The sequence below is a fragment of the Betta splendens genome, chromosome 2 (genome assembly GCF_900634795.4).
Source record: "Betta splendens chromosome 2, fBetSpl5.4, whole genome shotgun sequence".
Taxonomy (NCBI): domain Eukaryota; kingdom Metazoa; phylum Chordata; class Actinopteri; order Anabantiformes; family Osphronemidae; genus Betta; species Betta splendens.
Genome location: NC_040882.2, coordinates 24,464,300 through 24,956,827, shown reverse-complemented (window position 1 = coordinate 24,956,827; position 492,528 = coordinate 24,464,300). Strand labels below are relative to the sequence as shown.

Sequence of the window (492,528 nt, the reverse complement as noted above, 5' to 3'; positions counted from 1 at the left end):
ACATGCAAAAGACGTCCCATTTGTTTTGTCTCGGATGTTTACGCCCTTTAACCGGCCGTTGCTATGGCGATAGGCTACCACCCGTGTTATGGCCTTTCCTGCTCAGTGGAACGCCCCAGATCTCATCTAGTCTGCGCTTCTCAACCAGCAGAACTGTAACGGCCCGAGACGGACGGATTCTTCAGAACATGTACAGTAAGCGCCAAGCGAGGCTTTCCCTGCACAATTAAACCGTGGGGGGTAAAACACTAGAAAGCCAGAGGATGAATCTGAAGTAGTCGCCTTACCCCGCCAAAATAAAACCTGACACAAACTAAACTTTCAGACTTCCTCTTATTTAAGCAACGTGACCACATCTAGCTTCGATATCCCTATCCCGATATTCCTTAACATTTCTTTGCCAGCATCCACATCAGATCCGTGCACCACCCAGGACCTGTGAATAACAATAACGCACGTGGACCTTCTGTGCACTCTGATTGTAGCTATTATCAAAAAGCAGCCGGTGATTCCGGGCAGGGGCCGTGGCGCAGGCCGAGCTTTGGGGACCCCTGCGATAGGATTCTTAGCGTCCGGCGTTCCCTTTGGCGTGTTTGCTTTGGCGTGAGGAGGCAGCGGCTGCTGGAACACAGGCGGCGGTGCACGAGGCGCCACGTTTCCAGACGGAGGGGTGTTTGCAGCGTCGGGCTGCGGTGCAGCCACTGAGCCCAGCTCCCGTCCGGATAAGAGCGTCAGGCGGCGTGAGCTGAGGCTCCAACGGGGCACGGCCTCTTCAGAACGTGCGTCCGGGGGGGAGAACGCACAAACACCTGATGGGAGTCTAACACTGGAGTTCTGCAGCGGCGCGACGGGAACGCGGCGCTTCTGCGGCCGAGCAGCTGGGACCCGGCGTCTTCATCAGCAGTTGACGTGAACTGTGCTGCTGTTGCAGTCGCTGCCGTGCGTCCGGGTCCCCGGGGCTTCCGCCTGCACACGCAGCAGCGAGCGGCAGCAGACTGCTGACGCCGGCGGCTGCTAAAGGCTGCGCCGCGCGGCCGGAGAGCCCCTGGAGGGCTTCTGGACGCGTGCACGGGCAGAGAACACAAATGTGGAGCGAATCGCAAACTGCAAGGTCGCGGCGTTGGACCCAGAGGGGGCCGCTTCATCCCAAGGTTCTGGAGTAGAATGTATTTTTATATGGAAACCTGGGATTAACCCCAAGGCCTCGCGCCAAATTGACCTCCTGACATTAAAATCCACAAATAACAGTGACGACTCGGTGACCTGATGACGCCGTGGACTTGACGCGTGCAGCAGGTGCTCGCTCCCACAGGGAGGTGCGAAATAGAGCGTCCCGGGGGAGGACGGGTGGTGGGGGGGGTGCCAGAGAGGTGAGGGAGGGGTGAGGCGGGTGAGGTGAGGCGATGGGCCGAGCTGCGCTGCACTCGGAGGAACGTTTCAGCGCCGTCAGACGACAGAAGGGTGCGCGAAGCAGCCATTTGATCAGATGGGATCACAAACATTGTCCACAGTTAAACTGGATGGAGCGAAATCTGAGGCTGCGGTGTGTTTGGACAGACTCCTTCCTGTTTGTTTGCCTGAAGCCTTTGAGACCAATTACAGCTCTCGCCGCTCTCTCTCTCTCTCATCTGACTTTGACCCCAGGGAGCTCATCTATATTCCTGACTGGTCAATACACGTTAACCCCTCTCTTTGTTAATAGACATTGAAAAATGATTAACTTACAGGCGAAAACGCAACCAATGAGGGGACAAACCGAGACCTTCACTTCACTTGTAAAAGGCCCTTTTTGAGTCTAATATCTCCAGACGAGAGATTAAATTACCTTTAAACGTCCTCATATGAAGAGATAGAGATAAAATTGACCAACATGATTATTTTGCCAGGAAAAATCATAATGAAATGTCTTATCTGCTCTCCAAACAGACGGCCCTGCCGTGACAGCGTGCTGTTCGTCTGTGCTGCAGCTACCGTGGTTACGGCAAACACGGCACTGAAATACATCACCGTCGCCCCTTTGGCAGTTCGCCAGACTTAATGTAACACAGTGCATTGCTAAAAGACCCAGCCTCCCCCGATGCTTGTATCAGCCCCTTCTGTTCAAATAACGCAGTGTGGAGTCATGCTCTCACCTGGTCACAGTGTGTTACGAAATGCACCGCGGTCGTGTGTGTTTGCTGACTCGCTCTGTCATCGTGAGAACACGCACATGCTGTTCTGGTGAGTAATACGCAACACACACACACGTCACGTGCTATCGGCCTTTTCTCTTATTTTGAAACTTTCAAAATGTTCACATGGAGGTCCGGCTGTTGCACAGCTAAGACGTGGTGGGACAAAACGCCCTGGTCCAGAACTGAACTGTGGACTTGATTGTCTGTGAGCGGCCTGAGGAGCAGATTTCCTTCAAAAAACCCCACGTTACCAGATTTTAATCCCTGGTTAAATATAGCAGCGGTTTCCGAGGCGTCGCCTCCCGTGGCCCCCATTGTGGCGCTGGAGCGTGTCTAATCTCTTACGCAACAACTGGGCTTCCACTAGTGTGTGGTTCCTCATTAGTAGCAATTCAATAGCAATGCAGCAAATCAGGCTCACAGAAAACATTACAAGCCTGGCTTTGCTGAACAATTCCACTTCACGCCGCTTCAGTGGAAAGTGACCAAAAGGTTCTTTCAAAGTAAAAGACCGGCGAACTTCGAGGAGCTCGGCTGAAGCTCAGACACGACGCACGCGCGGCGGATGAACCCGCGTCGGGTCGCGTTGCTGCGTCACCTCATTAGCTCCGGCTGACGTGTACCGAGGCGTTTGTCGCCGGGCCGAGACGCGTTTTAATTAACCTCCGGCTTTACGTGTACGCGACCCGTCTGCAGCTGATTCTGCACTTTTGTTGAAAAACCAAAGCCGACGCTGCAGCCTTTATTAAAAAGTTGCATTGTTTCGGTGCCGCTGCCCTACTTTTTATTTGTTTTCCCAGCGATCGACTACAATAAGTATGGATCGGAAGCCCGACAACGGTGGTAAAAATATCCAACGGCACAGCACATTTGGGGTGAAATGGAATTTCCCGTGGCGGCCCAGCGACCGAATCAATTAATCTATGTATCAGGCGCAAAGACAGCGGCGCCGTGGGCGCGCGTGGTGAAACGCTGGTGTGGCAGAGCCGCACAAACCTGCTCAGAGACCGTGTGGACGCGAGGGGTCGAGGCCGCGGCGGCGAGAATGAATCACACATCAGCATCAAACCTGCGCCTAAGTGCGTTTGTGCTGGGAAGCATCCGATCCCCAGCGTGCGGAGTTGCCAGCACTAGCAAATACGGGAACATTTAGTATGGAACAAGTCGACGGATCAAAGGCAAGGATGAATAAACCCAAAAGCAGTGAGTCACTGTTGTGCAGAAGTCATTCAAAGTGCACGGACGCCGGGCGGTGACGCGTCACAGCAGTGATACGGTCATTTTTAGGCTTTTGGCTCGGAGTGTGGCAGCAGTGCTGACGGGGCACAATAGTCAGATTCAGCCCACCAAGGTCAGAGAAGGGAAGAATAAGCCTCACATGTGTGAACTTGTTAAAAATCTGATTTGTCTGATCCATATTTGATGGGCAGCATGAGAAATTCAGTGGCAGGACTTCAAACAGGGAGGTCTGCAGCCGCCGGCGGCAGTGCTGCTCAGGCGCCGTCACATTCCTCAAAACGTTCCTTCATTTCCCATATATTTGTTGCACTTTTCCACTCACACATTAAAGCCCTCATCCATCAAGTAGTTCATTATCCCACTCAGGCGGCTTCATATTTTAGGAGGAAGCATTATATGGGCCTGGAGGAAACGCGCATGGAAGGAAGTGGCCTGGTCTCTTCAATGACCCTTTTCAAGTACTTCCTGGGGAAAAGGCCGGACTCCGCTCCACGCACTCGCTTTCCTCCCAGTGCCTTGAACCCGAAGCAAGTAGGGGACTTCCTCCAACGGCACTGGAACCAGTTACATGTGGAATATTGAGTGTGTTTTTAAATCAACATCATCTCCATATTTTTTTTTCTGCCCTTGTGGATTCGTGAGCACCTACCGATTATTTGAGTTCATCTCAGCCGCCGTCAGCCTGACGTGACGGGGTTATTACACTTAACGCTGGGGAGAGGAGCTTTAATTGTGCGCGGCTTTCACTTGCTTTCTTTATGTAACAGCATCAGGCAGATGGCGTTTGAGTAACAGCAGCCTTACATCACTTCCCTCGGCTCTCAGTTCTTCATAATCGCCAGCGTTAAAACTGTCGCCAGATCGTTGAGTTGAACCAACTAACGCCGCTGACGCGTCTTTAATCATCGCGCTGCTGCATTATGCTAATTTCCCAACGCACGCACGCACGCACGCACGCGCCCGCGCGCGCGCCGCTGCCGCTCCGGCGGCAGTGTGCGGCAGAAAACAACAACTCGGCGACGCGTTGAAAACGGGGAGAAAGCGACTTCCAAGTCGCTTGGAAGTGCGCGAGACGCGGCGGTTTCGCGGCGGCCGCGTTGAGCGCATTGTGTCCGAGCTGCAAACTGCAGAGCGCCGCACCGTAACGCGCCGTTAACGAGGCTGCACTCCAGCGGAGTTGGCGGCGCTCAGCGGCATGGCAGACTGCAGTAAACACGGAGTTGGAGAGGCGGGGTTTGACATCCCGGCGCCGAAAGCGGCTCTAATCCAGTATTTCAGGTGGCGAAGGCGAGCGAGCGGCCAGTGCTCGCTTCCGCCGCGCATCCGCGAAGCCAAACGCCGCGGAGCCGCGCGCCTCCGGATAAAAACAAGAAAACCGGAATTTACCGCGAGTGGACGGCGACGTGGGGGGTTCCGAGAGCCCCGGAGCCGCACAACACCCGGGGGGAGGGAAGTTTCCGCGGCGCCGGGACGAGACTTGGACGCTGGTGTGTGAGCGGGGCGTTTAACGAGCGACTCGCCTCTGAAAGTCCAGCTCAGGACTCGGGTCCGCGACGGAGGACTTTACGGCGGCTCGACTCGCTTTCTCACTCCGAGGTGAGCGGCTTTTTATTTACTTCGCGTAAAGTAGTTCCCGAAACTTCCCTGTTGCTGCTCGCCGTCCCCGCAGTGCGCGGGGCGGAAGTGCAGCCTCACCTGGCGCTCAGGTGAGTCGGGACGCAGGTAGGCCTCGCGCTCGGTCGCTCACGGAGCGTTCGTTGTACAATGCGGAGACGCGGCTTTTAAGCTCTTGGACGTGTTTTGCCGTGTGTTCAAATTCATTTTGTCGACTGTTTTATGTTGTAATTCACCTGCTGGCGAACGCCGCGTGTTGCCTCTCACGTATGTCTGTCCGTCCGTGTGTCATCAGACGGGGCTTTGGGCTTCTAGGCTTCTATTGTGTTGATCCCGTCCGGCCTTATCTTTCATTGTGTCACCTCGGGATAAACGGCCTCCTGCCGTGTTTCGGCGTGGACTGGGAGCTTTTACATTGCGTAATTTCCACACACACCCTTTTCACATTAGGACAACACGTCGGGAGTTTTACAGGCCTCGCTCTGATGCCCGTCCACTGCACCCCTGAACCCCCCCCCCTCATTCAAGCGCTCCGCTGTCAAAGTAATGGCTCCTTTTAAACCACGCACGCACACACACACACACACACACACACACACACACACACGGCATTAGGAGCAGGGAGCAGAATGTTCCTGCGTTTCCACCGGGACCCTGGAACATGTGCCTTTGTCCTCCCTCTTCCTCTCGGACGCACGGAGCGGCAGTGGGTGACTCACTGCGCGTGGGTGACCTGTTCAGCTCCACGGGGCCGAGCACGGTGACCGTGCGCCGGAGGCTGCGAGCCGGAAACGGCCGCCGCGTTGTGGCCCGCGGGCTCCACGCCCCGCGGCGGAGTTCGTTCGAGGGTCGCGTCTCGCCTCTGGGCCGTTTGTAGGTTCTCTGTTTGTCCAGTCCCAACACCTAATTAAGATACACAGACGGACAGAAGCGTTGAGCAGAGCCAAATTACCGACGATTACAGAAAAGTAAAAGGCGGTGTCGACGGGAGGAGGAATGTTTGTCTGAGTGCGAAACGCGTTGAGTGGGAGACGTCTCCAAAGAACGTGACTTCATTCCTACATTTAGCACAATGAGTGTGGTTTCTGAGGAGTAGACGTCCAGTGAAGTAATAAAGGCCAAGCCGGCCTGTTTTCTTTTATCTTGTTCCAATATGACTATTGGTGAACGTTATTCGACTTAGGCGATAGCTGTCTCAGCCGCAGCGTCCAGATGACGTCATCGGGGCCGTTTTTAAACTTTTCTTTTAAGTGCAGAAGAAGCGTTACAGGTGTGGTGAAGCTGCTTCGTGTTCTCACTCGGATGACGTCACCTCGAGGCGTTGTTGTTGACTCTAATTACCGTTCACAAGCATGTGAAATGTGTGAAGTGGCCGCGTAACAGCAGTAGCCTGGCAAACACACAATGATCACACAAACACACAATGATCTGTTCCCCAACTGCACTTCTCATTTTTGCCAAGACTTGATCAAAACATCACAACATTTATAATTTCGTTATAATTGTTACTCTAGCGACGTCTCTCTAAATATCATCTAATTATGTAGTTTGTGTGTGTGTTAACCAGTCGCATGCGCTAAAACAGCGTTTCATGTTGTTTAATATATTTTATTTTATTCCATGCTGTTGTTTAGTCAGTCAGGGTCAAGGAGTTGCAGGAGTTGCCCGCTTGTTTTTCTTACATGAAGCTGTTGGATGAATTGTTCCAGTAAAGGCTCCCTATTGAACAAGCGTGACTCAATTTACCGCAGATTTCCTCACCACCGGCTCGCCGCACTACAACATGCAGCAGATCAATTGAATCGGTCTTAATGAGGCCATCCATCAGCGGATCTAATGGATAAATGATAGCGAGCGTCCCCTCGCGCGGGCACCGGATCTGTCCACAGCTCACCGACTCCCAGCTTTGTCGAAGCTGCTGACGTGCGTCACACTCCGCGTGTTTTTCCTACTGCACGCAGGCAAAACCAGTTGTCTGTGCTGCACTCATGGCGACAAGTCGGAGCATGAAGGGAAACCAGGCTGGCGCACCTGAGAGTGACGCGACGACGCTTCAGCCTGACTTCACGCGCTGACGGCTCTGAACACAACCGGTGTAGAGAGCACAGCATTGTTTAATACCTACCGCTCAAACATAATTATTGTGCATGTTATGTTTAATTGTTTTAGTGGTTATTATCAAACGGTGATTATCTTTTAATCTGGCCTGATCATCATCATCATCTTCATCCTGACTTGGACAAAACAGCTTCGGTGACGTTGCAGTGTTGTCTGAGTAGCTGTTTTTAATGTAGTTGTATTTTATACCTTTGGGGAGTTTTGTTGCAGTTTGCTGCTATTTTAGCGACAGAGGGGAGACGGAAGCTGCGCCACGTCTGTCGGTGCTGCGCTGCGTGCGACTGCACCTGTGCATTAGCTCATATTCAAATTAAAACTCCAGGGTCACGTGAGCCCCCGTAACGCCGGGTCCAAAGGCCCGAGCTCAGCGCCGGTCAACCGATACCTCCGCTCGTCCGCGTGCTCTCTGGTCGTGAAACAACGTAAACAGTCGTAAAAGATCGGCGCAAAGACAACGGCGCAAAGACAACGGCGCAGCGCTGCGCTCGCGCTGGAGCGGCAGGGTGTGACCGGACGTGTCGCCTTCCAGGCAGCGGCCGGAGCCACAGGCCGGATGAGCCATTTGTTTGGAAAGCGAGCAATGTTTCATAATTGATTAGGAGATTCGGCGTTTGAGACGCGCGCCCTTCGTCCAACTCCTCACTCCTCCGATGACGTCTTTGTTCGAAACCGGATACGTCACCGTCGCCCGTCTTCTCCGAAACGCTGAATACTCCTCTGAAATGTGGTTTCGTCACGTGGTGTCGTCAGACAAAGGGCGTCATATTAAGTGATAAGGCTGAAGGTCTGTCTGGAAAAGAAAGATCTGACTGGAAAAAAGGTTCAAGACGAGTCTGAGCTTCAGATCTGCTTTTAATGTGTTTGAGGCGTCCACGTGTGATGCGCAGGTCACAAGAGTCACTGGTGTGTAACATGACACATGACACCACCGGAGAGAGAGACCACGCGAAAGGTCTCACGTGTCACTTCTCAGAAAGTCAATGAAATATGATTTCTTGTAGCTTTTTTGCATTTAAAGGCAGCAGCGTGACGATGTTGGCGCCTGGAGAGGTCTGAGGATGAGACTGACCTGAAACCAGCAGCGCTCGCGGCCTGAGGCCAGTCAGTCACGGCCACAGGCTCACGTGCACCATTAACCTGCACTGAGGTCGGTTCAGCGCCGCGTCATCATGTGTCGAGGATTCCTGAAATACCAGGCTGGCAGTGTTCCCCAACTGGTTTAGACTGAAACTGTGTGTGTGTGTGTGTGTGTGTTCAGGAGGAAGTTTGCATTGTTTGTGCAAACTGGGGCACGGCGTTTCTCGTCCTTCTGCGAACAAAACGCTTGAGGTTGATTCTTTGAGGTCTGTTGTTTTTTAGGAGTCTAAAATAGGACGAATTGCTCATTGTTGCCTCTTTGTGCCTTTTTGTGTGACAACAGGACGACGTCTGTTATCACTTCAGATATGCTTTAACGGAGTCACAACCAGCGCAGGCGTCTCTGGGGCGCTCGCTAACGCAGGAACCCGGACCGGCACCGGCGTCGTAGCTGCGTGGTCCTGGTCCTCGGGTTAAAAGTGGGTCAGGCCCGTTGTCCTCTGCTGGGCTCTAATATCTATATAAAACAATCAAAGTCCAGCAGGAAAGCAGCTGTTGGGTGTGGGATTGGCTGAGGATGCACATATATCAGTGGGTTTGAGGTTGATCTGCCCAGAAACGCACAAAGTCAAGTAATTCTGTTTGTGTTTTGATCGTAGCCTGGTTCTGTTGTTGTTATTTAGCATGAAGTGTTTTTTCTGAATCAAGGGCCACGTTGGGAGGACACGCCTCCGGTGCAAAGGCTGTTTGTAAAGTTAATGTACAACCTTTGTTGACGTCTAACCCAGAGTTTGACATAGAAACCCAGTTGTGCGGTTTATTACTCAGGTCGTATAAACTCACCAGGAGTTAATGACGGGACGTAAGAATGAAAAGCTCAACTTCGTGATGCTCTGTAACTCACCGTGTGCTCGTCTAACACAGGTCATGGCTGGACCTCCATAAGGCCCGTTTGCCGCTGACCCGTCACCAGCACCAGGACCATGCGGGTCCGCCATCCTGTCTGAACCCTGCACACCCGTCCACGCGACAGGATGACCGGCGCCTGCGTGTTCTGGAGTGTCCGGACGCTGCTCATCAGACGAGACCCAAAGCAGAGACCTGGGTTCTAGCTCTCTGTGCCGATTCCAAACTTTTTTTTTCCCCTCTACTGTTTTTACACGCTTGTGAGCAGAACGCGAAGGGAAACCGCTGCCAGCGCCGCTGGAGAAATGGACCAGTAGCCCATGTGTAGCAGGGGCGCTGCTGCAGCTTGTGGAATAACCTAGACCCCGAGGGGCCGCTCCCGGCGCCGCCCACCGTCCCCCCCGTCTCACGGCGGACCCCACTGTCCAATGGCATGGGTCAAGTTCTTCAGGAAGCCGGGGGGCAACCTAGCGAGGTCGTACCAGCCGGGGAGCATGCTGTCGCTGGCCCCCACCAAGGGCCTGCTGAACGAGCCGGGCCAGAACAGCTGCTTCCTCAACAGCGCCGTGCAGGTGGGTCCCTTTGAACGTAGCAGCCCAGTAATTGACCCGGGCCCGTGTCCGACGGGTGGGACGTTGGCTGGTGAGTGTGCTCATTACTGAGGTCACTCCGGAGCCGGTGACTCAGAGGGACTCAGGGGGCGCCGCTCCTCCGGCCGCTCCTCGTCCTCCTGACTGTGTGGACGCTGTGCTGTGACGCCCTCTCCTCACTCCTCTGGCCTTTGTGCAGGTCCTGTGGCAGCTGGACATCTTCAGGCGCAGCTTGCGGCAGCTGCCGGGACACTTCTGCTTAGGGGATTCCTGCATCTTCTGTGCATTGAAGGTACACGTGCATTCCAGCGGTGTGGAGCGAGGGAGGGTGACGCGATCGTGACCGCAGTGCTCTCGTTCTGGTCTTCAGGGCATTTTCTCCCAGTTCCAGCACAGTCGGGAGCGAGCGCTGCCCTCCGACAACCTGCGCAACGCCTTGGCGGAGACCTTTAAGGACGAGCAGCGCTTCCAGCTGGGCCTCATGGACGATGCCGCAGAGTGCTTTGTAAGTCCCTGCGTGTGTGCGTGTGTGTGTGTGTGTCTGCGTGCGTGCGAGTGCGTGCGAGTGCGCGTGTGTGTGCGTGCGTGCGTGCGTGTGTGTGTGTGTGTGTGTGCGTGCGTGCGTGCGTGCGTGTGTGTGCGCGCGTGTGTGTCTGTGTGTGTTCCCGTGTGTGTGCTCGTGTGCGCATGCGTGTGTCTGTGTGTGTGTGTGTGTGTCTGTGCGTGCATGCGTGTGTCTGTGCGTGCGTGTGTCTGTGTGTGTGTGTGTGTGTCTGTGCGTGCGTGTGTGTGTCTGCGTGTGCATGTTTCGGGTAATGCACCGCTACAAACTGTTCGGCGAGGTCACTGAAAGAGCTTCTGTCCCTGCCTTTCTCCTCCCATCAACTCCTGCCGCGCTGCCGCTAAATATTATCCTGACAGGTTATATAAGCGCCAGCGCGTTTGAGCCTCTGTGTTATGTGCTACCGAGTTACGTCGCATAATTCAGTGCGTTGTTGTTTTTTTTATTATTATTATTATTGTGTGTCCTCCTCTGGAAAGTTGCACACACAGTGACCCGACATGCAAACCCAACTCGTGGTGTCTGTTTTTGAGGCGAAGGACCGCCTGCACGCCAGCGTTGCCATGTTTTTTAGACCGTCTTAATTCTTAATCCCGTGGATCTTTGCCCTTGAGCGCTCCCCGTGTAATACACTGGCTGTAGCGTGCTGGTGGGGCGTTGATGCCCGCGCTTGGCCAGTGTCGGATTAACAGGCTGTGAAGTTGGGCCTGGAACCTTTGCAGGGACTACCTGGCAACCTGAATATTTTATGACCTCGCGACCTCTCAACAGAAACAGGAGCTAAAACGAGAGGAGCGCAGCTCAGCCTTTAAACGAATTCCTTCTGCTGTCTGCTTTGCTGAACGTCTCCCGACACTGAGCTCATGGCGTGGAACCGCGTGTCCTGTCGCGGAGCAGGTTCGGTCGTGGAAATGCCTGCGTCGGCCTGAAATGAGAATAAATAGCCCGCGGTGGTGGAAAGTCCTGAACTGTCCATTCCACAGCTAATAAATGTCCTGCTCTGCTGCAGGAGAACATCCTGGAGAGGATCCACCTGCACATTGTGCCTGAGGAGACAGATGCCTGCACCTCAAAGTCCTGTATCACACACCAGAAGTTTGCTATGTCGCTCTATGAGCAGGTCAGCACAGACGTACAATTAATAATTAATAATGTGTTTACTTGTGATGCCAATGTGTGAAGAGGCAGCGCTGCATCTAAATTCAGGCTGTGATATGTGGTGGTGACACTACTTCAGTACTTTCTGTTGTCTCTACGGTACTAGACAGGCAGAAGAGACACACACACACACACACACACACACACACACACACACACACACACACACACACACACACAGGTACATGAATCACTGTCTGAGACGGTTGAAATCCAATCCATCATGCTTTGATACTGGTCTGTCCCAGTGGAATAAGGAGGGTGTTTCTGGTCAGATTCCACAGTGCAGCAGCTGCAGCCGGTACCAGATAAATCACTGGTGTATACACACACACACACACACCCTGCCCTGTGACTGCGATGCCCATCACCGACTGTGTCCCAAACCAGTTCTAGCTCCTAATCAAACAAACACGCCTCTGGACTAAATCTCTCAGGGCCACAGTCGGCAGATTTGGTTCCACAGAGACTCCAGGGAACCCAATCCAGCAAATATCATCAAGAAGTGCTGCCCCAGTCAGTGTTAGATTGATAACTTCAGAACCGAATGAAGGTGATGGGTTGTCATCAGGTTTGAGTCGATCACTTAGAAGGAAGCCTGTGATTCATATCACAGACCAGTGTTGTTGTCTTCACGTAGGACACCAGGGTTGAGCTATTCTGATCTGTCTCTCTGGGACAAAACACGCTGACTTGATAATTAGCCGCGTGCACTGCTTGTGCCTGAGTCGCACCTGAGTGTGTTTGCGCTGACGCGTCGGCTGCCTTCCTCCCCTCCAGTCGGTGTGCCGCAGCTGCGGGGCGTCCTCCGACCCGCTGCCGTTCACGGAGCTGGTCCACTACGTCGCCACCACCGCCCTCTGGTGAGGCCCCGCCGTCAGAACCCGTCCTCTCTGGGCCGAGCGCCTTCTGACCCGTTGAACGTCACGCCTCTCTCTCTCTTCCCAGTCAACAGTCACATCAGCGCAGAGAAGGGGAGCTGTCGTTCGGGGAGCTGTTACAGGCTGCGAGCACAACGGGGGACGTTCGCAACTGTCCAGTATGTGGCTTTTTAACGTCTTCACTGCTCCAATTAACAGAAACATTCATGCAACAACCCTCCACTGGGCTGCAAGCGCCCCGGTGGGCTTCTGTGTTGCCCATTAGATGTTGCCTTCAGGTGCTCTGCTCAGCATCACTCATGTCTGATGCTAATCGTTACTGACCAGCCGGTTCCGCAGTGACGTTGCTCTCAATGTTTTCTTGCAGAGCAACTGTGGTCAGAGGATTAAGGTCAGACAGGTCCTGATGAACTCCCCAGAGATCGTGACCATAGGCCTCATCTGGAACTCGGACCAGTCGGACCTCACCGAGGACGTCATCCGCGCTCTGGATTATCAACTCAGCCTGTCTACGGTAGGACGCCCGTCTGACGGAGCTCCGCATCCACAGCTGTCTGATCCTCCAGCCGCTTCACCTCGTCCGCGTCCCCTCGGCTCGTCTCCAGGCGCACAGCTGCTTTTAGTTTAGCCCCGCTTTTTTAGTTACTCTGTTTATTTTGGTGCGTCGCGAACATACGCGGGACATAAAGTGGGGATTTGTTTCTGTGTCAGTCGGAGCCGTTGCATAAGCAGCCGACGCCCAGAGCCCAGTTGGCCTGAGACGCTGATCAAAAAGGCCGCTCCCGCCGGGCGCCGCTCTGCAGCGTGGGCGTCTGAGGCAACATGAGATGTGACTGAGGGGGAAACAACGCTGTGTCACTGTGTCCCTGCATGTGTGTGGATATTCCCACAGAGTAATCTCTTATCAGCCACTAGAATGCTGGCATTTTCAAATGCACTCCTAAAATTACATTGCTAAATATGTAACTCCTTCTGTGGACACGTCCACGCCACTTATTTGTCAGCTTCTTCTCAGGCTGTTTAGGAGTTTGTCAGGCCTCCATCTGTGCACGTGACTTGAATATGTGTTACAGGTCAGGTTTTCCTTGAAATGTATTGTTTGACACAGCGTGAGTGAGACTGGGAACAGGTTGTGCAGGAAACAAGGGCGGAGGATAAACTAGTCACTGCTTCTCCACCATGTGCACAGTTTCCACTTAGTGTTTTAATGCAGTAACACCGTGTATTAATAGAATAGATAGAATACGCTTACTACCACCCACTGTAGCTGTGCTGCTACATGTGCACCGATTGAAACCAGCCCTCATTCATACTGATGGTCCGATCAATGGCAGTTCATCGTCCCGGCCCTTGATCTATAAGAGACGGAGCACCTGACTCACTTTCCTCACACACTCACTGCAGCGAGTAACTGATGTATGCGTCCGTGCACGCGTGTGCGCGGGTGCAGCTCTTCTACAGGGTGACGGATGAGCATGCCAAAAAGGGAGAGCTGATGCTCGTGGCCATGATCTGCTACTCCAGCCGCCACTACTGTGCCTTCGCCCTCCACACCAAGTCCTCCAAGTGGATGTTCTTCGACGACGCCACGGTGAAAGAGGTGAGGGTCCGTTTCGTTGGTGATTAATAAGCTCTTGTTTTGGTGCTCAATTAACTGTGGACGTCGTTTATCAAGGAAAACACTGAGGTGTTCCTTCAATCCATTCATCAGCTGTAGCCGCGTGTGTGAGATAGCGTGGGAGCAGCCGGAGCAGATGCTGCTGGGAGGTGGGGCCCGTCCCAGTCACCGTTTCTGTTGATATGGTGCTTGTGGAGTGGGACAACGCTAGCGCTTTGACATAGCTAGACATAAAAAACAACTCATGATCCATAAACTGTAAATGGTAATAGAAAATCAAATGCGGGGCTTTTGTTTGATATTGTCGCAGTTGGCAGATTTTTAACGGGCACATTTACTAACCACCACCTGCAAACTGGAGATGTTTTTTATGCTCGTAAAAGCTCCAACCCAACGTTGCTGTGGCCCCGAGCTGCTCGTCCCCCTTCTCTTCACCATCACAGTCTTTTTTTCATCGATTGCCCTTCATGAGCCTCTGGCTTGATGAGCCTTTATGGCACAGAGGAGTCAGCTAACGCTCCCCCCAGACCCCCCCCCCCCCCCCCCCCCCCCCCCCCCCTCCCTCCTCCATTACTACTGCAGTTCCCTACCTCTGTCATCATGAAGTACTGCAGTAGTGAAGTGCAGCTTAACCATTAAGGCTCTTTGCACTTGTGGTGAAAAGGCCAGTGGAAATGAGAAGTATAGGTGTGTGTGGGAGGAGGTTCATTATTGTCGTTGTGGTGCAGGCTGGTGTGTGTGTGTGCGTGCGTGTGTGCGCCTCTCATCCGTTCTCCCCTTTTTCTTCATATTGGTTTTCTGTCTGTGGGCGCACATGCATGCCCGCACACCCACTCTGCTCCAGCATCTCAGTGCAGTGGCTCCTGGCGCTGTGTCAACACATCGGCAGCTTGTGCTGTGTGTGCGTCCAGCCTCGTGCCTGTTGTGTACTAATAGTAGTCCACATGTAAATACGCATCAACAACAGGTGTGGTGCTGATGCGGCTCTTTCCTGTGCGTTGGCTGTTCGAGGCGTCTCTGCAGCGTCTCCCTGCTTGGCGCCGCGTCTCCGCCTCATCTTTCTGTCTGGGCGCCCACCTTCTCCCCTCCGGCCCCTCCGTCGTCATTTGCTTAATTAAAGCGCACACAAGCATCTGTTGGCCTGCAGCCTGCCTCCGCGGGGCCTTTGTGGCCAGACGTGCTCCCTGCACAGCTCCGCTACGGCCGCGGCGCCGCAGTCGGCCACAGATCGGACGAAGCGCAGGAAGAGCGACTTATCTGTTTAAAGGCTGACCCTCAGTTTGGATTGTTGTGTTTGGGTAATGGTGATTTGGGTTGTGGCCTCGGTGTATTAGTGGAAGGTTTAGAGCTTGTAATAAGTTAAAATGCTTTACATCCGTGCCCAGTTATACAACAAAACTTTTTTTGATGCCTCTTTGCCAAATGAACAGCTGGAGTCTGTGTCTGTTTTGTGTCTGATATTGAATTGGACTGGCTGCAGACTGATCACGGGCAATTTTAACATTTTAACCCTCGAAAATCTAAAATATTGTCACGTCACTGTGTTTTTGACTGACAGTCTTGTAATTTGGCTGTAGGTTGGCACCAAGTGGAAAGATGTGGTCACCAAATGCATCAGGGGGCACTTCCAGCCTCTCCTCCTCTTTTACGCCAACCCAGACGGGAGCGCCATCACCACAGACGATGCCTCAAGACCCAACTCCAGCCAGGCCCAGTCCAAGGCCTCGGTCAATGGGGACGTGCAAGGTATGATGAAAAGTCAGCCTTTTCCGAAAGCTAATTGATTAGATTTCATTCAATTTCATTTTTGTTTTCATTGTGCAGCTCAGACAAGATGAGTTGAAAAAGTAAACTCCACTTTCCTCTTTTCTGCTCCGTAGCTTTTGAGCCCTCGGTTCCAGCCCCCAAGAAGCTGGAGCTCACGAGAGAGAACCTGAATGCTCTGCTGAACCAGGGCACGTTGAAGCAGAAGACCCCATCGGCCTTCAGCAGGAGCAGCGCTCAGACCAGCGGGGGGCGGGGCCCAGGTGCGACACCAGCTCAAAGCCGTACCTGGCTCAGCCGGAGGGGGGGGTTATTAATGTCATCCTACATGTTGCATATTCCGCTTGCTAAGACATTATTTTTACATTGATTCCTGCTGAAATCTCGGTCCGCTAGCAGCCAGCGCACTATGCTCATGTTATGCTCAGTGCCATGACTAATCATTCGTTTCTAAGTGAACGTCTGCCAGAGACGGGAGCGAAGCCGCTGCATCGCCATGTTTCCGCCCCGCTGCCTTTTCCCTCCTGTAGCACAAAATGTGGCACATATATCAGCAGTGTGATGCACTGGGGAGTCCATGCACTCACAACTGTTCGGTGCCTTCAGGAAACTGAAGGGTGGAGAACAGACGGTCATGAAAACTGATATGGACACAGAAACGGAGTCCGTTTCTGCAATAATCCACTGTTTAAGTTTGAATTTTTGACGCCCTACTTTGTTTTTGTAGTGAAAATCAGCATCGGAGATCCCAAGAGCCGCCTCAGGGAAATTTCCAGAGAGGTTGCCCAGAAAGCGGGAGAGATGCGGAGCATGTTCCCGACGAGGAAGGAGCCCGGCAGGAGCGCTCAGCGGAGGGCGGAGACGCAGCGAGGTCGGTGTCGCAGATGCCGCACGCGGGAATAAGTCGCCTTTACGGTACAAAAGGCCGGCTTTCAACAAACCCCAGGCCTTATGTAACAGTCGGTCCAGGAGCGATGTGTCAGAAAGGGGATTAAGTGCTGACGTCTGTCGCAGGCAGCCTTCATCCCACTCTGTCGCACTCGGAGCCAGTGGTTCCCTCTGCTTCACACAGACAGTTGGAAACAAGTGGGCGGGTCCAAGCGAGCACTAATAAACCATGAGTCATTTGTGTTTGTAAGTGATGACTTACAGTGCTAACATTAGTTAAATGTGTGGTGCTCGCTGGGCTTCACAGATTGGGTTCGAGCATTAGTTGCAGCTCGGTGGCTGGAAGCTCTAACGGGTTTGTTCATTGAAGTAACAGTGGGGGGATTAGGCAGTAACGCACTCACAAATCCACTCTGTCAACAACAGGAGCCTGTTGGCACCAGGCTCACGGCCCGTTATGATGAGTGTAGCAGGTTAAAGGAGGCCGGTGTCGCAGCCGCGATGAATGACGGCGCCAGCGGTGACGCTACGGTTAATGTAATTAGTAGGACTTCATGGTCCGGATGCTACATCACTGAGTGTCTGGTGCATCTGAGTTATCGCTGGGTGCCGTCTCTTTGAGTCCACCTGTAGTGGAGTCGACCAGTTTCTCTAGTCATATGTTTAGAGAGACAAAATATACACCAGCTCAGTTAAATTAAATCTTATTAAATGTACTGTGTGTAATTTTCTTAAAACCCCTCCCCTCTGTACTCAGATCCTGAGCAGGAGAGGACCTACTCCCGCTCCGTCTCCCCCCCAGAGGACGGCTTCAAGCAGCACGTGGAGAGCCGACTGTACAGCAGCCAGGGAAAAGGTCTCATCCGGAGCGAAAGGACGGCCCAAGCGGCCGCGCACTCGTCCCACGAGCCGCCCCGCTCCAACTCCAGAGTCCAGGTGCCCCCCGCTGCCCCCGGCGCCAGCAGCGGCTACCGCCACCGCAGGCTGGAGCAGCTCAACGGCTACGACACCGACAGCAGCCAGGACTCGCGGGGCCGCGCCGGGACCGGAGCCCGCGGCCGCAGCCGGGCCGGCCGCCCCTGGAAGCCCATGCGGGAGGCGCTGAACGTGGACAGCGTTCTGAGCGCCGCCGGCGACGCCAGCCCGGTGGATCAAGAGCCGAGGCAGTACAGCCCCCGAAGGCGGCCGAGCGCTCAGTCGCCCACGCGTGCTCCCGGTCCCGGCCGCGAGCGGGACCGGGAGCACGCGTGGGCGGTCCGCGAGGAGCGCAAACCCAAGAGCCTGATGACCATCTACGAGGACGAGCAGAGGAACGAGACCTGCGGCAGCCGCAGCTCGCTGGACTCCGACGGCAAGGGCTGCAGCGACAGGGACCGGCCCAAGGGCCCGGCGGCGCTCAAGGCGCGCGGCGACAACTGGAAGATCCAGAGGACGGAGTCCGGGTACGAAAGCAGCGACCGGCTGAGCAACGGCTCGGCCAACCTGGACTCGCCGGGGGTGGAGAACCTGCGGCTCCTCCCAGAGCTGCATGTGGCCAGGTACGAGGGGAGCGACCGGACCCGCGGCCCGGCGCGGCGCTGGTGTCGCCTCATGCCGTGCGCACTTAAGGATCCAGTCCTAGTGCTGCCATTTTTGAATAATTAACCGTTACAAACAAAGCGTTCTAAGAATAGAGGCTGCATTGAACGTAAACCTCCTCACTGCCGGCTGTCGTCGGGTGGTTTGTGGAGCAGGTCCCACATAATGATCCAGCTGAACTCCCGGCGCGTAGCTGACTTCAGCTACCGCTGCATTATTCAGGCCTGGCTCCCGGCAGCATATTGGTGAAATGTCCCTTTAATTACTTATTCCTTAACATGAGAGATCCAGTGACGGGATGAAGACATGACACAATGTCAACAATCCAGATGACTTTGGAGGAATCTTTGAACTTGCTGCATTTGCATAGAAAAGGAAGCTGCAGAGGCCGACGGCGTTAATAAAGCAGGGATTAGTGTCTGGTTTAACTACTAGACTCTAAATCTGTCATAGGAATAAAACAGGTCTGGGCTGAGGTCGCGGAGTTTATTCCTCCTTGTTTGCTCACAGCGCGGCTCCGTCCCAGGCGCTTTAAGTGTCTGGTTAAAGGATCATGCTCTGGAATATCTTGTGGCAGTCCACAGCGCATGAATAATTGAATTGATTCTGTATTTTAGGGATCACTTCCCTCCGAGAAGGAGTGACGATCTGAAGGCGGACGTATTTCCTGTTGGTGAGTAAATCTGTCTCACTTAAGTCCTCTTTCTTTGTTGTTGTCTGTTATGAAGGCCGGTCTCTGACATTAAACAAAGTCCCTTTGAAACATTAGGACACTACTCAGCAGTTTCCTTGATTTATGGTTTGGGCCGTTTGTTAAGGTCAGTGCCTGATTGAAGGGATACAATATGGAAATAAGTGCGTTGTGGTTCCTCCCCGTGTGGCCGTGACCTTTTTTTCCTGAGGAAAGCTCATGTTATGCAGCCGGCACTGGAATGTACACGGCCCTAAAGGAGCGGAGGCAGCGAGCAGGCGGTGAAGCTGAGAGCTGTGATTTTAGCCGCTCTTTGGATTGCGGGTAAAACGAGCCCTCTGTTCCTCAAACGCTCAAACAAAAAGAGGAAAAACAAAGTGCGAACAGCCCCAAGGCTCTTTGTCACCTGCAATAAGTAATGTTCCGTCCGCAGCAGCTTTTTAATGTATCTGCTCTTTAAGATAAGAGGTGTGTAAAAGGAGGCTTTTAACATCAGTCATGCTGCTGTCGCTATATTTCTTTGTTAGAAAGATTAGATGGTGCGACTACAGGTAGATTTATGTGTTTTTAACAACCTTACACATGCTTCATGTAGGAAATATCTGTAACATTATCAAACGATCACAACTGTTGCCCTCTAGTGACAGGTTCTGCAGTGCTTGCGTTTTGGGTGAAATGTCCTACAACAGCTGGATTTTAAGTGGTAACAAATGCAGGGTTTTCTGCAGATCAGTGGGACATGACGTCGCTGCGAGGTCCTCTGCGGTCTCTTCTTCTGCAGCTGTTTTAAACCCAGTTTGGAGTATTTGCGCCCTGCTCTCTGCAAATTGTATTGACAAGCTGCAGTAAATGTGTCCCAAGTCAATTTGGCCCGAGTTCAGTGGCGAGTCTGGCGTGAGCTGCAGTTTGGGAGAAGCCTGAGCAGATTCATTCCAGTGGCCCATTAAAGTCCAAAATCCTTTCTAAAAGCACATTTATGTCGGGAGGAGCAGACGTGACATTCTGACCACAGACCTTCTTCCTCCTGATCATTTAAGGCAAAGTGGCCCAAACTCTAAGACGCTAGACGACATCCAGTCCAGTCAAAGTAGCTTAACACTAACACATTTGGCCTCTACTAGATGTTGTCTCATCTCCAGTGCAACAATAATGTTCATTCTAAGACCCAATAGACTCACTAGTCTAACGCCACATTATATTTCAGTTTGTGGAGTTGACGTGATAGAAATGTGACCTTTGCTCAGGGTTTGTTTTCCCTCCCGCAGTCCGTATCAGCTGAGCTGCACATATGCATCTGACTCCGACTGATGCTGAAGAATTTTAAGTTCCCCAGATAGAACAACACAGAACTACAAATCTCAACTTGACAGCCTCCGAACTGAAATGTGTATAGCTTTTTTTCCTAATGCATCATCAACACTTCAAAGGGCTGTCAGGAAGTTGTGCATATACAATTTCTCAGAACCTCGTTAGGATTTGCTTTCATGGCCTGCGTGGAGGCATATTTCCTATTTCCTCTGGGTCCTCCACGCTCTGACAGTCGGAATAATTGACATGACGTCAAATCGCTCCTCTGTTCCCGGCAGTTAAATGTCCTGAATAATGTGTGAGCGGATAACGTCGGCAGATAAACAGGTGTCTCTCTTGAACTTTCTCAGCGTAATCCTTTATGCTGGAGCCGGATCAGACACAGGTCTGGGAGTGAGCATCTCCTTTAAACGCTGCCTGTATATTTAGGAGCACGCACCACATGGGTTTTAATAAACCAGCCACCGACTGCTCACAACATTTTGCACGTTGCAGCCTTGTAACCAAACAACCTTGCCCTTTCGATATCCAGCTGCCTTCTCCTTGAAGCTTTGAGCTTGAGCATATTGAGGGTGGATTTTCGAAGGAGAACCCCTCATGAACTGTGTCCCTTTTTGTTTTCAAGAAGGATATTGTTACAGTTGCTTGCCAACATTGCAGATCAACAGCATCAAATTGTGAATTGCCACATGGACTTAGCGGCTTAAAAATGCAATAGTGTTGCGGAGGGGATCTGGAGTCTGACCCCGACGTAATTGCATGCCAGCACAAAGGATTTAGCCTCTAATGCTTTGAGAGAGCGCAGGGGAAAGGAGGGTTGGCTGACGCATCGCAGATGCTCCTCAGCCGCCGCTCCTCCTCGTCCGGTTAGTCAGCTGCTGTGTGTCTCAGGCCTTGTAAATGGCACCCGCCCTCTAACTGGTCTGAGCTCCAGGGATGCGTTTTTAAACATGTGCTGGTGCTGAACTAAAGGCTCACATCAGCTGCTGCAGAGTGCCTCGCTCTGCGTCACAGCAAACATGTGCTCGACCTTAATAGGATGATGGAGGTTGGTGCTTTTCATTAGTTTGTGCAGGTCCCAACGTCTAAATGAGTAAGAGTTGATCCAGGGTGCTCACCGTTAGCTCAGAGCTAACGCGGCCTCGCTATGAATCCACATTCCCTTTGAGGTGCTGCATCAGACAGGCAGCGGTACACGGGGGCCGCAGGGCGCTCTGCCAGACTGGCTGCTTTGATGCTTCCTCTCCCAGCACCAGGCACCGGGCCTCGCCGTGACCCCTGTTACGTAACACGTCCTTTCTGCACAGGCACGGGAAAATAATATTGTAGCTGTGTTCGAATGGAAACGCATGAACAGATGTTACTTGGCTCGGTTTGTCAACCATCTGTTCGCGATAGCCGGGAGTTTGTTGTTGTATGTAAAACGCTCACGAGCTGTTTATTTTTGTCTAAACGAAATAGGAAGAAAATCTCCGGATCTACAAGAAGAAAGCCTGTCTGGGAAGCCCGTGTACAGGTAATACAACACTCTCACCTGATTCAGTCCAAAGGCCGCTGAGGCGCTGACGCTGTGCTTGCACGTCCCCAGAAGGCGGGCCTTCCGCTTCACCCCTGGGGTCATGGAGCAGGGCGACGGCCCGGACAGCGAGGCCGACGAGAACGCGGACCGCAGCCCCGTGAGCCCCGAGCCCCTTTATTTGGCCAAGACCAGCAGTTCTGAGTGGAACAGCTCCGACGACCTCGCCGGACCCTTCTCTGAACAAGAGGAGACCCACGCAGACGCGCTCCTGCACGGCGGCCCCCCCCCTTTACCCCCCAAGACCTTCGGCAGCGGCGACGCCGACCCGTTCGGCCTCCGCTTACAGCCACCGGAGCTGCCAGCGCGCACCAGCTCCCGCGTGGAGCCCAGAAACGGCCCGTCCCTCCCCTCGCACACCACCCTCCGCCGCTGGATCGAAACGCCCGGCGACCACCGGCTTTCATCGGACGCCAGCTCCAAGTCGGGCTCATCGGACCAGGACCGGAACGACCTGTCGGCCAGCGAGAGCGACGAGAGGCTACCGAGTCCAAAGCCCGCGCTGGACGAGGACACGGACTCCGCCCCCCGGACGGACCGGGCCTTTCCAACCACCTACTTCTCGGTGGATTCTTGTATGACGGACACTTATCGGGCCAAATACCACAAGAGGCCTGCCATGCACACGAGAGCAGAGGACCATACGTCATCAGGGGAGAGCGACGTTGAAGGGAGGTTCCACCTCCTGCCAGATGTTCCACCACCAGAGCCTTCCAAACTCAAAACAGAATCAGGTATGAGGCGGTTTTACGCCACGCATGATGTGTGAAGGGGTTCGATGTTTGACCCACTCGTTTTTCTTTGGCAGGTTATTCTACAACCAAGACGACTGCAAAGTGGATTCCGGTTACTCCTAAAGGACTTGATGAGCATGGGTTCCTCTGATTTCTTCTTTTTCTTAGCATAAACACCATCAGACCTCGAATGATCCAGTGACTGGATGCCAAAAATGCTACAGTGTGACTTCCCCTACGTGGGATGTCTGCTAATGAATTTATGTAACAGGAAGTTGGACAGGAAAGAAAATGCCAAAAAGATTGTGGAAAAAACTCCGACAGGTGTCCTTAATGGCGGTGTGGCTGTTATGGTTTGAACTACTGAAAGCTTTGAATGAAATGGTCAATTTGCACAGTGAAGGTACAAAAAAGAAACATGCCTAAAAGCAGAATGGAGCAGTTAGTTTAGAAACAAACGTGCCCCCACTTTATCACACTCACTCACGGGTGAAAAGATTTCTCTCTTGCAGTTCTTTTTGTTCGAATACTCCCATTACAGTGTTATGAGACGGCTAAACTACTAACCTTTGTAGACTTTGACACGTAGCTTTAGAGTGGGCCCTGTTTTGGCATGACTTTAAAATGGATCCCAAGGATCCGCATGAATGTGACGCCTGAGGACATCCACGTTGGTTCGTGGCCGGTCACGCTTGCTGGGACGTGGGACGTCTTGTTGGTGCAAGCTTCTGATTATAACAGCAACAGGCTTTTCTTCTCTCATTAAGCAGAGGTCATACATCAGAATCAGTAAACCAGTGTGGATGTCCATCAGCTGTGAGGTGATGGGTAGATGTTATGTTCAACATTAGCTAATAAGGTTTGTAGCAGGAGGCGTTTGGTGTCTCCTCACATGCAAACCTGCACATGACTCCTCCTTCGTACATATAAATATATACTGTGTTTTATGTCTGTGGTTTTCTTCTCACACTCCCAGCCTTCATCCACTTGTCGTTAGCAAAATCAACAGATTCCTACATGGTTTTGTGACCTTTCTTTAAATGGCTCTATTAGCAGCTAGTCTGCTCAGATTGGACATAGACGGGGTTTGCTTGGTTAGTGAGGGGTTAATAATAATAATATGTTGTGAATCTGACCAGTGGACTCGTTTTTGTTCACGTTTTCTATATGCAGCAGACTGATGCACAGTGCCTTTTGTATGCTTTTTTTATGTCAAGATGAGATTAAATTGGAACCATGATTTGTACAATTGTTTGATTCTGAGGAATTTTTGTAACATTTAATTTTATTTTTATTGATTAACAGTTGTTAAATAAACCATTGTATTTAACCATATATGTGTCAACAAACATTTTTTGCTACAACACATGCTGTCCATAACTTGTGTATCTTCATAGGACACCAGATTTTATTAGTAGTAGTTTTAGTAGTACTTGTTTGTTTGTTTTGGTGCGCATTGTATTTATAAAAACAACAGTTTGGACTGGTGGAAGAGAGAGAAAATAGTGTTTTACTGCCACCTGCTGTCAGGTTGCCTGAATGCAGCGAACTACTCAACCCCAGCATGAAAGTCATGTAGTTCTCAAGTGTAACATAATATCATAACATGGAACATAAAAACATGCATTAATCTAATGCATCTAATATAATGATTTTAGTATTATAGTGCTTCTAGTATTATTAAATTAGGTATATTAAACTAAAAGCCTCTGTTTTATACATTTGCATTTTATTCATTTTTTATTTTATAAAAATTTAGTCGTACTCAAGTTGTGTTTGGCATAATTTGTGCCCAAATATCTTTCTGCTTTATAAATAAATTCAGATTTTCACATAAATGCTACTATAGCATTATTGGACAGGACACTTTACTGTAGGTTATTTATCAGCGCTAATATAAACCTTGTGTTTTTATTGAGCGCAGAGAGCTGATTGTGATGGTTGGACCTTCACATAAACGCATAAAAGGAAAAGCTTTATGCCGATGAAACGTGCAGTGTTATTTAGCAGCGGATTCAAAGCTTTAGGAATAAAGCTGACTATGGATCTGTTTGTGTTGAAATCAAATTAAAGTTTTCTCTTTAAATAATTACACAAATATCATTTCACTTCTGTGAAGCTTAAATGATTTAACAAATCGGTTCAACACTTCATTAGACTGATAGGCAATGAAACAATGCTGAACTAGTACTACTGTCTGTTTTGAATACTGATACATAAAACAATAAGTACAGCCTTAAGGCCTGGGTATATCCATGCACCCCTGAGTCAGATCCTCTGATTGAAAAAAGATGCAAAAGGAATGTTTGCCAATATCAACTGATGAGAGAATGAGACAAAGAGATGAGAAAACGATGCCCTGGTTCAGGATCCCCTACAGAAGCGGTGGGGGGTCTTTTTGTATCTGGGACCTCTTGTTCCTCAATCTGCACATCTATGAATTGACAATGAGAAGAACATGCGAGAACATACGCTTCACATTGGATGTACAGTACTTTGTTCATCCTCAAGAGGGAAGTATAGAACTTTGTCAACAAAACAAAAGCTGTTGCACAATGTATGCGCTTTCGCTCCATCTATGTTTTTATACTGTACGTTGGTAAACTCTAGCACAAGAATCAACCTAGTAGGTTTAAAATATTACACTGCAGTTAAACGTTGGCAATGTTTTCAAGCATTTTTGTTTACTTTAATATGACATATATTATTATTTTTATTTATATTATCAAACAGTCAACAACCATAGCAGCTACAAAATAAATCACTGCCAATATTAGATATTAGAAAATGTAAGTACGGTTCTGAATATCAAAAAGGGCAGCAACAAAGGTGTTAAGATGTATTTTCACTTGCACCTATTAAACTAATTGCTAACGTAAGACAATTAAAATGAAGAATCATTTATCATATGCTAACTCTTGTATTCCGGTGCTCGCTGAGGGAGGAAAGGGGAAAATGCACAGTGAATCCAGTGTTTTGCCGTGGACGCCTCTGCCTTGCATGGCGTGTCTATCATTGTTTGGCTATGCTTAAATCTTAGCTGTCTCCTTGTGTGTGTGTGTCTATTCCACCATCCATCAGAGTGCGACTTAGCCTGTCAGCGCCAGCTCCTCCTCTGCAGCTGCCGTACTTCATTAAGGGGCATCAGCTGAGCTCAGTGCACTGCTGTCAGTGCCAGACTCCTGTATTCTCATGTCTCCTCCCTTTGCACCTTCTCTCTCTCTCTCTCTCTCTCTCTCTGTGTTTCTGCCTCGCTCGCTCACAAACTGTCCCTCAAGCTCACTCACATTATTCACTCTCATGATTCCTCACCTCAGTCTCAGTCTCATGCCGGTCTTGTTAGATTTGCCCCATCATTTTTCTCACCACATTCCTTCCCAGCACACTTCAGATTTTCCTACCAGGATTTAATTTTCCTATTTTCATTTCATTTCCCTTTTTCACAGCTGATTCACCCGTAAAGTATTTTATACATTAGACAAACACAATTTGTTAATAGCAGTTAAATATAATATTTAGATTTTTTTATTATAGTGTTACAGGTTGAAACTAAAGTTTAAGTTTTACATTTCAGTGCATTCGTTCCAAAATCGATGACTACAATAAAAAAGTAGTGACATTCATGACACTCAGTGGGATACGGAAAAATGTGACACGGACGCAAGTTTTTCTAAAATATTAACCCGCAGTGACTGAAGGGCACAAAAATAGACAATGCATTGTGTTTTTGCAACTGTCACATTGCGAAGTTAGAAGAACTTGTTTTAGAAGAAAAAGAAGAAGCTAGAATAAAATGAGTGGATTCGTCATCAAACGCTGTGAAGCGGTCTAAACGAGGGGTCATTGAAAGCAGCATGAGATCATTTCGAACACCTGTTGACCGTTGGCGGCGTCGAGGGACGACGTTACATGAAGTATTTTAAAAAACAACTGCGTTTTTAATAAAAAATGAAGTCGATATAATGAAGTTTATGGCCGGTGCCGGTGAGGAACAAACGTACGGAAGAAATAGACCAAGTTTTGGAAGACAAGTGAAAAACACGATGCTAAGACAAGCTGAACTCTGCACTGGTGAGTTTTTAAAACTGCGCACGCGGGTACGCGATAAACGTGATAAATATATAGATAGATAAAGAGTTACGTCTAGTTTTATGTGGGTCAGTCTAGTTTGCGTGAGTTTTAAGCCTCGTAGCGCCCACGTTCACGGTTCGTGACTGGCGCAAGTTTAGCTACAGCAACGTTAGCTAACCAACTGACCAAAACGTTAGGAGCTAAATGCTGGAAATATCCCAGAATGAATAGAATTAAGTCACTTTTCCTTTTTTTTATTGCCATTTAATATTTATTGCTGGCCTCAAAATTACACATCTGCTCTACAGTAGTTTTAAGTATAAACGTAGTAAAAAAGCGGTGACAAAGTGCGAAGCTGTGAATCGGCTCGATGCTAAATCCTTTGTTATGCATAAAACCGTAAAACCATTTAATTTCTCTGGAGAACCATAACACGTTATGTTAATCTTATCTTTATTAGTGTTGGTGGGATAAACAAAATAATCGAAACACCTTCTTGTTTTTGTATAACTGCAGAAAAGGCTAAGAGAACGAATGAATGGTGGTGTTTAAGCTGCGGGTTTATGCTTATTACGGACCGGAGCCCCCGCTGTGTGAAGGGCGTTTCACTGAGCTCCATTTAAGACGAGGGACTGACAGCAGATATTCTAGCTGTTTTTATTTAGTGTCACGTTTTCTGTATTGAACTTACCATGATGATAACACTTACCCCCCACACATTCTTCTTTTGCCTGTATTTATGCACCATCAGGCCAGCCCGTGCACTTGGAGCGCACGCGCGCGGCCCACGGCTTCGCGTTGTTGGTGTCATCCTGACGAGCAGTAGGAGCAGGATTATGTGTAGGAAACCTCCTACTCCGGCGAGAAGGAAGTGTGAAATCTGATTTCTGCGGAAGATTTATAAAAATAAAGTTGGACCCTGTGAGGTTGGTGGGAGTGTAGCAGTGGGGTGTAGTTTGTGCTGGGGATTTGGCAAACGTTCAGATTTGAGAGGATGACGTCACGGAGGACGGAGCGATAAGAGCAGCGGGGCGTGGATGCGGCTTCTCCACGGCATCTTTATGAAGGTTCGCGTGTTAATGAAATTCTGCTGCACCTGCTCGAGCTGGAGTTTGGGATTTCAGAATACTTTGGTTCCAATGTCTGTGTACTAACTGTCACAACACTGTTCTTAGAGCAGTTTCGCATGTATAAACATTTGGTTGGAAAGCTGCGTATTCATTAGTTTCACAAATGCAGCTCTATTTACAACAAAAGAGCTTAAATGAATCGTGCAGCTTTAGAATTAGACGCGGCATTATTACAAGTGGCCACTAGGGGGCATCACAGCATTGTGTGTGTACCCAGTCCTGCCTGTGGCTGTTGGGCTGAACTCGCATGCAAGTTTCCACCACTTCCACTTTGGAGCCTCCTCCATTTGCTCGCATGAAACAAAATCACTGTAATGACTGCATAGTGTAGAGAAACAGCAGCTCGACCCTGTCTTTGGGAGAATAAACCAGACGCAGCAGCGTGTTGGTTTTATTTTTAGTTTTCAGGCCGTGGTGGCGTCGCACACACACTGAGAACAGTCATTTAATGCTAATCCTATGTGCTATTAAAGTGCTTGGAAAGGTTGGGCTGACCAACGTGTGGCCTCAGATGCTCTGCAGCAGTGTATGCGTCAGTTTGACGTACACCTCACCTGTTGGAGGTCTTTCCATCATTTTGTGCTTTTATCCTTGGTATGTTGTATTTCCTGATGTTTCCCCCTCTGCTGTTTATGACATGACACTGTTCTGTTTGTCGTTGTTGCATTCTCCAGGCACCCTGTTTGTTCCTTTACACCTGCAACAAAAAAGCTTTTTTCCACCTGCAGCAAATCAATATCTCGCAAGAAGGAAGATTAGACGATATTATGCCGAAAGCTATTACAAGATTTAGACTGGCATTTAAATGTTTGGCAAAAGAGTGAGACTCCTTGATTAACAAGTTACCTCTGTTGACTCTCTCCTCCCTGTGACTTTTGAGAGGTTTTAATTGCAATTTGAACATTTTCTTTTTTCTTTGACTGAGAAAACGTTTATTTTTTCCAATTTGCCTTTCATGCTGCTGCTTTTTACAGAGGCCTTGCAGTTTGCATGTCAGCAGTTTGACCCCAGTAGATAAAGTTGATATAAATATTTACAGTTTAATGGTAAATTCAAAAAGGATGTGAACAGCTTTAATGCTTTTAGAGGAACATTCTGTGTGTGTGTGTTTTAATAAGATGTAAATGTAACTCTTACTCATGCTGACTACGTGTCTTTAGATGTGCTGAGAGCTTCATGTCTCTGTAATGTAAAATTACCCTTCAGTAGCTGAATGTCATAAGTAAAATGAATGCATTATTTAAACACAACACTGAACAATTGACCTTGTTTCAATTTGTGCCATTTGCTTGTGCTTAGTTTTTCAAGGCCACATTCATTTCATTCGTTTAATTGTTTTAACAGTAATACTTCTCAGTATTAGAAATTCTAAAATATTCTCTGGCTTGTTTGTATCCAGTAACTGATGAACGTATTTAGAATTGCTTATGGGTCTTGCTTACTTCCAAGGGGCATAGTGTAAATTAAGTGTGTTTAATGCTTGGTGATTAAAACATGTTTTGCCTGTTTTGTAACTTAAACCATAAAGCTGAATTTGCATTCAAAAGCCCACTTTTATTGGAAAGTACTAGCAGGAGTAATGGATGAATGCCCATTCATTAAATACATTATAAAGAGCCAGGGAGTATGATGACATGGTTACATGGTCTAAAGTCACTGTAAGAACACTGGTAAAGTCATTTTCTGCTTTGGTTATAATACATAGTGAAATAATTGCCTTTGCCTTTATTTGGAAAAATCTGACTTGCACGCGTCAGCGGGACACGACAGATTGTTCCGTTCTCATAGTTCAAGGCGATTTGGTAAGTGCAGGTTCAAGTAGTAGCTCCCAGTGGCTTGGAGCAGAAATGGGGCGTAACACATTGTATGCCTAAACACCTAGGAGCGCTGCCTGTGCGCTCCCAGGATACCATTACTGCACTCCCATTTGCATGTAGTCTATCACAAATTCAGGTGAAAACATAAGCGTCGGTGAAAGGGAAGGTGAAATAGAAATGGGCGGGGGGGCGTTTGCAAATGGCTCTGAAGTCTGCCGGCTTAAAAGTGTTGATAACCACGGATTAGCGCTGCCTTCTCCCTCAAGTGTCTTTCTGTGTGGTCGCTTTCTCAACCTTCCATTTTTATTTGTATACACACAGTACAACAGTACAGTGGGTGTTCTGACTGAAGTTTATAATTCTTGAAGTGTTTTATGTTTGGGTGTTGCTCCATAAACATTACTGTCCTCTAAACCTAAATGGTTAACATTAACTAATTAATTAAAGTTGACTCAGTAAAACCTGGACTATGAGGTCAACGTGTTGACATTAGCCTCTAGTTATTTAAAGCACGGTTCTGCTGAGTATAATAAGTTAATGCCTTTTGCTTGATGCCAAGGAGGAAAACCAACCTTATCTTAGATGTTTGTTTAAACAGACCACGGATGCATTTAATTTGCAGGCTCAACCATCCACTCCTCATGCATTTGTGTGAGCAGCTTTGCCTGTAAGGATCAGTTGATTGACATTGTGAAAGCAAACACAATTAATACTCTCAAAGACTTTGTTTTTAGAGTTGCTGTTTTGTTTTCTGCTCTTCTTCTGCAAGCTGAGAAAACTCAAACCCAGCGCTTCTCTTCTCCTGCTCAAACTATACAGTGTTTTCTTTTGCTAGTACTGGGGATATGCTACTTTAAAGACTATGCAGCTACTGAAGCGACTCAGTTACAATTTATAGAATTACAGATCACTTGCATACAACTCTACTGTACTTTACACATAAGGATGCTGTGATTGATTGTGCTATAATTGATTGGAGTGTAATTTTTTAGAATTCCTTGTGGGCATCAACTGTGCAGTCAATGCCCTCTTTCAAATGGTTCAGATCCTTTTGCTCATCTGAAGTACTTGTAGAATAGAGAAGATAACCTTACTATCATGCACGTTGTAAGCAACTTTATTTTCATTAAGCCCCTTAATGCTGTATGGTAAATTTAATTTAGACCATCGCATGATTAATGTTCTCCTTTGTCTATACTTACGGCTGCAGTGGGATAACATGTACTGCTCTCAGCACAGTGAGCACGAGTGTGAGCTCATTAGCTTACTAGCAGTTTAAAAAAATGGAATGGTTAACCAGTGTTAATGATTTTTTTCATTATTATTATTATAAGATTAGAAGAATATTTGTCTGAATATACGGTTAAGCAACATGTTTGCAGCTGAAAAGCCAAACCTAGACAATGTAAATACACTGCAGTGTTTCACTGGCTTAATCAGGTGGTTACCTACTACTAAGGAGTGTTTTGAAAGTGACATGTACATCGCTAACGGAGGCTAATTCAGTATGCGTTGATTTTGTAGTATGTGTTCATTTCGTGTATCAGTCGGCAGCTGATACATGAAATGATTGGGAGAGTGCAGCGTGTTCCCATTATCTTGTCCCTTGCATTGTAATTATCACTCCTGCTCTTTCTGCACCACTAGGCCCATCTCTCCTCGCCATTGTAATCGTGATTGACTGGTGCGGCGGCCAAAACAGCGCAGTCTGAAAAGGCATCAGACACACATCTCATAACTGCCCTGCCATTTGATCCCCTCCTCCTCCTTCACACTGACTGCTCCTCCATCTCTCCGTGCCACTCGTTTTTCTTTTCAGGTGGAAGAGAAGTGTCAGCCAGACAACAAGAAACATACTTTAACATGAGGGCAGATGACATGCCAAGATCATAATATTCAATAATTACATTTTATGTTGGACCTACAGTACACGTGATTTGATATTGCGTGTATTCAGTGCTGCTGAACATTTTGAAATGTGACATGAGCGATATGCATTGCTCTAGTTCCAGCTAATAGTATTGGGGGAGAGGCCATTTATGAATGCAGTAACATGTGCTACAGTCACCTATGTCCTCAGTTTTCCTCCAAGTAAAAATCTTGGCCTCTGGGTCCCTGTGTATGTATGTGTGTGTTTTTTTTTTGTTTTTGTTTTTTTGAGATGCCAGACACAGACCTGGTATGTGACAGGTCTGAGTGATACACCTTGTCACAGAGGGAAGTTCATCAGCAGTACTGAGAGTGCCATCGATTGGGCTGCCCTGAGCCCCGCCAGGTAATGGATTGGGTTTATCCCTCTCTGGTTGAGGCTTGTGCTTAGATGCGTGCGCAAATACACTCACATACATGTATACAAATTACAGTAGTTACTTATTTCATATATGTGTATATTGTATACAATCATTTATCTACACACAGACGACGCACAGTTTGTCTACACAACCTGTCCAGAAATGTAAGTCATTCAGGAGACATTTAGACAGTTGAGATCAACTGACTGATATATTGTCAGTAGCTGCATGGTTAGGAAAAAAAAAAAACAAGACGAGATGATAGTACTTTGATAGATATCAGGGCATTTGTCAGGCATCTGTCTGTGCTTATTTTTGGAGTGAGAGATGAGTATTATCAGATCCATATTTTAAGGAGGAGAAATGGGTAAAAGTTGATGGAAGATGTGTTTGGTGTGGAAGAATCACAGCAGTTCAGATGTTTCTTGTGTTTTCGTGGCCAGGCTCTCCCAAACAAATCTAATCAAAGTGTCATCAATAAATCGTTTCAAGAGCCATTTGAGCATTTCATGTCTCATAATGATGACAAGGGTAAACAGATTGGAAGATGTAAAACAGTCGATTAAAGCGGCATTCAAACTTGATTCTCCACATTTAAAGAGGCAATACATCATGTGCCCAACCAAAATGAGTGCAGTTCAAGACAGAACTAATTAGGCTAATCTTTTTGCCAGCAGGTTTACCTATAATAGTTATAATCTAAGGAGTAAAATATCATTGACAGCACTTGTTGGTAATCCATCTTTTCCTATTCCTCAAAGCAGTAGTGTGCATATTTGTGTGTAGCCATGCATGTGCAATAGATTTTCAAGGTCCGGCTTTGCTCAGCTATTAATAAAGTAGAATTTATACACTAGGGGTGTGACGGTGATTAGCTCTTTTAGTTTTAAGCAACAGTTATCTCAAGGCTAGTCTAACATCACGTCAGGTAGCCTCTTTGACCCAGAAATAAAAACCTGAGCTAATTCGCAGTAAACACTTCGACTTCACAGTTTCTCTTAGAAAGATACATGGCATTTTTAGAATACAGATGGCTGTGGTCAAAGTTATAGCTATTGGTTCATAACCTTGATGGCCCTTGCTAATGAGTCTGTATGCCTGAAGCATCTGTCTGGATATCTAATGTAGCCCGCCATGTGGAGAATGTCAACCACCGTCTGGCCTCTAACCACTGTCGAGTCTCTACTGGCTGGGTTAACATTATAATTAGTCTACAATCAGAGCACCCAAAGAGCTTGAGCTCACTTTGTGTGGACCATTACCTTTCAAGTGACTCTTTTTCGATGAAAGTTGTTTTTATATCATGCTTGAGCCACAAGAGAGCTGTAAAAATGCACTCATGATACAGATCTTGTTTTAGTAGAACTGAGTAAGAAATGTGTTGCATTGTTTCTGGAGGGATAATTGAAGTTATGCAAGGTTTTACGAGTGCCCTGAAGCCCCTGTAATGTTGGAGCGACAGGGTGGTCGTTTCTGTTTTAATGTAGTTGTCATGGCGTTCTCAATAGTTCTAAAATGTATTATATAAAGATTTTAGGGCTGAAATAGAGGCTTTTGGTCAAAAAAGTCTTGCTTGGATTAAGCCCATGAAACTGGCAATTACTGCAATTTGAGTCTTTCATGGTACAACATAGCCAGCACACAGACTTCAAATTGTTACACTCAAGGGCTCTTTGGGCGCCTTTTTACTCTATGGAAATCAGAAAAACTATGAGCAAATACAGGCAACTCGGCATAAAAGCTAATGAAGCACCCACATACCCGCTGTTGCAAGGTAATGAGTGTACTTAGCTCTAAGGGAAAGGACATCTCCAAAGGATTTTCAGTTTGTGCCCACTTCCCCAAGTGCTTAATCATGGTGCTTGATTATGAGCAGCCATTAGAAGCCTGTGAGTCAGCCCCTCTCATATATTGTGTGCTTGATTGAATTCAACATTCTTTGCCTCTGGCCTACAAGAGCATGCCAGAAGATGGCAAAAAAATCCCCCCTCGATCAGTTCATCACTTGAAGCAAGCAGACAGCCTTTGTTTGTGGGGTTCATTTTATTAGACGTGAAGTTTCTTGATGTACATGGTGTGGCAGTTGCAAAGCTCATAGCTGCATCTTGGACCCTTTGCCATTTTTTGTTTTTGTTTGAAAACCAAGTCCTAATTATAGAATTTGTGGTGGTGCTTTCGCTAATGAGTATTATCTTACTAAAACCATCCGCCATACCCTCCACCTAATAATAAAATGTTATGCTACACACCAAGTTCTGTGCATTGTTTTACTAATCTACTGTACTAAAACAGAAAATGAGACTGAATGTGGCTGGGTGACTGCATTACGATGCCATTATGTGCATGCACAATAGATGTGTTTTACAATACTTACACAGCCGAAGCTTCCTTTTTATACAGTTTTACAGAACAAACAAAACAAAAACTAGAGTTCATCTGTAATTGCAGCTGAGATTTAAATTCACCAGAGTAAAAGACTTGTCTTAACAAATTCATGCAAAATCCAAAGAGATGTTTGTGCCAGATGTAATGAAATCCCTGCTAAGTGTTTGAACGGCAGCGTTGAAAAGAATAGGATACAGTATACAGTACGAGAGGCCATGATAACCTTGACCTTAGACAACCAATCTAATCATTTCATACTTGAGTCAGTGTAGTCTTGTGTTTAAATAAATTCACCCAAGGCATTTCTGTGATGTCATATTCATAAGAGTGGGATAGAGTGGAGGCCATTGACCTTTGGTGATTGAATGCCAAAATGCAATCAGCTCATCCTTAAATAGAAGTGGATGTTTGTGTTAAATTCAACACAATTTTTTCAAGGTTCCTGAGCTTGAATCTAGAACAGTGGGGCGAACAGACAATTTGGAAAACCAGTGAAAACTTCCCGTGTTCCCGTTTGAACAGAAACGACTAATGTACTGGTGCAAGCTTGTCTTCCCAGTTAACATTTTCAAAGCTTAGCTTTTAAAATATTCCAACAGTATTAATAAATACATTAATACATATAAACATCTCAGACTTTGTATGTAGGAAACCATAAGGTCATGTACCCAACCCTTTATATATACGAGATTAAATGTTACTCGTACATAGTTCAAAGATTTACCACTGACATTGTCCACCTCCATTTGTTGTCATTATGTTTTTAATTTAACTTCGGACCAATATACTCTCCTTGTAAAACAATTTTCTTTCCATTTCTGACATCCCTGATGTGTTCAAAACCCAAGTCCCTTATATTTCCATCCACCTTGTGATCACTGTCCCTTTCTCCTTTTGTTTCTCTGATCGTGCCACTGTGTCACTGGGCACACCTGCTTCATCCAGCTGTCAATTACAGTGCAGAATTACAGACTGGCACGCAATTAGGGCCCGCCTCACGCACTGGCCCACGCTGGTAATGAGTTTCCTCAGTCATTGATCAAAGTCACAATCACACTCTAGCCCAGAGTTTCCCAATTAATTTTCCCCTTTTTGCTATCCAGAGAGCATCTACGCTGAGCTGCATGAGACGGTTTTTATATTTATAATGTAAACCAGCACAAGTTTCCATTCAGGGAAAAAGGAAGATAATCCACTTTCAGTGTTAGGGTATGACTGTTTTTAAGTGGACTCTGTGGATTGAATTTAAAGTTACTTGTGAAAAGTTGTTTGCCACAATTTAGAGGTTAGAGAAGGGGTGGCTAACATAATAACAGAGACTGGGGAGGTAACTGCAAGAAGCTGTGCAACTCATATTATGCTGATAAAATTGAACATTACAAAAATGGCATGCCTGCCCATTATATGAGAGTGTTTTAACAGGACATTTGTCTTTGTTTTGAAGCAAATGTCTATACAGTTTAGTCTGGTGTATTTTTCCTTATCCAACAGGCTCATCAAACTCCCTGGGCTGTTGATGCAGATCATTTAATAGAGCTCTCATCTGAAAAGGGGCTGCATGTACATCTAGTTCTCATTATGCAAGTGTCAAGACTTGAGTAGTGGGCTTTCTAGCAAATAATAGAGGAATGACATTGCTTGTTTGTTTTCCCTTTAGATGTGAAATGCACTGAAGCAGGATGGAAATAGCTGACGGGAGGGGTCGGAGTGGGGACGAGAGTAAAAGAACAAGCTGAGCATGGTCGCACACAGTGTTCAAAACCGCTATAGGCACAGGTTTCTGTGACTGACAACCTGCTATAGATGGGAACCTCCCAGTCACACTTTCCTGTCTCTGTGAAATTGCCTCTGATGCCGAGACTGTCTGCAGGCTTATTCCTCTTTGCCACGTTGTGTTGTACATTTATATTGCGTTCTGTCTCAATTCAGTTTCAGCAACATTATTCTAATTAATCCAGCAAGGTTTGGTGTGAAAATATAGGAAACGTCAAATGTTTGTGTTTGAAATGAGGACTCAGATCCAGCTAAGATAACAATCTTGTGGTGAAGACAAGGTAATGAATTAATTTTGGTCCATGGCTGAGTAGTGAGGAGAACTAGGCTGAGTAATGAGAAGAGGAAGCTGTGATAATGGAAATCTAAATGATTAAAGTGTGTTTGCATGGGGTGGGAGTAAGGCGGTGGGCACTTGCAGGAGCCTTTCAGTACTGTCATGGGGCATTTCTGTATTGAAGATGGTACAAGTATGTAGTTATTGTCATTGTTTGCATTATTGCTTGCAACCGCGTGTGACTGTATCTGCTTTACAAGGCTTCCAGCCAAGGTCTGAGTCAGGCTATGTAAGGTGAGTTATCGAAGATGTTTGTTAAAATAATTAACCAATTTGCCTTTTAGTGTATTGTAAAGGGTGCTGAGAGTTGCTCACCTCTGGTTGTGGCTTTGGGATTCAAAAACTAATGTCATCATACTAGAAGATCAATCGTGTACACATATTTTGAACTGATCTCCTTTGCATGCAAATAAAGCATGAGCTTTAAATTATAAGTTGTTAATGGCAATTAAAAAAGTGTTTTTTTCCCTGTGGAATTTTTTTTCTATGCTTTTTATTTTTACTTCAGTGGAAATTTACTTTTAAACTGAAGAGAGGGAACATGAGCTATAACCATTTGGCTACCACGGTGTATTGGATTGAAAAGGTTTGGCATAAACACTAAAGCTCCATCGCTGTCCTTAAGGATGCAGTTGTTATAATTCAATATGCATGCTCTAAAATAAATAATTCTGACATTGTTTATTTTTCTTTAAGCTGCAATTCGTCATTTCACTTTCTGAGGAAACCGTCCCGATGACATGGTGAATTATGGGTTGTTGAGGTGACTTGTTACAGTGGAGCTTGTCTAACTGGAAACAACCCCTGAGCTGTCCCTTGCTTCTTCTCTTTTTTGTAATGAATATCACACACTTGTGTACACACCTGCAGACCACATACAAAAACACAAACAGTACATACACGTAGACTCCATCTCTGTGGAAGTGTAGGCTCAGAGTACACATTTCCCTAATGGAAAAGCTCATTGAGAAAAAATAACTGCAAAACCAGCCAGCGTTCTGTCAAAGTATTTTACAGCGTCAGCACAAATATGGCAGTCTCTCTTCACTCTGCAATGAAATTTATGGCCATTGATGACTGATTGCATTTCTTCCCCTCGCAGTACTCTGAGCCTTTTGAAAGTAACCCAGCTGCACATTAATTTCTCCCAAGTCATCATTTCAGGGGGAGTTACTTGCTGGCAAAATAAATGCTCAGATGAAGTCAGCCTAATTTTAGTCATTTTTATCAGTTGTAGCTGTAAAAAAATCTCCCTAAATCACAATTTAAGCACAGCCTGCAAAATGCACATCTATACAAACATCTTTACTTTAGTTTCTCCTACACAGTTAGTCTGTCCGTATTTGACTTCTCTCATTATTGAATCAACCAGCGTAATCTCAAATTGAAGGTCCAGTTATGTCATTATGCTTGGAGAACCAAGAACAATCCGAATGCCTTAGAGCATTCCGAAGAGCATCAATATGCAGTGTGCATTCAGTGGAAGCACTGAGGTGGACACAGTGACTCAAAAGTGTGTCTCTAATTAAGGGTCTAATATCTCATCTTGTGCAAGTCTTGACTGGTTCTTTTCATGCAGTTGCAGTTGAAGGCAAGAAACGCTCGAGCAGAAACAGACAAAAAGCTTGATGAAAAGACATTGATTAACCTGTCATGTTCCAGACAGGTATCTATTAGGCTCTTTAATCAAAGTCTATATGGCATGAAATTGACATTTTCAACCCATCATAATGGCTCATGAGAGGCATTGAACTGAGCTGATACTGGCCTGTACATCAGTGCCCTTGTAGCTGTTACAACCTGTACTTTCATTTGCCATCTTCACGCATCAAAGCGTCTGACAGAGAATTTGTTTTCCCAGTTTGCATTGAAAATGAATCTTTCACATCTTGATTATTTAAGGATCCTGAAGGAGAAGGGTCAACAGACTGCTCAATTGCGTTGCTAGGCCTTAGCAAAACAGTGGCATCGACCTTCTCTTTATTTATTCTTCTTTTGTAATGTCCGTGTAAAGTTTTTAACCTTTCATTTCCTTGCCCTTGGGTTCTCGCTTCAGTGTAATGTTGCAGTGATCCCAGGAGTGATAATGTTCACTGGTCAAATTTAGTTTGCAGTTATTTTGGATTGGAGTCAAAGGACTCCCTTCCTGAGGGCTTCTCTCGAGATGGTATGCTCGGTCATATTTTCAGCACTGTCCACAATTCCTCCTCCTCCTTTTACCACCACTTCTTCCTCCTCTGCCCCACTCCTCTCTACAGTTATGTTTGTGTCCTTAAGTCACAGAGAAAGAGAGAGAGAGAGAGAGAGAGAGCACGGTTGTTTTGATGTAGGATTTGATAGATTTGTTTGCTGCCGCATTCATTTGCTCTGTATCAGGGAGCTGACGGGCCGTAAAATGAAAATTTGCCTTATATTTTCAGCATGACTGTTTGAGGGCAAATGTGAAGGTACTCCCCATGCATTCAGGATACATATTTTTCTATACTTTAAAGGGTGTCTGTCTTTGCTATGGATCACAATTATTAAGGCCAAGACGATTATTACTGACTGGAAATTATTAAGCTCATATAGTATACGTTCAACCTAAACTTTTTTTCCCTACATATTACTGCAAACTGCTTTGAGGTTGTGATACCGTGATGAGAAACTCCCATTTTGTTGCTCTTATAAAGCAACCTCATGATTAGAAAGTGACAGTTATGGATAGAGTCCGGCTTTTCAGGTAATTAGATTAAATTAAAATGCATGTTGTCGTCTTGCGATGCCTACAATCTCTAATTAAAATGAATGTGATGCTAACGATGGGAAGCTTTTTTTATGCTGAAAAACAAGTTGAAGGAGAGAAAGTCAAACACCAGCTTCACCTTTTGCAAAGCTAAATGAAAAACCAGTAAATACCCTGTTACTTACGGTGGCAAAAATGATGAGCTATAAAACCTGGTCTTATGTCTATTAATTGTGTAGCAACTTCACAATATACTTTGTCAAACAGACATATACTTTGTCACATAATATAGTGGACTGCTGTAATGGCCTTGATCATGTGCATCCACCAAAGTGTTTCCTCTTTGTTCACGTGCAGTTGATGTGTGAGGTGAAACTAAAAGCATGTGCCACAAGGAAGGTGCTCGTAGAGAGCACGACACCCCATTGCTCTTTCCACCCGGTTGCCCGACTGGTGTCACAGAGCACGTTGGATGATGGAGCACTTTCATTCCAAGCTCTGAGAGCGCTGAAGGTGAGAGTCGGTCAGAGACCCAGTTCTTTAATCCTGTTCAGCTTCTGCTACCTTGTTCAGCAAGATAAATGGACTTTTGACACACAGTCAGATCACACACTGGCCTAGCTTTGATAAACACTTGTTTGTTTGCTCTTTCCCATTTACTGAAACTGTTATGTGGACGTATGTAACTCTTAGCGTGTTCTTACTGTACATCTGCCACTATGAATGATATTTTGTTGTTTCAAAAAACATCAACACTATATCAGATGTCTGCATTTAAGTTTTCTATGCATGCCTGCTTAGCACACATGCATTTCAGTCTGTTCACTAAAATCAAGCTCATTAAGCACATACTTGGAACTGTCAAAAACAAAGGTGTTGTTCATGACAAATATGCTTCTACACCCTATGAAGTGTTGGTGCACGTCAGACAGACTGTGGGAGGGCAATTAGAGGATGTCTGGCACCTGCGTCAGGTGGGATGTCTATAATATCATCTGAGGTATTAATCGGAGATAAGCAATCAAGTTGAATGATAATTTAATAACTTAAAATCCACCCTGCAACTTAAAACTCAGTGTCGTCTTCCCTCTCAGCATGTGGCATAAAATGAGTTTCATGCTCCAGTATTTAGAGTAGGTATTTACACTAAGTGCAGAAGTACTTGTACTGTATGCTTTAACTTACAGACACTAATGTGTGTCCACTGACAAACATTTTACAGTTTGTACTTGACAACAAAAAAAGAAATGTAAATGCAACTGGATAACTTACGTGCATACTTCTCCATACACTAGAACCATGATTAGCCCCTGACTTTGTTGATTTCATGGCTGTGAACCATCTGTATTTTGTTTTAATTAGTTTCTACTTTAGAGTTTTGTTTTGAGAAGAAATTCTTTCATTAATCATCATCTCCTACTATGAAAAGATCCCCCCTCCTGACTGTTCTAACAGAAAGAATGAGAACCGATATTGTTCCTTTTACCGCAAGTCGGCTTCCCATTTGATAGCTTATCTCTTTTATTAGCTTGACGCTAATACTGGCAGGGCTTCTTGGCTTTCATTATCCCTTTTTATGCTGCAATATTCTCTTGGAATTGTTATCGTAGGCAAGTTCATCTTGTCGTGTTGTTTATGCGTGATTGATTTGTGGGTTGCTGATCTCTGCCTCCTCCTCTTTGCTCTGTGTGGACTTGGCGGGTCGACAAGGTTGCTAATTCAGATGATAGACATCTTTATTAGGAGAAGAGAATGCTTTAAAACTTTAAGCATAGACATTTATCTGGATCGTGGCATCTTGGGGCCCAACACCCGACAAGCCCAAGCCCATCCATCACGGATCAGTCACCGTCCCAAGTTTAGCCGCTTTGCCCACTCAGTCAGTGTGAAGGACAGAACAGGGTTAAAGTTGGCAGCGAGAGACAGAAATGTGCAGTGTTGGCCATTGACCGGACCAGATTCCCCTTTTGTGTAGAACAATACCATTGTTTTTTTTCCTCATCATGCTGACCTAAAGTGGAAGATTTGACTTCAAGAGTTTCTTTTGAAGTCTTAGAATAGTATTTTGGAGACTGAAATTTGTTTTTTTTTAATGTTGTAATATATCAAGCAAAAGAACATGATTTTAAAAATGCTCATTATGGAAAAGGAGACAGCCTTGTTTACCCAGCGGCCCTAGTTTGAGTCTTTATGCACTTATGCCTTTGTAATGAAGTTTTTGCCCGATAGTGATGGCAAATGCCATTAATGCTTGCAAAGATGATGTCTTGAAGTACTCACATTAAGCCACAAGTGTGGATGCATCTTGTTTTCTTTAAGGCCTATCATTCTCCTCTCCTGCTGTGTATACAGTAATGGCACTTGGCATCAATGTTGGAAAAAGGGGCAATTTAATTTATCCTTCACTATTCTTTTCTTCACGCCTTTTTAAATGTGTGGAACTACTCTTTGAAGGCTATTGTTGTGATTAAACACCCATTATTTTCCTGTCAGGTGTGTGTATATATGTATATTTGTCAGGTTGCTCGGCAAAAGCCCTGACTCATCATTTATCCATAATTACAAAAGTCTTAATATACCATAACAATCTATTGAGCTAAATAAATATTAGATAGAGCAGGTGGCTTACAACTGGGGATATTGTTAAGCACAGTCATATTTATTCAAATGTGTGGACTTTTCTTTTCCATTTATTTATGGGTTTGATGGCTTTTAACCCTATTGACCAAAAAGTGAATCGGTGTAATATAATGCTTTCCAAATGAGAGCTATTCTAAGTCAATTTAAAATTTTACCATTTAACATGGCAGGTCTCCTTTTCTTTATTGGCGAGCTGAATAGTCTTTTCCTAGGGCTTTAATTATTCAGACATATAAAAGTTAAATCCCTAGGCTCTTGGGTATGCAGTAGTATAGCTTTGAAATGTTGAAACGATCATTAACATTAGATAATATTAACTGTTCAGAAATACTTAGTATCTGTCTCAAAGTTTTTTTTCCCAAAATGAACAGTGGTTCAGGTTGTGTGTTTAAAAGAATACATAACTTAAACAATTTTCATTGGGGGTTTACCAAAAACATGTTGAATAATATTTAAGAATAAAGGGACACTTAGGTTCCTTCATGTTTTCTATGCTGATAAATGATCATTTATTGCTCTGTATCAATCCTTCAGGGCAGCTAAAGATGTAAAACACGTCATTCTCAGCTGCCCTGATGCATTGATATGTGCCCACAGACTACAACTAGTGCTTGGAGGCAGGGTTGGCAGGGTTGGAGACAGGCTAAGACGGGGCGGAGCCAGCCTGCTGGAGCGTAACTGCTCTCTCTGTGTTAGCACAGTCTGATATTTGTGGTTACTTGTATGAGCCAGAGTACAGTGAAAACGAGTTAACCTGAAGTGGACAAAGGTGCTTAATGTCAAAACGTGCTGCATTGAGCTCACAGAGGGGCTGATCCGACAGCTGATCTAGTCTACTGCTGACGTGAAACATACACATGTTCTGGCTCATTTAGTTTTGGGCTACATATAAGGAAAGAAGTACTTGAAACGAGGATGGGCTTCAGAATGATCCGCATTTATATAGCGCATTTATACACCTTTCAGGCAGCCAAAGCGCTTTGCATTAGCTTCTCATTAATCCATTCACTTTCACAATCATACACTGATGACAGCTGCCATGCAAGGCACTAGCTTGAAAACCAGAAGCAATTAGGGGTTACCCAAATATACTTTGACATATTGCCAATGGCAGGTCAGAAGAAACTGGACAGCTGGGACAGAACGGTCGAATGAGCACTGAGTAAGTAATATATTCAACTTATTTTTGTTTTTTTTGTTTTAGCTTGTGCTGTGAAGTTATGAGCTGATTTTTTTTTTTGTGTGTTTTGGAGTGTCAGGAGTAACGTTATCTTACGTTGCTAACTTTAGCTTGTTTATTAGCTTTGAGTCACTGGCAGCAACTAATTCCATAATACTGCTTCTTTTTGTGGGCAATATCCGCTGCCAGTTTCTCTTGGATAAGGTGCGGATTCTACTGCTAATGTGGAACATATGTGTGCTCCAGATCATCAGCTTTGGGCTACATGTAAACAAAGGAGAACTTGAAACTAGCTTTAGGATGCCAGGGACGAATCAGAAAAAATATGCGGGACAGAACGGTCGAGTGAAGACCAAATGTTGCAGCTCAGGATTCATCACAGCGCAATGTGTTGTAGGTCAGTGATCCCCAACCTACTATACCTTTTTATTTTTTGTGATTTTAAACGTTGTTTTATTTTTGAAAAATTACCAGAATCTCTGGGTTGAATCCGCCTACGACTTAGATGCATGTTAAGAGGCTTTTCTCTGTCATGTGTCTTACTTACAACTGCTACTGTACCTTTTGTAAAGGCCCTGCTCCGGTAACACATTACTGCTAAATTAAAACCTCCAAGCTAGCAAACAAGTTTCTCTGCTCAGAGTAAAAGAGCCATTGAGATAGAAGAAAGCTGCATTAATATTCCTACATAAAACATGGGCCTATTACAGGTTGTCTCCATGCACCAAGTCCGCTCTGCATGTGCAGTGGCCTGTTCTAACGAGGCAAGCAAACCTTCAAGCTGCTTCACCACTTGGAGACCAAGCATTCCACATGTTATGCTATGTTGAGAGGTCACTGCTTATAAAGCTGCATACACAGTGCATTCATGTTCATTATTATATTTAGAAAATGCCAGTTTTTATGCCATTCATAACAATAAACCGGTCTGTGGGTTGGGGGCTGTTGTTGTAGGAATATTTTCAACCAAACACATACTGCCGCATTTCCCTGTTTCCAGACCATCAGTTAAACTTTTTTGCACATTTTGGCTAATAAAATGTCCAATTATAATAAAACAACTTGCTTTTCAGAAATGAAATACCCCTTTAATATTTAGGTCGTGGAAGGAATTTATTATTGTGGAATTTAAAAACAACACCTTTTTGAAGTCTATGGCTGCCATTTTCCTTTTTAACATGTAGCTACAAGTGGAAAGTCAAATATACTATATCTTTTTTTTTTAACTTTTTTTTTTGAATAATGATTCTTGTTAACATGCCCTCCAGACACTTACAGCAACTCTTGCATTCTGCTCACAATCCAATACAAGTCAAATTGCAAAACTTGCAATTGGTTATTTTGTTTTATTTAATTTGATCGGACAGATTACACTTGTGTACACTTGTGACTTTTTTGTTATTGAAAGAATTTAGTGGTGAGAGATTATCTCATGTTAAGTGTGGGTACAGCTTGATGATAGCTATTGACTCAGTTGATGACTTGCTTAGTATTGGTTAATGTTGGTTCTTTTGCTACTTGATTGTTTTTATCCTTATGTCTGTATGCTTAAAAATAACAGAGCGCACACTCTCTTGAAGCTGTCGTAATAAATACTCATAAACCTTCTTGTTGCTTATTCCATTTTATTAATTCTGATCTGTAAAATGTCATTATTAAGCTCACAGGTAAAACGTAACAATAATTTAAATAACCAAACGTTTACTACCTAAAAGTGATGTATTGCCAGTAAATATTTCATTTGCTTTTTTATTTTAGGACTTAAGAATGAATCAAACATCAATGAACATGCAGTCTTTCATATCTAATGATGTTTGAGTCTGGAGAATTGCCAGATGGAATGAAATCCCTTGCAGACATGTCTGAGATGTGGTTGTGACCTCCAAGGGGCTGTTGGTGCCAGAGTTGAGAACAAACCAGGGCTGCAATCAACAATTATTTTGATAATAGATTCATCTGTCAATTATTTTTTCGAGTAATCGAATAACAAAAAATTTAAATAATATTTGATGTTTTGCTTATTAGAAATCCTTTTTATGAGCGTTTAAAAATATCCATAAATATAAATAAACAAACAAAGCAAGCATAGAGTTTTGTTGCAATGTGAAGATCTGCAGCAGCTCCATTAACCTTACAGTGGGAGAAAACCCAAGAAGACATGGGAGAACGTGTAAACTCTACAGAGACTCATGGGCTCCTTCTGGCTTTGGGGCAGCAGTGACAACTACTAAAAACCATGTCATATTTTAATGCTGCTGTTGCATTTAGCGTCTGCACCGTTTAAGTTGTGCTGTTCTGTGGTGATGCGCAGCCAGCAAAGCTCGTAATTGAACAGATTAAGTAACAGTAACTTTACACAGCACACTTAATGAAATGTCCTCACGTGATGGATAAACAGCATTTGTTACCGCTGCTGCTTCCGGGACACCAGTGTTTCATTCTTATGTTCTCCTGTGTCGCTGTAGTATTTACAAACCACCAGCTGAACTTTGTATGACTTGAAGTTTAATGTTGTCTTTGTTTGATATTTAATGTTCATATTAAGAAAATAAGGTTGCAGCCTTTCTCCTGCTACTGCTTGCTTTGTTTTCTGCAAATCATTATCGATCAATTTCAGTCATCGATTATCAATTTGTTGTTGCCACCCTACATTAGACCAGTTTGGCTGCCAACTTTGTTATAAATGTACAGACCATATAGAAATTAGTATAAAGGTGATAGTTATCAATTATTAATTTATTAATATTGCAAAGCAATCTTGTCACTCTCTGTCTTGTGCCACTCCCTTTTTCAAATTCATTATTTCAGCCTGCGTGTCAGCATTAGCTTTAAAACTGCCAGACCGCAGGGGTAGGCTACAGCCATCACTTTAGTAAGAAATTATCAACGTGGTTACAGCCCTGGAGGAAATTGACTTCGTCAGGTAGAGTATGATGGTTCACACTGTGCCTATGTGAGTGCGGTCCAGTGATGTCTCAAATCTTTGTGGACCTTGATTAGTTAAAACCGTGATTGACTTTTCAGGGTGTGATCAATGCGAGCCCTCACTACTGATGGTTTAAAATGACATGCCTTCAGTATTGATAAGCACTCATTGAAGGGAAAAAGTCTACTTGCGGGATTGCAGACACCATCTGCGACTTTCAGGTAATGGAACTGTCATTCTCCCGCCCCGAGATAAAAATCGTCTCTCCCCTTTCCTCTTTCCTTTCTGCCATCTTCTGCCATATTAAAACAGCTATAAATTCAGCAAGATGGCGAGGCCATTATTGAAATAAGTTGACTGTTACTCTATTTTCTCCTGCAGACAAAGACAAAACTACCTAACAAACTCCTCAAGAAGTGTATTTGCATGACAAAACCATAATGTACCCCCTTGCTAGTATAATCAGCCAGTGCCTATCCCTCTGCTTTAAAGCATTTTTTCCTACAATGTATAAAAGAGGCAGACTCTGCAGTGTTGGCATTTGTATCCCCCAATTTTACCTAATGTGCTTTTAGCATTCATGTCGAACATTTATTAGTACTGGTCACCATTTGCGCTCATGCCTTTGTGGGTCATTTAAATTTAAGCATAAGTATACTGTCATGGTGCGAATATCCTTATTTGGAGCCTCTGTAGTAGTGCAGGCAAGTTTTAGACTGAATGTTTCTCATTTGTATAAGCTCAGTATACTGTAAGGACTTACATTATAGAGTTGTGGATGCTGACACAATGTCCTATAATCAATTTACCTGCTCTGTGTTGCACTGGAATTTATGAAGGTGGGGGATGGCTTGTTGTCTTTGTCATTGTAGCTTTAATTGGAGTTAAAGGATGAGAGGTATTAGTTGGCTAACCACCCTGATTACCTCGTGGTGTTGTGGACAGGGGTCAGAGTGACATGTCACGTGACTCATGCTGGAGTATCGCACACCTTCCTACAGTTTTTTAATTTTCAGAGCAGCTGGTATGTGTGGGACTCTTCAGACACTCCACTGTGTGTGTGTCAGAGAGATGGTAACAGAAATAATGAAATGGAAAGGAAAACAGAGTGGGAGTTAAGGAGAGAAGTCTCCAGAGATTCTATTAGGGCTGCTGTGTACTCCGGGATGACTGCCAGATATACTGTTGATCTAGAGGGAAACCGAGAGCAAAGAGTGAAAGTGAATGGATATTACAAGCAATAGAGAAGAGCATATGGTCATAAAGTCCACACAAAGCCAGCAGGGTCCCAGTGGACTGATAGTGTATGCTTTTGCTTTCAGCTCATCATATGTTGTGACTGTGAGACCAGCAAGACAGGTCTAATCATTGCTACCACATACTAGCCTGCGATGATGGTGTTTTATGTGTCATAATTTTCCAGCATCTGTGATCTGGTAATAAGAATTTAATAACCTGTAAAGGCTATGAGCTGTAAGCCTCTAATTAGTTTTTCAGGACTAAACGAGCATCTGATTTTATTTACTTCACGTTACAAGGTTTTACAAAAACATTTAGGGTCAAGCAGCCATATTGCGGTTGTCAGTGTTCTTCATATTCAGGCGGGGGTTTGTTAGAGCAGCTTTCATCAATCAGGTTGTTATCTGATTTGGCACCTGGCTTGATCAGTTGGTACAACATACTGCCGACATCCCTGATAAATAAACCTGGAAGAACTATCCGTCCCATCTGCCCCGACATATGTCATCTCGTGTAACTCACTGGGATGGGAGCTTACACCTTACTGAGTCAGAATCAGCACATGCTTGGCTGCAGGATGCTTGTAGATCATTCAGTGAGAGACTGATGTATGAATGGTTTCACTGAATGAAGGAAAAGGGTTTTAGATAATAGATGAATGGGTAAGATATACATACGTTTACCCCTCATTACATCTTGAAGTGGAGTCATGGCATCTGGACTTACTGTATTTCTTCTTGGTCAAATCTCAACCTTCTGAACTAAAAGTCCAGCTTTTTCCTCACAGCGTTTTATCCAATGTTTTACATCTCTGATTTGACAACCATGCTGCTTAGAGCCAGATTAGCTAAATGCATGCTTGTAAAAATTAAAATAAATAAACTATCTGTAGGCTGAGGATCATCAGGGTCCTGTCAACAAGTATTGTTCTCTAAAATGTTCTGATTTATGTTAATAATTCTATATTCAATTTTGTTTAAAGGTCTCTGTTCAGATTTATGTGATGTCAACAGATGTGACATTCCTATTAAGTAAATAACAATACGGCTTTTTATACGGCCTACCTTTCAATTACTTTGCTATTTTCCACTTCACCTCTGGGGATGTGGGGGACTCTATTGTGTCTTCTCTTGCACAAAAAAAACTTGCATTTTCCTCCAGACTTTCAATATGTCTTAAGCTATGATGGCCAACACATACCTATTTCTTTTCTTTATGGAAAATGGGGATGATAAAAGTGCAGAGGAAATCCTTTCCCGTTTCATTATTTATTTCCACAATATGTGCTCATTATTTATTATCTACAGTACTGGCAGTTATTATATATATTTTGAATAAACAAGAGATAACTGAAATCCCCCATCTCTCGCTGCAACCTTGGCCCAGACCTGGAGCTTTAGATAATGAATGCAATTAAGGGCTTGCTGCATTAAACCTGCTGGTAAACAGTGGGTTTAGAGCTGCACAATATTGGACTTATTGTCTGTTTTAGGGCAAAAAAGAGGGAGATAAGAGACTGGATGCATAAAGACATTTTGACAGTGTTGTAGATATTGTTCCCAGTAAAATCAACTTTTTCACAAAAATCTATGGTCCTCAGTTCAGTTGCTCTCTGGAGAGGAAGGGACACTAGTAGTGATGTTTTCTAATCAACCACGGCTTCATTTCTCCATCTGGATTTCACCATTTGTCTTTTCAGTTTAGTACAACTCAAATAACAAATGTGTTGATCTACAGGGCTTGTGCTATGTTTTGTTTTTTACTAATCATGTCTGTAAACATTTAAGTAGGCATTAAACTTTTGAAGTTGCTTGTGCTCAGACTGAGTAGACAGTGTATTGTAAAAGCAAAGATGTGTCTATTCTGCTGGAAAACTGTGCAGCCAAATCTTTTATGTGACATACCCCTGCCGCCTTGACAGCAGATAACGTAATGCCAGGTTCAGATATGCGATATAAGCCAGATAATAGTCTGAGCCAGCAGACATGGTGCAAAGTGGCCGAAAAATGGGCCTCAGACCTGACTATTGATCTTTTTGTTTTGTGGAGTGCATCTTGGTGGATGACACCTGGCAGCACATCTACGGATGCAAGCTTGCCTGAACTTTCAAGACCAAAGTGTTAAGTGACACTGATGATCTCCAATGTGCACCAACTTAAAGATGGTGGATGGTGGTGCGAAACAGTAGAAAAGTCTTTGGAGCCCAAATATAACAGCTGCAAGTATCTTGTAATGGAATTAGCAGCCCTATGAATCCTGCCATTAGCATTAAATCTGTATAATCCACCTCTAAAAATGGTTTTGAGACATTAATATTGGTTTATATTTGATTTGTCTATGTACATGATGCAAGTTGGATTTATGATTCTGTAAATGTGTACTGTAATTTGATGTGCAATCCTATAAAACATATTTGGATATACAGTACTTAAGGGTTAGTGTTAGGTGCAGTAAACCAACACAGACAGAGGTAAGGTCTGAGCTGAAATAAAGCAGAGCTTTGGTTTAGAAAGGTGTGTGACAATGTGTCCAACATGTGGCTGTAGGGACACACTGCGTCTGTGCGAAACCAGTGCTGTAGCAATTTTCTCATCTGCTTTCATTTCCTAATTTCCTGAGTGTACCAACAAGACCACCAGAGAGAGTACCTGTCAGTCACACACTGGAAATATATGCCCCATCCTAGTTGAGCAGTGCTCGTAATATGTAGTTTGACTTGCTAGTTAGATCAGAATAGCAGCAATACTGTCAAGAATTCTATCAACTCCAGGGGATTTACAACCCAAGATTTAGCTCCAGTAGTGGCATATGAAGCAATTTGCCCTTTTAAGAGGAGAAAAACAAATTTGCTTTGTAGAGGTTTCTGGTAATTATTCATGTTAAATGGTGGGTTAAAACTGACCAGTGTAACCCATAAAACATCAGGAGGTCATAATTGGCCAGCACTAGATTATGACAGAACTCTGAACCCTCTCTCCGCCCCTAAGAAGAATTATAGTGTCGGCTGGGAGCACTCAGACCTTATTAAAATAAGAGTGTATCTATGAATTCTGCACGTCAGAAGGGGGTGCTGACAGTTTAACAACTTAGCTTAAATCATGGCACAGTTTGGCCGCGAACATTGTGGAGGATGCAAATAAGAATAGGTGAGATTCTATTCAAGTTTTTTTTAATTTTTTTTACAGGAACTCTAATACATGGATCCATAAACACCTGGCATTAACAGAACAGTGTTTGGTCCAATGGGTAAATTCTTTTCTCCCTTAATTTTTGTGCACAAAGTAGTGGCTCTACTGTAAGTACATACAGTAGAATAAATTAATACAGCCTCTATAATGGGTCTGTGTGCTGACAATTGAAGGTCCTATTCTCTCTACAGAAGCTACAGTAATACAGTAAATGGTCTTTTTACTCCAAACCTTGTAAATACAGTGCTCTCGCATATCTCTGAATAGTAAATGGTCCGAGAGGATCTGCACGCAGCTACAGATAAGCCCATTGGCTGATGGGCTAAACCGCAGGTGGGCTAAATAAAACCCATATTATTTGCCACCAAAACAGCAAAACAATCAAATTAAAGGAAATGACACCTTTTCAGAAAGCTGGCGAGGGGTCTGTCAGCCTGATGGAATCCTCATTTCTCTGGACCATTTGGCAGTGAGTTGCGCCGTTCTTTCCCCCATTCTGTCTTAATGGCCACGCAGACAGTGACATGATATTCCGCATAAGTGGAGCCAGGAGAAGTGAGATTGGGTGCAACGCTTCCATTAACGTGAGCAGAAGTTGCGTTGCTTTAAGGCCTTGTCAGGGTTGCCCATTATCTGCTTGTGTGTTTCCCTCCATATTCAATTCTGTTAATGCGGCTGCTGAAATGCTGTGGTTATGTGCAAAGTGCATATTGCTTTGAGTGGTGGCCAGTTTTGTTTATTAGACACACTAGTTTGTATTGTTGAAAGTCACTTTATGCTGTATCTATTCCACTAATGATTAATAGACTTAACACATAGAAAAGCCTCAAGTCTCTTGCAACAGGCTGCATATTGGGATGTATCGGAGTAAGGCATTTTTTTATACCCATACATCTTGACACTTGTTTGAATAAAAACACAAGTTTGCGTGTATTAAAGTGTACTAGATGCTCTGTAAACACCCCAGCTCCTCCCCTCGGCCTCGTTCCGTTGGCACAACTTCAGCAGGCTAATTATAACCGTCAATCACTGCTGTCTCCCCACAGTTTTTTACCCAGCAGCCCCTTTGTGCCCTTGCCTGCTGCCGCCCACGCTGCTTAGAGGCAGATTAGCTACATCCAGGCACAACGAGTTGAGCTGCGTATGAGACAGAATGAAAAGAAGGGGATTCAAGAGTTGTTGATGTGCTCACTGTCTGCTTTGATGGAGATGGTTGTCTAGCTCCAACTTTGAATACAGATATTACGTTGAGACTGACTGAAGTTAAAGATCTCTGTACTTCATAATAAGTGTCTAAGAGCGTTTCTAACAAACTTCTCTTTAATGGGAAACCAACAGTTCCTTATGTTTTGGTGCACTTAAAATAACTTGAACCTAAGTTTTTTTTAACATCATATACTTGATGTGTTTTTTTTCCTGTGTCGTGCTGCCTAATTGAAAAGCTTTGCTATTATTCAAATGTTAGATCTAGTTAGCTAAAGGTCACAAAAACCTTAATCAACATTAATTAAACACTTTAAATGTGCAACCTAAGCACCATAAGTAGCTTATTATAGGCTTTTGCTCTATGAGACTGTACTTGCCTGCTGTAATGGCATCTCCTCCTCCTCACCCCCTCTTTGCTGGTAATAATATTTTCTACACCTGGGGGGCAGTATTGTCTTTCCTTCTGTCAAGTAACTACTACTATTGCAGTGATATAAAAAGATGTGGCTGGATTTAATTTCCCCGTTACCATTTTGCTTGACCCTTGGTGTTAAGGTGATGGAAGTGGTGACTCTTCCTTCACTTCAGAAGCTTTTGTAAGATGTGGGAACAAAGGTGTCCCACCCCACTGAGATGTGAAATTAGAAAGAAGGGACAGAAAGACCAGTATGAATGCATCTTTAGTCTGCATACCTATTCTTTGCTGCTATCTAATAGCGTACAGTACATGACATAATCTCAAACGACTGAGATAACCCCTCAGATGTAGTTCATCTTTTTTTGAGACAGAAGTACACAAAAGCTTTGAAAAACAAATGTTTAGACATCCAAAGAAAAACTGGAAGTTGTAGGTGGGGGAATAAGAGACGCCCATAATTATACTGAACTTCCTGAAACGTCTAAACACACTATCATGTTTGTGTGTATGTATTCATGTCATTTGAGTGATGAATGGCTTCACTCCCGACTAACCCTAGAGAGAGCAAAATGGAGTTCCAAGAACTGTCTCTCCATCTTTAATCATAGAAACATCCATTATGACTGCTGGAACAGAACTGATCTGAAAGCAGCAGCTTGCTATCTGCACCCTGCAGTGGCTCCACTGTGGATACCATTACATGATAAACACCTTTTACTATCGGAGCCCAGCACAACACTCTGAGTCCAAGAAAGTTGGACTTAGAATGGTATAGTAAAAATTTTGGACTAGCCTTGTAAATACATGTACTGTATTTATGTCATAAAATGCACAGATGTAAGATAAAACCAATGCAATTCAACACTAGTACTGGTTTTACTTGCATTAAACATTAAAGCCTTTCTAAATTTTTCCTACTACCTTAATACTTCATCTGTTTTTCATAGATATACAGTGTATATATAAGATGATCATGCCAGTCTAGTGGGACAACATCTTAATGTTCCTGTATTATGGGCTTCAAATACACCAAGCAATTTCCAAATATGTTATTTTATATGACCATGCGTATTTCATTACTTCCTGAGAGAAGCCAGCTTTTAAGAGAGATTGGTTCGCCCACCAAGGAGCTCCATTTTACCATTCTGACTGGTCTAGCTCGCAGCAGGCCTCAGACCTTGTGCAAATGAAAAGAGGCAAATTTCAGTGATGTGTTGCTTACCTGCTGGGCAAACAACTTCAGCCATCAGCAATTCTATGTGGCTCTACTTGTACCTACTGTGAAATTAACTATGCATTCAATTTCTATCAGACAAGAAAATGATCCCCACAGTCCATGTTTATTTAAGCGTAGGAATCTAAGGTATACAGAGAAACACACAGTTTGACTGACTGAAGGGATATTTGCCCTTTTGTCAAAATAATCCGTAATTGACGATTTCAGAATCAACAGCTTGAGAGTTTAACATATGTCACAAAATAATTACATCATTGTACATCACACCTTTTCTTCCCCCAAGTGGGGTAAACATTTTTAACCGGAGCCTGTACAGCCTGCAGTCATGTGAACTAGGTCTCTTGCTGTCTTTTAAAGTGTAGAGGCTTTTAATGTTTTATTGCCGCCTCTCTGCATGTATGGGAGTGTGTGTGTTTGCCAGGTGTCTGTTCTGTTCTGACACTCAGGATATGTCCACGTCATGCAAACAACTTTTAATATTTTTTACAGCGGTTAGAGTAGTTACTGTTCACTGCTGCATTCAGCAGGATCGTCCTCCGTGTTGAGGCGCCAGAGTTGGTACCGAGCTCGGGTCACCTTTTAGCTTCAACGTTTTTCTGCTTGAACTTTTAGCAGAGTTTTAGCATTACTTGATGTTGTTCAGTTTTCTTTACATCTCTCTCTCCTTTCTTTGTCTGTGTTTTTCCCCGTCTGTCCCTGTTGCAGGCTCTAGTGAACACAAACAGCTTTTGCCAAGGGATTTGTGGATGTGTATGAATCGAGACTGAGACTTGGGAGCACTGGGCGTGCCTTTTGTTAATAGAATACGCATGGATGGGTCTCCCTGGGGCTGTTAGCAATGAGAAGAGAATGAAAATGTTAATGTTTGTGGAGCTGTCTCAGAGACCATTCTCTCAGTTTCCTTACGCGCCTGACAACAATTCATGGTAGGATGAATGGATCTACTGTATTTAGATGTGGAGCGCCTACATTTTACCTAAATTTCATTGTTTGAACCTCATACCATCCTTTTTTATTTTTATTGTTATCAAGAGTTTTTTTTGTTTGTTTGTTTTTTAAAGAATAGGATGTTTTTTGTGGGCGAAAACAGTCTTTTCTACAAAGATTGTTTTGTGAGCCCAGATATTTTAAGTAATGTCATTTCACACTCAATTACCCACAACATAGACCATAAGGCATGAGCGCTCTAGTTTGAGGAAGAGAGCACATATTGAGGTCAGTCTTCTTCACCAACTTAAACATGGTCAATTTTCTTGTATGATTTTGGCTTCAGAGCTTAAATGAGCGCGCTTGTTATCAGTAATAACCAAAGTGGCTCTAGCAGATATAAAGACTGTGTTGGGTTCCTGTGGTATTTAGCACTTGCTATAAATAAGCATCAAGAAGATAATATTACCTTTGGCCATAGTTTGGCGCAATGATGATCACAGTCAGTTTTGACCTTGTGTCACCTAGTGGTCCTGACAAGGTCAAACAGTGACCACTGAGATGAGCAGGCTGCTTCATTTATGTAGGGATTACAGTGTTTATACCTTGTTTTATTGTCTCTCCTCAGAATGTAATGCGTTGAAAACGACAACAAATGATGTGACTGTGTGGGGAAAAGTTGCTTTCAGAAGCAGCGACTAACCACAAGATTATATTTTTATATTTGCTCGGTGGAACAAATGGACAAACACAACCAAAGCGATAGAGTTGTTCATAATTGTTCTGAGGTTACGTGCCCGTGTACTTCCCAAAAGGCAAACTGCCTTTACTGGATGCTGCCTGTGAATAATCCTGTGCCTGAGTTGGAGTCAAAATGTCAAAGTTTCAGCCACATTGGTGAAAGGTCAACCTCCAGTATGAATCATCAGTCCCAGTAGAAAATTACAGAAACAATACAATACCTCTTTGGAAACGTACCACCCACACAGCACGTTGTCTCTTATACAACTGATATATATCACATACTGCAGTTTTGTACTTGAGCTTACACCAAATATTTAATTTATACACAGAAAGAAGGTGTTGTGTGCTTTCTCTAAACTCCTCTTTCCTCCAGCAAGAGTCAGAGGCAGTTTATATTGGTGCGGCAGAAATAGGATAAAGTATTTCAGCAAATATCCAGCCTGACAGTCCATAGATCAGAGACGGAGGGAGCACTTCAATGCGTGTTCACCAGAGTGAGCGGCAGTGTCACAAAGGACGTTTTCCATGCTCCCTTCTCTTTTCACCTCAATTTATTATTGTTGGGCAGGTTTTTCTACCAGCATCTGTCCTGAAATGTATCACTAGACGTTTTTAAGTGTTCTTTGAAGTTTTTAGTTTTTTCTTGCTTAATCTTTTTTCTCCTCTGGTTTAGAACACGGTGCGTTTATGATGCATATCAGCAAGAAGGAATTACTTTACTGTCCATTGAATATGCAGTTTTAAGCAGTATTTGTGTAACGTTTCACACTTTCTTACAATTCATTTCTGTTTATAAACGAAATATATGTAACCCAATCCAGCAAGAAATAAAAAAAGGTTTAGTCCAGTGGTAACTTTCTATATTTGAAGTGTGTTGAGTAAGTGTTTTTTTTTTTTCTTCTAAAGAACACACTGAGACTGTGGGCAGTGGAGTCGTTGAACTATGAGCGGCCAGATATATACGACCTGCTGACCACATGCATAATTGCAGCGTCCAAACCTCAGGGCATACGTGCCAAGCAGAAACCACAGAGGCAGCTTGACTGCTCTCTAATGACTGGTCAGACCTATTATTTATCATACATGCAGGCCGTTCCCACGATCAAGACCGACTGTTCGGATTTGCATAAACTGTTATTGTGGGATGAGGTTTTATTTTTTTTTCTGTCTATGCACAATTCTGTCAAGTGCTAAACACATTCATTGTTATAGTTAGTAGTTAGTAGTTATAGTATAGTAGATTTTTTTGTCTGCAGGTTCTTTTGATCTGGAAGTTGTTGACTAAAAATGATGGAACCGGATAGCCTCAACACTCCCAAGTGATCAATATAGGAAAGTGCTGTGTGATAACAAATGACTGTCATGGGGCAGTCATTCACAAAAAGTAGAAGAACCTATCCTACATGTCAGAATCAACAGACTTAAATCACTGTTGAGCCGTTGGCAAACATCACATCCCAACATTACACTGGGTTCCAAACAATAAGCTTCTAAATCTAGATGTGCCTTTGCAGAGACACAGAAGGTCATGCACTCTTTTTATTGGTTCATTTGATCCTTTTAAAGAGCTCCCAGAGCTTTAGGTAGTGGATCATGGAAACGGTGTATTTAGATGACTGAATGATGCTGAGTTTAGCTGGTTCTGGGAATGTTTGGGTCATTTGTTTTGCCGCAGAATTTGTAGCGAGCCTATTCAGGGCTTCATCATTTTAGGTGATGAAGTAAATCATTACGTTCCCTCTTCCTTCAGCTATCTCACCAAAGTAAATATTTTCCTCGTGTATTTCTACAAGCAATAAATCAGTAGTGGTGGGTTGATGTTATTTGCACTTTCGTTCCCTCATGCTCTCATATATTCACACATAACACAGACACAGACAGTAATCCTCTTAAACTGCTTTTTAAGCAACCATTTGTCATCCTGCTGTTGCATCTTGGGAAAATTGCAGCCTACAGGGGGGAAGAGGATGTGGAGAATGACTGAGAGGTAGCAAACACAGTCACGTAGAAACCTTTTGTAAATGGCCACTTGTCAGAATCATTAAAAAGGATCCAATAGTCCAGGACTCCTAATGGCAGGAAATGTCTCCCCATGCATCTTTCTTCCTAACCATGAGTGTTTGCACAATGGGATCTCTTTAAGTTATTGATATCTCGAGGGCTAAGGTGTACCTAACACAGAATGTAGATATCATCATCATTATTCTTGGATTAAAGAACACGAGCGCTGGTCCACAAGAAACATTAGAGTGAATAAAAAGCCTAAATGACTGTAATGCCAGCTGTGGCTGCTTGACCTTGGCTACAACTAATACAGATGGCTTTCTTTAGTTTGGTTTCCTAATGATCAATACCGCTCTAACAATACCAAAACAAGTCACTAAGCCAGGAAGCGTACAATTTAGTTGTACGCATCGTAGTCATTACATGTAAAAGGAAACAGAAATTATACTGTATCGAGCCTTTCTGTTTTATTTTGGATTGTGGCTGTTACCTCATGAAAATTCAATTATTATTATTGTAGTATGGCAGGGAATTGATCAACCTGTGGCACTATTTAAGGCTTTAATGACACATCTATGAAGATTCTCATTCATGCAGGTCATGTTTATCCCAATGGTGCCTTACCGCGCAAGCTTTTAGTTCTTGAAAAGGTTCAGGTTCAGGAGATGAGTGAGAGCTTGAACGATAAGGCCAGTTACTTTGAACAAGTGTTATTCAATTCAAAGTCAGTTCTCACTATGTTGATGGAAACTGTGGTTGACAAAAAGTCCTAGTAGTAGGGAAAGACCAACACTTTTCACACCTGCTCAGTTAAATCTTAAGGAAGTGGAGTCTGGTTATGTAGGTTATTTTAAAAGGAGCTGATCTGTGTTATTGGTATGTACTGTAGTATTATGGGTTCTCAGCCACTCTGGTACTGTAGTATCAAAGGTTTTCTTTTGCACCACAGGGTGTTACTCTACTGAATTTAATGTATACAATATTTTTGTTTATTGAAGACGTAATGTTTCTTTGTTTAATATTTTAAATCTGAACAAGGAATGAATTACAGGCATCTGACTGGGGCTAGAATAAAGTGTCTGCTGCAGTTAGGTGGGCACTCTACAATTATGCTTGGGTTGCACCTTTTTATCACTCCAAGTGTCAATGGCATGTCCTCTGCGTCTTTTAACATTTTCCTATAAGCAAGTCTGTATGAGCCAAAGACTGCTGATAGGATTAAATCCCATTTCCCGTCCCTATCTCCTCTCTGTTTTAGGATTCGTAACTAACTATAAACCGTATCTACACGACTGGAAGAGGAGGGAAAACGGAACCACAAATGTTTAGCACTATACATTAGTGTGATGCCATCTGAGGTACTTTATCCCCAATATTTAAATAGCTTGATCTTGGGATGTTGCCTTTGAGAAAAGGTTCACTCAGGCAATACTGTAAATGTTTTTAATCCAGCAGCCTGGCAGCGCAGCGTCATGTTAGCGCTGAAGCAAAGCAATTAAGCTCATTACTTCGTCTGCATTTTGCTTGCCAACACAGAAAGCACAGAGCTGTGTCATTTTATGTGGTAATTTTCTCACTTTAGTACAAAGTTAAATTGTATATTGGCCGTGTCAGCAGAAAACACCTACAGTACTGTGCCTTGACCAGTTAAAGACTTGGTTGTGTGCATGTGTGTTTTTCTGTTACCTCATCCCAGTGGTTCTGGAGAGCATCGGCTTTGGAACATGGAGCTTTGGGTGCAGTTCAGGTTTATTGGGGTAAAGAAAGATGGTTTGTTGGCAATTGCACTCTCTTTCTGCTTTGTGTATACTGGTGTATTACCTAAATACTTTAAATCACATATGCAAACATCAACAAGCTCAATCAAAATTGTATGTTTGTAGCACCAATTGTCATTTTCTTTTGCTGATGGTGCTTTTCTTAGGTTAGGGTTAGGAGTAATAATTTACTTGCACAAAATCCGGCCAGCTCTTTTAACTATAAATCATCACCTTTCCATAGGCATGATTTTATGATGGTGGTGGGCTTGATGATTTCTGAACCAAGCACCTAAAAATGACAATCATAATCCAGTACACTTTGGTCAGGTCATGTAAAGGCCACAATTTGTACATTTTGCTCCACCAAATCTTTCAATTTGCCAACTTTAGGAGATTTTTTTCTGTTTTTTGCCATTGCACAGGAGCAGTGCACATGTTCTCTGGGGTTTCCACTGCCTCCTCTGGTCTGATGGGCTCAACTTTCAGTATAGTATGTGTCTAGAGATCAAAAAAGCTTACATTTATTACTGATTACGTCTTATAGAATAACCATCTTTTCTCAAAACAAACATTGTGATAGGTCTTTCATGGAAGTTCTACTATAAAACAGCCCAGATGGGTTACATTGGCTTGTTTTAATAAGCTTTAAAACAGGAGGGCATTCACCACTAACCACCTTTCATTCTCCGGCCTGGACGTGTTAAAATATCCAACATGTTTTGTGTGTTTTGGTATTAATGTTTTTATTTTTAGTATAAACATACACTGTAGTCTTGGTATTTCCAAATGCCCTGAGCTGAGATTGTCTCTGAGCAGCTTTTGCATTTCTGCAGCCAGTTATCCTTTTTTATACTGTAATAAAACTGCAACATAGAGATGTATTCATTGACTTAGGGAATTTCTCAAGTATTTCTCCTTTTTCCTGAAGCTCCTAGTTAGTTCCTTCAAGGACATGTTAGAAAAAACAAAGTATTTTGCCTTCTACTCTGAGAAACGTTTTAGAGCAGTGCAGAGCTCGTGTGAATGAACCAGATCATTATGTCATAACACAGTTCGATTTCACCTCAAAAACCACTTTGTGTAACTTTGAACTCAACCACTATGGAAGCTGTGATTCACTCCTTCCTTGAGCTGTTGCTTTTGTAACTCCAGTCACACGCATAAACATCCGTGGGAAAATAAAGAATGTCTGGTTACAAAATGCTAACGAGAACCGTTTACACAGATTAATTTTGTTCTTTTCAACAGCAGTGACACATTAGAGGTTTGGTTCTAATTTCTACAATAATGTAAACATGTGATTTGCACTGATTTAAGGATGACATTTGGGGGTTCACCATATGAAAAAAGGGAAAATAAGGGGAAGCTGAAATAGTTCTGGAATGTGAGAATGAGGCAGAGAGATGTGGATGGACAGACCTGGTCCACAAACCCTCAGTTGTTCCCTCACCTGTCACTGTCAAGATGCCGACAGCATGGGGGCGGCAGTGGATGGAGGGGTGGAGGGATAGCAGTCAGAGGAAAGGGAAGGAAGCTCAGGCCAGGCCCTGATAACGGAGAGCTGTCGGGACTCGAGAGGAGTGGGAGACATTAGCCAAATCCGGACGGATCACAAGCCTCTGGATGCAATCCAGTTTTGTGGCACTACGATAAGGAGGCTGATTATGTGTCACCCATCAATTCGCCCGCCTCCCGCTGCTCTCTCTCTAGCCATAAATCCACTCATGACAAACTCTACTCTCCTGCAATCGCCCCTCTCTGCTTCCTCCCTCTCGCCTTGCTTCTGTTTGCACTATCCTCTCTGTGGTTTGCTGCAGAGGGAAAGTGAAAAAGGGGATTAAGTAAGTCTGGAAGTGACTGCAAGGATTTGGTCCTGAGTGATAGAGATTTAATTGATAGATCCTTACTATGAGAGTCAATCTTACTGATAGGCTGGAGTGCAATGTTAGTGTGTTGATAATGATTAATTCAAGGCAAGTTAAAAAGTAAAGCAATTAATAAATGAAGAAAGTTACTTTCAAGTCTAATCTGTGACAGATTGGAGGGATTTTCAGGTCATAAATGAAATCTCTGCGCATTCATTTCTCCCTGTACGGTACAGCATCTCCCTCTTAATCTTGACATCTAATTTGGTATAAACATTGGCAAATCATGTGCAACAATATTCAACATACTGGAAAATATGTTGCTCATATTTCTGAATGAAATGAAAAGCTTTTTTGCCTTTTAACATTAATTGATTACAAATGCTCTGTTCGATCATCTGTTATCCCAACATCTGTACTTCCAACACTAATTAGACAAATGCTGATAGAGCTTGCTGTAACTTAATAATTATTTTCAGTTTTAACTGGAGGTTTTCAATTAGACAAGTGCAAGTTTGTCTTGCACATTTGAATGGTGTTGCGTAGAACCTCTTGAAGAGAAGCAGTGCCAGCATAATATTTGTCTTTCACATACACTCCAGGTTTTCTTAAATAGTCACTTCAAAGTGGCATCCACACATTATGGCTGGTTAAATGCTTTTAGCACTTATTAATTGCATTAGGAAACCAAATTGGGCAGCCGAGGTTTGATTTATTACCCGGCTAACTAGTTTTGTCACTTGGGGAATATGCAGATGGGGGCGGATGTTGGGTTGCTCACAGAGAGAAAGATGGGGAGAGACAGCATGGCCGAACTTGGCCTGACCCTTGCACACATATTCATGCTAACCTGCAAACTAACACTATGAACATTATTCAGACAAGAAACTTAGTGATAACAAAATGTCTTTTGCTACTTTAGTCTATTTAAAGTTTATAATTTTATTTATTACAAAATTAAGTTTTAATTTATGGCAAAAAACTGGATTAGTGTAGTGGTATGTCATCAGTTGTGTCTATCATCTACAGGAGTAGCTGATGTTACCAAGGTAAATGAAGTGCGTCACTATGGTCCAAGTGTGTTAAACAGAATGTGTGAAGCACTGGATCAAACTTTAAAGTGCATGAATACAATCATTATAACCTGTAATCTGCATAATCAACCTACTGAATGCAACATAGCACTCGAGGAGCCATTTGGTACATTACATTACTGCGTTGTTTTTTTTTTTTTTTTTTTCTTTTCTGTCAGGCACCAGGGTTATAGATTGGATTAACATAAAGCTAATAAGAATGTATTTGAATTGCCCATTTGTTTGAACTTGATTATATCTATCTTATATCTAAGTCAAGTGAGGTTTCTGTTGGGATGAAGGAATTTTATTAGGTTACAAGCTGTAAACATGCTCAGTCCAAGCGTGACGGGAAACAATAGGACCTTTTCATTTTTGAGCTTCAAGAAGGGAGGTTAAAAAATTATTCATAATGGCCAAATATGAAAGTATATTACTGTGCAACGTAAACCTATTTTAGCTTCTTGCAAAGACATAAACCTTACTGTCGTTATTTTATTTTGTAAGCAGGGGAAAATAGAGAAATGTGCCTTTGGTAATCATGGTCTGGTTGCTGAATGTGTACAGGGTAAAGGGAGTTTGTGAAAGCAGAAACTTTAGCTAGTAATACTTAGTCATCAGAAGTCTGCATCCTCTTAAAGAAAAATTTCAAAGTGGTCCTTGAAATTTGCCCTGTTATCTATTTAAATGGATTCTTGTATCCCTTATTCAGACTTCCTTTGACAAATTACTGTCAAGCTCTGCTCACACCCATTTCTCTCTTCAAATGCTGCCTTATGTGCAGCCCCCAGTCATTGCTGCCCCCTCAAATAACTCTTCCCATGTTTAAGCAAAGTGTGTGCCTAATAGACTGCTCTCAAATCACACGTCTGGGGATACTGGAGTGAGCTGAATGTCACAGTGCATTTATCTTCTTTTTGCCCCCTGACCAACCCTCTGCTCCATGTGCTGGCACCATTATTTAACCTAACAGAGGTCAAATCCTCCCTATAAGGCTTGAACAGAGCATGAATTAAGCTAAAGAGTGTATCCATCCATCCATTAAAGCAGCCATTGGCTACCTTAAAAGCTCTTGGATCCCTTCTGTCCTGTATGGCTTTATGGTTGTCACAGACCAAATGAGCTGATGGTGGGTGTGCCTGACAGCATGCGACTCCCTCACCTGCTGTGGGAGGCGGTTGAAGGGCAAGGGGAGGATGGAGCTTTGGGATGGTGCTAGGTCAGCACTTGGCATGCTATGAGAGGAGTAATGAGCCTTAAAGAGAGATCTTGCTCTTTCCCTCTGCACTCCATTTTATATTTGGGATATTTCATCTGCTGCTGTTTGTTTTTCACAGTTTGTCACAGCCTGAATTTCAATTTTTAATGATCGCATCACTTTTATTTTTGTATTACATTAGTATATTCCGACAAAGCTTTTTCATAAATATTGTTTAGCTTGTGCTATTGTACTGTATATTGACCAACTTAAACGATGCAGAACAAATATGACTTTATGAAGAGTAGTGTTTTTGATAAAATCGCCTTTTCAAACATCCCTAAAATGAGCAGATTAGAATAAATCATAAAGACATTAAATCCTTTTGACATGTGAAGCTCTATGTTCTAGTTGTTCTGACTTGAGTGTAATGTTTCAGACAACCAACAGGAGTTAACGGCTCAGCAGCCTGAGAAACTGAAGGCTCGTGTAATATGGATGTCTCATTGTTCCTTTATCAATGTTAAAATGCATTTCACTGTTAGAGATTCAACAGGCTTCTAACATAATCCATGTCAAACATTCTTTTGCATTTGGCTTCTCACTGAAACAATTATGCTGCAGGCTAGCTGTTTGTAGCCAACTGGACAGCTAAATTTGGATTTACCCGACAATGGAACCAAGATCCACAGCTGTGTAACCATATTGCATAGAAGACGTGGACAAACATGGCGTATTTCACATTCCCACAGCCATCTGTGATGTGTAAATAAGGACCCAGTTTTCTGACAGTCACACAACCAGGACCCTAGATGGCAGATAGATAAGCTATATTTACTGTACCTTTTAAGCTGTGGGTTAGATCTTATATATTAATAGTTATTATAGTTGCATGGAATTATTTGCCAATTTCTTTTATTGTTATTAATATATTGTAATTAATGTGAGACCTGTCAAATTCACATTTTAATAGTGAAGCTCTTGACTGCCAGACACATTGTAGTTCAGCTGCTCCTCACATTGTTGTTTCATTGTGATGACATCAAAATTCTGAGGACATTCTACTCCAACCTTATCTTGGAAGTCCCACTCATATAGGCAACTAGTTTTAGCTGTCTAATCAGTGGGACATACAGTACATTACCTAGTGTGAAATTTATGGAGCCAAACTGGTGTCATGTGTCTTGAAAGCAGATTAAACGACATGAAACTGAAACATTAAAGTGCCTTCAAAGTTTTTCAATTCAAAGATGTTTTCAGCTTCACTTTTTCTGTAGTAGTAGTACGTCGCCCAGATGTTACCCAGCATGTGTCTACCACCGGCCACAGCCTGACAGCCAAAGGCTCTGCTCTGATCTACATGTAGTACTCGAGGCGAAGGACATCCCGGCTGTCAGCTCAGTGTTGTGGCGCATCACAACCGAGCAGATATTTGTTTTAGGAGCTCTCCCCGACCTGGTATACTAGTTAGATGTATCCATTTGTTTATAAAGTGTACATGTGACAGATAGAAACTATTCGATGTGTTTCCACCGAGCGCATGCAGTTCTGCGTTTACTTACTGTACATTTGTGACGGTATGAAAGTACCACGAAAGCTATGGAGTATTTTTGACTTTTAAACATTTTTGAGGTGAGTTTTAAATTGGTTATAAAAAGTATTTACTTGTTTTTGTTTTGGACATAATGGGCATCAAATACTAGGTAGGTAGTTTAAAACTTGCAAACAAAATTCTCCCAGTTCCCACAGCTCCTAAAGGCAACATGTCCATAAGACGTTTTGATAGGTCCTCTGTGTTAGTCCCGCCCCCCCCCATGCTATGCAGGGCCAAAAGTCTGAACCTGAAAAATGGTGAGCTGAACTTGGGGAAAAAAAAGACCTGTTATTTAAAAAAGCATTGAAAGTGAAAAATTAAGACTTGGAACTTTTGACTTTGCAGTCACAACAGTTTTATTGTACATTTTTAGAGATGTGTCTGAGTAAGAGAAAAGAGATCCCTCCTTGTGCACTGGGAAAGAACCGGGCCATGCCGTATGTTGTATGCTTATTGTCGACTCTGGAAGCTAAAAGGAGTAAAAATGGACTCAATGCCATATTGGCATATGTACATCAGTTTCCCAAATGCAATTTTGGCTTTGGATCTGCTAAACAACAGAATAAGATCTGGCAACCCTCCATGCTGCAAATGGCCCCATTATTTCTGCTTTGCACCCTCCGGTTACTCTGAATAAGCAGAATTTATCTGTGTCAAACAGGCTCGTCTGTGTTGTTCCCTGTTTTACCCGTTTGCCGTCACGGCAATACACAATATACCCTACATCACCAACCTCTGTTCTCTAAAACCTGCATCTTATTAAACGTCTTCAGTGACTCTGCATTTTTGTTTTTCAGTCTTTAGGTCTTCAGCCTAACTCCAAACTTTAAATAAATTGTATAAAGAATGAATGTGTAGTGTGAAACCATCAACACATTATACTCTGTAGTTTACAAATGAAAAAACACTGGATTAGTTCTTATCAGTTCAAAGAAATGTATACATACTCTAAGCTGTTTTTTCAGTAAACTAGGGCTGTAACTAAATCATTTTGGTTACTGATTAATCTGTCAATAATTTCTTCAATAGTTGGTTAAATTTTTTTTTTATTTTTTGACATTTTACTTATTATAAATCCCTTTTATCTTTTATCATGTTTTTCAAAACTATATTTTATTGTTGACTCTTTAAATCTCAAAACACAATTTAGTGTTTGGAAGAAGATTTCAATACCCAAAATATACAAAATTCAAGTAACCTTCAATGTAACGTGACTTTACGACATCACGCTGCACCATGAAATGAGAAGCCCAACTAATTGAGAACGAAAAATGATTATCAATAATTCCCTTCATCGAATATAATCGATAATATTGATTAGTTGTTGCAGCCCTACAGTAAACTACATCAGCAGATGTATTGTAATTTACTTACCAGTTAAGTTTTGAGGCTACAGAGGTTGTCTCATAAGGATGTGTATATTCAGTGGCACAATAAGTGAGTATTATAAACTAGGGATGTAACAACAAATCTATAATAATTGATGATGGAACTTGATTGATAATTATTTGCCGCTATCGATTAGTTGGGCTGTTCATAAGCTGCAAAAAACAAACCAAGCAGCAGCAGGAGAAAGGCTGTATCCTAATTTCTTCATATGAACATTAAATATCAAACAAAGACAACGTTAACCTGCAAGTCATACAAAGTTCAGCTAGTGGTTTGTAAATACTACAGCGACACAGGAGAATGTAAGAATGAAACACTAGTGTCTCGGATGTAGCAGCGGTGACAAACGCTTCATATCCGTCATTCAAGTCTCTTCAAAAAAAGCTTTGCTTGCAGCATTCCTTCTGGACCTAACATAAATGAGTGTAAGATATGATCACAATGCTTTTGTTTTGCCAATATATTGGTAAAACTGAAAAAGAGGCTTTAGTATCGCACAGTTTAGGCAGGTGAAAGTTGACATCCAACCCATAAACACTAGGTAACGAATGATCCACCTATAATTTTTGTGTTTTTAGACAGGAAGTGTTTTTCTGCACATGGTTAGGTCAATGTCTGGCCAGTATGATGAAAATCAAAACTATCCAGTGTTGCCAACCGGCAGTCAGGCTAACAAGCACTTGTGAGTCATATATTCTTTCTCCAAACAGTTAAGCTGCGGTGAACATAAGGTCAGATGACTGAGGCAGGTCATGCACTCAGAGGAAAACCCTTCAATTTACACAGGATTGGTCTCTGTTACCATCTTCATAGGCCCTTTCAACTCTTCAAACCTGCTCACAGTAGAAACTTTTAAACATTATTGGGCATCATGTATTTTTCACAATTGTGAAATAAATAGAGATATTTGGTAACAGTATGAATTTTGTATTTGATAGGAAAAAGACCCACGTCTTCAATTCAATTCAATTTACTTTACATACCGGGAAATAGTTTTTGTATCTGTTGCTAGAGAGATTCAGAAAACAAGTTTGTTTTTTTGGCTTTTTGTCCTTTTGTTCTCAGTTAGGGTCCCAAGTTTTTTAAAAGAGACCAGTTTTTACCGAGACTTTATGCCTACATACGTATGCAAGTTGTTGGTTTTGGTTACACTAAAGAGTAAGGAAAGTATAAATGTTTTTTATGTATAATTTACATCTTGCTGTAAATGTTTCTTCATCACATGGAGAAATTGTCTATTTCTGTCTTTTATATACCTGCTAAACAAATGCAGCAGTGTGCTTAGCAGATGTACAGTAAGATGGCACTGTCTGGTACAGGAAGTTCATGAGACAAAATTAAGGGCACTGAAAACATGTCACCTCAAGCAGCTAATGATTTACAGAAATGAAGCATTCAGTTCATATACAGCTAATTTGATTGCCAATTTGAATAAATATTTACTTTACATTGATTCAGTGACGACTAGTTGACTAGTGTTGACAAATAAACTGCACAATCTATCATGGAGTAAAAATGTAGAGGCTGGGCATCACACAAACACGTACAAACAAGACCCACAATAAAATGAAATGAAAATCAGAGTTCAGAGTGACAAAAAGGTGCTTGTTGCCACAAAGCTCTTAATTTCAAACATTTACAGTACTTTGGCCAGTCCTCCTTCACAAACCATAGTTCTGCTGGAGGATAGATAATCAATACTGCTGATACTGAACACATTCCCAGGACTCCACTATTACTTGAAATGGTTTACAGGCATACAATTTGAGAGAGGCTTTTACTGTAGGAATTTAGGAAAACTGTCACAATGTGTGACTGTTTTTGGAGGATCATAAATGTTATGAACATTCCTTATGTTCTTCCACTTTATGGGATGGTCCTAAACTATTGCACACTGAGGTCTGTACTGTACAGCAGTGTCTTAATCAGTCTGCTCAGTCATCTTTATGCTTGATTTCTGTAAATTGTAACCACTTTTTGTTGAGCATTTAACCACTACAAAAATTGGGCTCGTAAATATAATGAATGGCACAAAATATATCACTCTTGGTAATAAATAAATAAGTAAATAACTAATGAAATTAATCTACAGAGATGTCTTTGAAAAGGAAGTACAGCACCGAGAAGAAGTGGATTCGAGTTTGGAAAATCCTTGTGAAAGTAAATGCAGTGTGAAAGTAATCGAATGTCTGTAGGGCTTCGTGTCAGGAGACGGTAAACTTGAGATGCTGTGAGATGCCAGGCATGATGATGTAGGGGCAGTTGCTACGCTATACTGTATATATTTATCCCTGAAGAAATGAATTTACATTTGTAGGAGGACTCTACTTGCAGTGCAGCACTATGCAATATTTTGTGCTAAAAACAAGGCCAATACTAGCATTAAATAAAATGTGTTGGTTGAATCAATGTTTTGAACCTTTGATTGAAATTGGATCTGGTTAGGTTGATTATTAGCATGAAGAGCATGCTGTGGCTACCACCTACATGTGGTGGATTTGAAGCGTATCTGTGGTTGACACCCTGGAGGCCACATTGTTTCCATCTCCCCGAGAGTTAATGATATGCTTATGCTTATGCAAATTTCCCTTGCTGTTTTTAATTGTAGTTTTTGCAGGAGACCACCTGTTGTGGTTGATGTTCCTCCTCCACTTTACTATAAAAAGCTCCAAATCACTGCAGTAAACATGTCTCATTCAATTAGAGTAAACTGCATTACAGTATATCCCTTAAAACTTGAGGATGTGGATTCTGTACAAAAGGCTCATAATTACATACCTTCAAGTTTTGGTTTTGTCTGTATGTTGTTTTGCTTCTTTATCTGGTTTTTACTTTATTATCCAGGGGGTTGGCTTTGCCTGCACACATCAGTGGAACAACAACAGAAAAAGTGTTGTTTGATCAATAAGTAACTAAACTTTTGGCAGGCTATAGATATTCAGGTAGGCTGGATTGCTGGTGTGCTGTTCTTGAATGAACTTTTGGTGGAACTCCAACTGTCTTTGTAGCAGTAACATCTGCGGTTCTGCCAATCAGCTCACCTTAATTTGATCAAAATGAATCCTACTTTTGGTTGTATTTAAGGCTTATAAAAGCTGTTGTTGCTGTGGTCCCTCTATACAAAGCAAACACATGCAAAAGTTATACTAGCTATATGGAATATTGAAGTTAGATAATGCCTTGAATTGTTTTACCTACAAAGCTGATGAATGGATGGACACATTTTTAACCTAAAGGTAGCACAGCTACCAGTTGCACTATGTAAATATTTTTATTACATATAAGACTGTGGTTTGTGTTACTGTATGAGCAAAAAGGCGAAAGGCGAATCTTCTTGATGTTTTCATTCATGGCAGCTTCTGAACATGGAGAATTTCCACGACACCATTGTCATCCATGTTGTTATGGCTACAAGTTAGTTTCACCATAGCTCATAATTACAGTTTCTATGGAGATGTTTGAATTCATGTAATTTAAGTGGCCATTGCAGCTGGATTGTATCGTACAGTACAATTGTGGTGCATCATTGTTGCCACAATAACCACAACAGTCTACGTTGATTCATGGTGGATTTTAGAGTGGTTGGACACAGTACAGCATACTGTACCTCTCATTTTGGGGGTTTTCGGGACCCAAAACAGATCCTCCCCTGGCTGATTACACACCATTTGAAAGTGCATGTTGCTTTGAAATGACCCTCTCTCCATTCTTCTGAGCAGATCCATTAATGATGCATGAAATGTGTAGATTAGCAGTGTTGGTTTCATTTCACTGCTTTTTGCTGGCCTCAAAATTGGTCATAGGTAATTCTGTGACATATTTATGAGACTCAAGCTGTCTATTCAAAGAGGACCTTTTATGCTCTTCACATGGGAACAGGTCAGCAAATGTCAATTCCAGTGATTCATATTTCATGTCAGAATTGAAATGCCTCACCCATCCATCATATCAGCTCTAATAATGTGTCAGGGAGGAAATACATTTTAGGTATTGTGTCTCTGGGACAATTGAAATCTGCCTGGATCAGTAGAATTTGTGTCAAATGCATTGTGTGGCATCAGTTGTCTGAGGAAATGAGTGTCTACACACCTGACTTCCTAGGGGGCGGCGACAAAAGTGAAAATAATTTTGGCTCATTTATGTAAATTAGGAATCCAACAATGAGAAGTGCCTTCAGGCAGTATCAACAATTACAAAGAAAAATGAGTTTTGAGTTAAGTTTATAAATTGCATTTTTCTTAGAATTCAAATGAGGTGAGCTATTACTTGGAAGTCGTCTGTGATTATATCTTTAATATTTCATTGGGGCCATGAGGGTTCATATTGTTATGGTCTCCTGCTCATCAAGAAAGAAATTTGGCAAATTAACTTTGCATGTTATGCTATTGGTGTGTTTTGATTAGATTTTTAAATGAGCTTTAACAAGGGCCCTGAGCTAGAGCTTTGAAATGGATTTTGAAGTCTGTGATCTTTTATGCGTCGTCTGTAGAAACATCTGCGTGAGGGACCCCTAAAAGGCCTCACTGGGTGTTTGGAAACAAACCGAAAAATGCGAGCGCTTTGATCGGTGTCTGGTTGGTGGCCACCTGAAATGAACCATTGTGCCGTTTCACTTCCTGTAACTGAAATTGTGAGTATGAACTCTTATTGGTATATATTAGCTGACTGTGACTTACGTTTCATGTCGTCCAGGTGCAGACATGACCCTGTGAGAGTGAGAGATGCCTCTGCTGCTGGTGGAGTATTGGCACCTTCTTAATGGATGTGTAGTAAATGACCCTTGTTCTCCAGTGTTTGTCAGCATTAGCAGCGTTCCTCTCTTCTGAGAGTAATACCACAAAACTGCCTAGGTGACAGCCTGCAGTGATTTGTCGCGTTCCAAACAAACATCGTCATGACACTTCAATAATGGACCTGTGTGTTTTGCTCAACAAATGGCAGAACGAATGCCGTGATGGGACAAATTGGCTTCATTTCTATTCAGGCAGGCTGTCCAGGCCGGGCCATCAAGGCAAGGAAGGTGCAAGCGTGCCACCTTTTTAACAAAAGTTGGATCCATATTGATGACGAATTAATGGAGAGGAATGAATCACTGTTGGAGAATATGCACCTGAAGGGGCCCAGCTCCTTTGAACAGCTGCCAATACCTGTTCAATAAGACACAGGGAGGACACGGACCTGGAAGTTTAGCTAATAGGGAGTTTAAAAGTTCTATTATGGCCTTAGGATTGCTGTGATGTGGAAGTTTTACATCCAAACATTAATTGCATTCTTGATCTTTTATATATTACATCCTAATAGCAGCTTGCCTACACTGATGCATACTAGTTGGTGTGGAGGTTTGTTTGTCAGATTAGTTTTGAAAATGTATAAATTGAATAGAAGAACCCAGTGGAGTATTTATTAATTAAAGCCTCCCCTATTGTCAGATTTGATGTGATCATCTGAAATAATGTGGGTTTGTCTTCAGTGCTCTCTTATGGTGTTGCAGATGGCTTCATAATATATGGCAGGGTGCTGTGTTGTCCTCACGGTGAGCTTAATCAGTGAAGCCGAGTGGAAACTTTGCCGACATCAGCGGTCTCATCATCAATCTGTCATGTGAATACAAGTACGGGCAAGTCAGAAGGACACACAAGGCGTCCCTGGTGTCACTCCTACAGACGTTTCTCCTGTCAGTATGTCACACACCCTCCTTCACACATACACTGTTGCTCATGGCAACTGCATAGATTGTGTAGAAGAAATACTTAATTAAATAATCACGGCAATGATTAACAACCTGTGAAATGAATAACTGAGAAGGTGAACGGCACAGGGGAAATGTCTTTCATGTAGTAGTTGACCAGTTCAAGTGACTTTAGCAGATTTAGTTTGCTGAAAAACAAGACTGAATGTTACACTATTCTTTTGACTTGGCCATATTGCTGAATGAAATGGTTCATATAATAGGTGTATTAACAGACACAACGTATTTAAAACTGTTGTGCTTTCCTGCAGTCTAATCCTGTATGAGATTAATTGATTGATTCATTCTTGTCTACAGTGTAACTGCACTGCATTAAAGCTCATCCATATGTATATATTGTACAGACTTTTGTCTAGTGGTGTCTTCCAAAACAAAGTGAAGTAATTACAGCATGTACACAAACAGTCAAGTGGACATTTAGTGCACAGGTGGTCTTAGATGTAGAATCAAAGTGTATAAAACACCTTTTTCAATCTTCAGGTCTTTGTATCATTTTTCATGTTTTCATCTCAAGCTTAAAAACTTTGTTTATAAAGAAAATAAAGCCACAGAAATGAGGTTTTTAGAACTGCAGTGGAGCTCATACTACGAATGGCCAGTAATTTGTATTTGACAAGTCAAGCAAGCAATCACAAGTAGACTTTGTGTACCGACATTGTAGGAGCAAATGTATTGGTCGGCTGAATGTATGGGCTTGGAAGCCAGAGGCTTTGCAAGCACCCAGAACATTGTGCTTCTGTGCCCTCTGTGGAAGCAAGATAGTGAAAGAGTGGGGAAAAAAGGACGGGAGAAAATGTTAAGACTGAAGAAAAAGAGTGAATTAAATGAGGTCGAGGAGCAGCATATTGTGGCTGAAGAATAAAAGAGGGATCAGGCAAGAGAACAAAAGTCAGGTTAACAAGGTGGAAGTGGAAGAGAAAAACTTCCAGCACCCAAAATCTTCCTCAAAATATAAAGTACTCACTCTATAATTTGCCACTGCTACACGGCAACGTTATCTTAAATCCAGGTTAATTTACTATAAAAGCGTTCTTTATCTTTATTTTAACGGGCACTACTGTAGCTGGAAGACCGAGGTGGGAGTGGCAGCGCCCTAGAATTAGGGGTTGAGTTACGCGTACTGTGCTGTACCCAGGTACGTGTACTGTAGTCTACATGCCAATATATGCCTAAAAAATAAATCCTCCATTAAAATTTGCAAAGGCTAATGGGAAACACATAAAAGCTGTGTATACTATAAACTAGACATACGTACAAGCAGGTTGCATGTGTTAGCTCATGGACACGGTGTTCTCGGTGTTGCCTTGGGGGATTTATTACGTTTCCATTAGTAGAGTGGTACAGTGTAAGCTGTTTATGTGGCATATAGCTGTTTTAAAAAAGGCTTAACGCGATGCTGTGTAGCACTTTTTTTTTCATTTTGTACATTTAGTGGGTTTTACTCCTGTGGTATTCTGTATATTGCACTTGTAGATATTTGGGGATTGTTTTATGCTTCTTGCTTGTCATGCATCCAAGTCTCCAGAATGTCTTCTGTTGAGTGGCTCATGTTGGTAAAAGAAGATGCACATGTCACAGTCTGAGCGTTTGCAGCACAAGTCAGCTAAAATCACAGTTTTTGAAGTGTTAGGTTGCTATAAAACAGTGTGAACAGTTTCCAGGGTTGTATCATTATCATTTTATCAGCTTAGTGGTGAAAAAGTCTTTTGGACATAAACCTGATCTATAAATAAATGACTTGGTGTGTAGGCAATTAAACTTGTATCTCCTTACTTGCCCAAAGATACAGATATTAATTTCACATTTCAGAGGGCATCGACAATGTCTCCCAGCAAGTCAGTTCAGTTTAACAAGCTTTGAGATAGGGAGGCAGTGCAGCATCTGATGTTCCTTAGTGCCTTAAATTAGATTTTTTTGTCTGACGCTTTATAATAAACTATTCTAGTCATTATTTTTTTTCACACACTTCACACATTTTTAAGGCTTCTTGATTTTCAAAGATGACATTACTCACATTCTTTAAAACAAACTGCATCATGGATTTCGGTAACTTGGTAAAGAAGTTGACCGAAGATAAAAATGGTGAGTCATGTCTTCAGTTACTCCTCATATTCTAAAGATTGAACATTAAAGCTGCACAGTGCGTGGTTCCATTGCATTGTTTGATATTTAGCCTATAGCTGAATAACTTACTGGAGGTTGTTATTACCAAAAAAGGATTCAAATCTGAATATTATTTCAAAAGATAGTCCTTGGCCGTCCAACCTCCACCCAGACAACCACGTCTTTCCTCTAATGATCCACTCAATGATTATTCCTCATTAAACTCTCATACCTGGCTGACGCCTGTTCCATCAGCCTCTTTTTTCTTTAATGGCAATTCACATGATTAATTAAATCAATTTTTGTTTTACATTGTGGGTGACATAGTATGGCCGCTTATCAGTTTTCCGTCATTAGGTGGTTGGACTTGACAATGGGTTCACTGGCTTAGGTTGACGCGACTTATCAGGATAATATATGGCCTCCAGGTTTTAGGTTCAGAATCCTTCCCCACTGGTAATTTTTCTTCATTTATTCAGCTTTGGTTGGTCCATCAGTTTAGCATTTGTCCGCTCTTAACTTTCAACTCTTTCCTGCTGGGCCAGAAGGCTCTTAAATAATACATTAATCCCTTAAGACTCGGAACGTTGTTTCTGCACCTGTGCACCATCAGCCACACTAAAATAAACTCTCTTCTGCACTTCCCTATAACCAATAATATTTATTTATCCCTAATCATTTAAAACACATGCAGATAATTTTGTTATATATTAAATTCTTCTTTTGACATGTAATCATTTTCATTGTATTGAGCTCCCTTAAAATGGAGACACTAGAGCCTTGTTCGTTGAATAAACGCCACAGTAGGATCTGACATCAGCCTCTGGTTTCAAACCAGTTGTCCCTTCACACCAGCTCAAAGAACTACGAGATGGGTCTGTCTTGTCCAAGTGAGAGATTAGCCAGACCTGACGGGCCAGAGAAGGTGGGGAAGCTGGTGTCGATGCCACCAGCTGCATTCTGGGGCAGTCCACTGCCAAGAAAGGAACTGGATTGGCGTTTCTTACATCCTGCTCTGAAATGCCAGGTGCCCACAGGACAAGACTTGTGCCATCAGTGTCACTTTTGTTAAGATTTGCATTTAATGAGCTTTAACGTGTTGCTCATTGCTTGGCATCTTAAATCAGAAGCAGTAATTGTTTAAAAGCAATAGGTAACTTCTTGGCATGCCAGCTATTTTTTATTCAGTTTTGTAGTCTGTGTGCATTCTTGTGTCTGAGATTTCCACCTTGTGACACCACATTCTTAGATTTGAGGTACAGACTTTTCAATATCCAAATGACAGAATGACCAAGAATCAGCCACTGTGGCATCAGAGACACTCACTGTTCAATGCAATAATCAATAAAATCATGTCATCTTGGATTTGCAGCATGCTGAAATCCGACCCCTTAAAACAGCATCGTGCATGATGGCGACCATTTCTTTCACTTTGCTGCCGCCAAACAACCTGCACTCATGACAGTTTGAAATCTGTGTCATGTAATGGGTGAAAAATGGCAGCATGTGTGGCTCACACCGGCTGTTTTCCTTTTTTGGGATGTTGGATGCCACGCGAGGTGTGCTTATCAGACCACAGATAATTCAAATGGATGGTGCACTGCCCGGCAAAGCTCAAGTGAGCAGCACTTCATTTTGTGAGCCATTTCACCGCATCATTCACCATTATTATTTACATTGCCTGCAATGTGACATGTGACAGGAACCTTTCAGATGTCTTGCTGCGACATAGCCACAGGTACAATAATACTGGGGAGCTGATGATGATGTTGATGATGATTATACAAAGGCTATTTTACTTAGGCTTTACTTTACTTCTGCTGGAGGAAAAGCTGTGTTTGTTCCTTGACAAATCATCTTCAGATTGGTTCAGTTCTTTAATTTATTCTGTTCTTTGTGTTGTTTAGTAACCCATGACAAGTATGTTTAAAGGCTGAATAAATAGTCTTCAACATTTAGCTGTTGTGAAACTTTGATTTTCCTTCAGTTTCCAGTTGCAGGGTTATATGCTTCAAGCTTTCCTGCTACAGCACAGTCTGAGATCCATGTAAAGGTTACTCACAAAGGTAGATGTTTTAGAGTATTTGATGGTATTTAACATGAAAGAATTCAGAAAAGCAGCTGTGAATGGATTTTGGCAATTTTAGTAGTTTCACTTCAAGACATTAAAGGTGTGGATTGTGTTAGTTGGGCGGTTGGATAATGAGACAGATGGAAAACACAGATTGCTGACATTAGCCTGCTCTTGATCTAGATCATGATTCCCCATCAAGCTAATCATTTATCAGAGAAGTCCATTTAGTTTTTGGAGGGGTGAGAAGACAAGCTGTGCAGCCCTGGCTGCTTCAACACTTGACCGGGTGGAAAAATGGCGTCATGGAGTGCATTGAAATGACAGAGCATTAGGGTTCTGTTGCAAATGTTGCAAAGACAACAACATACTTCAGAACTGTGCAACCTCTAAGATGCATTTTAATGAACATACTGTATGAGCTGTTGTGTTTGAGCCAAGTATTATTGCAATTAAGTGCAGTTGAGTTTAACCCTCACACATTAACCCTGCAAAGATATGTGGCGAGTCAGATTAGTGAGAGATAAGATAATTAAAATGTTGATGCTTATGGTTGAGGAGTTTCAGTTACACTTGAGTGTGGTACTGTATCCATATGTACACACACCTCCATTATCTCCATTTGTGTGTGGAGCAATTTCAAGCCTAGAATGGCTGATTGGAGCAGAAGGACTGTAAACCGAAGTACTTGTACTGTTTTATTCTTATGAGGGACTGAGGCCCCTCAGGAGCGGATCCTAGAGTCACCCCTGGTTGGGGCTTTTTTGTTTAGGTAGCTACAGACCAGGCTTTTACTTCACTTCAGGACTACCACAGGAGCATTACTGTACCTTGGTTAACATGTTTAACCTGCTCTAGTTTAAAGCAGTGTGGAAAAGTATCAAGTTACTCCATGGTGCATGGTACATGGTGGCATGTAAAGCATCAGTTTGGATAGTTTTAGTTCACTAGCATAACGGATAGACATAGTTTCTGTTCCCATTAAGTATTCATCGGTCTCCTTGGGCTTGGAATGGCCTTATGTATTGTCATTGCTTACAAGTGTCTTTTTCCCGGCCTTACAAAGCAAGCACAAAAATCACATTATGACAGAACTTTGGTATCAAAGTGGTTTGACTGAGCCGCATTCTCAGGATACTTGCACAAAATCTTGTATGACACAAGTCTGATGTCTGTCTGTTATATTTAGCAAAAGTGAAACATTGTGTAACAGACGGCAGTATGATAACATTTCCTTCAGAACACCATCAGTCCGGACATTTTGGTCTGCTGTGTGCCACCCATCTGTTCACAGCAGGGCATGATGGCAGCAGCCAGCACAGGCCAGAGTTGGTGCCACAGGGATATGGGCTGGAAAGGAGGGGAGACTGTGCTAATGAGGGGCTTCCACACAGCCTCCTCATCTATGGGAAATAATGGGAAGCAGACCAGTATTTCCCCTCTGAGTTTCCCATCTCTTTTCACAACCTAGTGAGAGATGAATGACTTCATTTTCTGCTTTCATTTTCTTTTGCCCTCGGTTAAAGTGGCATCTTGTCCATTCCTTGCCCCTTTCAGCAACTGATGTTTGGAAATAAGAAACATGCTGGACACGTGCCAGAAACAGAAAGCTATGGCTTTTTATTTATCAGCAGAAAGGCACATGAGCAAAACAGGCAACATAAAGGCTCGCAGGCAAATTGGATTTCAGTAATGAGTCACCCTGTCACACCAGACAGAGACGTGAAATGAGCACTTGGGACTTTACCAGACTGTGGCAAACTAAAACAGAACACGGTAGTCAAAACAAAGCTGGGATATTTATTCTAGCACTGTATTTGTCTGGGTTTCTGAAGCCTCGGGCTGGGGGGCAAATGTTGTTCCAGTACTGCGCGTTGCATGCTGCAATGATTAGTTGCTCGAATGATGCAGTAGGTCCCCAACTCCAGGACCATCTACTGCAATTTCACTGGGAGGCAATGTGGGCAAAATGAATGCCAGTGCACCCAAATATCTGTGTATAATAGTTCTATTAGATTCCGAGACAAAAAAGCACATCAATATGTTGGTTAACTGAAATACACTTGGGTGATAGTTACTGCATTTGTTCAAAGGATTTCAGAGTTTTAAAACAACATCAAATGATGCCACCACAGCCTCAGGGAGAAAGCTGCAGATCATGGCAGCGCTGGGAAATGGACAAACAGAATTTAGGATTAAAGAGACTTGCTAGCCTAATGTCATGCAAAATATGCTGATGTGTATATCACGGAGGAAAGTAATGGTTCCAACAACAAAGATGAGCCACAGCTTAGAACGGTGCAGAACTTTATTTCAAAGCTTAAGTGGAAGTGTAACTTTATCTGGGTAATGCTATTGTCCTAGTCTGCAGGAAACACATTAGATAACATGATGATAATGATGAGAGGCAATTTGAAGCTTCAAAATTTTTAAGATTTGTTACTGTGTTCAGCAAACACTGTTTTCTTTAAATGGGTCCAAAGCTGCACTCACCTGCATTTGCACATTGTTGACTCGAATGAAGGACCTCGACCTAACCTCCACCCCCGTGAAGTAGGGCTGGCTGAGAGCTGATGAAGTGCAGCTATTTCCATGTAACTGAGAGAAAATGGGAACCTCCTGAGATGCTATCACCGACCAGGTTATTAAGTGCACTGGCACTCCAGAGAGACAGACGGAGATTAATTTTCACGTTGAGGGTGGTGTAATCCAGATAGTTATATAACTAGAAGGAATTCAAGCACGCTCTGTAATATTGTTGTGACATTTAAATGCACAAGGATGAGGAATTCTCCTAATGTTGTCCCCTGGCATCAACGTTTATTACTACCCCTAAGCACGTTACTTATAGAAGCACACAGGTTTAGCCGATATACTCACGACGCCACGCTACTTGATCTGTAAATAACTGTTGGAAATATATTTGATGAATAGAGGGTGATGGAGAGTCACATTATGCTGCAGCAGTTTGGTCGTGGGAAGATGCAGAATGATAACTACTTGCGAAAGGGCTTCATTTTCATTGGCAACTCGCTGCCAGTTGCCAGCATTGATTAGTCATAATCACCTCCAGCCTCACAAAAGAGAATAAATGGCGAAGGGTCCTCACTCGATCTTTGCTATTCTGTCTGTTGCAACCAGCCTTCTAATCCAATTATGCTCACACTGTGCTCAAGAAGTCTCGTCTAAAACCAGCCTTTGTTCTTTTCTTTTTAATCCTAAGCGAGCTGCTTTTACTGAATCGATAAATTGGTTTGTTTACTTAAATACTCAATTTTGAACGTGTCCGCCACTTGGAGGGCTGAACGCTGTATGTTTGTAAGAATGTACTATAATGTGCTTTAACATAGTAAACCATCTTTGGATTTGTTTGCCTCTGAAGTATGGATCGCTTGTGGCCCTATTATCATTGTAGTAGCATCAACAGAAACACTTACAGTAGTGATGGTGGATGATGGCACCAGTCACGAGTTGGACTTGAGTTATGTCAGGATCAACATCAAATGTTAGTGTTGCTTAAGGAACAACGTTACTGTAAGGATGGCTGCTAAAGGTTTAAACTGTACTGTTTTGACCCACGTCAGAATATCCTGCACTAGCAAATTCTGCAGATAAGGTAAGGTCTATAATTTCACCTTCTGTGGTGCGATGTTGGAAATGGCAGGAAAAAAGGCAGTAAGCATGGTGCTCACACCCACTGTAGAAGCCCAAGAGCAGAGGCTTGCTGGGAAAATTGGGTTTTGGCAGCCGTGTAATTTGTTTCAAACTTAGCAACAATGTCATTTCACCCTCTTCCACCGAATCGCTGCAGCTCGTTATCTGATTGTTTCTTTGCACTTAGTGGCATTTACAGTTAGCTGTGTGTGTGTGTGTACAGTATATAAATGTTGGCCTGTACTGATTGTGCTTGAGCAGGACAATGTAATTAAACAGGACTGATGGCTCTGTTGTTGTAACCCACATCTGAGTTCAGCAGAATGAGTAGTTTTCATCATTGTCTAATATGAGAAGAGGTATGGAAGGGTTCCGTTCACTCCCAAGGAAGACAGTAGATGCTAAATTTTAATTTTAGTTCAAATAATGAATGTGTAATTAATTACACAGTTTGGCTCTGAGTGAAGATACTTTCTGGCACGCAGACAAAATCCTTATTAATCATTGTCTATTAAATACAATATCAGTTGTTGGCAAATTGAAATTGTCGGTTTGGTTCTGAGTAATAAGGCCTGCTGGGATCCCATATGCTGCATCTTCTTTGGTCTTTGAGGCCAGAAAGGAGACATTTTCTTGGTAGGTTCAGTTTGTGCCTCTGCTTTTCTTTAAACACTCAGTGTAGTCACACAAGAAAACATTGGTGCTCATCTTCAGTAGGGACATGCAAAGAAAAATAAATCCAATTTAATGTTCATGTTTTCAGGTGTAGGTGGGAGAAAACATTTTCATCAAGTGCATTAAGAAGTTGGTTAAAGTGGTCTCATTTTTAAGAAAAGAACAATTACCTTTACAGCTACTAAAACCTTACCTAAAAGCACAAATATCAAAGGTATGAACAAGGCTGACTGTGTTGACCATGACTTGATTTGTTGTTAGTCCACAAAACATATTCAATAGCTAATGGAGTATAATGTAAAGCTATTGCTTTGGGGTTTGGGGACCGAGCTGCTGCAGCGTCCTTACCCTAATGGGTGCCCACACAGTGCTACACCAAAGATGTAGTAAAGCTGTCGAAATATGGTGTTTAAAAGCTGGCTGCTGTTAAGAGCTGTGTTTAGATGTACCGACCATTAATTATATTATTGATGAATGGAACGCCATCCGCCTCGGGAGAGTACCTCAGGTATGAGGATGCAGATTGGATCAAATCTTACAGCTCCTGTACAATGCATTTCACCAATATAATAACAATAACTCAATTATTGTGCTTTTTCTTGACTAACTTGTTTAGATGTTACCGTTTGTACAGTGCACACATGATTCAACACATGAACATTTCTGAGCCTCCTTCTCCAGTGTATTTTTTTTCCTTTAGCATAAAATGTCTGTCTGCTGAAAGCTGAATGTTAGCTAATTATTTTTGTTATCTTCCACTATGGCTAGAGGCCCTATCAGACTTATATGCATGCAGCACTGATAAGAGCTTATTGGCAGAGAGAAGCAGACAATTTTTTAATCATAAATACGGGCAGCTCTGCTCATCAAAGTACCACTGCCTGTAGTCTAATCTGGTCTTTCCGAACTCACCCTACTTCCTGTTTCACCAGCACGATTTGATGTCTTCCCTGCTCCCTCCCTCCTTCTGTCACTCTTGTCTTTGCCTTTCTTGTCTTGTCTGGCATAGATAGTAGCTCTCAGTAAATGACAGGTGTAATCTTGTACCCATTTAGGGTTTGTCAACCCAAGCACGACGGCAAGAAGCATTTGCTTTTGTTTCTCATGAACCTCTGTTTTTGAAGTAAATTGACAAAAAGGTCATTTGTTTAGATGGTGCTGGTTTTAATTGTTACTGTATATAACGCTGGCTTCTGCATTGGAGCATCTGTGATTCCACAAATGAATGACTGATGACATTGCCAATTGTAATCAACTGGAGGGAACGCTGTCCCTACATTATTGGAAATGATGATGCCACAGCTGAAATTTGCATTCTCTTCTCCCCTAGGTAGAAGAGATTATTTCTCAGTTAAGGCATAAAAAAATAATTCTATGAAGTTTTTCATTCCTCTTTTCTAGTTTTATCGCTGCTTTGCTGTGTCCCTGGAGGGTCTAGGCATCATCGGTTATATTGAAATATCTATATAGCACTCTATCTATATAATGCTGCAGGCTGCTCAAACATGCAGTGCTCAAAATGTATTCTGTTGAGTTACAGTACTTGCATGAAGTGATGGGTGTACTGAATGGCACAAGTATATTAGTCTTTACTGCTTCAGTTAAAGTGGATGCAAGATATGGGTTTAGTGCTGTGAAGACGGAGGCAGGCATCATTTTTGGCTTGTTATCGTGTATTATCGGGCTAATTATTTTAGCAATTGGGAAACAAAAATATTAAACTTGGCATTTAATGAATTAATTGCTCTACAGTAATGTATGGTGATGTGCCAAGTTATGAGACTGTTTGAAGTGGAGCACAAATTAAAACAAACTTCATTAATATATTGTATCTATTCTGTTGTATGTATTCTGTTAAGTATGATTGCAGTTAATACAATAGTTAGTACATTTTCTCCCTGTGATGCGCTTTAGTAGGGGTTTGGTATAAGCAGATCACCTTGACATGTGTCCTGGTGTCCAGGGGCTGTCCAGTGCAGATCAGACCGATACATTCAGCATTTTGCTGTGGAAATTTGTCAGTGGGCCTGACTCTTTCGTTCTGCCCTGATGCTGACATTTGGATGAACAGTGCTGAGATTGCAGACACTCGTCGTTGGCTTGTATGTCTACAGTGTAATTGTTGTCTTGCCAGCTGTCATCACTGTTGACTATAGTTCTCCCTGAATGCTGCTTTTAAACTTTTTTTCAGAGGGCGACAGCTCTGGTCTCATTTTACGGTTGTTCGGAGCAGACTTTCCTTATTGGCAATTAGTTTGCTGGAAGGGGAGTGTGGCATAAAGAAGATGTCCATGATGACATTCTTCCTCTTGCTATGAAACAGCATCTGTGATGTGCCTCCCCACACAGGATTTCACCAGTACAGCTTTCTCCAACTTGGATGCCAAATTAGATTTTGCTTGAAGTGCTCTGGGTGAACTGGCATTGACATGTCATTTGGCATAACAGCCATGTACTCTTGCACAATTTGTTCCCATTGATTCTCCTGTTGCTTCAGTACACAAACTATGCGGTCTAACTAAGCTCTGTGTGCGGCGTTGTTCTCTGTGACATAAGGCAGATGGGAGTGTTTTGACCACATCCAGTACAGTTCTAGGCGGCTTCACACGATTATGCACTCCCAAAAACGAGGCGAGGGTTACAGTCAGGTTTCACTTCACCGAGGAGGATTGGGCCACAACGTTGCTACAAACGTCTGTTTGTAGCATATCCATACGCGACAGTGTGTGATCCGTATCAGAGTCCCTGGTTTAGTTTAACTAGGGGACTGGGACATCCATGGTTGTCATCGCAACCAAATTCATCACATTGAATGGCAAACGCAAAGACTTGATAAAGTCCATAATGTTGACTGAGGACACTTGATTTATAAGTGTATAATTAAAATAATAGCATCCACACTGGCATCAGAAGGCAGGTTTAAGTACATGCGTGTCATTGTTTACACTCACAACAAGAAGTTGTCAGAAATTGGTTTGTAAACCTCTGGTACAGTAGCCCTGCATCTTGAGGGAAACGTATTAAAAACTATGATGGCAGTGATTGTGCATGAACTCCTGCTCACCTTCCTGCTTGTCACTAAAAACCTATTCATTGGCAGCGGGTGCAGATAGGAACCACACAGACGCACACACTCGCTCACTCCTGCACGCTCATCTGTGGCTCCCGTGGATCGGCTGGAATTGGTAATGACACAATCCATCTCTAACCCATTTCCAATTCAGCTCTGGGAAATGAGATAGGATGGTAATGGAATCTCATTGATCTGCGTTTGCTCTCATGTTTATGGTCCATAAGTGTGGAAGTCATTTCTAATGTTCTTTCCCACATTGGAGCCTTTTTGCATGCTGCCATATTTCTAGCATGTAGGCTCCACTCAGCAATCTTTTATTTGCAAATATTTATTTAGATACAGCTAATTACCAGTCTGTACTTACACACAACCTTGAACATAAAGCAAACCTTTAATTCTCTTCATCAGCGGTGTGGTTCTCTCTTGGCCACAGCATGCGTTTCCCTACACTGACGTTAGCTGTGACAACAAGGAGCAGCTTTGTGTGACGACACCGACAGGTTTCCAGAACTCAGGAGATTTTCAGGCTTTTCTCTTGTGGATATTTGCAGTTGTGAAACCATGGGAAAAATGTTCGCCCTAAATCAAACATTGAATAGAGCAGGCGCGACTTTGCCACAGCTTTCAGCAGCTACTCCAAATTTGCATAGACCTTGTATTTACATGCATTTTAGGATTCAACTGTGTTCTCTGCATTTTTACACAAAGTACTCCATCGCTCAAACTTTACTGCAAAGTCGATTAACGGAGATGCATGTGGATTTGGCATGTTGTCATAGTTTGGTATTCATTGTCCCACCAGTTTGGTATTCATTGTCTCTCCAGGATGCAAAGTGCCAAATACATAAATGCATAAAATGTAATACAAGTATGGAATAGAGCTGATGGAAAAGAGCAGCATCCACATGACCTGCTTCAAAGTCACCACCGCCGGGAGATGAGCTGGCTTTTCAGTCAGAAATCACGTGACTGCATGATAACCAAAGCCTTATTACTCTGGATGTTTGGGCTCCCTCCAGATCATCCCAACCATTGTCTACAAAGTCCCTCACCCATATGCACACATGCATACACACAGTGTCCTTACCTTATCTACCTTCCCCTCTACTTTATGCACTCCAAAATTGTCACACAATGAAGTCCGACAGCGCATTCAGTAATTCTAACATCTCTTTACATACTCATCCACTTCATATTCTTGGCGAATATGATTGGGCTGACTGTGCAAGACCCCAGCAATATGGCTTCCCATTAAATCACAAAGTATCAAGTGAAGTGTGAAATTAACTGATGCGATGACACGTCAAGATTGTTCACTATACACGAGGAGTGAAGAGAGACTGGCCCGTGTTCGTTCCTACACAGAATGGACAGTGCAGCCTATGTTCGCCTCAATTTGGGCAAAACGCTGACACGGAAATTAGGGTGTAGGGGTCGGACTAATTGCTGGACTGTACCCGTATTAGTCCTAATGCAATTAATTCAAAGACCTCTTGGAGGTCTTTTGTATATTCTGGTGCGGCACAGGAAGCTTCAGCCGGTGTGTTTACTGACCGTGGTTACCTTTTTGGCTCCTTTAGCTCAGTGATGTTTGGCTGAATACATTACATATTCATTCCAGCCCATTTCTGAAAAACCACATAGCACTTTGCAAACCTACATAAAAACAGCATCACTCCAGAGAACAAACAAAAGCTAACATGTTGACTATTGTTTTGTTATGACAAATTGCATTCTGCACTGCAGTGTAATTTAAAATGGAGACCCAATCTGCTACCAGTGTGTGCCCGCCATTCATCCACACATGGGCATTACGCATTCCCAGATAAGTACGCTGCGTTGCCTTTTGTGGTCGGGACCAATTTGTACACAATGAGATAAGTGCGTTCAAATGTTCGGTATTGGATCTGTAGGGCTAGAGGTCAGATATGCATATATTTTTCAAAACCTCGAGTGTTACGTTTTTCATGATTATAATCTAACCTCTGCTGCAGAATATATCAATATCTCTCTGTTCACCTTTACTGTAGGTGTTAGTCTTATTGAGGTTGTCTTACCTCAGGGTTTTGGCCTCCTGTCCCTGTTCAATGCCCCGAGCATTGTTTTGGTCTGAGTTCAGCGTTCAGTTCCCAGTTATTACTTCTTTGTTTTTATCTACGAGCCTGAACTTCAAACCCTTGCAGTCATAAACAAGGCAATCTGTTATACAAGCTATGCAAATACAACAATCCCCAATTGATTAGTTTGACAGACATCAGTGCATATTAATGAGTCTGAACATAAGCTACTGTTGTGATAGCAAACAACACTCATATCATGATGCCTGCGTGACCCCATCATTTCTTTACAGCGTCTTGCCAGGGTCTTATGGAGTGAGTTAACTGCATGAGCATATTGATCCTCGTGTGTTGAGGAGCTAAAGGTTAATGTGTTGTCTATCGATCAGAATAAAGCCTTTTACCTCACTCTGCGGAAGCTGTGTTCAATAAAGCCCTGTGGGTGCTGTTTGCACCTTTTGGCTTGCTTTAACTTTAACTGCCTTTTTGGATCCAGCACATGTCCCAAGGGAACGCTCCTGCCGGCCTCATGCAATACATCACATTACTAGATTACATGAAATCCCCCCGGAAACTGTAATCAGATGCTTCTATAGGTGTACAACGCTGTACACACACTAACTTCGACTTTCAAAATATACATTTATATAGTGTTTAATGATCCAACACCATTTTTTGTTCAAAAGCAGTTTATTTTGGTCACCTTGACAAAACTTTATATTAAAAGCTGCTAGAAAGTAAGTCAATTTATTTATTTAAATTTAAGATGCTTTAATTTTGGTGTGAGTAGCGACTATTTTTGCTGATTTTCATTACTATTAAATTATTATTGGACCGTGGTTGCCATATTGCATGTACTGCGCAATATAGACAAGTCATATGTGTACATGTAATGCTAGATCCTTGACTAAGCAACGCTTTAATTAAAAAAAAAAAAATTATATCATGGTCATGTTTATTTTCGATTAAAATTAAGATTACAGTAACATCACTACACAGATTTGGGAGTGAGCATGATAAATATCACCCGCTGTCTTCTACTAACAAACTGTACATGCTTGTGGTATTTTGGTAAAAGTCTTCATATTTGCATGGATGAGGTTGTCAGCGATGATAGATGATCTGTTGCGGGGTGCGGTTCGATGTGCAGGTATACTGCAACAATAACAGCATCAGGGAGCTGCTCTGGGCAGATGGTGTGGCCCACGTGACCGTACCCTAAAATCTCCACCAGCAGTTTGGGCGTGTACCTTGGTGTCCAAACCTTTTGGTCAATTTTCGTTTATCCATTGCACCAATGTACAGAAAGCAGATGAGTTTTATGCAGAGTGCAGCAGTGTTTTTATATTTCACAACAGTCAAAAAATCTCCTCAAACATTACCTAGACGTGACTGTGAAGAATCAAGCTGCAAAAAATCTACAAAATCAATAAGTCCAATGAAAAGTTGATGGAGCACAATTTTAAAACTGTTATCACAGAAGCCTGTCAAGAATACAACATTCAGATTGAGTCCTCTGTGGGCCCCTCTTCCCTATTACAGAAATGAATGGTTTCAATATCTGTGCAATGGTGTGTTAAGAACGAACGGAATATCATTAACAGGAAAAGAGGCTATTAAAACATTTTATTTCTCTGAAGGCTCGGAAGTGAATCCTGCCACGGAGCAGAACTACTTTTGTTTACAGAAATCACGGCATATTCACACCCCAACAGTTGATCATAATTGAGATTATCATATTAAGTACTCACAGATATGATTTCATTAAGAAGTGTCTTGGATGAAAGAACAATTTAAATTTTGTTGAATATGGTAGCAGAGGTTCAGGTACCAGATTCCCACTCTAGGCATTAAGTGTGCTGTATAGACACTACATATTCATCACCACTTAAGCAGAGTATTAACCATAAACAGCTCTTGCGTTACAGTGTCACTGAACCTAAACCCTATGAAACTGGATGCAAAAGCAACTTTTGATGCCTTTCAGCTACTCTTTTTGCTAGTGATGCCTGACTATAGGAGGATGCCCGGGTACCCATAGAGAACCCATGCAGCTAAACTCCACACATCACGGCACCAGGCCAAACCCAGGTCCTAACAGTGCTAACAGTATACAAATGTGCTGCCCCTGAGCAACTGTGAGTGACACCTACGTAGTGTTTACCAGCGTTTAGTGCTTAGGGCCTTAGTTCTGTGGGCAGCAGTCAGGTGTTCTGCTTTTAATTAAAATCTGATTTAATGTGAAGAGAGTCCAGAGTAAACAGCGGCTCTGTTATCAAGGAGATAGAATTGTTCTGGATTACATGCATGCCTCATTTCCTGCGACTCTATCCATGTGAAGGCGAATTTGCATCCAGTGTGGAAATGGCAGAAAAACGCTGAAAACTCCATGTAGAGAAACGATTATCTAGTTTAAATACAGCTCTTGAACCAATCAAAGGAATTTAACAGTAGAGAAAAAAAGTATTAGTTTGTGTTTTATCCAGACTGTAAAGATGTACTGTAGTTCGACACAGGACTGAATGAGCGTTGACAAAGCACAACTCCTTTTATTTATTCTGCATGGAGGGAGATGGTAAAGCCCGAAAACGTGTAAACCACGATACATTATCATCCTGATAAAAGGCGGCTCAGACCCCTGTCTCTCATGTTATTATGAGACAGAGGAAAACACCTGTTGCTGAAATCATCCAGGCTTGCAGTTTAATTTTATCAGCCCACAAACAATCACTCATTATGTAGCTGGAATGATGATGGAAAGCAGTCAGCTGTGAAGCTCTGCATTCTAGGGCACATCATAGAACAACCTCTCTCTTTGCATGGGGGAGGAACCTGCTCAGCTGAATCCACTTTGGCAAGGCGTCCCTTTTGGCATTCATAGTTAATGTCATGGCCTTTAATCTCTTTAATAGATCCTTAAAAAACGGAAAAATGCAAACATTCAGAATTCCTGGATTAATTAAATCAGCACTTATTGTTTAATTTGACAAACAAGCGTTTGAAATGAACTCGGCAGGCCAACTGTTTTGCAGACTGATACCGTATAAATTCTTGGCTCTACATTATAATTCACCTCCGTTGGCCAGATGGGAATTTGCCTCTGGCTGATTGGCAGATGTTTAACAACTGGGGACTTGAGTTCAAATCTAATATGGTAGCGCCCAATACGGTGTGACTAACAAACAGGGAGGATGTTTAGCATTGTAGATACGCAGTGGTGAAGGAAGTCCAGAGCTCTCATCGCTACCAACAACCTCTAAACCACTGAAGTAAACTCTCAGCATTGGAACGCTTTCCGTAAAGTTACGGTGGATAATCAAGCGTTTCACATGCTTCAGTGCAATAAATGTATTTTATACTTGTAGCTGGTTGATTTGGCAGCTATTATGACAAACTATGTTAAATACAGCAAGGCTCCAAATATTTAACTTTATTATCTAATCTGCTGATTATTTCACAATTACACACTCCAAACCTCAAATTTATGTTCTGGGAAATTGGGATTGGCTCCAGCCCACCCACAGCTCTATGGGATAAGTGGTAATGATATTGGATCAATGCAAAAGCTCAAGCAAATCATCACACTGGTGAAGCTGGAAGTACTTTGACATTTCAGTACTCTAGATGAACTTTTCCACTGGTTGAACTGGAGCTCCTCACTAAAAGCAATTAAAAAGCACCACCACAAAATCATCATCTTTTATTTTTTATATATAATTGCCACAAACGTTACCACTAATGTCCTGTAGTTATGTACTTTTGATAACTATGACTATGTGACACTCTTACATGTACATTAAATAACTAAGGCCAATGTCAGAAGTCGCATGTACAATATAAAGTTACACAATGCACTTCAAATACATTCTTCATCTGTGCTCAGTGCTCCAGCTCTAGACACATACTGTAGCTGAACATCCTTTGAAACCGCTGAAAAACAAGCCCACACAAACACAGAAGGAACTCACTACATTTATTTGTGGCAGTAAAATAAACACACACGCTGTCTGAGAAAAAGAAATCAGTAAAGTCAACTTGTAAAGATTACAAACGCAAAGGACGTAAATTTGAAGCTGCTTTTTTAACAAAAACTGGAGCCAGGCTGAACAAGCTGTCTGAAACACTTAAACTTGTTGATATTGTGTCTATAAAACCTCACGATGCAAGAGCAGGTCTGTGATCTATGCATCTGTTAGTTGATTTTTATTACATGTGAATATTCATATATTCATGTGAATATGAAGTCTCTTTTTATTGTATGGCTTTAATGTTTGCTATATAATAAGTGGAAATGTGCAATGGCTGAAATGCTTGAACTTTCATAGCTATTGTGAAATAAAAGGACTGTACAGTTTAAGTCGACTTCTTTTTTGGAGTTCTATTAGGATCTGGCTCTGGTTTTAGTGTCAGCTCTGCTGAGGCTGAAACATCAAACATCATACACCTCTGAAGTACAGCTGTTCTCAAACTGCCCTGAATTGGTTTTAACAGTGTTTTGTCTTTGTTGTTCCCTTCAATCTCCTCTGAAACAAAATTTGTCTCCTTGCTGTGACAAAAAAGCCATATACTGATAAACAAGTACGACCTTTCTTCAGTACAATCCATTGTTCCTGGTTTCAGGTTCTGCGTAGCAGGTTCATGGGGCTTTGCTATGACGACCGGACACACGGAGGTGGTGATATAGTTGCAGTGAAAAACAAAGTACCTGTTACTAAAAAGGATTTGAGTCAAGTAGGTACCATGTGGTGGAAAATTGCTTGGAGCGGTTTTCTTACAAATAAATAAAATGGGAACAATAGTGGACAAATAACATTTTTGGCATTCAGGAGACTCCCACTAGGCAAGTAATGCTTATGAACGTGTCTGGGCCATTTCTTTTTTCTCTTTTCAATGTTTTAGCAGCATGTGTTATCTCATCTTAGCAATATGCAGTCATACAAAGCTAACAATATTCGATAATTTGATAATTGAGAGCATTCGACTTGGAAAGTTGGTTGAGATTCTAGACTGCAGAATCGTCATTTGTAAAGTGCTTTGGTAAAAACATGTTCGAGACGGAGAAAACAAGGACAAATTTTGACCACTTGAGCTGCACATGGTTGTCATAGATGCACAGACAGTGGCTGGTTTGCCTGGTCATATATGACTGCAGTGCATTTAGGAGCATAGAATCATGAAGGCTGTCTTAAAATGAGCCTGTGTTTGGCTGTGGAGGAGGCAAAGCACCTCTGTTCCTGTGTAGCCCACGTGTTTCTAAATGTGACCTCTGATTTCAGGGCCTGTTCAGGCTGCACCTGGCCAAATTTAGATATCTGCCCTTAGAGAGCTTTGTTTTTAGGTGTCAAAGCACTGAGTTTGTAGATTGAAGAAAACATTTTGAAAATGGATATAGTGCAGTTGTTTCTCGATGCGGTGACCCTTTAAAAAAAAAAAAAAAGGAAGAAAACATCTTTGAGTGTCAGTCTCAATTAACATCTGTCCTCCTGATGCCAGTCAGTAGTTGTCACCCAAGGGCAATAAGCTGGCGAAGAAGGAAAATTGTTCTGTCCTCCTATTTCCTCCCGGAGCAAAAAGGCTGCATACGTTTGTTGTTTTGTCCTGTTTTTTTGTGGCAGTGTTTTGGCCCCTTCCCTGTCGACCGCTGCGGAGCCCTGGGGCTGCCGGGGGGTCCTGGGGGTGAGCATATAGCATGGGTACAGCCGGGCTGACTGGGGACATGGACGATAACCTCTTGGGTGTAATCCATTAAATGTGGCGCTTTGATGGTGTCAGCTCAGCAACCTCTGCTCCCACACACAGCCGGCCAGGTCCAGCAGACGTGTTCTGTTCTGGAGGGCTGCAGCCGAGTTGAATTACTGCTGGGTCCAATTGTTAGGCTTCACAATTAGCTTGTTCATTTAGTACACAGATTGGGAGAGGTTTGCTTTCCTCATGGTTCTCTCTAGGATGGACTTTTGAATTATGAGTCAGAAGTGTGACGGGCACAGAGAGCTTAGACACTAGGAGCTGGTGGAAACCCTGTTATTACTGTGGAGAAAGTCTGTGTTTTTGAGCTTTTTCTCTGCTCTCAGCTATTACACAAGAAGACTAATTGATCCCCGCAGATAGCAGACAAGGCAATAGGTCATAAGGCTCAGCCACTTTGCTTTCTCACAACTTGCTATCACTTTCATCCCAAAGTGCCATCAGCAACAGCCTGGGAAAAGCTAGGGACATAATTTGAGGCCATACATCTTAGAAGGCTACTTTTGTCATCTTAAGTGGACTTCAAGGAAGAAAACACCAGAGACAATTGTGAGGTTCTGACAGAGCAGCTCCTGCTGTGAATAAAAACACTGACCAAGTCCAAGCCTTGACGGACTTTTGAGATATTGTGACTGTTGAAATCTGCAATATTGTTTTAGTGAAAAATCATCTTTATGACTATAGGGCCTTCCAATGCAATCATGTCCCCACATTACTGTACCGTACTGTATATGAAAGCATTTCCACAGAAACTAAATTCCTTCCGTACCGACTTCAGGGACAGTATGACTTAAGACCAGCCATAATTGTAGGTTGTGGTTACTAAGTGCTTTGGCACCATGTGTGATTTCTCAAATGAAATTGTACCACTTCATGCTGTCTGAGGTAAAGACTTGGCTTTTCAACTGCTGGGAAAATGCGCTACATGTTTTTGGAATCCATTACAGAAGCATAGTAATGGATGTATATAAAAGCAAGAAGGGAGGAAGCACTGTGCACACCGGAGGTTGCTTAAACATGGTCGTCTCAACGTTACAGCCATACGTGATTATTAAACATCTCCAGAACAATTTGCTTTAATGTATTGCTATAATAGCCTCTGCTCTGGGGTTTTTCCTCAGGAGTTACTGCAGGGCTTTGGCTGCAGGGCTTTGCTCTCATTCAGAGCATTACTAAGGTCAGGCAAATTCTGTTTGTCAGTTGATAAGGTCTGGCTTCACTCAGTGTTCCAGTTCCCTCTGAAGGTGTTGAATGGGTTTGTCAGAAGTCTGTGCAGGCAGGGTTTTCAACAACAAAGCAGTTATTTCTGTGGCCATAAGCTGTACCTTTAGCCATGTAGTGTACGTTTCCTGCATCAGTCCAGTGCCATGTAAAAATAAACCACCTGTTCTCTAATCAGTGTCTTAACTACAGGTATGTGAAGGACAATGCTGCGACTCGAGATTTTCTCAGCTTCAGTTTGTGGCTGATGTCTGTGTTCACTACCAGCAGCAGGTAATGAGTCACCAGGAGAAGAGAGTGACATCTGGTTGAGACTAACCCAGGTGAGGCTTAGTCGGGACTAAAGTTCATTTCAGGTCCAATCCAGAAGGACTCAGCACCTTGTGACCAGCCATTTGCCTGGTTAGCAGTGTGTTAATGGAACAATTCTGAGGCCTGAATCAAACTGGATTTTCCCTCAACTTCCCACCCCCAAAAAGTCCAATCTAGGGTATAAATGTTCTTTGTGGCCCAGCTATGAACAACAGAAATCCAGAGGATATACATATGCTGATCAGTGTAACTTCAGCGTTCTGAAAGAAAAAGAAAGTGTAGAATGTTTCCCAACTTTCAAAGACACTATCGTGCTTTGAGAAGGCGCTCAGCTGTTGAAATGTCAACTACAATTCAGAGCAGCAGTCTCCTGTGCTGTTGAACTGTTGATAATTCAGCAGCATTCTTCCCCTTTCTCTCCATCAGGCTCACCCTTTCCGTCTCTTTCATGCACTATTTCTCCCCCCATCCATCTTTTTGCTCTCTCTCTCACCCTTACCATCCCTCTCTCCCTCTTTCCTTCGGCATGGCCTTGGAGAGTTCTGCAATTACGTTTGTGGCGCTTAGAAAAAGGAGATCACTCCAGTGAAATAAATCGCTCCATAACAGCTGCGGTGAAATGGCGCTAATTGCCGATTGATTTGAAGCAGAGGCAGCAGATATCTGCAATGCAGAGCCGCATCTGCCTCACTCTCCTCATCATTCCCCTCTCTGATTATCTATTGTTCAGGCTGTTTACTTTGTAGTGATGAGTGGTAAATGGCAGGTTAAGGAAGCTAAGGGGGCCAGGCACCAAATTGGGTCCCTCTCAAAAAGACGGCGTATAAAATTAGACATAATTAACACACCCCTCAGGCAGATTCTCCAAACGTCATAGAGATAGCGGAGATGCAAATTAGCTTTAAAGATACACACTTTATATACAAAAACAGTGATTAAGCCACCTTCTGAATACAGAGGCTGTAGCCTGTCTTGATTGAGAGCAAATCAAGCACTGATCAACCTATTTCAGTTTCTAGGACTCAGGATGTTGTGGCATTAAGCACCATGCCAAGAGTGAAGAGAAAGTGGTGAAGTTGAAAGCTTTGCCTTTTTAACGCCAGTATAAAAGCGTCACTCAATTTGTTTATTTTTTAAAAAATATTTTTTTGTATCTTTTCAAGGTGCAAATATAGTCCAGTGAGTATGACAAGAAACTTTGAAACTGACTAGATTTGATGTGGCACATGGAAATTCATCCAGTTTTTTATTTGAGACAAACGGCATGTGACACATGAGCCACCAAAATTAATGGTATGCTGCTCCAGTGGGGCTTCAGGCTCCGTGGGTGTCTTTCTCTAGTGGTGCAGCTGCTCTTTCTTCCGCTACTCAAAATATTGCTGTCAAATAATTGATTTAAGTGCTTTCTCAACACTTTTTGTCAACACAGAGTTTATAATGAAGCATCTAATGCTTCACCTTTGACTAGAAACTAACTGTTGTGAATTTGTGTTCAAACATCAGCTCAACCTAAGGTCCAATCAATATAGAGTCTTATTTTTTAATGTGCAATTACACAAACATACAGTTTTTTCCTGTTCATTGTCACTTTTAGAATTTCTTCCCAAATATCATCTTATCAGTTCATCGTCGATTCCATTCATAAAAGCTTGGTGCAAATTGGCCATGGAACATGATTCAGTAGTGGAACTGCAGCATCACACAAATGTGCATCCCTGGGTTCATGTAAATGAGTTGGAACATGCAGGGAGATAATACGGTTCAGGCGTTTAATCATGCTGTCAGCAGGCCACCACTTCAGACCATATTTCATGAGGCATGCGTTTAGTGAGTGTGCAAAGTTTCAAGGCTAGACACTTTAGAGGCTTTATCATTGTGTGTGGAGTTAAAAAAACAATAACTTACATGTAGGTTTACTCATAGAAATAATTAATTTTTCTTGTAATTATAGAACGCAAAGCTCAACCAGTAATTACAGATGCTACACATGGCGTCTTCCTGGTTGACTTTCAATAGATTAAACCATTGTCTTGTATGTAGATTCAGTTCATCTGCGGTTGATTGGCAAATACCATGATTCTCATAATGTCTTGATTATGCATTACCGTTTTTTACGTTGGCCTTCCATCATGAAAATGGGTTTTATTAAGCGAGCTCATAACGCAGTGCGTTGCGGGTCCTGGTGGCCTGCTGAGCACATTGTCTTTTCACAGCAGGTGCACCACCATTTGCTACAAACTCTTCAAATTGACATCATTACACCTCAATTTTGTGATTCATGTTTGTTCGTAGGTGGTGAGATTTCCCATTTCCAGAGAATTGCACACTCTCCCCAAAAGGTCTTTAGCGATCTTTTTATGATTCACATCATAAGCATTTAAAGGGTAATGTTGCCTCTGCTACAACTTAGGCAAAAGGGGATTTTTCCCAAGTGCTCTTTTGTTTGGTTTGAGGAAGTTACAGTGGTTGATGTGAACAGATGAGGTAGAGCAACACAGCAAGTTTTGCTAAAAGTGTGTTGGCGCTCGTCACTTTGACAGCCTGCAGGTACTCAGCCCACACCCGTTTCAAAAATAACATAAATCATGCAATTCACATTCAGACAATTAGGTGAAATTATGATAATCATAATCTGTAAGGGTTCCAGACATTGTGTTTTGTGTTGGGCACGTGTGTACTGTACTTTGGGAAAACTCGTGCTGCCAGCAACCAAAAGACTCAACGTATACTGTACTTTATGGTATTGTTTGTTTTTCTCTACTGTAAAAATGAGTTATATTTTATCAGTTTGTTCTGTTCATAATTTCATTTCATGGTTCGTTTGTTCTGAACAGCTGCATTTAGTCTATTCAAACATGATGTAGCAGCGTAAGAGAACATGACTTTAGCGTCATTTACTGACGGGAAGCTTAACTCAGAAGGACTGGACACAAGTGCTTCTACAGGGATTAGGTTCCAAATACAGTAGTTTCTTGAATACGTACAGTCACTGGCTGTACTTAATACAGCTGGTCAGTTTTACTACTAATAAAACAAATGACACAATGGCCTAATTAGCATAATGTACTGTAGTTGGCCTGTCTGGGTGATGTTCTATGCCTTCAAACCTATTGTTTTACTGGGTTATGACTTTGTACAATAAGTAATAGATTAAGAATAGATGCAATAGAGTCTTCCTTCACAAAATTCTTTCTCAATAAATTATTAATGGGCTAACCTTTTAGCACTTCATGTCTCACAACCTCACAGGAACAAGAAGACTGACACTAATGATGTTGGGTCACACAAATGACAAATACATTTTATAATCTTTTACACCACAATGGCTGTTTTTGAACATGTTCTGCATTATGATAATTACAGTGGTAACCACATTGTGTAAGCATCATGTTTTAGATAAATGGACAACCGGTCAGGTGTGGGCTGTATGTACATATGGGGCAGTGACATGTCTAAGTAGTTTGAAGCAGAGGCATGAGTTCTTTGTTTCTGTCTGCCACGAGTGCAGAGTGATTCATTTTCCTTTATTGCCAAAGCAGCCAAGTTTGATCCAGCACAACTTGTCCCACTACGTAAGTTTGTCCTCGTCACCGGCCAAGTCAGAGGACATTGTGGTCAGGCAGTAATGGCCCCTCCTATAACTAAGTGCTGTGATGTCAACGTAATCACATTGTTTGTACAGTAACCACAGTATGGGGTGTACTGTACCCAGAAAATAAATGGTGGCACACTGCATCCCTTATTCTGCCAGACTTTGTCCTTCTGGGGCAGATTCACAAACACATCATTAGCCATCATTGCTATTGACCTCATAGTGGTCACACACATACTGTAATCTCTCACCAATAGTCTAATTTTAGACCACCCACAAAATGTACTCTCAGGCACCCACACAACCCAAATGTTCACCAGACATAAGGCAATGCAGCAGGCCCAAGGCCCGGGTTTCACCCTTAACAATCTCCGGTCTGACACTCTTATGGCTCACGAGAGGCAGAGCCACTGAGTTGGCGCGCCACTTATGAGAAAAAGACAAATGTCCTGCAGAGACCATTGAGATTGGAGCTCCTGTTTTCATTACTTTGGTTTATCGGCTCAATAGTCACCTCCTTTCTCCTAGTGCTAAATGTCTCCTTGATTTGCTCTTCTCGAGCCTGCACCTGAAACAATTCATTAAAAATGAATGAGAAGAAAACAAAACACTGAGGGCTGCGAGGGAGCAATAGACAGAAGGTGAACAAGACTGTATAAGCCACAGTCTCATTGCAGCTACATACTCTATGGATATAACCGTGTTGTCCAGCGCATTGATTTGATATTACAGCACCCTTCATACGTTTACTGATCTTTAACTGTACATGCTTTCACCTCAGATTGACCACTGGGCTTATTTACAAAGTATTCATATGAAGTCAAAGTTCTGTGTACGAGGCTGTGCATCACTAAGTTGCTCCCAAATGGGAGCTGAGCCGTTTGTGCTGAATGTCTGATTTAGTGCATCAACATCACATTGTCAGAAATGTTCATGTGACATCATTTCTCCAAATACTTGAGAGCTTCTTTTCATTTGTGAAGTCATACTTACTGTAATAGGTCAGTGCTGGGTTTGTGATGCTTCTGTGCCATTAAGAAATGAGTGTGGGTGTTTTTGAGAGTTTATGGTTACATACTGTACAGAGTAAGTGCTGTTCCACGCGGCTGGGACATTACACTTTACAAGCGTTATTTCAGAGGATGATTCCTTGAGGGTTTTTTTCTCGCTTTGAACTCGACTTTCCATGTTGTCAGCCTCCTGAACTTGATGCAGCAGAAAGTGTTTACTTTGAAAATGGCCACTTTGATTTTTTTTTTTCTCTAAATGTCCCTTGTGTTGGTTAAAACAAAGAAACCTTGAAAGAAACCACTGGAGCTTTTCGGTGCCATGGGAGCCCATGGTTAAACATTTTCTCTGCTGTTTAACTTTGATCAAACATACGCAAATAGTTAAAGAAAACACATATGGAGAGTGGTTATTTTAGTGTCACTAAGTCAGCCAGAGCCAAACGAGGCCCCCCCTGTCTTTTACACAAGTAAGCTGCAATTTCATCAGAGCAACAATGCATTTCTAGCTCTATCAGATCTGTTTTTGTTTGTTTATCTCTCCCCATTTGCATCATTATGAGCGTGGAAAAAAATCTATGGTAGAGTTTGAATAGCTCTGTAATGAGGAGGAGGAATCAATCATCCCTTCAAAGAAGGCCCAGCGCAGCAATGAGGATATAAATTCACGCTCATAAATTCCTTACTTTTAGGTGCCCACATCCTCCTTAACATCTCTGGAGTTTACAGCGGCCTTGTGCGTGATCCTCCGCTGTCGATGACCTGGCTGATTTACGGTGACTCTTCCCTTCCTGTTGAGAGGTAATTGCAAAAGTTAGCCTTGCTTGTTTGAGCTATAAAAATAAAGTAATTGATGTTAATTTTGGGCCCGGCGCAGAAAGGATGTTCTACCGATCTATTCAACTATCAATCTACCTATCATCCCAGCATTTGCATTTCGTGTGTGTGTGGACCATTATTACATATGCCACATAATTGGGCGTAATTAAAAGGAAGTGTAAGTACTGTAATTAATGTCACTTGTCAAGTGCTAAAAGGCAGGCGGAGGATAATGCTTCCCTGTGGCTCAAGAGTCTTCCTCTTGGAGTCTTTGGAAGCCACTGATGTGATGTCATCTGACACGCAAACAAGGTTACAAATGTGTTATCTTTTATTTGTGAAGCTAGGTGCTGGTGGAGGAATAAATGTTAGATGTATGGACCGTAGTGTGTAGTTAAAGCTAAACAGCTGTACTGGATCTAGGCTTGGCAGGCGTTGTCAGGAAGTACTGTCCAACTGTAGTATACATGGACTGTTGGTTGATGCTTTGGGTCCTGTCAGAATGTAAGCCTTGGTTATTACTGCAGTAGATATTTCCAATGAAATGTTGTTTAAATTTGGGACAGCTGATTTTTCTCATACCTTTTGCTAAGTATACTACTAGCTAAATACATAAAATTTCACTTAATACATCACTTGAGTTGTTCACAGTCTCAGTATCTAGTCTCTATACAAACATTAGCATGGATTTTTAACTGGTACGCTAAAAGTGGCAGCGTTATCGTTTCACATAGCTTATGTTTAATGATAGTATTAAAAACCCCCGGTATTAGTGGACTCTGTGGGTTTATAAAGTGGTTCTTAACTGTGTGAATGTTGATCACCCACAATTATTTAGCAAAAGCTATATATGATATAAAGAGCAATTCCCAGTGTGTAGTTGCATGGTTCTTTTGTTTATATGGTGCAACATTGAACACATATGGTGCCTCTTACTTGTATTTGGGGCCATGACCTGCAGGAGGCCAAAGCAAATACTGGATGTGAAACGTGCAGTGCCAGGAATAAGTAGGGAGCAAGCAGCAGGAAATCGGTTTAATGTGGAACATGTTTTCGTCTCTCAGATATGCTGCTTTTTTTTTAACACTTTCTTTTAACTCTCTTTGACCTTTGCCACGTCAGATCCACAAACTGTGAGACAGCATTGATGAGGCTGCCTCAAAACTGGGACCTTCTCATCACAATGAATAGCTGACGACTTAAAGCTATGAATGAAATAACGCTACTGGTCAACGCTTTCAACTCGGAGGCTGCTACTACAGTGTAGGCACTAATGTTTTGACGTATCAGGACACTCTATCAAAGGTGAACCGCCCTAAATAACACGGCTTTAGCTACAGTAAAATAACCCTCCAGTCGACCCTTGTTGGTTGGTATTTCACACTCTCCGTGGTGAGTGTGAAAGCCTTAGAACCCGGACTTGGGCCCTTTCACAGAGTCACTTTTGCAGCTTCATCTATGAGCTGTACAAGCAGTACAGTGACTACTCTCCAAGGAATGAAAGTTATACCAGACGACTATTTGAACCACGTCAGACGGATACTTGAGTGGCCACTATTTCCCCAAGCCACCTGCCTCATCCAGTGTGGGAAGACGATCTGGAGACGCTTTCTCCTGTACCACACGGAAGCCACAGTAATAAATCAGATGATGACCTAATGCAGGATGAGAAGCGGCAACATCCCCTTTCCCCCCCATACCACATGGGATCTATTTCCTCTCAACATTAATAATACTCTGGAGCATTAAGGCATGCAGCAAAAGCAGATGTATTCTTCCCCGGGCTGATTCAACTTGTAAACATTTCCTTTCCTGAACCCCTCTTCCCATTCCTGAGGCAAAGCATGATTACCCGATTTTAATGAGATTTTTGATGTGTTTTTTTTTCTGCTCCTGCAAGACAATCCAGCTCTCTTCTATGTACATACTGTGGTTAATGTTTGCAGTCTGATGCCATGCACAGGGAACACATGTTGATGTTCTTGCTTCCCACGCTCCTTTCATTTTCGATTGTGTAGGCCAGACTTCTGCTACCTTTCATGTGAGCATGTTGTTAATAAGCCTCTAGGAAAGGAGATGCAGTAGGTGTACAGTCGTTCTTGCAGCACTTACATTTGAACATCACTAATGTGTTTTAGTCATTTACACACCACACTACACATTCATTGCAATTACTGTAAGATGCTCAGGCCGAGACGCATCGGGTGATAATTAGGATGCCTTTGCTCCATATTGTCAGTGTAATTTAGTGTGAATCTTGAAAATTAAAAGTTCACAAACTACCTACAGTTTAGAAATAATTGAATCCCTGCAGGTACTGTCTGAGTTTAGTCTTGAATATTGAACAGTAATAGAATAAGAGGTCACCTGGCCACATTGATAACAAGCTCTCTGGCTTTAATCAGCTAGGTGTTTTTTCTCCCCCACTAGAGCTTGTTACTAAAATATCCACACAAACAGTAGCAGGCTTTAGTTGAACTGTAAACCTTATTCAAAGCACAAACATCTGGACTAGCTTCAGGTTTTTACCAACATGGTGAGGCCTTCTAAACCTCAAATTACTGCCTCACATGACAATATATGTTACTTCTGGTATCAAAATGATCAGAGGAAGTTGTTTAGTTGTAGTCTAACCCAGGTGTCCTGTGAATCCACCCAACAGCCTCCCGGTCCCGTACGCACGGACGTAATTGTTGTTTATGTAATTTTTGCTGGTCGATGTCCTCACACAGATGGAAGTCCGTGTACTGTGCTCACAACAGCGTGTGTCATTGCAAGTAATTTAGCACAGGGATCTCAGGAAATATCTGCTCAAGTAGAGATGCTTGCTCGTATTAAGTGTAATAAAATAGACACACTGGGGGATAGACATCTTTTCGGTGTATTGATTGATGAAATCCCTGCTGTACAGCGCCAAATGAACTTGGAGATCGTGGGCTTGTGGTATAAACACGCCAGTGCCCTTTTCCAATGATTCACTCAAGCACCAAAGGCATCTACTATTGGACTAAAAGCTTGTTATGTCTGTTTAAGTTAAAGAAACCTTTTTTTCTATGTATTTTATGTTTGTGTGTCTGTGCATTGGTAACATTCTTGGCATCTTTCAGTTCCCTTCATGGCTGGTCGGTCCGTGGGATAGCAGGCTTAGGTTTGAACTGCTCTCTCCAGCTTCCTTTGCATATTTCTGTTACTTTTAATGTGAACAATCAGTTGCATCACTGACTCGCTTCCAGGATGGACGGGCTGGGAAAGACATGACCTCTCATTTTACCCTGCGCCTGCTTGGAACCGCTATAAACACTTTGATTTCTAATGTGGACAAATCACTGTTAGGGGTGATGCTTAAACCAAGCTAAGAGCTCTCCTGTTATGCGAGGCCCTGCTTTGAGGCAGGTTGTTGCCTGCACTTTTGTTCCCCCTGCCTCAGTCTCCATTCTTCGACAGTGGGGTCATGGCTCATTCTCGAGCACGTGTCATCCCAAATAACAGTGAGAGATGACAGACCCTTGGCTCCCCACTCACAGAATTGCTTGATGTATGAAGGGGACCATGACATCATGAGGCAAAGTGCCTGGTTTCCACACTGAAGTCACCCTCCCTTTCCGTCTACAATACCTTTCGCTCGTTCCCACTGCACAGACGGCAGCTGTTCCGAGTCCATTTTTGAATGAAACTTGAATTTCCTGTATTTCTTTCAGACTGATGGTGACCATATGCTTGGACCACAACCAGAGCAATAAAAGTCACAGGATGTGAATTTATTTTCTTGAGATACTTCATCAATCAACTCCAAAGTGGTGAGCTAGAGCAGGTGCTAAAAGTACACCACAATAGACTACATCATGCGGTTCCCACAGTGGGCTCACATAAACAGAAGTCACAAACACAGAGGTCAGTTAATGTGCTTCACATAGGTTAACGCTCCCATTAGGCTTTAATTAGGTATTTTACTGAGACCAATCTGCCTTATCATTTATACAGTTACTGGACATGTCTGCAGCTCTTGGGAAACATGGTTCTTTGAAAGCTTAGCCAAGCCTAAATATTGGCTACACACCAATGCTAGATGGGTTTTCAAAAGCCTACTGTAATTATCTCAACAGTCCAAGTGGCTCACGTGACGCTGCTGAAGAAAGATGCGTTCCAAGGCTGGATGCCTGTCTGTATGAAAAGCGTATGACGGCAATAATCATTTAGGATGAAGTAAAACACATTGCTGCCAGGACAGCGGAAGAATAAATGCTGCTTGGTTTATCTTTTGTATGACACTTGTAACATGTTTGCTTATTTCATTTTCAGTGACAGTACTCGGCACATTGCTAAACCTATAAATACAAATTTTCAAAATTGGAGACCAGATATATTAAAACTTTCAGATGGACAGATGGGAGAGAAACGTGAAGAGCATTGATTAATTCTGACCACATGTCTTATACACAATAGGTCTCTTTCTTAAGGAATGAATTGAGATGCCATTAGTCATTCTCTCCAAACTTTGCTCACTAACCTCTGCTCCTCGCCCACGTGAAGGATAAACATAGCTACATGCTCAGAAATGGAGCAGTAATGATTTTCAGAAAACCTCAAGCTGCTTCAGATGACATTGTATTTGTTTTGGTTATGCAAAATAGGCGTACAGTTAATTATTCCAGATCCTTCTTAAAAACAGGTTCATGTGGCCCTTTTGCAGCCCCATCCACCAGCGAGTTGGGGAAAAGACAAGTCTCGTTGCCACAGAGGATTTCACTGTGGCTGTAGCTGTGAGACAGCTTGGAATTTATCTGCAGGCCGTCAGTGAAATTAGTAAAGATAAGGTAAAAATATGACAAAAGTTTGAAAGTCTGCAGTCAAAAGGAGCGATCTCCTATTTCCTGTTATATTAAAGAGGTAAGGCCAAAAGAGGGAAAATATATCTTTAATGGCTTTAATGGAGGCTTACAGCGTTTGGACGACACCCAAAGCCAATTATATCTGTGCTCTGTTCAAACTTAATCAACTGCTAAAGTTCCTTTAGCTGCTGCATTTAACATTATAACACACTAGAAAATGTGTTTGTTCATTACCTCCTCCCCTGCGCTTTCCCATGAACGGAGCCCGGCCGCTCCACTCTGGTCCTTTTCTGTCTTTGTTTCTGTCATGTTAACAACCTGAGGCTCTTCAGGCTTTAATGGTGGCAATAAAATGACTGTCAAGTTAAGGAGTGAAAGCTTCCCCTGCAACCAGCAAAGCCAGTGTCTCATTCCTGAAAATTATTACCCAGGTATAATTTGCGGGCTAAAATTACTCTGCAGTTTAAATGCGTTTGTCTCAACAATCCTCCGCATTTATTTATAACCTGAGAAAATTGTCTTGAAATATTTACATTTCTTTTCTAGTGGAAACGCTCCAAGTGCTGCCTGATCGCCTCTCGAATAATTAGCAGAGTATTTGAACACGTAGCTCCCAGAAAAGACAGCAGACTGTGATCCTATCTCCTCAGGGAAGTTTGTTTTCCTGTGTCTAAACATTCCTGCTAAGCTGCATAGCTGTTCTACATAAATCACATTGGTGCTTGTGACCCTCATATTGGCTCTTATTCTAACACCTATGGCCATTCAGAGCAGAGACCAGATGTTATAATTCCTAAAGTGGTTTCTCAGCATGTAGGTAACTGAATTAACCTTATTCTGCACAGGCAGCCGACGTGATCGGAAAACGATCTATGGGATATGTGAAAAATAATAGCTCTAACTTCAAATGTGCCCATTTTTAACCACAGCTTTACGGAGTCTGACTCCTACAGCTGTGGCACTTTTCTTAGATACTTCCTGAAACTTCACCGGCTCATCTTTTTGGGAGTAATAATCCAGTATCTGGGTGGAATTGCTACTGTAATCTTGGCAGTGTTAACGCTAAGAAGACATGACATCACTTTCAAGTTCTCATTGTTGTCAGTAATTTAGTTCCTCCAAGACCATCTGATAGTTCCTTGTATTATTCATCAGGGTTTACGTGTTAACATGAAGATTTCCTATTTCCTTTTTGGCTCGAATACTTTTAACTTCAATATACATCTACTTATAAATATTTTAAAGACAGGATAATATCTTCCTGAAGCAAAGCAACAGACACATTTTTCTCAAAGAAGGCATTTCTTAATCCATATTATATATCTCTCAGCCCTCGGATGGTGTGTTCGGAGGAGGAGGAAATGCCAAAAAAATCTATAAAATCAAATCCTGTTAAGGCGCAATAAACAAGAAGACACTAATCCATCCCACGCGAGGCTCTGCCAACTCTGAGCCAGGCTCTTTTCATAAGACACTGGCTCCAGTGGTACTTAGTATTTACCAGTAGCCGCCCACTCTTGCTCATCGTTGTAAATTAACTGTAATTTGGCCTCGATGCTTTCAGATAGAGCTGCTACATGTGCAGGATTTTTATCATGTTATTGTTGTGTCTTATGCATTAGTCATGTTTTACATGCAGTTGTTTTTGCATGCAGTCACGTAAGGGACAAGCTTATATAATTAATTAATATGAATAAAAAGCACTGGTCTGGGCCCCAGTAGTCAGGGCTGGATTTGCCCTGAATGTAGGGTTTGTTGTTAGGCTTTAAGGCTGCTCCTCTGTCTGAAGTCACCACTGGTGCAATATCACTGCGGCAGTTTTTAAGACTGACCGCCTCTTTAGAATCAAATGACTCAGCAATATTAAGCTGTGACATGGTCCTCCAGTGGGATAACCTCATAGTGGACATGAGTAAAGCCACCAATCCCATCTCATACACATTAAGTTAATTGCCTTTATGACGAGAGGCGTGTACTGAGTGAGATCATGGCCGCGCTTGAGTTATGGTTTATACAAATACAGAGAAATCTGTTGAGTGGTATTAACCAAACAACTGTTGGGCTGCCTTTAAAAGTGGAGGCTGCTGGATATTGAATATGCTTTTAAAATGTAGGATTGAGTTATAGATTCTTTGTAACTGTGAGTAACCTAACAAAGCCCATTATGTCCTGCATAAGACTTTAATCTATTCAGACTCTTTAGCTCTTGGCTCAAACTAAGCTCAACTTTAGATGCACAGCGGTTTGTCATGTCTGTGGAATTAATTTGCTTGGTATTTGTTTGTGATCATGTAGCTTATATGCACATTCCTCACTAGACAGTTATTTTAGGTAACTGACAGGAACAATAGTCACTTCCTTTATGTCTAAGTGAGTCATTAAAGCCATTACATTTAAATTCACACACCTCCTGGAAGCCGCTAACCATAAGCCACGTTGTTCAAACAAGCTGAGATGCACTCAGCTGGTGATGCCCATTTCATGCAGACTGTCACTGACACCAAGTGTGTATATTACCCACTGTGACACCAGAGAATGCGCCACACTGGAAAAGTGGAAGGCATTCATTATAGATGATACCATTTGTGACCAACAGATGTATCAGCCCACCGTCACCAGCTAAAAGTTTTACCTGTGAAATGTGTGCAGACGACAGGCAAGAGCCAATTAAACTGAACTCACGCTGTTCAAAATTTCAAAGTGGCCCAAATTGCATGATGCAGCAAATAGCTATTAAAGCTGTTTAAACAGTCAAGTGTTTTTACAGAATCGAGCCAAATTGCTTTACATTTAGAACTGAAAGTGCCACAGTGGGGCCTCTGTTTTAACTGGGTTAATTAATAGGAATCATAGCTCCGGGTCCAAGACTGAGGTAACACTGATAATAAAAGCCAAAAAAAGGCTAATCAGTTTCCCACAAAATAAAGGCGCGTCTGCTGGGTTTTGAGCCGGATTCTTTTGTTTAAGGGGGAAAATGGAAGCCAAGTGTAGTGTGAAATTAGGTGTTGGGGAAATAAAGTTGTCATGCTGGTTCAGGATACAACACAGGGTTCAATCTAAACTCTTGTGAAAGCGCTGAAGTCTTCAACATCATCTCGGTGGTGAGTAGCACCTCTTTAAGGTAGTCATTTGAGTTCCCAGCCTTGACAAGGCAATAATGGCCCCTGTGTATGGTTACAACCGAGAAAATTGCGCCGCTGCTCCGCCGAGGCTTCGGTGCTGTATCGTTTTATTTCCCTTTCTTAGGTCCAACATTAATTCGCGGCTCCTGCTGTCAAACTGTCACATTTCAATTACAGTGACGATTACGCTGATAGAAACAGAGAGCGAGAAATATGGGAGCTGCGCCATTCAAGCCGCGCCGCTCCAATGTCGAGTGCAGGAGAGGTTAACGCGCGCGTTCATCAGTTTGCTGCAAGTTTACGCGTGAATGTGATTAATCAAGACTACTGCTGTTTTTAATTGTGAATTCTTAATGTAATGGCCTGATGGTGTAAAGTAATTATGTTGCTAGCCGCTTCCACCTTGCTGCCTCAGCATCATAAATACACTGGATGGAAGATTTTACAGTTAGCGTCACCATGAGGTGGGCCCGCACACGTGCGCGCACACAATCACAGGAAGCCGGCACCAGTGGCCAAATTCCTCATCATCGAGATGAGTGAAGCTTCTGCTATACCCAGACATTAACCCGCATGCATCCACAATTTTCTCTGGCTGACACTTCAATTAGGCTAATCCCGCCTGCATTCAAAATGCTGCTCTCCTCCTCCGAACCGAACGTGGCTGGAGTCCTGCCATATTCCTGGGCTTCTTGTTTCCCTTTTTACTTTGTCTCACACCCTGCATCACAAGCAGAGGCGCTTTTTCAGCGATGGAGGAGGGAATCCAGCACGATCGGCGGCACTTCTCTGCAGAAGCAGAAGAGAGATGCAGGAAAGTGTGAGAGAACGAGGGAGGAAGGGAAAAGAGTAGGCGTTGGAGAGAGGCCAGAAAAAGGACAAAGTAGCCCTCCTGTGCGGCTTCCTGCATTCACATATTCCACAGGCACATGAAAGACACGGGGGAAACCCACAGTGCAAGCTGTTGATATAATAAAGAACTCTGTTGTGCTCCTACAGAGGCCGCTGTCCTGGTTGGGGGTCTGAAATGCCTTTGTTGCTGTCAGGCACTGAAAAGTGCACAACAGCTAATTAGTTCTTAAACTTGCTGGAAAAATGCGTTTTACTGGTGTGTAACTGGTTTGTATGACACACATCGCGGCCTCTGGCCCAAGGATTTTTATGTTCTGCTGAAGTTATCTGGGGTGAAGCAGATGTTCCCCACATGCCTGGCTGACTTCTGCTTGTGCGGCACCGTAACCCAGAAGTAACGGGCTCAACCTGACGTCTGGATTTTGCGTGACTGATTTTGAGCGATACATAACATACAATATTTGTGTGGTGAATGCCAGCGGGCACGGCTGTGACGTTATGGATGCTAACAAGCAGTGGCCTGAGAAAATGTCACGGGCGGATGGGGAGCAGTTGGGGGAAGTTCTACAAACATGTCCGTCTGCGTTAGGAGGATTGCTGCCATGTCTAGGTACAGTGCGTATAAAGAGAGTGGCAAAATGAGAAGCAGTTTTCAGGAAGGAATAAATTGACTTGGGAACACAGCTGCTGTTCTGTCATATTGAAAGCGTCTGGTAAAAATAGAGTTTGGACAAGTTTTATTCTCTTCATACTGCAGTAGATGATATCTGTGACGACTGGATTTGGCTAATATTTGGTGGCTATTTAATATCCTGCTACTCCACATAAACAGGGCATAATGTGACTCTCATGCTCAAAGCGCAGGCAGGGTGATGTCAGCCTCACAGCTAGGGTTGCCAGAGCTGTCAGCGCTACATGGACATTCCACCCTCACCTCTTTTTTCTTCTACTCCCCTCTCTTGTATCTCTCCTCCCTGTGGCAGTACACCGGGACATCTAGGCCACCGGTGGGAATACAGTAGTTAATCTCTGCTAGTTAAATGCTCTTGTATGGCCCTGAGCAGTAGCAGTCAACCATCCTCCTCTCTGCCTTAGTGGCTCTCTGGGGGGATTGGTCCAGGCCTGTTTAAATGTGTCACACAGAAGAAAGACACGCTTATTCGAAGGTAATGCTGTCTAAAGTTCTTATCCTTTCATTGCAAGCATTTGCGTGATGCTTTTCCAATTTTATGGCTGAAATAAAGAGCAAATCACCTTTGCAGGCCGTCACATGTTTTCATTATCCTGCACTTAATGAGTTACCGCTTTTGATGCGACTCCGCAGCATAGTCACGCAGATGAAGGTGTCATCACACGTCCCTCAAATGACAGCCGTTTGTGTGCTTCGCTGCTTTAGGTGGGAATCCCCACCTAGCAGAGAAATGCACTCGACTGCGCTGAAGGCTGGCAGCTGGCCCTGGCCTTCGCTAGTGGATGTGCTTCAACAGCCTCCCCGGTGCAGAAAAACTACCACTGTGATAGCGCTTGCTGCCGATGAAAGGTTGACTCAGACGTCCTCTTGAAACAGTACTTGGAATTGAGTGTGCACTTGATGGGATAGAATAAAACAGAATAACGTGATAATTAGCCAGGAATTGAAAGTGTTGGTATAGTAAAGGTTCGTTTATGTTAAAAGAGCTTAAAGAGCTTCAGTAAATTCCTACGACTTTGTAAACCTCTGTAGGGAAACGCAACTGCTTCATATCATCACTGAAGTCAAAGGCACAACACGACGTCAGGAGGATGATGGACATGGTGAAAGCTCTGTACACGGCGCTATTGAAGAAAAAAATGTATCCTTTGAGTAGAACTGTCTTCACTATCAGCGGAAATTATGCACAGCCTGACAGCCTGAGTGCAATGACAACCAGCTGGTGGGGGTAAAAAAAAAGTTAAAAAAAGACATTTAATTTCATGACAGCTCGTTTTAATTACACCCCCAACCTATGAATTGCTTAAGACCACATTAGGCTGCAGCACTGCATTAAAGTTTGAACTTACATTTTCCCCCATTTTATGCAGGAAGCTGAATTTTCCCATTACAGTGAGTTAGTCACAGCCACTTTCAGTTAGCAGAGCTGCCATTCGCCCAAGAGTTTTATCATCACAGTGTATTATGTAAGATTGACTGCTGGGCAGTAGCAGGAGGGAAAAAAAACTTTTACTATCAGCTACTGCGTCTTAAATGGAAGAATCCTGCAGGGTTGGTCACAGGCCTAGAACCATTCAAATAGGCCAGGAGTGCTGATGCGTCCTATTTACCTTGTGGTAATGGATTTGTTTGTGGCCCAACCCCCCTGTCTCCAAGGAATATTGGTGTGTGTTAGGGGGGGCTTAGCTCCATTCACTTTCTGCTGCCTTGGCCATTTATTTTGATTAGGGAATGAAGTCCTCTACAGAGCCATACACAGAATAATTGACAGTGTGTCCTCTGAGGTCACAAAAAATATACCCTTAGTACTTATCCCCTTGGTGGAGGGCCAGTGTATGAAAAGATTGCAGCAGGGCACAGGACTGAAGGTGTATTATAGCTTTAGGTTGCAACAGAAAACCTGTTGGAGAGCTCGTAAATTATATTTCCTGTTCTTTTTGCCACACTTGACAGGATAATTGATGTGGGCTATGAACTTCAAATTGCCTTTAACTAGTGTGTGTACTGTATATTTTTCTTTTGTTGTCAGTGGGGTCTAAAAGGTCAGTGGATTGAGACCATCTGGTCCTGTATGAATGAAGCAGCTCCCAGTAAATCATGCTGGTAGAACATTAAATTAATTTAGAGGAAGGACATTATTATTTGTTCATTTTTTAATTCTTTATACTTTGTTATCTGTCTGCTGTATCACATTTCAAAGTCAAAGTCTTGGACGTCCAATGTTAATGTCTGCTTTTTTTTAAAAAATAAAAAGCCAAACCAATAGACAGATAATAGAAGTGAAGTTTCCGGCCCTAACCCTAAATGTAAGGGTCACGAGTCTGTTGGAGCTGGTTCCAGCTGTTGTTGGGGTAGAGGCGGGTTGGACCCAGGAACCAGGACAGGTTGGACCTGCGTCACAGAGCTGCCACAAAAAACTTTAGCCTTTGCATGTTTTTGCCCTCTCTGTTTTCGCTATGAGCTCTATCTCATTCACTCAACAGAATCTAAAAATATAATCTTTTTCCTACTCCCCCACCCTCGCGTCCACATTGAGATTAGTTCCTTGAAGTGCCCTGATGCATGTCCACCCTCTGATGAAGCCAGCTAGGAAAAAGCGGTGCAGAGGCACAGGGAGAGGAGGGGAAGCAGATGGTCGGCCTACAGAGGTTCTGATCACGGGGAGATTGGCAAGATGCTGAGCTGAAGAAATTAACCTTCAGAGGTTTTCTACACTGCGGCAACTGTTGGCTCATGTTGGATTCCTCTCCTGCCCTCCTGTTAGAATCCCAGGCAACCTCCCTTTAAACCTACACCTTCTTTTCAGCACTTGCTTTCTCCTGATGTACCTGATCATCCATTTGAAGTCCTCCGTCTTAACTCGTTTTTGCCAGCCTGGTCAGAGGTACAGTAATGGCCGTTTCAAAGACGGGCAAAAATGTATAATGGCACAGATGCGTTTGTTCCTGTAACGACCTTTGGAGTGTCTCCTTCTCCTTTGTCGGCTGTAGCAGTAGCAGCTAAAGGTCAAACCTTCTTTTTGGCTTCTGAAATGGCTCCGATGCGATGACAAAGTCAATGTAGCGTTGGCAGCGGTGTCAGCTCTTATCTGGACTCATCATTGCCCGACTGGGAGCCCGCTCGCTTGAGGATCCCCACATGGATCATCATCATCACCAGTCTGCTTCGGGGCGCGGCGCGCGTCTCCCTGCTGCACCACAGCCTTCACTGTTCTGCCTGTGAAAACGAGCCCCAGGGTCGGCGGTGCTCGCAGACCCATGGCCGCCCATTCATTTGCAGCACACAGTTGTCCTCTTGTTCTGCAAAGCCAAGAATCCAGCAAGTGCAACAACTGTTTACTCAGCTGTTTAGCTCGAAAGCTTAATGTTAGTTTCGTTGATGACCAGCTGTGGTTGTCGCTTGGCAACCAGGGTGTGAACTCTGCCCTTAACAAGGATGTGGAAGGATAACTGAGGTTACTGAACTCGACTCCACTGACTCTGAGGATGTTCATGATTGAAGTGGTTCACCCACGAATTCATGCTTCTTAAAATGCCATTAGGGGTCAATAAGAGTATTTATCCGACCAAAATGTAATGCAGCATTTTAGGAAAATGATAAAATAAAGATGAAGCATGAAGGAAACAACTGCAGGCAATTAAAGAGGAGAAGCCTGTCAGGACCTGAACCATGAGTTTGTGAAGAGGAAACAAGTGATTGTTTATCAACATCAAAATTAGACAGAAGCAGTGGGTGGTGGATGGATGCTGAGAGTCCCAGACTTCCTGATCAACGCAACCTGCCACGCCATTAGTTTTGCTGCAGTAGAACTGTCTACAGGTTTACTTAGCAAAATGGAAACGATGTTTCCTGTTTGAATTCTACTTAACACTGTCGACCCAAGAACAGCAGAGCAACTCCCAAGCCTTCATCTGGACACGTTCTATCAAATGGATAATGTGGAGAATAATGCGCTGGGGGAGATACGGCAGCTGTCGTTTGAAGGGAGGGGCGGAGAGAAGCGTTTCACTGGGTTGTGACTGGCTGGTTGTTTCATAATTCTACAGAAAAACTGCTGTAAGATGAAGATGGAGCATCTGCTTGATACATCTGAGGTGCAGTGTGGGGTGGAAAATAAAATCTGATGACAGTCGGACTTCCTTATTTTGGATTTCTGTTGGTGCGAAGCAGACATCTTTGCCGCCGCGGCTGCTGAAGACATTTATTTTGGCCTATTTCTATTGAAAAGAAACAAGATGAAATAATAATTGCTCTCTCCATGCTGTAATCTGCGATCTTTTCCTACGCGTCATGTGCGATGCTGTATCTGTCCACTGCAGCTTTCATGGTGCGGTCTGAAACCTGAGCACCCTGCCATAGACGAAACAGATCCGTCACACAGCGAGGACCAACATGACTGTACATTATGTCCAGAGCCTGAGAGACAGGCTGTTAAGTTCCACTTGTAGTTTTACAGATGCTACGAACGCAACGCCCACACACCAGCATCTACTGCACAATTATCTCTAGTTCTGCAGAAGCGTGTCATTGCTCCTGACATCCTAGAAGCTAAAACAGGTACTGTTTGATATAAATAGGATCATGTTGCATTTGATCACTACTGTAGATCTTTTGTTGTGAACCGTGAACCTATACTTCGTTGTTTGTTCACCCAAACGATCTTCAGTAAACCCAGATATAAACCTGACGGCAGTCATTCATCATCATACGAGAAGGTGTTTCATTAACAGCTTCACTGGACAACTGGTTACTGACTTTCAACATGCTATACATCTTCCAAGCAATTTAATATTTGTTTATCTAATTAATTGTCTTGCTTCAGGCTATTGGAGCTTTATTGTATTTCGGTAGATTTGTGCTGAATTAGTCTTTATAAGCTGCTGTTGGCAGTTATAACATGGATTGTGATTCAATCTTACAGCAAATAATAAAATATAAATATCATTTTCAGTAATTGGGGAAAAAAATATAGCATGTGTATTTTCCTGTAATACTGTTCAACCTCCGTGAAAGAGCTGTGGCGTTAATTGTCCGGGCTGCATCTGGGAAATGACACAAATGTTGCCAGTAATCTAGACGTGATATCCCAATTTGTTTAATTGGTGATGACGCCAGTTTGCTGCGCGGGTGCTGTAAGTCATCCAGCATGTCTGCACAGGAAGCGCAGCACTATTATCAGCATGTTAGCAGCTCAGCAGGAGCAGCTTCTTTTCTCTGTCGGGGGCTACGTCGGTTTAACGCAAGCACCTTTCAGTGATTCTGTTCAAAACGGTTCTGCTCGGTTTTTTAGTTGATTGTAGGTTCACATGACGCATGTTTTCATCATAAACACAAACAACTATTGTATGTGTGACTGCCGTCCAAGAATTTAGTAAAAACATCTGTAGATTTTCTACAGCATGTGTGTGGATGTACTAAAGATTATGATGTACATTAACAGTGTCATTTCATTTAATAGGATTCATGGTAATAACTAATACTCTTACTGTGCTCAGGAAAGCATTGTGCAGTACTGTATATTTTAATTGTGAGTATCGCATGACTTTGTTACTAGGGGGACTGTGTTTTGGGGAGAAAGGCAGCTTCGAAAACATTACACTTCATCTGTCAAAGGTTCCCCTGGTGATTCATTGTAGCTTACATCAGTGACATAAAAACCAGAGCGATGGAAATCTGTTCAAATGTGGCGAGGCTCAATTTCCCATTTCATGAGAGAACAGTGGATAATATGTTGGACCCAGACCAGTAAGGGGTAAAATAGCTTCATCAGTCTTTTGAAGTCAGAGTGAGGTGGAGGGAAACAAGTGAAACGCCGATGCATAACACTGACATTTTTTAATAGAATTCATTTATAACAAATGGAACTTGTGTCAGCAAAGAACTGATTTTCATACAGACTTCTTTCGCCACCAATGTAACCTAAGTAAGAAAATAAAAAGCACTCCTTTCATTCAGAAAAAAAAACAGTTTACGCTTACAACTAATCAGAGGTAATTGTATGATCTTTTTAACAAGCCATTTTTTTACAATTTCATTATTTAATTTTCAGTCTATGCATCCAGACGAGAGATAGATAGAGCAGAGAACACAACGTTTATTTCTGTTGATGACACTCCAAGCTTGAATGGCAAAGCCACGAGAACAGATGGTCGGGGGACAGATTTTCTGAAGTCATCTGCTGGAGTAACCATGGCATCAGAATGGATGCTCTTTTTGCCACAAACTTTTTTTTTTTGTATTTTTCAGGAGTTGATACCTTTTCTGTGTTATTTACATACACACAAAGTGAACGTTTGAGGAGATTTTCTTTTTATAGATGGGTTCAAGTAATATATTATTGGGTTTAGAATCAATAGGGCAGTGCATAGTACAAAGATAGAGAAAGTGCAAATCCTCCTACCAGGCCAGCTTTGGCCGTTCTGCAATGTTTTACCATGCGTGTGAAAAATCAATAATAATAAAACAAAAATGAGATGAGAAAAATGAAAATACGTCGAGACTTGAACATAACATAACATTAGCCGCCATGAGGTTAAATAATAGCACTTTATAGCTCAAAGTTTACGACAAAAGACATCAGTTAAGCAGTCGACAAAAATGAAAACGGATGCTGCTGGAGTTAACAAGGGAAAGAAAATACCTGGAATGCACATCCACAAAGCCATCAGAGGGTACGGAGAGATTCATAACACTGCTCAACAGAAAGACTAGACACACAACAGACACACTGTTTAGCATTGTCAGGATAACAGAACTGGTGTTTAGTTTGCATCTGCTCTCTGCAGGGACACACGGTCTGTATTTCAAACCTAAGGCATGAAGAAGAAACCCTTCAGTGATGACCTGTACTAGGCATCGATTGGACCAAATCTGCTTTTAAAAGATGAACATGCAGTACGTCACTAGATTCGTTTTGGAGATGGACTAGTGTCTGTTTAGTTGAGACCAGTATTCTGCCATGTCATCCCTGACTGTTTGAAAATTGATACAGTTTTCCGTTGAGATAGTGATCTATTATAAAGTGTTACTCTAATTCACTCAGCCACAATAAGGCCACTGAAAATGAAAAGTATGAGTTCTTGAAATGTTCTTATTTGCATATATAATCTCATCATGTGACGAATGAATACTAAAGGTAAATAAACTATATCATTACATTTACTAAATGCCTGGAGTACTCAAAGGATACAATATGTTAAATGAAACATTATAAAACAGGCATAAATATAAGGCACTCTAAATGCAAAATCAAAAGAAATGTCATTACCGTCGAATGCTTTAAAGGACCACAAGAAAGTGACGTTTTTGTACCTTACCTATTGTGTGGAGCGGTGAATGTGGCTGAGCCTATAATTACAGACTGTGAAAGAGCCCGGAATAAAAAAAAATGCACCACTGATTCTTTGACTGGCATCTGACAATCCCACTCCCACACCTCCTCGCTAGTGGGGTGGGGGGGAGACAACATTGTCAAAAGTGAATAACATAGCCACATAAAACCCTACCCAAAAACACACGTATTTATTGCACAAGAAAAGATGCACTGAATCAGATTACAGTTTGTCCTACTGATGTGCATTCCAGTGAAAAATCTCTTCATTTCCCCCATAGCACACAACTCTCAATTTAGAATCCATATATTTCATAGACTTTTTACTCAAACTATGTACTTTATAATTATATATATATATCATGTAATATATATACTTTAATATTTTTACATATATTTGGCAATCTATATATATTCGTATATCCTATCAAATCCATCAGGGTGTCGCTTATCATCATTCTAACATGGAAGAACTAAGATAATCGGTAGCAGCAACTTCATACTTTGCTCATCCCTGTTGATTCCACAAAGCCCCAGTTTATCATGTGGGTAGTAATTAAGTTACCATGTACTGTATGTGATCATGGACAAAAACAGGCAAAAAATTCAAGACCAAAACATAACCACGGAACAAAGTTACGTTTCGGTGGTTTGAATCTTGTTCCGCAAACAAAATGGGCCCGAACTTAAAGCAAACCAAAAAACAGGGGAAAACGCAAAGAGATTCTCTGCAAAACAGCACGTACGTCAGAACAGTTCTACAGCTTAAGAAAAATGAAGAGTTACGGAAATATCACTTTTCTCCAAGCGATACATTTGTGTAAAAAAAGGAAATTCACACAGTTCAAAAAAAGCACATCAGCTGTATAATAAAGTACTAAAAAACTAAATCAATAATTTTATTTATTTCATAGAACTTTTTAACTTTACCCTCTCCCAAAAATTTAGATGATGAACGTAGTGGCAGGAAAAGGAGTATTTATTCATTATTACTTTGAGTCTGTCCTGCTGTCGTGGATCAAGCATTGTCTTCTTTTTCGATGGGTTGTCTGTGTGTACTTGATTGTGAAACTGATTTTTTTTATCTTTACAATGTGCATTGTTTTTTCCGCCGCAATTCTGTGTGCCTCCAATGCCTCTCGTAATGGTTCATATTCACTGATGCACTTCTGACGATGTCATTGTTGTTCGTTTACTTTTTTGTAGTGTTGGGTTCACTCAGTTTTTATGAACCCCAAAACAAATCCTTGAAGCAAAAGAAAAAGGTAATTCCGTACGATGCTTCAACAGTCAGGATTCTCCCACTTTGACACAGTCAAAGCGAGCCTTTTATTGGGGTTGGGAAATACTTGGTCCTCCGGGAATCTTCTTTTTCATTTTTTGACAAGTCATGTCACACATCCAACACTTAATGAGTTGTTAGCAGGAGTTAAGGAGTACTTTCTCAAGCAGGAATTTATGGCTCAGAAGAGAGGCTCGCTGGGTTTTCTTTCCAAAGGGCCCTCTGCTTTTTTCCTCCAATACTGGGTCTCCTACGTTGCATAGTGATCAAAGCTTCCCAGGTACTCCAGGCCAGCTCTGTAGCAGAACTGGTACTGATCCTGGAAACAAAGCGACACAGCTTTTTTAATGGGGATCCCAGTTCTACTGTACTGCCTTAAACCTGAACAACATGCATGTGAGAAAACGGGCAGTCATTCTGGAATGTGAGGTGAAATTACTGCGTATAGATTAGTTTAGCTACTTAATAATTCATAGTCTTTAACAATCTCATCGGACCTCTCAGGCAAGTAAGGCGAGTATACGATCAAAAGAGCTGAATCTTACTGTAGCAGCCACAGTACAGTTTGTACGTTGTTTACTTTGTAAGGATAGTGGGAAAGAAATGATGAAAAATAATCTCACCTCTGTCTGCACCATGGCTGGTCTCTGCGTCCGCAACATTTTCACCGTCTGAAAAATGTCTACTACGCCTTCGTATCTCATTCGTTCCAAGACGATGCTGAGGGTGATGAAAACTCCAGTTCTACCAACACCCGCGCTGTGCGAGAGATCGAGAGGGCAAAAGGAAGTTAGAGTTGATGCCTGAGAAAAAATAGTTGCTTCTAAATCAGATTTGCGTGCCAATATGCTAATTAGATGTTTGTTTGTAGGATTTGTGTTGTAATGTCTGTTTCCTGCCCTGGAGACACCCAAAGAATATTTAGTTGATCCAAACGCTACAAATGGTGCATTATACCAGATCATCGCTTACCTACAGTGGACTGAGATTGGTCCGTCTTGGCCGAACTGCTCTTTTGTTTTATGTACTTGGCCAATGAAATCAATGAAGCCCTCTCCTGATTTTGGCACTCCTTGTTCAGGCCAGTCTGTGAACTGAAACTGCCTTACTGTCCGTGACTGTCCATCCTGGGAGAACGAGAGGGAACAACGGATCATCACTGACTTGTGAAACATACTGTAGTGTTAAAGGCAATCAGCACTGGGAAAGAGCTGGTTAGTTGTGGCGGTTTAGTCTCCCTCATTTCTCAGTTTTCTAGCGTGAGATGGCATTCCTTAAAAAAAGAAAAACCCAGGAGCATGCGTCAAGTATGAACCATCAGAGCAAATGTTTCAGATGTCTGTCATTTTACCTGAATGTGTGATAATTCCTTTGATGTGCTACTCGACCGGGTGCTCGGAGAATCGACTTTGAGGGTGTGCATTACTTAAGTGATATTGTATTCCCTTGATAAGGAATGCAATCCCATTGAAGAGACGGTGTAACATGCACTACAAAGAGGGAGCCTGCATCAGTTCTCTGCGTAAGCCTTTGATGGAATTAAGAACTCTGGCAGTTCTCTGCTGCCGGCATCACATTTGTTTTTACACACTGACATGTGTCATAATTACCGCAAATATATATTTATGCGTATGTTACACTTAGGGCCATAGTTTGGTGTAAACAAATATTTGACATGCAGCCAGCATTTTGAGCAAATGACGACTGCAGTGATAAATCCAGCAAATTCTCATGTGTAACTAAGAATATTCTGTTGCTAAATCAGATCTCGTGGTGGAAGACAAGGCAACTGCACGTGGAAGGATTCCTTTGCAAGTTAAGCCTCAAACCCGTCACCCACAACTAAAGCAACAACTGAGGACTTTTCAATCTGTGGCTGTAGTGTGTGCTTACCCTGGCGTCAGTCACTTTGAATTCTCTCAGGATGTACTGGGGCATGTTGTATTCGGCCATGGGGTCCACCACAAAGTACTGGTACCTGGCTGACCTCTCTGCTGGCCAGTACTGGTGGCATTTTTCCTGCAGGAGTGGAATATGGACACCTTCTTACTTTATAGCACATGCTAGAATGTGTTTAATCCCCGCAATAGAAAGTGCAAGTTGTACTATTTCTGCTGATTGAATCTATTATGTAATGCCGGGTTCAAGGTTAGAGCATACAGTTTGCGTACCCTGCCCATTTCTCTGAGCTTGGTGAGCATAACGACGATCGTAGAGTTGTGCTCCCACAGCATTCTCCAGAAGTCCTCTGTGGTCTCTGCCAGTGGTCCCTGCGTGGCAATATAGGCTTTCTGTTGCCTGTGGGGAATGTAGAAATGCCGTAGTGAAAAAAGACGTGATGTTAAACCATTTGAACTCTGGTGATTGTTGGAGCGCTCACCTGTACCCATCGATGAAACTGGCATTGATGTAGTCGGAGCCCTCGACTCCCCGGATGGGCTGAAGACACACTCGTGTGGACTCGTATGGCATTATGTTTACAAGGCGGTTCTTGAACTTGTTGCAGGGGAGGTTGGCACTGATGAATCTTGACGTATGGGCTTTAGTGTTGGCTAAACGCTGCACGGGAGAGACAAACATGCTTTTCAGCAGTCATGCATTGAGAACAATTTGAATTGTGGAGCCTGAGGCATGAAAAAGTTGCCGTGGGGATTTGTTAAAGATCAAGCTCAGAATGTGATACTTGTGTGTGGCAGACGTGTGAAAATGTCAGGAATAAGAACACAAGAAGGTAAAACACAGTAATAGATGCCCAAGTGAGCCTAGGCTGAACAGGAGAGCAGTCTAATCTGTCCTGTTTATTATCGCTTAAGTGGAAACAGCGTCCGTCAGAGCACAAAGCACCAAAGCCTGGCTGCGTTAAGCAAGTCAACAGAGTGTACGCCACAGACTGCAAAGGACTGGATAGGGTTGGTTGAGCCCCTCATTGTACATGCAGTGTGGATTTCTAAGGTCCCTCCAGCAAATGTTCTGTGGCGAGGAAAAACCTATTTCATGTAAACCAAGACCCCTGTTAAGCACGGGGAAATCCGAAAGGGAGACGCAGCCTATGCTGGATTACGACATCGAGCCACTAACGGGAACAAAGAGGGAACCACAGGCCCCACGCTGTCTGCCGGCCCTAATAGGAGCTGGAAAAGAGTTTAGCAGGTTTAATGATAGCGGCGAAGCTGTGACAACTGGGCCACTGGCTACGAAGGGTGAAAATGTGCTGCCTGGAAAGTCTGTGTGTGTGCTTCACATGATGCTTCCTGTACCTTGAACTCTAGCTCCATGCCGGTGACATTCTCTCCGCCCTCTATCTGCGTCAGTTTCTGGATGTAGGCGTACAGGTTTCTGGCGGGCACTTCGGTGGTGCCGCAGTTGACGGCCTCCTGGAGCGCGTCGTGGATGAAGACGTACTGGTCCTCCGTCTGCACCATGTAGTTGCGCTGGGCCCGCATTAGCGTCACGTGCCCGTAGATGTCCACCGTCTTCTCGTGCTTGATCCGCTCCAGCATGGCATCGATGACGATGAAGCAGCCCGTGCGTCCCACCCCGGCGCTGTGGTCACGACAGAGGAGTGTTAGCTCGATCAGATCCATTATACCACTCACCAACGTGTTCAGATTACAGGGAAGTCCAGTAGATGGGGAACTTTTGTGGGGTTTTTCTGCCTAAATCTGAAGAAGTCCCTTTCTCCAAGTGACATTGCCAAAACATAATCTTTCCGTGCCAAGTTTGTCACTGTAGGGTGAACCATTTGGCTTGGAGAGTAATTAAATCTGAAGTGGCGCTGTGTGGAGGAGAGGGCTTGGCAGCCAAACCTCGGGCGGTCTCACTGCTGGATTTGAATCTAGTCTCCCCTCTCTGGACCCCACCTGTGCTCTTCAACCCACCACGACTAATCACTGACGCACGAGCAACCGCTCACCTTCATCTCGTTGGCCTGAAAAGCGCCGCTGCACCTGATGCACAGGTGAAGGCAGATAGTCCTTCATTAATGTGCCAGTAACTTCTCAGGAGGGCAGCTGACTTTAGTTAATACAACTAGATTAGCACGGTACACGTAAAAGCTCTGTCGGGCTTTGAAGAGGCGCTGAAATGCAGGTCTCTTTATTAAGAGGCACATCTGCACATTAGTTGTGTTTTACATTAGTGTGGAGCACTGCAATGGAACAACAGCGTCAGACAAAGAGGGCAATGGTTTACTGTTTGTTGACCTCTCCCCGCAGGCCAGTCTATAAATGTGGTCTCTTTTGGCAGATTGCTGGCAATTTAGAAACGTTCACCTGTTTACATGACTGGTTTTATTACCCGCACGCCTCAGCGTAACGCAAGATGACAATATATTAATCGTAAGGTGACAGTGTGATGTTAAATCTCGTTGGTTAAGTTTCCTCCCACCTGCCGCAAAGCACAGCATTGACAAGACAAGTGCTTGCACTTGGCACTCGAAAGTAAATAGGTTATTCAATCCATTAAGCTGACATGCCCATGAGGTGTGAGCCATGCTCTCCTCCTCCTGATGGAGCATTTGTTTTTCATTTGCTCTGAGGAACAAGGCCTGGGTTGAGAAGGAAATCTCAACAGGGAGTAAAGTTGGTCCCTGGAGGCCAAGTCTGCTTAATGTGCCATGCTATACTGGGACTGTGCTGCGGATGGAATAAGACACGTTTTGGAATCATTGGCTTTAACAAATGAAATGATGATCACTTTCAAAATGGCTGACTGGCTGAACGTGACTGAGCCCGTGACTCCAGGGCGCTTACAAAACATGCCGTCAGGAAAGAGCCGCCAAGGCGTCTCAGAGATATGTGAAGAATGAATCACATCCAGGTCTGAGAACACCTCTGGCCTTGGGGTGCAGAAAGCAGAAGTGATTTCTCCCCTTTAGCCCAGCTGTTTCTAATCTGAAAACATTTTACAGTGCAGACGTGAATGTGGGAGAGTGATGACCTGCTGGAGAATAAGTGACAGAGTGACAGCGCTGAGCTGGGGAGACGGAGGGAGAAGAGAAACAGTGGGGGAGGAGGTGTCATGTGGGCGGAGATGCCTGCTCTTATCTTGACCTTTTGTGTGTAGTTCTCAAGTTCGTTTTCTAAATGACTACATTGTGTATACACCACAATTTGTCCTAAATTTAAGATCAGGAGAGGATCTGAACGTGTGTAGTGGTGGCGTCTGCGCTGGTGGCGTCTGCGCTGGTGGCGTCTGCGCTGGTGGCGTCTGCGCTGGTGGCGTCTGTGCTTGTGCAGAGAGCCGTCTGTACGTTTGACGCAGAGCTCGCAGGCCGCCTGCACTAATGACCTGACACCGGCTTCTCAGCCAGTCAGGCCCAGCTGCTTTGGACGTCGACGCACATTAAGTTTTAGGCTAATATGCTTTCCAGGAGATGAGGGAATAGGGGGCGGGAGAGAGAGCAGCGTAAAATGCAGCTGCAGTGAGTTCCGAGAAGACGAAGCGCGAGCAGCAGAGAAAGCAATTACACGTGCATTGTTACCAAATCTCTCGCTGTTAGCTAACCTGTCACTGTTTCTGTTTTCTGCCCATTGAGCATTAAAACTCACCAGAATCACAGCATGGCTGCTAATGGCGTAAGTAATAACCTGCAGAAATCCTTTTTTACGTGAAAAGCAGACGCTCCCCTTTCGATGCTTGCTCATTGCTTTGACCCCCTGCTGTGGTTCAGCCGTGGCGGGTCTCTGTGGTCGCTAGCTTTGGGCCATGCCGTCGGAGGGGGGAGGAGACTGTGGACGGGTCCCCCGTTCACACTCACACCTACAGGCACTTGAGCGCCTCCAGCTGACCTGACTGACTGACACTGACTTCAGAGGATGAGATGGAGCCACACAGAAAGGACTTGAACCCGGGCCTTCTGGGAGGTGACAGTAACTACTGCGCCGCCATAACACACGTTAATGCTGAGGATACAGTTGGTTCTACGTTTTCAGTTGTTCTTGTCAAACTAATTGTGTCTTGTCCTTCTGACCTCTGCTGGTGACTGAGTAGCTAAAAGTCTACAGCTTAGTTCAAATAGGTCCTCTGAACCTGGTAACGCTGCTCCAGCACGCCCACATACAGAAATACATCGCACTGAATGTTTGGTGCACAAACTAATCAGGCATGTTTCATAGGGGTCTTTATCTGCGTTGTAGCTGCTTAACACTGCTAACAATATTTTGCAGGCATGTGCATGTAAACCACAGCTCTATTTAAAATTGCGCCTCTTAAAAGATTTGGCGCTGGGGAATGACTACATCTGATAGGAAGCCAGAGGAATTAAAAGCTCCCATCTGCACAGTGACATTAATTCCCGCATTCTGCTTCATTGTAAAAAGTCAGGATTTTCAATTTGAAGTGATTCAGCAACTAGCTATAATTAACTTCAGCATGTGGTAATTCCAATTCTAAAGTAATCCCCTTTCCCTTTTTTGTCACTTTCTGACACAAGTTTATATCTGTTACGTTCACTATCACAGTTTCTTTATTTTTACTGACTCTTCTGCCACATTTGGTCTCTTGTGTGCAGCCTTTGATGACTTTATGAGTTGAGGGGAGCCAAAAGTCTGTTATATCTTCGTGCCTCTGTTGGGAGTCTGGCCGCTTATGCAGCTGAGGGAAGTGAAGTTGGCGTGAAAGTGGAAAGTTATTTGTTTCAGATGCAGTAACCCAGGGGATGAGCCGAGGACTTGTGGGCTGCTGATGTACAGTCTCAGCGGCGTAGCAGCAGAGATGACAGGTCTGTGTGTGTTTGCGTGTCAGGTTGTAGGAGGAGATGTTGGAGTTTCTCGAGGGCAGTGACATTACTATGCTTTGAGAATACCTCGAGATTTAAGTGTCATCTGTATAAGCCAGGGGGCTGATATGTTTGAGCAACAGTGTCTTCCTCTTCAACTATTGCTGAACAGGTGCAAAGGAGATAATGTTTTTCATTTAGGTGCGACCAACCTCATAGTCCTTCATGTCCTGTTTGGCCCATGCTGTCATTAACATGCATGCAATTCACTGTCCTGACTTGTCATGTCGTACCTGCAGTGCACCACCATGGGCCCAGCATCCGGAGGGTTGCAAGCTTTCACCCGCCTCAGGAAGGCCAGGAACGGGGTGGGGTGCTCTGGTACCCCGTGGTCCGGCCAGGCTGTGAACTGGAACTGCCTCACCTCCCTCTTCTCACTCGAGCCGTTCTGAACGTGGACCAGAAGGAAGGTTAGTGACCACCTCACCTCACGCGGCGTCACGCTAGCTAATGGCCCTCAGATCGAGCTTACTTTGAAAAGTGCAAATGTCCTGACACAGTATGTGGCCAGTTCCACCGTGTCGAGCAGTGTCACTTGGATGAGAGCGTAGGTTTCGGTCCCTCTCGTGGGCCAGTACTGGTCACATTTCACCTGCAGCAGAGTTACGTACGGAATAGGCAGAGATCAGGGTAATTCAAACAAATGAGCCTGGACTTTATTCGTCAAATGAGCTTCCTGAAGGCGGCCAGCTTCACATCTACAGTAACCACCAAGTGAATTAACGGTTAAATACAGTAAGTGCACAAATTGTCCTCATTCCCACTGACTGGGTTTGATTTTGCTGATCAATGAAATGGCAGAAGATATTTGTATAGCGCCGACAGTGCTATTAATTGTTCTGACGTACTCTATAATTACAAAGGTAACCACAGTTTCCAATCATATTATCCGCTCCGCTTTATTGCCATTCAGCTTTGTTTCTCAGTAAATGGCCAATAAAACACTGTTCCATTATGGCTATACTGCTCAGCTGACAAAGGGAAGCGCTATTGGAGCTGGGGAGGAAATAACAGGGTTTCCATTCAATTGTTTTTCTTCATATTGTCCATTAGATTTGCTGCAGGTTTAGCAGTATGTTGAGTGCTGGAAATATCAGCACACTCATCAGCACATCCTTTTTCCTGATGCTCTGCGCCACTTGAATGGCACAACAGCTGGTCACCAGCAGCAAATGATTCACTAATATGAACTATACTTCTTAAAAGACCACTGTCATATTTACACAGAGCAATAAAGTGAACGTGACACCGGGAATATTGGAATGATTCATAACAGCCTCTACAAGTAGTAACGCTTTAAATATGCAAAACATACAGATACAACTTGAGTGGCTCACAGCAGATGATTGATTTAATGTGGGGCTGTTAGTAGCTACAAAGGCACATTATGTACCACAGATGTCACACAGCAGAGGTGTCAGGAAGCCTTAATAGCAGAGCCAAGAGACAATCTACTGTATATAAGCAAGCATCTAAGGAGAGAAAGGCATGTGGGACCTGAAGGACTGGGTCCAGAGAGTGTTTATTTGCTTTGCAGACTGGAAGGATCCTGAATGAAACCTTGTGTTTGAATTGAGTCAGCACCCTTGTTAACACTATGCCAAGCTCTTAGAAAAGGGAAAGAAGTGTGAAGGTCAGTAGCTTATGAAGTCCATGCAAGCTTTCATGTGCTCAGTCACACCCTGCGAGAAGTGCCAGAGAGAGAGAGCGGGCGAGCGAGGAGTGACTGAACACAGCTGGGCTTTTTATCACCGATTGTAATCCAGTGCCTTCAGCAGTGCTACGCTAATGAAGAAAGCCACTAATCAGTCATGACTAAACAACAGCAGGGTGTGTTGTTGCGAAGAGAGAGTTGAGTGGGTAACAGAATGCAGTGTGACGTCTGGTATAAATACGAAGGCATGTAGAGTACAGTAGGGTGGATCAGAGGAGAACGCGCTGTGCAGGAGGACAAACTGAACGTGTCACTCAGGAAGCTGAAGCTCACCCTGGATCTCTCCTCCAGCTTGGTCATCATGACGATGATGGCGCTCCTCTGCTCCCAGATCATCCTCCAGAACTCCCCGAACGTCTCCGGCAGAGCTCCTTGGGTGGCGATGTAGGCGTTCTGCTTTCGGTAGCCATCGATGTAGTTGGCATTGATGTAGTCGCTTCCAGGGATACCTACAAATACACAGTCATGACGATTACTGGGTGATGAGGAAAGAATTGTTCGATTTGGGATTAGAGCATCCCAAATCGAACAATTCATTTAAGCTTGATCCACAATAACATCAGATTCCACTGTTCCTTTCCTCAAATCTGGCACTTTAAACTTTAGCCCCACATTTGGAGCCAGTTTACCAGTGTACAGGGATTTGTATTTGCCACCAACAATACATTTAAATCCGCATTTCTGCGTCCCTCTCCCCTATCTGCAGCTGACTTCCAGATAAAACCCAGTCTGTAAAAGTCAGGCACCTCACATGCTGGAAAAACAAACCAACAGGAAAAACTAGCAAAACAATTTCCCCTCCCCTGCCACACTCCCTCTTCCCTTTGCTTCTATTAAATGAAAGGCACAGCAGCCTTTTCGAATCCTGGGGAAAGAGACAGCTGACAGCTAGTCAATGCTTTAGGACTGGCAGTTTAAGGGCTCCGTGCACACATGGCCGACCAAGATAAGTCTCATCTGCATGGACGCCACGTCTCAGAGAATCCCCTCACTCCAGCGGCTTCCTCTCCCCCTTTCTCCCAAACTGTCTTTTACTCCCAGGTAACTTATTCAACAGAAAAAAGCATGAAAATGGAATATAAACACATTTAAAATCCCACCCACATGATTTTTTTTTTACTCTCTCTTTGCCGTTGAAGTTGTCCACACAGCCAAGGCAGCTCTACATTTCTGTGATGGACATGGGATAAGTACAATTAAGCCCAGTGCATTTTCAAATTGAAAAGAAAAAGCGAAAAAAGACATTACTGTGGTTTAATGAGAATGAGGCAAGTTGTTTAATGCACATTAGCAAATGGATTTTGCTTTATGTGTACTGTCACTCAGGATTTGTATAAATTATGTTATTTCCTCTGTCGACGTGTATAAAGAAGTAAACAATTGAGGCAGTGTTGTTTAGCAATTGGCTCTCTTGAAGAAAAGAATCTGAGGAATTACAGATTTCAGGATGCAGCATTGTAATCATGATGATGTTTCTAGTATTGGTACTAATAATAATTTCATGACAACACACAGCTTGTGATTAAATACGAACAGGCTTGTTAAAGCTTTCACTAAATATAGAACAGAAGAAATTAGTCAGTGGAATCTTGCAAAAACAAAACAACACGGCTTTGACAGATGTAGGAGAGAAGCCAGATTTTGCAATAATTGTGAACTTGTCTGATTAGATCAGAACGGTTTCGGGTTTAACTGTAGGTATCAGTTGGCTTCTGGTAAACATATGTTGTGTGAATGAGGAACTTGGCAGGAGGTGCCTCGTCGGTGAGCAGATGCAGCCGTGTCACGACGATTAACGTCCACCAGCGTCTCCACGTGTCGTAGCACGTGTAGTCCAAAGATTCTGCTGATCCGTAGCAACATGATGGTTCTGGAAGTAGTCGTCGCATACTGATGTCAAATCCCAAATCCCTTTTCATTCAAAGAACCCCAAGTAAACAATAGATGCACTGCTTGCCAAAAGCTTTGTTTAAGCTTTAGATGGGGAAGAGGAAGTCCCCCATGTCCCCCTGGCTGGGAACTACTTACTCACTACAGCACAAAAGGATCCAATGTGTTTGCGCAGATGTGTTTATACGTCTGGCTAATGGAGTTCCATCAACACACGGGTGTGTGCGGCGTCTGAGAGACTGCAAAAAGGCCTGTCTAAGTCTTTATCTATCTGTTTTTGTCACGTTGGTCATTTACTTTATTTTCCCCCACCCTCCATAGAGGCAGCTCAGTGGTAATGGTTAATTAATAGCTTTGTGTGTGCGTGTGTGGAATCGTGGCGAATCCAATAAAACGGGCGACAGCCAGCACTTATCTGGGAATTGGTTCCTTAGAGCTGCACTGTACGCTGCCACACGTCCTGCAGGTGACAAGGCCGGCAGCTGCTCAAGGCTTCTATCTGAGATGTTGCTCTCATTTCATCCTGAAGCATCTAGCTTGTGTGTTACTGTTTTGAATGATTGCATACCAGCCAACACTCTTATGCTCCAGTAATAGTCTGTGACATATGAATGCAGTTAAGGCCTTAAAATAGACCATCCTAACAGAGTTATAGGAATACCTGCTGGTTGAACTGGTGTTTTTTACTGCAGGGGACTGTTTAACCAGGTTTAAAAGCTTCCCTGAGAATTGTCCGTAAAAAAAAAAAAAGCTTTTTATGCAACCACCTGAAGCATGAAATTAAATAAGCCATCTGTGAAGCTTGGGTAGGAATGTACTGTAAATGTACAGTTCTCTGTTGCGCTGACGTTGTGTTTAGAAATAACGGGCAGCGTACCGTCAATGCCAGAGAGCAGGACTCTGGAATGGTCGTAGGCAATCACGTTGGCATATCTGTTCTTTGGTTTGTTGACCTCCAGGTTCGAGTGCTCCCATGTGAACTGCTGGCCAGGGTCGATAGACTGTAAGGCAAGAAGATAATTTGTCATCACACAGAAGAAAAAGAAAATGAATTGTGCAAGAATGAAAGCTGTGCTGGAATTTGCCTTAATGTTGAAATTAAACATTAGAATGTACGCAGTTTACATCATGGTGAAATTGGATTTGAATATTCCCACCATCTGCACCTATAAAGTATAATATCATGGATGGAAAATATAAAAACATGTTGTGTTGCTGCATACTACTACTTACTGAGTTTCTTACTGATACTGAAATTCAACCTTTAAAAGACATATTATGGCCATTTTGTTGAATAGAAATGCATGAGAAATAACTTTTGTTGTTGCAAACTTTCAATTGCTACTAACGCCATGGAAAGAAATTTATTAAGAGGCAGTTAGGAGCTCATACACTGACTGTAAATGCAGAAATGTGTTTTAGCACTGAGCTGTTTATCTGCAAAAATCACCTAAAGCAGCAGAATGTAGGAGGCCTGGCTAAGCCTGATATTTTATCAGAATATTTTAAAACAGTGGGCTGCAACATCGCTCATAATACCAATCTTTATTTCATTGTGCTTAGCAAAATTGCTTTCCACCGCTCTCAAATAAGCACTATGAAATTGGAATTCAGTGTACTTAAGCTGCAGTAATGATCGGAAAGCTTGGCAAGCAGCTATGTGGTGACCTCATAGATTTTGGATCCACTGCAGGGCCCACAGAGGAAGGGTGACCGCCCCTGTCGCATACAGTGGAAAGCCCTGGTGCATGCACCCATGTATAATGTGCTGCCCACATTTAGCTCAGTGCTAATTGGCTTATGCAGGTTCTTTTTTCAGTATATTGTGGCTGCATCCATGACATTTTTACTCTGTTTAGTCATATCGGTTTCATCACGGCAGATATTTTTGACTTGTCATAGCTGGAAAATGGTTGATGTTACTAATAGCGTCAGTGATGGCCTGTTTCCCATTCGAGCGTCACAGTAAGTGTCGTCTGGGGCCAGCGGGCACCGACAGCAGGGCCCTGGAAACGGGGGTGGAATGCCGCCATTATTTGGGGTATTTAATTACACCTGTTTTTTTGCTACTGGGATATGACAAAAATCCTCCCAGGATTGTGACTTAATTTAAATCTCTGTTAGTCTGGTGGTGCATGTTCTTTAGGAAAGTGGTTCTTAACCTGCTCTTTCTCCAAATGCAGCTGCCAAATGCTTTTAGCATGTTTTACAGCGATATGGTTATTAAGACATTGTTGACACTTGCCTCATATTCCTGTGAAAACTTGAGGTTGTCGTTGGCTTTCAGGCGCTCTAGATGATCCGCCAAATCCATCACGGGGATTGGAGGATGGTTGGCCATACCTGTCAATCAGATGGACTGGAGGTCAACAGCTAGTCGTGTGCGAGGAAAACCCAACCACAGGCAGTGTGCATTAGATAAGCAGCATGTGCGTTTAACAGGGGGAGAATGGAAGAGTGGATCTTGTTAGGCTAGTTTGTTCACTCAAAGCAGTGGCCATGCTCATAAAGAGAAAATGGACACAGAAGCCAATGAGAGGTCAAGGAGCACACTTGCCCCACTGGGACTCTCCCTATCGAGAGAGAGAAGAAAGTTATTTGCACAGAGAGCTGCGATGGATCAATAGCACGGCAATAAGACACAGATACAAGCAACCCCCCAAAATAACCAAAAGACATTGAAAATGTTAGGCCAGATGTTGACGTCTGCTTTGAGTGGATGACATGTTTTCAGGCTGTCATTTCAAACTCCACCTCCTGTGATGACGTAGCATTAACGCCAGATGGATTAGATGAGAATACAAGACTAAGCAGAGGAAAAAAAAAATGAAAAGAAAGAAAATAAAGGTACGAAACAAAAAACGTGTCAAATGCATAATCGAGACCAACTAACTTGACAAATGGAGGTTACTGGGGTGACTGGGCGCACCTGAACCTGTGGAGGAAACGGCGGTGTAATTAAATCCAGTGCAACGTGACGACTGTTCTCTTCACAATGTAGAAATTGAAACATGTACTCAAATGATTGTGTACATTCTAAATGGAACATTCATTAGTAGCGCAGTGTAAATCCTCATGCTACAAGCTCGGCTAGGCCGCCATGCTTATTTCGTGGAAATAAGAATGCGTACGCGAAAATAAAATCCCAGCAGCGCAAACCAATGTGGAGGAACCACGAGATGCTGTTTGACATTTGTTTTAACCTGTGCATGCTGACAAGGTGAAATGCTACTTGCATACACTGCAGCATAAAGTGTCAGCTTGCAGATAGGTTCACTTGACTTTGCCAATATAGAACTGACATTGTTGAGTATGAGTGGTAATTGAGGTGTGCATTGTGTGTCATCAGCACATTTAAGAGCTTCATGTAGGGAAAGTGTAGGGTTTCAGCTATGACCGATCTTTTTTCGTATGTAGTGAAGCCTACAGCCAAAGAGCCACAACTTAAAAAATTCAGGTTCCATTTTGACACATGGGTTAGCTGACATTCTCCGTCTCTGTATTGGTTACAGGCACAAGTGGGCATTGGCTAATGGAAGCTGTGCATCATTTCCCACCCACTCCCGCGTCTCTGAAAGACAGCAGAGGGTGTTTCTATTGCAGGCTGCTACTTAAAATCCATTTCCACCACTGGGGGACAATGAAAGTACCATTTCCAACAGGCTGTCACTCTAGCATCAAGCATCCTTAAGATTAAAATGTCCATTGAGGGGTAAAGAGGTGAAAGGAAGGGTAGCGAGAGTAGGGCCGAGAGGTGGTCTAATGTACAAGTGCTCCGGGTCTTGAGAGAAAGTGGTCGCGTGGCGGTGGAAAAAACTGTTGGTTCTTTTTGAGCAGCCAGGGAGTCAAGATACCAACTCTCATAAAGGCTTCTGGGGTGAAAAAGTGGCTTGAGAGGTACGTGAAATAGCGAGAGGATCTGAGATCACTCTGAGCCAAAAGGAAAAATACCCCTCTGCCGGGATGAAAACGGGCAGTAATGGTCCTAACATCACTGAAGAGCTTTCATAAATATGCATAATCTTTTTCAAAAATGAGCCTGCAGGGGTAATTCATCCTCCTTTCATACAAGCTGACCTGAAAAATGCTGCTCGGCTTTGATATTACAACATTATTGGCAGGATCTGAAAAGCTGTCCCAAAGCAGCCGCTGCCAGAGGAACTAAAACAGCAGTTAAGCGTGCGTCTCGCTCGGTCAGCACGGGAGCAGAGATGCATATCGCCTTTCCGCCTGAGAAATGGACTGTGACTTCCATCATTTCCCCCCAAGGCAGTGGCCGCTCACATGACCCAGCCCAGGCGCTCGACTGCCGGCCTCCGCTTACCTCCTGCACCAAAGGTTGGAGCGAGCGAACGTTTGTGTTTGTGTCACCGTTTCCACGTCTCCATCGGCTCGTGTGTGCGTGGAAATTCAGTCACACCACATTTTACTGTGTACTGAGGCTTCCATCAGCACAATGCCACCTAAGCAGGTGTGTGGGCTTCTGAGTAAGCATGACAAGCCTTAATGACCGGGATAACTCTGTGCAGGGAGATGACAGCTGCCACGAAGCTGTCAAGCCTGCGTTTGTTTGGCTCCTCATTTTTGAGTGAGCGCTGTCTCCAGGGAGGACACTGTCAGCTTTGACCCTCTGCACCTTCCTAAGCACCTGTTCACCATGGGTCTGCAGACTGCTCACTTCTCCAGTGCTAATGCAGCAGCGCATAATGAATGGATGGATGCTGGGAAGCAGGTTGTGCGTGTTTTGTTGTCACTTCTAGTTAGAGTGCGTGGACCTATTCGGGGCTGGGGTGAAAGGCTTACCGGGTGTTTGGAAATTGAGGCGCCGCAGCTCAACGGGGTCAGTGGGATGATGCAGCGGCATTTCCTTGCTGTTGGGGAGACTCCCTTTCCTGGCTTCAGACTCTGCTCGTTTTCTACAGAACAGACAGCAACTTGTAATTATTTCTGACACATTTCATTTGTTTTGTGAACAAAGCTCATCGCTTGCTGTATAACCTAAAAGCTTGCCTTGTGGTCTAATGAGTAATGAAAGCAGATATGTAATTAAAGAGGGGGTAGTGCCACATGTGAGGCTATGGGGGGTGCGCTAGATAATAATGCATCAGAGTGTACTGCAATCCAACACAATAGCCCTCGGCTATTAACCACTAGTTTTATGAAGCCTGTAATGATCAGTTATGGCTGATAGTGATAGTTATAGGTTGTTGATTCAATTCTTTAGTCATTAGAAGCTGCAGAGGTGGGGTTTGGATGGCACCACACTGTAAGCTGGTGCAGACACGCTTCACAAAGGTGTCACTCAGTAGAAGGCTGCATGTGTTGCACAGGTTTTTATTTTGTCTGTTTTAATTAGTATTTTTAAATCAAATTTGATATCTGCAGAGATATGAGTTTGTACTCTTTCTTAATACTCTCATAAATCCACATGTTTACATATCATTGGCACAGTTTAGGGAGAAAATGGCTTCGAGGGGATTAGTTTTCTCTACTTCTGTCTCACTCTTACCTGTCTGGTTTGCTGGTCCATTGGTCAGCAAGGAAAGAAATATCGACACAACGTTAGACGGTCAAACTCTTGATTTATTTCATAGAATGGAAAGACTTTCTCCAGAATAAGGGAACGAGACAAACGATACCAATCATATTAGTTAAGCTGAGCACTGCTTCACGTTTTATGCCCATTAGGCAGCCGTGGTTTCTAAGCCTACAGATTTATATGTGCATCCATAATTTCTACATTTTAAGTGTGCTTGAATTCGTTCTTTTCTGTGAATACATCTACCACTGCTGCATTCATTAAGATCACAAATTATGCCTTTTTTTAGATTTATGGACATTGTTCAATGAATGTGACCAACATAGATTATACACCTAGGGCGGTGAATTTAAGGCTACTTTTCGCATTTCAGTCATTTATTATGAGCTGACGTCGTCTATTCTGTGCTTGTGTACAGTGTAGTGATATTTGTGTGTCTGTCTGTTGAGGCTGCACATTGTCCTTTCCCAAAGCCCCACCTTACACGCTTGCTGCCCTTTGTTTTGCACAAGAGGACAATTCTGTCGCATAAAAATTGATCCTGACGAGTGAAATATCCCCTGGTTATGCACTGACTGCTTCCTGTGATGCTGACTTGGTAGTCGCTTTGTAAATCTGCCCACTCACCACACATACAGTACAGTCTGTGTTTACATTCAGTTGACCAAAGCTAAAGTTGATACTACCAACATTAAAGCAGTACTGTATGGCATAGACCTCCTGGAGGACTGTACTGTATGCTGGACAGGCATTTCCTCTTTTTACTATATATCTGGACATTTGATTGAATGAATAGAAGATACAGTAATTATGTAAAAAAAAGTGTGTTTTGGCAAAGCACACAGGCAGCATAAGGTCTGAGTCCAGATCTAGCACCGATTCCCTTGCAGAAAAATAGTGAGGGAGAGGTTGGTGTTTCTAGGATGCTGGTCCAGGCTCTAGGGCCTCTCTGAAGCTGCACATGCAGTGACATGCAGCAGATAGTCAGCCTCCCCCTTGCTACGCTTGACTGATGACAGCATGAGGTCTGGATGCCACTAGGGGGTTTCAGACCAAAAAGGCAAAGCAAATGTTCTGATTTGGTGTGATAGTGCACTACTGCAAGTGTTTGCGCATGCAGAGGGCAGATGGATGTGTCTGATTAACTTTCAGTCAACACATTCTTCTGAGTGAAGAATTGTGGCCATCTGTATTTGATGGCCTGACAGTCTGGGTAGTTGTGTGCTGGGGGTTACTCATCTGAAAAGGATTGCGTGTGCACTACTGACATTCAGGGTCATGAGTAGTCTGAAAGACCAATGTGCCTCAGGCTTCAAGTTGAAACCTTACACTTAGTACCTGCATTTGAATGGACTAATTAAAGATTTGGCGTCTGTTTCATATATGTTGAATATTCAGTGGTTGATGAATTTGAACAGCCTATGTACAGAATGCCAAGTGCTGTCCAATGGGACATGGCTTCCTCTGCACATATTATCTTTGGAGGGAGAATATATCTTGACTATTATTTCCAGTTCTTACCTTTTGTAGAGGAGGATTGCAATAACGATGCATATGATGAAGACGACAGCCAGCACAGGGCCCACTACCCAGATGAGGCCTTCCTCCTCATCAATGATTGGCTGGGGATCAATGTCTGCTGAAACCACTGAGTCAGAGTAGGGGCTGGTGGCATACATGATCTGAGGGAGAGAGACACAATTCACCCATTTGAGAATTAAAAATCAGCATATATACTATATTATATACTATACGAAAACTGACCTTTCCAAATATCTTCCAGTCCAAACCTATTTGGGTATTTAAAGCACTACTGCAGGACTTCAATTAATTGCCCACAATGCCAGGCATATCTAACAAGACTCTGACAAAGACCGTATGACCAACATAAATTAAAAACCGAGTTTTATTGTAATTTCGGCAAATGTAATATCTGCTAAGCTGCAGTTTGACCAATCAGAATTATCTTTAATATCTCACCTACGCAGGCGCCTTGATTGGACTATTTCACATTCTAAGAGGAGATTAAAAATGGTCTTGAGGGAGGAAAATATATGCTTCAGTGGGCAAATTAGAGATTTCCGTTCGTCCATCATTATCATTTTCGCTCTACCTGAACTCGGGGTTAGTGGAGAGTGTGTGAGGCAACACTATAAGACCCTGCAGCTCATCAAGTCCATCATCTCGCCTGCAGCTGCCTAATCATGCAGCTTTCTGGTCTCTGGTCCAGACACAGGGACACACACACACTCGGCTGCAGCAGCAGAGATAAGGGGGATTGCACGTAGGGCGCAATTAAAGAGGAGCTCTTTTATCAAGGTATTCTTGTGATCAGCTAAGATCTTAAATGGTTTCTCTCCCTTAAGAAGCAAGGGGTCAACGTCCTGGGCAAACTGTAGCTGTATGTTTTTAAGTCAAAGCCTCACGAGGGCTGGTGGTCTGACCAGAAGCAAACTTTAACCCTCCGCCGTCACATGCAGCGGATTTAACTCCCTCTATATTGGCACGATTTTTAGCTCTAAACACGTGACGGCGCAAGAAGGGAAAAACCACAGGCAGTTAAAACAGGAATAATGTGGTTTTCATATGGAAAACACACTCACGTTTTCAGACATCTCCAGAACAGCAAGCACGAAGAAGATATACTCCTGGCCATTCTGGAGTTGCTTGTTTTCAAAGTCCCCGTAGATCTTGCCATCTCCCAGGGTGAACTCTTTAGGCAGGTCTTTGAAGTATGCAGCAATATAGGCTTTGGGTTCAGCCTGCCTCCGGAAGCGAAGGCCTCTGCTCGTTCGGTTTATCTCCTTCAGCAGCTACAGTGAGGAGCAGGAAGCAGACAGTTGATAACACACAGGGACGTCTTCCAGCACACACACAAAAAGACACATCCATCCAAACCAAATCGGTCCATCTAGATGTCTTTTTTTCTGATTGCTGAGCTGAAATGTTGATTGCAAAAAGCAGAACATTACAGAAAAGATCAATGACTTATTTCGTCTGTTTTTTAGGACTACAAAAGATTGCAAGATTAAAGGATTGTGTGGATTTCCAGCATATAAAAAAGATGGGGATTATCCAGAGGCTTCAAACAGTGGAAAAAGCCTGAATTAATTTAAAACTTGTATAGCTCAATTATTTTTTTTCTTGTTGATACAATGCTCAAGGATACAGACAAATAGAAACTAGGGACATTTTTGTTGGCTTTGATTGGCGGTGTACAATTGTGTATTTTCTAATTCACTGTTTCATAAAAAATGAATGAACTGTTGACAGATTGCCGGTAAACTACATTACACATAATGTCACCTAATGGCTATATTTTACAAAGAAAAGCGAATCATATTATCAAAATTAAAGTATCATTATATTATTGTCAGCAATCACTCTCCAACAACGACATTAATATCAGCAGGCTGACAAACATATTAGGTGTGTCCTTCATAAGTCTCATCTGACTCTAAACTTGAATCATAATTATGCTAATGAAGCCAGCCTGGATGTTTGGGCGCCTGATTTCCTATCTCTGACTTGTGTGCATGAGCGGGTGCGTGCACACGCTGTGCGCTCGCCTGTCATTCACATCTGGGTGTGTGCGTCTGTGTGTGTGCTCTGTTTTGGCTGCGGGGCTGTTGGTGCTGCCCGATAATGTCTTCAATCATCTCTCCTGTCAACACGGCTAAATCTAGCTGCCCTTGGGAAAAGTTGTGAAAAGGTGAGTGCCAATATTGACAAACAAATAAATTCTAACAGAGGGGCGACTTTCGGGCCATCGGTCAAGGCTACAGACATGGGCCTGTAGGCATGAGCTGTGAAGCCAGCGCCAGATGGGACGTATGGGTTTCTTCCCCTCACAGACACATGATATATTTTGTGTTTATACTGTACAAAAGGAGTGAATATTTAAAGTTTGTAAAATGCTTTCGTTCTCAGAGATCTGAAATTCAAACTAAACGTGGAAAACTTGCAGTTCCACTTTCTGTAGTGAAGAAGTTGCTGCACCAAATGCATAGAAGTATTAATTTTCAGTGTGCACCTCATTTGGAAGAGTGCTTTACATGTAATCACGGCTTACTGCGCATCGCAGTAAAACCCTTTGAGCTGCTTACTTATTAAATCATGCGTACGAGCAGATGCTTGCAAGTTCATTCATTATCTGAACGAGTTAAATATAAAAGTTGCAAAGTGTTTTGTGCATATGCAGTAGCCAAGGTTTGCCTGGAATGAGAAGCAACGTGAAGGCCTGATGCAGCTCTTCAGGTAATTACCACAGACACAAAGAGGAGGAGGTGGGATGGGGGTTGAGTTTTCAGCACACTTGATGGCTACTTCATGTTCTCATTTCCATATGAACAGTGCTCTCTGCAGTTATTTGCGTCAATCAGCAAGACTCATCTCCTGTCCCTCTTGCCCCCCACCCCCCGACTGCCTCAACTTACTTTTTCCAGTTTGGAGAAAAGAAATGCGTGGTACTGTGTGTGTGTGCAGCCCTGGTGACTGGTTAAAACCAGCTCATCCTTGAACCTACCTCTTCCAGATTCATCTCATCAGGATTGTCCCAGGGCTTGAAAAACTTGCCAGTGCGCTGCTTCTTCAGAGGCACCACCACAATGTAATATCCCCTGTAATGTTTAAATTTGAGACAAATTAAACTTAGATTGAAGGTGGCGCTTAAAATCTGCACAGCACCTCCAATATAAACTAGCTGCACTAGGGGGGGGTTAGTTCATCACATATTGGTGCAAAAAAAGACACAGTTCTGTCACAAACAATGTAAATCTGTATCATGGGAAGTGCAGATGTCTGATTTCTTTCTCGTCTGAGCCCTGGGAGGTCCACAAGGAGACTTCTATGGAACCAGAAAAGATACATAATTAGAGGGATTTTCATCCCTTCTTCACTGCGGCAAGAATGGCCGGCTGTGCCAGAGTTGGGTTTCCTGGTTGGGCACTGCACTAGTTAGTGTTAGCCAGGAAGGCAATGTGGCAGGCTAATGGGAAACTAATTAGCTTAAGCTCTGGCATGGGAAACAGTGGGCTAAGTGCATCCAGCGAGATCAAAAAAACCAAGATGGGTTTAAAGCGTCAGGCTACAATCGGATGTGCTCCCTGGCCCCCTGACAAACACAGGGCTTTGTTGAAAGCTTATGAGGGACTTTGTAGGACTTAGAGGAGCAGCCTCAAATGAGCTGTGTTACTTGACTGAGGTGAATATGATATTAAACTGACATGGAGCAGCATATACATAGAGCACTGACCAGGGGACGGACACCCAGCAGCAGCTTGTGGGGAGTCTTAATTCGTCTACTGACTTCAATGCATCACCCCTATTCAAAACCATCTGTTGTTTGATTATCTCTTCTCACCTCACTCTCTCGGATGTTTGCACAGACGGCAGCTCCACAGTCACCATGCCATCGGAGTTGGTCTTTCCTATCAGGTAGGGTTTGGTGCGTAGGATATCTGGGGCCGTCATCGTGGACACCCGGTGCTGCAGACCTCCAGCACTGTTGCCACGGTTAGTCAGGAGAAAAGAGTACTGTGTCTCAGGCTGAAGACCGGTGATTAGCTTCTGTGTTAGTTTCCCGTCCACTTCCACACTCTGGCCATTATCGTAGAGGATCTGTATGTAAATGAGAGGGTGGTTTTGTGTCGGAGTAAAGTGCAGACAGTCACGCGTGAAGATGGTTTGATGCAGGCGGCGCTCACGGTGAAAGGCTGAGCTGGGTTGTAGGTGTCCGGGATTTCCCAGGTCAGCAACACGGATGTCTTCATGGCAGCTCTCACGTGGAAATTTTTTGCGAACACTGCTAAAAGAAAGGGGGAGTGGGTGATGTAGACGCAAGAGATCCTGTTTTATCTGTTTTCACCAGCGGCCTGTTCCAGTGCTTACCTGAGAACTTCTCCTTCAAAACCAGGCTGAAATTAGTACCAAACTGAACTCACTGTCCCCTTACCTTCTTACCAAGACCAACTCTATTAATGACTGACTTTTGCTTGACAAGACATGATGACATACATACTTACACCACACAGGTTTTAAATTTTTAGTTTAGAAAGCTAGAAGGTAGAACAGTTATGACTATTAGGGTCCTTTGGAGGATTCCATACTTTGCCAAGTTCTGCCTTTTGGCATTTTTTTGGAGAAAGCTGCTGTTGTTGGAAAAGGGCTGCACAAGGAAAGGTTGATTTTCAAAAAGGAAAGGGCTTAGAAGGTTGAGGGACTGGTCCTACCTTGATCCAAAGGCTGTGTCCTGAATTGGACACTGGGGCTATAGGGACCAGATCCCTTGCTGGTGAAAGCACACATTTTAATATCATAAGTGGTATCTGCCTTAAGGCCGTCCACGATGGCCGTTGACTCCGGGGCAGTGATAAACAGTTCTGAGGGGCTGCGTGGGCTGTTGATGTCTTTGTACTGCAGAGCGTATTTCACTATTTGGCCGTTTCGCTCTGCCAGTAAAACAGGCTGCCAGCTGACCTGAATGGTGGAGGTGGTGGCACCCTCTGCTGTGATGCTCTGAGGGTAGCCGCTTGGGACATCCTCATTTGTGGTGACTTCTTTGACAGTTTCTTCACCAAAGCCCACCTTGTTGCGTGCTGAAAGGCGAAACGTGTATGAGGCTCCTTTATGGATCTCTTTGGTAGTGTAGTGGTTTTCTCGCTCGGGGAATTCAATGACCGTTAGCGGATCCACGTCTTTGCGGCCGAAGCGTAGACGGTAGCCTTGTAGGGGCCCGTGGGTTATTGCAGGGGGGTGCCACTGCAGGAGAGCTGTGCCCATATTGGTTGTGCTGACCATTAGTCGAGGTTTTTCAGGAACTGAGTACCAGGAAAAACAGACCACTAATTAGCAATATGGACAAACATGCTGATGAACTTGTGAGGGTCCACGGCGGTGGTTGCGTTACCTGCGCCAGTGGTGGTGATTAGCTTGGGTTTACTGCGTGCACCGTCACCCTTTGTGGTGTAGGCTGCCACAGTAACAGAGTATGTGGTCTCAGCCTGCAGCTCTGAGATGACCATTTCCTGTAAAAATGCAGGAGACAAGTTGCATCACAATCACTTGCTTATTTGCAGATAAATGTTGGCAGAAAGTTAAAAGCGAGATTGGATGTCAGCGTAATCAACATGACACAACAAACAGCTTCTCTGTCTCTGTTTGGCATGGTTCAGGTTTTACTTGTTAAATAACTTGGCGATGTGGATTTGCTTTGGAACATTAGTACAATCAATTCAAGGGTCAGGTCAATGTGGGATGTTGAATTTACAGTAGTTTCCTGTAAACCATGTTTGGCAAGTAGGTGGAAGGTGAAACCTGACCTACAGTACATCAGGCTTGAACTTTAAAACACTTTAAACTAAAACATGCATCTTTCATGTAGAAGATGAGTGGATTTGTTAGCTACTCACATGCTCAGTTGAATCATCATATTCCCACTGATCACGGTATCAGAATACGGAAAGGAGAGAGACACAATTAGATCAGGTACAGTGATTAATACAGAGAAAATATGCACACCCAGTTGGTGTTTAATCATCAAAGAAATCAGCTTTTTGATTTTTTTTTCTTTAACAAAAGAAAGCCAATTGTAGTACATGTAAAGGAATGGGCGAGGAAGCTTGCTATCTGTCTGGTGATGCAGTAGCTGGCTGAGGAGTGTTTTGTACCTGGGCATCATCAATCAGGATGTCCTTGATGACTGGCTGTCCTGTGGGCTCCCCATTAACCATCCTGACATAGTGCACCTGGTACCCTCGGATCTGACCGTGCTGCTTGGTGGGCATCGGAGAGCGCCAGATCACTTTAATTGACGAGGAGTTGACAGCCTCCACCTCAACTTTACGAGGTGGCCCGCTAGGAACTGGAGGAACACCATGGGATAAAAGAACAAAAGTGAAAATTATAGAGAAGCTCTTCACCCTCTTTGTTTAAAACTTGCCCAGAGCTGTAGCGCAAAATGTTGCAGTGACAAAAAAATCACAAAAGTGCAGTAACTGCAACAAGCATCAATATTTCAACAATGGTAAGGGGGAAAAAACAACAGCAAAAACAGGTCTGACAACTGACCTAATCCTGAAACATTAAAAATGGTAGTGGATTTTAAAAACATGGAATAAAAATGTGTTTTGCCAAAATAGAAAAATGGAGCCAAACGGGGCTTCAAGTGATGCCATGCTTGAAGCGCACCAAGAAATTTGGCTATGGAACAAGGAAAAATGACAAAAAATGATTTTATCACATGAGGGGAGGAAAAATAAAAAAATGGCCTTCAAAAATCTTCCACCTTTTGTTATTCCCACTGTCCAGAACTTGACAATTTGCCAAGTTTTTAGAAGAAAAATCTGCTATATAAAAATCCTGCCATTCAAAAAGTCTGCAGAGCATATTTCAAAGTGTCAAAAATGACAGTTGGGACTGGAAGTTGGAGGCCCGCAGTTGAAAACACCATACCATATGTTGAAATTGTGCAGTGTAGGGAAAAAAAAGGCCAAGAAGGTGCTTTGAGAAAGTTAGTCAGAAAAAAGCGCAAAGTCCAGTGTGAGGCTCACGTACCAAGTAGCCACACTCATGTTCGAAGCAGGCAGAGAGGGTAGAAAGAAGAGGGGTTTGTAGATATAGATGAGGTTGTTAGTGTCTGACAGGGTAGTGGGGTAGACTGGGTTTGCAGCTGAGGGACACATACCATCCTCCTCTGTGCGGATGAGCAGCGGCAGGCTCTCCGGTCCTGCTCCAACATCGGTGTGAGCAGTAACCGTCACACGATACTCTGTCCATTTATCCAAGTTTTCCAAAAGATAGCGCGAGCTTTCCGGAGGGATGCTGGAGATTTGATGAGTAGCAGAGTCCTCCCCGTCCGTTGCCGTGTATTTTATGGTGTACTGCGTTATGATCCCATTTTGTAACTCCACAGGAGGTGGCCGCCAACTTACCAGGATGCTGGTGGAGCTGGGGCTGTAGCACTTGACTTCCTGTGGCGGACCCGAGGGTTCTGGTTTGTTGCAGGGATTTAGTTTTGTTGTCATTGTTGTTTGGTCAGGCCATTCATTGGGTTGTATTTAGGCAGTATTGAAGTAGGTTCAGTTTTTGTTTTGGATTAGAGTGATGATGGGAGAGTTCACCAAACAAAAAAAAGGAGAGGAAAATATGACACAAAATGAGGAAAAAGCACAAGGACGTATGTGGATAAATAATAACCGTGTCAAACAAGTTAAACATCACAAATAAAGAGGAACCAAAAGGCAAAACTCAACACAAGCGTATAAACAGTGATAAATGGATGGAATGAACTGGAAACAAGACACTCACAGAATGTAACCTACCTTTCTCATGAACAATGTTATAAAAACAGAGGTAAACAATAGAATTGATCCTAATACACTGTTTGTAGATCAGTGAATTATTAAGCTATAGCCTAGACACATTTTAGTGTACTTCAGAAATCATTAAAGATAAGTCATTCCAAAATCAGCGTAATGGCTAGGACAAATTTGGCAAGCAGTTACCATCAATCCAAAAACATAAAGGTTGATGCTTGAACTAGTTTAAAATAGAAAAGTGTTGTATTTGTCACCAACCTTTCCGAAGCCTGTTGGTTTGTGGTAAAAGCCTGATTGTAACAGAGAACTTCCCAAGGAGACATGACTGATTTATTAGGTTCTGATAACATTGGCATGCACGTGGTACCGGGTTCACCATTCAGCCCGAACACACATAGTTTGAACTTCTGCGTTTTCATACCCACCTGATCTTTGCCCTTGTCTGTCAGAGACCTCAGATTTATGTTCACAGGATCAAAGTTACCTGATACAGTTTTTTGTTTTGCTCAGATGCTTTAAAGGCCTATTTTTCTTGACATGTTACATTCAGATTAATTTGTTGTTTTTCTTTCATAAATCTGAGGTCATTTGTGTGAAAATGTCCCTAACTACAGAGACAAAACTTGCTGTGAGCTTTCTATGATATTTAACTTCATTTTTTTCTCCTAATTTCAATTGAGTCTTATTAGTGTTTATGCTTTAGAAGGGGAGGGTCCAGACAGAATGCACTGCAGTGTAGCTACATAGAAAGCTTAGTCTCAAAGTGTTCAATTATCTTACCCTTGGCCAACATGCGATGTCGAGAGACAAGGCTTTTTAAAGGCCAACGATGCCCCTTTGACTTATAAGAACAGTAGTCTTATGCAGATAAGGCCGCTCACGTATAAATAAGTCAAGGCTTCATTATTCATTTGAGTCGAGACTGCTCTGGCACAACCTTGTCTCCTTACTTCACATGGAAGCCTGGGCTCGTTGTCCATGCAACCTTTTCAGAGTGGACACTGCATGGTCAGGTGGACTTTAGAGCACTAGTTCACCATCTCAACCGTTCGCATCTTGGCTATTTTCAAATGCATCAACCCTTTTGAAAATAAGACTCATTCTGTTTATCCCTTTCCGGCAGTTTCTTGACATTCTTGTCAGCTTAAGCATTTTGCAGCACAAGTAAAATGTTGAATGCATTTGAAAATATATTCCTTTCCAAATAGTTTCCGAAAATTCTGTCAGATGAGGAAAAAGACCTACGTGTCTGTGGCGTTTCTGCGGAGATTTCATTGGTGTAGGCTCCAACCCCATGTTTACTACGAGCCGCAAGCCGGAAAGTGTACGTAGTGAAGGGCTTCAAATCCTTCAGTAGGTACGTTGTTGTTGGCTCAAAGCTGACATGCTTCTGTAAAACAGTTAAATATTCCTCAATATTTCAGAGCCAGTAGTTCTCACTTATTCATGTTCAAAGGACTCGTTCTTTGTGTTCTGAATCTACTTGTAGTGTAATAACAAACAAATATCCTAGACTTAAAGCTGTTTACTGTATATAATTTATTACAATAAAACACACTACTAATGATTAGTAAGGATACTGTCTTACTATTAACTTGTAGTTTTATTACTGCACATTACTGGGTTTTTTCATGATAATAGAGACATTTAAACATCTGATTGTTCCAATAAATTACCTCGTCTTTGTCGTCCCTCTTCCTGTACATGAGTTCATATCCTGTGATTTGATTTTCCTGTCCGGTCTGTGCTGGAGCGATCCAGGAAAGCAAAATGCTTGTTTCTGATTTGGCTTCGCCTTTGAAGTCGGTTGGTTGGGAGGGAACTGAAATTGGAATGAAGCGAAGAATTCAAAGCTCTCCACATCTTTCGCAGTTCATTATAATAACAGTCAGACTTACACTTTGTGGTTTCAGTTATCACTACATGAGCTAAATTGTATTTCTGACATTTTGGACAAATTAGTAACACAGACACAGTACAGTACAGATAGATAGAGTACAGATATTCCATGCTTAAAACATCTCAACAACAAAGCTGTTGTTGTTTTTTTTAAGTTGGTGTCTATTATATTTTTCCCACTTGAAGCCAACTAACACATTTGTTGACAGCCTGAAGATATTTTTGTTTGCAGCTCTGGTTAACAACTATAACCCACTAATGAGGATCACTGACTACAAAAGAAAGCTGTAAAATGTTTGTGACACTTCCTCCACTTCCTATAATCGTTAACTTTGTTTGGTTCAAGCCGAGCTCACCTCCCGTCTTAGCGATGATCTGTAGATCTTGAGAAAGAGGTCCATCGCCTACTGAGGTGTAGGCTAGAACCTTGATGTAGTACGTCTTATTGGGGATAAGGCCCTGGATGGTGACAAAGTTATTTCCCCGTACAATCTGCTTGTCCCACAGGTTGACGTGCTGGGTAGAATCCGTAGTGTAGTAGACTCTATAGCCCATGATCTGCCCGTTGGCCTCCTCCGGTTCCTCCCAGTGGATGACAGCTGTGGTGGTGCTCAGCATGTGACCTCTGACCTGCCTAGGCGCTGTGCTGGGGGCCTGCTCAGCTGTTTTGGCTTCAATACTCTCGCTGGGTGGCCCTCGTCCAATGTTGTTTACTGCCACCACTCGAAACTCATAGTCTGAGTACGGGCTGAGGCCACCCACACTATACCGAGTAGTGGCTACACCATCAATTTCCTTATACGAGTCGTCTGAGTACTTGGACTTGTGTTGTATGATGTAGTAGGACACTGGTTCGGGATTGCCAGAGTCCCAAGTCAGTGTAATGCTGGTGGCTGTGCGCTCTGTCACGACAGGAACTCCAGGGGCCTTGGGTAAAGCTGAGATGACAAGCGATACATAAAAACACACAACAAGCATTAGTTATACTGTGGTATGCAGAAATATGCAAAAGCTAGCACCTAGTTCTTGAATTAATGAACCATTAGCCCTCAATGAATTGATCATCTGGTTTGTAGAGGCTTTGACGGTTTACTGGTATGTGTTCGCACAATGACCAGAGGGTATGAAATAAGCAATGGTGGTCCAACAAGTTCACCACATGTCAGACCGTGCAAAGCTCAGAGTAATACGAAAACACCCAAGAGCCACATCTAAGATTCCACATGCTTTAGTAAGCATGAGAAATGTTAAAGCCTGTGACAGCACAATTAGAAGATAAGTACGATTTGTTGGGAGGCTTGTTTTGGCGATGAAGTCCTTTCTGTACCAGAGGAAAATGTGAGTCCAGCAGCTAAAGCCTGGTCAGAACTGACGGAGTCGACGGAGAACAATGATCACAACAAACAACATTGTAATTTGGCCTAATTTACGTGCCCTTAAGAGAAGGGTGTATGTGAATACCATGGATTTGAATAAACTAAACCAATAGGAAGAAGACGGGCCAAATGTTCCCTCCAACAATGTGAGAGATGAGTAAAGTCCTACAGGAAAACACCAGCTTCACGTCTTTGCTGCCAAAATAGTTCTGAAAGCCATTTAATGGTGGCCACAGAATGTTGCTTTCTGTCTCTTTCACGTGATGTTGATGCTGTTTGCTGTCTGTCAGGGTGGATAGTTCTTTGTTACCATGGTTTTAGTAAAATAAAAACACTCACAGTTGAAAGATTTAAGGGGTTGTGTACCTTATGCACAGCAGATGGGAATGACTGCAATTCATCTAACATTTCCCAACATTTGTCACTTCAATAATTTAACAGGTGAATTTATTGCTTTAATTCCCAATAACGTGGCACGTGGCAAAAGATATCGAAGCAATTGTCTTTATATGCCATCTTAAGTACGCTTCTGGGGGAGCTTGCTGCCAGATTGTTATATTGTGACTAATATCTCTGTTATGTCTTGAAAAAATAAAGCTGTGTTTGTGTGAGCCTGTCCCTTGTGTGACACCACTCGGGGAGATCTTTCTGGTACACTGCAGCGTTGATATGATTACACTCAGATAAGTACCGTGCCTACAGAGGACACCAAAGCGTACTCGCTAGTTTCTCACCCTCCTCACACCCTCGCCCTCCTACCTCTGGCTGCTGTAACACAAACGGTTGATCTCAGGCACTGAGATAAGCGCTTTACTGTGTTCTCAACCTGGCGTCTAATACGCTAAAGCTGGTTGCAGGACTTGTCTAAAGCTTTAAGGAATCCTCCACAGATGACTTCTGGTTCACCATTTTATAAAGCACTTGTAGTTGCAGTATTCTTTGCTCGAATGATTTAAACTATTGCAGAGAATTCAACTATGCAGCTCTTAATTATACATGAAGCAGCGCTAACCTTTTACTGTTATCTGCGCCACAGCCTCGATCACCCCAAGGGTGGACATGGCCACACAAGTGTAGTTGGCTGACTGCCGGACGTCGGTAAGCTCCAAGACGTTGCGTCCAATGGGCATGTCATCCTCCGGCGTGAGGTCTTCAGCACCCAGCATCCACTTGACATATGGCATGGGAGAGCCCACTGCCACACACGTGATATTGACACTACCGCCTGGCATGATCTCATTGTCTGTAGGTGGAATGGAGAACCGTGGCGGCACCCGTCGTACTGGAAAACACAAAACATGGCGTGAGGAACGAGCAGGACGTTTAACAACCAAATACCAACACAGGAAACGTTCTGCATTCTTGCCAAATGTTTCCGAAAGAAAACACACTGAACACATTTAACATTTGTATTTCTCGTGCTACAACCATTAGTAGAACCTGTTTTTACATATCTGTGACTGATGAAGGCTAAGAAAACATTTAAACACATCTGATCCAGGATTTGGAGATTCCAGTGGTGAATGGCTCAACACTAACACAAGCACCATGCACAAGATACTGGTATCACCATCGGTACAGATATACAGCATTGCACACAGTGCTGGATAGTTGTCAGCGCTCCGCAGTTGTATGCAGAGAAACAACTTCTAGGCTGCTCACTTCCAGCTGATGTGAGGTAATGTGCTGCGTCACATTCTCACATCACACACACAGATATTACTCCTGAGAAGTTGCACATGTAACATAGAGGACTGGTGTTTTCACGGGCTCGGTCGGCCCGGGCTAAAAGACATCAACAGAAACAAACTGGAGCTGTCAAATGTTACGCTTTCCTACTTGGAGTGATGGCAGAGTTGCCCTTAAAATGTACCACTTTTCTGTTAAGGCTGCTTCAGTGACAGGAGTGCTATTGTAAACAGGGGTGAAGATATGGGTACTAAAGATAAAAATGATAAGTCACCTTTTAGACCACTGGCTGACAGCTCAGAGGAGACGTTCTTTATACTGGCGAAAGGTCTTAGCTCATACCTGAGGATCAATTATTCTTTCTTCGTGAAGCGTTAATGTGTCTCACTGTGCCATATTTAGATTCTACATCGATCCATGCCTGGGAATTACCTGAGATCTGGAACATTCATTCATGTTCTAGTTGAGTTTAAGATAAGGCTGAGAGAGGTCATTATAGGAAAGCTATACAAAGAGAGGAAGCTCAAAGGCTAACACGTCTGGAGGAAACATGGATGATAGTTTTTGCCAATGAAATTAATTTTGATTTATGAATGTGAAGCTGTAGAAAAGAACGTGATTCACAAGTTTTGCTGATGCTCTGCTCGTCACAAACGTGAGGTTCTTTGGATCTCAAAGCATATTTGACAGCTCCAGTGGATACATTCCAAAAAATACTCAAATTTCAAAGGAACGCTACACTTATATTTATAATGCACATGGACGGTTTCAAGGCCTTTTGGAGGGGAGCAGGAGTCGTCATGCATACAAGAACAACACGTGAGTCTGCAAGGCCATCGTATAAAAAGGTGTCGGGTGAGGAGCCGAGGGGTGAAATAAGTAGTATTAGGGTCACGAGGAAGATAGTTTCAGTGAATCAGTTACTTTGACATTAGTACAACTCTGGAAATGCGAGGAGCACAAACACTAAGGGAACAAGGCAGTGGTGAGCTAAGAGGTAGGATAAGTAGTAAAATAAGTAAAGATTAAACACGTGGACTCAGGATTTACTGGCATGTTTGAGTTCAGGTTGTGGGGACAATAGGTATTGATAAGTCAGTGAGTGAATATAACATGATGCACTGATGCTCATTTTACTCGATTTGGATTAGAAAGAAATCAAAACAAGCATCTAAACGCTTGTATTTAATGGTCAGTGATTGACCCTAATGTAAAGATTCCTGTGAGTCTAAACGATCTATTTGTGCCGGTAGTTTCTATACGTGGCGGCAGCACAGACGTGCTCCGTCTGCCGCCTGCTTCTAATTCACAAAGCCCATTCTGCTGAGCAGACTGCAGCTCTCCAGAGAGGAAATCCAGGGGAACGGCTTGCATTATTAAATACGTTTCTCTCACTCAATATTTAATTAATATCCAATTGGCTCACACTCCCCACAGACACAATATTATCCTGCTCATTTGAATATCATTACATTTGTCAAGTCTTGTGGATAATGCTCTAAATACATCATTCTTTCATGACTTCCTGCGCAGGAACATCCCTGTCAGAGGATGTAATCTCTGAGGGCACGGCTGTTTTTGCAGCTGGCCGCGCGACTTTAGTGCCAATTACAACAAAGGATGGATTTCACTTTAATATATTTTTTTCCTTGGTGAAACTTCAGTTGGCAAAATTATCACAAGGAAAGTGTGAATATAGTAATGCAATATGGGGACTGTGTGAAGCAGCACTGCATCTACGTGGAGCAGCAGCTACTGCTGTGAGCCCAGAGTAATAAAGGACACGGATTCTGCTGGTGCCTCGCATTACTTTTATTTTATTGCTTAAGAGAAAAAAAAGTTTTTATGTTATTAGCCATCAGACAAACCAAGCAGGGACACTGACGGGGTAAGTGCTCAGGAAAGGGGATGACTAACTCAAGCATTAACGCGTGACCATGCAAATAGACTCTCAGACAGATGCAAATATTATCCCTACCACCCCCACCTCAAAGATGCAAACATGCACCACCTGTTGGACAGTCAAGCATTCTGACAAACACTAGGGGCATTCTCAATGGGAACATGGACATTGAGCATGTGATAAAGATAAGAGTGATAGCAATAATAAGAATACATGAAGAATAAAAATAACAAAATGGAAATGGCATGGAAATGTGTTGTTTGATTCAAAAGTCTCTAAGACGCTTTATTGTGCCATACAAATGAACTTAACTTTGTGTTGTGTTCAAAAAGTAAAAACGCACCAACCTTCTCGCAGCTCTGCGGAATGTAGGGAATTTGATGCAGAACAAAATGAAATAAGGGAAGGAGAAAAACAAGGGAAACACAGAGAGTAAAAAGGCCATGTTTTAGGTGTTCAAATGCTACTTAAACAAACCTAAAGGACCCTCTGTCTCTAAAGGGCAGGAAGCCCGTGTACCTCTCTGTCACACACGTTACAAAGCCACATTTTGAGGAAGAAAGCTGATTTACTTATCAAAGTGTTTACAATAAAGTATTTTGCTGTGTACCAGGGTGGTGATTTGTTATTAACATAGGACTCAAACATGTAGAAAAATACAAATTAGCTGCTACTTGTACACTTTATGCACTTTGACCAGATTAAAAAAATAGCTCATTGCAAATGAAAATCATCTAAACATATGCACCCAGATATGTGAGTCACAGCAACTATACTGTTGCTCTGATTGTAGTGTTTCACTCAGCTAATTTTAAACACCCTCCTAATGAAACAATAAAATTTCGTTTTAGGTAAATACGATTACAGGTGCCCTGATCATTAAGGAGGAAAGAAAATAAGGTCCAGGATCTGGGGTAGAAGTTGGGAATGATGGAGGAGGACCACCCACCCTCAGCCACCTCCAACAATCGGGTTTGAAAGGCAATTAGTAGATAAACACAGCAAGCAGTCTAGTCATTGGTGTTATGCAGAGGATAATTAACAGAGGGCCAGAAACACACAACAGAGTAGATACTGTACGTTCAGTTCAGTGCAGGTAAGTAAAGTGCAAAAAAAGAAGACAAAAGCCGGAATCGAATCATAAACGATGCATACTTACAATAACCTCACAGGTTTAGGAGCCTGCAGACTTTATTGGCTAATTTGAGGTGTTGCCGTGAATTTTAAAAGCAATGTTAATGTAATGTTTGATAGAAACAAAGCGGTGCTGCTGACACGCGTTTCCTACCTCTGACATACAGATTAGCTGGAGCAGAGTAGCGCGTTCCATCGTTGTTGGTGGCCACACATTCGTATTTGCCCTGGTCAGACTCTTCGCTCTGCTCTATCTGGAGGGCTCCTGGTTGGGAATAGCAAACGTGGCAGTGGGGTGTGTTGGGTTAAAACAATGTCTGCAATAAGTTGGCAAGCAACATTGAAAAGACGTTGTTTGACCTTAAGGAGGCCAACATCAGCCTCCTTCATTTCTAGTTTTGCTTTGTCCTTTCAAGCCTCAGTAGTTGGACAGTTTGAGGAAAGTTGTAATTAAACAATATCAGATCAACTGCATTGATAAAATCCTATATTACCCTTTAATTGTAATGTCTAGTATATATCACATCACTGTCTCCTGAGGTGAATGTTAATTCTACTACAGGTGGGGATAAAGCTGCAAAATGGTAATCATGCAAGACATTGCAATACAAATATATTATTCTTTTAAGTCTAAAGTAACCAGAAAAAAGAGAAAGTAACACACACAAACAAATTCAAAAGGAAAATGAAAAAAAATCTAAAACACCTAAACTGTCTGTAATTTATGAATCTAGATGTTCAAGACTGCTTTTAGAGGAAAGGTCTGATTCTTTCTAGGACTGAAGGGTCTGTAATACACTCATCCTATGCCAATGTCAAAAAATGTATAATTTCACTTTAAAGAAGAGGGGCAAGCCCTTCAGTATACAACATGTCACTGGACTGGTCAATATGGGGATGAGTGGTACTGCTTCAGGGAAACATGGATCAAACAAAAGAGGTTTACAGTATAAGAAAGCAGCATAACAAGGGAGGACAATTGAAAGAAAGAAATTTAGGTATGAATTTTAGCATATTCAATCACAGATCAGGTGTAATATTCGCTAACAGAATTATTTTGGACTTCATCTATGTGAAGTTACTTTCAAAAAAGTGCAGCACATACAAAAAACTTGAAAAACGCTGCTCGTGTGTAAAAATTATCATGTAATGCAAAACCAACATATAATCTTCTGTAACAAAAGTTTTGACATGCAAATCTTAGTAAGAAATGTATGTCGGCACAACTTACAACCTTCTGACAACCCTTAGCTGAAAAATAAAATGCAATTGTATTAGAAGACAAAATTCAAAATGGCAGCCTGAGCCGACAAGAAGGCAACCAACCACTGCTTTAGCTTGTGAAAGCTACAAAAGACACCCATAAAAATCCACCAATGGGATCAGCAGTGTGGTGTCACATGACCCAGGGAAAAATGGCTTTATGCATCAACAACTCTCCAGCTCCATATCACAAGGCAAAAATGAGCCAATCGGGTCCTCGCCAGACTCTACTGTTTGCCTCCCCAAACCCTGAAGAAAAAAAGTCAAAAAGTAAAATATTCTCCAAACCCAAGAAAAGTAAGAAAAATAGGTGAAAGAGAAAAAAGCACCGTAGAAACTTTATCAAAAAAGTGGTTGTTGGGGCTTTTTTGTAGAGGTACAGGAGAGGAAAGTAAATAGAAGAAATGGAAAAAAATAGTTTGCAAAGATAGAAAGAATTCTTTGGGAGAAAAAAGCAGAGGAGAGGCAATGTTGTCTTCAGCATGCCTGCGTGATTCCACAGCATCTGTGCATATTTTTAGTGCTGAACAAGAACAGCTAAGGGGGAAAAATGCTTGGTTGTTTTAGTTGGACAAAAAGAAGGACACATGATTCGCTATGGCCAAAAAGAAAACAAAAATGAACGGAAAAATATAGTTTGAAAAAATAATTGTCATTGGATATGCTTATTTGAGCCAGGGCAAGCATATCACAACTGAGCTAAACAGGCTCTTGAAACCAGAATACAAAGGAGTAAATAAAGCATAGACAAAACAATGGAATACAAATTTAGTCAACGAAACAGGACAAATAAGAAGGAAGGTCTGTATGTACGTAATGGGATTTGGTCTTGGTAAACAGGACAAAAATGGAGGTGATTTGAGTGAATGGATGGCTTGACAGCAAGAATGAATTTGTATTATTTTCATTCTGTGAACATCAGTTCAGCACTCTTACCTCTTATTGGTGTACCACCTGGGTGGATAATATGAATGCAAATAAGATTAGAAAGAAGAAGCATTAGTACGAGGAGATAGAGGCTGGGGGCTTTGGAAGAAGAATCAAATTAGATTTAACAGGGTACGTAAATAAAGGTACTAGAGGAAAGAGAAAGGACAGAGAAGAGAATAAGACTTTTCTGTATTCTACTGGCAAAGAAAGACAGGATTCATCATAGAAAAATCATAGGTCAGAGAGAAGAACTTGTACAGGTGCCATTTTGGAAGTGGCAGTGGCTTCTGAAGATCATCTACTGAAGGGGAAAAACTTTGAGGACTTTGTATATGAGACATATTTGGAAAAGAAACCCCATTAAGATCCTTTCGTTTAACCTGAGCTGGACACCTCCCTGAAATTCTTGAAATGCCCATATTGTACCTACTGTGATTAGGTAACATAGGTGAGTGAGTGGGTAACAGACATGTGAGGACGGGTCATTACCCAGGTCAGTATATGACGATAGTAAAGCCAGTGTTCTGTGGTTATATAATCTGTAACTAAGTGACATCATCAGTATGTGGCAGTGTTAGGACACCTGGACACTGGGGTGAGGGGGGAGAGTGTGTGCCTCTAGCAGTAGCCCTGCAACTAAGCTAACTGTTAGTAAAATGCATGCCATGCATTTTAATAGTTGTTGGAAACATGGAAATTAGTGGGAAAAAAGTGATGTGTGCTTTAGAGCTAAGCACTTACCAAAGGATTCTGTAGATTTAAAAATATAGAGAGAAGAAAGACAGCATAAGAATAGGATTATATTCTTTATGGAAGTTTAGTTAACAACGTTTTCTTTATCAACTCTACGTGAATCAAGTCGCACATTAGAAATAAGCGTTACTTCTACACAGTTAAGTAGGAAACAAGTCAGCAAAGAAGTTACTGTAGGTTAACAAGACGGTTTAACAAAGGACAGCTGTGAAGTCTGTGAAGACAGGTGGTCAAACATAGAAGACTTTTACAAGGAGGCTGTGCCTGCTATGGTTTAAGTAGCACCTTTAAAAGCTAGAATCATATCTGTGTTGAGAGATTAAAATCAGACGTGTTCAGGTGAGCAGGTATATTAGGGCATGTCACGCAAATAAAAACAGACATTAAAGCAGGGGCTGTAAATTCAAAGAATCAAGGGGTGAGGGGAAAGCTTTGTTTTACGCACTACTGCGGCTGTTTAGTCTCCAGAATTAGACGTGAAAAGGCTCCTTATACAGAACAAATGTTTATTCAAAGAGGTTTAAGGACCTTTCTTTAAAAACGAAACAGATGCACAAAAAATTACCATTAATTTGCCTTTCTAGACGTTCCCCTAATTTGAAATCGTATGCACTCCTTTGCAGATTCTGAATGAAGCTGAATGCTGAATATTAATTGTTAAATAAAACGAAGGAATGAGGAGAATGGATCCAAAAATACTGCACCAATGCAGTGGAAAAGGAAATCAACACAAAAGAGCAAAAGAAGTCACTGTAAAAAGTCACAGCAGTGAGCAATGATGGCAGGAGTTGGGGCAGAAGCCAGCAAACAGATAGGGGAGCCCATGACAACACTGGAAGACAAAGGGAAACGCACATATGGACGACACACACCGGGGCGCACACAGAGTAGAGGACAGGAAGTAGTAGAAACAATGCCATTACCTACAAAATTAAAAGCCGAATGAGAAGTTAAATTATGGGAGGAAGAAGAGGATGAAAGAACAGAGGAGACATCAGGGGGAGCAGATCAGAAAGAAGACTCCTCGCTTTGTAATGTGGTTTTCAGCAGAGGAAACCTACCTGATCTGAGCTGCTTAATGCGCCCATTGTTGTTGGTGGTGTTGACGGGGAGGAAGTCTTTGAACCACGAGATGTCTGGGTCGGGGTTCCCACTGGCGGCACAGAGCATGGTGGCGGTGCGCGTTCGCTCCACCACTTTCAGCTGTGGGCCCATGTCTATGGTGGGGAACCCAGGGGGCAGCTGGTCCTCTGGAAACAGACGAGAGACGTTGGAGAAGGCTCTGCAAGTCAGGGGTCCTCCTGAGCCGCTAGCGAGGAGGAGAGGCAGTGGATGTTCTACAACACTGTGGAGACACGTGTGTGGGAGCAGTGTGTTCTCGCAGCACTGGCACAGGTTAATGCAGCACCATTCAAAACCCATTCACATTCAGCAGATGTTTTCCCTGTGTACACAAAGACATGAAATTAACAAAAAGCATAAATGGACAAAAGACTCCACAGAGGAGGGTTTTTAGGCCTCTCCAAGTGATTAGAAACATTTAATGTGCAGGTGAGACAGTTATTAGTTTACTGCGGCCATTAGCTAATTGTCTTGGCTAAGACTTAGCATTTAATTTGGTAGAGGCAAAGATGATTGTTTTTCTTACTGTATATCAAGCTTCTAAACCTCACTAAGAGACAACAGCGCGCACTGAACTCTTGCTCCAGACGCTTTTTTAGCGCATCACAGATGAAGCCCAGAGCAGCCTTGTCTTGACTCGGCTCAGAAGAGCTTGAGCGATGGCCTGAGTGGAGTGATGCATCCCCATATGCAAAATGTCTGCCCCCCCCCCAACGCTAGCTAGGTGTTAATCTGCAAACAGGACCTGCTTATCCCCAATGCCAATGAGGTTCATGTGCACCTCGGAGTTGCGATACGGCTAATTAGTGTTTTTCGTTTCTCTTGTAAACGGCACCTTTTTGGAAGCTCTTTCGACATTAAATTTTCATGAGGCGACATCAGTCTGCAAACAGCTTTGAGTTGCTGTAGCGCGCGCACAGCCAAACGGCAATCATGGCCGCCTTCCAACAATGCTTTTGGGTATCTGGCACAAGAAGCCACCTCGATGGATAAAGCTTCTCACAAATTGACTGTATTACAAATAAGAGACTTCAGACTCAACTGCAAAACTTTTTAATGTGACTCTGTGTCCCTGCCTGAACTGAAAGTGTAACAGCTCATGCAGCTGCATCTTCTTAGGGTTTTGCAGAGTATTCCCATGTCTTCTTTCATGGCTGATCACAGCCCTTCACCTGAGCTACAGCATAGTATATACTGTACGCCCTCCTTGTTCTTGTTATGACAGGTGCTCAGTCTTTCCTCTTGTTACGGGACAGTCTTGTTAGTTTGTGCATATCTTGTCCTTGTTCAGCTCACAAATGTAATCAGCTGCTCACGGTCCCCATAAATTAAAATTGTATTTTCACATTGACGGTAACCAATTTAAATCTGGGGTGACATTTAAAAAGGCTCCTACATGTCTGTATGTCGCACCATGTGTCACAAAGTTCACTTCATGGATTTAAAGCCCATACGCGATGAACAGTAAAAGGAGAAGAAGAGGGTTATAAGAACTTATCATTTATAAACGCGTCCCGTTAAGAGCTATCAAGGAGTGACGGCACGGTCTAATGTGAGAAACTGCACTTCCAAAGCTCCCCGTTCACATGGAGACAGACAAGGAGGCGGGGAAGGAATTAATTGTACAAGGTAGCTCCTGTCCAGGCTCCCTTCGACTGTTCAAGGTCGAACAGACAATTAGTCGATTCTACAGTAAGTCAAAAGTATACCTGATCAAACACAATAGCCAGCAGCGAGCCTCGGAGCATGGGTGCGTGTTGAATATTGTAATTGGATGTGACAATCCATGCGAACTAAAAAGCAACTCCTGTCAAATTGCAAGTTCTGTGAAATTGCAGTGTATTGTAAAACAAAGTGCTCACGAGATGATAATTTAGCTGTCGTTTGAGAAGTCAGGATTGTTTCACGCTGCACTACGTGATGTCACTGGATGCTCGGCTCTGAGGAGAAAACGAGAGGTTGTGGGACAGCATTTGTTTTGAATTGCCACTGGTGTAGCATAGGTTAACATGATGGCTTTTCAAAATAATGGCAAGTAAACCACATTATTTATGTCTGATTTACCATAACTGCTGTATGAGCCACTGAAAGCAGTCACAGAATCCAACCCCCCTCAGCCCATCCTCTCCCTCCTATAGAATCTGTGTTACGTTTCTGTAATGCCAGTGTCTGGAACTGATACGACTCCAGGCAGAACATTTCAAATTAATGAAGTGTTACACAAAGGTTTCTGGCCTTTTGAATCTCCTTTTGCTTTTGCCCAGAAATGTAATTTACAGCTGCTTTGTGGACTGGTGCTCATGTAGAGTGGCCCGAAAGTCAAAGTGAGATCAACCATGAGGTATTCAAAACGTCTCCCGCCAAGAAGAAAGAATAATAAACACATGGACTTTGATATGTGCAGCTTGTCAGCAATTCCCTCATTTATTTCACAAAGTGAATTAGCATTGTGATAATAAATAAAGGGGGAGTCATTGAACGCATTAGCTGCCTTGTGGTGTGATTAAAAACTCATGTCATCTAAGCTGCTGTAGCATTTCTTTACAAAGCCAGGCGACCAGAATGACATCATAACCACAATACCATTGAAATGATGACATGTTCGTGGCACATTTCTGAAGTTGTGTGGGCTTCTGACAAACTACGCTAGGTTGGAACTGAATAATTATTCAGTCAAGGCTGAAGCAACAGCAGGTTTTTTTGATGTTCAACCATTGTTCCAACTAGTTTTGCTAAAATCAGGCGACTTCATTTAAACTGAGCATCAAGATGCATGTGTTTGTCGTACATCTGTCTTGGGCTTCACATACAGTTTGAACACGCGGCGCCAAACTACCCTCTACCATGGATGAAAGTCAAAGTGCTTTACCGGCTTCCCCTACTTCCTGATTTTACATTGCTGAGAACTGCAATCTCAAGGACAGCCTAAGACAAGGGCGTTGCTGCTTTACAGACCCATACTGTATATTCAACAATGGACCTACACAGTAAATGAGATGGAAGGGAGAGAAATGCTGAAGTCACCTTTTGGAGAACTGCTGAGCACTGGTGCTTGATATAAAAAGACTCCCAATGACAATTTGCACACATTAGCCACCGCCAGGCTATCAGGCCATATGAGTGTGTTGTGCCAAGTATAGGAGGAGTATAAAAAAGGACATTGGCTCAAAAAGCACCTCGGTGAGCAGATTTTTACAGAAGACATAAGGCTGCTGGACAGAAACTCAGCCCATTAGCAGATTATATCTATTGATCATCAAACAAAACAGCAGCACGGGTGAAAAAGCAGTGGCCGTGTCTAACAACGGCGGCCATTTCACTTTCTAAAATGCTGCTTGGATGCAGCCTGCGCTCGGCACAGTTGGTCACCACGGTGCATTCACTGCCAGCGTACGTCTACGGGAACACCCAGTGCTCTGAGTAAACCCCTGTGTTGACTGGAGTGACAAACTCAACTAATGTCCTCCTTGTTTAGGCTCTAATTAAATGAGCCTACCTGTAATAGAGTCTCAACAGATAACGGTGCCATTCAGCTGTGATCACTCATTGTTTACATGTTTGCTCAGCCGGAGTGGCACCGGGTGACGTGCACGAGGCATCCCAGGCCTGATCCAGCTACGTCTACTTTGTGGGAGTCTCAGTAAAACGGAGACCCAGCTCCAGTGTCCTCAACCGGCTCCTCAGATCTACATTGATGGTTTGTCTGATCGTGGGAAACGTGCCTTAGTTGCTACTCTGTGTTTGGTGTAACAGGCTTTTAACACAGCTATTTGCAGCGCGTTTGTGTTGCCAGGTATTGATATTCATCCGTGTTGTGCGTAGTCCTGCTAACAGCTTTACAGTTTCAACCAGAGTAGGTTTGACGTTTTGTGTTAGGCTGTGGAGTCATTATAACAACACCATTAATCACTGGAACGTAAATTAACACAATGGTCAGGAAGTGTCCAAAATCACGTGTGGCTTTATAAATACTCAAAAGGGTCCAAAGAATTCTAGAATAAAATAAGCCTTTGTTGCACTGGACTTGCCAAGTAAAGCCATAAAAGCATAAAGCTTTCCGGTCACATTCTGGCTTTAGTTCCGTGGTTGCTGCACAAGCATTGGATTTGGTCCGACCCTCTTTTTTTTTTTTTTTTTTCCCCCTCTATGCGGAACAACGCTTTTCACCCCACAGTTGAGGTTATTCGTCAGGGAAAATCCCCGGTGGCCATAATAAGATCTATTTGTTGGCCGTTTTTGAGTGGATACAATCAGCTCAAAGAGGCTGTCACAGGTCACTCGCTGGTAGAGACAGGAGCGTGTTAAGGAACCACAACTTGAGCCGCGGATGCAGGATTATGGAAGTGTGGGAATTTGGGGGACGAGTTTTGCCAATCACCCGGATGCTTGCTACCCCTCCCCAGAGAGGTTTGAAGCAACACACACGCATAGAGGAAAGGAAGCATGCAGTGTGACAGCGGTGCTTGTTTTTGTCAGCAGCCAAAGCCATTTTCCCCACTACATCACAGCATATCATTTGAAGTTGAGGGACACTGATTAAAGCGCCACAAAGAAGTGAGAAAGAGGAGTTTGGATTCTAATCATGTTAATCATACAGGCTCTCACTTCTCAAAGGGACACAGTTTGGAATTGTCTTGTTTCATGCTGCGTTAATGCGTTAGGTGGCCTAAATTGAGCAACGTTTGAATGTTAAAAGGTAAAAAATAGGGAAAATTGTTCCATGAGTTCAGTTTAATGTGAAAAATAAAACCATTTACGTACATAGACTCAAGTGTGAATCAATATTTGCCTGAACTGATTGTTTGTGCCTGTGTTCTTCCGAAATGAGGCTGAGAGCGAAGCGCATTAATCCAGGAACACTGTCCAGTAGAGTTTGTTTACAGTTGTCAAGAAAGGAAGATGCTAGCGCTGTACATGCGTTCATGGACGACCTCAATCCTCTTCAACAAAATGTTCAACCGATGTATTCAATCATTTTTTCCCTTTGGCATGGGAGAGAGAACTGTTAATTATGCTTTTGTTTTCACACAAACAAAATTACTCAACCAAACGTAAGAGCTCTTGATTAACAAAGGCAGGCAGCAACTCCATTTTGTGCCAATTCTGTGACGGCATCTGTTCTCTTTTTCCTCTTTCTCGCTCTCCCCCACTTCCACCCACGTTGTTGTTGATTTTGTTGCTCTACTTACAGTACATTTTACACTGTAGTAAAAAAAACCCAGCAAACTGTACTTTTACAATCTCGTATCTTGTGATTGACAGGTTTTAAGTCAGAGCCCACACTTTGCTTTATCAGGTACCTGCAGCTTGGTTAAACTAGCTCAGACTTGGACTCCGAGTTGCTGTACTCAACACTCCATCCATCATTCTGTCCGTAAACCTCTGCAGGTGGGTCCTGGCCCCACGTTCGGCCATGTGACTGGAGCCTTATAATATTTATTATAGTCCAGTTAGTATTTCATTATTATTCTTTATGTTAATTGAATTATTTTGGTCTAATGAAAATGTTCATTAACCTTTTTCTGCTCTTCACTTAATAGTTACACAAACCTAAGCCTGGACCTAAGCCTTTGATAAATAATGTACACAAGCCTGGACATTAATAGCAGTATAAAAAATGTCTAAGCAGAACCTTGGGGTGGAATTATAAGGATAATTATAATTGAACTGAAAGTAATACCTTTTAATATTAAGTGTGAGGTATCATTCATGACTGGCAGGCGTAGGTAGTGTATATTCATTCATGCGGTAACATGTCAGACATGCAGAGTATAAAAGCAAAAAGCAGCCAAGATGAATTAAAACGTCTCCATTTTCTCTAAATGCCCTCGGAGAATCCGAGGCCTGCATTTATCTCATTGATACATCCCAGTGTTGCTTGGCACCTATGTTGTCCGGCCTAAATAAGATTAGGTTTTCCTCTAGAGCTTCCTTTAAGCCAGATTTTCTAAATAAGCCTCCTGGCACCTTCATTGGTTAGATGTTGCTGGAGTAATCCAATAATGGAAAACTAAATGTTCAGCACCTGCAGTTAATAAAGCGCACAGTGGTGTGTAGTAGTGGACGACTGTTCTTAAAAGGTTCACAGGTGAGTGAACTCTGACTCAGCCCTCACATAGTTTAAACATGGCATGTATCAGTATTGATGGGAGCTTCTACACATGGAGGCGCAAACACATTCATTTATGTTCCAAGGCTGAGAATGGACTGATGGGAGAAAATGTTGAGTATCCTGGTGTGACTGCATTGCAGTCCAGGTCCAGGTCAGACCTAATCCTGGTGTGTGTGCAGTGGAAGAGTTCCACAGAGTTCATGTTTGCTATGAGGCTTTGTGCTGCCATTTACAGTGTGCATTGAAAAAAAGATATTTCAGTGCAACAGGAATCAGTGTAGAAACAAATACTGTATCTGCTGGTCTGCGACAATATGCTTTGGTGTAGTTCATCAGTCGATTGCTAATGGAAGCGGCTTTAAATGTGCCACAATTGGCTTAAACAGCTCATTTATACTGGCTGTAACAGAGCTTTAAGAGTAACAAGCCACTTAGCAAGTCCTCCATCCTCAATGGCCGTATAGGTTGCTTGCCTCTATAATCAGATGTACAAGTGCCCTGGGCACTCAGCCATCGTCATGGTTACCATAACAACCGTAGAGTTGAGATTAAACTGCCACAGGTTGGGTGAAAGTAGATCTAAAACCAGGCTGGCTCCATTTAGGGAAAGGTGGTTTTTGGTTTTACCTCTCTAAGAGATAGTGCAGTTTTTTCCTAACAAAACTGCTACACCCCAGGACAGACAACAAGGAGCCATCGAGTATCCACTTAAATTTTATTTTACAATCACCGCCTGAAGGCGCGAAAGTGGAAAGAGATGAGAAATACTATCCTGCGCGTGCGTTAAAACTGTTGAGATGATGAACGCTGGAGACACGTATGGGAGTAGGAAGGTGAAGGAGCAGAGAGCTCTCTCAACCCAAAGTTCAGCGCTCTGTCTCGATGAAGAATAGCTCGCTCTCCCCCTTTGCCCTGCACTGATTGTTTCTCCCATAAATCCCCTTTGAGATTGTATAATTAATTGAATGCTGCTTATTTGTCATTAAAAATGCTCGCCTAATGCCTGAGATTATGAGGAAACCATTGTGAAGTCAATCTATTAATCATCAGGCCTCTTCTCCCCCAGAAAACCCTTCACAGATGAACAGTCTCAGCACATTTTTATGGCTAGTGACATTGGGGACGAAGTTGCAAACTCGGCGCTTGTGTAATCCAACATTTGTTGGTAGTTTCGTTAGTCTCTACATTCGTTCAGAGACGTGTGTCAGTAAAAATGATGCATGATGAACGATGATGCATCTCAGCATGAAAGGCTACATGCACTCCTGCCGTCGTGAAGTGAGCATACCGTGTTGGTAGCGGTCCTGATTTTGGCCTTGTTGCCTACATCGCTGCTCTGAAAGGCGATAGAAGTGGATCCACGTCATAAGTGTCTACAGAGTTCTGACTTGAATGACCCCTCCCCACGCTCCCCCAACCTGCCAGGCGCCCCCATCGCCAGGTTCATAGCCATCACTGGCACGGGAAGATTGGATCAGCCAAGCAGAGGGATGCAACAGAGATGTACAGCACTTCTGGCACGGCGCCCCAACTCTCCCAAGGCGCCGTGTCATTCATAAACATGACGGATTAGCTGTGATATTCCTCCATTTACAACAGAAGTGAAGGGAGTGGGAGGAAGAGAAGGAAAACAGGGCGCGCGTTCGTGTCGGATGCCCCTCAGGGGTAGTGCTAAAATGGATGGGTTAAAAGGGAGATGAAAAGGAGAGATGAAGCAGGAAGGGCGGAGAGGGCCTTTCTCTACAGGCCTGACTGGGCAGGCAGCAAGGCAGGCAGGAAGCCAGGCACAAAGCTCCATTTACGCTCAGATGCCCTCCCTCCATCCTTTACCGACTGCACTTCTGCTCAGCCAGATGTACTGTTATGAGTAAAGATCACCTGGGGGGAAGGTGGAGAAGGCAAAAGGGATTTTAAGATCTCCTCAACCCACAATCATGCGCTTTTCTTTTTTTCCTCCTCTGCACAGTGTCATTGGCTTTTACGTTCACCTGACTCCCTCATTTCATCTGCCTCCATCCAGTCACCGCTCAAAGACTTTAAACAACACCTGATGTTAAAAACCCCTCTCCCGACCCGCCTTTGTCTGCCCCCCCCCCCCTCCTGTCCCTCACTCGCACACCCTCGTCGCTTTGCATATTCCATTTGCTGGTTGTTACCTTGAGCAGTGCTTTTATTTACTTAAAAACAGTGTTCCGTTTATTTGGAGGTGGGGAGAGCAGGAAAAAAGCACCTGCTCTTGTCATCTTATCTGCCATCAGCATTTCTTCTGTTATTATTAGTAAGATTCAAAGGAGGACGACTCTTTGACGAAGCTCTGAGCTATTTGCCAAACACAAAGCTAAAATGGATGTCGTCTGTTCTCTCCTTAGGATTCCGCCTCTTCCTTTTTCTTAAGCTTTTCCTAACCATCCATTAACTCTCTTTTGCTCCTCTTGAGTGCATTAAGCATTCAAAAATAAAAAGGAAATATATGTGGAACTGCGTGCCACCTTCTCCTTAGAGACGCCTCCATTCTCACAGACGCCTTTGTTACTTCAATACCAGCACACAGCTGTTGTCTTCTTCTGTTTAGGATTATTCTTTGTATATTGTGCTGCCACCCACCAGTGATGACCTCAGTGTTTGTGATTAATGCATTAAAATGTAAAGATGCGCAGTCTATATTCATGTACCAGAGTGCATGTAGAGCAGCAGAACTATTGACAATTGTTGATTTGTTTTGTCTTTGCAGCTGAAAAAAGCCAAGATCAGGACCTGGACTCAGCAGGGCCTGAAGAGAGTAGCAGCGAGCAGGTGAGTCTTCCTGCCTGGTAGGAACCTAGACAGAAGGCGAAACCGTAAGATGCCCGGCTGCTTCATTAACCTTCGTGTAATACAAATTTAGAAGCGGTTTGGTCAGTTTTTTATCACTTGTCGTGTTTTTGTTAGGAAACCTGTATGACTTAGGCAGAATGCACCCACTACATCCTGTGAACTTTAATAACTCCTGTGCGTGGCGGCACCAGATGTCTCTATGGGTCATGGCTCAGAGCACATTTGAACATGGTATCATCAGACCGAGACGAGTACTCAGGGAGACGTGCAATATGAATGTGAGGAAACCGACTTGACACCAGTTCACTTCTTTCAGAGAAAGGCAAACCTGGCACCAGCCCTTTTAATAATGTACGTAGTTGAAAGCTTGCTACAGCAGAGCTGAGCACGGAGATTATTCATGCTCGCTAACATCCTGCGGAGAGGACCTCGTGGCTCTCAAAGAGCCCTGAAGGAAATGGGTCATACCAGGCTCTTAGCAGGCGGACGATGGCCCTAAAAGTGACTGGGAGTATTATTTTTTAGAATGAAAATGACTGCATTGAAGTCATGTTTCCAGGTTCTGCTCAAAGGTTCCGCTCCCTCTTCTCCTCACGCACACACAAAATAACCAATTAGTCACTGCACTCATCATTGCTGCACTGGTTGTAATAATGTACTGTATAGACAACTAATTACAGCCAAAAAATCAATTCTTACCACATGACTTTATTTCTCAGCCCAAAGTTGTTTGGTTGTAATTAAGGAGCAGCCTTACCCAGTCTAAAAAGTTTTCTGAAGATCATTAAATGCATTAGGGATGACCCTGCAGTACCCAATTAATCTGCTAGAAAATGACTTGAGTGCAGCTAAGATCAAAGCTACTAACATTAGCACCCCTCCACTACCTGGATCACACTCGCGCTTGTTGTATGACCTTGGGTGTGAATCCCAGCAAGCGAGCGGAGAGAGAACTCCTCACTACAGACTCGTATAGTATATAATGGAACGTGAGTAGGAAATGTGAGTACGCAAAGTGAAAAGTCGACTTTTATGTGAAAAAATGATTAGCATTTTTAAGCTCCGGCGCATCTTGTCCACTGGCGCTGCTGAGTTCACGGTGGAGAGCGGCGGCATCTGAGGCCACGAGGAGACGAGAGGAGAAACATCCACCTCGTTTGCCTGAATCAATAACTATTAATTTAGGCTGTGTTTACTTTTATTAAAGCAAACACAGATATTCTGCATGTGCGGAGGTATCTATCATGTTCAGAGTGATCCAAGTGTAGCTCCGGCAGATTAAAATAAATACTTCTTTCCACACCAGGCAGACTGTGAAGTCTAACATCTGTCTTGCTGGCTGCAGCTTTGTCTTAAATCACCCTGCATGCTACACAGATACTGATTGGCTCCCGCGATTAACCAAGTGGGTGAGGGCTTGATTTATTTATCTGTAGCTTTTTTTTTCTGTGAAGGAATCAATTTCTGTGGGACAGTCAATTCCATCTCTTTAATTACAATAATGAATAACTTGTCACGAGCCGCTCCATTTTTGTGACGTATGAGAGAAAGAAGTTGAGGATTGAGGGGCGAGTAGAATAAAGTGACTATTGGCCAAATTCCAGGCAATAACTCTGCCTATGGATATTTTATAAAACATCTAATGGATCTGAAGATAATTGATAGCCTGCAAAGTTGGTTGCGCTTGAGCTGGGATGCCAAGGTGATGGAGGAACGAAAAGTGTCTGTTTCAGAGCACATGAAAGTCTCACGTGCAGCGCCACCCGTAACTGTGACTGAGACTGTGAGAAGATGAATCTGTTTCAATTAGCCTTCATAATGGCCCAACAACTTTGATTATGCAGTTCCTTCAAATCTGAAAGTGCTGTTAAAAGCTATTTGATATTTATGAACTGAGGCAAACTCCTGCAGTTAGTCAGCAGGTTTCCACGGCGCCACATGGAGCAGGAAAAGCAGGAAATCATATTTCCAGCAGATTTGAGCGTTCCATGTGGCAGCCCAGGTCCTGCCATCCACAGAGCGCCTGCTACTAAACCAGAGGGTTGTGCGGTGGCTCCTACTGCTGCTGCGCCGTATTCTCTCTCTTTTATGCGAGCCAATGATCACAAGCAAATGGTCACTAGCTCCATCCCGGCTGCATCCCCTGCTCCGACAGTCCAGGACAGCTGACGCAGCTTTTATCCCGTGCAATTTCCTATGCAATTTGAGCATGCACACCAGCTTTAGCTCATTTCTCACCCTGTGCTTGTTAGAAGGAAAGCGTTACACAGTGAGAAAACGGTGCAGGGAAGCACAGATGCTAAACATCGACTGGCAATAAGCATTACGAGTCCATTTTAAATGATTGATCATCAGTCGCTCCTGCCGGATTTCGCCGTGTGCAGCCAGCGCTACACAAATGACTGATCTACGACCAGCATCTTACAGATATCAGTTGTAAGTCGGGTTAGAATATAAATAAATAGCTTCTGGTGTCTGTTTGTGGAAACCATTTCCTTCGTAACAATGATAAAGAATGGAGTGCTTGCATTGTCTGAATAATCACTGATCAGGTCGCAGGGTTTTATTGTATGCGAGAGATCCCTCTCGGCGACATGGCTTTGACCGTGCGCTGCACCATTCCATACAAATGGAAATGATGCATTCTGTTTTTCCGTCACAGAAGAGCGGCTTCCCATTTTCCGCTCCCACTGTCAAGTTGTGCACAGCTGCATAAGTTTGCACGCTTTTGTGTGGGTCACAGGAAATGACTGTTGACAGCGTAATGGAAGTATGAGGATCCAATATAAATCCTTAATCATGCCTGAATCATGAACTGCAGCACTCAAAAGCACACATCATTCTGCTGGAGCTACTGCAGGCAGAGGGGCTAGACCCCAGGAGTCGTCTGAGCTGCGTGCTGGTGTGGGTTCGGGGCTGAATTTGTAAACCTTTCTAACCAGGGGTCCATGTGTCTGTGCAAACATCTTCCAGAGGCACATTCACAAATGAGATTGAATCCCATCAGGGAAAGTCAAATATGGGCTGTTTCCTAATTTCTCAAATGTTGCTCCAGAAATTCAAGACAACTGTTAATGCAAAGACACGAGTTGCATATGAGTCGCATCATCTCGTGCTTAATCAGAACCGAAGGCACAACGAAGAAGCCCAATAAGAAAACCCAAACGTTGTGCTGCGGCCACGACGATTTGACTTGGAAAATCATTACGTTTTAGAGGTCGCCTTTCATGCAAATCGCTTCTCTAAGCCTAGAAGTTCATTACTAATGACACTTCCCATCAAGTCAAAGGCCCGTACGAATACTAATATCCCTAGTACTTGGGATTTGTCACCCCCAAGTCCCCTCTCCTCATCGCATGGCAATTACAACAATGTGCTTTCCTTCATGGAATTAGGCGCCACCCCCTGTGGCGAACTTCCCACAGCAGATGCTTTGGAGTCGTTTCCACAGACCATTGGAGCCCAAATGAACTAAATGAACAGTCGCTTTATATGTATTAAGCCTGGTGTAGTAGCACTTATCTTTTTTCCGTATTTATTTATCTTCCCAAGGCTGCATCGAATTGTGTGCAAGGTTAGTATTTGGCCACTAACAGGGGCCTAAAGGAGAAAATAATTAATTCTCGGCGCTCTTGATGACAAAGTCTGCAGTTGCATTTTTCACACGGCAGCTCCTGTCACGTGGAATGATGAGTAGCCAGCCCGGCAGTGTCGTATTTGTTGTGCTGCGTGAAATATTTTTGGAAAAGGGAAGCTTTGTGGTCCTAAATAATATATCATAATGCATCCTTGAGGTAACCTTGTGTTGCCATAAGCACTCGTGCAGTGTGTTGTCCTCGAGGTGCACTGTGTCAGCTCGCTCCCCAAACTTATGTTTGCATCTTTACCTTCATTTTAAATAAACTGAAATGAGTTTATATCATGTGATCCATCATCTGTGGCCAAGTGCACGTATCTTATTTTCCTTGGTAATCTACCTATAATACTGAATATTTACAATAGTTTATAATCCTGGTTTTGTACGTGAGGCTTTCTTTTTTTTACTTTATACATCTCACAGTGCCAATATTTTGGGTTTACGTACCCACAGGAGGCGGTACGAGGACAGGGAGCACGCCTTTTATTTGCACCAAAGCCGGGAAAGAAAAAGCTTTCTCGTGTTTCTTTTTTTTCCAGCCCATGATAGGCCTCTACTCACCTTCAGTACATTGATGGGAAAGGAGAGTGAGTGGAAGAGCAAAATAGAAATTGTAATAAACATGCTAATGCTAGGCCGCGGCGCCGGAGAGCGGCTTCATCCCATTCCTCATCCATCTATTGCTGTGTGCGCGGAGGGGAAAACGGAGATACACACAGAGCCGAAACGGAACAGAAAGAGAGCAAACGCGCACAATATTGCCTGCGAAGGCAGCGGCGCACACACTGATGAACACACTGAGCAGGAGAGCACTGCATGTGCCACCTTTCTCTTTCAATCGGCCTCTGGAGACAGCGCAAAGGACCTTTTGTTGGCTCATTGGTGAGATAAGAAGCAGAGGAGGAGGGCGGCTTTCGAGACTCGCAGAGCCAGCTTTTTCCCCCCATAGGAGGGAAGCACCCCTCTCAATAGGAAGTCATTTGCCATGTTGTGTAATTATGGTGCATAATAGAGCACACCTCATTCAGGCAGCCCAAGGCTTTTTTTTTTCTAAAGCCATTTTCTTCCATTCACAGCCAAACAAGTCATGTTTTAGAGAGATATTACGCAGTCTTTTGAGCTCAGGGCCACCACATATTTGCCTTTTGAATGGAATGTTGTGTGTAATCAAGATAAAATTTTGCCCAGTGCTTATTATAAAAAGGCAGTGTCAACCAACTTGATATTTGACATCAGACTTTTATTCCCGCTGCTCAGTGGAGGTAAACAAAGTTGCTGACCTTTTCCGCCTGGGTTGTTATGCGTTTGCGTAGCCGAGTGCCGGGTCAACATCCGAACACGGAGACGAGCGCCAACGAGAACGCTACCATTACGAGATCTGGTTGTTGGAGAATGCGCTCTGCTTTATTTTCTGCATGGTCAAATGAATATCAAAGCTGAAGTGCAGAAATGAAAAATGACTGATTTGAAAATTATTGCTGAGCTTTTTCATTAGACCGCTGCAGGGTAGGAATAGATGGCTATTTGCATAATTTAGCTGGCATCTTAATTATTGTGTCAGGAATCTGAATGCAAATGACTTAAGTCACTTAGAAATGGAAACTTACTTGGCTAAATGGCTAATGGACTAAATCTTATCGAGTTAGAATAAACAACGTGAGTGTAGCTGAAGCCTAATTGGGTCTGACTGTGTGGTGCAACAGCGAGAGACAAAAAAGAAATAAATGTGAGGACAGGACAGACATGGAACGACTAGATGCACACTTACCTGGTTGGCTGGGAGAAAAAGGGGCTTGTTAGTGGTGTGTGTGCTTTAGTTGTCGTTTGGGGGCTGCTGGGAAGGACCTACCACGTAAAACAGTGAGTCTGGTGGTAGCGCTCGTCTCTCCAACACTGTTGGAGGCTACGCATTCATATATGGCTTCGTCTCGGGGCGTGCGCAACGGCTGAATTCTTAAGACTGAGCCGGAGCCGTCGTCGAACTCTATCACCTGCAGGTGCGAGAGACAGGATATGTTAAAGGAGATTTTTTTGTTCACACTGGGGGAGGGACCTTCCGCAGAACAAAACAGACAGACAGTAGAACACAACGACACTGTTAACGTTTGGCTAACGACACTGATGGTGACTGACACAATGTGCTTCCTATGACAGAGAGAATAGGTCCCTAAAGCCTGCTTGGTGCTTTTAATAGTTTGTGTATGTTGTTGTTGTTGTTGTTGTTGTTGTTAGAAATGAACATAAAAGGTCCTTGTAAGCATTAGAAGACAGGTACAGTACTGTGTGGGATCATCTGATTGGTCGTTCGCCCTAAATGCGATACAGTCCATTGGCCAATTTAAACAGGATCTAGTCTAAACATCGTGAATCATTTAGTACCATAGTTGATGTACAGTAGCTGACTAACTTTAAGAATGGGGAAGATTAGCTCCATTATCTTAAAGGTTTTGCTTCGACCTCAGTCTGTGTAAATTGAAATCTGAATTTGTCCCACTCTTAAAGTTAACACACTATCCCTCGAGGAATGCATCACACTGACTTGTGTCGATGGGACAGAAACAAGCACAAACAGTTAAATGTGGCTTGATCAACGGCTACGGACAGTTGTACCATGGGGTGAGATCGTAGACAGGACCGACTGTATTAGACGGACGACACATAAAATGCTCACAAACAGGTGTTTGTTGTAGCTTATTCAGCTATTTTTGCATGCTACATGTCGTATACTCACTGATCTTAGAAAGCCCTGTGTCATTACTCAATCTCTTTTAAGCATAGAGGTAGATTTCAATAAAAGATAGGCCTGAGACCTCAACCTCAAACACACCCACACAAATATACACTCGCGCGCACACACACAAACACACAGAGGCCTACGAACATTTTTATAATTCACAAAATATCGGTGCATGTGTTGCTTAACAATACAAGTAAGCATTTCATTTGCCAAGCTACAGCGGTGTTTGAGCTGACAGCAGGTGATGTGGAAAAAAAACTGCCTCCTTTAATAGTGGAAGACGAAGGGTGAATTAAAAAGGAAGTTGTGAGACTTCTGGAGGGAAATGGGTTTTTGTTAGAAGATGTGGCGGCAGTTCATGATTGAATGGGCATGGAATGGCAGCAGCCAGCAAAGGCCTGCGAGGCAACGCGGGAATGAAAACTAGCGCGTTAGCATTCAGGGCAACGTGCGATGCAAACGCAATGAAGTCTGATAAGATTAGATTTCTGTAAGCGTGAGACTCAAATAAGAGGCGGGGACGAGGTCTCCGAGCTCTGTTAAGCCATTGCTGCTGTGCAGTAGCAAGAAAATATGGCATCTGGAGCAGAATTAAAAAAAAAAAAATCTGAGCACTGACACAGAAATTAATAGAAATCTTATCAGCGTTCTGCGATGATGTGTTATTTCTTGTGGGTTTTGAGCCCAAGTGCAGATTAAAGCTGACCAGAAACCAAAGCTTCAGCCAAAATAAGGAGGATGGGACATGCATTTAGATAAAGATGCCACAAAGCAAAAGGATATTTCAAAGTGAAAGCGCATGTTCCCCCTTCACTTTGCATAAAGCTGGCAACTGTGGCGTGATGCTAATGTAGGTATCTGGGTCACACCACAAGTTGTTTTTTTCCCCTTCCGTCCAATTGCTCTTTTCTTGTCTTTTATTAAATTACAGATCTGTCGGCGGATCTTTTGTACACTCACTCATTAAAACTCATGCATGTTTGAAAGGCTGGCCAGCATGATTATTAGAGCTCGCTAATGCGTGGTGGCAAGTCAGGGCGAAGAGCAAGTGAGGGAGGCTCGGACCCTTTGGATGGATTATGTGCAGGCGCAGCCAGAAGCAGTGCTGAAGCATTCCCATTTGTCGAGCATTTTACATCAGAACAATAGACCTAATACCTCAAATCTCTGGTTGCTGACTTTCTTCCCCTTCTTGTTCCACACAATCTTCGGCCGTGGATCTCCTGTAGCTTGGCAGATAAAGGATGCCACCCCTCCTTGAACGCCGGTTTGGTCGTTGGGGACTCTTAAAAACTTTGGTGGTGCTGCAGACAGAGACAGAGACAGAAGCAGAGCAGCAGATAACAAAAACCGTTAGTGAGCATGCTAAGCGTTGTGGACAGAGCAATTAATCTCGCTTATCAAGCCACACGCTGCAAAGTAACAAAGTTGCAGAATCCAGCATGTGGCTGTTAAGAGGATCGTCTTTGGAGGTCAATACCACAGATTGTACAGGCTTTATTGTGCAGGCGGGAGCGGATGATCAGTGGCTGAGATCAGGAGTAAAACAACACAGGTCTCCTGGGTCTAGAATGCACAAAGCATTTTATCTTAACCTGGAAGCCTTTGTAAGTAACAATGAAATTCCTTCAAAAGAGTCTTTACGGTGATAAAGAGGCTTTTAGGAAGAAAATTCTGATCAAAGCAGATCATTTATGTTTGGTTCGTGATAATCAAGTAACTCTGAATATGTGCTGTGATATGAATGAGATCCACACCAGTGCTACCATCTGTTAAGTGTGTTGGTCTGTTGGGGAAAACCTCTGCTACCGTGACGCTGTCAAGAAAACAAACGGAGTGTATGTGCATCCGCTCAGCAGACAACAGTAACTCAGAAAAGCACCAAAGTCGGTCCCCACACAAACGAGGCAGCACCTGATAACGTCCTCACAGCACTCTGATTGGTGATGGGGGCGTTCAGCTGCTCCTAATTGGTGCCTCGATTCAGCACAACAAGTCAAGTGTAAAGGTGATGAGCATGAAAATGCAGTGGAGGTGAGGGGGGGTTGCTTTGTGTGGCCGTTCCATCCGCTGGGGTCATAACGTCCCCAACGGACGAGGGCTGCAGCTATTTTTTTGCAGTTGGAGTTTTTGGGGGTGACAATTCGGAAACTAAAACCATTCCCTGATATCCAGGCTTTGTCAGCAATTACAATGATTCTGTATTAACTTTTCTCCCTTTTGTTGCTCAGACGTTTCCTCAACAACTTGAATGGAAACACATGGGGGCAATTAGTAATCAAAGGAACAGGTCTCTGAGAAATGTCCCAATCCACTGATTGTGATATTGACGTTGTAGATTCATTCATCGAGCCTCTCATATCCCTTTACCGATGATGTCATAGAGCTAAATTAGTCCCCAAGTATGTTTCTCTGAAGCCACAGCTCCAGCTTCAGTAAGAAGTGCAGCTCCATCTGTCCCCCCTGCGGCGCAACTGTTTGCCTTTTATCAATCACTTCAGCAGACCATTAGGGGCCACACAGCTGCAGTGATGCCAGCCATGTGAATCACCTCATCTGTGTGTGTGTGTGTGTGTGAGCGAGTGAGAATGTGTTTTTTTTTCTCCTCCCACACTGTACTGCCAGCGACGGCGGCCGCCAACGAGCGGCGAATTATCCTGCAGGATTCGTGGAGAGGTGACATAAGATGTGTGGTCAGCAATCAAAAGGGCGAGTAGATAAACAGGCAAGCAGCTGGCCTTCCACTGGGCAAATGAGTCTGGGAAATCACCTGATTGCACACACACACACACTGACAGATCCGACAGGTGGGCAGCACAGTTGACACTGTGTAATTTGTCCGCTGCAAAAAGCGCCATTATATCCGCATTTCGCCTTCTCTCTTTGACTTGGCTGGGTGTGGTGCACGCTGGCATCCAGCCAAGAGGGTGCTGATGGGTAATTGATGTGCTGTTGGGGCCGTTTTGGCTCGGGGGCCATCTATCACAGCTGGGTGCATCTGCCTACGCGGGCTGTGATCGACGGCTGCGACGCGTACAGGAGCTCAGCGCTGGAGGTGAGGCCAAGTTGCTCGGGGACGATGCAGTCGTCGCACAATGGGGAGTGATTGAGGCGTGACACGGAGGTAATGGTGTTTTCACAGACACGGCCCCTCGCGTCGCCGTCGCCCCCCCATTTTAGGTTCGCCAGCGACACACATCCATTTTGGGAGAGTCTTGACGTGGCTTCCAGTAGACAGACGCTGAGCGAAGCCTTGGGTTTCACTAAACAACGCCACCCGGTGCCTTTACAGCGAGCACGGAGTCACGCTCCACCGACCGACCCACATTAAGAGGCAGAGCAGGACCACGTCGCTCCTCGTCACCAGGTCAGCGCTTCGCTCCTGCCCCCACGGGACCGATCCCATGGTCCCCATGGTTTATAGCATCACCAGTGGAGAAAAGGCTGCTCTCCAGTGACAGCCCCTGCTCCCTGTGCTGTATGCCGGCTCCTCCGTGGACAGGTGAGCGTGGTCTACATGCATTAAAGCCCTGCCTAGACACCTGTTAATCCCCCGCTAAGCTGTCACCAGCAGACAAACAGCACTTGAAGCCTGCCACCGGCTTCAAAGTGAGCTAGGGGCCTGCGGCTGCTCGGCCTGGAGGTCACCTCCTGCACCTTCCCTGCCATCGGAGCATCCCACTTCATTAGCACGGTGGCAGCCGAGTCTTTGGAACTGAGGAGGCCAGACTTTTACATGACTATATACTTTTGATAGACACTTATAAAGTAAAATTGGGCCATAAGGGCTATTACTGTTACTACTGCGCTGCGTATACCATATCAAAGAAACTATTTAAGGTATGGCAGCTGCTTTAACAGCTGGACAGTTAAAATGAATCTCCCACCTTTCTGTATGTCAAAGACACACAGCCAGGCCCCTCAGGGGGGGGGCTACGAGCACAGGCTGCATGGAGACAGCACTTAGTAGCAAAGTGAAGTAGGCTTCTAAACATAAACCTCACCAACAGCCATTAGAGGCAAAGACGGCCGGGCTGAGCTGAGTATAGTGCTGCTGGAGAGTCAGGTAATATTAATAAGCTGTGTGTGTGTGTGTGTGTGTGTGTGTGTGTGTGTGGCGGATCTAAATTGACATCGGCTACACTTGCTTGCTATCAAATAGCTTTGAATTAAAATTAATTGCTCTGTCCTGTGTTGGGCAGTGTGAGCACCTGTTGCAGTGCTGGGTAATAACAGTTTTCTGCCATGTTGAACTCCAAAGACACTTAGAAGCAGGGTAACTTTTCTGGATTTATCACAAGTTTGTTTGATATGGGCTTAACTCAGCCCAACGCTGCATTTAAATACTGCTCTCAAAGAGACGAGAGCCTGAACTTCATTCATAATGGCCAAAACATTTCAAGTCATCAGGACTCCGCCATAGTTTGATCTGCCAAGCCATTAAAAAGCATGAATCAAAGGGTGGAGAGAAGAACATTAATAAAGCGACTTTCAGCGAGAACTCTGTGCAGACACCAGTCCAAGACGGCTCGGTTTTCACAATTATACTGACTGACATATTCAATTTCATTTGCATGAAAGGGGCCATTTCCTCTCTGAATCTTTAACTTGCTGGTGAGGTGGGGTTGTGGAGGGCGGTAATTAATCCTAACACATTGGGTGGCAGTCTGCAAATACCCTGCTCCACTTTGGACATAACGGGTGAAAGGAAGGAGCGTTTAAAGATGCCATTAACCTCATTTGACTCCTTTAAGCCGCGGCATCTCAGCTCTGTGATATTGATGAATTGTTACAATGGCAGGAAGTGGCACAAATTGGACAGAAAGGGTTGGCTAATGTTAGGAGAGGGCAAGAGTGACACATGGACTCTATGTGTGGAAGACATCTGACCTGATGTAATCTTTGAAGCCCAGTGAAGCAGAGTCATTATCGTAGCGTTGAGATGAAGGTGCAGAGCCCTCTGCTTTGTTGGTGTTGCGTTGCTTCCCTGTGCATTAATTAACTTTCTATGTAATATTCAGAAACATGTAACCCCATTCCAAACAGAAACCGCTAACACCACTGCTAATGCAGTCACACACCCACAGAGGAGCGACGCGAGAGCGAGCGAAGGCGAAGCGCACGTCCTAATCAGTGGAACCGACGCAGGCAGAAGCTCTTTTCTCGGGGCGCTGCTCTCTATCTGCACAGCGATGATAAAAATGTGCGGTTTGCGACGCGGAGGCAACAAACTCCACATTGTGTGTGCTCACAAAGGGTCTAAACGGAAAGAAAAGGAAGTGGGGCTTAATTAGAAGTGTTGGCTGATTTGCACCGCATGCTCATCGGTAATCTGGCCTTAAATGTTAACTGAAATTCTTATTGCAATTAGTGATTACTTGAAACGCGGATATGGCCCCCGAATGATTGTTAATGACTGGATCAGGAATAGTACATTAATTCACTGCAGAGGTTTTAATGCGGTGCAGTGATGGGGACCCGCTCCTCCATCAATACGCTGCTGCTTGTCACACGTAATGAAGTTCATATTACAAACCTTCTCCTGCAACGCTCGCCCTTTCCTCGCCGTTTGAATGTGCTCTCTAAGCAAAATTCATAAGTCATTATGTAAAACTAATTCAATAGAATATACAAGAATGCAGTTTAATGACACATTAATACCGAGACAGTGCGCGGACGCTAAAGGCTGCGGGTCCACTCCGTGATAGGGTCAGGGTCTCTTGTTTGGCTCCCAGGGTGCGGAACGTCTCCGCTGAATAAATAAATACTTATTATCACTTACAAGACAAATTCAGAGGCAGAAAAAGGACAACATGCATCATAGTTCACTATTTACCAGCATAATGTTCCTGGCAAATATTCAGCTCAATGACTGAGGCTGCAGAAGCATATTCCAATGGGACTTTCTCAACCTCTGTCAGTGTGTTTACTCATGCTCAGCGACGCTGCCGTGCAAGGTCTGAGCTTTTGGCTACAGCCCTGCTGGAGTCAGAGCACTTTTGCATAGACAACAGGCAACAGCTTCAGAATGAATAGCTAATGCCCCTGTCCCACATTCGGTGCGCTGACAGATACTGACAAGATGGGGGATAGGAAGGAAAGGGCTCCAAACGCAACCTATGGTGCTCACACAGACTCTCGTGGGGCTGAATGAAGGGGACGGCATTAATAAATTCAGGGGTGTGGAACAATAGAGGATTCTTGAAGGCTCCATTAAATAAATATAACGGCTATTTATGGAACAGTGTTGAGCTACTTTAGTGTGTGTTTAATGGGATAAGATGTGTGATGAAGGGCTCCCTCCGTCACTTATCATTGTAGATTCATAAAGGCAGAAGCCTTTCAGCCGTGCGGTGACGGCTACTTCAGCCGAGCAGCTTCTCGTGTGCTGTGTTGCTGTGTTCACACAGGTAAACTCGCGCCGTCTCTGCCTCGCCTTATCTCCCGTCGCACACACACGTGCGGCCGCCGTCTCCCCCGGGACACATTAGCGAGGTAGACGAACCCAGTTAATAAAACGGCCCCAGTCAAACACATCTGTTCAAACGGCCCCTCAATGCTTTAAAGCCTGCGACTGACTCGCCGCTGTGGCAAACCAGACACATGAAAGCCCACCTCCCTCTGCGGCGGAGAGCCTAACAGAAGGAAACACATAAATATGGAACTGCACCACCGCTGGTGTGAGACCGTCCACCTGAGAGAACAACAAAAACCTGAAGGTTAGTGAATTGGAAAATGCCAGACCCTCCTCTTTGAAATTCCGAACATCTGGGCTGAGGTTGTCAGACGCATATGCAGAGCAATACACAGGCTTCACTTCCAATAAGATTTCATTTTCATCTCTTCTCATTCATTACTTGTTCATTTGTATATGAATACACAAATCTGGAGCCAATTTGTGTGTGACCATTTGTGGAAAACAGCAGTTGAGCAAAGACGTATGAAATTTGTATTTGTTTGTCTTGTTTGTTTTTCCACCAACGTCTGAGTGGGAAAAAAAAAAAAATAGAACGCAGATAAGTAATTCTAATTGTGCCGGCTTACTCTGTTTGGTAGTCAACGCAGTCTATTTGCAAAAAGTTAATTATCTGATAGGATAGGCAGTGGCAGCCACTAACACAGAAAAGCATTCGTTCATTCTGTTATCCACTGGGCAATTCATTAAACGGCTGTGCTACAGCAAAATGTCCAATAGTTATCACGCTGGGGCTGCACAGACCTAAAAAGATGTTAAAAATGGCCACCGTGATAAACAGCCCGGGGCCGTGTCAGCGCCCCGTCTGCCGCGCCGCGCCGTGACGTGAGGTCGCCACACACCTCCACGGCCGCACCCACGCGTCTGCCGGCGTGATGCGACTGCCGGCGTGATGCGACTGCACCACGAGCGCAGCGCCGATGACGGGGGCGTCGCCGTGGCGTAAATCACGAGACGCGGCGTAAAAGGTAAATCAGGAGCCACACGTCGCACTCCTGTAGCGGCGCCGCGTCCGGGTCTGTCCTGCTCCTCTACGGCACAAATCTGACATAATTGTCTTTGCGCTCAAGCGCCGAGCAGAAACGCGTGCCTCATATCTGTCTCCGTGGGAGCAGAGATGGATTATGTAGCGAATCATTCCAGGGATTCAGCGTTGTATATTTAAGCAGACTGTAATTTTATGGATAAGTGGTGCCAAACCGTTTCCAATGGGTGCCAGTTGCGAGGCCGTAAGAAGTGACACGTTGGGTGACACACTCCCCGCGCTGTGTTTTCTCAGGCACTCGCAGGCGACTGAACTAATGCCCCTGCACTGCAGCTAGATGACAGCTGGCTCCTTCACAGGGGCTTAGATTACCTGCACATGTTGAACAAACCTGGGGGAAACACAGACGCTCTGAATTCAGACGTTGAGATGTCGACGGCGCTGCCCAGATGTCGGGTTCACGTGCTGGAAACATGAAAAAGTGTCTCTAATCTGTTGGGAATTAATATTATAAATCTATGAACGTACAAATAAAATGTTTCCGATCTGCAGGTGACTATTTAGGGTCCCAAGGTTTATGTGGCACATAGGTGAAAAAGTAAATGCTGTTTATGGGACAATATTGAATATACTTTTGACATGGTTTAACATGAATGTCATTTTATCAACATAAGCACATAACAGACTTTATTCCCACATGTATTTTTGGTCCCCCCTGGCTCAACTGGACGTCATCCAGTTCTGTAACTACGATGCTGGCAGCTTTAGCCACCGACATCACCTGCTAAAGGTCAGACTGAGATTGTATTTTGAGCTTTAAATAAACCTGCAGCTTTTCTCACAGACGAACTGAAACAACTGGACTCTGTCCACTCTGAGTGCGTCACAACCTTTAGTGGCAGAAATAATTTGAATATGACAACGTCATGTCACAAACGTTACAGTAGTTTTGTTTCATGATCATCGTAGTGTTTGACTTCCTGCTTCACCTATATTTATTACTTTCTGTCAGTGGTTCGTTTTTTTCAAACTAAGAGGAATTAAAATTATTGCCACCAAGCTGTTGAATTTTAATGTTAATTGTACAAATTAATACCATTTAAATGACTGTTATTATATTTATAGTGTTTTTATGAGATTTTTAGTTAGCTTTAAATCAACAGTGACATGCAATACTGCAGGATGACACATTGACTGTATATTAGTGGGCTGTTTTTGTCAGCTGCACATTATTAATATGTCTCCAGCTTAACCACATGCAGTAAATCTAAGTTGAGGCCTTTTGAATTCTTAATTGCAAGCCCCTGAAGGAAAGCGTTGAGCTTGTATGTGCGGCCACGTCTTTGAAGAGCTACAGATGGGAAACAAATGAGGGTGGGTGGTATCAGGGTCAGACTGCTGGATGGGAGTTTCTCTCTCGGAAGCAGGCAGCGCAATGTCACCTCAGGAGCAAACAACAACTACCCTCAGGAGACGTAATTAAAATAATCCAGTGAAATTAAGTGCTTCGGCTCACTTTTGAAAGACTTGGGGTGTGTGTGTGTGTGTGTGTGTGTGTGTGTGTGTGTGTGTGTGTGTGTGTGTATCATGAGATGAGTAGAAGTGTAAATAGGATGTGTTTTTACAGTGTTAGCCACACTTTTATGATTTATTCACCTTAGTTATAATAACCAAAGTGAATATACCACAGCATCACTCAGCTGAGAGTGTTATTAAGTTAGTTACAGAGAGAGAGTTAGTAATTTCTGGTTAGTCTGGCTGACAGTGGCCCGTAGTTCTAAGACAGGAGGTCCCGGGGAGTGGAGGTGCGGCCTTTGGACCACTGGAGTTGGTTACGCTTCTCCTGTTAGTCCTTTATACCCTCTGTCGACACAGTGAGAGGGTCCATGAAGGCACCGGCTCCAGGTGCCAATGTTTGCCATCAGTAATAGGCTCCAGTCACTGAGCGAGTAGATATACAGTATGTGGTTCCTGTGTTTGTGTTGTGTGTATGTTTTTAAATGGGAAATACTGTACAGATGTAGTGGTGGGTCCAGACAGTGCGCTTTGAGTGAGCAGTGTTATATTGCTCATTATTCAGCTTGTTGAGGAGACAAATGTTCCTGGTGGAGTGTAAAGATGTTTCTATCCGCAGCTCCTTTTTCGCAGTTATCTGGATTAATCTGTGAGTAATGGCCGAAACTATTGGCTTTTAATGTGGAGAAGTGAAACGGCGAGAGAGAGAGTGTAGAGCCAACGACACTGTCACAAAATGCCACAAGGCACCAGGATCCTCCGTAAGTAATGATTTTATCCTTTTCTAACATAGATTAAAGGTTAAATAGTAAGACGGCACATTGACTCTGCAAAACAGTTAAGTCCAGAAATATTCGAGCAAATCCAGTTCACTGAGGCACATCAGGAGAGCACACAGCGACTGAGGGGATCGATCAACACAAAGTGCGACCTTAGCTTCTGATGGATAGTCCTCAGGTCTGAGACCAGCCGAGGTGCAGCTTTATTCGCTTTCTGTCCATTTTGTGAAGAAATAATTGTGATACTTCAGAAACTAAAGCAGCGTTGGCACCTTCTATGGCTGACGAGCCTAATACACACGACTGCATTTGATGTTGATGCGCCTACTTAATGTTTTAGGTATAAAGTTGGGGCTCTGCTGACTAACTAATCGTGTCTGCTTTCCCTGCTGGGAAACTATCCTGAAAGCTCGCTGCTCAGAAAGGATAGTTCTGGCTGAGCTTGCAGTGGCTGTAAAACCTACATTTGTGTAATGTACCAGCGAGTGGGGGATCTGCGGTGTGTGTTTGGAGCCAGTATTTTGGCTCTGCAGCGTGTAAGGCGAGTCCGCCGTCATTAATCATTTCACAGGTGCGGGAGCGTTGTCAGAACCCATACGTCCCGATGCCTTTTCAGCCTGGGACGAAAGGCAGGAAGGGAAGGAAGGGGCAGAGAACAGCCCCAACGCACAATTTCCCTTCCCCGCTCTCCGCGCGCTGCATTTGTCAGGAGGGGGGACCGAGTCCAGATTAATTAGATTCTGTTTTGTGGTCATCTTCGCTTTTTCTTGCTTCCATGACTCTCCTCTTTCTCTTTGTGTTGCCTACAGTCCTTCCAGCCGTCCCGGCACCATTTATCACGTTGCCATCTCGACAGTGCCTTCCCCCTTCCTTGCTGGGAACCCATTAGAGCATCTCTGCATCGTGGCAGCCAGATTGCATTCTGGTCCCCGCTCGCGACATTTATCATCTTTTGTCCTAACTTTTTATCTGCCCCTGCCCTGTGTGAAGCCCTATCTGCAATGCCCACTATAATGAAACGCTGGGAGGTGAAACTCAAATAAATAACCTAATTAAACCTAGCAAACAGGGACAAAGGGGGGAAAAATGCACAAAAGGCCTTTTGCGAGGATGCCAGAGGAGGAACACTCGCAGATGGCAGCGAGGAAGTCGAAGCGGTGCTGTGGCATGACGCCCATGCCTCCTTCTCATCTCAGTATTTATAGTACTCCTAGTGGTGCTGTTGTTCAGCCCAACGATGGCCTCTTTGTGTGATTTGGAACAACATCGTATGACAGCGTATCCTTTTCCTGTCAAAGCACTGATTTTACATCAAGAATTGAACAATGTAAGAAATGAAACTGTCCCTCGGGAAGAAAAGATCTCTGATAAAGCTGAAACGCTGAATAATGGCTCCTAAGAGAAAATCCATCCTGGCTTCTCGCTCCCTTTCACCACTTTCTGATTTTGGGTAAAAGTTGAAGCAACTCTGATTGGTCTCATTAGGGCACAGAATGAAGAATGCCAAGTGTGATAATTATCGGCGCACCCCTGCAAACAGAATTGAGTCGATATAGCAAAATGTCAGGAGGGCATTAGCGGGCAATTATTAATCCATATCAAGCTGGGTGGACAATTTAATTATCACCTAATCAATAATTCCAGATCTTTTACAGATGTAGAGCAGTGGCCAGATCTGCTGGCTGAGAGGCAGCAGCAGGGAGCGCGTTTTACTGTCCCTGCATATGTTGGGAGGAGATAAAAAGCTCCGTACCGGGCTGTTTGAAACCACCGTGAGGCCATTTTGACCCTAACACAAATGTTTTTGTTTTTGTACTTTTTGTAAAGTCATTACAACAAGACCTTGATTAAAGGTCCAGTGCTACTTCACTAATAACTATAAAAGGTCAAACACATGTGAGATTCAGTGACTCACACAACTCTAGTTAGTTCAACTTTTATCAAGGGTTTTGAGTCATATTCCAGGGGCTGTAGTGATATTGCTTACTTTCTCAATGCAGCCCAAATAATTAGGTTCATTGTACCTGAAACAAACTATCTCAAATAATGTCAGTCAAGCCTTTGTGCGAGTGATGAAACCCAATGAATGCAGTGTAACAGGCCCTTGTGGATTTCAAAGACGCCACACAATGAGGCATGGCAAAACAAAAGTGGCTGTCTTCCATGCGATAGCAGTCATCTCCAGATAAGAACACCCTCTCATGCTTCTGTTTTGCTTTTGTGTTTGCTATTATTGTGACTCCCATCTCATCCCTTATTCGCTTTAGTCGCTACGCAGCCATTTGATTACTACTAAGTTGCTGGACCGGGGTTATTTGCGATGCTTATTGCTTTACTGTCTGTAGCGATGGTGGTAGAATTCTGTCAAGTCTCTTAGTTTTCAATTTGTAAGAATAAAAAAATAATGGTGACTACAAATAGAATGTGATTAATTCCTGCAGTCTTGCGATGTTGACTTCCAGCTTTGATAAAAGTCGCTCGCTGGCTAATACTTCCTACATAAAAGACTTTTGTCATTGTGTGCATCCAGAGACTTGGAGCAAGATCAAAATGTGACATTAAATCCAGACTGCAGTATCTCTTAATCTGTTTACCTTTGACTTTCATTACCAAATTTCAGATTCTTGCAAAAAAAGTTGAGATCGTTTAATAAGATGTCAGGAACCTAATCATATCTTTAGGATTAAAGTTGTAGGTTCCGGGATTACTTTTTAGAAATTATCTTTGAGCTGTATAAAAATGAGGAGGAAACAGAAAAGAAATCCCTGTAGCCCAAATTAGCTTTTCCTTTTCATTCGTTCCTAGCACCTTATCTGGATCAAACGCCTTTGAAAGTCAATCCAGTCATTCTTTCACTTAATCTGTCCACACTCTTTCTTGCTCGTGCTTTGCTTTCTTCTCTAACTTATTCTCCCGGTACATATCCCCTGTGTGATACAGTCTGCTCTGTCAGATGTTAATCTGGCACGTTACAATAATGCAAACTGATGGGTTTGTTAAATGTTTTCTGGACTTATAATTGTTTCCTGCGTTTTAATACTTATTTTCTGCAATGCTCAGATTGAGTCTCTTGAGTTTTTTGTGTGTTAGTAGTTCATAAGCTCATTCGGCACTAAAGGGAAGATGACTTGCCTTTAAGTAGTTGTACTTTAAATTTTCTATTGTATTTCTTTCTGCCAGAGAAGTGTGTTTGTCAGACACTGTCAGGTTGTTGACTATAAAACCATGTGCAAACATTTAATAGATCATGGTTCTACTGGCTTCTTTGTTTTCTTTTACTACTAATTATCATCTCCCATTCCCAATATTCTCTTTGGTTTGGCTGGCATCGTTTAAACACCAAAACAAGTGGGCCTGTCCCTCAGGGACACAATGGCGAACTACAGTTTCCCCTTTCTGTGTGCATGTCTCCTTGAACAATCACACTGAGGCAAGGAGCGCAGTCAATTAAATTGTGCCATGTAATGAGAGCCCACAGATCATGTGGTGTGAAATTCCTGCCTTAATCAGGCAGGTGCAGGAGGGACGGCGACGTGCAATATTCCACGAGGCTCCGTGATAATGTCTCAAAGAGAAGAGGAAGGATGTTTCTGTGTAGACATAAATCTCCCCACCGTCAAGGCTGCTCAACCTCTCGCCTCTTTCTCCAGGTAAAGGAATGGTTAACGGCGTGGGGACTGAATAAGATCAAACTTATTTCAGGTGGAGATAAAATATGTTGGACTGAGACTTCTCCTGGATCTGTAAAGATTTGTGGCGAGGGAGAAAAACCAGATAAGGTCTTATCTTTGTAGGCAAATGACCACTCTGAATTCCACTGTCACCCCACATCTCTGTCGTACATAAATGATCTGCACTTAACTTGAAATATCCTTCATCATGATTCAACTGATGAGGGTAATTAATTAGCTGATGAATGACATGAAAGATGGCGCCACAGGAGGATTAAAGCTGAAGGGAAGCAGAGTGGTGGCGGCGTGTCGTGATGGATGCTCTCTAAACAGCTCATAAATGCCCCGGGACCCTTGGCTAATTGTTGGTGCACGTATGTGTAGAAGTGCATGCGTTTTCCACACGCCGTGTTCCAGGGTGTGATGGGATGGACACTTAGTGCTGCAGCATTAGTAACTAGGGCTTGGCGTGGTTTCAGCTGGAAAGCCTTCGGGCCTGTGGCCTGAGAGACTGCTCCCCTCCCTTCGGAGGCTTTCACTCTCGTTTGCCATAACTAATAAACCACACCACTAAAGCCGTGTGTCACAATAAATCTCGGCTCCTCAAACGGCATGACTCACTTGGTGGCGCAGAGAAGCCAACGAGAGCGAGCGAGCGAGTGGACGCGGCGCCGCCATAGAGTTAGTTAATGAATGAGCATGCAAGCAAACAAGCGAGGGAGCCGAGTGACAGGGGAGAGTGACAGATGTAGTGTGTGAGGGAGTATTAGGTGAGAAAGATGGCTTTCCAAAGACGGACTTTGAGCACTCGCTCCATCACTCCACCGAATGTAAATCAGCTGTGACAAGAGGAGCTTAAGGCGTAAAGATTCCCAATCGGCGTCAAGCGTTGGAGAGTGCTGTAGGTAAGAAGGTGGGGATGTAAGCTTTCTGGCTGGGACAGAGATTGCCCCGAGGCACTCCACGGAGATGAATGGTTTAGACCATTAACCCCACTGCAGAATCTCAACATACCCCACAGGCACACAAATGTGCTGCAGTGAGATCAGTGCAATGTGTCGCACTCCTAAGACCCCTGGAGTGAGACCAAAGCTCTGGCCCAGGGCCAGGTGCTACCCACACACAGCCAGTCCAGATGCATTAGTTCTGAGGCAGAGCATTCAAAACCTCTTTTATAATGGAAGAGTTATGTGCTATAAAAGAGCACAAACACCAGGGAGGTGATGCATTAAACAGTATGAAGGTGGCTCTTAGTTTAAAAAGATTATTAATACGATGACCAACACATTTAGGCATCGACCAGGTTCTGTTTCCTTTTAGGAAATGAAACGGGCTGAACCTCGGGACTGTAAATGCAACAAACTTCTGAAAGACTGAAATTGTGACCATGGGCTGAAGTCCTGTTTTACCTAAACCACGAGGTGACTCTTTGTTGCTACAGAACATAAATGGTGTCTGTCTCTGTTTCCCATTTTTAGCATGCGCGTCTGTAGTCGCTGTTCTGACTGCACTCTGCAGTAAAACATCATCTGTGCACCGGTATATTTCCGACCTGACTGGTCCAGTAATCCCATCGCTGCAGCGATAGCATCAATCCATTAATTGCACTGTCACTGTGGCAATGTCACGAAGCACCTGCACTGTTGCACCGTCCGCTGGCATCCGGCACCAGGGCAGATCAGACTCAGTGTGCGCCAGCGAGGCCGGAGTCGCGCCAAGCATGAGCCCGGCAGATGCAAAACAGCTGGCATTGTGCGCGGCTCAGCGGCTGATCCCGCCTTCAAAGCCTTTGTGTGAGCGTGTAAGAGGGCGAGTAAGAATAGAAAGGCAGTCTGGAGCGCAGCCTTGACGTGGCCGCTATTGTTTCTTTGGCACCTTAAATGCTCCAAGGACACAAAGGAGGCGCTGGGCTGACTGAAATCCACACCATCCCACAGCATGACGGACCTAAACATTTACGTAGAGGTATTCAAACGCATGGAGCTGGATCAAAGGGATTCTGGGAATATGATGATTGCCACTCCATTGGATTTCCAGTTTGGACTGCGGTGCTTTTACGCTGTCGATATTCCCGCTCCGATACGTGAATGGTGCAACACGCTTAAATTGCCCCACTACTTTCAAGCCAATGTGTCTTGGAGGCATGAATGCGTTAGTGGGTGGTGGGTTAGCCTTTAATTACCTGCATCTGGGCCTGTACAACACCTCCGTATTGTATGTGATTATCTGCTTTTCTTGAGAGTGGGAGGGTCAGGAGTGTGGTGAAAATTGCTTGGCTTTTGTGCGATTCTGTGTTTTAAGCACAAGCCGAAATGACTGCAATCCATAGATGAGGCTAATGGGCCTAAATAATACACTTGGGTGTAGTTGCCAAAGAAACAGCATTCATGGAGTTAATAATGGGCCTGATACAACCTTTAAACATAATTGCACGGCGCATTGTTGACAAAGTGTCGGTGCAGACATTTTCATCCAAAGAAAATGATAATGACGTTTTACTCAGTTCAAGCTGCGAGTGCGAGGCGTCTTGCGCGGCACTGATAACATTGTTTTATCTCGGATTCACAGTCTTGTCACAAGGTCTTCATCCAAACAACTAGATGGTAATTAAGTGCTGGCAACCTCAGCCGAAAGGTGTTTTCATCACATTTCTTTGAAGTGCGAACACGACGTGCGCTCGCCTCCCTATAGATGCTGATGCTGGTTTTAAAGAGCTGCTCCGCTAAGACGCATTTCGAAATGAACAAGTGGAGCCAACAATGAGATTTCCACTTGAGCAGTGTCCGGCAGGATGATGAACGAGCTGGCAGAGTGATGGAATTGCGGTGATTTAAAGTTGGATGGGAGCGACTCGCGGCTCTGTCCTCTGGGTGCGATGCTGCGCTCCCCGCGCGGCGTCGCGGGCGTGTGAGCGGCGTCTTCATTTGCATGGTTGATTCAGTGTGTGTAGGCTGCAGCCTTACATGCGTGTCTGCTGGAATCACAGCGCCCGTGCGTGCGAGTCCCTGCCAAAACCGTGTAATTAGTCATCTCTCTTATTTTTTAATTCACCTGACGCGAACAAAAGAATGCGACAGCGGTGTCAAGGCCTCGTAGCGCGTCTTCAAAACACGCACCTTTTTACTGGGACAAAAGGAAAACACCCTCCGCAGATTTAATCAACACACACTGTCACATTAACCCCTCGTCCTTCACCGTTTGGTGCCTTTAAGCGCAGCATCGTGCATTGAAACCGTCTACATTTGCATTACACATTCCTCTCTGCAATAAACCCCTTGGGAAGTTTCCAATCGCTGTCCTACCTCTGCTTCAGGGGGGAGACAAACGTCCCCCTCGTATCGAGCAGCGTACGCACTGATCGAAGTTCTAACATATACAACATAATAATTAATACCTGGAATATCGGACCTAATGTGTCCTTTTCCCACAGTGGTTTATACGTTAGCTCTGAGAGACTATAAATGTAAAAGGCAATGGAATAGACTCAATTTAAATCGAATTAGCATGCGGGGAAATTAAGCAGAGGGATTTAATTTGAGCTGTTGTAAAAATGCTAATTCCAGTACAGCCTGGAAGCTCATATGCAAATACAACACTATTTTACAATAATTCATATTAGACCAGGCATGCATAAAACACACACATTACAGCCCGATGTCATCTGGGGAGTGGGGTATCATTAGCTTTCCGTCGCGCCACAAGGTGATCTATGTGTGCACGCATGCGTGGCCGCGGACCCCCTCGCTTCGTTCCTGTGTCGATGGTGTAGGTGGCCTCTCGCTTTAAGGTGTGTGTCTGCATTTAGGTAACAGCCCGCTCCATCGTGCATTTCGCCACGTTCTCGTGCACTACTGTAACTAACACACAGTGGCGTTATAAACAAAATGTGATGCAACTGGCAGAAGCTGTTTGGATTATTAGTGCAGCGCTTCCAAACAACGCGCTGTCATATAGAGTTATACATGCTCCTGGATCATAAATGCTTCATATGATGAAAACCCCAGAAAAAGGTGACTAGTGCAAAAGTAGCATGGAAATCCAATTTTAAACGAGGGAAAAGCCAATCTGTCATTCTGATTAATTAGCTAAAATTAAAAGCAGACCATCTTTGTTACAACATGAGTCATTTGCTTTCTCAGCACAAACACAGCCTTTGCTTTGCTTCACCTCTGATCCTGGGCTCTAAAGGACAACACGTACGTCGGCCGCCTGTGGATGTGGGGGAGCGTGCGCGTGTGCACACCCGCCTGTAAATAAAGTGGAGTGAGTGATGAGGTTTGGGCGTTAACAACTTAATGTTTGGAGAGGCTGGAGGAGCCTGTCGATACTCATTTGACATGTTAAAGAGAAGCGTGGCCGCCCGCTGGTGCTCCCCATGCCTCCACCAACTATGGAAGGAATCAATTAAAACACTATTAGGCCCAGGGTTTGACATGGTCCAACGCAGCATGAGGTATGGCAGGCGAGGATGCCTGTGGGTGTTTGGACTGTGAGCCAGTTTTCCCTAAAGATCCAGCCCACCACTTTGCAGCTCAGCATATTTTTAAAAGTGTTGCTTATTTTTGTTAATTTGTTTCTCCGCTGTTTTCACGTGTGCGTTCCAGCCTCTCTGAGCAAAACGAGGTCTGAGGGGAAACATCGCAGTCGCACACATTCGTCACACAGGTTCGTTCTTGCTTCATATCAGCGTCAGACTCGTGAAACAAACAATCTATCAAGTTAATGAACAGCCAAGTAATTTCATGCCAAAGTTTCCGTGCGCTTCATCCCTGCCCAGGTGGAGATGTTAAGCGCTCCCAGCGCCGCTCTCATCCTCTGATGCTTCCTTTTTATGCATTACTCTTACGCAGATGACACACAGGAATTGTTTGTCGCCTCCCTGAGCTTCCACTCTCGCGTTCTGTCCCCTTGGCTCACAAGGGACAATTATGCCTCTCTTTCAAGCGATTGCCAAGCCCAATTTGCCACACAAATTAAATGGGCTGCATTTGAAAAATGTGTGCGTGTGGGGGGGGGCAGGTTGAAGGAGAAAACCGACAGAGACAAAGGAGGCCAGAGAGACACGGTGACGAAGTGCGGGTAAAAGCAAACCAACACGTAGCGACGGAGCTCTGAGCTCTGATCCCCTCGTCTTAGGAGCTCATTTGGTTGGACTCCCATTAACAATAATGGTGTTGATCCAGGGCCCGAGGGGCTGCCGTGTCCTGTCCACTGTGTGGGGTGGTGAGTAGGACTGGCCATCTGTTGAGCAGGCCGACTCAGCCATTTTCTGCTCTCGCGTGTCTCATATCCTCCACCGCGTCCACCGCTCACGCCCAAATGGCTGCGTTGCACCGACAGAGGGCACTTTCCTCTTTGGAAGCGCAGCCTCGGCGCTGAGGGGTTCGTCTGGACCCACTAAACCGGGTGAAGGTCGTTTTGGTGCGGCGCAGAATCGGGGAGAGACCCGGCGTGTCTGGTGGGTCTATTTACATATGCAGTGGCACAGTGGAGGAAGCATGTAGCCTGCGAGTCACTGGAAGGGGCTATTGCACGGTTTCCAAACAGCACGGAGCGAGAGAGAGAATGCGGCGCGAAGACAAAGAAGCAGGCGGAGAAGCCATGGAAAGAAAAAGCCCAAATAAGAAATGAGGAGAAAATTGGCGAGAGGGCGATTAGGAAGAAAAACAATGGAGCGGCGTTGGGAAGGGGAGGAACAAACACGTGCTTGTGGGAGATCAGGCTCTGCAGGAGGAGAAGGCGGCCAATAGAAATCCCCAGGCCACTCTGTGCCACACAGAGCGGTGAGCGGGCCTCGCTCCCGTGCCGTACCTGCGCCCGCGACCCCTGACCCCACGCAGCCCGGCTCATCAGCAGACCGCCGCCGCCGCGTGATGGGTTTGTTTTGGCTGTGAAATGATGACCCAGCACAGCTGTCCAAGCAGGACGAGGCAGCAGCTGCTAACAGCCAGGCGGCTTCAGGGGGAGGGGGGAGGTGGAGGGTTGAGGGGGGAGGCGGGCAGCCAGGCGTCACCCCTCAGACGGGACTCCGTTACACGGGGGCTCTAATGTGACCGTGTTATGTCTAGACATGAGGGGAAGTCTGGTCAGGACACTTGTCATCAGATGTCATGTAAATTCACACTAGACTGGGAAAGGTTCGAGTTTCTAAAGGATTCGTGCTAAAGGCCTGTTTCAACGCTAACGTTTATTGGCAGCCAACGTCGTTTTGGGAAGATCCCGTAATTAAATTGTGTCCGTAAATCTCGGAGCTGCACATAAAATGGGGAATAAAGAGAGAATACGTTTCTCCATTCGCTTCTCCCCTGCTGTGAAACATATGTTGCAGGAGGCAGCGAGGAAAAATAAAACACACTGGAACAGATTGCAAGGAACATTTCTCAAGCACAAAGTTGAAAATCTCGCCCATCAATTTCACTTTGCGTGGCTCGGTTGTGTATGACCTTGGGTGAATGATTCCTTCATTCGGAGATATTCAGCTGAACTGAGGGGATTTGAGTCGGTGCAAAGGGAGCAATAAAAGTTTTATTCATCCCTTTGTGACTCCGGCAGCTAATGATTCATGAATCTTAGTGTAAAAGAAAGAGAGGATGGCAGAAGGAGGAGGAGGGGGATGCTGTGGCGCAGGACCGGAGCTCAATGAGGTTTGAAAACTGTTGTCACACATCAGTGGGCAGGTGTCTGATGTCAAGTAACTCAATTCCAACGACTCTTCATCATGAGATTCTTGGCTGAGGCCTCAGTGTTTCTGCTCCACCATAGTTTGTGCAGCATAAAATAAAAAGTAGATGGAGAAGATGGACTTGGTCAGCGCTGTTTGTGCGTAGGTGGGACAACAACGCGTTTTCACTCTGTATTTTAAATGACTCCATTAAAATGGATAGGAACATGTACTGTTTAGCACATATGTAAACTAGTTCAGATAAAACCATGCTCATTTGCACACCTTCACCTTGATTGAATGTTTACATTGCTGAGTGGAAGGGGACTTAAAGTTCCACAACTAATACAGATTTAGCAGTTGCTCTAAAAACTGATGAATTTCAAATATTTGGATCAACGTGTGGTGCAGCTTTGGTGAGACTTGATCCCGATGCATCTACGGCGTCGTGCTTCCTGACGGCAGGTGTGTTTCCGGTGCGTTTCCGCCAACCACCGCCCCAAACCAACAGAACCCGCGAGCCGAGGCCCGCGCGGAGCCAGCGGTCCACTTACTTTGAGCGTCGGCGAGGTGGAGGAGCAGACCCAGGAGCAGCAGCGGCAGCAGCAGCGTGGGTCTGGCTCTGTGCATGGTGGGACAGCTTGGCACCAGCATGCTTTGGCAGCCTCAGTGGTGCTGGCTCACAGAGCCCTGTGAGTCAGTCTGGTCTGATTTCTCAGATGCAGGGTATTCACAGCCTATGTGAGGGAAAGAAGGGACGTGAAGGAGGAGGAGGGAGGGAAAAGAGAGAGAGAGAGAGAGAGTGAATGAAACAAAGCTGTTTGGCTCCATGGGTTTTATCTATCCCTGCACATTTCTGACATACCCCCACACAGCCTCGGCTGGAGCTGACAGAGGATGGGAAGAGGCTGACGTGCTCACGGGGCATGTTCTGACAGTTCTCTAAATGGAATAGTCACTTCACACAAGGCGTGTGCACATGTGCGTGAGGGAGAGCGGGCGAAAGCGCGCAGACCAAAGGGTGAACTAATAAGATTTTGTCTTTTGTCGCGAGCACCAATTAAACATGCTGCATAATAAGAGAGGATTTTAGTCCTCCTCAAATCGGCGTTGATATCTGTTTTCAGTCGGGAAATACCAGAAATAAATGCTGAGCAGCTCCAGTCGAGGCCAATGTGACCTATAAGAAACTTATATTATTATATTATTATATATATTATATTATTAATTATAATCCCACACAGGAGCTGCCTTTCAGTTGCATCCTGATGACACCACCACTCGTTTAATCTATGATAGAGGCTTTATTAGCGCTAACGCCTTCACGGTGATGGAGTAGCTTAGCTTCAGCACAAACACACAAACACACACACGCTCAAACAATAAAATCTATAAGGCAGAGTAGCCAAGTGTTGGCGTCCATGTTTGAGCTGGGCCGATACGCGGCCGCGTGGAAATCAATGCGATACAGCGAGTCGGCATTAGCTGCAGACTGGCGCTCTCTTGTCATCCATTTGCTTAAGCCAGAGCTTGATCCTTTGGTGATGGATGCTCTGCGGTAGTCTTCAGCTTGTAATACGGCTCCGGGATAATCCAAGTGTGTGAGGGCTTTGAAGGCGACGCCGCGCAGCTAGTTAGCACGTTAGCGGGTCTGCGCGCATTGTTCTGCAGGACGGGGCTGTTTGCTTTGTGTTACACACACACACAGCAGGCCGTGTTTCAGGAGTCTTGGGTTATACATTAGTGGCTAAAAATAATATCTTATTAGACTGCTTATCTGCAGATTTGACCCACTAAAATAAAAAGGAGAAGACACAAGCCCCCCTTAGCTCAATCAGTAAGCCCGATGGTGACAAAGTACCTCATTTCCCTGTTACCAATCATCCTCTTTCTCGCTCCTAGCGCTCCCTCTTTCATTTCTGCCGGCTATAAATGGCAGAAAAGACGGGAAGATAGCGCACCTGTCACACTCGATTTGTGTCGGGGGGAGATAGACACGACTACCTGTCTCCGAGCGCCGCAGGGCTAGCACAGCGGCGCGGGCGCGGGGGACGTGTGGCGAAGGGAATCAATTTGAGGCAATCTCATCCCCCGCTCGAACCGCCACCAACACACAGGCCGAATGCGCACACGCACACCGGCGTCGGGGAACATGAGGCAGAATTCTCCCATGAGCGGAGTTCGTAGCCACTGAATTTGATTGGAATTAACTGGACTGAAAAAGGCTGAGCGGGGGATGAGGCTGCGGCAGGTACAGCTGTTTGCCCCCATCCCCCAGTCATTGTTTTTCTCATCTACCTCTCCAAATCTAAGTGATAGCGTTTGGCTTAATTAATGATGTGTGAATTTCCATAATGACATGACATTATCCAGCACGCGACAAACAATACTCAGCAGCACCTCCATGCACACACGCTGGTAGAGGCAAACAAAACCATCTGTATGTTGTGTAACCACCAGCGCGACAACGGGGAGGCTGTGCCATGTGAGTAAATACAAGGAGGAGATAATGTGAGCTCGGCTGAAACGCACCCCTGAAACCTCCATTTACACCAAAACCAAAAAAAAGACAATGCAGTTAAATTTGGTTTTGATTTATGCAGTTCAACATTTTGTGTTCCTGCACATACCGCGTGTTCTCCGTGAGCAATTACATGTATGAGCATGCAGATGAGGTCTAACGAGGCTTTTTTCCTCCTCGCACTCGCCTCTTTTGTGTTGCACTCGGCACCTTCGTACGTTTGGAGGCACCGATGCCTTCCACTGGCCGTTTATTACAACAGGAAGGCAGGAAAAAAAACATCTTGTTGTTCTTCCTGAACCCCCAGTGGTATTATTGTGTTCCTATTCAGCGGCGCTTCATTCAAAGGATTTCTCTGCTGATAGCAATCATGCATTATTAAACAAAGCCTGACAACATGCACAATGTTAATTAGAAAAAGGGGGGAGTATGTGGCAAGAAAAAGAAAGAGGCTGTCGAGCTGTCTGCGCTCTCTCCTTCCCTATGATCCTTATCAGAAATGTGAAAGAGAAGGAGGGAGGGATGTTGATATTCTCCATAATGGCTGCTCTCTGTTCTCATTTAAGCGTGTGTGCTTGGTATTCCGCTCTGTTTAGACAAGGGGGAAGAAAACGCAAGAATCAATATTATTTATCATATATTTCAGCCGTACTGCAATAAACTCGTTATAGGAAAGAATGCAGGCGGACTAGTTATGAGCCCAGTGAAGCAGCAGGTTCACAAACATCGGCTCCACATGCCAGTGGTTTTTCCATCTTCTCCCAGTGTCGTAAGGTTTTGGCAAGCGAGTAGAAACCAGAGAGAAACAAACGCTGACATGAGAATGCTACTGGTGCTGCCACTTACAACAAACTCAGCTCGGGTCTCGAGCGGAGCAGTTGCACCACATTATGCTCATGCTTCGTGCAAGCCGGCTAATTTCACTTTGGCCGGCTCCGGGGAATTTCTAAGCGGGGTGTTTTTAATTTCAGCGTCGTGCGCACGCTGACTGGAAGTTGAAGGAAACAGCGGAGTTGGGCGATGTCATCCGACCAGAGCAAAACAGCCACAAAAAGTCCCTGAAATCCATTACAGCTAATGCCTGCGTAATTAGGCCGACACATGCGAGGACGCGGCACGGCAGCGCTACCAGGGATGCGTGCAGTTATTAGAGGTGCCCGTGGGGTTGTCCAGCCAGGCCGAGCCCCACCCCCCCCCACACACACACACCGCACGCAGGGGATGCGGCCGTGACCTCACAGCAGCATCACCTCGCTGGGACGCGGATCCTGACTCCTCTGTGGGGTTTTACCTGCTCACCAGTATGAAGGCCCACGCTCCGAGCTTAGGGAAATTACACCGATTGACTTTTGTCGTTGTTACACGGGTTCACTCCACGCTGTGTGTGTGTTTGAACAAAACTCTGTAATACATCATAGTCAATATGTTGTATTTAATAATTTCTTATTGTTGATTGGAGCATTATAGCGTTTTGTATTTACTCTCTGCACTGATACATACTGTAGAAACCCCAGTTATCCCACTTGATAATGTGCAGCTAGAGGACGTGCACTATACTTGTATTATTTGTATTCATCTCATTTATTGTTAAGCAAATGACTTCATTTAAACAGGCTGTTCAATGTTCACATATGGGACTATTATGTAAAAGAGTGCAGCTCTGCCTCCCTTGACTAAATGCCATTGACCTGCCCCTTGTTTGGTTCTCTATATAAATCCGGACCCCTTGACATGCCATCGATCCCTCTTTCTGAGCTGACTCATAATATCACGGGGACGGGAAAGGTTCAGGCGCTTAATGACTCATCATCGCTTCATCACACAGTGGAAGGGAAGCGCGCGGATCCCGTCGTATCAGCCTCAAGATCAAAACAACACGGAGCAGGGAACAGGTTGTAATGTGCTAACCCCCCACTCGCCGTGCTTCCAGGGGGCTTTAAGTATCATATGACCAGATTTATAAAATAAGCTCATCAAATCCACCGCTCCCCCACTCGCATGCATCCACAGACACAGTTTCTACTTAAATCCCCACTTCCCGGACTTTAGAGGTTAGGTTTGGGGTAAATCACAGTGGGTTTCACAGCACATCCTGGCTGCTGAGATCTTCCATCGCCTCTGTTGCTCTTTGTTTCGTCTCTTTTTCACCACACAAGGCATCATTTTCACGTGAAACGCTCCTCTTTGCCTCGCCGCTTTTCGCTAGCGCGTTTCTTCCCTCCGTTTTTGCCTCCTTTTTCTTCTTCTGCCTACGATTGTGTGATTTAAGACCGAGTGACAAGGCTGTTTCTCACACATCGCTCCCGATCAGCCGGCATGTGTAAAAACATCCCTCAAGCTAAGCTAAGCTATGCCCTCGAGTGCAGCCTCCACATGAAAGACCCTGACAACCGCACATCAGAGGAGTTTATTTGCTGTACTTATTTATTTACTCTACCCCCTCTTGCATTCCCTGACCTCCCTGAAACAAACCTCCCACGGTCATAAACTATCCTTTGGGTGGAACCGCCTGACTTTCTATTTGGAAAGAGTCAGGGTTTACAGTTCCGCCCGCGAGCCCGTCTCATTTTTTGACAGGCGAACGCTGCCAACGCTGGAGCTGATGTCGTGGTAACATCTTGTTTATTTTTGAATGACTCACCCAAAATGAAAGACACAGCGGGGGGCTAATTGGGTCTGATGACATTTGTCTGCCTAATAATTGGCTTAAAAGCACCTGCTGCGACTGTAGGATGAGGAAGCCATCGCGATCCCATCTCGATTGTGCGCCCGTGAAAAATTAGCGCCGGGAGATTTCAAAGCCGTACCCCACACACTGTCAGCAAACGATCTGGACTTTGAAATGTCACACTGCAGACAGTGTAAAAAACAATTATTCACCTAATCCAGCAACGCTTCTATTAATCAAATAATATTCTGTGGCTCCCGTGGATCCGGCCTCAGTGGAAGCAGCATGGTGTTAGAAAACACGGGTCAAGGGGAACAGGTTGGAATCACCTACAGTAGCTTGTTTGGGGGCATAGAGCAAGGTTGTGTCCTCATGAAAATTCAGCCCACCCAAAGCGACTCTGACCATGCACTTTAGTCACTGTAATGACCGCCTACTGTAGCATGAGCTCACAGATCCTCTCTCCCACTCATTCTGTGTGCTCTTCTTGACTTCTCCTTGACTCGTCTCCCTGTTTAGATGTTGCAGAGAAAAGTTACTTTCGCTCGCTCCCTCCATCCTTTGTCTTCACCCATCTGTCTCCCATCTCATTCATTGTGCCACGTTTCCCAGCAGCTGTTGGGTTCAGATGGATGGTCTCCACAGTGCGGGACCTTGACCTGCGGTCGAGTGACCGATTACCCCGGTGCCCCGTTGTGCCGCTCCCTGAATGCATAGCAAGCGCACTCGCACAAGGTTACAGAGCTACTGGGTTAGCATTAGAAGCACCAGGGAGGTAAATGCTGCCGTGTGTTTCCCTTTTGTGTCTTTGGATCCCTTTTTTTGACCTTGATGACACTTGTAAACACAGTTTGTATTGCACTGGATGCCACTATGGAGTATAATCAGCCAGAGGGTCAGTGTGTGAGCTGTGTACTATTCAAATGATTGCCGGCTCGTTGGGACCGTGCTGTTTGCTTGTGTCAGAGCAGGCAGCTTCCACAGTACAAGCATGTGCCACTCGGGTCATGCTTGACCTTGCGCATCAGCGTTGGGTGTAGGGAAACAACTTGTTGTCTTGCAAACAGATATTTTCTTGTGGAGTCTATTGTGTCGGGAGCAGAGAGTGTGGCTGAAAGGGGGGTGGGGGGGTGAAAATGAGAAAAATGGTCGACGCAGCGGCTGCAGCAAACCTGGAACGGCTGGGATTAAATTTACGCCGCATGAACAGGGGCGGGCTAAATCATGTTACATATTATGAACCAGAAAAAAGGAAGGGAGAGTGAGAGCGGGGTGGAGCAGAGGGGTGGAAATATAATGGATAAGGGGAGCAACGAGGCAGAGAGGAAGGTTGTGGAAGGGGGAGGCGAGTAAAGAGGGAGTGAGGAGGAGAGCGCACTAGGGTGGAGAGCAGAGGGAGGGAATGTGCCCCGCTGCCAGCTTTTCTCACGCTCCTCCAGTCTGCGCTCATACCCCTAACGGAGGCAGAGCGGGACTAGAATGAGGGATGGATGGAGCAGAGGCAGGCGCTGCTGAGGAGGGGGCCACAGCCGGGAGGCCGCCAGCGGCTCCGGGGCTCCTTAGACGAACACAGGTGAAAAAGCTTGGCTCGCGTGAGCCGGTGTCGCCCTCCGAAGCACCAGCTCGGGATCAGCTCTGCTCCAGTGGCACGGACTAAAACACCGCGGACGCGAGCCGAGGCGTTCATGTGCACAAACAGACGCTCAGCGCATACCTGTGCACCGCACGCTCCCGGGGACCCCGACATGGACCCCCAGCACAGCAGTGGGCTGTGGGAGGACCAATAATCGCCTCACCCAAGTCAGGAGAAAATGAGTGGGGGGGAGGAAGAGAGAGGAGGGGGAGAGGGAGGTTGCTCCCAGCCTGCGCTCGCGTCGTTGTCTGTTCGAGGGCTCAGGACTTTCCATACAAAACAACATTCCTCTGCCGCTCGCCAACATGGCAGGAAACACCAGAGCGGCGCTGAGAATTACCTGCCTTCAATACGTATGCCCTAATCCAAGCACAATATGCTTTCTTATCTCCCCAAAACAATTGAACACCGAGGTACATTGTGCGGTTGTGACATTTTAGTGACTTTTGTACGCGAGCCAAGCTGTTTGGTATGTAAATGCTCCACTTAGACGTACATGAAGGATGTAAGGAGACGCTTGGGGCACACGCGCCAGATTCATAGGGCAGCAAAATAATTAAAATGCCAAGTGGTTCCCATTATCTAAATGCTAATTTGCATCGATATAGCTGAGCTAAAAATGTAACGCTACATTACGGCTGCTGCAGCGCTCGAAGGCGGCGGCCGCGTTTCCCATCCATTAGCTTAGCACAATGCAAGCCGCTGTTTACCTACGCTGGTGCGCGAGCTGCTTTGCTAATTGTGCTCATCATAGGGTGGTGTCAGTCCGTGTGGATACCTTAAGTGGCTCGCATCCGCGCTTCACAGGCAGTTAATGGCGTGATAGCTTATCTAAGCTAGAACACAAGCGTGGAAGGTGACGCAGACGCTCCTGCTCGCGTCCTGCCGTTTGCAGGGAAAAGTTGCTGCGCTGTTGTGCCGTGACTAAAATGCGATAAGAACGCCTGAGTCGACGACTGGAAGAACAGACAGGCAGCATTAGAACCAGCTGCTTATCAAAGCGTTTTACATGGAAATGCATCAGTGCCAGCGCGAAGGGCAGCGGGACAAAAGTGTTGTCAGAGATATGAGACGCTTTTGCTGAGTCCACACATACAGGTGGGATTGTGTTGTTTCTGCCTTTCCAGCTGCATCCTGACAAGGGTGGGGACGAACAGCCGCTCGCTAAACTGCTTCAACATCGCCGGGGTTCAAGTGTCCTCGCTCACATTTACTCAGCGCTTTGATGTGGGTGATTTTGATTAACATTTAAAAAGCTGAACTTTCTTATTTTCCTTGGACGCCGTTTAAAAGGTCTTTCAGTGGAGCCGCGCCGCTGTTCTCATGAAAGGCGAGACCGCCCGAGGGAAAGCGATGGTTCTCCGCGAGGCAAGAGCAACAATGCCCCCCCTCGACGCTTCCCAGAGACAGATGCTGCCACTGCTGCGCCCGCGACACAACAGCAGCAGCGGCTCCCTGACACTGATGCTAGATCGGAGCGCTGGAACCAGACATTTTATTATGCGGCTGAAAACAAATGAAGAACTCCTTTTCTCCGGCTGCAAGTTGGAGATTGAAATTCAAATCAAATGTCACCTTCAAACAAATGTCAGCGCAGGAAAGCAACTCGTTCTGTCAATGCCCGGCATCAAGCAAAACGCACAGTTTGACATTTGGAAATAATTTCCTTTCCCTCTGCCGTTGTTTTATATAAAATTAACACTGTAAATGTCTGCGAGAAACATCACACACAAAGTCTTTACTGCTCTCACACTAACCTTCACACAGCCCAGACCTAACACAATCCGCCCCCGAATACTCACAAACATGATTAAGACACTGTCAAGCCTGACGCCGCCGTCGCCCTGCTGTCAGAGCCCCTCACTGGGAGTCGCTGTTGACTGACTGCTCGGATGTGCCTTATCATTAGCAGGGCTACATGTGCCACCGCGGAGGGGCTTTGATGACAGAATCTAAGGCCCCAGTGCCTGCCCCTCCCATTTCGCCTGCCCAAGTGTCATCTAAATGAGATAGGGCCTAGGAGCTCGGGGATTAGGCACTGCATAATTACCTATTTAAAGACTCTAATTGAGCATTTCATTAAGAGACTGGAGATTTTGCCAAGGAGGGCACTACAGGGAGAGACGTATCTGTGTGCGTGCGTTAGTGTGTAGGTGCAGTAGGTGATGATAGCAGGAAGCTGCTGCTGAATTCAAGGGTCTCACCTCTTTTTGTTTACGTTGTTTTGGATTATTTGACATGTGATTTGTTCAAATACAATAGTTAAAAAAAATCACCTTTAGAAATTGATCTGCAGACAAAAGTAAACACGCCAACCTTCCACGTGCTCCTACGCGAGGTTTGACATTAAGTCCCTAAAACTTTACCTGCATCTACATCTTCTGCCCTTGAACGCACAGAGTGATCTGAAAGAAACTGTGATCTCACCTCATTATTTAAATCCAAACAAACTGCATCTTACTGATGAGTCACGCAGCGCGCGTTAGCTGAGTGGACGCTCTCCTGCTGCCCAACAGCGAACAACTGCTAAATTAATGAGATTGTCATCCTGTAGTGCTGATAGTTCATATTTTAATGCATGCTTTCATCATCCTGCATTATTTACTCAATTAAAAAGCTGCTGTTGTTACAGGTGATAGATGATCACCTGTAACAACACACTGTTCCCCTGCTGCCCTAGCCAGCGCAAACTTGTTGAGGACATTCAGAATGTGCAGTTCCTCCTATAATGTAATGCAGATTGAGCTCCAGTTGTTCCAACATCTATTTTTAGGTGACAGACAAATAACACTACAAACCAAAGAAAATCTGAGTGCACCGAGCTCTTTTACACATCAAGGAAGAAAGAAACACATTATTTCTCATCTCTGTATAGCAAACCAGATTACTGTTCGCTTTCCTTTAGCACAGATACAAAAACACTGTCACCCATCAAATGTACGCCTTCATGACGACACACATTGTTAGCCTCTAGGTTTCCAGTATCCCATCCAGATCAGTTTTCTCAGAGAAGATACGAGATTCAAGGCTGATATGTGTCTTTTATCTGCCTCCCTAATCTAGGATCATACAATAATTCATTATAATGTTTACCACTGAGATTGAATTTCTGATGTGAAGGCTGGATAATACAAAAAAGACATTTTATTCATTGACTTCAAAAGAAGATTTTTATTTGTGCAGCTTTTAACATCTTCAAAGCTTTTGTGACTTAAAAGTATCACTCGTGCATTGCAACGAGGGCACAACTCACTTTACTTCCAACATTTCACTTTTTGGTTTTCTTGGCCACAGACTCCTTTACAATTCCAGGCAGTGGCTGTCCAACTACAGTTTAACTCATTTGCTCACGTTTCAGAGTTGGGACGAGAAAAGAAAATATTTTGGATTTTCGATTTAAATCCTAACTCCAGCTACTGTGGCTGTGACATGTGCTGTGCTGCAGTGGCCCATAAGAGGGGTTAGAATCAATACACAGAAGTGAACTCTAGGTGACACCAGGGGCCCCCGATCTTTTGTCATTATAAACTATTTCTGTAGCAAACATTACTGCAGAATGCTGGACCTGAATACTTTCCCAATGACAAATCTGACCTGAATTCTATGACCCAACAAGCCTTTGCTCTTCTTTTCCACCTCAACTCTATATCTAGCTTCACCAGGGTCACTCGCAAGTCACTGGCAGTCGCCTTGTGCATGATTGAGTTGTTTGTTAAATGACTGGAGTCTGAAGTGGCAACACTACAGTAGCTGGAGGCTGTAGGGGTCTTTTGGGAAGCTGCAACAGATAAAATGCATCTCGCTCTGGGATTTATGTGAGCGACGTCCTGAAACCTGGCGAAACACGGCACTGAAACACTGTGACTGTGTCAGTGCTGTTCCACTACCTGACATTGGATTTCAACAAACGTGGACATTGACCCCTGCTTCTGTGACGGCAAACTGAAAGATTATTTCTAATTTGAACTCAGCCAATATTGGGCGGTAAATGTAGGCTGTGCAGCATTTTGCCACCTTGTGTGTCTCGGCCAAAGGTGACTGGATGTTGTCTTTTACGCTGAAGCAGAGGTGGGCAGGTTGATACAGTAGGTCAGGTAATGGGTATGATGCTTTATCCAAAACTGGCTTGAAAATTATGGTCTAACACCATCTTTGTAGCCTGACAATAGAAATGAACAATGAAGCGTGCAATAAGCTCCGGAGTCTGAAATACATTCACTTGCATAAATAGCAGCTTGGCGAAGGGTACACAAGAAAGCAAGACATAATCTCAGAGAGAAAACCTCTTTGTGTGGAAAGCGTGCCTATGTCTGTTCTCCACTCCAGCATAAAATTCCAGCGCCCTTGTCGCTGCCGTAAGAATATAAGCCTGAATGCTCTACACCTTGAAAGCCCCCTCTGAGAGAGGGATTCCTGAGAGTACAAAGACGTCTCAGGACTACGGCTGTACCTTGTAAACGATTGCAATTAGCCACGGGCATTATTGATGAGGCTGCTATTTATTCAGTGTTCTGTATTGCTACTTGAAAATCCTTGCTTCCCCTTTCACAAGTGATACATACTGAGCTTGCTCTAGCTTGGAACATGTACACGATTATGTTTTGATATCTTTGCATTGAGAAAACCCTACAACATTACTACTGCATTCATGCTCTTTAGGGCAACAGAAGGTATTTCAGAATTCAAGAAAGCCAAGCTGTTACATAATGTAACATTTGTATGTGTCCAGCTCGTCCAAGCTTCCACAAACTACCTACTCAGCCTGTGAGATCCCCATCTGAAAACACCCACAGCAGTGAATCCTCTAGAGCAAGCATTTTCTTTTCCAAACTTCTTTCTCAGTAGTGTTGGCAGCCCCAGTGGCAGTGGAGCCAATCTAACGGGAGGCCCAATGAGCGCCCATATCAGATCTTGGCCTCACGCATTCCCTATCTCCCCATCTCTGCTGGGGAGACATCCATCTTGATTTCTGCTGAGTGTCAAAAAGAAGTCGTAGGAGACCGAGAGGAAGAGATGGAGACGAGGGGAAAAGAAGAGCGTTCACCTGATAAGGCGGCTGCGAATCAGAGGAGAGGATCTCGGGGAGCGTGGCCCCAGCTTGGTGGAAAGAGGAACTTCATCTTTATCTAATTACCACAGGGCCGTTTTGCCAGGGTAGATAGCGCCGGCATTTATGGAGGCTGGTTGGTATCACAGCACTCTCATGCCTTGGCAAGCGCATGCATTCTCATGCACAAACTCATACAGATATGATTAACATTCAAATAGACCTCTTTGACGCACAGACGTGCAGGCACGCACACGCTCCTAGACATACATGGGACGCAGGGCTGAGTGCCATAACAGCCCAATGAAATATATTCAGATTAGAAAGGTGTCGCATTACTCTCTAGCCGGATGATAAATACTCGGTTAGAACCATCATCAATCTTGTACCCCTCCCCACCTTCCGCCTGCAGACGCAGTGATGTAAGAAGAGGGGAGCTAGTATACACTGGATGGAGCTAGTTCCCCAGTCTGGGCTGCAGCAGCGCGGCTGGTGCACAAAGCGTGTGGAACAGTGGCAGTGTTTCGTTCTGCCAGGTCTCACCGGCAGAAGGGGTCAGGGCGGTATGACTCAATAGGCCCGCTTGTACTGTCACTGTTTGGGAGGATGGGCTGTGAGGTTGAACGGAGGTCTTGCTCATTCTTTATCCAGGGGTTGTTGCAGTGAAACACGTATAACCTCCCTCCTCAGTTGTTGTATGCGGCGTCTCTTGTTCTCGAGCTGCCCGTAGATTCTTCCTGTCACTCCCTTTACATTCAAATTCTTCCCTTGCTTCAGGCTCCCCTTTCTTTCTAAGCACACCGCTTTCTGCTGCCTTTTATTCCCAGGGTTTGCTGACATACTGCCCTATAAGGCGTTTCACCCTGACTGGCCATTGTCTGACTAATGAGCAGCATGTATAAAACACCAGAGGACTGAGAAGACAATGACACACACTAGGTACACTGGTGGATTGTCCACCAGTGGCATAAGGCGTATATGCAAACACCTCTGTGTTGGTCTAGGGAGGCTCAGCTAGACAGTTCAGACAGTGGCATATCTCCCTCCATACGAACACGGCCCTAGAGGGGGGTCAAAGGTAAACTACCGAGGAAATTATGTGTGATAAATCGGTAATGGTGCTGGTAGCGCTGTGTATATGAGAGTGGGGTCATCCTCCCTTTTCTCCTCACTGATGCGTTTGATCAAGTGCATAGTCTAGCACAGCCCGTGTCTCCAGCATGCGGAGAGTCAGAGTTTAAGTGGGATCCTCCTACACAAACTTATTCAAGTGGTTCCTCTTGGGAAAAATGAGGGGAAGCACTTAACTGGATTTAGTCCAAAAAAATGAGTAAAAATTTGAACAGTCAACATTGTCAGAGTCACAGAGCGCTGGAGTAAGATGATGTCATCTGTAGTAACATCTGCTCAGAGATATATGAAGGCTTCTGGGGTGCACCCAGTAAATCTTCATTAACAACCTTTAGACTTGGTGACTGCGATAATCACGTCTCTGGTGGTGAACAAGCGTCTTAGCAAAACAATCGAGCATTGCAGAAAAACACTGGCACTGACCAGCGTTTCGCAAATCGCCAGCAACTAACCGATCCAACACCAGATCAAGATGCTTGGCTGATTCAGGAATATGGAAGAATGTGGAAAGTGCAGTTGATTGGAAATTCACGGGTGACCCCACATTCCAGGGTCAATTAATTGGACGCAGGTTAGAAGCATCTGTTGACAATCCAGCCCACAGGTGCCAAAAATGCCATGAGCCTAGTTAGTCTTGTCAGATTATGACTTTTATTCTCCTGTCTCCATTCATGATCACCAAGACAGCAACAGGACGAGTTTCACTCTTGCCAAGACCTTTGAGCTTAACAACAAGCGTACACTGGGACTATTGTGTGAGAAGGGCCAATATAAACTCTGGTGTTTCATTGCAAGATGGCTGATTAGCTCTTGAGGGGGTTGTAGAGGTTTTGGTGCCTTTGCTCATGAGGTGCTTGTTAATTTACTGGTTGGCGATGAACACTATTGTGCAGATCCACTGCATGTTCAGATATATAAAATTATACTATAATCAACCTCAAATTCCACACAAAGTGTCAGACTCGAGAATTACCCTGAGCCAATGGCGTTACCACATTTTTATAGAATCTCTGTCGCCCCCAATCGCTCTGGGCTCCATAAAATGCTGGCAAGTGGATTGGGGCTACTATAATGGTGGCTCAATGCAGAAATAAACGTGTTTTACTGCAGCAAACAAAGTGATGTGACCTGGAAAGGTTGTATTTTTTGCTGAGATAATGACTGTATTTTAGAGTCAGGCCTCAATGTGGACTCTAATTACTTGTCTGGGACATCGGAGTTGCATTGGTCCCGAGCACTTTGCAATAAATTCCATATTGGCTCCAAGTTTATTAAATACAACTCAATGTCTTTGCAGAGGATGTGGTCCAGGTACTGTATTGATGATTACGCTGAATAATCCTGAAACATAAATCTCAAGTGCTTCTAACTTTAACTTATACCACAATAATTCCACCCACTGAACCGTATTTTAGCACGGATCACCAAACGTGTCGATCATCTCCCCGAGGTCAAAGTTCACCAACTCTGCTCCAAAAGTCCTTTGACTTTCATTTTTATATGCTTTCATTATCCACACTCTGCAGAACTGGCTGCCAGTTAACTTAATCACTGTGACACCCATTTCTCATAAATATGCAAATACAACACAGCCATCATGAGCACTTTGAGAATAAAAGTGACTCAATGGAAAGGCTTTCCGAAGTAACGTAAATCCTTTTGAACACCTCATGTGTCGGGCATGTTTTCATATTTTGTGAATTTACTGGGCTTCCAGAGCAACACGTTGCCCCCGAACGCAACGTGCTTACAGTACTTGTCACAGTAAATTTCGTCACCGCCCGCGCCGCTCCCATCGTCGCCACTTGTTCTGAGCCATTTTGTTTCCGCTGTGGTTAAAGCTTAAACTCGCAGGAGCGAGGCGCAGCAAAGACGAGCCATTGCTGCAATCTTAATGAAAATAATATCATAAAAGTGGCAGCGCGGAGGTGTGGCGATATGAGTTTTACACGCCGAGGGTCCTGCGCGTCCCTGCAGACCACTGGCGCACCAGTAAAACGGCACTCGGCAGACTGAAAGGCGGCGTGAGTTTGTGAGATGGTGGGGAGGAATAAAAGGGGAGAGGGGGATTTGGAGGCTATTAAAGCATCGCACGCCTCCTGGCCTGTGCCTTATCCCGCTCTACAGTGGAGCATTGTGCAAGAACTTTACAATCCTCAGCCTGCAACAAACTCTGACGGCCCACGTGCAACTTGTATCACCTTTGAAGAGGCCCGTCTCGGGCCGTTATTTGTCAGCTGTCTGGTCTCACCTCCGTGCATGCGCTTGCGTTCCCACTGATCTACTTAATCTCTGACGGCGGCAGCTGTGGACTAACAGCTGGGAAATCTGTGCCCCCTGCTGCCCTCCTTCGCCGCTCCGCCTGCCACCCACTCTTTCTCCCTCTCGCCGCCCTACCAGGTCGTCCTACGGGCGGCTAATAAAAGAAGCGGCCCTTGACTGCGAACAGCTGGGTTCCTGTAATCTAACTCGGCGAGCAGCTTGCTGGGACTTTATGCCGGCGAGCAGAATAGTAAAGCATGTAGCGATAGCAACAATAGCGCAGGACTTCAGGCAACAAACACGGAATTGGATAAATGGAGAGAGGGGCTGTAAAGGAGAGGAACGTGGGAGAACAAACATTATCATGCGCTGCTAAGCCGGACGAGGGGATCTCGGTGGCTGTCTTGTCCCTGGCTTTTCGTGGGCTAACCAGCTAATCAATAGCACAGAGAAACACTCTCTCAGCGGCTCGCTGAGCTTCTGAGGAGCAAGAAATAGTCCGAGTTCCAACTCACTCTCTGCACAGCAGAGGAAGTGATGACTCCCGTGTAGCGAGTGGGCACCAACGCAGGAGCCCGAGCTGGACATTAGAGGGAATGCAGTGAGTGGGAGCGGCCATTGATATTAACAGGAGAAAGCTCTGCTGTTTATATAGCAGCAACTCAAGTGCTTCAAGTGGCTGTAAAAGAATTAAATAATCACAGTGCTCGACATAAAAAGCTGTTTCATGGAGGAATAGCATTTACAAAAACAGAATCATGGGTCACGGATCATTTTAGACGCTGACCCTGCTTTGAACCTGAATTCTTCAGGCCATTTGGGACAGCTTTCATGCTTCTGTGGAGGTTAGAGATTGGCGGAAATGGATAAGGTCCCCCTCTCCATGCTGCTGGCATTCCAGCCGCGGCAGAGACGTGAGGGTGGCACCGCTACACTCCAGGCGAGGCCGACCTAAATAGCTACCGTATGCATACGACCCGTCATGCCTGACCTATGAGCTCTTATCACACTGCCATTCCACAGATATCTCATCTAATTTTGTTTGCACGTATGTGTGAAGTGGGGATGCTGGCGAGTATGAAAGACGACTCCAGATGCTCCCAGCTGGCCGTTGCCCAGTGAGGCTAATACACTTCTGCCTGCCTAATTAGAGTGCACAGCCGACCCCTCCTCACCACTCGTGTCCTGCTGTTTCAATGGGTTTAGGGTAGGAAGAACATATGCCCCCCTCTGTGTTTTATACAGGACACACATGCTAAACAAACAACCAGGGGCTTAATTACCTCATAAGGGAGGCCAAGGGTGAGAGCTGGCGATGAGTCACAGGAGCATAATGCAGAAGGATGTGCAGTGCAACACGAGGAAGAGCAGCGCTGTGCTGTCAATTCAGACGTCTTTATGAATTTTGACTAAAGCGCTGCCTCGGAAGCAGAAACTATTCATCCAAAATGATCCACGATTTCAAAAAGCGTGAGACTCTGACATGCTCTGAGCACAGGCGAACGAGGCCCTGTTGACTTCCCTGTAACGCGCAGGATTCGTGTAGGCTCCTTATCGGCCATTAATCTGTTGGACGCTCAACGTGTGGTAAAAGCAACAACATATTTTTCTTGTCAGCTGTAGCGCAAATTGATTCACGATGCCATGTGGACATATGTGTGTGTGGATGTGCTTGACACGCTGACCCTTCCTTTAGGCTGTGGAGCACTCTGGCAGCGGCAGCACTGCCTCGCAACACATCGCGTCAGACATTTTCTGCCAGCCTGTCAACGCTGGCCCGTGTGTGGCAGCTCGTCGGCTTTCTCTTTTGTCAGCAATGTAAAAACTCCAAGTTCTCCGGGCAGAAATGAGTTGAACCGAACCGCTGGTCTGATGTGACAATGTGGATGATCAGCCTATATTCGTCTATTATATTATCCTTGGCACTGACATATTAGACAGAATAGAATTGAAATGCAGATACCGACTGCACTGCCTGAATGCTGCATGGAAGCAGGGACCCTGATAATGTGTCGTAGTTGTTTGAACATTGGTTTGCAAGTCATGTCTGACCACAAAGCAAGGTCTAAAAGGGTAAATGATAGCCTCAAATCAACACACGGAAGCTGAGCCAAATGAGGACGTGGATGGAGGAGGAGGGAGGTTGCAGGCAGCGCAGCAACAGAGAGAGATCCCAAGGTCAGTGTTGAGGGGCTGCCACAGAGCGGGAAGGGAGAAGGCATGGACAGATGTCAAAAGTGATAAGCGTCAGGCCTGACAAGCTCCAGCTTGGCTATCAGTTACCACTCTGAGCCTGAGGTCGGGCCGGTGCCAAGACAATGCCAACGCCTCTCTGTGACGATCGGTGCCTCCGGAGGCTGTGCAAAATGGCTGCCGCCATGCCAACGCGTTATTACGAGTCACTGGCTCTGCAATTTTTTTTTTCTCAAAGGAAGTGCCATCTGTGAATGACAGCGGGGCCTCGGCCATTTATTTCGAATGCAATAAACAAAGCTGCCATTTTTGCATTTGGAGAGGCTACATGCTTTCATATTACCACCAGCAGGACTGTTTGTTGTCGTGAGATATTAGCCACGATGTGATGTATATTCTTCCTGCATCTCCATTTATCTCGTTGAATCCATGCACTCGTATAAGCATCACTCAGGCAGCAGGAGAAAATAAATCCTCATTTTCACATTTGAAAGCAGGCTGGACAAAAATCCAATACTCAGGAGAGTGCTTGGTCTGGCTTTAAGCATAACGGCTCATGAGAAGAGAAGGGGGGCATTGGGAAATAAATCAATATCAGGCCATTTACTATCATATTCTGTGGTCATCGATGAACTGTCAAACAATTTATTTCAGAGCCTGAAATGCAGACCGAAATCATTTTCCAAAGAACTTTCTCTACATCCAAAACAAATAATGAATAACTCTGGAATCGATACTGTGTGCTTTATTGAGCTCACATGCTTGACTTGAGTCTGGCACATGGCCCGGTTGTTTTTCATTTGGCCGATATCCTTTTCTCCCTTGTCTTTGTTCTCCGTTATATCAGGCTAAATATGAACAAAAAGCCACGGGCCTCTCTTTATGTTCATATGCAGCGCGTTTGACGCAGGCCACAGTAGAAAGCATTGTCTTTAACCATAGCGAGGCTCCGTTGCGCCCTGCCGGCTCCGTTGAATCGCACATTTCCAGAAAAGAAGCAACACAAAACCCGAGTCTAGCGGGCTTATTTGACTGTTGAATTTGTAGTGGCTCAGCAGTGTGGATCCAAAACATCCGGCACCCTTGATCTGTGCCACTCACTGGGCCTTCAGCTCCTCAATGGAATCAGCGTTGGCAGTGCCACATCGACCCGGGTCGCACCCCGCTGTTCTACTGAGTGGGCTGAATAAAATCATCACAGCAGACGGGGAACTTTCCGGGGTTGGGTCAACTGCTCCGACCCCTCACAGGGGGCCGGACCCCATCTTCCTGGAAAAAACACCATAAAAAAGCGCATGTATCAGCAGGACGCCAAGGCGATTGCTGGAAGAGTTTCCGTAAAGACTTTTTGACAGACAGCAAAAGTAGCATTCTGTGCCGTGTTTGACAGGGGAACGCACCCAACTCTTTCAGGACGTCCACTCTGAAAGAGAACTGGTCATAAGCCAAATCAGTTAGCAGTGCTGCAGTTGGACTTAATGTAACGGATGTGAGAGAACAAAAAAATATAGGGCCGCCTTGTTTTCTCCCAGTTCATGAAAAGCTACAGCGACACGGGGAATAAGACTTCTCACCTAGAAGCTGCTTCCTGTTTGGCTGAGCACGAACAAACCACTACAAATCCTCAGTCAACTCTACCGTCTCAGGGCTTCGCTTGGGTCACGGCCCCGGTGTCACATGCCAGTGGACGAGAGAGGCATATTGATTATCAATAACCTCATTAAGAAGTAAAAGCAGGACATTCAGCACAGACACAACAATTTGTTTCTGTCAAAACAAAAGCTTAGCAGCCACAGTGCTCTTCAGCCGACTCCCTTGCCCCCTTGACTTCGTTGTATTGCAAATGAGCTATGGTTCTGTGATGGGCCAACAATTTTAATATCCTGTGTCCCTAACTCAGACAATTAGATGGATGTGCTTGAAGCAGTGGGGCGGGAATAATATGATCACAAGTCTGATAGCACAGAATCAGTGTTTTCAGGCTCATGAACCCTGGATATTATTTTATGATAATACGTTCATACAGTACATGTTACGTACATTATTTTGGGTTACTTCAGGACATCAGTGAAGGAAATGCTGCTCTGCCGTGTTTGGGATGCAGCAAATTAAACTATGGATGATAAACTGCCAAGTTGTCTCCCCTTTGCACCTGTTATGACGCCTCTGCTCTTCAGGCCTTGGGAAAAGATGCGCCCGAAGATCGAGATACCGAGCGAGGACGTAGACGGACGCCGCTATCGCAGCGCCGCCATTAATAAGATCACCCGGTGACTTGTGTCCCGGGGTCGGCGAGTCTGCGTTATCGCGCTTCGGACAGCCTGAAATGAAACGGGGCTGGAAATATGGCGCCACAGCGACGGAGGGTGAAAATGGGAAGAAATGTGACGGGCCACGGTGTCAGCGTGGTTAATCGAAAATAATGGCCAGCAATTTATGGTGGCCATCCTGAGCAGCGCTGGATGTACTGATGCAGGAGATCAGATTTTAATGTGTGCATTCCATCACTCCGTACAAGCCTCTGATGTTCGGGGCGCAGGCAAACATCACACGGGTCTATGGACGGAGGCCATCACAGAATAATACACTGGGTAACGCTCTGGAAGCGGCAGCCTGCCTGTGTGTGCATCGACGCCACGAACCGCTCAACATCAGTGTTTCCTTTGGCTGTCATCTGATTTCCACCTGCGGCCGTTGTAATAAATAAACGATGATGGAGGAGAGAGGAGGAGGGCTCGTGGGGGATGCAAATGAAGGCCACCTGCTGTGCTGTTGAGACCATGGGGAACCGGGAGGCCCATCAGTATTTTTCCTCATTTGACAAGACTCCGTCTAATCTCTCTTCCTCGCACCTCCTCTAACTGCGCTTCCCTGGTGTTCGACACTTGAAATGGATCTTGGGGAAAACATGAGACCAGATGCTCTGCACTGGTGCTTTAGCTGTCATCTGAATCTCTGATGTCCTGAAATAATTGGGATAATCGCAGCGTTTTTGTGATCCTTTACCTGGAGAGTATTTCCTGTATTTTCACCCTTTTCAAACGGTGGATGTGTTGACCAAATATTCTGAACGGGTCATCACACAGCAAGGCTTTAACCCAAACTGACCCTGGGAAGGTTCGGTGAATATTTACAATTTAAATGTTAGTGGGGAATTGAATGGCTCCTCACGTGCTTTGTGGCCTCGCGTGATGGCGTGGGACAAAAGGTTGGTTCGTCATCTGCGCTGTTACCTGACCGTCGAGTATTTTAACAACGCGTGTGAGCGTGCATACCTGTGAGGAGTTAAACAATGGCAGCCAAGTGTTCGCTGTAAGGAGACCACAAGTTTGAATAGGATGAATAGGGATTCGAATAATGGACTGGTTTGAATGTGTGATGTGGTTTCTTTGTGTGCTACAGAAGTAGCACGGCACAGTTTGACTAATCCAGAAAGCGTCTTGCTATAAGACTTATTCAGAGGCACTTCTGATCAGCGGGTCTGCACTGAAATACTAGAATTATAGATCAGCTGTGCGTATTATTATAGATCACGCTCCTCGCTGTTAGGTATTCTATCAAACTCATTAGGCTCAGACTGTATTGTCACTTCCCTTGACTTGGCGCACAAACACGAAATAACCTCCTATAGGGCATAAGAGGGAGAAATCAGCTGCATAGAATTTTCCCTTTACAGAGTCATTTTCTGCATTTCAATCATGACGTCAGAGCTCTTAATGAAGACAGCGTAGCTCAGCGCCGCCGAGTTCTGCACAGCCAGTCTAAAGATTTTATTTCACCGCTTCCACAGCTTGCCTTATTTCACTATGGCTTAATGAGAGTCGTTTGGAATAATAGGCCTCCATTGAACTGAGGCATCTGCATCCACACAGCTCCTAAATGAGTGAGCTAATTTCCAAAGATAATCACCTCTCCTGCTGTGTTTTTATGCAGAGATGCTGTAAATTTTTAGCCTTGGATTTAATGAAGTCAAAAATTGCTTCCAGTCCTCTTGTAAGGTTTATACGGAAGCTGGATGTGTCACTAATATTTGTCTTTACATTGTAAAGTAAAGGCTTTTATTTTCTCAAATTTAAAAACTTTAGTTATTGAATCAATATTCACATCTTATTTATTCAGTGGCCCAGAGGCTGTTTTGATAGATGCATTTTTTAGGGTTTATTTCTGCAGTCCAGGCCAGCGACATCATTTAAACGTGGCCGTGCTCAGACACTGGTTTAAAGGTTGTGCTCAGGTCAGACACCACAACCTCCTGGAAAGAAACCCTCGCCTTCACTGACTTCAAAGCAACCTCACTCTGCTACACGAGTGTTTCGACCAGGCCATTGAAGCGCGTCACGCTGCTTTAGAGTCATAAAAAGAACAACAAACACTTTTTACATGTTTCCAAGAGCAAACAAGTGAGATTTCTTAGGAGGCCCGGGTAATGAAGTCCTGTGGGACATTCAGAGACACAATTAAAGTATGAAATGAGTTCCCTCTTCCACCGCCCTCTCTTGTCTAGTCCCAGTGTGTGTGTGAGAGTATTGTCACTGATGACACTGTGGCCGTGGCGTCATGCAGTCACTGCAGATGGCAGTGGAGAGGAAAGGACTCGATGGAACGACGGCTGGGGCCACTTCGACAGAGACTCCTTGTCAGAGGAAGTAGGAAAGGTTGCAAACGGTGACAGCGGCGTAACGTCCGAGTCACCGAGCGACGCTTTCATGCATTTACCTTCCCTCTTCCACATGCGAAGGCGTCTTTAGGAAGAATGCCGTGCGTGCCCTTTTACTCGGGGAAAGGTTGCACTGGAGGCAACAGAGACTAAGCTGTTTATCACATTCTCTGTGTACGTATGCATCCGGGCTTGAGAGACGCTGTCAGTAATTTGGCAGCATTTACAGTACTTTTACCCCCGCGGCTCTGTTGTAGCAGCAAAGTGGCCATTTCAAAAATGTATACAATAGGAAAGAAGCAGCAGTAGGGGCTAATTCCCCGGTGCAGCGTTATGCAGGCTGGCACCGAGCGGATGAGCAAGGCAAGAATATGGCTTGCAGCGAGCCTGAGACATTCTCCTCACAGCCTTGTGTTTAGCTTATCACAATAGACAGTTGGGACGCTTTCCAAATAACGGCAGAGGGTGGGAAGATGGGAGCAGCAGCAGTAAGTGGGAAGGAAGGGACTGCATGGTGATGTGTTCTCTTGGCTACTACGACCTTTCTCTGTACTGTACTGTAAAACAGGTTCACTCCTGTGAAGCCCAAGGGCCGATAACAAACCGTAACATTTAAATGGCCGTCCATCTGCGCTTACTCGATGTCCCTCTAATACTTTCAAAATAAACCCTGCCTTAATTGACACCTTTATTCCCGTCCAGGCCTGAGGCAACCCATCAAATTATGGATGACACTTAAAGTTAGTTTGCCATTTTACAGGACGTCTCCATCTCGCTAACATCTGCAGGCACAGTGGTTGGGTTACGCTACAGATCTGTCATCCCCAGTTGCCTTCAAACCATTTGTGAACTCAAGCAACGCTGATGTCTCCTTTAGGTGATTACGTATAGAAGAATATATCTTTTACATGCCCAGTTTTTCCTTGTTTATGTTGTTTCCTATTCCACAAGTTCCACCTCATCTTAACCTCTGGTCCTACGGATTATGAATTGTGTCGGCGTGTGTACCTTTTACGTGCTTTTTCCATTGGTCTCATGTAATCCCGCTGTCTCAGACTTGAGCATATCCGTACATGCCCAGGACGTTACTCTTCGCTGCGCGGTGACGCAGTCGCAGGCATCGTTACACTGTGTAACCCGAGTATCAAGTTGTCGAACCTTCACAGACTAGAAGAGAGGGAAAGCCGGAGCCAAGCATTCCAGTTCCCACGGACAAACTCTCCCTTTTTTCAATTACACACGCACACACTGTGTGATGGTGTCCTGTTACAGTGATGCTAAAACTCTCCTGGAATGTTTCTGTGGGGTAGCACACATGCAAGGACAAGGTAGGGGTAGGTGAGGATTAAATGTGGCAGCTAGGATTACCCCGCCTTATACCCGACATGGACCTTCCTTGAATAGCATGAGAACGTCAGAGGACGGTCTTTGTCTTAGAGCTTGTGGAAAGTCGCGTTGACAATGTTTGGGGATTTAATAGACGCTCTCCTACGTGTGTACCTTTGAGCATGGGTGGCGTGTCACTGACGGCGCTTGTCATTTGGCCAGTTGATGGAATAACTGAGCTAATGTTCCTGCTGTAGCTCATCTCAATCTAGTAAATCTCAACATTAAACTGTAATGATGTAGATCCACGTTCCACACAGTGTCATAAATAAACCAGTGACCTCATTGGGTTTGGGAGCAAAGCTTATTTCTCCGCTATCTGTGCTATGTTCAGCCATTCTGCATGAACTTCATCTAAGAGTAACCCAAGTCCACTAAATAGCTCTGGCTAAAACTGCCTCGCTATGTTTAACTGTTGCTATCGTACCTCCCTGAAGATTTGCATATACACGCGTCCAAATATAGTTAATTGCCAAATGTGTTCATGGGGCTGAGAGAGCTGTTGCATACTGATGCCTCATAGCCTCATTTACTGAGTCCTGTGACCGATACCAGGCCAGTATTCTACACTAATGTCTAGATCCCCCCAAGTAAAAATATGACTGTTGCTCACAGCCTGTTACCTAAGAAATTTAAACACTGGTATTATTCTATAAATACACTGGTGGGTCATGCGTGTTTTGTAGTCTGACTAAATATAAACAAGGCCAGTTTGTGCAGCGTTATCTAAAACGGTGTGATGCAACGCTCTGAAACCGTTCCTAAAATATACATGAAAAAGGAACAGAGAGATTTACCCGTTATTTTGTCAGAGCTGCACAACCTTCATGCGTCACCCTTAAATTATCACAACAAGGAAAGAAACGAGCGAAGGAAGGAAGAAGAAAGCCTGAATGAAAAAGCCCAAGACGACTCGAGCATCAAATGAAGTTGTCAGGATTGCTAACGCCGCTGAAGCACATCTGTATGAGCAGCACTTCCATGCTGCTGCCACAAAAAAAGACAAAATACCAAAAGGTTTTAGTTCAGGTGTTGGCAGGTTTGAAATGGGCAGGATAAGGAAGTGTTGCAACTCCCATTACTGCCTCATACGCGCCCATCTCTTTCCCACACAGAGCTCCGTGTTCCCCTGAGGCGACCATTTGCTTTGCAAAATGCATGCATGAAATTCTTGAGACCAGCCTCCCCGCAAGAGCCTAAATAATAGATTACCAACACAGCATCCAGTCTGTAGCATAGCTCCAGCCCCAACTGTCTGGCCTCATTAGGAAGGGAAGTGTAAAAGATAGCCAGCTGCTAGCCCAGGTGATAGCACTCAGCTCTGGCCTTTGGCAGTGGCGGCCCACCCTAAAGAGAATATACGGCGTCTCGCTCTGCCCGATTCATCTTGTAATCCGCCTTAAAGCTGCTAAGCTTCCGTTGATGGCAAATGAATGGAGGCCAACGGATGGGAAGATGGAGACAGAGCAAGAAGAGTGAAGAATCCAAATCTGCTCGATTTACCCACGAGAACCCGCAGAAGACGCTCGACTCGGGCCGTCTGGTCAGAACCAGAGGTGACCTGAACCATTTTCATCAGTGATTTGCCCTCATTCTCCCTCCTTCCGCCCGTCCTCGTATCTCTTTTCACTCCCTCGTAGCTCCGTGTCTCTCTCCCTCTCTCTCCCCATGTCGGCTTCCAAATCGCAGTCATTATACCGGACATGAAAAGTCATTTTAGTTCCGCCTGGCTTCTTCAAAGCAGCTAGCTATAATTGCAGATTGAGCGGGGAGAGAATGCAGGGGTTACACAGAACTTAAACATTGACTCCTAACCTTGCAGTAATGCGGGCATTTCCATTCAAACACGGGAAGGAACAAAGAAGAAGAATAAAAATATAAGCGTCGTATCCAATCAGTCTTCTAAATTTGCTGCCTGCTGTGCTTCTCTGTGTATGTTTAAATATCTCTGTGGGATTATGGGTCCCAGGTTGGGTCCCATATGGATTAAAAATCTTTTCTGGGATGGTGTACTGGTACCAGTACAGTCCCAGTCTCCTCCTTATTTCAGTGGAAAACCTACTGAGTTGTTCTAACTGCAAAAGCAAAGTGTTATTCCCAGGATTAGGTCTATAATATTTATGCAGTATTTTACTGCACATCCCTGTGTGCAGTTGCACATACTTCACCTTTGTGTGTCTGTGTGTGTGTGTACTTGTGTCACATTCAGCCCAGAAACAGTTTACAGTCCCTGAGGGTCCTATATACGTTGCACTTTCCACGTTTACGAGCTGGCCACCAGTCTGAGCCGCGCTCGGCTCCCTTGCACTTATCTCTCGTACCCTTCTATTTGGCACAGCGGGTTGTGTGATTGTTCTTGGAAAGAGCCTATCAGCCAACGGATCCATTTTTGACTTCTCCTCGCAAAGACCTTCATCATAACATCCCACTTCTGCCCGGCCCCAGACTCCAGCCGCAGAGTGCCTCCAAACAAACGTCTTTAGCTAAGTCATTCCCTTTGTGACAGGAGACGGAGGATGAGGCCATGGAGGTGGTAGTTAGAGAATATAGACTGGAAAATATGTCTCCTGCGCGAGACCCTCCCTGCCGTCCACTCGCTCACTCTCTTCGCCCCCCGGTTCGTGAAATCCAACCTCCTCTCGCTCTCTTGCAGGCAGAAACAAATTCTAAAACTGTCATACTTTAATTGAAATTCCATCACTTGTGTGGCTGCTATTGTGGAATAATTTGATAAAGCTGTGTGACATGAATGCACAGAGCTGCCTGCCACTTCCATTTCTTACCCCAGCTTTTATTTCCTCATTCCGCCGGTTATTCAAATGAACCTCGGTGGATTCTGCTTTGAGCTTTTCCAGAAAAATTAAGATAAGAGGAAATGAGACAATGGGAAGGGCATAAAAAAGAAATCATGTTTTGGATTGCAACACAATCAAAATGAAGTCCTTCAAAATATCGCCCGGCTGCCTTTTTTACCCCGTCCCCTTTTATTATTGCACTATTGCAAACAAGAATCACTAGTTTCTGCTGCGGTCTTTAGTTTCCAGCCAAATGCTTGTAACTGCCTGAGCGCTAACAGTGACAGGCTCTTAGTTGCTACATGGGATTTGATCCAATATGGAGGTCAAGGGCAGAATTCAAATTCTTTGCCAGTGCTACTGACCCTGATCCAAACCCACACCAGCACCCCCCCCCCCCACCCCCCACCCCCCACCCCCCGCATCTTCACAACTGGCTACAGGCGCTTGGCATCCATCACATCCCCCGAAACCCAATCTGCAAGTAAAGGACAGCTGCGGCCGAGAAGCCGCCCTCCGTTTCCGACACGTCGGTGCTTCCCCCGTATGTAACGCCTGGAGGCAGAGCCTGGAGGCCACGCAATCTGTGTTGTACCAACACGTCGCCGGAACATGTTGGAAGCGGCGCTGAGGAGACGCGTGCGAGTCGGATCCGGACCAAGTGATGGAGGGGAGGGGGGGGGGGGGGGGGGGGCGTCAGGCTACTTTGAGGAGACTCGTCTGTGACAGAAAGACGGATATGAGAAAAGATGGACACGGAAAAAGCAACAAAGAGTCAACACGAGTGAAGAGGAAGGAACAAGCTGCGCTCCCTCCACTGCCAAATAATATTCATGCCTCCGCTTCCCGCCCTGACAGGGTGATGGACAGTAGAGGTGATTTTGCCTGGGCGTGAAACAAGGGGCTTCTTATTATTCCAGCCCAGTGGCAACTTGAATATCAATAAAAAATGCTGGCGTCCCCCTATGTGTGTAAAACCAATGCCCCGTAGCGGTGGTTTTTATCAAGCAACCCACCCTTGACGCTAGTTACGCAGGACTAGAGGTTACGGCAGGAAACGCTTGCCAAGTAAATAAGTGAGTGAAGCGGCTGAACAGAGGGGAAAACATAGCGGGACCGGGGCCAAAGTGAACCAAGGGTAAAGTCATGATGGCTTCATTACGCGAGGCTGCGGCTCAGCGTTGTGCGAAATCAAAGCGCTTTCTCATTTGTCACAACGCATCACGCCGGCGCCGCTGAAGCGGGCTCGTCGTCGGATCCACGCCGCCGACTCGCGCGCGCACGGCGCCGCTAACCGGCGTCGGACGCGACGGGCGTTTCCCCAATGTGACCTCCATCCGCCGGCCGCCCACCCGGCGTTAAGGGCCACTGCTGGCATGAAATAAGGTAGAGCACACCACTGGATTACAGAGGGGTGATTGCTAACAGACCCGTCGCCACTCCAGCTCCTCCACCACGGCGCCTGGTGATTGTGGCCTCTGTGTTTACGTATCCATTTTTCTAAAGTAAGTGTTGATTTCTCATTCCACACCCGTAATAGGGGCCCCGGCCTTGGAGTTCCTGAAGTAGTCCTCACGCATGGGTACAAGTGTACGTACACACACACACACACACACACACACACACACACACACACACACACACACTTTTGGTTTTTTTTTTTCATTTAATTTTTTTAAATAGACTGAGTCAGACCTACGTGTCTGATCTAAGACAACGGGACTGAGCGTGTTTTGGAGCACTCGCTTTCACCTGCAAACCGCGCTGTTCTTCCTGATGCTACATTAAAGCCACTGCGTTCAGTTCACACGTTCACACAGGAGCTACTGCAAAATGACATAAGCTTAGAAAAGTCATCAAGACGCCGTTGGAGTAAAACACTGTTCAGTCAAAATTCCCCGTTGTCACTTCCAGACGCTGTAAAATGTGGATCTGATTTTAGAACGCGCTTCAGGCAGCAGAGTGTTGAAACGCTTTTATTGGCAGACGTGTGAAAAGTGTCTGACTCCGTTAAAGGCACTTTCTAAGCCCTTATATCATTTTTCAATTTAATGGCTCGCGCACACGCACTCTGTGAGCCTTCTGCTCTACACTTACCGGTTCGCTGTTTACATGAAAGTTTTTTTCATTAGAAGCTACTTAATATTTGGGTGAAGAATGCGCGTCTGAGAGGAAAGATGGCGGCATCAGCGTCGCACTCTGCTCCGTTCAGCTGCTTTGGACAGAACCACCTTGGTGCACATCCATTTTGTCTGTCTTTTTTTTGCGCTGCCGTCGCAACAGCAGAATCGGAAATCGAACGCGTGGCGACGGCCTTAATTGCGCTATGTTCAAACTGGGCGAACGCTAATTGTTTGAGCTGGGAACTGAAGCGCTGGAGGCTGTGCTCACTGGACATAAACACACAAGCACCGTGGAAATGGACACACAATCTCACACAGCCTTAACTAGCGCAGAGAATCCTTCCAGGGGTCAGAGGTCACGTTTCACTACTTTCACTTAAGAACACAACATCTTCATCTGCTCCCAGCTTTTGCCCATCAGCTGTTTTACAACTTTGAACTAAACAAACGTACTAAACAAACAGTCCACGCTCCAAGTTGGACCTTTTCTATTAAAACAACAGGACTGTGATGCTACTGTGACTAACTGGCCTCTCCACTGCACCCCCCTCTCACTGGAGAGGATGAGGATGAGGCCCCTAGTGGTCCGACGGCGCACTGAGCTCAGGTGCTGTGTTCGGCTCCACTGGAAACAAGGCTTCACTTTCACCTGACGGACGGACGGACGGACGGACGGACGGACTGCGGGACCGAGCCACGTTCTGCTGCTTTTTAAACGCTCCCCGTCTTTAAATAGCGCCGTCTACTTTAAACCCCGCGAAAATAAAAGCGCGTTCTAAAAATAAGGCGGATAAAACGAAGGATCTCTGGAGAGTTGCAGGAATGCACTTTGAAAATTCTTCCCAATCGAGCCCGTGGAAAAGGCTTCCACAGCTCTAAAGGGCGCACTGATGAACCGCATTAACATGACAGTGCGGCTTCAAGTGGTGCTAAAATAGCGCGTCTGAGTTTGAGCTCGCTGGGCTTGTTTCTCTACAAAGAGGCAGAAATAAGAGCTGCCCTCCGTCCACTGCCACTGAATCTGATAGAACGACGCTTTACGGGACGTCGACTCCACAACGACAGCAGCCCAGCTCCACGTTCACGTGTGTAGATGTTCCGGTGTCGGTCGAACCGGTGCAGCGGCTTCGCGGCGCCGTTCGGCTCCCGTGACGCCGGAAGCGCCGCCGGCTCCATCCGAGGTTGCGCGCGACCAGAACCGTAAACTATGCGTGAAATTGTTCGCCACATGAATCAGAGGGTCGCGTGACCGACGCGGCCGCCGGCGTGGACACAATAGAAGCCGCGGGACTGCGTGGAACGGCTTGCCCATCACATGCGCCCGCGAACTTCCGCGCTCGACGCGCACCTGGAATCACTGCGGCAGCGACCTCGCGCTCCGAACTCCCCGCTCGCTTACCTTCTCACCATTTTGCGGTCACTTTGAAAGTCGGTCTCTTCTGTTTTCTTTGCGGAGACAAGTCGTGAGTTGCCCGAGTCTCTTATTTTACATCCACTAATCACAGCCGAGTTCCGCGGAGGTGGAACAACGTGGAGGCAAGAAATCCGTCCTCGGGGTCTTCCTCGGTTCTCCCCGTGTTGTTGGCGCTTATTTGGCTTCTTTCCTGGAGTTGTCCGTCATCGACGCGTCGGGGCGACAGGGAGAAAAGCACGCACGTGGAGCGCGTACACTGTATTCTCTGCTCTGGGTCTGTACGTGTTGTGCTCGTTAGATCTTAATTGAATTGTACGTGGCGAGACTGGTTGTGTTTGGAGAGTGCGCTGTGACTGGGACACACAGCGCCGCTCGCTCCCTCTCTCTCTCTCTCCCCCTCCGTATGTCTGGCAGTTTCTCTCTCACCCTCTCTCTCTCTCTCTCTCTCTCTCTCTCTCAGATCACAGCGCAGACTAAAACCCGCGGCAGAGAAAAACGGGAAAATGAGCGAGTGACAGTCACACACACTTGGAGAGCGAGCGAGAGAGACAGGAGTGTGTGTCGGGAGGTGACGTCACTCAGCGAGGTGCTCGCCTAACTCCCCTGGATGACCCCCCCCCCCCATCCGCCCCCAAGTCCACTGCAGGAATGTGCACTTGGCCGCTGCTATTTTAGGGGAACATTTGTGTTAAAGGGAGATTTAGTGCGTATGTGAGACAGACTGTTTGACTTGGTAATTATTTTCAGATGGTGAATCGTGAGAACACCGGCGCATGCCGGAGACCACATCCGTCTGTCTACGAGCGTAGCTGCGTTATTAAACAATAAAAATAACTTGATTTGAATAAATCAGTCAGTAATGAAATGAGTTAAACATGCTGCATTGAAGGAAAAAGATCTCTAATCGTTAGAGTATATGTAAACTGTAAGTAAAGAATCATCTGAACTTATGCCTGCAGAATTATAAGTACCTGTGTTAATACAAATACACGTAATAATGTGTGTGCTGGCGTTTATTCTGCCCCCGTGCTCTCTGTCCGTCCTCTGCAGGCAGACCCTTCGTTTGTACAGTAACAGACTTGAGCTGTGTGTCTGGTCTGTGCTACACCGTCGTATTCGTCACTGGTCACGTACAGTAAAAATAACATCCTGACTGCACAAACAGAGCAGTGTGCGGGTGTTGGCGGCTGGTCCGTGTGCAGGTGCTGCCTCCAGCCTGACGCGCGTTAATGCATTCTACTTAGGGTAATGTCTGCGCTCTCCATAAGATGTGCTGTCATGTACAATAAGGTCACAGACGCGCTGCCAACCCCCGCAGGGCTCTTCCATTGATTTAGTTGTCAGCCTGGGCCTGAAGTTGCGTCTGCTGAGGAGACAAATCATCCGGCGCTTTGTTTGTCTTTTTATAGAAGTCATTCCTTCTGTATCTTGGAACTGCATCAGCGAACGTCCTGTTGAGCATTAACCTCCGTAATCCATGTTTCCAGTCATTTATGTCACGTAATGATTCCCAGACGCGACCCGTCCCGTCACCTACCAGGCACCGCGGAGGATAAAGGGCTACGGTGACGCTGCACCTGATCGCACAGCCGGCGCCGAGTCCTCTGATGTAGGACTACAGAAAAATAACAGCGCTGGCCCGGGGAGACTCATGACTATGACCAATTGTGTTTGGAGAAAAGTTGCTTTTGTGGCAGCAGCTCAAACCTTGTGATGAACAGCCTTGCCCTGCAGACACAAACGTCTAGCATCCCACAATAGTCATCTGGAAAACAGAGCGACAGACTACTGCAGTCAGCAGATCGCTTTTCCTACCTGCACTCCGGCATGTTGTGCGTCTGAGTAACCGCGATGGTGATTTATACCTGCAAATTACACCGCGCTGTGTTTCGTAAGGGCAGGATTGGATGCAGCCTCCGCATGTAGATTCAGAGGCCAAGAGAAGGTGTTGGTAGTGCGACAATGAACAATGGAAAAACTTGACGAAATTACTGTTATGTGAACTATTGCCCCGGAATGCTGGCTGTGAGAAAAGCATCGTGGGAGTGATGGTTGTGTCTAGAGGCGCAGTGTGCTGTAGATCACAAATGTCTGATTATCTGATTTTCTGCACAGCAATTATTTGGAAAATATTCTTATTTATCAGGAGGGTTAGTCTGAAGGTTGGACCGTGTTTTGGTTGTGGAGATAATAAGGCGTCCTCCACGCGTCCAAACATTGATAAACCTCACTTGTCCGTAACAAAGGCGTTTTCGGTGAAGACCTGTGCCACCATAACCAGGCTGGGATTTCGACTTTATTCGCATGAATCTGTGACTGTGATGAGACAACGGCTCATTCTGTCTGGAATTGTGCTCTGCATCTGCTTGTGCCTTCTTGTTCTTGGCACCAGCTGCATCGGTGATACCAAAGCACTTACTGATAAATGAGGGCAAGGGCTGGATTCATCAGGCGCTGGCCCATAATACCTGAACTTTGTCACCACACAGGCTGCAGCAGGTTCTAAACAACACGGTGTTGATATGTTGTGTACAACACAACTACATTCTGCATGTTTGCCTAATAATCTTTCCAGTGATGTCATTCCATTTGACAAGTATTGTCTTTGCTGTGAGATGATGACAGCACAATATTAAATAAGCCGGCGACGTTCGATATGCCGCCCTGGGCGTGTTTACGTCCTTACATATGTAGGGTCATGCAAAGTGTAGCACAGATTGGCATTCACTATGCAAATGTAATGCAAATGCCGCTAAGGATGCTAAAGGTTATACAGTATCAATATGCATTTGCTTTGGATGAATAATGTAAGGTAATAAGCAAATGTTTGATGTTCTCTGTGTTCCTCTGTGTAACCGTCTAAATCTGCAGGGACTATTTTGAATTAGCTTGAATATTCTCATTTCCCGTCTTCTTTTCTTTCCTCCAAAGCCGCGGTGGCTTTTGTGCAGGCTGCCGTGTGTAATGACAGCGCTGGGCTCAGTACGTCTGGACCGAAGCTGAATTATTTTAGACTAATAAATATTTTTGCTTTTTTGCAGAGATTGCTATGATATTTTGTGGGGGCAATGCATTATCTCCAGAGGATAGCTCTTAACTTACCCAGTGAAGCATCTGATGAGCCGCCTTTTATTTAACACTGTACCTCAGTCCTTCAAGGCTCTTTTGTGCCATGGTGGTAGTTTCTTACTGTGTCTTTATGCTGTAAATAAAACATTCTCTGTGCAGCGGATCAGTTCTTAGATTTGGGAGAGTTCCTGTTTAATGGGCACAGTGTTTATCTGCATGGGGACAGAAATACTTCTCTTCAACTCTAAAGTGTCTGTTTAAGTGAGTGAGAAACAAACAAGCAGCGCAGGTAGAAAATCAATCATCCCTTTCTTTAGGAGAAGACGCTTCATGTTCGCGCTGCTAAAAGAGGCTGGAGGAGATGTTTGTCAGATGAATTTACAGCGTGGACCGGGCTCACAGGATTCTGGAGCTGCGTAGATAAGGTCAGTTCATTGTAACTCAATCCTGTAGGTTCCATAGGCGTTTGGCACCTGTTAGCAGCTCAGGGGGCTGAGGCCAGCACCGCTTTAGCATTTGGGGTTCTGCAAACAGTCTTTTTCACACAAACGCTGCACCAACGAAAGTGAAAATGCAAACGCTCTGTCGGCCTTTAATGGTGTAATATGGCTCATGACTGCGCTTTCTCACCCCTGACACAGTCAGTGAGTCCAGTCTGTGCGGCCTAAAGACAACAGCATCCGTATGAGGAAGAGGGAGAACGACAACATGTCTGAATCAACAAGGGGTGGTTGTTTTTTTAGCATTTCACACCTCACAGTTGATCCATTTTTAGTCCCGCGTCCTCCAGAACCACGATCAAGTAAATCAGTCATTGTAAAATTAATTTTCCCCATCAAGCGCGACTGCTGCTGTTCGGGATAACAATCTATCTTAAGCGGATAAATCTAATCCAATGTGTTGAGACGGCTGGAGATTGACTTGTTTATGGCCGCTGCCCAAGCAGGGAGGGGGAGGGAGGGGAGGGAGGGGAGGGAGGGGAGGCGGCTAAGAGCGACAAATGCCAAGGTGATATTATACACACCTCCAGGGCACAAAAATGTAAACCAACACCCAGCGCTAGTCCTCGGCAGAGACACTAATACTTCTCCGCTTCTTCGACTCTGTCAGACGTGATGGATGGCGAAGCGCACGGTCGCGCTTTCATGAGCAATTAACACGGGAGGCGGAATAGCTCCGTGGTTCTCTGCCGGCAGAACCCGAGTCCTGTGATGCGGCTGAGATGATGGCGAAGCAACGTTTACGCCGATAAGTAGGAAGTCTGCAAACGCATTGTTGCGATGGCAGGACGTCGCACACGGAGCCGTTCACTGTAGAGGCGGTGGCGGCAGCTTTACGATTGGTTCAGTGACCTCAGGAACGCGGAAACCACTATTATTTTAATTAAATGACTCCAGTTCCTGCTGGCGTCACCATAGGATCCATTCATCCTGACACGGTCACGTACTGTAATCAGCAGCTCCTCAGTCGTTGCTGAGAGCTGAGTGTTCAGATTTCACCTGTCCTGTACATGTGCTGTAGGTCAAAGGTCAATCCACTTCTCACATGCTACCTGTCGCTCAGAGCAAACGGTGACGAGAGAGAGAGGTTTTCAGGGTTTGTGTTTAACTGAACTTTGGGTTTTTGGAGCCGGCCGCGTGAACGTGGACTGGACCCGGGTGTAACACATTAGCTCACTGTGGCGCAGCGCTGCCAGCGGTTACAGGTTAGATATTAACTGTGGCCTGTGTTCCTGCTGACGCCACGTAGTCCGCGCTGGCGCGGCAGCGTTTGTGTGATGGGCTCAAAGGCGGAGGCCAAAGAAGCGGCATGCGTCCAGATGACGCTGAAGGGAGCTCCAGCGCCCATTGTTCTCTGTACACCAATCATGAGATAATGACGGCCACCAGCTCATTGTCATGGGGAACGCGCTGCTGTTCTAAGGAGGCCAATCTGCTCTGCCGCGTGACCTCGACAGCGCCGCCTGTCACGGGCCGCGCCGCGACAAGAGCCGCGCGCTTGCTCATCCGTCCTGGGACTGCTGAGTCATGAGTAATCAATATCACCCTATTATGATGTCAAGCGGAATCAGATTTGCGACGCGGCCGGTGCAGGGGACATGGGTCCGATGCAGTTTAGCGATGGCACGGGGTGCAATGAGCTGAAAAGCAATTAGGTCCATTAAGAGATCGGCGGAGATGGCGAGAGCGGCCACGCTGAGCGTCAGCCGAGACTCAGAGCGAGCGATCCAGGCAGCAGAAGGGGTTCACACAGATCGGTCCAGTCCTGGCTGGCCGAGCCGCTCTGTGGAACCCGGCTCACGGCATCTGTCCACTAAAGCGCTGCAACGACGCGCTCAGCGCCTGACCGGCGGCGGCGCCGGCTTCGTCGCGCTGGGCTTGGGCGGCGGACGCGGCCCGTTTCAGACGCCACGTCCACGCCGCCGCCGCGCCGCCGATGATCAGTCCACACAAAGTCACATCTGCAGCCGTGGAGGGAGGACGGCAGGTAATCTGTCCTCCTCCAGCCACAAGCATCTGTCAGCATCTGTCTCCATGGATACTGTTGGATGCATTAGTCACTGCTTTTATGTTACGCACCGCTTTCCATGCAAATGCAGAGCAGCTCCAAACAGGGAGCACGTGCTCTTTGTGCGTTACTGTACGTCACCGCGGGTCGGGTTGTTGTGGTCAGACGACGCTATCAGTCAAAGGAGACGGACATTTGGCTGCGTGTCGTTGACATAATGAAGAGGCAGAAGAGGCTGCGTTTGCTGCAGGCACCGCCCCGCGTTCACACAGACGAGGCCAATCATTAAAGACAAGTATTGTTAGCGCTGCTCTGATGTGACGCCGTGACTTTGTTGGGCCTTTGTTTGTTTGCCCTTTGTCTTTGCGTTGCATTTGACTCCATTCAAACAGTCACTTAAAGCTGCTGCACTTTTTCTCTCGCTTTCATTTCGGTGTCAGTGTTTATTTACTGGGCCGCTCTTCTCTTGTGCCCTTTTCTCTCGTCCCGCTGTTAATTCATTTGCCTCTGTACCACGTTTACGCCAAACTCAGTAACACCCATGGCGTCTCTCTCTCTCCCTGTCTTTCAGTGAGAGCGCTCTGCCATCGGGCTTTTACGAGAAACCTCTCGCCATAGGCGATTGATCACAGTCATTGTTTGCACCGGGTCCTCCATTTTACAGTTGAGTGTTCATGAAAAGAAGACTTTGCCAGTGCCGTCAGCCCCCTCCCACCCGAAATACACTCCCTCCCTCCCTCTCTGGCCAGTGATGCCCCGCTGACATTTTCACAAGCACACCTTCATCAATTTCACACCTCTGATGCCCTTCTATGCCAGTCTGGAAGGGAGGTGAATGATGGGTGACTGCTGACAAAGCTAACATGAATTCAAAGGCGGGTAGTGACCAGATTTGGAAAGTGAGGGCACGGAGGGTCATAGATAAGTGTGTGATGAAGCACTGCTTCATGAAGCTGCATCTGAAGCTCCCTTTAGCAGACGCATCGTTCTCATTCATTTCCCCAAAGGCCAGTCAGACAACACGTGCTAGAGATGCAATAATGAAATAAAGGTATGCAGGAGGTAAACATCCTCTGTCCTCCTTTCAGTCTTGGGAAATTCTATATATAAATTCTATCATCAGCCAACTGGCGCATTTACGAGCTGCTAAAGTAATTGGCGGCAGCGGCGCAGGTCTCGGCCGCGGAAAAGGCAGCGCCTTCGCCTCGACAGAGCCCTGAGCGTGTGCTGTGTGAAATAACAGGGGCGAGCGGCGAGGTGCCTCGTTCACTGGCTCCGGGTTTATGGGATTGCTCCCAGCTGTCACTCTGCGCTCCGGATCCGCTGCACCGTAATATCTTAATTGTTTCAAATTAAATGCTCATAAAATGGCAAAGGAAATTAGTTTTTCTCTCTGGCTAATCCAAAGCGGCCCCTTGACTTACATCTGGGCCCGCTTTAAGTGAGAGGAGCTTCAGAAGGTGAAAGGGCTCCCAGATGAGGCGGCTCCGGATAGCAGGCGAGCACGCTGCCACCGCTGAGGGGCTCCGTCGTCACTCTGACTCATGCACACGAGCTTATCTTATACATCTGTGTGTTTATGAGCTGTGTGTGTGTGTGTGTGTGTGTGTGTGTGTGTGTTGACGCTGAGGCTTGTTGTAATAAACAGTGGAAATATCCTGTGGTTTTTACACGTTCAAGCTTCCACACTCTCCCACTCATGGAAACAAGTACAGTATGTCATGTATGGAGCCACGTCCAGTGTACATGAAGTGAACACAGGCAGGTCCAGATGTGCCCAGTGGTTGAGTGGCGGTACATGCGTTTGCAGGGACTGGAGTTGTTTCTGCTCCATGGTGAAAGTAAAGCAGCGTCTGAACGTATGTGTCGGAGCTGACTTCCTGGTAACGAGGAGCTTCATCAGCTTGTTTTGATGCCCCCAAGTGGTCAGTCCCTCATCTGACACATGCAGCATCCAGCAGCTTCCAGCGCGGAGGCATCGGTGTGTTCTGACCTTGACGCCGACTGGAATATGTATGGATGTGACGCTGCCGCCGCTGGATCCACACGCTGTTTTCTCCGCAGTGATGCACATTAGTGTCCATCTTCCACTTGTGGGCGCATTAGTGCCGGGCCGCGCCGCGCCGCGTTGTTTTAATGCACTGTGGAGTATCCTCCAGCGCTTCCTCCGCTGCTTCACATCCCATCGCTCCTCTCTAATCTCTGCTCTTCATTCTTCCATTTCCATTTATCGCCGCTCCTCCCTCCTCATTCTGGTTTCCGAGCGTCTCTTCCCCCTCCTGTCTCTCCTGTCTCTCCTGACGTCTCTCGTCGTCTCCCGTCGTCTCCCGTCCTCGCGTCCGCTTCACCTGCGCGCTGCCGCGTTTCTCCTCCTCTCTCGCATTTTAACTTTGGTATTATCTCTTCTGTCTCGTCTGATTATCTTGTTGCCGCTGCTGTAGAGCCGATGCGTTTTTCTTATCCTTAAATGTTCTCCTTCACCTTCTTGGCTGTATCAGTTTGCCTTTTTTTTCCTCTCCTCAACCAGGCGGTCTCCTCCTTTTTTCTGTTGCCACCATTAGTTGCTCCTGTGCTTTATGCCAGTATATTGGCTGCCAGCGCTCCACACTCCGCCTCCCTCTCCTGCCATGTTTGTGGCCTTTCGCTCTGTGCACATCTAATGGCTGGGGTGTAATCCACTGGCTAATCTGCTGACAGCCTGTGTGACAAGGCATTAGCTTTGTGTCACTGCCTACCATGCTGCTTCCCAGCGTGTGTGTGTCAGAGAGCGTCAGGGAGAACGGCAGAGTGGCCTGCATGCATATGAAATATGTTTGTAAAAGTTTGCGTGTGAGCTAGCGTGTAGGCATCGGCTTATCTGTGTTTGTTGCTCAATGTCAAACGGATGCTCGAGCATAAAATTGATACTGTGGCGCCCCGGCTGCGCGTGACCTTTGACCTTTCCGTTCTCTCCACTTTGCACGTCCGCCGCTGCTCTCTTTTCTCTGGGTCGTAGCAGTTTTTAATGAGATGCCGGGTCAGCGTGCTAACTGAGGCGCGGGGCTGGACGGGCCGCAGCCGCCTCGTCAGGCTGCCTCGCTGCCCTGTCAGCAGCCGCTCGTGTCAAATAGGGATCAGTCTCTAACCAAATATTGGATTTCCTATTATTTCCACTATATTAGTCAGGATGTAATTGTATTTCTTTCAGCAGACGCCTTGATTATTATATTTGGCACCTGCTTTTACTCGTGCAGCTCAAGTAGCAGTGATTATATGCAGTTATTGATAAATCTGTTAGTGACCAAGTGAAAATACCTGCGTGTGTACTTGGACAATAAACTCAGGAGGCTCAGGTCCTTTAACGTCTGCAGCTCCGTGCTGAGGATGCTCTATGAGTCTGTGCATCCAGTGTTTTAGGCTGTGGTCTGTGGAGCAGCAGCATGAATGTAGCAGACAGTAACAGACAGGACAAAGTGATGAGGAGGTCTGGTTCTGTTCTGGGGTGGAGCTGGACCCCTACATGCTGTAGCTTAGATGTGAGTGTGTAGATGTGTTAGTATTATTATTCCTAATCTCCCTCCCTTCTTGTGTCTCCCTTCAACTGTGACAGAGATCAAAGTGTGCAAAATAATTTCCCTCTGCGATTAATAAATTTTTTTGAATATTGAGTTGAAGAAGTGTTGATTGGCTCATCTACATCCACAGTTCCTGCTCTGAGCTCCTGGTCTGAACCCCCTCCAGAACTCCAGTGCCATCAGAACCTGCCTTGCACTTGCCCACGCTTGTGTCTTTGTAGCCTGTGTCCCTTTTCCCCTCCCCTGTCTCCACCTGAGCGATACTGTTATCAGACTTGACCCCTCGCTGGATCTGTCGACAGCCGCAGAGATTACACCGAAGGCCGCGGACGCGCTGGGCTCCCTGTTTGAAGGGTGGTGGGGGGAGATTGCCTGATCCCCCGAAGCTGATAAACTGGCTGAGGCTCTGGGCATTCAGGAAGGTCTCGGCGAGAATGGGATTGGGTGAGGTTCGGATGGAGAGACGGAGGCCGGCACTCACTTTAAGGCTCCTTCTAATCACTGGGCTTCAGGAGGGATAAAGAGCAGAGAGAATGGAAGCTGGGTTTGGACCGGATGAGGCTCTGATGCAGCTCCGGATACGGTTGTTGGGCTTTGATTTGATTAATGTTTGCCTGAAAGCTCGTGAGTAACATGTTTGTCAAATCCATACTGTGTGTGGGACACGATCCACTGCACAGGTGACACAATGCTGGCGATTGGAAAATCTCCCCCCTTCTTACTCTCCACACGCAGCGAGCCAGCGACACCCAGTGCTTAATTGCTTTGCACAACTCCTCTTTGAACCCATGTCACAGCAGCAGCGTCACCTCGCCTTTCATAGCGGCTTGTAATATACTGTACATTAAATTAATTGTATTGACATTGTGCGAGGAGCATTTTCCAGCTAATGAATCATAATCCCAGGGGAGCCGTGAGTCATTTCATTCCTGCTAATATCTGTAGGTTTCTCGATCCGTTCCCCCTCCAGCCAAAACCAACACCCCCCTTTTTTTTTGACTGGCGTTGCATCGTGGGATAGTTCTGTCACTCACGTGAGAACACAGTGCAATTATCATTGATTCATGCCGCGTGCGAGCGGAGCCGAGCGAGACAGACTCCTATGAAACGCCAACATCCTGTCGTAGACGGAGGTTTGATGGCTCACTCATCCATGGCCGGCGCATCATGTCGTCTTCCCCAGCTGTTGTTTGACAGAAAGGGATTCTTCCTGCAGTGTGCAGAGACACAGCTATCAACTTAAGAGGCTTGACAGCAACACGCTATGGGGTCCTTTTTATGCCATATTATAATAGGTATTATTGGTGAAGCGCCTGCAGATGGTGCAAGACAAAGCAGCAGCAGCCACGAATTAAAGAGAGAGACAATCTGGAGTGGAGCAGCAGTGTTCTTTTTCTGCAACAGAGACTCAGACGTCTTCATGATTTTTGATATATATTATGCACTTTTTTTCTACACTCCATATACTTTGTAAAATCCACTATAAAACACGCTTTTCAGGCTTTTATGGTGCTTTTATGTCATAATTCTGAGTCACTACAGAGGAATCCAGACCTAGAAGGGAGCACCTACCTATTTAGTCCTGGCAGCACAAAGAAGAAACTGCCTTTTATTGATCCGGCCTAATTACAGGAGTCAATAAAATTTATGGCTTTCGGCTTGGCAGAAGCCACTTCTACGGCACCCTGAGTTGAGCAATAATTCCTAATGACAAGTGATCAAATGATAAAGTGGCTGTGCCAAACAAAAACAGCAGCGAACAAACACGGAGGGCATAAAACCCAGTCTGCAGCCGCGGTGCCAGACGAGGCCCGGCAGTTGCTGCTTTTATGCTCTGTCTGAACAGCTGATAGCGAGTCATAAAATAAAGCACTACCTGCTATTTAGCATGTGGCCCAAAAGCCAACGCACAACACTGTAAATACGAAAGTAGCTGCAATGATGCCACGTCTTTTCACACGCATCCTTTGTTTCCTCTCAACTCCGACCTTGTCAGCGAAGCGTTTGAAGTCCTTGGAACCGCGTTCTTCATCGTCATCACTTCATCACTTCCAATCAGCGAAGCTGGCACTCGGGGACGCTTGATGGGGACAGTCACAACAACTCCTGTGTTTAGGTCTTGTGGTTTAGACAGTCAAAGTCTGCGCGACAGCACTCGACCCGCTGGGCCGGTTGAGGCAGAGCAGGACCAGGCTCCCAACACTTAGTAGATCATCATAATTACAACGTAAATTGGAGGTATTAAGCTCCACGCAGTTGCCAGCACCAGCTCTGGGGAGGCATTGATTCATGCCTGCACTTGGAAACAATTGCTCTGAGTAAAATATAGGAGACTTGTAAATAAAGTCAATAGCAACAAGCTGCTGATGCTGAATTAGAATCAGACAAATAGCGGAGATATGAACAGACACATGAGAGAGAGACGGTCTGGATGAGATGGATGTGAGGAGGGTTTGTCATTGGTGCCACTGACTTGGGTCCATTGCTGGTTGATTTTGTCCTGAGGACAAAGCAGACGTGAGCTGAGCTGGTGACAGCTGCGTATAAACATACGCTGCACTTTTCAAGCTTAAAGACTTCTGCCAGTCCTCCCCCACGCCGCCGCAGAATAAGTGTTTTGTGCTGTGTTTCAGTGTTAAGAATCAATCACACCTGCTGACAACCAGCACAAAGGAGCAAAACATGAACCGTAATTTGTCACATGTTCGCAGAGAAACGATGAAAAGGGGAAATGGTTTTTAGGCACCATAGTAACCTCGTGAAAAGCCGTGTTTTGTCAGGAATTCATTCTGTAAATATTGCATTTAAAACGTCCTTGAGGCTGTCAGACTCGCGTTTTGCCGGGGAGAACAGATCTGGGCAGCGTGGAGCTTTATCTCAGTCAGCCATATTTGTTGGTTTGAAAGCAGCCCTAATTTACCCCACATACGTAGGAAATTAGAGGGAGAAGAAAGCTCAGCCTCCACTTTGATGTGTATCTGAAGTGGGATGGTGCGGTGCTGGGAAGGACGGAGGTCTCAGCAGAAACTCCAGCCTCGCTGCTCTTTGTTACGCGTACTGAACGGCTGTAAACATTCCGCTAATTATTCAGCAGTTTTAGGAGCTGATTCGGTGAGATGTGCAGCATAAGTTCAGGCGGCAGCCGCAGCGCGCGGCCTCTAGGAGCTAATGTACGAGTACGAGGGCCCTTTAGTCAATCGCACACCTCCCGTGTGAAATCGAGAGAATCATTTTCCTTTTCGCTTTTTCCCCAGTTCCCTTTTCCTCGAGCAGAAGTGGCACGTTGAGTCCGCTCAGGAGGCAACCTGAGCAATAATCCAACCAAGCACGCTTGCAGAAAACCTGGCTATTCTGACTCCGATTCCAGTTCATTGCTGATTTTTTCTTTTTTTTCTCGGCTGCTCTGTAAAGCTAACATAGCGTGATAGAAGAACAGAAGCAGGAGCTGCAGTCTGCAGAGGTGCCATGTGCTGTGGCAGAAGGAAGGCTCCCTAAAATGGCTCTTGGGCACACACCTGAACCCGCGCCCCGCATTTAGTGATGCTCACTAGACAATGACGAGGAACGCAAAGCGCACATTTGTACCAAACAATCTTAATACCACAGTGGACGTGGACGCTAATTTGTGTCCGTATAATTCCTGATTTCCAGGGTGTTTCTTAGACTAATCTCTGTGCCGTGAGCAATGACCTTCACCACTGTCAGCCTCGCACCGGGAACAGAGGGAGGCTCGCAGTGAATAGAGGCAGGTAAAAGCAGGAGGACGGGGAGAGGAGCTGCTACATGTGAGCAGAAGCATGAAAACAGCCGTGGCAGGAAACACAGGCTACAGGAGGAGGGTGGGACGGATGCATAGGTGGAATTGGATATGGAAATGACGGAGGGGCAGGGGTGGAGTGCCATGAGAATGAGGGAGGGGGTTGAGGGACGGACGGGAAAAGCAGAAGGAAGGAGGCGGAGGAAGCGGCGCCGCAGCCTCAAAGCGCCTTTCATCGGCCTCACATCAGCAGCACAGATTGAGCAACACCTCTGCGTCACCATGCAAAAAGCATCCTTTGACAGTAATCACCAGTCTGCGTTTTGGCAGCGCACAAAAAGCGGCTTTGTGCGCTCGGTTGCTACAGGGGAGCTGCTTAAAAGGAAATGTAGAAAACCTAAAAAGGTTTCCTGTAATTATAACCCAAATGAGCCTCATGAGCAGCCCAACGCCGGAGCCTTTCTCGCCTGCGAGACAAAAGGCGAATTTTGATGATTTCTTCTGCTTTTGTTCCACAGGGAATCAAAGGGACGCTCACAAAGAGGCATCTTAATAAAGACGGACGGACGAGACACACGCCGCCTTGTAAGTGCAAGCTTCCGCGCTGATAAAATATCCTTTCCTTATTGCCATAATAGCATTAAACAGGGTCAGAAAAACAGTGGATGCATTAAGTATCCGCACGCGCGCTGACGCCTGAGCAGCGACGCGCGGTTTGAGTAAACGCTATGAGCGAGGAGGAGACAAAGGAATTAAAGCGGGCCTGACTAACAGAGTATGACATGTTCAAGGCCTATCACTAATTATGCCCCCACTGCTACAAACTGTTCCCTTAGCATGATCCACCCAAACCGGAGACGGGGAAAGCGCCAGCAATTACGGCTGAAAGCAGCCTAATAAGTGAAGTGCAGGTTAGTCACTATACTGTACGGGAATAATGAGGTCCTAATAACGGCACCCTGCTTCAGCTCTGTTTATGTAATGCTTATATAATAACGCTCTAGCCTGAGATGGCCAGAAATTAATGAGAACTTTCAAACTTATGTCTTTTTATCTATTGAACCTGTCCCCACTGTTTTAAAAGGTGTGATAATTTCACCCCCTCCTCGTTTGTGACGATGAAAGTCAGCAGGTGCTTCACTTAATAGTGTTTCTGTTCTTAAAGGCCTTTTCCAACCGCTACTCACCTCATGTTTGAGAACTTAATACAGCGATTGTCCTGGACAGACTTCATGTTAATCAGCTAAACGAAATACTGTCCATTAAATCTAAACATTAGACCAGTCGCACTGTGTAAACTGGACTGGAGTCTGATTAACCTGAGCCTGATGACTTTGAGGGTTTTCTGGCCCCTGCGTTTACACATGACTCATACTTGGGTGATGTTTTACTGACCAGTGAGTAATTTTAGCTGTGAAGTAATGTATCCAGCTCAACGGCTTTGTTTTTTAAGGAGGACATGGGCCTGATTGTTGGCAGACAGGTCCTGTGTTCGCATGGTATCGTTGGCATGAACCAGTGTAATTATGTCCGTGATTTTGTGGTTTTACTCATGTTCTGCAAGTTTCCTGCACGAGGGTTATGTCTGCGCTCGCGTGGTGCAATTAGGCAACGCTTGGACGGGATGGAGGTACAGTAAGTGATGCAGGCTGTGGCCCAGTCACTCATAGTTCACATCAACAGCTCCTTGTGTCCTAGCGGGCCTTGTGTCATGCACACACTCACACACAAACACCCACACAGAGCTCTGCTGGTACTGCATGACCCACGTGCCCACTTAGATTTGTGGCGCCCCCAGTCTTCCCACAATGCACTGTTGCATGGCCAGCGCAGAGCGCGATGATGGGCAGGGCTGAGAGGTTGCAGCACACCATTTATCTCTGTCAGACGTGGCGGAACACCAGTTCTTATTGGCTGGGCAGGATTCGTGACTGCTAAAGCGGCACCCGCTCTCCGAGACCATGCTAATTAAACAGTGGGGAGAAAAGAGCAAGAGGCCTTCGCTCTCCGCCCTCGGAGACTCGCTTCTGCCGCAAGCAGCATTAATGCGGTCCTCGCAGCGAGCGGAACGCGGCTCGAAATGCCGCGCCGCTGTCAGCGCAGCAGAATAAATCACCAGATCTTACCTTTCAGCACTCAAGCGACCGTCCCAACCGTTTAAGAGCTGAAAGACAACGGAAAACAGGTCAAATTACAGTTTAGACATTTCCATAAAAGCCTTTATAAGCACACGTTCAACTTGTTCAGGATTCGGCTGAAAAGACATGGATGAAGACGCAGCGGTGGGTTTGGCTGTTGGGAAATTCAATTCTTCACGGCTACAACAACATAGTGATCCGAGCCGAGCAGTGATTCAGCGCCGCTATTGCTTTTTATAGTGTAAAGGGCAAACATTTATTACCCACTGATTACATTTGGCAGGCATATGTGTCTGACGCTCAAGCCCTTGTAATTTTCCGGGCTGCTACAAAAACCTCCTCTTTACCGCCGGTATTCAGTGAGTACTTGAATGTGGTCTGTCTTCCATGGGTTTCATCGGAGTTGCAAGAACAAAGGGGGAGCGGGGCAAGGGGGGCGGCACCGAGCAGCTTTTTAGAATTAATTAAAACGTGTGCGGCGCCGAAAAAGGTCAGAGATCCACACAAGAAAGGGCCGCGGCAGCGCAGGCGGCGTGCGTCCCAGATTAACGGCGAGTTCACTTTCAAAAAGGAGAATCGAGATGGGAGGGAATTAGTTGTGCGACTGATAAACAGCGTGTCTCCGCTCCCCCCCCCTCGTTTTTTTCCCAGCTGGGAGATAAAACTCAGGCTTGGCGACGGTTGCCAGCGCAATTGATTCTGGCAGAGGGATAGAACTGCAGAGAACGAGGCTAAGCGTGTGAATAGCTGCTGTCAGAACGCTGAAGGGGAATTTATTTCTAGTTCATATGCAAGCTGTGTCATGAGTTACTGAGACTAAACGCTACAGTCTGAAGTACAGTGCGCCGCCATCTCGCTGCCGTGTGATCACGGAGGTGTTCCTGCTGTGGCTGCTTCCAGCCGTTTGCCGTCGTTATCGCCTCCCCATTCCACATGTTAACTCTAATGTGTGCAAATTGACATTATGTAAATCTGATTTACCTGACCTTAAATAATCAGGTAGGAATATTTTATCTTAAGATGACGCAAAATCAAAGTGCAGAAGACAAGAGGAGGAGAAACTGGCGCCTGCGCTGCATCCGATCACATCCCTCCACTAAAACAGACCTCTCTTTTCCATTGGGGGAAACAGAACGGTGCACGTCGGCCATCAACAGGCAATAAGGGAGCCGCCCGTCACAGACCCACCGCCCGCTCCAGATTTACGGCTAATAATTGGCGGCGCACGCGGGCGCCCGGGTGCCATCAGCCCCTCGCAGGCCGCGGAGCGGCTGCCGCTCTGCTTCTGTGGCGACGCAGTAAATAAACGCCGACGGGAAATTCCTGAGCCTGCAACAAGCAGCGTTCACCTGAACATGAAGCGCGTTGGATGGATGCTGGTCGGACACAGCTGCATGGCTCAGGCCTTAAATCTCCCCAAAGGGGATACTACGCACAACTGGGGAGGGACGCGACGACTGCCCTCAAAAAGCAGCGTTTCCACGTTGTGTAGCGGCGCATGCTGCACAGTCCACCTGTGGAAGTGCAGCCCTGGCGCCTCAGGATTTCACCATTTGACATATTTTGGTGACACGCTTGGTGTCACGGTCACTGCCCCCCCACCCCCCGCCCTCCCCTCTGTTTCTCCTCCCTTAGACTCTGTCCATTGGCCTCCTGACAGCCACCCATCAACCTGGGTGCAATTTAAAAAGCCCTTCAACAGCTGCCATTCCACAGGGCCGGCTATCAGTCCAGCTGCCACGGCCCAGACAGGGACTCGGCTTCAGCCAGCGACTTTGAGCGTCAGCTTGGCTCCCACCAATTCCAAACGGACTGCAGGTGAAAGACTCTATTTCTCAGAGATTGGTGGAGCTGCAGACGGGGTCGCCGAGGTGGCGGCGGCATTAAGTCCTTCCTGACACGCTACAGCCCGTATCTGCATGCGTTGTCGCGGCCGGCCGGAGACGGATGGCTCGTCTTCCTGTCGGCTGATGAATGTGACTTAATAAGAGCAGCGAGGAGCGGTGTGTTGAATTGCATTTGTAAACATTATGATGCTTTAGGAAATAGAAGGGCTCCTGGGAGAGCGCCGTAATGGGGACACATTTGTGGTTTCTGCAGAGATTTATCCCTCTCCTCCGTGTGTGTGTGTGTGTGTGTGTGTGTGTGTGTGTGTGTGTGTGTGTGTGTGTGTGCGTGTGCGTGTGTGTGTGTGTGCGTGCGTGGCTGCCTGCTTGTGAACATTGCATACATTGCCTGTCTAAATGCGCATGTTGCCTGAAACAATCAAGAGAACAGCTCCGGCTTCAGGCGAGGCAGCCTTCTGCTGTGCACTTCTCTCCACCATATGTCTTTGTCAAAAATGTTTGCTGTGCGCTGAATGAGGGATGAAATCAATCCAAGTGCTATTTCCCCAGTTGCTCCTTCGTGAAGGCTGTAAAAGGAAAAAAAAAAGATACTTGCCAGATCAGCCCACATTGTCAAATGTAACAACTGGCCACCAGTGACATTCGCAGACAGACCATATGGTCTCCAGCGTCCAATAGTCATTTAGGGGAAGAATGGCATATCTGAAGCCTTTCTCCTGTCTCAATTAGCGGCTGCAGGAGTCGGAGCAGAGGCCTGCTGTGGCCGTATGGACCAATCAAACGCGCCGCGGCGGCCACGAGCACCGGTGGAGCAGAGGTTCTCACCCGTTCACGCTCTGGTTCAGTCTCTGAAGATGACATCAACAGATCCGTTTGGGTCAGGAACGTGTCGGTGTTTAAATTTTAATGTAATTCTTCCAAAGGCCCGTTGAAAAGCAAAAGGCCCGGTGTCTGAGAAACAGCATCTTCTGAAGGCGCTGAGCTAATTTCACCGCTGCTTCTGAAGCGTCTGCGGCCGTTGTGTCGCAGCCTCTCGCCGTCTGCCAAGGCTTTTAGTCTATTGTGCAGCAGCATTACTTGTGCCCGTAGCCACAAGACTGCATGAACAAAAGGCCCGGTTGGCTGGGTCACACTGCGATGCTCTGTACCTGCGGATGCACGCTCGTTTTGCATGGGTTCGGGTCCATTAACATAAGAGAGGCTGCGGCTTCAATTCGCAAAAATTGCCTTAAGCGAACGGGAATTATGAAGAGGCATCTTCCCTGATCCTATTCAACGCGGCAAGTTAATGGAGTTGAAGTGGGTTGACTGGACTCAAAGTGAATCCGCTGCCAATGGAAAAGCTTTGATGTAGCAAAGATTAAGCAATTGTTGTAATTTTATGTGTAAAACCCGAGTACCATCAGCCTTAGAGAGCGAGCTTTCAAAGGAAAGTCTTATTGCATCAGCGCTGTTGGTACCAACAGGACCTGGACCAGTCTAGCTGCATGTTACACAAGGCCCAGCTCTCTGTTTTTACTGAAGCCGCTCTCAATCTGTAAATGCCACTTTTTGTTTTTGGTAATAAGTCTGAGCCTTAATGAGGTCATGGGATGTTTTTGCCCACTTTTTTCTTTTAAGGCTCTAATAGCTCCTCTAATGTCAAGAGTAGGAGTCGTGGATCTCTAGTGGGACATATCAGTTAATGGTAAAAGTGTCCTTCAAGCGCCCTCCTCTAATAGGCAGGCGTCATTAGTGACAGGGTTAAGAGTGGCTCCAGCCTTCCATATGTTACAGTAATTACCTTGCGCTTCTGTCAAGGCCCGTACGTAAAATGCTGAGCTTGCATCACAGAGCTGCAGACAAACTCAAAGATTAGAGACGCGTGTGAATGGAATTCTTTTAGCATCAAATGCTGATTTGGTGCTGCTTTTGTGCGAGGAGCCGAACGGGGAGTGCACAGGTTCCATTAGGCGGAGGCGGCTGCGCCGGAGCCCCGGTCGCAGCGGCAGCGGCGCCGGCACCGTGAGTGACACATTATTTCACCCCCCCCCCTCCCACACACACACACACACAACCCCATCCTAACTCCCCAAAATCGCAGCCAATCTATTTTCTGCCTGGCTAGTCTTCTGAAACTGCATAGATTCTGTCAGATTAGCTCCGACATATTCCCACACTGTTTGGGTCGGCGCTGCGTGAGGAGCAGATCGGGAAATTAAGGCCAAGACGACAGAACGCGAGCTGTTCAGAGACACACGTCACCTCAGAGATTTAAAGATGGACTTATGCTTCAGATATTGAATTCATAGTTTCTGATCCTGGGATGTGTTGAATGTATTTAGCATTATGTGTAAGTCCTCACACACTATTACATCTGTGTAAAGCTGTGACTTTAGACGCTTTTATAGAATGGTTGGTAAAGACACGTGATCGGTGTCGCAATGAGACAGTGAGAAAATAAAAATTTAGATTTACCTAGAATGTGGCCATGCTGTACCTCATAAGGCACCGTTAGTATTCTTGTATTAAATTAGGTGGATAAACTATAACTAACAAATGTATTGAACCTCTTCTGCAACAAAACACACAATGCTGTAGTTGCCTAATGTACAGTACAGAGTCCTCAACGAAGCTAGAGTCAGCTGAGCGTTCACATTATATGCAGTCAGCTGATAAAAATAGTGATTACAAGCAGCTTTAAATGTTTATTGTGCACAATATTAGACGTGTGGTAATAATGGAGTTTTACTGCTCAGATAGGACAAGCGAACGCGCCGAAGGGTTCAGCGCTGGAAGATTTACTTTTCCCAGTAACGTGTCAGTTTGGGACCTTTACACAAAAAACCACTGGAGCCTAAACGTGGAACCTGGGAAGGCACGGGCTCCCGGTCGGAGCTGCGCTCACAGCTTATGGAGCAGATGTGGTGTGTGCAGCCAGATGACTCGACTCGGCTGCTGCTGCAGGAGCGGGGTTCCTCCAATGCAGGGGTATTAAAATGAACTGCATTAGCTTAATGGCCATATAATAATGTGAACTTGAATGTGATTTCCTGCTACGCTGGTTAATGCTGATTGATGTATTCGCTACCCCTGCGCCAATAACGATTAAGGCAATTTATTGACGTGTTTAGAATTGAAGCCTCTCCCAGAATCAAAAGCGGAGACATGAAGTTTCAGACACACAGGACATCATCTCTCTTTGCTTCGCGCCGCGTGAGGAAGTGGAATCGATCCGTTTGCATTCAAAGTGGGTTTTCTCCACTGGATTGAAGTGTTAAAAGAACCCACTCAGTAAAACGTTGCAGTTTAGTCTAAAACACATCCCATTAATTTCTGCCTAACTTGAACAAAGTGAAAGATATGTTTGGAGGAGTTTGCAGGATGTGATCGTTAAACACGTCGCTGGAGCTCCTGCTCAGACGTTATGTAACTGCACATCACGAGGGTGTGATGCAGATGGAGCCAGCGCCGACCCATAAAAGTAAACTTTCTGATTAGCTGCGATGGCGCCAGCGCTCATATCTGCCTTCGCTCTGGATGCGGCACGCGGCTTGTTTCTCGACGCGTTCACTCCATCCCTGTCCTGTCTGCTCTGCCGTGAATGCAAATCTCCCACCAGCGCCACAAAGAAGTTACTAAGCCATTTGGATCAGGAATGTTCCCCGGGCAAATCAGCAATTAGAGTCTAAGCTGCCTTGTAAAATCAATTAGAAGTTGTAGCATGTGTTACAGGTACAAACTGGCTGGCACCTCGCTAAAAGGACCGTGAGCAGCGCTTCCTGCTTCCAGCAGGAGTCTGCTGATGGATGGGAGCGCAGACAGACAGGCAGACACACAGACAGACAGACAGGCAGGCAGACAGACAGACACACACACAGGCAGACAAACAGACAGGCAGACAGACAGGCAGACACACAGACAGACAGACAGGCAGGCAGACAACCAGACAGACACACAGGCAGACAAACAGACAGACAGACACACACACAGGCAGACAGGCAGACAGGCAGGCAGACAGAGACAAACAGACAGACACACAGGCAGACAAACAGACAGACAGACACACAGACAGACAAACAGACAGACAGGCAGGCACACAAACAAGCAGACAGACAGACAGACAGACAGACAGGCCGTAGAATATGATTGTGCTCTCTGAGCGCTCAGCTCTAAAACAGAGCAGAATGAACCATTCATTTAATGGTGAAAGCTGCTGCTGCTTCAACTTTCGCTGTGATAATTAATGAGATTGACATTTTCAATTATCTGTTTCCTGCCTTTATTTGGCTGTTTGAGAGCACGGCGAAGGGAACAGCTGGCAGCGTAGACGGGGTAGGAAGACGGGTGATGGAGAACAAAGAGGGCAGCATCTGCCTCTTTGAAACATGGCATTTTGTTTTTCATCAGCGTCTTCGTGCGGCGCGTCGAGCTGCTCCAGTGCTGCGGACGGAGCCGCGGCCCGACCGGCGCCGCCGCGTGTGAGCGTCAGCTCCAGCACCAGAAGGATGCTGGTGCTGTGGAGCGGCCGGGCAGCTCTCCTGCCATCGTTCACAGCAGCCTCTCACAGTTGTTTAATGTCTAGCAAAAATACTACAGTGACAAAATGGGTCATGTGGAGGCACGGGGCCTTTTAACTTCCACCAAGGTCAGTAGGTCTCTGTTGGCTTATGGCCCATTCAGCTGGGAGCTGCAATTAGACTGTGAAACCATGTATCACACTGAGTTAGTCACCAGCCCGCGTTGCCCACTAGTCCTATAAATCACCCTCAGTTGCACCATGTCGAGTGTTTGGAAGGCCACAGTTCGCCCACAGGGGAGTCGTTGCTTCATATGTAAATATGACAAATGGATGCAGATTTCACCTTGCCGCCGTGGATTGAGAGCGAGCAGCAGCTTGGGACCGACGAGCAGGGGTCATGTGCTGCAGCTCCGGCGCCTTTGGTTGCTGCTGTTATGATCTCGCATGATAATTGGGGAAGGGAAACAGCGGCGATAAGGAGGCGGGCGAGATGGAGACGCCAAATCAACGTAAATAAAATTATACAGCGCGTTTTTGCATGACTGTGTTGTGTACCTCGTGGTGATGCGCGCTCATGAAAGCGCCAGCCAGTTTTGCATTTGTACAGTTTGATTTCTCTGAGAGGAATCCTTCCCGCTGTGGCGAAGCGGCTTCACGCTGAGATCAGTGGCTGCCGTGCATGGTCTCACTTTAGCACATCGCAGCAGATACAACAGCTCATTCTTCCTCACTTGGGCCGGAGTGAGTCAAAGATGCAAATGCGAGCGCTGGAGCATGCAACCCCTGACCTCCTAGAACGTGAGGAATGCACAACTGTTTTCCTCTACAGGAGAAAACACCCACGGGCCTTTTTGTTTCCTTCTTGAACACCTTGCTTGTAAAAGCAAAACAAGAAAAGACAGTTTTAGTCAGAATTTCCAGCCTCGCGTTTCAGACAAGATTGGACACACTGATCTGAAATCTCCCAGCGTGGTCGAACCGCTGCACTGACGTCTAGCAGAAAATGAATCCTAGTTGACTTTCCAGCTGTGACATTGGTATACAGGTGTGCACAAAGTACGGGTCCATGTCAAATCAGGGCAGACAAGCTGCACGTTGTGGGTCTGAGGGGAGTGTGATGTATGTGGAGCCAGAAAACTGAGCATGACGAGCAGCACACGTGGACGTGGCCTCGCTGCTGCTCTGCCTCCGTGACACTTTATGCTTTTGTCTATGGCAATTACTTGTGGCATCGCTGTGTGAATAATGGGAGGACTGGGTTCATCTATCAGGAGGAGCGCTGGAGGAAAATAGAACACAAGTCCAAAACAATGATTTGTGTTATCTGTATGAATTTACCTGAATTCGTGCGGCACAGGAAAATTTACTCTTCTCAAATTCTATTTGGCGACGAAGCGAAGAGCAAGAAAATGCTCCATCAGCTCTCATAAGCATTTCAGAACAGTCCAAGTGTTGAGAAAGCAATGTGTCGCGCAGCTGGGCAGATATTCAGGGGCCTTTGTGTCGCCTGTTTCTGCTACGAGGGGGGAAGAAACGGGAGTGTGTGCGGCGCGGAGTCGCGATCGCCCGAGTGGAACGTGCCGAAAAATAATTAGCACAATAACGTGGCGAAAAAGGGAAACGCAACTTGAGGAAATCAAGTGTTAAGGAACATCTGAGGCTGCAGCAAGCTGTGCCTAAACATATGCTCCTCCGGTGTTTTCAACAATGCTCCATCTTCAGTCCCTGCAGGAGAAAAGCCTCTATTTATAGAGCAAAGCCAGTCATTCAACTTTAATGGGTCCCCGGGACCGACTGGAGCTGTGGTTCCAGTCTGGACTGATGCGTGAGGTAGAGCTTCCTGTGTTTTAAGTTGTACAGATGAAGTGGACCGCACGAATTTAGCTTTTGGTGATTTCATGCTGCATCTGAAGGAACATCAGCAAAGCAATTAAAAGCCGTAAAAGACGTTTGAGAATGGAAACACATGTACCCACCGAATAACCCACTTCTCTAGAAAAAATCCACACGAATGAGGGTCTTCGAGGCATCGGACGTTTCGTAGTCAACTGGACTCCTTCCCGCCCGGCAGAAAGCACGGTTCAGTTCATATGGCACCTGTGTCACCACTGTGACACCCTTTAATCCATCACCCCGCTGAAGTTCATTCAGCAGTGTTCAGAGACGCTATGCTGGCCACCAACTCGCATAATCAGGACTCCATAACAGTGAGTTGTAATTATCTGTACCTATACAATCCTCCCACTCACTCTTTTCTCCGGGGGCTTACTGCAGAAGCTCGTCTGAATTGGAGGTATTTATACACGAAATTAAGGTGTAATTAAAACTGGTCCGGTGCTAAAGGGGCTGAAGGTGATTATGCTCATTTGCATAGCACACCAATTTCATTTTTTAATGTTGCCTCCACGATTACAACTGGTTCTGAGACGTTTCAGACGGCCATCATTTTTAATATTTCAAACAAAACTCGAACTTTGGCATGATTGGAAGCAGCGTTTATGTGAGATAGTGGTTTAAATTGGGGACTGGGGGCTGAATGTACACGTTAAATGCGTGGTTTCTTGTAGGTGCTTCTCATCTCACTGAGGCGGTTATTGCTGTGTTCGAGAGCAGAAACCAATGCAGCGACACCAGATTCTGGTGAAAATCTGATCAGGAATCGTTGAAACTGGACGTCTGAAATTAAGCATTAGTATTCAGCTCATTTTTCCACAGGCACAACATTATCTAATTTGCTCCATTGGGCTTGTTTTGAAGCAAATGGGGGACTATTATATGGGCCGTGGACCAAGGAGAAACTCATTACTTCTCACATTATCACTGGAAATGCGGGGAGGAAAAGCGGGGCGCGCCGCCTCAGCCCGGTCGTGGGCTAAAGCCTCGGTGCCGCGTCCAGGTTGTAAATGCACCCCTCTTGGCTGATACGCCGCCGCGTCCTAAGCCATCCCTGATACTCGGTGAAGGGATGTCATGACTGCTCCAGCTGTCACAGGCATAGCTGTTCGCTTTCCCCTTGAGTGAGCAAGTGGCTCTGCCCTGCGGCTCCGTGTGTGTGTGTGTGTGTGTGTGTGTGTGTGTGTGTGTGTGTGTGTGTGTGTGTGTGTGTGTGTGTGTGTTTGTGTGTGTGTGTGTGTCCAGCATGCAGCGATCCTGACAAGGTGCACTGGCGCCGCCGCTTTTTCCGGCATACAAGAATATAAACAACTGTACACAAGTAAATTGGCAGCCGCGGGCCGGGAGGATGTATCGCTACACGTGTCCCATCTGTGGACTGATTCATCTGCCGCGGACCTCATGGGGTCCGACGGGACGTTCCCGCGGACCCGTGACGCGGCCGCGTGGCGTCGACGCGCTCTCCTGAAGAACCAGCGCTGCTGACGTCTGCGGCGGCACGTGATTGATGGCTCCCCCTTTGCCTGCGCCAGCGTTTACTCCATCATCACGCTTCACGCGGGGCTGTGTACCTCTTGAGGTCTAGGTGTCCGTAGCACTAAGGGCCGTATTGATTGCATACTGAAACAGTCAGTTATGATGAATGGACACTCGCTAAATCAAATTCGGAGATTACGCGGCCAGCAGCGGTGTCATTAGGCCTTTGTGATGGGTGAATTAATATGGTGATTAAATAAGGGTTGCTACTATGTCACCATGTCAGCTCTGACAAGCTGACCCCAGATCAGCCGGCAATGGAGCCAAAGACACTTCATCATCTTGAACCTACAGTGTCTCTGACCTTTGGCATTTATATTTATCATGTAGGGCTTTCCTCTTAGTACAGAGACCAGGCCATCAGTCACATGACCAGCAGCACATTGTGGGGCTTTAGCTTTAATGGGAGGACGAAATCCCTGCACAAACAGAACACAACGGGACCATTGTGTTGGGTCCAACACGGCAGAATGGGAAAAGAATGAAGTGTTTGCTGCTTCTATATCGGTGGAGCTAATAAAAGTGTTCTTGGCTGGTGGGAAAATGCAAATGCTGACAAAATCAATGCTTCCTGCTGCCAAATCCACAGACAGCAGCGAGCGGCTTTGGCTCATTGTGCACGCCGGCCCGGCCGTGCAGTACGCGCACGCACGCACACGTGTGCGCACGGCCACAAATCTGTGATACACAGCGTCCCTGTGACCCTCATGCTCCATATGGTCAAGAAGAGGGCAGAGAAAATAAGCACACGGCTCTGCGGGTGACTGCAGCTTGGCAGCCAGCAACAGCCCGAGGTCCGCGGTGCCGGAGCAACACAACAACGCTCGCACAGCCCTCTTTTCCGTATCAATGCTCCTGTCCGGCCTCGTGTGCTGCAGGCTAGTGGACAAACGCGGTGGAGGTGGAGAACGGAGCATTTGTTTGCATTGGCTGCTTTCATCATAGAACAAAGAAAATAATACGCGCGTACTGTAAAGCATGCATGTGCACGCTGTGTACATTAGTGCAGGTCTGTTATTCTGCTCCATCAGAGGAATTATGGGAACGGAGAGTAAGGTTTATTCTGACCCAAATGAAATATTCACCAGCCTCTAATGAAGCACGTAGGAAACTTTGGTGGCGTTCGTCCCGTTCAGACGTCCGCCCCTCAGATGTTCTGCCGCCGCCTCATTACTGTGGCAGGCACAGTCATTTAAAGCGCGGCCCGCAGAAATGAAATTTCAGTTTTAAACGGCTAAATCAGAGACGCTGCCGGAACCTGTTCACCTGAATTAGTTCCTCAGAGACGCAGACATTCAGAAGGAGTGAATTTAGCTTTCGTCAGTTTGGGGCGAACTAACTTTTTACTATTTGAACTGATTAGATTACTATTAGAAAGATGTGTTTACGACCTCTGACTTATAGCAGATGCGCCTTATTTATCACATTTACTACAATCCAAATGAAGTTTCTCAAGGTGCTTTAATGCACCACTGCAGTGTCTTTGCATGCAAAGCGCGTGAACGGCCTCCTTGCTGTGAACAACTAAGCAGCTGAATAAATGAAAGCCGTGAAACCAAGCGGTGGCCGAGCTGCCGCGTTCAGTCGATGCTCCAGCGTCCTCCTTTTGCCCCTCTCGCTTTGTCCAATGGGACGGTGATGGGTGACGGGTGTTTGGGGGGCTTTTAAATTTCAGAGTGAAGCTGAAAGCACTCTCGCTCTCCATTATCAATAGGGAGAAAAAAAGTGCCAATCCTGCTTTTGTCAGAATGCATGCAGCTGGTAGCGAAAGCTTTTATGTCTTTATGTAATTTGTGCCAATGACAGTGGCCCCAAACATTTTAGTGTTACTGTACAGTTTTGCCGCTGGTGAACATACCGTGCACTTAGCACAAAGCACTTGAGTGCACGGGGGCTGCCCCCACAAAAACCTCTGCATGTGTTGATGTGTGAAATAATGTTATTGTGGGACGATACTCAGAGAGCGATCGGCCGATCGGTCGCACGGCGCCATCTCGTCCAAATGGTTTCCTAATTTGAGTGGACAGGTCCACCAGTGGGTCATCTACCAGCATAGTCATGCGTTTGACCGGGAATAAAGCTGAAATCAATTTCCCCTCGGTGTCTCTGTGGGCCTTTTGAATGCCGCCGTGTTTGTGCCTGAGGGAACACTTACTCCACTTCCTCTGACCTCTTTGTCCCTTTGCCCATAAGCGTCTCGCTCCCGTTGAAATGATGACTGCCTTTCAATGTGTGCTCATAAAACAACTGGGCACACTTATCACAAGTCCAATGTCTTTCAAAGCACTTCACCACGGTTAGCGGGGAATGAATTAGGTTCTTATCAACGTGGCTCTGCCAGTAGCCGTGGTTGGAAACCTTCTATTTGCCCATTTGTATTTATCACTGCAGTGCATGTATAGTTTTTAAGGGTCAACTGATCCAAAGCTGATCTTAGCATGTTACATGGGAAGAAGTGGAAACAAATGCAAAGCTTTCAAACTTTGTGTCATATGCCATTGTAATTCAATTGCTATACCACCAAGGAGGCCTGGAATCTGTTGCAGAATGGCTTGTTACGTCTCACTGCTTTGGGTAATGGTGTTTTCTTTGCACGGGAAATGAAATATAATATCATTAAATAGAGATATGCAGAATGAAGTGCCGACAGATCCATCTTGGGTGCCTGCTCAATATGTTTGTGGGTGCTGAGTAGTACCCCAGTGACAGATCCAGCTCATCATCGAAACATCTCGCTCATGGAAATCTGGGGATTTGGTTCATCCGACGTTTTAGAGATTTATGGCTGTAAATATGTTGAGGAAGAACATCGACAGGCAATTAGGGCACCATCTTGGAGAATGCAGCGCAGTCTGCTGCCAAGTATTTGTTGTTCGCTTGTAGAGATTCACAGGTCAGGCCACAAACTTTCTGATGGTCCGCTTGTTCAATTCAAGGATAAAATCATCATTGAACATGGCTTTCAAGTGTGTCGAAAACCATCAACAAAAGGCGGCTGGGATTTTCAGTATTTGCACTAACCCCACAGAAAATCTTTGCAATGGCACCACTGCTTTTAGCTCCGGAGAGCTGTTAAGAGGGGCCGAGGAGGGGAACGAGGAAGAGGAGCGGCAATGAAGAAAAGCTTTGATGTTGTCATGCATGATTGTACAGAGGCATCCTCAGGCTTATGTCAAGTGTGTTGATTTAGTGAGCGCTGCAGAAATGAGAATACAGATGGCTATTGGTGCTATTTGAGGATGGGCTCCGAGAATTAGAAACCTCTCCAACATCCTTTATCTTGCGTGACACTTGAAATACTTGAGACACGAACGTCACGTTTTGTCCACAGCTGAGGCACGATGCCCACTTCATTAATTTACTTTGGTGGTGGGCTGTGAAACGCGCTGTGGAAGGTGGGTATGGCAGCAATTAGGGGCTTTTTCAGCGTCTGCTTACAGACTAAGTGTTGCCCTCAGGTTGGCGTCTAAAAATAATATGTCAGCTCTCTCAAAACAGCCTGTTTATTCCTTCCTCGAGAGTAGGAGTGACGACTGCTGCTGTTCTTTCTTCTCGCTACTATCTCCCACCCACCCTGAGCCCGGTTCCTCTGCTGTGTGAAATAAACCCTGATCATGAGGTGACTTTTGTTCCATTCAATGTCACAGTAAGGCCAGCGTGGCACCCGGTGGCACGTGTGAGGGCTGCAGGTGCTGGGGCATCTCCCGCCTGCATCGCAGCAGCAGGACCTTCCAAATGCCTAACAGGAGCCTGCACCTGGGCTCGACGCCGGCCTGCCAGACAGGACGGGGGCGTTTTATTCTGAAATGCAGTCCATGGATCATGCAGCCGGGCACTTAGGCAAAGGTGACAGATGTTTCCCCATATCAGAGCTTAGGAATAAATAAATAACAGCAAGGTGCAACAAATGAGTTGCGTCCACTCCATGTGGTGGACATCTGTGCTACAGACTGCCTCAAGCTGTGATCCCTTTGTTTTTGTGTCGTGGCACGATTCCACTCCTAAATATGACAAATATTTAGGAGTGGAAATCTGATCAAATGTACCTGTGGACGTACACTAGGCTGCACCAGGCAACTGTTACATTATTTTGAAATGCTGCTTTTAATTTAATGTCCAAATGTCTCAGAAGGCCTTGAGTCAAACTAATAAAACTGAAAAACTCTTGAATGTGCAGTCACCCCTTGGTAACTAGGCACAGTGTTAACTCTGTTAATTGCCAGTGATGGACAAATTCAACTCCATCTGCATTTTAATAGTCGACGAAAGGAGACCACTAAGCTCTACTTCACTCCCATCTCTTTTTTCTCTGTGACACACTAGCGGCAGCCTATTGTACATTACACTTGCAAGTCATGCACATTTGGCTAAACACAGCTCAGAGGCATAGTGTAATCAGGGAAGCCATATTCCTGTCGCACAGAATACCCAGTGTTTTGGAAGATGGGATTCGGCGCATTCTCGTCAAGCCCCTAAAATGAAATAACGAGAATTTTTTATAGCCGTGGTATTTGCTAGAATAATATGCTCGCCAGGTGAATAATCACACTGGCTGGAAGTGACAAACCAGTGCACTGTGCCATAAATAAGATGGGAATGAGACAGAGGAAAATGATTATTATCCCTTCAGGAGAGCGTTCACTGTTGCTATTGTAAAATGTAAGAGTAGTGCTTATACATATGAATTGTAAGGAAGGCTGTTTGGCGCAACCAGTGCCTCAGCGCTCAAAGGGGCTTTAGATGAATCACAGCTCTGATGACACGCAGCCCCAAACAGTTAAGCCTCCTGATGAATGCGATCCACAAAATACAGTGACTGTGGAGCGTCGTTGGCAGAGGTGAGCCGACAGAGGATTCTGCAGCAGTAAGCCACAAAACCCGTCAAGTCGACGCTCCCCTATGAATAACGCTAGAAACATGTGGAAGCGCCGCATCCCTGGCAGTCAGACACGGCCACAGGTCCAGACGCTGCCAGCAGTTTGCCTTTATGCCCCCATGAGCTCATCATGTTTATTGTTAATTAATAATAGCTCAGGAAAAGTCCTGAAGAAATAAGCGCATGCAACTGAATGCAATATTATTAGAATGTAATTATTTAGGCAGTGGGTTAATTACCTTTCATTGTTTGACTTTTAATTATTGTGATATTACTGTTTTGATTCTTTAATTTGTTTCTAAACAGAAAAGAATGTATTAGATAAAAGAAAAGAAAAATTAAAAATGCACAACCAATATGTCCTGTAGTAACGTCACAGGTGAGTGGGAGCTTTGCAGGTTAATATCGTCTCTTTAAGGTTTTAGAGCTCGTTTGTTATTCGGCTCAGGCCAGAGATTTCCCTCCAGTGATTGGAAATTCAACCTCCCGTCATGCCAGCGGCAGAGATGTCGGAGCATTTACACCTCGGATTGCAAATGCGATAAGAGCCGTTTGTAGAGATAGTGGACTCATCTCTGACCGCTCTCCACAGATGCTGGAAAAGGCCCTGACCTTCAGTGTCATGGCTTTGTAATGGATGAAAACAGTTAGCCGGAATTAGTGAACCACGTCCAAAGGTTCAATAATGGACACCTCGATCCGGTGACTTTGTCAAATCAACAGATTGATAGCGAAGCTATATTGGCTGGCGTCTTTGAAATGTCACAAAGGAGCAGCTTGAAAGAGGACGGATTACGTCCTCTTTGGAACTTGTGATTCCACACCACTAACCCGAGACTTAAACTGGCCGATGATTTCTGATATCTCCCTTCCAAAATAAAAAAGGCCAAGTCTGTCACACCAAAGAGGTCAAATAAATCAAGTGAATCCAAAGAGCAGTAATGCCTTCGGTGGGCTCTATTTCTCTAAACTAGATAAAGTGCACGGCGCGAGCAAAAAGAAAAAGCCTTGTTCCTCGTTTTGCGGAGCTTCTATTCAGGTCCGTCGACCTTATCTTGGGTCCGCAGCCAACTATACGGCCCAACGCCGCCTCCATACGACAAGTGTAAGATAAAGTCGACAGATCAACTTTTTCGATAGTCACCGAGCCCATAAACAACTGGGGCCTCTAATCTGATAATCCACCAATGAAAGATTAGGCGCAGGGAGTATTATTGTGTTGTCACTCTTGCTTACAGGGTCACATGGGCTTTGGCTGCCAGTGTTAGACGTCCGTCGGCAAATCCTGCAAAAGGTGTCACTTCTCAGCAGGTGAGGGGCGGCGATAAGACCCACCGCAAGATACTAAACGGACAAGACGCAATTATCACCGCCATTAATGAGAAACCAATAACTACATTAGGAAATACAGCAGAACGCCAGGGCGGCGTTCCGATTAGGAACGGGCTCCGTATCTGAAAGGTCTCTGATTAGTTTTGATCCCAGGAATAGTCTGCGTGTGTTTATCAGTGGCTGTTTGTACTGTGAAGTGTCCTCAAGCACTGAACACTGAACTCACACTTCTTTCCCAGAGTTTTCTTCCAGCTTTGTAAACCACTGCAACCTAAATTACCCCAAATCTTCTGGTGAGGATCTTTCATTTATGCTCCGAGTGATATTAATACAGCCCACATTGTCTTCCCCTGCTCTTTTCAGTCTGCAATTGTGCTTCCGTGCACATTTCTGAACCTGATATTAACCATCCAGGCAGCTCCTGCATATGCTCACCGCTATCTCGCAAGGAGAGACGGAGAGTTGGAGTAATTCAAACATTCTTCAAACTGCAATTTATTTTCCCAGAGTTGTAATTATGGTCTATTAAAATGCAAATGATGTCAATGGCAGAGCAGCGCTAATCACTCAATGTCTGTTTATGGGCAGTACAGGCACATTAGAGAGACTCTCGCAGTGAGTCGAGATGAACACAGATCCTCTATCTGGGAAGGATCCAGTAAATTAGATCCCTTTTCCAGCTGATAGCATGCGTTTTCTCAAGGGACGTAAAGGACGTGAATATACCGGGATTACACTCAGGCTAAATGTGAAAAGGTGTGGTTTATGATTGCAGTCTGCAAAATGTGATGACACACGTGTTTAGTTCTGCTGCGACATTTACCCCAGTTCTCCTACATCTAGAATAAATAGGCTTGATAATATACTGTACGTACGTTTTACCCGTGGATTGGTGTGTATGTTCACTCTTTGCTTTTAGTGACGCCTGTTTGACGATGTCTGATAAACCTTTGCTACATTAGTAGGTCGCTCAGTTCTATGCGCTTAGTGTATTTACTGGGAGCTTGTAGTGCAACATACAGTACAGAGGCTGTTTGTTTTATTAGAAGCCTAACATTAATTTATACAGTACTGTAGTGATCAGTCTCTGTGGCTCATCCACATTTACAAAACAGTATTTTTTTTTTTAGTTATATTGATCATTACTATTTAACATGGCTTTGGTTGCTGATCTCCACCTGTTTCAACACACGTCATATGGATCTGTCCTATAAACTAAGCTCCAGCTGACTTGGGTGCACGCTTTACTGTGATGTGGAGGCTGTGTGGAGAAGCATCAGATACTGATGTTTTGCATATCATATGAATACAAGCTAAATTACCGCAACCAATTATCACACAGATTAATGTAAATTGATGTGCTCCGACTATGATTGGATAATCTAAATAACATTTAGCATTCTGCAACACAGCTAATCAGCGATGCAAAATACACAAATGCTGATTATCGCTATGTTCAGTTCCTGGCACCTTTTTCGTTGATTTTGCGTTTTACAGTGACTAGATATGAGCATTTTGGGCTGAAACTTTCAGGAAGTTGTGGATCCCCATACCATGCACATTGCATCATGCAAAGAACAGGTACCTGCATGCAGTAGACGACACCCTGCTTGGCCTCCTCTCTGCTGTGTGTACATTCAGACTCTGCTGCTGCTGTTAACACACGTGTATTTCCTGTGCTAACACCACTTTTGCTATGCATTACATTGCGCCTCGGGGATTAGAGCTTATCTATAGCACTGTTAACCATATGCCGTGACAACAACCTCATGTCCCCTCTTATCAGAGACTTGTCTGCTGAAAAGACATGCTGTTATTAATGATCAAAAACCTCAGAAGTGTTCACAGGGATGCAGGCCAGCAATGTAAAACTCCAACAGAATAAACCAGCCGACAACAGCTACTTGGCCAATGTTTAAAACACTGAATTCTGTTGTGCATCCAAACAGATGTATTAATTTGACACTTCAGATGCATGTGGTTTGACACAGAGGCTGATGCTGAAATGCTATTAAATAATCATGCTGAGATAACACTGAGGCCAGCGAACCTTCGCCCTCCACACTTAACAAATTGAGAATGCGCTGGCCCCAGTAGTGGAGTGCTTTGGTAATCACAGGTGAGAGGATTTGTGGGAATATAAATAGCGCTTTCATTAGATCAATACTGTCATCCCTCCTCCGTCGGCTCGCATTAAGAGCACAAGCAGGCTAATAATGGAGGACTAGTTGGACACACTGTAGAATTCAGTTTGATCGTAAGGGGCGGCGTCCCCTAGGGCCCAGTCCCCAGCCCGCTGATAGATTCATCTCTGTGACTGTCCCTGTGGGAGCACGCCAGTGAGTGAGGCACATTGACTTTTCATTAAGGAGATCACTGCATTGGAAATTGAATTTATTTTGGGCTTAAAAACATAACAGAGCTGTTTGCGAGTCGGCCCGAAGGCCCCAGGAAAATGCCGATACAAAGAAAGCTGATGGAGTGTTGGGTTGACTAATAACGTGGCCCTGTTCCCTCCAGTAAAACACACAGGTGTCAAGAAATAACATAGAAAGTTTGGAACTCTGTTAATGCTACTGGACCGAGTCATGATTTCACTGCCCTGTGCTGTTTCGCGTGTCTGAGACACAAACAGTACAGGCCTCCTGCGTGTTTTCATCCAGGGCACCAGCATGAGCCCCCGCCATCAAAAGACCAGGCTGAGCTGTGTTCTGATAATGCATGTGATAATGCACGTGCATAGCCATAAACCAATGAACCCCACGCGTTGCTGTGCTGCAGTTTAAAAGCTAACGGCGCCCAGCTGCATGTTTGCATGTACTGTATATGCGCTGTAACCTTTCAGTCCTCTTGTGCTGTTCATATCAAGGGCCAGTGCTCTACTCTCCCACTCCACCTTGCACCTATGCAAAGCTTGCTGTAAATTTCATCAAGGTGAGCTAAAGTGTTTACCCCATTAATTTATTTCAGCTAACGCCAGAGTGCTGACCCATAAAATGAGCTAAGATAATACTGACCTTAACATGGGCTTCTGCACATGGAGGTAATTGCTAAGGCTCCAGATCAATCAATATTGACTTGCCAGTTGTTGTTTTTTTTTTCCTCCTCTTCTCCGCCCACAATTGCTGGAGCTGAATGTGTAAATTTGGCTTGAGACGGATGAAGAACATATCCCTGATAGTTTAACCTTTATCTAGCTAACATGTTCACTTATCTGGACCATTATGGATTTTGCCAGTCAAGCTGATTCAAAGAAAAGCTGTCGGGCCTAATTATGGGCTTTGTCTCTGAACTCCCTTTAAACTGACAGTATAACTAACATGCACATACTTTAAAATCCTATGTGTACTGTATGTCGGGTGCCACAAGGTGACCACACGTCTTGGCATCTGTCACATCAGGAATGAAACAGTCGCTATTGTGTAATAACATTTCAGCAGTAAATTAGGGAGAAAACAAGCACGCAGCAAACGCACACACGCAAACAGCTTTACATCACAAGGGCTGCGCACTCTGAGGCGTTTCATTTGGCTTTAATTTTTCAAGGTAGGGCTGCAGACTTAGCAGGCATTTCCATCTCGACTTGATAAATCTCACAATCTTCCTTTCCTTGCCACACTGAAGTAATTTATTTTCTATCTCTCCGAGCTATATTTTCCAGTTAATATTTCATTTTTTTTCATGCAACCTGACAAAAGATGCCACAAGGGATGATAAGAATTCTGAAACCTTTGCACTCCCGCTCTAGATACAGGTTTTACCTTGAGAATATTTCGAAGAAATAATATTTCAAACATCACCTGTATCTTATTTCTGACTGCATACACTGTACAGGCTATTTTCAGTTTTCTTCTGAATTGATCCTTTTAAGCACCATTGATTAGTTTAGTCTCAGTCTTCACTTGCATGGACATTACAGATGACTACAACTGGGTCATAACCTGCCGGTTGCCAACAACAAAACCAAAGCGCCCATGCTCCAATGTACCTCCCCACAGGTGAAGATCACCAAGACTGTCTGACGAGAGCCGCTGTTTACAGATTTTCTACATGCGTCAAATCCTAATTGTGTCACTCAGGCCTATTTTCATGCCCCACAGCTACACATGCATGATTTATACGCCACAAATATGAAGTATTAACATTATTGCATGCGAAATACGATCTCGGTCTGCTTGCATTCTTCGCAGCAGAAGCAAATTACATGTTTCATGAGTGATGGGTAGCATTATCCTTCTGGCTGTTCAACTCGCCCTTAATTTGAATTTGATAAGATTTCTTTTCGAGACATTGTTAAGCTAATGTAAATTTAGAGGGAGGACCAGAGCCTACCGCTGGCTTAACTTTGATGAGGTGTTAATATCTAATATCAAAAGCTGATAAAACCCTTATTAGCCCCAGTGGTCTTGCTAGAGTGGGAACTTATTACACAGAGGAGATGAGACGAAAGCAGATGAAGTAATAAGACTGCCAGGGGCTTTGTTACATGTCCCTAAGCTTTCTGACGGGGTCAACTTAATTTTGTGACTTAAATGCTGAGGGTTTACAAATGTAGACAAGCCAACATTGTTTGAGAGATCTAATTCAGACTCTCATATTTCATACACTGAAACATCTGGAGGATTACAGTGTCTCGAGCCAAAGGCAGTTTGATAATCGGTTGTCATTTCGGGAGTTGTATGCCCTTCCCAGCTTTGCCGGTTTTTAGAGGTCTTTGGTTCAATCAAATGTTTGTGAGATTAGTTGTCTGCCCTCCTTTCAAGAACTATTTCCATTTGGGTAGGGCTTTAATGTTTGCCTCTAGGCTTTCATGGCGAAACACTCTGCAGACAGACAATTTTAGAAGTTATTTTGAGAAGAAACGCGGCCCATCGTCGGCCTCTTTGTGGACACGCTGTGAAGTCAAGCCAGTTGCCAAATGCATCAGTGATTGAGCAGCTGTTTGTCTCGGTTGACTGTACCAAGCCCGTTGGAGTAATACTCCCACTAATAGAGGATATTATCAATCGTTTAGCCAGAAATGCAGCTCTACATATTGTGCTGACTTGTAAAGTGCCTTTCTAGACCTCTGCAGAAAGCACAAAGTAAGCACACTGTTTGTATGCCACCAATCAATGCCTTGGACCAAGAGGAATGAGTTTGAGTCCCGGTGACTGAGAGACGCCATCGATACCCAACGTTCACCCTATACAAGTCGGAAAACACCTTGAGTTCCAGCACTATGTCCCATTGATTTCTGTTGAGCCGAACGCGGATTCTGCAGCATTTGGACGTTTAATTCCCTTTCAAGCAAAGTCATTACACAGCCAAGCATTTAATTAAGCAATCACAGCGGTGCAATCTGAATCATTCACTGTCTAAACGAGGGCCAGGTCGGCCCTTCCTCAACACGGGGAGTGCACAGCTCCTCAGAAACATGCTCCGAGCTCAGAAAAACAAGTCAACGTGTTTTGAATTCGCACTATATCCACTCGGTTACACTCCTAATTAAGTGTGTTAAAGGAGTTGTGAGATGGAAGGAGCCAGGTATTTACAGCTGACCTATTTCCTCTTTAAAGGAGATGCCATTTTAGCAGCATGGGCACAGATGTGTCCGACGATGGAGCGGAGAGGTGTCCTCACCTCCACACGCCTCCGTGAACGGGGCAGCGGACGTGACCCCTGCGCTCGTTTCCCACATGAGCTCCAGCTGCAGTGACACTGACTTAAAAAATCCCCGCAGCTGATTGGTCAGAGCTGCTGGCGGTGGTTTTGCAGATCATCTGAATCATGATGAGAATTTTTCCCAACCTCACTGATTTCCTTGCTAGACTGTATCAGCGTTGTTTATTTAGAAAACAATTAGGCAGAAAAGTAGGAAAAGCTGCATTCTGCACTTTGCGATTCACTCATTAAACACTGCTATCAAAAAATGCCAGAACTCCTGCAGTCAAAAGAAAATAGTCAATTAAATCCGTGTCCCACTGAAGCAGCGTGGACCAACAATGCAAATGCGTCTATGGTCTCAAATTATCAATCGCCGGCGCATTTAAGTCTCTAGTAAAAGGAGAATTAATTTCATGGCGGGTTTGTTAGCGCCGCTCATTTAACAGCCGCGCGGCTGCTTGGTTCTGCGGTTCTGTGGCTCTGCGTTCCTTTGTAGTGGGCAGGTGTGCAGGTGGCATCAGCACCTGCATCTGCACCTGCGTAGGTTGTGTCACAGCGGCTGGTCTCTAAAAGCCATTTGTTCCCAGTCACGTCAAGGTGCATGTTGTACTGTGAGCATTAATTATCATTTTCATTCACATTTCTATTAGAGCAGAAGACAAAGGGCATAATGAGTGATTTAATGGGAATAATACTGTCTAATGGGGGATTTTAACAGAACTGTTTGACACAGTGCTTTACTGCTGCGTGGTAGATGGAAAGTGGCTCCACTTTCATGTCATGGACATAAGTGGAGGCTGCAGCTAGTTAGCTTGGCTTCAAGTCAAACACAGGCCGCTAGCTTGGCCAACAGGTGACCCTGCACGTGACCCTCTTAGCTAATTGTGTTCGCAGGCCAAAGTAAGGCTAATTATCGCCTCGGATCATGTGTGTATTCTGTTTCCAGCCCGTGTTTGACGGCAGGAGACGGTCACGTGTGTTTTCCCTCGTTCCGTCGCCCTGATTCCCGGGCTACTAGCGTCATGCTCCGATGTCGCGCTCTCACAGGCCTTGCTTCATAATGACACCTTGTGCGTTTGCACATTTAAAGACTATATTTTTCCCAAACTTGAACTTTGACATTCTAAACTCTGACTACAGATGTTAATCAAAGTCAAAACTTAATCCAGGCCTGATAAGATGCTCTATTTAACAGGCTGCTTTTAGCAGGGGGGCTCGATCAGGTGAAATGAAGAGGAACTGATTGCTTGTGGTGATTGTGCTGATTACATTTTAAATTTAAAACCTCCGTCGTAGTACATGGTCCTTAGCGGTTGGCAGACAATGACATAAGAGATTTAGTAAATGCCAAGGTCTCTGCAATTTTACAGACAAGTAGGGAAAATTCACTTCGTGTTTTCTGTGGCTGTCTGCACATTACGAAGGTGATTTCTGTGCTATTAGCAGGCGTCGCGGCTGCAGTTTGTGCAGATGCAGCTCACGCCACTTTCCGACTCCATCAAATCCTTCCTCATATAATTGGAAAAATGTATAAAGTAACTGTGAGTGATCCCACCAGGCTCAAGAGCTGAGAATGCTGCGTTTTCCTTCCGTCAGGGGAGGGCATTTTTCATATTCTGTTTGTCTTGCCACGGCAGCATTAATCATCAACATGCTTTGAAAGTTTAATAAAACAATCATGTTCTGCAGGAGGGAGAGTTCAGCATTACTGACCTTGTATTCTGACTGTGGACAGAATTCACAATGATCAGTGCAGCAATTTCCTCTGGTCAAAACATTATAGACACTTGCGCTACAGCTGTCAGTTGAAAACGTACAATGAAATACATTTGCATGAAATGTGCCATTAGCATATGGAGAGAGGACATTGGCGGCGGTGCCCACGACCCCGGTTGAGATGGCGGATGATGTCGTGTACATGTATGAGTGAACTAGTAACATATGCTTTAAAATCAGCTAGAATGTGATGGGGCAGACTGTTCTGGGGGTGACATGTACAGGACACAGCTCTGGGTGCAGGCATTCAGACTAATCACTGTTTGCATGCATGAATAACCTTGTCCTAATGCACAATCACAGGAGGATTGAGACTAATCCGCGCTATCAGAGCCGTGCGAACGCCCCTTCAGACAAAAGTGGAGGATTCGCTAATAATTTAAAGAAAACCACGAGAACTCTGCTGAGCTGTTCCCGGTGGCTTTAATATCATGGCAGAGATGCGCGTTTCAGTCCATAAATTCACTTTCACATCTTTCCCTGCCTCCTTCCAGGTGATTTGTGTGTTGGCATGACACGAGAGATTACGGAGCCGGCTGCAAACTCATTTGAGATCTGTTTGCGCTGCAGTTGGGAAGCGTTGACTTTGACATCTTCACCCACACGCGCTGTACGTTTGCTGGGTCATGATGAACAGCATCACCTGCTGGGTCTGTTTGCTCATCTTCCATGACCGGAAAGTCATTAAGCATCACAGGCTGTACTGTATGGCTCTGTGTGTGTAAAGTTGTCTTTGTGCATCTTTGCAGCAGATGTTTAAAAAAAACGAATGCTCACCCTACTGTATAATCATACTGTGACCCCTGCTTAAAGTCAGAGAAAATCAATATCTGCACATACAGAAACCAAAGCACGACTGGGCCCTTAGTACCTATTGTTAGATTTCAGTAGTGAGTCTTCATCATCATACTGTAAGTGTGTTCAGGGAGAGTACACTGTCATATGATGAGACACAAGTATTGATAAGCAGAGGTAGTGGCCTGTAGTAGATTATGTGCTCGTAGTGAGTTGGCAACTGTATGGACAAGTGTGCTGACATATTAACGCAACTAAACAAACCAGATGTTATTTTTAAGGACAATATAACCAACCAGCTATTGCCATTATGTGTAGAGCTGCCCATTGTAACACTGTACTGTATGTACCTGAGTGAAGCTGCCAAAGCCTGTTGATGTGTTGCACTTTACACTCACTGTAATGTGTTTGAAGGTCCAACAGTCAGTTCCTAATGAAAATGTGACCGCTTGTATGAATATAAGGAACACAGCGCTTGCTAGACTGCACTTGTGCTGCCCATTATACGTTTGTGGTTGTCTGTTTATTGGAGATAGCAGATGTAGCCTCATTCGGGGGAGAGTGGATTCAGAAAAAGGAGGCGGCAGTTTGGGGCCGTAGTGCAGGTGGTGGGGGAGGTCTAACCGGACTGCCCTCCACTTAAAGCCAACAGGCAGCAGGTGAAAGGAGGAGGCTGCTTGAGACAGATGTAGCTGTACTTTGGCCCACGCATGCAGGATTGGGCTGAGTTAGGTCCAGTTTAATGGTTGGAGCCTAAACAACCAGCCAGTGTTGATGTACTGGAGTGAGTGCTGAGCTGCTACAGGACCCAGTGAACCTGCTGTAGCCTGGCCTAAGTTCTGAGCATTAACCCTCTGCTTGGGTGACGGCTGGAAAAGCCCAGCATTGTCTGTCTTTGCATATGATAAAAAGTAAAAACTGACTTTAAAGATTTTTTTTTGCTCGGGGGAAAAAAATGACTTCATCCATGTCTTCACATCCCTTGAACATTAAAACTATGCTCCTCACATCACCCATCTTAACTTACCTGTCCTCATTATCACTGCCGACTTTCCAAATTGAGTTATGATATCCATTAAAAAACCATATAGGTCTAAAGATAAGCCACAGAGAGAAGAGTGAAGGAGAGAAATCCTTAAAGAGGCCTACCTTGAGGTCGAAGGTGTGAAAGTCATGGAACATTTTCTCTCCTGAGACCTGTGACAGAGCAGGGGGGATGAGACGTCAGTCATGATTAAGCCACAGTGCAATTACAGAGCAGTTCCTCTGACAGTGATTGATCAATGAGGAACTCTCCTAATGAAGACAAGGACTCAGAGGCTCCCAGGAGCAAATTGGCAAAAGTAAGTAGTGGGAATAGAGTCCCAGATTGCCAGGGCGCTAAGAGGATCATACCTGCACCAGCACTTTGGCTGTGGCAGCAATACAGTATGCAGGTGGGTGATTTCATGCTGCTGGAACCAAAGTCAAGTAATAGCAAAGCTACTGTAACTGATGAATGTACGATAGTTTGCATCACTTTCCTGCTATATTCTGTTTTAGGTAATAATTGAAACCTTGTCAAGACATGAATTTACTTAAAACGTTGTTCTTGCTGTGAAAAATGAAAAACAGATGTTGATTGAACTTTCTCAGTTCCAAAGGGGCCTCACTGTGTCTGAACGTTGAGGTTTATGGTTTAAATGTGGCTTTTTTTGAACAGTGATGTGCGGTGAGGTTTATGGCACATGAGGCACAGAGTCGTCCGGAGTCACATTTTACAATTGTAATAACTGAAATGAGTTTTTTTTCCAATGGTCAGAATGCATATTACTACTGGCCACATTTTATTTATTTATTTATTTTATTTTGATTCCTCTCTCACCCAAAAGGACATATTTGTTCTTGAAGGAATTTTTGTTTTTCACTATTAAGAGACAGGTGTCTCAGTTTGACCTGTCGCCTCCATGTGTTCTTCACAGTTGATACTCATTCTAAAGTATGGAGAGGTGTAAATGTTTAATTTTGAAGTTTCAGTGAAGTTTAAGGTTGTTTTTAAAACTTTAAGTTCTACTTTAATCAGTTTTACAGGTTTGCTCTTTATTTGTGTAACAGAGAATAATTTACTCAAGGTCCAAATTTACATTTCTTTGTTTCACTTAGTGTCATCTTTTTTTTAAGAAGATTTGAGTCTCATCACTGCTACAAAGTTTTTCTCTACATGAGATCAGGAAATGTGCAAATTCAGCGATTTTTACTTTACATGACATCCATTGCATCCGCCCCCCCATGAACGCACTTCTCGGGGTGTAGTAGTATTTTATAACAAACGGCTGGTTGCTGCGTGTGATGTCTCGTTCCACTGCAGAGCCGTGTAATCCATGTGTTTACAGACAGTCTTCTAGATCAGTGCTGGTTCTGATGCCATTGACCCGACAGTCACTTACTGGCCTCACGCTCGTGAATTCCAAGCTGATCCTTCGCTTTGCTTTGACTCGGCTGCAGAAAACGGGCTGAACTCGAGGGCCACTTAAACACGACTGTCGAGCGCAGCCTCATTGTTAAAGCACCAGAGAATGAGGAAATCAGGCCCTTGAGGCAAAAGCATCATATGCCACTGTGTTGAAATTCACTTTTTGATTTAGCCCTGTAATAACCCCCCACCCCCCCTCCAACGAAAACCTGGACTGCCTTAAAGCCTGACCTACTCTGAGAAGGGACACATTTGCTTTGTGTTGTATTCAAGCCATGTTCACGGTGGAGGAGGCGCCTGCCAACCCCCCGGGCCTCCGAGGGAGGCATCTGACTGCTGCTTCAACTTTTGTCTCCTCTACACTTCAGTATGCACACCATTGCCCACAAGCATGCGCTATACATATGCAAAAAAGTAACACAAAGACAGAGCAAAGTAAAAGTGAAATCATGTTGCTAGATGTGAGTCTTTACAGAAGGCTGCCTGCATGAGTCATAGCAGGAGGGGAAGTTTGGCAGCGTGTTTCACTGGAGTCACTAATTAATAAGCAGCACACACGGTGCCACATGCTGCTTATTAATAAGTGCAGGTGCATTTCCCATAATCTTTGAGTCAATCACCATTCGTGGGCTGACAGTTCATCAAATCACTCATCTGCACTTTGTAATAATAAGTGTCTGAATGACCACACAAACACTGAGGCGCTCTCTAAACACGGCGCCCTCCGTGTTTAGATTATTCACTCAGCATTGAAGATGACTGTCAGTCGATGCACAGTCGTTTCACTGTGGAAGTGCGGAGCATTAGATCTGGGTGATTTGAAGCTCGCGGTGCTCCTGTAATTTCATACTGTACCCAACTAAGTCTAGTTCAAACACGGGGGCCTCTCCACCTGCGCTCTCTGTTCTTCCCTTGAACATCAAGATCACACATCCAAGTAATGAAAGAGGCGAAGTCAAACAAGCCGGTGTGCTCTGAGCCACGCGGGGCTCGTTTCCAACGCGTCCCAGCGGGGGGCGGACGCCTTTGACTGCATTTGAACAGGAAAAATACATGTTTTTAAGTGTTTCTTTAAAAAGCAGATTCTTTTCTTGATGATCATTCAGCTGCTCTCATTTTGTTTTCCACATTGTTTGGGGCTTGGTTCTCTGTAGATCACATACAACCAACACTAATTAAGCTTTAACGGATTCAAATACAGAGGCTCAGCACGGAAGCAGACGGCTACTTTCCACCTCACACCGATTCAAATGTGAAGCATCCATCGCAGCCGCCTCCCACAGCACAGGAGCTGACGGTGGACAGTTGTTCCACCCTGAGGCGGCCGGCGTCACACGCAGGACAAACAGCTGAAGACTGTCGTAATTGCTTGAGGTGCCAGGGAATAAAACAGGGCTGAACACACGCTTATATAGAATAAACAAGCCTGTCACAAGCATTCAGAAATCTGCTTCCTCGCAGTGTGTGCAGCACATCATACATTATAACATTACATAACATGGGATGTTTGAATGGTCCATTGTGATCAGTTACATTGATTTAGTGGTGTCCATGAAGGCAGTGCTCTGTTGTCGGCTTCTGTAATGAAAAGGTCAGTAATGAGGTTTTCTCCACTTTGTTCTTCACCTGAGGCCGAACGCATCCTCTCACTGAAACCGCTCCCGTTGTTCGTTGAAGGCGGCAGTCGACCGGACTTGGAATGTGTTGGTGCAGTCGTATCGCGGGCTTCCTCTCACGCTTGGGTTGCCCCATGGAAACTCCAGCACAGACAGCCTTTAAATTGGACTGCGAGGATACTGGAACTAAAGTGCATTTTTTTCAGTGCGCAGGAAATCTGAATCTGTGATATTACCATTTCAGGGGTGAATGGATTTAAAGCACGGTGGACTGATAAATCTCAGGACAGGGTGGAATAGATGAATCTCAAGTTATTTACCCTTTTTAATTGGAAATGTCTGTCACAGGGCAGCGAGCGGAGTTCTCTCCCAAGCCATTATCTGTCTGCCCCGATCATTCGCAGGTATTTTATGGCGAGTGATGTGCTGAGTGTCAACTGTAGCTATTGAATTTATCCCTGGCGGATTTTTATAGGCTTAAACACACAAATGCTGAGGAGTTGAAAAGCCTGCCCAAGGTCAGCCTGTTAATCACATCCGTTCACTGTTTCATAGATTCTCCATGACGACTGACAAGATTTTACTGACAGAAAAGCTAAATAGCCTAATTTACTTTTAGGCTAAACGCTTCGGTTTGACAGCTCCGGGCGTTTATTTGATTAATCTGTCTCCGGTTGAGCTTTAAACTTACTTTGTGAATGGCCAACTAGTGCGAAGTGTTCCGAGCTCCAACAAGCCGCTCGGCGCTGCGGCTTCTTTGGAGGAAGCTCTTGGCCTTAACTCATTACTGCTCCTCAGGGTCCTGTCAATAATTTCCAGCTCCCATTTCCAGCACGTCATTGCCTGTGCGGCGCCTGAGTGATGCCGCGGCCGGCGTGGGCTGCGTGAAGGATGGCTCCGGCTCCGGCTCCGGAGGAGGACACCGCTGGGACGCTGCCAGCCCAGCGGGTGACATCACACGCTCCCGACGCCCGCGGTCTGCCATCGTTGTGTGTGCAGCTCCAGCCAGTGGAAGTGCCAGGCACAATAACCCGAGCTCTGGCTGCGCTGCCGGAGCACACACGTTCCTGGACTGCACTTTGACCGCATCAACAAGCCACACAAAGCACCGAGTGTTGATTTTGCACCGACAAATAATTCAGTGATCCGGTTTCGTATTCCTTTGGCCCAGCGCTGTGCTACAGAACCATCTAAACACACAGACAGTCTGCGTGTGTCGCAGGGAACCGACAACAGCCCGGTTCAAGTGCTCGTCGCGATCCTACTGTACGTTATGTGTGTGGCTGCAGATGGCCCCTGTTCTCGGCCTGTTTTCTCTCTCCTGCGACTTCACGTCGGCCCCACGTATAAAGGCTCATTTGCACCATCTGCCAGAGGAGCTGATGGGGGAAAGTCGAGCCAGGAGCCGGTGGCGAAGGTCCGGGTGACGGTTCATCTGCTCTCCTGCCTTTGACCCCTTTATTAGGTAGCTTTGCCCTGTAGGCTGATTCCACAATCAGCAAATACTAATGCATTTACAAGCTTCTGTTCATGCATCTAGAAATGCATGTTTCTATCTGTCTTCTATCTATTATTGTGTTTGAATCTCCTGGCAGCTCCGTTCGCTGTGAACTCAGACACTGACTTGCAGCTGTGCGACCAGACAGCTGCAGACCCACGTCGGTGTGCCAGCCCTCTCTGCAAACTGCTGATGAAGTGAGGGACTCCGCTTTGATGGTGATTTGAGCATATACAGTCTTAGACGAGTACATTGCATGAGGGTTGAATCTGTCCCTTCGCATCTCTCTCACAACTTCCCACTTCCAGAAACTTCCCAACGCAGTCAGTTATCATTGGCACAATGTGTCATGGTTCTGACGCTTTGATTGTTTCTGTGTTTTCACATAGAGGGAAGTGAGGAGAAAAAGAGAGCCTCATGTGTTGCTGAAGGTCCTTTTAGATACTCCCCATCCCACATCTCCCTGCACAATTAATTTTATCTTTGGGGTATTATCAAGAGGGAGGCTGGCAAAGCAGCATGACAGAAAAACGGTCCAGAACCCCGAGGCCCAGGGTGGGAATTAATCTGTTTGACAAGATCTCTCACAAATGATTTGCCTGGCTTTCCTTCAGCTGGATGTTGCCACTACCCTACATATCTGAGGGGGTGAAGCATGTTTCAAACATAATGCGGACTGAATCGACTCAAAACACTGAAGTGAGCAGTAACAGGGCGCCGCTGACGTGGAGGAAAAACGCAGCTTGACAGGTTTGGGACAACGCTGGTCGCACAACTGTTAAACGGGCATTAGCATAATGTGTTTCCGTCACTGACATTGTATGAGTCCGGAAGCAAGCTCCCGAGAAACGGTGTGGAAAGCTCGCGCTTTCAAAACTATTGACATCAACAGACGTTTGATGGGATGCAGAAAATTAATCAAAGTAATGATTGAATAATTATCTCAAGTGCAATTAATTAAACATGCCAATGAACTCATCTTGAACAGCTGTCCTGGCTTCACCACTTAATCGCTCGTGAGAATTACCAAGCACAAATGGAGGACACCAAGTGCAGGCAATAATCTCCGCAAAGTGCATTGTTTACAAATAGTAATTAATATCACACCGTGTATTAGCGGCTAAGTGACTGAGGAGCACTTCCGTAATTGTACCACAGAGAGTTGGGTTTTCTCCCCCACTCAGACACCTTGTTAAGACTGAAGACAGATTAGAAGCTCCGACGCAGGAATTATGGGCTGCATTCCATTCACGCAGATTTACAGTGTTTTTGATTCAATATTTCGTGGATGCTATAGCACCTTATTAAAATGTCAGGAACACACCATACTTCACTGCAAAATCTATGATTTAACCTGCTGGATGTCCTGGACACCATTAACCAGATAATTCATGCTCAATCCAATTTCTAGCCACGTAGCGTAAAATGGATTTATTTCATGTTTCTGCCTGAGAATGTGAAGAAGTTGCGGGCGCTCTGTTGGCAGAGCGCTGCCGGTGTGTCAGTGATTCCTGCTGCATCTCGCGGGGAGAGCGGTGGCCGGTGTGGGCGTCCGCGCCGAGGTAATTTCGGGCCTCGCGTCTGCGGCTTTCACGGTTGGCGGAGCCGAACAGTCGGAGCGAGGCCCCGGGAAATGATCTGTGTGCTTGTGACTTATGAGGAATCTATCTTTGACAGACTGGCGTGTGGAAACGGGGATGGAGATTGACAATGAGTGGCAGCAGGTGGTGGAGGCCCTAAAAACCAAGGGCTGAGTTAAAGTGGGATATTCTGATGGCAGTCGTACTGCTTCTAGCTCACTGCGCTTTAACACACACCCATTAAGATATGTGTAATTACATGCTCTTATTAGAGCTAATATATAATGGTAGTACTGTTGGAATATTAAACCATTGTACGATCCTGAACATAAAAAATGGATAATTAGCATATTCATTGTACTTTTAATATCTTTCCCTGTACTGTACATTTCAGTGGAGACTGTGCCATTGAAGCAGGAACAAGATACTACAGTAATTAAAAAGAGCTTAGCACAAACGGACACTTCGCTTCCTTTTTGTTCTTCAAAACTCCCATTCGGAATGAAAGTAAAACATATTTAATGTCTTTATAAGAAAGGTGAGCGGTGATAAAGTGCTCTGTTGTGACACAAGGGCAGACAAAGGTCCGGTTAATTAGTCTAAACGGGTGTTTGTTTTAAAGCGGGACAGAATAAAAGACAAGTTAATGTCGAGGTTTGTATTGAAGTGATTCAGTTCCAGTTACTGAAGCGCACGAAGCTCTAACGGTGCCACACGTTCCCCGCGTCAGTGAAGGAACCTGGACCCGAGTCACGTCTGCAGGAGGTTCTGTCCCTCTGCCGACGCAACACAGCTGCAGACGCCCTTTGTTCCGTTGGGTTCCTGTCTGGCGTCACACCTAACTATCTCTAAAACAGCTTCAGGAACAGCAAAGCCGCCGCTGCATTGGCTGCAAACAAACATCCCGTCAAGTGACTGTTGTCTTGAAATCGGTTTGCTTCCAGTCTAATTGGTGCCGTTGCTGCACGGTGGCAGCGCTGCTTAAGAGGCCTTGCATCAGTAATAATCCCAATCACTTCCTTTTGCGTGGACGCGTCCTGTTGGCGGCTCCTCCGCTGCGTTAGCTCCTACTGGAACCGTACGTCCACCTGAGCGTTGAGTCGTGCCTGTCTCGCTGTCTGCGACCTGCAGGAGCCGAATGTGTTTGTGTTAAGCAAAACGTACGCGGCGCTATTGTGGCAGCGCGTCCCCGCTCGCACTCAGCCGTCCACGGTTGTGTTGTTGTGAGTGCACACACACAGACACACACACGCTGCTCGCTCGCCCGCTCTCTCTCTCTCTGCACACGTTGCAGCAGAGCCATCCATCCAAACCCGCAGACCATGAAATTAGGTTAAGACGTAAGGCTGTGAATGACACAGGTGTGGATACAAATGAGAACATCCGAGTGAAGGAGTGCGGATCGTCGCCGGCGACGCCGCGCTGCTCACAGGCTTCCTCGCTCATTTCACAGCTTCGCCCTTCGCTTTGTTTAGCCCACTTTACCTGCGCAGCGCCGGCCAGGGCGGGGCATTAGCATAAGCGTTGGGTACGAATAGGAAGAGCTCTGTCCAGATCCCAATCTCACTCCCAGCGGCAGCGTAAAGTCGCTCATCTTGCAAATTTCTGAACACTTTTGTTTTTAATACACCAAAACCCTTTCTCAGCATAAATCCCGACAGCGGTGATAATATTCTAACCCTGTCAGTGCCGAAAACCACAACACTGTCACCATCCTCACGAAAACGTATTGTTTCCTCTACTGGCAGTAAATAACATCAAATGGCTGGAAAATCAACCAGTGTGAACATAATTGCCAGGACCGCTCTTCTAAACTATACGTTGTGCTCCGGTGGTACCGGCGTGAACCTCAGCCACAGCACGGCCCTATTAAGGATGCACCTATCCATTATCTAAACAGTTTATGCTGGTAGGGGTCACGGGGGAGTCTCCAATCTCAGGGCCCTGCTACGGATATGAAACATAATTTATTTCTACATAACGTGCACAGTTTGTAAAACAGACAGCATCTAATTGCTGAGGTTTCCATAATACGGCACAGGGAGAGTAGTGATAATTTAAAAGCTCCCAATTATGCCATTATTTATCATTATGCTTCTGCTGGAGTGAAAACAAATACGCGGCATTCCACTATTCATCTGAAGGTCCGGGCATCATATAATTGAGAGGCCATTAGAGAGTGTCAGTGAAGAATATGGATGAGTGGGCTTTACATGCACGGCAGGAGTCAAAGTTTCCCTGCGGCAGCGGATCGCGGTCCACTCCCGTCTCGTCCCGCGCAAAGCGGCAAAGCGGGTTAACGCGTCCGGTTGGTCATCGGTGTCGTGCTGTGGGAGCGGCCGCTCGTACGAAAAGCACCCTATCGACTATTGCTTTTACTATAATAGCTTTCGACCCCTGTGTGAGCCACGGTTTGCTGATTCCCGCAGTCCTTCAAACTCCAGCGGCTTCAGACGCGAACGCTCTCAGCTCTGATCAACGCAGGTCCGCGCTAATGCGAGAGACCGCAGAGGACTTAAAAGATAATCAACTGTGTGCTGTGGCGAATGCGGTATCAGCGGCATCTGATGTTGATTGATAGGGCCTCCGGGCGCGTGGCTCGCGTGAAAGATAAAGTCAAGAATGAAATTGGCAAATAACGAGCCTTTCCGTCCTTAAACCGTTTAAGCGAGGCGTCCCGTGACGTCAAAAAGGCGGCGGACGCGTGAGTGGAATTTAAAAAAAAAAAGCCAATCAGGGGAAAGGAACGCCCCGCGCGCCGCCTCGCAGGAGGAGTCCGCCGGTTAATGCGCCTCGCCTGCACGCACGCACACACACACACGCTCGCGGGATGACGAGGGTCAAGTGGCTCTGAATGCGCTCCATGAAAAGCCCTGACGCCAGCTAATATTTCCCCGTGTCATTTGCATAGCGCGCGCCGCCTCAGCCCGCTCCTTTTGTCGCCGCTTTCTATTTGAATGTCAACACTATTATTACAGCAGGTGATGCAACAGCAGGTGTCTCTGCCTGTCGCGCCGCGCGTCCCCGTCTTTGTGCCTCCGCTGCCTTCCTTCCTTCCACAGTTTTGTTTAACAGCTATCATTATGTGTCTGCCAAATGGAATCCATTTGGAATCTGCTTTTTCGGGGCTTTCGCGGGCGCCTGCGTTTCTGCAGGCTTGACATTCAGGCACTCAGTCTGACTGTAATGGGTGAAAGGGAGAAAACTCCTCGCCGCTGTCTCGCCTCTCTTTGTTATTGTTTATGGCCGAATCCCTGACAGTGTTACTTCTCACTACTTGGGGAAAATAGACACGTTGACATTTCCCAGCCTGAGATGTGGCAGTGCATGGTTTTACTAGTAAACACAGTTCATTACTGCGCTGACAGCTGATGACCGAGCATCAAGCCTTCTGCAGCTTCCTCTCTGAGCGCTGAACAGAGCACAGAAGGAACCAGGCCGCTCCTTCCTCCTCATCCTCACCTCAGCCGTGGAATCAAGTGCACTTCATCGCCCGCACGCTGGGACTTTGAATTTTGGCATCACTGATGCGCAGAGACTTGAAGCCGTAGAAAGAAACGCTCCGGTGTTTTGGAAATTGTAGGAGAAAGGTGACGGATTACCTCACCGCTAACAAAGAGAACGGTTAAATAATAGATCTGCCATGCGTCGCTTTGTCTGACAAATATTTCACAGTCTATTTCGGGTTAGAATCAAACAGGATCCACCCATTTCCTCTCACAGCACGACAGGATGAGTTCTAGCTATGAATTATTGCTTTTATTCATTCACAAAAACACGACAATCCCTGAATTTGTAAAATCTGCTGTTTATACTGTCTCTGTTGTATGTACTGTACTATAAGTCCTCACTCCTTTATACATTTGGACAGGATGATCTTGGATGATCAGTGTTTGCTACACTATGCTTGTATTCACTTGAAACTGACTTCATGACGCTACTTGAAATTTGCCTAAAATATGTGGTTTTCCTCTAGCTGTACTCTGTCACATAGAGAGGATTTAGGAAAGTACGGTACAGTATGTATGAAATAAAGGTAGTGCATCAGGAAGGAAAATGTGAGGGCCTCAGTCTAATGCCTGGTGGATTTGAAGACAGACAGGAGCAGATGATGCTTCAGAGCATAATTAAAGCTGCTCATCCAGTATATTTGCCATGTGAGATGCTCAATTTATAAACTAATGAGGATTCTGTTCATGTCACGTTGACAAGAAAAATAGACATTTTCATTCAGGAGCCAGTGAGAGAATTCAAAGTTCAGTTTAATAAGTTTCATATTTTGTTCTAATTCAATGTTTCTAGTAAGTGGAGACATTTGCAATCTGGATATTAAACTAGACCACAGGTAATTATTGCCGACTGTATTGTAATGGAAGCTTTTCGTGCCGCCAAGCTTCAAAATGACACATATATGATACATATGCATGAGTGTACAGTACATTTCAGAGTCAATTTGTTCCACCGTGTTGGCCACACTGCAGTATTAATCTGGTGTCTGATCCGATGAGCAGCTCACAGATATTTCCTGAAAGTCATAATGTATTAATTGAATGAGCAACAAAATGAGTGTTAATCATGCAAATGATTAGATTTATGGCTGTGTGCTCTGTCTGAATAGATGGATAGAGTTGACAGAGTGCGGCCTCATGCTGCCATAAACCAGCGGCCGTCCGAGGCCGGAGCCCAGAGCGGCTTCCTGCGAGGGCTCAGAGCGCGTGACCCTTCATTCAGAGCTTCTTCACGTTGTGGACGGAACGCTGCGCGACGGAAGGTGTTTCCTGTGGAATATAATTAGAGGTGTTTCATCAGCGCTCGGCGCGTCAATACATAAAATATGCCGCCGTTTAGTCTGTGGCATACTGATGTGTTACAGTGTGTGTCATCATGGCGCCGGCGCCGCACGAGAGAAGCCCACAGGTCGGTGGGAGCGGCGGCCGCTTCCAGGGAATTAGCCTAAAATATGCACCTTCCTTCTCAGAGCCTCACGCTGCCCATGTCTGACATGAGTTTCATTACGGTGGAGATGTGGAATTCATTTTAGCACGACTAAGCATTTTAATATGATTGTCACTAATATCATTCATATTTGCAACATTTCCAGCTCAGCGGCTGGATATTCTCATATCCGGTGGGAGTGGGACCGGCGCCTTTTCCTCCCAAAGAGGCAGCAGCAATATTGCACGTCTTTTGAGTTTATGCAAAGCGTCTCCCATTTCCCTCCAACAGCACTCACTCGGAGCAGCCGTGGCAAATATCATTAAATGCCCTGTTAACACACACGCAAGCGCGCACACACACACGCGCACACACACACACACACACACAAACAAACACACACGCGCACACACACGCACACACACACGCACATGCACACACAAACAAACACACACGCACATGCACACACGCACATGCACACACAAACACACACACGCGCACACACACACACGCGCACACACACACACATCGCCTTCTCTGCGCCGCGACTCGCTTCGCCTCCGCTTTCCTCCTGACTGTCACTCGGTGGCAGCGCACGAGGGGAGGGAAGTACATTGATCTGCCAAAGTGAGCGGCCATTTCCCAGGCCGCGCGCGTCGTGCAGCCTCCGAACCCGCGCCCCTGAATGGGCCTCGCTCCTTCACCTGGCAGAGCGGTGGGAGCCCCTCTGTGGTCGGGGTCGGAGCCTCTCGCACGCGTGCGGCGCCAGTAATAACGCGCGTTGTGGCGAGTCAGCCGTCCTTCCTCAGGCGAGGATAAAAGTAAAACATGGCTCCGTTATTGAGTCGGAAATCACTAACTGTGGAATTCCCAGAGCGGGGCTTTAGCTCAGGCTGCATTCCTCTCGCTGCCGAGACGCCGAGCGTCCACATGACCTAATACGATGCTCAGAGAAGCCGCTGGTAAACAAATCCTCAGACTGTTTATGGAATTCAGGTGGAAGACGCACGGTGTGTGAAATATGTGGTTTTGCAGATCGTTGTCACGGCCGCTCTGGTTAAATAAACCTCCCATCAACATTTATTATTAAAGCAAACACGTTTTACTACAGTAAAGAGCTTTTAGTACATTTTTGTGCAGCTTGATGCATGGAAGTGGTTAAACAGAGGAATGTTGTGTTCGAGGACCTTAACTCTGCAGATTCATTATGAAAGCGTCTACAGTTTCTCTGAAGTTGTTGAGGAGGAATTCCTGATCGCGTAGTGTCTGGGAACGGCATTCTGTTTTCACACTTGTGGCATTGGAACGCTGGATTTGAAATATCCCCGTCTGCGTCCTTGTTACTGTGGAGCCTCCGGGTTAATAAACCTGCGCTGGGAAGCATTTTTAACACCGCTGCTTTTTCCGATCTGTATTTTAAAACGGCACTTTCTAGAAATCGGTTGCGTAACAAACCCCACTCCAACGAGCACCCGCTGTCTGACTCACCTGCTGCAGCCGTGCCCCCCCCCCCTCCCTCCGCCTCCCCATCCCTCATGTGTCTGAAGCACATTCCATCCAGCCACTTCATCCCCCACTTCATCCTTCACGTGTTCTCAGATTTATTTCCCTCTATCTCTCTGCTGGTCAGCCGCCCCCCCCCCCCCCCCCCCCCCCCCCCCCTCCAGCCTATCGCCGCTGCTCTCCCTGCTCAGTGACAGTCTCATCACACTCTATCAATCAGGCTTGAGGCCTGGGTGCAGTGCAGCGCGGCATAGCATCTCGCGGTGCTAGTCCGGTCCCATCAGTGCCAGTCACTCCCAGTCACTTTAAAAGGCTTTGGGTTGCCAGATATTTCCCGTTTCCCCCCACACGCACGCCCGATTGCGGGTCAGGAGGTGGGAGGGAGCTGGAGTCCACATTTAGCTGGGTTCTTTGTTGGACGCCCTCAAAACAGGCACTTCCTCTGTGTAAATGGATGCAAACATGATGACCTGGACCCCACAAACGAAGCAAACACAGCGCGTGGGTCTTACCTGCCGCAGGCCTCATCCTGTAGGTGACGTCCCAGCAAAGAGAACTGCAGAGGAGACAAGGAGGAGCAAAGCGTGGGGTGAGCAGCGTGCAGCAGCCCAGCCTTCCTGCACATTCATCACACGTGGAGCTTTAATTAGCTGAACCGCCCGCTGCCGTTACGTACAGAGATACAGTGAGCGCAGGCGAGAGGCCGGTCGCGCAACCCAACTTCAGGTGAAGGAAGAGAAAATTGCGTGTGCAGCTGAGACTGACTTAACCACAGTTATTGATTGGCTTTGTGAAGTATAATGAAAAGTGTAATTACATTTTCCTTTAAGTAGCACGACAAATAAGGCTCGTGAGTTATTCTGGAAGCAACAGAGAGGAGGAGTAAAAAAAATCCAACCGAAGCCTGCATTTAATGCGCTGGGAAGATTTTCTCAGGCTATTTCTTTGCTAAACGCATTAGCAGCTGCTGTGCCCATACGAGCCCGTGGACTAATATTCTCGTAAATGATTAGCTACTTATTTAACCAACAGGGAGAAATATGCTCAGGGTGGTTACAACAAAAATTAGTTGGGGATAAACATTTTTAGCTCCACTCCGTGAGCTTTAATTTGACTCATTATCTCTTAAAACATTATTGTGGAGCTTTATGGCAGTCAAATGAGATGATTAGCAATGATGATTATGAATGCCATGATTGCAGCAGTTTCTCTGCCCAAGACTTCTGCTTTGTGTTAATCCAGAGACAAACGTCTGCGAAGCAGAGTTGAATGTAAAACTTCTGCCTAGTTTTTCCGAATAAGGTGAATGTTGGCGTCTCGACATGCGCGGTAACGAGCAGGGAGGCGATTACCTGCAGCACCGTTGGACCGCTTTCAGCTGCCGCATGTTCTTCATTATCTGGCGTCTTTCTTTTTGCTCCATTCATGCTAATGAATCCACAAATTAAATTGTAGAACACAGGAATATTAGGCCTCCTGCCGTTCGGATGCGGCGAGGAATTCTCAATTACGCCGGATCGGGCTCCTAATTATTGCATCCTGGCCACGATAACCGTTCAACGGCAGCGGCCGCTTTGACGGATGCGACTCTGTAACAAAGGCGCCGGGTGAGCAAAGATGAAACTGCCCCAACAGACGAGTGGCAGGGTAAAAGAGCAGGTAGAGAGAGCGCTATCGCAGGAGCCCCCGACTGCAGCAGCCATATTTCATTACACAGCTCCAACGCTTAGGAGGCAATCAAGCATATTTAGCCGTCCTCGTCTCACCCCCCCAAAGCAATTATTACTCCTCAGTTTTTTACTGTGCCTTGCCATGGGGAAAATGAAGCGCGCCACTTATCAGCTCAATGCATGCGCGAGTGACGCGTGTGGAGGACGTGCGTGCGTGCGTGCGTGCGTGCGTGCGTGCGTGCGTGCGTGCGTGCGTGCGTGCGTGCGTGCGTGCGTGCGTGCGTGCGTGCGTGCGTGCGCGGCGGCCAAGGGCACGCGCCTGTTTGTGCTTTTACTGGAGCCGGTGGCCAGATGACCACTGGCCGGCAATAGGTTGCCTTTCTCAATCCCATTAGCTCGGTAACGGCACATTTAAGAGCAGCAGGCGGAGCGGGAGGAGATGGAGAGATAACCATAAACATGTCACCCCCCAAAAAAACGCGGCGGTATTTGCATTCATATCGGGAGGAGGCGAATTGATGCGGGGTCAAACAGGGAAGGTGAGGGTTTATGACCTGTACATAGCCCTGCTGTCAGCAGCCCTGATCTATCGGAGCGGCCCGCCTTGTCAGGCTTTACGCCTGATTATATTATCATGGCTGACAATCAATGCGGATGAGTGATCGCTCTCCTGCGAAGGAGAGTAGAATTAATACAGCAGAAAGGCAAACAGTAAATTTTTTTTAGTAATTCGGAAATGCATTCCTCATCGTGAAGGCGAGCAGGGACAAGGTGGCGGCCACGTTTCAGGGCTGAATAATGACTTTCTCTCCCACCGATATTATTTTAGCACGTCGCTTTGGAAGCTGTTGTTTCAGCTGCTATATGTAAAATGACGGAGGGGATAGAAGCTGCGGATTAAAGCCCAGTCGGCCCAGAGAGGCCTCGCTCTTCTGATCTTTATCAAACATAATCTGGCTGTAATAATGGGAAAATGCAGAGCTGTGAAATAAGGAATAAAAAGCAACAAACACACTTCACTGTTGTGTGGCGTTGGAGCAGCTAATGCGCACTCATTTGGGCGGCGCGGCCGCCAACTGCAGCATTAGGCCCCATCTGGGGACTTGTGTTTTGGTGGAAGTGCTTCTCCATTTGTGAGACTCTTCAGTTCTGGGCACGCTCCCCACACCCATAACTCAACATGCTTCTATCACTCCCATGCGACTGACTGTCATAATCATCAGCATTATGCCACCTCAATGGACCTGATTTACAAGTCTGGACATGGCACCGGCTTCGCGCAGAGGGGTAAACACGGGGTGTCTGCTGCCGCCAAGCCTGTTTCTTCTGAATCCATTTAAAGGGGAGACGGGGCCAATAATCTGAGCAGAGACGCAGCTCCTCGCATTAGGCGCGTGTACCAGCTTGCAAATACATCTCACAAAGGTCTTGGATGTAGTTCACAATTCCAGATATCAGTGTTGTAGGTTAAAGGTGCAGAATTCAATATAGTAAAATTCATTTATTAACTAGGTCCTAAAAATGTTCATCAGTGGTTAAGAATGAAACAAAAATTTAAATAATAATAAAATAACTAAAAAAATCATAAATAAATGTGCTTTTTACAAATTAATAATTAGATCAGGAGAAAAAAATCTCTCTCAAAAAAAGCATCATCAATGATTATTATTTAAAGTGATTAGTGATTAATTGTAATTCACCTCCAACATTTTTTATATTTAATTCTGCTTAAATCTTTAATTGTTGTAATTAATGTCACACTGTTCACACTCAAGCAGCACTTGACCTTTTGCTTAACCCTCCCATCCACCTCCTAATATAATCTTATCCACATGCCCTCCCTGCTGAGCGATAGGAGACCTAAATCAATTTTTTTAATATAGGAACACAATAACTGCTGCTGATAGCTGCCATTTCTTATCAGTGCAGCTGAATGTGGCTCCGTGCGCCGTGAAGGCACTTTCGCCCGCTGCCTAAACGGAGGAGCCTGAGCGCGAGGAAATGCGTTTTTGTTCAAATTACTTAAGCTGCCTGCAAAGCTCTTTGTGGAGCCGCACGCTTATGAAAATTCAGTGAAAAGAGACAGAAATCTCAAGAGGTGGGAAAACATTTGTGGCGACAGGAGAGTCACCTGCATCGCGGAGGCTTTGATTCTGCTGCCGCGTGTGTTCCTACTGTGGTTCAGCGTTGGATGGATCTTTACAATGAGCCTGTGCTTGATACAAGCGCGGCGCGTGCAGAGAGCGGGCGCAGCTTCAGGCTGAGCTAATAAAATGCAACCGTGCTCAGTCACAGGGCACGTGAACGCTGCATCCAGGCTCTTTGCGTGATGATGTGGGAGCGTTTGATGGACGGCGCCGCGGCAGCAGGAGGACGAGGGACCACGGAGCCACGAGACGCGTTTCCTTTCACTCTCCTGCTCCCAACTGCTCCCAGAGCCGGAGACACGGGCCGCTGCACAGACAGATGGCGAAGAAGGTGTGTGTGTGTGTGTGCGTGTGTGTGTGTGTGTGTGTGTGCGTGTGTGTGTGTGTGGGAGCACTGGGTGGTGACGCCATTCGGCTTTGTACAAGTGTGAGAGATGGAGCTCGAGAGATACAAGGGGAGAAAATTAAAGAGGGAGAAACACTGCAGAGATGTGTGTGTGTGTGTGTGTGCGGGAAGGAGAGCGCTGACTCCTTCATGCCGCCATTAATCCATGTAGTGTTTTCATTATTTATTTTTATACCACATCCAAATAGCTTGTGTACTTCATTACCGGAGCAATAAAAGTTCATTTGCGCTGTCGCTCGGCGTTGAGCCGTCATACTGTGCAGGGAAGACATTGCACGTGAGGGACCTCTCAGGATGACACGAGACACACCTACTGGAAGAGCTACGGCTGTGGCTGACGGGTTGGAAGGATTGTGCATTGAGACACTGCCATCTACTGGTGGGCCTCAGCATCGTTTCAGCGTGTGCTGTGTGCACAGGGAGCACGTCCGCTGCCTGAACACTCCTCTCTGCAGCTCATGTGCTGGCGTTTAAATAGAAAATATCTGAAATCCACAGAAACAACCACATAGGAGCTCCATTAACCAGCTGAGGCTTAGCAGTGAGGAATAAATGAAAGGCGGAGTAAATGAAAGAGAAATGCTATTAAAACTAAACTTAACGTTTCTTTGTTTGGCTGCGTGTCCTAATGAGGAGGCAGCTCCACTGCACATGAAGGTGAGGTCTTTAATGGTGGGGGTGAAGCTCTCTGCAGCTGAGGCCTGGATGCACAGCGCCATCTGGTGGTGGAATCACTAGCACTCATGATCTAAACCAGCGGTGTCAGAGTGATGCCGACTCCTGATCACCTCCCACTGATGTTCTTCAGTCAATGACAAGCTGATCACCTGATCAAGCTGATCACAGAGAGAGCTGGAGCTCGACACATGATCTAAACAGTCAGATCTTATTGTGATGGTTGAATTTGAAGAATTTGAATTTCCCTGATTCTCTTCTGTGTCGTGTAGTTGTAGTCCCATGAAGTTGTAATAGGTTTTCCTGGATCCAAACATGTCTGGTTGCAGTTATTATGTGTAATTTTACACACAACCTCCCCCTGATGTTTGCTTTTATGTTTTTAAGGCTCCTCACACAGAAATTCCTTCAGTCAGTTTCATTAAGACATTCATTGGCTCGACTCGTTCTATTAGACGAGCGTATTCATCAGCCCATATCCCCCACATGCTGATGCTTCAGGCCCGTGCAGATGAAGACGCGTCCCCCGTGGTCACGTCATTTACAGGTTTCGCCACCGCAGCTCGTCCCTAATCCGCTGTGCTTCTTTGTTGTGTTTTCTCCTGAGCCACTGTGACCAGTGCTTCCATCTTTAATCCTGTGTGTTCGTGGCTTAGCGAAGGCTCGGGCCTGGAGCTGCTACACTAGCTACTCCAGCCGCTATCTGACATGAAACACATTTGATCCATTTCCACAGCATATCTGTCTTTTTCACAGAGCCCCTTTTCAAAAGGCGTCCGTCAGCAGTCTGGAGGCTCACGCGTCACCGCTAATCACCAAAGGCCAAGCTTCACACACGTCCCTCAGCCGTTTACAGTAGATGCTCCATCTGATCACCGTTTGTTCTGCCTGTGCCAGAACCAGCTGATTACCTGGGCCCTAAACATGACTCAGCAGTATTCAAACGTACACACTCGCCCGTGAGCACACACACACACACACACACACACGTGGGGCGAGTGTGATGGATTCCCGGTATCACTGCTCGTTATTTGCGGCGCCCATAACCACAATTCTCCAGCCGCAGCTTATTGCGGGCTGAAGCCGTGTGATACACTCCGCGGCTGGCATCAAGCCACCGGACTTTGTAATAATTCATCAGCCAAAAGGCCCTCCACGTACTCGCCTGCAATATTTATGCTCCTCTGAATGTGTTTTCTCAGCTGCATCCCTTCAGCGGCCCAGGGCACAGATTTCCTCGCCGCAGACGCCTTTTGCTTATTTCAGGCGTAATTTAAATCTGGGAAACAATTCTATGACTTAGTCCCATGATCACTCCCCTCCGCTCGGAGTCGGAGCGTCTCTGCACAGCCAGCCTCCTTTTAAGCTTCCCATCATTTGCATGGAATATTTTTAAAGCCTGACTTTAAGCTAGTATCCGCTTTTTCCATTGTCTTGTTTATGCAGCAATAATGAATTTTAATAATGCTGACAGCTATCATTTCGGCGTGTGCTGTAAAGTCTTTTCCTGTAAGTAGATTGTGAAACATGGACTTTAAGCTGCCGGAGTCTGTTTCCGTTGCTCTGTCTGCAGCAGAATCCAGCCTGAACTCGCTCCGGAGCTACTTTTGTCTTGTTTGTTCGCTCGTTCTCTCCTCGTCTTTGTCTCTGTTTTTCGGTGCTGTTGTTTCCCAAGTATTTCGTTTCCGTGTTCATCAGAGAGGCTTCACATAAAGAGCAAACGCGTCACACAAAGTTTTTCTAAAGCTGTGAATGAGGAAGGATTCTCGCTAATGATGATGTCTGCTTGATGTATTAACTCATCTAATGAAATGAAAAACATTCATATTAATAACTAGACATAAAACATTAAAGCGCTGATTAAAAGGACTTTATTTTAATGTGTTATTGAAATGTTGTGAGTCGCAGCCATTCCACCAAATACTAACTCAGCCTCAGTAACGTGCAGTGTCTAAAAACTAACTAATCCTTTCAAAGCTGCAACACTGAGTCTGTTCTTTTTCAGAGTGATGATAATTAACATTTAGCAGAGCAATAACCTTTAACTTCTGCTTCACTTTCAAAACATTTATTGTTTTCACAATCTGCACTCCAGTTTTTAATTTAAACTAAATGATGTAATGTGTTTGTTCTGTGAGTAAATCAAAGAGGAAAGTGTAGTAAATTAAAAAACTTTGTGGCATTTATTGAAACGTTATATACCAAAAGTCTTGGTTTGGTTTAAAAAGGCTTTGCTGCCTGTTCTTTGGTTTTTCATTGAAATGATTTGTTCCATTTTACATTAAAAGCAGCTTTTCTCAAATTAAAAGCTGAAAATGAAAAGGAAAATGCGGCTCCTAATTTTGTAATTAAGCATTTCCTCTGCAGAACTAATGAGATAGAGTCGGAGCTAATTAGAACATTTACTTTAACAGGGAACACCTTGTCTGAGGAAAACAGCTGCCCTCTGGATTATGCGCTTTGTTGAATTTGAAAGATTTTTTTTTTGCTCAACTCACCAAGAAATGAGGCTCCTCTTCTGGGTTCATGCAGGTGCCAACATGCTGCCTGATGCTGCCTGATGCTGCAGTGGTACCTCGCCGACACACCACTCAAACGAATGCTCCCTTGCCCCCACCTAGGAGAGGAGGAACACAGTCAGGGGCTTTTCCATCTACTGCAACCATGCAGCAAATGTGAGACCAAGCCCGGTTTAGAGGAAACACAGCACATCAGGAGCTCGTTGCACATAAAAGGTGAAGCAGTTCTAATATTAGCCTGTTTGTTACTTTGAACAATGCGTTTATTCAATGTGGCACAGGACAATTACAATTTCAATTACACCTGCCTCGCTGCAGCCTCGTTGAAAACAATCATTCAAGGTCAGCGTGAAAGCGTCTTGGTGGCGTCCCGCTAGTGTTATTAGAAAAAATATCCCTCACGTTTCCCAGCTTAGGAGACTTTATTTGCATAGAATTAACCTCTGGAGAGACATATTAAAGACAGGAGTAAATCTGACGTGCCTTTGGAACAGCTTATGAGCATTTGCATACCGTTTGCCTCCTGTGCAGGTGATAAAGCCGTATTAAGCCTGGATTACAGTGTTTGACTTTGCGTGTGTTTGTGCCTGAGTGAGTCAGTGCTTGTGTGTCCGTGTGTGTGTGCGCGATGATACTGTATACTGGTGTTGGAGCGGTTCTGGCTCGCCGCCCTCTCGCCGGCGGGGCCGCGGAGAACGCTGTGCTTCGCCTCGCTGCCATGTTACTGATGTGACCTCATAAAGGTACAAGCGCCTTCAAGCGGCATAATAAATCATCACAGCCGGGTACCGGCCCAGCACACGTGCTTAGATGCACACGCTTTTTTTCTAGCAAGCGTAACCCAATATGTGAAATTAGTGTAGTTTGGAAACGCAACCACAGCCGGACCCTTAACGGCTCCCAGTGCAGCACACGCGGCCTCATGTTAAGGCTTTGGAGCATCATTGGACGCACCAGCGAAGGGAGATGCTCTGCCCTCACCCCAGGGGGAGGCCGGCCGGGGCAGATGGCCTCCCACCCTCACCCCCCGTCGGCCGGGAGGTGTTCCCCCCTGCTGTGACCCTGTGCTGGTGTGCTTCGTCTCATTATAAATCTCTCAGATGCCATAATATTAATGAAATAGATTGATGGCATCTCTGCTATTAATGAGGTGATCTATTGTCTCGACTCTGGAACGGTTGCTCTTTGTGGCTCCTTGGCTCATTGCTGTTCTAAACCAGGTCACCTGCTACTGCTGAGCTCTGCTTTATATAACAGCACTCTCGCTGTCGGGTGCAGGGCATCGATGCCACCGCCGCTCTCAGCAGATGCACTACAGCGGCGTTTAACACGTGTCTTTAAGGCTTTTCTGTTGGAGACGAAGCAGCAGATTCAATTTAAATTTAATGCCTTAATGCTTTTGGAACAAGACGTTTAAATGGCCTCTGACGCACCAGGCAATAGTCCCAGTTTTGCCACTGTCATTTACAGCAGCGCCGTCTAACTTGCTCATCTGGTCTCAACAGTTCTGTGGCGCCAGCGCGCTCGTTCCTGTCGTCTTTAATTCACGTCGCTTCAACACCTGAGCCTGAACAAATCTTCACAGTAAGTAATTGCCACAAAGCACAAAAGGCGTCATGTATGCGAAGCACTGAGTGAAAAGCGTCACCGCGTCGTCGCTCAGGGACGAATGAAGGTGAGAGAAGCCAACAGCAGCGAACGCGTTGGAACAGTATTGATGCAGCAAAACTATGAAACTTTCTTCATGAGCACAAGGGATAAGTTCATAGGAAACATTATGGAGACTGGAAGGAGTGTGTGTGTGTGTGTGTGTGTGCGCGCGTGTGTGTGTGTGTGTGTGTGTGTGTGTGTGTGTGTGTGTGTGTGTGTGTGTGTGTGTGTGTGTGTGTGTGTGCGCGTGTGCGCGCGCGCGCGCGCGTGTGCGCGTGTGCGTGTGTGTGTGTGTGTGCGTGTGTGCGTGTGTGTGTGTGTGTGTGTGTCCTGTGGAACCCTGTGGAGTCCTGTGTGTGTGTGCGCGTGTGTCTGTGTGTGTGTGTTTGCTGGCCTCTGCCCAGCACACAGTAACTGGCAGCAGCACAAGCGCTCCAATTACAGCTGCACCCCAGTGCTCTGGGGAACGCACAGCGCTGCTTATTGATCTGAAGACACCGCGCTGCGATGGAGAGGAAGTCCTCTCTGGTTCCACAGGACACAGGCTGCACCTCTAATTATCCTAACTACAACATTTGAACGATCATAATCATGGTGATGAGCCACTGTAGCACCGGTAATTGATTGAGTGTGATTATTGGCGATCATGTGCCGTGTGCTGATGCAGAGAGCGCGTGGGATTCGCTGTCGAACCGCTGTGTTTGGGTTTGACTCGTCTACTGTATCATCGCTCGCTCATCACAGCCTCTCGTTGTCCCCTCTGTGACTTCATGCCGTCTCTTTACTCCACTGTGCTAAAAGCACCTGTCAGTCCTAAAGGCTGTAAGAGCTGCCAGCGGGTGCGTCATCCGCAGGCTTTATGTGAAAACAGTGGAGCGGTGGAGACTCCAGAGGGCACCATTAGCATGCTTTATGTGCTGCCTGCTTCCAATAGCAACAGCACAGAAGCTCCAGTAAACAATGCAGCATCAAACCACCGCACACCTGATGCCACAGCCTCCTGTATAGTAATAATAATAATATTTTATGCCTCCAATTTAAGAAATACAATAAAAAAACCCTAATGATTTATTCTACATCAGCCACAAAGCCAACTTCCTGTAAGTCAACCAGCATGCAGACCTTTATGCTCTCACGCAGTGGTCCATACTAACAGCGTTCAGCCGTTTGCCCTCGGATTTGATTTCTGCAGGATAATCTCATTACCTTGTTGATATTACTTGGTACATTGACATTTGAACAGTGACAACAGGATTCTGGTCACCGGTGAATGTCACAGATGGAGTGCTTTATTGAATAATCCAATTTCAAGGGACTTTTTTTCCCTCATAATAAAATGTGCAGCTTACCCGTTTGGAATAATCGATTGCGATTGCTGCCTCGGACCAGAGTGATGAAAAAAGAGAACTCCTCAGAATATCCCTGAAAAAAAGAGACAGAGAGAGGACGTTAGGACGTTAGGACGTGACCTGCTTCAGTGGATCATAGTGTCCATTCACCGCTCACATGCATGGCCACACGTACAGTATGAATCACACAGTGTGGCTGCAACCATGAGCTTCATAAACTTGCTTCTTGTACTTTGAGGACGTGATTCTCTATTGTATTATGAGATCTGCTAAAAATAGCCTCCTGCGTGCTGACGGAGCTTCCAGCACATACTGAGGACCACGCTGTGCGCTTGTACAGTATAGTCATTTCTAACAGTGTCTTTAAGTCGTTTTGCCCTGTAGCTGTTTGAAAACACGGATGTGCACGTGACATTCACGTAACTGAACACCCGCCATAGATGACTGCTGTAAAATAAACAATGTGGAAGACACGCTGACAGTCTTCAGTATTAATGCTCTGCCAAGTTTGCTTCACAAATTGCTAAGATGAAGTTGGCCTCAGCTTGGAGGAGCGGCGCATGTGCTCAAAGGTGGTCCTCAGACGTGACGGCGGCACCAGTGATTCACAGACGGGCTGTTATTTCACACCAGCTGTAAAGGCCCCGGTTCATCCTGTGTGACAGCGACCCTGATAAATGAACGCACACTCACTGTACCTACATCTACACGTGCACATGTGAATCCAGCTTCAGCTGTTGTATCTGCTGTCATCAGTCACTGCTTCCACTCGCCTTCTTTAATTTCCCTTCTCTAAAAATGGACTTCTTTTATTATGCAGGCAACAAAGAGCAGTGCCTGCTCATGCAGCCCATTTGAAGCATACTGATTAATTAGCTTGTATAATTAGCTTAATGATTTAGAGAAACATGGCCACGGCCACCCAAGATGCTTTGCTAATGGACCCCTGTCTATAGCAATTAAAATGCCCATAACTTAACGGTGGCGGCTGAGAAGTCTGGATCACTGCTGTGAATAAGTAGGTGGTGCAGCGATCGATCGGCTGCTGTTGTGTTAATAACCACCATTGTGAGATATTGCTGCAAGTTGTGTGTTTGTATTAAATAATATTTTGCAGCGACGGAGACGCCACGAGACGACTGCGAGTTAATGAAGTGTTCCGACTCCTCGCTAACTTGATTAACTGTGGAGCCGGCAGCCTCTCGCTGCACTTGACGTGTGATGTAAGATGCTGTAAGTAGGAAAGCGGCTTTTTGTGTGACAATGAGCAGATTCATCTTGCATCGATCCTAGTGTCCCGTTCTGACCATCCTCTGCTCCCCCTCCTCTTTGTGAGCACAACGTATGACTGTAACTGTAACGTATGAGAGTAAGGCTGCGCAGTTTGAGGCCTTCCATTAAATGTTAGTCAAAGCCGGCAGCATCGCAGCTGTCTGACGCTAGTGTTGACACTCCTGGATGTGCTTCAGACATAAATCCCCCATTTACAGCCTTATGAACCGAGACACAGAACCACCAGCATGTTGGGGGGGGGGGGTCTAACTTTGTCGAGTGGCAGCAGTTACAGAAAGACATGCATTTACTGTATGCAAAGACATAAAAAGCAGCAGTGGTCAAATCCAGTCAATTTATACACGCTTCCGAAGTTATGGTGGGAGGAAAATAAAGGGCCCCTGGATGTTCACTGACTGATTATACAGGCAACCAGGTTTTCTACAGGAATGAGCAGAAACCAGCTGCACGCACACACAACGACAGATGTTATTAACAGAGCAGCACATTTAGCTCTGTTTTGGTCTCCACCACTTCCCAAACAGCTAATGCTCTTCTGTTATTAGCAGCTGGATGCTGCACAGATATAGACGGTGCATCATAGCTACACATGGATGCAGGTACTGATATACTGAGACTTAAGCCTCGTTCTAGATGGCAACAGCGTTGCGTTTCGTGTAGACCCCTTATATCCCATATGCTGCTTCCCGGGAGTCTGTTTGATGGAGCAACGTGAAGCAAACGTGTCACTGCGCTTTGCAGCCGCCCCAAACACACTAATTGCCACACGGGCTCCACAGCAGACTACTGTATGTGTGTGTGTGCGCGTGTGTGTGCGCACGCTGCCGGCAGGTGCGACTTGTGTGCGCCGAACATCGCAGTCCCCGAGTTTGACACCATTGTGTCAAAAACTCTGTGCTCAGCTCGTCAGCGCTGCTGCGCTGTTCCCAAACACGCCGGCTAAAAATGAGCATTTGGGAAGCGATCTGCCGCTCACTCCCCGCTCTCGCTCGGCGCCAACAGCTGCTTCAGTGGCACAGGGTAGCGTCACTGTCAGACATAGATGGAATTAGTTATATGGCGCATCATATGTCTGCTTTCAGAATTTGCGTCATGCAACCCGAAAAAGATGCACGCTGGGTGGGAGGCTGTTTGATATCGCTCACACATTTGCATAGCTTTGCAGCAGTCAGGCTGATGTTGACGGGATATCACATTTTGCCATGTGAGCAGCCACAGTCAGAAATGTTCCCATCCAAAAGTTTAAAATCACTTCATGAGGCAGCAACTTTTACTCCTGAGCTACTGCACACTTGCTTGTGTTGCCGTTGGCTTTAATGCCATTATCTTCAGCCTCGTGTTGAGTCCGGGTGCCGACACATGCAGCTGACGGGTCTGAAGCTCAGAGAAAAGGGTCCGTTTCTCCCCTAGAATGAATGTTGAGCTGCAGATTTATCTCATGGCACCTTGTCTGCAGTCAAAGGCGCCTTATCAGCCCTGCTTTCTATCTGAACCCTCCATCGCGTTAAAACCGCTCCTCCCCAAAGGCTGTCATAATCTGCTCAGCGTGCATAATGCTAATCGTTCAAATATCTCATGGAAACAACTGGATAAGCGGCGCGTGAGTGAGAGAGAGAGCTCCTCCAGAAGATTTAGAGCAGGAAGCTGCTGGGGCTGTGATGGAGAGGGGAAGGGGCGAAGATCGAATGAGCCCATGAAACCCAGTACCGAGGAGGAGAGGCAGAGGTGGAAGGCATTAGGGCCGGGGCGAGCGACTCGGATGGGGAGGAGAGGAGAGGGAGGGAACGGAGGGAGGGGCGGCTCCTCGGAGGAAACTCTACGCCAATGCATCCCTCCCTGTTTCCCACTCAGGCTTGAAGAAGGCGATATCACTGATCGTGTTCTTGAGAGTCTGCTTTTCCTGTCACCGTATCACCTCACGTCATTAAGATGAGTGCTTGAGTTGCCTTAAAAGCTTCCTTTTATGTCTGGCACAGGCTGCAAGCTGTTAGATTCTTGCCTTCCGCGTTCCCGCCTGCCTCTATTGGTCGAGTCTGCTGACAAACCTGAGGATGCCTAAATGTCCATCATTTCAATTTCAGGCTGTTATTTCACACCAGTTGTAAAGGGAACCGCACTGAATCGTGACCCTTTCAAGGCCAGTGGGCAGATTCACATACTTCATCAATCATAAGGAGGTAATTCCATCCCATGCACTGCCTCCATGATTCCATTTCTCCTCTCCTGATGCATTGCTTCCGTGATGCTCACGCCCCCAGGTTTACCTGCGCAGCTCCCGTCTGGAGCCTCCTCATCACCGCCAGCATGAATACTGTAAATAGATTTTGGTCACATTTCCTTCTCTATAAATCCACTTGTCACTGCATAAATCTTGGAAAAGTTGGGCCGCCGTGTGCCTCTGCTTATTAGCCAACTATACATCAATTTATCACCTATGAGCACGAAGAACGGAGACGTCGAGGGATTCTCTCCACCCCTTTGATTTATGGATCTGGAGACGAGGAGGAGCCTTTTTGGGTCATGCAGATTCTTCTGGGCACCAGTGCCAGCCCCTGCTGCCTCCGCTTTGTGTTGAATTCATCTCGCTGGCGGTGGGAGTGCATGGGCTGCTTGTGCCATGAATGAACGGGTAATTCGCGCTCAAGCAGTGGTAGCGATGACGTTGCGTAATGCAGCAATCAGACAACAAAGGGATCATCCGCTTCCAGCGACAGCTGAAATTATCACTTTAAATGAGTCCCGTCTGCGCAGCACAGACCTGCGCCTCGGCTGTCTTCCCACAATGCACTGCCTCCACCACTAGTCTGTGCTATTGGTCCAGCAAAGGTGTCCTCTGCTCTCGTGACCCATTTTATTCCCCCCCACGTGAGACGCTGCAGGAGCGACCGCCCGCCTCACCTGCGCTAAGTGGCCGCTCCACAACGCTGCCGTTTGTAACTGTCCCCATGTAAATGTGGGGCTGGAGGACGGGAGGGCGTGTGGGAAATATTCGGGGGAAGTGGGAGCCGCACCATTGCGCTTGATGGAGCGTTGCTGGTTTTGCATAGTGGTTACAAGGCAGGTTTGAAAGGTTGCATCATCTATTGTTTCGTGTACAAGTGTGAATCTAGTGTGATTCAACCTCTTATCATCAGGCGCTTCAAAAAAAGGAGAATGGGAGGCTTTGTTTTACAGATGCGAAATGCTCTTTTATGTCGGAACCGTTGTCGTGTGTACAGTAAGTTGCGCGTCGTGTTGTGATGGCTGACAGAACAGACAGGAAACGCGCGCTAGCAGGGATCAGCTCCAGGTCCAGTTTGAACATGGGTATTTACCAATACCTCCAGTGCCGGAGGCGCTTACACTCAGCCCACCCTCCGTCCTGCGTGCGTCTCAGCTACGAGCCGTGTGCAGGCTCCGCTTCACAACTTACTCGCCTTCTCTGGCGCTGGTCCACGCTCATCCATCCTGGTAACAAACGAGCCCACGGCAGCCAGCGCCCCCCCCCCCCCCCCCAGCGCCGCCACACCTTTCATCTTATCTCTCCAGCACCCTACGTCTTGCTCTCGCTCCGCGTCCCCGCTCTCCCCCACCTCGTTTGGCCACGCGCTTCCCCTTCTTGTGGCAGAGAGCACAAGACTCAGCGTTTGCTGAGTGGGCAGCGCGGAGCGGAGGAGGAGAGCGGAGGAATGGAAAGACGTGCAAGGAGGAGGGAGGAAGAGAGTTATCTAACAGGATTAAAGGAGAACAACGGAATGGAGAGCACTTAAAATACTCATGACATGAGCCCTCTTGCAAAAAGGAGGGGATGAGTAACAATGGCTGAATCACTCTTGAGGCTTTCTGTCTCTACACAATATGCGTTCTCTCTCCTCCTTCATGTCTCGCTCGCTCATCTGCCACCTTTCTCGCTGCGTCTATCTTTCCCTTTTGGCCTCATTTTCACTTACTGGCCAGAGGATGTGATGGATCTCAGTGGAGTAATGTTAATAATGTGTGATTGAGAGAGGGTGGCTTTAATTAACCAATAAAAGAAAAGGGATTGGATTGAGATGGGACGACAAAAGCTTCCATCAGCGCAGCCATGCTGTAATACTGTAGGCTACGGGTGCACGTTGATGGGGAGGGACGTGGGGATGAGCTGAGATTAAACTCAGGAGGAGCAAAGAAAGTTTGAGGATTTCAGACGATGGAATGAAACAAAGATGAAGGAAGCAACGCTGACTGATCCAGCTCAACTTTTAGGGGCAATTTGGCAAAAGTGGAGCAATTTAGTGTGGCGTCGCCCATGGGTGGGTTAAGAAATGGTCGCAAGGCCCAAACCACAGGAAGAGCAGATGGAAGATTTCAAAGAAGGCCGAACAAATGTCTCCGTCCCTTTTAACGGTCTGCTACACAAATGCAGGTGTATTGATGTGTCCGCGGCAAACAACAACAGATATCGTCCCCCGACCCCCGCCGCGCTGGAGTCAGAAAGGTGGAACAACATGACAAATTTCCTCGGGGCGGATCGAACTTCCAGGGAGAGAATGGGACTGGAAAGGAGCGGCGTGCGCGCCAGCCTCCCCGCTCTGACTTGCAAAGATAGCAGCCGTCTGGCAGCTCGGCCGGAAGCGCCCTCCTTTGCAGGCAGGTGTGAAAGCACGCTGGGTTATGCATCAGCACACACAGGCCCACTTCCCCCACGCTCCCAAACGCCTTCCTCCAAAAACACAAGCCTGTCCTCCTCAACCGGACCCTGACAGCTAGATTTTGATAAGATTTCAATACACGAGCTAATGTGTTTACACTTGGTCTGAAAAGGTTTTGCTTGGCACGTAATATGTGTGGATGAGGTCCCAGGAGGTGCTGGCGCTTCTGTCTGTGCCACACAACAAACGGCGGCGGGAGAGAAACGTCCGGGCCTTTGTAAATAGGCCACTGTTTGAATCCTTCACTCCCTTTCTCTGGGACTGCTTCTTTTTCCGAGATACGAATAAGAGACGATGTAACACCATTAAGCTGTAATTGGTTGTTAGCATAATGTAAGAGGAGCATAGAGACAGAAGAGATCTGTCGCAGGCGAAGGAGGAAAAACAGGAACTCTGCGAGTGACCAGACGGCGCGCTGACATCCTCTGAATCCACGCTGACACTGCTGATGTGTGACAGCGAGGCGCAGATGGGAAGTCAATGCATAGGAGGAGAGTACAGAAGCACGGGCCGGCGCCGAGCGGGGAAACGCACACGTGGGCCCCGGACGTGGGTTTACTCAGGAGCCCTTTAGCAAGGCACGCCAATGAGGCAGCTGTAAAGGGTGCAACGCCGGGCGGCCTCCAGGCGCCGAGCAGGGCGTGAAAACGAGCGCGTTGTTAGTCAACAGGTCCCGTAAAGGATGCTCCTTAAAGGGAAGCGCCGCGCAGGGAGAGAGCGGGGGCGGGGGCGAGATACGGCCGCTACAGCACGAGGACGCGGCCAAAGTGCACGACGCTTGCTTTAGCTTGAAGTACAGCACAGTGAGCAATGTGTTTACAGCACAGAGGACAATGCTGCCAAGGACAGAGTGTTTCTACTCAAATGAATGTGATCCGAGGAGCTGATCACCAAACGCTCGGCAATGACTGACAGGAAGCTGCAGTGAAGGGAGGGGTAGAAGACCATGTCAAGAATATTAAAGCATGGGATGTAACCCGAATGTGGAACACAGCCAGAGAAAGGGGAGGCGGCGAAGATGGGGGGAGACGGCGGGAGTGAATACGGGAGAGAGGGGCTATTCACGCTGCGCCGATAGGGATGAAACAGGAAATGGGGAGGAAGGGGACGTCAGGGAGAGGAGGCCGACTAAAGGTGTGCAAATGAGAGATAGGAGGACTTACTCTCCTCCTGGGAGGAGCAGCAGAATACGAAGAGAGAGCCAGGTGAGCGGGCGAGCGAGCGAGAGGGGGAGAGAGAGTGACGAGGAGCCTAAGGAGAAACGTGGGATAAGAGAGAAGGAAGACGAATAAAAACCTGGAATGGAGCGGAGATAAAAATAGAGGAGACGACAGAAGGAGACACATTCTGAACAAGTCCAAACCATCGCAGCACAACACACTTATCTCCCAATGTGCAGACAGGACATTATCAGCAGTGGCACTAAAACGGCCTGCGTCATCAATAAATAACAGGCGGCGCTTCAAACGCAGAGGTAGCGGCGGCGGCTTCGCGGGTCGTGATGCTGGCAGGATACGACGCTTTCTCATTATCCGCCGTGCGTCACTTATTAACACGGCGTCCGTCCCAACGTCTAATTAATGCGGAGAGCCAAATGCCAAGCCTGATGAAATAGCATGATGAGGGATTAGCTGCAAGAACAGCCGCTCTGACCCGCATAACTCCGCTCCTAATCAGCGAGAGGCGCCGGGCAGAAACGGTGGATTCTCCCTTCCCTGCCTCCTACCTCAGCTTCAGTGTCCTTAATGAAGCCTGTTCTCCCCTTCTGCCTCGTGCCCCCATTTTCCCAGCTTCCCTCCCCTCAGTCGCTGAGTGCTGTCCTAATTCCATTCTGATAGATGGAGAGGGGAAGAGGCTCATTAAAAATGGCTTTGCTGATTGTGCTGCTGCTGTTTTTATCAGTCAAGAGGCGTGTGTGTGTGTGTGTGTGTGTGTGTGTGTGTGTGTGTGTGTGTGTGTGTGTGTGTGTGTGTGTGTGTGTGTGTGTGTGTGTGTGTGTGTGTGTGTGTGTGTGTGTGTGTGTGTGTGTTGCCTGGTCAAGTTTTCTGCAGGTGCTGTCAGGGGGAACAGTGGGTGATTCAGCAAGCGGCGTAAGAGGAATCGTTATTTACAAGACTTTACTGCAAAGTTCTGCACCCGAGCCTTGTCCCAGATAAATCCCACGTTATATTTCACAAAAAGGGAACGAGGCCCAAAAACAACAGGTGCAGACATGATTCCCGAGACAAATAACAGAAGTAAACAGCCTTTTTCTGCTTTAAACTTATACTTTCTACTTGTTGCTCAACAATGAGCAGCGTGTTCTGAAACCCGACATGTGAAGTCGTTTGGACTGGGCCCATATGGGTTACTGTAATAAACATGGAGCGGGTTTGTGAGATTCTGATTTGGCAGCTGGTCGATGTCAAACAGGAAGAAATCGTCTCGGTGGCTTAATGAATATTAACGACCTTTAACGTCGTGTTTCACAGAAGGATTCTCCCTCAAATGTAAACAGGGGGCGTTAGAAGGCTTTACCATACTGTACATCCATTTATTTAGATTTTGGCTTGTGTTTGTTTAAGTCTTTTACAACGTTGCATCAGTGTGACTAAGTGCATGTCAGGTTGCTCTGTTAAATCCAAGCTTTAGACACAGACTCGCTACGAGATGGCTCAGTCTTTACTTGTGCAGTGAGTCTGTGTAAAGCAACTGCTAGCGTTAGCATTAATCCACTGTTGCACTGTAAAGGTCATTTGTTTTGTGGGTTCCACATATTAAGTCAGATTGCAAACCTTCCTTTGGCTAATATAAGTGCAGGGGCAAATGCCACAACACCTGGGAAACATCAATATGCACAGGACCCAAAGGTAATTCTGGATGAACCATTAACTCAAAGCAGCCTGTGAATCCATTAAGCTGTAATGTGACACACAGTATAGTTTGAACACATACAGTCAAAGTGTTGCCTGTGACCTATTGCATGACTATAGAAAAGGCACAGGAAGTGGGGAAATGACACAAACCACCACTAAATGTATCACTACCTTTTAATGTGATCACCAAATCTAACAGAGCAGCAAGGATTTGGTTTAAAATGAAAAGTTCACAAATTCAAGCCTCACCGTTTAAAAGTAAATGTTCGATTTGGGGATTGAAAGCTTTAAAGTACAAGTGAGCACAGGACTGACAGGACGTCAGCTGCTGTTCTGTTTCCTCGTTTATGAGTCTTTAAGAGCAAAGATCCAAACCTCCACCACACAAACCCAGTGAGTAATGGTCGCACGCTACAGGAAGTAGCTTCATCATGCAGCAAACAACGATGGGACTTCACCAGAGGGAAGCAGTGGAAGGTTGTTCTAGTCAGTCATCAGGTTTAATCCAGCTGAACACGCGTCTCACCTGCTGAAGAGGGAATTAAACTGAAGGGTGCTGCTGTAGAAGCACAGCAGTAGAAGAACGCCCGTGTTTACGGTGAATCACTGCTTGATGCACTTACTGCAAACGAGAGATTAGCAACCGAGCGTTGCCTTCAATTTAGTTCAAAACAGTACGATCTAGGATGTTTGCTCTCAAAAATCTGAATGTTGGCCTAATATAGAAAGAGCAGAATGAAAGGTACAGAATGGCTCTAATCAACACAGTGAGACTGTCCATCAGCCCAGTACACTCCCAGTGCCTCCTCTTTTATCCAGTCTAATCCAGTTTAGTAAGAAATGTTTAAATTTGCCTCATTTATTTATTGGATTCCCACAATTCACACAAACAGAGTCCTCCCTCCCACAACGTGAGCTCAGCAGAGCAGCAGATCTACATGTTGAGAGGCAGCGTCCTCTGACATCTACTGCATTCACTAACATTCAGTTTTCAGCTCAGTATCTGATAACATCATATCCAGCCACATGATAAACAAAGTCAATATCAGTTGAAGGACCGGCACCAACGTTACAGAGTCAGGAAATCAAACAAGCTTTCGTGGGATCATGATGCATTAGATGCTTCTTTGGTGTAGAGTGAATGCCCATCACTCAAATACCTCAACTTGATCATTCAAATTGCTTTTGTTCCTGACTAAATTAGACACAAACCAAAGTGTATAACAAAAAAAGACCAATGTTTAGTTATTTCTTTATTATTTAGAAGTTCTCTCTATGAGCTGTGGCTTTTTTAGATGGTGTCTCTTCACTTAGTTTATCGCACGCTGTTTATCATCTTCTCCACCTTATTCACAGGTATAATGTGTATAAATAGCTTTCAGCTCCGGTGTCCTCCCACATGAGACCCAACATGCATAATGCTCTCACACTTAAGGGCCCTGCAGCTCAGATGTAATCTCGTGCATTTCACTACACTGCTGTGGACCAGCTTCCCTTTATGCAGTCTGAGCTCCACGGATCCGTCTCCCGGTGAACGCGCGGAGGCCTGCAAACTAGCGAAATGAAGTATTAGCATGTAACCACAGCGTGGATGCCAGCAGCACTGAGTGGCCGGTATCGCAGTTTAACATGTATCGACTTTATTGCACTCGCTGGTTGTTAACTTCACGCAGGACGTTTCTGAATGCAAACTGAAACCTGGATGCTGCATTTCAGCCCATTTTCCTTTTTTCTGCCAATTAAGTCGGAACAATTCACGGCTGTAGAGACAGTATACGTGACAGGCAGCAGGCTGCAGTGCAGACTGCCTGCGCTTTAACGCCCGTGCATTTGTGCAGAAACTTAAACATATGCTCACGCTTCAAAGCTGAAGCGCTACAGTGGGGCTGTACAGTATATATGTTAATCCATAAACGCGGCTTCCTTCCTGTTTAGACGTCGCCCGTACACATCCTCGCCTCCACGTCTGCTGTACAGGCTGAATATACATGCGTGGCGCTTTGAAGGGGTGACAGGGTGACTGGGTTTGTGCCGCGATGAAGTGCTCAGAATGCACGGAGCGTTCCACATACGTCAAACCTGCCCCAGCAGCTCTTTACTTGCCAGCGTTTGTCACGCCCGCTCCACAGATTTATCGATGACCCTTAATAAAACTGTAACATTTGATAAATTTGCGCAGCGGGAGTGATGAGGGTGATAAATAAAGGCAGTGCTATTGCACTGTACGGCGCATACAGTAATTGTAATCGCAGTGGTGCGAGTCTGTGTGTGGATGGGCCAAATGGAGCTTGCAGAGTGAACTGCATGCTTATTGCCAGGACGGGAGCCCTAGTTAACAGCGGTAATGTATTCTCAGGCATCAAAGGCTCAAAGTTGAGAGTTTTAAAGGAGCTCGTCACTATTGATTTGCACCAAGAGTAGCTTCCCAGGTTCATTATATTGGAGCTCTCGGTCCTCGCTTTGCAGCGGGGCTGTTGCACAAACAACAGGGAGCTCGGGGTGAGCGCTTTGTTGTAGAGAACAAAAATTTGTTTAAATCATTTGCAGTTTTGTGTTCGCTGGCTACAAAGTATGAGCTATAGCTAATGAATAGGATCTGAATGATTCAAGTCCCCGGAGCTTTACTACAATTAATATACATTTTAATTGAGCAGAGAGAAACGGGACCGTTTGGTCCTTAACAGTAGGAAGAAGCAAAGACACGGGCGAAGATGTAATTGCCGAGGTTTCTCGCTCTCGCTCTCAAGGAGAAAGTGTTTTTCTGCTTGTAGCCTTTGAATCGTCAGCATTGTCAAAACAGCTGAAATTCATGCATTTTCATTTGTTGTGGAGTTTGAGTGGTGTGCACTTGCAGCGGTGGAGTTTAAAAGCATGCATATTCATTTCCTGGGAACGAGGAAAAGCATGTGAAGTGTAGAAACTGTGAGTTCTAGCGGCTGCATTACATCAAAACTCTGCGTTAATCCATGCCGACATCAGACCCATCTAAATTGCACAGCTCGCTCTGAATGTGCTTGAACAGATGGCTGATTGTTGATGGTGGACTTGGAGACTATTAGACAGACAAAAGTGTAAACATCAGTGAGGGCAATCAATATCTCATTAGGGTGTCCGATTCACTTCACGTTTTGTCGCTTTGCATTTCCCACACGCGCGTTATCGGGTCTGTAACTGCAGCCATGTTGGTGGGAAGAGGCACCGGCGAAGCGAGCTCGGAGCCGGGCGGAGCTAGCGAGGTGAGGGAGCTGCAGCACAGTAGCGGCGCTGGCACACTGGCAGATAATGCAGGAGGAGCCTCGGGCGTAGGAGGCCTGAAAGAGATTCCTTGTCACTTCAGATGAGAGGAGGGAAATGGGAGCGGGTGCTGAGGGAGCCGTAAGTGCTTGCTGCTGTCCCTTTAACTTTGCAACAGGAGGCGGCTGCGGTGCATGTGAGGAGGCGGATGTCCGTCGCGCCGCCGTCGCCCGTGCACAGGCCTCGTCCTCAGATGCGTAGCTGCAGCGCACGCTCGATGAAGGTGGGTGTAAAGTTTGCAAGTCAAGCGCTGCCGCTGTCAAACCGTGGATGTTCCATCGGTGGAAGTGACAGGGACGGTGTTTGGAGAGGCTGTGCATCAGGCAGGACGCCCATGAGCAGGGCAGCGCACAGCTAAAGATGGAACAATGTCTCCCACCGACGTCACACCACTCAGTTCTCAGGACCAGTAATAATTTAACACCAGCGCCAGCTGCACCTGCAGCATCTGCATAGCTAAAGTCCGTTTCATTCCCTCCTTTGTTGATTATTGATTGGAGCTGCTGGCATTTATTGTGCACTTGTTCTTAAAAGGGAAGCGACGTTCCCGCCGTGTCGCTGCTGATTTGACTTGATTGGTTGCGTCTTCAAAGCCGGCATTCGCCGCCCGTCTGGTTCGGCCCGTGGCAAAGACCTTGGTGGAGCAGCGTGGTAATGGCAGCGGGCACAGCAGCAGAGCAGGTAAACAGCCGCGTCCGCTCTAATTGCCGCCGCTGAATCCAGAGCGAGAACGGAGCAGAGCGAGGATTCATCATTCAATTTCACACGCGTGATCTCATCACATCGTTTTCATTTTAACCACGGCGATAATCCTCCCGGAGGGGATTTGGTTCCTTAATGCAACCTCATGTTATTGTGAAACGGACCGAAAGAGTCTCTCCATTAGGAAATAACTAGTGAAATGGAGGCAGGTGTTTAACCTTGTGAGACATTAAAGGCTTTAGAGGCAGAGAAGCTTCATTGACCCCTCTCTGCTTCACCTCCGTGTCTGACACCTGCCTCACATCCTGTTACAGGATACGGTTTGTTTATGGCTCGTCCCGAATGAAGAACGGCCCTGATGCAGGCGTGCGCCCACCGAGCACCCATGCTTCCTGTTCTGGAAGGTCAGCTGCTATCCAAAATGTGTTTATTTTGAGGGTAATTGCATCAGATTGAACAGTGAAATACCGTCACCTCCTGTCGGTCCCTTGGAAGATTAGCACCAAGGCCATCAGCAGGATCGATCAATGCGCCGGCCGGTGGCTGCTTGAGGGATGGGAAGGTCAGTGACTGCGATATTACTCACGGTGGCCAAGATCTGGTGTCAGGCGCTTTAATTTTGAAGGGGCTAAATAATAGGGGTAGTTTATGGGCGAGGAGGGGCTTGATCGACATCAGCGATAAGGCGACGCGACCACGAAAGATTAAGAGTTGGACGATCGACTGCCATCAATTTTAAACTCTGCAGTAACTCTGCAGTAACTACATTCCCCGGACATCCAGCACAGGAAACTAACTTAAATCCCCCATGCACCATATGTTATGCATCGCTGTTTCACAAGCAGCAGGTCTACATGATCCTCAGCCAAGGCCTCAAAGCCCCGTCCTCCCATTCGGCCTCCTTCAACGTTTCCTCCGGTGCCGTTTCTAAATGCGGAGCACGTCCTGCGTTGGACTCAGATCATCAGAGGGAAGGAGCTGACTAATCTCAATCCTTAAAATGTATTCATGTTCAATAAAAGCTATTCATCAGCTTTAACCCGCCTATAAGTTCAAACTGAACTTGAACCACCCGGGAAACATTTAAATGACTCAAAGGCAGTGGTTAAGCGGCCGGCGGAGGAACAGCACGAGGAGGAAGTGGCCCCGGAGTGTGAAGTCCTGCAGAGGCAGCGGAGCAGAGGGTGCATCGAGGCCGGGCTCCGGTCCAGCCGCTGTAAACAGCACCACAGCTCTGCACATTGATCACTGATCGCTTAATGGCGCCGAGCGTTTCTAATGGGCACCTTCACATGGAAGCAATGTTAAGGAACAATTCCTTTCCATTAGGTCAGTTCTGTCAGGAGGCAGGAGAGCTAGCGTCTGGTCAGCGAGCGCTCGTCCTCCCACGTCCTGCGCTTAAACGATGACGTAACCAGTTTCAGCTGAGTTGTTCTGCTTCAGAACGCCCATTCATTTGACTCATGCAGTAATAATGTAACCCTGCTTCTGTCGGCTCCTCTGTGATGTCATCTGGCAGGTTTCACCATACTCCAGTGTGAGTAAGGCAGGTTTGTGGAGACACAGGGTGTCACTAGTGGTGAACGGCCTTCACACTGACCCAGTTAGACACATTCTATTTAATACTATGTATAGGACTCGAGGCTTTGCTGGGAATAATGGCTCGGAGACATTTCCTGGACTCCTGCAGCCCACCGTGGAGCAAATCAAGAAAAACAGAAAGACTGAGAGCACAAAGGCTCACTCTGGAGACTGTGCTGTGTCTAATGTGCAGCAGACCATGAGAGTGCTCTGTGGACCTCAGTCACACCCCGCTGTTCTTCTCAGGTAAACACGCAAACCAAACCCAGTGGATGAAATGAGAAAACACCCAGAGCCTCACACAAAGAAAGTCCAGCCGCTTTCAGGCTTCGGCGGCACATGGTTAAAAAGCAGTGGCTCCGCAGAGGCTGCTGTGACTCGAGAGCTCATCAACGGGGCCCGAATTGAACAGTGATAATTACTTTCAGCGTCTGTGGCTTCACCCTGTGACCTGCAGAGTTGGCTCCTACTCCTGCACCCCCCTCCCCCCCACGCACTGCCAGCGTCCCTTCTTTTAGTGCCGGCAAATGGGAAATCATCAAACCTCAATTATTCCAGTAAACAAGTTTGGCCATGTAGAACATTCAATTATACATGAAACATTAATAGCTGGGGCTTATTTCACACATCCATTAGGTTGTGTTAAACACGGACGCTCAATCTTATTAATAGAGCTTGAGTGACTTGAGTGTGGCTGCTTTTTTTTCCCAACTAGGATTTTAATCAGGGGATAATAATGGTGTGACTGGGTGGCATTTTGTTATAGAGAGCACTTGTCTGAGAAGCAACGGACGAGCGAAGCGATGGAAGCGTGAGCGTCGAGCGCTGGAGACGTTTCTCCTCTGTGGAGAAAATGTTCCGTGAGGCGGAGTAAGCAGGAGGTGCAAGCCGGAGTGAGAGGCTAAGCCCCGGAGCAGCGCAGAACACTACGCACCTTTTAGAGGACTCGGGATGAGCGTCTTTGTGAATAATAGACCTCTGAGACTCCACACAAGAGCTCCACACGCCTGGAAACGCAGCGCAGCCGCTCAGCAGCGAGCGCCTGTGTGCTTCCGCCCACTGCAGCACGCTGACGCCGTTAATAAGGGAGTAATGGCTCTGATTAAAACTCTTTGGCACCTCGCTCGGTGTAATAGTATCCATTACTCAGCGCTTGTCACGGCGCATCATGCTCATAGCTCACAAGAGGTTGTAGTGCCTCGGAGTCGCTTTAAATACAGGACATTCTGCTGTTTGCGAATTAGAGCGCGTGTTGATTGATACCAAATAAGCGCTGGAACTATGGAGTAAGTGACAATTAGTTTGTTTGGAGATAAATCTGCTTGTGAGGTTGTACCAGCGGAGACGCATTAGGTCGCACACACACACTCGTGTGGATCCGTCCTCTGCTGTCAATCAGCCAACACACACAGCAGCGTAACACACATGATCCTAATGAAAGACAGCCACACTAGACTGGAGACGCCTTGAACGGCGGCTCTCACTAAATTATTAAATTTAATACTGAAAAGTCATTTGTTTTGAAATTTTAATGCCACCGTCGAAAAGTATAAAAATTAAAAACTACATCTGCTATTAATATAAATGAAAAACTCAGTTTCTGTTGATATCAAGTATTAGCGATGCCAAGTTATTGCCACCTCTTAGAGCGACATCATCAGCATGTACTGACTGCGCACCCGTACTTATTGAACTCACTGCACATGTGCAGTGTTAGTGCTATGGAGGCGTCTGAGCGGCGCTGGATGACGCACATTGCTGATCAATCAGCGCGGTGATCTCCCGGGAGGCTCGTCTGTAACTAAAGGGTAACCGTGACACGGGGCTGGGATTGAAATGCCATTGTTCCACTAATGCACGGAGCCAACAGTCCTTTAACAGTTGCTCCAGCTTCCGGTCCGGTTTCAGCGCTGCTCTCGTCCTAACACGTCCCCGTTGCACTCGGTTCGCTTCAAAGGCCACAGGAGCGTGGTGTGAAATACAACAGGAAACAATATTGAGCGGCTCCGAGGCCGCGGACGTGTCGATGTCACGCGGATCGGGCAGGTCCGGGCGTGATGCGCGGCGCAGCAGCCGCACAGACAGGACCCGGTCGGACCGGACCGCGTGGCTCTCTGGACGTCTGGAGCCACGAGGAGCACGCTGACTCTTTAATAAGGTGTTGACACCTTCCGCCCTCCACCGTCTCAGCGACGCGCCGAGGCGGCGCAAACAGGCAGGAGACTAGTGTTTTCTCAAGCTGAAAGCCTGTTAATTAGTGTTCATCACACATTCAGGGGGCGTCATCTGCCATTCTAAATTTAAAGATGTTGCCGGCGCTATTCTGGTGGACGTGTTAGCCAAGTATTTTTTAACAGCAAAGTGGGAGAGGAGAAGTTGTCTCCGTATGTGGCGTCCTGCTCCTATAGGCTGCGCCCGCATCTGCTGCATTATTCACCGCCATGCTGAGCCCGGGGCGCGTCCTGCCCACGGCAGCTTTACACCTCAGCTGGTTCCGTTGACAGCTGCATCACGTGCTTTTTTCTCCCTGATTGAAGGTTTTGGATGTCATAACGCATAATATTTACACCGATGTGAGACAGAACCACGTCGCGTGGTTTAGGTGTCTGACGAGACCACACGCATGCATCAGTACAATCTACAGAAATTCTAGAGGATCCGAAAGCCCACATCCAGTCAGTCGAGTTATTGGCGCCTGTGGCTCAGTAACTCTGCTAATTGCTAAGTCTAAGATTTACTGTGGTATCACCTCAAGGTGCTGCCTCTGCTGGCGGAGACAGCGACGCATGACAACCCAGTTTCCAACCACTATTTTCCCCCACTGTCCGAGCCCACAAATTGATTTATGGCCCTAAACCCGAGTAATGATGCTACAGACCCGGCTCCCCACAGTAACAGCTGGCCCCTGTCTGAGGAATCACGTTGGCCGATGTCACTGATCTGACACTAATCGTGTGTGTGGCTGCACTGCTGGCAGCTCCGTCATCACATGCAGTTTCCCCCAGCAACATGTCACTTCGGTGTCCGCTGATTGATCCATAACTCAAAGCTCCGACCGCCACTCTTATTCCAACAAATGAGCCCATTGACGATGAAAAGTACTAGAAGTTACTGTGAGACATGCAAATGTCTGCTAAATGGTAGCGTTTGAGGAAAGAGCAGTGGTTCAGCAGCATTTTAAAGATTCATCCCCACTCGTCCTTGAGTCGTGGAGATATTTACAACACACAAGTGTAGGCGAAGCTTTAGGATTCCTGACCATCGGCCTGCAGTAAAGAGTGGACACGGTTCATGCGCTTCAGCGCCTCAATCCTACAGTAGGTGCAGCTGCGTGATTTCAGACGTGTGTGTCCGTACGGAGCGTAAGCAGGTGTTACTGTATGTAGGAACACACGGCCGAGAACACAACGTTGGGCCTGGACTCGGACAGAAGCACCAGGTGGGTGCCGATCAGCTGTTTAACGTCCTGGAGGAGCCCGACAACACAGCATGAGGTGTTACCACAGGATTCATAGCGAAGCTGCACAGGAAGTGGATTCACAGCTTTTGGCCAACGTTTATGGAACATGTTGACAATATATCTGTAGGTGGAGTATGTTTATGGAAAGTTTCAAGCTGGAATTTGTTTATTTCACCTCACGATTTAAACATAAAGCCTACTGTAATAAATAGGACGTGAGTGGAGAAGGGACGTCGCTGCCAGAAGTCGACTAGTCGACGTGGAGGCCGTGAGGTGGTGACGTCACCGGTGAGAACGAACAGGAAGTGCAGAAACGCGGCGCGAGCTGTGGTGAACAGCACGCTGCCAGTTGTAACAGCTTGGGCAATGGATCGCTCCGCGTCTTCTCTGTGAAATGCATCCCACAGTTCATTTCATAAAGCGAGGAAGTGTGTTTGACGGAGGAACAGACTGCGTCCGTGACAGCTTCAGGAGAACAGCTTCACAAAGACTATTGATCGGACACTTGGGTTTGATACCAACCTTTGTCTGTCTGAGACGCCGGCCTGTCAGCTGAAGGGGGGGGTCTACCTGAATGCCTCTAATGTATTAATATTACTACCAATCAGATTTGACCTTGTATCCATGGCAACCTGTGTTGCTTTGACCCAGTCATCCGGCTTTTCCTCCACGTGATCCAGGATCACCTGGATTCTCTCATTTTTGCCCCGTTGCCGCTTCTTCTGGCACCGCGGCGCTCGGCACTAACACAGACCTTCGCTGGCAGCCGGCTGTGCAGCCGCGGCTCGTGTGAACTCAACCCTGACTGTCCCCCACACCCCAGGGCTTTGTAAAAAAAAAACAAAAAAAAAAAAAAACAGGAGACCGCGGAGAATGAGACCATAACATGGTGGAATTTGTTGGCGGGGCCTCGACGTGCGCGGCATGTGTGGAGCCTAATTGTGTCCTCTCATGTGTAAAAACTATCAATCAGCTTCACTTAATGTTGTTTCATTATGGCTAAATTAAAATTCCACAGTGATCGATAGGGTATTGACTGTCATATTATGCCTGTGCATAATGAATCATCCCATTTTAATGGGTTCCATTCCCAGTTTATTCTGGATATTGAGCTTTTGTTTGCAGCATTTGTGAAATGCGGAATGGAAATGAGTTTGCGGCTCACACCTGAATGAGCAGCGTGAGGTGTCAGCGCCTGACGAGGCGGCCGACGCCCCCCTCGGACCGTACGCGCGCACGCCACAACCGCTGAAGCTCTCTTTGTCCAACAGATAATTGTCATAATCTGAGCAAGAAATGTGTTGTGACAAAATACTGGCACGAGGACGTATGATGCAGTCACACTCACGCAAAGCTTGCAGTACATCTGTATGTGTCTATATTTACTGCGAATTTAAATTCCAACGATTGCTTTCTAATAAGTCTGTTTCCTCGTTTGTGCTTCAACGGCAGTAATCGCTTATGAATGCAAATCCTCGCTCTGCAGCCTCTGCTTGACAATTTCTGAGGCGTCAGATTGTGGCGCATCAGCCGGGCTGCGTTCCGCGCGCCGTAATGATGTTTGGGACTCCGTCTGGCCTGATTACAAAGCGCCATTCACTGGAGAGAGGTGATGACGGAGGCCGCGTGCGTGCGTGTCTGTGGCTGTGTAACTGAGGCGGACAGGTAATCTCCACCTGCCGCTCAGCCCGCGCCTCCTTGTAAGCGCTGCTTTATTTCTCATTAGGACTTAAGCACGAGAGGAATTAGCCGGCGTGAGTGAAGGCTGTGCCTGCTTTAATATTATTGCTGATCTAATAAAAAGCAGCAGATTATGCTTCTGTAATCATAATGCACCCGACTCACTGCAGCTTCAGTCTTTGCCTGTAAATTACCTGTTGTCGCCCAGTAATTAATGTGACTCATACGCTGACGCTGGCGGTGGGAATCACAGCTAGTTCACGAACACCCGCACGATCCCGTCACGTGCGGCATCTCCGCTGCATGTGATTGATGATGTCTGTTGCAAATGTGAATGGTTATTCACTATTGAGCAAACTGTTCAGCACCGCGAGGTGTGTGATTGTGTGCGAGACGCAGGCAAAGCGTCCGTGAGCCGCTGGAAGACATGAAACAATGAGGAGTGAAGCTCAGACGCGATTCCGTTGATGGGAACGCAGAACGGAGTCGGGATAAAAATAAATAAGGGAGTGTTTGTGGAGGTCCAGGGGGAGGAATAAACCGTGGGACAGATTATTCTGCCGTCGCCGGTGCAGCGTCAGCTTGTTATTTCTGCATACAGTGTCTTTCAAGCCGGCTGATTATCATGGAGGGAGCACGAAAGAAGCGGGACGTGGTCCTATGGTAACGAGATAGCAAATTAGTGACGAGGTGTAACACTGCACCCGCATATAATCTCCCAATCATGTGACATAACATCCCCAGAAACACTGAATTAATGCAAGCAGGTGAAACGACTGCAGACTGACTGTCTGTTTTAAACCGACCACGTCTTCTCCTGCTTTGGCAGATCTGGACTCTTTGTACGTCCCTATTATTACTATTGTACTGAGACATGTTAGAGGTTGTACACATCGAGCTCTGCAAGCTAAATATACAAAGACTTTGATAAGGACCAGTGTTGCCTTCATGTTCCATACTTTCTCTGCCGGTCGTTTCCCTCCAGCTTCTTCGCCTCGTTTTTTCCTCCATTGCTTTGGATCCTCTGTCCTTCACTTCACCACGTGGGGCTTTTCAGGCCATGCTTGGTCCTCGGTACTGGCTACTTGGCCTCCATGTTGCCGTTGAGTCCCGCTCTGTCCAGACACTGGTGGGTTTTCACTTCATCAGTCTGCTGGTGATGAAGGTCATGCTCTTCTGGACCCACGTTTTCTTTCTTATCCTTATGTACAGTATGTCCTCTTACTCTGTGGGCACCCACAGTTGTGGATACTGGCACTGGGGTAAAACCGCCATGCATTGATTGGTCCATGGAGGATTGATGCCGTCCCCCCAAATGAAAATGATGTACAGTATCTGATGACTATTAATAACAAATAGGAATGAATGCTTTGCATATACAGTAGGAAGTGGAGTTGCTGATGTGGCCGTTATCAAGACAAACAGCCTGGTTTTCAAGTACGTACCCAGTTTTACTGGTGCATTGTGATAGACACAGCAGACAGCTTTAAAACATTTATAGCAATATATCTGATATATAGCTGTGCACTGGACAGAAACCATAATAAAAAGCAAAGACAAATTAATTAGTGTCACTTTGCATGTGTCAAAACACTGTTAATCAAACCAGTGACAATGACATAATCTGCTGGCAGGCGCTGAAGCGATGTATTGTGGATGTATGAGTGTACATCTGAGCAGGCTCTGAACACAGCCTGTCTGCGCTCAGACTCCCACGGAACATGCATCCCATTACCAACATGCAGTCTGCACTGCACGCGGCGGTGCCAGAGCGGCAGATGGGTTGGCGACCCCGCGACCTCTGACATTCAACCTTCAGAGAAGCAAGGCCGTGGATTCTGTCCAGTGGTCTTCATCATTTTCAAATGCTCTGCCAAAACCAGTGCAGGCTGCTCAAGCCAACTCCAGCCAGATGCTGCCTCCTAGGAGACCATATGACTGCAGCCCATATTCCCACTCACTTCCTTGTACAAGAAATGTTGAGGATCGATGCTTTTGAAGCAGCGGCGTGATCGCTGCATCTTCCCTTTAGATGCACAATGCAAAGAGTTTTCCCTTTGCGACTTTGCAACTAAATCGGGGCTTTTGAACGGAGAGAAACGACATAAACAACACATCACTGTACTTGAAAAACATCTTGCTGCAAATTATCCAGTCAACATAGGATGATGTTGAATCAAGTAGATTCCCTGATTGTTTCTCAGCTAAGTTTTGTTATGGCTGCACCCGTAATCAGCTGAGCCTATTGTGTCAGACATTTGACTGGCTTTGTTCGTTTAATGACCAAACCCCGGAGACACAATAGAAAATTATATTTTTGAAGAGCAGGCTAATTAACGCTGCTTATTAGAGAGACGTCAACACGGGAATAACAATAGAAAGGAGAGGGCTACAGGGGGGTGGGGGGGTGGGGGTGCGTGCTGTGACATATCACCGGTCTCGTATAAGTGCTGAAACTTGGCATAATAGGGCTGTCAAAACTAAAAGCAAGGGAGAAACAATAACTTTAAAAGCACTGGAGGTGATTATTACACAATATTAAGTTCCTGCTGAAAACAATGACTATAAAATAGCAGCAAATGTAGTCAGTGAAAGGAAATGACACCGGCTTCTGGCAAGGTGCCGGGAGTCCTGAGGACAATTAGGCTTTTATTCTAAGCATAAGCACTGTAAAACAAGACGGCGTTGATGTTCCTAATGAATTAGACTGTTAATGACACATACGCGTGTAACAACGTGTGATGCCTCAGGAGAGAGGCTTTTAATTGTGAACGCTGCTGCTCCGGTCTTCAGACCACGCGAGGGGAGTGCATATTTCTCACAGCCGATCTGGTTTGTGTCCAACGCGATGCCGGCGCCTGTTCTGTGGACGGCCGAGCCTCTTGCTCGAGGACCCGCGGCTTTGATTGGCGTTAATGTAGCACTGGAACACATGGAGGATCTAATAAACAAGCTCGGGTCCATCGTTGAAATGAGGCGCATTTCTGGGGTCGCTGGGTGGTTTTTAATGGGAAAACAACACCTCGTTGACATTAAAAACGGTCGTTGATGATGTCGCCTGGTGCTTTTTTCATGTCTGGCAACATACTAAAGATAAAAACAAGCAGAAAATAGATATAACGAATAGAAATAAAGTTAAGTAAACAAGTGGATTGATGAGTTTAGGGTTAATTGAAAATTTTAGGTTTAAGGTGACTATGGAAAACAGAGCTTTGAAAAGACTTAAAACACACACACACACACACACACACACACACAAACACACACACACACACACACACACACACACACACACACACACGTTGGTCCTGTGAAGTCAGCTTCTGACGCTTGGCTGCAGACGCGGTCGGTGGAGTAGGACGACCGTCGTGTGCCTCCACCATATGCCGTCAGCCACTGATGAACGCTGTCCCCCGGCACCGGAGCAACTTATCGCGTTTGTGGGCGACGCCGCCACCGTTGATGAAGTTAAAGATAAGCCATCTGTTCATAACAGCAGCCCTCGGACAGACAGGGGCGTCCAAGTGTGTACAAAGCTGCGATGTGTGTGTTCAGATTCCTGCCGCACAGTGTCATTTAAGCATCTGTACCTGCATTGTATGCACAGTCACATGCGCAATCATCTGTTCTGATGAGTGATTATTAGGAAAATATTGAAAGTCGTCCATCAGGATGCAGCGGCGGGAGGGACTTTGCTTGTTAACATACAGTAGTGCACTGTAGGCAGGTTTTCCAGTAAAACTTGGGGAATCTGTCACTCAGCTCTAATTACTGTGGAGCGGATGCAAACGTCACGCTAACAAGCCATCAGTCACACTTCTTATTAACAGCCCACCCAGCGCGAGCTCGTCTTCAGCAAAGGAGCGACGTACAGAAACTTTAAGCTCCATTAGGGGCTTTAGATAAAGCCAGAGGGGGTTGACACATGCTTGACAAAGTCACCATTAGTGTAATGGGCCATTACCCGAGGGGCGCCGCTAAAAGAAGGGCCGTGTTAACATCTCGACCCGCCACAGAACAGGCTGTGGGTGCTGTAATGGCGAGACGCATTCATACATAACATGCATTGTGTTGCAGCCACCTTTGACTCGCGGGTGCACGCATCGTGTCAACAACTACTAGAAAATGCTCATATTTACCCGAACCCACGTGATCTTAATCAAGCTGCCGCTCCTGATATTTTTACCCGTATGCGCCTCGGCGGCTTCCACGGCTCCAGGAGCCCAGATGGACGCTTGAAAGCGCCGCATCATCCGCGGATCGCATTGTTCCTGTCGCCCGAGAGACGCACAAACCAAAAGCCTTTCCCAAGATTCCACTCGCAGCACTACAAAGCTACCAGCGCGCTGGGTCCCGTCCAGTCGGGCCGTCTATAATTTTAACCGAGCACAAATCTACTTTTAGACTTGAGCGGCATTATGGCGTTTGCTTAACTGAGCAGCCAGAAATCACTGTGTTCTCTGCCAGTGTCATATCACTGATCAAATGTGGCTCACTTCCTGTCTGAGAGCAGGGCTGCCAGACGTAATGCAATAATAACTAGTACACAGCTCCTCCAAGAGAACCCAGGTCCCATTTCACCGCCGATAATGCGAGGATGAACTCTTTGTGCTCTCTCTCTCTCCCATGAAGCCCTTGAGCTTCCAAGAGCATAATGAGCCAATTGTAATTCCTCGCCTATAGTTTTGTATTGAAGACAGTACGAGGGAAAAATACTGGTCATTTCTACTCCAAGTCGAAACACTAGGCTTGAAGAAGTCTCCCAGGCAGAAACATGCTTTTGAGTTATTATCCTGTGACGGGGACAAAAACAAGCGCCTGTACCAACATTTCAATTGCACATAAGAGAAGCTTTGCAGAAGGAGGCGTGTGGGAATTCCAGCAGAAGTCCAGAGACACATTTACATCTTTATCGCCTTCTCTGCATTAGCAGCACACACACAATCTGGCTGCAAATTTACTTAAGTGTTAATTAATAGATATTGGAAATAGAAACAGCAATTGAATTAAGTGGGAAAAGGCTGCTCCACAGCACTTATTGGCTGCATCTGTAATGGCTACGACTGTCATATGGTAAATATCTCTAAAGCCTCCATTATGTGGATGTTATTTAAAGCCCTCGCTGTAACAGTTTGCTTAAATGCAATGTGAATTGCTGACCTTGAAAGAAGGTAAATGCACCAACTAGACGTGGATTTGGAAATGTAACAGCTTTTAGTCTCAACAAAGAGCACTCCTCTTATCCGACACAGTGGACGTGAACCTGCACTGCTCCCCCACAGATGCCTGGTGTGATGTTTGACAGATTTCTCCCTCTCCAGCTAGGCTCACAGTAAATGTCCATCTGGCAGCTTCCCATGGGTACTTATTATTCTCAGCTAGCTAGGGGTTTTCTGTTTCCGAGCAGTCAGCCAGCGCCCGCCTCAAAGAGTGGAGAGCCGGACCAGAACAGCCCGCAGATGCTCTGCCGGCGAGCCGGACTCAGACTCCGGCTTTTCAATTACACCAGGAGGTGGCCGCGCGCCTAAAAGCGTCCGAGGAGGAAAAGTCAAGCGCGCGGAGACGGGCCGTCAGCCGCGTGAAGAGCCATCACGCGTCAAACACGCACGCTTCTCATTTGCTGAAGTGAGAGCAGCTGAGTGGCTTCACCTCGAGGACAGATGCTCCGAGGTGCCGCTCTCGGCTGCTGTCCTGGTCTGAGGCCTGTTCTGGGGGATTCGATCATGCAGTTGACCTCTATCACGCTCGCAGCCCGCTGAGTGTCTCTGCACACTCTGATACAACATAGTGTGCCACGGTTGGCTTGGCGTACAACAGCTAGGGTCATTTTCACACCGGCTTTGTTTGATTCAACTGGAAGTGAAACAATTGTTCAGTTTTCTTCCTCCCTCTCCAAACCTGCTGATCTGCTGTCAGCCTTGTTTAGTGCTGATACATCCACTGAGACCAGCAGCACCATAGAAGGCTAGTGATTAGTGCCAATTTGAAGCTTGCAGGACAAACGTGTAGGCTATTTGTCATAAAGAAGCTTCTGAAAAGAAGTCAGTCAGCATTTAAAAAACATGATCTGTGGTGTCCATTCAGGTTCTACTGAAGCCGATCACCTCCCAACGCGACGCTGGGCCCTGTGTGAGGCGCTGATGCAGCGTCCGTGACTGGCTCAGCGCGCGGCCGCTGTCCATGTCAGTGAGACCGGGGAGGAGTGCTTCGCAGCTTAGCCCGTCGCATGTGGAAACAGACGCCATCCGTGCCGGGCTCTTTTAAGTCAACACTTCCGGCGTGTTCTTTGAACAATCTGGGCCATTTGATTCTCATTTGAATAAAACTCAAATGGAAAGCGCAGAGCACACAACGCGCCTGCCAGAAACGGCTACCAGTGTGTATTCATACACATGTGGGAAAATGGGATGGGCGAGAGCTGCGGATCGTCGCATACCTTACTGAGCAAATAGCAGCATCTTGTGCCCGCCCCCCCCCCCATGTTTATGCATTCTCATCCCTCCCAAAGACACATGACAACTCAAACACGGCTGTCACTCCTGAGAACAGTGATGTGAGAAATGAAGTGAGTCCTTACCTAGTGTGGAATAGTTGGTCACATCTGTAAGCAGGGGGGGGTTGAGGGGGGGGGGGAAGAGAGAGAAAGGAAACGTCAGCAAATTAGAATTCACACCGAGCTGGAGTCGCATGCAGGATGTCAGCAGCTCGCTGAAAAATGACGGTGGCCCAGCGTTGTACAGTCTGGTAGTTAAGAATAGTCCCTGTCAGGAGGGGGACATCATTTATTAATCGAAAGACATGAAACATCCGAGAGAGTCTCCCAGGGGGACTCAGAGTTTGCACAACTTGCATTAATATTTGTCAGTGTTGTAAGATTTGCGCGGTGGAAGCAGCGCGAATATGAGCAGAGGCCTAATCTATTACAGAGCGACTTTGGCCTTTATGTTCTGCTCCACACTCACAAGCACAGAACAAACAAATGCGCTCACACCAACAGCTGTACAGTGTGTGTGTGTGTCTATACGCGTCTCTCAGGGCATTTACCAGCCCTCAGACGCCTCCCGCCCCGTGAGCTTCCACCTTTGCTACATGTCCTGCAGCTTGTTAGTTGGACAGCCCACGTCCCCGGTTCCACAGGCACAATAAAACGGCAGCGCTGCATAACCCAGCCAGACCCGCGGACGACCCAGACCCCAACGCTGGAGCAGCACCGAAGCGGAGACCGAGCCTCTGTACGCTACACTACCTTCCTGCAAGTCTGCGTTATGCAGTGGACTGGATTTCCACACTGTAAGTGGTCCCACCACGAATGCAGAGTTTCCTTTTTTTTAAGACACTGGGGACGAAAGGACTAATTTGAGTCCCCGTTGCTCACTGTGCGCTCGAGCTGTGTTGCTGAGCAGAATTTGCCAGTAATGTGATTTATAACCGGTGACGCCGATCCTCCTACATTCATTTACATTTTCAGTAGGCACGCAACAAATCTCGGAGGGATCAGCAACGGAAGAACGAGATTACGGTGTCTGTTTTGCACGTGAGAACAAATCTATTTTCGGGGAGAGCGGGAGGAGAAGGCCGGCGTTCAATCTGCGGGATGCTCATTGCCATTCTGCGTGACACACGTTCACACTGGCTGCTGCTAAACAGAGAGCTCAGCTGAGGACCTTGAAGCTCCGCAGCAGGAAAATTGGACCCTGGGGACGAGGATGGTGGGGACTTGATGTCTTCAAGGGACTTGAAGAAGCTCTGGAAGCACCTGGGGTTTCACTGACATTAGCATCAGCGTTGTTGAGCAGAGGGAGTGAGCGACCAAGACGCTCGAGGGGCCGAAGTTGAAAGACGGCAATAAAAACGAAAAGGGGACATTTTAAACATGATGCATTCTGACATAAGCGGAGATACCAGAGGATCTAAACGCCCAGAACCAAGCAAAGAGTTCAGCTCCTTCATCTAATCACGTTCTGGCTTTTTAAGGAAAGTTTCTTTTTTTGCAGTGGAGTGAAGATTATTGATTTCTCCTCTAAGTCGTGCGGTGGAAATTTGGGAGCCTGGCCAATCAGAAGCAGCGTAGGTAGCGCGGGCCTAAGTGGATTAGACCGGCGGAATTGAGGAGAAAGAATCTAGCGGGAGAAACCAAAGCTCTGGTGGCTTCAATAAACCCACTCCGTGAACCAGGAAAAAGATGGAAGAGAGGCGCTTTTTTTTTTTACACCCTCACTCACCCTCCTGTTTTAAGCAGATAAGCTGCTTCCAGGGTTTTAGTTATGCTGTGTGGAACCCACAACACGATACGGAAACTTTTGACAAGGCGAAGAAAAGCCGAGAAGTCCGATCCTCACGCCGTCTTTGCTCTATTGACATGAGGGATTTGGGGACGTGTGGAGTGGTCAGTGTTGGGGGGGGGGGAGATTACAAAATGCCTCTGTGATGCGACATGGCCAGCATGACACTCGCACACGGGCTTTAATCTGGCACACAGTCAATTCTGCCAACTTTTTCTGGGGCCGTGGACACGTCTGAGGCACAATGAGGAAGTGGCAGCCGCACCGTGAACCCTTCGAGTTTCCTCCCACAAAGAGCCGCCTTTGTCGCGCGCGCCCTAAGTGCCAGCCGCATTAGGCCTTTTTGTCGTTTCTGTCACTTCTGCAGACGGTGAGTGCAGCACACGGACGGCGCTTCTCCGCCTCTGAACTGCACAAACCACATTTAAAGGTGTCAGGAAGAGGCGCGACGGTGCAGCCGCTAACAAGGAGCCCGTGTCCAGCGGATCAATAGACGTTAGAAAGCAGCTTTGGCCGCCGTGGGGACGGTTCATCTAGTTACAGCGTTTACACAGCGGCTCAGTGACGTGACAAAGCACAGCACAGATGACACATCTGGATGAAACCTAAAGAGACGTCATGTGCCCTTGGTGGGACGCGCTCCTGTGCTCCTCCTCTGAGGACATCGCCGTACTCCAGGGGGGTTCTGTTTGACGCGGCCGATCTTGACTTCCCTCATTTATCACACAAGCGGGACGACTCTGCATTTTAAGGGACTGGAATGAGCTGGTTGGTTTGGTCGCAGGCGGAATGAAGTTGAAGAGAGTCTGGTTCCTAGTATATATTTAGTTCACTCACGTGCACGTCCAGTTTTCAGGTCTACACTCTTTTCTATTTGTCGTATGAACAGCCCTGATGCTCCCTGTGTCACGAACTGTGATCCCTGTAACTACACACAACAATAAGGCAAAGTAATTTGGTTCCAGGCGTTTAAATGGTTTCCATCCTTTGTTTCTGTTGAGCATCAGAAATTTCACACAACTCTGACCGTCACCGTATAATGATATTTAGCTTTACGTGTCCATTAAGAATATGACTCATCACCATGACACCACTATCTGTAAGAACCTTATCAGGTTGTAAAAACCTCTTTCTTTCACAAAACGCTCTAGTTTTCAGAGGTCAATTGAGGGGAAAAATAAAACTGTGGTGTCAGGATTCAGTTGTGTCTGAAGTCTCATCTTCATCTTGGCTTTGATTCTAAATATAGCTGTCCCTCATTATCTACAAGTGCCTTCTTCTCTGTTTTAATAGGTACGCGTACAGTAAAACGGCCCATTTATGGTTCAGAGTATTGGTGTATGAAAATGTGCAATTAAGCTCCCTGCAAAGATCCTGATCAGTCAGAACTCAGCGGGTCCAGAATGGTGCCGTTCTGCAGGCGTCATCAACGTGGACGTTCTCGTGTCTCAATGGAAACAGTTTGAGTGGAATGTCAGTGACTGCGCGCGCACACACAAAAACACACACACACACACACACACACACACACACACAAATAGCCGTCTCCACATCGGCTGTGGGACTGAATGGCCTCTAATTGGAAATCTGCAGCTGCGGAGCTGGAAGGCAGCCGAGAAGGACCAGCAGAACCTCCGGTGCCCGTTGTCGGTCAATTTACGGCACGAAGACAGAAATAAGAAAACACCCGTGTTCCTTTGTCGCCATTTAACCTTATTCACCAGTGTGGAGTGGGAGCAGCTGCTTTTTACAGCAGCACGTAACAGGAGAAACGGGCTCCAACTCAGCGCCAAAAGGGCCTCGACGCGGACGGACGTGCAGAAGGTGCGAGACCGACGACGGAAGAGTTCCACCGCGTTGTCAGTGAGATGAGAGAGAGAGCACTCCTCCGCCCGAGTCCCTATAAACATTAGTTCTTTCTGCTGCAGCACAGAGAACGAGAGGCGCTCTGACGGAGCCTCCAGATGGCCCGGGCTCACACAGACTGCACAAGTATCTCCAAGTTTACACAAGTCACACAGAAGCCAGATCGGCACCAATAAAGCGAGGCTGTTCGTCCACGGGGGGAGAGCGTTGCTCACTTGTTTTTAATCTCCTCTCAAGCTGAGGTGTGAATAAGTAACTTTGCGGGCGAGTGACGAGCGCTCTCAGAGACGCGTCAAACTTCATCGGGCGCCTGTCAGAGCCCGGTCGAGCGGCCGTGAGGCCCGAACATCATCGAACATGTTCCGCTCCTGTTGCATCTGTCCGTCATCGCTGAGTCGAGCTGCCTCGCGGCAGACGAGGTAACAACATAATGCTCTGCAGTGAACAGCGTTCAGGATGCCCTTGTAATTGCAAATATGTGTTTATCATACTGTACAGAAAGCATGTTTTTACTCCAATACTGTCTGCGGTGCTGCAAGAGTTTGAGTAGAAGAAAAATTTAATGAAAGAACAGAGTGAAATCAGACTCAGGCCTGGTCTGATGTATCTTCCTGGGGGCCTTGCTCACACTCTTGATTCAAAAAAAGAAGCACTAAGGGGATTTAAGGGACCTTTTTGAAATGCGGCTCTTTAAAGAACTCTGCCTGGCAGACCTTGATGAGTGATCAGAAGTTGGGGAGATCAGAGGCCCGTGGGCTTTATGCTGAGTTCTGACCCTGGGTTCAGCTGCGTAGAGGTGGGATAAAGACTCTCTAGCCTGGGGAGAAGATGGAAGCACAGAGAAGAGAAGGGAGAAATAAAAAGAGGCAGAGGCAATAGCCTTGATGCCTCTGGCAGCGCAGCTCCGGCTCGGCCCTTTATATCAGCCGCTTGTAAAGACAGAGGGGGACCCTACAGGCAGTCATATGTTGACTGCAGCGATCAAGGCCAACGCTAAGGAGGCACGACCCCAGCGGCTCCTTCAGGCTCCGCTGTAAGTGGGAGAAGCCACGGCGCAGCGTTAATGATGTTTGTCATTTAGCGCTCGGCTCAAGTCGGGTTCCTGACGGAGGGAAGCGCCGGCGTGGGTCAGGACGACGACAGTTGACTGCACCTTCACTGGAGATCCTTCAGAGCCGTTGATAGGTCTGCAGCATAAACCCTCACACTGGTTTTCTAAAAGGACCCTTTCAAATCTCTGACTCCGCTACATAATTAGATATAATGAGTAAACAATGTGGCCACAAGATGCGAGCGTGCTTATTGCTTTTTAATTGTCTCCCCGTGTGCGCGAGCGAGTGAGCGGCGCTCGCGGTACCTGTGTGCGCCCGCTCATGCGAGGCCAGGTGCAGTCATTACCACGGGACAGATGGATCAGCAGAAGCGCTGCTCGTTTCACTTGCAAGGCAACACGGTTGTTACCATATGTAGGCTCATCATTAAAACCGACCTTTGACCTCCGGCGGGTGCCTGTCATTCTAATTGAGTTAATTAAGAGCGTCGGGGAGCGTGGAGGCTGTGGCGCTTTCTCCTCGGCGTTTGTGGGTGTTATCAGTTGTGTGTGTGTGAAGTACTTGAGACGATGGCGTCCACTCATGTTTATTATAAAGGCTGGATGCTTGAACCTCTGTGTGCGTGTGTGTGTGTGTGTGTGTGTGTGTGTGTGTGTGTGTGTGTGTGTGTGACTCTGGTGTGCGGCGCGTTTAGGTTTGGCAGCTCCTTTTAATATTGCCAATGCAGGTCCTTTGAAAATTCATTAAAGTGCTCCGACCCCTCTGCCATCTGTTAGAGCGAGAGGGAGAGAGGGGCGTGCGAGGCAGAGCAGGGAGATGAAAATTCTGACACGGGCAAAAAGCAAGTGGGCACAGCCTCTGGACAAAGACTGAATGGCCACCGACACGCCGGCTTTGAACTGCTCTTTATTCCTAGACATCGTCCGACGCTCGGCTTCACACTCAGATGCAGAGATTAAAAACTGCCAGTGTTACATAAGCGTGGCGTGAAAAAGCCCCTCGTAGCTTTAATTAAAATGGCCACGCACGTTGTTTAGTGTCATGCTAGAATGTAATTAACTGTATCATTTTCCAGTCTACTCCCAGATTCTACCCGCTTGTAATGACTCACAATAACACCCATTTGGACCCTAATGCGTCCACATTCAGCACTTCACCTCCAGCGAGCGTCGTTTTCCGGGACGACTCGTTCCCGCGTCGCCGCGTCTCCTCCCTCAGCTGCTGCCAGTCGCCTCTCACACTGTCTGACAATCAGTCGCAGTGTTTGTGCCGTGTAATCACTTCCTCCTACACCTGATCTCCTCTTTATAAACTCAGCACGGTGACATTATTGCTGTTACAGTGGGAAATATGGAGCTATGTATTATGCATTAACGATGATCTCCCGGAGGGGAGTCGGGCGCACTTTTAAAGCCAACACACGCGCATTGGAACGTCTGTGGGTAAACTGTGAATGCATGCAGAGCGATGCACATCCTCCGACTGTTTTCTTCTTCTTCTTCTCGCACCTATGCACGCACACGCCTCAGAGCCTCGCCGCGTAATAGAGGCTGCCTGCACTTTGCCTCGTCTCTTCTTCTCCGATACCAATCAACACCTCTCCTGCTATTAAAAATTCCTCTCTGTGCCTTTTCCTGATCTGCTAACTATCTCATTTACATGACTGGCGCCCGGCAACGGGGCCCGGTGCTGGGGAGGTGTGAGGAGGTAAGGTGGGGTGAGGAGAAGGGGGAGGCGGTGGGGGGAGAGGAGCTAAACAGCCTCGCCCGTTTGATTAGATTACATTCATCATTATTGTTGTTTCATTACTGAGTGCAGAGCGGCGAGATGCAGTTCAGCATCTAACCACAAGTGGCAGAATAAGTACAGGCTTATTGACATAATGTATGGGTGTCTCAGTATTAATGTCTGATATTTCCACATTATTGCGCGTCGGGCTAAAAATAACGGCGGTAAAATGGGAGCGATTTGAAGCTGGTGGGGAATAGGAGCGGGGCCTCGCCTCCACCTTTCTTCTGCTCCCCGCTCGCCTGCCTCCTCTCTTTCTCCTCTTGGCTGACTTTGTGCGGCGCCGTGGGGCTTCCAGCGAGCCTGAGCATCTTTGGCACGCGCTGTGAGCCCTGATGGCATTGAAGAGACTGCGATGATGCATCCAAACGATGGCTGTGCTGTAGTTAGGCGGCTACGGGGGGGGTTGAGTGAGGCTAAAGTTGTGGGAACCATTGTAGGTGGTTTCAATCACCGCGGTGCCATCTGTTCCTCTCACCTTCTCGCGCTGACGGTGGATTTTTCCCCCTGGTGAGCTGGTGGAGGACAGAGCACTCTGGACACTTTGCCTCGCGTGAACGTGGGCACCGAAAGCCCGGTTCCACGTGAGGACCGGAATAGTTGGTCGTCCGAAACAACAACAGCACCGGGATTGTAGTGCAAATAAACGAGGAAGCTTCAAAAGCCACTAATCAAGGAGAATTAAATAAAATCCTCCGGTTGGAAAATGAGCCAAGCGCTTTCAGAAGTGGATCTGTGCACGGCTGCTCAACGATGCGCTGGAGGACATGAAACGTGGCTTTAACCTTTTTATCTTTAAAACAAGGCTTTAAATATTAATAAGTTTGTACAAATGCTTGATAATTTGGTAATTACAGGAGGTACCGGGTGACACCAGGCGACACCAGGCGACACCAGGCGACACCAGGCGACACCAGGCGACACCAGGCGACACCGGGTGGACGCCTGGGCCCGACCAGCGCCTTTGGACTCGTGTCACTGCTCGGCTCACACACGCAGGAAGTCCTCTCTGTCTCTCGTCGTGTCTCTTCAGGAGCTCAGCTCAACTCTGTCCTCCTCCTTCACGCTCCTCCTTCATTACCTCTCCTGCGCGGCTGGTGTCTGTCTCTTCATGCCTCCCCGTTGCTCCTTCATAGATAAAAGCCAGCGCTGGAACCCTCCGCTCCTCGTCACCCCGCTTGCTTATATAAAAATCTCTCCCCTGAAGATAAAAGGCTACTGAAAATAATACCAGCATTAGGAGTTTCCTATTTCACAGCATTTCAGTTCTGAGGGGTCAGTGAATCTGCGTGATGTGGAATATTGAATATGAAGATGGGCAAGCGCCATAGTGTTCTTTCAGCATGTTTGCTCAGTAAACTCAGTGTTATTGGATCTACGAGGCGGCTGTGGTGCCTCACAGAATAGGGCCAGCGCTGGCTTGTGCTGCACCTCCTAAAGAAATTGGGGGGGGGGTTGATGCAAACTGGTGAGGATTGTAAATACGGGAGTGTGCTGAATAAGTGGGCTGACAGAATGGATACGCCACCAAAATAAAACGCTGACAAAACCTCTGAGATATTCATCACAAGCAAGACACGCACCGACTTTAATTCCGCCTGGACTCGCGGGTGGGAGATCCATCCGAGTAGCAGCCTCGGCATCAATAGTTATAATAGTCCAACCACCCGACCTGCTGCACTTTTTAGCAATCAGGAAGGTAAACAAGAAGGCTGCTTAAGGCTCCAAGTAGTCTGCTGGGACCCAATCCCACCTAATAGTCTAATTAAAGCCATTGATTGCTTATGTAAGCACACATAAGCAGTGGACATTCCCCACTAACAGCCACCCAGAGGACCAGTAATTAGCACAAGGTTGGACCAATGCTCGACTCAGGCGGTCTCTCTGGTCATCAACACGCTTCGCTCGCGCGACCTTTCCATCGCCGCCAGCCCTTAGTCTCATTGTGTTGCTCTCCTTTCAGAATCGCCATCGCCCGTGAGTGTCCGCGTTCGTTGCGCATTCAGACCCGTCACCGTGTTTACTCCGGCGTGCACAAAGGGCTCAGATGGTTTGTTAAGACAACCTGGGACACGGGCTTTTGCTGAAGCCGCCTGGATTTGACGGCCGCCGGCGAGAGCTCACGGAAAGTCAGGCGTTGTCGGTGTTCAGGCTCTCACAGGCCTGGTTTTAGACCCGCTGTTTGTGCAGTTGTGACTCCTGAACCCACCAAAGGGGAACCACATTTAATGAACACTGAGCCTTTTCTTCTTAGAAGTGAATTAAATATATATGCTATGCTCCGCTAGAGGACAGCTTGTGGTGATATATGACAGTTCTCAGGAAGCAAAAAATAACTGATTTGACACAAAATGGATCATCACAGTCTGAGTAACGCGCTCTCCATGAGGAGGCACACAAAAATAATAATTAATTTTAGTGACAGAGGTCAAGAGCATTGTGGCGGCTGACAGCGCTGTCATGAAAACTCACAGGCACAATGAAGTAATGTCACGCAGAGCAAAGAACAGTAGAAGAAAGAGCCGCGCTTGAGAAGAAAGCGCCGCGGTTCGATTAATACGGCACGAACGGGAGCCTTAAACACGTGCAGATGCCGTGACAGCGCTCCACCAAACGCTCATTGTAACCGCTGCATACATTCAAGGGGAACGTATGCAGCACAATAGCGTAGCGCAGCATGTTGCTAGGTCTCTCACAAGAGAAGAGGCAGGAACACATCTTTGTCCCTACTACACAAAAGAGCCCTCAACAGGCAAACAGTCTGTGCGACGCCCTATTGATAATTTCCTCTAATTTCCCAGAAGGCCTCTGTTAGGTAGAGTATCACCTGCTGCTCGTGGCACAATGCGTCATTTGGCAGCTGCCATTACATTCAGCTCCGGCCTATGGACGCTGAATGCAGTTTGATTTTGCAAAGTGTTGCCTACTGTAGACCAACAGTGGTCCTACACAATGTCTAATCACTTGTGTGGGGGGGTGTATATACTGGCACAAAGGAAGGACTTGTATTACGGCTGAGCCGGCGCTAAGCTGCGTCCAGGTGTTCGCCTCCTTCCAGGTGGCGGTGTAATACTCCTGCCGACCCAGATCATGGCACTCGTGGAGCTGGTGGCGATGGCTCCGTGCCGACGCCAGTGCAGCGCCCGGGTGCGATGCCAAGTTGGCAGCGAGGCGCCTGGAAAGCAGGCGGAGAGTCTCTAACACTCCTGGAGTGGAACGATGCAGGAGAACCTTTCCTTTCTATTCCTGCTATTTTTAGAATCCGTGAAAATGTCCCAGCGCGGCTCCGGGTCTGTCCGGTCCCCCGACATGTCGGCGCTAGCCGCGCTGGTCGCACTAGCCGCACTAGCTGCACTAGCTGCACTAGCCGCGCTAGCTGCACTAGCCGCGCTAGCCTAAGCTCTGTGTGTCGAACCATAAGTGTTTCATCATCCCTCCGGGTGTAACAAAATAATCTGCGCCGCGTGGCGACCTTCACGGGCTCTAAGCAACCAGGCCGCCGTCCGGCTCCTCCACACGCGGTGCCACGTCCTCAGGAACCCGCAGCCAGAAGCAGGATCTCCGTTAGCCGGAGTCGCACGGCGCTGCCTGTGGCCTGCAGCGTGTGGGTAAGTAGCCGGTCTGGCAGGCAGCCACCGCCGAGCGCCGGCGCTCTGCTGCCATCCTCATTTGACTGCACGGTAATTAGCGTCTGAATGCGCTGAGAGAAAGCGGCTTTGGGTGCAGGGATTGAAACGAGAGGGCGTGTGGCTTAGCGACTTAATGAAGATGTCAGATGTCTTTAGACAAAGGGATTAGCACATCTGTACACACGCGGCTGGATCCGTCTAGACGGCGACAGCGACGCACGCTGTACTGGAGGCCGGCTCAAAACCTACGAAGGATTTGGGATGCTGGGCGTCGCCACGGCAACCGCTGTGGATGCCACCTTACGTGTCTTTTCCCACTTTTAAGAGAGTGCAAGTCTAAAACGCCATACAGCACCTCTGCACTGACACAAGGCCTGAACATTAAGTCTGTCAGTCTGTCTGCACGTCCACGACCCATTGAGCTGAATTTCCACTTCCACTCAGCAGCTGCAGATTTTCCATCAGTCTCAACTTTTGACTTTGCACACATGGCGTTGGTCCCCATCTCCGTTTTCAGGGCTCCATTTTCTGGGCTCCATTTTCTGGGCTCCATTTTCTGGGCTCCGTTTCCTGGCCTTCGTTTCCTGGGCTCCCTCGCCGACCGGCGCTGTCCGTGTCACCGCGTCCGCTTCAGAACACAGGCCCTTCCTAGCGCCTCCTCCTCCGAGCGCCTTCCCAGCTTGAGATGCTGCTGAAATGCGAGAGGAAATGGCAGAAATGTGGCCAACGTGACTCCGTCCTGTGTCATGTTGACACGTTTATCCCATCACATGCCGGCTAACGTTGGCGGCGCCGCTCTCAAAGCGCCGCCGGTTTGACCTTCTCTGCCTGTCGGCGCTGATGCAGTGGAAGCAGCTCGCCTCCTAAGCCGCGCGCTTTAGCGCCGAGTCCGTGCACTTACATCCAGATCCACTTCTATTTGTGAAGCAATGTGCAACGTGTAGATAACCTGAGAGTCATATCTGCACACCTGACACTCGCTTATGAACCTCCCGGGGCTGAAGGCGCGTGTCTCCGGCTTTGTTTATAGCCTCGAGCCTCGTTGCTAAAGTCACATTATTGCCACTCGGCTGTCGTAGAGTAATCCCTGCTCCGCTAGTTAGGAAGCCGTGTAAACTCCCAACACCTGGGACTCAGAGCCAAAGGGAGAGTGAGTTCCTGATGTTGACGTTTTATCTTTGTTGAGGTGGAAGCTGCTGTTTGACTTCCAGCCTTTAGAATCGAACTGATCTTTGAACCAGAGGAGTTGAAGCAGCGCAGCTGAAGCTCGGGCCCATCATTTCCGCATCCGGCCGGCGCTGGCCCTGTCCGGTTCACTCCTCACCGTGTGCACGTGGTGGATGCTCTCACGCGTGACGCGGTGGAGCTCCACGGTCCTGACTAATCGCTGCATCGTGGAGCGGTGCACTCCATCCAGAAAACATGGCCCAATTAAAGTGACCAATTGGAAGTGAATGAACCTGACTGTCCATCTGTTTGGGAGGTTAGAAGATGCCGCTTCTACTTATCGCCCATTCTGGACAAAACAAGAGCCATTACGTTTGCAGCCATCACTAAGCAAAATGTCAATAGCTTATTAGTGAGGAGGAGAGAGAGAGGCATGATGGGAGCGACGGATGGAGGAGGGAGGGACCAGTTAACCAGCAGGAACGGAAGCACCACTCCATCCAATCCATCAAACACACTGAACGGATGCAGGTCAAGGTGAAGAGTCTGAGCAAACTGCTTGTGGATGGTTTTATTCATTTTCCATCGGTTTCTGTTAATGCGCTCCTGCCTTCGCATCATCCTGTAACTAACTCGGGCGTGGAAGTGAAAAGCTGTCAGCATCTCATGACGCAGCCTTCGCCCGCATTACGAGACATCGCATGGACTTCATCTGTTGGCTCCCTCCTCCTCTTCCCCTCCTTTGCTCCGCTGTCTGTTTTCTCCCTCTCTCGCATTGTACAAATGTTTCTCTTGTCTAAGGAACCGTTCCATATGTTTGCAATCACTCTGGCTCCCTTGCCTGCACAGATCATTTAGCAGGCTCCCTCATACATTTCAATTAGGCCCACCTAGCGGAGCCACAGACACGGGAAACCAATATTGATTTCTTGATATCCTGTGCGTGGGTCGGACCAAATTAACGCTTGTTCTCGGGGATATGATGGATCCATAACAATTCAGTGGCGTTTGTTGCCCTGCTGTACGTGTGATGTGGACAGAGAGACGTCACGGAATTGAACTGATTAAATGCACGACAGCCGTCCTCGCTGCGTGTGCGCGTCTCGGGGACCCTTTACATTCAGGTTAATGCCGCTCTGTGCCTGCATGCTAAGAATGTGCTTATTATTCAATTACTGACAGCTTTTAAAGGCAGCCGGGCCGGAGTGCGGGCGCGAGGGGGAGCAGCCGCTGCCTGGTAGCTGTCAGTCAGCCTCGACCACCTCATCCATTCCCCTGACACCCCGCTGGAGCCTAGAGAGAGCCATCAGTCAAAGTTCAGGAGACAGGGACGTTACATCAAAGAGGTGATGAGACTGTGGATTTGAAGGACACAGTGCACAGTTGATGCCAGAGTGATTTGTAGAGACATATATATATAGAAAGAACACACGTATGGAGCGTGTGAGGATGTGGATCACAGTAATGTTTGCACCCGCTGCTTTAATTGAGTGGCAGCCAGCTGTGACTCCCATAACTTCCATTATATTACATTACATTATTTGTACATAACATAATTTAGTGCTGTCATGAGGTAATCATCACTGGTTTATTACTATAAACTATAAACACTAAAGCACAACGTAGACTTAAACCCACATGGATTTAACGCCAAACAAATACTGTTTACTCTTATTTCTCTTCCTGTTTACTCTATTTGATGCTTTGGGACTAGAAAGAAAGTACAGATACACTCGTAAATGTTAATTAAAGATCAAAAGCATTAAACAAACTTGCTCTTCTTAAAAAAAGTCCTGTTTCTCACCCGGCTAGTAGCTGACCCACATACCGTCTGGCTGTACTATTACCAATTTATATTCTAATTCATTTTAATGTCTCCAGTATCTAAAGACATCCACCCAGACTACCCTCTGGGTTTCATCACATAAAAAGCCTGGCCGGCCTCCATCTACTCACTTCGCATACAGATACCATCAAGTAAAATATGAGAACATAGATTGGATATAAGTCCAATTTACATAATTTCCCCTTCGCTGTTGCCATTTGAAGGAAACGACACGTAACTTGATAAACACAGCGATTCCCTTTGGGAGGACACTTCATTAATTCAACCATTTCCATTCCTTTACTTAGCAACTGCAATGATTGGTCCATAAAAGTTCATTAAGGATGATTTAGAGTAACGCGGCGACATTTAATTCTGTTACGGAGGCCATCTGTGGCTAATACTGACTAATTGTAGCAGTCAAGTGGATGCTATGGCGCTTTCCCCTTATAAAGATACATGTCCAGCCTTGTGGTCTGTCACTGTTCATGGGTCAGGTCCAGGGGAGGGGAGCACACATACAGGCTGACATTTCCACTAATTATCTTTATGAAGATGGGAGGCCCCTCCATTATTGTGCAGCTTGATTAAAACTAATGGCTCTCCCTCCCGGACCAGTGAGCCGACTGACGAGGACGGCGTCAGGTTCAGCCTCCAGGCAGCAATCGAGCTCCCAGGTTCATCTGCAGACCCTGCTGCCGCCCCACGCGTTCGCTCGGAGGCCGTGCTGCAGCAGGCTGTGTAATGACAGTCTTAATAGAAAACAAAACTGGCTCTCTGGGGGATGTGATGGTCAGGCTGGCCATTACAGAGTCACTCAGCAGCAGCAGATTGACTGGCTCTCGTTAAGCAAAGCTCCGGACACGCTGGTCCTTATAGGCTTCTGCATGAAGATACTGTCACCCTGGTTCACTTGAACCAAATAGTCCAGACACTCATCTGTGATTGATGGGGACAGAGAAGACAATCATACAAAATACTGGCTAGTTTTTGAATGAAAGCTGTCACATCCTCCATTCAGATTAGTTATTTGTTCATCCATTAGGTGAAACAAGTAAATAGTCAGTACTTGTAAGGTTGTATTTATTACAGTATCTCTTTATAATTTTTTCAAATCAACAGTACTGGTAATCTTTCACCTTATTACTATGAACTTAAACTCCTTAACTAGTGCAGACATTTTAATGCTAATATTTTTATCAGAAACAAATCCTGTTCAGGTTTGACCTCGACTTCTTCTGGTGACAGCAGAACGCTCGGTTACCTTTACTTTCTTGTGTTCCATGCGGATGCGTCGAGCGTGAACAATCAGCAGCTGTTAATCTTAATCAGGATGATTTCCTTAAACTGAGAACAGTGCTACGCGCCCTCGGCCGTGCCCCATCGCTGTACTGTAGGTCACCACTCCACTGCTGAATTACTGCCGGCTGCTGGTCTTACAGTAGCTACAGGACCTCGTGGTTTCACTGTTTAACTGATTCCAGCCCCTCTGACATCTGTGTGACAAGTTGTTTTTGCTCACATAAAACCTGCTGACTGCATGTTTTTTTTCTGTTACTGTATCATTCTCTGCAAACTCGGGACACATGCTAGTGTGTGAGCACCCAGCGATGCCACTGAGGCGACGCTGTTGGTGCATAATAGTTACAAAGGTCACCTACTGTACGTTGATCCTGCAGATCCTGTTTGAACAGCAGCTGAATCCGTCTTTGTATGTGAGCAACGCTTGTATTATAATGATGAGTGAGCGTGACGCACCTCCACGCGCTCTCATATGAGCCTGATCAGGTGTGATTTAGTGAAATGTAATACTCCTAATGATCAGCCACCGAGGCATAAACACGCAGGCCCAAACCTGGAGACAAGCGCCGCCGCACACACTCCATCACGTCTTTCTCCATTTCCCCTGTTCCTCCTTCCTTGGGGAATCTGATCGCCTCCTGATGTGAGGCTCAGAAACACTAATGCAATAGACAGTCAACTTATATTTCCCCAGTGAGACAGCCGCAGCTAAAACTTCATATTCTTCAGCGGCCACACAGTCTGGGAGGACATGGCTGCAGGACATCAAGGGACAGAGTGGAGGAGATGGATGGATGATGAATGCGCATATACATCCACACGCGTGCATTCCCTTCTTCTGGGTCTTGTTGAACAGACTAGCAGATGCCATAGTACCATGATTTAATTCCACGAGAGAAACCAGGCCGAGGTGATCAATACAGAGAACCTCCTGCTTGTGCTGAAGCGGCTAATGACGCCTAATCATATCAGCGGGAGGAAACTCGAACCACGGAGACGGTTCTAAAATGGAGCAGCGCGAGGAAGTGCGAAAGTAAAAAATTAAAGGAGCCTGAGTCATGAATAAGAGGGGAGAGGAAACTAGACGCCGACTTCAGCTCAAGCCTTTGTTAATACAGTAGATGGACGGACGAAGACAGCGGCTTTGCTTACTGTACATGCACACAGTCAAACACACAGTCAAACACACAGTCGCACGCAATGCAGCCACAGCTATGAGTGCATGATTCTGCATATGTATATGTACATGTACTTACTCCTATAATAGTATTTTTTTAACTAAGCAACGTTTGTTGAATCCAGCATCACAACAGCCGTTTGCACTGATTCTGCAGCAGTGAGAGCCTGTTTAAAGAGCTCCCATCCAGCTGAGCGCTTTCACTGGCCAACGCCTCTTTACGTTCTTTGAACTTGATGCCACTTCATCATTTCTGCACTCGCTGAGACACACGTCCCCACGCGTTAACGGCACACTCACGTATGCGGTGAACAGAAAACAGGAATGAGACGGGGGAACGCGTGTGAACACAAAGACTCTATTAATGACAAATGACGAGAAATGACACACGCAGACACATGAACACCGGTGGAAGCCAGGCGCTCACGGTCACGACAAGGAGAGGATCCAGCTCCTTCATAATAGGTGGCGGGGAGCAGACGCTCACTAAAAGGCCTCCGATCGCCCAGGAAGAATGAGCAGCGCGTGCACACGCGTGGAGTTCAACAAAAAGCCTGGTTGTGAGACGCGAGAAATGCCATCTGAGGCAGAGGCGTGGGAGGCAAGGCGTCACATAATGCATCGGCAACAAAGAGGAACCAGGTGTAATACACTCATGAATAAATATGCTGAGGGTTGGAATTGATCATTAGTGCTGTCTGGGGGAGTTAAAAAAACAAGGATGAATAGAGGCCCTGCAATTTGACGAGTGGTATCGGAGCGTGGACGGATCCTTGAGAGACGTTTGCTATTGTGGGGCCTGACAGTTAGTTAGCTGCTGCCTGTATTGTCTAATTGCTGCCTTTTCTGCTCGACTGAAGTAATCTTCCCTTAAAAACACAAACCTGTTTCTACTTTACGATAACAGCTGTAATTGGATTTTTCTTCTCTTTTGTTTTGAGCGTTTCCCTCTTCCCTCTGCCTCAGATTTGTCACGTCATAAATTACGATGATCCGAATCCCCGAAGTAAAAGCAGCGTTTTCACAGGGCGCAGCCTTGTTTCCGAGGCGGACGCGAGCGCTCCCGGCCTCGTCTCGGTGTGATGTGAGGCCAGCGAACAAAAGGTCGTCCTCCGCACGCGCGGCCGCGGAGCCGAGCGGCTCGGCTCCTAATTGGCGCCGTGATCAGAGCGGGCGCTGGGAGCGCTGGGAGCGCTGGGAGCGCTGGTGTTGCTTCTGTCGGCTTTGATTAATGACCTCTCGCCGTGACCCCTCCCCTGAGTCCTGACAGGCACCAACACAAAGTGCACACGCCGACAAAAGGCCTCCGGACGGCGCCTCCGGCTTGAACGGAGACTCCGGTTAATCAAAAGTTGGGGCGACTTGGCTGCGCACGCGCCCGCACATTCATCACCCTGCACAGGCTGCAGACGACACCCATAACCTGCAGCCGCACCTGCCGTCGGGCGTCTGCCCTGCACGCTCCATGCCCGGCCCCATTTTCAGCGCGTCTGCTCGCTGTTATTTAATCTGCGGCGCCGGTAATAAATCCGATTCCCCCGCGCTGATGTGCTTTGCTTGTCGTTCGGGCGCCGGTGAGCGTCGAGCAGAATGCGAATCTGAAAGTCAGAGCTCTCGGGGGCGACCCGGGGACTCGCCATGGAAAGTGAAAGCTGTAATTGCACTGGAGGCATCGCTCTGACGTCCGGGGCTCTGCTGCTCTTCCTGGTTCTCCCAGGAGCGTCCGGGGAATCTCAGCGTTTTATTTGATTTCCCTCTTACCTTAAATTGGACTCTGTGTACTGTATAATTCATAGTGGGCCATTAGTCCACTGTGTTTGTGATGAAGTGGGCTTTCAGGCTTTGTGCGTCACCACAACAATTCCTATTCTATCCTAAACCCACCCACACTTAGACCGACATAATATCTGCTGCTTCTCTATTTTAAGCTGTCGCGTTTAAATAAGCTGAATGTGAGAAATAATTAGTGTTTGAGAGAATGTATTAGATTGAACTGTTAACATTTAGCATAAATATCATCAGCTGCCTTAATAGCTTGTGGACACACAGCGGTTATAGAGTATTTAATTAATGTGTAAGCCGGTGTGTTTGTCTTTAGAGACCATTGTCTCACACACACCCTCCATCAGGGTGAAGGCAAAGAGGCTTCATCTATAATGATGCACGCCACCTCCTCCTTCTCCTTCTCCTATCCCCTCATTGCTAATTATCCAGAAGATGGATTACATCATGGGATCTAATAGAGAGGAGCACCGTCACACTACTACAGTAGACACACACACACACACACACACACACACACACACACACACACACACACACACACACACACACACACACACACACACACACACACACACCGGTCTCTACGCTGACAAAATCACTCAGCCGATTTGCCCATTTAGCTTCACATCCTTATTAAGCAAACAGGGAGGAGTCATAACTCAAAAATTTGAAGAATATTAGTCAGGCTTCAAATAGTGAGGACAGGTAACAAATGATGTAAAAAAATACTGCTCATGGGTTTTTCATCAGCATGGTTCCTACCAGATGCCTGGAAAAACTGGTGCGTGATTTATTGCAGAAAGCTGCATTAAAGCTTATTACCTACAGGTCTCTTGACAGAATGAAAGTCAAATTAAAGAAGGGGATTAGAATGTGCCCCGGTGCCTGTTGCTTCGGAGAAGTGAAATTGCCAGACGCTGTCGCTGGCGCCGCTCCTGCCATCTTCACTTCAATGCTGCTCTTCACACTGAACTGGTTATTTGAAAATCACCAGAAAACTGCTAAAAAATGGAGGCGTGTTAAAGGCATAAAACACTTACTTTGCAAAAAAAAAAGGGAAGAGAGACTAAGGTGCAAAGGGATCCAAGAACTTGTCTGAGTGTTGGCAACTCTTTAAAAGCTTTCTTTACCAAACCCTCGGCTCGTGTTGCCGTGGCAACCAGGGAGAGGGCAAGGGGATAAAAATCAGTGCACAGAGACCTCATTTGAAAGCACGATGTCTGAAAGTCACCACTCTGAGATACGATGATAATTGACATTTCCGTCTTTTTTTTTTTTTGTTTTTGATGGCCCTCGGCCACGATGACACGCATGACGAGCTGCTTTATCACTTCTGAGGCATAAGCAGCGCATATAATGTATTGTGTCCGCTGTGTTAGGCCGCTCGTCTGTGCTGTGACACGCTCTCCAGAAAGAAGCGGTCAAAGCTAAGCTGCTAGCTAGACGTCTGCTCCACTGAAGATACGGCGGCTGTGGATCAATGCACCGTGTCTCATGCAGCATCCACTCGCTCCTCCACGATCTCTGACGCTCTCTGCCACTTTGCATCCCCACTATTACGCCTCGTTCCTCCTCGCTCCCCTTTGGTCCTCTCCATCCCTCTAATCCCCTCGTACCTCCCTCTCCTCCCAGATGAGGTGTTCTGGCCCTGGCCTCGCTCTTCCATTCCCTTCTAATCTCTGTCCCTCCCCGCTCGGCGCCGCCTGATTTGCAGACTTCATGAAGCGGAACGTCCCGGTGGCCGGCGCTCCCCCCAGCGTTCGCCCGGCGCCGTCCCCGAGCGCCCTCGCCACCTTGAACGTGTCACCGGCGCCAGCGGCCGCGAGGACAGCGGCGCATGCATGTGCTCGTACACGCTGTCGGGAGACGGGTTTGAAGCCTTACGTGATGATGACCTCCAGAAGAGGCTCAGACGTCGACTGTACTTCTGGAATGACACACATTTCTTCCCACGTGTCAGAATTGGAAGCCGTTCCAGACTGGACGCGCTGCAGAGTTATATAACCTGACACGCTGTTGTCCTTTGAACGTGCAGTCTCAGTCACCCCAGCCGGCGACCTCGCCTGCTAATTCCCCAGTAAGCCACTCAGCAAGGGCGGCGGTCCCCGGTGGGCTCTCTGCAGGATGCCTGCTTGTGTTCCCGTCACATTGGGGAGGTCTGAGTCATTGTTCAGCCGGCCTAAGCCTGTTCTGGCCTGGGCGGTGGGGTGATAGGATGCACTGAAGAAAGCCGCCTGCCTCTTGATCCAAGGGCTGGGCTAATTTGTAATTACCTTCTGCAGTGGTCTGGAAGACTGCAGTTCGTGTGCCCGTCCAGGATGTGGATTATCTAGTGTACGAAGATGGCACATCCACACACTCTTCCTGAGCAAGATGCTGATGAGTTTCCACAGCCCAGCACTTGATTGACTGAGGCAGCCATGTTGTTAATTCGATTTTCCTGTCATGGTATTGTTAAATTTTTAATCAAAGCTCTGTGTGCTACCTGTATTCACTACACTGGATTACATTTAATTGTGTAAATTGAATTTGGAGCCAAGAAGAAGTGAAAAGTAAACTTGGACCCAGCAAGCTTGGCTGCTCCTCTGTTCGCTGGACCGTCCTTTGTTACTCTTTGCCCTTCTTTCGTGAATTAAGATAAGTGACAGTGCATAGAATGAACGGACGAATGGATGCTGCACCGCTGCCGATTCAGTTCCTACAGCCATTAAGCTGAGTGGCTCCTCTAAGCCCATTTTTGAGTTATAAGACACTCTACCCTATTATGCCTGTGTGCATAGAGGAGCTGTTAAAGAGGACTGGGGTTAGGGATTAAAGATGGATGAAGCAGCAGTTCTGTTAACCTGAGTATGAGAGGGGGAAGAGAAACTCTTGAGTGATCTTATCCCGAGTCTTTCTACCTTTTGATTTTTGATTTCTCACAAATAAGTGGCGGCACCTGAGGAAATGTGAATGTATGAAATGAGTTTTACATAATAATCAAAGCACTAAAAGTGACAGAGAGGAATGTTCCCTTTACACATGCAGGTGTTCTACGCTCAGTTCAGTCAGCCGGGTTTAGGCCTCGTCCTGGGCTCAGCTCCGGGTCTGACCCACCATGTAAAGCTCCAATGCCTGCCAGTGACACAAGAGCAGCTTAATCAGTCGCACTAGATAGATCACGAACATTTAAATGTGTTTAGTGTCTGTTGATTAGGGCAGCACTGAGCTAATTCTGTTCCCCACATGACTTTCCTGATCTTCTAACGAGCAAAACAGAACTACAGTTCGCGCCGCTGACGATGCTACGATAAAGGCTGCATTAGGAATCCAATCCGTTACCTTGATATTCACTGTAGATCTGGATGCGCGCTAGCGACCCGTTAGTTAGTGCATCCTCTTTAGGTCGTTGGCACTGAGCAATCAGTCAACTGGAGAACCAGTTAGCCGGGATGAGCAGGTGCCCCACTGAGTCATGGTTCCATTAGACTGGAAAGTCTTCTCTTCTGTGAGCAGCGACTTGATGCGCAGAGCGGCACTCGTGTGCAGCAATCAATAGCAAAGAGGCCGAGCTACAGCCAGAAAAGGAAGCAGATTCACCCAAACTCCTGCGTGTTTACATTGCATTGGGCCAGTGAACATCCAATTTTTCATGCATTGTCTTCATTCACATGTTAATTCAATCGGACTAGTCATTCAATCCTTCCTGCGAAAAGCCTTAATGAATTTAAATGTTTGGATCCCTCAGCAACTGCTAATAACGCCACTCAAGGGCATAATTCAATTGGACGGTGTAATTGGCACTGGGAGAACGGAGGCACTGGGGAGCGGGCTCCCAGTGGTCTGAACTGGAAACACTGTGACAGAGCTGGCAGCACGTTGGCCTTTAGCTGCAGCGCTTAGCCAAGACCCCGTCTGAGCTGTGCAGACGCCGCGCAGGGTTAGCTAAAAAAAAGCTAGCATAGCGCGGGACTGGCGCTCATAAAAAAACGCCAGACAAAAACAAGGTCAGTTTAGAAGCAGAGTATATATTATGTCCACAATCTAAACCCTGAGCTTGGCATTCACAGCGGCTCATTCTGCCAGAGCTAGACATGCAATTATACAATGTAATCTTTTTCAGACTGCGCAGCCATGGCATTAGGATTAATTCGCAGTAGACAATGCAGGGGTGTGCTGCTATTCAGCATCTGTGGAACGATGTGGGCTCCGCCACTGTGCAGTGCGTCGGCATCCTCTCCTAACCTCACAATTATGTTAAGGTTGGCCGTGCCTCTCTGCGGCGCAAAGGTGACTTTGGACACGCGGAGGTTACGGCGAGAGGTAATTGCCAAATCCAAGGCGGGATAGCGGCAATCTCCCTCTCTGACACCGATGGGAGGGAAAAGACAAAGAGCCTTATGAATATTTAAATTGCAATTTTCCTCATTTTCTTCAATTGACCCCCCCCCCCTCTCTTTGCTGCACAGAAGGGAGACGCCGGGTAGACCAGGATGTCAAAACTAGAGCACATGGCTCAAGGCAGAAAGCAGATCAAACAGCGACAGAAGCAGGGATCTGCAGTGTGTAAACGGGATTAGGGCTCCACGCACCAGGTGAACGGCGACGAACCAAATGGAAGACGCTTGTTTTCACCTTTGTTTTAGCTCATGGAGCCATTCAGAACCGGCGCCGTTGTAATTATTGGATTTAAATGCTGCGTAAACACCGATAATGACATCAACAAGAATAAAAAAAAGTTGAGTTGGAGGAATGTGTTTCGGAGCCAAAGACGCAGCCTGTGGTCGTATGAATAATAGAAGACAACTTCAAAACAAGCGCTGCTCGCAGTTTTAAGCATAGTTGACTTTTTATAGGTTAGTTGCACAAATTTCAAAAATACGATTAGCTTCAAAAGGCTGCGTGATTATTTTGCCTAAAGACGTCGATTTCATTGGACAATAAAGCGTAGAGGTGCAAATGACTCACAAACTGTTTGAAAAGATTTTTGTAATTAACATAATTTTCAAAGCATCTGTGAAATTTGTGATTTGTGAAGACCAAACCAAAAACAGTGAACTGTTAAACATCTGCAGTTCTGCTCTTTTCAATATTTAGGACAGTTGATCCAACAAATCCTTGAATTATTCACATTCTCACAGAAGAAGTAAAACTAGACCCAATAACGTCGTCGTCAGACGCTTTCTGTCCCATCAGCCGCCGAGCCAGCGCGTTCCCAGCATGCACCTCTCCCCGCCACCGTGAGGCTCAGCCTGTCAGACGGCACCCGGGGCCTGTTCGACCCACCGTGAGTGCCCCACACGCCCAGAACATGGGCTCTTTGTGTCGGTGTCGCGGCCGCCTCGCTGCGTCTCCACCCGCGGCGCCGGCGCGTGCGACCGGCCCGTGCGACCGGCCCGTGATCACCGAGCGGCTCGTCCTAATGCGCTGCACCTCTGGCTCCGCCGCTCTGTTTAGGCTGCGGGAACAAGCTCATTTGCAAATGCGTTTGTATGTGTTGCTCCGGGCGGCGTTTACTGATCAGCGGCCCGGGCAGAATAGATAAGGAGGAGTTCCATTCACAGCATCCATCCGGAGCCGGGGGAGCGGCCTTGTAGCGCTGCGTTCACGGCCCCGCAACCTCTCTTCATTTCCTCGCGCATCCTCCTCGACCCCCCCCCCCCCCCCCCCCCCACGCCCGCGCTGCTGTGCATGAGCCATGAATATAAACGAAGAGGAACAGGCTTCATATGAGCATCTCATAAATGAAACATAGGTTGGAGAAACGAAGCGTATTTAGTTTGTATTAACCCCCGCCCCCCCACCTTCCCACACCCGCCACTCCGTCCCCGATGCTGTGATAACATGCTAGCTGCATTCACCTCAAGACGCTAATTTGCCTCCCGTAGGTGTTTGGTGGGAGCGTATTGCTTCTAATCCTCAGAGGCGTGTGCCCCGCACTGCAAATGCATTCTCCTCTTCTGACCCCCACCCACCTAATTATAGAGCGACATCTGACTCCAAAACACCTTCCCCACGTATCCGATAGCAGCCGAGTGAAGGAGCCGTATAAATAATTGCTCCTTTTTCCAGCTTCCAGTTATGATATGTGATCCTGCTGGAATGGATGGTCCTGTACTCCCTAATAAGTGGAGGGTTGAAGGTTGAACCCGGGCTAAGGGATCATTATGACACTGGCACTTCCTTTGAAGGCGCTTGGTTCGCTTCCTGCCTTTGTTTTTAGTCAGGATTGTTGTTTGTCTTAGCGCCGCTCGTCTCCGCCGTCGCCGAGTGAGACTTTTGCATTTTAAGCGCGCTGTTTTGATCATACCACTGAGCGCATCATCTCGGCATCTTTGATGTATTGCATACTGATGGAGCACATGCATTTTTTTTAACCCCCGCAGCTTTTAACAATCTTGCAGACTTCCAGCTGCTTCCTCAACATGCCAGTGAATCATACGCCAGAATGTGCACGCCGGGAACGGACCCGGGCGGCTGATGACGGCGATTTGGAGAGCGGCTGTCACCAGCAGCCCTGTAGCTGTGGCTAAAGACGCCCATCGAAGGCTAATGTCACGAGTCCACCTTTGATGTTATGACCACGGGGGGAAGAATCCACTTTTAAGGCACGAGGCTCATTAAAACACGCTGCTACATGCAGCTGTGTTCCAGAAAGCACAGGGTGAGGGTTTATTCAAATCAGCCGCATCCACATTATTCACTGTGCTTTTTCAAACGACGGGACGAGCAACGGTGCAGCGCTAGAAGCGGGCCGGTGGTTGGCGGCGCAGGAATCCTGTATTGATGCAGATGGGTGCAGCAGGGGGGGATCGATACAGCTGATCCCTCTCAGTTGATCTGCAGCGTTGAGGTGCCAGGTGAAAAATGATCCATTAGAGGGATGTGAGTAGCCTCTGTGCAGTGCATTAAGTCATTGTCCAGCACAGCTGCAGCAGCTGTTTAACCAGTTCACTGCTCACACTGTCCAGCATCCCAGGTTCAGCTAATCGAGATGGGATCCGTCCTTTTGATTATTGAAACCTCAATTAATGCCTATTTTATATGATTTTTTTGAATACTTCAAATAGTTCCATTGTAATATCCATCCATCCATCCATTTTCTGAACCGCTTACTCCCTAGTGCGGGGTCACGGGGGTGCTGGAGCCTAATTGTAATATATATATTTTAAAGTAAATCACACTTAACTGTCTAAAACCGCTGAAATGACAGCACAACATTTGGTGTCTCTGCGAACCAACCTTCCTGACGCCGCTCCCTCCGGTGACCACTCTGAAAACGCAGCGGAGGACGTGAGCGCCCATTCATCTCCCGACTCGCTCCAGCACGACTCCTGACTTAACGCGCTGCAACATCTGCTCTAGTGTGCAATCACCTCATGAGGACGTCTCCTGGACGTTAATCTGCGATTACAGTCAAAAGCAGCAGCAGGACGAGCGGGGATTACTGTCTGCTCCTGTCACTTGTGTTTGGCAGAAACACGGCCTGATCGCACCTCGGGTGTTACGGCGCCCGCTGCATGCGGAGCCCATGTGCTGGAGGTGCTTTTCCAGGTGACTGTGGTGGATGCTGCCTGGTGTGTTCAGCTGAAAGCAGGGGCATGGTTTGCAGCCCCTCAGCGGAACCTCAGGATGCTGCAGCACCTCCTGTCTGTCGCTGCACGCCCTGAGTTGTGGAGGGAAACAAACTGGGTAACGATGCCTCATTATGCTTCTGATTTTACACTTAACAGCAAACTGCATCATTTAGCAGCGCGATATCGGAGAGAAACAAAAGATGAATGAAAACAAGCGCGCGGGTTGTTGAGAACACACTCGAGCGCCGGCGTCTGGCTCCGTGCAGATTGGCAGCTCGGAGGGAAGAACGGGAAAACACGCGCATCGCATCCGTCACCACGAAGCCAATGTTGAAAGATTAACAAAGACGAATCAGCTCAAAGTAAACACTCAGACGGTCGTTCCAACTAATTGGATCCATTGTTCCTCTATCTATTCTTTAAAACATTGATTTGTGTATTGTGTAAAAATCAGATCTCTGGCATTTATCTAATGATTGTTAGAATATTAATATATTGTGCAGAAATGTTGACCTTTTCTTTGTTGAGACTAGTGGATTATTAGAGGTACAGATGGACTTGGACTTTTTGCTGTTGAAACTTTCAGCACCCATCGTTGTGCAACACACTGATTAGTTTGTAACTGCAAGGTGGATTTGAGACAACGACAGTCTGAAGTCAATAACTGTTAAATACAGTTTTATTTGCTGCTGTGAGTCTGTCCAGGATGCAGGTTTGTAGCAGAAATCTGACATGTTTAAATGGATGATTCACACACGCTCAGCACACCGGCCTTGGCCACACTGGGCTTTGACTCATCCCTGTAGATAAAACCCTGCCTTGACCTGGCCAGATGAAGAAGAGCGTCTGATAACTGTTTTATTCCGTCTGCGTCTTAAAGCAGAAGGCTGCTGTAAACAAGTGACTAATTATGCCTGGCCTCCCGTGCACTAGCTGGACATTTACACCGACCACTGTAGGTCAGAGTATCCACTGGATGCCATCACAAACCTCCGCCGCTCGTGTCCGACTCCGTTCCAGCAAAAGCTTTTAAAGAACAGGAAATGGCCTGCGAGACGAGGCGCGTGTGCGCTCTCGGCTCGGTGATCGTCACACAAAGCGAGGTGAGTGGATGCTTAATGAGCAGCTGAATGCAGGTAATAGCGGTTCTTTAGTCGCTGGCTATTGTGGAAGTGGGTGCAGTGCTTAACTCGCAGGCAGCGCTGTTTGTGGTAGCGGTTTGTGTTCCTTCATTGAATGAGTCATTGAATCTGGGACGACACAAAAGAGCTTTTGGATCGAGGCTTAGTTTGGTCTCGGATCAGAAACGTTGGTCCTGAATCATTGCCACTTGTCTCTTTTTTACTTCCTGTGAAGCGCCCTAAAATCATATTTTTTGCTATAACTTGGCCATAATATTAATAATATGCTGTTTCCATGCAGCTGTGTCATAAACTTGGTTTGTTTGGTCAGTAGTAAAGGGTCACAGTTCAGTCAGCTGTAGAACACTCATCCTTCCACCATCAGACATAAGCAGAAGCGTTACTGTGTAACTGTAATACCCCAGTATGAACTCTGGTAACAGGCTGCTAGACTTCACTTAGAGCAAAGACTACGACCACAACATGCAGCATGAGCAGCAGCCACTCCTGTCCACTTCCTACATGAATAAATGAACACTTCTGCTGTGGTTGCAGCAAAAACACACATTTCTTCATTTTTCTTTTCTGGAAGCACAACGTAGAATCTCAATCTGTCAAATTGGAGACAAGAGAAAAATTATTTTCCACGATGTGATCTTCTAACTTCATGTGGTTCAGTGTTTCTGAACTCTGAGCTGACGACTCTTGCTGACAGATGTATTTCACATCGTCAGCAGCCACATTTGTCTGATTCAGGTTAACCTCTAGACACACACACACGCACACGCACACACACACACCCTTGACATTAGGCCTCTGCGCCGGCATAAGGGCACTCTCTCTTGAAATATATGCTCGTAGCTCGGGAGCCGCCTGGCTGTCAGGAAGAAGGGCACTCACTGTATAACTGCATATAAACAGAACACAAACTGCCAAGTGTGATAAGAACACGAAGGAGGCTTCAACACCAATTTCGACAGAAGACAAATGACTGCTGGTCGACTTATCATTGTGGATTCGTGTTGCTGGAAGAAGCTTTGCTTTTGTTTTTTCCTCCTTCTGCTAGACTCCTATTTATAGTTTGGGCACTCGCTGTCTCGATGCATCCAAAAAAAAACCAGGGAAGCAGAGCGGCTGAGTGAGGTAATGAATGGAGGACGTTTTAATGTGGACGTCATTAAATGTTAATGAGCAAACGCTCCCAGGTGGCTGCAGCCGTGAATGTACAACATGTTGGGTTCAATTTAAACACAGCCCTCGCGTTCCGTCCTGCCTGGCTGTTATTTACACATGCAGTGTTTGCTGCAGATGGATTCCTGACTCCACGCCTAAAGATTAATAGCCGTCGACGGCGGCGGTGGGTGGAAACGTCATGTTTTTTTCAACGCTTTGTTCCCATATAATGTTGGATGCACATGAATAAAATGGCAGCCGGTCAGCGCCGCTCATTTACAGTGTTTCTTCCACCGTTGTGCTCCATGTGACGACGTGAGGATGGCGAGCGGAGCTCAGCCCAGGTTGCGTCCCACATGAATTATGTAAGGCTTTTAATTGATGTTTACAGGCTCCTGTTAGGGATAACACCAACAGGAGGCGGCGGGTGTGTGTCACAGTCGTAGTCAAGGAATTAAACCGGTAATTTTCTACACAACTAGCGCGCTGTGATTACACTGACTTCATTTACAAATGCCAGCGAATGTGTAATTTAGGTGGTTTCGCCGCGTGGAGCTGAGGAGCTATTCTACGGCGCGGCTCATAAAAGCGGCTCCGTTCTGACAACGCTGCCGACCAACTGCGCTAATGAACTGCGTGACATTACGCGTGCGATTAGAGCTTTGTCGAACAAGCCGTTTGAGCGCGACGCATAATGGCTCTCAATTTTATGGCTAGATTTACGGGCGGTAATCATCCCGGAGTCCCCTCGCCAAATCTCATTCCGTGTGACTGGTGTTCAAAAGCGATTATTTTTTGTTAATACTCCTGTAATTAAATGCATGCTTAGACTCTGAGTGATTACAGTTGCTGACGAGTAATTGCTCCGTGGCTCAGATCGCTGCGAGAATCATAATGAAACGGGCCGAGTTTGGTCCGTGTGTCCCGAGAACAACGGTCGCCGTCCCATGATTGAATCCTGACTGTGTGTGTATCCTTCACCTTCAATTACAGAACAGTTACTGGTTCATCTCTTAATACACATCGTCAATGGGCCTATTTGGCTCATCCATGATTTACTCCAGTTTGCCTTTTGCTGGGTGGAACCCAGTAAAACCAAACATGGCATCGGTTCCTACTGGTTTAATACAACTAGCTGTTAACGGCACCATTCCTTCACCTCACGCGGTTGATGTACACACTGAGTGCTGCACGGACAGAATGTCCACGGACGCCTTTTATAATAGCTGCTGTTTATTCCTCCTTTCACTCCAGATGCGCTAACTAGCGCATAAATAGCTGCTTGGGGGATTTGGATGTGCTGTGCAGCAGCGCTGCCATAAAAACAGCAGCGCACCTCCTAAGACCACATCTAAATATGAGCACAGCGAGCGTGGCTGATTAAACACTGGTCCCTTTGCTAAATCCCCTCTGCGTTTTGGCTGTGACATTTCTCAGTAACCTGGAAATAATTGCAATTCTCAGCTGTCAGTTTGGCTCCGGCGCCGCCGTTATCAGTGCTTAGACACTGGAATACACCGGGCCTGGTAACTAGGCAGCACCCTGATGCTCCTGGACGTGCGAGGGCCCCGTTGGACGTCGCACCGGACGCCCAGCGTGGGAACGCGACTGGGCCTGAACGGACGGAAGCAAAGGGAGAGCTCGAGTCTGCGGTGGAATCGACGAGTGTGATCAGGTTACAGATGGAATAACATGATGAGGACGAGCTCGTTAGAGGGGTGCGTGGATGGTTTGGGAGAGTGTCAAGTAACTGGCTTAGGATTCTGGGAAAAGCAGGAAATCATCATGAGCGTCTCATGGATTTCATTCCTTTTGTCCAATGTCAAAGCATTTGACATTTAGGAAAAGACACTTAATTGGCTTTTGATAGATTTATACCAGACTCAAAGACAACCACATTGAATCACTGACGTAGCTCTGGGGCCGTTCATTTAGCACTTTATTATGCAGTGTACTGTGAGCGCACTGTATCCTCCTTCACTGCGTAACTGGCTCTGCTGATCAAGGCCTCATGTTCTCCCCCGTCTCCAGGCTTCTCCCGGGTCCAAGGCCCGTATCTCTGACCCTCTGTATATATTTTTTCCATCAAGGTTCACTCAGCTGTAGCTGTCTTATTTCAGCTCGCAGACCCTTTGGGATGCTCCCATCGCCATCGCTCAGCTACCTTTGATGTAGTGGATAGCGGCGCTGCACAGGTTTATACAACAGGGGAATCGCAGGAAATTTCAGAACGGGATCTGCACATGTTGATGATTTCAAACTCTCAGGTTGGAAATACCTAAAAACACTGCTTTTCTATGTTTTTACCTGGCAGAAGATGTTGAGAGGGTCCAAGTTACAATCGCTACTGTGTTTCTAACAGCCGGGAGGTCAAACTTCAGGTAGAACCCGCGTTAACGAGGCCAAAGGCGGCAGGAGATGACCGCTGAAGAGTTCTTCATATCCAAAAAGCCCCGAGCTGTCAGAATGTACGGGAGGCAATATCTGGGGTGTGAGCAGCAGTAGCAGTGCATCATGATTAAACGCTCGCGTGGGCAGGAGCGAATGATCTCTGCATTTGTCACCAGAACAGAGCTTAGCGTCCATCAGAGCTGCCAGCGGAGGTGCGTCTGCCACTGAGTGGGAACAGAACAGGCCAGATTGTGTGAGGAGGGAGGCCTTGGCACGTGATCAGGTGCATCTGAAGCCTCCTCTGATCCTCCAATGTGCTGTTGAGCTGCTCTATTCCCCCGACACAACGCCAAACACCTGCTTGGCCCGATTGTGAAAGCGAAAGCTCGGCTACCGGCGTGGGCCGTCCAAATGGTGAGCACGCTGCTTTCATCAGCAAGTATCGAGCAGAGGAAGAGAGACGACGGACGGCCCAGACTTCACACTCTGATATTTAGTTGAACACACATTGCTTGGAAATAGTCCAGTGAACCTGCAGGTACAAGGCGAGCTGCGAGTGTAATTACCTCCGTCTCTGTCGCCTTTACATGACACGTGCTGCTAAATAGAAGATGCCTCAGTAAATACGGTCTGAATGGTAATGAATTGGTTTTAAAATGCAAAGGGGGCTAGATTAACGTCTAAAGGGGTGCACAGCCATAATGTGACTTGTCTGTGATGGAACAGAGACGCATTTGACTAATGAGGACTTGTGAAGGAAGGCATCTGTCAGCGAGAGCCAGTGCCCGACTGCTTCTCGTGCCAGAGGAGCAGAAATATGACATTCTAATCGAAGGCATATTTCACGTGAGATTATACAATTATGTGCTTTTAAGAGGCCCTTAGGTACATTTGGCTCCGTGGTAAAGGGCAGCCCCAGGGAGATGAATGACCGTGATGAGTTGTTACATCAAGCCGGCCAGTGAGTCATTAGACGATGATGGGACGCCGATCGCGAAGCGATGGACGGAACCACAACAGAAGTGACGGGAGCCGCCTCGGCTCGGCGGAGGCGCCCGTGGTGGGAGCGGGCCGGCGAGGAGGGGGGCGGTGACAGATAAATGAGGCCATCGCTGGCTGAGGAAGGAGGAGGGGCGGGGGGGGGGCGAGCTCCCCGGCGGTCTGTACCTGCCAAGTCCCTGCCCCGAACAGCTGCTAGCGGCTCCGAGGACGCGCAGCAGCTCGCGCCCGCACCGCATCCATCTTTCACAGCTTCTAATCCAGATCCGTTGGAGGCGTTTGATGCAGCGTTTTACTTTTACAGAACTCGACTTCTTCCGCCTTCTTAACTCTCCTGCAGTATTCATACAACACAACACGGCAACACAAAGCCTTTTTCATGCCAGCACCTTTGAAATGCAGCTTCTCGCAGGTGATGATAGGCCGGTGTGAACGTCCCTTCCATCATAATTCAAGTAACAGTTTACCTATTGTGCTCGAGTCTGATTCACGCTTCAGCGAGCGTCACAACCTGAACGGGCTGGTGGTGCCCCCGACCGGTCAGCCGCCCGCCGCCCCCGCTCCGCGAGCTGCACCTGCAGCGCTCGCGTTGTGTAACGGGGCCAGTTGGAGAGCGTGCCCTGCATCCGCAGCGATGCCCCGCCGTTAAAGGCATTCTGTCATCCGGGGCACATGGCTGCTCTCTTATTCATAAACTCAGAATGGGTTTCAATTAGGCGTTTGTGGCCGGCTTCCCAGCGGTTTGCATGTTCAAATGAGAGGCCTCTGTGGGGTAGGACGATGGGAAGACTCTTAAACAGCGCTGAGAGAGGAGCAGGCGAAGAGATGATGACATAGCGCTTCATATTTACAGTAAATATTAACATCACTTACTTGTTGAGCACATTAATTCACTTCATTGTAGCTGCAGTTCATGTTTGTGGCAGGTATTGGGCATATTTAGGTTTAGCACTCTGCTGGGTGCTGTAAATTAGAGCTAATGAAAACTACACACTAGCCAATTAAAGCTGTTCAAACGAAATGAAACGTTGCCATGAATGTGACCCACATGAGCATAAAATATATATTTATACGTAGACTGAGGAGATAAAAAGGCAAAGGGGGTATTCGTCTGTGCCTCTTACTGTGGTGCTCTTCAGGAAAGCAGCTGGCGCATTTAGCCCTCAGTTCGTCTCCTCTTTAGCAGATCCGCAGAGCACTTCAAGCGAGGCTGTATTAAGTGGGATCAGGTCATCACTCAGACAGTGATTGCAGCACAGATCTGACCTGAATAGAGCTGATAAGTCCTTTGTTGTAGAAGTACTGTAAGAAACAATGTTGTGAGCATGACGTCAGAGACGTGGCTGAAGAAAAGCATCGGATTTGCTGAAATGTCGCGCGGCTCTGTGGAGTTGCCCCAGCATTAGCATCTGAACACAGCCAAGGAATAGGTTGCACTGTTGACTAAGCCACGCTGCACTTTAGACTGAAAGAGATGCATCAGTTGAGCACAGAAATTGTTCTCGATAATGTGGTTGTCCCTGAGCAAGCCGACCCCGCTGGAAGCGAAGAAAGGGCGAGAAGGTTCGAGCATCTGGCTGCTGCTTTTTCTATTTCTCAGCTTCTAGTTTGTGCTTTTTGCTTTTGAGTCTAGTTTATATGCAGAAGCAGTGGCCGTCCTGTTATGAGAGACAATGGGGAACTGTTTGGCCTTCAGTTCAACATCTGGCTTGAACTGCGTCGACCCGCTATCAAGGAAAATAACTCAAACTGCAGATCAGCCAGGAAACAGTTCAAATAATCCAGTTTAACCAAGAGCCAGGCTCGGGTTTAAGCGTGATCTGAACTATTTATTCTAGTAAAGCTAGGGTTTTTACTGGGTGGAAACATATTATGGCTGCTGGATCAAAGTGAGAACATGATGTTTCTCCGTCCATTGTTCTGTAACACAATGTACGATACATAAGCTACCGGCACCATGGGTGACAGTCCTTTATTCTTATCTTTAATGCGACAGAACTCCAAACCATCAGTGCATCTGCATTTAGATCTGCCACAAACAAGCCTATATCTGGATCCCGCCACTTATTTGCATAATTGGAGATTGTGGCTCTGCGCTCGTTGTTCATTGACATGATGCAGCGAAGAGGCAGATGGAGAGATGGTCTGAACTGACTGTTCTGGTTTCTGTCAGGTCCATGTTGGCAGTGAGCACCTGAAGGAAGGCTTTTAAAAGAACTGATTTATTTATTTATGCACAGGAATCTGCACAGCAATGTTTAAGAGGCACCAGCATAAATACAAGAGGCCTGTAAACAGCTGGGAAACAACGAAGCAGCGTGAGCTCCGCTCTGCTTTCCACAGATAAATTTGAGACGAGCCTCGTGTGCTTTACTGGCCAGCAGGCCTCTAAATAACCTGAAGTACACGGAGCATCTGACTGAGATGAGACGGGGCTCACTGACTGACACATCCATCTCCCCTGCTATCTGTCTGACGGAGGGAGGGAGGGGGGGGGGGGGATCACGAGTCCCTCATGCATGAAGAAGAGAGCACCGCTTATTAGTGCGGAGACACAGGGAGAGATAAAGGGGGAGAAGCGGGGACGAAGGGGGGAGCGAGAGATTGCATCGTCTCAATTTCGGTTTGATGAAGGACACAGTGTCTCCGCAGGATGGGCACAAATCTGTGTCACTTCGGCGCGGTTAAGACTTCAAAAGCATAAACTGGAAACGTGTAGTGGCTCCAAATAGTGCGCGCAGGCAGATCCACCGCGACTGCATTGATGATAAAAAACAAATCCAGTGATGTGTCTGACCGGCTGGACCGTTAACGGTTACAGGCGAGGACTTCATTACTCTTTCTGGAGTCAAGGTCACCGCGACCTCACAACCCGGCCAGTCTTCTCCATGCGGTACCTCTGAAGCACCTGGAGAGCTTGTGCTCACACATGAAGTGATTAGAGTGAGTCTGAAGAGACGCGCTTGTGAACTGCAGCTTGATTGTTTGACAGAGCCTGTTTGCACTGTGTTTTATTCAGAGTGCATGAAGGCAGCACATCCATAATTCACATGACCTGCATTTTAGCCACTGTGCAGCAAAAGAACAAACCCTAGTGTGACATACAGTACAGTACATTACACAGTAGCTGCAGAGCTCCAGTGATTTACTGCAGACGGCCAACGTTTTCGCCTTTCCTGTAAAATCACTTCCAGTGAGACATTAAAATCTTCACCTGGACATGAAGTAAACATAAAAATTTAAGCTGTTTGCTTTATCCGAGGCTGTAACATTTCACAGTGTGTTTATGAACAGATCAATCCATACTTCTGACCTATTACCTGCAAGGTCCTGTCATGAGCACTATTTCAGGTTTACAGGCTTTCAGTGTGAGAGCTCTATTGATTGCTTGCCTTCAGGAACACTTCTGGTGAAAGGACATGAGAGCTTTGCACAGGCTTTCCTGTGCAACAGCAGTATTTGCTGATGCGACGTGAAATTAATAGAAATGACACGCGTGAATGGGGAATTGTGGAATTAAGAAGTTGCATGAGCATAAATGAAGACAGGAGATAAGGTTTGAGCTGCTTCCATACTTCTAGTTTGACTTCTAGTCTTGGGGTTCAGTGTGACAGTTCACGGACTAGAATGAAAAACAAGAAAATAAAAGTGTAGTTGAGGATAAAAGATGGTATCCTCGCTGTTCGCGATCACGCTATTTCACAGCGGCTGTGAACATGAAGCTGTGCACCTTCAGAACAAATGTTGTTTTGTCTCTTCCTGCGATGGAGGCGTTTTGATGAAATCGGGCCCAGTGTGTCTGGAGCGTCACGGTCAGAGGAATGCCTACCTATCCAGTGAAACAGAGCACTTGTGTGCTGTCTGGCTTGACAAACCATGTTATTCTTCAGATCGCTGATTTCCACGGATAAGCATTTTGTGTTTGAAGATTCCAGAGTCTAAAAATACAAAAAAAAAAAGAAAAAAAAGAAATACAAAGCAGCAGCGTGGTGGCGGCGCACTGCTGCACGCTAGGATGCTGTTTTCCACACTGCAGCCTCTCAAGCCTGACTTATCCTACTATGGAGGAAACTAGTATGTGCAAAAAGGGAAAATGCCGTTTGTTGTAGTCCACGGAGCTTCACTAATTGTGCTTCCTCGTTGTGAATTGAGTTCAGTGGCAGTGGCTTGGAATGTTAAACACCTCAGCTGCAGAACGTGACATAAGAGGTTGGAGCATGTAGTGGATCGTACCTGGACCTCTGGGTGGGTGAGGTGGCTTAGAGACAATACATTTAGACAATAATAAATGAAAAGAATAAATAACTAATAACGATCCGCATCATTGTCGTGCCCTTGATCAAAAGCCAGTCAGAGTTGTCATCTATCACTTTCATTTCCCTGTTAAGGATCTATCAGTGTGAATGTACTGCTGAAATAAACATCACAGACGTCAGCCACAAACAAGCTCCAAAGGGATTCTTCAAAGGGTCTTTCAAGTCAAATGGATGGATGAGGAAAATTGGTGTGTGACTCAGGAGGAAGGTTTCTTTAAACAAGTGGCACTACAACACATTTGCTGAAACACATTTACATTTGCGGCTATTTGCCTTCTTTCCTTGAGCTCGTCGGCCCGACGCTCGTCCACAAACGCTTCGGAGGAGACGCTCAACAGTTTATGTCCTCCTACAGAAGGCTAGAGCTCGACTCCGGTAGATTGAGAATATCTTTCATCATTTCAAAAGGTCACCGCTGTTTGTCTTGTATTTTAATTAAGCAATTTTGTATTTGCTTTGGCAAATTAGCAAACATTTGCTAATCAGCATGTTGTAAATATAATTGAAAAGCTGCACGTTCTCCCATTATACAAATTTTACTCCATTGCTCTGATTAAAACCTTGTGATTTATTAAAAGTTGCAATGCAGCAATCAGGAGTTGTTGTTGGAATCAAGTGTAGACACAAGTCCAGTTGTGTGGGTCCTCACCTAAAGCTTGTTCAAGGTTCGAGTTTAGTCATCAAACATAAGAATTCCTTAAACTGCTCCAACTCCATCTAGTCAGTGTATCTGCTGCTAACGGAGCTTGTGGAGCCATTGTTTTTAAATGGGACTTGTTTAAATAATATCTGACTGGTTCCCCAGAGTCAGTGTGCAAGAGTTGATTTATGTCTGAACAGGTGAAACGAATATAAGTTTTGCTGCTGTTTATGCGTGGTCCCACTGGGTCACCCACGGATACGGGCTTGTTAAGTTGGTTGCAACATTGTGTTCACAAACAAATGTTAACTAAACTTTAGCGTCTCCCCCGTGCCCTTGTGTCGTTTTCTATCTTCTGTCTGCGCAGGGAAAAGCTATGTTGTGTCGTCCTGCTTCGTCCTTTTATTTCAAATGAACCACAACAAATAGGCTTCAGCCTCCGTATAATTGGTGTAGTGTGTTTATTTTCTGAACCACAGAACAGAAAGAAGACTTTTATGGATTTAATTTTCTTGAAGAAAGGAGCCACACTTGTGAAGTTCTGCCTTCAGTGGGAATATTTCAAGCCTGGGCAAGACAACTCCAAAACATTTTAATCATGGCTATAATTGATAGGAAGGACCGTCTCTGTGAATTAATGAATCCAAAAGGGGCCCTTTGATGTAAGCGAGACTGTGACATTCAGATTTGTGCTTGAGTGAGTCTGAACCAGATAGCTTCTTAGAAATAGCTGACTTTGGCATCGGCCGGCCGTCATCCATCACATTTGATATCAGACTGGGAACAGGTAGATTAATACCCCTGAAACAGAACAGCAGGACTGGGCACGGGCCACATCCTGGCTCCTAATTGTGAGCTGTGGATTAGTGCTTGTTTATGTACTAGTTCTGTCTCCCTCTTTGTTTAGTTGGCTCCGTTTAACTGCTTCACCACATGCTTTAATCTATTATTGTTCCGCCAATGAGAAAAAATGAAACACCCTGCGTTTGTTGGACTGCTCCACTCGAGGACTGTGTAAAACCTGGCAGCGTGTCCCAGTCCACTGTTTGTCAACTCAGAGTAATGTCTGCATGTTGAACTGCTGCCCTGCTGTAATGGCTGGGAATAGCACCGGCGCTAGCTGCGGAAGCTAACAGGCAGCTGACCCACTAGCCTCTGGCAGGCGCCGCCCGGCTCGGCCGTGTTCTGTCCAGACTTCTTGCCCTCGCGGAGAGTTCTTGTCGCACAAGTCGGCGCGGGGAATTCCCATCAGCTTGATGAAAGTGTGGAGTCGCGCAAGTGGAGTCTGCGACCTCTCCACTCCATGTACCACTTTTACAAACGAATGTGCTTAATCGCGATGTCACTCAGTTGTAAAAGTATGACAAAAAAAAGCGGAAAGAGTAAAATTAGCCGTTGGTTCGAGTAGATATGAAGTGAGCAGATGCTGGCTGCACTTGATCCCTTTAATGAGGTTAAGAGACTGGACTCGTGGATTCCTCCTGATGCCGTGAAGACAGATGGTGATAGGACACGACCTCGGTTACTGCTAAAACCTGAGGGTGTTCTCATTGCACAACACATCATCTGACCTCGGAGAGGATCCTGCAGCCAGCGGACAAATAGGCACAACCTAATTGGCTACAGATAAAGCCCATGCGCCATTGCTCCGCTAACAGGTAAGCTACGCAGCCGCCAGCTGCCGGCGCGCGTCGCAGCGAATCCCGTTTGCAAACTCTTAAGGAGGACTTACGTCATTAGCTGGATGAGGCTTCGTGCTTTTGACACAGCGCACCTTAAGGCAAAGTGCAGCTTGGCACGTTTTGGACGACTTGGCAGCATCGTTTACTGTAAAGCCTTGGGGAGAAGCACATGCTCCAGACAACATGGATTCCACAGCGCTAAGGCTAACCTCCGCTGCCTGTGCGGGGCAGATTCACGTTTAAAGTTGAGAGGTGACCTTGACACAGAGAGCCTCCCACAATAGTCACCTGGAGCTGTAAATGCACCGAGCATGCTCGCCACACTGTGCAGGGCATATTTTAGCTTTATCAGAGGAGAGTTTAGCATATATCTCATTTCAGCTGCAAAAAGAACACTTTATTCTCCTCAAGATAAATCATTCATCCAGTGATTGACCTCTTAGTGGGGCTGTGATTCTAAAGGGATCCCGACCTGTCAAACCTGATTTGTTTCAAATGTCAACAGGGCCACGAAGGTGCCCCGAAGTGAACTCCCCCGTGATGAAAGAATTTAACGAGAAAGAGGGAGATTTACCGCCAGAGATGGAATTTAGTAGTTGAGCATAAACTCAATTTATCATCAGCGCATTATCCTGCCCTCTCCTAAAAAAGTCGGGGGGTTGGGGAACCCTGGCGCGTCTTCGATTAATGACCCTTCCCGAGTGCATCCAAAGGCGTAAAAGATGTATTTTCCTTCTGCGAATCGTCTCGTAATAAAACAACAGATTCTCTTATACGCTCTGCGATGCACAGCTTGCGGAGATGGTGTCACCACAAATGAATTTTCCTCCTTCACAGTTTTGCATAGCAACAATGGAACGTCCCCTCGGAAGAAATGTTCACCTGAAAGAGAAGTACAGCGCACGCGGCTAAATGAAAGAGCCGCTAGCAAAGCCGATAGATACATTCATTCATCCACGAAACTCACCGCACTTTGTCAAGTGTCAAATTACACGCCGGCCGAAAAAAAATCCATCCCAGCCCTGTGAAAACTGAATGATCTTTTACTGGGAGGTCAATTTTTTAACCGTGTGAAGAATGAGAATTGTCGGCGCAAGAGGTGGTAAATTAATTTGTGATATTTCTCAAGATCTATATCCCGAGCTACTCGCTATACCACACGTGGAACTGCACACAAAATAACAGCCTCAGAGATGAAGAGTGATAAATAAATACTGAAGCCTGGTACCTGCAGCAGCGGGTGGGTGTTTTTCCCAACCCTGGTTTGATGTTTTTATTTTATCCCTTGTAATACACCTTAATGCGGCTGTGTAATTAAAAGAAAATCAAAAAGCCCACGTCCCCTAAAAAGCTGTTTAATATATTTCTACATAATGTGAAGACAAGCTGAGCTCCTTGTTAAGAACACTATTAACTATTTCCCATGTAATAGAGTTTATAACTAGGTTTCAGCGTGTGGGTCCACAGAAGGAGAAAGACAAAGGGAACATGCCCAAGCTGTCTGCTAAAATGAAAAGCGTGGGGGGGGGGGGTCTTTCAGGTCCCAGCAGATTTTTAAAGGCCTTGATGATCCTTCCCAGCTAAACTTAGGATTATTTCCGCAGTTGGCAGTTCATCACGTTCGCACGCGGGAGGTGCTGAGGGCAAGACTCTTGTCAGGAAGGCATTCTGCTGCCAATTAGTCTCAATCGGGAGGAAAATAAGGGCTGCGCTGTTTCAATGCTTCCCTCCCTCGCCGCTCCGCTCCTCCCCACATTACAGTCGTTTTCACCCCTTTATCACGGTGATCAAACCTCGAAAAGCCACGAGGCTCACAGTCGGGCTCACTGACACAGTCGGCCCGATCGAGCTACTTGTGTGAAATCGTTCTAATTATCACTCATTTGCTGTGCTGAGGAAATTTAAATCAAAGCTGGTATTAAATGGAGCTGAAAAAGTGATGAACGTGTGTTTTGTGGAAAACGCAGTCATGGTGAGGTTGAAGGGATAAAACCACATCAAGTCAAGTTCACCTACTTTAATAGACTACAGTATGGATTCAAATGGTTCAGTAATTAGTTTCTTACAACACAAATAGAAGCACAGAGCTTTTGTGTGAGCCTCTATTCCAAATTTACCAAACTAAAACGACGTCAGCACTAACACCGTCCCGCGTCGCCACGGATACCGGGCCCTGACGCTACCGAGCGTCAAACACGGCGTTGAACCTCATTACGCTCGCTGGAGCGCCGAGCGTATTCAGCTCCGGGGACGCCCAAGGTGCAGCACATGCCAGCGAGCAGAGGAAAACACAGCTCGACGCCCACGACTGGCCGCTCCACCCGCGCCTCCGCTCCGTGTTCAGCCAAAGCCTCCTCACGGCTGCTACCGGGGTCCGTCCACAGGTATGAATGTCCACGTACAGTGTTTAGATGGCGTCAGTAAAATTTAGTGAAGATTTAAGTTGCTACAGGTAGCAGCTAGTTAGATTAGCTTAGCATAAAGTCTGGAAATTCAGTGGAAATGGAGCCCGGCATTGATTTTCTCGTGCACTGTAACACAATCACAGTTTCCACAGAGCCTTTGATAAGTGGACTGTTTGATAAGACTATCACAGCAGCACTTTACCAATAACCAATGTGCCAATAACTCTGTAAGTAATGCGGCCGGGCTCCGCCGCGTCCTTCCATCCCTCATATCCGGCTGCTGCCAACTTCAAATAAAAGGAGCAGCGTCGTACAATAGAAGCAATCAATTGGTGAAGATAAAGCAATTCATATCTCCCAAGATCAGCCTGACATAATGCAGCCGCGCCGCCCGTCCGGCCTGGTCTGAGCAGCTCAGGTGCTGAGCCCAGAGAGAAGGTCATAAAGAGTCGCTCTCTTCATGCTAGTATGAGCTGACAGGTCACTCGCCCTGAGTCGAGCATCAGCTACTTTATTCAAACCTTATGAAATATGCAGCTCACCGGGAGACAAAGGAAGTGCTCCGGTGACACGCGGCGACATGAGCTGCTCCCGCTGCGAGCGGCATCGTGGGACGGCACCCGCCGACCCCTCCGGCCGCCGAACGGCCCTCGCCGCGTCTCCACGACGCCCCAGTCTCATCCCACACTATGCGAATAATCACTCGGTCTTTGAAAATTAGCTCCTGCGCCGCAGAACTCTCAGGCTGGCTGGTGAGTGCTGAGATGATAATTCTGGGCAAAGGTCATTTATCTTGTTACGGTGGAGGAGACTTAGACCAGTTATCGGGTTCTGTACTGTAGAGCTGTAATACTGCAGCAAAAAAAAGGGCCCGGTATCTGTGCGAGTACAAATTGTTGCGTAGATCAAATGAAATGGATATGTCACGCTGCAAGCCATCACGCCATCCGTCTGCAGTAGCAGTGTATAATTTGCAGATGTCTTGTCTCTATCAGTCCAATATCATGACTTCCCTTCTCTAATACCCGCGCTGACAGGAAAATAGAACATCTTTCATTTTGTCACAGTCTTAAGCAGAGCTGCCATCTCGCTGCGTCAAAGCCCCATCCGTCGGCGGCGTCACTCACGGCGACGCAGACGCAGCCTCACATCGCCGCCCGGGTTTGAAGCCTGTGATGTACGCAGCCAGTGCTTTCGGGCCGGACTGTTTATAGTCGGAGGCTGCGCCGCCGCCGCAAATTGTCCTCGCTGCGACGAGGAGAAGCTTTAAAAAAAGTCGCCTGCTGAGGCAACACAGAAAGTTGATTTGTCCTCTACTGTAACTCAACAGTAATTGACTGTGGTCGAGTACTTAGGAGTCATTTCCAGCCGCAGAACCCATCGGTGAGGGAATTAGTACCAGTGGGCTGCCTTTGTGTTTTTCTGTTTGTTGAATGAATGTGCTTGAAGACAAGTGTAGCATTAATAGCCGGTGTTTTAAATGCTCCAGATTCACCAGCAGGTTCGTCAGCTCGCTTTCAAAGCCTCCAACTTTAGCAGCCGCACTGATTCATTCATCTATTTCTGAGTTGATAAATATATTCTTCTCCTGCACGTCTGCACGTCTGCTCCATTAGAAACCCGCATATTTTTAAATAGTCTTTTTCAGCTCTTTACAAAACAGGTAAACTACAGACAAACCAGATTTAATGCTGATGATGATGGAAAAGCCTTTAGTTCTGTCACAATTGACCAGTTAAGAGTTGCCAAGGAAACAACACGTAATTCCATTTATTAGTTCTGTACACACGATATACTGTAGCAAACATTAAAGGGAAAAAGGAACCAACAAAGCTTCCACTTTACCAAACCACAGACTGGACTGGGCTCAGATACTGGAGCTGCCTAATCGCGCCCGTTAACGTTTCGTTGTCTCAGCACTCCTGCGAAAACTTGTGCAATTAAAAGATCCGAAAAATAGATGGCCGTGATAAGATGTCCTTGGCAGCAACAATGAGCGCCTTTGATCTGGGCGAGCCGCTCTCTTAGTGGAACAACTGGAAGCAGCTTGTTAATTCCGCAGGCCTGCGCTGCTCCCACATTCAGCCGTGTGATTCATCTCCGCGCGTCCGTGGCCGCTGCCCTTAAACTTCATTCCCCGCTGTGTCCCTGCTCCACGGGCCTGCTAGGGAGCGGGCCCGGCTGCCGACGATGTTTATCATGAGTTCATTAAGGGCACAAAATGGCCGCCGTTTCCCCCCACGAGCCATTTCCTAAAACGCTTTTATTTATTGCCTGAGAGGCTGCGACTTCCTGCCGTCCCTGCAGCGCGCGCAGACAATAGCACGCGTATCTAGTAAAGCAGCTCTATTGTTTATTGTTTCCTCTCTTTGTCTCGCATATCTTCACCGTTATCATATTTTGACTGCGACAAATTACATGCATAAATCACTGTTGAATTGTTGCTCTTGTCTGCAAGGTGATCAAAGCGACGTTTGGAATGAAGAGGCCTTCTGCATGAGCGTCCACATCTCCCAGCGTCTAATTGTGCTGCTCAGAGAGAGCTTCAAAAAGGCAGCGGCTGCTGCTGGTGCCATTCGTTTAGCTGTTATTCATTCACGGGTAGGACGTATTCTGACAAAATATTTATGCGCTGGGAAACATCAACATCATTTGTATCGCGCCTGTTATGCAAGGGCAATATTTGGAGCGCTCCGTTCTCCTCATCCGCAGCCGATCGCTTGTGTTTGGTCCGCATGGATGGAAGCAGCTGCTTCCGTCAGCGTCGACATGCATCTGCTGCAGTCGGGTCACAGCGAGCGCTTGTTAAAGGTCCCCGCCTGGTTCGGCCCTGCCTCTGTGCTGCTGGAGGTGGAGGAGGAGAGAGCTGTGCGCCTCAGACGGTAAAAACGCCGGGGTCCCGGCCGTTCCTCAGGCCTGTCGGCCGCTGAGCCGTTCCTGCTTGTTTGAACACGGCTTATTCGCCGCTATCATCCTCTGAGAGGCTCAGGCGCTGCTTTGTCTCGGGGCCGTCGGCTGCAGATAAATGCCAGATGCTGAGAGCGCAGATACGGCCGGACCTCTCAGACGCGTCCGACGGGTGAGCGGCCCCCCCCCCCGCCGCCTTCACCTTCCTCCTCCTCTTCCTCGCTCGCTACCTGCTGCCCGTCCTCAGCGCGTCACAGCAGCCGCCTCCCATTGTCTTGCGAGTCATTACATTCCGCTCATCACAGCGCCCGTCTCGCTGCTGACACAACTGGTTGTCGTCGCTGAGGCGCGTTGGCATTCACAGGCGCCTTCTCCACCGGGACCCTGGCTTTTACTAACGCTGTCTGAATGTATACGTTGGTGTGTGACAGATACAGCGTGGACTTGAATGGAGAACCCTCGCATGATCCTGTCACGGCTCCGTTCGGAACCACGCACCTGTGGACTTAGTTGGACTATTTCCACAGAGCTGCGCTGATCTCACAGGGCACGGCCGTGTGGGTGACCTATTGAGCGGCATGAGTCTGCAGGAATACCAACCTGTGGGCTCTTTAAAAGTGGAGTGTGCAACAATTAATCCATTATGCATGAACTTCCTCCTGGGATGGCACAAGAGGAAACTTGGCCAGAATGCCAACTTCGTGCTGCACCGGGCTTCTCACCTACTGTACAGGCGAGCATCAAGAAGACGAGGAACGAGGCTGCTCTCACAACAGAAGCAGCAGCGGCTGATGGGAATGTTGTGATTTTACTGTCATTATGACGGGCAGCCTGAGAAATTGCCTGGAAATGTGTTCAGCTTCATTTGCACGCTGACAACACATGAAGAGATTCATTTCATAATGAGACGCAGAGCATCTCCACAAAGGGGTAGAAAGAAAACACACGCTCTCATAAAATGATCGATAGCCCACAAAATACGACAAAACAACACTTTTTATAGGTTAGTGGGTCTCTGAAGTCCATCTTTGACAAATGGGTAGAAGTGACAGGCCATTCCTTTGATTGAACTGCAAGATAAACGTGACATTTCTACATTTTCATGTATCTTATCATATTATTTTTATATTCTAGTGCACTTTAAATTCCCGAAAATAATTTAGCTGATCAAACATTAAAAAAATAATTTAAAGCTAATCTTGAAACGATAACAGCAAACTAACCTGTGACTATACTGTAGTTGTGCTGACACAGATACACAGAGAACACCAACAGTCTCCCGAGGAGCCGTACAGGTACTTTATAAAATCTACTGTAAGTTTTTGCGTATTCACAACAGCACTGGGATGTGCAAGACATAAATCCCAATCAGCGTGCTATTTTTGTAAAGGTACTGCCGAACGCCATGGGAGATGAGCTTTCACTACTACAAAGATGACTTTTCCCTTTGTGCTCTAACAGTAGCAGCGCCTGTAGGTGTACTGTGTTCCACAGGAGCCAGGGGGCATCATTAAAAAGTTGAGAATTATCCACGGATCACAATAAAAATCGTCTCCAGTTCATTTAGTTCTTCACAGCTCATCTGGACATGTTTAACCTATTCCACCGAGCGCACAGTGGAATCCGTGGGGTGTCTAAAAATGAACTTCAAAGAGGTCCATTTTTAAAAGTAAAAGAAAAAAAAATCAAAATAGTAAAAAGATCTTTAAAAATATCACACTACAGCATGAATCAGAGCCCAGTTTAGTGCAGGCAGGATGAGCAAGGTGCTGAAATAGCATGGAGCCTCTGTGAGTCACTGGGAGTGGAGGGTTCTCGTGCAGACGGAGGTAACTGAGCGTCCCGTGAACGGATCACCAGTTAAATATATCACAGCGGTTTTATTGCTTGGCTGTGCATTAATATTGTGGCGATCTACTGGAGTCTGGTGACGGTTTGCTGTCTGAGGCTATTTTTTTCTCCTTTGCTGAGCGGGGGTATGGTTTCAGTTTGGATGTGTAGTTGTGAATGGTAGGACTCAGACTCCGCCTTTGTGCTTAATTGCCTCTTAGTTTTGGCTTGAACCCACAACCCAGTTGCTGCTACCGTACGTTCTCCAGTCCAGGCCCGTCTCGCTGCCTGTCCTCCTCCATCACCGTGTTTTAGTTTGTCCAAATCCATTCATACATACAGTAAGCTCCAGGTGATGCAACAGCAGCAGGCTGACAAGGACACGCCGGTGTCGCCTCCGAGTGTTCTCTCTGAGGGACGAGCGCTCGCCAATCATTCAATAACGTTGAGTACATGAGTTCTACTAACCTTATTTTCACTTCTATTATCCTTCAGTGTGCTGCAGTGATTGCATTTTCACATGGACTGCTTATGTGCTCGTATGAGACTGAGTCGCCGCAGCATCACATTCGGTCCGGCCCCGTCTGCTCATGCCCTGCATGGGCCTCTTTTATTGCTTCACTTGTGAGTGTGTTTATATTTGTGCCGGTGCAGGGGTGGATGTGGCCGCGGCGCACGGGTACAGAGACGAATGATTGTTGGCCTCGCGGTGTCAGCTGTGACAGTGGAGAGGCCAAAACAGCTGCGCTACCCCCTCCCTCCCGCGCCGCGCTCCCCCTTTTCATCCGCGGACCCCCTTCTTCCCTTCGCTCTGCCCCACATCAAAGGGAGTCTGTGGCACGGCCTCGGCCGCGCCGGCCGCTTGGCTGCGGCCGCGCCACTCAGGGCCATCTCTGGTTTAATGCCGCGTGAACATCTCAGTGAAGCCGCGAAGCCTCCAACTTTGTTATTTAGTCTTCGCCTCGTCATCCTCCATCCGGACCCATCACTGCTCTCTTTGTCTCTCGTCTCGGAGAGATGCTGTTGCATCACCTGGAGCTTACTGTATGTATGTATGGATTTGGACAAACTAAAACACTGCGGCAGGAAGTTGCTGCGTAGCTGTCCGTGAAGGCTGAGGGGCAGGGATGCAGGTGAAACCTGCCACGGCTAATGCTGCCCTGAGGTTCCTGTGATGTGCACTATGGGCTTCATGTCAGCAGACGACTTGGTGACTCAACACGCCCGCCGAGGCGGCCTCACACGCGCTTTCAGAAGGGTTAGTCAGCTGTGTAATCCTATACCTGGAGAACGAGTGTGTGTGTGTGTGTGTGTGTGTGTGTGTGTGTGTGTGTGTGTGTGTGTGTGTGTGTGTGTGTGTGTGTGTGTGTGTGTGTGTGTGTGCGCACGCTGCAGCAGCTGCAAGGATCTTTTTTTAAAGGCCAACTTTGCAGAAGTTGTACTTTCTGTGCTGAAGATGCCAAAGTTGTGTTGCTATGTGGTTCACATTGTTCTCAACTTAAGGGGAGGGAGGTCACTTCATTACACTGAGAGAGACACAGTGTTTCTCAGAGGGAGGCACCAGGGCACTGGGCCAGTCAGGCACCTGCTGAGGAGAGGAGAACACACCTGGGGTTCGGCTCGTGTGTGTGTGTGTGTGTGTGTGTGTGTGTGTGTGTGTGTGTGTGTGTGTGTGTGTGTGTGTGTGCGTGCGCACGTGTGCGCACATGTGTGTGTGTGTGTGTGTGTGTGTGTGTGTGTGTGTGTGTGTGTGTGTGTGTGTGTGTGTGTGTGTGTGTGTGTGTGTGTGTGTGTGTGTGTGTGTGCGTGCGCCAAGCTGACTGAGCATTAGCCCAGAATAGAAAAGCCTTCTGAAGGTAGTGTCACCTCAACAACTCCCTCAATCCAGTTCGCAAAGCATACTTGTGTACTGGCTGTGTTATTCCTATAGCAATACTGCTGCTGCTGCTGCTGCTCCATGTGAATCTGAGCAATAAGGAACGGAGCCACCCTGAGGTATCTGACTGCAAAGTAAGAATATTCCTACACAGGATGTGATTAACGTATGAAGGCCTCTACGCTTTATTTCCAAAGAGATAAACTAAATTAGGATGATGTATTGTATCTGGCTGCAGTTTGATGTATTGAAGAGTAAAATAGAAAAGAAAATAGAGCAGGGCTTCGAGCAGATGAAGGAGGAACAGCAAACCTGGTCGGAAATGGAAACGATTAAGCCAAGCTCTCATTATAGTGTTGACCACTAATCCATTCACCACTTCCAGCTTCATCACCTCTGTTCATTTAGGCGCTAGTGTTATAAACACATATATATAGATATGTGGGTCTGTTGTTGTCTGCGGTGGATTCAAATCATTAGTGTTTGTCTGTGCATTTGTTCCCTGTTGCCTAAAGTTTGAGAGAATCTCTATTTTTGTTTAGAGCACACACTTTGGTTTGCATCTCAAACAAGAAGTCACAAGGTTGTTTTTTTCGGTTTTATATTTAGTCATGGTATATTTTAATCATCAGTTTGCTCATCAGCCCTGGCTGCGACTGCAAGTTGATTATAGAACAGCAAAGCAGGACAAACGTCTGTCACTCTGAGCATTTGGACCCAGTTACGACTGATTTGCTCCTCTCAACATAATAAATCCTGTCGGGACCCCCCCCTCCCTTGTCTGAATGTCACCCACTTTTCTAATCGCCCATATTGACAACATGGACGGACAGAGACAACGCATGTGTACAGGGGGACGGAGTCTGTAAATGTTGCTTTTACTGAAGAATCAATGGAGAAATCATCCATTAGTGCACATCAGCACAAAGGGGGACTAACTGTCGCTGATATTTTCCTTAGGGGGAGACGGAGACTTGGGGATAGGAGAACGTTACTGTCAACTCGTGTGACTCTGCAAGGAATGATCGATGGCGAGCTGGAAGCTGAGCAGCCGTAAAGACAGACACTATAGACTAGACAAGGCCCAGGTGTGTTCAGGCGACACAGCGCCAGCTCCCTTTTTCCTCCTTCAGCAAACATCAAAAATGTGTCAGAGTAATGGAGTTGCTCTACCCGTTCATTAATTAAAATTTAACACCTACATAATTAAGCAGCTACTTTAATGAAATCTCTCACACTTGGAGCCGAGAGGAGAGCGACAGCATCTATGCGGCGATAACGAGGCAGACGATGTTAATCTATAGGCAAAACCTTAAAAAGGTGTAAAAATACAAGCTCATTTTCACTTAGGAAGAACATGAAAGGCTCCCGCAGCTTTCGCAAAGTAAATCCATTACAGAAGTCGAGCCTGCTTTGCTCCAGTCTGACTGATCTAACTAATGTCAAAAATGTACTTTTCTGGGGGGAAAAAAGAGACAAAATCTTGCAAAGCTAATTAATTTGAGCAGGAGAAATGATCTTTTCTGTGCAGCCGGCGCCGTAACTCAAAACGCGTTCGAAAGGTTCTAATCTCTGCCGTAGTATTTTCCCACCACATCTCACCAATCTTAAATTAGACACACATCATAATGACTTAATTTCCCTCCCAGAGAAATCCTTGGGCAAATCAGCGTGGGCGTCCCAGGGCTGCACGTGGACAGAGATCAGCGTTACGCGGCGCCCTGTTACCGCGGCGACATCTAGGAACCGCGAACAGAGAGACAGAGGAAACAACGGCATGAGATGCGCTGGATGGTCCATACAGTACATTTGATATGCCTGCGCATGCAGATCTTCAAAAAGAAAAATCCCCGGGGCTTTCTTATTATCGCTGACTCCAATATGCTTGAGCGCTGTCATTACTTAGTTTAATGCATAATACACTCTGTTGCTACATGGGGGGGGGGTGTACAGAGAGCACGAAGGCAGTGCTGAGGGGGGAGAATATATACCCCCCCTCCCCCGTTCCTGACTGAGCCCTGCCTGCCTCCGCTGTCTGTCTGCGTCCCTGTCGCACACGCACCTAATCCTAGGAGGGGATTGTGAAGAGTCCCACGCATAATGAAGGGGATATATCTCCTCACATAAGCAGGCTTGTTGATGTGAACGCTAGCACTGTGTTGCAGTTAGCGCCCCTCACACACGGCAGCACAAATAAAGCCTTGTTTGATATTAAACATGAGCGGGGATGTGGGAAGCGGTGCGAGAGATTACAGCGTCGGGCTCAGCGCCTGTTCAGCACTTCGCTACCTGCCGAACTCCAGCCGTGAACTATGGGGTCCATTCGACTCCGTGCAGCGCGTCTGCGTCCGCCACGTTGTACCTGTGATGTACATGCACGCACCTCCCAATGAAGGCGGGCGGATGTAGTGTGGCAACAGAAAGACATTTTAGGAGCAGTAACACTGACACATGAATGTGCTCAGAAAATAAAAAGGCAACCTCTGACCCGCGCTGTTTGCAAGCTGCACACACGGTTTCCATCTTCGTGGCAGCGAGCCGCTCGGAAAGAGCACAGAGGTCAGTAGAATGCAGCAATTTATGGAAAGAACAGCCCCGTTTGTCCACCAAGAATGAAGCTGCAGCCCCACTGGTGTATTAGCTTTACGTCCGTGGACAGACGCCCAGAATAGTTCTGCAAGCGCAAGCATTTTGAAACTTCCACTTGGAGGAGGAGCGGATGTGTTTCACTGAGGGTTCCGCTGCTGCTTGTCGTGCAGGGTTTGGAAAAGTCTCGTAATGCGTCCTCTGAAAGCCCGTCATCTCCTCACGCCACCTAAACACCGCCCTTCCTCAGAGCGAGTTAATCATGCATTGACTGGGCCGTGACGCACAAGTCTTGAAAAAACCTCCTTTTAAGCGTTTAAGCGAACGATTCGCGTTCCCGTGCGTGCGGCTTCGTTCCGAGCTTCTTGGCCACAAAACAGGAATTTCTCTGTAATAAGGATTTCACGAATTACGACAACATGGATGAAGATCCGTTTAGGAAGCACCAGCAGCTACACTGCTGAAGTCAAATTCAGCTTTTTCATCCTATAGATTTACTGGCTGCTTTATTCAAACCTACATTTAAACTCCTAAACTATTATTTTGATGGTGAAGTTGACATTTGCCCCAACTTAGTTTTCAGTGCATGTTTGTGTGTACATATGAGCGCCTGAGATCAAGGCTGTTCATAAAGAAAGCTCTCATACTGCTTTTCCTCACTGAACCTTTCTCTGGGAAGCCTGCCTTCCCCTCAGTCCTCATTAGAGGAGTGAAATGTTCTTGATGACGGCCCTGATCGATCTCCGGGTCATGCGAGAATGGAGGATATATTAAGCTAAAAAAAAAGAAAGAAAGAATGAGATGCCCTTCTAAATAAGTGTGTGTACTCAGCTGAACTGTTGCAGGGCTGAGATTCAGCACCTCGGACAGCTCCTCAGACTCCAGCGATGACTTTATTAATGCTGCTGCATTTTTAAGGATCTGAGCATCCACTTAAGATTTTAAATCATAATTAGAAATATTAATATTCATTAATAGACATGCTTGGCTTACTTTAGAGACTGTGTACTGTATTGTATGTGACCCTACGGTACCTGCACGTCAGATTACTGGTGTACCGATGTAAAAAACTATCCTGTTACATCACCTTCATTGTTAGTTCCAGCCTCAAGTAACTGAATGACTTTGATTACAGTAGTGACATACCAGTATAGCTGGCTTTTGTCAGAAGCTATTCACAGTCTTACATGATTGACTTTTTTAAACATACAGGACATTTAGAACCTTTTACATCATATTCAGGGCAAAGTACTGTAAAGGCAGAGCCTCTGACAAACAATTGATGAAAAGCACCTATAAATGTTCAAGGGGTTGGACAGAATCACTGATATAATGAATAGGGTGTAAGGATGACAAAGTATGACAACCAAAAAAGGCAAACTAGGAAGAATCAGGAAAAAGGAGTTGAAAAGTCAGAATTAGTGGATTAGTATGCGACAGTCTGAGGGGCCCTTTGAGCTTTCCTATTGAGGACTCCCTTCCCTCCAGGTGCCCCGTGCTACAACAAGGTAGTGAGCTGTTAATTATGCCAGAAATGAAGAATCTGCCGCTGATGTGCATACATAAACTATAAAATCTTGGTGCGCGGTGAAATTCATAATGTATGAGTTTGACAATTGATATTCCAAAGTGGAACATTTAGTTCAACACGTGTCATTGTATTAATTAAAAAGTTTGTGCTGAGACTCACGCTCCCAGTTTGAAGAAACGGTTCGATATTTTTTGGGGGGAAATTTGCTTGTTCGTTCCTGGTTAGTTGACAAGATCAATAAAGCCAGCATATCAGGCTGTCCTCCTGTGAAATACGACATCTTAGGTCGATTGGAACACAAGCAGGAAAACATCAACACATAAGTCTCAAAGTTTCACATCGTCTCATGGCCGAGGTGATCGATGCGCTCCCACCAACTACTTCCCTCCAAGTTAGACTCCAGCCTAAGACGTCCTTGTGGTGCTGTGTCTGCAGGACTTAAACAGGAAGTCAGTGATGCTTCCCAGATCCACCCGTCATCCAGTCACTGCTCTGCTGTCTATAACCGCAGCTCCACAGATCTGATTGTTATTGCTGCCACTATCTGCGCTTTCTGCTGCTAATTGCTGTTTTGTGCCCAGTGGCCATGGCTGTGATGCAAGCTGAAAATGCACCAGTATGTTATTTGGACAGTTAAACTGTCTTTGAAGTACAAAATCTGTCCCTGTTTAAATTCTGTAAGGAGACAACATGGAGGCAAACCACCCAGTGTGCCAGTGCTGATACAGGTTTGTTCAGTGAGATGACCACAATATGAGCCTTCAAACACACTCCTGTGTGTGACTGACAGTGCTTTTAGGAATTTGAACAGATGAAGTAACACTTGTGTGCTGAGGCCCAGGGCACCACAGGACCCCATGGGACCAGATGTGCAGCACGCGACCCCAGGATGCCTCTCTGCGTGGCTGATGGCTTTGTGCGCCTGTCGTCGGTGCTGATAATGTTAAGTGGCTTTGTTTTCGCTCCGTCGCCGAGATAACGCGGTGGGAGACGCCTCCTCCTGACACGCTGGTGATTGGCTGAGGTACCGTGACAACCTGGCACAGGAAGGAAGGAACCGCTGTATTTCTGGATGTGAGCGTTGTCAGAGGCTCGGCTGTGGCACGCTGGGAGGTGAGAGGAAGGTCGCACTTTGTCGGGATAATTAGCTTTTAGGTTTGAGATTGAATTAAGAAGTTGGAAGTGTGAGCTGCTCAAGTAAAAGTGAATGTCAGACAGATGGAGGACATGATTCCTGTGCCTTTATTCCTCTGTCTGAGCATCCTTTGATGAATTTAATGATCACGATGCTACGAATAGAAGTTTTTTTGTTCTGTGGCAATGCAGATGATTTTTACAGATCACCAGTGTATCATGACCGATCGTTAGAGCATCCACATCAGTAAATGTTATTATCTAATACAGTTGATGTCATTGTTCTTCTACTAAAACTCCCTAATGGGTCACACATTTGAATTTATGTACTCATTCTCATATATTTTTTTCGTTTTCTAGAAACAAACGTGATTTAAAGATCCAAATTACAAAATCATTCAAAAAAATGGCTCCATGCTTCACAGCGAGCCAGGAAAAAAGGACGCCGCATCAAAGTCCTTGATTCAAATACTATGACGACACGGGAAATGGACAATAGCGATGCAATAAAATCCTGATGATATCATCGCTCGGGGCAAGAGAAGCTCATAAAGACAGCAGTGACTTAAAATGTGGGCCACTGTGTTTTTTTCTGGAGTAATGAGAGCTGTAATATAGCTGATGAAATCGGGAGCCCGTGGGCTGGAATTCAAGAGAACCAAAGAGAAGGCATAAAAGCGTTCGATTATTATGCCACTGGCTTTTCTCATAATGCAATAGCGTTAAATGCCACCGAAATCAGGTAAATTCTGTATTTATGCAGTGAAGCTGTGCCATTAGGTCGATGTTGAGCGCTTTGTCCTATTTCGCCACAGCCGTGCATCAGCCGAGCAGAGCCGGTCCCCGGCTGCAGTGGCGGGAGGAGGCAGAGAGGATTGTCTGGTTTCCCACACACGGCGGCCCAGCCGCCGCACCGAATTAGACGCGGAATGAGATGTTTTGTTGGTGTTATTATGCTCACATTACGCGGATTGCTAGATCTTCCCCACTGGGCCCAGTGGGCTTAGTGTCGGAGAGCGAGGGAAAATAGGAGGAGAGAGAACAGAGGAGGAGGTAAGGAAACCTGCCAGAAAAAAAGCTGCCTGGCAAAATGACAGATTCTCCGGGTTTATTTAGGGAGGGGGAGGAGGGGGGAGGAGGGGGGAGGAGGGGGGGGGGGGGGGGGGACCGGGCTTGGAGATGGAGCAAAATTGAAGTAATCAAGTCCTAATGTGTTCGAGCTTGCAAGCATCCCTGGCCCTATTAAACCCGGGGAAATAAAGACAGGACACACCAAAATGTCAAGCTTTCACTACTCCTGCCTAAAATTTAAGATGATTAAGCCTCTCCAGTCGTGGGAAAAAACAATGGCACTTGAAGTAATCGGTGGCAGTTGAGCCACGGTCTTGGATTATTAATTGCAGCTTGAGCGGCCAAGGTTTCAGTTTTGTGGGCACGCAGCTGTGAAGCGCTTTATTTATTTATTTCCCTCGCTGTTTGTTGTCTTCCCCTGATTAATGCGGGGCCTGAGCTGCATTCCTCCGTTTGCTTAAATAGCCGTAACGTATAATATTTGCATAAATGCAGTTATTGTGAGGAGCCAGTGGTGTTAATCAGCCCATGAAGGATGCGGTTCTCCAGCTGGAGAACGTTAGGGTTAGTGGGCACAGACGCGTGTTGGGAGAGACGGCGCTGGCACAGAGGTGCTGTCTGACATAATGAACTTCATTCAGTGCAGCATCTCTCATGTCACTCAATATTTAATCAACGCCGGCTTCAAATAATGACTTTGTCATGCAGCACAGAAGCAGCAAATGGGATTTGTGCTCAGCGGGGACAATCACATTTAATATTATTCCTTCCACCCAGTGACTTTGCAGGAAACACTCCCCTGCCTAGGTGAGGCTGGTCCTGAGTCAGATCCCTCCTCAGCGCTCACGTCTGGAGCAGTGGGCTGCGTGTTGGTGATAGGCCGGTTCACACAACCACACCCCGCGCCTATTTTATATGATTATACTGTCATGGGTGGCTGTGAATGATAATCACCTTTCAAGGTGAAGTTTTTATAATTATAGATACGCCTCATTTATGACATTTACACAAAAACACCTCCCTCCTTCTGATAGTTGAGCACAGGGCACTGACTGGATGCCTCGGTGGTAGAGGCCGACAGGTATTTGTTAGGGAGGGGAGTGTTTTAGTTAATTGGAAGCTGTGCAGGTGCGCCCATAACTTACCTAAGATCCCCATTGACAGAGGGATACTTCACCCGGGGGGAGAGGGAGGTGGGCGGCCGGGGGCCGGAGCAGGTGTCCGGATGCCTCGATCGATGGCTGCCATCTTTTACGCCGCAGGAGGCCAGAGCCCCACAGTGACCGAGGCTGCGAGAGCGAAATTATAGCTATTTGCACACGAGAGGCGATGGGGAGGGCGGGGAGAGAGAGAGAGAGAGAGAGAGAGAGAGAGGGAGAGAGAGAGAGAGAGAGAGAGAGAGAGAGAGAGAGCAAGAGAGAAAGACATGGCCCTCAAGGAAAAAAATCAATGCTAATGACTGGTGAGTGCTGCCACACATAGTGATACACAGAGTGTGTGTATGTGAAAAGTCCAAAGGACACATTATGTAATGAATGCTTGTATGTATATAAATACATACAATCCACGGTGGTGTAGCTTAAAGGACTGTGGCTGCAGCAGTGGAGGTGACTGGCATCCAATTAAAAGATTGTTAAGGAGGATGTAGTGATTACTGTCTCTGGAGCTCATTGATTGCTGATGGCTGCAGCTGTCTCATTAAGTTCTCAACTACCTGGGCCTATTTTTTATTTATCTGTTTCTTTATTTATCATTCCCGCCTACGCGGCGCAGCTAATGGTCTGGCGGCTGACCTTTCCAGCGACACCCTCCCACCCTCCGCTTGTTCTTCTCCGCCGTCTCGCTGAGGTGGCGGCTGAAAACTGTTGGCCGCCCGCTCGGCCGGCGCGGTGATTTACGAGGAGACGGATCCGATGGCGGAAGCGTGCGTGCGTCGCCTCCCGAGCGCGGTGATGTCACGGGAAGAGCTTCTTTGGCGCTTCGTCCCATATGGGCCAAAAAATACAGATGGGCAGAATAGAAAATCCGACTTCCTTCAAGCATTCATGAATTTAATGAGTAGCTCCCGAAAAATGAGCTTGCAGAGAGATTGCCAGCAGGAGGTACACAAAATCTGCAGAGCTACAAAGAAAGTCTTTAATCTTTAGGAGTCTCTAAAACTCTCCCATAACATCATCATTAATGTTGAAGCGCAGGTACGCGCAGGCTGACTGTAAAATGAACTGGGCTTTGTAAAGCCAATGTTAGATTCCTGCTCTGAGTGTGTGTGTGTGTGTGTGTGTGTGTGTGTGTGTGTGTGTGTGTGTGTGTGTGTGTGTGTGTGTGTGTGTGTGTGTGTGTCTTTCAGTCCTCGTCCTCCCTGCTTCTCTTTATTCTACCATTGACCTACTTTCTCTACTTTTGCCCAACGATCGGGACGAATCAGCTGCTTTTATCACTGTTCTGCACTTTCTACCTCAGCACAAGAAGCTCTCCAGACACGAGCCCTTTCGCACTGATAAAGGCCGCGCCGCATTCGCGTCCACAAGCACCTGTGCATCATTATGCGCATCGGAGGCAGGGGCCATAAACACATTTGCAGGCAAGGTGGAGACAAGATGATGGAAGCAGCCTATACAGCACAAGGTACAATTTTCTTGCAGAAGTGCAAATGCAGCTGCAATTTTCATCAGCAACAAGCCCAGAAGCAGTAGCTGCAGCGCAAATGGCCGGCGGGAGCATTACTTTACGCATGAAAATGAAATGTGTCCCCTCCAAAACAGGCAACAGATCAAAGTGATGGCATTGTAAGGTGCTTTACGTCGCTGTGCTGGAGTGTGGTTGCAACCTAAATGTGCCATTCTTTCACTTTTACAGTCCCCTAAAACATAAAGTTGGGTCTCACGCTTAGTTGAGCTGCCACAAACACATTGCTTTCATTAAATGTAGGCTTTGTAACTTTATGTGGAATATATTTTCCTTTATTAGACATAAACTCCCAACCAGAGGAGCTAACTTTGATGAAGCTTTCTTATAACTGCAGAGGCTTTTCTGTGGACGCACTGACGTGCCGTCCTGTTGTTTCAGCGCTGCGTTCGCTGTGCGCGTCTTCCCCTTGTGACAGCATCACTTCCATCCCCGGAGAAGCCGTCGTGGCCTCCCCTCTCGGCCCATTAGGAAACTGTCTGCTGCTTTTAAAGGCGATGACAGGAGCTGCGAAGCCTGGCCATTATTAAATCTCCCCCAAACTCCGCCTGCTGAGAGCGAACGGCTCAGACTCGCGACATATTCATTAGCTGTAAACCATGCTGCGTGTGCTAGCGCCGCTAGCACCGCTTAGCCTGTAAAGAACCAGGCCTTATGAGGCCTTCTTCATTTTCATAACTTTAATTAATGTAATTTCAACGAGTACAAACACAAAATGCTGATTCGTGGCTGCTGGCGCGGCACCGCTCTGGAAGACGAACGAACGCGGCGAACACAAAGCTGGATGCGACGGCGGCGCCAGAGCAGGGATTATTCTTTACCGTCCTTCCTCATTGCTGATAGAATTTATGCAGTGTTGGCAAAGAGCTACGTGTGAATTATATTACACGTGTACAGACAAATACCAGTGTAACGATATTCATAATTTCCGATGTATTGGGATTAGGATTTTATTGCATTATGGAAATGATTTTTGCCAGTGGGTAGAAACTAAACATGCACATGTGACTTGACAGTCAGCAGCTTCCTCAGTTCAAGAAGTTCATATTTAATATTAGGTTTTTAATATTTAGAAGCATTTTAAATATTACACTCCCATTCAGTTTGCAGAGGCTTTTTCTCGATTGCTTTGTTTTGGGTCAAGATTGATAAGTGGTGCCTGAAAGAATTTCCACTATACACTTTAAAGAATAAGAAAATGGAGACGGCACCATTAATGTGGTTGCAAACTCCTCTTGGAATTATTCATAGCCACAGAAACGCGGTCCTTCCTCTTTCTTGTCTCCTGTTTGTTCCGTCTTGTCCCCTCATGCATCTTTCTTTTGTTCTTAATTCGCCTGCCTCCCTCTGCCCTCGCCGCGCGTCTGTCTGCGTTAGCCCGCGTGCTATTAGCACCAGCGCTATTAGCGAAGCGCGTGGTAATGATGCAGCAGGAAGCACACGATAACACAAGGCCTTTATTTCACTACTACCTCACGTCACACTCCAAACTCTGGGGTTGAGTGAATGAAGCGCTTCTCAGCCTGTGGCTAGCGAGTGAGCGGAAGCATTCAACGCGTTTTAAATCAGAAGGTGCGACTATGCTCTCTGTCTTGGGTCGACAAGTTCCATAAAGCGATTGGCTGTTCATACAAACACAGAGCTTTTGTCCGAGACTTTGCGAGCAGCTTCATTGCATTGGGTTCTTGAACACTCCGGTGCTTCATGGTCAGCGCTCTCAACCAGTAGCGTTAGCATCCATTGATGAAGTTAGCAAAAATGCTACTTCTACTGCCAAATGACTGCAATGGAGTTTAGCCAAGCTAACACAGACACCAAACCAGATCAGACCGTAGACGAAGGCTTCAGTTCAGACTGCTTCTGTGAAGTGCTGTTGTAAGATTCTAACTTTACTTGCTAGAATGAATGTGAGGGAGCTGATAAAATCCAACTGCACCGTCCATTTTTTAGCAATGTGGCGCACTGATAGTTTTTCGCTAACGATGCAGTCTAGTGACAGGTATATTACAGATACGTCCCAGAACGCGGGGAATTGCACCGACTCATTAGGAGTCAGCTCCGTATGCCACCAACCGTTTTTAATCCCAGCTCCGGGCTTTGTTATTGCTGCTAGCCAGCAGCAGCTGTGAGCAACTTCTCCAGCCTCAGCAGCTTGGCTGTTTGCGCTTCCAGCTGTTTCTTCCTCCCAGCACTCCTCTGGACCACATCTTGTGTTTTACATGATTGATTATTTCAACTTTTAACAATTGTTTATGTGATCCCATGTGATGCGGGGCGAGGAGCTCTGATTGCATTAGTCTTCATGGAAGCAGATGCGTTGCTGGAGTTGCTGTGGACGGAGAGTGAGGCCTGAGGGACGTCAGGTCATCCAGCGAGGTCCAGTTATGACTTGTTACATAGAATGCAGCTCACAGCCACTGAGGGAAACTGCACTGGGAGCAAACGTGAGCTTCTCTGCGAGGATCACTTCCTCCGCCACGAAGCCCATAGTTTGCTTATTGCTCTAAGAGGCTGTTTCTGGTACAGTATAAAGAACGTAGATCTGAGAACCCGGCTCCCTTTATTGTGCATGATTCACGTGAACATATGGCAGCAAACGCGGCTGAATCTGTATTTAAGCGCAGTGTGGGAAGCACAACATAACACGGGTCTCGCTTGTTAAAGCGCTCCCCCCATTCTCTGCCATCTGCCTGCAGCAAGTCAAAGCGAGGACACAGCACTGCAAACTAAAGGTATTTTTAAGGGTTTACACTGTAGCACAATTCCCTCTACAATTTTCACAATAGCGATCCAATTTGGCCCCAGCGTTGGCCGCTGATGGCCGAGGACACATGACAGATTGTGGCCATAGAATAGCACTATTTACTCAATGCAGACAATAGCAGCACTATTAAAAATACAGCCCGTTCAATTTATATCACGCTGGTATTAACGCTAATGAGTATATTAGTTTCAGACTGTCACTGGGAATAAGAGGCAACATTGATCTCTTGTCATAATGCTCATAATAGATTTTTTTTCCTTCCCGTCCCCTCCTGCATATATTATTTGGCTGTTTTCCGTGGTTTCCTATGGGAGTTGCTTTCACATTTAAATTTTTTTTCCAGTATAAGAAAAGGCTTTTCTGGTGGTTTTTAATGTATTTCTCGTTGGATGCAAATTGGTATGTGCAGCCTTTGAATTATTGTTGTTTGGATTTCCATATAAGTCCTCCTCGCCACGCATTATCTGGAGGAAGAGGTGGTTTCTCCAAACAAACAGGAGGAGATCATATTGGAGCTCAAATCCCTAAATAAGACAAGGCAATTTTATTACATTTATTGTCTCGGTAGGACCTCACAACCCGATGCACTGCCTGGACATTTCTTCACAATTGCTGATATTAAAGTTGAGTTGGACTCATGCTCCCAAATGATTAAATGACCTGGAAAATCTATGAGCCATGGATTACTATAGGCCGGGCACATATAGCTGACAGATCCCTGCTTCGACGTTATTGCTTTTATTAGTTCCCATTATTAAAACACACATCAGCGCTTGTATATATTACTGTAAGTTTGAATGTGGTTCTGTTTTTCCTATTAATCTCCAGAAGTCAATTTAACGACAGCGGGTCAAACCTGTGATTGGCTGCAGGATATTCGCAAATACAGCAACATCAACATGATTATCCCTGATTGCTCCTTAATTTGTGGAGGATGGTCTCTTTGTGTGGAAACTATCCTGCCCCCATTACCTCTCTGCACACACTCAGACCATTCTCTTCTACGAATAATCATTTTATGAGCAACACCATCAGAGCAGCCATCCACTTAGCCCAGTCCTTGATTACAGAGTCTATTTGACAGGCCGTAGAGGACAGTGAGAGTTTTGGCCTCACCCAGGGGACACACTTGGCCCTTCCAGTAAAAAGAGGCCACTAATGGAAGCGGAGGCCCTTGTCTCCACTCTACATTTTTATGCAGGCAATCCAGGCATTTATGGTAATCATAAAGCTGGGCCAAATGGATGCCGGGGTCAGCTCTAAACGCAGAGGAACGGCGACGCAGCCTTGTTTACAGCTGCCGGTGCTGCCACCTCCCTGTGGGCTCCATCACAGCAGGTGTCCATGCAAGAGAACGTCTGGCGTGGATCGCGAGTGGGACCCCTCCCACATGTCTGAGTCGCTCTCTCGCGCTCACTCGCTCTCTCTCTCTCTCTCTTTATGAACCTCTGAGGGCAGTTTATGAAAAATGCATTGGCTCAGTGGGGCGAGCAGCAAACTTAATGTTGAGTGTTGCGCCCCCCACCCCCCACTCTCATGCCATGACACCACCTGTTTGTCATGTGTTTCGGCACATGGGCTGCTTCACAGGGAACAGGGCCGGGTTAAAAAAGGGGACGTCTGGAGAATCATCCCTAATCATTACACTTTATTAATATGCAAGTTTAAATGCGGATGCTACTGTTTCTCTGTGGAGATGCTCCGCTGTGATTGTGGCACAGCCTGGAGCGGAATGCTAATTTATTTTCTCATTTTCCCTGGCTTGGAAATGATTATAGCTGGTAGCGCACGCAGCCTTGCCAGGAACCACGAGAAGCTACAAACAGTTGTCCTCGCTGTAGCACCATGGGGGCAAGAGGTAAACAGCAATGAAAAAAATGAGAGCGGATTGTTGGATGGGTTTTAGCCGCGTGTGCTACAGGAGCTGCGAAGATCACCCAGTCCACTAGCGCGTGCAGGTGCTCCGATCGCAGGCAACGCAGGACCCCTAATGCAAATGACAGGAAAAAAGTGGGGGGAGAAGCTTTGAGTGCGTGGGAGAGATTGTGCAACGCTTAACGAGTCATTTAAGAACATAATTTTCAATTATGAGGGGGGAAAAATGACTTTAGCTCCAGATTAGATTAAAGACTAGTGAGGATTTTACAGTGCAGGGAGCATTAGGAGGAAATTATGCTGTGATACAGTAATCTGATGTAATGCAGTAGAAAAAGTGAGGGAGGACAGAGGGGAGGCACGGTCTAAACCCCTGTGGGTTATCTGTTTGATTAGCACAGGGAGATGTTCTGCTTGATGTTACATCAGTGTGGGAATTGTTCATTCACAAGCCAGTGAACTAAGCGAACGTCTGCAGAGGACAAATTAGACAGAATCAGCTCCCAACCGATCCTCATCAAGTGTGTTTGTGAAATTCAATCTGAGGCGCGGTTCCTGTGCGGATGAGCAGGATTACGGGAGCAGTGCTTCCTATTGCTTTGCACAACAGAGTGACAGGGGCTGCAATAATGCGGTTTGTTACAGCAGACTCTTATCAGTGGAATTTAATCTTTGTCCACTGGAATTACACCCAGAGACAATTCAAATATACTGTTTGACAATCTAATCCATATCCATGGCCTTACAAATCCCTCAGTGCATTAATTCATCCAATACAGTCCACAAGATTAATAGTAGGCCGGGGCGAGATGTGATAAAGCAGCAGAATACATTGTCCCACTGGCCACCAGCACACAGGCTAATTTGTATGGGGCTCAATGGCAGTGCACAATGGTCATTGTTAGGACTGATCAGATTTCATAGACGCTAGTGCTGTGATTAGTTGGAGGGCTGCTGTGTTCGCCGGTGGAAGACTAAGAGGCCACAACAGGTGATGCCGCTGTCTTACTGTATGATGTCACTATGACAACAAATCCAAAGCACCTCGTCGGGCAATCAAATGAGAGAGACAGTACATTACATTACCAGATAAATAAAGAAAAAGAAAATCCGTCCATTTCATCAATGGAATGGAGAGAAATGCTGTATTGAGTAGGTGGATTCAAACGTGGATGATTGTGAAGACGGCTGCTGCTCTGTTTGCGCTATTTCCAAGCGGTCGGTTCCGTCAGTGCAGCTGCTGATGTCACGCACCTCGCTGCAAACACAAGAGGAGCTGCCTTTCATAGAACTAGACGCTGTAGAGAGGCCCTGCTATTCAGAGGGAAGGTTCACAAGGACACTTGGCTTTAAGTTTCCTGCCAAACGCTGACGCGCTCACGAGTGAAAATAAAGTAATGTGAGTGTCGTGACCCAAAGATATGTTCTTGTGGGTGCTGACAGAGTTGTCCAGTGTTTAACCCCTTGGCCTAAGTGGGGGCACTTAATGGACTCCTTGGAGATGTAACCTCCCTGTGACTCTGAGGCTTTTATAACCTGCGCTGCCTCCACACACACGTTGGCATAGCTAAAGGTTTTGCTGAGTTTAAGGTAGAGGACGCTCCTGAAGCAGTGCTAAATCATTCCTTATCAGGGAGGTCACATACTGTAAATATGATTGTGTGTGGAGGTTTATATTGTGTCCGTCCGATATCCAGGACCAAGCAAATGAGCCCGTCTGCCGCGTTTTAGTCTCCACGTATGGATTTGCGGCCAACGCTGACATAAAAGACAAACGTCCACTCGAGGAGAACTGGCAGATTAAGTGTTTGTGACGTAGTTCAAAGGCGAAAACAGTCTCATACTCAGACTACGCTCCGCGGCAGCGGGAAGAAAACACATTCACGTCGGAGGAGAAAGGAAAGAAAAAGATCTGGTGTAAAGCCATAAAATACAATTCATCTTGTCACGGTCCCAGCGAGGAGCGTGTAATCACAATGACACACTGGTGTAATCCATTTAGAACACTTTGGCTCAGGCCTGGGCTGCTCCCACTGCCTCCGCAGGCTCGTGCCACCGTCTCCTTTTCAGACAACTTCCACTGACTGCCTGCAATTAGCCAACGCGGCTAAGCTCCCGTGGCGGCGGCGGCCACGTCCACCTGCTCGGCTGCTACGCGACCGGTCAGAGCCTCACATGCACAGAGATAATAACCTGCGCGGAGGCCGAGGTGAAGCCTGAGCCCGTGGCTCCGCAGACCTGTAATCTGTCTGGAGAGCTGCTCTCCCGGCGCCGCCGCGTTCGGGCCGGACCCGCCCAGCCTGACTAAGCAATGAGCCCAGAGGGATGGCGTCGCCGGAGCACTGAATCTCATTCAGGGTTGCTTGAGCAAACATTATCCCACACTGAGCCACCGCCAGTGTGTGGAGCGAGGGCCCCGGTGAGTTATTACACAGCGAGTTTAATCTCACGGCGGGAGATGCGCCGTTACCTTTCAGGGCGGACGCCGGCGCGACCCGGCCGGGTCCGTTCTGCGCCTGCTTCTTCCAGCGCGATCCAGGCTAATTGAACTAATTACGCACTAAAGAGGGACGAAATTAAACATCGTGTTGCCATTAAACTGTGGATGATTTATACTGGTATAAACTTTGCCCAGCACCGTTGCCCACCAGTAGCGTGTCTATGCATGGTTGGCTTAATTATGAATATCTGTGAGTATTAGTTAAAATATTCAGCCTCTCGTTGAGACCGGAGTGGGGAGGAATGATAAATAGCGCTTTTCCTACCACAGTGCGTCTCATGAAACACTTTTAATACACTATTAATGGGTTTTGAAAAGGCTGCAGGTCCCACATGTTGTGACGAGAGTTTTAGCTAATGATTATTTTCATTACCAACTTCTTGTTCTTTAAATACTGACGTCATTTCACTACTTTTCTAATTCCCAAAGTCTCCAAATCATTGCTTTGTCACTTAAATAAACATAATCTTTAATCACCAAACTACTTCTGATCACAAGTAGTGCTAGTTAATGAGCTATAACAATGGTCATGAATTACACAAACACGGGGCTGAGCCAATAAACCGCAGCCTCAACATGTCCTTCGGCCTAAATGACCATATGGCCTGTTGGCCAACCGGGATGCAAATAGTGTCTCGTCTGAGCCACATATTTGATTGCGCAACATTTTTAATGATGTATCTGTTGTGGAAATTGTCGTCAAACGAGTCCCAATTAGCGAGCCACGCTAGCTTTGTATTAGGGATCGTGATTTGGTTTAACGGTGCACGAGTCGTTTTGAATCTAATCTAATTGCTACTGAATGAGGCGAGAGGGGTGATGTGAGGATGTGAGGAGGCGACTGCCTGCAGAGGGTCCCACATGACTTACAGGAAGCATGAGCTGCCAATCACTCCTCAGCCTTAAAACTCATATTGTCTTTTGGCCACGAAAGGTCATCCAGCCCAACCTAGTTGGAAATATCAGTTACAAGCCCGCTAGTCCGATAGCTCTCATATTTCAGGTGCTGCCAAAGACTGGCACTTATCTTGCAGGCAATAATGTAAACTCTTTTTCTCCCGGAGCATATCGCATTCCCCAAGTCAACAGTTCAATCTCACCTTTCTCGCCCACTTCTCTCTGAGCAGCAGATGCCATAATTTTTCTTGCCCCCCTACCGCCCCCCGCCCTCCCTCCTTTGTCTCCTCACCCACCTTCATTCTGGGCCCACTAGATGGATCAGCTCCCCTCCATCCCCGCTTCCACTGTGCCTTCTCAGACTGCAAGATTGATTTGTCTACAGGACGCCTCTGACCTTTGATATGATCCGATAAGGGATGCGTGGCCCTAACCGAATTAGACAATCAGGGGGGAGGCACATTAGGCCAGAGATGAGGGTGTTTCCCTTTCCCTCACAGCATCCCTCTACCTTTTTCCATGATGGTTAGATTCTCCGTCCATCTCCTGCCCTGCCCCTGTCAGACACCCAGGGGAAAATAAAAGATGTGTTTTCAAATTGCACTTTGCCTAGAGGCTCTTTGGCGCAAATTTAATTTTAACCTTACGATCGATTTTCACCTCACTCCCAACTCAGTGGTTCCTAATGTTATCCGTGGTGTATTTCTGAGCAGTGCAGGAATAGAGGGAGGCTGCGCTCAGGACTAGCATGTCAGAGGACACCGCACATAATACGTCTTCCTTGAAGAGTCTGGGGAAAGAAGGATTGAGGAGCTGCTCTTTATTCCGTGTCTTTTATCATGTGGGATGGCCTCAAAATGTAGTTTCCACAGGATGACTTGACTTCATAGTTCAGTTAAGAGTGCGTGTTCGAGTGGATGCATGACACCCACTTTTATTTATTTACGTATCCTCGCCTCCTTTTTCCCTCCAACCAATTAAGTCCAGATGTAGCTGATTAAAACTGCAGACTCCAGTGCCTTCTGTTGTGAAATTTAAACAGCACACGCAGGCGGCATGCCTGACACTCGTGCTTCTAAAAATACACCGAGCACCAGGGGAGTGGGTTTCATCTTATCACTAGCCGCTAGCAAATTATGTTGAAATGATGTGCGATGAACCCAGACCTGAGCTGGATTGGCAGTTTTGAGTGGTTCGGGTTAAGAGGAAGACACTAGCTGATTGCTGTCGTAGTGCTTTTTTTTCTGTTGTTGTTTTTAGGCTTGGTTTGCTTTTGCACTTCATTGAATAAATATCGAAGTAAACACAGGCGAGGGGGATGAATATGAAATAATCAGATCTCGCTTCATTTCAGTTCCCGGCTGTAAATACTGTTTTACCTTGCATCATTACGAAAACCGCATCATCGTATGACAACAGGAAATTCGTACACGTCGTCTTTAAAGACAACACTGCCTGTTTTGACATGGTGGAACCTCTGGGATGTCAGGGCTGAGTGAATTTCTACGGCATCCCACCTTAAAAATAACCAAAAAGGAGAAGTTGACAAGCCAAACAGAAGAAATGATGGATTCTGACAGACCCCAGTCTCCTTTCATTGGAATATTTGAAGGGGGAAACAAAGGGAGGAAGGGGGGGATAAGGAGAGGGAGGGGGGGGAGATGGCGCTGCAGATCCAACAAATGGCGTGAAAACACACATCAACTTCCACCAATGCACACGAGACCTGCTTATCACAAGCCACAACACATAGCCAGGCTTGGATGTGAAGACAAGGGGTGTTTTTGTGTGAGGGGAGAATGACGCAGTGGGGGAAGCACGGGGGGACGCAATCCCACCCGATGGCGAGTCGGGACGCCTTGGTGCCATTTGTTTGTCTTCTTGAACTCGCGTGAAGCTGGAGAAGCCAAGGTCTTACATAAACCCTACCCAGTATGGCTCTGAGCTGAGGAACTGATCCCTCCCAAAACCCTCATTGTTATTCTCTCATGATGCCGACGGATCTGCCGAGCACCCTCAGCCAAACCTACAGCAGGGCTGAGTGGGAGTTGAGGGGGGGCTGTGTTTACATGTGTGCTCTGTCAGGGGACTGAGCTAACTGTACACACAGGATTACAGATAAAACCCCACAGTTGAGTTTCATGCTGTTAAAATTTCCATTGATCATCTGTTTGTTTTCTAGTTTTGAATTCTTCTTGTTGTTCCTTTCACCAGCACTTCATCTTCCACCACAGTGGATCAGCTAATCTCCAAATGATCATTGCTTTTAAAAAGCCTAATCCGATATCTTCTGTGCAGTCTAGGAGGCTTTGTGGGGTGGTGGGGTGTAGTGACAACACCCATAACAGCAGCGCGTATGTGGGGTGGGATTTAAATGCTGGTGATGGAGCTTGATCAAAGTGTCTTCTTTGAGTCTGATCAAAGATGACGAGGCCTGTGGGTTTGGTGGAATCCACTCTGCTCGCTCCCAAGCTCGCTGTTTACGCTACAGAGCCGGGCTCCTTCAATGAAATATGCATAGAGCATCATTTGCCTTATCTTTTCAAATCATGAGTTATGAAAAAATGATTTTCTTGTGACCTTTGTAAATTCCATAAGAGTGAAGTCTGGTCTGATTCAGACGATGTCTACATTTACTTTAATGCTCCGTACATTTTGAAATTACAGCGTGACCGTCTATAAAACACCATTAATAAATGATTGCTGCGGATTCTAGTCCTGCTAATCTACAACAATAGTTGGACTATTTCATATTTGATTTGAAGAATCTTTCTAACCCAGAGGGACTTTAGAGAGTTTTTATTTCTATAAAATAGATTTTTGCAAAACTGAAACTTGGTTCAGACACAACTTCCAGAGCTTTGTCCAGTAATACCCAACAGTCAAACTTGTATAATGTTTTGTTTTCTTCTTTCCAGAAAAACAGAACTGCGGCGGCCATTGTGGTGTGGAAATCAAATGCTCCTAGTGACCTCCAAGTGACTGCTGGAACGGCTCTGAGGTATGAATATCAACATATAATAGTGAGGCCGCAGCATCTGCCAGTAGAATAAGCTGAGGTCTTATCCAGACGTTCTCGTGGGGAGTGTTTTATTGCCAGCTCTTCCTTTTTCTCATTAGTGACCTGGAAAGACGGTAAGAGAGAAAGCTTAGCATCATCGCTAAAGAAGAGGCGGGGGAGTGTCTGGAATTTTAAGCAAACCTTGGATGGAAACGCAGCGAATGTTATGCTGAGGTCAGAGGCGGCTGATGTGACACACGCTGCAACAAACCGCCACTCGAGTTCGCTCTCCTCCTCGGCTACTTTCCATTTGTTTCTGCTATTTTTTGTTTTTTTCCTCTCCGAACGCTTTGATTCGCTCCACTCTTTCCCACAGTGGAAGTCCCTTGGATAGCAACCGAGTAGGTCTAATTGATTTCTCTTGTTCGTGTCAGTTAGAGGCAGCATCGAACTGTGCAGAGTACCCTGGCTCCGGCTCGCCTGCATTCTTCTCTCTCCTTTCTCCTTTTGCCTCCATATCCCAGTAGGCCGCGCTGCCAATACGCCACATGCCAGTGCCCTCGGAAATCTTTCAGGGCGCCAGATACCGGAGGAATGCCGCGCACGGCCAGCGCCTGTGTGAGATAAAACGCCCAGACCCTGGTTCTGCACACGAAAAGGTCAGATGCGAGATCACGATGGCATTTGCTCTTTAGAAACCGTCCCGAGTCATTATCTGAGCCAGCACCTATGACACAATAGAGTTAGTTACAGAGGCAGCCGGTAAAAGTGTCTACCCCCACCGTGTTTGGGTTTCAAATCTGCCGCGTCAGTGGCGGGTTTGTACTGCAGGAGGAGTGTGTTACGTCCTTCTGGCCTGTAGGTGGCGATTGACTCCCACTTTTGGTCCTGAAACATCGTAGTTGCTTACGTCATATAGGCTCTTGTAGAACAACCAATGATCAGGTCTTTGGTGGCCTAGTGGTTAACGTGCATGGCCACAACGTTTTTTTTTTGTCCGGGGTTCGAGTCTGAGTGGAAGCAGTTTTTTTATTTTAATTATTGGAAAAACAGCGTCTCATCATCATCATGTGATCACGAGATGACAACGTTGTATTACTTAGTGCATGAATCGCCAAGACCATGAACCGCTGGTCGCGTTATAGTATGAAGTTATGAACGTAAGTAAATTATGGCAAATTATGGCAGTTTAAAACCGAAAATAGGAAGCTGAACGGTGCGCCCTCCCGCGTGCAGCGTTCGATTTATGGCAGACAAGCTACTGTAACCCTGATTTCTTGCTGTTGGTACGGGCAATTTTCTTTACGTGGAATGCTTCTTTAATGCACCACACGGCAAGACAGTACGGCACATGTACACTTTTTTCTTTACGCCGCTCTCACCCAACGCGCGTCACATTTTCTTGTCCCCCGTCAACAAGGACAGGTAGGAACTAATGTTGATGACAAATAAAATCACAGTAGCTGAAATGTCACGTTTCCCAAACATAAAATAAAAAAAATAAAAAGGAATACTAACTAAGGTTACACTACTACAATTTAAAAAAGTGAATAAGGATGATCTAGACCAGAGGTCTGCCACCGGTAACACCCACGTTTTAAATGAAAAAAACAAACACTGGGAGCCGCGGAGGGCGGCAATATTATATTATTTGAGAACATTCAACATTTGTTTTTTAATCCAAAGAAGACATAAAAGTCGGGGCTCAGAGATCTAACCGATGCTAAAACATTGTCAAGGCATCGACAAGGACAGCTAACTCGCTTTTCCCTGCTTCAAACAGCTGCTGTAACTGAGAGCAACCTGTGCGGCATCACCGGTCAATCTGTAAACGTATTAATTTTTTTTTGTAAATAAAAATAATGTTTGCCCTGTTCAAACCTGCATGGGGAATTCTGAAAGCGGCTGAGCAACTTCGTAGGAACACATTTCATATGGTACAGGTGAAAGGTACACTAACAACCCAACGCAGCGAGGCTGTAGCAGCAGAGAAACGCAGATCTTTGTCCTGCGTGTTGATGAGCGTTTCCCATCCCCCAGTGTCACCGCTCTGGGACGTGGATGGCCACGCCCACTTTCATTCAACAGACGGACATGAAAGAGGGAATAACGAAATAAACAGCTGGTTAACTTTGTGGGAACATGGCTGTAGCTCTGCAATGACTTTATGTGGTACAGGTGAAAGGAGTAATAACGAAATAAACAGCTGGTTAACTTCGTAGGAACACCTTGTAGTAGGAACTGGTATATTTAGAAAACCCAGTAGTCCTAGTGTTAAGGTGTGTGAACTGGGGAGGAGACGGCAACAGCGACGGAAGAGCGACTGAATAGAGTTGATGTCTTCCCCGCTGACAGGCGCATTCATTTGATAATGCACGTACCTTGGCTGACAGTTCAGTCAAAAACCATACTGAATCTTTATTAAACCGTCCCTGAATAACAAATATGAACTGCAGTTTCTTCCTTGATTATCCATTATTATTATGAAAGAAGCGCAAATCTTCGCCAGTCCAAATTGTGCAATTAATACTGTGTTTACAATAAAGGTAATAAATAATAATAATAGTATTTTCATTTTAAAAAGCACTGCATATTTTAAACGAATGTCGAAGTGCTACAAATAACTTAGACTACGCTACGATAAATACATACGTTTATTTTTGCAGAGTAAACGTATGTAGAACAAACTACTTGCTGCATTAATGAGTCTTAGACCTGCAGCTGATCACGTCGCCCGATGCTGCCCAGTCTCTCACGGAGCTTTGTCTGGAGCTGAGGTATTTCTCACCTGCTGATCGAGTAGTAGCAACACATTAGCATGTCTATGCGCCTCTACGGGGAGGGGGAGGGGTGTGTAGATTTCCTTTGCCATCATCTGAGTACGAAACACATCACATTTCATTCGATCTCGTGTTTCATTCGAGCGGCAGTCGGGAGCTCTCTGCTACGACTCATCCACGGATGAGCTTCGATTAAAAATTAAAAGCAGAGGTTTTTTGTTTTTCGTTTTTCTCTAAACGAAAAAAACAGCTTAAAATTCAAGTCCGTGTGTTTTTGTTAAAAAATATTTTTGTTCAGTTTATTGGTTTGTAATGCGGTGCTTTTATTCAGGATAGATAGACGGGTGGGAAATCAAAGTTTTGAAACGTACACGGGCGAATAAGTCACATCAGCCACTCATTCAGTTACAATGACACGCACAGTCAAAACAAATTCTCGCTACATCTCGTGCACCACTGCCCCGTTCCTCTCGTAGCTTGCATTTGCACATCCACACATTTGTGTATTGGTCACTCTCTGTCTGGACACATGACTCCGAAACACGTCACGTGTTTGTGTAAGAGATTGATGTCTCCACCAAATTATATGCAGAGGTAACGAGAGAACGACTTTTTGTTTTCCGTTTGTCTCTAAACAATAAAACATATTAACTCCAATTCCGTGTCTTTTTGTAAAAAACAAATATTTTTGCCTGTTTTATTGGTTTGTAAGGCGGTGCTTTGATTAAAATCCGTTTGCCGCTCATCGAAAGAGAAACGAAAACGCCGGTGAAAGTGGCTGGATGGACGGATGGGAAATGAAAATGTTGAAACGTACACGGGTCGAATAAGTGATCTCAGCCACTCAGTTACAATGACACGCACAGTCAAAACAAGTCAAACTGCAGTTCTGCAGACACAGAGTAAACGCGTAGGAACAAACATGTTGCTGTAATGCGTCGCTGTAGATCTGCTGATTTCTGGCGTCCTGTCAAAATTACGACTGACAACTGCTGTAAAACAAATTCCTATGATTATTACGGTTATTTACGTAAAATCTACGACTATTGGAAAACATTCATTAACAAGTTGTGGAAGTTTAAAACCTAAATAAGCGGCTGTAGTCGCAGATGGACTGCGCTCTACGTCTTTACTTGCGCATTCAATTATATTAATTAAACCGCGACGCATAATCATGGTATTATGTGAAGCCAATATGTTGTATCAGATGTTAGAGCGGTGGGTGTGTACATATTTTTAAGAGACGCCTTCTATTTAAAGACACGAAAAAGCTGAGGAGAATGAAAACAAGAATGTGTTGCTGCTGTGGCGCTGCCTGTTTTAAACCACACAGAACAATTATAACTTCGCAGTGAACAGAGAACAGCTAAGCCATCAACAAGTTGTTGCCCTTCACACTCCCCATGTTTGAGCACACAACAGATACTTAATAGTAAAATAGGTCTGGTGTAATATATGTGTGTTACAGGTAGAAATGAACAGTCGGACCTCAGTTACGCTGTAGTGCTTTGGAGGCTTCTAATCAACGCTGCGCCACCTGGTGGTTAAAACGAGACTAGCGTCCTGATTTTTTCCAGCCGGCTGCAGGATTAAAAATCTTTAGTCAGCGACGCACTCGCTGCACCGTGGCGACGCGGCGGTACTGCAGTAAAAACCCTAGTCACTTTGAACCGCTGCCACTGTATGCTATTTACAGCAGAGGAAAGCAGAAGGAGCCTGCAACAAATATGTACAAATGCCTTGATGTTATTGAGCCGGTTATTGGTTGAGACGCAGACCTGGACTCAGGGCAGCGCTTCCGTCTCATCCTTCCATTGCCTTTGTCTTTTGTCAGTACCCATCAGCTCGCGAGGTCCCGTCATATCAAAGCACACAGACAGTGTATGGTTTGGAGCTCAGTTCTTTAGGCAACAGCAGTACGGCCGAGCGCAGGGAAGGAAGCATCCGCCACAGCCTTCACTGCTGGGGTGAATTTCACATCACGCTTGGCTGAGCTTGGCTCCGAACCCCTGCTACTGTAAGACAGAAGTTAGGATGCGGGAAGAACAGGGCGGCGCGGAGCACGGCCTTATGGGTGGTCACCCAACGACGGCGGGCGGTGCAACGGATGCGAGTACGACGCCCGCAGCAGAGCTACGGGCTCAGCGTCCGCCAATGCATTCAAATGTCACGGCAGCGCGCGTCTATACAGTAGGTCAATAAATATTGCATTTTCCCTGAAGTATTGCTTCGAGTAGTCGGCGGCGTTGGGAGCCGGCGCCAGCACCAACCGCTCAATCGCTAATCAGGGAATATTATCACACTACAGTAGCTCACAGCTGAGTTGTCTCCTGTGCATTATCAATGATGCGAGGACGGACAGGAAGCCTTGTTGGCACACAGACGAGACACTCCAGATCAAATGATGCGCTGGAGCTGGTGTCATATTAGCTGTCAGACGTGAACGGAGCCGATCAGATCTGACATTTCTGCTACTTTGGGAAGAAATATAAATCTCCTCTTATTCTTGAGATTTGTTTCCATCCCACTATTCCTTCCTTTCTCGGTATGGGCTTGTTAGTGTGTTCATCATTTACCGGCTGCAGAACAGACAACAATCGTCCTAATAGCACAATCACCTCAGACACGACTACATGATACGACCAAGCTAATTAAACCCTCAACTATCTGGTGACAGAAAGCAGATTTCACAAAAGTATGTGTAAAAAACAGACAAGTATCGTATTGTATGAGCAGCAGCATGTCATAGTTCAGCTCGCAACTGCATCACATAGATCACTTTTAATAGCCTCCGTCTCTCCCATAGAAGCCAAAAGTTTTTGTTTAACAGCGTAAAGAGTGTGTGATTTATGAGTGGAGCCCGATAAACAAACGGTGCAGGTGGGAGGGTTTCATCTTCCGCCGCTCGGTCTAATCAACACATGAGCAAAAAGAGCAATATATGAGGCTGCTGGTGTGCGCGAGGTCGGATTCTGAATCTGTTCTTTGGCAAAGCACAAATACTGAGCGCGGGAATCGGAGACGGGATCTGCGTCGTCGTCGCAGGAAGCGATGGGATCTCGCGCAAACTCAGCCCGGTCCGAACATCCCGCCTCGCGTTCGTCCACAGCGGGAGCGAGCGGCCCAGGAGCTGGCGCCGCGCGAGGCCGCCTCATCCAAGAGCATCGGGACGCGGATAAATAAATAAAGCGCTGCCACCGCGAGAGGAGCGGCGACGTGACAGCGGGGGAGCTTTTTTTTTTTTCCTGCCTCCTTTCATGTTGGCAGGCGCCGACATTTTATTTCGGGATGAATCAAAATTTCCTGAAAACGCCTGCGCCAGGTGTATCTAATTATCTGACAGCGCGTGCTCATTATAAAGCGGCCCCTGGGAGTCGGCGCCTCCACTCGCCGAGCCTTGGACCACAATCAAGGTGCTCTCACGCCAAATAAGAAGCGGGAGAGTGTGGAACGGAGCCTCCACGCGCGCCATCGCCGCCTCTTATTTCACTTTACAGAGACGCCTCCTCCTCCTGCTGAGCACCTGCTTTTTCCCCCCGTGAGACAATATATATTCCATCACGCAATAACTATAATTCCAGCTTTTCAACGGTACAGTAAGACTAAGAAATATGCAACGCAATAGGAAAAAGCTGCCACAAATTTATTAGCAGGAGTTATGACAGCGCGGTGCCATCTCAGCTATGCCCCGATTATGTCACCTGGATGGAGTGTATAAACTCTAATTACAGCTCACTCCGGCTTCTCTCTGGGGAGATGCAGCAGGCAGAAGAAAAGTGGGTGTGTCGTCAACACAGTGCCGCCCGTGTTAAGCAGTAATTAATGGGGGGGGGGGTTGCAGGAATGCAGCTATCCGCGCTTAGCGGCAGCGAGGTCACCGTGAAGGAGCTTGTGCAACTGTGAGCAAGCGGACCTGTCGTCCCCGCTCACCGCTCTGAGCCTTTGCTGAAATCCCATCCAGCAGTGATTGATGCGGGCCCGGCCTGCAGTTCGGGAGCATCACTCAAAGGAAGACGGAGGGAAGGGGGAAATTGCAGAATGTTGCCAGTTTATAGAATGGGAGCTCGCCGCTGGGAGGACGGGGGGGGGGTAATCCCCCGGGCTGATGGACGGCGGACGGGTCCAACACAGGGTTCCTCATAATGCACACATGCGTTTGAAGGAAGCAGGACGTGCGTTTGTCTGATGACGTCACCGCACAAATGAGTCCTAACGAGCTCTGCATCAGCAGATCCGTAACCTCAGGATGACATTAGTAAGGAGATGCTAAACCCAGTCTTAATCACAGCCTAAAAGCCTCCCTCTCCGCTCCCCGCTCGCCCCTCCCTCCCTCCTTGTGTTGCTCCTGAGCCAGAGGTTCTGTTGGAGGCTGGTGCCGCTCTGCCGCGTCCTGTGCTTCCTGTGCCTCACGCCCTGCAGACCCTCATGTTGCTACCGCCCCTCGCTGCTCGTGCTCACTCCACCCTGGCCGGGGGGACACGCCCCCCCCACCCCCGCCCCCCCGCCGTGCGAGCTTGTCCTCACCCTCGTTTGCGTCTCCTCGGCTCCAAAATACCAACTTTTTGCTTCGTTATCTTGCCTTTTAGAGGATTTCCACTTTTCTGCCTTTTTGTGTGGGGCAGCGATGTATGACTGCAAATCACAGGTAATTGGTTGCATGTGCAGCACTTGTCAGTGAGAAGCCTGAGGGATGCTCTTAAACAAAAACATGGGCTGTAGAAGTGATGGGTAACTTCCAAATATAGAGGTGCTTACTGAGGCTGAGGCTCTGACGCTACTGCGCATGATCCCCTGTCAATCACAGTTCAAATCTGCAATCAAGGGCTGTCACATAAGAGCAGCAGAACGGGCAAACTGGGTGAGTCACAGCCCACCCACCGTCCGCATCACCTGAGTCTGGAGCCCCCGTGCACGCACGCGCGCGCACGCGCACTCGCCAGCGGTGCCAGAATCAAACATTTGACCAACTTTTCCGGCACGTCCCACGACCGACACGCGATTTCTGCAACTGAGCGCCGCCGCACGCGCGTCCTCGTGCGCCGACGGCGGCGCGGCGCGGATCGTCGACGGGGCAGAGACGGCGCTAACGTGTGGGCGCAGCGCGTTTCAAACGACAACGCGGAAGGAGCCGCGTCTGTAAATATCTCGCGACCAACTGGAGTGTGACGGCGCGCGGCGGAGCGGTGCGCGTCGCGCGTCGCGCGCTCCATTATCCATAGCGCAGCTCCAAGATATGCAAAGATATGCGCCCCGGGCACCTGCTCACATCGCAGCACGACGCAGAACTTGGGGCAGAAGGCAAACCGCCACCTCATTCCACACGCAACCAACGCAAACCAAACTGATTCAGCCGCAACACACATTCAGAAGATGCAGAAAAAGTCTGGGCACTTACTATATACCCCGGCGGTAGAACGCAAAGCTCCGGCAACTGGAATTAAAATGGAAGATTGGGAAAATAAACGAGGCGCTTGTGGCAAATTTCCTTGAATACAAAATCACAGTGATGAACAGATTCGTGCATGGCGCGTATTCATGTCCGAAGCGTCCACTTACCGGAGCTGTCCGAATAAATCCCCTAGGAAATTCCAGAGGAGTCCCTTCCTTCGTCCCTCAAAGTCTGTAAACAGCAATGCTTCTCTTATTCCAAAAACAGGCCCCGGTTGAACTGAAAGAGAGAAGAGACCAAAAGAGCCACAACAAATTCCATTAGAACCGGGAGTCCCCCAACACCACCCGAAAAAGTGTTGACATAACAGCTGTGAAGAGCGCAAACAAAAAAAGGCAACTCGTAATAAACGGGCACAATGGACAGATGGTACCTGCTCTCTTTATCACTGGCGGCTCAGACAATAAGAGCGGCAATAAGACGTGCAGCGAGAGCTGAGAGAGCTGAGATTTTCCTAGGAAACGCAGCCCCAGCGCGCTGTCACATTACACCAGCACACAACTCACGCGCACACACACAAACACACGCTCTGCTCCCGGCGACGGCTGGAGAGAGAGAGAGAGAGAGAGAGAGAGAGAGAGAGAGAGAGAGGATGCTGCGCTCCTCAGTCTGGCCGCTTGATGGCCAACGAGAGGAGCAGCTGCGTCCGCGTCCCGCACTCAGCGGCACAGCCTTGTGTTTTAGAAATATCTTCATTTTAAGCTTCTAAAATAATGATTACGTCATCATGTTTAGTATTGATCATTGGGCGCGCCAGACAGTTTCCACAGAGACGGCGGCAGTTTGAGTGCGTCCTGGGCAAGTAAATGTAAACAAAGTAACTGAAGGGTTAACAAAAATACATACAAGTAGAAATTCAATTAATTTACTAAATTAATTACTAGTGAGAATGCACAGCATGAAGTTAGACGGGCTCTGCTTCACGGCAAAACAGGGAGGTTTTATAAATGGAGGTTTGACTGATGCTCTTCACTGGTGCAGGAAGTGAAATGGGAAGTGAGAACAGTCTGTGTGCTTGAATCTGTTGCATTTTGATTTAGTCTGATGGCGCCGCTGAACAGAACCACTGTCAATAAGGAGTCCAATGAGTCAACTGCAGAATAAATGTGACTGGTCCATTAGAGCATCATCAGTGGCCACTTGGGTGAAGTCAGCGTCTTGATTTATTTTTAATGGAGTGTGATTGTGACAAAGTTTAGACCAGTTCAGTTGTAGGAATCTCATGTTTAGAACCAGTCTGTGCATGTTCTCATTTATTCAAGTGGGCTTTGGTTTTCAAAAGGGAACATTAAAACAATATACTATAACTTCTCAATACAAATGAAAACTTTAGTGTAAAAATACTTGCGCATGTACTTATGACTTATCAAAAATTCAAAGCTGCAGCAGCCTTTGTTGAAAGACTCCTGTTTGTCTGGAGCCCTTTTGTTGGGTTGAGCGGCAACAGGAGGTGATCAGAGACACGTCAGAATATGCGTTCTTTGCCGTGTTCTGTGTTTAGTGCTGTGGAGTGTCCGGTGTGGGTCCTCCGCGCATCTGCATCCAGCCGCGCTCTCTGCCTGTTGTTTAAATGCATGAGCTCCTTCTGCGCAGCCCTTGAGCTGCTGATTGGCCCATCAAGGGCCGTCCAAGTCAATCGTTTTCAAATTACACGTGAATTAAGGCGTCTGGGGCTCCTAATAAACGCGAGGCCTTTGGATTTTGCACCTCTGTGTTGTAACGTGCTCTTTTTTACCCATGAGCATAGCTGCAATCTGCTGTAGCTTCCTGCTGTATTACAGGCAACTCAGGGATTTTGCTACAGTAGCTATGGATTTTTAGTAGTACATCAGGTTTCTGGCGTTTTCACTGCTCTTGGCCACAACAGCAAAACATCCCATAAACCTGCCCCACTATTTCATACCTTAGACGCATAAATACAGGATCCAGGTTATGGCGATACTTCAGCTGTCCAGATCAAACAACTCAGAAGGATCGTGTGGTCACTAGAAATGCATCCAGCACAGGGTCGTGCAGTAATTAGTCAATGCATAGCACTCCCTGTCCACAGGTGGACGTGGTGATGCTTAGTGTGAGCTTTGAGCTCAGAGCTGCATTGAGCGGGTTCAGGGCGGCCCCACAGGTCAAATGAGCAAATGCACACTAGACAGCGTTTCCCCCATTATAAACAAGCTCACGGCCACCATCGCTGGACTGAAGCTCCACATCTGTTGCCTTGCACGCTGTCGTACTGTACCATGAAGCGGTTCTCAGCATCCTCGGCGTCTGTGTTTCATCCGTATTTCGCTTCAGGCTCACCTGGCAGCTCCGTAAACACTGACCCGCTGTTGCGGGCTTTGCCTTTGTGCAGCCCGGCCCATCAGTTACCGGGCTGGGTAATTTAGATCGCAGATATGTGCGTCAGACGCAGGGAGCTGCATCTGACGATCTGGCCCTCGCTAGCGGGAGCATGCTGAGCTCAGCACGCACAGCCTTTTAATGACTTTTATATTTAAATCTCGCCCGTCCGAGCTGATTTTTGACTGATAGGATTAATTAAATGACTATTTCTTAAATAAACCCGATAATATCATTATTAAAGGTCAGGGAAGAAAATCTTTGAAGAGACATAAAACGAGGAAGCTCAAGGCAGGAAGAGACCGGTTAATGATACAAACTTATAATAAAGAGTTGTGATCAGAATGCATTTTGTGAAGCTCATAGTTCTAATGGAGGCTGCTGCAGAAATGAACGTGGACACGTGTGCAAGCAGCAGCAGAGGAGCCGGTCCGGGGCTCAGGCCTACAACATGAGGAACAAAACACTCGATATCAACGGGGACCAGTGATATTCAACCCGGCGTCCAGACGAAGCTGCAGCCGAAGCCGCCGGATGAAACGCGCGTGAACAAACAGACGTGAACACGAGCTGCGAGGCCTCAGAGGCTTCTGGCGGAGCAGTAACTGACCTGCATGCAGTGGGTGTTGCTTTGGCAGGTTAGTGACAGGTGTGTGAGCAAGCGTTTCTCCGCTCAAAGCGAGGCCCAGCTCCCCAAACGCAGCGCTGACATGCACCAAGTATGAAGCTGTTTGACAGAGTCCAGGAAGCAAAGTATCAGAGGAAGGAGGGCGTTTGAAACTGGATCCAGGCTCATATTAGCTGCTGTGCCTTTATTCTTATCTCGTTGAAAGCTGAATGTTTTCGAGTGCGAGTCTCTGCACTCGTTCACAGCCCTGTCTTCATGGAGCCGTTCCCGTCCACAAACCCCATGAAGCTCAGCATCTTGTCTCGTGTCCGTTCCTTCAGAACTGCAGCGCGACCCCCTCTGATGTGACGTTAGTGTGCATCGCCTGTCGCGTGGTGCTGTTAACCTTTGTGTGGCGGCAGCGTTGGGCAGAGCTGCATTCCAACGCTGCTCTTGACCTTTAGTGGATGTGTTGTGACTCGTGAACCACAGCTTCTCGCCCGCCTTCCTTATGTTGACGGACCGGGCCGGGATCGTACCGGTTCCAGTGAGTGTGATCTTGGTCACTTTAACACAGCTGATTAGTGGCTGCTGGAATCCAGAGGACCTCATCAGCATTGTTCCCCCACTAACAACCATAAAGCGACTCTAAGACACCACAGTCCCTTAAACATAGCATTGGTTTCAGTTCAAGTTTTACTTTGGCTCAGTATTAGATTCAGTGGAAATATATATCTGGTGTTCTGCCAAGTATGCAATATAAATAAAAGTTGAGTGGGTGATGCTATGCCGGGTGCTTTGTATCTGATATTCACTTTGGTTCACACAGAAGTAAGGTGATATTTATGAGTCACTGTATTATTCTGGGAGACAGGAATTATTTGGAGCGGCCTCTTGCTCATACCTGTTTCAAGAGGTGCATTTCCGTGACTCCGCGCCTCTTTAGTGCTTCTCGTGATCACTGCTGGATTATAGGACAAGGCAGATTTGCATATTTCCCCAGTCCCATGCCTTCATTTGATCATTTCCAATGTGCGGCGCAATGCGCGGCCCGTCTCGATTTGCTCTCGACATCCTCGAACGCCCGTTGATGTAAACACATTATGAAATGAGTTGGTGGACGCACAATAAACAGGATGCAGAGCGGTCGGGATGAAAGAGGGGATGGGGGGGCGCGCTCACCCCTGTGATGCTATCATTAGCTCCCCTCAGATTGCAGCGCTAACCTCACGCTGGCCTTGCCTGAGGTACGAATGATGAGCGGAGCCCAGAGACCGGCGCTGCCAATGGCTCCGCGTTCGCCGCTTCCGCGGACGCGCTCTCTCCGACAGGGAAAAGCGCGCTGACAGCTGAGCTCGGGGGCCGAGCACCAACGCGAACCCGCCTGTCACAAACAATTATATCGGACTAACGTTCTCTTGTCCTGCGAGATCGCGTCTCCTGAGGCTCGGACCGAAAGTGATGGAGAGCGGCGACGAAATCATTTAAAAGCCGCGGTCCCCGAGCCCGAACATCGGCTCCGTGTTGGTTTAATCAGCGGCGCGAGGCCGCAGGGCGGCCGTACATACGCGCACTTACAGCTCAGGCACCACTGTCTGCGCTCCGAGAACACGTCCAGACGCTGCTGCACTTTAAATGAGCCTCACGTCTGAAGGAAAGATGCAAGATCGTTACAGGTTCCTCTGATCGATCATCCAAAATATCTTCTTAAGCGACAGCGTTCGCTGATTAGAGCTGATCAATTATGGCAAACGCCGTGATCACAGGATATTTTGTTGGTTGGTTTCTTCAGGAAAACAAACCAGCTTGTTTTTCATACAAATCTGGTTTAAACTTGAGGACAGATTCACAACGCTACACATTCATTCCTTGGTGCCAGGCCTTGGAGGTCATTGCCTAATGACAGAGGCAGGGCTGGGATTGATTTTACCGGCGCTGATATTTTGGGGTCAGTCACTTTAAAGCTCCTAATGGTTCCCTGAAGAACTGGGGCTCCATGACGCCGAGCAGTCAGAGGGTTCTTGGCCGTTCCTGATACTGGCGTCCTGCAGACGTTGTCAGTTAAACGGCAAATTAAAGGGAGCTTCACTGGAGGCCGGCACACATCGAAGCCAATTAGATGAGCAGCACCTGTCACGCGTTGAACGCTGGTCCTCACTGCAGCGCTTGTGTCTCATTAAGGGCCGAGCGCCGCGTCCACTTCTATGAGCGCTCACCCAGTAGAAGCGGATCCAGCCCAGTCATTTCTTTTTAGCTCATTTGAACGTTCACACGTTACAGTTGAGCAAATATTCACAGCAGCTTAATGGAATGCGATTATATGCCTCAACCCTAAATGCCCAGTGACATAAGCAGCCAAGTGTACTGGTATGAAAGGTGTGTTACGCACCTTGTGCATGGAGACCCAGCTCTGCTCTGAGACTGAACCCATGATGAGGGGCTCCTCCCTCACACAGCTACAGAACAGGCCACACTCACTTCCAGCCTTCCTCCGTTTTGCCAATATTGACTTCTAAGAGCAGCCACACTCGTTTCTCAGCTGCTTCTGTTCCAGTTGTGATATTACAGTGAGTCATAGTTTGGTGGCGGTGCCAGAGGGCCCCACTATTTTGTCTGTGTCTACTCCTAAACCCCTTCCATTTACCCTGTGGAGGACTGTGGTAATAATGCTCTGTCCTGCTGCAAACCTCTTCTTTCTCTCCTTCTTTGCGACTGAGGTGGAGTCGAGCCCTCATTTTGTGCACCACACAACCTCCCTTGAGTTAGACAAGTTAGAACCAGTTGGTTTTAACACTGCGTGATTAAACACGTAACACACCTTTATGTCTTTGTTATTATTGTTTAATGAGCAAATGAACTGTGATGCTTCACAGGTCATCATCAAAGTCTTTGACTCAGTGAAGGGACCTGTGCGTCTATTTTTAAAAGCTATATTGAGGCTGACATCAGCCCTGCATCATAATAACCCTGCTCAATTATTCAAATGTGACAGTCGTGTCGAGGCGAGCACGCGGGGGGTGATGCAGAGATGAACGCTCCGGCTTCTGCAGCTTTGCACAGCGGCTTCATGTGGAAAGGCACTTCTGCTGCAGGTAACTTAGTAACTGCCACTTACGCTTGTTGGCTTAAAAATAAAAATAATGCAACAATACGTCTCTGTCAGGAGCAGCCGCTGTGTTGTGGCCTCAGGGTTGTTCTCTGTCCTTTCACGTTTACCAGGAGTAACAGGAAACATGGGACATTCCTGAAAATGTTATTGTCACATAAATACCTCGGGAAATTGCGATTGCTAAACGGAAATTAAACACTTAAAGCCTGTGTTTGTGACTCAGGCGGTTGATGGAATAAATAATAACTGGCTCAGGCAGAATGAAACAGGAGCTTGTTTAAATTCTGCTTCATTCATTATCTGTCCTCTCAATCTAAATGTATCTAATGACTAACAGTAAACGCTTAGATGTTGAAATCCCTTCTGTGAACTGTGTGAAAACACAATAAGCACCTGTGCTGATTAAACTGCAGACTACATCTGTCCTGTGCCTCCTATAAATACATGGCTCTGTGTATTTTAACCTTAAACGTGTGTGTGTCCAGGCTCACGAGGTTCACGAGAGGGCGAGTCTGGTTCAGAGTCAATCCTGGGACGACGAAGCGACAAATGTGCACATCACTGACGGAGGTCAGTTACTCATGAGGTAAAGAGACTCAGAAAACTCGCGAACACAAGAAAAACAGTAATACTTAGATTGTAAATCTTCTTATCCTGTATCTTTATGGACATAAAATGAATACAAACACAAAGCGCCATGTGTAAAAGTAGGAAAACTCAAAAACAATATTTCCTGAGTAAATCTGGGCTGAGCAGAATGTTTTTGAATTGGTAGAGAAAACATCTGATGGTAGAAACATGAACTCATACTCACGAAATGAGAGAGTGCACTCTGGTTTAAGCAGGAGTCGTCTGTGGACATGCAGATGAGGTCAAGCTTCGCTGTGTCTGCACATTTACAGCGCTCTTTTCAACGGCGCCGTTTCCTTCCTGACGCCTTCAGCGAGTGGAGAGTGGATCCTTCCCTCCTGCAATCAGCCCAGTGTCTAAAGCGTGCGGGTGAGACGAGAGCATCTGCATATTGAATCTCTTTCATCCTCTTTGAAACTGCTAGTTATCAGGCAGCTCACCTGTTGAGATCAGTTTAAGGAAGGAGGTTTGTAAACGCTCATTTTACCTCCTGCCACTTCAGCAGCTGCTGCTGAGAACTGAGATGTTGCTTTAAGTAGCTTCGTTCAGGCAGAAGTCAAGACGGACGCAAAGGAGACATCTTTAGGAGATCTCAATTACTGATTAATAATTAACAGTCACTGCAGGCAGACAATCACCAGAGAGAAGGCTGTTGAGTTAAAAGCATATGGTAAGTAACTTTTTGGGAAACAGCATGGCTGGATGAGTCCAGACATAATCAGAGGCACTTCAGTTTGGGAGATAAATGAAGCAGAAAGGAGCATCAATTACTGGATATGAATATGAGCTGTGCATGTGTTTGCACCAACGTGCTTTAACCGTGGGTTAATGCAGTGGTCGCCGTTCTTTCACAGGCATCGTAACAGAGCGGCTCCATCAGGCCGCAGACGGTGCGTTCACTGGCTTGTCGTGGTGCTAGGAAACTGCGCCGCTCCCACGCTCGCTACTTTTCACGCGCAGTCGGGTTGGATGCTCGCGATCGGCTGAGAAAAGCGGAGCACGGGTGGAGCTCGAAGGGCGGCTCGTGGCGTCAGAATGCACGTCTCCCTCCGGCAAACGGGGACAAATCGGCCGCCACCGAGCGTGTTCTCACGCTGGCTCCCCATCTCCGCCATCCACGGTGTGCGCTCCTGCCACAACATCATGTCCTGCAGACAGCTTTCTCCACTTATAGCCTGAGGTCTGACCAGTATTGATCCTCTACCTCTGCTGCTTCCACAGATGTGTTTCTACTATGAGGCTCCATAGCATCACAACAACATGTACTATTTAACCATTGAATATACTGTATACTTATGTTATGCTATATATGTCTCACAACATCACCTCAAATAGGCCAGTAGTTGTGTATCTGAATGACTTGAATGATGCTCTTTTGTGCAGAACTGTCTTGCTTTCATCCCACACGCTGATGATCGCTCCCTGTGCATGTCCAGACGAAGCCCGTAGCGCTGGCGGTGCCTCAGCTGCCGGACTCTGTCTGACTGGCCAACATTCTCACACATCTCTATCATGCGGCGCAGCAGACGTATCCATAAAGCGGGACATGCTTCACTTTTCACACCTCCAGCAGCTGCTCAGCACAACATCTCTTCATTACGGATGGCCCGCGTCGCCCGGTGGCCAGCGCATAAATCCAGCCGGAGTGCCGAGGTGTCTCGAAATCTCTTCAGAGACATCGCTCTCACACCATTGGCCAAAGTTCTTCCGCAGATCTGAAGTTGATGGACTCCGTCCAACTCCAATCCATAACTAAGTACTGACATTTAGACCTGACGTGGATAAATCCTGCCACGCTGCTCCGGCTCCTCGGCAGTAAATTGATATCTGCAACGTGTTTGTACACTGCAGCGCTGTTCGTCAGCCTGGATGGTGTGAACGCTTATATACTATAGGATTTACTGTGTGACTGAGCTGCTCGGCACCAACTTCAGACTAAAGTCAGGCAGGTCAGTGGTACAGTTTAGAATCTAGCTCATCTCTGAGCTGAGTCAAACCTTTAGGCTTAAATACCGACAAAAAGCCTGCAGACGTAGAATCATCCCATGACTGAAGCCTTGAGTGTCTTATTTTACATTACTCTCAGCCTGACTGTTCTTAATAAGAGTTTTCTTAGATGCAGACGTGTTTGCAACTCTTCTCTTACGACCCCCTAAACTTTTAATTAAAACCTTTGGGGGTAAACAGATTTACTTGGATGTGCAACAACAAGACCACGCTACATAATGTCTTGCTCTTCCGTTCACTTAAAGAAAATGCCTGACAAACTAGCGTCATCAAAGCGACATATGCCACAGAGGTTGCCCACCACAGCTAGAGGCTCTCTTATTAATTGCCTGTCAGATGTGTTTCTCAGGTGCAGCCGTGGCAGATGGCCTACGAGCCTCGCTCAAGTCACACCGTGGCATCTCTCACTTACATCCAGATCATTTAAATACTGCATCTGGATGCACAAAAGCCCCGCATTAGAATGATGAAGGTGCCCAATTTAAAATGCATCACACTTTAATCTGAAGCGCTGATTGCTATGTATATACGGTGGTGGGAAGAGACATTGGACCCCCGTCTGCAGTAGATGGGCCTGGGAGGGGTCCTGCAGCTTCTCCAAAAGCTCTGGGCCTCTACAGACACTCTGCAACCAGCAAACAGTCAGCAAACTTTGTTCCATTTTAGTATGAGACTCGCACAAAGTGGGCTGAAAGCGACCGGCGAAGCATTGCGCCGTACGATACTTAGCATTAAATGACACGATTAATCCACAATATTTCCTGGCAGCACGTTGATTTCATTATCAAACCCTGTGAAAGACTTGCACAATGTGCTGATAAGGTCTGTTGGAGGGGACCGATCAATTCAAAGCAAAGACAGTGAAACGCAATACATAACCCAGTCTGTATATCAATAGGAATATACGGCTTTAAGACTGAATAATTGAAGACTTCTCCTGCAAAAACACACAAACAGTTCCAGGAATAGTCTCTTTTTATTATTAGATGTGATCTTAATGTCATGAAGGTTGAGGTTTATGATATTAGATTATAATGAAGGTATTTAGCACCGTGAAGTCATTAAATGGAGATCATAAATCATCTGTGTTTGACTGAAATAGCTTAGATTCACATAAGAGAGTCCAGAGTCCAAGAGGTTTCACTTGTGTTGCTGTAAAGTAATGTTATAAGAATGTTTTATTCCCACAAGCTGTGACCAAAGACAGGACAAGACAAACTATGGCTCCTGTGATGAATGCATGTGGTCACAGAGTGAAGTTGACTTTGTGAACACTGTGTACTGAAACAGACTAGATGAAGGCTCACAAAGGGATTTAAAGGCTTTCTAGAACAAAACATATATTTTGTTTTGGACTCAAATGTCCAAAAATGTTAAACAGGCAAAAACATATCGATATAACATGACAGACAGGCTGTAAACTGTAGTTACTGTAATGAAATCCATAGTGACTCGACAGGAGTGTAAATGTGCTTCATGACACACAAGGTCAGCTGTTAATTTACCTGATTGTTGCTAATCAATAATAGCTTTAATTGATAAACAGAACAATTCATGCAGCACTGAAAACTGAATTCTGGTCTATTTGAATATGTAAAAGCGTCATTGTCCTGTTTTCTGTGTTGTTTAGTTTCGATTCTCTCCTTAAATCCGTCACGTATTAGTTTCTCCACTGATAAAACGCGCCGCTCCACCCCTGGCACGTCTCTGGGTGTTCTTCACTTTGTCTCGAATCAGAGCATGACAGCAGGAGAAATCCATCTGTCTCACACATGACAAGGTGGAGAAAAAGATCCTTTCATGTTCCCTGTCAAAATAACCAGAGGCGCCTGGAAACACGTGTGACAGATATTACCAGGATTAAGGTTATTACTCAGTGAGATTCCAAGTGGTTCCACATAAAACTGTAGCGTGAGCTGTAGGCAGGCAGAAAAAAGCCACGCTGGGAAATTGAATACTAACCTTGTTCATGAGTGAGAGGCAACATTGTGCATCAGTGCCACTCAGCCAAAGCGGGAGTGAGTCAACGCGTCGCGATCTGTCATCTTAACGCGTTTAGGTGCAGTGAAGAGCGGCCGACGTGCAGCCGGAGGAAGAAGAGGCAGGAAGGCCGGCCAGCGCCGCTCAAGTCACGGCGTGCGCCGCGCTCAGCCCGACTGATGGCGCCGTCCATTCCCCTTAACCACCGGGCACCGCCATCGCCGTAGCAACAGATGTTTACAGCAACACGTAACATGTTAGTAACAAAAAACGACAGTTACGTAACAGTCACACACTGTAAATGTACCCAAATTACCCAAAATGCATTGCTATTTCATCACACGACACTTACTGTATCATGTAATAGCAGCTTTTTTAGCCTGACCGGCCAAGAATAACACGAACGTGACATTTTATGGACAAGAGCCGCTCGTGTCAACGACGCGGCCGCATAGGAAGAAGAGGGGAAGCGGGTGAACTGCACCTCAAGCCCTGTTTGACGTTTACTGTACATATACAGTCCATCTTCCTTTCTCTGTCAACACACAGGTAATAGCTGTTGTGTTTTCCTGCCTCTCTTCATTCTTCAAGGCGAGCGGTTCCTCCTCCATGTTTAATATCTGATGATATTGGCCTGAGCGTTGGTGGAAAACTCTTGAGCAATATGTTCTGCGCCCCACCCGGGCGCAGGTTCCATAAAATCCCACTAAGTTGAAGTGACTAAATAAACTGGCAGAAGCTTGAGGAAAAGTTGGATGATGCGAAGGGCTTATACAGTTTCCTCTATAGGCAATTATATCAAAGAAATGTGTCAGATATGATGTCAGAAGATCAAGCGTTGAACCCGCGCTCTGACTTGTCAGGCTGAAGCTGATGCTGAGCGTTTATTCTGTCTCCTTGTTTAGAGCCGCTTTTAATTTTATTTATTTATTTCTTTACTTTGCAACCCACTTGCCTTTTTCATATGAATATCAAAATGAAAAAGTAATATATTGTCATGCACATATAGTTTATTATTCAAGGTTGTGTTTTGTTCCAGGGACTCCGCTGTGCCAGTAGCAGTGTGATCGGCTGAGGCGTCGGAAATTAAATCCCCCCCCCCCCCCCCCCCCCCTCGCTCCCTCCCCCCACTTGTTCTCTCCCTCTGTGTGTGCGTCTCCCCCTTCTCTCACCAAACATTTACTCTGCTGGGCACACTTTCTGAAGTGTGAACTGAATTATAGATTTCTAATTTCATCTAAACTTGGGGCCAGTAGGCCTTTGGTGAGCAGCATGGATATTTTATCACAAATGAAAAAGTAAATAAAAATACAATAGCCTAAGGGCCTGATGGAAAACCATACTTTTTGAGTGGATAAATGAAGGGAATGTTGACAGTAACAAAGTTTCAGTCGTTTCCTCTGGGTTCAGTCCAGAAATAAAACAAGCAGGAAGTTGGCGTATTTGGCTGTGATCAACAAACACCACGTCGAAGCCCAGGTCTCGTTACTGGAGGCTTCAACCAGTCTGGGTCCGCGTTTGCAGCGCCGCAGAAGCAGTCGAACGGATGCGTGACTAATTAACTTACGTGTGATGGAGTGAGGAGGTGGCTCGAGGCCGCTGAGCAGACGATCAGACAGAGGTCTGTTGACGTGTGACCTCCGTGGGGTGAGGACGCCTCCGATGGACAGTAGCAGTGATGCTCCTGTCAGTGTCTGAAGTAAGAACACAGTAATGTGGTTTTATGTGTTTGTCATGTAAAAACAAAAGGTGAGGAGCTGGAATCACCTGATGGCATCTTATGAGCCTGTGTGTTGAGGACTGTGTGTTGGCAAGATGTACTGTATGATAATGTTATAATTATATTTTTAATATAATTGAAGAACTTCCCAGCATGCACTCTGATAGAGCCATGTATATTTGTCTCATTAGTCAAATGACTCCCTTGAATTTGTGTCTTATTCACAGTATCATAAAATCTGTCTCTATTGGAGACGGGAGCTCCTCTTCTCTCCTCACATCTGACCTCTGACCTCACAACGTGGCAGTTCCTCCACGGAGGCGGGTCCGTAGCGTCTGCAAGAGGCAAAAAGGGTGATGAAGCACAATGTGTGGTGCCCTCTGTCCCGTTGATCAGGAAGAAAACGGCACCGACCACGCTGCGATTCACCGGCCACAAATAACAGATAAAGACTGGAGCGGAGCTCCACTGTAGCTAATGTCAGGCAGGAAAACGGTATCTGCCTTTTCTGTGTGATTGTGTTGCATAGTGATGTCTGGAGATTGAAGCTCCCAGGCTCAAACCCCTGGCAGACATTTATTTTGCCTTCTAAAAAGATAAACGGAGCGATTTCCTGCTATCAGGTCCACAGTGTGTCTGGAGCCTCTGCTTGTGAAGTCACACTGTGTGCGTCTTACTGCATCGTCCAGATATTACACAACAGATGCTTTTATTTGTTCGGAAGCCGGCTGACGCTCCGTTCCCTAAAAGTGCGGTTCAAGGAAACCTTCTGAGGCCAGAAGCGCTGGCTCATTATGCATCGTCCACTGTGTTGAGGTGGGGTTGAGCCTCCTGCAGCGCTCGGAGGTCCTGATCCTCACGGGGACTCGCTTCCTGCTGCTTCTCGCTTGTGCTACGCGCCATGTTTTCTTCCCCTGGAGCCTCACAGAGTTTCACAGAAATAAGTGGAGAGAGTTCAAGTAAGATATTAACGAGCTCACTTTGGCTCCAATAGAATTCAAACCTATCAGCATGAGGACAAGTAAAAGCAGGTCCAGAGCCGCCGTCACACAGAAACATATTAATATGTCATTAATGACTTTGTCGGGTGCGTTTTGTCGTCTTGTCAGAGGTGAAGACACGTTTGAGCGGCGGTTTGTAACTGCGTGTTTTTAGAGCTCGCTGGCGTAAATGCCAGACGCTGCCTGTTTCCAGTGATTAGCCTGAGTGTCCACCCACCATTTGCCACAATCAATACCTCAGTGGATCCTGGACGCGAGGCAGCTCCTGTAACAACCAGCCAATGCATCTATTTCAATGCTTCTCCATATTATTGATCACGTAATCCACTCGGCTCAGCGCCATAACTTAATAGATCCCTTCGGGAGCGGTGCGAAGAAATGTCAGGCCACTCGCGACGCGGGAAGCGGCTCCAACGCTCTGATGTCCTCCCACCTCCGTCCGAAGGACTCCTGACTGCTCCCCGCGAACACAGCGGCGCATTTGGAAGAGCCTGCGAAAACGCTCCCACGCTGAAGCCATTGTTTACGCGAGCTGCAGGTAATTCACCTTCCGCTGTGATTTTTCGACTTCGACAGCGGCCGTGGCACCTGCTGCTGAAATCGCTTGCGAGTGTTTGTGAAAATGCAGCCTGTGGTGGATGTTTGGGAACATGGTCTGACATTAGCAGCGTCCATTTTAAATGAGGACAAATGAAAACATCTGCTTCGTTGTCTTGGTTTGCAAATTACTCTTGTTCATGTCCTCTGTGGATCCGTCCTGCGGCCACTCTCATCCCACTTACGCCCTAAAAGTGATGACTGGGCACTTCACCCTCTCCTCTTGGAGGCAGATAGTACAGTAGATGTGATGTAATAGTCACATCTGGATCACACACAGGCTGGGAAGGGGCAGGTTCCATGATGTGGAGGGCCCTAAAAAATCCTGATCATCAAACGAAGCCAAAATATGAAAATTATTTGAATTCAGATTCATTTTTTTGGCCCAAATTGATTTGATGCTTTTGCTTCACCGTTAAAGGCCTTCAGTTGACTTTTATCCGGGACTCTTCTAATTAACGCCACCGCTCACGTGGGTCCGTGTCGTCTGACGCGTCTCTGGTTCCGGTCCAGTGTGACGTCAGCTGGAGCCACCGGGTCGTGGGGGAGGGGGGGGGGGGGGGGGGGGGGGTCGCAGTGGGACCGGCTCCAGTTCGGCTGCTGGTCGGTGTGTGGATGACTGGCCGCTCTCTCCAGTGGCCGGTGGCTGAGGTAAACACTTGTTAGTCTCCGTCTCACACGGGTCTGTGTTAAACAGTCATGTGACGAGGTGGTGGCAGCTTCAGTGCGTGGGCTGTGCCGCTGCTTCTCTGCTGCTGCTGCTGCTTTCTCCGTGTCTTTGCTGTCGACATCTCCCTTTTCCCGCCATCGCTTCCCTCCTTTCTTTACTCTGTGCTTATTTTTGCCATAGTGTAATATTTTACTAGCTTTACGGTCCATTAGGTACATTTTCAGTCTGAATACACTCAAACCCAATGCATGTGGATTTTCTCAGACTGAACAACATGGCCTTTTCTTTATTATTGGACTTTAATGTAAACAATGTCATTCCTTGACTTCAATAAAATAACGTGTTCATCTATAAAGTCAGTGCATCCTCAGATCAGTCCCGTCGTCAGAATTAAATATCTGAGTGACTCTTGGATGCATTGTCATGAAATGTTGTGCAAACATTCATAGACCCCCGAGGATGGATCCTACTTTGATGATCCCTTGACCTTATCTTCTAGCACCACCATAAGGTTGACATTTCTGCTTCAGACTGAACTATTTTAGCAGATATTGAATGGATTGCTGTGACATTTAGAGGATCCATTTTAATAATATTGATGCTCCTCTAACTTTTCCTCTAGTGGCCGCAAGGTGAAAGTTTCCACATACTCAGTTGACTATTGACCAGGCGAACTGGCAGAGAATTCATACATTCATGGTTCCCAGAGTCTGACTTTTAATAGTTGTTGATTCCCCAACTTTTGCTCAGGTCCCTGTTAGCGTTCTGACTTAAATACCACCGCCCCTGAGTGGAGCTGTGGCTGTAAACTCTGGGTTTGTCAGACAGAGTCACTGCAGGATCACGGTGGAAGGACGTGCGTAATGGGACATTTTGAGTGGACATTTAAACACCCTTATTGTGAATTGAGTGGGTTTTGAGAAATGAATGAATATGAATAAGATAGGCCACAGCGAAAGGTCAAAGGTCAGTCAGTAGACAGGCTCGATGGGCTCCTTCCTGTTGCTGCTGTTGGACTCATTCGACTTTGAACGCGTCCTTAAACTGGCAGCCTGGCATCTCCTACCTCGAACCCACTCAAGCGATCCGTCCGTCTTGTGGATCCTGCGCCAGCCCCCGTCTCACCCACAGCTACTGTGATCTCCCTTCGCTTTAACGACGCCTCAGGTAGAGCTGAGACGTCTGCATTTGTCTTCCTTCTGCTTTGTTTGTTGCCTTTTTCTTCCCCAAACGTGAAGTGCCGCCAGAAGAAGCGGGTTCTGGCCATTTATTGACTAGGCACAACCACTTGGTGGCCTGGGGGTACACTTGCATACTTTCCTTCTGCACCATGTGGATTCTGTGTGAAGTCGGAGCCAAACTAGGCAGCAGAAGCCTCCGAATGCAGCCAGACACAGCAGGTGGAGCGCACCACAAAGACAGACACAGACAGCGCTGCTGCACCGCTACCAGAGCCGGCTGAGAATATATTTGTCTGCACAAAGGTACTTTATGTATTTGTGGGGTGTATGTCATGGTGTGATTTTGGCGTGAGGTAAGTGGGAGGAAACTTGTGTGCTCAGCTTGTAGCTATTTTTAACCGCGGCTCCCTGCCAGCATGAAGTTAGGAGCCTGCACACGCTGCCTCCACCTCAGCTCCGCTCCTTTGGAGTCTGCGGCAGGAACGCATGGAAGCTAAACATCGCGTGTGATGGGAATGAAGCGCTAGTTCAGTGATTTCCACTCTTGTTTTACAGTGTTACGTACAGGGTTACCTATAGAATCTGTACGACCTTTCTAATAATATCTCCCGTCTTTGTTTGAGGGAGTTGTAGTTTATTGGATTTTGCCAACACACGTCTGTGAGCCTCATGTCATGAATATGCAAACTGCGTCTTGAGAGAGAGGCTATTTTAGTCTTATGTTGTTTAGAGGCAGCGAACTCAAGTGAATGATGTAATGTGTTGATGTTATAACACTGGAGTGATTTTATTTTTGAGCCACACACGACGAAAGCCTGTTTCCAGATTATTCTCCATTTTTATGGAGCGTTTGATGTGACGCCCGGTGTCACCGCTGACCTATTCGTTTACCACTCACGCTGTGACATGAAACGCCATAAAAGTAACATGATTTATAAGGAGGTCTGTCGGTGCGTGGGGAAGTATTGACGCTCCTGAGATAAATGCAGGGCTGTAATCCAATCGGCCTGTTGGTCTGTGGGTCAGCGTTCAAGCTGGTGCATGTCTCTGAATGTGAAATCGGATTAGCTTTATTGTTCTGCTCTGTGACCTCTGTTTATTGGCTCCTTTTGACCTTTGCCTCCTGACAGACGGCGTCTTCACCCCCATTAATCCGACGGCGCTACCAGTGAATTATATGGAGAGACAGGATTAATTGTAACGGATGAACACATGACGTGTCGGGCCTGAATGTTCCCATACAACAAGACGATGTTTTCTATGAACATGATGACAACTTGCTGACAACTATGCAACAGACAAGTCACAAATATGTTGACAGTGCACGCGTCAATCAAACCAAAGTCAGAAGATTGTTTTTCCTTTGCTTCTTTACTTTGGCAGCGATTTTGTACGACTGCATGAATATTAACCGAGCTGATTCAAAACATGCACGTCAAAATAAAATCAGGGTAGGGGTTGCATCACACCTCGTGCTTCTTCCTCCTACTGTGGTTTGGAGTATTGAAGTATCAAAACAAGGCCTAACAACCTCAGCCTGTGAATAATTCACCAGTGTACAGACATGTATTTGCTTCTCTCCTACTGTGCATCAGCTCAGACTCACATGTGGACAGTCGGGTTTTAAATTCAGTTACGCTGAGTTTGACTGATATCATAAACGTGTGCTCGCTCCTGTCGACGTCACACTTTAGACCTTCGTCTTTACATAAGTTGGCAGAGCTCTGGGAAGCTCTATGAAAGATTTATGTGTCAGGAGCTTCATCCTGAGTTCCCGAGAGTTGGTGTGTCTCCACTCTGAGAGGAGGAAAGAATGAAAAAGTAGGACGGAGGACGATCTGATGACCACAGAGTGTGGGTTTCACTGTGTTACACACAGATGCCGATACACAAAGTGTGTTGAGTTTATTTCTGTTTGTCACCAAGGCCTCAACCGGCATCATTACTGGCACAAACTGCATGATTTGGTCACGTTCTGAGGCTCCCAGTCATGAATGATGTAAATAGACGCGTGTGCAGGTTGACAGCACACAGTTACAGTCGCAGCCTTTTCCATTGTTTGATGGTTTGGAGCTGAACGAGAGGCTCAGGGCCACAATCAGCCAACGAGAGCTGCCATGTGTTTGGATGCAACATGGGTTGATCACTACTGGTAACATGTGGAAGATGATACTGAACCCGTTTAGTGACTGGGCATCCAGTATGTGACCTCATCTACTGTAATAGAGCCCCTGTATTATTTTAAAAAGTCTTGTTGTGACCTTCTTGTTTGTTACAGCACTGGAATACATTACATTTATTTTGCTGCTCATTATTATTCAGGCCCAGTGCTTCCAGTACAATTAAGGATTTAGTCATAGTTTGGCTGTTGCAGCATAACTATAAATACTTCCAGCAAGGGAAATGGCATAACACTCATTAATGCACCAAGCAACACAGTTTTTCAGTGGCCTACATAGAAATATCAGCAAAAAAACATGATGCTGAATGTCATACAAAACAAGCCCGTCCGTCCCGTTAACGCTCAGAGTGCACCTGGCTAATACCTGGAGAACCGCAATGAAATATAATAAGATCATATTTACATACTGTCACATTCTCATTTCTGCACTGCAGCGCATGACGGTCTCAATTCGCGTGTGTGTGTGTGTGTGTGTTTGTGTGTGTGTGTGTGTGTGCGTGTGTGTGTGTGTGTGTGTGTGTGTGTGTGTGTCTCCCCCCTGCAGAGAGAGAAAAAAAAGTTTCTCTGAACACCCTGATCTATAAGCCACAAAACACCCATTTACAGTTTAAAAGTCTTCCCAGCAAAGAGATATTTAAGTGTGGAAATGACTGGTTTCTCCTTCCTTAATTGCAGTCCTGCTGCGCTGTGGTGTGCGTCGACACACACTTTATTCCACACCGGCTACGGCTACGTTTGAGAGATAAAGGATAACAAAACGACTTGCATCAAACAGCATCTAGGAGTGTTGTTCCTGGCTTCCTGCGCCGGTTATTGAACATAAAACCAGCAGTCATTCATGTTACGAGATAGGAAGACTGCATCGTTTGCACCTCTTCCTCCATCACACTGCGTCTGTCTCTGCCTTTATATCACAACCCTCAGCTGACGGAGGCTGCGGTTCGGCTGCGAGGCCTCAGCGCTTTCGCTGAAATAATGATAGGATGTCACGCTGGAAGTCAAACACAACAATTTGGCCGATAGCGAGGAGGCGCCGGGGCGTTATGAAGCGCTGCGCCTCCTGGAAGAGGACACAGATGTGCGTTTGCCTGGCGTGTGTCTCACCCGTGAAGTCCCCCCTTCACGCGTCCACAGGTGAAATGAGCAGCGCCTCGTCTGCTTCGATACCATCGGACGTCTGACTTAAATTCAGCTCACGGGGATTTCGCCGGCCCATCAGTCGCTCCATTATGTGCAGGTGCGTCGACTGGTGGGTACGAAACGGCAATTTAGCATGTTTTGCGTTCAATTAGAGATGAGAGAAGATCAAGCGCGGGCCAGACGAGTAGGAAGGAAGCTTATACGAGCTCAATATCAGCAGAACGCAGCGGCGTGTGAAACTATTCCTCCTCCTGGAGCCCAGATATTCGAAGGTATATATTTAGTGTGAGCATTTTCTCCAAACTAAGACCTAGAAAGATCACAGCTCCATTGAAGTAAAGATGAATAGTACAGAACAGAACTTCCTGCTTAATGATCAGCGGTGCAGCAGAGACAGGTGCCTCGGTTTCATTAGCTCTTGTCTAAAGTTTCAGGCTGTCATTAGGGAAAGTAACTTTAACAACAATACTGTTGATTCGTGCCGTCAAGGTGAACAGGCCTGTGCTGCTGCGTTAATCAAACGGGCCGGAGTCGCACGCTGGCGCTGGTCCTGCCCAAACAAGCCGTCATCCGATAATCAAACAGAGGCCGGATCGATGGCGGCAGAGATCAACGTGTCAACAACAGGCCGGCGCCGGTCAGCGACGCCCCGAGGGCGGCGGGAGCGGAGTGGGCGGAGCCAAAAGCGTGCGCGCGGCTGGGCTGCGAGAGGACGCCCTGGATCCTCAGGAACCAGGAGCGTTTACTCTGACCGTTCCCCCACACGAACAACAGGGAAACATAAGTCATCATGGAACATGTTGGGAGTGAGCAGCAGCTTCTGAACAGACCTCCTCCTTCCTGCAGGTGCAAACACACACAGCTTCCTCCGCTCGTCCCACCTTCTCATAAACACATATCACAGCCCGGCAGCATTTTATTTTATTTATTAATTTTTTTTTTCAAAGAATTGCTATTTTTGTCCCATCGGGCTGAAGTGGTAGCCAGACAATCCAGCAACAAATAATCACTATCGGCGCACGGCGCGGAAAGCGGCCCCTTCCCGTGTCACTGATCCAAAGATGTGTGGGATCGCTCGGGGTCATTATATCCCACCGGAAAGTTAATCTCACACCAATTAGTTCCAGCCCAGGAGCTACCGCCGGGCCCTGCGCTATGAAATGCTGGGATCCTCCGGGAGCCCTCCTCCCACCTTTTCTCTTTCCACACATCGACTTCTACACAACGAGCCGCAGTCATGCTCTGTGTCTCACACACACACACGCACACACACACACACACACACGCACGCACGCACGCACGCACGCACGCACGCACACACACACACACACACACACACACACACACACACACACACACACACACACACACACACACACACGCTTCCTCTAAGGTTTTCCGTATTGATCCAGCCATCATTCTATTTTAGCTCTGCAATCACGTCTAGTGATATTACCGGGGGTGTTACATGACTCTTCTAATTGGTGTGTCAATATGACGTCAGGGTTTTCCCTGCTCCGTGATTTGAACCAGCACTCAAGTGCATCCTCAGACAGGCGTTTCTTCTCGGGCGAAGCGTGATCTCATCTTGTATCGTAGCTCTTCAGACGTCTTGGAATCGAACGGAACGGGACACGCGCGGCCTGAACCTCTGGACGCCTCTGTACAGCAGAACATCTGGCGGCCGATGGAAGGACACAGTGGCTCAGACGCTTCTGGTTTCACAGAGCCGTCCACACCCAGGTGTGTGAGGCTTTCAGGTTCAGTTGTGTAACTGTTCCGATGAAAACGGATCGTGGCATTTGGGTCCAGCAGAGATTGGAGCCTGTCAGTTCCTCACCTCGTGTCTGACGTGTGGACACTGAGGACGGGTTAAAGTTTAAATCCTTTCACAGCTCAGTAAATTACAGTCAGACGGGGACGTTGGGAGGCTTTTAATAGAATCGCGTGGCGCAGCCTCCACGTCCCCGCGTCAGGTCCATGTGATGTGTCTTCCCACTCTCCCTGCGCTCTCGCTTTCACTTTTCTGATTTCTTTATTTGGTTCCCCTGTTTATCCCGCCTCATCATCGCTTCATTTCCTCTCTCGCAGCTCCCGTTCCCTCCTCCTGCTCCGCTTTCCTCTCAACTATTTTCACACGTCTGCGCGACATGACCGCGGGGCCTGTAAACACAGAGTGTGACAGATGCCGGTGACGGGGAGAAGTTCAGAGCTGCACTCTTCCACGGTGCCCTCCAACTCGCAGGTTTGTGGTGTACTTAGCGCCGGTGTCATTGTGCGTCGGTGTTCTGACACCATGACGCCTGCGAGACCTGGTTGTTTCTCCATTAAAACACTTCTGGGTTGAAGGACATTTTAGAACTGCTCGTTTGTACCAAGACGAAGTCTCTTAATGAACCCATTTGTTAGTTCATCATCTCAGATTTACCCATTTACCAGAAACAAATGAATAGCTGCTGCAAAGCAAAGTCACGCCGGCCGTGAGCTCGTTGGAGCACAGAGTTGTTCTCCTCTCCATCTCTGGAGGTAAAATGGTCCAAGCGGAGCCAGAAGCAGGTCCACATCTGTCCGCCTGGAAACCAGCAGGTGATGTTTGGACCTCATGGCGCGGCTCCATCCTCCCCCGTCTCTACCTGCCGCCTCCTGGCTGCAGGCAGCCTGTGCTTTGAGGCCGCTCCGCTTTGGTCCGGGTCCGGTCCGGGCACCGGGATGCGCTTTTGTGGAGACTCGCGCTCGGTCCGCTGGAGGATTGGCTGCGTGTGCGAGCCAAGCCTCCTCATGGCAGATTCATCAGCGCACTCATTGTGTCTAATTCCTCTCGCTGGCTGCGGCACTGCCCAGCCTTTCTCTGAGACCCCCCAAAGAGACAAACTTCGCAGGGTTCCCTCAAGACGAGATGATGGTATTGTCGTGTTAGGAGGAGCGAGCGAGAGGCACTTGCAGCTATTCCCTCTCTTTTCCTGTTGTCAGATGGAAGTGTGGGAACATGTCTGACACCACCAGATACTTACAGTTAAACTTCAGCGTCGACAATGGCGGTGGCAGTCACGCATTCATGCATATGCGCAGGGAGGATGACGCACATCCTCCTAATAAACTCCGGCGTAAGACAAAACAGCACCTGCTCCTTTTAAAGTAATCTGAGGCTCCTTGTCAAGTGCAACAACGCTCATGTTGGCAGTCAGGTACAAGAACAAGTAGAGAATGAGTCACACATAACACGCTTTCTGTGTCGGCCCATGTTGACTCGCACATTCACACCCAGTTTGTTCTTGGATTCGCTCAGAACATTTAAATTTAGGTTTAGAAATATCCTTTAATGCAGCAAACGAAGACACTCAATATGTTCCCTGCTCAAAAACGACTGCTGGCCTCCCGGTTCTGTAATTGAAGCAGGGACAGTGTCTGAGCCCCATCGCCTCACCCTCTGTGTACGAACGGACTGTCAAACAGAGCCGGCGAATGTTGGGGTTGATTTTTGTCACCCACAGCCTGTCGGGGTGAGCGTTCGCCGGCCGACGCGTCGATTGAAGACGCGGGCGACATCGGCGGGGAGTTCGGAAGCAGCGCGTCAAAGCGCGAGTTCAGAGAACAGACAGCGCCGCTGAGTCGTGACTGCGAGTGCAGAACTCGCTCGCAAGCGAGAGCAAAGTACGAACTCTCCCAGCAAATGCCCTTCTTTGTGTTTCAAGGACCTTTTTAGAAGGTGATTAATCGTGCCCATCGCTGCTCCTAATTTTTTAATATGGCTTCTGTGTCTTTTTTCTGTTCGAAGTCATTCATTGAACAGTCTGAGCCGACAAAAGTCTGACTGTGATCTTTGAAAGCAACACGAGACACCAGCGGAGCTTTAATCAGGCCAAATCCTCTTCACCCAAATTGCAGGTGCACTGGTCATAATACTGTTAAATTAATTAAAATGTCACAGCAAACAGTCTGGGAAAATTATACCAAGTTGACATTTGCATTTCCATTTAAGTGAGACCGTGTTACGATGTCATTCAGTGCCGTTGATGCACTTGTGTGTCTCTTATAGACAAAGTTGGTTTCGCAGTCTCTCTGTGTTGGTTCACATCTGGATCAGGTGTTCAGCAGTGGACGGAGGAAGAAGCAGGACTGAGGCCCAGCACAGTCCACGCACAGATATTCAACACCTCTTGGGTTCACGTAGGCTATGAAGGAGCCTGTGCATCTACCTGCACCTGGTTTTAAATGAAAATAATTGGGTCGGTGCTTTTGAACCCGCCGCTGTGCTGCAGGCAGCGCCTTCTTTGGATATATTTCAATCAAAGGCGGCGCCTACAAAGTACAGGCTCACGCCTACGCAGGGAGCGCGAGGCCGGTGCACGCGGCCGCGGGGGGTGCGCACGGGTCGGCGTGCACGCACCCGTGTAGAGTGTGACTGCAGCGGGGTGTCAGGCTTTGCAGACAGAGGCATGTCAGCATCACAGAGCCCCCCCCCCCGTGACAGGCGTCTCCACGACACCCCTCGGATCAGCGTGGCGCAGCCGTGGCAGCTCCTTACGTTTCAGTCTCCCCCACATTTCCTCCCCCACGTCTCAGAAACATGCTCGGGAGGCTTCGCCACACGTTTCCAGTCAGGACAGCAGCCATCGGTGTGAGAGCGTTACAGACCTGCTGGGTCACTACAGCCCAAACCTTCCGCGTCAGGAAACACAGTCGCACAGTCGTTGGATCTAAAGCAAACTTTACATACAGAAGCGGTGTCTAGATACAATTTGATGCATTTAAACAGACTCTGACAGATTCCAGAGGCGCATGAGGCAGCAGCCAAATCCTCTAAATGGCCCACAGGTATGAATAAGTGTGACTGATGGAGGTAATCGTGGCGTCCGCCCTCACGGAGTCGGACACTTTGATGCTCATATCCGATGACTCCAGAAGGGCTCAGGGCTGTCCAAGAGTGTGAAGCCTCCTCAGGAAGACTGTGCTCACGAGCTGCACCTTCTATGATGTAAGTCACGGACTGAGCTGGCAACCAAACATTCACATTCAGCTTGTATGAACGCTGTGCTCAGTGTAGCGAGGTTCGACCACATCAGTTACTAACACGCTCAACTACTTTAGGTGGAACGTGTATTAACTCAGGTTTGTCTGATAGTAGCATAGCATTACATCATTCAGACGCGACGGGGGACCTGGGTACGATGCTTGATGATGCAGGCATTCTAGGGAAGAGGATCTTCATAATATGTGACATGTGCTAACGTTCCTCTTAGTAAGTTCAATATAATGTCATAAAATGACATTCATCACCAAAGGACTGGAGCCAGTACGTGACAGCAGCTGGGTTCGGGGCAGGGCAGTAAACATGTGGCTCATCCTCCAGCTCCCCTGTGGTTCAGAAACATGCTATTGATTTTGCTGTGGCTGCTCCATCCAGGATGGTTGTGGCAGATTTCTGTGAAGGCCATCGACACGGCCTCCTGTGTTTGTGGGAAATGGACCCGACTAGTAATCTGAAGAGCACCAGTTTGGAATCCCCCGAGGGCCCAAACTCATATGTTGTGACCTTGAGGAGCTCATTGAATTCATACCTGCCTCAGTAAATATGGCAGTAAATATCACAAACGCTGCAGTAGATGTTTGTGTAATCAGTCTGTTTCTAGTTGAAGACATTTGAGGTTAGTTCAGTGTTGTGTAACACACGATGAATCAGATTTAAAGCGTCTATTGACGGACTGTCCGCTCGCGTCTTATCCCCGAGCATCTGTTCAGGTTCTGACCTCACGTGTGAATTCAGCCTCTCACAGACACAGGCAGACGCAGACAGACGCAGACAGAACTGCAGGCAGACGCAGACAGAACCGCAGGCAGACGCAGACAGAACTGCAGGCAGACGCAGACAGAACTGCAGGCAGACGCAGACAGACGCAGACAGAACTGCAGGCAGACGCAGACAGAACCGCAGGCAGACGCAGACAGAACTGCAGGCAGACGCAGACAGAACTGCAGGCAGAACCGCAGGCAGAACCGCAGGCAGGCGCAGGCAGAACCGCAGGCAGAACCGCAGGCAGAACCGCAGGCAGAACCGCAGGCAGGCGCAGGCAGAACCGCAGGCAGACGCAGGCGGACGCAGGCAGAACCGCAGGCAGACGCAGGCAGAACCGCAGGCAGAACCGCAGGCAGACAGACACTTCCTGGCTGCGCGGTGACGAGAGGCCAGAAACGCGGAGACTTATGGATTCTAACAGTTGTTTCTGTCACATTTGAGCCGCTTGCACGGCGGCTTAAGCGTCGTTGGCAACGCTCTGAGCGTCGCTGGACTGAGCTTAGCTTGATCCACCAGGTGAAACCAGACCTTAGCACCTCACTGGTGCCAAGGTCTGGTTTCACCTCAAGATGCTTCACTGTGTGTTTACAGGCTCCATCTTAGGAGTCGCTACATATATTAACAAAATCATAGTTTGTCAGTGCAGTGGTGAGTTCTAAATATGCATGGGCCTCTATGGAACCACTGTGAGACTGTTACACTCTAGTTGTTCCTGATTCGCTGTGAGCAGACCCAGACTGATCTTCTGATGTTTCCCAGAGCTACCTCCTCCTGCTTTATCTGTCTGCTTTGGTTATTGTCCCACAAGGACCTATTTATTTTATTGACAGGAGATTCTGGTTGAGTAGTTGACACAGTTTGACAAAGGCTTTTTGACTTTGCCTTCGGTTGGACCGTGTGTTACAGATCGGTTAGGTCTTTCCCTGTCCAGTTCTGTGTTGTGTCTGTTGCAATCATTTGTCTTTTATGTCTTTGAGGATCTTTAATGCACAAAGCTAATACTCACTCAATTCCAAAACATGCCTCTGTGTCTACACCCTCTTTGAAATGAGTGGCCTGCCTTTAGTGAGGGTACTTTTTGTAGTCAGCTTATGTTCATGAGGCTGATTGGCTTCGAGTGATGACCCGGTTTCAAGTCAGAACTATCCATCGCAGACGCCAGCGCAAATCGAAGCGTTTCGAATCAAAGTCTGCGCATCGTGGACTAATAACCACCACCGTGATGATATACGGGTCCACATTGTGCCTGGATGGCACCAGCCACAAGGAGCCGGGCTCGAACCCTCGTGTGGCTGCAGATAGTCTGACCCTTGAGCGCACACCAGTCTGAAAGCAGCAAGGTTACTCATAAAGAGATGGATGCTCCTTTTTGTCTCCGCTGTCGTTTGACAATCCATCTTAATGCACCGTAATGTTGGGTTTTTCCTTTTGCCAGGCTTTGCACGAATGCACCCAGTTTGTCTGTTACAGAAGGACGATGATAGAGACAAATTGCTGCTCATACTGTAGATGGCTTACTGTACTTCCTAGTGGCCAGAGAGGTGAGAAGAGGATGCACAGCTTCATACAAATGTGATGTGAGATTCTAAAAGTGAGCTACTGAATCTCTATATATTTAATGGTCGGGACTCTGTAAATGTTTTCAGCAGATACAGTAAAGGGGCTCAGAGCCAGTTTTTATAGCAACTTTAAAGTGAATCTTTACAGGCAGCATTTATGTATTAGGTGCATTAATTCTGTTACGCCATTGATTGTAGAGCACATATCTGCTTTTTGCACCATAAAACAAGAGAATTTACGAGGAACAACGTAATGAAAACTTTACGGCTCGCCGTCGTCCGCCATTTAGCAGGACAATATATGAGCCACTAATGGAAGAGGCTGCGCGGCTTGTTAAGCGTCTTGCACCTTGTGGCGTTGTGCGACTGGTGCAGCGGAGGCCTGGGCGTGGAATCAATACGCCCGCATGTGCAGCACAACGTGCGACGCCCGCCTAATTAAACCGGCTGCAGCTGAAACTGCAGGCGTGCTGCGTTCGAGGCCACTTTATTTGGCCGGCGAGCGTATCGACGGGTATCTACAACATCTGTGTGCAGTGTGTGACTTCCAACAGGACCCTTGACAAGGACAAATGATTTACAGAAGGGGAGCTGTGCACACCTTCCATCCTTGTTAGATTTATTTGAGGGGGATAAATACATACATGAAGCCCCCCTCACCAATCAAAGGGTCAGACTGATTCCTCGGCTCCTGGAAAGTGGAATAAAACAACTTTATAATCCACACATTTCCACCTGTGGCCATTTGTTACTAGAGGGAGGTGTCATTAGAGAAGCAGCCTGTTGTGCTGATGCCATATGTAAAGATGACAGTTTTCCCCCATCTGTCCTGCTAATGAGTGACGTATTAGCGGAGGCTTGTAAAACCTGCATTGTCATAATAGGCAGCCGTGCCCTTGTTAGTGTCTATGTAGTGTAACGTCAGCAGAGGGATGTGCTCTGTGCCAGGGGACGGTATTATTCTGTCTGACTGTCATGTTCACTGCAGTAGAAACTCCAAATTAAACATGCTCAAATGGAGCTAATTCAATAATGGACTGTCCCCCAAAAGCAAAATGCTCCGTGCTGTGACGTACATGGATAATTGTCTGACGGGACTAATTGTTAAGCCAATATTACTCAGCGTGACACTGGAGGCCCTGCATTAAAATCATGCCACCGCGCTGCATTGCTCTAATAGCGTGTCCCATCAGCCAAACGGAAACATAGACTCAGACCTTAAAGGAACTGAACGGATCGAGTGTGAGCACATGACACAGGAATCGTTTTGCCCCCTCGTCGTTGCCTCTGCAGCTGCAGCCTGCCCTTAATGACTGTGTCCATAACCCTTCACACGCCTCTTTGACTGAACGGCGCTACCATCCACCCTCCACCCTCATCTCATCAGTCTTTCACAGTCGAAGGTCATCAACCTGTTTGTCCTCCCCCTAACGTTGGGCTGGGTGAGTCCAACACATAAATGCAAGGTTGCATGGGGTTTAGTTTAAGTCACTCACTGGAAAAATCAAATCACTGAATCACCCCAAAAAATGCTTAATAAGAGCAACAGACTTTAAAGATGAGTAGCGTTGCATCAACGTGTTAGTGACTTTCAGCTATTTAACCTGGTGTCAGTCTTCCCCTCTGCAGCACCTGTGCTTGTATTCAAGTCACAGCACAAACCGGCCAAAGCTAACCTGACTTTTATCATTTACTTGATATAGCAACGGCTCGGAGTGAAGGAGGGAGAAATTGACCCCCTGGGGTAGTTGCTCAATGTCAAGGTCAGTGGCAAGTTGTCAGACACTACAAAGAAAAATCCATTACCGAGGCAGGGGGAAGGTGTAATATTTGTCATTCTCAAATGAACAGCAGCTATTTCCTGCCCACTGGTTAGGTGTGCCGCCTTCTGGGAGTCCGATACGACCGTGGCAAACCTAATGGCCTCCCGTTCTTGGGAAGCAGGCTGGCAGCACCGATCTGTGGTCTCTACATGTCACATAAGCCTGTAGGGCACATGGACCAGACGTAGCATGTCTGCTAATGCTGAGTGCACTATGAATAGGAACCTGGAATCTGACTGTACGGATGTCATCGTATACTGTAGTATAAGACCAGACATACTGGGCCAAACTGGCCAGTTATGGGGGCTAACAGCGCCTCAAACGTGAGCAGGCAACATGCACACGTCAATAGTAATTTAATATTGAGGGCTAAGTAGAAATATGAAGTATGAGATTTGCTGGAGAAGCATTAAGCTAGTCTCTGTCGCCAGCTGACTCTGTTAATTCAAATTGAAAAGGACTGTTTTAATGCCACTGTAGGTTAAATGGCCCGTTACTTGTGTGTGGACCACATAACAGTGAAAACTTCCCTGTCAAGCAAAGATGATCCTAAAATAAAAACAAAAGGATTTAGTGAACAGTCCGTGACCCTCTTTATCTCAGTCCTATTGTGTAATGAGATGAAATGATTGCACAAGAGAGACAGAAACTGGGTTACTCTGACACTTCCCTCTGAGAACCGCTTTGACAAACATTCAAAATTTAATCTGTTTATATTTAGCTCCTTCATGATTGAATAATGCATCCCTTTTACATGCAAAACAACTGCAGGGTGTCAGCGATAATGAAAAATGGATACATTCAACTTAGTTCCCCAAAAAAATAAAGTTCTCTTCTGCATTTCTCTTTTGCAAACTCCACCGACCAAATCCATCATTAACAACATTAAATCCATAAAACATCAAGCAACCTGAGGAGGAATGAAGGGAAAAAGCCAGCGGAATAGCTTACGATTAGTTCCATCACTTGCTAAATCCATTTGTAAAGATTTATGGATTTGTAATTAGCATAAACATGAAGGAGATCAATAACAATGACATTATCTCTGCTGAACTAATCGGTTTATTCACATATAAAAACAAGGCGAGTAAATCTTTTGTTTAAAGACGTATCATCACGGCACTTGATTTGGGTCTTAAGATACTTTGGCGATAAAGGCATGAGCCCACACAGATGTGGGATGTTCATTCTGACGTGTAGAATCCAAACATGTGAACGAACCTTCACACGCAGCGTTTCTGACGCCGCATCAGCAGCTTTGCAGTGTTCGCCGGGAAGGTTCCCCCGAAGCGAAGCGCCGCTGACAGACCGAACCCGTCTAAAGGTGCAATTACGACACCGTCCCGCTGAAACAGTGAGGGATCATTGTGCCATCTTGTGGGTTGCGTCACTGCGCTGCGACTGCTTTAGAGAAAATCTCTGCAGCACCTCGTGATTGACACGGTGTCATCTCGTCAAGCGCAGCAGCCGAGCTCAAGGGTCGGATTCCCTGACGGCTCAGAGCCTGCGGAAAAATGCCAGGGAGCCAGCAGGCTCTTGTGTTTTTAATGGAAACTCAACCAAATAAAAATAAAAATCGGCCTTTTTCCTCTTTCACTGTTTGGGCGACTCCTGGAGAGCAACGAAACTCTCCACTGACAGGATGCTGCACAGGCAGCCTCCATTGTCAGATACTTTTAATTTTTAGAAATGCAAATGTTATGCAAGAGCATCTGTGCATTTGCATATCACAGTGTGCATGTGTGTGTGTGTGTACATGTGGAGCCATGAAGCTCCCAGACTGTGCACGGCACCAGATTCAATATGTCTGCGGTTTGGTGATTAATGAGCTTTATCGTGCCGTAGTTGCTCCGCCGTGTTTTCATACATCTGTATAAACTATATGATGAGGAAAACAAGAAAGATACATGAGCGTGTGTGTGTGTGTGTGTGTGTGTGTGAGTGGGAGAAAATGAGACCCTTGATGATCAAGTACAGTATATGCAGGTACAGTATTGCATCCTGAGCTACTTCATCGCTTGCTCTTCTTCACCATAATCTGCTTTAGCACATAATGTGTGCAATCAGGCCTCAGCCATGAATAATGTTTAATTTATTATTATAGCAGCTGTCTGTGTTTGAACAAGAGAACCAAAAAAAGAGCTGATGTAAATGTACATGTCTCATTTGAATGGAGAATTATTATTGTTGGTGACTGGCTGCCTTCATTGGCATTGATTAAATGAGCTGCCTTCATTAACTGATCAACCATTCACTGCTTTTTTTACAGATTGTCCTTGTTATAACTAGTTGTTGTCACATTTTTGCTAATGCTAAGCTACCAGCTACCTCCATAACTAACATCAAGAGCCCGGCTGTTACATCTTTAATTCTGAGGACGTACCAACAACTGGAAAATTTCATTCTTCCTACTGGCATCAATCCAGTTTATTGGAAATTGAATATATTTTCAGATATTTTTTCTGGGGGGTTGTAAATTTGGGATGACTGTATTCGTACACCACAGACAGCTGTCTTACCTGAGCAGGTGTTTTCAGCAGCTGGACCCAGAACACATCGTTACCTTAAATAAAATTAGTTTGTTCAGAAAATTTACTTTACATTTTATGAGTAACTTGATCTTGATTTAACAACTACTGTATCACAGTTAAATGCAAAACAGCTTTGCCTCAGTGTTTTCCTTAAAATAAATGAAATCAAGCTAATCAGCTAATTTCAGATCATTTCATATCTTACAATTTCTGCATGTCCTCTTTGAAGCCCATTCAAAGGGTCTCTTCCTCGACTCGGATGGGACGACGCAGAGGAGGACGCGAGCTGGAGTGACCGGCCGTGAACTCGCTGTGTTTGCTGACTCAGATGAGCACATTAGCATACAGCTGCCATTAGCCAGGCTGCAGCTGCCATGGACGTCTCTCTCAGTTTGCTGGAAGAGGGAAATGCTACGTTAATGCTATCTCGTGGGTTTGGGAGGGTCTGGGAAGGGACGCGGACCTTCGCAGACCTTCCGTTCACTTATGAATGGTCTGTTTGCGAGACTCGCACAATATTTGGCAAAGAGCAAAATGTAAATAGAGAAACACTAGGCTCTGACAAAGGTACGGTGCATTTAGAGCTTGTTAGAGTAATGAGGTCTCCTCCAACAGCGCCCTATGAATTGATTCCTGCTTGCTCCCATTTCTCTCTGAGAGCACTATCTTTTCATGTCTAGTTGAAGCTAAATCACATTCTGTCAGGGTTGAGGTGATGTTGCAGGCAGATTGCTTATCCGTCAGGATCATGGCAGACACAAACAGGTTGCTGATGCTGCTGCTTAAACCCGTCTCAGTCAGGCCTCGATCATCAAATCTATCCCTGTCTCCCATGATGTATTAGCAGCGTTGCATTTGTCTCCCCCTTTTCCTTCCGAGCTGAATTCCTGACCAATCCACTGCTGGGTTATTGGGCCATCATAAAGAATGTATGACAAGACCTTAGAGCAGTGAGGGATGGCTTCGCCGAAGCCAGGAGGGCTGGTGAAGATGGAATAACACAAGTGTGGCAGCGCATGGCAGCTTGACTTACGGCCTTGACTCTTTTCACAACCACCTTGAAATCTCTGACTTTGGAAAGTGTTTGAGAAATCGTTGAAATAAACATGAAATGGAGCTTTTTGTGATCTGGCGGTTACGAGAGGAGGAAGGAGGAAGTTCAAGCAAGTTCCGATTTAGTGTGACAGAGTAGTACACGCTGTGTCGAATGTCTCCCGCAGATTTGGAGGCGCTTGAATGTTCTAAACAAATCTGGGCGCAGCAGATTCACACAGAGCTCGTACGTTTACTCCGGGACCAGACTTTCTGGAGAGCGCTGATTGGTCATGTTCAAAAAAGTCAAACGGCATCTTCCCTTTACAAATTGTGATCTCAGGAGATAAACCCCGGTCCCGGATCAATACGCTCGTCGGAGCAGTGACGTCAAAACTAATTAAGATTTCCTTTGTGCCACAATGGTACCAATCTGTGCTGGGTGGGCCCAGTGTCAGTATGGGCCACAGCAAGGCTGTTTTTCTTCCATTGTTTGGGGCTTAGAGACACCTCTGGAGAGATCCCTGTAGCCAAGACACCATTATCTGGCTAAGGTTGGGACAATCACACTGTCCCTCTCTCATTTCTTGTAAAGGTCCCTCTTCAATTAATCTCAGACCCAAATCTTTTTATGCTCTTCTGTATGGGCCTTGAGAAAAGGCACTTTTTCAAAGAAGCTGGTGAAGAGGTTGGCTTTCTGTATTGAAAGAGAACAAAGAGGGATTATGTCACATGGAGTAAACTGAGGAAGGGAAGATGTAGCCCGCTGCCTCCGATCATGTCCACATAATGTAATTCTGTCACGTCTGTCAGAAAATGCCTTCAAGTGCGCGAACGCTCGCTGAGCTCCACGTTTCACTTTGGTCTAATCTGTGAATCCTTTCAACAGATTGATCATAAATATTGCTTCAAGGCGCAGACGAATTGTTTAATCAATATGAGAAAACTGATTACAAGCTATTGGACTGATTACGAAAGATAAATTATATTATCATCGACTGTTCATTGCACAATCCAAGCAAACCTGCTTTCTCGTAATCAGCGTTATTAAATTGAGAACGCTGCCGTTCAACAACAAATAGACTGTGGGACATTAAATTACCCCAGCGACAAAACAAAGGAGTTGTAACATCCAGTGTTTTACACGTTTTCATCAGGGTTAGTTACATTACATTACATATTACTGTCAGATGTGGATTTCAAACTAACTGTTCAAACTTTCACAACCTGAAAACATTCAGAGAAACTGTGCACACGTCTTAAATATGAATTGTAAACAGACATCTTCTGCCCAACTGCAGGGCGTTAACCTTTAATGTTTATTCAAGCCTCATACGTACAGTAATAAAACATTTGCAGACCACAACTGAACCCTTTATCGGATGAGATGCAAACTTAAAATGTCACAGTTCTAGCACTTGAACACAACCAACAGGAACAAAACTGCTTGTTTATTTGTTATTAATAGCAAATGTTCTCTTTTTAACCAACCTTGCTCGCATGTAATCAGGACAAAATAACCTTGGAAACTGCAAATAAGGCAAATGGAGCCTGAGTAATTAATTCATTTCTTAACGGCTTCGCGTGGCTGCATGTAGAACACGGTGCGATTAATTCTGTGAATCTATGTATATTTTGCTAAAAGAGCTTTCGGGGTGTGAAGATGAATGTTGTATTGGACTAAAGAAGCCAAGAAATAATGTAACTTTATCTCCAAAGCAGCGCACGGTGCCTCACACACACACACACACACACACACACACACACACACACACACACACACACACACACACACACACACACACAACCAAAGTTGTTTTAAAGTCAAATGGATTGTAATGGGATCCCAAGATGCACTCTGTTCCTTACTCTGAGGATTAGGTAATGTGTAGAACAAAAGAGGAATGAATAATTTAGTGGCCACTGCATGCGCTGCGGTCATACACATACAAGTGTTAGTTTCCGAGTCCGTGTGTGAAACTCTAAACATGAAGGACGCGTTCAGGGTCTGTGGGTTAAACGAGCGCTGGGTGGATCCATCCTGACCGCCCTTCTCGCGTGTCTGGGTCCTTCTGAAGCCTAATGCTAATGCTAATGCTAACGCTAACGTTGCTTCTCCTGATTTTACCGCCACGTCGAGTCCCACATCCCTTTGTGGAGCTTGCATCATCACAATCACAGTAATCACTAAATCAGCGTTTTCAGTGTGACGTGGGAGAACAATGTCCAGCCTAAAAAACTCTGAGCTGCTGAGCACGGAGAGGTTGTTCAGGTGTTGGGTGTGATGCATTTTTTTCAGTTGATTTGACAAAACACTGCTGCTGTTTGGGGAAAAGCTGCATTATGATATGACTGTAGCTCCCTGGGCCACGTTGAGAGTTTTTTTTTCCCTTGAAGAAGCACTTTAATGGGGCCTTCTTTTTTCGTTTGGGGCTGTTCTATAAAAAGGTGCTAGTGTCTGTGGTCCCAGTGGTACCTATTACGGCAGCCTAGTAGTCATTAATCACGGACGAGTAAGCATTTCAACGCCGCGTCCACCTCAGACTTTCCAATAGCCATTCATTAACAGTTCCCACCGCCATTTCTTTTCTTAGCGCCTGCCCCCTCCTCTCCATCGTTCGCACCCGGACTCTACGGGTTTGGTCTTTTTCTTGCTGACATACCTGCTTTTTATTTCCTGCGTTACACTGTAGAGGAGGGTGCGCTCGCTCTTCAGGCCTTTTAGAAAGTCTGGGAAAGATCTTAAGCTAACCTTTGCAAACGCTCCCTCTTTCCTCCTCGTCCTTGCTCCCAGTTTACTGCAGGAGCTTGTTACTGTGTTTGGACGAGTTGCTCCGGCTGCTGGGAACTGACAACCCGCTGCCTTTAATTGCCTCCATCTATCTTTAATTGTAACCTGGTCTAAGTGTTGCACTGACACCCATGTGTCAGTCAAGTCAGCGTACTGAGGTGAAAAACTTTGAAGCTGTTATTAGCATCAACGTGTTGTTGTCGTTCTGAGGCAACTCGCCAGTCGGCTGAGTGCAAAGAGAGGGTTTGGCTTGTTCCCATCTGTAAAAACATTTCTGATCACTACTCCTGTTTCATTTCGTGCGACATGGGAGAATAATCTGTCAAACATCATGCAATAGAGTGGCCAGTGGGGAAATTATAGCCATTATTAATGGTCTCCCACATCTCTCAGGAGCTTTCCATTATAATTATTGACTTTTTCCCTTCTTGTCTCACACAATGTGTTTTTTTTATATTAAATTAGAGCAGGGTCAGCATCTGGTAAAGTAGCTGCGAAGTAGAAAACAAAGCATAAATAATTTGGGCTGGTTAGGTTTTTGTGTCGTGGAAGCACAGACACAAAAACAATAAAGTGCATTTGTTTTCCTTGTATCATATAATATAATTAGAGCATCAAAGTTTTCCAGGACCTTCAAACTGGGGGTTTTGACTTGTTTGTTTTCGCAAGAAGCCAAACTGGGCCATTTAGAAAAAAGTAAGAAAAGACAAGTCTAAATATAGAGCGGTTCGCTTCGACACAAAAAACAGCCGCCAGGGTTTTAAATGACCTGTTTGATTACCCAAGAGGACGATTGCAGTGGCCCTGCTCGCTGAGGAGACCAATTTATCGGCAATTACAGGAGGTGGTGGGAGAAAATCACAGCTATAAGGTGCAAACTTTGACCTTAAATGTGGCTTTGTGTTGACTTTTAATTTAGATTTGTCTGTGCGATTATGACGAGGTCAGGGACTGCAGTGACGGTGATTTCAGTTTAATATTGAAAAGTCAACATTTTGACTTACAGCGCCGATGGCCAGGAGCCTGGCGAAGCAAGCCAGAGCGATTTGGCTCAGTGCGCTAATTGATTCGGTGCAGCTCTCATTGACATGCATCAGAGGATACAGTAACTTCCTCCTCAAAATAATTTGGCTACAATTACAGCCAACCTCCCACCTCAGCAGCACCGCGGCTAATATCAATCACCTGAAGAGGAATAGCCCAAAGTGCTGATCGGCAAATAAGCTGGGAGATCCCTCCTCCCGGGCGTCGCCCCGTGTCATACAGGACATTAACCCTGAGAGTTAGATCTCCCTCAGCTGCAGCCTAAACAAAATGATTGCTAATCATTTGTCGTCTGAGCCCTTGGAAGTCTGCGGGTGTAAGCCTGCATTGATTAAATGGCAAGGGAGAGCTGGAATAAATCACTTGACTAATGCAGATGATGAGGGGAAAGTGTGATAGGCAGCAGAAATGGTCTAATGTAAAGTCACCCGAGGACCGGGCTGCATTGGAATCTGCAGCCAGACTGGGTTGAGGTCTCCTGACTGCGCCTGCTTCTGCAATTTAAACTGTGTTCTACTGTCAATGTGAAAACTCTTTAATAGGAGGGTTTAATGCATGATTATGCAGAAGCCATAGACAAACGTAGCTCAGTTGAACTTTAGAGTTTCCACATGATTAAGAAATCAAAGGTAAATACCCCTGTGGCCACGTAAGGAACAGCAGAGCCATTACTCACATCCTGGAATAAAATGAATGGGCCAAAGTCTACCATACTGTGGGGCATGAGTAATGCAGGCTTCTGGCCGTGGGTATGTTTCAGAACAGAAGCTAACGCTACTTGCCAATTCCACGATAAATATCAAATAGTCTGGCAGCACATTTTGGAGACTGAGCTCCGTGATGGAGTGGAAATTGCCACCCGGCTGATGCATTGTTAAAGACAAGCGGGAACAGCTGGTGGCCTTTTCCAGGATTATCCAACTCTTGGACTTCTTGCTGGTGGTAAGAGCTTGTTCTCTTCGTTAATGCACTTCCTCCCATTCCTTCTCTACGGTTTATAAATAAAAATACACTTTACCTTCACACTTCCGACACATGGGGCAAAGCCTGAAAGCAATTTGGTCAAGTAGTCTGCGTATCTGCAAAATCTACTGCGCCATTAACTCCCAGTAATGATGCATGCAGTCCGTCTGTTTGCCCGTTGGTGCACTGTTACATGCAGCAGGCCTCTTTTCATTTGGAGTCTTACGAATGGTGAGAGTGTGAGCGGTGGTGGACTGAATGCACTGCGTTGCTTCTGACTCAGAGGAAGGAGAGAGCGACTGCGAGTAGCGCTTTCCCCCCATCGTGGACTATGTGCAGTTCACAAAGCAGCTTGACGACGAGGCCATGTTTTCTTTATGCCAGGATAAGACTCTGTGATACGCCAAAAAAAAGCCCCAACTCTTGTTTATGGCGACCAAGTGTCAAACCTACTTCACTCTCCAAAGCGGAATGGATAAAAGCACCAATATGAAACGGGCGCCGGCTTCTTTTCCGTCACTCTGAGCTGTCTGTGTGAGAATTCCGAATTTGCTTGTGTGATTCAGGAAGTCAGAGTTGGCGCTTTGAAGCGAGTGTGTAAAATGTATGCGACACCCGTCCCAATAAACGCAGACGGGCTCTCAGCTGAGTCTGCCCATTATTAAAGCAGCAGCGCGAGTCGCGAGGTGTACTGTACGCCGCCGCCTAATTACTATTCCTTTGAAAAACGCTGCTGTTGTTCTAGATGCATACAAAATGGAGGATGATGTTGTGAATAAATTTGTCTCTTGTCTCCCGAACTCGGAGTTCAATGCATTATGAACGACAGCAAAACTTTATACCATTTGTAGGACTGCGTTTGAATTATTGCGACAGTTATGACACGGAGCCGCTAGTATTGGCTTCACAGTGAAGTCTGTGCTCAGCTACTTTCTGCCCTATTAATTAAATTAAGGTCCCCAGTGAGACGGATCAGTGTGACTAACATTCGTGTCCTGCCTTCGAACCATCAGATACCTTCTGTACTGTGTAGTATTGTTCCTCTATCTGCTGAGTGAGGCTCCAAATACAGTTTTGCCTGCTAAGATAAGAGCTGCACCATACGTTTATTGTGTCAGTTCCTGGAATTAACTGACTCACCTATTTGTCTCTGACTGTGTTTCTAGATCCTTTTCTGGATCAGACTCCGCATCTCTGGCTCTGTAATGAATCAGCAGTAGTCCAGCTGGTCCCACTCTACCTTCCTTATATGTGGACAAAGGAGTTAGTACACGCACGTAATAATGTGGGAGCTCAGTGACAAAAAAAGAGCTGTGGCTTAAAAAAAATGTTTAATAACAGTAAGTCTAAATCTTTAACAAACTTAAATTTAAAATGGATTTCTTCAGATGTCAACATCCCTAATCTAGACTATTAATATGAATAACATATAAATTTAGACTATTAGCGATTATGGCAGCTGTAGCTGATTATTAGCCATGCATGTTAAAATATGAATATACTGTATGTATAAAAGACTCCATGCTGGCGTATGGAACCTCTGCAGGTACAGTCTCCTGTTCACTGGAGGAGAAGCTTTCAGACTCGACCCCAGTTGTCACGCACTGGTCCCAGTACGCCGCTGGAGGTTATGTCAATTTGCTAAACGTGTAAATGAGGTCTAGCCTCACGCTGGGTTGACTTCCCATTTGGGTGATGACTAAAGATCCAAGAACATTTACTGTGGTTCTCCATAGCGCGAGGAGCCAAACACTGTGGAGCGTCACTGGTCTGTGTCATCTAATTACCAGGACGCTCTGGAGTGTATCGACTTGTTCAGCCCACTGGAAATAAGGTGTTTCCAATATTTCTTTACAAGTCGATGGTGAGACTCCTCCACATCAGGGAGAGGCCCCACTCAATAGACGCTCAGAGTGTTTGACGGCGCTGCACTTGTCCTTTTTTCACGCCATTTGCAATTATTGCATCACTAAACCTCCCATTACTGTATCTTCAAATATATTATTCTCAAATTGTAAATTGAGGCAGCGAAGGCAGACAAATCAGCCCCCCGCCCCGGATCTAACACTCCAGAAATCAGCTTCAACAACCACTGTGTGTAACCTGAGGAAACACTCATCACAGGCTGTTGTTACGTTATTGGAACATCTTGGAGGCTGTCAGAGCTGCTTTCTAATGACTACCTTCCCCGCTGCGTTTGATGTGTAACTCATCACTCCAGCATCCACGCTCTAAATTAGACTCTTGAATGTTGTGGTACATGTGAGGCAGAGAACAGGGGGAAAGAACTCTTTAATGGGTTTTATGCCTCACCTTAAAGCCCCGGTAGCTTTTAGGTGGAAAAAAAGAGATCCGCTCGCTTCATATCAGAGCTGAGAGGAACGTGCACCACGAGGCTGGAGAGACACCGCATCAGGGACCAATTTACATCATGACACTGTCAAGATGGAGCCACAGAGGTGTTACATCTGGAGGTGACTTGCACTGAGCATTCTAAAATTATGTGCACATAAATTTGAATATTATCACCAAGTTCATTCTCTGCTGATCTCAGAGAGGATGAAAATCCAGGGAACATGCAAATCCCACAAAAGAATAAAGGTCGCTGCTGTTTATTATGATAATAACTCCCTTAAAATTAAAGTATGTCAAAAAATCGAACACTGCCGTGTTTAAATACCACTCGCATCACACGATCGGCAATTGTGTTCGCGTTGCTTTACGACACAACTGTTCATATGATGAAATGATCATGAAATTATTAAACGAGAAGAAAATCCTGTTCACGTCACACCTTCTCCCGTTTCCTTTTGATAACATCAAGCCTCCGTTTGAGGCTTTTCCTCCTCTGTTCTTGATTCAACAGCCGATTTAACATTCGACCCAGTTTTAGCGAGCTTTTCTACTGGGACACAACCCAGAAGTGTCATACGGCGGAACCAGAATAATAAGGCTCTCCGCTCTGCAAATGAAAGCCAACCCTACGCTGCTTATGCGCCGCAGATTAAAATCCCAGCGCATTTTGCCGTACGAAGGAGTTCATGTGAGAAGAGCCGCGTTATCGCCATCAATATGGATGAAGAAGCAGGAACAGGGAACGACATGATGTGCACAGCGCCACCAGCGCTCACAACCCCTGCTGAAGGCTAATTACCGCACACGCCCAGCCCCCCGGACGCTAGGCTGGCTGTTTTCTGACGCCCCTAGGAATGCGGTGATTATTATAATATAATGTCATTAGACGTACGTGGGACATCAATAGTTAATGTGCAGGCGGCATCAAAAACAACCTGATCACATTTGCTAACTTAGTTTTAAAGAGCAGCAGCCTGCCAGCGGGTCTCACAGGGACTGCATGTTTTTACTGGAGTTAGTGAAGTACATACAGTCTCTGAGGTGAACTCCCAAGCTCGCACAATTGCCACTAGTCTAAATATAGTGCGGGTAATGTAGACCTCAGTGTGTTTTACCCAGAGAAGTCAGGACATGTAGACATCCAGCAGTTATTCCCGATGCGCTCAGTGTTTCCTGTGACGACGACGCAGCTTTAACACGCATGGACCTCCTCGCAAACAGAGCAGTTTGGTTTGGATCAGGCACAGATGAGGTTTAATAATGATAATGATTACTATTTAATTAATAATTTAATAATGATTCATTAATTCATTAATGACTGCGTTCTTACAGAGGCAGCACACATTCACTGGTCTCTGTGGCTGAGATTTGCTAAGTTTATAGTTTCAGCAGATTTGTCCCAATATGCGTAAAGTCTATTGAAATGAAGCTTGAATTACGCTCAGTCAGTATTTCAACGGTAAAAGTGTGACTTTTTAATTTGACCCTGGCATGTAGTTGGTGCAGGCACGTCTGAAATGAGCTTATCTGGGGCAGCTGGCTGCAAGCGACGCTGCCTCTGTGGCTGCTTTGAATGTCTCTGAGAGCGTTCCTCTCTCCGAGCATGCTTCCAAAGTGTGACAGCCATAATTAGCCCGGATTAATGAGGAGGCCACTTCAAAATGAAACGTATGAATAATAAAGGTGTTGTTACACAAACAGCGTTTCATCTTTCATTGTAATCACACGCCGCATTCATGTGGGAGAGTAAAGCAGCGCGTTATCGGATTTATTAAGGCCACGCTGACTATTTGTGCCTGTGAATATTGATGAATGGTGAATCCGTCATTTTTTATGCCCTGTGTGGTTGAATAAACACCAGAATATTAGATTCCATTGAGCTCCAGCACTTGATGAAGTTAAATGTAACTTTATTGCTTGACCTCGCCGATAGAACCTGAAAGCACCGTCGACTCGCTGCATCTGTCTGACAGTGGCCGTGGTGCATTAAGACTCCGCTCCTTCTACTGTTCTTACCACGTTCACATAATTAAACCCATGGGAACAGGAATGTGAGCTCGCTAAGTGATCAAAATGGGTGGAGAGACTAAAGCTATGTAGCTATGAAGTGATCCTAGAGCAAACACTGGCTCCTCTTCACTCAGGCTATAAAAGCCTTAAACATACTTCATATAAACTATGTGTATATTTGTTAAGAAGCGAGGATAACTTGGCCATTTCACTTCTTCAACCTTCTGAGTGACTACTGATATATGATGAAAAGATGCTAAATAAAAGCTCTGTCTGTTCCTACTCATGGATAAATGAAATATTCAGTATTGTGCAGTGACTGATGAAGAATATTAGCACAGAGCTGCTGCTAATAGGAAGTGTACAATAAATGGAATGAATGAGCAGTGGTTGGATGCTTTCTGAATGAAAGCGCCTACATACGCCCCTCATTTCTACATTTCCAGTAACTTAATGAGCCAATGTTGCAGAAAATACTTCTGAAATGGCTGCTGGCAAAGAGAATTCAGTATTTTCCCTTTTTGCTGTGCTTTTGCTGTGAAGGTTTCCTGAAATGAGAGGCATCACCGCTCTGCTCCCTCTGCAAACAAGGTTGCTTTGTACTATGGTAAATTTAGCATGACAGGATGAAAGTTAATTTCCACATTAAACAAATGTGCTGATCTCTGATTTCGACGCAACAAACACAAAAGCACAGTGAGACCAGTGAGAAGTGGAGAGAAAGTGGAGCAAACTTTTCCTCAGAATCCAGGCCAGTGCTTTGCTCCTCTGCCAACTGCTGTTTTTTATTTTCACTATGCCAGTGATGCTCCGTGATTAGGTCTTTGTTTGAACTGAGAGAAGCCCCCACACACATTATTTCCTCTTAATTGGGGTTTTTAAAGGATGAGAGTGGGTAGAAGGCTTCCAAACTGAGGGAAGAAAGCTAAACCTGATCTCCAGCGAAGGCGCCGCGCGTCCTCCGGCCGCTCGTCACCGCTCCCGTCGCGCTCCTAACTCCGCGTGCGACGCCTTCCTGCGCTCCGTGTCCCTGAGGAACGAGCAGCGGTCCAGCCGTGGGCGCCGTGCGCGGCCGCCCGGCAGGCGCTAGCGCTAGCGCTAGCGCCTGCAGACGGCTCACGTGCTCGGCAGCGCTGAGCCTCGGGGCCTCGGCGAATCAGGACAGGGCCCGTTTGATCTATAGAGAACGCGCCGTGGATGTCGGCAGCAGGAGCGTTATTTCCCTCGGGAGGCAGCCAGTAGGGACAGCGAAATCATATAGGATAAAAAATATATCAAATAAAATATATGAAAGGCGATTACATAAAAAATGTGGACAGTGGAGGGACTTTGATATGCTAAGTGATCGCTCCCTGTCTGTCGCTGATACCGCGCTCAGGACGGGCGCCTGTCGCTGGACGACTTGCCCCATTTGACCTGCTTATACGTCAGCCAGGTTCCTCCTATGCCACGTGTTCATTACATAACTGGACCGAGGAGTCCTGAGCGCCGAGGAAATTGTGCCGTGATTAATAACAAAGTTCACGCGCTTCGCTATCGTGAAGGCGATGAGACCGTTATCGCGGGAAGATTCGGTTTCATCACCCGCTGGAATTCAGGCAGAGAGATCATTTCGCTGAATGGCTTCCGCATTGTCGGCGGCGCTGGGGCTCTGGACGAATACATCTGCATTAATGCGTTACAACCTTTTTATCTGTCGCTTCTGTGGCCAAATTGTCGCCGGTCGCCCTACATGTAAGAAAAGAACCTTAAACAGATGCTTTCCTTATCAGCAGCTCCCCTCGAGTTCCCCCCATCCTCCACCGCCGCTTGATTAAGAGCAGCCCCAGACACAAAAGAGTAAACACACCTATCAGACAGGGATCAGGGAAGAAAAATAACCCTCGCTCCGACGGCGCCTCCCCTCCCCTCCCCTCCCCCTCTTCTCCGTGACTTCCCCCGCCACCGGGGGGAGGGGACGCGGGTCGGGGGAGGACGTGGAAGTGTGCGGACGAGGAACAACTTGTCAAGATGGTGGATGATAAACCCAACGGTCCACGTGGGTGGAGGAACAGAGTGAGGCCGCCCGCCCATCGGGCGCTCAAAGCTAATGCGGCCGGTGTTGCGCCGGCATTCATCATTCAGACGGTGCCGGCGGCGTCGCACGGCCCCCGTTTGTGCAGACAACGAGCGCTGCGACTTTAGTAAATGAGTGCATTAAGCAGCTCCGTGCAAACTCCTGCAAAGTGCACCTGTGCCTAAAAGTACAGTAAGAAATATCAAGGGTGCTTTTGAGTTTCTTCCCGGCGTCTCGGGGAACTTTTAGCGGCGGAGGTGAGTTAGCATAAACGACACTGGCGGGACGCGACGTGACTTCACAGATCCAAGAATAGATCCTCGCCGCGCGCGCGTTGGATTGTTGCTAATGAAGTGTTGAGGCGCTGCATATGTCGCGACACATCATCAGGTTTCCTCCCCTCCGTCTCTCGCCGTCTCAGGATCGGGAGCGCTTCGGTTCGGTTCGGGCCCGTTTCCCCCGCGGGCGTCTCCTAGCAGACATGGCATTCGAGCCTTTTTCAATAGAGATGGATGCGTCATTACTTAAACATGTCTCGCTGGACACAAAGCACTTAGTGTATTAAATCCAGGTTTGGACAAAGGCGCACGCGGCTCCAGCCCACGTAATAAAGAATTCATGAACTAATTGGCAGTGTGATGTATATTAAGCTACATTTAGCTATCTGTCAGGCGGGGTCTTGACAGCCGCTTGGTCCGGGTGATAGATTTCAAAGCGGGACGAGGCATCAATCACTGTCCCGCTGTGATTGGTTGTTTGTGTGTGCGACGGTGGCCCCTCCGTCTGAGCGAGGCGAGGCGGCGCTGGGCTGATTGCTCCCTCTGCCTTTCCACATTCATTGGAGCTACCTGACACCATGTTATACACCCGGCGCTGGATGTGGAAATGCTTATTTACACTCGGCTGGGCCGGCCCGTTTACATGCACAATATCGTTTGGGCGTCTGGATGCTGAATTGGCTGGTGAGCCGAGCGGGTTGAGTCGTCGGGTTATTGCCTCCCTTTGCTGCTTTTGTCCATTTATTCCAATATGGGTTAGGTGGAGCTGGGCTGTTTGTTTTGTTGGCCCTGCTGCTCCTGCGATAGCTGACTGACAAGTGGTTTAAGATGTCTCTCTGTGCTTATCAGGGTTTTGGCACATCGGGGTGAAAAGCGTTTGCTCTCCATCGGCTTTGAAGCTGCGACACAACGATTCTGGAGCGAGACAGAAAATGCAGTGTGTGAAGCGGCGGCGTTCCTCACATCCAATACTAATTAACTAGACTTAATTAATTAGTATATTGTAAACCAGCAGATTTACCCTCGTGAAATTAGCTTTGCATAATGTTTAATCTGCCTGCAAAGAATCATAACATTATTACTGGGTTGGTAATTACTACTGTGCTCTTTCCTCTGTGGGTCTTTTCTTGTCGTATTGTTGTCATCACCTGCGTCGACAGCCTTCTAGTAGCCGCTTTCTGTTTTCCCTATTTGGATCGTGTGTCCTATCTAATAGATGGCAGCCTGGTGAGCGTGGTTAAACCTGCAGCGGTAATGTGGCTCAGGCAGAAAATGGAAAAGCCAGTCAACGGGAAGGCGAAGTCTGTTTAGGGATTTATTTGCCAAATGAGAAGAACACATCGTGATATGAAGCCATGTTTTTATTATTCCTGACATAAATGGAGCAGCAACACTCGTCGGAGGGGATTCAGCAGCCTTGGTGAGGCGGCTGACTTATTTTCACATTCACTGCCTTTCATGCTATCACGTTGGCTTTTGTGGCCCTCGGTGACAGAGTCTTCAAGCATCAAACGATGCGTTTGTCTGCTTTTGCACCAATCTTGGTCAGCGACATACATTTGTTCCTTTTGAAAAGACCAGAGTCAAAACCCCCTTTAGCTGAAAGTAAAGAAAATGATGACTATTGCTCATCGTGCTTGACTTAGTTGATGCTGCACATGATGAAACACTGAGAGGAAGTATACATTTGTTATTTAGTGGACACTCCACAGCCTCCAGTCAAAAGCAAAATGCTTTATTAGCAGAGTTTAGGCTCTCCTGCGTTTCATATTTGCACTCTTATACAAGTGATGATTTGGAAACAAGCAAATCACTTCTAAATAATGATGGATAAACATTTTACACAAGTAAAACCTGCATTTACCTCGCTGTAGTAAACACTGTAGTTAATTACAGTAACCCTGTAGCTGAGGATGCTGCCCTGCTTATGTTGAGATTCTCTGTATGTGTTCTACCCTTGCACGCAGCTTGTAGAGAGTATTATATATTACATACCAAGAGAAAATGGTTCAATTTATTATAGTTTTAGTTGTTAAATATAATTCAAGGTCCGATAACTAAGGACAGTACAACAAATGGATACGGAGGGAGGACAGCTAGCAGGGACCTCAGTTTTATCTGTCGTCATGGCAACTACGTTAGCGTTTGTGTTACACCGCATCACAGCAAAGGTGGAACAGGCTGAAATTGTTTTGCTGCACATGTGAAAGTCCCTCAATGTGACCTTGTGCAGCTTCTTCATAGTGAAGGCGAGACCGTCCGCAGCGTTATTGAGTTTAGTTAAGCACAGTTTGTCATTATTCTAACTTTTAAATGAAAAATATGATTGTGTATAAAAAGAAATGGAAAATGATTTTATGCAAAATGTATTAAGTTAAAAGAATGACATTAAAGCATGAGTCCACAGGAATTAAGGTGTTTCACAGTAATGTAATGTGTTTTATTAGAACTAATATCAAATCCTTTAAATGAAAATATCCTGAGGCAGGAAGAAGACGCCTTTTCACCCGCTCCCACATTAGATGCTGCTGGTCTGCTCTTAACTGTAATGCGCTGTCCAGATGGCCCTCCTCGATGGAGCTATTTTTTCCCACCGCCCTGAAGAAAGCAACGTGGACGCTCAGACTCTCGTTTATTTTCAGCGCCCTTCACAGAATTAGTCATAGGAGTGTGAGCTTTATTGGAGTCAAATTAAAACCCCGCTGTGTTCGAAACCGCATGAATTATACGGGAGTTTTTAATCACCATTCACAAACACTGAGGAAAGGTCAAGTTAACCACTGACTGACCTCTTGTGATGGAGGACTTCCATAGGAACATGTAGAACCAGTATGTGTCTGCTTTACAGCTGCTGTTTCATCATCTTCATCATGGTCCAAGCGGCAAAACCATAAATGTTATTAACAGCAACAGCTAAAAGGACACTTCCTTAATACTTTCAGCGTATCTGACGTATGAATGACAGCTTTATGATCCTGGGGAACACTTGCATGTCTGCCCACTCCTAAGTAACCACAAGGTTTGAAGTAAAAACAAAGTTCAACCCCCCCTCCTCCTCTGCACTCAGCATGACTGACAACATGACCAATAGATTCACTTCACTCTCTAGCATTTACTGTGTGCTGCATGCCTGATTGCAGTGCCTTTTTCATTTTTACAGGGGTCAATGATAATAACTAGATAATTTGATTGCTGTCTGGGTCAGACTTTTAATACCGTAATTGTGAGTTTTAAATTGAAGAGGCTCCCTGATTATCTTTTATTTTTGCTTTTGTTTTTCCAGATTTTGGGCGGAGGAGACCGGTTTAATAATATGATAAAAAATAAATACTCACAAAAATAGCAGTGAATTACCTAATAAATCAACACAATGATTTTTTGGATTCCTGGATGAAAATGGGGAATGACGTTCTCCGGTCTGTCACGGTGGTCAGTAAACTGGTCCTACAACGGCTAACCGCTCTGTATGACGTCATCATTCGACCAGACGAATGACGATTTCAATAAGAGAAAAACTAGCAAGTCCAAAATACTATTTACTTTTAATTTAATAGCTTTCATTACAAAGTGAGAATCACAAACTAATATGCTTCATGAATTTAATATTGACTCTTTGAGCAGCCGTACCTTGAGGATGTATTCTGAGAACACTGGAAATACTAATGACACTGCTCTTGAGTAAAACGGCTCATCAGACATTTTTCAGATATTCTAATGGAGATATTATCTAATAAGAGCTAAAAATCCTTTTCACTCGCAGCGAATGAAGAACCCTCTCGATCCAAGGACGTTCCATCAGATAACAGATATTACTCGACTTCTGACTGTGAGCAGAGATCAAGTGCATATTATACAATTAATCATAACTGGAGTCATTATCACAGAGTAATGATGTGATGGTTGAATTTCGGAATAGTACACATGTCTCTGACAGCCAAAACTTTCATCTTCTGAACTATCACCTTTCAGGTTGCCTCATTACCGGCCTTGATCTTTTATGCACTTGGGTGAAAACAGAAGCCGTGCGCTGCTTTGATCTGCCGCATAAAAGCTCCCCAAGAACTGACAGCGTTTCAAGATGGAAACGGCATCATATAGACCAGGTTAGAGCAAAATAAGGCCTGAGACGTCGGTGCATTATCGACTGTGAAACAAAAAGCTAAATATTGACTTCATCAAAAATGTAACAGGAAGTGTGCAGATCAGAAAGTCGACCTAATGTGCTGTTTCTCACGGGTGAAGTGCGTTCACACCTGCAGGTTGTGAGACGGCCCCTGTTTTTCGGGGGCTGCGTTCGGGATGAAAAGCAGCTGCAGGAAGCTTCCTTTTGTGTGCGCGGCCGCTGGCGTTTGCTTCCTGCTCACCTCGCCCCGCGGCTGAGACGTGTCTTTGAACAGTTAAACATTGGCTCCAGCACGCTTCCATTTGGGATTTACAGGCTTAAAAAGCTCTGCCTTCATTTGTGTGACACAGAACAGAAAGTGATGATCCTGCAGTTCTTTCATGCTCGAGCCCTCGTTGGGTCCTTCTCAATGCTGTTAAGTGGCATATTTTACAAAGGTTTTGAAGTGCAACAAATATTTTACTGCAAAATATTCAAATACCTTTTAAAAGCCTGTTCTTTCTCTGCTGCTCTGACAGATTTCAGATTTCAGACTTGTCTGAGCCTGAACAAGCTGTTGCCGTCTTGACATAGGCGTTGATAATTAATGCTGCTTTGTGTTGACTGGCCGTCAGTTCCCATGGAGAACATGTTACTGTTGTTCAGTCCAGAAGGACTGGGTGTAAATGATCACAGCGGCAGATGTCGCCTCCACTGTAAAAGCCTGACATCGCTAACGGCAAAATATTTCATTTCCAATATGCTCCAGTGAAACAAATGTCCATTAGTCTACTTGACCCCCAGGAAACCCGCACCCCCTCATGGACAAGTGACCTGCAGTTTGCTATGATGTCATCGACTCCACCCATTGAACCCAGGGCAGGTAAAGCCTCGGTCTGGGAAGCAGAAGGTCGAACCCAGTTGATCCCAGCAGGTGTGTCCTCGAATAACACACTTCACACTAGCTCCCTGAGAAGACTTTGTGAAGTGAGCTGTGTTATCTGGGAAGTTCTAGAAGGAGAACACAACTTCCCTAAGGGGATTAATAATAAAGTATGTATTGCCTTAACATGACCACACAGGAAACAGTGATCCCAGCATGTGCTCGTGTCCATTTCTGGCATTCACCATAATGTCCTACACCAGGAACCCATCTGACATTACACAGATTTCTTTAATCAACAGTGTAGTGCTCCAGATCTGCACAGTCTCTCTTTAATTGTTTACCCTCTTTCTTCTGGGCGCTGTTTGAATATGCATGTGGAGAACGAGCACTTGTAGTCCCAAGGATACACACTGAGAGTGAGTTTGGATCCAAACAGAGCCGGCTTAAACTGGATGAAGCTCAGAGAGGAGTTAACCTCGATTTTTTGAAAAAAGTGTTTTGAAAGAAGGTGAAGATTTTATAACTTTAACATGGAGGAAACTGGCTTTTATGATGTGATCAAGTTTTGCCTGTGTGGTGTTTAGTTGCTGAGTTCCATCTCACTTCCATCAGGCTGGCAGACATCATCATGTGTTTTTGAATATTACATAGACCCAAATAGCAACAGAGGGAGTAGATCATGAGTATTAATGACTGATGTTTTTCCCTCTTTGTGCCGCAAAGGGGAATAAGTTCCCTTCGTCTCCAGATTAAAAAAGAATGAACTCAGAAGCCGCTCCCGTTGTAATGGAAATGTGCTGTGACATCAGCAGTACATTAAGGACAAGGAGCAGTTTTAACCAAGCGCACAACATGCTGGTAGAACTCAAGCTGAGGTTGCTCTTAGCATCTCTTTCTCCAGACACGATGCGGCTGGCATGAATTGCCCACATGGCTCCTCAGCTCCTCGCTTGCTCATTTCAGTTACTAACAGCACGCTTATGTGAAAGGTCGCTCCAATGGAAACTCATTCTTGTCTTGTGTCAGCAGAAACACAAACGTACAGTAAATAAACGCAGGCAGATGACGCCATAGTGATGTCTGCAGCGACAACCAGCCCCCAGAACGAGTCCTCACGCACAAGTCAGTGTTAGTCAGAGGAATCGTTTGTTGGTCACTGACTGAGCAGCTTCTGATCAGTGAGGAGCATGTTGAGTGGATCTCCTCTGTGGAGAACGATCCTCAGTGGATCCCAGCTCCTCTGGGGTTTGGGTTCTTTCAAACATATCTCGGGACCGAGTGCCGGATCAGAAAACTAACGCGTAGACTGAACGCGGAACTGGTTTTAGACGCACAATAAGCAGCTTTCGCCACAGTTTACACGGCTCAACACAACGTGAACGCACCGGGTTATCATTGTGGTATTTCTAGACCGGCGGATGGATAAAAATCAATGGCTTCCACTCCCCCGCTCAACAGCTGGCGCAGAAATGCCACGGAGCGGAGTACTCAGCCTCCAAGCGTCTGCAGCACAGCTGCACGGCGTTCGACATCAGAGCGCCCGGGCTGAATCAGCCACTTCCTAAGTGCAAATGTGTGTAGCTGTGTGACCTTGTGACGCTCCCCAGCCCTCGCTGATTGAACGCATTCTTTAAAGAATTGGACGAGGAACTTAGATTTTCCTTCTTTTTTTTTTTCTTGTAGATAAGGTGAAATTCACCAGTAGATTTCATTTAAGATGTTTGAAATAGTCAAGATTACTGTCCGTCAGTGTATAAAAATCACAACGGTGTTTGTGCTGCTCCACGGATCTAGGAATACCGTATATTCGATTTATTCCCGAACAAAACTGCATGACAATCGAGCTTAATAAATGAAGGGCGGAGCCTGTACACGTTACACACAATGTTACCACCAGTGCCTGGCATCAATCGACTGGGTGTACATTCAGAAAGAGGCGGCCAGTCATCAAAAAGGCATTAAGTCTCCTCGTCCTTGCTTGACAGAACCTTAATATTAATGCTACTCGTGCTCAACCCAAATACTACAATTTTCTTTTTAATCCTGTCTGGCTTTTTGAAGATAAGCGCACCTTAAAGGGACAGAGCGCATCTATCATCACATCAAAGACGCATGTCCGAGACATTTGAATACCTTGTCTGTCACCGACTGGTGGAAATTCCGAAATTTCTGATCATCATTATCTGCTGCGTCTTTGTTCTGTGGGCAAATGTGCCCGGAATGCTTCAAAGACATGTTAATCAAGTCCTGTGTGAAGATGCCAGGAGACCAATTACACTTGTGAGCTGCACTTCAGCTTTCTCATTTCCCCGAATCCTGCTGCTCAAACATGGTTATAGCCAAGATTTCCTTTCCATGCCGATGAAATGGTTGACCTTGACAAATAGTGGAATGCAGAGCGGAATGGGTAACATGGAAACAGCATGGGAGTACTTCAGCTTCTGTGCGGCTTCGGTGGAAATCAACAATCATTGCTACGTATGAGCCCCGCTGGTGTTTTCTGGTGAAAAGATGAGAGGGGCTTTGTTGCTCAAGGCCTGTGTCACTGTACGTTCTGAATGGCTCCACAGAAACATAGCGGCGATTTAAGACTCTTCACTTCTTTTTACATGGTGTAAACCGGACTTCGGGGTCCTGGTGCATCATCGGAACCAGCGTTAGCGGTCGAACCCTGAGCTGTAACTAGAGTCCAGTCAGAGGTGGAAGCTGGGCCCGGTCGGCTGTTAAGACGCCTCGGCCTCAGTCGAATCACCACCCGTGCGCCAGCGCTTGCGAGCGCGTACGACCACGCGGCCCCGGCAGCAAACCTGACGACAAAGCGCCCGCGAGACGAGATGCGCTGGAGCGGCCGTGCTGCCTGAGTCAGCGCTGGAGCACCTCCAGTCGTTCTGCTCTTTGTTTGCGGTGCAACATTTCCCAAGCGTGTGACAAGGAGCCCACTCCATCCAGTGAAAAGCATAAAAGCGAGCCCCAATGCCAGTGTGGTGGTGTGACACCCACAGGTTCCCTCGGCTGAGGCGCTAATCAGCGCGGCAAAGCGCCGTCCACGCCTCGACGCCCCGGCTTTCCACGCCGCTGCCTCCTCTTCTTCTGCGGCTTTTATTTTTATCTCCCGTTGTTTTCATCTCCCGTGTTGTCCCTCAAGCAAACAAACGCCCAGGCGCCAGTGCTCCATCACTATTGCAGGACAGTGAGCTGCGGATCAATTCCCATTCTTCCAGGTCCAAGGTCTGAGTTGATAAAAGACAGATGTGCAGCATCTGGACATCTGGCTTGAAGCAAACGCCTCAAAGCTTGAATGAATTTCAATTAATCGTCGACCCGGCGTTTTACTGACACAATCACGCAAACGCAGTGTTACATAACATCATGGCAGCTCATGCTCCGGATGCAAAGTATCTGATGAACTGAATGGATGAGGGCCGGTGGTCCAAAGGTGAGAGCGTCTCACCCAAAGGGAGCAGACGCTTTTATTGGGCTCCACAAACACGGCTAATAGATCGCGGCCCGCCGTGACCCACATTTGCTGCAATATCTCCAAAGGTCTTTCAGGCAAAGCCCCTTTTTGTTGCGTCTCGCCCAAACGCTCTCACCTTAATGACATAAACGGCGTGTAATGCCGATGCCACGGACCTGGAGGGAGGAGGAATCGCTGGCGTGCGGCTTGTGTGGAAACCAAGCCCATGTGATGGGCTCCATCTACTGCCTGGACGGCGGAACTCCAGCTGAGTCAGTGAAGGAGAGGGGACAGACTCAGCAGCCAGGCTAATTTATGCCTGTGAATTATGGATGCAGCCAGCGAGCGAAGGCCGGTGCATGTTTTATACGGCGCCTCCCTCCGTTTACTTCAGCCGGGGTTATGACTTGATAGCCGCCGCTTCTATTGATGATGGACTTCCTGATTTATCCGCGCCATCAATTAGGGCGGACGCGGCCGACGGCCTGTCACCTGTTGTTTACGGCTCGGCGCACGCGTTCCTGAGGGGGAACCGGGCTCGTTCCACAGGAACCCCCTGCTCCGGATCCTTTTTATCTGAATCACAACGAGTGTAAGGCGCGGGGCAGCGCTGCGGCCACGGCGGCGTTGTTTCATGCGCTCAGAGAAGAACATAAAACGTGCTGCAGATCGACGGAGACGTCTATACAGTACTATCCATTTCCCTGGAAGCCATCTCCAGCAATTTCCTTCCTCTTTCATCATTCTAAATGCGCCTAAATGGTCGGGGGCGGGGGTGGGGTGGGGTGGGCAGCAATAACCGCAACTTTGTGTCAGGAGGGGAATTTGGAATCTGTGATGCTTTCTCTGGCACGAAATATATTTACAAATACCTTGGTGGGAGCCAATAAAAGCTTTAATATTTAATTAGGCCTAAGGGCGTCTCACAAGAACGGGCACATTTCTGATCAATGGTTTGATGGAGAGGAGTGTCTGTCAGCGGCCATGAGGAGGCCCGGCTAACCCCCCCCCCCCCTCCCCCCCCCCCCCCCCCCCCCCCCCCCAAACGCTGCTGGCGCCGGTGCAGCTTTGGGGAGCGGGGGTCAATCGCCCGGCGTTTACTGCGCGGCCAACGCCGAGGGCCACCGGACGCGCTGCACGGGCTCTGCCTTGAGATGATTAGCATGAATGATGAAGGGCCAGCGCTGATGAAAAATGCATTCGGGCTCTTATTGTGCCAGCGCTGATGAAACTTGCATGACCCCCCGCGGGGAACGCAGCCATGTCAGAATCTGGACCGAGTCCTGAGCGTTTGGCTCAGATCGCTCGTATGTTGTTTCATCGGGAGGTCAGCGTCAGAACAGCATCAGAACATTTCTCACGTCGATAGTTTGTAACTTTAACAGCTTTTTCTCTTGGAGCCTTTTTACTGCCGTGCACGTTGTGAATAGACTTTCCACCTTCGTGTACATTGAACATAGTTGAGCATGTTTATGTCCAGTCTACATTTTGTGTCTCTGTTGCTATTTATAAGTATCCATGATACCTAATGGAGCATTAGTTGTTCCAGCAGCGTTTTACTGCTCCTCCTGTAAATAAGGAATGAATGGGGAGCTTTACTGTTATGGAGCAGAAGTGACGCCGGCCTTGTCGTCCCCAAGTCTCCGCTTCGCACAGCGCTGCTTCTGTCGGAGCCCAGCAGCCGTCGCACCGGAGCCGCGTCGCAGCCTCACCCTCGCTCCTGTGCAAATTAGCACACCTGCTCAGCGGCGCCGAGGCCTCCGAGTGTAGCGCTATCACAATACACGCGGCTTAACAACAGCTGCCAAAGCCTGGTGGCAGCTGCCTCAGACTCGGCACACTTCAGTCTGTGAAGCTCTGCCGGTGCCGAGAGGCGCGTTCCGCTTCCCAGTGACAGCGTTGGTCTTAATGGGAGCGATCCGGGCCGCACTCTGGGCCCGCGGAGCCATGAGGGGAACCGTAAGAGAGCGTCCGATACCCCCGAGACCCGGCACAAAGCATATAAACGCCCAATTATAGTTGCTTCAAAGAGAAACGCCTTTAAAAATGAATAATAGGGCGTTACATAATTCAAGGCAGCTGGTTATGTAAGCGGCCCCAATAGGACGAACAGGGTACTGTCTCTCACGGCACTGGTCTGTGTCATTCACACGCACGAGGCCACGAGGTCGGTTCAGTCGGTCGCTGGGTCAGAGGGCGGCGCGTCCTTTGGCGTCGCGCCTCCATTAGCTGCTGTCCGTGTGCTGCTTCTGCGGCTGATCCCAAGTATCAGCGTGGATTTAGACGCTCCGAGTTCTGTGGTTTCCGGAGGAAAGTTTTGGCTGGTTAAACTGCCCTGTCTCCGACTAGTTTTGCACTTTCCTTAAATAAGTGAAGTGGAGACCAACGACATCGTTTCTCAAACTGCTATTGTATGAATAATAGATGCACCAGACGCAGACATGAGGGTTCGTAACCGCTGCCGAGCCGAGCTCGTGGGACGGAGGAGGCAGCGTGTTCACAATGAGCACAAACACGCCTTCATTCGCGACAGCAAATATTTATGAAGTCTACTTGTGCAAAGATGAAAACGTTCCGAATCCGTATCGCTCGCTGCAAACTGTATCTGCTCTTTAATTAAGCGCGGCGCTTTGTTAGCGCAGAGGAGATCTACAAAGGAAATGAAGACAAACGCATGCGCTCTGCAGGGCTTTAATTAGCAGAAGGCCCAGATGTTACTTGTTTTCATTTAGCGGCTGAAACCAGAAACCCTTCACTTTTGCACCTTTTGATCATTTGGAGCATCAGTGATTGTGTATCTGTATATGTGGTGTTTCAGTCTTTATGATTCGACTTGACTAGGTGTGTGTGTGTGTGTGTGTGTGTGTGTGTGTGTGTGTGTGTGTGTGTGTGTGTGTGTGTGTGTGTGTGTGTGTGTGTGTGTGTGTGTGTTGTAGCTGCATGCTGATGCAGCTGTGGTTGGAGTGGACTCAGGTTCTGACCGCGTGCATGGTTCTGGTGGTCAGCGGTTCCGTCCGTCTCTGGGTTCCGGCTGCTGAGCTGTAAACCAGTGCGTGGGTGTGTGTTTGTGGCAGAATAAACGACAAACACACCTGTCCTGAATATCAAAGCGCTGCGTTTGGCGCCGTGGTCGTGCTGTGGGATCCTATTGAGTCATCGAACCAAACGCCGTGTTTCTGCCCCGTCTCCTCGTCCTTCAGGAATATTTCCTGTGTTTGAAATGGTTTCTCGTCGCACTTAAAGAAATGAAACCTCGTTTTTGCGTTAGGAGCCTCTTCCTTTCTCTCCTCCTACAGCGGAGTCGACCGCCGGCTGCCGCACACCTCAGCAAATCCTTCGGGGCTTTCTGAAACGTCTCCGCTCCCTCCAGAGGCCGACTGAGATTCAAATTAAGAAGAAATATGTGGCGGAGACGGGCGACTGCCACGGGTCCCGCGGAAATTTGCTTTTAATTAATCTTTGGCAGAAATTGGCACCTCGGTCATCATAACACTCATCACGGCTCCTTGAAGTAGATCCAATTTTCTGTCTCAATAGGCATTAAATTAGCAAGAACATTTCCACCTTTGTCACCCCGGCACGCATAACAAATGAAATCCATGCGGCTACGTGACATAATGGAGTGCTACTAAATGACTCGGCACCGGAGCGGGCCGCGGGGGGGGGGGGCGGCAGGTGAGTCACATGTGGGGGGAGGAGCGAGCAGGCGTTTGCTTTGTGAGGGCTGAGCAGCACCAAACACAGCACTGGGTCCGGATCAGAACCAGCGCCAGCGAGGGCCGGGCCCGTGTCTTTGTCTCATCACCACACAGGATGCAGGCGAATGGAGGAGTTGGTGATGACTTGGTATTGACTCCGGAACTTCCTCAGCGCTCATTGGACTTTTTCAGACCACGTCCACGAGTTTAATCAGCAGAAAAGGAGCTGAGAGCTCGTTTCAGATTTACTGCATTGTTCACCCTGACAGGAGGCGAGCCGCCGCATAGACGCATCACTGGATGTTATCAGAGTCAAAGCAGCACAATCTAAAATCTCAATGAGCACTTTCCTTATGTCGCGCACTGTTCAGAGGACCTGAGAACCTGGAGGTTGGAGTTCAGGAAGCTTCATCCTTCCTCCTTGTTTCTGATGGACAAGGAGGTCCCACCTCAGTGGAAAGTACCACGTGTTGCCTTCAGGGAACCTGTATATTGTTTCCACCGCTACTTTAAGCTTTTAATTTGTACAGCAAAGTTGTTTGCTAGCCACGATGAAGACACTCATCATCATCGTCATCATCATCATCATCTTTCCCTCCACACCCCCGAGCCGAGCCCTCGCTCCTGTGTAATTACTGCTGCTGTCTGCGTGATCGGTGACACCCAGGCGGTTCCACACCTCTCCTCCCGTACACAGGACCTGCCAATGCCTTCCATCATTTTTACACATCCGTGAAAAAAGTCTGTGAAGAAAAGCAAGTAAAGGAAAAATGACGGCACCGCTGCAAGACTAATGACTGTTAAAAAGCAATCAAGTGGTAGCGGCAGTCAGGGCAGTAGATCTCCATATTTTATTGCTAACGCCCGGTCACGGCACCTCTGCTGTTTAAATTATTGCTATGTAAATCACCTGAAGTGCTTTGCTATTGGAAAGCAGCAGATTTAAGATGCTGGTGCATGTGCTAAGTAGACAGTATCCCAATATTCACGGAGGCCTTCATTTGAGGGAGCGACTCGGGCCATTCATCAGCGTGTCAGTCCACCTCGAGCTGGCTCTACATCCTGGGAAGTTCGCTGGCGGAACAAATGAAGTTCGCTCTGACTCACATATAAAATGCTTATTCTGGATTTCTGTGGAGCCGATGTGACGTGCAGCCGCTAACGGCCCAGAACTAGCAGCTCTGTCCTGCCCTCGTCTCGTCCCTCCGCCTCGTCATTAGCTCACTAATTAATGTTCAACTGAAGACAGTTTCTCCCTTTAAATTTTCCACTTAGCTGGGTATAAAGAGTTAGCTTGCAAACGCTCATCATGAATTTAGTTGAGACTTATCCGCTGCAGAAGTCAGTTTCATAAAAAAATAAAGGCATAAATGATGATTGCAGTGAAACTAGCAGCAGCTTTGTGTCTATAAGGACTCCATTCAGTCTTTACATGACCCATCGCTGCTCTCTGCTGGTCACTCGGCTGCATTACACCTGTAAAGTTTCAATTTGACTGTTAAAAACATTTGACATTTACATTTTAATCTCTTTTCCTTTAATCCTTAAATCAACACCACTTCAGACTTTTTATCATCTGCAGCCAGTCTAGCTGTGTTTCCCACTCTGCTGCTGCTAACAACAACTCATTTATGTTGGAATTCAAGCTTGTGACTGTTAATATGCTTATCACAGAAGGAAATCTCCAATGTGAGAATTAATTATCGTATTGTTTGTAAACTCCTTTGTCTCTCCGTGTGCAAAGGCTCATACCTTCAGCCCAACTCCATTCCCTCATTCACTGGCTCAGGTTTATTCCTGTGGTGTTGCAGTTGCTGTATTTGTTTTGCTTGTTTGTCTTTGCACTATTCGAGGATCTAAATGAATTTATCCTCAACACACAAAATGATGCCGGGATGCTGTCATTCTGGGCTGTAAGACATTCACATTGCAGCGCTGGCCTTGGTTGTGGTTTTTCATACGCTGTAGTTCATATTTCATTGTTCTGTGCTCAGAGGAGAAGTTACCCAATGGCAGCCGCTGGCGGAAACGCATCCAGCTTAAGAGATGAAACAAACTATTCAATGTGCAGACTGTAAGAAGATAAGGACTCCCTTCACTCTAATGCCCCCCCCCCCCCCTTCACCCATGGGGCTCTGGTCATGAGCCTGCATCATTCCATGGGCAGACAGTCCCACAGGATTAACCTCCTCTCAGATTAATTAGGCAGTGAACTTTCTTCTAAACTCAGGCTGCGTTTTTTTTATACTGGACTCGCTGTATTTGGCCTCAGTCCGAGGAAAAGGCTTTCAAATGTTGGGGACCTGCGTCCTCTGCTTTGTTGGAGCTTCCTGTTTAGGCCCTTTTAGTTGCTTTGAGCTGTTACGCTGTTTCTCTTCATGCAGAGTACACTTTTGAGAAGGAGACGCAGACAGTCATGTGAGCTGCACGTAGGGCTTCCTCCCAATGACGCCCACTGGGCCGTGTTCACCGAAGGCGAGGATTAAGCCCCGGTCACATCTTCTCACATGATCCTCGATCTCGCCCGAGGTTCATTCACGCACGTGCACGTGCACGTGCACGTGCACGTACGGCAGCGCAGGCTGAATGATTGGTGGGGGATGGAGGTCACACAGCAAGAAGCTGAGAGTGGAGGAGGAAGGCGTCCCTGAAAAGTAACCACCGAGGAAGAACTGAGGGCTTGAACTTTGAAAGGATCGAAAAATCATCATTTTGTGTGGTTTCATGGCAAATGTTGGTCATTTTATTGATTGTGAGCAAATTTGGAAATTGATAGTATAGTCATATTCTTAGTCTATTAGCATCTTTACGTCTTATTGTTTGATGACACGACCTCTGGCTTTTTAATGACGTTTACATTGTTTCAATGTGATCACATTTAAAAATGACACAATGAGCTCCTCCAGACGCGACTGACTGAGAGATTCTCACACGGAGACAAAGCGAATGCGCCCTGCGCTGCCTCGCTGTTTCCACCGGGCTCTCCGTCGAACCCGCGCCCCTATTGACACAGTTATTTCCCAGAGTGAGCTGCATGGAAGCGTGGCACAGGCGAGTAAACATAAGGAGCTTTCCTCAGACTTAATCAGAAGTGAGTCAGTAAATAGCCGGCCTCCCTCCGTCCCCTCAAAATGTGACCTTAAAAACAGAGCAGTGCATTTTCAGGTCAATAGCACTTTGAATTATTAAATACCCACAGCTCCGCTCTGATGATAAATCATAGAAAATTCATTTAGGGCCAGTTTAAGGTCAGAATAATGGTTCACTCTAACTATTCATCCTGACATTTCAAAGAGTGGGCGCCAGACAAGCGTGAGGCGCACATACATGAGGAATGCGTTTTTAAGCGGGCTGCATGGGAACGAGCTTAGCGCTAGCTTTGCGTAATCCTCGCCATCATGGCTCTGTTATGAAACGATACATGCAGGCAGGACTTACGCTGGCCAGCGTGAAACACATGTGACTGGGTTAAGAATCTGTGCCTTTCGGGGCCGCGATCACGTTGTGGAGCTGCGGCTTTGTGGCAGTGTTTATATTTGCCTGAGGGTTACTGTACCTGGAGATTACAGCGAAACTTTAATTATTCACCACCAGCAATGTTGGTTTGAGGACTTGCCTTTTTTTGCTAATATGCAACAGAAGATGAACGCAAACTTGATCAAAACATCAAACAAATAAATCAAACTTCTTTAAACGTGTCGATTAAATGTAGTATCACTGCTTGTATCATCAAATAATATGAGTAAATCTACTGTATCCTCCTGAGACCCAAGTAGTTGCTGTCTCCAGTCCTGAATATACAGTTCATAGTTTAGGGTCACAAGATGCTCAGTGCAACAAGCAGACACTGTCTCTTTGTAATGAGTCACCTCATAAGAACTTGGCTTAATATTCAACACTTCCTTGTGTCTTTGCACATTTTCTTGCAGAAGTAGCCGGAGCTGATGTTAACTTACAAAGTGTGATGCTGTGAAGTGCAACGCCGTCGTTAGCGGCTGCTCGGCGGCTTAAAAGCCGTCAGATTGTCTGCCGAGCGGTTATTTACAGACGAACCTGCGAATGCACGCGCACATGTGTGAGGCACCTGCATGTTAATCAGCAGGCGGCGGCTGCTGTGGTGTAATGTTTAATAAAAGCTTCTCATGTGATCCAGTGTAAAAGCTGAGGACTGAGGAAACGCTGGGAACCTCCTGTGCTGGCCTTGGCCCAGAACTTCAGTCCAGAACCTCAGTCCAGAACCTCAGCCCAGAACCTCAGTCCAGAACCTCAGCCCAGAACCTCAGTCCAGAACCTCAGCCCAGAACCTCAGTCCTCCAAATGATCGCTATCAGAATCATTCCCTTGACTCAGACTTGCAGGAAGGAGCCGATAACGTCCAAATACCACCTCTAAGACATATTTGCACGTATGAGTTCATTAGATTCTTGTGCACCAGTCCCAGAATCGAAGGTGATGGAATGGGCAGAATTCTACATTACTGCACAGAGAGTCTTGTCTCACATGGTCGTGGCAGCAAAAGCCTTGATGCTGAGGAGGAAGAGGAGGGGGGTGAGGGGGTGAGAGGGTGAGGGGGGGTGAAGTCAGATGACCTGAAATAGAGTCCTACGAAGCAGAAGGCAAGATATTAAATCAGCTATTTTATGGTTTTCTTCAATTATTGGAAAAAACTTGTTTGTATGTTGTGTTCACTCACATCCACCTGAGCCACAGGCTGCACTGGTTGAAACGCTGTTCCTTCACAGCAGATGGGTTTCACGCAGCGCTCATAAGCCCACGGTGAAGTGCGTTAAGGTTTATGGGCGCGAGCGTGAACCCATTCATCACAATTTGCATTTTAATAAGAACCAATGTTGCAGCCGGTCCCAATTAAAGCCGGTGAGTTTTAGGAGGAAGAGCAGGACGGTTATAATAATGAGCTTCTCATGCAGTCATAATGAATAAAGGAGCGCGGCCCCGGGGCCCGGCCTCGCCTGGAGGATCACAATGCGCATTAACGGACGTGCATGACCGGATCACACTACCTTCGCTCCCTCCTCCCCCAGTGGGGGAGATGATGTTGTGATGGGATCACGCGGGAGTCAGAAATCCGGGTGGTCATGCGCTAATCCGGTATTTAAGGTCCGCTGCTTCCAGGGGCAACAGAAGCGACGGCCTGCGCTGAGGACGGAACCCCGATGTGCTGACGGTATGCGCGCGCGCTGTGGGACAAAGGCCTAGTTGAAGAACATATGCGAGGGCGAGAGCTGACTGTAGATCCGACCTGCGTAGAATTTGGCGACGTTCCTGGACAATGTGGCGCTGCTGCTTCTTGGCGCTGCTGGGCGCGGGGCTCGCGAGCGCGCAGTTCCCGCGGGAGTGCGTGACGCCCGAGGGCCTCCGCAGCGGCCAGTGCTGCCCGACGCCCGCCGGGCTCCTCGACGACCCGTGCGGCTTCAGGGCGGGACGCGGGCAGTGCGTGGCGATCAGCGCGGACACGCGGCCGCACGGGCCTCAGTACCCGCACGACGGGCGCGACGACCGCGAGCGCTGGCCCGTGCGCTTCTTCAACCGCACGTGCCAGTGCAACGGCAACTTCAGCGGCTTCAGCTGCGGCCGCTGCAAACACGGGTGGACGGGGCCCAACTGTGACCAGAGGGTTTCTGTCGGTAAGTGCGCGTGAAATTGGTTTTGGGAACGGAATCATTTGGTGGTTGTGGTTTTGGAGAGTACGTCACATAAACGAGGACGAAGCGTCCGAGAAGGTAAAACATCCTAATTAAGCTGTCAGCTGATCGGGAAATCACACAAATAGTTGGATCCTGTCCCCGTCATTAAAAACGGATCAAGCATTAGCGCATGACTGGTCGAGGTAATCCACTCTCCCTCCGCTGTAACTCCTCAGTGAGGAGGAACGTGATGCAGCTGAGCGCGGACGAGAAGCGCCGGTTCGTGAGCGCGCTGGACCAGGCGAAGCGCACGGTGCACCCGGACCTGGTGATCGCCACGCGGCGCTACGCGGAGATCTTCGGGCCGGACGGGAACACGGTGCAGTTCGAGAACGTCACCATCTACAACTACTTCGTGTGGTCGCACTACTACTCCGTCAGCAAGACGTTCCTGGGCGCGGGCCAGGCCAGCTTCGGGGGAGTGGACTTCTCCCACGAGGGGCCCGGTTTCCTCACGTGGCACCGGTTCCAGCTGCTGCAGCTGGAGAGGGACATGCAGGTGAGCGTCAACTCTGCTTTGTTTATAGAATAGAGGAAATATAGTAGATTCAGTTCATAAAATTTCAAATTAAAATTTTTAATTGACCCGGGAGAATTGTAATCGACGCGCTCTAATAAGCGAGCAGCGTGCGAAATGTCATGTTTTTATAGCCTCAGATCAGATCTGAGCACCGCGCCATCAATTTGACGCGCCGCCAGGCCGGCGCTTCAGTGGGGGGGGGGGTCATAAATCAGCAGCAGTCATAACAGGGAGAACGTGGCTTCCGGCTCAGCGCTGCTGCAGCTCAACCGTCGAATCCGTCTCCTGGTTCTTGATTATGCTGTTACGCGCTCGCGACGCCCCATAGTCAGAGATGAGGATGAAAGATGATGCCTCCACTCCTGAGTGAGACCCCACGTCTGTTTCAACCCCCCCCCACAGGACATGCTGCGGGACCCCGCCTTCGCGCTGCCCTACTGGAACTTCGCCATCGGAGGCAGCGCCTGCGACATCTGCACGGACGACCTCATGGGAGCCAGGAGCAGCTTCGACATGAACTCGCTCAGCTCCAACTCCATCTTCTCCCAGTGGAGGGTGGTCTGCGAGAGCGTGGACGACTACGACACGCTGGGGACCGTGTGCAACAGTAAGGACGGCTGCTGCTTTCACGCCGCCGTTTTCACGCTCGGCCTCTGACTGCCTTTCGCTGCCCCCAGGCACTGAGACGTCCCCCATCAGGAGGAACCCGGCGGGGAACGTCAACCGACCCATGGTGCAGCGTCTGCCGGAGCCCAAGGACATCGCAGACTGCCTGCAGGTCGGCACCTTCGACACCCCCCCCTACTACTCCACGTCCTCCGAGAGCTTCAGGAACACCATCGAAGGTGAGGAACCGAGGGGGGGGTCTCACCCTGCGTTGTTCAGCCGTTCATCGTGTTTCATGTGCTTCATCAGGGTACAGCGCCCCCCAGGGGAACTACGACCCCATCGTGAGGAGCCTCCACAACCTGGCCCACCTGTTCCTGAACGGAACCGGGGGTCAGACCCACCTCTCCCCCAACGACCCCATCTTCGTCCTGCTGCACACCTTCACTGATGCCATATTTGATGAATGGCTGAGGAGACACAGTCCAGGTGTTGTGACGACGCGCTGGTATTTTCCTCTCTCTCGTGAGCTTCAAGGCTGACTTGCATCGTTTCTCTGCAGATTCTAATGTGTACCCTGAAGAAAATGCCCCCATTGGACACAACAGGGGCTACAACATGGTTCCCTTCTGGCCTCCGGTAACTAACGCTGAGATGTTTGTGACTGCGCCCGAAAACCTGGGCTACTCGTACGAAGCCGAATGGCCAGGTACGCGTGTGGTTCAAGAGCCGAGCGTTCGAACCGAAGCACTGTTACTAATGACGCCCCTCTCCATCTCTGCAGCTCAGCCCTTCACGTTGACCGAAATCATCACCATGGCGATAGTGGCCGCCCTGGTGGTGGTGGCGGTCATCTTCGCCGCCACCACGTGCGCCCTGCGCGCCCGCTCCTACAGGATGGAGGGCCACCAGCCGCTGCTGGGCGACCAGTACCAGCGCTACGACGACGAGAAGAGCCAGTCTGTGGTGTGAGACCCGGTCCGTCCTCGCCGCCGGCGCCGCCAGCGCCGCTTCCTGTTCCCGTTCGGAGCAGCGCGCGTAGATCTAAATAATCATTTCTTGTCTTTGTATTGCAATTGTTTTGTTTTTTGCCACGTACCTGAAACGCTTTACCGGCGGAAAAAGGGTGATGAAATAAAGTGAACGTGAACGAGTGGCGTGAGGCGACGCCGCCAGGGTCCAGTCAGCGCCAGCGAAGTAGGAGAAAAGAATGTAGAATCTGTAGAAAACTTCTTAAAGCAAGAAGTAATGACAGCAATGAAAATGGATTCATCTGCAACGTGCAACATAGTTATGAACTAACACTTTCTCTAAACTCAGCTGTGATGTTAGATGAAGTCCAATGATGACGCTATTGACAAATCGCCACCAGGGGGAGCACGAGTTCAACCTTTAAACCGGCGCCTGTTGAGAGACGCCTTCACGTGTTATTACAGACGGTGTTTTGATAAGAGATAAGCAGATGAGTGATAATTAGGAATGTAGCAACGTGCAGAATATCAGACAGTCGTAATTTCGACATTGTGCAACTTGTTTGTCATTTTCTACTGAATCTGTGTGAAATGGTCACTAATGTGTTCACATTTCTGATTTTTACTGGATCTGGATGCGAGTTAAATCATATTACATGATTAAATTTGACACCACAACACTACGAGCTCTGTTCGACTCTGCACTGGAAAAACTCTCAACGTCGACGAATCGCAACAGTTTTGTTTCTGCAGCACGTGCAGGATTTCCATCGCGTCTATGATGCCTTTACTTGGTGTTACCTTTGCACTAATCCACGCTGGCACCGCGCGCCGTCCTCGCGGGGACTCATTTATTTCATGGCTCGAGTCCCAGAGCTGCTAATTTGTAACTCCTGAAAAAAAGCGTCCCTTGAGAGCAGGAAAGCTGTCGCCTCACCTGTCCGGTGTCTGGTTTCAGACGGACGCGCCTCCGTGGGAGGATCCACGGAGGCCACGCTCTCGTTGAACCGCGCCGCTACTGGTCGGACGCGTCGATGGGAGGTCTGTCGGTGGAGCCGCAGGGAAGCGCCACTGTCCCGTCACTTCATTCTGAGCGCCGCTTTAAGCGAAGTTGTGGAGAAAACGGCGCTCCGTGAACTTTTTTTTGCGCGTCTCCTCTGCGGAACCCTGGGAAAAGCCGCAAACGCAGCCGCGCGGCCCGTTGCGCTCCGGAAGCGGCCGCTCCGGACCGTCCAGCCGTAACGCGCCGTCCCCGTGACGTCTGCGATGGACGGCGACGACGGCGTCCTGCCCGATTTAAAGGACATCGAGACCAAAGTGGGCCGGAAGGTGCCGGAGAGTCTCATTCGCTCCCTCGTTGCCGGGAAACACCAGGAAAAGCACGAGGCGACGGCGGCGGCGCCGCATGTGCTCAGCTACAAGTTTCGTGCCAGTTCCGCGGATCTGAAGCGGCTCGAGAGCAAGATGCAGTTCCTCAAGCAGGAGATGGTAAGCGAGCGCTTTCTGCGCGTGAAGAACCGCGTGGCACAAAGAAACCCGCTCTCGCCAAAGCGCCGCTCGTAATTCTTTGCGGCTGCGGGTTTAAGGGCTTCGCGTGGGCTCGGTGTAAAGGCTGCGTTGCGTGTGTGTGCGCGCGTGCACAGGGAGAGCTCCACATCAACATGTGGTTGTTAGTGATGGGTGTGTGTGAGGTCATTCACAGCCCTTTGATCAACAGCCCCTTCAGCGGAGCTGCCAATCACTGAATGTACCTGTGTAATTACCACGTCGTAAGCACTTGCTAATGTCTTTCATGGGTTCCACGCTGTGTTTTTGCGTTAGACCGAACCGTCGTCAGGTCCAGAGTCACAGCCACTTAAGCCAGGTCGCGTCAGGTATTAGGATCCCGGGCAGATGGCGGACTGGGCCGGGTTCCCAGGCCGTAGTAGAGCTGCATCATGCTCAGCGGAGGCTTAGTTTGATGCCGGCGCCACAGACTCACACCTGCACTTCTCCTCATATTCATTCATTGGATCGCTTTGATACGAGGCGAGGACAAATTGGGCTTTAAAACGAGCCGAGTGTCATTCTGTCATTGCTTCCTCATTATGACGCAGCGCATTTAAATGTGGTGGGAGCCTCTGTCTCTCACTCACGCTCACTAATCTAATCAGGCTGCTTTGTTTGTGCGACGCTGACACACTTCAGGCAGAAGCGCGGCGATTGGCTTCGTTTCACATCACATGAGAGGCCAAAGCGCGGGTGAGTGTGTGTGAAGGCCCAGCCTGATTCACAGCAGGCGACGCAACGCAGCGAGGGCTAATTGTGTTTTCTAACTGGGCCCGTGGTGCCGACCCACCGGTGCCATGTTATTAACACGCTTGGACCCAAACCCAAACGCGGCTCCGTGGGAGGGGTGAGTGAGTGGGCGATCAATGGCGCGGCCTGTGTGTGTGTGTGTGTGTGTGTGTGTGTGTGTGTGAGGGGGTTTCAGTCAATGAACACACTGTTACATCACCGTGGCCTGAGTCTAAACCAAGCCATGAACACAGGCCGCTGCAGCGTCACGTGACCCTCAGCACCGGCCTTTGAGTTGTTGAACCGTGGGCTTGAAGCAGGCGTGGATGCAGCAGGAAGCGCGTCCGTACGAGGAAGCGAAGCGCACACACGCGCTACACCACGTAAAGCGCGCAGGAAGCGGGTCCCATCCATCACCGTGTGCGTGTTTTCTCTCCGCAGGCCCATCTGCGCGCCATCGACGTCACGCTGATGCAGCAGCTGCTGTCCATCAACGACGGCATCGAGTCGGTGCGCTGGCTGCTGGAGGAGCGCGGCGGCGGCGCCGGCAGCGGCGCCGGCAGCGGCGCCGGCAGCCTGTACAGCCTGTCGGACAGCCAGGACGGCGACGGCGCCGACAGCGACGGGCTGGACGGCCTGTCGGTGGGCAGCTACCTGGACACGCTGGCCGACGACTTCCCCGACGAGCCGTCGCCGCCGCCGCCGCCGCTCGCGGACGACGCGGGCGCAGCGCCGCTGAAGCGCCGGGTGGAGGCGGACGAGTATTACTGCTTCGGATGACGACGGGTTCGGACCGAGGGGAGAGACTTTGAGGCCCGTTCGCAGCTGTTCCTCATCACACCACTGCCACTTAACTCCGCGGCTTAACGTGTTATCACACAGGTTAATTAATATAAAAGGTGCTTTATCGTGTAGCAAGTATTTATTACGTTAAACCTCTTAAAGGAACTCCAGGTTTAAGCCCAAAGTTTTGTTTTCAGAGTGAACTAAGAGGATGAGCAGATTAGGAGCAGCAGACCTGCAGCAAACGGGACCTTTCGGACGGATTCAAGTGTCCGCTGCGTTTCGTTAAGTGTCACAGCAAGTGCAATTCGCCTCCACGCCAAAAAAACAGCACCGGCCGCTGTAAATGTTCCGCTTTATGGTTCCTGCTTGTGCTGCGAGCGATGGACGTCTCAAACGCGGTGTCGGACAGAGTCCCAGGTTCGGACGGAAGCTGTCGGCGCCAGGCGCCGTCGGACCTGTGTGAAAGGCCTCTGAGCTGTGGGTCCATTAAAACGGTCCATCGTCACATTAAAGGACCTGCGTCCACACTGATTCGTGTCTTTAGGGATTTTTTTATGGATTGTTGATTGTTGTGTTGCACAAATGAACTAATATATTGTGATTATCTCTTCTTGCTCTGTGTCTAACATTCTTTAATGCTTTTAGTGCAGTAACTGAGTGTATTTTGTGTAGCGTTGGGCAAACAGCTTCTTATTGTGTCCTTTCCAGAGGAGGAGCCCTTCAGATATGCTCTGTGGCCTGTGATCAGAGCTGGAGCAGGCGTTCCGTGTTGCCTGTTGATAATGGACGCCCCAGACAGAGTACAGGGACATTCATTATATGAAAGACGAGAACCTTGGTCTCTTTGACTTGCAAATGACTGCGTTGCCATGAGGCACGGTCCTTCGCTGGTTCTCAGACTCATCCGACATCGCGACTTGTCTTTGGAAATACTATCTTGTCGGATTAGTCTTCAATTATTCACTTTGTCCGCGGAGATGTCTCGCCCTCTCATCTTATTAGCAGCTATTATTCCTGAAATTATGCACAAAGAGTTTAGTTTCCTGGACGTGTGACTCCACGGACACAGTTAGTGTCCCATTAGTTCCAGACAGATAGAATCACATTAAGCACACTTGTAAGTTTGTCTCACTCCGAGTGCAAAGCAGCTTTATTTGGCTTTCGGCTGCCTTTTTCTTATCTCTGCCTCCCACGGGCTTTGACAGGCTTAAGCCGAAGCGGGACGCGGCCACTAAAGCACAGGGCCGTGTGAATGGCAGCGTGACCTCGTTGTCAGCTCTTCAATTAAAAGCACAAGAAGTGCTCGCGTCTTAACCGATGTCACCACGTCCTCCCCGGCTCCCAGCGAGATGCCGAGACTAGAGGCCGGGAAACAATTGGACGCACAGAACCGGTCCTGCAGGTTCATGTTGCAATGTTAGAATTCCTGGGAGCTACATGGTACAATACCAATGAACAGGAGTTGCCTTTTGTGTACATTTCCTACACGTTGAGTTCAGCTCTGTCACCACATCGTTCTGCCTCTTTGGCGACGTGTGTTTTTCCCTCTTCAGAAAGAGAGAAATCCTTCCGCACTGAACATTTGTGAAATGCTCCCGTCAGCAGTTCTAGTTTGTTCTAGGGGTGAATGACACAGACTTTGTGCAAAGCAAACAGGAGAAGCCAACCGCTCTGTGCGTTATTCACCCCTCGCTTCTTACTCTCCAGCACCAACGGATGTCGCCTCGGCCGCTTCCTGTTTCCCGTTGGCAAATTAGCCGCTAGGTTGAGCGTGTGCCGCAGGATGGAGGGAGACCACACGGTCACCACGCCACCAAATGAGGGTAAAGCATCTGGGTTAGTGAGCGGGTTCAACACGGACGACCGCCGGGGCAGGAAGTCGCAGGCGTTGAGGAGCGATTCGCCTGTTCCAGACGACTAAACCCGAAAGCTCCAGAAACGTAGTCATTAAAGGAAACCTAATGTGTGCATTACGTGATGGACGTGCTGCAGAATGATGTGATGGATGTGGCACATTAGGTCCACTGTGACTTTTATCACATTCCCAGAGGTGAAGAGTTCCGTGTTTGCAGATTTATGAAGCTGTGGGAAACTCAAAGGCCTGTTCCACAGCACAGTGCATTATTTTGTCTAGAGGAAACACTAATGACGCGCTTCACGCGAGCTGATGCGCCGGCGCCGAGCGAGCGCCTCGCTGCCGTCCCGTGATGACATGCGGCCGTTACAGCGCGTTATTGTGAGATGAAGCGGTGAAGCCTGGCCCGGTGCCAGGACGCGGATCCGACAGTCATTCCTGAACCGCTCCGGATTTTCTCTTCCTGCTCCTAGAACGACTCAGTTGAGTCTCGGCTCCAACACGTCACCGCTTCCGCCTGTGCAAATATGAGGCCTGAACAAAGGCTGCTGAGACCTGGCTCCAACACTCAGGTTCAGGTTCTGTAAACATCACACAGAAAGTGCCCGAGCGACCCGAAGGCAGACAGTCTGAGAACTTCTTGCCCTCCAGGCTGGTCAGGCCGCATTCCATTCATTGTTCAAGGCTTATTTTTACCGCAATAATAGCAACAAGTGCTTCATTACGGTTGTTATGACTGGAGATTAGAAACGAGCCAAGTGGAGCAATTTGGGCCTTTTGTGGTGTCCTGAGGTTGCATAAAGAATTATTCCTAAATTGCTGAAGTCATTAGTGTTGCATGGGTCACTGACATTACACCAGTGGGAACATGTGGTCTGCAACCAGTGCTATAGTATGTGTGGTGATGTTATGGCCTGAATGACCTCAAAGCGTTCGCGAAATCAGATATTTTCCAGATGCAAACTGTTGAAATGCACGAATTTGCTGCTGAAGGCACAAACTGGAGGAACCTGTTGCGCCGTGCCCACGGCTAATGCAAACAAAAGTCCCAGCACCAGCCCTTCACTACGAGCTGAGGATCAGTCGTCATTAGTCACCAGAGCTGAACCTTCACCCGCGGCCACTCAGGTACGCTGAGCTTTATGGTGAGTCCAATGGACAGAACAGGATCTACACGAAATATCATCAAGAAATGCATTGAATGTTGTCCCGGAGCAGCTTTCAGATGCCTTTTTCTGGTCACACCGTCGCAGAGCTGAGATTAAACTCACTGCATCGGCCAGGAGCCTTCAGCAGATAGAGGCGAGGGAACAAAACCGCCCTCTATCCCCTTTGATGCCCCCTCTTTCCTCTTCCCCTCCCGCTTCTATTCCGGCTGGGAATCAAAGAGGCCTCTACAGTAGCCACTGACCCCGTGTGAGCTTTTGAACTCTGGCTCTGCTCTTTGACAGCCAGGCAGGGAAGCATGAGACACAGATGAGATGTGCCACGGGTTTTAATTTAGGCCGGACTGGAAACGTATCTCTGCTGTGGCTGCATCAGTCCAGCACACATTATTAAGTCATTCTCAACCTGACTGGCTTTAACCAGGGTGGATGAGAAACACTCCCAGCAACTGGCAACATTAACCCAAAAGGTCAAAGTCTTTTCAAGTGTTTCCTGGCAACGCGCTGCCCCGCGGCGCTGAGGGAGCGACCGCCGGGGCAGCGCGCTAGCGCGTTAGCATGCTAGCTAGCAAACGCGGCGTCCCGGTGGGTGTGTGCCGTGACCCCCCGGACGCTCGTTCGGGTCAAATGAGAGCAGTTTGGGGTCAACGGGAGAACATTACGATTGATTGCCTTCCAGAGGTCAACAAAGGTCAAACTGATGAGGCCCGTGGTCAAGTGGTGTGGAGTTTCAACGGATCTGCTGGAGATGAGCTTGCGTTTGGGTCCGCACCGATTTTCAGACCCCGCTCCAAAGACACATCGAGTTTAAAGTGAAGTGCTGCCAGCAGGAAGTAGATAGTGGTCATAGATCATGTTTGTTATGTTTACTCCCAGTACTTTTAAGTCCCTTCCAGAGATCTTCTGAGAAATGCTATAATTCACGCACAGCTGCCTGGAGTTCTCCCTCAGAGCGACACTGCCGTCTTCATTATGGTTGCACTTTTCCCGTCACTACCAAGTCCTACTTTCCCAAACGTTCTGTCATCATGTGAAAAGGGACGTGATCCCCTCGGGAACCATCAACCCCTGCACTCTCCGTCAGTGTCACTGCCCCATGTCCTCGCGGCCCCGTCGTTATCGCTGCTCTCAGTTCCTGTCTCTGATGTTCTACGTGTGGCACAAACTGGGATTCATCATTCGATCACGACCCAAAATTAAACTCCCAGTAAAAGAAACACTGTGAGGGTCAAACCTCAAAGGCTGCCACTAAAACCCTGCTCGGCTTCTCACCACTGCTTTAACAGGACCTTGAAGATTTGACTCAAGTGCTTTGGTTTTGGAGGTAGAGGACCTTGAATATCCGGGAGGGATTATGGCGCAAAACTGGAGAGGTTTTCCTGGCACCGTGTTAAAGCCCCGTCAGTCAAATGCAGAGCTTCAATGAAAACACCGGATCATTTCTACCTGAGCAGGATTTGGACGCTCTCCACCTCCACCGGTGTCATTCTGAAGGGTTTGAATTACCGTCCGGTCTCGTCTCCCTGAGAGGCTGCAAAGCAGAGAAGCTGTGATTTGTTTGTCGCTGAGCATTTTATTAAATTTAAATGTTAACCAAATGCCAGTGCGACCTTTAGCTAGCGTTACGTTGGCGATATGAAGGAGGCCTTGGTGTTTATGCACCGCGGACGAACCCGCATCATGCATTTGTCTTGGCCTGTGTCTGATTACGTTCGGCTCCCAGCCCCCACACGCCCCGGGGGGACGGCCACCTGTCTGGGCCGACTCCTGGGATGCCTGCGCGGCCTAACAGACTGCTCTTTGTGCCCGGGGAGGGGAGTAAAGCCTCTTAGCGGCCTGTTACTGATAGGACTCAGGAGGCTTGTTCTGTCTAGGAGGGGTCACGGCGGTCTAGCGCGGTGCCGTGGCTCCTTTGTGTCGCCGCCGGTGCAGAACCTTTGAATTTCCGTGGGTTCTGGAGAGCTGGATGGAGGTATCTGCAGGTGACGGCTGAGCAACGGTGCTGCTGCATGATTGGATGCTCCGTCTGCACCTTCGCTCAGCGGCCACAAACAGGCGAGATGATGAACCAAGACAAATGATCACGCTTGTGGACAGGTTCAGTCTATTTATTGTCCTACAGAGATCTACATATAAACCTTGGTTCCATCCATGCGTTCGTTCATGGAGGAGCTTCACTTTAACCACATTGGACCAGTTTAATATTAAAAGGGAACAGCTGGATATTTAGTTTCAAACACCACCATCAAGGTCAAGAATTAATCTCCATAGTTCGTATTTCAACAGTCAGCAACCATGAGTTAAATGTGGCTTCAACATCCTTTTAATTCGTTCAGTTATGAGGAGCACTGCTGTCGTGGGCTGGTGTGGAAATGGAAGCCGGGGGACGTTAATGAATTCACAGCACCTGATTCCTTCCAGCTTCCAGCTCCTCGTTTTTACAGCGATGGAAAGTGAAATTCAAGGGGAATCTCTGGATCTTGGCAGGCGGAGCCACATAGCGCGGATTCCGCTGCAGCCCACTTCTGAAAACAGTGGGAAGATGAATGTGTGGCTGCGAGGCTTCGCACAAGGCTCTTCTTTTGTTGTCACGACGCCGACATTCCATCATCGCATGATAACATTTTACGGCGCAATAAATGCAGGGGAAGCATTATTACTATGCAATGTGGAGGTTACCGCTGCAGCCTGACCTTTTCTAATGTGCTGCACACATGCATGAGGTTTCGTTTAGTTCACATCCACTCACGCTTCTCTGTAACAGTAGCACTGACTGGGCCGTTAGATAAATCTGCAGCGCGACGGAGCGATTCAGCCGATATCAATCCCTTTTTATTGACGCTTCTGTCATTCGATTTCCCTGTAGGAGACTAAATCACCGTGGCAACGAAATGAGGCCATAAATCAGTTCATCTTTTTTTCCAAACAGCAGGTTCATGCAAGTCTGGGCTAAATACCCCGCGGCCTCCGGGGGGTGAATGCAGCGCGGCCTGATGACACTTCCCTGTTCTCAGGTGCGTACGCAGCGAAGCTGTTACTGATATAAATAAGGATATAAGGACTGAGCTTCCTTTGGTTCAGGGGCTTTCGCTTAGGAAAACACGCGGACGGACAGAGACTAATTTCTGATCCCTGCAAGTACACAAGTCACCCTTCTGTAAAGATCCTTAGTATTATTTTAAGGAGTTGTGTTGTTATCAGACAGTCAGATAAGCATCAGCGCAGGCAGGAAGTGGGTGCAGCTCTGTCTGTTTGCAGGGGCCTGATGGCAGCACGCTTCCTTACCTGCTCTTATGACTAGAGGACCTGTTTGCACCTGTTTGAAGCTTGGCATCCACTCAGGTGGGAACACAGCTCCAAAGCCTTCCTTGGAGCTTCATTTTATTCTGTTGTCTTTTTAATCCTAGTTTCCTTGCGCTTGAGACGCAGCAAAGCCTTCGGAATCCTGGCGCGACGTCATCCTGGGTGCTCCTCACAGATAAGACTCTAAATATAGAGCAGCGCCGTATCAGCACATGCACCTTGCAGCTGCTCCTGACTCTTTATGACCTCACCGGGTCTTTGTTACGAGCGAGAGACAATTACATGTTGAGGTGAGATAATGCCTTTGTGACGCAGAAAAGCACCCTGCTCCTCTATGACAGCGCAGTTTTCTCATTTCCAAGGCTTCAGAGCTGCAGATGATTTATGTCCCCGCCTCCGCCTCACTCAGCACCGCGTTTAACAGTTGTAACACAGTCTTAAATAGAGGTTAAAGCCCAGGTTGTAACTCCAGATTTGATAACAGAGACTAAAAATGTCATCGTCAGAAGAATAACGGCAGCGGCATAAATCAAAAGTTAGGTGTTTAAGTCCAACCCTGAGCCAGAACCGCTGTAAGATTGAGGATATTTATGGCCCATGGTTTAATTTTACGCTCATTTTAATGTAATGGCACGTGCAGGTTTGCAGAATGAAGATGGAATATGGCTTCAAACAGCAGCGATGGCCGGAGGCGTGAATGGCCCATTTTTCCATCCCGGCTTTAAATCAATGCGATGCCTTTATTTTTAAACCAGCGGCGCAGAGACGTGAGCGTCAATATTCAGCGCGTGTGGAGCAAAAGTCGAACGCGCGGCGGTGGCGACTGTGGAGGACGTGCACGTGGTGTAGCATCAAACCGCCCAGTTTGACCCGGAGGCCCGTCTGTGCGTCGCCGCGGGCAACAAACGCACTCCAGGTGGTTCTGAATGAATCCACACCAGCCTCTGACACTGACCTCAGCCATGGGGCCTAAAGCATGAGACACGTTGCTATGGTCCCAAATCTGAGTCAGAGTGGCAGAATCAATCCACTGCCAACATATGCTCATTAGTAAGTTTATGTTCCAAACATCGTGTTTTTAAAGAACAGAGAACCTACGTTTGACAAAACTGCAAACTGGACACTTGCTTATGTTCTTTCAAGTCAGTTCATTCACTAAAGTCACCTCAAGGCACAGATTGGGACGCGGCCGCCGTCTGCCTGCACTGCTCGGGGTGAGTTCACGTCACTTCGTATCATGCTGGCACATCAAACCCGGACGGTTGCCATCAAACACAGTGGGCGCTGACGCTGTTGCACGTAAAAACAAGAGGTCAAGCTTGAGGCGAGGCTTATTTGCACTGGGAAGAAGCGGCCGCGGTCACGCACCAGCGGACTCCATGCGGGTTTATCGTCGACACGGGTGCACCGGAAGGTCGCGCACGCACCGGGTCCCTGCAGTCATTTCCCACAGGCTGCGTCGGCGCTTCGCGGCCCGGTGACCTCATCGCTGATGTCATCGAAGCGCGTGCGCAGCGGCAGAGGCGCTGTTTGAAGCGCGTTCGGGTGTTGAAGAGCAAACACTGGACGCCGCTGTTTGCCGTCCTCCCATTGATCTCCTGCTCCGGTGTCTGTGTAAACAGGAGCCTTATCGAACGCGCCACTGTGTGCAAACACGACGAAAGGTGAGGAGGAAATCCAGTCCCGCCTGACGTCACCGCCCTGTTTGACTCCCAGACCGCGAGCGGAGCTGCAGCCTCTGCGTCCTCAATGAGCACGACCTCAGCGTAAATCACCATCACGTCCACCTTCCTCCGTGAAGCGTAATTTCGGGGTTTTCGAGCGACGCAAAGTATGCGTTTGTTTGCGTCCGCGACTGTTTACTTGGAAAAATATAGTTGTTAGCGTCCAATTATGGGAGGATAGTTATATGTTTGTTGTTTGTCCTGGAAACGAGACGCCGCGGTGAGAAATGGGAAAGGAGCAAAGCAGAAGCGGAGCTGGATTTGACTCATTTCCTGTTCAATCGCTTCAAGCGGAGCGACTGGTTCAGGGAAGTTTCCCTTCGGGTTTTGGAATCTCTTCCCATTGTTCGCGGCACATGAATCACTTTCTTAGCGACGTTTAATCAAGGATGTGTCACATCCACGCATTCCAACTGTTCTTAGTGGCTTAATTACACTGTAACTGCTTTCATCGCCGCCGACGGATGAAGATCCTTCTTGACGCGTGACGCGTCCGTCGCCGCCGGAGCGGTTCAGCCGCCGGCTGCTGCACCTGCACCTGTCTGCGGTTCCGCCTTTGTGCCGAGCGGAAAGAATAAGTAATAACAGCCGACGCAGACAATGCAGACGCCTGCGTGGACGGGACGTGCAGATCCAGACAAGTAAAGACTGGAGCACGGAGTCAGAGCTGGAGGTCATTCCCCCCGAGGCCTCTTCCTGTTTTCAGCGGCTCGTTTCCTCGAAGCCGCCGTTGTTTCGCCACAGTGGGAATTTAACTAGGCCTGAATCACGTGTAGGCGAGCGCCTACATGGTGGGGTCACACTCTGAGCGCGGGGTCACCGCCACACGGCCCCAGAGGCCCCCCGCTGTGCTGGCGCTGCTCCCTGAGCCCACAGCCAAAGCAGGCGAGCGTCGCCAGCAAAGTGCTCCCATTAGAACGCAGACAATGAGCTCGGCGGCTCGAATCGAGTCTGAACAGCCTCCGAGCGCCACCGGTGCGTCGTTCTCACCAGCCTGTCCCTACTTGCTCTGTGGCTGTGCAGCGGGCGCCCCGGCGGGCTCGCCTCCTCTGTCGTTAAGCGCCGGGTCCCGTTTGCTCCGCCTCACGCCGGCCGGTGAGGACGTGGCCTCCAGCTCTGGACCAGATTGAGCTGGGAGATGTTTGAACAGGTGGGGACGGTATTACTTCATCTACAGCAGTGGACGTCTTCTATTGAACATGGGCTTAAAATGAGTCTTTGTTACATTGATTGTTTATGAGACCACAGGGGGAAAAAGGCCCGTTTGTGGGAAAACCCCATGAATGTTCACGCAGGGGCCTGACTGACGTTGTGATATTCGGCACTGGCCCACATTCAAGTGGAGCGACACAGGCGCTGAAAGGCTTGTGAGGACAAGTCCTCCACCTCCAAACCCAGCGGGGCGGTTGAAACAACAGGTGCTGGCCGACGGCTCCGCTGTCCAGCGCCGCCGGTTCGGGCCCAGGCAGCTGCAGGTGAGTGTCGGGTCTCGACCTCCAGCAGTCGTGCAGCTACTACAAAGGTTCTACAGAGCTCCTCCGTATCAACCGTCTGACCCCCGATGGCTCCAGTGACTGTGATTAATCGGTCGCCCCCCTCTGTGTTAAACCCGCTTCAAACGCGGACGTCACGCTGGTCATGTGACCGGTCGTGAAGCAGCTGTTGCTGTGAAACAGATGCAGAGGTCGTATTTTAATGCAGTGACAACAGAGAGCCTATTGAAACCGACGTCCATGAATCCGGTTGTGTACTTTTCTTGCGCCTTCATAGAAATGTGACGTCCGGTGACAAACAGCTCCTTGACGTTAAAGCAGCGTGTGACAAATGCTGAAGAATGAGGCGAGTGTTCGGCGAGGAGCGGTTTGTGACCATCGGTTTGTTTGGGAATTATTCCCCCAAACCCAGAAAAACCACAGAGACCGAATCCAAAGGTCACTTTTATTTAATTGGGTGTGAATAAATTCCGTACTATGGCTTTGACAGTACTGGACACATTTAATGTGAGACGACAGAGCAGCTGTCTCTGAGAGCAGAGCACAGTAAATGACTTCATACCTACAGGACTCGCAGTAAACAAGAAGTTCATCGTGAGCTCAGCTCCTTTACACGTGACAGCTTCAACACTTTCAGAAGGTCCAGAGGAAACGGGCGCTCACGAAGTGAAAAGTAATACTTAAAAAAACAACAAATACTGTGACATAAAACCTTTAAATATCAGCTTTAGCAGCGCTATGTGTCAGTGAGTATCTCTTCATCTAGTTCAGTGCACGCAGCACTTTTCACAGCTTTCCTTTACATTGATCAGTTCATTAACACCGGTTTACAGCAGCATCAGCCTTTCAGGAAATTCAGTGATTCATCGCAGACAACAGTGCAACGCAGAAACCAGACAAACAAAAAAACCCCCAAACATTTAATGCTGTGATCTGATGTAGCTATTAGCTAAATCCTGCTAATGCGTTCGTCGCCTCAAGGGTTCTTGACGCTCGGCTTTTATTGTGAAATATAAAGCCTTTCCCCTCAGCAACAACCGCTCTGAAATGAATCTTCTTACATTTCACCCATTTGTCTTCATACTGGAAACCACAGCATCCAGTAAACATCACATCAACCCAGAGCTGTGGATTGTTCCTAACACTATTTACGACTCCCTAAAATCCATAGAGCAACGACTAAACTATCAGCTGTTCACAAGGCGGCTATTTCTGATTTATTTCTATTTGACTATTTCATTTTTGAAGCTGTTTGGGTGAACGAGGCCTCAGGAAAGCTCCGATGACACGTTCATGGTTCCCAACTACACGAGCCACCAGCTCCTTCATGATCCTCAGCTTCCTACTGGTGGTTTCTTCATGGTTTGCTGGCTGTGAAGCGGTGCTGGTGAGGCGTTTGGGGCCCGTCGGCGACGCGTGCCTACGACAGCACGGTGAGCGTCACGCCTCCTTTGGTCTTCTTCAGGATGCCCACAGCTTCCTCGTGCGTGACCCCGTCCAGCGACTGACCGTTCACCGCCATGATCTGGTCGCCTCGCTTCAGACGCCCGTCCTCCGCTGCCGCCCCCTGAACGCACACAAACGCACACAAACACACACGCACGTGAATGTAGCACGTTGATGAATAACACACTGCCATAAACGGGACTAGCTTGTTCGCACCTTTCCAAACACAGTTTTAACGTAGATGGGCAGGTCTCCGTGGGGGCTGCCGTACCCTCCCACTATGCTGAAACCCAGTCCGTCAGGTCCTCTTTCAAGGCTGATGCTCTTATACTGAGGCGGGCTGCAGGTAAGAGACAGTAAGGCTGGAGTTTACTCCCACTGTAGCGTTTCCGCGTCGCAGCACGTTCTGTGTTTGAACCGCTTCCTACCCGAGGTCGTCCTGGAAAATGCAGCTGGGCGTGAGGCCTGCAGCTGCTGCCTGCTCCTGAGCGGGGCCCGTCACGGTGGTGTCACCACCTGCTACCACCTGCACACACACACACACACATGCACGCACGCACACACACGCACACACACACACACACGCACGCACACACACACACACACGCACGCACGCACACACACACACACACACACACACACACACACGCGCACACGCACGCACGCACGCACGCACGCACGCACGCACGCACACACACACACACACACACACACACACACAGTTACATTATCGTAGACGTGATCTACTGACAGGTGGGTTTTATGGTGTCTCAAAGTCTGCCGCCAGGAGCCTGGTGAAAACTTTGGACACAGATAAAGTGAATAATCCAGATCCAGATCACTCTTCACCGGTGTGAGTGCGTGCGTGAGGCCGTGTGCTGTCGTTACCTGCAGCTGCACCGTGCCCGTGGCGTTCTTGAGCAGAGCGACCGCCTGCGAGTGGCTCAAGCCTTCAGCGGAGGTTCCACAGATACTGACGATGCGGTCCCCGATCTGTGGGGTGGGATCACAGTACGGCTTAGATGCAAGCGCACGGGGGAGCAAGACTCGGAAACTGCACGAGCAGCTCGATTCTTGCGATTCCTCGTCCAGCTCTAATTAGCAGCATGTGCACAAAAACCAGCCCCTGGGTACAAAGCGCTGTTGTGCTGTGATTTTGTCTATGTAGCACAATAGTTTACACTGTGAACGTTACAGTAATTGCCTCATGTAGTGCTCCCCTTTTCACTCCAGCTAGCTTTTCTGGCGCCCATGTCCTGTAGGAGTTGGGGGATTTGTGGCTATTATCTGCTACAATGGTGTTTTTCTCTGCGAAGGTCACCGGCCGTAGGCTCCTGACCTTTGGTGGAATTTGCTGTGACTGTCTGAGTAAAGTAGGCGGGTTCATAATGACGCCGGTACCTTCAGCCTCTTGGTCTGAGCAGCCAGGCCCACGGGGTTGATCATGGCGATGAAGATGGGTATGTCCCCCAGGGGGCTGCCCACCCCGCCTGCTATACTGATGCCCAGAGAATCACTGGGACCTTTGGAGAACTCCACCGTCCGCGTGTCCTGATGCTCCGCAGCTTAGCGGAACCACGAGACCCAGCGTTAGAGCCTCTTCATGGATTAAAATCATTCATAGCGGAGGATTCTTACCTTCCAGACCCCTGCTCAGTCTGTCCACGTCTCCCGGAAGGTTCCCAGAGTCTGAACATGACTGAGGGGTCACCTTGGAGCTGCCGATCTCACTCATCTGAAACAAAGGCCTTCAGATCATTTATCATGGTCTTTGTCTGACTGGATTCACTTATTGTTGTCTCTGCCACGTTACCTGACTACTCTGGGACAGTCTTCGTTCAGAGTGGAAGGGTCCCGCTTTAAACCTCCCCACCTCCATTTTAATAGGCCCCATGCAGCACTGCAACACCGGACGCCACATCACCGTTTTACTTTACTGCATCCACTGTGTGCGCTTGGTTCCGCTGGGAACTGTGCTTCACCGACCTTGAGCAGAGCCGCCACAGATTCCTGAGTGGCCGACCTGACGTCCTCGCCGTTGACGGACAGGATCTGGTCGCCCTGCATCAGTCGGCCGTCCGCGTCCACCAAGCCTCCTTTCACGATGTCGGACACGAACACTCCCGTGTCGCTCCTGGTGGGAAGTCAGGGCAGCGAGAATGGCCATTTAGCAGCTGGTCAAGGCAGATGGCCGCCCGCCCTCATCCTGGCTCTGCTGGAGGCTTCTTGCCTCTCAACTGTTGCAAAGTGCTGCTCAAGAGTGACTCTTTATAAACTGCCACTATATAAATAAACTGAAATGTTGGACACAATAGACAGTGATGATGTACTATTGACCCAGCAATTAGAAAATAATGTTCTATTGGACAGATACGTCAAACTAGAGAAGAGCAGATGGTAAAATGGAATTTTTAATAACCAAAACGTGTGTTTACCTCCCATGTGAGACTCAGTGAATGTGTTTTCCATCAGGAATCCTCTGCTACCGCAGTTTATTTAGGACGGACATGTCCCGACCTGTCACCGCGCGTTCTATCACTCCCTGTGTCTTGGTTCATAGGATGTTAAGGGATTTTTAACGATTAACACCTCAGCATCAGGCATGTTTTCAACCCTCAATTCAGACTATGACATAATGGGGAAATGGATTAACTTCTTAAGATCCTTTCTTTTTAACTCGTTCAGTAGATGGACGTTTGTTGCTTTTTTTCCCCCCACAACTCTACGGCTCTTTGTCCGCGCGAGGTGTTTTATCTACGTGGACGAGGACGAGCTGCGGTGCCAGAGCTACAGTTCTTGGCTGTCACATCTCCTCACCACTAACTGCTGGCTTGTGCTTTCCGTCTGAGCCGACGGCCGTCTGGCGCTGCCTTTTCCATTCTACCGAGCTGCTTTTTCCACATGTACAGCAAAACCACAGCGAAGGAGGCAACCCTTTACAACTACATTAAAGTCCACGTGTCGGCCCAAACGCTGCGTGAACCCCCACTGATGTATTTCTGGCCCTCAAGTTTGACTGTTTAACACAAAATGAGTCAATCCACACATTCAAAAGGAAAACAGGCATAAATAAAGACGGCCCGCCGGTCCGCGCTCGTCCTGTCTGCAGAAGCCATTCCAGAAGCTCATCCCAAAGGTGAGATCCATCAGCAGAGTGCACACACCCGACAGCAGCAGGCTGTTGTGTCTGCACACCAGCAACCTGGGGGCCTCCTCCCACGTGGGTCCTAACTCATAAATGCTCTCGCAGAGCGGACTGGAAGTGTAGCAGCGTCCACCCGCTCACGACCCGACGGCACTTCCGTAAATCTCCCTTCACGGCACCGCTGGGAACGACGCAGCAAACACGTGGCCTCGTTCGTGACTAAACAAATGAGGATTACGACAGAAACCTCCGGTGAGAACCTGAGTCACATCCCTGATTTATGACGTTTACCCTGATACGTATCCACCCAGGCCTACAAACAGTCACCCAGCTGTAAAAGAAGAGTCAGAACCTGTTGTGGCAAATTCAGTACTAAAGCAACAGTTCACATCTTCTCCTGTGCTTTTGGTACTTCCCGGCTTGAATAACAGAAACAAACACACCTATCCACTATATTGAAAGGTAGGCTTTAAAAAGAAGGGTTACCTCTGGTCCCGCGATCTGCATTAAAGAAGGAAAACAGTGCGGTTACACACGGCGCTAACGCTTCCACGAGAGCCTCTCAGATGTGTGCGCATCAGGCAGCGGTGCCCCTCATCACCCTCTCTCACCTCCTCCCCACGATGCTCAGGCCCAGGCCCTGGCCCGGCTGCTTGTGCAGCTCCACGGCGAAGGAGTCCCACAGGTCCTCCTCCTTGTACTGCGCCTCGTCCCGGTAGACCGCCAGCCGCACCCTCTGCGGGGTCTGCCGCAGCACGTTGATGGCCTCGTCGTGACTGGCCACGCGCAGGTCGATGCCGTTCACCTGTGGCGAGACAGAGGCAGGACGCTGAACCGGACATCTGGGCTTGTTCCGCTGCGGCCATCGGTCCTCTGATCTAAAGAGCCTGATTTGATGCCAACGTCCCTCGCCTTCGTTGGAAACTCCGAACACTGGATCAGCATATTTAAAGTACAGGGTGAGGCTGGAGCGCTTGCGTTTAACTAAAGGGAAGCAGCCCCACCACAAAACTCTATGAGAAGCTCAGCTGGTCAGTTTGAAGATTGATGTGTGTCCAGGGGAAATACCCCATTAGCAAAGGACGTTTTCCCACAGCAGCGAAAGGCGTCACTGTGGACTGGGAACGCGCTCTTTTCACTTTTCTTCTCTGACCCTATTCTCTAAACGCACCAGCTTGGCTCAGCGACAGAAATAAATGGTGAGTGTAATTAAGCCATAAGGGCGTGTGCGCCTTTCAATTTAGAGCGGGCGACTGAGCTACCATGACTAAACTCCTGAGCCCCACCCCTGGCCTCCCTGTCACAAAGCAGGTCAACTGGAGGGCAAGTCAAAGTGGAGGCTGGATCCTTAACTTGTCAATCCACATAATTGAGACAGGACTCATACCAGCGCTTGCTTCTCCTTCTCCACGTTAGTGTTGTGCTATTTGAGCTGTGAAAGAACTCAGTGTTCAGCCTCATGACTATCCTGCACCGCACCTCTAGGATTTGGTCTCCCGCCCACAGCCGGCCGTCCTTGGAGGCCGCCCCTTCCTCGTACACTTCATGGATGATGATGGCACCCTGGAAGGAGGGACACACAGCTGATGAGCGCAGAGGCAGAGACAGGAGGGAATGTTTATTTAAGGGATATGAGCGGCTCAGGGGTGGAAGCTGGAAGGAAGAAATCAATGAGCCCAACCGGAGGACTGAGCGGTTTTACAATCCATGTGTACATTTGGTGCCTGCGAGTGTGTGCCGCTGACTTCCAGCGTGTTTGAGTGTCATTTGGGGTTCAAAGGTTACATTCCGGGGCTGGATATTGTCTGCTACGGCCGGGGCCAGACAAAGAGCTGCTCTCCCGGAGCCTGAGTGAGCAGGCAGAATAGACAGGACAGCAGGGGTGGGAGCCGGAGGAGGAGGAGGAGGAGGAGGAGGAAGGCTGGAACATCATTTCCTACATTCCTGAGCTGCTGCTGGCAGGTTTCACCACCAGCAGAGATTCTAAGTGGGTGGCAGCTGACACCAGTACAGTCAGCTTGAATGCCTCGAGTCTTCCATCGCTCTGTCCTGGTCTTCTTCATGTGAGGAGGTTGTGTGCCTGTGTGTGGGTGGCTGGAAGTCTGTGGATGGTCTCATCTGTTTGCTGTTCACCTTTCACCGGCCCCGATGGGTCGAGGCAGATAGTCTTTAAATGGAGTATTCCCTTTTAAGGGGTATTATTGGAGTTTTTTCTTGATATAAGTGCCTTGAAATGATTCTATGATTCATCATAGATATAAATATATATGTGAGTAAGATGAATTCTGGTGAAAAGTTCGAATGCACCATAAACAGACATATAGTCTCGTACCAACAGGGTGTCGCAGCCCCCCACGATGCTGAGGCCGAGGCCCGTCCGGCCCTTGGAGATGTCGATTGTGGTCTCACAGCCGGGGATGATGGGACAGGTCGTCGGGTCACTGGCCAGCGAGGGAGGAGTGGACGAGCGACTGGAACCTGACATGAGGCAAGCGAAGTCAGAGTCACTGTAGTAAACGAACGGCGAGGTGAAACCGGGCAGATCACATGTCAGACTCACCGGTGACTGCCTCCGCCTCCGGCTGACTCAGAGCCACTGCGGTGACGCTAGGCATGCTGGGTAAGCTGAGAGGGACTCCATCTGAGCCGCCCGTGCCCTGGCAGCTTGGCTGTGAAGGGGAGAAGGAGGAGGAGGTCCCATTTGTAGTGAAGGTTAGCTTCACTGGCCCTTTGGCTTCTCTCAGTAGAGAACTGACCTAAAACACATTTGAATCACTAATCAGCCGCTGCGTCAGTATTGGCTCCTCCCTAACATCATGCCTACATGCATTTTAGAAACCCATCCAAGTCCAGCTCGTCTCCTTCTACCTTTTCCACTGTGTATCCTAGGACTGACTCCCCGTTCACAGCCAGGAGTTTGTCCCCTGGCTTCATGCAGCCCTCCTGCAGTGAACACATCACGGCTCTGATTAGCGAACCGGAGCTCACGTCATTCCAGGTCTGTGTTGCTGACTTCACGCCGTACCTTGCCCGTGTGTCCTTTTCCTTCCGTTATGCTCTGAATTTCCACTCCGCTCTCGGTGTTCCCCTCGACGAAGGTGACGCCAAGGCCTCCGTCCTCCTATTGAGGAGCAACAGCAGCTGAGTACAAGCAGTAATGATGGTTGCATGCTTAGGCTCAGACGGTGTCTCACACCCCGTTGCCTTTTTAGAAAATATCGCCCTCATTAAAACCTCCTCTCTGCTACTGTGTTGACCTCTGTGCTTCAGAGGAACAGGATTGTCTTGTGGCGGTTTTCATGGAGGCCTCTCACCTTTAGATTCACGACATAATGGACATGTTTTGAAGTGTCAGCATCGCCGTTGGCTGCAGTGGTTTCCAGCTGTAAGGAAGGAAATAGGTAAAAACACAAATGCTTTTCATGTGTTACGCTCCCAGGTGGGTCTCTGTTTGAGTGCCTGTTGGTGTGCGGTCTCTGAGTCGTGCCGTACCTCAGCGTGAGGCTCCGCCACGTCTCCCTCATGATCCCTCACCGGACCCACAGCCATCTGGTTCAGCGCCTCCGTGCTCCTGTTGCACAGTCATAACTGTGGTTGGTTGTTGGTTTTCACCTCTGCTTCATGATTTACGCATCATCTCAGGGTCAGGAAACGGGCGCGTGTTAAGTACAAGGTCACTACTGTACCCATGATACACTACATACAAACCACATATAGATTCAATTTATGTTCTAGCTATGTGTCCATACACTTACAAGTTGTTTTCATCTTTCAAACATATGAAAATGATGCAGAAAAGGCTGTTGATAAAGTGATATGTTAAGTCTAAACTTTAAGCGTGTCCACTCGCTTCCTTCACTAGAAGTGCAGCAGCTCCCTCTGCTGGAGCGTTTATGGCATTACAGGTTGGTTGACCGGTCGTTTTATGCGGCCGTTGCTTTGGCTGCAGCTGAAACGGGCCGAGCAGCTGATTGCGTACCTCACGAAGATGATTTTGACTTTGGATGGGGTGCTCTTGATGATGGCGGACGCATTCTGGTGACTGTGGCCGTACAGGACCTGCCCGTTTATCTAACAGAATGAACCAAACACGTTGCACAATGTGAGGAAACCAGCAGACGCGTGAGCCGATTTGAGCCAAATCATGGTATTCCTAACGAGCAGAGAAGCGCGTCTCACCTCCAGCAGCTCGTCGCCCACCAGCAGACGCCCGTCCCTCCCGGCGGCTCCGCTGGGGTCTATTCCCACCACGAACACGCTCATGCGAGAGCGGTCCCTGTTCCCCGCCAAGCTGAGGCCCAGGCCCGTCCTGCCCTTCTCCAGCTCAATCATGTGCAGGACTCCTGGGAGGCTGCCATAGCGCTGGATTACGCTCTCTGAGAGAGGAGGAGGAAGCCGTGGCAGACAGATGTGAGCTGACGGCAGCGCTCCCCGTACCGCTTCGTGCTACGCTGAGCTAAGAGGGACGCGACCTGGATCCTGACACGCACAGGCGTAAGGAGTTTTAAATGCTGAAGTACAGTATCTTCATTGGAGCCTGTGTCTATTGTTCACGCTCTCGTGTCTGATATGTTCAGACCAGTGGGCTCATGTCGTTCTGGGCTCTCTGCCACCGTTGAACCATCCGTCCTGTGCTAATCTCCACGACTCTCCTCCCCGGGTCCAACCTCATCAATCTTATCCCCACAGGACGGGCTCAGCCTCTCTACCACACACACACCTTCTCCACAGTCCCAGGTGTCTGCAGGCTGGAGGTCTGTCCTTTACATCTGTTGACTCAGTGGAATGTGACCTGTTCTCCTTGAAGCGCTGACTTCATCCTACACTTTATTTGGAAGCGTGGCTCTAATAGATTAAAAGCGGCAGTGAGTCCTTCAGGTTCAAGGAGCACACTAGTTGCTTTAGTGGGGGGCGACCTCTAGTGGTCAGGTCGTGTTAATACTACAGTGAGTGACGGACTATGTGCTGCCTGCAGTATCTCATTCTGTTTGGGTTTCTTCTATATTTTTAAACTGCATGTATTTAAACATTAACCAGGTAAATTGTGGATCCTCACACCACACAACTGCAGCCTCTGAACTCACTCCAGCTGTATCCAAACTCGTCCTCCGCCTCCTCCTCCGCCTCGTCCTTCGCCTCCTCTGCCTCGGCGGCTCCGCCAGGAGTCTCCGTCAGCGTGTCGGTATCGGTCTCTCCCACATGGGGCACCACTGGCAGGAGGAGGACAGCGCTGGTGGGAGGCGCCTTCGCCGCATCGCGCTTCACTGCCTGCCGCGCCACAAGAGTGAGTCGAAAACAGTGAATGAGTGAAAACCAAGAGCAGAAATGCTGGCATTTATGCTTGAATCAACTGGATATGAGGTTTAGAGCAGAAGGCACATTGGGAATGTGAACAGAATCAACAGAGGCCATGTCTAGTCTGTATCTGATTCAGTTGGGCTAATGAAATGTGCAGCATGATTACAGATCAGATCAGATTTGGGCCATCCAGCTTCAAACACTGACATATTTACACTCACCTGATGACAAAGACAATGATGACAACAATTTAACTATTATCTAAAGTACCTAAACAAAATATAGAATAAAAAATGAATATGATTTTATCCCTAAAGACATAAGTGCTGATTCAAAAGCAAAGGACAGAATATGTGGTAATTCACACAGAGACCAGAGGACGTGTTAGGACACAAACGAGTGGATGCACACGGAGCACCATGCATTTAACACATCTGTACAGGCACACACAACACAAAGACCCACAAACCTTAAACGGGGTAGGAGTGAAAGGGTTAGTTGGGAAGAGGTGGAGGAAAAGTCTAGAGTGACTGTCACCCTCCTACAGAGAAGAGACAAAGGGCAACAACTTTAGGAGACGCCACATTTCTGACAGATACCAACATCCACTGACAGACATCTCTGGAGTGAACCTCGCTCTAAGAATGTGCCACGGGTTGTTTACTGAACGGGATATGAAACGTTTTTACATTTCAAGCCTGATGCGGCACTAAACAACCACCGATACAAAATCTGGCAGCAGAGGGTAATTGAAAATACCAACCTTGTCCTCGTTGTCCTTGGCAACAGCTGCAGGTGCCTCCTCGCAGGGGTCAGTTACTGATGACTATTGCATGTACGACAAACACGGAGGTTAATCACCGCACCCTGATAAGAATTTCAATTAATCTGTGTCACACGTGTAGGAAAAAATTATTCACTTCAATGTCAGTGAATAATTCCAACAAGTTCAACAAAAGCCATAAATGTTCTGATTGAATAGAACCCGTCTCTCAGCTTCTGCTGTTTTATGGAAGCATCAGTTTTTACAAGTTACTACTAGAACTCGCTGTAAACACGGGTCACAGGTGAAGCCCGTCCGCGCTCGCCCGTTTCCCACTGACCGAGCTTAAAAGGTTCCTTTTTACGTCTTTGCGTTTGCGCTGACAGCCTTCCGCCTCATCAAGTTGTCGCCTTTGCGTCGGCGACGAGACGCTCGGGGAGCGTTTTTAGGGCATAATTGGGGAAAATCAAAGCGGGCGACGGGAGGAGGAAAACAAAATGCACTTACAGTGAAAAAAAAGCCTAGGATTTGACTGTTCTGCTTTGAAGCGGTAGACGAGCACATGAAAGCACAGATGGAGAGATACTGTATACATTACAAGTACAGGCAACATATGCTTAGAGATGAGAGGGAGCCGTATAGATGGGACACAAAGTTTGGATAATTGACAGAAGAAGTTTACAATATTAAAACACAGCAACGGTTGAGGACACACACACACACACACACACACACACACACACACACACACACACACACACACACACACACACACACACACACACACACACGCACAGCACACGCACGAGGCCCGAGCAGCCTTCTAACCTGGGCCGGTGCCGGTGCCGGGGCCGAGCAGGGGCAGTTAGCGGCGCCGCGGCTGCTTAGCGGCAGAAAGGGCAGGGGCGGCTTCTAGAAGCAACACACAGCGGCGGCGACAGGCTGACAACACGACGAGCGCCGTCTGACAAAACGGAAGCAGAGGCGCCCGGGAGAAGGCGGCGAACGCTTGGGTTTCATTCCAATGAGGAGCCATTAGAGCGAGCGGCCTCCTGGAGAGGAGAATCAGAGCGCGAGCTCTTTCTCTGCAGCGCTTTAACAAAACGCCTCCCCGGTGCCTCCGGGCTACCTGCAGATTAGTCACCGCTTACAACAGCGCGGTTGGAGGCTTTAAGGGGAGCGGCGCGTGCCATTACGCTCTCCAGGTGGCGTTTAAAGGCGGCGTCGCTGTCCTGCCACCGGCACTTCTATACGTCATCCAGTCCAAATTATGCAAACCGCTCAGTGCGTTGAGATGGATTTGAGTTGATATTGAATTTCATTCCTCCTCCTTCTGGCCACGCAGGCATGCATCATCTCTTTATTTGCGTCTCTATTGCTCCGCTGACGACGGGAGCCTTCGCAGCCATAGAGGGCAATAAAATTTCAATAACCCCTGTGGTTGAATTGCATTAAGAATTTAGTGCCGATGGATGAATGTCGGGATTATGCGCCTTGAGCTAAAGCGCTCTCCACTGCCGGTGACAGTGATTTGACCACTTTGCTCACGCTCCTGATTAAAACCATCGCCACATTTCATAACACTGTTGGCCTTCGATGGAAAAGATGTAACGTGACGCCGACCTCGAGCTATTCTTCTCCCGGGGAGGCTCTCCAATTCCACTTTGTCTTTATCCACATGAATACACACATTATTATTATTATGATGATGTGCATATCAGGCTCAAAGATGCAGTGAGAGAGCGAGTGTGAGCTTCTAGGGGGTGAAGGAGGAGGTGATGGATGGGCGATGCAGGAGAACTGAGAGAGACAAAGAGACAAAGACAGATTACCTGACGCGTGCGATGTGGCATGCATGTGAAAGCAGTGGTGTGTTTCTCTACTGCAGGTGATGGGGCTGGGCTATATACTGACTCGGGCTGAGGAGGCAGTGGAGGAACAGAGATTTGAAGCAGGTCGTGAAGCAACGATTAGAAATGAAGCATGGGGGACGTAACGCAGGCCGTCAAGAGCTTCTGTCCCACTACGTCAGAAGTGTTAGCAAACGCTCAGCAGCAACGTTAGCATTGGTTTATGTTGCTCTCCTTCCCATAATTGAAGCGTCTTCGCGCTCCCTTGAGCTCTGCTCTGCGTCTTCATCAGCGCCTGAGGGAGTTCTCAGCTTGATGCTTGATGTTAATATTTTTAAAATATTGATCAGGACATTTATAGCCTGCTTAGTATCTGCCACATTACATACATTAGTTGCTATGACGGGGATGCTACTTAGTGAAGTGATGCTGATATAGAGCTCTCCCATGAAAGGTTGAAACCTACTAATGTAATTATTATGTCACAGTTTCCTTTGGATGTCACCTGAATTATCTCCTGACAACATTCAAATGGAACACACACAGTTCAGGGGTCAAGAAGGTTTGTCTGGTTGAAGCTTGTGAAAGGAAATCGAGGCCTTTACACTGCGCGGCAGCTGCTGGTGAATGCTTTGACACCATAGACTCACCCTGGGCCTGTGAATAATACTCTGGACCAGGAAGGTGACAGGGTTGCCTGCCCTGCGTATGGCCTCCACCGCCTGCTCGTGACTAGCATCCCTGAGGTCCACTCCATCCACCTGACAACGAGGTATGAGACAAAGAGCAGCTCAGGCGTCCGCCTGCAGGCCGCGTGACCCCCCCCCCCCCCCCCCCCCCCTCCGTGCACACGTTACCTCCACGATCCGGTCCCCGGTCTTCAGGGTCCCGTTCTGTCCGGCAGGACTGTCCTCCAGGATGTGTTTGATGAAAATCCCCCTCATCACTTCGCCGTTGCTCAGGCGGCTGCCCATCCCTCGGCCCCCCACTATGCTGATTCCCAGGGACTTGCCCGGTGCTCTGAAGAGCTCCACCCTGAGGAAGGCACACGTTTGTACTCTTTGAGCCGCGCTGCTGTTTTTACAAACCAGTAGACTGGACGGTCGGACGCTCACTTCCTAGGTTGGTTCCAGTTGCTGTAGGAGGAACTCTCCTCCCCTTCTCCATCCTCACGCTCAGGAAGAATAGGAACATCCCTGATGAATGTAAGTAATAACGCTTAAGAGACAGCAAACATGTCCTGAGACGGCATTAAATGGAAACTACTGCGTCTGCTGTGTCAAGTAAGCTTCACTTGTTTGTTTTACAAGCCTCTGTGTAACTAAATGGCAGAAACAGCAACGTGAGCACATACTTTGAGACGGGAGGTACGGCTGCTTCAGAGAAGACGTCGTCTTTACTCTGCTCTTGGCTGGTCTTGTACTCTTCCAGATACTCTGCCGGAACGTATGTAATTCTGAGCAAACACACACGCACAGATTAGTCACATTTCTTAAAGTATTACTCACCTCTGCAGTACAACTAGTCTTAAAAGCACCGTACTACCCTCTTAATTGCTCGATTTCATTCAGAACAGATGTTTACCTTCATAAATGCCTGATCAACTCTGTCATCTCGTGACAGACGTGAAGGGCAAACATGGTTTATTCATAAGGAGGCTAGTTAACAAATAGAACAAGCAAACCAAAAGCAAGCTGACACTTAAAGAGAAGTTGATTCTGAAGGGCACATTAACACATCTGAGTGAAGCTGACAGATCTTCAACAGATGGGTTAATTTGGTTTTTAGAGCTACGACAGCATGCGGATACAGAGGGGGAAATGAATTCCAGTAGAATAATGAGACGGATGAGTCAGTTCGTTAAGAGCGTCACAACATGCAGAGACAGACATGGCAGAGCTCAGATACTAGTTATTAATATGAAAACTGTGAAAGGAAAAAGAAGAGACATGAACGATGTTAGTCGCAGAGAGAAAATGAGGTAGTGATGCAGTCGATTAGGTTTTATCCAGAGATTATTTTAGTTCTAGTAGTTAAAAGCACAGACATCAGTTTCACTTCAGTTGCGACGTTTTGGTTAATTTTAATATTACAGTTTAATGTCACCACATTGAAACTGGCAGTTAACATCTCCGAACAGTATTAAAGACAGATTATTACTGAATTAAACGCCAAACATCCACATATATCGCGTTAATCACTTTTGGACTGAGCTGTGCTTCTAATTCTGTGTCTGGATAAAACTCCTCGGCAGACTGCAGACAAACCCAGCAGCAGATGGACAGAATGAGAGGAAGGAAACCAAGACGGCAGCTTCTGAAAAGCCCACCAGCGTGGATGTTAGTCATACTCACACATAAAACGGGCACAGATCGTCCTCAGGTGCACAAGCAGATCTAGAATGTGAAGAGTTGGCTTTTATGCACCAGAGCTAACAAACTGAAAAGTTTCGTTCAACAGACGCTAATTGACTGATAAATTAAATTCAATCCAAACCGAAGGGGAGGGATTTCCAATTTGTGATGCAACATATGAGGATTTAGCAGAATGATCCAGTCCAGTGACAGAAGTTACTTCACTGCATAATCGTGTTCACAGCTGCCATTCAGCATCTGAATGACCTAAGCTGCACTCACGTTGAAATATTAAAATATATGATGTTAAATGTGAATAAATAAAAAAATACATAAATCAATAAGCACTGTTTGCGAAGTTTGCAGCAATCCTGGCGTAATGAAGTTTGGACCTTGAGGTGCAGTAGATATAAAATTTAAAAAAATATGCCAAAGCCCAGAGATCTCTGCTGCCCTCCATGATGATGCCGCAGAAGTAAGAAGTCATCCTTGCACCATAACATCACATTTTCAAAAGTACAGAACAAGAATCACAAGACCCTGGAATTGAAATTTTCAGGTTTCCAAGCACCAAGAGGAGGTCAACACGCACATAAACAGAGACTCTTTCATTTTGTATTTTCATTTTGCGAGTGCAAACTTCAATTTTAGAATTTTTAAATGTGCTACAACAAAGGACACTTCAATGAATGTCGGTGTTAAATGAGAAAAGCTCCTTCATCCTTCACCACTTAGGACAGGTAACTGCTGGTGGACCGTGTCCTACCCCAGGTCGGGCCCGATGAGGGAGTGCCGTCGCAGCATGGCGCGCGCCTGGGCGTTGCTCAGGTTGGCCGTGGCCTCGCCGTTGATGGCCAGGATCAGGTCGCCGACGCCGAGGCGCCCGTCGCGACTGATGGAGCCCCCGTGGATTATGCTGCGGATCAGCATCCCCAGGCCGTCTTTCATGGCGCTCACCGTCATCCCTTCAAGGCGCAGACGTAAAAACACGTCACAGTTTGGTTTGAGCTCTTCTTTTTACTTTATGTAACAGCACAGTGTGTTACAGTTAATTAGCAGAGAAATCATAAATTAAACTGCTGTTTGGACTTTGAAGTACATTTGGTTAAAAGTACACTGAAATAAAAAAACTAAAACATATGCAGGATTTTTAAATCAACCTACAAATAAAGACCTTCAAAGCGAACTAACAACAATAATAAGATACTGCCGCCACTGAGGCGCTGAGGATTTTAACCCAGCTGATTTGTTTGAAAAGGTAAAACTTGGTATTCTCTCTCGGCCCCATGAGCGGGTTTTGAAATTCAAATAGCGTGAATAGCAATGAAGTTACCCTTTCAAATGAGAAAACAGCCCAAAATATTCTGTCACTTTCCTTCACACAACATGACACAAACGTAAAGGCCAAACACACCTTTCAGTTCACACCTCTGCCAAGAATTAAAGAGGCAACGAGCAAAGAAAAAATACATGAATGTGAAGAACTTAACACAAACCGAGGCTGGAGTTGCCCTTGACAACCGTGATGGTCCTTTCAAAATTGCTCCCGGAGGTCAGGATTTCCTTGTCACCGTCCTCTGATAAATCTTTCGCACCGTGCTTGTCGTCCTTCAGAGTAATAATTCAACAGTTATTCACAGAAATGAAAACATCAGTCCAGATATATCCAAACAAAGCAAGAGCCTCTAGAGACAAGTAAAGGGAATAAATTGGCTGTGGATATTAGTATACAAGACATAAAACAAGGCTTATTTTGCAACTGTTACAAAACAACACTGACGATGTCATGAACAGTTTTCACCATAAATGAAACCACGCACAAAATGTGAGCGAAGTCAAGACTTTCGGCTTTACATGCACCAATCTGGGGGGTTCTCATAAATAATGGAAACATACAAGCAGTGTCACGGGCAGGTGTGGCTCATTCCCTCATTATTCCAGGTCTAATCGAGCAGACAAAGGACCTGGAGGTGGTTCTGAGTGCCGCATTTGCATTTGCTAGCGCTTTACTGGAACTCTCACAATGAGGTCCAATTAGGGAAGGAGGCCAGCAGTGGACTGAAAAACACTGATAGGACCGAGAGCAAGGTTGAGAAAGGCCAGAGGGGAATTAAGTAGAGAGACCACGGATAACAGCCACCGTAGATGACCACAGACGGCAATTCCAGCTGGTCACTGAGTGTTGGGGGGACTCTTGAGATGGTTGACAGTGTTGTCAAGGTTTTTAGTCAAGAGGTGGCTTTGAAATGTAAAAACGGAGGCTTCCCATCAAGGTGCTAAACAATGGTGACACTCAAAAAGAAAAGTCTATCAAACTTTAGCAGAAAACACGTCGTATGGAAGGAGATGAATGTGATTCTTAGGGCGCATGAATGTAAGACTAACTGGCAGCAGAATGATGGGAGGAGAAGAGTGAGGAGAAGGACAGAAGCAGCTCATGAACCTCCCACACACTCAGCCATCTGAACCCAACCCAGCTAAACCCACTCACTTACATATTTACTCTGAAGGCAGCACGTCCTTCAAAGCTAATAATAATTGAACTTTATTGATCCCACGTTGGGGAAATTCTTCTCTGCATTTTAACTACTGCCATAGTTCTGTTGAACCCCTTGAAGTTGAAAATCTTCACTTTGCTCATTTTGACCTTCACTTTAGCATTCAATCTCACTGTATTACTAAAATGAGGACAAAATAATATATTGGTTTACCTTTATAAAAATGTTTATATCTCCAGTATCTCCAAAAAAGATGGAAGGCTCCTTTCTGAAAACAAGAGGCTCTGCAGGCTGTTGTTGTGAACTGGATCTTGCCCCTATTTCCACAAATGGGCTGTACAGGTTTGAGCACGTAAGCGGTTCGTCTTTGCTCAAGTGCTGCACCAGGTACTGGTCAGAGCCGCTCGTGGCATTAAAAGCGGGGAGGTGCGCTCTCGAACTGGAAGGAGTAAAAGCGTCCGGCTTCTCCGGGGAGAACGCCAGGGAGTCGTCTCCGAGGCCGGCGAGCTCGTCCAACGAGTCCAGGCGAGCCGTCAGCTGTGGAGACAAAGCACAGCCGCTGAATGAGCGTTCCACTGTGTTGGTCAGAAAATTCCCCAACAGTGGGAATTCATCTTGCTCAGGCGGCATCCTGCCCTCCTCGTAATGAGCCATAGAGAAGCCATCAGTGGCCAGCAGAGGACCATGCAAAGCACCGGTCTAGGCAGCGAAAAGCAAAGCTGGACGCCATTGACTTGAAATTCTTTCCCACGTGTGCACTTTTAAACGTCACCCCTACAGCAATGACAAATCACGGGGAAAACATCTGTCTACATCTGCAGTTCGACTTTGGCGGCTGGCTGGGCGCCTTTGATGTGCAGCACGCTGCACACAAACATCCCCTCAGATACCGTCAGCGCGCTGGAAGGCTGCTCCACCTGCTACTGTCACCAGCGGCGCCGGGGTTTAGCACCACGCTTGTTGTTGGCTTCCTCCAAAGTGCTCATCATACCCAGACAACAGAGCAGCCTGACCTCAGACAACATCTCAAATCCTGTCTTGTATAAAATGCCCCAAGTTGTGTTGGCCTGTGTTTGCCACACTATAAATTTCTTAGGAAGACCCTGGTAATAAGTTAAGCTCTGACCTTTGGGAAGCTGGAAGCACAGAGACGCCCTTAGGAAAACACTGTGCGTGGCCCGTGTTCGTGTTTGTTTATTCTGCTTATAATTTAATATCCATCTAGGGAATTGTTGTTCTCGGGCACTCAGGGCAACAACACCAACACAAAAGTCAGCAATGTTGTTATTCGTTTAATAAAGGGAAAGAAATACGCCCTGTGACATTTTGGTTCACAATATCCAGAATAATGACTACAAGCTGTATAGCTCTTTGTGAAGGGCAGTAACTGCTGCAGTAAATGAAAAGAACCCTAAAAAAAATTTAAAATGAGAAATTTCAATCTGCTCTTCAGGTTCCAGTTACCTGATAAAAACACTGGCCACTTTATCCGATACCTGCCCAGTGTGATTCAACCTAATGCAGCAGGTCTGCCGTATCCAGGCGACAGTTTGGCTCAGAGGCTGGTGTATGGAAGGCTCGCTCACCTTAGGAGTGGAGGTGCCCAGATAATCCAGGTCTGCGCCACAGCTGCTGCCGTGAAGCGCTATCATGGATGCCTGGAACGTGTCATCCTGTATCTCAGAGTACGTGTGTTCCAGCGCCTTTTCCTCAGACAGATCCGCGTCACTGGCGTCAATCTGCGAATATGAATGGAATATTACAACAGACTTGGATATTTACGTATTCAAACAAACTAGATCACAGCAGCTGAAACGCTCATGCCATTTTATGTACGTACATGTCACTTGTCCTGGAATATAACTAGAAAAGTGCTAATGCAATGAAATGTCCAAACCAGTGGCACATGTTTCATAATCACAAGTGAACCACAAGCAAACCACACAAATACAAACTAAACGTTTTCCATTCTCAGGAGGCTGATTGATCGTTTTGCCCAGAATCTAACTGACCAATGCAGGCTCTGCTCGGTAAACGACGCCCTCAGCCAGTCCGCCTTCCTCGCCTTCTTCAACCAAAATACTGTTGAAGTCAAATGAATGGGTGGATGAAGATGATGATGTAATGTCCTGTTCACCATATGGGTGTGGAGAGTGGGAATATCCATATATTCCCTAGAAAAGTGGAGAAATTCTTTAGTGTCGCCAGCTTCACCGAATTATTTTTATGATTTTTGTGTGTGTGACCAAATCAAGTACATATAAATTAGTACGAAATGGGGAAATATGTTAGGTATTACTATGAACAGGCTTCAAACGAAGACATCTGCAGTGTCCTTATCTTCAAGAACAGACACACGTTTCACACGTATTCTTTACTAAACACTCTCTTGACTTCGAGCATCCCAGACAGATCCTACATATATTGAAGGATTGCACTTGTCAGACTCAATTTTGAGAGGCGAAACAACAAAACTGCCCGCAGGAGCACATTCCATGTCCTGCAGGAGAGTTGGATAACAGCACAGAGGTTTCCTATAGCTCTGTAATCCAGCTAACCTTGGCAGAGCAGAGGTCTCACTGCGTGTAATCCTTTGGCAGATTCAGTGCAAGGGAAATGCAGCAGTAAAGCTGAAAGAATGCAATCCTGACATCCTGTACAGGTGCTTGGTGTGATGGATGTCTCTGACAGGTGGCCAAGTGCACAGGAGGCTTTGTGCTCGTGGAACAATTCAATAATAGTAATAATAATAATAATATGGAACAAGGGGCAGGGAGCGTTTTACACCGGCCACCTCTGAAAGAACGAGTGGGTGGAATGTTAATCCAGGCAGCCTACCTCTTCTCTTTACTTGCATGAAAAATTCAAGCCCTTGTAAACTGAACTCGTGACTGGACTGAAGTTGCATGTTACAAAGGCACACTGACTCACAACCTGACTTAGCTGCAGTAGTGAATCACCAAGCAGCTGAAAAAGAAACTGACCGAATCCCTATGAAAAACACCAGTCACATCCAATGCACCTTCCGTCTATTTAGAGCACAGCACGCTGAATATGAACACTAATTCTTACAGGCAGTGGTTTGGCGACTCCTATCTGGACCTTGCCGAGCTTGGCCCCTTTCAGCGCCTGGACAGCATCCTCCAAGCTGGCGTTCTCCAGGTTGGTGGCATTAACATACATGAGCCGGTCTCCTGGCAACAGTCTGCCGTCCTGTTCAGCCACACCGTTGGGAACCAGCGAGCGAATCACGATCACAGTCTTGGCAGGGTCCAGTGGGTCCTGTGGCAGAGCCGGGTCAGCAAAGTTCAGCAGGAAGAGATCAACAGGTGAGATTTATATAGAATGAGGCAAAGTTTTATCGCCGTTATCAGTACAACAGAGGAACTGAGAATTCCCACCTGGTAGTCCAGAATGCTGAATCCCAATCCTCCTTCTCCCTTCTCCAGCTCAATATTCTGGATGTCCAACTCCCACATGGCCAGTGGGGATCCTGTCGCCTCCTCTGTCACATTATCCTGTGCTGTTGCCATCGCGTTCGCCTCTGACTCTTCAGCCACCAGCACACTGCTCTTGTCCGTTTGCGTCTGCAGAGGAAAGGACCAAACCCCTATATAACAGTGTGCCTTTCTCCTCTACTCCCAACCCATAGGCTGCTGCCTGTAGTAGGGTTTCTGGCTCCGGTTTCTGGCAGTAGATAAAGGGTAATATCTTTGGGATGGTAGGGCCTTAGTACGTTATCACAGATAAAGCTGGAGAGATAAAACACGCTTCCCCAAAGGGAAGCTCCTTTTGATGTCCTATATGGCCAGTAAATGCTTCTGGCCACGATGGGTGAGGTATTACCACCAATGGTCTTAATAAACGCTCAGCCTTCCCTGCTTATTGTCAAGTCTTTATCCATCAATGTGGAGTCAGTGGAGCGACTGACAGCTTTGCCTGAGCTAAAGAAGGCTAAGGACCGGTCATATTCATTTCCTTATTAGCAAAGGTGGAGTAATTGGCTTCCTGACACATTAGTGCATGTTAAGTACATGCAGCGCGTGTCCAACTCCGCTGTACTCCTCTGACCTTTCTAGTCCCTATGCAAATGAAAAAGCAGTACCTTTATTTCAGGTATGGTGGACAAAGCCTCTGGCTGTGGTTGGATAATATCCAGGTCGGTCTGCAGGTGAGGGGCCGGCCTGCAGCACGTCATGTAAACTCGAAGGGGAAGCTCCTTCAGGATCCGGACGACTTCCTTGTGTGTCTCACCGATCAGAGCGATACCACTGACCTGTGACAGAAAACGCTTTTCATTTCAGTACTGGCCCATGCCTTCACCCCACAAACCTATTCATGTTTTTACAAATTCATTTAGATGCTTGAATGACGGCTAAGTAACAACAGAGATTGAAATTTGAGGAGAGCTAATCTATTTCTGTATGTCCTTCAGGTGACATGTACCTCAAGCAGTTCGTCGCCACTGAACAGCTTGCCACAGCGACCTACAGGCCCCTCAGGTAGAACGGAGCGGATGTAATGATGCCCACTGCTCGCTTCAAGGCTGATGCCCAGGCCGCTGCTCTCACTATACTTCTCCATCTGAGCCACCTTTCATGGAAACAAGACACCAGGTAAAACCATTTGTCAGGACTATTGTTATATCTACTACTAATATGTTAATGGATGTGCCTTCACAAGAACCATAGTTCATTTGGTAATTACCAATGAATCAAATAAGCGAAGCAACAAATCAACTTCACAATAAAACTTACTATAATTTCATTACTTGGACCCAGAATCTCCTGCCACTTCTTCATTACTTGTTCTTCTTCAAAGGGGGTTAGTGTCAAACCTTCAAAGCACAAAACTCAGTAATTCAAAACACCATAACTGAAGGTAAAATTGTGGGAAACCTTCCAACGTGAACACATAACAGTTCTAAAATACTTTGTGTTGAGAGCCACACAGAAAGACAATATTCTCCCAATGCCTATTAAAAATTGTAAAACCCCTGCACAGTTTGTGAAACTACTAACAACACCCATATTTCCTCACACTGTGTATTGTTAGTCCTGACAACAACAACCCTTATCTGTCAGATACGTGCCCAGTATCTTTTTGCCGGCATACTTAAAAAGAAGAATCCCAGCCTCCTACCACGTTTGTCTTCTGTTAGCTGATCCGTGCCTGGGCTGACATCAGATCCTTCACTCTTTGTCTGGAGCGTCTTTTCATCTGTGGCGACTGCAAACACACAATGAACAGTGAGACAGACAGAAGCAGGCAGCAGCACAGGCGCTTGACAGTATAAGCACACTGGAAAAAGGCCTCCACGCACCAAAGACAGCAAAAATACATACAGAAATACACAGAGATGCCCACCGATATTGACTCTATTTGGATGGTTTCTTTAGCACTCTACCGTTTTTTCCTAATATTTGATAATAATTCATACTTTAGAAAAATAGGATGAATTAATTCCATATCCCTACTGGTATTTGTCATTATTTATACCTTTGGAGTTCCACAGGGCACCAAACTCGCCTCCCATAAAATTACTATTCAAGAGTCCAAACACATTAGCATTTTTTAAATAGCCACAATTAAACATACAGCAGTTAAATTGGCTTTGAAAGGGGAAAAAACAACAGTTTAGGGGTGTACTGTGCATAACTTTCTTTTAATATCCCAACCACTAAGAGACCCATTACAAGTCTGTGCATCTAACCTATGATACAGTTATCAACCATATATTTATATGTGCAGGAGGCTCTTTATTTTATATTATTCACATGTGTGCAATATAACATATGGGAAAGTAGTATTAGTGTATTTTTATGAGCAGTTTCACGGCAGTTGATACTATACTGACCCCCTCAGTCTGTCAGCTGCCAGTTTTTTCTGCAGGCTCGAGAGCTACAGAGTCCTGGTGCCAGATAGAACCAATTTCAAGCTCCTCTATCACTATTGACACTAACTAATGCAAGTAGTTTCTTCTGGCTTCTGTAATAGCCTGGAGGTCCTGTCTGGACAGCCAGAGATAAGAATCTTTCTGTTTACCCTTCGTCACTCTTGTTTGATGTATTATAAAAAATGCAAAAGGTTATTGTAAAAAAAACATGATGTACTCCGTGGTTACCAGCTCACAGTGCTCAGTTGTGTATCACCTGTCAGCTTCTTAGTCCTAGGGAGGGAATATCAAATGTTTGGCTTCGTTTGCTGAGTTATTGTTGAGTATGGTTCAACTAGTATTTGTGTTGTTACTGTTGGGTCGGTCTGTTCAGTCCATGTTTATGTCAGAGCCAGTATATATATAAACAATGACATTATTGTGGACTGCATATTTATATCTCATTTACATGTCAAATAATGCCTCTTCCTAAAAGAGTGCTGAGTAAAGAGGAATATGTTTATCTGTAATGTTTTAAATTCCTCCTTCCTACCGTCAACAGCCTCCTCAGCCTTCGTCCTCTCCTGCTCCACCTCCCTCATGACGGTGGTGGTGGTGGGGATTGTGGTGGATGGGGGCAGGATAGTGACACAGGGGGTCACAGCAGGGGGGATTTCGTCAGGCCTGAAGCCCCGTCGGATCAGCTTGAGGTGCACTGTCTGGCCAGTGTGTCTGAGCACCTCGACAGCTTGTTGATTGGTGTAGCCCTGGATATTTACACCATCGACCTGCAGAGGGTGATCGTTAGCGAGCGCAAAGATTAAATCAAAGCAAAATAGCCTGTGCAGACATTGTGAACGAGGGAATGATGCTGCATTCACGCTTGACATAAACACAACTGAAATAAGGCTGATGGAAGGAATTGAAAACGCCAGCAGCCATGCTCAAAACCCGCTGCACGCAAGTAATCTGCTTTAGCAATTCACTTTATTTATTTAGATCATTTAGTGCAGGTAAAAATTCAATGGGTTTAAATAATTAACACTCAATTAAGTGGTTTATTATGTTCTTAAACTGTGTCCCAAAGCACATGATCACACACACACACACACACACACACACACACACACACACACACACACACACACACACACACACACACACACACACCAAACCAAACCAAACCAAACCAAACCAGAGTTTGTGAAAACACAGGAAAACATTCACTTGTGATTCAAATCATGCAAGCAATCGAACACAGTTTACTGCAACAATGAAATGTAAGAATTTATTGCTCAGTGTGATGATTTAAGTCACCTTTATAGTCACAGAGTCAATGTGATTAGTACAAGGGCTATGTTAAAACATTTAATGCATATGTTATCTCATTTCACTAAAGAGGCAGGAAACTAATACTTACAGCTATTATCTGGTCTCCCACATGAATACGACCATCTTGGTCTACAGTGCTGTCTTTTGTGATGCTCTTAACAAAAATTCCAGAAGGCTCTGAAAAGAAAGAACGAATAAAAAATTTAAAAGATGAAACAATGTTGTCAAAAGTTAGGGGCCCTAGGCATGTTTGGGTGTTACATACGGGGCAAACAATGAGGTGATGAGCCAGCGGCCGTATGTCAACCACACAGAGAAAAATAAAAGTTTTCAGCCGCAGAAAATCAATATTTAATTCATTTTGAAAAGCAACAGGTTACAGAACAGTGAAATATGCGGCCTGATCTTTAGAGCAGACACAATGGAAAACATACTTCAGTTAATAAAAAGCTTTTTCTTTTGTGAGTGCAGGATGGAAAGGTAACAGTGCCACAAACACTGGACCACAGAGCTGTGACTGAAGTTTGGTACACAGTGAACCTCAGAATCACAGATGCCATAAATAACCAGCTCTCTCACCTGAGTTTTTATCTCCAACGTAGCCGGCAATAGTGATCCCCAGTCCCTGCGTGTTCTTGGTAAGGCTCACATCAAAAGAGTCCGTCTCCTCTTCCTCAAAGTCCTGTTACAGGTTGAACGGAAATGCAATCATTTGTAAAATGAACAAACAATTTACTGTCAAGCGCTGCAAAACAAGCACTGAGATTTTTCACCTTTGATTAGAAAACGTTAGGGAAAGTGCAGACCTGTCAGCCATAAGAATAATCATACAGGTGATCAGAATGATATGATGGTCGTCATTCGTTTAGCCAGTCAGTGTTTAAAGAGAGATGAATGTTTAATGGTAGCCATGAAACCACAGCCCTCTGTGGAAGTAAAGCAACATCTGCTCTAGAAAGTAGTGCATGAGTCATAGGTGATGCAACCTGGAATTATCTTTACATCCATCTATCCTGGGGTGTTAGAAGTAAGAACAGATTAACCTGAAGTTTCAGGTCTGTTTTTACAGAATCTCTTTGTGTCGGGTTCTCTTACCTGCTGTTCGTTAACAGTGGGGAGCACCACTGGCATGACAGCAGAGACAGAAGCATTCTCCTCCACAGGCCCCCTGGTGACCACCAGCTTCACTCGGTTCCCACACTGCCTCAGGACCTGGGCCACTTGCTCGCTGCCCATCCCGTACAGGTCGGTGTCACCGATTCTGAGGATGTGGTCCCCGCTGCGCAGGCGGCCGTCCTGAGTAGAGAGGTTCTCTGTTAGTCTGTAAAGCTGTAGTAGAAATCACCCACAATAGCAAACAGGCAGAATGACAAAAGAAGAAACTCTTTAAACAATCCCTAGAGAAGCAGCGGTGAAAAAACCTGATCAGCTATGCCCCCAGGAAGGATGGTCTTAACAATAACCCCGGTGGTTTTTCCTCCGACGATGCCGAAGCCCAGACCAGTGCCATCGTTGACCAGCTCGATCGTCTCCACGTGCTGCCACTGGGTAGGGAACCAATTCAAACAATAAGGCCACAACACAAACCATAACATAGATTCCTCAGAGTTGTGCTGCACATGGCGTCTCTGTTCAGTTGCCTGTGATTGGGTGCGTGTGAACGCACCGCGCTGGAGTGGGCCGACAGCGTGCTGGCAGCAGAGGGCGTGCGAGACACCCCGGGACTCGCCTGCGGAGGTATGGGCCCCCTGGCCACGGTGAGCTGCACGCGCTCCAAAGCGTTCTGCAGGATGCCTATGGCCCGCTGGTGGGTCACAGTCTGGTCCAGGGCCTGGCCGTTGATGGCCAAGATCTGGTCGGCCTCTTTGAGCTTCCCATCGCTGAACAGGAAAGATGCACAGAGTCCCTCAGAGACGGACGCAGCACAGGAAACAGAGTCAGAGCCTCAGATCGCACACGCACCAGTCGGCTACACTTCCCGGCTGAATTTCCTGGATGAAGATGCCGAGCTCCCCGCGGTTCTCGCTCTTCAGGCCCACCACGCTGAAGCCCAGGCCCCCCGACGCCGGCTTCAGCAGGTCCACTTGTGTCACGTAGCGCCCCTGTGTGGCACACGCACACAGACAGTACACTCTGACCCTGTGCTGAGTCACTATAGCATCAAAGCTGCCTGCAGCCTTTTAAAGTCTGCTTGAAGTTGCCTCCAGAGAGAGGAGCTGTGTGTGTGTGTGTGTGTGTGTGTGTGTGTGTGTGTGTGTGTGTGTGTGTGTGTGTGTGTGTGTGTGTGTGTGTGTGTGTGTGTGTGTGTGCGTGTGTGTGAGACTGACTTTTGGATGTTCGAGTTGTGTAATACGACTCATTTTACAGATGCAGGGTCTACGTGTTGAATCAATGATACATTCTGGGGGTGGAGGGAATGTATATTTGACAAGCATTATGCAAACACCACTTGTACCTGTGCCATGGACTGAATGACGCGTTCAAATTCATCAGGCGCTGCCTTGCCATCTGCAGCGGGTGACGCGTCAGAATAGGGAACATGGCCGCCATTGGACTTCACCGCTGGAAGGTCACTGCCCCCGGACACAGGGACGCTCTCCTGGACCAGTAACGAGGGACGTGTGTAGTTAGCGAAGCCGCAAACGCTTGTGGTTTGATTGACAAATGATCTTGATCTTGTCAGAGCAGCAATTACAACAAGAAGATCCAACAAAACACATCCTGACTTCTAATTCCTCCTGCAAAGAGAAGCCTCCAGTTTAATTTTAGACACAGAAAGCCCAATGTCTGGGTTTCCAAAAAAAACTGGGATGGCAGATAGTTTGTTATCCCACCATGATTAGCTGGATCTATGGCAGCGTAATCCTTTCGCAGATAATAGCTCTTAGCTGATGTTCCAACAACGACCAGGCTCCAAATACAATATTTCTATCACGGTGCGAGGGAAGCATCGCCGGCCATCTGGACGCCTTAATACGCTTGGGTTTTAATTACCGCGCTGACTTTACTTCTGTGACAGATGAGTTACATAAACGTGACAACAACATAAAATGGTGTTTTTCCAATTTCATTAGCCAAAGGGTGTAATGTTTATGACCATGTGAATAGGATTCAGAAGGACAGACCTAACGCACAGCCATCGCCTCATGCCTCTCCATTTGGCACATGCTGCTGCCCGGCAAAGCTGTCCTTGTGAACTCGTGCCTTATGAAGGCGACTGTGCAACTTTTGGAGACTGGAGAAGGAGTATAGTAATTTATGCTTCCTACATTACAGGCCCAGTTTAGGACAGGACGCAGAGCTGCCCAGTCCACAACAAACCTCCAGGGACCGGGCTAAGTTAGCGTAGCATGCTGCTAAGTTACTGTCCCCCATGCATGGGCTTTGTTAGCTGGGGCCTGGCTAAGAGGATTAAAGTTCCAGTTTGGTTCTTGCACATTTAAGAAATTGTTTCTGCCCCACTTCACACAGCGGCGGCGGCGGCGGCCTCTTTCGCACTGGAGAGCAGGGCCCCGTCGCCATAGTGACATGAGCCGAGCGGGGCCCGACCCGCGAGCCAGAGGACAGACGGTGTGGGAAGCCACGCGAAAGCGGCCAGACTCTGATACGTCTGCCGTGCTTCGTCAACAACAGAGGCCCGTTCTGGGATGCTAGGGGATATTGGAGCATGGACTGGCTGCTTGATGAATCTGACTAAGTAAAACAAGCAGCACATGCGTCGGAGCACACACGCACGCTGAGGAATGCGCTCCTTTTGAAATAAGCTAAATTGCCGGCGCACAAAAATGCCAGCAGGGCTTTCATAATCTAAATTCCACAAGGGGTAAAAGCTGCAGCATCCCTGCCTCCCACTGCATAGCTCACATATTTTCATCTCTATTTCTCAAACGCTTACCCCGGCCCCCTTCTCTGCTGCGACTTAAGAGCTCTTCCCTTCCTATCAAACGCTCCGCTCTCAATGGTGAGAATCGGCTTGAAAACACCCCTCGCGTGGACCCACTATCGCACCCATATTAGAACTGGCTCGCGGGCGGCCTGACAGCAATTTGGCCGTGGCAGCGACGCCACTGGGGCTGGGGATTGAGGGGGGGGGGGGGGGGGGGGGGGGTCGACATGAGCCAGAAACAGAGTCGGAGCGGTCATCCAGGAAACACGGGAGACAAACGCAGGAGCGATCCTGGACCGTAAAGATACGGAGAACGTTCTGACGCTGCGTGAAGACGGAGACGGGCCACTCAGGAGAACGCACCGCCATCAATTATTCACCCTGAACTCGGCCTCCGATAATGGCAATGAAGGATAAAAAAAGAGACAAATCCTCATCAAACATGACTAATTCTGTTTATATTACACCCGCACGACGCTGCCATCTGGCATTTTAAACTCACTAATGCACAGCTACATCACAAATGGCCTTATAACCTCTAAACAAGCCATTTATTTCCCTCAGTCAAATGACGCATCGTCGCCGCTGACAGTCGCTCTGTGGAGGGAGACGGGAGAAGTACCTGGTCCCTGAGCTGCTGCACGGACCTCTGCAGGGCCAGGATCTGGTGGAACAGGGGGCTCTGCAGCACCGACCTCAGCAGGCTGAGCTTCTCCTCCGTGGGCACCTCCCCCCGCTCCTTCAGCTTGGCCTGGAGACGCTCCACCGCCTGCAAGGCACGCTGTGTATCTGCAAGCCATCGCATTTTTCAGTGACAGCGCCGGCCGAGCGAGGGAGGGAGTGGGCGCAGGGGGGAAGGAGGCATGGGAGAGATAGAGGTGGAGAGGTGATTAGGGAGAGGAGCTTTATCACTACCTGGGCAGGAGTAGTGAGACAGGTGAGGGTGTTCAGACATGACCTTATTTATGCTTTATTTATTTTACCGTTTTTATAAAGACATACACTAATCCCTTATATATACGTGCGCCTTTCTTCTTTCCCTCTAACAATGACATGTAAATGAATCCCAGAGGTGGGATGCTCGACGGATGAATCGCCTTAGTTACAGCTGAGCGCTGCTCAACGGACCTTTCTATATTGAAATCACACATCGTCAGGTTTTGCAGCAGGTGGGGGGGGGGGGGGGGGGGGGGGGCGCTCAATTTTGAGCAAACTGTGTTTTCAAAATAGCAACGCTTCCTTCGTTGGCTGCGGGGTCAGCGGTGAGGCGCGCAGGAACACAGAATAGGTGCCGTACGGAGAGGGGCCGATAAAAGAGAAGCCGGCCCCACGGCTGCCCGCTGGACCCTGCATAAGCCCCACAGCCAGTCCACAGCGGGCTGTGGCTGAGGACGGGCCGGGCCCGCGTCACCTGGACAAAAATAAAGCAATTTCTAGAGCTCAACAGCTGTGACTAACACCTAAAAGGCTGTGCACAAGGTCCAAAGCTCTTTGCACCTCTGTTGTTGGAACAAAGCTTGTAAACAAGCGCTTTAGTCCTGTGCTGCATCGCCTCCTTTGTGTGTGGGGCCTATATCAATACGCCTCTATATTTGTAGTTGTGTTGCTATTACGTGCTTTAAAGGAGAAGCATTGCATGTAACAGGCGTTTCCCAGCATGCAACCTGCACATTGCGCTTAATCGGTCAATATGCAAGTCTTGAGAGTGGGAAACGCAGCTTTGAAGGAGGAAGCTGGCAGCACCGCTTTGGCCACAGATCAGTCTCTCTGGAGACGAGCAAATAATCAAATATACGGCGCCGTAATTAGACATGGCGGCGCCCGCGGCCTGGGAGAACTCACAGCGGGAGTCAAGCGTGAGACGCAGAGCCAGGAAAGAGGAGATGGACAACAAGGCGGATATTTATTCTAGCAGGACTTTCTTAATGAACGCGAGCTGACTGTCAGACTCGGGCCAAAATCGTCATTCAGCCGCCAACGCAACGGCTCCGTCGGGTGGATCTGGCCAAAGCCAAGCAGCGAAACGCGTGACTCACCCATTGTTTCGATCATTTTTCAAAAATTCCAATATAGCGTCGATTCCGCCCGTCGACAGCAACTTCACATTGCTCCCCGCTTCAAGGCCTGCAAGGTAAAACACAACGCGTTGCGAGCTCGTGTTACATGTGAGGGTCGCAGGGGAGGAACCATCAGGAAGCAGAAGCTGGGACGCCTCATTCTCCCCTCGGTCCAACTCCCTAAACGTTCTCCACACTAAAGGTCAACATGAAAGAGGAAATGGATTTATTCCCTTTCTGTCAGGGCCATATTCATCAGCACAGCATCACAGGCTGCCTGAGCACACGCCTGCTCTGCGTCTACTCTACTGCTTCCTTTATACTGTATGTGGCTGAAGCTTCTTATTTGTGGATTAACACCTGGTAATTTACATTCCAGGGACTGGGTTCAGTGTATTTTGGCAGTGGTTCGGTGGAATGCATGAAAATATGACATGAACTAATGCAAGTAGATAAATGCGGCCATATTTCCCCTCCTTCTGAAATAACGTTTTGATGAATAACAATGCTACGCACGCAGAGGCTCTTATCGGTGGAGCTCGCGTCCCCACCGCCGTCTCCAGCCGTCGCAAGGTTTGACGTCACGCGTTTCTTGAATTCAGCAGCGTTTTGACTTCCAAGCTAAATGAGACATGGAGCCGGTCGTGTTGTTTTTCCCTTTTCATCTGCCTAATGCTTTTATTGAACTAGTGACGGCTGTCAGGTCCCACCTCCTGAGAAGTAGCTCTCGACACGAGTCAGGGAGACACGATTAAGGGATATGGGTAAGATAATTAGAAGCCCAGTATAGACTCCTGAAATAGCTGCAGTACATGTGGCAGCGGCATCATCTGTTGCGTTGATGCTTCATCTACTCTGTGCTGCTAACTTTCACACTGAATAATGAGCTGTCGAGCCTCAGCCTGTGACCTATTAGGTTATTACTTTTCCACTCTTGTAAAATCAAGCTCTAGTTTGTTTTCTAATAAATAACTGCAGGAAATACACAAGTGCTGCATTAACCTATTTAGACTTGAATTGTGTTATTACAATGAACAAATCAAATGGCTAAAGTCGATTATTTAACACGCATTTAAACATTATTTCTGTATAGCTTTTTAAGTGACCTCGCATTAAGTTGGACGTTTTTAAAGCTGCAGTCAGACTTTTATTTAACTCATAGTATACGTGTTGCCTTCAGGGACATGCTGGCCAGTTAATATTGTATGTATGGTCGCTGCCCTTCCTAATTACGATCGGAACCGCTCCGTAAACACCCATGGGTCGCGTTAGGCCCGTGCACCCGAACGCAGCAGCTCGACGCTTCTGACGTCGACGCTTCGTCCGCGTCAACAACGCTCGCTGAAGTGATGAGCTTCAGCGCGACCGCGGGTTCTCCCGTCGCCGCGGGTTCGTCCGCGAGCGCCCGCCGCCCTAATGCCCGTCTGCGGCTCGGTCGCCGCTTCGAACGCGGGGCCGTCGGGACAATGCGCTTCGCCCCGCCGCTTCCCCGTCGCGTCCACGGAGCAACAGGCTTCGGACGGGGACGCGGCGGAGAAGTTGGAAAGTACCGCTAGTTCGGCGGCGTTGGGCGCGCGTCAAAGCCTTTAAGCCGCAGACGGGGCGCCGGGAGCCTTTTATTCCCCGCCGCTCCTGCTTAGTGACCCTCCGTCCGCGGTCCGTTAGCGAAGCGGCGGCGCCCGTCGAAGCCCAACGGACTCCGCCGCCGACTCTCGAGCGGCGTCACGCGAGCGATCGACGCGGGGGAACGAGCACTTACGTGGGCGCGGAGGCTTGGCTTGGCGCTGCGTCCCCGGCGGCCGCTCTCCGAGCCTATCCCGTCCCGAGTCGTCCCGCGGCTAACGGCGCGCGCACTGGGGCTTAAGACGGGGCGTAGCGTAACCCGATCCTCTGAGGACGCGGCGGCTCCGACGGAGGAGCTCAAGCGCCGCTTGCTGGCGCCCGGACGCTAGGCCGCGGGCCGGGCCCGCTCCCGGAGGACGGGGCAACTTTGTGAAACTACTCAGGAAAGTAAATTCTGACAAATCCATTCAAAGACACAGCCGATATGTGTTATATCCGTCATATTCACGTTTAATTGCCTTAAAATTAAACGTTTCCTACGAATTATGCGTACTGTGACCTCATGGGGCAATTTGTGTTTTTAACGGAAGTACTTTACGAATGTAAAAATAAAAGGCAGATTTTCTTTCTTAGTAAGTAATTAAAAAAAGGTCAAAGATCTCTTTTACAATGAAAAACAAAAACAGCAGCTGGTAAAGATGGGGCCGATCTTCCCACGTTCTACACTGACAGCTGGTTAATCTCATCTGTAATTATACCTCATCATTCTTTGCTCGATTATGTTACATTTTTTTTCGAAATCTGCAAATTATCTAGTAACTAAAGCTGCCGGCTCGGATAAATACAAAGCAGTAAAAGTACAACATTTTCCTCTAAATTATACTGCAGTAATAAAAAGTGAAACCACCTCAGGAAAGTGGGCCCTTGTAATTGTGGTGCAAGTGCATTAAATTACTTGATTAAGTTTACTTCCTCCTTCATATTAGTGCCTCTTGACAGCTGTTTTGACCTTAGTGAACCACTTTGAGATTCATTTATTAAAAGCACATCTAAGCTACTGCTGGAAATTGATTTTAATAGGGTTCCTGTTATAAATAATCCATTAGTAATCGAATTACCTGAAAAAAAAGACACACATTGAACTTTAGACTAACAGGACGAACCTTTATAGGTATGTAATGCAGCTAGTATGAACAAGCTCAGCCCCAGGAGAGAATAAGAACACCTGGCCTTAGTGTCCAGTGTCGCACGTGCACTTTTCTACCCTTTACGTGCCCTTAATCAAAATCTGAGCTGCGTAAGGTGTTTTCCAAACAAAGACTAACATTGTTGTCATTTTATAGATGCATCACAGTCACTGTAGGACTAATAACTCAGGAGAGAGCCAGAGCTGAATATGTAATGTAGCCTTTAATATCCCAGCAGAAGTGACACAAACTAGTGTTATCATTGAGATTTCATCATTGTGTCAGGGCTGAGTGTTGTTTCTGCTGCAGAACTGCACCACTAAGCACTTTCGGTGACTCAGACGCCCCGATATGTGAGGGAGTCTCGCAAGGAATGTGTTGCTCATCCTGCTGATTAAACATTAAAAAGCCGCGTAGAGCAGAAAAAAATGTCAACCGCAGAACGAGCGGTACAAACACAGTCATGCACAGGCAGCTAATACAGTCAGGCACAGGCACGATGTGTCCACGACCAATTTGTGAACATAGGAACAAGACAAACTGATACACCTGTCATAAAGCAAGCCATGCCTGTGAGCTGATCACAACAACGCACACCGGAGGGGCATTTGTAGCTGTCAGACAGTAGAAACACAAAGGGAGGAGGGAGACAAGACCACCATATATCCAACTCGCTACACACACATTTATATACAAAGACTGACTTGAATAATAAGCTGTTTCATGATAAACGCTGTCAATTTGGTGTCAACATGTGGCATTTAAGCTCTGGTCTCCTGCGTGAGTTGGTTCAGACCGGTTTCTACAGTAAACTCTCTGCCCTGGGCTCCTCTTTAGCCAGATGACCACCACACCAGCAGCAGGCCAGATGAATTCAGCCTCTACAGAACAGCCCGCAACATCAAAGCAGGAGCTTTTCAGTAATAAGCAAATGCACTGAGATGTGCTGGGATTTTGACTAGCGATAAGTTTAGGCCCAGGAAATGCTGATGAAAACAGAATTATCTGCCCGTGTCCAGTTTATAGGATTATGCAGACAATTCCACGTGGCAATGCGCTGCGCTCATCAAATCTGATGGGAGCTGTTACTCAAAATAAAATGCATCAAATTCTCCGTGGGATAAACACCGTTGCCTGTCAACTCGACCCAACAGCACCGAAATAGCAGTAATCTGATGATGTTCGCACTGCTTTTGTTTCATTGTGGGAAAAGATGGAGAACA

The 492,528-nt window shown here is 46.6% G+C and overlaps 5 protein-coding genes across 68 annotated transcripts; 3 read left to right on the top strand and 2 right to left on the bottom strand.

Moving 5' to 3' along the window:
- Positions 1–4,374: 4,374 nt before the first annotated feature.
- LOC114870089 (inactive ubiquitin carboxyl-terminal hydrolase 53) lies at positions 4,375–23,811 on the top strand. Of its 2 annotated transcripts, none has more exons than XM_029174782.3 (17): positions 4,375–5,009; positions 9,147–9,700; positions 9,918–10,010; positions 10,089–10,223; positions 11,290–11,400; positions 12,219–12,301; positions 12,387–12,477; positions 12,687–12,833; positions 13,770–13,919; positions 15,515–15,683; positions 15,818–15,964; positions 16,429–16,572; positions 17,347–18,127; positions 18,785–18,840; positions 21,628–21,682; positions 21,755–22,476; positions 22,551–23,811. In XM_029174782.3, exons 2-17 carry the CDS (start codon positions 9,557–9,559, stop codon positions 22,625–22,627), a joined length of 3,105 nt encoding a protein of 1,034 aa, XP_029030615.1. In that variant the 5' UTR covers positions 4,375–5,009; positions 9,147–9,556; the 3' UTR covers positions 22,628–23,811. The 2 variants fall into 2 exon arrangements, with proteins under 2 accessions (XP_029030615.1, XP_029030616.1); XM_029174783.3 differs by lacking the exon at positions 4,375–5,009 and adding an exon at positions 5,078–5,135.
- Positions 23,812–112,985: 89,174 nt separating this feature from the next.
- LOC114851385 (receptor-type tyrosine-protein phosphatase delta-like) lies at positions 112,986–382,637 on the bottom strand. 49 transcript variants are annotated; one of them, XM_029143182.3, is made up of 46 exons: positions 382,479–382,637; positions 382,213–382,324; positions 382,052–382,087; positions 307,641–307,664; positions 281,529–281,601; positions 278,509–278,627; positions 271,625–271,668; positions 258,678–258,725; positions 233,315–233,352; positions 189,025–189,207; positions 169,540–169,688; positions 167,497–167,638; positions 153,024–153,212; positions 151,951–151,959; positions 151,216–151,233; positions 149,171–149,281; positions 148,230–148,241; positions 145,303–145,572; positions 143,271–143,852; positions 142,692–142,837; positions 142,261–142,405; positions 140,382–140,687; positions 139,366–139,559; positions 139,108–139,134; positions 138,606–138,723; positions 137,929–138,516; positions 137,404–137,504; positions 137,061–137,317; positions 136,224–136,317; positions 134,302–134,511; positions 133,220–133,380; positions 131,669–131,680; positions 130,963–131,075; positions 129,053–129,094; positions 128,405–128,502; positions 127,037–127,160; positions 124,543–124,718; positions 123,028–123,147; positions 122,789–122,943; positions 119,035–119,320; positions 118,158–118,336; positions 117,949–118,075; positions 117,671–117,796; positions 116,750–116,904; positions 116,401–116,536; positions 112,986–116,096 (listed from the first exon to the last, which is right to left on the bottom strand). In XM_029143182.3, the coding sequence occupies exons 10-46, from the start codon at positions 189,122–189,124 to the stop codon at positions 116,028–116,030; spliced, it is 5,847 nt and encodes a 1,948-aa protein (XP_028999015.1). In that variant the 5' UTR covers positions 189,125–189,207; positions 233,315–233,352; positions 258,678–258,725; positions 271,625–271,668; positions 278,509–278,627; positions 281,529–281,601; positions 307,641–307,664; positions 382,052–382,087; positions 382,213–382,324; positions 382,479–382,637; the 3' UTR covers positions 112,986–116,027. The 49 variants fall into 49 exon arrangements, with proteins under 49 accessions (XP_028999015.1, XP_028999022.1, XP_028999020.1 ...); XM_029143189.3 differs by having other exon boundaries at positions 137,404–137,501; XM_029143187.3 differs by having other exon boundaries at positions 169,543–169,688.
- LOC114851386 (5,6-dihydroxyindole-2-carboxylic acid oxidase-like) lies at positions 122,826–446,130 on the top strand. 3 transcript variants are annotated; one of them, XM_029143236.3, is made up of 14 exons: positions 122,826–122,965; positions 161,928–161,989; positions 221,687–221,794; positions 231,707–231,773; positions 354,793–354,920; positions 373,794–373,876; positions 388,644–388,728; positions 389,061–389,157; positions 443,527–443,849; positions 444,273–444,477; positions 444,548–444,715; positions 444,786–444,965; positions 445,039–445,185; positions 445,261–446,130. In XM_029143236.3, exons 5-14 carry the CDS (start codon positions 354,861–354,863, stop codon positions 445,446–445,448), a joined length of 1,536 nt encoding a protein of 511 aa, XP_028999069.1. In that variant the 5' UTR covers positions 122,826–122,965; positions 161,928–161,989; positions 221,687–221,794; positions 231,707–231,773; positions 354,793–354,860; the 3' UTR covers positions 445,449–446,130. The 3 variants fall into 3 exon arrangements, with proteins under 3 accessions (XP_028999069.1, XP_028999068.1, XP_028999067.1); XM_029143235.3 differs by lacking the exon at positions 221,687–221,794; XM_029143234.3 differs by lacking the exons at positions 122,826–122,965; positions 161,928–161,989; positions 221,687–221,794; ... (3 more) ...; positions 388,644–388,728; positions 389,061–389,157 and adding an exon at positions 442,739–443,290.
- Positions 446,131–446,276: 146 nt separating this feature from the next.
- Positions 446,277–449,123, top strand: LOC114851388 (leucine rich adaptor protein 1-like). Its single transcript, XM_029143249.3, has 2 exons — positions 446,277–446,935; positions 448,166–449,123. The coding sequence occupies exons 1-2, from the start codon at positions 446,714–446,716 to the stop codon at positions 448,502–448,504; spliced, it is 561 nt and encodes a 186-aa protein (XP_028999082.1). The 5' UTR covers positions 446,277–446,713; the 3' UTR covers positions 448,505–449,123.
- Positions 449,124–458,482: 9,359 nt separating this feature from the next.
- Positions 458,483–490,544, bottom strand: LOC114843057 (multiple PDZ domain protein). 13 transcript variants are annotated; one of them, XM_029129263.3, is made up of 50 exons: positions 490,315–490,544; positions 488,535–488,622; positions 487,121–487,287; positions 485,068–485,211; positions 484,575–484,714; positions 484,279–484,492; positions 484,034–484,156; positions 483,708–483,908; positions 483,192–483,294; positions 482,701–482,789; positions 481,834–482,068; positions 480,548–480,634; positions 480,163–480,242; positions 479,852–479,998; positions 479,511–479,681; positions 478,807–478,992; positions 478,478–478,687; positions 477,418–477,579; positions 476,992–477,144; positions 475,619–475,942; positions 474,404–474,515; positions 473,674–473,872; positions 472,908–472,949; positions 471,908–472,009; positions 471,669–471,749; positions 471,411–471,588; positions 471,204–471,314; positions 470,536–470,622; positions 468,704–468,766; positions 468,410–468,481; positions 467,727–467,910; positions 466,822–467,018; positions 466,622–466,713; positions 466,135–466,213; positions 465,957–466,025; positions 465,668–465,763; positions 465,511–465,585; positions 465,203–465,398; positions 464,975–465,120; positions 464,122–464,205; positions 463,254–463,447; positions 463,129–463,143; positions 461,484–461,631; positions 461,311–461,397; positions 461,136–461,232; positions 460,899–461,062; positions 460,386–460,490; positions 459,926–460,023; positions 459,714–459,837; positions 458,483–459,618 (listed from the first exon to the last, which is right to left on the bottom strand). In XM_029129263.3, the coding sequence occupies exons 2-50, from the start codon at positions 488,548–488,550 to the stop codon at positions 459,472–459,474; spliced, it is 6,396 nt and encodes a 2,131-aa protein (XP_028985096.1). In that variant the 5' UTR covers positions 488,551–488,622; positions 490,315–490,544; the 3' UTR covers positions 458,483–459,471. The 13 variants fall into 13 exon arrangements, with proteins under 13 accessions (XP_028985096.1, XP_028985156.1, XP_055360671.1 ...); XM_029129323.3 differs by having other exon boundaries at positions 465,203–465,311; XM_055504696.1 differs by lacking the exon at positions 470,536–470,622 and adding an exon at positions 469,532–469,615.
- Positions 490,545–492,528: the final 1,984 nt, after the last annotated feature.

Bases quoted from the DNA above. Each gene is read 5' to 3' on its own strand.
- LOC114851386 (XM_029143234.3), top strand. From the start codon at position 442,936: ATGTGGCGCTGCTGCTTCTTGGCGCTGCTGGGCGCGGGGCTCGCGAGC. The intron at 443,291-443,526 runs GTAAGTGCGCGT...GTAACTCCTCAG, and splicing joins TGACCAGAGGGTTTCTGTCG to TGAGGAGGAACGTGATGCAG. The intron at 444,478-444,547 runs GTAAGGACGGCT...CGCTGCCCCCAG, and splicing joins GCTGGGGACCGTGTGCAACA to GCACTGAGACGTCCCCCATC.
- LOC114843057 (XM_029129263.3), bottom strand. The intron at 467,019-467,726 runs GTGAGTTCAGAG...CTCCTCTCTCAG, and splicing joins CGAGTTTGGATACAGCTGGA to AGAGCGTAATCCAGCGCTAT. The intron at 459,838-459,925 runs GTAGGAAGCGGT...TCTTACCTGCAG, and splicing joins ATTTTCCAGGACGACCTCGG to CCCGCCTCAGTATAAGAGCA.
- LOC114851388 (XM_029143249.3), top strand. From the start codon at position 446,714: ATGGACGGCGACGACGGCGTCCTGCCCGATTTAAAGGACATCGAGACC. The intron at 446,936-448,165 runs GTAAGCGAGCGC...TTCTCTCCGCAG, and splicing joins AGTTCCTCAAGCAGGAGATG to GCCCATCTGCGCGCCATCGA.
- LOC114851385 (XM_029143182.3), bottom strand. From the start codon at position 189,124: ATGCTGGTGCCAAGCTGTCCCACCATGCACAGAGCCAGACCCACGCTG. The intron at 167,639-169,539 runs TTAGGTCTATTG...TCGCACCTGCAG, and splicing joins GCAACCAGAGATTTGAGGTA to GTGATAGAGTTCGACGACGG. The intron at 142,406-142,691 runs GTAATTTATTGG...ACTGTTTTACAG, and splicing joins AGAGGGACGACAAAGACGAG to AAGCATGTCAGCTTTGAGCC.
- LOC114870089 (XM_029174782.3), top strand. From the start codon at position 9,557: ATGGCATGGGTCAAGTTCTTCAGGAAGCCGGGGGGCAACCTAGCGAGG. The intron at 12,834-13,769 runs GTAGGACGCCCG...GCGCGGGTGCAG, and splicing joins ATCAACTCAGCCTGTCTACG to CTCTTCTACAGGGTGACGGA. The intron at 22,477-22,550 runs GTATGAGGCGGT...TTTCTTTGGCAG, and splicing joins CAAACTCAAAACAGAATCAG to GTTATTCTACAACCAAGACG.